The 514,257-nt window shown below is 43.3% G+C and overlaps 2 protein-coding genes and 2 pseudogenes across 4 annotated transcripts; 1 reads left to right on the top strand and 3 right to left on the bottom strand.

Moving 5' to 3' along the window:
* Positions 1-173,662: 173,662 nt before the first annotated feature.
* Positions 173,663-175,188, bottom strand: RASSF10 (Ras association domain family member 10). Its single transcript, XM_066611593.1, has one exon. The coding sequence runs from the start codon at positions 175,186-175,188 to the stop codon at positions 173,764-173,766; it is 1,425 nt and encodes a 474-aa protein (XP_066467690.1). The 3' UTR covers positions 173,663-173,763.
* A 745-nt stretch (positions 175,189-175,933) lies between these two features.
* Positions 175,934-176,052, top strand: LOC136637404 (5S ribosomal RNA; annotated as a pseudogene).
* A 59,148-nt stretch (positions 176,053-235,200) lies between these two features.
* Positions 235,201-479,472, bottom strand: TEAD1 (TEA domain transcription factor 1). Of its 3 annotated transcripts, XM_066639085.1 has the most exons (13): positions 479,270-479,472; positions 478,421-478,561; positions 390,018-390,271; positions 332,469-332,533; positions 321,957-322,019; positions 302,494-302,628; positions 302,250-302,296; positions 299,407-299,468; positions 298,342-298,466; positions 264,242-264,415; positions 248,638-248,778; positions 244,574-244,726; positions 235,201-242,441 (listed from the first exon to the last, which is right to left on the bottom strand). In XM_066639085.1, exons 3-13 carry the CDS (start codon positions 390,163-390,165, stop codon positions 242,328-242,330), a joined length of 1,227 nt encoding a protein of 408 aa, XP_066495182.1. In that variant the 5' UTR covers positions 390,166-390,271; positions 478,421-478,561; positions 479,270-479,472; the 3' UTR covers positions 235,201-242,327. The 3 variants fall into 3 exon arrangements, with proteins under 3 accessions (XP_066495182.1, XP_066495190.1, XP_066495197.1); XM_066639093.1 differs by lacking the exon at positions 264,242-264,415; XM_066639100.1 differs by lacking the exons at positions 478,421-478,561; positions 479,270-479,472 and adding an exon at positions 322,109-322,171 and having other exon boundaries at positions 390,018-390,254.
* LOC136637189 (5S ribosomal RNA) lies at positions 357,468-357,584 on the bottom strand (annotated as a pseudogene).
* Positions 479,473-514,257: the final 34,785 nt, after the last annotated feature.

A 514,257-nucleotide genomic window follows, 5' to 3' on the forward strand; every position in this document is an offset into this window, starting at 1 on the left:
AGGAAAGGCAGTGGTAGCAGCAACAGTGGCAGTGGGGGGCGCGTATGCTAATAATGCATGTGAAAGGATTTTCTTTTTTAAAGAAGGGGAACTAGAAGCAGTGGCAAATCTGACCCAACACAGGCAGCAGATCTGCTCAGGCCATTCCTGGGTAAATAGGACATTTTACAGGGAGATTGTCCAAAGGGACCAGGGGATAGGGAACTGGGGTTTGTGTGGTATTGTGAGAAAGAGAAGAGAGGTAGAGAACTGTGGGAGAAAGAAGAAGGTAACTAGGAAGAACCAAGTATCTCAGATGCAGTGCAAGACTGTGGCTTAGGTTGGGGTTCGCTGTAGCCTGGAACAGTGGCTTCGAGCAAGGAGTGCCCACACATGCACACAATGAAGTTACAGGCCAAAAGGAAATTGGATCATCCTTCAGGGGCAGGAATGAAGCGCTCTAGGCACCAAAGTAGCCTCCTGGCTCTCTTGCAGCCACAATTCTGAAGAGCAAATGGGAAGTTTTTTCTACCTTCAAAGCTCCATAAAAGTTAAACCTGCAGTGCAATCAAGTGTCAGGCCTTCTCCATGTCCAGGAACACAGTTATCTATTTTCTCCTCTCATTTATAGCAGCAGCACCTGATCCACTGCAATCAATTATACACACCTAAAACTGTAGACTAGCATAATTATAAAGAATGAAAAGGTTGCAGCTTCAAAGAGTTTTAAGCAGACAGGTTGCTAAGGTTTGGAAAACCTGCATCAGCTTTGAAAGAAAGGCACATTCAAGTTTACTTTCCTTCTGTTGCCCCTTTATACCCTCATCTATTTCAATCCACCAACAATTCTATTGTTTTTCCTCTTTGCATCCTTATGTTTGTAACTGCTGGGCTACTGTAAGTGGCACCATCTGCCAGCAGCAGATGGAATCATAGCAAACAGAAGCCATGATGAGGAGCTACCACATATCAGCCAACCCTCCCACTTTGGGAGATCAGTTTTGAAACTGATCTCCTGCACTCTTTCCCCCTTTAAAGTTACTCTCCAGATTTCATCTGTGTGCTGATCAATTCTATTCAGTTGCTGGATCAAGGCAAAACATTTGCAGCTCATTTGCAAGATAGTTAAGATAACTTAAGAGACCCAGGATGGTGTAGTGGTTTGGGAGTTGGGTACAGACCTGGAAAATCCAGGTTCAAATTCCTGCTTAGCCATGAAGGTTTTTGGACCTTAGACCTGTCATGATCTCTCAGCCTTACCTAACTCACAGGGTTGTTGTAAGGACAAAAGGAGGGAAGGAACCATGTACACTACCTTGAGTTTCTTGGAGGAAGGGCAGTAAAAAAATTGAATAATATATAAACTTTATAAAATTAACCCATTTCTGCCAGCCCACAAGTGTACACATTTGGTCCCTGTTGCGTATATGCAATGTTGGGCAGAAATGGCTTAAAACCATGTCTTGTAAGACATTAGTTCTGACATATCAAGCTGCTCAGATTTAGTCAAGTATCTTAATTCATCTTTTATTATGCCAACAAATTAAGCAGGAGATGCCTAAATTAGAATCTATAGGTGTGACCTCAAGGGGAGAGTAGAGCCAAGGTATCTAGATTAGAAAGGGCCAAATAAACATCATAAATCAAGAGGCAAGCACAGTTGGATTTTGTGTGTAAGAAGGGAAACAGCCAGCAGGACTGGAAATACCAAAAAATTTGAAAAGGTCCAAGAAGAAGAGCGGAAACAGGTGAGACCAGGAGGAATAATAGGATTTAAAAACTGCACACTTACAAGTGGCCTTTCAATCAGACAAGACATTCAAAAAGAAAAGTTAACAAGAACAGTAAAGGGCGAACAAATTATGATTAGGTGAAGTGAAGTAAGGAGAAGAGCTGGTAAAGCTACCTGGACTGAAGGCAATACTAAAATAGACTGATCAAGATGTACGTAAGTTCCATGACTTCAGTGGGAACAACTTCCAAAACAAAAATTGTTTAGGATTATAAAACAAAGTTTTGTGGATGACCACTGAGCCCAGTCCTAACCTGCACTGGAACAGGCAGGCCAATAGGTTAGAAGGTGGCAGGAGGGCAACTCAAGGTGAGGGAATATTTTTCCCCTTGCTCCATGTTGAGCCTCAGCCACCCCTATGGGGCTACTTGGGTCTGCACCAGCGAAACTGTGCTGGCCCAAATCCGAACAGCCCATGTAAGGCTGCTTGGGCCAGGGATGGGGGTTAGGATTTGACACAGGCTTCCTGGGCCAGTCCCACCCCACTCCTGGGCCTTGCCCTTATCCACCTCCCAGATCACCCTACCCAACCTGAAACCCTCCCTCCTTGCTCCATTATATCATCCCATCACCCCCTGCACCAGCTTGCCCTGGCTGGCACAAATGTACCCCCTTCTGTTGGTGTGGAGGGTGGATCTGGAGGCTCACTGGGGCCAGCCCACTCCCAAGTTGGCACAAACATTCTTTACGGCACATTCGTAACTCTTGGGAACCGGTGCAGAGGGCCTGTGCCAGCCTATCTGCAAGTCTGGACTGTACTATCAATTTCATCTTTTTTGGTATTTTGCAGATTCCTCTCCTCATGAATCCATTCTAATATGCTCTTTTGCCCGAGGTCAAAGCAATCTGTGACAGCCATCTATATCACTGGCCATTCCGCACTGTTCCCTGTATCTACTCAATGCATTAATTAAATAGATTTTTTTTTAAAAATCGCAAGAAATGCAAGTTGCTGATGTGAACTAAATCCAACTCAGTTCTTCTGCAATCCCTATAAGCACTGAAGCTAATTTGCAAAACCATTGATACAACTTTATCAAATTTGAGATGCTAGATAGCTCAGAACTATTGTTTTGCAAGATTTGCTCTCATGTTCTGAGCTATCGAGTTGCACAGGTTTAGCGACATTTTTTAATTCGCTCCAACATTGTGCCAGCAACCCTCATCCATTTGGGGTGGTCTTACTTGAGAAATTGAATTTGCAGTTTTATTTATATTTACTGAATTCTGAAAGCCAAAACGTTTCCTTGTCAGAGAGATAGATGGTATATGTCAATAAAAATTTATTTAGCAATGACATCAAAATGCTAAATTGTGCTAATTAGGCTGTATGGAAACAGTTTTCAAAAAGTTTTCCAAAGTCATGCTCCTTTGCAAAATGTGTCATCAAATAATTAATGGCCAAACTTGTGGAAAACATATTACAAGGTGACAGGCAGTGGGAGCATCTGATACTTCCTGAGCAGGAGCATGATAGTCTGAAGACCTGTCTGTTGCATAGCATCTGTCCTGCATACATGTTTGCTTCTTCCATACTGTGCTTCCCCTCTTCCCAACTCAAAACACTTCAGGCAAAACAGAGTGAGTTGGGCAAAGGGACAGGCTGCATGCCCATGGGGCATTATGTCATACTTCAGAGTTAACTAGTAACATGCTTTCCAAAAGGTTTGCCACCAGGGCTCCAACACAAACTGTGTTCTGGACTGTGCTAAGAACAGAAAGATGATGTACTTCCTGCACAAAAGACAAGGCAAGAGTAGCTGAAGAAACCACAGATTGAAAAATGACTGATGGGAAAGCGGAGATGCAGTTGATGTCAGGTGGAGGGAGGGAGTGACACACACAAGCAATAGGTCATGTATACTACAATTGCTGCAATTGCAAAAGTATTACTTACACTATTACATGCACTCAGTAACTCATGTAATGCAGGATATGTAATGCAAGGACAAGCACAGTTTTTCCATGATGCTGTCACTGTGCATTTTCCCCCCAGTTCCATCAGAATGTGTACATGAAGCCTAGTTAAAGCTGCTTCATCAATCCCCTGTGGCCTTGGCCTTTCACACAGGACTGCAGTCACATTTATAATAAGACGCCTGGTTAATAGCATCATTACCCAAATGACATCCTTCCAGTTCATTTTTGTTTCTCTTACACTCTCCACAGTGTGTCAGTGGTGGCTGTCCCTCCATGTATACCAATAACAATCACAATATGCCCTAAGGCCAGTTCTCCTCTTTAAGCAAGAACTCTCATCTGCTGTTCCTTGTATTTACCCTTTTCATTGTCACCCATCCTATTTGAAAATCAGTTTCTGTCTTCTACCTGTCTTCTTTTGTAGGCTGTGTATCCAGGCACTCAGTCTCTTGGCATCATAGGTATTTCCCTTGTCTGTAATGGGAAATGATAACATGTTTTGAATACTTTAGGCCACTGAAAAGGCTCCATGGTCTTCTTTGTCCTTTTTTATAATTGATACACAGTTTGCTTTGATGTGTACAAAATTAATCATGCTCCTATTTTCTCCTCTTTGAGGACACCGGTGAGGTTTGCGCACTGGGCTTTATCCACTGTCTTTTCATTTCCATGGTTACTATTAGTCACCATCATTGTGTTAACTTCCCTGAAATGGCACACTGATTATTTCTCTTTTACTGACTGTGGTGCAAAACTAGCCAATTACATTACACTGAAATGTCACTTTGGCTCCCCATATTGTGATTTGAGCCACTGATTAGCACATTACCATTTTTTTAAACACCAACTTTCAACTGCAAACCCAGATGACATTTCTTTCACTGAATTGTTTAAGGCCATTCCCTGTGTTTTATTTATTTTTGTGACAGGAGCAAAAACCTCACATTATTTCTGTGAGCAAACTCCATGGAGGATGCATGCATGCGTCATCTTTCAAGTCTGCTCACAACAGTTATGCCAGGATCATGCTGAGAGGCAGAAAACAGGGGTACTCAGCATGAATGATTCCGTTCAGTGCATAGTGGACCTATGGAGCTGCCTTCTGCTGAGTCAGACCACTGGTTAATCCAGCTCAGTACTGATTAGCAGCAGCATTCCAGAGTTTCAGACAATGGTCTTTCCCAGCCCTATGTGGTCAGGGGTTGAATCAGGAACCCTCTGCATGGAGACCCTGTGCTCTGCTATGAGCCCCTATTCCAGAGGGGGAAATCGTGGTAATAACATCAGCTTATATTGGTACTACCATGTCATTGTTAAATGAATACCAGTACTCAGTACCAGATAGTACCCCATACTGTCCCTATTGATAAATCCCTCATACATCCAGAGGCGTAACTTAGGTGGAGCCTGAGGGGTACCTGCTATGCCAAGGGGGGCATGACTGCCCCCAGGCTCCACATTTGTTACAGAGTAGGTGTGGCTCAAGGAGGGCCTCTATAGAAGGAACATGAAGGCACTACAGTGAGCACCCCTCCTCTGGGGAAAACCCAGAAGTGACGTCATGTGAGACAATGTCATGTGGCATTGAGACATCACTGCTGGGACAGTGTGTTAAACCCTTGCATACTTCACCTTTAATTGCAAGAATGACTTGTAAGATCATAAGTTAAATTGATAGTACAGATATTCCTAAGGTCATGTTCATGCATACCCTTCAGTTTAACCCCAGGTGTCAAAAATAAGGCCCATGGGCCAGATGCAGCCCACAGAAGGTCTTTATCAGGCTCTCAGTCTCACTCAGCACCACCATCACCTGTTCTCAACTGCTGGTCACTGCTGAAAGGACAACCGAATGATAATTGGGCTCTCCCATATCTTGAAAATATGATCAAGAATTGCATGTCGTTTTCAGCTAATGAGCTCATAAATGAGGCAAAAGGGCTTATTTCTGGTCATGACCTGTTTAATGGCATCACCTCCTGCTCAATGGCATCACTTCCACCCTCAGCAGGCATAATGAATGCCATTTGGCCCACTACATAATAAATAAATAAATAAATAAATAAATAAATAAATAAATAAATAAATAAATAAATAAATACTGGTTTAAACAAATAAATAAATAAATAAATAAATAAAGACAGCCACTCTTTATAGCCTTCATAGATCTCACGAAGGCTTTCGACCGGGTCAACAGGGATGGCCTCTTCAAGATTCTCCCCAAGATCGGATGTCCACCCAGGCTCCTCAGCATCATTAGATCCTTCCATAAGGACATGAAGGGCACTGTTGTCTTCGATGGCTCCACATCAGACCCCTTTGACATCCGAAGCGGTGTGAAGCAGGGCTGTGTTCTTGCGCCAACCTTGTTTGGGATTTTCTTCGCTGTCCTGCTGAAGCAGGCCTTTGGAACTGCAACAGAAGGCATCTATCTCCGGACCAGATCAGATGGAAAGCTCTTCAACCTCTCCAGACTGAGAGCAAAGTCCAAAGTCCAGCTGAAATGTCTGCGTGACTTCCTCTTTGCCGACGATGCAGCTGTCACTACCCACTCTGCCAAAGATCTCCAGCAGCTCATGGATCATTTTAGCAAGGCCTGCCAAGATTTTGGACTGACGATCAGCCTAAAGAAAACACATGTCATGGTTCAGGATGTGGACTCACCTCCCTGCATTACAATCTCTGCGCATGAACTGGAGGTTGTCCATGACTTTGTGTACCTTGGCTCAACGATCTCCGACACTCTTTCTCTCGATACTGAGCTAAACAAATGCATCGGTAAAGCAGCTACCACGTTTTCCAGACTCACAAAGAGAGTCTGGTCCAACAAGAAGCTGACAGAACATACCAAGACCAGGTCTACAGAGCTTGCGTCCTGAGTACACTTCTGTATTGCAGCGAGTCATGGACTCTCCGCTCACAACAGGAGAGGAAACTGAATGCTTTCCACATGCGCTGCCTCCGGCGCATTCTCGGCATCACCTGGCAGGACAAAGTTCCTAACAACACAGTCCTGGAACGAGCTGGAATCCCTAGCATGTATGCACTGCTGAAACAGAGACGCCTGCGTTGGCTCGGTCATGTCGTGAGAATGGATGATGGCCGGATCCCAAAGGATCTCCTCTATGGAGAACTCGTGCAAGGAAAGCGCCCTACAGGTAGACCATAGCTGCTATACAAGGACATCTGCAAGAGGGATCTGAAGGACTTAGGGATGGACCTCAACAGGTGGGAAACCCTGGCCTCTGAGCGGTCCGCTTGGAGGCAGGCTGTGCAGCATGGCCTTTCCCAGTTTGAAGAGACACTTTGCCAGCAGTCTGAGGCAAAGAGGCAAAGAAGGAAGGCCCATAGCCAGGGAGACAGACCAGGGACAGACTGCACTTGCTCCCGGTGTGGAAGGGATTGTCACTCCCGGATTGGCCTTTTCAGCCACACTATACGCTGTTCCAGAACCACCTTCCAGAGTGCGATACCATAGTCTCTCAAGACTGAAGGTTGCCAATACAAATACTGGTATTTATATACCACCTTTCTGGCCATTGGATTACTCCTTTGGCTTTATTCAAGGCGGTTTACGGAGGCAGACTTTCTCTAAACCTCCGAGAAGGTCTTTACAATCACAAATGAGTTCTGTCTTTCAAGATCAATCTACATTGCAGGTGGATCTCATCATGGTCTGGTGGATGTTCTGGAAGCAACCTTCCACACAGACAGACAGCTCCTTTCCCTCTCACTTCAGAGCTGGCTTCTTTTGACTCTCACCCAAAAGAACTCAACTCAGCTGGTCAGCTCTCCAGGTCTCGCCGCTCACAGAAGCTTCCAATGTTCTTGAACTGGAAACATTCAGGTATTAAATCTTTGGGCTTAAGGCAGCTCTATGCTCTGGACCGGACTTCTTGCCTCTCCTGACCTCCATAACAAATTTGTTTGGGGTGGCAGTCCGTTTAAAGTTACTAATGAAACCAAGTGCCAGCAGAAAGGATCTTTAGTGAAATTCCTTTGGGAGCCAGAGCACAATTTTCAGATCACAAATGGCTATGTATGATCAGAGAGTCGCGCCCCAGCATCCGCAGTGATATTCAAGGAACCTTGGATTGAGCCACTCAGGTTTAGTCACCTAGGGCGGACAAATTGTCTTGGGCTGATCCTGGTTTTGAGACATTGGTATGTAGCTGTTTGCAAGTTCCCAGATCTGTCATTCACCAAACTACTACAAACAATACCTTAATGGTTTGTGTTGCCGTGGTGAAAGCTTTGTTGTGACTGGCAGACCTGGGTGATGAGGCAGCTAAAATCAACAGTTTCTTGTGTGGGAGTGATTTGGAGTCCCAGCAGCTACCAGGCAGGTTTTTTTGTTTTAACCTGCAACAAACCTATAAAGATTTGAGTGCCTTGGCCCAAGTGGTGGAAAAGGCCAGTCTCCCAGTGGAGAGGTGGAAAGTGCCTGGGGTAGAAGGTCAAGTCAGATGTAAAATTGGGAATGCACCTGAAGGAGAAGAGGGTTAGTCTTCTTCAGCAATAAGTTTCAGACTGAAGGTTCAGAGTGAATCAGATTTTGGATCTAAAGTAGTGGCATGTGATTCATAGTCCAAAATCACTTGATTTGCAGAATCAGGCAAATTCTGCGTGTAGTACTGGTTTCTTGTTTTGACCTGCCAGCAGTTCCCTCCTCCGACAAACAGTCCCAGTGATGCAGTAAGTAGGAAAGGAATGTAGTTTGAATAAGGCAAGTTCTCCCCCAGCTCCAATGTGAACAAAACCCCAATGTGTCAAATGCTGCCCCCCACCCCTTAGCTAGTCATGAATTTTGTTCCTCACACTCTGTGAACTGGAAAAGGAAGACAGGGGTGGAACAGAAGCGGAAGTGAGGAGGAGAGGGGAAAGATAGGCTAGAGTTTCTCTGATGCTCTAGCCCACCACTTCTCTCTCCTCCATACTTCATGTTTCATTTCCCTCTTTCTTTTCCAATTCAGGGAGCTGAGGAGGAATAGTGGAGACAAGTGGATAGACGGAGGCAAATAACCCCTGAAATATTGAGTGTAAGCTTAAATAGTCACATTTCTTGTAAAGAGTTATTACAGTTTTATAAGCCCAGATTGATATATTGTTTTGTTATCAGAGGATATATTATTCTATATAAAAGCTACTTTTAAATAGATTTTTGTGATCCTATTAAGCATTGGACAGAATTCATACCTGCATTCCCTCCTTCCCTCTGTTTGAGGGAACTCTTTAATCTCAGGACCAAAATTAAAAGTTAATGGAATTTTGCCTTGTTTCTCTATACAGATTATACAGTATTATATAGTCCCATTGGCATTCATTTCAAGAAAGCAAATGCATAAATCAGCCATATAAATTATTTGAAAAAAAACCTAAGATTCCAATCCTACCCAATTTCCATGCTACAGCTCTCCTCCGCTGTCCCCATCCCTTCACCCCCTGATCCCTCAGGCCTGACTCACCCTCCTCCCCACTCTTTCCTGACCTGTTATACCCCCTCCCCACCTCTGTTCTGCCCTCTCCCCACCCGCCCACCATCCTGCAGTGTGCCTACTTGTCTGGTGAGTGCAGGTCTCTGAGTGGTGATGGGAGGCTGGTGCAGGCCTTTCCATCAGCAGGACAGGCCTCCAGGCTGCCCTTATAGCATGTTTGCAACAGTGCATGTGTTCATCCTGCCAGCAGAAGCTGGCACAGGATTGAGCTGCAAAATGTGGTGCAGCAAGGAATTGAAGTTTTCTGTTAGCCAACAGTTCAAAAGGCAATATTTAATCGGTAATAGTTATAGCCAACTTTTCTTGTTTATTCAGAGATAATCACTGCAACTGATTGTGAATGCAGGTCATTACTGAATCCAGGTTTGCTGTTATACTGAGAAGAAAGCGCCCACATACAAATAAGAGGTTAGTCTATTGCTAGTGAGTTTATCTCTTCATTAGACAAATCAGACAGAAGATGCATTTGTTGTGGGTGGCATATTGGGGGAGAGGACATCATGGTAATGATGGAAGTCTGTAAGTGGTTTATTAGTCTAGGAAAAGTCGCTCTGTTGACTGATGCACCTGACTGATGTTGGTCCTCGTTGCTGATTCATATTTTACTGGTCTTGTATGGTACTGTAAATTGTTTATTTTGTTGCATTTTAATTGCCTTCTATTGGTTTTTCTTTTTCTGCTTGTTTGTTTGCTGCCTTGACGTAGAAAAGTGGCTTACCGACAAATCCTATATATTTCTATTCAGAAATATGTCCCATTGACAATAGCAATGGGGGGATTTTTTTGGCTAGAGGCAGCACAGAAGCAAACATGTTCAGGGACTCATTCCTGGTTAGCCATAATGTTTTTCTTCTGTGTTTTTTGAATTTGTTTCATGGGAAAATTAGGAAATACTTAAGCTCATTTTATATTGATTTTGTTGGTAAGATCAACAGACAGGACACCTAATTCCTGCTGGCTCCTTCCAGGCCAGCCCGTCTGTGAGACCATCATCTCAGGCAGCAGATTGTTAGCGGGTGCCCATATCAGTCCTCCTATTTGCCTCTGCTTCTCTTTGGATTGGAAAAGGAAGAGGGGCACAGAGAGGCAGAGGAAATGTAAACAGGAGGAGAGTGCTGAGATGGAACACTGGAGAGTCGGAGGAGCAGAGGCTGGCACATCATTGGGCAAGGAATCATTTGGCATGCCATCTCAGGCATCAGGAGGACTTGGAGCTGCCCTGGCTCCTTCCATGAATCCTTTTTGCAAAAATATAATCATTTCAATGCATGTGGATGCTGAGAATGTGAGGAAAGGGTTATGTTAGAAGAACCATTCCAAGGAGTTGTTTTATGGGCTGCTCCCTGAGAGCCACCATATGCTTGTAAACGTCTCATATTGTCTATTTCAGGCGGTGTCCTGAAAATGCAAGATTGCTTCTCATGCGGGTTAGCATAGGAAGCAGTATTGGGGGTGACGGACTACATATGACAGAACATAACAGAGCCATTCTGTACCTGTATCACTAATTCCCCCAAGGAGTCAGTATAACCTGTGCATGATTGCTGATTTCCTGTACCTGAACAGGTACAGAATCAGAGCGGGGGGAACGGGGACGGGGACTCCTGTGTGATCAGGAGATTCTGAGTGCACCCATGTCTTAACATGTATATGCAGACCAGTTACTGCACCCCAAGTTTTTTATTTTGTTAGAGTAGTCAAGGTGGAGAAAGGGTTGACAAATATTTAAGATTCCCAAGTAATTTGCAGGCTGAGAGCAGCAGTTGCTCCCTGCCTCATCGCCTTTGAGATTAGCTATTTGCTGTCACCTGCTGTTCAAAACTGGGAATGTCTGCATTCTAATCCTTCCAGTTTTTAGCAGCCAGGCATTTGGGTCTGTTGGAACAAAATGAATAGATGGGGCGTGTGGTGGACCTGTCTGCGTGAAGAAGCCAAATGGGGTTGCTTAGAACCAAGTCAATCTGACAACAGGCCTGGTATATGCAAGCTGCAGAATGAAGTGGGAAAAAGCTGTTTGGATGGGCTGAACACTTTCAGACTGCAGGTCGGCATTCACATTTCTGAATGCTTCCTTGCTTAAAAAAAAAATAATCCACCCTGCAAATAAAAATCTGGTACAGCAGCAAGTTGACTGGGCTGAAACTTTTCTACCCACTGTGCTGGATTTTACTTGCAGGGAATTTTAAACATGAAAAGGCATGAGATAATGATGTCACCCACATGAATGCTTAAGCATATACGTACATTCTTTATTGTTTGTCAGTGTGTTTCTGGGCTCAGTTCAACTGCTGGTTAGAACCTTTACAGCCCTTAATGCGCTGAGCCCAGACTATTTAAAAGACTGTCAAAGGAGGCAAAAAGGTGGGTTATAAATTGCCAAATAAAATAGGCTCCAATCCTATTCCCCCCCCCTCGTTGGTGCACCTATGCTGAAAAGGAGCTTTAAATGCTCTTACCTCTCCATTAGCCTCCCACTATGCAGTGGATCTCCTTGGACCTGCACCAGCTCCTTAACTGGTGCAAGTCCAAGGAGAGAAAGGGGGCAAGGAGGCTCAAAAAAGATCACTGCTGGATCCACCTTTCCCCTCCCTCCCCTCCCCATCCAGTCTCTCCCCCTTCCCACTCCTGTTTTACCTGTTTTCAGTGACAACAGCAGGGTCTAGCGACAGATGGGGAGTGCTGCTGCCTCTTCCAGCAGTGCCCCCAAAATGGCAAAATCTACAACCATTTTGTCACAGCAGAACTCCATTTAACTGTTGCAAAGTGCTCTTGCTGGCAGCCCAATCCTACATAGCAATTCCAATCCCAATCCTACATAGGATTGGGCTTCCCATGGCACAATTCACTCTACCATTTCATTTTGCTACATATGTATATGAAGGCTTGGTGTCTACAGAGTTTCTCATTCTGTCCTCTGTAATCCACTTTTCTCAAAAGCCTCAGAAGATCATATATGTCTGTTCATCTCTTGAGGGTGGCAACATGGAATGATGACCTGTATCTTTCAAGTACCATCACAGATCAGATGCAACAGGCTGATCCTTTCATATTCAAAATTAAATACTTTTTGGTAGAAGTCCTTACCATATTAACTGCAAGTCATTGAACAGTAAGCTACTGAGAAATGAGAATTCAGTCACCCAGAGTTCAGAGTCATTCAGAATTCAGAGTTGTCATGAAACTGCTGTTTCACATAGGTTTTTATTTTCCTTCCATTAGAGTAGTTGGGTTTCCTCAAGGGTAAAGGATCCAGGTGAGAAGGATTGGGTTGATTACTAAGAGAATAAAATCCTGTGGAGAAGGAAGTTTGTTGCATCTCTGGATGAAGAGTAACTGGGGACTGTGAGTGAAGCTATTCCTGATTGTGTTAGGTTTTTAATCTTTTCCTGGCAAGTTCACAAAAGGGTTTATCCTGTGGGGGAGTCCTGCAGGTTCAGGAGCCTCCTTTGTTTTGTAGTGCTAGTTAACTGCATATTGTATTTATATTAAAGTTTTAATTGTTATCAGATCCTAATAAATCTTGTGTTTCATGTTCCCTTGTGTTTGGGTCTTATTGAGAACCCTGAGAGGAACCAACATGAGCCCTGACAAGAGTCATTCGGAGTCTGATCAGAGTTGATCAGTACTGACAAAAGAAAGTAAGTACTTCACAATACACATAATTAAGTGTGGCATACACTGCCATAAGCTGTGGTGATGGCCATTGTCATAGATGGGTGACAGGTCTATCAAGTTGTTAGCCATGTAAATTGCATGGACTTTCTATGTTCAGAAACAGTGTACTTCTGAATAACATTTGCTGGGGCAACAGAAGGTAAGGGCTATTACCTTCAAGCACTACTTGTAGGACTTTTTGGAAGCATCTGACTAACCCTCTTAGAAACAGAACGCTGGTTTAGATGGATTCTTGGTCTGATCTATGAGGACTTACTGCAAAGTGCAAACATACTTAATGTTTGTAAGCTCTAATTAGACACTGGAATTGCTGATGGAGACAGAAATGAGAGAGGAGTAGAGCTTAGAAGAAATACTGAAGGAGCATGTCAGAGAAACAAAATGCCCCCAAATCACAGGAATACCACTTCACATCAAGGATGGCTGAGTTCAGCACGGCTTGACTCAAGTTGAGTCACAAGGCTCCACCCCCCATGACTCAAGTCAAAAACAAGTCCTAAGAGGTGGACTTTTTGAGTCACACAGAGTGTTTTCATGACTTGAAAAGATACAAGTCTTTTCCTTTAAAAAACCAGCCATGGCTCCATGGAAAAAAATGGAGCTGCTGCTGAGCTGTGTGTGTGTGTGTGAGAGAGAGAAAGTTCTCTTTAACCACTTCCCCAAGGTCCCCATCCCATCTGCAAACAAGGCAGGAGGGGGTGGGATGGACTACATGAGAGCAGGGAAAGAAGCAGCTAGAGGGAGCAGGGTCACATGCAGCAGTTGCGAGGTTTACCAGTATGACCCTTTCCCTCTTTAAAAGCCAGCTGCGGTTCCATGGAAAAAAATTAAAAATAGTTCTTGTGTGCATTAAATAAAACACAAGGGGGCAGAACTGCATAAGCCTATCATACAATTTTAAACATTTATTAAATATTATAGCACTTCAGTGTTTGAACAAGATGCAAAGCATCTTTCTATGAAAAAGATTTACTACATGTATAAACTGTTACACGTACACAGTTGTAACAATTTAATTATTTTTATGTTTTTCTTTTTACTGGCTGAATACATCTAAAATAAATTGCAACCTCCCCCCCCCCCAAAAAAAAAACAAACAAAAAACCACGGCCAAAAGCAATAGCAACATACAACTGAAAATTGGAGGGATGGGGAGGAGATCAGGACACATTATAAAAGTTTGCCTTTGTAAATATATTTGACAATAGTTGAATTATTTGGAGGTATATCTGATATTATCAGTGTTCACCTATTGAATAGGCCAAGATAAAAATGTTATTATGAGTTACAGAATCTCTCCTAGATAAATGAATTCCTTGGCTGTGTTATTCAGCCATCCAGTTAATGTGTTGACATTTTCATTATTGAGAACTTTATCCGTTGATCCAATATAGCTGTTCAGGGAATTGATTCCCTTATAATTTAGGCCAGTATAACCATAAATTTATATGAGATTTTAATAACCACTAAGACCACAATCCTAAGATTGCTCTGGGCTGGAGCAAGTTCCTTGCGCCGGCCCAGAAGGGTCACAAACATGCCATAAAACACATTTGCGCCTACTCCAGTGTCAGCCACACTGGTGCAAGGACGTGCACCGGCCCGTGGAGACCAGATCCAGCCTCCATGGCAATGGAATGGGTAAGTCCATGCTGGCCAAGCTCAGCTGGCATGGGGGCATGGGGGGGCAGGTAGGAGTCATTTGTGAGTGGGAGGAAGGCAGGCAGTGGGAGGGCTCATGAATGGAAAGTGGGTGGTATGGCCAGGATCTGGCAGTTATGTTGGATCCTGACCCCGTTCCTGGGCAACCCGGGCCAGCTGCTGCTTGGATCTGCACCATCTCTTTAGGTGGCACAGAACCTAGGAGATCTAGGTTCTCCTTGGTCGGAGCCCATTGGGGCTGCGGCAGCTATCCCCGGGCTAAGGGGAAGCTACGTATTATCCTTGCCCCAGGCTGAGCCGCTTGTAGCCCAAAACGTGCACAAGGATACAAGGCAGGCATGCCGGCCTCCCAGTTCCAGTGCAAGTTACGATTGTGCTATAAAGCAAAGTAATAATTTCATTATTGTCCATCCCATGACACTTTAAATATTAAGCTGTGAAGTACAGAACTTCACGAATAAGTAGAGTACAAATTGTATGTACTTTTGCCTGACATGTATACATGTGATGCTGTGTGCATGCCCGGAGAAAGTGAGTCAGATCAATCTGGTGTTGTTCTGTTGATGGCAAAGAAAGCACCAGATCTGTTTGTGTAAAAGGCCAAACTTTGGTTCCTTGGAACAACCTCCCCCTCCCCTCACTAGTTGGTGAGAATGCTTGCTTTGGAAAATTCCATGACAAGCCTTTCTTGGTCATCCTATTCAGTCCTACAAAAAGATACCACATCCTAGACACTTCCTCATTTTTAGGTAAAGGGCAGCCCAATCCTAACCCGCAATGGAACAGGCAGGCCAACTGGCCTGTGCTGTATCCAGCACAGGGTTGGAGCTGGCTGTGGTGCAATCCAGGGCAAAGAGAATCAAATTCCCTTACCCTGGGTAATGTGGCAGCAGCCCGAATGGGGTTACTCAGATCTGCACCACCTAAAGAAGTGGCACAGATTCAAGCAGTACGGCACTAGGCCAGGTCTCCCGGGAGGGGGTTGGGGTCTGGTCTAAGTGCTGAATCCTGGCTCCACCCCCTCCCAGGCCCAGTCCACCCCACTCTCCCCTGGAACACCCCACTTCCCCTTGCCATTCCCAGACCCCTATGCCGGCAGCCTGCCACCTGTGCGAACTCACCTGTCTCGGGGCTTGCTCCAGCATGCAAGGGACTTGCACCGGCTGATAGAGCGATTGGTATTGCACTCTCCAACCATTTGTGGTCCCAAAAGATGTGCCTTCAGCCCTAGCTTCCCTCACATCACTGGGAGGGGGGTGAATTGCTGGGAGTGCCAATTATGCTGGTCACCCTTTCAGCGGCACTGCTTCTGCCGAGGTGTCACTTCACAGAGCACATCTTAGCTGTTGAGTTGCAAAGTGACACCATGGCAGAAGCTGCACCACTGAAAGGGCAGCAAGTGTGATAATTGGGCTCTCCCACAACTTGAAAATATGACCAAGATTTGCATATTTTTTTCTTCTGCATTTGCAGCTAATGAGTTCCTACATGAGAAACAGTGCTAATTTCTGGCCATCATCTGCTTAATGATGTTACATCCTACTTAATGATGTCACTTCCAGCCATCAGCAGATGTCATGAATGCTATTCGACTGCCTGGATGAAATGAGTTTGACACCCCTGATTTAGGACTTAGCAATGCATGTGTTTGTTTTTTTTAATTCCCTTTCACTCTTATTGCATGTTTACCCCTATAATAAAATATATCTTGTTGTACCTATAGGTCTGCCCTCAGCATCCATGGGGGTTCAATTCCTGGAACCCACATGAATGCAGAAAACCATGGATAATGAAATGCATGGTTAGATTTCCAGGCACAACTGGAAGCAACTTCTGGTCACGTGCAGAGGCCAAACTCTCTGAGGCCCAGAGAGACTGTGTGTGGCCTTTCCGGGCCTCAGAAAGCCCCCTGGAGGTGTCAGAAATGCACTTCCAGATTTTCCAGAAGCCAAATGTCCTCTTACCCCAAGGAGACCTCCAGAGCCACAATTCCCATGCTAGATGTGGTGGAAGCTGTACTAGTGCATTGAACATAAAATGTATGCCAGTAAGCACTAAAGTTAAATATTCATATAGAAAACTGAATGGATGTCAAATGTTCCAGATTTTGTTATGATTTTTCTTTAAGAATCTTTGCATTGAATCTTGGAGTGCATTTATACAAAGGGAATTAAGCAAACATAAGGTTATCACATTCTAGCTGAAGTAACTGCTGATATATAGACTCATGATAACACTTCGACACAGCAATCCATCTCAAGGATTTCACTCCACTTTTGAAACATGCAGCTCCAACACAGGATAATCTAAAGAACAATCTACAAAACTCCCAAATCTTATGAAGTGGTGATAGCTTTGCTGTATATAATTTGTAATATGAATGAGCTGCTGAAGAGTATGGACCAAGAGGAGAAGTTTCCTGGGAACGGTGCCCAGACCTGTGGCACGAAGAAGCACATTTTTAAACATAACAAGGGTGGGAGTAGAGCTTGATGATGACTGTTAGCCTGCACTTAGCTTGAACTGCAGGTAATCATAATCTGGAATGAAATTCATGTTTACACACTTTCAAAGCACACTGACATTTAAAAATCAGAGTATAGTACACTACTTTTTTCCCTTACGGGATTACATATAATACTGCTCATTTTTGTCAGTGCTTGAATTACAGAGAAAGAAGTAAAGGGTTTGTAATGAAATCTATAAATCCTGAGCCCTTCCCCTGCCATAATTTTAGTTCAACCATGGGCCTGCTCATAGCCTTCTAATATCAATAGCTAAGGGAGATACCACAAAAGAGGAGGGTAGTGGAGTGTCTCCACCACAACACACCTTATTTAAGCACTGGATTTTGACTTTGTTCCTTGCCTTGTAGTCTTCATCTAAAGCCTAAATTGCTTTAGTACATAGTGAATATGTGGGTTATGCAGACTTCTGAAGGCTTGTCTGGGAGTGCAAGGACTGGCATCGCCAAGGGCAAAAGTTACATGCCTTTCTCAGGATAATGTTCAAGTTCCAAAGGTTGCCAGGGGTTTTTCTAGCAGGGCATCTGTGCCTTTCACAGCTGTGCGATAAAAGTCCAAGCATCATTTTTCTGAAGCCCCAAACTTGTAACGTGGACCCCTCCCACACACATGCTGCAATGCTGTACCAGACATATAATCTTATGAGTCAAAAGAAGCCTTTCTGTTTGGATTCTGAAATTATATTTTCTACCTTTCTGAACTTATACCATGGCCCAGACTGGGCTCTCTTGCCTATGCACAAGGAAGCCTGGGACTGATAGTTCTTGAGAAATAGGGTTACCAGATGCAAACGGGGACAGAGAGCCTATACCTTTAGCCATGGTATAGAAGCGGGAATTTTGGCAGATGCAGCTTTTTAAACCTCTCCATGTTGAACTGCACCTGCCAAAATTCCCTCTTCTATAGAATGGTTTAAAACTCTAAGGTATAGGCACTCTGTCCCTGTTTGTGTCCAGAAACCCTATTGAGAAAAGATGTCACACAGGGAAGCACAAATCTCTTAAGACTAAAAGTACTTGTTTACAGTGGTGTCGCTAGGGGGCTGCAGGCTGCACCAGGTGATGCACACTGGGGGGGGTGACAAACTAAAATTGTGGTGGTTAGGAGTAACCCCATCATATTATATACCGTTGGATGCGGAATTTAGAGCAGAATGCAATGTAGAAAACCAGAGTGAAATATCTCCTTTCTATCAAAAGTTATGTCCAAAACACCGGAGAACAAAAAATACATGGATCTCTATAGAAAGTGAAAGTGAGCTGTATTACGTGTTTACTCACAAGTAGGTGAACTTGCCTTAGTCTGTTGGAAAGGGCAGGCTGAGAGGAATCCAACGACACCAGAATGGTCCTGATCCAATGAATGCAGCCCCCAATAACACCTGAGAAGGAAGTCCCTCCCTATAGAAAGCAAAACTAAGCCTCACGGTTGCGTTTACTTGAAAGTAAGCAAACGTGCCTTGGCTGGTGTGGAAGATCAGGTGAAAGAGAGTGCAAGGCTACCAGAGTGGTCCTGATCCTATGCACCTAAACAAGTGCTAAACAAGTGCTCCAGAAGGCAGCCTCCTCCCCCCACCAAAAAGGATCAAAACAGAGGCTTTAGCTGATAAGGTGAACTTTTTGAGACCTGCAAAGCCAGGTGGATCCTGACAGTGATCTGGTTTAAACAGAAGTTCTTAAATTGAACTGGGCACTGGGTGGGACTGAAAACCTTACTGATTTTGGAAAAGAAGGTGTTATTGCAGGCAGGCTACAGAGGAAATTCACTTGGTGGTCCAGGGCTGGCTTCTGCTTAATTAATTATTTGTTTTACTTTAATTATTTATATACTTATTTATTTTAGTTTGCTGGTTGATGTCATTTCCACCATGACATCACTTCTGGTGGGACTTGGACAGATTGTCATTTTAAAAAGTGGGTCCCATTGCTAAAGGTTTGAGAACTGCTGCAATAAGGTGTTAGTAAGTTGACACCCTGGGGTGTGTGTGTGTGTGACACCACTAGTGACCAAAATCACTAAAATCATAGTTCAGAGGAATAATACCAGCATGTTATATATCAATCAATGCGTAATTTCATGCAGAATGTGTTCTATCTTTGTTCTATCAAAAGGTACAGCCAAAAAACTAATGGGGGCGGAGTGATGGTACATCACCACACCCACCACCTGGGTTGTTACCCCGGCCACTTTATGGGAGGTGACGCGCTGGCATCTCGCACCGGGTGACGTGAACCCTAGTGACGCCACTGCTCATTTAACTGCTGCGCAAGCACACTCTTTCATCACTAGAGAAGGGCCAGGGGCCAGCACCCACTATTCATAATTTTGCTTGTTCTGCTTCCGATTGATTCCAAAAAATCTCTCAAGACCTGGTATAAAGAGAAGGAGAAATTTATCTTCAAGCACAATTGGCATTTTAGCCTTGCTGCCCCCCACCCCAGCTCTCCAGGCCCCTGTTAAGCGTACCCTCCCTTTCATAGGCACTGTGTTTAACAATCAGAAATGCAGCATATGGCATCTGAGTGCAGCTGCAGTGGCATGAAAAATTTCATGTGCTGAATTGTCAAGGCAGCTGTTAAAGGCACAGGAGCTCTACCAGACAAACAAAAACCTGACTATCCATTCCCAGTTGGGCACAACAGTGCAGAAGTCTTGTTTGTTGCTTTATGGACACCCTCTAAATCAGAGGTGCCCAAACCCCGGCCCTGGGGCCACTTGCGGCCCTCAAGGCCTCTCAATGTGGCCCTCAGGGAGCTCCCAGTCTCCAATGAGCCTCTGGCCCTCTGGAGATTTGTTGGAGCCCGCAGTGGCCCAATGCAACTGCTCTCAGCGTGAGGGCAACTGTTTGACCTCTTGTGTGAGCTGTGGGATGAGGGCTCCCTCCACTGCTTGCTGTTTCACGTCTGTGATACAGTAGCGGCAGCAAAGGAAAGGCCAGCCTTGCTTGGTGCAAGGCCTTTTATAGGCCTTGAGCTGTTGCAAGACCTTCATTCATTCATATAAGTTCATCTTTAATATATTCATTAATGTAAACTTATGTAAATTTATTCAAATTTTAAATGTAAATTAATTCTCCCCCTCCACCCCTGACATAGTGTCAGAGAGTTGATGTGGCCCTCCTGCAAAAACTTGGGACACCCCTGCTCTAAATGAAGGTTACTTGGTATCTGCCTGGCCAGGGTGGCTACATTAATAACTGCCCTGAGGCACTGAGGGAGTTGCTGCACCTCCCTCCCCATCCTTCCACTTTAAAGAGAATTCTGCTTTGATTGAGGATCCTGTTCTTACAAGGTTTATTTTAATTAGCTTGAAGAGAAACTATAGTGCAAACCAGTTCACTTTGGATCTTAGTATCTCAATCTAGGAAAGCTTTATCTTCATTGCCTATATCAATGTTTCTCAAACTGTGGGTCAAGACCCACTAGGTGGGTCACAAGCCAATTTCAGGTGGGTCCCCATTCATTTCAATATTTTGTTTTTAATATATTAGACTTGATGCTACCATGGTATGTGACTGCATTTGGGGAAATGTTACAGACCTGCACTTTTAATAAGCCACTATGTATATTCTTTTAACATTGATAGTCAATGGGACTTACTCCTGGGTAAGTGTGGGTAGGATTGCAGCCTAGGATTGTTAAAATTTTTTCCTGCTTGATGATGTTAGTTTGGGTCATGACATCACTTCCGGTGGGTCTTGACAGATTCTCATTCTAAAAAGTGGGTCCCGGTGCTAAATGTGTGAGAACCACTGGCCTATATAATATTGTTTAGGTAACCCCAGAGAAGATATCATAACCTCCAGGGAAAATTGACTAGAACAAAAGCAGAGATGGGCTGGGGGGGGGGTTTGTCAGCTCTTTTGCTGGCTATGCTCCTGGGTCTTTAACAACATCCTGACACACAGAAACTTAGCAGATGAAGCTTTTCTCAGACACTTTAACCACATACTTTACCTGTGCTTTGCCTCAGTGTTAAGGCTACTATTGAAGGCAAAGAAGCATAGTCAGTAAAGATGTTAACAAGTTCATCTAGAGATTTTAAAGGAGTTGGAGAAAGAGAGACCAGATCCTCCACTCAAATATACACTAGAAAATAAGGTTGCTGTAGTTCTTCCTGCCAGTTTCTGCCCTGAAACTTGTGTCTGCCTTCCTGCCCCCTACTGCAATAGAGAATTAGTCTCCATGTTTGACCTACTGCAAGCCAAGAAGGAAAGCTGACAAAAGGCTGGGGAGAAATTGGTAGGATCTATCTTAATTACCTCATGTTTAAAGGTAAGCACACACCTTCTGGATGACAACATGGTAATCAAAAAGTGGGACAGTTGGTAAGCCTGTCTATATTGAGTCTTTTTCTTAATCTCTTTGCTTTTTATTCCAGAACTTCCACTGTTACACTGATACAAGGTATAAAGGACTGTTAGTTATGCTATATGCTTACCTGAAACGTAAACATGGTTCATCTCTCTCTGAATGTTAAGTTAGAGAGAGAAAAAACGGTTTCGGTTTCTCACAAGCAGTTGGCTGGACTTGGCCGCATGCCAAGTTCTGCAGAACAATGTTGATACATTTGAACAAAGGCACTAGTGTAACAGGCTTCTTTTGCAACTTCTTAGAAGAGAAAAAAAATGGGTTTGTGCTTTTAAAATCCGTCTGTCTTGCTTCTTAACACATAGGCTCAGTATCATGGCTTTAAGTTCTGAGACTTCATATATAGGTAGATAGCTGCACAATATTTTTAGAGCAACAGGCTGAACACACATGCTGGGATACACCAGATTTCATAGGAAATAATGGTCAGCTTAGTTTTCTTTTATTTTTCTTATTCTTCATTTTAAAACCAGTTTTGATGCATACACAAGTGTAACTAACACTATTTTGAGTAAGTTTTAGTGGTTTAACAACATTAGAAGGGTTTAAGAAGACAACACAGCCAGTTCTGGTTCACATCAAGGCTATTTCTGGGTTCACATTGCAAAGGTCAAGTTCCCAGAGAAAATCCTGAGGTAGCAGTTTTTGTGTTTTCAGCAGAGCTGGAAACCTTTTGCAAGTATGTTGCATTTCACGAGCTACAATGAAGGCCGAAGTAAGTCATGAGATGGTTATGAAATGAGGTCAGGTTTTGAGCGAAACTGAAAGTGCAGTGCCATTTGCTGACTGCTGAGGGTCTGTGAATTGTATATGATGTATGTATAAGATTGCCTGTTATGGAACAACGGGTGATTTGTAACCCACCAATGATGTGTTTCAAGGAGGGGACCCCAGATTGTAATAAAAGCGAGATGGAGAGAGCGCTCCGTGTGTGACTTCACTCTCACTTCTGACTCTCAACCTTTGGAACCTTTGGATTTACAATAAACGCTTGGATTTGATCACCACCATTGCCTATTGAGTTTACTTTGGAACCTTGGGATCTCTTGCAACGTTTGGGATTACCCTGCAACATATTAGGTACCTTGCAACATTTGGGATTACCCTGCAACATCTTGGATACCTTGCAACAAGACAACAAATATGTATTTTGTTTTCTTTTCTCTACTTTTTCACACTCACACCCCCATTACAAGCAGAACTGGTCAAAATTCTTTCTTCTGTGTTATTATGTAAGGGTCAGGAGCCCTAGCTTCTTTTACATGTGGCCATCCAAAAGGTTCAGAAAGAAAAAGGAGGCTACATGCAGATGCAGATTCTGATGTAACCAAGGCTGCTTATATGTTACCTTGCTGGCTTCTAGCTAGCTATAAAAATATATATATATATATAAATTTTAGAAGTCATGTGTGTCACACACACATGCACACACACAAAACACACAACACATGAAAATGTGTTTGTGAACACTGTAAACAATTATTTCTGTGTTCTAAGATGCTTTCGCTTGCAGTCTCAGAAGTGGCGATAAACAAAGTGCAACAGCCTGTTTTTTAGCTCCATTACAATTATGTTAAGAACTGGAAATGAGTTCCAGACTCAGTTGTTATTTAAGGGGTTTCTCATTTAAAGAGAAAGTTTGAATTTCCTGATCTAAGCAGATAAAGCCTTCCCTCCCAAGATTCCCTCAGTGTATGATGAAGGCTTCGTGTCCAACACATGTCATTCTTGCTGAGAATGTGCTCTATTTTTGTCACATGAAAGACAATGTTAATTTCAGGTTTGTATGGCCGCAGCCTTGGAGCAGAAGCTCTGTTGTTTATTTTGTCTCACCAAAAGCTGCAAAATAGCAAAGGTTTGTTATACTACTGGCCAGATTTAACAAAATCAAAGTGTATGCATATGTCATGGTTTTGCTATTGCTATAGGCCTAACCTGTACTTTTAAATCCCCTGATGATACATTGGAAACAAGGCAGCTATGCTTTCTCCTGCCCATTCTTTCCTTAATCCTATTGTTCACTCCTCCCTTGCCTTGCTGTAATCAGCAAGACTGATGATTCCAAGGCTACCTCACAGTGTAAGGGAGAGTGAAGAGGGCTGGGAGAGAGAAATGGGCAGAAAAAGAATAGTTTTACCACTGTTTTCTTCTACCAAAAAAAAAAACAAAATGAATTGGACTGATCTGGACAACAATTTAAGTCCAGAACTGTCCACATGGAAGAATAGGTGCATGCGTTCATGCTGTGCACACATCCTGAAGACTTCGATTTAATCTCTGGTTAATTCTGTTAATTGCAAGAGTTCATTTATCTAACCATCCCTCTACAAATGCTGCTAAAATCTGCTTTTAAAGTAGCACAGAGGGATAGTTTGGATGGACCTCTCCCATGTGATTAGGGAAGTTTACAAGGAAGTGAGGGAAAGGGACAGGAAAAGTGCACACAACTGATATTGAGTGGGATGGGGGAGGGGGGGAAGGTATTATCCAAACTTCTCTTAAGTCTTTTGACTCCCATGAGAAGCCAAATGTGACTAAATTTGCCCTTATGGAATATGACTTGAAATCTGTGTGTGATTTTTCTTGAAATGAGTCATCAACAGTATATACTCTGGAGGGTATAGGAATCTCTAGATGTGAGATATCTGTGGGGGGACGGGAGATGGACAACAGATATGTATTAGATAGATATAAGATACATGCATTTTATATGCATTGCATATTTATGCATGTCAATAAATGTGAAGGGTCAAACCAGATGTTACTTTGAAGATGTGATCAGGATTAGTCTGCTTGGTTCTGTGCAGTAAATAGCAACTACATCAGCTCTGCCAGCTGGCTGGAACCATGGGGTGTGTGTGTGTGGGGGGGAAGGTTTAACCTTTTGTCCCTGCCACAGGAGCCCAATCCAGACCCACCCCCATGGCTAATATTTACCTTAGGAAAAAATGTTCCCACTATCACCAGTGGTAAATTTTCCAGCAACACTGAGGAGTTCAGAATCCTGAATGAATATTTGATTGGGGGTGGCAAGTTTAACAGACTTGAAATGTAAAATCCAGGTCCATGGTATCTTTTTGGAGTGGAACTATATAGTACCTCCCTAGGGCTGGCCCAAGACCTGACACCTGAGGCGCATGCCATATGCTGCCCTCCTTGCCCGATGATGTGCCAGCCTCTGCTCCTCCCACTCTCTAATATTTTAGCAGAGCGCTACTTCTTCCTTTCCAATGCAGGAAGGAAGAGAAGCAATGAAGGCAAGTAGGTGGAGAGGGATAGGCACCCCACCACCACCAGTCTGCTACTTGACGTAACCCCTTCAGTTGGCCTCGTGGATGAGCTGGCCCCATACCTCCCATCTCTCAGTGAGGCTGACCAGAGTTCTTGTGTTTTTATCCTCTGACATTTAGTGATTGTGTTTGAACTCCTCACCATTTCTTTCCAGGTATTATCTGAGAGCTTCATGTTCAGACTTTCTGTGGCTGCTGTAAGCTGTAGGCATGTGTCACTGAATTTTTCATTGCTACTTTGGTTTTCTGCAAAACATTTTCCCCACTCTGTCATTCATTTGCTAACAAAGTCAGTACATAAGATTTGTATTGTTTAGCCCAGGTTCAGTACACATCTTAATGATGCCTTTACTCAGCTGTAAGAGCCATTGATTTCAAAAATGCCTAGGATTGCAGCCCAGAGTCACAGGTCAAAGGATTTGACTATTGTTTGTGTCAAGCCAATTTTATCAGCTTCTGACTTCAGTTTAGCTGGTTGAAATGTTGTGGAGTGTTCTTCCCTGTAGGTACTGGCCCCTTGGCTTTCATTTACTAAAGTTTGAGTCACCTTTTTGCTCTGCTGAGCACAACTTCATGACTTCTTAGCAGAGGACACAATAGGGATTTACTAATAATTGTCTGAAGATTAAATTAAATGACTCTTCTGTACTATTTCTGTTGATGCATGGCTGTAATTGCTACATTCTCTCCCTTTCATTTGCTACCATTTATTGTCACTGGGGAAGTCTTTTGGAACAAGATTTAAAAGTGAAAGTTGTTGAAGACATGAAAGACTATTAAACATTATTTGTCAAAATTAGATTGACATAAGGTTGAAAATAGATTTTAGCACTGAGTTGTACTATTAGTTTGTAGCTACTACTGAAATCAACACTTAGTTTATTAATGTTCACACAAAGAAAAAGTTAGATATTTCCCCATGGGCTAAAAGTTAGATGGCTGAACTGGATTTTGTATGTTTAGCATTCTCTAAAATCAGGTTTGCCAATGAGAAATGATTATACTTGCTCACATGTAGAATCTGAAGAACATGCAGAATGTTTCATTCTGCAGTGATCATGTAGTAAATTATTATTATTATTATTATTAGTATTATTAGTATTATTATTATTATTAACAGTATTTATATACCGCTTTTCAACTAAAAGTTCACAAAGCGGTTTACAGAGAAAAATCAAATAACTAAATGGCTCCCTGTCCCAAAAGGGCTCACAATCTAAAAAGATGCAAAAAGAATACCAGCAGACAGCCACTAGAACAGACACTGCTGGGGTGAGATGGGCCAGTTACTCTCCCCCTGCTAAAAAAAAGGAGCACCCACTTGAAAAAGTGCCTCTTACCCAATTAGCAGGGGTTAATCCTAGGCATGTCTACTCAGAAGTAAGCACCTGTGTATTCAATGGTGATTACTCCCAGGAAAGCACGTGTAGGATTTCAGCCTAAATAAACCCTTGGTGTTTTAAAAAGATTATGTTGGGGCTCTTGTCAAAGAAAAATTGGCAGGTTTGGGAGGAAAGCATTATTTCAAGCTACTCATTAAGTAGCTAATTTATTTCTACTTATGGAGCATTAACAACTTTGTTAAATTTGTAATCTCATGATTATTATCCATACAATAGTTATGCAACAATTGCAGAATTTCACAGTGCTGCAGGTTATTTCTGTTTGCCAATGTAGCTTCTTAACTAAGAAACATTTGAATAAGGCGTTTTATTGAGTATATTACTGATTGTAGTTTTAGTTCAGTCAATAAACTGTATTCTAATTTGCTCTGCACGCCACAGGCTGAAAAGTCATTTAGTCAGGTAAACATGACAATTTGTGTAACGAGGTCTTTTGTGTTTATAGGTATCTGTGTTGATAAATGAATTGGTGTAATGTAAAACTTGGATGCTGGAAGCACTTCTCAAGTTTGTCAGGCAAATTGGAATATCTTTAGTTTAATCCTTCATTTAGTGACACATTGGAGTGTAACTGTGTTAAATGTCAAGGATTGCTAGTTTGAAAATAGTGGAGTATTCTTTGGTCATCTGCTAAAACTTTAGAAGGAGCTGCTTCTTTGACAGTAGGGTTGCAATTCCTTTGAGGTTTAACAAATTCTTGTGAGGCCATTACATTGGTCTGATTAGTCATCTTTAGAAGCAAGTCATGGGAAAGAAAGTATCTTCAAATTACTCCTGCCATCATTTATGCACTACAAGAAACACTTTTTTATGTGGACATGAATTTCTGTATCAGAAAAGGTAATTGTGTGGAGGCACAAAATAATCTTTACAGTGTAATCCTACAGTATTTCTTTATTCAAAAGTGAGTTTTACCTGATTGTAATAGGAAAATTGGTAACTGGACAAAGGGGTTTTTTTTTTTTCAAATAGTGCTTTACTTCTCTCTAGTCAGGGAAGAGTAATTGCCCCTTTTCACCCCAGTGCAATGTCTTTCAGTGAGGTGTGGTGAGGTCCAAGCTCAGGGAGGCAATACAACTCACTCACTGGCTAGCTAGAGATTTGCTATCAGACACTTTGTTGCTGCACAGCAATCCTCCTTACACTGTGTCTTCATTTACTAGGTGGGATGCAGACTAGTTGGAGGAGGATGGTTGCAAAAGCTGGCTGCCTTCAGATGAACCTTGAAGAGAAAAGTCACACGAAACTACCTGTTCACCTGTGGCAGGATTCTCCTCCTACAGCATGTCAGCTTTCAGGGAAGCACTTGCACCACAGACAGAGGCTGGCAGATGAAATTCAATTCAGCCAGTTTTAAGAGAGATGCATTGGATGAATGTGTATGTCCACATTCACTTCAAGTCATTTTTATCTAGAAACCCCATATGATCTCAATCCCCGTACCTAATGAATATTTTTCTTTATATATGGCATTCACTCCTTAATTTTCTGTATATGAACAAGAGTTTGAGAACCCAATGCATGAGAGAGGTGAGATTGCCAGGACTGAATATATATAAGACTATGATAGTACTTTGTATTGTAACATCATGACCTCTGAAAATGGTCAAGGGTACAAGTATCATCAATGCGTGCAAACTGATTTTGGGGTTTGTTCCTTGACTGTGGAATACTGTATGCCAGAATACTGTATGTGGAATGACTGTGGTATGCCAGAGGTTGCTTAAGCATCTTCTGGAAGTGATACAAGACTAAAATTTCTGTAGGCTTTAAGTGGCCAAGGATTGAAGGTATAACATGGTATCATGCATTGAGTTCCATGAGTGATTTGGAGCCATTAGAATTTTTAAGATGCTGGAGAAGGAAATAACTAGAAAAGGGGCAGAAATATGCAAATATGTTATTGGAAATAAGTACAAACAAAAGTATCTGCCCATAACTCATTCTGGTGCCTTTTAATCAAAAGAACTTCCCTGTGAAAATAACACATTTGCTTGTACTAAGCTTGGTGGTGATGGAATAAAAATCCAATCAAGACACTAAAAAGATTAAGATTTGCCATCTGTGAAAATCTAATGGCATTTACTTGATCTGAAAATTCACATACTGTACATTGCAGGACATAAATTAGATGGATTTCTGAGCATGTCATATTGTGTTAGGAAAGATTGCAAATACTAAAGTAAACAATGCAAAAGTGAATGAGTTTTATATTTAAATGGCACCAAGGTTCACAGAAATTCAAACTAGATACTTCTGATTGAAATTCCAAATTGTTTGAAGTCAGAGCAGCATGTGAGTTGAGATTTTGTCTCTGGTTCATTAATAATAAATAATAGTAATGTTTTCATTCTAATTCATATTCATTAATTGCAAGGATCGTGTGAGTTTGGCTGCAATTCTATGCACACTTACATAGAAGTTAGTAATTTTGAATACAATGAGACTTACTTTTGAGCAGGCTTGAGCTGAGAATTGTTGCCCACTTGTTTTACATCCTGACATACTTGTTTTCCATGGTCAGGGAGGTTTTGACATAGGAGTAACATTAAAAATGCAATTCCCTCATCTGTTCTCTGAAGAGTCCAGTCCGAGGAAGTCAGTACCATGTTATTTATCTGAACATATAGGTTGGACTTTTCGATTTCTACTGTGAAGTGGTTTTCCTATATCTATTCTTATGTGCTATTCTACAATCAGTTCTCGCTATCTGTGCACTCCAGATTCACTTATCTGTAGGAATAAGGATGTAACTCACCTTGCACCATGCAGCTATCCATGGCCATTCGCTGTATCCAAGGTCATTCTAAAGCTCTCCACAGCCATCCTGAAGCTATTCAGAGCAGCCGAAGCTACGTGTGGCCATTTTAAAATGACCACAGCCATTCTGAAGCTATCTGTACCATTCTGAGCTATCTGCTGCTGGTATTCCTGACCAGATTAGTGTAACCCCATTGATCTCATAGGATCAATGATTCAGTATCTGCTGATTTGGTATCTTCTTTGTTACCTAACCTCAGCAGATAATGAGAATGGACTATTTCTAGAAAAAGATTTTATTGGATCTGGCACATTGTGCTTCTCCTCCCCCGCCTTATTCCCAAACCAAAAAAGAAGACCTATGACTCTGGTATGTCTTGCAACCTCCAAACTTCAAGAAATAATTTTAAGAGTTGGCCTATGTTTTCATGTTTGTACAAGGAAGACTCTGTTCCATTTGTTTGACTGACTGTATAGGAAATAGATGCAGCTAGAAACGTCACAGACTATGGCAACTTTACTACAGCAGCAGACAGTCTTTTAAAAATGCTTTTGTTAAAATTAGCATGCTGAAGTAGCTATTCATGAGACAATCCCGCTCTCTTTTCCTCTGCTGTCAAGCAAGAACATTCCTTAAAGCTGGCAAATTCAGAGTAGTCCTGTGTCTGGATGTGTCTGTATTTAAAAATGAGCAGATGGATTGAGACAAAGAACTTAATCAGCTTATTTCACAATGAAGACCCCTTTCTTTCAGCTGGCCTGTGAGTATTGGATTAGTTATGGATTTAGTCTCAACAGGTGGCACAATGCTTCTACCTATATATGAATAAACAAAATTCCTCTTACACGTGACTGACTAGCTGCACCAATCTATAAATGAAGGGGACATATAGTCAAAGTGGAAAGACTGAAAACACACACATACACACACACACCGTATTCATTCATTCAATTTATGTCCCACCTTTCTCCCAAAGGGCACTACTAGTCAGTGTGTTCTCTCACTTTTGTGCTGCCTGTGTTTCTTCTTGCTGTCTTAGGTCTGAATCCACACAACTAGCCTGCACATGCAACAGAACTGAAACTGTCACACATATATGCGCTCCCAAAATGTGTGGAATAGTGTAACACAACGCAGTGAGTATGCCCTGTTGTATAGTCTCTCCACATACAAAAAGGGTCATGAGGATGATGTGGGTGATGTACATTTGTCCATAGATTATGCACATAGACATTTCTCATTCAACACATGAGAAATGTACAAGTTGTTCCTGTGAAATGTCAGGGCTGGCCCAAGACCCTCTGTTGCCTGTGGAAATAGGCCAAATGCTGCTGGTGGTGTCCTACCCTCTGTTCCTCCCACTCCTTGAACAGGAATAGTAAAGGGGGGCTGGAATGGCACAGTAGGGTGGTTACTTAAATATTCACTTTTTCCTCTCTGGCCCATGAAGTCCCTTAAAAAAAACTAACATGGCCCACATCCTGAAAACTTTGGAGACCCTTGCCGTAGCCCCCCCCATTCAAATCTCTTTTTAAAATCTACCTTTTCTGTAAAACCTTTGGCACAACACCCTATTTCCCAGCTATAACTAAATTTAACTATGTGTAACTGAAATTACTACATAGTAATTTCTACATAGTAATACTACATAGATAATAATGAATATTAAACCATATACTCTGTAAATGAACTGCATATAAAACATGCTAAAGTGTTTCACTTTAGAACACAGATATCGGTGTTAACACATTTCTGCATACCATTGAATAGTAAAATAGGCCATGATTCTGAAAATCTTTAGATTTTAAAAATCTTTAGAAATCCATTGACAGGTCTTGCAAGCTGTATATGGCTGACAGACAAAACTGCCCATTTTAAAGATTCTTCATCTTCATTTGCTAAACATCAGTGATCAACACTGGAAGCTGAATGCTGCCAGAAATTTTTGATGGGTAAAAGCAAGTCTGAATAGGAGCCAAGGTGTGCATGCCATGGTTGCAATGTAATTTCACATTAAAAGAAGGATTTGCATGCAGTATATTTCTTTGCTGATTGAGTGTGAGTGTGAGAGAGATAATAAATATTAAAAAGCAAGAGCCCTGGCTCATCAATGGATCTCCTATTTACCATCAAGCTAGAAAGCTGAAATTTGGCATGGTTGTTGGTTATGCATCACTAATAAAAACTATGTTGTGAGACAGATTCTATGGCCCACCAGTGCTGGGTGTCAAAAACATGCTGTAGAGCATGTTTACGGCACCCTGTGAGGAGGGAGCATTGGGCGGAGCCAAACAGGTAGAGCCCCGAGCAGTGTAAGAGCTCTGGGCAGTGGTAATGGCCTTCAGGGTGAGGGGAGGTATTCCGAGACAGGGGAAGAGTGTGGCTGGGGAGTGACCAGCTTGGGAGGAGGGTGGGACCATCAGAGCCATGCTCTACTGGATTCTATCCTCTGTGTTGGGCTGCAAAACCCAACATGGGGGTTCTTTCATCTGTGCTAGCAAAATAGCCAGTTCAGACTTGACAAGCCCATTGTGGGGCTTTCCTTGGGGGAACAAAACAAACATCCCCTTCACCTGAGGAGAACTTTGGCAGGCTGCTGGATACAGCAGTCACCATTTTGGGCCACTGCACCCAATGGTGTCGCTGGGGATAAGATTGAGCTGAATCTGGAATATGAACCCACTATATTACTTGGTGCAAATTATGTAATGTTACATAATTTGAATACACCAAAAAATTGTAATAGCACAAGTCTTCAAATCAAGGTTATCAGATGCAATCTCATTGAGGTGCAATGAGGTTTCAGTTTTTCCAACATGTGCAGAAGAAGGATTCCACAAATCCCATTCCACATGTGTATGCGCAACCTCCTGATTTTAGAAATGGGCTATGTCAGAAGGCCAGATGCAAGGGAGGGCACCAGGATGAGGTCTCTTGTTATTTGGTGTGCTCCCTGGGGCATTTGGTGGGCTGCTGTGAGATACAGGAAGCTGGACTAGATGGGCCTATGGCCTGATCCAGTGGGGCTGTTCTTATGTTCTTATCCCAATCATCTTGTCAGATTATACTTTCAAATTTGAAAGATGGCAGTTTGCACTCAGAGTAAGATTCATGATGACTATCAATAATTCCCAGGAACAATGCTTGAAACAGGCTAGCATCAGTGTGAGGCAAGATTGCTTCTTTCATGCACAATTTTATGTTGCATGTTCAAGGGTTTATAAACCAAGGAACTTGGTACTGTTAGTGCCTTAGGGTAATCACTCTGAAGAACAGGTACTTCAGCTAGTATATAGGACAGGGAGAAGCCAGAAAAGCATTTTTATAATAGTTACGGAAAACCATTAGTTTCAAGGGTATAAGAAATAATAATAACAAAAATACTTGTTTATGGGCACCTCTTGTCAGATTCCTGCAATGTGCACATATTAATTTTTCTTCCTTTAAAATTGGTATGTGGTGACAGCTTTGAATATACATCAGGTTTCTTTTAAATACTGGAATCTAAAAATCATAAATGAACAAAACTAATAAATCAACATTTTAATTAAATTACTATTACTTTGGAGTTTAAGGACTATGACTATAATGGAAATATATCTCTTTTGCCCATGTTTCCTACACATTGAGTCTCTGAACATCAAAATTGCCCATGCTTCAACATGAATCTTGCTGACTGCATGCCAAGAAAGATGATCTACTAAAATATTTTAGTATTTATAGTGATAGGAGCTAAAAAGATAAAGTTAATTTACATACAGATGCATATAACAAATTTATATGATGCCCCCAGGCAATGTCTTTATGACTTTTATGAATTTACTTCAGGCTCACTGCAGTCTTAATTTTCAAGATTTGCAGGTGGGTGATATGCAGTACGAAATAACTAACAAGAAAGGTCACTGTAACTAAATAAATGCTTATTCAATAAGCAGGAATTTAGTCAATTTGGAACCTGTCCTTGTGGAAAAACCACACGCATGCTGAGTTTTAGGTACTTCAGCCCATAGTCATATAACCAGGGATGGCATCTGTGTAAGGTGTCAACGTGAGTCAAAACCAGTTCTCGGTGGCAGATGCATACACCCAACAACTACAGGCTGAAGAGGTTACAACTCAGCATGACTTAGCCTTTTCCTCCAGCTGCCATGTGCTGAAATGGTCATGAAATGGTCAATAGTTCATGAAGTTTCCAAAGGGATAGATTTCCTAAGGAGTGTTATCCTAGTCCAGATCCAGTTTAACATGTTCACAAATGACTTGCATATTATGCTAATGATTGTTCAGGTATGAGTACAGTGAAAGGGCAGCCTGATCCTATGGAGGCCTGGGCCAGGCCTATGCAACTTGTAACCCATTAAGCTGAAGGCAGCCCAAGAGAGAACTGATAAACCTCTTGTTTCCATTGATTGTCTGCAGGTGCAAAGACAGGGAAGGGGATACCAAAAAATTCAAAGGTAGGTTGCATTCTGCTTAACGGGTTACAGATTGTGTGACCCATGCTGACCTGACATTGAGGTTTGGCCAGTTCCATTTTCCCAAAGGCCTCTGATTTTAAACAAACTGTGTGCTGATTTGTGTCTCTTTAATTTCATGTACCTAAAGTAGCTCTGGCTGTCTTGCCCTGCCCCCCTTCTCAAGTTGGCTGCTGCCGCAGTCTAGCCTGAGGATTCAAAACTCATTTCATAGAATGGGTGGAATAGCTTTCATGGGGCCTGAAGTGATGTCATTAAGCAGGAAATGATGTCATTAAGCAGATGACCAGAAATAAGCACTTTGTTCTCGCATAGAAATTCATTAGCTACAAATGAGGGAAAGCTACAAGAAAATGTGCAAATCGTGATCATATTTTCAAGCCTAATCATCATGCAGACCACCCTTTCAGCCATGCTGCTTCCGTTGCAGCATCACCACAGTTCAGCAGCTGAGAGCACCTGATTTTAGAAATGGGCTACGTCAGAATGCCAGATGCAAGGGAGAGAACCAAGATGCAGGTCTCTTATTGTCTTGTGTGCTCCCTGAGGCATTTGGTGGGCCACTGTGAGATACAGGAAGCTGGACTAGATGGGCCTATATGGCCTGATCCAGCAGGGCTGTTCTTATGAGAGATGGTCTACAAAGTGATGCCTCAGCAGAAGTGCTGGTGCTGAAAGGGCGAGTCAAGTGATAATTGGGCTATTCCAGCAGCATCTCCTTCTCTCACCCTCTTGGTCTGCCCCTTCCCCTGTAGTGTTCCTTGCCTTCTGAGGCTTCTTTCCATCTCTCACTCCCAGAACCTCAGCAGAAGTGGCACTGTTGAAAGGCGAAAGCCCAATTATTACAGGGGCCAAATAAAGAGCTTCTGGAGCCATGTCTGGCCTGCAGAACTTACAGTTGATACCCTTGGTCTAGTCTAGGGATGGGCAAACATTGTGGCAGGAGAGCCACATCATCTCTCTGACACTGTGTCAGTGGCTGGGAAAACAATTAATTTACATTTCAAATTTGAATAAAGTTACATAAATGAATACATTAGAGACTGAACTTATATGAATGAATGAATTTTACTGAGCTTATTTATAATACACATGAGAACTATAACACAGGCATGTAGAGCCACATGAGAACTATGAACTATTTGCCACACATCTCTTGCACAGTAAAAACATACAGACCAAGCCAGAAACACATGGACACATAAGTGGGGGGGGGGGGTTTTAAAATAATGCCCAGGGAAAAGCAGAACACACATGGAGACTATAAAAGGTCTTGTTCCAACTCAGCCCTCAGCTCTCGTCTGGTGGTCTTGACCAGCAGTCATGGGGCCAACGTGGGCTTCAACAGTCTCAGATGGGTCAGATGCTCATTGGAGACTGGGGGGCTTTCTGCAGGCCAGAATGGGTGTCCCTGAGGGCTGCAAATGGCTTGCAGGCTGGGGTTTGCCCACCCCTGGTCTAACCTCTTGCTGTTTTTTCAAAGCCCTTTCAGCTGGTTCTTGAACAGGAGGGTCACTTGTATTCTAGCCTTGCGGCTACTGCACTGCAACACACATGAATCAGCAGTGGAAGGACTGACAACCATAGTCCTTGGTGCAACCTCGCTATTTATCCACAAAACCTCCTCTCTTTCCTTGTCTGTGTGTAGTCAAATTGATGATAGTGCCGCTATCTTTTCCTCCTACATGTAATTATGTTGTGCAAGTGTGTTTGGGAATTTGCCTTCCCAGCATTTTTTAAAATTTTATTTTCATTTGGTGAAAGATATATAGGCAATATACATAACCACTGCCGAAGGAGGAGGAGGAGGAGTAAAGGGGGGGGAAGGGGCAAAGGTCACTTACAAAAGTCATGCATACTTTAAAAAAAAGTATTTATACAGTTTCTGGCCATAAGTCAAGGGACGGTTTCCAAATGTTCTTGTCTATGTCCATCCGTAATTGACGTCTATAGGCCGTCCATTTGAAAGTAGACAACATCAATAGGTTGTCCAACCACTGAACAATAGACGGTGGGCATTTGTCCTTCCAGTTATTCATGATCAATCTCTTGACTGTCGTAAGGGCGCAAAGGATCCATTTCCTTTGGCAAGCAGTTAATTTCTAAGTCAAGGATATACAGAATTGCATATATATTTGCAAATATCAGTCTTTGTTTGGATACAATATTGATAATGTTAATCAATTCCTCCTCCAAACCAGTTATTACCAGATAAGACCATGACACATGAATCAAGGAGGCATACAATACATTTCATCTCCAAAATCTAGATTCAGGAATTATCCTTTTGCTATGCAAATATTGAGCTATACAATATACTCGAAGCATAATTTGTAAATTATCCTCACAATTAAGGTATAGTTGTTGCACCTTCATCCTTGTCTTCCTTGTCTTTCCCCACCAAATCACTGGGCTGTGCCATTGTCCACTTCACAGGATCCCAGCACACAAAATAGATTACCTCCCCTTTTTATGTTAAACTATGCCTGAAAATCACACCCAGTAACAAGATAATGTTTAGTAACAAGATAAATCATGTTTAGTCTTGCAAGAGCTGTATGAAGTAAATTGTCAAACAATAGTAACTTGAATCTCTCTGGTCCTACTCTAATTACTATGTCATGCTAGGTTTTAAAGTTTAAAGCAAGGGAGAAGACTCTAGACATAAGAACATAAGAACAGCCCTGCTGGATCAGGCCATAGGCCCATCTAGTCCAGCTTCCTGTATCCCACAGTGGCCCACCAAATGCCCCAGGGAGCACACCAAATAACAAGAGACCTGCATCCTGGTGCCCTCCCTTGCATCTGGCATTCTGACATAGCCCATTTCTTAAAATCTATTTTTGGATAGATTTTGGGATTGTTAAATTCCCATATTGAATTGGCAATGTAATGTAATCTTTAGGGCTCAATCCTAACCCCTTATGTCAGTGCTTTCCAGCAATGCAGCTCTGAGGTAAGGGAACAAACATTCCCTTGCTTTGAGGAGGCCTCCGTGAGTGACATCCAACTGCAGGATTAAGCACATGTCCCATTGGCATCGTATGCCAGTGCTGGAAAGCACTGATATAAGGGGTTAGGATTGCCCCCTTAGAGTGTTAGGCTGAGACCAGTGAGACCTGGGTTCAAATCCCCAGTCGTCCATGAAACAACATCAATCCCCAGTCTCAGCATAACATACCTCGTAGGGTTGTTATGAGCATAAAGGGGGGGCACAGATTCAAGGAGGCTATTCCTGGAGGGAGGGCGAGTTAAAAATGAAATTGACCAAAGCCTGGATCCTTTTAGAGCACTGATCCTAAGAAGTGGTCTGCAAAGTCTCAGGAAAAAAAGATTGCCTTTGATCACTTGCAGCGTGCTTCCCCACAGACCACCAGAGAGGGTGGAGAATGAACTGCCCGTTACTGCAGCCGGCAAGAAAAGCAGCAAGCCACAAATCTTCACTGTAAATAATACAGCTAATAAATCTGCACATCTCTAATTATTGCAAATTTATTTGTATTTTTTTGCGTGAAGCGTTGTGTGCAGGATCTGTGAGAGAGGGTAATCTGTACCTTGGACCTGGATCAAAAAAGGGGCCTAGAAGACAAAGGAGGGGGCCCAGAAATTTCCTGGGATCTTATATTTTCTTATCTCACCCGGACTTGCACCCAATGTGGGATGCTGGGTGTATGGCAGTTGCAGCTGCCGCAAGCCATATGTGCTGGGCCAAGGAATGCGTATTTGACAACACAGTGTCAAATGGAGGAGGAAGCTGGCCTGCTATGGTAGCTCTTTGGCTTGTGGATTCGCTGTCCATGAAGGAATATATGAAGGAGCTTAGGGACACAGCTGTGGGACTACAGCTGCTACAGAAGTAAGTTTTGGTATGCACAGGACACTCTCTATTCTTGTGTAAGACTAAATATGATGATGTTAATTTTCTGCAATGATTTTCTATGTTTTAACTATTTTAGAGAGACTTAAGAGTGTGTTTGTTTTTCTGTATTACTGTAGCTACTGAAACCATGTAGGTAGGTAGATGTGGACTCCACATTGAAGCCCAGGTCTGTCCGGCTTCCCAAAAACGCTTCCTGTTGTTGACACCCTCCCCCTGCTCTGTTTTGCCCCTCCCTACCTCTGTTCTGCCCAGCCCTGTTGCCACTCTTATCCACTCTGCTTCACCCCCTCCCCTCCTCCTTTGGGAAGGGACCCAAAAGAAACTTTGTGCACCCGGATAAAATTTCTCTTGGAGGCCCTAGTTGCATGTGGTCCATGCTGATTCCATTTTTTGCCTCAGTGGTCCACGGGCTCCTAACAGTTGGAAACCACTGTTTTAGAGTTAATATCACCCATGGCCCCTAGCAACCTGGCACTGGTTGGAAGGATACCATCTTGTCCTTTGGCTCAGACAACAAAATGTCTTGGGCTGGCCCTGTCTGTACAGTAAGCTGAATTGTGGCAGGATAACAGTTGGTACACTCATCTTCAGAAAATTGCGTGATGTTCTCAAGGCAGATACGAAGAGACATGCATGACTTAAAGACTTGCCTGGATAAGTGTGCCTTCCGCCAACATAGCCTGGGCGATTACATTGTGCCCTGACTACCAGCATGTAAACAAGCAGATGCAAACGGAAATCCTTTAAATTGGATTATAGGGTTGATAGATGAGTGGATAAACTGGTGAAGCTCATGGGGTTTTCCCATATGTACATATAGTGTAGTACATTTAAACTAATTGGGGAACCTCCAAAAAGTGTTTTGTGTATTTGTAGGTGTATTTCTAAAGATTATTGCTATTAATTAAATTACAGCGTGGGCTTGCATATTCGAATGTGCATCCTTTTAAAAGCAACACATTATAGATAGGTGGCATCCATCCTATTTATGCCTGCAATTTCTGACGTAACAAATTATATGAATCAGAAGCCTGCTGATACCTGCAGAACTCTTTCATATGCATGAGTCAATGACATTCGAGTGACAGTGAATAAAAGAGTAAAGCAATGCTTCTTGCCATTTTAACTCTGCCAGGTTAAAATGAAGACTATGGGATCCCAGCTGCATGGCATTGTGAGGGTTTAATGCATTTCCATTATAGATATTTGATTTAAGGGGAAGATTAAAGATGCTCCTTATGCCGGCAGAGATTGAGAGAATGAGGATGGTAGTTGTAACTTTCTGGTCAGAGAATTCATGAAAAGGCTTTTTTGTTGCAATTTCATGAAACCTTTTGCATTCTTTGCCTTTTTGTTCTCTCTCAGCAGGAAGCATGGTTTTAGGGAAACAGATGGACAAGAAGGGGAAAATCTGGAAAACAATACACTAATAAAGAAACTTGACTTTTCAAAAAATCTTCATATTCTGTATGCATCCTTAACAAAACCCAAGAAAAGGAATGGAGAGATGTTAAAGCAAAACAATGTCTGAGGCTGAGTGGGGAAACACCCCTACATAAATTCTTTTCATGAGTTTAAAAAAAGTGGAAAATATTCAGTACATAGTGAATGGAAACACCTTTTAAGTGCTAAGAAAAAAGGCTTAACCTAATATGTAATTAACACTCCATCTTGCTACAGGATATCATTGGGGTCAAGGAGTTAAGAGGGTTCAGATGCGATTAGACATCTTTAAAGATAATGAGAACTTCTACAGATGTATTAGATGGGATTAAAGAAAAATAAGACCTATAAACCTTCATGCTTCCAGAGTATCAGCCAAGCAGGCCAAAAGGTTATCTGCAGCCTCTTGTAACCTTCTGCATAGACTTTTAATGTTGGTCTCAGGTAGTTAAGGTTGCCAGGTCTTTGTTCAGAGATGGTGCCTGCTGTATAGGAATGGGCTGACTTCGAAACAAGTCTTCATAGTTGGGCTCAAGGCCAAAATACATGTTGCATACAAATGTCCATACAGACATGCATCTGAAATGGTGAACAGGGGAAAGGAATTCAGAGTGAGGGGAAAGTTAAACACTCCCTTCACCTGCCTCTAATCAAATCGCCCACCCCCAAAACAGCTTTTCCTATTGAAAAAGGACCATTGGTCATTATCATTACAAGCATTTCTGAGCAACATATAGCTTGATGTTGAGTTATATAAACATGTTTCTCCTGCACAATATATAAAGCTACCAGGCCACTGGTACCAGTGACTAACAAAAGCACATGCCACAATAAAGCACATGCCACAATAAAGGTACAGTATTATTCTCTAAGTAGCCACAGAAGACTTCTGATATGAAGGTAGAGGGGCCTGTGCCTCTAATCAAATAGAGGCTTGGCAGGATGTTTTGCTGTCTTCCAAGCCTGTCTTGTTGAAGGGCTAACTTGAGAAAAAGGCCTTAAGTACAAATTTGCTCTAGAAAATCCAGCATCTATGGGCCACGCTAGGTCATATATCTGTGGTGTGACTGAGGCCTGCATACTTATTTTTTCTAATGCAAATAACACATGGGGAGGATGACCTGATATGAACTGGGTCTATGGCAGAGGCGTACTGTGCCCCTACTGTAGCCCTGATCTGTATGCCTGCATTAGCTGCGATTTGTCCTACGGGATAAGCTCCCGTAGTTGTTTGAACAGTTCTCCACTGAAGGACATTAATGGTTTCTGAGGATTGGTAAATGATTTTCTGGGAGTTCCTTCAGTGCTTTTGCCTGACCTGGCGTGGAAGGACTTGTGCCATATTCTTGTAGTAAGTGTGCCATACTGGCCTAATGTAGAGCTGCTCGAATCCTGGCCTGAGGGCCACATCTGGAGTTCGGACAGTTTGCGGACCACCTGGTTTGTGGACCATTTCATTCTGCTTCCACGCGGCTCCTCTGCTGGTTAGATCTGGCCTCTGGGACACTCTGGGCAGTTGCATCTGCCCAGACATAATGTTACGCAGCCTGCTGAGATGCCAGGCAATAGATGTGACTGCCCAGAGTGTCCCAGAGGCCAGATCTACCCAGCATAGGAGCCAAATGGAGGCAGAACGTAAAGCTGCGGTTCGGACTGCATTTTCAATGGACAGTGGTCATGGCTTTGGGTGCCGCTGGCCTATTGGAATGCTGAGATTATCAGTTACGATAGCCATTAAATGCTGCTTTCAGACGGCAATTACCAGTTCTCCTCTCTTAGGGGGGGCTGAAAATACAGACAGTGCCATTCAATCACAATTTGCAGAGGAGGAACAGAAAGGAATATTTCCTGTTGCCTGCTTGCAGCAAGGGGAAGGCAAAGTGGCACTTTTCTTTTTCTGTTATTGTGACTTATACTAACACTAAATGAACGAAATCTGAGTTCATGAGTATAAAAAGAAAGTAGAAGTATATTCAATGGAATGTAACAGAGAAACATTTTTTCCAGTGATCATTAAATTATTCTTAGAGTCAACAAGTTATTTTTTTCTCCTAAGGGGAAGCCAAACTGTACAAAGGATCATCTACATACTTTGTGTTTAAATATGATGGTGCAGAAATGAAACTCAGTGTTTGCTTTCTCCTTTGATAGTCTCTCTCCAAGTGATTTAAAAAGAAAAAAAACTTTGCGGAGGCACCATCCATCTTGGATTCTTTGTTATGAAGCCAAATCCCTCCAGGTGGCTGAACCAGATGCTAGCTGCTTGACGACGCCCTAGTTTGTATACTACTTTAATAGATACTAATTACCCATTCAGTGTCATTACTGTGTCTTTCTGGCACTGGGTCTAAAGTTATAGAGCAAGTTTCAACAGCCATGTAAATGGATCTCCGCTTCTCTCTCTGTCTCTGTCTCTGTCTCTCTCTCTCTCTCTCTCTCTCATACATGAGTCTAGATTGAAAATGGTTTAAGAATTTGTAAGGTAGGTTAAAGAGCCCATCTGGTGTGTGTAGTATCTGGAAGTCTTGTTTTAGGTTTTCTCAGTTCTTTGGCATTTCCTTTTCAACTGAGATTACAGTAGATTCTAATTTAATGTTGATGATTAACTATAAATAATTTCATATATTTTTATCCTACCGTTCCTCCAAACAGCTCAGGGCAACATATATGATTCTCTACTTTTATCCTCACAACCCTGTGAGGTAGGTTAGGCTGAGAGATAGAGAATGAGGGCACAATCATGAAGCGCCCTTGGGTCAACGCAAGTCCCTTGTACCAACCCGGAAGGGTTACAAACGTGCCATAAAGTGTGGCCTTCCCACGCCAGGGTGGGTGAGTTTGTGCCAGCATTTCCAGGCCGGCATGGGGGACTGGAGAGGGCGGGGAGGAGGCAGGGGATAGGGCAGGCCCATGGGCGGGCAGGTGGGGAGCAGGAGGTGGGGCCAGAATCTGGCACTTATGCTGGATCCTAGCTCCATTCCTGGGCTGCTTGGATTTGCGCCACCTCTATAGGTAGCATGGATCCAAGTAGCCCCATTGGGGCTGCTGTGGTGTTACCTGGGGTAAGAGGGGGTTATTAGGGGGCCTGCAGTCAGTCCTAAACTTGCACTGGATACAGCACAGGCCAGTCGGCCTACCTGTTCCAGCACGTTAGGATTGCGCTGTTAGATGTACACAATGCAATTCTATCCTGCTGTGACTGTGGACGCATTGAGAGGCCTCTCCTCTCTTGCCACATTTATAAGCTATAAGCCTATGTGCTTTATAAGGATATTGTATAATAAACCACAAAGATTCAAAATTATTATACACTTTATTGGGCAAATGCTGAATTCCACAGAAGGATAAGAATGGATTAGCATTGAGACTGTTACAAGGGTGCTTGTCTCCTATTATAAACAATTGATTATCAACACTGTGTACAATCACATAAGAACTGCACCTAAAATTGTTCATCAAAGCACTCTTTCTAGAAACTCTGTTGTACCAATGCTATAGGAGTAAACCTTGCAGAAGATTCCACATTCAGTGAAAATAGGTTCATTAACAGCTGTTTGCCACTAAAGTGATATGAACCCTCCCTATTCAGAGGCAATATATCTGAGTGTCAGTGTTGGGTAGCAACAACTGGAGAAACCATTATCCTCTTGTCCTACTTGTGAACACCCAGAGACACCTGCCTTGGCTATAGTTGGAAAGAATACTGGACTCATTGGTCATTATCTTGATTGAGCAAAACAATTCTTCTGTTCTCAAAACTAGTAAATTATACCAAACTAGGATTTATTTCAGTGTATCTTCCAAGATACATGCACCGCCTCCGATGCATCCTCGGCATCACCTGGCAGGACAAAGTTCCAAACAACACAATCCTGGAACGAGCTGGAATCCCTAGCATGTGTGCACTGCTGAAACAGAGACGCCTGTGTTGGCTCGGTCATGTAGTGAGAATGGATGATGGTCGGATCCCAAAGGATCTCCTTTATGGAGAACTTGTGCAGGGAAAGCACCCTACAGGTAGACCACAGCTGCAATACAAGGACATCTGCAAGAGGGATCTGCAGGCCTTAGGAATGGACCTCAACAGGTGGGAAACCCTGGCCTCTGAGCGGCCTGCTTGGAGGTAGGCTGTGCAGCATGGCCTTTCCCAGTTTGAAGAGACACTTTGCCAACAGACTGAGGCAAAGAGGCAAAGAAGGCAGGCCCATAGTCAGGGAGACAGACCAGGGACAGACTGCACTTGCTCCCGGTGTGGAAGGGATTGTCACTCCCAAATCGGCCTTTTCAGCCACACTAGACGCTGTTCCAGAACCACCATTCAGAGCGTGATACCATAGTCTTTCGAGACTGAAGGTTGCCAACAACAACATCTTCCAAGACAGTGACCTCTATCGACCTGAAACCAGGACCTAATGAACTAACAATTGGAGAAAATGGCATGAATACAGATAAGCTGCCTATCAGTTTTGCAAAAGGGAACCACAGTACAACTAAATCCAAGGTCTGTTTTAGAGCAATTTTAGATCCTCATGTTTTCCTATCTGTGCACAGAATTACATAAACTGGAATCTTACATTGAACAATTGTTGCTCAACGTACTTTGCAACTGCTAGAGTTAGACTGGCAAACTCATAACCTCGTCGAGCATTACAGCACCTTTAGGAGCTGCTTGGCAAGAGCACAGAAACATGCTCTCATTTCATTTGAGCACTGGATAGAGGTCAACTAGGTTGGGCACTGGCTGAGGGCCTACGCCCATCAGTGGGCCCAACTTGTTAAGCCAATCCCTGAAATTTCAGTACTGGTGCTCAGTGCCCCATCAACGGGCAGGTAGTTGTGCCACTGGGTCCCAGTGCAGGGCTTTACCCCAGGGTCCTTAGCAATTTGAGCCCAGCACTGCAGTATGAATAGCGATATCCTTTTTGCTTCTTTCTGCTTCACAGTAATTGAAAAGTACAGTACAGGAACAAACCCTCATTAGACCAGCATTTGGCAACTTCGTATGTAGCATTAAAAAAAAAAAAAATTCAACCACAAACATCTTGAATCTGAATGAGAGAGAGAGCAAGAGGGATTAGAGTTCCTTTTCAACCGTAACACTTCAGAAACAGTGAGTAGCCACACAGTAACTAGAACAGATTTGAGTCTGAATTCAAAACAATGAACTGTGCTGCACATAAAACTTTACAACACTAGATTAGTGGGTTTTAGAATCACAAATTGCTGGTCTTGTCATAAAATTGGCTAATTTTTACAGTTACTAAACTTAGGCCTGTGTAGCCCTGTTTTGTTAAGTTTTTTTAAAAAAATATTTTTTTTAATGGAAAAGGTACTTTCCTTTTGGTTTCTAAGGTTTAATAAATGATTTTCTGGGCAACCAAAGCAAAAATATATGCTCCAGTCAAGAGCCTCGTGTGATCTCTGTGATATATACATGCTGCTCATTTACAGTGCATGTGGAATTCTCCGCTTCAGTGAAAGGAGAAGCTGGACACATGCATCTCTTTATACCAGTGGTTCCCAACCTTTAAAAACTTGTGGAACACTGAGGCAAAAAATTGGAGTCATTGTGGACCACATGCAACCTCCCACCCCCACCCCCATTTGCATAAAAATAAAATTAAGTGTGTAATAATTACAGGGGATTTATTAGATTTATTATTTGTAGAGAAGATTTTGTTGCCTGCTATGGCTGTGGTCCATTCTCTGTCCTCTCTGGTGGTCCGTAAGGGAGTGCTCGCTCAGGGAGACACTGGAGGTGCCAGCTGTGGGTGGTCCATTCTTCGCCCTCTCTGGTGGGCCATGGGGAAGCGTTTCCCAAGTGAGCGCTCTCCCATGGACTACCAGAGAGGTCAGAAAACAGACCACCCACAGCCGCAGCAGTGCTGGCTATGGGTGTGGGCAGTCCATTATCTGCCTTCTCTGATGGTCTGTGGGGAAGCGTCTCCCAAGCAAGCAGTTCCCCAAAGACTACCAGAGATGGTGGAGAATGTACTGCCCATAGCCACAGCTGACACTTCAGCCCTCTCTGGTGGTCTGTGGGGGTACACTTGCTTGGAGAGACACTGTAAGTCAGTGGTTCTTAAACTGGGGCATCACTACACCAGCCAGAGAGCCCTGGCCTCTGCACCTTTAAGGGGTGGGGAGGGGGGAGGCAGCGACACAATCGCCAGAAATGCATTGTTGTCGAGGGCCGCAGGGCCCCCCAAAGCACGCAAACTGTCAAAATAACGATCTTGACCCACTTCTGGTTTCGTGACCAAAAACCGGAAGTGGATTGTGATCATTATTTTTAAGTGTCTGCACACTTCGGGAGGCCCTGTGGAGGCTCGTACAGGGCTCCCCACACCCCCCGGGAGCCTGCCCCAGCCTTTGATAAGTGTAAATAAGCTCCTGTACCCCTTAACAGCAACGCGATTTTGGTGATTGTGTCGCTGCCTCCCCCCTCCCCTGCAAGAACTTACAGGGGGGCTCAAACTCCCTGAGATTTTTTTCAAGGTGATTTTTTTTTCCTGAGACCTTGCAGACCACTTCTCAGGTTCACGGACCTCCTGTGGTCCATGGACTACAGGTTTGGGAATCACTGCTTTGTACAAACTGTGCTGCTTTCTCCACTAAAACAAGTAGAGAAAGCTTCAGGAGTTTGAGAGCAACATGTGTGCACAAAAGACGTGCACCCACAAGGGATCACTGGATTGACATTTTAGTTGCAACCATTTTGTGCTCCCTACCTCAGGGTCTTGAGTGATTCTCTCTCACATTAGAGTCACTTTGTGCCTTGATGGCATGTTGCTTTAACATCATCATCATCATAGTACATATATTTATATACCGCCTTTCTTGGTCGTCAGATTTCTCCTCAGACTTTATTCAAGGCGGTTTACAAAGGCAGGCTTGTTCTAAATCCCCGTAGGGATTTTTACAGTCAAAGAAAGGTTCTATCTTCCAAGAACCACAACATTTCAGATGGATCTTTTTGATCTGGTATCACATTCTGGCCTCCGATTTCCTCCCACGCAAGCTGACAAGCCGCTCCTTCCTCTCTCACATGGAGGGCAGCCAAGACTTACTTAACATAGCCTAAGTATGTCAGATTAACACAAATAACCCAAAATATATTTCTTTTGCAGGAATCAGAAGTTTACAAAAATAAGACTGAGGATAGAACATACCTAAATGTCTGTGGGCGCAATCCTAACCAATATTCCAGCACTGAACTAGCTGCAGTGCAAGCCCAAGGTGAGGTAACAAACATACCCTAACCTTGAGGAGGTTCCTCTTGACTACCTCCCACTGCAGGATACAGTGCACACCACATTGGCACAGCTATGTCAATGCTGGAAAGTTGATTAGGATTGTGCCCTGTGATAGTTATATCCCCACACAAAGTTAAAGTAAAAAAAAAAAAAAAGACTTCTCCTCAGACTTACCATTTCAAAAGATGAAAGACAAAAGAGAAGGAGAGTATAAGAAAAAGGGGTGCTCTCTCACAATGGAGAGAGGTGAAAAGCGGTGTGCCCCAAGGATCTGTCCTGGGACCGGTGCTTTTCAACCTCTTCATAAATGACCTGGAGACAGGGTTGAGCAGTGAAGTGGCTAAGTTTGCAGACAACACCAAACTTTTCTGAGTGGTGAAGACCAGAAGTGATTGTGAGGAGCTCCAGAAGGATCTCTCCAGACTGGCAGAATGGGCAACAAAATGGCAGATGCACTTCAATGTCAGTAAGTGTAAAGTCATGCACATTGGGGCAAAAAATCAAAACTTTAGATATAGGCTGATGGGTTCTGAGCTGTCTGTGACAGATCAGGAGAGAGATCTTGGGGTGGTGGTGGACAGGTCGATGAAAGTGTCGACCCAATGTGCGGCGGCAGTGAAGAAGGCCAATTCTATGCTTGGGATCATTAGGAAGGGTATTGAGAACAAAACGGCTAGTATTATAATGCTGTTGTACAAATCTATGGTAAGGCCACACCTGGAGTAGTGTGTCCAGTTCTGGTCGCCGCATCTCAAAAAAGACATAGTGGAAATGGAAAAGGTGCAAAAGAGAGCAACTAAGTTGATTACGGGGCTGGGGCACCTTCCTTATGAGGAAAGGCTACGGCGTTTGGGCCTCTTCAGCCTAGAAAAGAGACGCCTGAGGGGGGACATGATTGAGACATGCAAAATTATGCAGGGGATGGACAGAGTGGATAGGGAGATGCTCTTTACACTCTCACATAATACCAGAACCAGGGGACATCCACTAAAATTGAGTGTTGGGCGGGTTAGGACAGACAAAAGAAAATATTTCTTTACTCAGCGCGTGGTCGGTCTGTGGAACTCCTTGCCACAGGATGTGGTGCTGGCGTCTAGCCTAGATGCCTTTAAAAGGGGATTGGACAAGTTTCTGGAGGAAAAATCCATTATGGGGTACAAGCCATGATGTGTATGCGCAACCTCCTGATTTTAGAAATGGGTTATGTCAGAATGCCAGATGCATGGGAGGGCACCAGGTTGAGGTCTCTTGTTATCTGGTGTGCTCCCTGGGGCATTTGGTGGGCCGCTGTGAGATACAGGAAGCTGGACTAGATGGGCCTATGGCCTGATCCAGTGGGGCTGTTCTTATGTTCTTATGGGGTGAATCCATTAGGAAAGTCCACAGCAGAGAAGAGGATTTTTACATAATAAGCCTTCAGATAATGCTGAATTAGGAGCCTGATGGATACCAAGAGGTAAAGCAGACTCAAGGTAAGGAGAATAGAAGATGTGCGGGGAAAGTACCTAAAGATTCTCCTTTTCACTCTCCCTGCATGGTCCCTCTCATTCTGTGAAGAATGACAGAAAGGAGCAAAACAGTGAGCACATTTGAGGAAGAGAAAAGGGTTTAAACAAAATTCAAGGAGAGATGAAGTCAGCAAAGTAACCAATAGAGAATTCTACTATCTGCATATGCAGAGTAGGTGTCTAATCAGAATTAAAGCTCTGGCAGCTGCTGACAGGGAAATCCCAAAGCTGCTGTAGTCTGCCTGCTTTAAGAAAGTGTGCTGGTGTTACCTCAAAAGAACTCTTTCCAGCAGCTAGCTGTTATGACTCAATATCGCTTCTACCAAATTCTCTCAACTGCTTTCCAATTAAGTGCCAATCTTTTTATGCTTGCAGGGTTTCTGGATCTTTAATATTGGCTGTCCACACATAATTATTTAAGCTGTCTTATCGTTAAGAAGTTCCTTGGCTCACATCTAAACTTGTCAGTTATATTTTGAACATAAGCCAACTTTAATTATTTTTGAATTTCAAACTCATCTTTCTGAAGTTTCATTTACTCTTTACCATCGTTAAATATGTCTGGTACAAGGAGCTCCTTAAAACACCCTCTTTAATGCCCAATTAAGCCTTTTGAAACCCATGACCATTTTCTGAAGTCTAGATAGTGTTGATAAGGTTTACAGTTTTGTAGCGTCAACTGAGAGCTGTAGACTGCATTGGTACTTCAACAGTTTCAAACCATCTAACATCTGTAGCTTCCAAGCAATAAAGACTTCCTTTGAGTTTTATAGAAGGCAATTCACGTCAAGATACTTTCATTATTAGAATGTCATCGTCGGGATGCTTTTATGGTTCTGAGATTTTTTGACATTAAACAAAATGTTCGCTTCTCAGCTCATTTTCATGATGTAAGCAACTTCAGCTTCAGTAGTTACTGACTTACTACTTCACCAATTTTACAAGATTAAAGAGGCACTCTTCTGTCTTCCAAGATTATTTCTTAATGTGATGATGGATTACCATTTTAACGTGTCTTAAGTATCCGTGTCAACATCTTTCTTGTGCCCATTCCAGAGAAGCTTTCATTACTGAACTCTTTATTAAAGCTTATTTAAAATTGTTAAAAAGAGGAAACATCCAGGATCTACTGATTTGCACAGTCACCCCAGGGTGGGACAGTTGTATCCTGTCCTTCTTTCTAGAACCACTGAGTGGCATATATGAGGTTCCCAAGTAGTCTTCCATACACACACTGGACAGACCTGGACCTTATTTGTGACACATAAGTGTACGTTTAATTAAAAAACTGTGGTTTAGTTACTAGTATTCAACCACGTTACCCATTCCAAAGAGATAATTTATAACATTACTGTGTATATAATCATTAACTATGCACCTGCATAACAATTTCTAACAATGCCAAACCAGAAATAGGAGAGGTTTTCACAAAAACAATTCCAACCATATGAGTGGGTACAGAGTTTTCTTCCCCTTCCAATCCACACTACTGTATTTTCTAAGAATGGTTTCTGAGAATGGCTTGACAAAAAAACATTGGGAAACTTTTGAGCAGCCAAGAGATCACCTTTAACTGCAGTAGTAAACCAGGGCCTAGGGCCACTGAAACAAAACCTGTATCCAATTCCAACAAGCAGAGCCAAGCCAGCTCACTTAGCTCTATTTTCCAGGCAATCCTCCAAACATCTTTTTTTTTTAAAAAGTGTATGGTGCAAGGTTGTAAAACCGCTGTAAGATACTGTGGACAGGCTCAGAAGGAATCCTGCAGCCTCCTTGCTCTTCTCTCATCCTTACCAATGCATCATGAATTTCTTTGCATGGCACTTTCCCACAGTGGCAGAGAACAAGAAGCATCTATGGTTACCTCCATGACACTTTTGGGATGGGCAACAAGTCTTGGCATTTTCACTCAGATTAGAATATGACCTAGTCATCACCATCCTGTGAGCAACTGGATCTACTCAGTGCTTCAAAGGATAGGATCATTAGTCTCTTTTTAAAAAATTCAACCTCTGGTATTTTAAACCGAAAGTATAGAGCTATGTAACCCAAGATGGCTTGCTAGAATTTGAAATGTGATCCCAATAATTAATGGAGGTTAGAATATATACCTAATAATATAAACTGAGATCTGAGAATATAAACTGAGAATGAGGATCCAAATCCTCATTCTATATGTGGAAATTGCATCTTCTTTAGGGAAATTCCTATATATAAAGGAATTGCATATAGCACATACAGGAGGGCACCATACCCACAGATCCTGTGTCCACAGTTTCACTTATCCACAGATCAGATCTGCAAGTATGAGTCCCCTCCGGAGTTGAGGGGAGCAGAACTCTCCCATGTCCAGAGGGTCTTCTGAGTTCAGCAGAGGCTGCACGTATCCACCCACAGCCTCTGCTAGGCTCAGAATGACTGCTGGAACAGCCAAAAACCAGAAATCATTTTTATGCCTTTTAAAGGGGTTAGGAGGGCTGGGGAAGCCCTCCAGGCGTATGTTCGAATTTTTGGCTGAAAATCAGAAGTTGCATTTTTTGACCTCCAGCAGTCATTCTGAGCCTGGAAGAGGCTGTGGGCAGATGTGCATGGCCTCTGCTGGGTTCAGAAGACTCTCCGGAGATGAGGGGAACTCAGCTCCTCTCATCTCCAGTGGAGGGGGCATACCCTCTTATCCATGGTTTCACTTAACCGTAGGGGGCTCCAGAATGGAACCCCGCCAATATGGGGGCATGCCTATATATAATGGTGGGGGGGGGGGTTGGGGCATAACAACCCAATCCTATCCCAAAATGGCTACCACTGTATCCAGCTGCCCCACTGGGGCCACCAGATTTCTCCTTGGGGAAGGGAACTTTTGTCCCCTTCCCCCCAAGGAAAGCCCCAGGCAATGGGGCACCTCAAGTCTGTGCTGGCTAATTATTATTATTATTATTAACAGTATTTATATACCACTTTTCAACTAAAAGTTCACAAAGCGGTTTACAGAGAAAAATCAAATAACTAAATGGCTCCCTGTCCCAAAAGGGCTCACAATCTAAAAAGATGCAAAGGAATACCAGCAGACAGCCACTAGAACAGACAGTGCTGGGGTGAGGAGGGCCTGCTAAAAAAAGAGGAGCACCCACTTGAAAAAGTGCCTCTTACCCAATTAGCAGGGGCAATGCAAGAAGGTTGCACTGAAGATGTGCAAACTACTTTTAAACTCCTCAGTGACTTCTGTGACTGCTTCTCATACCATCTCTCTGTAAAAGTAGCATAGTTGTAAAACTCTGTAGTTGTGAAAGTAGAATGTTAGGGAAAAATCACACTGCACCTGCATCATTTAAATTTTAGTGGACTGTTTAAATGAGGGAACTAATATGAACATACAGGTTGAGCCCATTTATCTGTGGATTTTCCATCCGAAAATAGGGTTCAGCGCAGGTCCCCCAGACCTGTCCAGACTTGGCACAACCTGAGCCCTTCCAAAGATGACTGGAGTGCAGATTCCCCAGACCTCCTAATACCTATTAAGGCATAAAAGCATCACTTCCGGTTTTGATGAAAAACTGGACCTTTTTTTTTTGCCCCTAGGAGGCATTCTGAAGCCCACAGAGGCTCCTGTTATGTGTGAAGCTCAGGCGGACTCTGAAAACCACAGATTTTGTTATCTGTGGTTTTTGGTATCCACGGGAGGGTCTGGGAACGTGGATACAGAGGCACCACCTGTAGTTTAAGAAAGCTGCAGGGTCTGGTATCAACACATCTACTTTTTATTTGTATTGCTAATAAGATCTGTGAGTTTTGTTGCTTAATTCTGCACAATGTGAAAAGGAATTATGGTATTTCTCATAAAGCACACTGACATCCAACTAATTGATCTATTCATAAACAAACAAAAAAACAGATTATAATCTACAAATCCAGATTGGAAAGTCAAACTGCATCTTATTTCATATACATAAATTAGCCTTTCTTCCTACAACTCAATTGTCTCATTCATAAGTATTTAAAACTGGTCTTCCTCAGGCAAGAAGGCTATTTTTAACTTCAAAGTTAATCCTTATGCCTTTCTTTATCTGGATTAACTGTTAGTTAAGAAGCCTTGCAATGCTGTTAGCCACCTGGCAAAATCTGCAAGTTTTCTTCATTTTGACAGAAAACACCAATCTTATGAATCTGCTTCACCAGCTGCACTAACGATACTGATGATGGCAGAAACAAAATAGTTCTGCATTGCTCCTTAATCCAGAACCGGTGAGTTATGTTTTTAGAGGTTGCAAACAGTATAATAGTTTTGACTAGAAGTGGGGAGATTGGGTTCTAATCCTCACTCAGACATGTAGCTCGCCAGGGGTGATCTCTCTCTCTCTGTCTCTCTCTCTCTCAGCCTAACCCAATGGTCTCCCAATAACAGAAGCTTCCCTTCCGGAACACTAAGCTTTGGCTGTGCCAGGGAGGCTGTTTGCAACATGCAGCGGTTTCCAAACTGGAGACCACTGCATGCCGTAAACAGCCTCCCCAGTGCAACCGGAGTTTATTGTTCCGCTGGGTAGGCTTCTTTTGTTGGGAGTCCATTGGGTTAGGCTTCCATTGTCACCACCATAGTTGCTCTGCTCCGCTGCATCTGCCAGGAAATCCTGGAGCAGAGCCTTCTGGAGTACCAGAATGCGGAAGTGGTAGGGAAAAGCGAACATGGTAATCAGTGGCAACAATGGAAGCCTCCCCTGCCGAATGGTAAACTCTGTTCACGTGGGGGAGGGATTAGCGAGGGTGCTGAATCCAGCCCATGGGCCAGAGTCTGGAGAGCCCTAGCCTAACCTAATGGGCGGAGGCCTCCTTTGCTGATAATGCCCTCTCTTTGATCTGTCGAGCCCCTGTTTCACCCTCCTCCACCCAGAAACACCCTATTCACATCTCTGTTCCACCTCCCCCATCCCCTGTGCTGCTCAGCACTTTACTTACCTCCATTGGTAGCCAGAGATCAGGATACAGTGCTGGCAAGACAGCGCACACCTTCCCGCCAACACTGCTTACACGTGAGTAATCAAAAAGCGCTTTATGGCACTTTTACGACAACTAGTGCCAGTGCTAGCAATCAATAGGATTGTGCTGTCACAGAGTTTTTGAGAGGACAAATGATGATAATCCATGAACATTACACTGAGCCACTTCCATGAACATTACACTGAGCCACTTCCACGAAGGGCAGGATATAAATGTGAATAATAATTGTTGTATCATTCCTTGCATGTTTTTATAAAACATTTGACAAGTCTTTGTTGCTGTTCAGGCTGATTGTTGTTGGAGCCTCATTTTCTTCACATATGTTGAAACGATCAAAGGAGCCCAGCAGATCTACAGCTAAAAACATGTGCTATGTTTTGGTGGAGATAGTATAGCTGTGAAGGAAGTTTCTTCACAAGGTGGGTGGCAGTGGGGGAAAAAAATCAGAGTCAAAATTACTGGGTGTTGGTGTTAGCCAGAATGAGTGCCTAATGCCTACATAACTAGGAATTTGGAGAAAATAGTCTTTAAAAGCATTTTCTCCACCCATCTGTGATTACAGCATATTTAAGCAGAAGATTACATAGAAAAAAAAAAAGACCAGGTACCTCTCCAAATTCCCTTAAGCTAAACTGGTTTATTTGGCATCTGTGTATCTTGAGGATAGGATGGGACTGTATAGCTTCGTCTAATACATTTTAATCTGAAATGTAGTGGTTCTGTTTCATTTCTAATGCACAATGGAATATATAAAGCCAGGAAAAGGAAAGCTACTGTCTTGAACTGTATAGTTCAAATCACTATATAGTTCAGTTTGTAAACAGCATCTTTCCTTTAGGCTGTAAATCTATATCATTTGTGTATGCATAGAGCAAGTAAATGTATTTAGTAGAATGTTTCAATGAAATATGTTTAATATTGGAGTCATATAAACAGCAGATCAGGAGGCCCAGGGCTATACCAATCCAGATTGCAGGTGGGGAAATATTCCTCCCAATAAAATAAAATCTCTGAATGTAGAAAACTAGATGCCAGGGTCTAGCATCTAGCTGATGCTTGTACCTGATATGCTATTTTTATATGTTCAGGAATTACCCTCCCCTGGGTAAATATTCCATCAGATGATACCTCACCTTTAGTCTGAAGTTGTATAGTCCAGGAATACTTGTCTGATTTCACCTGTACTTGTGTAAAATAGACCCACACAATTGCTTTCCTCTCCCTTTTTTTTTCTTGTGTTTACTTTTTACAAGGGATCAGGATGAGTGTCCAATGGTCAGCATGTACGCACCCCATTATTTCCTTTTACTATGTAATGTTGGCATATCATTAACAGAACAAACAGCTGCCATTCAACAGTAGTCAGTAACCAAGTTTCTTTGGTAATAGTTTACCAAACAGGCTTTAGATAATTCTGGAATGCTGCGGCTTCCTGAGGCGCCATCTCCCTCTCTGATACAGTACAGCCAGTGACTTGTAGGTGGATTTAATTTCACAATGGTCTCTCAAAGAAACCTCCCATCAATAATAACCTTTAGTTGGGTTTGCTGCTCCTTCTAACATTAATGGAGTCAAGTACTGTTAACCATGTTCCAACAACTATTGACACTATTTCCCAACAACTCACCTGGTGGATGACTTTGGCTGAAGTAACCCTCAGGCCAAAATTTAGCAAAACAGCAGAATGTGGGGTGTATTGTGTGTGTCTCAGCAGTAACCGGTACTCTCTGAGGGGAAGGCTCTCCTTTCTGGTGAATACAGCCAGACCTGGCCTACATGATAGACAATATTGTTTGTTACAATAGCTACTTCATTAAACGTATGAGTTAGCCTGCTGCCAAGTGGGGCAAGCTAGTGCCCTCAGATGTGGAGTGAGCAACAACAAAAACTTTCCACAGAGGTGAAACGTACCACACAGAGAAATAAAGGCAGAATGACGCATGTGAGTTCATATAGACGTTTGATGAAGGAAGAGGAAGTATGTGTTTTCAAAAGGTATTGCCGAGGGCAGTGATGATGTTCAAAGCTCTTCTTTATGTTTGAAAAGGGAATTTTGGGGGTAGAAGATAAAAAGAGAATACTTTTAAAGGCATACTGAATGTCCTTTCTCAGTGTCTGCATAGTGAGAATCCTCCATGTCTCTATAATTTACTATTCTCAAGTTGGTAGTTATAAATCGTCTGATGTTCTTACGGTTCAGAGACTTTCATACTCAATACATTTTTGATGTGGTGGAAAAAAGATGAAAAAAATAATTTGGATGCATTCACTTCATACGCATACCAAAAAGTCCACGGATCCAGGTCATTCCTGACGCCCACATAGGATTAGTAATTGGTTGATACATGCTGTACAAATCTAATTTTGAGAGTAAATTAAGCCTACTTAATAAGAATTAAATTTCAAAGAGATCCATGTGACTGCTTCTTATACAAAGAGTGAACAACAGTTCAGTTTTTCATTCTTCTCTGTATAAGAAGCAGTCACATGGTTCTCTTCGAAATTTAATTGCTGTCTTGTTAATCCTTTTAAGAATTGGACATGATGATTTTTTCCTGTTCTGCATGCATGTGCATGAACACACACACACACAGTTGGACCAATCCTAATTGGGCTGCCTGTGCCACAGCACAGCAGCACCGAAACAGTTGCTGCTGTATCCCATGGGGCCAGGGAGACAGCTGGAGGTCTCCTCGAGGTAAGGGAATATTTGTTCCTTACCTTGTCTCAAGTCCCAGCAGCCCCTATGGGTCTACTCAGCTCTGGACCAGCTCAATAGCTGGTGCAGATTCAAGTCAACCTGTGTAGGGCTTTAGGCTTGAGAGGGGGGAAAGGATGTGGCAGCAGCCTCTGCTGCCGTCCACACTTCCCCCCACAGGTCTGAACCACTCTCCTCCCAACCCTCCCCTTCCAGTTTTCCCCTCCCCACCTTCCTCCTGCTTTCCCCCACCCTGGCACATCTCCCCGCTGCTTGGCAGAATACTTACTGCAGATGGCTCCCGGTAATCCTCTAACTGGTGTGAAGGCCCAGTGCCTGCCATGCTGGTCTCCCCACCAGCACCTCCATCCTTCTGGTTGCCATAACTTGCCTTACAGCACATTTGCGACAGCCACTTCCTTGGCAGCACGCAGGAGACTGGGGCTGATCCAGGATAGGACTGGACTGTCACTCACTCTACAAGCAAATATGGAGGTAGTAGATCAAGTAAAAATCCCCAACTTTGGAAGCAAGTGTTCAGTTGGTTCCCTCATGCCTTCTCTATCATAAGCAGGCTGGACAGCATTCATGGTCCCTGCTGGAGACCGGAAATGACAGCATTAAGCAGGAAGCGATGTCATTAAGCAAAGATGGTCAGAAATAAGCACTTTGTTGTCACATAGGAACTCATTAGTTGCAAATGACAAAAGAGAATATACGCAAATTTTGATCATATTTTCAGGATATGCTTAGGATCACCCTGACTGGATGCTCAGTAAATATTAGAAGAAGGAAATCCATCCAATGTGTTTGTAGAATAACAACCTTTATTTAACTGAGCCATTAATGTTTCAGAGTTCACAACTCATTAATGAATGGACATTGAAGATATTATTCAATGCTGGGGTCAGGTAAATAATGTTGAAAATGTATCTGAAAAACCTTAAATATAAGCAGGACATGATTTTTTTTCACTTAAATAGAAAACTTGGGAGCATAAAAATGAAGCTGGAACAGATTGTTGGAACAAATTCAACTGCTTTCAGGCTACAGGACATAAAATACTGTACTAAATATTTTTCCTAGCAGTCAGTAGATGTTGATGAGTGAAAATATTTACGATTTGTTTAGATAGGGTGATTACAAATGACAATTTTTGACAAAAATTGGCAAGTAATATGGCTTGTTTGGATATAGCAATGGTTAAGAGTGAAAATGGTCCATTCATTCCTTATCAGTTCATATTTGCCTACAGAGGAAATCTGAAAGATTTTTACACAGTTCCATTGGACTTCATCCCAATAACTTAATCAAGATTTCTTACACAGTGTCAAAAATGTGAAGATACAATCTAGGAGGCAGAGATATGTGCTATATTTCATGGTAGTCTGCCAAATATAACATCATCTACTTGCAAATAAATGTCTGTTGTGATGAGTCCCAGAGGGATAAAATATAGTCATTTCCTATGAGTCTGAATGATGGACCAGTTATTGAACCCAAAAGCGCATTACAAATTCATCATCGCCATGTACAGTTACATTTTCACCTCTCTAGAATCTAGCCAGTTAAGAACTTCTGCACCCAATCTGTTTATGTGCTTAATCCTTCAGTTGAAAGCAGGTAAATAAAAATGGTTAACTTTTTTAAGTTAAAAACTACTGGATAAACTACTGTTGCTGGAATTAGCGTAGTAACATACATAGGAAGTGTATTGTGAACAATTTCCTAGTGCTTTCTTAGTGTGCTTAAGTAAACGGACTAAAGGCATCTTAAAGTATCCCAGAGTACTTGATTAGCTAACAAAAAGATGAACTAGGATAGTAATATGCTGATGTGACACTTGCATTGGCATCCTTCAGTCTTGGAAGACTATGGTATCACGCTCTGAATGGTGGTTCTGGAACAGAATGTCCTCTCCAGAGCGTGAAGCCTGTATAAAGTAGATATGGAGGATAGACTGTTTCCCATGCAGCAAATCCCCCCTCTCCACGTCGCTGAAATGGTCCAATGGAAAGGCAGAAGCCAATATGGTTGGTTCTAGCAGCGTCGCAGGAGTTCCCAGAATGTGACTGTGTTCAGCCATGAACTGCCTCAGGGACTCCAGCTCCGGATTTTGCCTCGAGGTTGACTCCTGAAGCCTTTTCCATAACTGGATGTAGCCACAAGGCAGTGGAGGTTTGGGATCAGAGTTTTCCTTCTCTCAGATGAGCTGCCTTCCCAGGCTATCAAGTCCCATCTACCTGGTGGTTGTTTAGTCACCTATTACAACAAGTACAGCCAAACTGAGGGCCTATTCTTATCCCCCAGCCCCCAGGGATCTGACACAAACACTGTAAATAAATAATAATAAATAATAAATGAACCATTTTCTCCTTGGTGATCATCCACTGAACACAAATTCAGTGGTACTGATGAAACAATCTGGCTGAAGTCTGAATATGCCCCACAATTACCGCTAGCTTAGAGGTGTGAGCGCCTGTATAGACACAGGTATGTCTGAGATATGAAACATGATGAAATGAAAGAGGGCAGAGATCTGCCTTCAAAATCAGAACAGAGAGACCATCTCCTTCCATCTCGTCAGTGACTTGTACAGTAATTTTACTGAAGTGCTTGATGACTGCTTCCTCCTGTTCTCTGCCTGAGACCACCTCCATTCTTCTAATTGGCTAAGAACGTACATGAGTATAATCTGTCTTGCTCCAGTGAAGGATTTGGAGTAAATGGCTTTGGCTTTCTGCCATGTCTATAATTCTGTAAGCTAAGGTGCAATATTTGTTGTGGCTGCTAGGAGGCAGTAGTGCACTTGAGTGACCACCCAGTCTGAAAATGCAGGCCCAACATTTGACATTAGCACACATAGTGCATACATGTGGAAAAGTCACATTGGGACGAGTTATTTATGCCATCCCATCAAGAATAACATTTGAACAAAATTCAGGAGGGAGCATACTCTCCTAGGCATTGATTCTATTTTGCTCAATCGAGGCAGTCGGTTAATTCCCTTCCTGCGCACAGTCTGCCAAATCATTTGTCGGTAGTCACGTACTGTAATAGTACTGGCAAGCACAGCCTGAAGAATCAAGCCTGTTGTTCACATGAATCTTCCAGCATTCTGAAAGCCAGAATAACCTGTTAGTTAACACACTTCTGAGGTCAGGAAATCCTTCCATATGTGAAATGACATCACAGGGTACTTCTGGAATATCAGAAGCATTGTCAGCATTTTAAAGAGGCATAAATAGCTGCTAAATCTGTGTCACACACAGCACATGTTTTCCGTAAATAGTACCTCCTCTCTGCCCAAAGTGGCAACAGCATAGAGCAAAAGAAAATTCCTGTCACATTAGCAATTTTGCCCTAAAAGTAGTAGTAATACAACAGAATCCACAGAACAGAGTTATCTGAAGCTCCTAATGATCAACTTCATATCAACATGTGTCAGTGCACCGGGAAGTATGCCAACAGTTCTCCTAAACTGGTTATTCAAAATGTAAATTATTTGTCTGTCCTCCAAGCCATTACGATAAAGAGGCTTGCCCCATTATTTACCCTATATTCTCCTTTTAATCTACTTGAACTTACAGCTATCTGATATTGGGAATCAATTGTTAACAGTATATCAGTGGTTGTAATCAGTATGCATTCTAATTGGCTAGAGACAAATATTTTTGCAGATGAAAAGGAAAATGTTTGCTTCAGTTTTTTAAAGGTGAGAGAGGAATTTCCCCCCCAATATTAATGGGAAATAGGATTTTAATAATTTATATTACAAATGCTGAATGCTGATTAGTGAGATGCACACTGATGAAATGGGCCACAAATTTAATTTTCTATATATTTCTTTGAATTCTGTAGAGTTCCAATTGTGCTTCTGTAAGCAGGCAATTGCAATACGTATCTGATTATCAGTTTTCACATTTGCTTAATATATTTGACTAGTGCAGTGGTACTCAAACTTTTCCAGCCAGTGGCTCCCTTGACCCCCCCTTGGCTGTTGGCCATGACTCCCCATCATCTTCCTGAGGGTTGGAAGTGACATCATTAAACAGGAAGTGGCCAGAAATATTAAATATATTAATATTAATCATATCATTAATTAAATGCAGATCTTAAAAATATATTATTAATACACAGCAATATACATGCTTTATAAATGATCAGCTGCTGATCAGTGTTGGGGACAGGATGCTGGAGCAGATAGATTTTGTCTGGTCCAGGAGGACTCATTTTTTTTAACTTTGTAAGCATACCGATAGAATTGTTTTATCAAATGAACTTTGTGAACAACCAGTCTGACCAACATCACACCCACCCACCCCTGTGGACCCCAATCCAACTAGTCATTTCTCCCATTCTCCTTGGATAGGATTGAACCCTTTATTAATTTAATTAAATTAAATTTTTCCAGCAGCTGGTGGGGAAAACAAAAATAGACCATGAAATATATCAGAGCTGACAAGGGTTTGGTTAGGAAGCTGATTTGTCTCCTATACTAGGAGATGCACAGCCCGATCCTACGCATGCCTACTCAGAAGTAAGTCCCATTAGAGTCAATGGGGCTTACTCCCAGGCAAGTGTGGATAGGATTGGGCTGTCAATCACTTCATCAATGGCTGATAAGTATTCCCTTCAAATAGCAAGATTCATCACTTTAAAAATACAGCCTCTCCTCTTCAGTCAAACAAGATTAATAAATCACTTTAAAAACAGTACGCTTTTTCTACTCCCGGCCAAGTAAAGTGTGTGCTTCTCTCTCGCCCACCCCCCTTTGCCAACTGCATGGAAACAACTTTAAGACCCCTGGTGACTGGTAAAATTGGAAGGTAAAATTGTTTTATTTGGGGAGGGGGAGGAAAGCAGGAAGGTTTGGAGATTGAAAGGGGGGAGTGGAAGAAGGAGGGGGTTGAAAAGAGAGATTTCACTTTGATGAGAAGCGATCCCAGGCTGGGAACTAGGAACCAACCAGACAAGGATCAAGGAGGGTTTCTTTCTGATGGTCAGCAAGGGCAAGGACTGCAAAATGAGCTTGCTTGGTACTTGACAGATGGGGGCTGGAGTCAAAGAGCTTTGGAAACAACATGCCGCGAACACAGAAGGCGGCAGCTTCGGAGTGGAGGGAGAAGAGGGCGGGGCGGCAGCAGGCACTCTCGGAGGGAGCAGCTGAGGAACTCCCATTTCTTCTGCTTTGAAAAAAAGCGCAGAAGACAGAGGGGCTCGTATTCTGCTCAGGGGTAGCTTGTATCACTGCAAGAGGACATCTCGCGCCTCCCCTTTGAGTTCCTGGTGCCTCCCTAAGGAGCCACGCCTCACAGTTTGAATAACACTGGACTAGTGGCTTAAAAATGTTTTTACTATCTGCCATTTTGCTCTCTATAAAGGGCCGTTTCCTCAAATGGTGCGTAAAAATAATAGCATTCCATGTAATTGAATCTTATCCCATCTTTTGAAAAACTCCCCACCCCTTTTCTCTCCTTGGATACACCATCGAAATTGGTGGTGTATGTCCAAAGAGACCTATAGGCAGACCCAAGGCTATGCAGAGGTAAGTAAAAAATATTTTATCTCCAATCTGCCTTCGTGATGTCCCTCTACCATAAAATGCAGTGGGTGCCTTTTTGATGCAGCTACATCAGCACTGGTAGTGAGGAATACGATTGGACTGTTAGTTAATAAACAGCATTGGGTTGGTGCTATGGTGCTGGGTGAAGATATATTAAATCGTTTCTCTTTGTACAATTTTCCTGATTAAAATACCCCGCCCTCCATTTCAATTTGCCCCAAATGGCAAAACATATAGGTGTCATACATATGTGAGTACTTTTCACAGCTGGCATGTAGACATACTGTACTTCTGTTATACTGTATGCAATCAATGCCAAGCTGGCATGTCTGTAAATAAAGCTGGAGTTGATTCTTACATTTGAGGGAGTAGAAACTCATATTGGATTTATCTGTGGACATAATTAGCATACAAAAGTAGCAAAGGTTTTCTAATTGGTCAGTCTTCTTACAGCACAATCCACTGTGAGTCTACTCAGAAGTAAGCCCCATGAGTTCATGGGCTTGTAAGCAAGCCCCCACCCCCGCTGGTGCCAACCGTGAAGCACATAATATGTGGTTTTGTTCTGAAAATTTTTTGCAAAAGCAAGACAACTACCCAATAGTTATTGGTTTGAGCGTCAAAAGGTAAGTTTTAGTATCTCGTAGTTTTCTTTGAAACACTGCAGGCAAAGGAGGACAAACTACGTAACACCTTCTTTTGACACAACTTTTTAAGTGCTACAGCCACCTTGTTCTTTAGTGCTTGGTTGCTAGGTGAAAACTGTTTTGTTTTCAGTCAGCAAATACAAAGGGTAATAGCACACTATGTGATTGAGAGGAGATTACTTTTCCTGTCAACAAATATTGGTATATATAGCGATTACAGAAACCATAAAGAATCTTGAGTTTCAGTTGCCACCACAAATTTGTGCACAGCTGAACTTATAACAAAAATACACTGGTTAAAACAGTAACAACAGTGGACAGCTACACAATATTTTGGAAGGCCGAGATGCTTCCTTCCCAGGGCAACTTGGCCTTTTAAAAATGTCTCAAGAAAAGCAGGAACGATGGAAAGATAGAAAATCTAATTCTTGTAACTTAAGAATGACCGGATGGTGTCCAGTTAGCAGATCTTAGTCACAACTGGCCAGAGTAAGAGAAGAGTCTTTTCGGCACAGATTTGAGTGTGAAGAGCAGCATCTCAAAAACTCTCTGAGGATTTATCTAGATGATCCGTGTGCTCTGTGCTCAACTACTGTATATTGTTTTACTTTGCGTAATGCTTCCAAGAATGCCTTGTACCTCATAGTATATACATGTTGTTGTTGTTGTTGTTCAGTTGTTAAGTCATGTCCAACTCTTTGTGACCCCATGGACCACAGCATGCCAGGCTCCCCTGTCTACCACCAACTTCCGGGGTTTGTTCAAATTCATGTTCTTTGCTTCTGTGACACTATCTAACCATCTCATCCTCTGCTGTCCCTTTCTCCTTTTGCCTTCCATTTTTCCCAGCATCAGGGTTTTTTCTAAAGAGTCCTCCCTTCTCATGAGATGACCGAAGTATTTAAGCTTCAGTATTTACATAAGATAGATAAAACAACATTTTAATCACAGCTGCAAAATACATTGCATCAATTACCATATACACTGCTTCAAGCACTATACTTTTGGTATATTGCTCGGATTCAAAATTTGTAACCCTGTGTTCCTAAAGTCAAACAGTGATCTAAAACTAAACCAACCTACCAACCAACCAGAGTAGCAGAAAAGGTCTGTGCAAAAATAAACACCACAGAGGAAAAAGAAAACATGCCCAAACATTAATAATAAAACAAAACCAGAATATCAGAATTCAGATAGTAGAGGACCTGTCCTCTTAACTGTTTGTCATGGCTCTTTGGCTATGGTGTTTATAAAGTATAAAATCTGGAGGTAGAGCATATCAATTTAAGGGCCCTTACCTTTTCCCCAATAACTTGAGCACTGCACAACATTTTAAACAGAAAACTATCCTCCAATTATAAGCTACTGATTTCCCCAAATCATGGATTCTTCTTTTAATCAATTTCAATACACTTTACATATCCTCAAAGGTTGCATTTGCTACAGACGTTTAGGATATGGACTTTCTTTCCCAGTCCATTAACTTTTATGGGAGGCAGTAGCAGCAAACCTGAACTGATTAGGTCAAGCCCTGACAACTGCCAGCTTGCAAGTTTATAGCCATGTATTGCTGTTTTTTCCAAAGACAACGTGTGGGATGTAGTAGTCATGTGGTGTGTTGAAACAGCTGTTTGGTTATGCAACTAATGATGAGCTTCAGTTTGGATTATGCTAATAAAGTGGTTTTCAAACTGTGTTTCAGGGAATCTTGGGGCTCCTTAAATGTTTATTAGGGGATCCTCAAGGAAAGATCAGTAATAGCAGACAAGCTTTTCTGAAAAACTGCTTGCCCACTAAAGTAGGTTTTGCCTTAAAAAGTACAGCCACAGGGGATCCTCAGTTTAAGTGGAACTAAACCGCAGTGTCGGAGACTCAGAGCCCAATCCTGTGCTCAGCACGCGGGGTTATCGCTGGCGCGCACTGTCACATGTTTGCAAGGCCTTATGGCACGTTTGCAAGGCCAAACACCAGGCCAGCAGCGAGGAGGGCAGGGAGGAGGCATGACGGGGAGGTGGGAGGCGGGGAGAGGGCGGGTGGGAGGCGTGCCAAGGGGAGGAAGTGGGGAGGGAGGGAGGCAGCTCCGGTGGAGCAGAGCTCCACCGGATCCTGTCCATTCATGTGGGGCTCAGCACCCTACATGAACGCCTTTACTCAGCCCCCCCACTGTGGGGCTATTTCCCTTACTCAGAAGAAGGGGACAAAAGTTCCCTTCTCCTAGGTGCCGCCTGCGGTAGCCTGTGGTGCGCAAGATCCGGCAGCAGCCGTTTTCAGAGCTGCCGAAGCTGCGTGCTGCTGGAGCTCAGGATTGGGCTTTCAGACATGTCCTATATGAACTGAGCACATGCCCTAGAACATGCTTCAGAATACTCTGCAATGCATTTCCTTTGAAGACCCCCTGGGCAGGGGTCGTCATATAGGGAGAAAAGCAGGATCAAAATTCAGTAAATAAATATTTTGGGGTTACTTGACGTATGAGTCAATGTGTAAAGAGTTCTCAAAAACTAAAAATTCAAATGATTGTGCTAGGGTGGGATGATCGCTTCTTTTGCCTCACCTGAAATTAAATTCTCAGAACAGTGATTTGTCAAACATGAGCACAGTGCTCACTTTGTGATGCCAATATCAAAAGCCAAAGAAAATATTGGTCTCAAATATGAGGAATTGTGAAGAGCTTCAGCACAACATTTTAAGACACAGAGTAGTCTGCATTATTGATTGCCTTTGCCTTAATTACCCTTGCCTGCCTCAACTAAAAGAAAAATTCACAGAATATTGTTATTGAAGGCAACCTAGATGAAAGGAAATTGGCTATGCACTAAAGAAGGTATGCATACCCAGCAGCCTGTCTGTCTGTCTGTCTCAAGCTCAAGGCCTAATTGAATCCAATTGCAGACACCAGTAGGCCAAATCTTCTTATTTTGGCAGTGCTTCGCATATCTCATATCAAAGTCTCAGTCGATGCTAATTAGCTTTACGAGTTATTTACTTTGGCAGTCCTTGTGGATGCTCACCAAGGCGCACATTTCAATTAGCTTTTCAAAAATTTTATTGTTTTGTTATTCCACACTGAAATCACTAAGCAGTGATAAGCCTAGCCAATTGCATCTCTTCATTTGGCACAGTTCATTCCTCCCACATTCTTAGAATGACTCTGGGAAGAACAGTATGTTTCCCACCACTGTCCAGAATGCAGGTTTCCTCACACATCTGAAGTAATAACAGCATGTATTCCAAGATGGATAATTTAAGTATCTTGCTTGCTAGGTTTTGGGTTTTTTTCCTAAGCAAATACTCCAGTTGATCAATACCAAGTAGGTAGTAATGCAATGTGAAACAAACCTGATTTGCTTTAATTCACTGAATAAACCATTCATTTACTGTGACTTTTGGAACTGATCCTCCCTACCAACAAGCTCTTCCTGAAAGAGATGTGCATGTTAATATCATGTCGTGTTCCATGCATTCTAGATGAACAACATGTGTGACCACAGCACAGATATGGTCCCAGGACAAAATTGGTCCAGGAAAACTTCTTTTAGTTGACCTAAATAAAATGCATAAGGCAAAGGCAAATAAATAAAAATGAATAAAAAGTTATTACTATTCAGCTGCGGATAGCTGAAACACACATAGTAATAATTACTAATGTATTACCAATATTTATGCAGAAATAAAGCTTTTTAGCAGAAAAGCTCACAAAGCAATTCACACAGAAAGTTTGCATATGTTCACTGTGAAAATATTGGCAGCTGACATAGCCTCTCCCATTTCTTTGATGCATAAGCTATATTTATCCATCAGAAAAGGTAAGACCCTACTGACTTTGAAAAAAGAAATAACATAAGATTTAGATGATTAAGAACATAAGAAGAGCCCCGCTGGATCAGGTCAAAGGCCCATCTAGCTGTGGCATTGCTAGGGGGGTGCGGGCTGCAACGGGTGTCACGCACAAGAGGGGTGACGCGCACTTTGGGGGTGACGCGCTAAAATTGTGGTGGTTAGGAGTAACCCCATCATATTCTATACTGTTGGATGCAGAATTTTGAACAGAATGCAATGCAAAAAACCAGGGTGAAATTTCTCCTTTCTATCAAAAGCTATGGCCAAAAAACTGAAGAACAAAAAAATGGATTAAGCCCTATAGAAAGTGAAAGTGAGCTGTATTGCACGTTTACTCATGATTAGGCAAACTTGCCTTAGTCTGTCGGAAAGGGCAGACTGAGAGGAATCCAATGACACCAGAATGGTCCTGATCCAATGAATGCAGCCCCCAAAAACACCTGAGAAGGAAGTCCCACCCTCCAAGCAGATGAATGTATTGAGCCCTATGGAAAGCAAAACTAAGCTTCACGGTTGAGTTTACTCATGAGTTAGTAAACATGCCTTGGATTGTGGTCAGGCCAGGCAAAGGGGAATGTGAAGCCACCAGAATGGTCCTGATCTGATGGAACTGGAGCTCAACCAATGCTCCAGAAGGCAGCCTCCCCCCCCCCCCAAAAGGATCAAAACAGAGGCTTCAGCTGATAAGGTGAACCTTTTTGAGAACTGCAAAGACAGGTGGATCCTGACAGTGATCTGGTTTAAACAGAAGTTCTTCAATTAAACTGGGCACTGGGTAGGAGTGAAAACCTTACAGGTTTTGGAGAGGGTGTTATTGCAGGCAGGCTACAGAGGAAATTCACTTGGTGGACCAGGGCTGGCTTCTGCTTATTTATTTGTTTTACTTTAATTATTTATACTTATTTATTTTAATTTGCCTGATGATGTCACTTTCACCATGACATCACTTCTGGTGGGTCTTGGACAGATTATCATTCTAAAAAGGTGGTCCCAGTGCTAAAAGTTTGAGAACTGCTGCAATCCTTGTTGGCAACCTTCAGTCTCGGAAGACTATGGTATCGCACTCTGGATGGTGGTTCTGGCACAGCGTCTAGCGTGGCTGAAAAGGCCGATTCGGGAGTGACAATCCCTTCCACACTGGAAGCAAGTGTAGTGTGTCCCTGGTCTGTCTCCCTGGCTATGGGCCTTCCTTCTTTGCCTCAGACTGTTGGCCAAGTGTCTCTTCAAACTGGGAAAGGCCATGCTGCACAGCCTGCCTCCAAGCGGGCCGCTCAGAGGCCAGGGTTTCCCACTTGTTGAGGTCCACTCCTAAGGCCTTCAGATCCCTCTTGCAGATGTCCTTGTATCGCAGCTGTGGTCTACCTGTAGGGCGCTTTCCTTGCATGAGTTCTCCATAAAGGAGATCCTTTGGGATCCAGCCATCATCCATTCTCACGACATGACCAAGCCAACGCAGGCGTCTCTGTTTCAGCAGTGCATACATGCTAGGGATTCCAGCTCATTCCAGGACTGTGTTGTTTGGAACTTTGTCCTGCCAGGTGATGCCGAGGATGCGTTGGAGGCAGCGCATGTGGAATGCGTTCAGTTTCCTCTCCTGTTGTGAGCAAAGAGTCCATGACTCGCTGCAGTACAGAAGTGTACTCAGGACGCAAGCTCTGTAGACCTGGATCTTGGTATGTTCTGTCAGCTTCTTGTTGGACCAGACTCTCTTTGTGAGTCTGGAAAACGTGGTAGCTGCTTTACCGATGCGCTTGTTTAGCTCGGTATTGAGAGAAAGAGTGTCGGAGATGGTTGAGCCAAGGTACATAAAGTCATGGACAACCTCCAGTTCATGCGCAGGGATTGTAATGCAAAGAGGTGAGTCCACATCCTGAACCATGACCTGTGTTTTCTTAAGGCTGATCGTCAGTCCAAAATCTTGGCAGGCCTTGCTAAAACGATCCATGAGCTGCTGGAGATCTTTGGCAGAGTGGGTAGTGACAGCTGCATCGTCGGCAAAGAGGAAGTCACGCAGACATTTCAGCTGAACTTTGGACTTTGCTCTCAGTCTGGAGAGGTTGAAGAGCTTTCCGTCTGATCTGGTCCGGAGATAGATGCCTTCTGTTGCAGTTCCAAAGGCATGCTTCAGCAGGACAGCGAAGAAAATCCCAAACAAGGTTGGCGCAAGAACACAGCCCTGCTTCACTCCGCTTCGGATATCAAAGGGGTCTGATGTGGAGCCATCGAAGACAACAGTGCCTTTCATGTCCTTGTGGAAAGATCTGATGATGCTGAGGAGCCTGGGTGGACATCCAATCTTGGGGAGAATCTTGAAGAGGCCGTCCCTGCTGACCAGGTCGAAAGCCTTTGTGAGATCTATGAAGGCTATAAAGAGTGGCTGTCATTGTTCCCTGCATTTCTCCTGCAGTTGTCTAAGGGAGAATACCATATCAGTGGTGGACCTGTTGGCTCGGAATCTGCACTGCGATTCTGGATAGACACTCTCTGCAAGTACCTGGAGCCTGTTTAGTGCAACTTGGGCAAACAGCTTTCCTACTACGCTAAGGAGAGAGATGCCGCGGTAGTTGTTGCAGTCACCCCTGTTGCCTTTGTTCTTGTACAGCGTGATGATGTTTGCATCCCTCATGTCTTGAGGTACTTCACCTTTTCTCCAGCAAAGACAGAAGATTTCATGCAGCTCAGTGATGATGATCTCTTTGCAGCACTTTAGGACTTCAGCAGGGATGCTGTCTTTTCCTGGTGCCTTGCCAAAGGCAAGGGAGTCCAGGGCCACATGAAGTTCTTCTAGGGTTGGTTCACTGTCAAGCTCCTCCAACACAGGCAGGCACTCAATGTTGTTCAGCGCTTCTTCGGTGACTACATTTTCTCTGGAATATAGCTCAGAGTAGTGCTGCACCCAGCGTTCCATCTGCTGTGCCCGATCCTGGATGACCTCGCCTGCTGCAGACTTCAGAGGGGCAATTTTTTTCTGTGTTGGACCTAGGGCCTGCTTGATACCATCATACATCCCCTTGATGTTGTCCGTGTCAGCTGCTATCTGTATCTGGGAACAGAGCTGGAGCCAGTAGTCGTTAGCACATCTTCTGGCAGCCTGCTGGACTTTGCTGCGAGCAGCTCGGAGGACCTGCAGGTTGCGCTCACTGGGACAGGCCTTGTATGCTGCTTGAGCTCTCCTCTTTTCCTCAATGACTGGTGTCAACTCCTCAGAATGGGCTTCAAACCAGTCTACCGTCTTCTTGGTCTTCTTGCCAAATATGGACAAGGCGGTGTTGTAAACGGTATTCTTGAAATGTTCCCATCTGTTGGATACGTTTGCATCGGCTGGGCCTGGAAGAGATTCTTCAAGTGCTCGTGCAAATTCCTCCACTTTCCTCTGATCCCAGATCTTGCTGGTATTAATGCGAGGTCTTCCTTCCTTTTTCGTGTGATACTGTCGCTTTGCTTGCAGTTTCACTCTGCTGCACACCAGGGAGTGGTCAGTGTCGCAGGCAGCACCATGATAACTGCATGTGATCTTGATGCTGGGAAGGCTGGAGCGTCTGGAGAGAATCAGGTCGAGCTGGTGCCAGTGCTTTGATCTTGGGTGTCTCCAAGAGACTCTATGTTGGGGCTTCGTGTTGAAGAACGTGTTGCTGACACAGAGACCGTGATGACAGCAAAACTCTAGCAGGCGTTGGCCATTTTCATTCATCTTCCCAGTGCCGAACCGACCTAAGCAAGTGGGCCACGAACTGTGATCAGCACCAACTCTAGCATTGAAATCGCCGAGGATGAACAATAGCTCTTTTGAACTGCTGCAACAAGGTATTAGTAAGTTGACATCCTGGGTAGGGGGGTGACACCACTAGTGACCAAAATCACTAAAATCACAGTTTGGAGGAATAATACCATCATGTTATGTATCAATCAATGCGTAATTCCATGCAGAATGCAATGAAACAAACCACATTGAAATATCTGTGTTCTAACAAAAGGTACAACCAAAAAACCAGTGGGGGCAGGCAATGGCACATCACCACGCCCACCACCTGTGGCGTTGCCCCGCCCACTGCATGGGGTCACACGCAGGCCTCCCACACCGGGTGACGCAAATCCTAGTAACGCCACTGCCACTAGTATCTCATACCATCTAGGCTAAAATTTAGCAAACATGTTTGCATCTGGGTCCTGATCCAAACACTTAAGCATTGCAGCTGGACTACTCTTGGCTAAAAGTGAAACATGTTCTTCAATTGCTTATATAGCTTTACTCTGAAGTAAAGCTTTATCACCCTCAGGGCCAGCTTTAGGAGCTGTGAGGCCCAGGTGGAAACATGAAACATTTTTTGCAGAGTCCCAGGTTCACAGCCAATGTCTGTAGAATCTCAGAGATATAAATATAATTATAGACTTTATAAATGATAGAATGGAGAGCAATCACAATGCGCACTTAAAAAGTTCATGTGAGTGAATGGACCAAATAGATTTAAGCACTTTTACATATTTATCTTTTTAACTTTTACAGAGAAATATTTTTTTATGCTGTTCTACCATTAACATATTTAATTCAAGTGTGAACAGAAAATTAAGATTGTTGCTATTGTCTATAAAACCTGCAATGTGGTGTTGGGTGTATGTTGCAATGTATTGTCATATGTATTTGACAAGACTAGACAACCCTAGCGTGGGGGACCTTTGGGCACAGGGCCCAATTGGGAGCAATTGGTTCAATTGGCCTAAAGCCTCCCCTGATATCTCTATCTATATATCTTGTCTCTGCTCTATCCATGTCAGGCAAGCCAAACAAGAGTTGGCAACATCTCACCAATAAAACAACATAATTTATAGTCCTGTCATACAGCACATTTTCCAGTGCAAAGTACATTGCAAGAATTTCTTTCATCATTACAACTCTGTGAAGTAGGTCATGAATATCCCCACTTTTGAAACAGGAACTGAACTAAAACCTGCTTAAGGTTAAGTCACCCCATTTCAAGTTCATCAATATCTGCCAAGCATAATATCTTCAGTTGTGTTCTTCTATACAAATGAAGAAGGCTTTTGAATTAAAATACACTGATTGGCTTCTTCAGAAAAGGCAGTTCTGCGTGAATACGTTGTTTGTCAGAAATCGTGGGCAGCCCATTCCTGCCTAAGTTCCTGCATGGCGATGCATCAGTGCCAATGTGGTATCTGCTATATCCCATGGGGGGGGGGGGGCTGGCATCTGGAGGCCTCTTTAGGGTTAGGAAACATTTGTTCCCTTCCTATAGCGTAAGCCCCTGCTGCTGCCATGGGTTATAGATGGTGCATGCCATATAGATGGTGCAAGTCTGCATTAATCAGTGAAGGTGGATTGGGCCTAGGAAGGGAGTTAGGATTTGATGGGTTGATAGTTCATTGAAGCATTCCTACATGTCATGTTCCAGAACCTTCAGTGGATAACAAAAATCAGTGGATACCAAATCAGTGGAAAAATTCTTTTAAAGACCCACTTCCGGCTGTCTTGCTCTTTCATTGTTGCTCCAGCATGCATTGGTATAGATGAGATGAATAATGGAATCTAATGGAATGAAATTATAATTATTTAACAGTGCAAAGGTAGGAAATGGGATTTTGGTGCTTTCCCCCCTTGTTTCAAAGGTGGACCCTGCTATCAGTGGTGAGTCATATCAGTGGATACCAAAGCAGTCAATAATGAGGCATGATCTGTATTATCTTTTAACAATTAGTAGGAAGAAAAGTAATCTTCCATCTTCTTTAACTTCATTGTTCATGGCCATAAGCTTGAATTTGAAGTCATGATGGAAATGTTGATAACCATTTCCATTATGACTACAAACCCAAGTCTAAGGCCCATAGTTTCCCATAGATTTCACACATTATTCTCCATAATCAGTATTATTATGCTATCATGTATCATGTCCATATACATGTATATGCAGGATAACATATTTCAGTAGGAAAATGGTAAAATACAACAAATTCCATAATTAGTCAGATTTTATGAGGTGTTGAATGCTGATACTGTAATTTGAAATTGGTTATCTTAGTTTGGCTGCCTTTTGTAAATAGATCATGTGATCAATACAAGTCCTTAACATGTAAAGGCAAGTCAGTTTTCAGAAGCTATCAGCACAGAGGAAACACAAAATTGGCATGATTCCTTGAATAGTATAACCCCTAAGGTTAGGAAACTAGAATTTGAACCATGTTCACATATATAATAGCAAGGATGGCCATTAAAAACTAACATAGAAAGTTATAATTAATTAAAACCAGTCAAATGCTGTTTCAACAATTCACTTGCCAGTTTTAATAAATGTTAAGTAATAGTACTAGATATTGTTACAGTCATTTTAATAATTTTCATTAAAGTTTTAATAAACACTTTTTTTTTCCTCTTGGTTTTTGCGGTTTTATTTTATAGCTTGATCTTTATCTTCTTTCCCAAACAAACTAATAACCTGTCATCATACTACATGTTGCAGATATGCGTACCAGTCAACACTTATAGAAATGAGAACTCTGTAGGAGTTCCCCCACCCACAAGGATTTCAGTCAGAAGAAAATTAATTCTCTCTATTGAAATGAATGGAACTTCTGCAATAGTGACCTGTGCACATCACAGCAAACATGAAACATGGGGAAACTGTATGTTTTATGTGCAAATATTTTTTTGTAAACAATATTAGCTATCTGGTTACCCTTAGATATGTGTGCTTGAAAATGTATTTCAAGTCTCACATGCCTACTCTGAACTAGGCATGTATATGTATACCTTAATCACAATTCAGATATCACACCAACTATGGCCTGCACTAGCAATGTAAATCATGGTTTGAGCTTCCAAAGTATGTGCAAAATCATAGTTCAGCCAGAAAAATCTTATCTCATATGAAAGAGTGACTAGTTTGGTAGACAGGGGGATGCTGTGAAATTTCGGTAAGGCTTTTGACAATGTTCTCCATGACATCCTAGTGGATAAGGTAATAGGATATAGGCTAGATCAGTGGTTCTCACACATTTAGCACCAGTGTTACGTGAAAATCCCCTTTTTCCTTTTAAGTTGTGATTTTTATATCTGGTTATGTTTCAAAAACATCATGCAGGCCACATCTCCCCAGCACATGTTTCCAAAGGCCCTGGTCAAGCCACAAGCACATGAATTACACAACCCCCATTTCCTTGCAGGTCAATGTATGCATTGTATTGTTTTAAGAGCTATATGCAAAAGTGTCTCCTGATCAATTCACCATGTATGCAAAACAAGTCAGCATGCACCTCCGGAGGAAGAAGTCTATTGTTCTATTGTTGTAGCTTAATCACTCTTAACTACCGTACTCAGCCTTTGCTGATGGCTGATTTCTGGACCCTTCCACTGTTTTACATACTCCATGTGTCCCACTGTGTATACTGAGCATGCGCATCTAGGACACATCCGGGTCATTCTAGATCATTTCAGGTCAGCAAAAACCCTTAAAAGAGAAAGGCTGCCATGTGCGCTCTCTCTCTCTGGCTGCCCTCCAAGGCACAGGTCCTCCATAGGACTCTTCCACACACACACACCAACTGCTTCCCAGGACAGGTAACTATATCTTGCGTCTGGAATCTTTTCCCTTCTCCCCCCCTTTTTTTCTCCCATTCTCTCCCCATCTTAGTTAGCAACTGGGTTATGCAGACCAGGGACCTCTAAAATCCTTCCCTACAACCTATCCTTTTCTGATTCCTTCTCGGATGCACCAAATACACAGCACATGCAACCACCTTAAAGCTAGGTACACAGGATCCAAGTACTAGGAACCAAGAAACATATACTTACTATTTTCCATGTGCATTATGTTTACCTGTGTGTTTTTTGTAATAAAAATATAATCGTTGATTGAAAGTTATTTTTCTCCCAGCCTCCTCTTTAAGCTACAAGGGATTATCTCTGCATTACGCTGTTTTGTTATCTAGCCTGCGATCCTGAGGTTTCCAAAAGGGTAATATAATAATTCCCCTTAAAACATAACAGCCCTTTTTGGTAACACCAGGACTCACTTTTTAGAATGAGAATCTGTCAGGACCCACCAGAAGTGATGTCATGACCGGAAGTGACATGATCAAGCAGGAGAAAATTTTAAAATCCTAGGCTGCAATCCTACCCACACTTAGCCAGGACTAAGTCCCATTTACTATCATTGTTAAAAGAATAAACATAGTAGCTTGTTAAAAGTACAGGTCTGTAACATTTCCCCAAATGCAGTCATGTACCATGGTAGCATCAAGTCTAATATATTAAAAATAAAATATTGAAATGAATGGGACCCACCTGAAATTGGCTAACGACCCCCACCTAGTGGGTCTCGACCCACAGTTTGAGAAACACTGGCCTAGATTATGCTACTCTTGGGTGGATTTGTGGGTGGCAGATGGCTTATTCCCAGACAGTATTTGTCAAAAGCATAACATTGACCTGGAGGTTAGTGAGTTTTGGGGTGTCTCAGGGCTCTGACTTGGTCCCAGGTATTGTTCAGTGTTTTTATAAATGACTTGGATGAAATAACAGCATGTGCTAATCAAATTTTCAGATGACAACAAATTGTGAGGGATGGCTAATATGACAGGAACAAGATCCAAGATTATCTTGACAAGATGGAGAACCAGGTAAATGCAAACAAAATGAACTTCAACAGGGATAAAGCAACAGTATTTGCATCAAAATAGGAACAATCAGAAGCACAAATATAAGTTTGGGGATACTTGCCTGGGCAATAGAACGTGTGAATAACAGCTGGGCGTTTTAATAGACAGATGACAAGCTATATACAAGACTGTAATGTGACATGGTGGAAAAAAGTCAAATGCATTTCTAGGCTGCATTGACAGAAGTATAGTACCCAAATTACAAGAATTAATGGTACCGCTGTATTTTGTTTCCATCAGACCCCACCTGGACTGGGTCCAATTCTGGATGCTGCAGTTTATGAGGGATACTGACAAATTGGAGTAGATCCAGAGGAAGGATGGTGAAGGGGTTGAGACAATGTCATAAGAACATAATGTGTGTCAACACCTATATTCCTCCTTTGCTTAACAGCTTACAAAGGACCCAGCTCTGGAATGATCTATTGACTTGTATGAATGAGCTTAAAAGGGCCCACCCCCATGCTGAAATTCTTTTGCTGGGTGATTTAAATTCGAGGGTGGGGAACTCAGCAGAAATCTTCCGCAGAGCCTGGGATGTGGATGATGACAGCTCCCTCCCCCCCATTTGTGCACTAAGCAGGTGGTCCAAAGATGCACATTATAATGCCAATGGTATGGCCCTTGCTAAGTTTTCCATTACCACTAACATGGTTTGGCTTAATGGTCTAAAAGAATTCCCCAATGCTGATGAATTTACTTTTGTATCCTCTCGTGGCGCCAGCGTTGTGGATTACATTTTGGTATCCACTAAAATGAAGCATCATGTGAAGGATTTTACCATTGGGGACGTAACCTATAGTGACCATTTACCTTTAATCTTGGTCCTTGACCTCCATTCTGGGAGTGTTCCATCACAAGCTGAGGTAGAGCCAAATCTAGAGTGTAGGTATAAAATTGTGGCTAACAGTGCTCTTTCCTCAAACTTCCATCGTTTATGTACGGAACCAGCAAGCAGAGATTTTTTATCGGCCATTCAACAGGACTCTGATCCCTTTGTTCAAATCAAAACCTTTGAAGGTTTTATTGGATACATTTTTAAGGCCCTGAGTACCAGGCCCATGTCGGTTAAGACATGCAGTGCTTTTGACAAAAAGGATTGGTTTGACAGTGAATGTAGGGATCTTAAGATGTGTATCAGGGCTTCTTATTTAGATTTTAGAAAGTACAATGACCCCAGTTGTTTAGTTAAACACTCCATTCTCAAAAAAACAACTAAGAGTTTTATTGACAGAGAAAAAGAAAAAGTTTGTTTTAACTCAATGGAACAAGCTGCATCAAGCAATTCAACACAAAAATAATAAACAATTTTGGGCAGTTGTAGCGGGTTCATGTAGATCAGAAACATACGACCCTGCTATTATCCCTTCGTCCACATGGGTTCAACACTTTACAGATCTTTTTTATGATAAGAGCAAATCCCCGGACACCAACCCAGACTTCACCTCTGTGGATCTGCCTATCTGGCCTCCTGTGACCCCTGATGAAATCAAAGAGCTAATTATGCAATTGAAGCCAGTGAAGGCCGCAGGGCCAGATGAAATACCACCCGAGCTTTTAAAAGGTGACCCAGAATGGTGGGCCCAGTTACTTGCCCACTTTTTTACAATGATCAACAGCTCTGGCCTATTACCCAATGCTTGGCTTACAGCAACAGTCGTGCCTATTCATAAAAAGGGTGACCCTACCATACCAGGAAACTTTCAGCCTGTTAGTTTGCTTTCTGTACTAGGTAAGATCTATGCTAAATATCTATGCAATAAACTCACTCTCTGGGTTACTTCGCAAGGCATCTTAGGCCCCGAGCAATCTGGCTTCTGTCGGGGCAAATCAACTTTGGATAATTGCCTGATCCTGTCTCATTTGGCCTATAAGCAGGTCAGGATATGTAAGGCTCGTCTTTATGTAGCCTTCCTTGATTTGAAAGATGCCTTTGATTCTGTGGATAGGGAGCTTCTTTGGGCCAAGTTGGAAGACATGGAGATTGATAAAAGATTACTGCTGCTGATTAGGTCCCTCCATCTAAATACCTCATGCAGGGTTAGATGCTCCTGGAGGGGGAATCTAACTCACTCCATCATCACTAACAAAGGGGTCAAACAGGGCTGTGTCTTGGCCCCCATGCTTTTCAATTTATTTCTAAATGATCTTGCCCCTTCCCTGAAGGAAGTAGATGGCCATTGTCCAAAGCTTGGCGCAAGCCAAGTGCCGCTACTTTTGTACGCGGATGATGCAGTACTGATATCTCGTACTAGGATTGGCCTGAAACGTCTGCTCAGTCGCGCCACAGAGTATTTTTTGACCAACAAATTGCAGATCAATTATGCTAAATCTAAGATTTGCTAACAGATGGAAAGCTTTTAAGTGGTCTTGTAATGGCAACAAAATGGAACAGGTTAAGCATTTCAAGTACCTGGGTATCAACTTTCATTACAGACTCACTTGGGCTTTTCATCGCAAGGCAGTGCAGAACGCATCCAAACTAGCTTCCTCAGCCATTTCCCGTTTCTTTTTCACCTGCGGCAATGGTTATGTTCCGGCCGCTCTGGAGGCGTTTAAGGGAAAGGTTCTTTCCCAGGTTCTTTATGGCTCTCCTGTCTGGTATAAGGCTATTAACCAACCACTAGAACGCATCCAAGCCTCCTTTTTGCGGAAGATTTTGGGCTTACCCAGGTGCGTTCCCTACTCGGTCCTGTGTCTCGAGGTGGGGTTAATTCGACTAAAGACTACTGTATGGTTAAGACTTCTGAAATTTTGGTTTAGGATTTTATTTAACCCCACCTCTTCTGATCTAATGCATCAATTATTATCGGATCCAGTCCTGCCTATAGAGATCACTGATCTTCTAACTAAAATTAAGTCAATAGGGCTGGACACTGCAGAGTTAGGTATGATTGGTTGTGATGCAGCTTACAGAATTGTCAAAGGAAGAATTCTGGATATCGAACAACAAGAGCTGTTTAGTGCCGCCAGAACCACTTGTTCTCCACTCCATCTTCATATTCCAGTCAGTTTTGGGAAACCAGCCTCCTTCTTTTACCACCTGGTGTGCCCACAGGCCCGGAGAGCTTTCACACTGGCAAGGTGTAACGCTCTTCCATCAGCCTTGTTAACGGGCAGGTTCAGCGGTATCCCCTACTTAGAGAGGAAATGCAAGTGTGGTAGGGATTGCGTTGAGACTTTAATGCATACCTTTTTTTACTGCCCGCTACATGATGTGTCACGCAAGAAATTTCTAGGTCCATTGTTAGCTAGGATGCAGGGCTGGGGGGATTCAACCATGCTTCAGTCTCTCCTTTCCACTCCTGATCCTGAGACTCTGGATAATGTTGCTTCCTTTTTATCTGGGGTAATAGCCAGGCAGAGCCCTGGGACTTTGGGCAGCGACTGATGTTTATGCTTATGTTGTGTTGTGTTGTCTTTATATATTCCTGTTTTGTTCTGTTCTTTCTCTGTATTTTATGCCAATAAAGGTGGAGAACCAGATGGATCCAAGATTATCTTGACAAGATGGAGAACCAGGTAAATGCAAACAAAATGAACTTCAACAGGGATAACGCAACAGTATTTGCATCAAAATAGGAACAATCAGAAGCACAAATATAAGTTTGGGGATACTTGCCTGGGCAATAGAACATGTGAATAACAGCTGGGCGTTTTAATAGACAGACGACAAGCAATATACAAGACTGTAATGTGACATGGTGGAAAAAAGTCAAATGCATTTCTAGGCTGCATTGACAGAAGTATAGTACCCAAATTACAAGAATTAATGGTACCGCTGTATTTTGTTTCCATCAGACCCCACCTGGACTGGGTCCAATTCTGGATGCTGCAGTTTATGAGAGATACTGACAAATTGGAGTAGATCCAGAGGAAGGATGGTGAAGGGGTTGAGACAATGTCATAAGAACATAAGAATAGCTCCGCTGGATCAGGCCAAAGGCCCATCTAATCCAGCTTCCTGTAACTCACAGTGGCCCACCAAATGCCCCAGGGAGCACACAAGACAACAGGCACAACCTGTGTCCTGGTGCCCTCCCCTGCATCTGGCAATCAGAGGCAGCTTGCCTCTAAAATCAAGAGCTTGCACATACCTACTATGACTTGAAACCCGTAATGAACTTCTCCTCCAGAAATTTGTCCAATCTCCTCTTAAAGGCATCTACTACTTCTACTTCTTCTACCATAACTTCTTCTTCTACCATAACTACTTCTTGTGGCAAAGAGTTCCACAAACTAATTACACGCTGGGTAAAGAAATATTTTCTTCTGTCTGTCGTAACTCTCCCAACACTCAGCTTTCGTGGATGTCCCCTGGTTCTGGTGTTATGCGAGAGGTGAAAGAGCATCTCTCTATCCACTCTGTCCATCCTCTGCATGATTTTGTATGTCTCAATCATGTCTCCCCTCAGGTGACTCTTTTCTAGACTGAAGAGGTCCAAACGCTGTAGCCTTTCATCAAAGGGAAGGTGTACTTCCCTTTGATTACTTTCATCAAAGTAATCATTTTTGTTGCTCTCTTTTGCACCTTTTCCATCTCCACTATATCCTTTTTGAGATGTGGCGACCAGGACTGGACACAATACTCCAGATGTGGCCTAACCATCGATTTGTACAATGGCATTATAATATTAGCTGTCTTATTCTCAATGCCTTTCCTAATGATCCCAAGCATGGAATTAGCCTTCTTTACTGCCGTCGCTCATTGGGTCGACACTTTCATAGAGCTGTCCACCACCCCAAGCTGTCACAGACAGCTCAGAACCCATTAGCCTATATGTGAAGTTTTGATTTTTTGCCCCAATGTGCATGACTTTACATTTACTTACATTGAAACACATCTGCCATTTTGCTGCCCAGTCTTCCAGTCTAAAGAGATCCTTCTGGAGCTCTTCACGATCTCTTCTGGTCTTCACCACTCTGAAAAGTTTGGTGTCATCTGCAAACTTGGCCACCTTGCTGCTTAGCCCTGCCTCCAGGTTGTTTATGAAGAGGTTGAAAAACACCAGTCCCAGGACAGATCCTTGGGGCACACCTCTCTCCATTGTGAAAACTGACCATTGACACCCACTCTCTGCTTCCTGGACCTCAACCAGTTCCTAATCCAGGAGAGAACCTGCCCTCTAGTTCCCTGACTGTGGAGCTTTCTCAGCAGCCTTTGGTGAGGGACCGTGTCAAACGCTTTCTGAAAGTCCAGATATAATGTCCATGGGTTCTCCCGCATCCACATGCCTGTTGACCTTTCAAAGAATTCTAAAAGGTTTGTGAGGCAAGACTTCCCCTTACAGAAGCCATGCTGATTCTCCCTCAGCAAGGCTTGTTCGTCTATGTGTTTTGAGATTCTATCTTTGATGAGGCATTCCACCATCTTACCTAGAACAGATGTGAGGTTGACTGGCCTATAATTTCCCGGATCCCCTCCCCTTTTTAAAGATCGGCGTGATACCCTGGTCGTTTTAAGGGACAAGTTACATATTTTAGCCAAGAGATCAGCAACTTCATTCTTCAGTTCCTTTATAACTCTTGGGTGGATGTCCTGTGAAGAACGTTGAAGGAGGTGGGCATGTTTAATATGGAGAAGAGACAGTTAAGAGATGACTATCTATAAATATCTGAGGAGCTGTGTGAAAAGATGCAGAGCCCCATGAGCCTCAGCAATGTGAGGCTTCAATCCGTCCTTGAGGTACTTGGCAGTGATATCATTGCGGCGCCTCTCCAGCTAGGAATTGACAGCTCCCCAGTTGGGATGGTTGTGAGCTGGGGGACTGGCATGGAGCTTCCAAAGACGCTGCAGGAGGATGGGAGGAGGACGAGCAAGTCAAGGGCGAAAAAGGGGTGGAAGGAGGAAAGAAAGGGAGACAGCAGGTGGGGAGGAGAAGAAGGGGGAAAGGGAGGGGGATGGCAGAGTGAGACCAACAGAGACAAATAGGGGAGCCAGGACAGGAGAAAGATAAAGTTGCCAGAAGGAGAGTAGGAAGAAGCTAAAAGAAGGATGCAGAACCCCAAAGGGAAAAAAAGAGTATTTGGTGGGATTTGAAGGGCAGAGGGATACACCAGGTGGGAGCCTGCCCCAGGGAGAAGGACCCCTCTTGAGACCACACCCACAACCGCCAGGCCTCTTTAGAGTGGAGGATCCAGTGGAGTGCTTGATCCAGCAAGTCAACAGAGTATTACAATTTCCTTGAGCTGCCAGGAGCATTTGGGATTGGCAGCCCTCTGCTTAAGAACTGAGCCAAAAACACCTGTCTACGCAGAGCTCAAGGACTTACTGTAGGGTGATGTAACCAGTGATGTCTGTTAGTTCCCAACTGAGAGCACCTTATGTATTAGAAGTAGACGGGCAGCTTTGGGCCGCCTTGCTTGATCCAAAATGTCCTGCTCCCAGCCAACAGATGTTGACCTGCCCTCACTGGATGAGGGGGAAGACAGGGTGGCACCCATAGGCTCTAGTGTGGAAGATGGAGCAGATTTTTTCTCAGTTGCTCTGGAGTGTAGGACCCAGGCAAATGGGTTGAGATTAGAACAATAAATTAGAATAAGGGAGATTTCAATTAAACATGAGGAAGAACTTCCTGAGGGTAAGCTGATGGCTCAGTAGTGGACAGTCTACTTAGGAGGGTTGTAGATTCCACATGGTTGGAAGAGATTAAGCAGAGCCTGGATAACCATCAGTCAGGGATATTGTGGCTGTGGACTTGCTTGCATTGGCAAAGAGCTGAAATCATTGATCTTGTAGGTCCTCTCCAACACTGTGTTTCTAGGATTCTATGCATGTCTGCTTTCAATTTAAAACACAACTCACACAGACAAACAGGAGAAGTGAATAAAATCAACAAAAACAGAAACAAGGTATAATGAAATATTTCCCTCCCTGAGCTGGGCAATGTCCACATTCATGTCTATATAGCCACTTAATAAGGAGGAAAGCTGAGTCCAGGAGTGCCTCCAATCTGTGATCCTGATTTTTCAAGGGTAGTTCTGCCCCATCAAATCTGAGTAAGAGTGCAATCCTAAAGCACCCTTGGGCTGGCGCAAGTCCCTTCGCAGGCCCAGGAGGGTTGCAAACGTGCCTTAAAGCACGTTTGCACCTCCTCAGGAGCAAGCCGCACATGTGCACAGAGGTGTGCTGGAGCACAGAAGCTGCATCCAGCCTCCGTGGTGGCTTGCCCCAGTAAGGTTGCATTGGCTGAGCTCCACTGACACAGGGGTCTGGGGAAGCCACCAGCCACCTGGAGAAGGTGGGAGGGAGGTGTTCTGGGGTGGGGGAAGAGTGGTCCTGGGGACAGGCAGGCGGGTGGGTGAGTGGGGGGGGGAGTGAGAGGCAGGGCTGGGACCCAGCAGATATGTCTAATCCTAGCCCCCATTCCTGACCAGCACGAAGCGGCTGCAAGTCACTCCGCTCTCCTCAGACTTATGCCACCTCTGGAGGTAGCACAAGTCTGAGGAGACCCATTGGGGCTGTAGTGGCTTACCTGGGAGTAAGGGGAAGAGTTTCCCCTTGCCTCTGGCTGAGCCACTTTGGGCCCCTATCTTGTGCTGGATATAGCACAGGCCTCCTGACTAACCAGGTTCTCCTGGTGTTGCTGACCAGGAGAACTTTTGTCTTTTTCTGAATTGTGCCCAAAGTTGTTATTCCACATTCAGTCACTTACTGATCTCATTCACTGATTCAGAGTCTTCACTCTCTTCTTGGACTGAGATGAAAAAGAGAGATAGAGTTGGGCATTGTCAGCATATTGTTGATATTGAAATTCAATCTCATAAGAAACATAAGAACAGCCCCCCTGGATCAGGCCATAGGCCCATCTAGTCCAGCTTCCTGTATCTCACAGGGGCCCACCAAATGCCCCAGGGAGCAGACAAGAGACCTGCATCCTGCTGCCCTCCCTTGCATCTGGCATTCTGACATAGCCCATTTCTAAAATCAGCACATACACATCATGGCTTCTAACCCATAATGGATTTTTCCTCCAGAAACTTGTCCAATCCCCTTTTAAAGGCATCCAGGCCAGATGCTGTCACCACATCCTGTGGCAAGGAGTTCCACAGACTGACTCTCCAAGTAGTCTATATATAGATGTTTCATATAGATGTTAAATAGCATAGAGAAACGGTCTCCAAAATAGAAACCACTGTGCACTGGAAAAGCCGTCCCTTCTTAGATGGAGCTTACCATTTTGCCCAGGGGCCTCTCTTTGATGCCACAGATTGCCCCTGACCTTTGCAAAAGACCCCAGGAGTGGCTGGTGAGCGCAAATGTTGGGGTGATTTGCACCGTGAACAAGAGACTTCCCCGGAGAATGATAAGTGCCGTTCATGCAGTGGAGGGATTAGGTAGGGTGCTGGATCCAGCCTGCGTGCTGGAATCTGGAGCGCCCTGGCATGGAGGTCAAGATTAATATGTGTGGGATACCATAAACAAGTACAGTGAACTGCAGACCCCTATCACCAACTTCTGGAGTCTATGGTCCAGGAAGGAATGGGGAGCTAACATAAAATGGTGCCCCAAGCCCCATTCCAGCACAGAAATGATACCATAATTGATTGCATCAAAAGTTGCTGAGAGGTCCTGAGACCCATGGCCAGCTAAGGTACCAGGGGCCTACTGGTTCACTAGAACCAACAAGAATGCATTTCAACTTTCTAGCACCAGCGTATGTAAGCCACCAGAATTGCAAACCATCTTGGAGGCTTCCCCCCCGAAAGGTAAATTAAATAATATACAAATAATTTTGAATTAAATAATATTCCAAGTCTGCCTTAGTTCCAAGAGCACATGCTATGCCATACTATAGTTAGCAGAAAACAATACTTTCAAACTCACTTCAAACTAGGGATGGGAACTTGAGTCTCCTGACTCAAGTCCGAGTTGTGAAAATAAGTGTTTTTCGCTTGTGGAGACTTGAGTCACCTGCACCGATGACTCGGGCATTTACTCAAGTTTGAGGCCACTTGACTTGGCACTGATTCCCCACTCATGTGGAGTTTGTCTGTGTCTGGGTGTGCTTGCTTACTTTTTTCATGGCATGAAAGACCTCGTGGAGCCATCATTCAGACTGGGCGAGCAGCAGGAAAGTTACAGCTCGGAGGCAGGGAAGGGTTAATGTTTTGCTTTTGCATCGGGTGGGAGGGAGGGAGCGGGCTCTCTTGGCCATCTCTAAAGGAACAAAGGTCATTCCACAAAGGATGGGCAGTCTGGTTTTTTTCTTTGGCTGAGATATGGCAGAAGGAGGAGCCTAAAGGGGTTCTTGCCTTGGAATTGGCTGGAGAAGCCCAGGGAGGGGCAGGAGGTGGTTTGTGGTGATTATGTTTTCCAACTGCATGGCTGGCTCCTGTGCGCTCCAGTAGTGTAACTAGAGGGGATGCAAAGCACTAAGTTTTTCAAGGAGCCTCACATCAGCTTGCAAAGCACTAGTTGTACGGAGCCTCATCACAAGTGTGCAAGCAGCCCCCTCCCCTTCAGAGCAGAGGTGGCAGATGAGGCAGAACTGCCCTATCATAGTCCATGGAAAAGCACCACAGCCGCCCCACCTGCTTACACCCAAGGAGGCTTTCCTTATGCCTGAGAAAGCGGATGTGAAGAGAGTCTGCTCAGATGTAAGCAGATGGGGCACCTGCAGTGCTTTTCCAAGGACAATGGGGTAGTTCTGCCTCACCTTCTGCCCCCGCTTTGAAGGGGAGGGGTCGCTTGCATGCCTGTGGTGAGGCTCTGTGCAACATGCAGTGCTTTGCAAGCCAAGGCAAGGCTCCCTGAAAAGCTTAATGCTTTCCACCCCTTCTAACTATGCTACTGGGGGGAGGGCTCCGTTGTTACTTGGCAGGAGGAATCCTCATTGAATGACCAGTACAAATGGGACTACTTCTGAGTAGAGCTGCAAAGAATTGAGTCATCCTGGTAAGCCTAGCAGCTACTGCACATGACACCCTACCTTTTGCCGCTTCTGTCCCTGCTCTCTTGCAGTCCATCCCAGCCCCTCCCACCTTGTTTACAGATGGAATGTGGACAGCAGGGGAGTGTTTAAAGAGAACTCATGCACACACACACCCTGGCAGCAGCCCTGTCTTTTAACACATTTGGCTCCAGGCAACTTGGAAAGTGCCCCCATTATGACTCGTTTTTGAGTCATGGGGGGCAGAGACTTGTGACTCGACACAAGTCAAGCAGCGCCTGACTTGCCCATCCCTGCTTCAAATTGTGGCTTCTGATTCTGGTTTGGCAGCTGATTGAAATGCATAATTTGTCATTTCAGACACCACACTCAATAATAATTATGCTTCCTTAACCATGATGTGATGTCTGAATTGAGGCTTTGTTTTTGCTTGATATGAGTATAACCACTGAATACCTGAACCACGTAACTATTGAATATCTGAAAAATAGAACAAAACATCAAAATATGACATCTCCAACTTTGGCACAGTCTTCTGTTTAAAATATCATGTATCAGATTATTAAAATTAAATTTGAAGTTTAGTTTCCTTTTTCTTAAAAAATGATGTTTATTTCTTAACATAGAACCTCTCAGTTACTCTGTGGTTTGATGTTTGCTTGAGAATTATGTAGTATGACTTTGCCATGATTTGACTCACAATCACTTAATAATATTCATAAAGGGCCTCTCCTCCCCCGCCCCCCCAAAAAATTCACAGTGTGCTGAGTTAGAGATTTTATCAGCAGCCAGCTTTTGTGTTGAATCAGGCACTTAACCAAAGGTTAAAGGGGGTTACTGCAAAAGCCTCATAGTTGCTTTATAGGGAAAATTGTGTTTATCGACACTGAGGTGGGGCGCATATGTGTGTGTATACACACACAGAGAGTGGAGAGCTTACGCAAGTGATACAATAGAAGTCCTTCCTAGAGACGTGGTTTCAAAATGGATTTCCCACTCCTTTCAAGACTTGCCAAGATTGCAATCACCTTGTGAAAGGCCTGCCTGTGCAAACTTGTTCTAAGGTGAGCAAATCCAGACGGTCATTGTGTAAGCTTAAAGGGGGACCTTGGGCTCCATCCTGCAATCTTTGTTTGCATGTTGGCCCTGTTGAAATTAAGGACATTTGTGCTCTTCACTAAAGGGACTTACTAAAGTTTTATTTAGCACAATGCAAATCTTTTTTTTTTTTAATGTTGTCACCGATATATTCTGGCTCCCCATTTTTCCATTCTACATATGCTAGAAGTTTCTTTGAGGGATGTGTTGGAGAAAATGTTGCTAGGAACTGAGGACAGTTTTACATAATCATGTATTCTCTGAAACTTACAACACTGCCATCTCATAGCTATGGGGTCTTCTACTGAAGCTTGGGCTAATCTGTGATCCTTTGATGACTGACAACAGTCTGTAAGTGAACTTCATGTGGTAGCAGCCTGAACAGTGTCTTAGAACAACAATAAACTGGACAGATTTAAACTGAAGGAGCCATGGGCAGGCAAGGAGTGCCTAACACTTACTTCCCTTGCCTTCTGTTCTTCTCATGCAACCCTCTTCAACAGGCACTATTCTCCCTGCCAGAATACTTCTGGTTTCACAGGAGAGATGTGATTGGGCAGAAGGTTGGAGGGGAAATGCAGCAGGTAGAGGAAGGACTGAACACCTCTTTTCCAGCACCCTTTCAGCCAAAGGAAGCTGGTTCTTAAAGTGTAGTGTGCACTTATAACCAGGGAGGAGTGAGGAGTGTGAAACCATATTGTTACCAAGCCAGCTAATTATATGGATTTATATACCATACCAGTGGCGTCACTAGGGTTCGTATCACCCGGTGTGGGAGGCCCATGGGTCGCCCCATGCAGTCGGAAGGGAACACCCCAGGTAGTGGGCGTGGTGATCTCCCATCACCCTGCCCCCACTGGCTTTTTGGCTGTACCTTTTGATAGAATAAAGATATTTCAACGCGGGTTGTTTCATTGCATTCTGCATGAAATTACGCATTGATTGATATAACATGATGGTATTATTCTTACAGACTGCAATTTTAGTGATTTTGGTCACTAGTGATGTCACCCCCCCCAGGGTGTCAACTTACTAACACCTTATTGGAGCAGTTCTCAAACATTTAGCACTGGGACCCACTTCTTAGAATGACAATCTGTCCAGGACCCACCGGAAGTGATGGGTCATGGTCATGGTCGGAAGTGACATTGTAAAGCAAATTAAAATAAATTATAAATAATTAAATTAAGGTAAAACAAATAATTAAACAAGGGGAAGCCAGCCCTGTGCCACCAAGTGAATTTTCTCTGTAGCCTGCCTGCAATAACATCCCCCTCAAAAATAAAGAATCAGTAAGATTTTCAGCCCTGCGCAAACATCTGCAGGGCTCCCTGCTGCTTTGAAAGGGAAAGCGGAGCGATCGTGCTCCACTTTGCTTTAGCGGAAGACAGAAAGAGGTCACTCTGTGAAAGCATCTCTTGCTGATGAACAAACTGTCCCAAAATTCAAGGGGTCCCCTTTAATGGAAACAGTAGTGGAACACAAACAATCTCGTAGATCAGGCAACCCCTCTTGAATGAACTGGAAGACAACCCCTAAGTAAAATAAGTTTATTAAAATCAAAACAATGGAGGGGTAAATGCAAGGGTTTAAAAACAAGGCACTCATCAACAAGCACAAGGAGAAAATGTGTGAGAGACAAGAGATTATAACAGGTGCCAAAAGTTAAGCGGAAAATAAAACAAAAACCAGCATATAATCCCTACTTACTTACATATGCTCTTCCAGGTTCCTGGTCCTGGCATTCATACTTGCAGCAATATGAGTGGACGAGCTCTCCACAAAGTATCTGATGCTTCTGACTTCAGACCTGGGCAAAGTGCAATGGGATATGTGTAACTCTACTTTTTATAACCTGTGCGCATTTTCCAATTTCATATGTAGGATTGGATATGGGGGAAAGTCACCTGGGCTCCTAAATGCCCTACTCTTGGGCTTCATAGACCCAAAGCCCAAAGCTAGGTTCTTTGTTTCCTAGTTTGTTGGGAGCAACATATTCAACAATAAACAAAAACAAAGATAAGGGCTCTTGCATCTGAATGACTCACATCTTTTTCAGGTTGCTAAGGCATTAAAGATATCTGTGGGGTGCTGAAAAGTCCAAAATGGGAAAAAACTGGGAAAAATCCTAGATTTCTATGACAAATTGGAATATTCAAATTTTATCAGATAAGGAGCACAATCCTATGCTTGTCTACCCAAAAGTAAGCCCTATAGTCTCAAATAGGGCTTAGGAATGTGTGCATAGGTTTGCAGCCAAAACCTCCTAAATAAAGAAAAAAAAACCTCTTTGAGCTTCCCTAAGCAAAGCAATGACTGATCTAATTCAATTAATAGAACTTTTATATTGCTACAGGCACAATGTTTTTCAATGGAGTCAATTCACACATTCATTAAGTGTTCAGTAAGTACCTGTAGTGAGATCAACTGATACACATTCATGTGCACACTGGCTATTTTGGAAAAATTTTAGAGCGAGCTTATGTCTAGGGTAGTATATTACATTCTTTAAATTGCTTGCAAAGATTATACAAAATTTTATTTCAACTGTTGTCTGAAACTTTTCTTAAAATTGTTTGAGCTCTGCATACAAAGTGTTTGTGCTAACAGATTTTTTTCCTATCTTTTTTCTTCTTCCAATGTTTCTTCTATGATGAGAAGTCATCTTGACTAAATTGGCTGTTCAAAGAGCTCTTTGATGAGTACAAAACTGCTTGCCAAAGTTCATACTTAGGGCATTAAATGTGGGAGGGAGACCAAGAAATCCAATCCTAAGCTATGACTTTTAAATGAAGTATAAAGCATATTAAATGTTAATAGCTGAGAACAGGTGTGTTGGTTCTTAATGAATTCCCTCTGCTTGATACATGGAATTCTGATACATGTCTTATTGTAGCATTCCCATTTCAGTAACATAATCGAAATTCCACCATATTTCTGTTGGAAAGTAAGGCTTTGACAGACGGCATTCGTGATAAAAATCACTGACTACATTTTTCTGTATCATTTTCTGTATTTTTTTTATGTATGTTTAGTTTTATTTTTACCTCCCAAGGCTTTCATGATGCCTCAGCACCCTAAAATTCTCAGGCAAGGCCTCTGAGAGGAATTTTATCAGGGGGCACAAAGTTTCTTTTGGGCCCCTTCCCAAAGAGGGAGGGGGTGAAACAGAGTGGGGGGTGGCAACGGGGTGGGCAGAATGGGGGCAAAACAGACAGGGGGAAAGTGACAATAGCCAGAATAGTCTCTGAAGCCCAGATCTACCAGTTCTCAATGTAGAGAAGTCTCTGGTCTACCTACCTGCCCAGTGTTGTCAGCAAGGACAGCCCAATCATCAGCAGTGCCACTTCAGCCAAAGCATCACGTTGCAGTTGAGAGCAGCTAATGATGGTGCTGGGCGAGCCCAATTGTCATGGGAGCCAGATAAAGAGCTTTCGGGGATTGTATGTAGCCTGTGGACCTTAAGTTTGACACACTTTAGGCTTAGAAATGTCCAAAATAAGGGAAAAGAGGCAAAAATAGAGGAAAATTCATGGGCATTCATCAAAACCCCCATTAAAAGTTAATTTATTTAGAAAACCAATAAATGAATCCAAGCATATAGAAAAGAAATGAGTTATGTCAGAATGCCAGATGCAAGGGAGGGCACCAGAATGAGGTCTCTTGTTATCTGGTGTGCTCCCTGGGGCATTTGGTGGGCCGCTGTGAGATACAGGAAGCTGGACTAGATGGGCCTATGGCCTGATCCAGTGGGGCTGTTCTTATGTTCTTAAAATAGTATTCTAACATTAGCACAGATGCTGGAAGCCCGAATTCCTTCTGAAGTTAAGCTTTCAGAGGCTCAACAGCATGTATTTATGAAATGAGGTGGCAAGCTGACAACTTGAATCACACAGAATTCCACTTCAACAGCCTGCCATTGAAGGTTTTACTACTTTTGTTTCAATAGCTTTGTAGACAATGTATGTAAGCATGTGGGCATACTCTGCTGCCAAAATAACAATTAACACAACACAATCTTGTTCTTAGAATCATAGTGTTCTAAAAGTCCCAGTACACTGTACTCTGTTGTTCCCTGTGAATCAGAAATCAATACACCTGCATTGGCACCTTTCAGCCATAGATAGTGTTGCAATATATATATTCCACAGTCATTCTTCTAAAGGTTTCTCTTTTTTGTCATTTGAACCTAATGTAACAAGAACGGTGGGGAGAGGGGTGGGAACTCTTCAGTGAACTTGTTAACAAAAGTACTTGGAGTGATCCCGGATTATCCTTGAGACTACAGGCAACAGCCTGAGAATACATAACAAAGTAAAGCTGCTCACAGAGGCATCATTGTAAAGCTGTTACTTGAGATAAACGTCAACAGCTTTGCACTTTAGAAGACAGGTAAAGTAACTGCTCTAAAAATCGGTATCCACACAAATTGGAACAGTAATACCATGCTAATGCAACCGTCTCTTATCCCCCAGTGCAGTTACTGTTCCAGTAATTCTATTCTAATTGCATTCTAATTATCATCTTTATAGATTTAAAGCCATCAATAAGTGTTCTGGTCTTTGCCTACATTGGATAAAATGTGGAGGACCTGCTTTATTTTGTTTGTAAAGTAAGAAAGAAATGGGCCTCCTAACCTCATTAAAATGGATCCTGTTACAAACGGTCAGAAGCACAAAAGCTGTTCTGTAAGCCTCCTAAGATTACTCACTCACTTGTTGCTTATGCTCATTTATGAGGTGGGTGCAATCCACCAGCAGTATCTTCTGGGGAGGCCTAGAAATGAATGGAAGTCACACAAAAACACAGCTGTTGTCTTGCGCAACCCCCTTTTATTTCAGTTGGCTTACATAACAGAGGCTCCTGGGAATTACGCCCAGTTCATACATATGAGAAACCAGTACCAATGGCTTTAGGAATTTTATTGGTTTTTAAACTGTTCTGGGAATGCAGAACTGGTAGGTTACATTTTTTAAAAAAAGATTATATTTCTAAAAGCAGGAAAACTAATAATGTACAAATAAAGCTATTATGTCAATAAAAATAATAATAATAATATAGTCATGTGATCATTAAGCAAATGTAGTATAGATACTTGTTTCAGAATACTTCCTTGCATTTAAACCATATTTATGAAACCTTCTTTAGCATGTTAAATCATACTCTTAAGTCTGAGAAATGTTTTACACATTTCCAATTCCATACAGGGCCAGACCAATATAGTTATCAGTTCTCTACTACTGCTCCTATCAACATTTTAGAGTTCTCCAAGCCTCAAGAGTCCACGCATGTTTCTCTACTATCTTAATCTGCTCCTGTATTCTATGACTTTCCTTTCTTCCACCTATTGCTCCACTGTAGTCTCTGTTCAACCACCATACCCCTCTTGAAAATAAGAACATAAAAGAGCCCCGCTGGATCAGGCCGAAGGCCCATCTAGTCCAGCTTCCTGTGTCGCATAGTGGCCCATCAAATACTTCAGGGAGCACACAAGACAACAAGACACAACCTGCGTCTTGGTGCCCTCCCCTGCATTTGGCATTCTGAGGTAGCCTACTTCTAAAATCAGGAGCTTGCACGTACCCATCATGGCTTGTAACTCGTGATGACTTTCCCTCCAGAAATTTGTCCAATCCTCTCTTAAAGGCATCTAGGCAAGATGCTATCACAACTTCCTGTGGCAAAGAGTTCCACAGACTACTTACATGCTGGGTAAATAATAATAATAATAATAATAATAATAATAATAATAATAATAATAATAATAATAATAATAATAATAATAAATAAATAAATAAATAAATAAATAAACTTTATTTCTATCCCACCCTTCTCCCTAAAGGGACCCAGGGTGGCTTACAACATATAAAAACAGAATTTAACAAACAGATAAAAACATATTAAAAACACATTATCAGAAACCATAAAAACAGTAGTCAGATAAAAGTCAGAATAAAAAAGAGCATAAAACAGCAGTTCTTAGAGGAATCAGGCCTGTAAAAAAGCAACTAAAAGCAACTAAAAGATGACAACTAAAAATATTTTCTTTTGTCTATCCTAACTTTCTCAACACTCAATTTTAGTGGATGTCCCCTGGTTCTGGTGTTACGTGAGAGGGAAAAGAGCGTCTCTCTATCCACTCTAACCATCCCCTGCATAATTTTGTATGTCTCAATCACGTCCCCCCTCAGGCTCCTCTTTTTTAGACTGAAGAGCCCCAAACACTGTAGCCTTTCCTTGTAAGGATGGCGTCCAGCCAAGTAATCATTTTGGTTGCTCTCTTCTGCACTTTTTCCATTTCCATTGCAACCTTTTCAAGATGTGGCTACCAGAACTGGTCACAACACTCCAGGTGTGGCCTTACCATCAATTTATACAAGAGCATTATAATATTAGCCGTCTTATTCTCAATACCTTTCCCAGTGATCCCAAGCATGGAATTTACCTTCTGCACCGCTCCCACACATTGGGTTGACACTTTCATCGACTTGGCCACCAGCACCCCAAGATCTCTCTCCTGATCTGTCACAGACAGCTCAGAACCCATTAGTCTACAGCTCAGAACCCATTAGTCTATATGTGAAGTTTTGATTCTTTGCCTCAATGTGCATGACTTTACAATAATTGGCTATGTGAATTTTTTGAATTATTTCAAATTGGAAATGAAAGATAGTTGCATGACTATGAATACAAAAATGTTATCTGCCTTAATTTCCCAGGGAGCTATAGCTTTAAAAATTATAAAGCTTTTTGTATAAATTTAGAACAGCAGTTTTCAACCTTTATCATCGCACAGCACACCGTCAAAGTCACACCATCCGTTTTTTGACAGTTGGCAAGGCGTACCATGCTGCTGGTGGGGGGAGCTCACATCAGTCAATGGTACTACTAATAAATGACTCCCCTAACTCCCACCATGGAAACTGTGGACCATTCATAGCACACCAATGTGCCACAGCACAGTGGTTGAAAGTCATTGCTTTAGAAACTGAAAAACACTTGTAGCCCAATCCTGAGCTGCTCAGCATCCAAGGCTGCAGCTGCATCCTAAGGCAGTTTGGGCAGCCGCAGGTGGCTCCCAATGCCTCCTTGGGGGAAGGGACATTTGTCTCCTTCCCCTGAGTAAGAGAAGTGGCCCTGCAATGGGGCTACTCAACTCTGCAGTGGCTAAATAAGTGGCGCCTCCGTGGGAGGGAGTGCTCCCAGAAGCACCGGCCTGTGGAGGCCGACAGAGGTCTCCATGCTGGCTTCCTCTGGCTACTTGCATTGGCTCACATGAGCCGACGTAAGGGTGACAGGTAGGCTTGGGGGAGGGAGAGGGAGGAAGGCGTTCCTGCAAGGGGGAAGGGAGGGTGATGTGCGGCCCCGGGGGTGGGCATGTGGGGAGCTGGTGGCATGGCTGGGATCCGGCAGTTATGCCGAATCCTAACCCCTGTCCCCGGGGAGAATGGAGCGGCTTAAAGCCGCTCCGTTCTCCTTGGATTTGTGCCACCTCAGGATGTGGCGCAAGTCCAAGGAGACCCATTGGGGCCAGCAGCCCTTTCCCAGGGGTAAGGGGAAGAGTTTCCCTTTGCCTCTCGCTAAGCTGCTGCTAGTCACAATCCTGCGCCAGATACAGCGCAAGCTTCCTGGCTTGCCTGTTCCAGCGCAAGTTAGAATTGTGCCCTCAGTGTCCTAACCAGTGCTTTTTTTGTAAAATAAAAGGTGCAGGAACTCACAACTTGTTAATCTTTTATTTATTTATTTATTTATTTATTTATTTATTTATTTATTTTTAAACCATTTTTTATTTTGGGAAATAAAATATTTTTAATGTGCTTCCCCCTAAAGATGAATTTACTTCTGAGTAGACATGCATAGGATTGGGCTGTCAATCTCCACATCCCCTTCCCCCTAGCTACTTTTTCTACACATGGGGAAAAATACTGTACAGGTGCTCTTGTAGCGTGTAGTATGTAGTGTGGCACTACTTCGAGGAGAGGAAGCAGTGAATGGATTCCAAAAAATGGCTTACATGAGTTCCATGTAGTAAAATTACTCTAAGCAACTGTGGGAGTAAGAAAAAAAAAGGAATTCTTACACAAGAGGGGTCCTTAGGTGCACATAGAAACAGCTACATTTGCAAACAAGCAATTAAATATGGTTTCATTCAGGTATCAGAATACTCTGTGTCTTTGGGAAGGTGCTTGGCATGCAATTGTATGTTCTCTGCTGCCCTAAGCAGCTGCTGTGCAAACAAACGCTGGCTGGCGGAGGGCATGCTTGTGGGGGAAGGATGAGGAGGATCTCTGGCAAGGCTGGACAGCACGTTGTACACACATAGAATCCCTTTTCACCTGCCCTTAGCAGGTGAAAACAGGTGCAGATATATATCTCTGCCAGGATTAAGAGCCCAGTCCTAGGTATGTCTACTCTGAAGTAAGTCTCGTTCTAGTCAATGGAGCTTACTCCCAGGAAAGTGCCTAGGATTGCAGCCTAAGAGCCCAATCCTATGCATGTCTACTCAGAAGTCCACTTTAGTGAATAGGGCTTACTGTGGATAGGATGGCAGCCTTAGAGTCCAATCCTGTGCCTGTCTACTCAGAAGTATGTTCCATTATAGTGAATGGGGCTTACTGTGGATAGGATGGCAGCCTCAGGGCCCAATCCTGTGCCTGTCTACTAAGAAGTCAGTCCCATTAGAGGCAGTGGGGCTCACTCCCAGGAAAGTGTGGAGAGGACTGCAGCCTCAGAGCCCCTCCTCTGCCTGTCTACTCAGGCTGCAAAGCTATGACACTTTCCCAGGAGTAAGCCCCTTTGAACACAATGGAACTTACTTCTGAGTAGAAATGCATAGGCTTGGGCTCTCAGGCTGCAAGGCTATGCACCCTTTCCCAGGAGCAAGCCCCATTGAGCACAATGAGACTTACTTCTGAGTAGACACGCCTAGGCTCGTGCTGCAGATTGGCACGGGGGGGGGTCTGCACCAGCCAGCTTCCTTCCCCCCCTCCTCCACCAAGTCAGTACCTGGGCGTTCCGTGGGTGCCACAGCCTGTCTCCCTGGCTGGCTGGCTGTCCGTTCTCCTCCTTGGCGTTGGCGCGTGCCCCCCACACCCTCCACCCTCCTCTGCCCGCCCTTGGAAGCTGCGCGGGGAAGCAGAGCGCAGGGGGAGGGGAGGTGGGCTGGGCTCAGGCGAGAGCTTGTCAGGGCAGGAGGGGGTTGTTGTGCGGTCAGGCAGGAGCCAGGCGCCCGCCCATCCTGCACCCCCCAGCACCCACCCAGCGAATGCCTCTGTTTTACCCCCCCTCCTGGAATGCCTCCAAAGGGGAGGGGCCCCTGCAAAAAGGTGCCGGAACTCCGTCCCCCCGCGTTCCATTAGAAAAAAAGCCCTGGTCCTAACTATTAGTGTCCTAACCAGACTAGCAGCTAGAGTACCATTTGGGTGAAGAGACTTAGCTGCAAATCAGGACTGCCCTAGTTTGAATCCTGCCTCTGCCATAAACTTACCTTAGCCTTACTTTGGCCTTAGCCAAGCTGCTTCCTCTCAGCTTGAGCTCCTCAGCTTTAATATGTGGATAATAATATCTGCTTACTTTACAGGGTTGTTGTAAGAATTTTATCAAGAACCTGCTATATAAATGTTAGTATGAGGTGTATGCTTCAAGCAGGTGGTTTGATTAGATGGCCTTAAAGGCCCCTTCTGACTCTATGATTCGAAAACCCTATGAAAAACGTCAGTTGGAGGTTTGTGTATGTCATGTCCTCTCTTCCCCAAAATGAAGCAGGATTTTTTTTTTTAAAAGCCTCATGTATAGATAAGAAAATTGTGACCTTGCTGTTATAGTGTCAGACACAGTGATATTCAGTAAGAATAAGTTTTTAAACTTCTATTAGTACTTCACAAAGAAACCATTTTAAAATGAGCGTTAAATTGACATGTTTATGATTTATAACAGAAAAGCCCTTTATGGGACTGGTGCGCTTGCCTTTAAATGCAAACAACTGACGGTAAAGAGGTGTGAAGGAAGGAAATGAAGCAAGATTCCTGGGAAAGACTCATTATTTGTTCTATCCCACGATTGTTTCTTTATAACTGTATGATGAAATAATATTTTGTCATGCTGCAGAGGACACACTTTCATGGGCTTCGGGGCCTACTGTTGACGGCCCTAGAACATAATAAAAACCTTTTTGGCAAGGATTGCTTTTGTGATACTTTTCTTATATTGTCATTTGTCTTTCGATGCACTCTTCTGTCAACACCATGTATGTAAAAGCATTGTGTGGTAGGTGTTTCCGGGCAGGTCCACTGCTGTGCTTCCTTGGATACTTACCAAACCTGACAAAAAAGTATGTGGCCTTTATGAAAGTGGGTGGTGTCAAATTCTTGTTAGAGGCTCCCTCAGGAACTTTGTATCCCACAAACTAGTTTTGATTTGTAGCTACTTGTTTTGTGAGGGCATTTGACAGTGGGCCAAATGAGATGTTACAGTGGCAGACCTGTGGATAAGAATCAGGTTCCAGCCAAATGCATGTGAAGTGGAAGGGGGGCAGAGGTGATGTCTGGAGTTGTGCAGGACAGGCCCTGACTGAGGGTTCAAATCTTTTCAGGATGTTTTCCTGGCCACTGGAGCCCCTAAACCAGCAATTTTCAACCTTTTTCATCTCATAGTACAGAGAAGGGATTAAAATTGTCAAGACGTACCATCTGTTTTTGACAAGACACACCGTATTGCAGGGTGGGAGCTCACATCTCCCAGTGGCCCTACTAATATATGACCTCCCCGCGGCACATCTGCAGATCATTCCTGGCACACCAATGTGCAACAGCACAGTGGTGGAAATCACTGCCCTAAACCAGTACTAAACCCAGCCCTTAAGTCCACCTGTAGAGTTCAATGCACTATCAGAGTGGGAGCAAGGGTGCAATGGGGGGAGGAGGGCTAGGGCAAGATTTTACCTCAGAGACTCCAGAGAACCAGGGATAGTGAGTGGTTCAGAAGTTGGACTTAGACCTGGAAGGTCCAGATTCAAATTGCCGGTCAGCCATGAAACTTTCTGGGTGACTTTGGGTCAGTCACTATCTCTCAGCTTCACCAACCTCAGAGGGTTGTTGTGAGGATAAAAAGAGGTAACAAACTATGTGCACCACCCTGAGCTCCTTGGAGCAGGACCTCTAAGAGGAATTTTATCAGGGGGTACAAAGGTTTTGGGGGTTCACTTTTGGGGGTACAAAGATTCTTTTGGGCCCTTTCCCTTCTCCATTGGATCATAATTTGTACGGATTACAGTATATAAAACAATATATATTGCCCAAAATGTGAATGCTAGTCTTCACACAATATATGCAAACATATTCTGAGATCCCAGGAAATTTACAGCTCCCATCCATTGGCTCTCAGTCCCTTTTTGACCCTGGATCCAGGTACAATGTACCCCCTCCCTCTCATGGGCCCTGGTAAGATTGAGAAATGTAAGATCCCAGGAAATTTTTTGGCCCTCTCCTTTGGTTCCTGGGCCTCCTTTTTGACCCTGGGCCTAGGTACAAATTACCCCCTGCACTCCTCTCATGGACCCTGCCTTAGAGGTATAAAAATGTGAAAATAAATAAATCTGGCACCAACTCTAAGGATCTGTATGTGTTTAAGTACAGCCTGATTGTACACAAGTAGTGAGCTGAACCTTGCAACCACTCACACTTCCTTCCCATAAATAGTTTTGCTCCAACTATTTTTGTCCTTGTGAGGCTTTGCAGCTACGTAGAAGCTGAGGAGAGGGGTGAGGATACAGGAAGTCCTGCATACAGGAATGTACCACTTAACAACCGTCCACTTAACAACAGAACTGCATATATGATGGTGGTCAAAGCACAACAAAGAGGCTCTTAAGGAGGCAATCAGGTCTCCTATAGCCTGCAGCAGAGTGGCTGTTTACACAACAAAGAGGCTCTTAATGCAAAGTAGAGGCAATTTAACTCTAGTAGCCTATGCAACCAGCTAGTGTCTGGCAGGGAGTGTCTGTTTACACAACAAAGGCAATAGACTGTGCATAATGTTTGCTTAATGACCTAATCACATAACAACAGGGATAAGAGAATGTATCCCCATTGTTAAGTGTCGCACACCTGTATAAAGAAGCCATTTAATGTATCATCACTGAGTAACAGTTGAGGGAGGGTTGCTGCTATACATTCCCAGTGCGGAGACCTGCAGAACAAGCCAGTCACGTCGCCAGCCTGTGCAGACCCTTGGAGGGAACTTGTATGAACCTATTCTTGTTACTGAGCTCCTCCTGCACAAGCCTCTGCTGTTTGCTTTACAGGGCAACTTATTCGAAAGATGTTTCAAAGGGAAATTCATGTGGTTGGGTTTTTTTCCCTTTTTAAAAAAGTGTACAGTTTGGATTTAAGCATTAGTTACTTTCATCCTTTAATCCCACTGCCTGGGATTGTTTATATAACTCGTATTATGTAGCAAGAGAGGAATAACTGAAATGAAAATAAAAATGAATAAATGCCACGTAGAATAAAAACAATTCAATGATTTCGGTTTAATAATAAAAATAATGTAATGGGACTACACACCCCAAGAGCCCCTGCTGTGACCTGGAAAGGATGGGGGAGGCCCTGCAGGAGAAGAGGCAGGTTGTTCAAAAAGGAGGCAATGTGAAGGAGAGAGGCAGAGACTTGCAGCCTAGGACAGGGTATGCAGAGGGCTGGGGAAGGTCCAGTGAAGAGCCCGAGAGGAAGATCCTTGGGAAGAGAAGGAGCAAAACTGGTCTGTTGCTGCATGGGCTGTGCTGGGGATGCACAGAGAATATGGACCTGGCAGGCTGCTGGACCTGTGAGGACTACAGAGCATTACCAGCTATAAGACACCTAGTTGATAACTTAGGCTGTGTTTGATTTTCAGCTAGTAGTGCTAAAGAGCTGCTAATCTCCTTCTAGCATGCAAGGGCTGTGTATTTTTTCAGCTTCTAGCATGCTCGCCACCCAAGATGTCTTTCCTTAAAGCTTGAAGCTGTTTATTAAACATGATGGCCTCCATGCGTCTGAGTTATATGAGTAGAAACATTGCAGCCTCCATGCATTTGAGTTTGATGACTTGACACATGTTTTCATTTTTTAATGAATACGAGCTAGAAGCATACGAGAGGCAGTGGCGTAGCTAATGATTGTGTAGCCCGGTGCCAAGCTCAAAACGTTGTCCCGAAAGTGATGTCACAACCGGAAGTGACATCATGCCTGGGCTTTTTGAAAAGTGAAAATTGGGAGGAAACCACCTCCTCCCCCCCAGCAGCTTGCCACCCACTCGCTCTGCTGCCTCCCCCCAGTCAGTGGCATAGCTAAGGCATCTGCTACCCAGAGTCAAAGAAGATTTTGTACAGCCCCTGCATGATAAAATCAAATTTAATTAAGTAAATAAATAAAAAGTTATTAATTCCATGCCGTATCATAATAACATCTCATTGGCACTCAGAACAGTCTCATATGTCAGTTTGGAGTTAAGCAAATCCACTTTTTGTTCCACAAGACAGCTGTGTTTTCATTTTTTGGTTAATTGGCCATAACTTTTGATAGAATAAAGATATCCCAATGCCGTTTATTTCATTGCATTCTGCATTAAATTACCTTTCCAATTATATATAACATGATGGTATTATTCATACATACCAAGATTTTCACAATTTTGGTCACTAGTGTCAAGCTCAGCTTGTTGCCCCCCTAAAGCTTGATTTCCGGTGCAACTGCTACCCTCTGCACCCCCTTAGCTATGCCACTGGCTAGAGGCATGCTAGTGATGTCACTTCCTGGTGTTTTCTACTTGAAAAACATATGTAGCCTTTGTTTACTACCTGTTCTGAATCCTGTTTTTGTGTCCCACCCCCAGGGGATTGCAAGCTTCTGTGTCCCACTGACAGCCTAATTCTAACCTGCACTGAAACAGGCAGGCCAGTCGGCCTGCGCTTTATCCAGGGCAGGGTTGGGGCTTTATCCAGGGCAGGGTTGGGGCTGGCTGCAACTCAGCCTGGGGCAAGGGGTTTGATTGAATTGATTCCCCAGGTAATGTGGCAGCAGCCCCAAAGAGCTACTTGGATCTGCACCACCCAAAGAGGTGGCGCAGATCCAAACAGCCCAGTGCTGTGCCTGGTCACCTGGGAGTGAGGATAGGATCCAGCCTAAGTGCCGGATCCTAGCTCCACCCTCCTCACTGGCCAGCCCTGCCCATGGACTCACCCGCCCTCTCCCTGACCTGGAAGACCCCTGTTCTGCCTTCCCCAACCCCCGTGCCGGCCTAGAGAGGCCAGTGCAAACTCACCAGGTAGGCCTGGGGTTTGCACTGGCACAGGGAGTCCATTGTGCATCCTTGCTCCGGCCGCTCAGCTCTTAAGTTGTTGCAGACTTGCCTTATGGCATGTTTGTGACAGTCCTTGGCTGGTGCAAGGGACATGCACCTTCCGATGGACTGCTTCGGATCGCACTCTTAGGACCAGATCCTGAGCCATATGCGCCGGCTTACCGCCAGCGTGTACTGTCTCAAACGTGTCGTAAGGCACGTTTGCGAGCCCTTACCATGGGCCCAGCGCCAGAGCTAGACCAGTGCGAGCCCATGCTGGGCAAGCTCCGGTACTGGGCCTGTGTTCTGCTGCTTGGCAGTTACCTGGACCGCCAGGCAGCAGAGAGGTGAGTGGAAGTAGGGGCATTCCGGGGTGGGGAGAGGTGAGACCTGTGGAGTTCAGCTCCACCAGTTCCTGAGCCCTGTGTTCACCAAACCGCTGAGCTCCACCAGATCCTGAACTCAAGAGCTGCCACAGAATCGAGTAGCCCCATTGTGGGACTACTTCCTTCACTCAGGGAAAGGGGACAAACGTGCCCTTCTCCTGAGAAGATGGCAGCAGCTCCCTAGGGCATGTAGGATACCACAGCAGCTGTTTTTGGTGCTGCGGCAGCCCTGCGCTCTGTGCAGCTCAGGATTGGGCTGCGAGTCAGTTAAACCCCCTGTTATTAGCCAGGTGTCAGTGTGGCTGCTGGAACACAACAGGGTGCAAAGGGGCTGCTAGTTCTGAAGTGCCATCAGCACTCGCCTCCAATTCTAACTGCACAGTATGCTACTAATTCACTCTTTCATTGCATTACTTAAAATGATTTGATGCCCACCACAATTACATTGTAGTCACAGTAAACTCCTTAATATCCTACTCATATTGTTCCACTTTTAACATGATGGCCCTTTCTTATTTAGTGATGGGAGAGCAACTGTCCCTACCAATCTTAGCATAGCATCTTTTCCGAGGAGGGTCTGCAGGTATCTGTCTTGCAAAGATGTAGTTGAGGGGGAGTGGGATGATCAGAGCTCCCGGTCTCCCTATATAACAGAAGTGGTGTTGTCATCAGCAGGACCACTCAGGTGCTGTGTGAAACTTTATTCAAAGGACATTAGCACCAGGCTCAGCAGGAGGCAAACTGAGACATTTGCCTAGGGGCATAAAGTAATGTCCAGGGGCCACCATCCTTCCCAAGGGCTGAGAGAAAATATGTAAAGGCTGCAATCCTGTGCAGACGTACCTGGGAGAAAGTTCTCTTGAATACAGTGGGGCTTACTTCTGAGGAAACAAGCACAGGATTGGGCTGTAATATTTCTGGGATTAAAAAAAAATCATCATTCATTATTTATACATTTGTTGTAAATTACTGCAACCCACTCTAAAAATTTGAGATTAAATGAGCTATTTATTTAAATTATAAACTTCAAAGTAAGAGTAAGTAGCAGGAGAAGAAAATAGTTTAATGAAGAAATTTAAAGGTGGTTTTGCTTTGTTGTTGTGGTAGAATTCAAAAGCACAATCCTATACTCCCCCCTCTTCCCAATGCAGGCACACAAAAACAGCTCGTGCTGCAACCTGCAGGGTGGGGTGGGGTACAGTCCCAGAGATCTCCTCTGAGTAAGCCTCTGTGACGCAGAGTGTTCTACAGTAATTGGAACCACACCAGCCAAATCGCTGGCACAGGTTCATGTGGACCCAGGACACGGGATCAGGGTTTGGGAAGGGGGTTTGGATTTGATGACCACTATTTATTATTATTATTATTATTATTATTATTATTATTATTATTATTATTATTATTATTATACTTTATTTTTACCCCACCTTTCTCCCCGAAGGGACTCAAGGCAGCTTACAAAACAAGGTTAAAACAAATTAAAAACATAGTTTAAAAACATAAAAAACATAACATATAAAAACAGTAGTCAGATAAAAACTAGTCAGATAAGAGCATAGCGCAGCAAATTAGAAAAGGATCAGGCCTGTAAACGGATGTTAAAAAAAAATATTAAGAGATGTTAAAAAGATGTTTAAAAGGCCAGGAACTCAGAAGGCTTGTCTAAACAGAAGGGTGTTCAGGCCTCACCGAAAAGTTTCAAGAGAGGAAGCAGTTCTTAAGTCAAGGGGAAGGGAATTCCATAGTGTTGGTGCCACTACTGAGAAGGCCCTATTTCTTGCCGCTGCCCCATGTACCTCCCTAGGCTGCGGCACTTGTAAAAAGGCCTTCTCTGGTGACCTAAGAGGATGAGCCGGATTGTACGGGAGTAGGCAATCTCTAAGATACCCTGGCCCAGAGCAGTATAGGGCTTTAAAGGTCAAAACCAGCACCTTGAATTGGGCCCGGAAACGAATGGGCAGCCAGTGCAGCCACTGGAGAAGTGGACTGACAGATTCAAACCGCCTACCTCCAGTAACTACACAGGCCGCCGCATTCTGCACTAGTTGCAGTTTCCAAACTGTCTTCAAGGGCAGCCCCACATAGAGTGCGTTACAATAATCTAGCCTCGATGTCACCATGGCATGGATCACCGTGGCCAGGTCTGCACAATCCAAGTATGGCCACAGCTGGCGCACCAGCCAAAGCTGAGCAAAGGCCCCCCTAGCCACAGACGCCACCTGGGAATCCAGGAGCAGCTGCGAGTCCAGGTGGACCCCCAAGCTGCGGACCTGCTCCTTCAGGGGGAGTGCAACACCATTCAATGCAAGCCGATACTCCAGCACCTGCATTGAAGGTTTCCGAACCAGGAGATCCTCTGTCTTATCCGGATTTAATTTCAATTCAAATATTCAATTTAAATATCTGGATTTAACTACTGTGGGCAAACCTGTTTCCTTCCTGGATTCCCCCCTCCCCCCATCACCACTCTATTCCACCCTTGTTTCCCGTTACGACTCGCCTTCTCACCAACCTACCTTTGTCAGTGGTCCTTTGGCGGTCCATTATTGTGCACAGAGCTGATCTGGCCTCACTGCTGGCAGGTATGCTAGTTCCAACACGGGATGTGCCAAACTCCTGCGCTTCAAAATTTACCAATGCACCACTACTGCCAAATCTCTTTAGATTTGAAGCCCTCTTGGGACAGGGAATCATCTTTTAAGCTCTTTTGCTATGTAAACTGATTTGTGACCTTTTAGTTGAAAAGTGATATACAGTAGAAACGTTTTTCACAATAATAATAATTTGCACTGTTAAATGCTAGTGAATGGTTCCCCACAACATTATTTTAACAAAAACTTTTAACCTAACATGCATTAGTTACTTTATTTGTTTGTCACAGCACTTTTTTTTTCTGTATACATCCAGGATAATGACAAAAATGATAGTGAATAATTGCACATAATGAATGATATAAATAGATGGCTTGTCCTGGAGACAGTACAGTAATCGCAGAATATGTCTTAGTATTTTCCCTTTCCACCTTAGGAGGCCCATGACAACAATCAATTAGTTCTATTTTTGCCATATATCGCCCATAGGTGGACTATCTAAAAAGCATTTCCTGTTATGTGAAAGAGAATGAACCACCATTCTTCTCCACATACCGTACTCCTAAAAAAATGTGGTTTACAAAATTGAAAAGGATTATCTCCTTGTTCAGTAAAATAATGTAATAACTTTTACTGCCTTGGCCCCTATGGCTACATCAGAAGTACTAGTATAATAATACAACTTTTAATGTCTGCAACATCTTTCATCTGAGAAAGATGGAAGATGATTTAAGAATATTTATTAATTAAGTTTTTCATGCTGGCACGATAATGCTCAGAGAAGTTTCTTATGTTGTCCTGTATCAGGAAGGCATCTCAGTGGCAGAGAATTTGCAGTAGAACTAACAAGTCTTTAATAATTCTTTTCTTACCAGACAGCATTCCCTTCACAACGATGCAGAAACAGGAGACTCAGAGGATCCCTTTGTTCAGATTGTAATGAAGATACTTTTAAAATTATCCCATGCTTTCCAACATTCTTTTAGACATTTAAAAATTGTCAACATATGCTTCTCAGATACTTGATTTTCTCAGCTTTTCCACGTATTAGTTGCTATCTACCACTTTTAATATTCTTGTTTGTTTTCAGCATAATTATGTTTTGGAAAGTCCTATGAGTATATCTGTGGCAAATGTTTAGAAAGAGGAGTGCCTGGCATGGATTTCCTACCTCACTGACATCAATACATGATAATGAAAACATCAACAAAAGGTATATTATATTGTTACATAACTTAGAGCAACCTTTTTAAGATTCAGACCTTAATTAACCAAAGTCTTAGGCAAGCTACTGTTCTCTCTCTTGTGCACTATGGGAGTAATATACAAGTGTATTTTAAAAGGTTGTTTTAAAGATGACTGATAAATGTATATAAAATGCTTTGAACATTTGAAAATACCATATCAATGCCAAGTTGTAGAAGTTATGTATTTTTTCTCAACAGAAAAACACGCAATCAACATGAAAAACACGCAATCAACATGAAATGGTTTTAGTAAAATGGTTAAATGTTGCCTTTAACTTTGATCAAGGCCTGGAATAACTAGTCCATGGGGGTTAATAGGAACACAGTTTTAAAAAGAAGACCCTAGAGGTGCCACACAGTTTTAGGAAAACTTATCAGATTGCATTTTATGATGATGTACCTGTGAAAATGTTTAATTGTATGTGTGAAAAGGGAGAGTTTGGATGCAGCGTTAAAGAAACTCACAAACTGAGGACGCAATCCAGCCCCCAAGATGGGTCAGTGCAAGTCCCTTGCATCAGCCCCAGTGTGTTGCAAATATGCCGTTAGGCCCCTTTGCACTGCCGAGTGAGGAGGGAAGCTGTCTCAAGCCCTCTGGGGCCAGCGCAACAGGTAAGTTCGCACTGGCCAAGTCAGGCGCTTTGGGAGGGGAGGCGCTTTGGGAGGGCAGAGGGAAGGTGAGCATTCCAGGCTTGGGAGAGGGCAGGTGGCAGGAGGGCCCATGGGCAGACTGCAGCTGAGAGGGGGATGGGGCACTTGTGCTGGATGCTAACCCCAGACCCTGGAGACCCGGGGCAGCTCTGGGCTGCTCAAATTTGCAAAACCTCTTTAGTTGGCACAGATCCAAGTATCCCCATTGGGCTGCTGTAGTGTTACCTGGAGTAAGGGGAATGAATTTCCCTTGCTCTGGGCTAAGCTGCAGGCAGCCCTGACCCCTCATTCATACAGGACAGGCCAGCTGGCCTCCCTATTCCAGCACAGGTTAGGATTGGGCTGTGTTTCTCTCCCAGCCACCAATTTTAAACTACTGTAACCCAGTCATTTTTTACATAAATTTTTCTGAGTAGTATTCAGCTTGCACACCTCACCAGAAAGATTCTTGGTACTAAATGTCATATTGATGGAACAAATGAAAGTAGTTTTTAAAGGACTTTTGGCTTTATAATCATATAAAGTTTAAAATCCACTCTTTGTTAACTACAGAGCTGCTCTTGTTATTTTGTAATATGTTAACTATGGGCCAGTTTCCACTTTTGTTACTTTCTCCAACCAGACTGTTCCAAGTGTTCCTAGGAATGCTGCCTTGCAGAAGACAGTGTTTGTCTGGGTTACCACTGCTCGTAGTAAGTTGGGTGATCTGCATCCCTGGGCACTGCATTGGATGAATAGATACTGCTCACTCATTCACTCTCCGTGATGCAGAGGGAAAAGGTCTGGAGAAAATCTTCATACAAGCATCTGGGGACAGGAGGGATTATTATTACTTAAGGTTGGTTGGGAGAAAAACAAGAGGGCTTTAGAGGCTGGAGGAATGCAAGGAAGGGGTCTTGTCTCTATGGAACTCAGAACAGCATTTTAGTGTCATACAGTAATAATAATAATAATAAACAGGTATTTTAATAAACAGTATAATAATAATAATAATAATACAGTATTGTGAGATAGATTAGGTTGAGTACTAATGACTTGCCCATCATTGCCCAGTGGACTTTATAAGAAAGTGGGTGTATGAACATGAGTTCAAAGAATATACGAACATAAGATCTTGGTTGCCACTTTTGAGCAGTGTGCTATGAATGAATCTTAATTGTCTACAGTGTTTTCTTGCCAATGATCACCTTCATAAATTGAGCATTTTGGACTTTTTTGGGGGCCTGTGTCTTTTGCTCCAAAAAATCTGCTATATTTAGTCTTCTGTGTATGAAGGGGAGGGGTTGGATTCCAACAATTATTATACCCCCCCCCCCCAACACCAAACTTTTTCTAATATAGATTTTGTAGCCAACTTTTTTCCACCACTTCATCTTGGAAGGAGGACAAAATTTTACAGGGCAAACTATGTTATTTATGCTTTTAATTGCACTGGATAATTAGAGATATTATGATACTCAAAATCCCAGCCCAACTATTAGAGGTGTCTAAAGACACATCTGTATTAGCATGCACTAGAAAAGGCAGAAGTCTGCCTCAGGAGGTCAAGGATGGAAAACAATGGAGAACTGAAATAAAGAGAAATAAGTAAAAGCACTAGTGAATAATTTTCTTGCTGTGTTGCTTTACAGCCCAGTCCTAGCCAAATTTCTGCACTGAGGTGCAGCATAGCTGCACCCTGCATGGGAATTGAGGCTGCTGGAAGTCTCCTTGAAGTAAAAGGACCTTCATCCCCTTATGCTGGGGTAAAGCCCCAGCAACCTCTATGGATCCACGCCAGCTCTATAGCAAATTCAGGCCGCCATGTATTGGGCATTCAGGCTTGGGAGGGAGGATAGGATATGGTGGAGCCCTCCTCGGCCATTACTGCCCCCTCCTCGGCCTGATCTGCCCTCTGCACGTTGGGGGAAGAATACCAGGCAAATCTCTAACAAAAACCCTTGACTTCCGACGGGCGGACTTCCCTCAAATGAGGAGGCTGGTTAGAAGGAGGTTGAAAGGGAGGGTAAAAAGAGTCCAGTCTCTCCAGAGTGCATGGAGGCTGCTTAAAACAACAGTAATAGAGGCCCAGCAGAGGTGTATACCACAAAGGAAGAAGGGTTCCACTAAATCCAGGAGAGTGCCCGCATGGCTAACCAGCCAAGTTAGAGAGGCTGTGAAGGGCAAGGAAGCTTCCTTCCGTAAATGGAAGTCTTGCCCTAATGAAGAGAATAAAAAGGAACATAAACTGTGGCAAAAGAAATGTAAGAAGGTGATAGGGGAGGCCAAGCGAGACTATGAGGAACGCATGGCCAGCAACATTAAGGGGAATAATAAAAGCTTCTTCAAATATGTTAGAAGCAGGAAACCCGCCAGAGAAGCGGTTGGCCCTCTGGATGGTGAGGGAGGGAAAGGGGAGATAAAAGGAGACTTAGAGATGGCAGAGAAATTAAATGAGTTCTTTGCATCCGTCTTCACGGCAGAAGACCTTGGGCAGATACCGCTGCCCGAACGGCCCCTCCTAACCGAGGAGTTAAGTCAGATAGAGGTTAAAAGAGAAGATGTTTCAGACCTCATTGATAAATTAAAGATCAATAAGTCACCGGGCCCTGATGGCATCCACCCAAGGGTTATTAAGGAATTGAAGAACGAAGTTGCAGATCTCTTGACTAAGGTATGCAACTTGTCCCTCAAAACGGCCACGGTACCAGAAGATTGGAGGATAGCAAATGTCACGCCTATTTTTAAAAAGGGAAAGAGGGGGGACCCGGGAAACTATAGGCCGGTCAGCCTAACATCTATACCGGGTAAGATGGTGGAATGCCTCATCAAAGATAGGATCTCAAAACACATAGACGAACAGGCCTTGCTGAGGGAGAGTCAGCATGGCTTCTGTAAGGGTAAGTCTTGCCTCACAAACCTTATAGAATTCTTTGAAAAGGTCAACAGGCATGTGGATGCGGGAGAACCCGTGGACATTATATATCTGGACTTTCAGAAGGCGTTTGACACGGTCCCTCACCAAAGGCTACTGAAAAAACTCCACAGTCAGGGAATTAGAGGACAGGTCCTCTCCTGGATTGAGAACTGGTTGGAGGCCAGGAAGCAGAGAGTGGGTGTCAATGGGCAATTTTCACAATGGAGAGAGGTGAAAAGCGGTGTGCCCCAAGGATCTGTCCTGGGACCGGTGCTTTTCAACCTCTTCATAAATGACCTGGAGACAGGGTTGAGCAGTGAAGTGGCTAAGTTTGCAGATGACACCAAACTTTTCCGAGTGGTAAAGACCAGAAGTGATTGTGAGGAGCTCCAGAAGGATCTCTCCAGACTGGCAGAATGGGCAGCAAAATGGCAGATGCGCTTCAATGTCAGTAAGTGTAAAGTCATGCACATTGGGGCAAAAAATCAAAACCTCACATATAGGCTGATGGGTTCTGAGCTGTCTGTGACAGATCAGGAGAGAGATCTTGGGGTGGTGGTGGACAGGTCAATGAAAGTGTCGACCCAATGTGCGGCGGCAGTGAAGAAGGCCAATTCTATGCTTGGGATCATTAGGAAGGGTATTGAGAACAAAACAGCTAGTATTATAATGCCGTTGTACAAATCGATGGTAAGGCCACACCTGGAGTATTGTGTCCAGTTCTGGTCGCCGCATCTCAAAAAAGACATAGTGGAAATGGAAAAGGTGCAAAAGAGAGCGACTAAGATGATTACGGGGCTGGGGCACCTTCCTTATGAGGAAAGGCTACGGCGTTTGGGCCTCTTCAGCCTAGAAAAGAGACGCTTGAGGGGGGACATGATTGAGACATACAAAATTATGCAGGGGATGGACAGAGTGGATAGGGAGATGCTCTTTACACTCTCACATAATACCAGAACCAGGGGACATCCACTAAAATTGAGTGTTGGGTGGGTTAGGACAGACAAAAGAAAATATTTCTTTACTCAGCGCGTGGTCGGTCTGTGGAACTCCTTGCCACGGGATGTGGTGCTGGCGTCTAGCCTAGACGCCTTTAAAAGGGGATTGGACGAGTTTCTGGAGGAAAAATCCATTATGGGGTACAAGCCATGATGTGTATGCGCAACCTCCTGATTTTAGGAATGGGTTAAGTCAGAATGCCAGATGTAGGGGAGAGCACCAGGATGAGGTCTCTTGTTATGTGGTGTGCTCCCTGGGGCATTTGGTGGGCCGCTGTGAGATACAGGAAGCTGGACTAGATGGGCCTATGGCCTGATCCAGTGGGGCTGTTCTTATGTTCTTATGTTCTTATGTTCTTCCCCTCATCCTACACCCTGTCTTCAACCCCATTCCTCCCTCCTGCCATCCTGCAAAGTGCCTGCCTGTTCTGGTGGACGCTGACTGGTGGCAGGAAGCCAGTACAGGCCCTTCTGCCAGTGGGACAGGCCTCTGCACTGGCGCAAGGTGCCTTATGGCACATTTGTGACACTGCATATGCTTGTCTGTAGGCGGCCGGCATAGGATAGGATGTTAGGTTTTTTTAATGAATGAATGGGAATGGTTACCAAAGTAGAGAGCAGCAGCAGAATAACAGACAAAAAAATGTTTGTTTTTTTAAATAAATGGTTTATTTAATACTTTAATAAATGGTTTATAATAATACATAAACTCAGAGAGAGAAGGGAAGCTAGTAGAAGCAGTCACAGGAAAAGGGAGAACACCAAAAAGGAAGGAAGAAGGCAAGGAGGAAGGTTGGGGACGGAAGCCACTTACATTTCCAAGACTGAAAGCCTTTTCTCAGGCAAAAGAAGGGTTGCCCCCAGAGGAAGAGGAGCTTGTGGAACTCAGGAGCCATCCTACCCTTTGATATCTAGCAGAACTGAAGGGCTTTTGGCAAAAACAAGCAGGGCAGCCAGACTAAAAGGTCTTTTTTGTCAAACTCATCCTTATACACTCTCTTCTTGCTGTAGTGCAGGGGTGTCCAGACTTTTTGGCAGGAGGGCCACATCATATTTCTGACACTGTGTTGGGGACCAGGAAAAAAAAAAGAATTAATTTACATTTCAAATTTGAATAGTTGGCAACCTTCAGTCTCGAAAGACTATGGTATCGCGCTCTGAAAGGTGGTTCTGGAACAGCGTCTAGTGTGGCTGAAAAGGCCGATTCGGGAGTGACAATCCCTTCCACACTGGGAGCAAGTGCAGTCTGTCCCTGGCCTGTCTCCCTGGCTATGGGCCTTCCTTCTTTGCCTCTTAGCCTCAGACTGTTGGCAAAGTGTCTCTTCAAACTGGGAAAGGCCATGTTGAACAGCCTGCCTCCAAGTGGGCCGCTCAGAGGCCAGGGTTTCCCACTTGTTGAGGTCCACTCCTAAGGCCTTCAGATCCCTCTTGCAGATGTCCTTGTATCGCAGCTGTGGTCTACCTGTAGGGCGCTTTCCTTGCACGAGTTCTCCATAGAGGAGATCCTTTGGGATCCGGCCATCATCCATTCTCACGACATGACCGAGCCAACGCAGGCGTCTCTGTTTCAGTAGTGCATACATGCTAGGGATTCCAGCACGTTCCAGGACTGTGTTGTTTGGAACTTTGTCCTGCCAGGTGATGCCGAGAATACGTCGGAGGCAGCGCATGTGGAAAGCATTCAGTTTCCTCTCCTGTTGTGAGTGAAGAGTCCATGACTCGCTGCAGTACAGAAGTGTACTCAGGACGCAAGCTCTGTAGACCTGGATCTTGGTATGTTCCGTCAGCTTCTTGTTGGACCAGACTCTCTTTGTGCGTCTGGAAAACGTGGTAGCTGCTTTACCGATGCGTTTGTTTAGCTCAGTATCGAGAGAAAGAGTGTCAGAGATCGTTGAGCCAAGGTACACAAAGTCATGGACAACCTCCAGTTCATGCGCAGAGATTGTAATGCAGGGAGGTAAGTCCACATCCTGAACCATGACCTGTGTTTTCTTCAGGCTGATTGTCAGTCCAAAATCTTGGCAGGCCTTGCTAAAACGATCCATGAGCTGCTGGAGATCTTTGGCAGAGTGGGTAGTGATAGCTGCATCGTCGGCAAAGAGGAAGTCACGCAGACATTTCAGCTGGACTTTGGACTTTGCTCTCAGTCTGGAGAGGTTGAAGAGCTTTCCATCTGATCTGGTCCAGAGATAGATGCCTTCTGTTGTAGTTCCAAAGGCCTGCTTCAGCAGGACAGCGAAGAAGATCCCAAACAAGGTTGGTGCAAGAACACAGCCCTGCTTCACGCCGCTTCAGATGTCAAAGGGGTGTGATGTGGAGCCATCAAAGACAACAGTGCCCTTCATGTCCTTGTGGAAGGATCTGATGATGCTGAGGAGCCTGGGTGGACATCCAATCTTGGGGAGAATCTTGAAGAGGCCATCCCTGCTGACCAGGTCGAAAGCCTTCGTGAGATCTATGAAGGCTATAAAGAGTGGCTGTCGTTGTTCCCTGCATTTCTCCTGCAGTTGTCTAAGGGAGAATACCATATCAGTGGTGGACCTTTTGGCTCGGAATCCACACTGTGATTCTGGATAAACGCTCTCTGCAAGTACCTGGAGCCTCTTTAGTGCAACTCGGGCAAACAACTTTCCTACAACGCTAAGGAGAGAGATGCCACGGTAGTTGTTGCAGTCACCCCTGTCGCCTTTGTTCTTGTACAGCGTGATGATGTTTGCATCCCTCATGTCTTGAGGTACTCCACCTTCTCTCCAGCAGAGACAAAGGATTTCATGCAGCTCAGTGATGATGATCTCTTTGCAGCACTTTAGGACTTCAGCAGGGATGCTGTCTTTTCCAGGTGAAATATTCAAATTTGAATAAATTTACATAAATAAATATCTTAGAGATGGAACTTATATGAATGAATGAAGGTCTTGCAAAAGCTCAAGGCCTATAAAAGGCCCTGCACAAAGCAAGGCCAGCCTTTCCTTTGCTGCTGCTGGTGCATCACAGATGTGAAACAGCAAGCAGTGGAGGGAGCCCTCATCCCACAGCTCACACGAGAGGTCAAACAGTTGGCCGTCATGCTGAGAGCAGTTGCATGAGGCCAGCGTGTGCTCCAGCAAGTACCTGGAGGGCCAGAGGCTCATTGGAGACTAGGGGCTCCCTGAGGGCCGGTTTGGGATTCCTCAAGGGCCATAAGTGGCCCCAGGGCCAGGGTTCAGGCACCCCTGCTCTAGTGCCTGCCAAAAGCCCATCTAACCAACAGCAGACCTGTGGTGGACTTGCATGGTAAAGCAGATATTCAAAGCCTTTGCCCGTTGGGACAGATACCCAATTCATGTGCTCTGCTTCCTCTAAGAGATAATAAGCCCCTTGTAAGCAGTTCATTGACCTCCGATAGTCAACTGCTGCCACCCAAATAGCCTACCCACCCCTAATGTGGTAGACCTGACCCCTTGGTATGACCCCAGGGATGAAGGGGATATCACGCATACATAGAAGTATTCTGAGCAGCAGCAGTAAATACAGCCTGTGCTATGGTATCCAACGAGATGTATTTTTAGGTACAGGATAACAGTGAAGTTTTCATAGAGTCATATATTAAAAGATGGCCATTTCATACCAATTTCTACTTCTACAAGATGAAAAAAGCTTTTCATTGATACCCACCGTGCAAAAAATGTGATGCACATTATTAATCATTAAGTAGAAGTGCTGCATTTGTTATACACTTGGAAAGTGTATTCATTTGTGACTCGTGAAGAACTCACACCAGCTATTTGTTAAGCTGCTGATTGCAAGAGTGACTTTGGAGAGAATGTGACCTCAGACGCCCTACCATTGCAAATCAAAAATACCTGTTTGAATAAATAAAAGTTCCTTTGTGTTCGTGTCTGTGATAAAATTCTAGAAAAAAGAGCTGTTGGAGATTGGCCTGCCTAAGTGTGTTTGCATTTTCAGAACAAAAGTTCTCATACCTCTCACACTGATGAGTATTCCTTATCTACACATGCATATTAACCTCAGTAAAACTGATGCACAAATTTGCATGGCTTGTCATGTCATGTTGTCAAGCCTTTTGGAAGAATCCAGAACAGATAATCCATTTCTCTTTCTTTCATTGATTAATGTATGCATTCTGACTTCATTCATTCAGATGCATTTTCCCTTGAGTAATAACCTCATGTGCTAAGCACAGCATTATGGCACTCAGAAACAAGGCTTTTGTGTTACTTCTGTTCATGTTGCAACAGGCAATATTGTGTTACATGAAGTCATACCATGTAAAACACTAGCTAGGTCAACATGGCACCACATTTCAGACTTTATAATAATTGTTTAGAAACTTGAGTTAAACTTTGAAAACTATTTATTACTGTGGTTAGCTTTACCAGTTGCTAAGTAAAGCTGGCATGATGGGAGAAGAACAGAATGGGGCTTGTTATCCTTTTGTATTGATTTCCACTTATCTTCCCCACCTTTATTCCAGGGGTGACCAACCTTTCAACTCCTGAACCTGTAACAATCATGTAGAGATGGGAATTTCAGCAGGCGCAGCTTGTCATCTGTGATGTGACAAGCTGCACCTACTGAAATTCTCTCCTCCATGCAAAGTTGAAAGGTTGGCCACCCCTGCACCCCACACGTGGAGGTTGTGATATCCAGTGCACATTAGCAGCAAGATTCTGTTAATGCGATCTTCGTGCTGAAAAGAATTGAGAGATTATATAATGTTCATAGGAAAATCAGTCAAGATTTTACTAAGTTCTGAGGATAGAAATATCTCCTCATCTTTTATAATGCAATCTTCTGGAAGTAAAGAAACACAGTGCAATATTGTACTTTCCCCCCTACTGAAACTACATTGTGTTGGTTTCTAACAAAGAAAAGAGAGGAAATAAATCTGTAAAATTAAAAAAAAATGAAATAGCAAGAACATAGAAAGCTGCTTCATATTGAGCCAGATCATTGATCCATTTAGCTCAGTATTGTCAACATTGTCTGACAGTGGTTTTCCAGAGTTTGACAGGAATTATTTAAAAGTCACAACGTGTGATTGTAAACAACTCCTCCCCATGAAGCACTCCAGAAAGACCATGATATTAACAATGCCAGCTTTTAAAAATCTGATGAGCACAATTACCTGGCACTAGCTGAGAGTTGGCAATAATCACTACAAATGCAAAAAAAAGCAAACAGGGCAGTCTGAAACTGCATCAATAAAGGTGAAGTGTTCTGTATTTTTCCCAGCAATCCAGGTAAAAAACCAAAATCATTACAATTATTTCTTTGGGGAGATGGAGGGTCTCAAAAGCCAGTTTGAGACCATGAAAAGGTGTAGTTCTAATTCAGCTGTAAGCTGCACAAAACATTTGTTGCAAAGTATGGTTGAAGATGTAAGCAGGGAGAAAACACAGAAAGAGTTTTTAATTAAAGCAGCATAACAAAATCAAACATGCTCTAAGTGGTACCCACATTACGATATGCTAGTGTTTCTGATTCAAAACTAGGTTTTTCATTTGCAACCCCTCACCTACTTTGTTTCTTAGACTCATATACCATTTTTGTAATTAAATACTCCTAATTAACTGCAAAGTAATTTGAACATAACTAATTTTACATAATGATAGGGAAGAGAAAACAATTACTCAGGTTTTACAGATGAGGAAACAGAGAAAGAATGCAAAGTGGCTTGCCAAAGGCTATATTAGGCAGCGTTAAGAACTTAGCATGTTCTGACTTAAAATCCTGGACACACTGACCACTGAAATTATAATAAAAATATTTCTATAGACAGATGACTAAATAAATGCATAAAATTAAAATATGGCCCCATTCAAATAAATTGCAAAAGCCATGTCCAGCAATCGTCATACTTACAAAGCTACGTACAATAACTAGGGTTCTAGGATGCACGATCTCACCCACATCAAAAGATGCATCCAGCCAGTTCAACGAGGCATGGATGAACATTACCATGCTCATGCGAATATGAAAACCTGTTTCCACATGTGGAGCTCTTTTGCCAAACTTAAATAAGAATTTGTGGTGATTATAATATAACTGAATGTAATTTAGAGCCCAATCCTATGCATGTCTTTTCAGAAGTAAGCTCTATTATAGTAAAGAGGGCTGACTTTCAGGTAATTGTAGATAGGATTACAGCCTCACTGCCCAAGCCTGAATAGTGTGCACTGGCTTATCGCTGGCACGCACTGTTGCAAACGCACCTTAAGGCACATTTGCGGGCGAGCGCTGGTGGTAGTCCAGCACTGGCTGGTGCTGGGCTAGGGCTGGGTGGCCACCAGACCTGCACCGCTTGGCAGTTGTGCAAACCACTAAGAAGGAGTGAGGTAAGTGGGGGTGGGGGGGAGGCGGGAGGAGGTGTTCTGAGGAGGGAGAAGGTAGGCAAAGGGCGGGGAGGAGGCATTCCGGGGAGGCAGGGAGGAGGTGCTCTGGAGAGAGAGAGCGGGATGGGAGGGAGGCAGGACCGGTGGAGCTTTGCTCCACCAGATCCAAAGCCTCTGTGTTGGGCTCACGATCCAACCTGGAGGTTCTTGATTCACTGCTGACCTTTGGGCTGGTAGAGAATCGAGTAGCCCCATTGCAGGGTTTCTCTCTTTACCCGGGGGAAGGGGATGAAAGTCCCTTTCTCCCAAGGAGCTGCACAAGATGTAGCGGCAGCCATTTCCGTTGCCTCTGCAGCCCCGCGCCCCATGCGGCTCAGGATTGGGCTGTCAGTCATTTGATGTCATGAAATTCTATTTCTGGTTATTTGTGACAAGGATCTATCCATAATGCAATCATCAACCTTAATGAAAACTTTGAATGGCAGTTGTCTGGAGGTCCAGAGAAAGCCACTCCCCAGAAATATTAAGATTGGCCTTTGGGATGAAGCTTTTGGTCCTCCCACACAGAATTATTGGCATGAGGAAGACATTTGAAAACTCCAAAGTCTGCAATTTGCACCTAGATTGGCAAGTCTATCTAGGACTAAGCAGTAGAATGATGAGACTATCTTGCTGAATTAAGGCTTTTCTGGCATAACAGGTTCTCATGCTTCTTTGATGTGTACGACAATGAAGTCAATATTACTACCATTATATCTTATTATCATATCATAGTCCTATTATAGCAATGATCATTTTGCATGACTACAGTGTTCAAAAACCAAGTCATTAGATAAAAATACAGTCCACCTGAATTTCATATGTTTTTTATGTACTGCAGTTAGATTGCCTACTGTGTTAAAGCTGCAAAAGAAACTGGGGAAAAATGTTAATCTTTTGCAAATGTTGTACTTGTCAGAAACTAACATGAGTGTTCTAGTCTGATCTGAACTTTGTTATTCATTTTGGATTTTCATTTAATTTGTCTTTATTTCACATTCTTTGCAAATATTGTTATTGAGTTCTTAATTTTTACAAAGGAGCAGTTTAGTTAGAAACAATGATGAAAGGGATGCTATTGAATTGAGCAACAGAAGGTAACAGAGAGGCTTGTGTTCCATTGTTGCCTCTCCTGTCTGGAATTGTGTGGTGAAAATCTCTGATTTTCCCCTATTTTTGCATATTCTCTACATGGTAGAAAACTGCAGGGTTTTAAGGTTTCCTGTTAATCTGAATAGGAGGTTTTTCTAAGGCCTTCTGTTTGGGCTCTCTAGCTCTGAGTGATGGCAGCAAAAAACTATTTTTCCCTAGTAAGTAATTCCCAGCTTAACTGGAGAAAAAGGTGAAGCTGGGAGGTGGGTGCTGGTCAATGGTCGCTGGGTACTATGCTTGGCTTGCCTTCAGTCTCTCAGTTCAGATTGTGACACTGTTCCTGTTTCTGTGTCACTGTTTTTCTAAATTCATCTTCTGTGAAATGCTTGTTCTTTTGTTTGCTGGGCTGTAATCCTGGCACATTAATTATGCCCACACAAGTTCATTGAAGAAAGTGGGATCTATGTATGCATCAAATAGTATAATGGGTACTGATGCCTATTTACCCACACTCTTAGGACATCTTTCTACATCATATTTTCATAATACCTGAGTATTGTTGCAAATTTTCATAACATCTGAGTATTGTTGCAGGTTACATGGATAGATAATGATCATGTTCTTAGTCTGTTCCTAGATCAGCGATTTTCAACCACTGTGCTTTGACACATTGGTGTGCCATGAATGGTCCACATATTTGCCATGCGAATTTGGGGGAGAGTCATTTATTAACGGATACCATTTTTGGAATCAGCACCCCAAATTCATATCAAACCACCATAAAGTTTGGGAAAAACGTTTCTGATCCTCAATTTTGTAGGTCTGTGTAATGGCCAGAAAATTAATGCAGTGAATATTTCCCCACAAGCAATGGATGAAATTCTGCATCAAATGGTATATAACATAATGGTGTTATTCCTAAAAGCCATGATTTCCAGAATTTTGGTCACTAGGGTGTCACACACCCCCTCCAGGATGTCTCATTGGCCTGTTTTGAGTTAAGGCAGTGGTTCTCAAACTTTTAACACTAGAACCCACTTTTTAGAATGACAATCTGTCCGGGACCCAGTGATGTCATGGCTGGAAGTGACATCATCAAGCTAAATAAAATGAAAAATTATAAATAATTAAATTAAAGAAAAACAAATAAATAATGGGAAACCAGCCCTGTTTCACCAAGTGAATTTACTCTGTAGCCTGCCTGCAATAACACCCCCCTCCCCAAAAAAAAATCAGTGAGATTTTCAGCCCTCCCCAGTGCCCACCTTACCAGCTGAAGCCTCTGTTTTATTCTTTGGGGGGGGTGCTGCCTTCTGGAGCATTTGTTGAGCTCCACTTACATCAGATTGGGACCATGCAGCTAGTCTTACATTCCTCTTTACCTGATTTAACCAGCAGCCAAGGTATGTTTTCTTACTCGTGAGTAAACATGGTTGTGTGGCTTGCTTTTGCTTTCCATAGGGCTCAATACATTCATCTGCTTGGAGGGAGGGGCCTCCTTCTTGGGTGTTTTTTTTTAGGGCTGCATTCATTGGATAGGAACCATTCTGGTGTCCTTGGATTCCTCTCAGCCTGCCCTTTCCAAAGGACTAAGGCAAGTTCACCTACTTGTGAGTACACACACGATATGGCTTGGTTTCACTTTCCATAGGGCTCCATGCATTTTTTGTTTCCCGTTTTCTGGCCATAACTTTTGATGGAAAAGAGATATCTTACCCCGGTTTTTTGCAATGCATTCTGCTGGAAATTCCACGTTCAACAGTATATAGCATGATGGGGTTATTCTTAACCCCCGCAATGTTAGCAATGTTGGGTCATTTGTGCTGTCACTCCCCCAAGGCTGGTACCTGGGGCAGACTGCCCCCCCTGCCCCTCGCTAGCTACACCACTGACCTTGTCAGTGTGCCATGAGATAAAAAGGTTGATAATTACTGTCCTAGATCCTTAACACCGCCATTTGCTAACATACAGCAATCAATCAATCTTTCCCATTGACATACTTAAACATGGGAGTGTTTCATAGGAGGATGGTCAGGTAGTAAAAATGTATTATGTGTGTATCACCCTGAGTGTGTCAGTTGGTGCACCTTTGAATGGGACTGTGGACAGAGAGGAATATTTTTTTGCATGACTTATTTTTGGATTACTAAGCATGTTACTTACCTATAACTCTGTATTCACAAATACAATTCAATTGTTTTCAGACCAAATATCAGAGTTTAAAAACATAAAGATTTTATGTGTGGTTGAGATTTCATTTTCTGAAGTATGTGTGTACCACCTTGTATTGATAAGATTACTTTCTTTATAGTGATTCTTCTGTTCCAGGCTACTTTTTTGTGTGTATTATCCAAATTAATCATAGATCATGCAATTATATATTCATCATGCAATCTGCTATTCAAGTTTTAAAACTTGGGAGAAATCCAGATATGGCTGGCCAAACTGTGTTGGGTGACTGAGGTCATTTCACGTGATTCCTTTGCTTGGCTTGAACATGTTTTCCATGTTTACCTTTCTCCTGTTTGCTCATAGCTGGTTGGTTCACCACTGTCTGTAAACCTGAACATGTCTTGAGAACTGATTCACAGTATAATCACTGAAGTTTTGCTGTGGCTTGGTGAACTGATAAGATGGCTGCCTAGTGGCACACATACACTATGTTGTATTGTATACAGAAAGGCTGCAGTGAACCACTGTATTGCATCACCATACCAGCTTGTACACACAAATGCCCAAAGCCAGAATGTTAGGCTGTTTTTGAAGATAGGATAATTGTGTTCTGAGGATCTGAAAACTTTTGGCTTGAATATTCTGGTGCATTGTTGCAGCAGAGGTATTTATTTGTATGCCAGTGTTACTACAGGGAGTCCAGAATAGTATTTTGCCTTCACAACAGCCCTGTAAAAAAAACTGTCTTGCCTAAGGACCAAGCTGTAAGGACCAGATTATTTGTTATGCAAGAGATCCATGGCTGGCTCTCCCAGTGTTTTGATTTTCATTTACAAGTGTTTCCAGATTATTTGAACTTGGACCTCCCTAATAAATTCATACAATTCTCATGTTATTGCATTTACACAGTGACACATGTAAACACACTTACAAATGTACCAAAATATGCACTGTTGAGGGAATTTTGATCTTTGGCTCATGGAGAACCCCAAAGGAAGCTGCCACAAAATATAAGAGATATGGATACAGTATAGGTTCAACACAGTAATTTTTATGGGGGGGGGGGGAAGCTTATAATCAGTGGGAGGAAAAATAAAGAACAAAACAAGCTATCAATTAAACTTTGCCTATCAAAATGGTGCTAGACTGTGTTAGACTGGTTCTGGAGGAAGTGAGGGAGAGAAAGGGAAAGTTACTTGCTTCTTCAAAGAGAAGCAGGAGAGAGGTGACACAAAAGTGGAGAGACATGAACATCCTGTAGAGTTGAAAGAGCAACCCGGGGCAAACAGGTTTTTTGAGGAAATAAAGGCTCTAGGGCAATAGAGAAAGTCTATGACAAGGTGTGGAGATAACAGTAACGCAAGCAGAAGCACAGAGACAGAGCTGGGGTGCAACGTGCAATAATAAAGGAGCAAATTTCAAAATGTAATGTAGGCTCTCTAACAAGCATGACACCAGTTCACTAATCTCAGTGTGTGAGCTTGCTGCTCATTGTATAGCACTCCTTTTTTTTTTTTTTTTTTAAGAATGCTTTATTTATTTATTACAGATACAGGTAAGGAAAATTGGATAGACTTAGGGTTAGGACTACATAGGTTACACACAAAGCTGGTGGCCATCGATTACAACAAACATTAATCCAAATGAAATTACTAATCAATACAAAAATTATCATATTCATTAACCCAACTAATTAATACTTTAACATTCCATATTTTTCCTCTAATCTTATCTATCCCATCATATTCAAATTTTACTTTACTTTTACTCTTCTTACCACTAAAATAATCTCTAAAATAAAATATTTCTTATCTAATTCTTAATTTCTAATATCACATCTAAAAAAAGAAGTCTCTGATTACAATGGTATTACCCCCTTCAATCTCTTCTAACATATTATATATCATTTTCCATAACTATCCAATCAAAAAAAAAACTTCAAATTTTTGCTTATAGACTCTTCTTACCACTAAACTAACCTCTAAAATAAAATCTCTTATCTAATTAATTTCTAATATCACATCTAAAAACAAATATCTCCAATTACAATAATATTATACTTCGCTTATCTACCACATATTTATTAACCCAAAATACAGGTTTAATATTTTCTCCAAAATAAACATCTATAATTTATTTTATTTACCTTCTCTTTTAAAAAATAACCCTTTTATTTATCTTAATACCACTTTAGTTTACACAATACTTATATTCCAAATTCCCTTTTCATCCACTTTAATTTAATATAATTAATAAAATATTTATCTTAATACCACTTAATTTCCACAATATTTATATTTCAAATTTTCATTTAAATCTATTTTAATTTAATATAATTAAAAAAAAATTCTACTTATTATTCAACCATTTTGACCTTCTTCTTATTACTTGTTTTGTGCTCTACCTTATTGGTGTTCCCTCTTAGTCTTCCAACTGGTTCTTCCACTTCTTCTTTTTCATCTTAAGTCTATTGAATTTCTTGGCCCCCCTGTATTTTTCTTTCTTCTTCTTCATTCTGTTATTCTTGAATTCAGTCCATAGATTCTTCCTCTTCTTGAGACAGCTTGCTCTCTGAACATTTCCTCTTTTTTCTTCCTTAAGGTTCTTAGTTATTATGACAATTGCTTCTTCCGCCTCGTGTCCCATCTCAGAATACTCCACTTCTTTAACTTCGCCGGACATCTGATCCATTCTTTTTTCTTCTCTATTGTTTATAATCTGTTCCTGCGAGTTTACAAGGGAGGAACTTATTTGCCCAATTTGTTCAGACAGTTCTCTGACCTGTTGCTCCATTTCTCTTCTAAAATCCATCACAAAGTCCATCAACCAGGCCTGGCTTTCACAACCATCTTTTAAATTTTCAAAAGCCATTTTTATCAACACCAACTGGAACCACTTCCTGCAGGGCTACTTTCCAATTTTGTATCCAGGGTTACTTTCCAATTTTAATATCAAAAAAAAAAAAAATCAATCAAATCAACACACTCAAATTAGGTTAGTATGCCTTTAAATGACCAAAAAAAAATTCAAGCCTCTTGCTGAGAAACCGAAAGTAGCCGTAACCAGACTTAAATCAAGGCTTTTTGCTGGGAAAATGAAAGTAGACTTTATTTCCTTTGTTGAAGATTACTTATTTATTTCTCTTCGGTACATATCATTGAAAAAAATAATCTTGTACTTACTCCAGAAGCGGAAATACCAACTCACCTATTCCCCCCCTGGGTGGCTAACGGCCAGCGTGAATAATCTTGTATTATCTCCTCCTCCTCCAGACTTCTTACTTACAGTTCTCAGTAAAACTTTTTAACGAGCCAAGTTCACTTACTCTTAATAGCTTTTTTAGCTGCGATGTTGTATCTAGGCCATAAAGTTCTCAACTTTCCGAGCTTCTCCAAGATGGCGCCCGGGATAGATATGGTTCAGCACAGAGCAAAACAGAGAGAAATCCTTGAAATTGCCTGTTTCTAAGGACCCCCCCCCCCCCCGTTCAAGCTCTTAGCTCTTCGTACCGTCTTCCTGGCACCGAAGCGTGCCTTAGTTGTTTAGGCACATGAAAACACATCTATTTCGCAGTCTCTTCGGGAGCCCCCAAAGTTCACTGCAACTTCGTTGAAAGTTAGCTCCGTCCCCCATATAGCACTCCTAACCAGTACTCCATATCTTTTGAATTGGGAGGTGCTGACGCAAAAATTAAATAAAATTAAGAACATAAGAACAGCCCCACTGGATCAAGCCATAGGCCCATCTAGTCCAGCTTCCTGTATCTCACAGTGGCCCCACCAAATGCCCCAGGGAGCTCACCAGATAACAAGAGACCTCATCCTGGTGCCCTCCCTTGCATCTGGCTTTCTGACATAGCCCATTTCTAAAATCAGGAGGTTGCAAATACACATCATGGCTTACAACCCATAATGGATTTTTCTTCCAGAAACTTGTCCAATCCCCTTTTAAAGGCATCATGCCAGATGCCTTTAGATGCCTTAAAGGCAGACATGCCATCATGTCTACAATAGGGACCAAACCAAACTTACACCAGAGGCAGTAGCAAATCCCACCTGCCACCAGCACCTCTTTTGGTCACACCAACATATATCCACCATGCCAATGCACACAATAGCACTGCAGCAGCACCCACAGTCATTGATCTCCTTTTCTTCCACCTCATTGACTCATAAGAACATAAGAACAGCCCCACTGGATCAGGCCATAGGCCCATCTAGTCCAGCTTCCTGTATCTCACAGTGGCCCACCAAATGCCCCAGGGAGCACACCAGATAACAAGAGACCTGCATCCTGGTGCCCTCCCCTGCATCTGGCATTCTGACATAGCCCATTTCTAAAATCAGGAGGTTGCACATACACATCATGGCTTGTAACCCGTAATGGACTTTTCCTCCAGAAACTTGTCCAATCCCCTTTTAAAGGCGTCTAGGCCAGACACCATCACCACATCCTGTGGCAAGGAGTTCCACAGACCAACCACATGCTGAGTAAAGAAATATTTTCTTTCGTCTGTTCTAACTCTCCCAACACTCAATTTTAGTGGATGTCCCCTGGTTCTGGTGTTATGTGAGAGTGTAAAGAGCATCTCTCTATCCACTCTGTCCATCCCCTGCATAATTGGTCAGTTAGGAGAATCTAGACAGGAAATCTGACTCTCTGGGCTTCTGTCTAACTGTTTAAGGGCAGAATCCTAACCAACTTTCCAGCACTGAGGTAAGGGCAATGCAGCTCCGAGGTAGGGGAACAAGCATTCCCTTACCTTGAGTCCTCTGTGACTACCACCCAGTTGCAGGATGCAGCACATGACCCATTGGCACAGCTATGTCAGTGCTGGAAAGCTGGTTAGGATTTGGGCCTAAAAGACAGATTTATGGCCCAACCCTACGCCCCCCCCCCCCGGCTGGTTCTGCTGTGCCAAAATGAGTACACTGTATTGTATATCGCTGTATCAAGAGGTTTCAGGGGATTTAAATACCCTTAACCCTTTGTAAAGCTCCAGCTCTGCAATGAGTATCCTCAGGCCTGCATGAGCTCTTTAGCTGGTGCAAGTCCAAGGAGAGAAAGGCAGCAGGGAGGTTCAAAAAAGAAAAGTTAGGAGCTGGTGTGTGCCATGGTCCTGGATCTACACACACACACACACACACACACACCAGTCTCCCAACCTTGTTCTCCCCCATCCTACCTAGTTTCGCCCCTCCCTGCTCCCACCGCTACCGTACCTGTCCTGGCAGGTCAAGGGAGGTCAGTGGACAAATGGGGAACGCAGCCGTCTCTAGTAGCAGCACTCCCAAAACTGTTCCACTGATGTACATGGCTCCAAATAGGATTGGGTTGTTAAACTTAGAATGCAGATTTGGCTCATAGACTTAGGATGCAGCCTTCATATAGGCCTTGCAGAGATGGGAGGAAAGACAGCCAAACTGAAACTAGAAAATAGAAACCTCATTGGCTGCTGTGAGGGGCAGAAGTGGACCCACAGCAGATGGAGAGACATAAGGCAGGGTGATATCTAGATGACGCCCAGGATGTGGCATTATTTGCAAATCTTAATAGGATGACTTGAGGCTTACCATGGAATCTTACAAAACAAGCCTTTTCATCATCCTGTGAGGGGAGAGGGAGGTTGCCCAATGAACTGAAGTTTGGCCTTTTACCCAAAGGCCTGTGGAGTCTGATGTTTCTTTTGCCATCAACCCAAACAAAACACAAGACATTTCTGGGTCATGGCATGCAGCCGTACAATGTACATGCGTATATAGGTGTGTTAGGCAACATCCAAGACCATTCTCCATTCTCCAGGTGCATCTCAATTTGTGGTGTGGGAGGGGCCTACAGGAGAGAATGCCACCCCATTTATGAAATGCTCCCTCCTGTGAAAGTCATCTGCTGCTCACAAAAGTGACTTCTTGCCCCAGGCAAGGTCCTTTTATTTTCCCAGACTTTTGATGTTTGATTAATGTTTAATATCTTTTTATTACTGGTTTTCCTCTTGCTTTTTAGAAAAATGTGTATGCTGCTTGCTTTTAGCTTTTTTTTTAATTGTGTGTTACGAGCCATCACAATCACTTCTGTTGAAGGACAGTGTACACATCCCTGAACTAATCAATGCATAGATAGCCACTAATATCAGAGGGTGCTAATAAAACGACCTACCAGGTGTGGATTATTCAGCACTCAAAACTTGCTAAAAAATGTAAGTGTGTGACATCTTTTGACTCTGACAAAGCAGAGGACAAAAGCCCTGCAGGCATTCTCTCAGCAGGCTGCTGCTCTGTGCCCTCTTCATAGACTGTAGGCGCCTGCTGAAGAATGAGTGTCAGTGGGCTTCTGCCCTTTTGAGTGTGCTGGTTTTGTTATCTCATTACATGATTTTTAAGGGGACAAAAGAGGTAGGGATGGCTGAAGGATTCCACAGTGCATCCGTGATGACCTTTCTAATCTTCACAATATTATGAAGACAGGCAGACAAAAGCAGCCACTCCTACTATTGTGCCAAAGAGCTGTGTGGAGCCTGCTGGCCCTACCACCCTGCAAGAGCTTTCAGCTAGGAGCCACGTGGGGGAAAGGACAGTTAAGATCCCAGAAATATTTGCCCTGAGAAACAGAAAAGAAAAAATGGTCACTGCCACCCACCATGGTGATTCTAGTTCAGAACACATCGCCATTAGTGAAAAGCCTTTTGTCATATTTTGTTTTTAAAAGTAAGCAATTAGAGCCTAAGGAAGCCCTAGGTTCACATTTTAGAGTCTTTGGTAGGTGCAATCTTTTGTTTTCTCAAACAAAATACAAAACTCTTTTGAAACCAGACATTTGTAAATATGTTCAGATGCCTACCAGTGATTGAGAAATGTTTAATACTAGGACCCAGGCATCCCTGCTCAGAAGCAGGAATTCAGGTATTTTCATAAATGAGAAGTGAGAGAAATAGACAAACAGGATAGAAAAAAATCAGGATAGAAAAAAAAAAACCCCAACCCACATGAGCACATGGTTTGTGATTCCCATGATCACATTATTATGTAAACAGATGCCAGGAAACCGAGATTGCAACACCTTGCAAGCACCTCCAGGACAGCTCCCTCCACAGGAGGCAGTGCATGCTCTGATGGAATGGCTGTGTTGGTAGTGATGGGGGAATTAGATAGGATTAGACTGTTTTATTTCCTTTATCAGATTATTTTGCTCATATTAGAGCATAGATAGATCATTCAACTTTACTTTTTGGATAAATTTATGAAGTTATTTTAAAAATTAAATTGATTTTTTTCCAGTCACGCAAAATGTCTCTTGCTTTAACCAACTAAACAGGCAGCTATCTACCTCTTGCAATTACTGTATGTCTTTTACTTTAACATTCAAGCAATCAGGCAAACTGGAGTGAACGTTAACTTCCTGCTTCCTGTTGAGATTCACTCTCTCTTCAAGCCTGCCTATTTGCTTGTCTGTTAAAGCAAGAGGCATACAGTAATTCCAAGAGGCTGAACATTTCAGGCACTGAAAAGCAAAGACTGCAGGACCCCCTGCCTCACCTTCTCTACCTTTGTAGGTGCTGGAAATTTTGTCTAGCACAGTGGTTTTCAAATGTTTTAGCACCAGTGCCCACTTTATCTGTTGGGACTCACTGGAAGTGATGTCATTGAACTGGAAGTGATGTCATGGCTTTAAGTGACATCATCAAGCAGAATAATGATTTAATATCTCCATGCAACCAAATCAAATCAATTAAGTAAATTAAAAGTTTACAATAAGTATTAGTTTAAAAAATTATTTGAAATAAATAACCCTCCTAATCCTCCCAAGCCATTGTTGATCTGTTTAAAAAAAATTCCCCAAACATCCCAAAGGTTGCAATCCTATCCACATTTACACAGGAATAAGCCCCATTGACTATCATTGTGAAAAGCATTTACGTAGTAGCCTGTTTACGTAGTAGCCGTGACACCATAGTCTTCCGAGACTGAAGGATGCCAACAAGTAGCCTGTTAAAAGTACAGATCTGTAACACTTCCCCAAATGCAGTCACATAAGATGGTACCATCAAGTTTAATATATTAAAAATAAAATACACATTGAAATCAGTGGGGACCCACCTGAAATTGGTTTGCAACCAACCAATAGTGGGTCCTGACCCACAGTTTGAGAAACACTGGTAGCAAATTGCTTCACCAGTTACCATGATACACTTGTAGTGCCATCTTATGCATGTCTGCTCAAAAGTAGGTTCCATTGAATTCAGTGAGGCTTACTCCCTGGAAAGTGTGTATTGGATTTCAGCCTTGGAGAGATCTCATGTAACGGAACTGGGGAACAGTAGTCGATAGAACAATGGTCTGATTCATGATAAGGCAGCTTCATTTGCCAATGGTTGGTTTTCCCACACCCTAGACTTCCTTTTCATGTAGTTTTTTGTGTCCCAGCTTATTTCATTTCATGACAGTGTCAGTACAGTTACCAATACATCTGCAACACAGGTCTCCAACTTACTGTATTATAAAGTTACTGACTAGCTTTGCCTACTTACTAAAGTGCTTCACATACTTTATCATAGAGCCAAGTTACATATGATCCTCAGCAGCATACATGATTTTTCCAGTTTTTTTTACCGCTGCATGCTGCTTTTTGAAACTCTTTTTAGAGATAAAATCAATAACCTAGTATGCTTTTAGATAGAGTCAGGGCACCTCAAGTGTTAAAATCATCTTTTAAAATTACATCTGCTTATTTGTACTTGCCCATTTCCCAATACTGTTATTAACTGACCCACATGTGCACAGTGTGTAATTGCAAAACATTCATTGGAGAGCCCCCCCCCCCTTGCCCAAACTGCATCCCTCACTCTGGTCAGGAATCTTGTATAACTAAAGGTTCCTTTGTGCCTATTCATTATTATTCTACAAGCAAAGACGAAAAACCTGATTTCTCCATTGTGTAATACAAGATGTATAATTACTCTCGCATTATTAATAAAATATGGGCAATATTATCAATACCACAGAAATAGGGATTTGTTTATATTGCTCTAGATACTATGTCCATTTTACTGAACACTATCAAAAGATTCCTTTTGTGGTGTTTCAAATCCTCACTGTCCTAAAATGGGGTCATTCACTTTCTGCAATTATTCATGATTAATTCTACAGCGGAGGGCTTTCACACTTCTGAGTGCTTTCTCTTTCATACACAACAGCATGACCATGGCACCACAGCTTCAGGAAACAATGTACCCAGTTCATAGTTGGGGGGTTACTCTCTAGCTGCAATTCTTGTGCTATAGATATATGTACACTCGCACACTCATATAGAAAGGGATGTGTGCAGACCTGTCCAATCCTCAATTTTAAAAACAGGCTTAAAGTACCCAACCATTAATGTCCTTAATTAAGGGTTTCATTTATATGCTTGTTTGGACAGAAATCCCTGACTAGAAAAAGAATTAGCAGAATTAGAATTTCAAACAGTTGTTAAGATAAAGAATTAAGGGCCCAATCCTTTCCAACTTTCTAGCACTGGTGCAGCTGCAATACATCCCTGATGTAGGGGGGAAATGTTCCCTTACCTTAAGGAGGCCTCTGTGACTGTCTTGCCACCAAAGGATGCAGCACACATCCCATCAGCACAGCTGCACCGATACTGGAAAATTGGATAGGACTGGGCCAGTTGCGGACCTGCCATAGACTTCTATGGGGCAAAAACCCTGGGTGCGAGTCACTAGGACCCCACACAAGCCTCTCTGAGGCTCCAGGCGGAGGCAGAAACTGTACTTCTGGTTTCCCGGAAGCACAGTGTATAGCATCAGGGAACCTCGGAGAGGCCTCCCCAACGCAGTCCTGGGTTGTGCAAGTCTCCATGAGCCTCAGGTAAGTAGGGGGCAGATTTTTGGGGGGAGGGCTGGTGATAGCCTGTGGGGGGGCTCCATTGCAGACCTTTGTCCCAGGGGCAGGGCTGGGGAGGTCCACCACTGGATTGGGCCCTAAACCCTCTCTCTGTATGGGTCATGTAATTACGCAGACCATACCAATCACTTGCTTAAATCTTTCCCACTGAAATCCCTAAGGCTTTGACTGCTTACTTTTGCCTCAATACCCTAAGTTTTCTCTTGTGATCCTTTCTTAATAGTGTCTGTTGTTGTCTTGCTATGTCATTCTTTTTGTACTTTACTGTAGGAGAAAAAGCAAAAAAAAAAAAAATGGCTTCAATTGAAAGATTGGATTCTGAAGTTAAATAGCCAAACCCTGACTTTCCAGTGCTAATGCAGCTCTGAGGTAAGGAAACAAATGTTCCCTTACCTTGAGGAGGTGTCTCTGACTGCCCCCACTACCACAGAATGCATTGTGCCCCATTGGCATGGCACCGGAAAGTTTGGTAGGATTGGGCTGTTAGACACATTCTTCCAAAGAGTCTCTCTCAAAGAATGAAGAATTTTGTTTCACATATAAGGAAATATCAATTCTGGTAGAATGGATAGGCAAAACAAATGGGGATATGTCTCTGAAGCTGTCTCACAGCAATTAAAAATTGAGTATGGGCTAATTCAATTGTTACCTACCTCACTGAACATATTAATTATTGCCATGACATTCCTGGTCTAAAGTATCTCAGAAGTGGTCTCCTTCCTCAGTAGACGTGGAAGTGTCATTAAAAGCAGAAACAAAACATAGTGTGTGCCTGATTTCTTCTGCCATTACACATATAAATTCCATTCGTATTAGTTCACACATCCTGCTAAATTTAACTTTTATCTGACCATTCTTGTTCTCCTTCCAGTAATTGTCCATGTCACTCAACCTGAATCCAGCAACAGGAAAAGGGTTTGTCAATCTGTTTCAACATCTGACAACTCCCCAGGGCAGTCTGACAGATGGCTTTGGGGGATTTGTGCTCTTCCCTGCAGCATGTGACCCAACTGGTTTTTGCCTGCCTCATCAGTGTATCTCTTTTAAAAATTTACTTTTTGTCTTGCAGGCCAGATTCCTCTGCGCTGATTGTTTCCCAACCACTCCTGTTCTTTGCATGTGGCAGGCTATAATTTCATGTGATCATTGCCTGTAATGTAATGAATTTGTATTATGGTTTGTATGTAATTATATCTGCACCCTTTGTTGATTTACTCTGTCATCTTGCCTATCATCATGTATTCTGAGGGCATCTACTGTATACCTGTAAAATCATAACCTGTAGAATTCAGTGATGAGCATTCTTGCCTCTGGTATTGTAGGTTTTTTGATATAACTGTAAAGGTGCTTCCCCTTAACATATTGCAAATAGCTGGTACACAGCCCAATTCTAGGCATGCCTACTCAGAAGTAAGTCCTATTAGTATCAATGGGGCTTACTCCAAGGAAAGAGTGGATAGGATTGGGCTGACAGTCTACACTTCATCCAGAGTCATATACTGTACTTCATACTACAGTTCTGGATTTCTGCATATGAAAGTTAATACCTTATTCAAAAGGAACAAATGTTCCTGTTCTATGCAGGCCCATTCAGAGCCCTCCTCCTGCTTGAGGTGCACCCCTCACATAGTATATGTGCACTGAGACCAGACACTCTCCAACTTTCCCCCACCTTTCTCAGACAGCCTCCTTCCTCAGCCAAGAGAGTGAGTGAGCAAGTGGCTGGGGTGAACTTAGAGGGGGAGCTTAACCTAGATAGCTCTTTTGGCTGGCTGCTCATTCTCTTGACCAGCCACCCTAGGGATTTAGCAGGTAAGGGCGGAATCCTAACCAACTTTCCAGCACTAGCATAGATGTGGTAGTGGGGCATGTGCTGCATCCTGCAGTTGGGGGCAGTCACAGAGGCATCCTCAAGGTATGGCAATGTTTGTTCCCTTACCTCAAAGTTGTTTTACCCTTATATCAGTGCTGGAAAGTGGGTTAGGATTGCACCCTAAGTGAACAACTGGGTGGAGACCCAGTCTCCACTGGCACCTGTTACTTGGCAGTATGTTGGATAACTTGCAGTGATCAAATAGCCCTGTTAGGAGGAGTTGGTTGGCACCCTTGTGTCTGTGTTTCTTCTCCTGATTGGCAGGGATGCATGTTGCTATATTATTCCTAGTGGCTGGCAAGGAGGTGTCCCCCCCAATGTTGGCTCTTCGTTGGTGCCTGCTGTCTCCCTAGTTTTGCTTCTCTGGCAACGAACATTGGAGTTGGGTGGATGCAGCGACTGGATCCTTGAATATCACCGATGATGCATGGACATGACATCAATGACACAGTGACATCACACCAATGACAGATATACTGATGAGCATGCAGGGACCATGCTATGCATTCCCTGCTCTGTTTAAAGAGCTATTTGAAGAAAGGGATCAGTAAGGAGACTAACTGCATCCACAGTGGCAGAGTGGGGGGAGATGGCTAGCATTCCTTCTAAATGGCACAATTTTGCTGTTGTATAGCTTGAAGCCAAGCTCTGTGCAGCTTAGAACTTGGCTGAACCCGAAGTCAATGATGACATCATAGCTGAACGCCAAAAGAGTCTCCTCATTGTGGTGCAGTAACCACTGAACATCTTAGGGGGAATACTCCTCCACATTTTGGGTGGGCTAGCTCTCTCCCTACCACAGCTGGGTAACTGGGGCTCTGGGATGAACTGCACATTACCTGCAAATGCATGAAGGAAGCACAGGTAATACCTGTTTAAAATGAAAATTGGTGTGAAGAGCAGGGAAGTGGCAGGGAGAAAGAAGTATTTAATCCTTTCTTTGATGTCCATTTTTTCCACTCCAAATGAACTCCCCTACAGCTTTTTTCTCTCAGCAAGACTACAGGCATATCTTTCTGTAAACATGATGTGAAACTCTAGAGAAGAGAAGCTACTGGGGAATCAATATGTTGGAGGACCAGAAACACCTGGCAGGGAAAGAATCATGCATTCTCTCCATCAAAATGCTTCCAGTCAAAATAAAGTTTTCCTGAAACGATTCATTTGTAAAATTGACTGTTGGTGCTTCCACATGTATTTGCATTGAATGTGTATTTTTCCTCTGTAGCTGATTAGAAGATTGAGTAAGATAGGAAAGTACAGTAAGTTTGGAAGCAGGGCCCAAGTTAAACAAAGTTGAAGAACAACAAGAAAGAGGGATTAACTTAAAGGCAAGGAGGGACCAGGGGTGCCAGACAGGCAATTAATAGCTGAGCAATGGAGATACAGCCAAATAACTGCTACAGGCATGATCTCTTTTGGCATTGAGATTGGAATGAATGCATTGAACTGGGCTATTAAGGATAGATTATATCTTGTAGTAATTCCCAAGATTTCCAGGTTTATTAGACTGCTTGTGGTGTGGAAGGTGATTTATGAATCAAAAGATTAATGGTTTTTGTTTGTTTATTTAAAAGGCTGCATTTGGCATTACCTTAGTACAGGGGTGTCCAAACTTTTTGGCAGGAGGGCCACATCATCTATCTGACACTGTTGGGGGCCAGGAAAAAAAAGTTAATTTTACATTTCAAATTTGAATAAATTTACATAAATGAATACATTAGAGATGGAACTTATATGAATGAATGAAGGTCTTGCAATAGCCCATGTCCTATAAAAGGCCTTGAACAAAGCAAGACTGGCCTTTCCTTTGCTGCCACTGCTGCATCACAGACATGAAACAGCAAGCAGTGGAGGGAGTCCTCATCCCACAGCTCACATGAGAGGTCGAACAGTTGGCCGTCACGCGGAGACCAGTTGTGTCAGGCCAGTGGGAGCTCCAACAAGTCTCCGGAGGGCCAGAGCTCACTGGAGACTGGGGGCTCTCAGAGGGCCGGATTGGGAATTGTCGAGGGCTGCAAATGGCCCCAGGGCCGGGGTTTGGGCACCCCCGCCTTAGTATAAGAAGAAATGCTGCATTGAACATCTATCTAGAAGCACTAATCACATAATTATCAAATTACACAATAGCACTGAGTGCTATAATTACCTTAAATGACCTGAAAGCTGTTGGTTGGAATTTATTTTCTACTGGAAGATGTCACTAACACTGAATTCTGTTTCTTTCTTAAGACCTAAGCAGGCTCAGAAAAACAGTCTAAAAGTGAAATGGAACATTACAGTACTATGAAGTCTCTGTACAAAAAATTTTTGAGTGCACTAGGAACAAGGTTACATTAATGCTCAAGGTTACATTAATAATATAGTTGGCCCTCGTTATCAGCATGGAATCCATTCCTGGGACCCAACAGATTCTGAAACCCATGGATAAAGGAATGTATGGGCCACAGAGGACCACCGGACATGACCAGAAGTGCTTTGCAGTTGCATCCAGAGGTGTTCTGAGGTCTGGAGAGACTGCATGCAGCCTCTCTGGGTCTCAGAAGGCCCCCAGATGTGTCAGAAATGCACTTCCAGTTTCACAGAAAGTAAAGTGGGGCCCTTCAGCACAGGTTTGGAACTCACTGAGTCAGATTTGCAGGTCCTGAACCAATGGATAAAAAAGGGCCCACCTGTATATTCATTCTCATATGATAGTGAATCCTTTCTGCAGTGAAATGTAGTTTAGCTGCTTTCAGCACAATTATGTGCATGTTTATTCAGAAGCATGTCTTAGTGCAGAGGTTCTCAAACTTTTTAGAAGCTAGATGCTGCTGCCTGAATGCCAAGAGGTAATGTGATGTAATGGTGATTGGGCAGCAGTGCTTCCCCCCCCCCCCAGCAGCTTGTTTAACCCTTGATACACATAGCTTAATCTGTTCTGTCAGTTTCACAAACCACCAAAATTGGGTCATGACCCACTAGTGGGTCCTGAACTTACTGTTTGAGAATCGCTGTTAGTGTGTTGAATGGAGCATACTTTCAAGGTTTGCACTCTCGATAGTGACTATTCGTATTTTGTTTTCTCCCAGGAGTTCTATGAAGGTTTGCACAGGACTTTCTGAATGTATTTATAATTTGGAGATTTCTATGCCGCCTTTCTGCTAGGTGAACAAAACCTGGTGCTCAAAGTGGTTTATGAGTTGGGGCCCCAATCCTACTCCTGCCACATTCTAGCATGCAGCTGTTCCAATGATGGCTGTGCTGCATGCTATGGGGGAGGGGTTGATCAGACAGCCTGCAGGAGATAAAGTAAAAATATTTTTCACTTACCTACTGGTAGGCTGCCTGATTGCCTGTGAGTTTCCTCAGACATATACCAGCCATTTTGGTGGCATATGTGCAAGGAGAGAAAAAGTGGCAGAGAGACTTTGAGGATAACGGATAAGATCAAGCGTGTGCAACTGCCGCTGGATTCACCTCCTCCCTCTGCCAACACCCCACTTTGGTGGGCCACTGTGAGATACAGGAAGCTGGACTAGATGGGCCTAGGGGCCTATGGCCTGATCCAGTGGGGCTGTTCTTATGTTCTTATGTACCCCCTCGGTTCTTCTTGCAGGGGCCCAATCCTATCCAACTTTCCAGCACTGATACAGCCATTCCAATGGGCTGTGCACTACTTTCTGAGGTGGTGGGACAGTTACAGAGGCCACCTCAGGGTTGCATTATGACTGCATCAATGCTGGAAAGCAGGATAGGATTGGGCCCTAACACGCCCTATTACTCCCCACCCAAAGAACCACAACATAAGTTGGTTTACTTGCTCTGGTGGAGGGTGCCAGCCGCAGTAGCAGGCCTCCAAGGCTACCACTGCCTTCTAGCAGCAGCTTAAAAATGGCACATCCCACGCATCAGCAGCAGCCAACTTATGTCAGTTAGGGCGCAGTCCTAACCCCTTATGTCAGTGCTTTCCAGCACTGACATAAGGGCAATGCAGCTCTGGGTTAAGGGAACAAACATTCCCTTGCTTTGAGGAGGCCTCTGTGAGTGACACCCAACTGCAGGATGCAGCACATGTCCCATTGGCATGAAAAGCACTGACATAAAGGGTTAGGATTGGGCCCTTAGACAGTGTCCCACTACTGTGAATTCGATGATAGAATTAGGTAGTCCATGATGTCCATCATTATTTTAGTTATTGCAGTGGTTGTTGCTATTCAGCTTCACTGAGTTGCTTTGTGAAGAAATGGAATATTCCTTTGTAAAAGATTAAAATTGAACACTTTTCTAATGCCAATGTGGGCAGAGGCATAATAGGACATTTATATTTCAACTGTTCCTTCACCTCTTCTTTTTGTGTACATCATTCATATAATACTTTGATCAATATAAAGTGAACGTTTGATATGAAGGGCTGTATACCTCTTATAATGCTTAATAGGGTTTGATGTCGTTTTATTAATCTATGAGGGTTGTAATAAAGGCAATATAATAAAGTAAAACCAAGTTGCAGAAAAATGGGGAACAAAATTAAAACAGATCGGATTCTTTTTTTCATGATTAAAATATTTACTGACATTTCCACCATGTCAAAGCTGCATCCTGGGGCATATGGCAATTCAAAATGACCACTGCAAGGAGGTAGTGACACAGAGGAGCCCCTGATAAAAGTAAGACACACTTTTCTTTAAAAAAACAACCCCCTCTCAAATGAATAGAAAATTAAAATAAAAAAAAATAAAAAACACTGAATAGAAAATGAAACAAATGAAGCAACCCTCCCCAAGCAGATTAAAACAAAATGTTTTCAGGGTTGTTTTTTTTTGTTTTTGTTTGCACACCACTAACCACACAAAGGTACTCATTCTTGGTTTGGAAGGCTGCCGTTTCTAACATTTAGTGCTATTCTTAGGGCTTGAGTTAGACTGGTATGATGTTTACTTCTCTTTTTGATGTATTCTGCCCTGGAACATATATTGCAATATGCCAGCATTCCCAGGAACTCCCAGCTTTGGTGCTGTTGCTTGAAGGTGCTAGTTAATTCTGTCTCCCTCAAAGCTCATGGTGGGTGGCTGTTGGTAGATTTGCCAACTCTCCAGCCTCCTGGAATCCTCCAAATCTAAATGCTAATCCTCAGGACATAGCTATGATCAGAGAGGGGAAAACTTATCGCGGAATCTCAAGATGAAGAATTAATCTTGATTCATGCTTCTTCCTTGGACTTGTGTGTACATTCATGGGAATTTTCCACTAGTTAATTGTTCAGTTATTTATAGTTAATATTAGTTTTATGTATATATAATCACTGCTGCTATTATCTATTTGTTACATGTATGCCCTGCCCTGCCCTGCCCTGCCCTGCCCTGCCCTGCCCTGCCCTCTATGGAGCTTACAGCACCATGAAGAAAATTCCTTTGGTGGTCTCCTGTTGGGTTCTTGACAGTCAAAGCTTGCACGGTTTCAAAGATTGGTCTACAATAGGGACCAAACCAAACTTACACCAGAGGCAGTAGCAAATCCCACCTCCCACCAGCACCTTCTTTGGTCACACTAACATATACCCCACCATGCCAGTGCATACAATAGCACTGCAGCAGCACTCACAGTCATTGACCTTCTTTTCTTCTACCTCATTGACTCATAAGAACAGCCCCACTGGATCAGGCCATAGGCCCATCTAGTCCTGTTTCCTGTATCTCACAGCAGCCCACCAAATGCCCCAGGGAGCACCCCACATAACAAGAGACCTGCATCCTGGTGCCCTCCCCTGCATCTGGCATTCTGACACAGCCCATTTCTAAAATCAGGAGGTTGTACATACACATCATGGCCTGTAACCCGTAATGGACTTTTCCTCCAGAAACTTATCCAATCCCCTTTTAAAGGCGTCCAGGCCAGACGCCATCATCACATCCTGTGGCAAGGAGTTCCACAGACCAACCACATGGTGAGTAAAGAAATATTTTCTTTTGTCTGTTCTAACTCTCCCAACACTCAATTTTAGTGGATGTCCCCTGGTTCTGGTGTTATGTGAGAGTGTAAAGAGCATCTCTCTATCACTCTGTCCTTCCCGTGCATAATTTTGTATGTCTCAGTCATGTCCCCCCTCAGGCGCCTCTTTTCTAGGCTGAAGAGGCCCAAACGCCGTAGCCTTTCCTCATAAGAAAGGTGCCCCAGCCCCGTAATCATCTTAGTCGCTCTCTTTTGCACCTTTTCCATTTCCACTATGTCTTTTTTGAGATGCGGCGACCAGAACTGGACACAATACTCCAGGTGTGGCCTTACCATCGATTTGTACAACGGCATTATAATAAACGCAGTTTTGTTATCAATACCTTTTCTAATGATCCCAAGCATAGTATTGACCTTCTTCACTGCCACCGCACATTGGGTTGACACTTTCATCGACCTGTCCACCACCACCCCAAGATCTCTCTCCTGATCTGTCACAGACAGCTCAGAACCCATAAGCCTATATGAGAAGTTTTGATTTTTTGCCCCAATGTGCGTGACTTTACACTTACTGACATTGAAGCGCATCTGCCATTTTGCTGCCCATTCTGCCAGTCTGGAGAGATCCTTCTGGAGCTCCTCACAATCACTTCTGGTCTTCACCACTCGGAAAAGTTTGGTGTCATCTGCAAACTTTGCCACCTCACTGCTCAACCCTGTCTCCAGGTCATTTATGTTGAAGAGCACCGGTCCCACCGGACAGAGCACCACCGGACAGATCCTTGGGGCACACCGCTTTTCACTTTTCTCCATTGTGAAAATTGCCCATTGACACCCACTCTCTATTTCCTGGTCTTCAACCAGTTCTCAATCCATGAGAGGACCTGTCCTCTAATTCCCTGACTGTGGAGTTTTTTCAGTAGCCTTTGGTGAGGGACCATGTCAAATGCCCTCTGAAAGTCCAGATGTATAATGTCTACGGGTTCTCCCGCATCCACATGCCTGTTGACCTTTTCAAAGAATTCTGTAAGGTTCCTGAGGCAAGACTTACCCTTACAGAATTTCTGCTAAATTGATCAGGTGTCAAGAAATGTTCCCTCAATTTTTTTCCCCAATTGTGCAGAACAACACGAGCAGTATATAACCACTGCAATCTTAAAAAGGGCAATAGGCAGTGTGACCACTAGGCAGTCAGTGAAGTGCTGCTCATACAACTTAACAAAAGAAAGCAGGTGCAGTGTTTATCATGCATGATAAAGAACTAAGTGATCCATAGCTTTTTTCTTAATGAAACATTAACAACTCTATGAATAACCCCTACTCCCATCGCACTGCAGTATATACCATGTTCAGCCATATATGAAGAATGTGTTCACTAGAAGCAATTATAATTATTTCTAGTAATGTCTGCAATTTGCAGGTGCTTATGAAACACAGGATGGATGTACAGCCTACACCTTGATGAACTCATATTTAGAAGAATTTAGCTAGAAACCTTGTATTTCAGGCCTGCCATGTATAGATATTTACAAGAAGGTCTTTTTGTGTCGTACTCCTAACCCTGTCATGTTACAGTGTAATACAATTTAGCAACTCAAGAAGGATTTTGTTCCCAGTGATTATTGCTATTGTGACTTGGCAGTGTGCTTATTTTACAGCACAATTCTTGACTGGATCCATGTTGGTCGATCTTGCCTGGGAAGGGGGGAGGGAGGATATGGTGCATGCCAGTGCTGACAATCCCGTCCCCCCTTCTGGGTTCATTCTGCCCACCTGCCCCCTCCCCTCTCTTTTCCCCACTTCTCTGCTGCCCAGAGTGGAGCTTACGTGATCCAGTGCACATCAAGGCCTGCACTGGTGCTGGTGGGATGGCACAGGCCTTCCCACTGGTGCAGCTATCTTCTGCGCTGTTGTGATGTGCTTTATGGCATGTTTGTGATAGTGCACACCAGCAGAGCAGCCACTCCACCAGCATAAGGTGAGTATAGGGTTGTGCTCTTATTTGTTTACAACAATAGTCCCTTCGTGTGTAGGATGAGCTGTTCTTTATTTCCCTCAATAGACTTCCAAGATCTCCATTGTGACTGAAAAAAGGGTTATGTGCAGAAAGAAGACACATCAAAATGTTGGACAGTTTTGCTAAGATATGTTTGAATTAAAGATTGGACAGCTTGCTGTCAATGTCCCTTTCCCTGCTCATTCCTTCTCTTCCCTGTACTCTCCATGTATTCTTGCTACTAGGGGAAAATGAGTAATACATGAAATGTACAGTATTTCCACATGACGCATATGACATTTGAACCTCATTCATACTCCTGGCTTTCATTTCTTTACTGTAATAAATGAATGGACCTCATTCATTTCAATTTTTCATTGGTTTGAAAATGAAAACACATCCATAGTAGTAGTATTGTTTAGTGACTTAGGACAGAGGTGAGCAACATATGGGCCCTGGCAAGCAAGCTGAGATTTTTCTTCTTGAAGGAATGGCTATTTCACATTTTTTCTCCTTAGAAAAATTGACTCACTGTTGCTTAACTTCCAGTGGGATTAACTCTTTAAACTACAATATGATTTGAAAACATCATAAGGCATGATCAGGTGAAAGCATGATAAGATACAATACGTACTTACTGATAAAAATGGGAGTGTTGCAACAGAGTTCAGGAGACTATATTTTCATTTTCATGCTTTTGGGAGTCATACAAGTATGAAACTCATAACAGCAGTTTCATAAATAGCCACATTCCAAATAATGAAATGGAATAGTCTTTAGGCAAGAAAGGGGTGCAGAGCACCCCATCCATAGGGGCTGCTGTTCACTTGCACCAGCAGGCACAGGTCGAACCAGTCCTGCTTGGGGGGTGGGAGGAAAGAGAGAAGGGACCTCTTGGCTCCCTCCCTCCAAGTGGCTCCTCTCCCAGGAGGAGGAGGGGGGTCAGAAGGGGAAAGGAGTCTAGGTGGGGACGCAGCAGCACCCTGGAGATGGGGGGCAAAGGAGGGTCTCCTGTCTGCATGCGATGAGGGGCTGGACAGTGGGGCAGCCCTCCGCCCCGCTGACGTCACAGCGCAGCCCACCTGAAGGGGGCGCTCCGAAGAGCCTGGGCAGGTGAAGCGCAGCGCAGGTGGCGGGGCTGGAGCCGTGCAGCTGTGACGTCAGGGGAATCCCGTGACGCCACAGCGAAACTAAGGGGCGGCCCGGAGCAGCGGCTGTGTCCGTGGCGGGGGTGCGGCTCGCGGCTGAGCCGTGGGTTCGCCTGCGCCGGGGCGCTGGTGCCGCCCAGGCGGGCGCCCAGACGGAGCGCGCGCTCCCGGGGGCGGGGCGGGCAAGAGCGCGGGGCGAGCGTGGCTCGCTGCCGGCGCCGCCCGGGGAGGCTGCGGGGCGGGCGTTCCCCGCGGTCTCCCGGGCTACGGTCTCCGAGCTCCGGGACCCCGAGGCTCCCGCGCTGCCCCTGGCGCCCCCCAGTCCTGGGGCTTGCCGTCCGCTGAGGGAGGCGGGGAGAGAGAAGGGGCCAGCACCGAGCACACACTGCCGGCAGCAGCGCACTCGTGCAGGGGCGAGACCTGGTCCCCGGGAGCTCAGCTACCCCCGCCCCGGCAGGAGAGGCCCAGCCTTGCGATTCCCCCGCAGAGCAGGCACCACGCGCGGCCGGCCGGCTCCTGCAGGGAGAGGGTTTGGGCTGGGTGCGGCTCAGCCACTGGCATGACTCGGTCAGCCATCCCTCCCTCTCCCCATCGATCCATCCATACCTCTCCCCATCCATCCCTTCATCCCTCCACTCATCCCTCAACCCATGCATCTCTCCATCACTCCCCCATTCATTCCTCCAACCCTCCTTCCATCCCTCCCTCCCTCCTCCCATCCAGGAAGTGGAAGGAGAAAGTGGAGCAGTGGAGGCAAGTAGGCAGAGTTGAGCATTCCCCACCAACCTGCTGCCTAAGGCACCTGTTTCAGTTGGCCTCCTGGACAGGCCAGCCCTACCCCGCCCCAAGGAGGGAGCAGGCTATGGCCAGCCTTCTATCATTTTAAAACATGTTTATATTGTGATGCAGGAAAACAAGTATCTTAGCAGTCGCAGCATTAAGACATCCACAGTTAAATTGTAGAATAAATAACAACTGATCAATAACAGCCACTGCAGCAAAATCAATGCCAGGTATAACAGAATCATTTCCCCCTTCTGGATGTTTGCCGGCAGACAGGGCCTTCTCTGCTTTGGCATTCCATAGGGATGGCACCAGATCATTTTGGGCAGCTGCTTTATGGGGCCTAGTGGTCATGCATGCACAAAATGCTCTCTTGCACATGGAAATGCATCCCCTTGTGGTTACCTCCATGTACCTGGATGTGAGGCCTGTGGGGTCAATTTAATTGAACGCTGTTTGCTCAACGGCCAGTTTTTGTCCTTGTGTCGGAAGACATATTGGACATCTTCGCTTCTGTTTTCTGGCCCAAATTTAGCTCTTTAAAACTGAGCAGGTCAGAGATGTAGCAAGCCCAAGCCTGACTTTGGAGTATCTGCAGCACTCTGGTGCCCTGTTGGGGATCTCTCTTCATGTTCCTGATTGTTTTCTGTTTATCAACACCTTACCCCGAGGTGCTCATTAACTGCAAATGTTACATATCCCAAGCCATGTGTTTTTCCATACGCCTGCCATTGTGGTCAAAGTGAGTGAATCTGTTTAGGCTGTTAGCACCTCAGATTTCAAAAGGGGCCCAGAGAGTTCCTGGGATCTTACATTTTCCAATCTCACCCAGACTCACTACCCATACGGGATGCTGGGGGCATTACTGTGGGCATGGTAGCGGCTGCTGCTGCAAATCATATGCACCGGGCTGAAGAATGCATACATGACACTCTTTAACACAGTGCCAAATCTCAGAGGAAACTGGCCTGCTATAGTAGCTCTTTGCTTGTGAATCCACTTACCAGAAGTGTATAGGCGCTCAGGGACACAGCTGCGGGACCACAGCTGCTGCAGAAGCAAGTTTTGGTATGCACAGGACACTTTTCATTCTAGTGTGAGCCAAAATACAATGATGCGAATTTTTTTTGCAATGATTTTATATGTTTAAAATTTTTTAGAGAGACTTAGGAGCGTGTTTGGTTTTCCATATTACTGTATCAAGCTGCTAATGCCACGTGGGCAGATAGACCTGGGCTCTGCATTGGGAAGTCCAGTAGACCTGGACTCCAAAGACGATTCAAGCTGTTGCCACCCCCCCCCCCGTATTGCCCTCCCCACCTTTGGGAAGGGGCCCAAAAGAAACTTTGTACCCCCTGCTGCTTGACTTTTTGTGACTACTTTGGGGGGCAGGCGGTCAATGGCTGTATTACACCTAAGAAAAGGGGAATGTGTGTCAGTCAAATGTCTAAAATTGTCTTAAAAAGGAAACATGATATGGATAAATACATGGTACTGGGTCAGAGAAAGTTGCAGAATCAGTGGATTTCTGTGACCTACTTATATGAATTAAACTACGAGTCTAAAACTCGTCGTAAAATTGTCGTACATTATGTTTTCCGACACAGATGCAACTTGCAACATTGCTCCCTTGTCGTTCCGTCGTAATGGAAGGCACTCTTTATTAACTTCGATGCCCTCCAAGACATCTGGAACCTACTACTGTTAAAAATTAACACGGTCCTTTAGGTTTGTTTTTTTTAAATGTAAAAAGGTTTGTAAGGTTTACTAATTTTCTAAATAAAAGGAAAGAATTTGCAAAAGGATGTATCATATCAAACTATAATTTACTCCATGGTTAACACACTGTGCTAGTCAGAGTCTGGGATCTCTCTCTAGAAAAGCCAAAATACATTCTGTCGCACTCTGGTGTGACTAGGAAACAGAATCTATGATGGAGCTGCGCAAATGAAGAGATGATGCTATGCAATTAGGAGCAGGCTTGATTATTAATAGCGAGAATCACTGAGGCATACATCAGATTTACAGCCTAATCCTAACTAAATTCTCCTTTGGCTTATGCAGTGACGCTGGCATGGCTCCTGCAGGAGAATTTCAGCTGCAGGAGGTATCCTGCTGGGCAGGAGGTCTGGTCTAGAGGGTAGAGCCTCTGTCTGCCTGAAGATAACATCCACAAGGTCGCCAGTTTGAGGCCACCGGCACCGTGCGACCTTGAAGCAGCTGACAAGCTGAAGCCGAGCTATTCCATCTGCTCTGAGCGTGGGAGGATGGAGGCCAGAATGTGAGGCCAGATCAGAATGAAACACCTGAATGTAGTGGTTCTTGAAAGAAAGAACCTTCTTTCAAATTGTAAAAATCCCTATTTAATAAGGGATTTATATAAAGCCTGCCTATGTAAACCGCCTTGAATAAAGTCTTGAATAAAGACCAAGAAAGGCGGTATATAAATACTTATCATCATCATCATCATCATCAGGGTAAGCCTCAGCAGCCACAATGGGTCAACTTGGATCTGCACCAGAGATATCGCTGGCACAAATCCTAGATGATTCATGCAGGTCAGATTGGACCCAGGAAGGGAGATAGGATATGGTGCACAGCGGTGCCACCAACCCCCCTCTCCTGGGCCCAATATGCCTATCCCTGCCCTGTTCTGCCTTCCTCTCACCCCTCTTTGCCCTTCCTTCACCCTTGCCAGACTAACCTGGTTTGGCAGGGATCCCTGCTAGTGTTGTTGTGCACCGTGGAGCACACGTTCCACCAGCACTACTCTTGTTTAGGATATGGCCATTAATTCCCACTGCACTACACTAATCTGACTCTTTTAATTATATCAGTAAATGGCTATCATACAATCATATGGGGAAATTAAAACTCTGCACTTGGAAATACAGTTCTAGTGAGGTCAGAGTCTATCTACCACCCCTGAGAATGGGTGGCCCTGATTCACTGCCAAGAATTGTACAGGATTGGGTGGGCCATGTGTTTCTGTGCACAAAAAAGTCACGACACTTTCTTTGCAATTTATCAGCTTTTCCCTCTATAAGCACATATACATTTTCTAGGACACTGTTCTGCAACCTTTGGGTCATGATCCCAGTGAGTTCACAAAGCCTCATTTAGAGGATTGCGGCAACCTTTCAAGGCCTGTACAGGAGAGGGCTTGGATCCAATCCAATAATCGTACTGACTTTTCAAAACAGTTTATTATATAATCCTGCACAGTCTCTTCTCACTGTCTTGCCCTGCAGCTCCTAAGGTTACCCCTGTTCAGGGTTGTTGTGAAGGCACAAGAGGAATGGGGAAACAGGGTGAGCAGGGTGGGGGCGGATTGAGTTCCTGGGAGGAGAGTTGGATAGGTGGTGGGTCCCCAGTCTCATACTTTATTTCTTTTTGGGGGGCTGTGGCACAAAAAAGGTTGGAAACCACTGTTCCAGTAAATGGAGCCCTTCTTGCTGGTTTTAGATACAAGGCATTCAGATTGAAGCCCCAGCTGGGCTACAAAGCTTACTTGCTTTGCCCTTGGGCAAATCACCATCTCTTAGTTTAACCCACTTCACAAAGTTGTTTGGAGGCTAAAATGCCACTCTGTGCATTTTACTGTTCTCTATCAGGTAACCAAGACTGAGGTCTGACAAGCCAGTAAACTACATTCTGCCAGGCTCCACTCATAATTTATTAAGTGCTACCCTACTAAATTATTTCTGACTTAACAGTATTAATCCTGGCTGATGTGCTGGGTTTGCCCTGGTTGCTCTTGCTCTCGCTCCCATGCATTCAGCCTCTTTGAAATTAAAAGTTGGTGATCCTGCCTCAGGCAGTAGCTGTTATTTTCCTATTGCAATGTTATTGTGTAAATTCATAAAGCTCTTTGTGTCCCCTAAATAGTGCTGGATTGATATTGATTGAAAATTTGAATTTTGGCCTGATTAATTATCTGTCTTTTGCCACATTACCCCTGAATTCTGTTTATGAGTTCATTATATAATTTGATCAGCTCTCTAGTCCTTTGTTTGGGCATCCTGCTATCTGGACTTTGTGCAGTTTAAATTCTTGTCTGTCTTCCAAATAGTTCCAATGAATCAGTACACATTTCTATGAAGGATACTAGTTGCCAGTTTTTAAGTCCTTCCAATACTCCCTCTTAGAATACAAATACTGTAGTGTTCTTGGTATATTTACCATATTTTCAAAATTCTTTGATTCAGAATGTCAGTGAAAATGTTGGTAACCAAGTGAGATCATTTTGGTGGTGAAAAGAGGGACAGTACACACAACTACTCTTTTTGTTCCAGCTGCTCCCCTCAGTTGTATTGTCTGAGCCATTCCCCATAACATACAACACGCCATTAAATGCTGAATATGCACCACCCAATTATTTAAAATCCAAAGCCATTAAATATCTAGAGCACAACTGATGAAGAACACATTCAGCACAGTATTTTGCAAAAACTAGAACAAAACTGGTTATCTCAATATTAGTATTAGCAATACGACTCTGTTTTTTAAATGGTAGATCAGTGGTTCTCAAACTATGAGTATGATCCAATTTTTGGTGACAGGGCAGATTAGGCTATGTGCATTAAGGGTTAAACAAACTGCTACTGGGGGCACTGCTGCCCAATCTCCATTATAGGCACACCCCTTGGCATTTCTAAATCTGGAAGCAGCCTTTAAGGCCTCTAAAATGTTTGAGAACTACTGCGATAGATCAATGTTCACAGTTATTCAGTACACTTGAGATATATTTTTTCCTATGTACTCTAAGGGCCAGAATATAAAACATGCAGTTTGGTCTTGTATGTGGGTTTTTCCTAACTTAAAAAACTGTCACAGAGGAATATCAAGCTTGCGAACATGGTTTGGGCGAGGCAGGCCTCTGCAACAGTGCTAATCTGAACAAGGAGCATCTGTGAGGGGGCCTGATGCAGATTAGCACTGCAGTGGAGACAAAGGGTTAAAGCCCCATCCCATCTTCCCATTGACCTGATCCTGACTGGGGCCCCTACACTGGCTATTTGTTAGATATCCATATGCAGGTCCAACCTATACATTTAACATATTATATAGGTTAGTCCTATGGCCTTTGGCAACTGAACAGATAGTGAAAAAGATCCTCAACTACCATTTTCAAAACTGAGATTTATGTGGAATCTTTTGAAACCTGTCTGTAACCAAAGATGGCATCAGTTGGACCCTAGCCAATGTAAATTCTCTCCCTAAGGAGAACTTATCTATCTTACATAGATGTTCTTCTACCCCATATTAGTACTTAAACATATTAAACCAACTGCAATTTAAGATTGAAGGTGTGCCAATTATTTTGGAAAAAAAACAACACCATGGAGTCTTAAAGTCTGCTTTTGTATTCTATCCTCACAGTCTCCTGATCACACTGGAGGAAATAAGATATCAGAAACTCAAACTCTCTTCAGCAAATGAATCACATTTTGATATCACAATCCTCCCACATCAGAGTAGGGCCCTTTCGTGGCTCTGACTTATTTGCCATGAACAGAAACTGTAATCTTACACATTACTGCAAAACTTCTCATTGTAGGTTAAGTGGTAGTTTGCACAAATGTGCAGGTCATGCACTAGTCACCAGGTGGGGTGGGGCTGGTGGAAGCCTTCGCAAGAAGAAGGATGGCTAAAATATCAGCTCAAAGGGGAATTAGATGGACATACTCACTTTTTCTTTATAACATGTTCTTATCATTAGCATTTGGAATATGCGTGGATATAAGAGGACCTTTGATTACTGTTGGACATGTGTGCCTATGGAGAGTGGCTATAGGTCAGTGGTAGCACACATGCTTTGCATGAAGAAAGTCCTGGGTTCTATCCTTAGAGAACGATTCTTGTCTGAAATTCTGGACAGTGACTACCAGTCATCACAAACAACACTGAGGTAGATGGAGCAATAGTCTAAGGGCCCAATCCAATCTAACTTTCCAGGGCGAATGCAGCCATACCAACGGGGTGTGTTCCGCACCCTGCAGTGGGAGGCCTGTAACAAAGTCCTCCTCAAGGTAATGCAATGTTTTAACATTACATTGGCTCTGCACTGCATCTGGTTTGGCACTGGAAAGTTGAATAGGATAAAAGTAATAATAATAATAACTTTATTTTTACCCTGCCTTTCTCCCCCAAGGGACTCAAGGCGTCTTACAACAGGTTAAAACAGATTAAAAACATAATTTAAAAACAGGATTGGGCCTTAACTCAGTTTAAGTCAGAAATATACAGGTATCTTTACGCACGGATTTTTTACCTGTGGTTTTATCTCAATGCGATGAGAAGGGCCCTTTAAATTAAAGGAAAAGAAGTTGTTTAACAATAGCCTTGTTAATGCAAGAGAGGGCAGCTGGCTGGCAATCCATCAATCATTCTCTTTCAGGGCACTTAGAACAGCTTCACTCCAAGGCAAGAGACCCCTCCCTTCCCCTGACCAAGTGAAAGAAAGATAATCACTTTGCATTCTTTCCCAGCACTGCCCTCTGGGTGGAAGGAGGGGTCGCTGGCTCAAGGTGAAGCCTTTCTAAGCGCCTGGAGAGAGACTGATTAATAGATTGTCTGCCTAATGACTCTGTCTTACATCACAAAGGTCAGCAAGGCTGTTAAACTGATTAATGTGATTTTTGCCATCCACATGAGTTCTGGGAAAAGAATAAGGTGACTCCGTCTGTAGTACACTTCTTTAAGGTCAGATTTACATTAGAACTGAAACAAACCTAAGCAGAATCTGGATTCTCATGCAAGTTAGTGTGAAAAATACCGACAGGACCCATATTGCAGCTTATTGTTTCTGAGTCAAATCCTATTCATTCCCCCTACCTAGCCACTGCAGCTGTGCCAAAAAGACTACCAGTGCATCCTGCGGAGGGGTGGGAATTGTGGAAGTCTCCTTCAGGTAAGGGAACATTGTTCCTTTACACAGGGGTAAGGCTCCACTACACAGAGGAGTCTACTTGGACCTGTGCTTGCAAACATGGACCTGTGTTGTGTGATCGCATCCAGGAAGGGGGCTAGGCTTTGGCGACCACTGCTGCTGCTGATCGCACCCCCTTCCTGGACCTGATCTGCCCATCATCTATCCTGTTGCCTCCCCATTCTGCCCTCTTCCACCCCCACTGCTCTCCTCTCTCTGTCCTTTCCCTCCCTGTCCTGCCTCCTCTGCCATATGCCTTGGCAGGTCTTGGTCTTCCTGCTGATGCTCTGGCGGTGCACTGATGGAATGCTTTTTACGACTGCCTCATTCCTCCAGCAAGGCAACCCAATAGTATTGAACTGTCCCTGGTGTTATTATTTTCTGGTGAGCTTTCTTTTGGCTTTTTGGTCCCTATCGTGGATCATAGATCCCATTTCAAGCCATGCAGCACACAATCCAGTTAAAATAAAGTACAGGTGTGCGTCACTTAACAACGGGGATACATTCTCCAATCCCTGTTGTTATGTGATTAGGTTGTTAAGCAAACATTCAGCTCAAATCTAGTGCCTTTGTTGTGTAAACAGACCCTCCCTGCCAGAAACTAGCTGGTTGTACAGGCTACTGGAGATAGATTGCTTCTTCTTTGCATTAAGGGCCTCTTTGTTGTGTATACAGACACTCTACTGCAGGCTATGGGAGTCCTGACTGCCTCATTAAGAGCCTCTTTGTTGTGCTATGACCACCATCATATATGTGGTCCATTGTTAAGCGGAAGGTTGTTAAGCAACGGACACCTGTATTTTGAAATAGTGTTTATTTCAAAGTTCAGAGTTAAGCACATGTTGTATTACTCCCTTTGAAATCGAAAGTGCTTCCATGCTTAACTTTAGTTGGGTAACGACATCTTTTTTTTTTTAATTAAAGTATCCCTAAAAGCTACTTTTAAAAGCAAAATTTGAAAACCTCAAATTTGAATTCTGATAACTTTCCATATTTCAGATGTATACACATTTTGTCTGACTTCTGACTTTTCCATTGAACCAGAATTTGCCTCCTTTTTACAGCCCAGTCCTAACTTGTGCTAGAACCAGGAGTAGACTGGCCTGCCCCGTATCTAACACAAGGTTGGGTCCAAAAGTGGCTTAGCCTGGGGCAAGGGGAATTGCTTCCCGTTACCCTGGGTAAAGCAGCAGCAGCTTTACCCGGGGCTACTCGGGTAAAGAGGTGGCGCAGATCCAAGCAGCCCAGCGCTGCCCCTGGCTGCCTGGAACCGAGGATAGAATCTGGCATAAATGCTGGATCCTGGTCCTACCCCCCTCACCCACCACCCACCCATGGGCCTGCCCACTTTCCCTCCGCCCTGAAACACCTCCTCCCCACCCTCTTCGGGTCTCCCCCAGACTCCCACACTGGCCTCGCTCGGCCAATGCAGACTCACCTTTTGTGCCAGCCCAGTGTGGAGTGGGTCGGCCTCCCTACTCTCGGTGATGTGAAAGTGCTTTAGGGCACTTCCCTGACACCAGTGGGCTGGCACAAGGGACTTGCGCCAGCCCATCCCCATCTCAGGTTTGTGCCCTTAGGCACAATCCAAACCTGCCCTGGAGCAGGCAATCCAGGAGGCTTGCGCTGCATCCAGCGTGGGTTACTAGCCAGCAGCGGCTCAGCCAGACACAAGGGGAAATTCTTCCCCTTACCCCTGGGTAAGGGCTGCTGGCCCCAATGGGTCTCCTAGGACCTGCGTCACCTCCATTCTCCCCGGGGACGGGGGTTGGGATCCGGCATAACCATTGGGTCCCAGCCCTGCCCCTGGCTCCCCAGGTGCCCGCCCCCGGGGCCACCCATTGCTCACCCTCCCATCGCCCAGAAACAACCCCCTCCTGCCTCCTCCCTGCCCCTCCATGCCTACCTCCACGCAGGTGTGCTGTGTCGCGCAGGTGTGCTGGCACAAGCTGCGGGGAGGAAGATGCCGTGTGGACTTCTGCCAGCCTCTGTGTGTTGGCGCATCTAGATGCGTCGACACAGCTTCCTCCCACAGAGGCGCAAACGTGCTTTACGGCACATTTGTGACCCTTCCAGGGCTCCTATGCCGGCCAAGTGCCGGTTAGGATCGCACCCTTAGGCAGCAATCCTAACCAACTTTCCAGCACTGGCATAAGGGCAATGAAACTCCAAGGTAAGGGAACAAACATTGCCTTACCTTGAGGAGGCCTCCATGACTGCCCCCCAACTGCAGGATGCAGCAGATATCCCACTGGCACAGCTACGCCAGTGCTGGAAAGCTGGTTAGGATTGCGCCCTTAGTGTGTTAACATTGGCAAAATATACCTCTATAGTTTTGTTTTGTTTTTTTCAACTACTTTGTGCAGTTGACACATAGGAAAGTTTTCATAAAGTACGTCACAAAGTACAAAAACTGTATAGGTATATTTTGCCAATGTTAAAGCACTAAAAAGTTGTTTTTATTTTTAATGCTGTAGGCAATTGGATTCTGTCAGATTAAACATTTGCACATGTTTGGACTAGAGATGCCAGGAAGCATAATAAATGTTTTAATTAACAGTCATTAGAACAGAAGGATCTGATTACACTTTTACTTACAAGCGTTCCTGCGAAATTAACGAAATTTTAATTTGTAGTCATCATTCATTGACATACATTTTAAATCTCCCGCTGATGTCGAAATAGGTTTTGCCTTTCAAATACCAGGTCAAGAAAGATAGTTTGATCTTTCTGTGTACTCCCCTGTTACTTTTGTGGAGCATGTGATTCAAGCTGCAGTACTTTTGGATTTATTGTGTTGACTACACCGTTAGCATAATTTGTTGGATAACATGAAGCAATTTTCAACTGCTTTCATCAGTGGGAAATGTGCATTAACATGCAAACAGAATCTTTACTTTTTCAAGAGGGTCCTTGACTAGCTGCTGGTTTTCAAGGAGCTGTTGAAATGAGGCCTTGTTGCTCATCCACTTACAATTCTGAGCAATACAGTTGTTAATTTTATTCCATGAACAGATTAAAATGTAGGGGTGTCAGGCCAGCTGAGGGAGAAGGCAGCTTCTGCTTGGAGGTGGTCCCGGTCTGGGGCCTTTCAGGAGGTCTCAGGTTGGTTTGGGGGGAGCGGGTTAAGTCACCCCGGTCCTCCTCCCTGGCATAGCCCTTGAGACTGAGTCCTAGGCAGGAGCTGTCAGAGACCCTGCCTCTCCAGTCCTGGCTTTCTGCCCTCATCATGGGCCTCCTGTCAGTTCTATTGGCTGCTTCAGCCCCGCCCCTTCCTTACTGGGAAGTGCATAAAAGGGACCCTGTCTCTTCCTGGTGTTACCTCCCTTGTCTCTCTCTCCTCCCTGATCTCTTACTGGGTCAGGTCCTTCAGGCCTCCCACCTTCTCCCCAACACCAGGTGTTCCAGTCGGGGAGAGGTGCCCTGTCAGCAGGCCTCCCCACAAACTGGGGATGTGTGAGGCTATCGGGCAGACTTGCCTGAGCCAGGCGGCTCTCCCTCTTGCCCGGCCAAGCTGCCTTCCCCTTGTGTCTCCTTGGCCCCCTTGCAAGGTAAGTCTGGGTCTGGCGGGGAGGAGGGCACCCTGACAAAGATGTTCATATTTATATAGATGAGTCCTCTAGCCTGCCTACCTCAGGTCTCCCTGCACTCATTGTGTGTATGGATCATCATGCAGGGCAGGGAGCAGGAGGAGAGAGAAATATACAGATGTTATTTCTTCAAAGGCCTGTACAAGGAAAGGAAGGGCGGTGCTGTTGGTATGAAAGCAGAGATTGATTGCAGCCTGTAACAGTAGGCATTTTCATCTATGTGGAGAGGTGGATAGGAAGTGCATCAGCACCTATGATTTTGTAAACACTTTGAGTCCTCTGAATTGGCCAGGCTAGGTATAAATACTAGCAACCAGTCATCTGCCCTTGTCTGACCACAGTAATCTCCTGCCTGCTCTACTCCTAGCCCTGGTTCCCGACTTACTCCCAAATAAATTTGCACAAAATCACAGCCTTAATGAAACGTAAGTTACATTCTGTTTCTCAGGTAACCCTTTGGACAATGGCCTAGAGGAGATATGCCCTAGGCCCAGGGCAAATATTTCAGTTTGCCTCTTGCAGAGCCTGATGCCTTCTTGGCCCTTTAAAAAGAAGCTCTAAAGGTTCCTGAGCACTCCAGCTGGAAATGTCACTGGTCCTCTTCCAGAAGATATGCTCTCTCCCTTGCTGCTGAGATTAATCCGTCGCCAAAAAATAATGCAGAGGGACGGCCTTTGCAATGTAGTTTGCAGCTAGTGTCATACCATGCTCATTTTAGCATTCCAAGAGTCTGCACACAAAAACAAAGGAGGGGTATGCATTGGCTACAAGTTCATTTATTTTTTAAAAAAATTTGTCATGCCCTTCCTCTCTGTATGGCGAGCCCAAGGTATTTTATAATCTGGACAACAAGAAAGCAGCAATAAAAACCTTAATAATCAAAAACACATCAATTTGACAAATCAAATAGTAAAACAAATATCATGTGCTCTGTTTATACCAATTTAACTCTCATTCTCCTATGGAATCTTTATATTTGTAGGCTGGTGCTGGCAATCCCTACTCATCCTCATCAGCTGTGGACCTCCGCAGACCCGCGTCCAGGGCAAAGCTCTGCGATGGCGCCCCCTGCGGGCTATTGCCACCCCCCCACAGAAATCCTCACCCCCCTACTCACCAGAGGCTCACGGAGCCTTGTGCGACCTCTGCCCACATTGGAGAAACCTCTCTGAGGTTCCCAACACTATAAACTGTGCTTCCGGGAAACCATTTCCACCCCCACCAGGAGCAGGATCCTAGCGGCTGGCGCCTGGGGCTTTTGCCCCGTAGAAGTCTATGGCAGGTATGCAACTGATCCTCGTAGAACTTCAATTTGCAGGGTTCTCTGTGGAAGGAAAATTTGCTCAAGTATCCTGAATAGAGGGGAAAGTGTCACATAGGAAGCAGGGAAAAAACACAAAGCCAGAAATTGCTTCCATACCTTACATTTGTACCACTCTGAGAGCCTATCTTAATTGCATGACATTTATATCTTTATTTTATCACAGGAATGAGAATGAGGGAGTTCAGGTGGATTCCTGAGGTTGACTGGGGAAAATATTACATGAATTATCAGTTTACCATCAGCCCAATCCTATTCACACTTTCCTGAGAGTAAGCTCCATTAATGGGACTTACTTCTGAGTAGACATGCATAGGTTTGGGCTGCCAATTGTTTAGATCAGGCCTAACTTTATACTTTTTCAAAAGCTTATTTTTCGGCAGCCCCCACATAACCCCTGCTGCTGTAGTAGAATTTATATTTTGTCTAAGAGCTCACCTAAACTCTTAATGGATGAATCAACCAGTAAACATGGCATTGATGTTTATGAAGCCCATTCTTGTCCATGGCCACTTTAGGTTATCTGCTGTGGAAGGCTATGACTGTTCTCTTGTCCAGAACACAAACAAATTTGGAGCATCTGCCTGTGGTCCTTCTCTCTTGAAAGTTTAACAAAGATAAGATTGCCTTTTTTCCTGAACCAGCTTTGCTCATCAGGTTTGATATCATGGCCTTAAGTCTTTTAGGCCCCAAGACCTTGCACTGCCAGAACTAGAGTTCCAGTGGTGCAAGGCTGTTTACAGTGGCACAAAAGCTGGGCTGTCATCACACATTTCCGGGCCACTGCTGCAAGTAGGCAGTGGTGCATGCAGCAGTGGATCCAGAAGCTTCCATTGGTGCCAATAAATTGGGAGTGGAGGCATGTCATGAGTGGCAAGAGGGAGGGCAGGGGAAGTTTTGGGGCAGATCAGGGGAGGGAGAGGGTAAAACTTGGCAGCATTGGTGAGTGCTAGATCCTATTCTCTCTTTTCCAGGCTGCTCTGCCCCTTTCTCTCCTCAGATACATGCCAGCAAAATGGCTGGTATAGGTCCCAGGAGACTCATAGGCAGTTGGGCACTGCAGCCTGCCAGGAGGCAAATAAATATTTTACTTACCTCCTACTGGCTGTCTGATCCCTCCACCATTGGATGCAGCATGCTCTCTGCCAGTGTGGCTGCACTGGTGCAAATAAGAGGGATAGGATTAGGCATTTAGACTGCAGTCCTATGTATGCTTACTTGAGAGTGAGCATAATTCATTGTAATGGAATTTACTTCCATGTAGGCCTGCATAGGATTGTGCTGTTAATTCTTTCTGACCTCCTTAGCTATCAGCTTTTTCACGACAGTTCAGAAAGAAGAAATGTCAGGACAGAGACCTCTTTGAAATTACCTGTTTCATTGGACCAGGGGCAAATTTCATGTTACATGATAAATGTGTGAGGAAGCTCCGATGGCTTCTTCCTCTTTGCATAGTATCCTTAGGAGCAGACCATTTGTACTGGAGAAGGGATGGGAAATAATGGAGCACTTCCTCATTCCCTTGCCAGCTGCTTTTCTCCTGGAGCAGCCCCGCTCCATCTGTGAAGTTCCTGACCGTGTTTAAGCAGTAAACATAGAACCAAAAAATGGTAAGAGAAAAAGTATCTTGCTGCAGAAAATGTCAGGGGAAAGCAACTGGCAGGGGACTGTAGGGGTATCACTGTGTGTGACTGCAGTGTAATAGGCATCCTGCAGAACAAATGCTTGTGCAGGCAGGGAAATATCATCCTGAGGCATGAAGACTCACTCCATTAGTGCCAAGGCAGCCTCTGTGGCTTGTCTTTGAAGCATATTCATGAAAGAACTATGTAGAACAGCTGCTTGGGCATCAGGCCACACAGCTGTCAGATTCCATCTGGTGGGCTTACACGACTGATTGGTTGTAACGTACAGTAGTCTTGTAGGATCTTTTTGCTTAGTGCTCTCCAGTCCTACCACCTCTAAAGCTGTGGTATTGTTAGATTAGTTCATTAAAGGTTTGCTTGCTCTAGGTTCAAAACAGGCACTTCTATGTTTAAATTTCAAAATATTTATATTCCCTACTTTCCTATCTTGCTAGGGAAACTCAATACAGTTCACAAATTAGTTCACAGAACACTCAGGAAAAAATCACGACAAATTATGTCTAATATAACAAAATATCATTCAATAATAAATAGGAAATCTAAAATCCCCCCCAAAAAAAAACAGAGCTGTAAATTACACATTTACATCAATATCTTGATTTTCATTCACTTCCATAACTTTACTCTTTCAATTGTTTTCAGTTATAACCACATTTCAAATTTCATCAATGTGCTTTCCTCTTTCATCCAATTTCATCCAACCTTCCATTACATTCGTCGATGTTCTTATGTTTATTTTTCTTTTATTTTTGTCCATTTAGGTTTTGCATGCATTTGCACGCGTCATATAGTTATTTACATTTTACACTGGCCAAAATAAATTTGCAAGCTAAGTAAGGCTATGCTTTGACATTCATCCATTTTTGGCTTTCATCCATGCTGTGTTCCCTAACCAGAAAAAAAAGAAAGTTACTGTTGTGCACTCTAATTCAAAACAGTTGATATGAGGTCTCCAATGTATCATAAACAGGATTGGGGAAAGCAGACACTGTTGTCTCTGTGACTTAGCAGGGCTTTTGCATGGTGGAACTGGTTGTAAAATGAAGCAAACCCTAACTATAGCAACTGACTTGCAGGAACTCCATGTCACCCTATAGCATTTTACTTTGTCATTTCTGAGGGAAAATGTCAGAAATGAACACACACGCATGCAGGCACACATGCATGCACAGATACAAGCTTAGCTGTGACAAACCAGCAGAGGAAGCAGAGAACTGGGAAATCCATTCAGGAATTTCTACAGCACCTGTCTTGATCTGGGAAAATGATCCTAGCGCAACAAGGGATTAATGGCATAGCACTCCCATAGCCTCTGTTGTGTTGCTTTATGATTTCAATGGTACTGTATAAAAGCCAAATTCTCTTCAGTATTACTAGGATGCAAGCACTGGTAAGGTATTTAAATAAATAAATAAATAAATCCTGCCATTTGAACTCAGAAAGATCTCCAAGGCAGGGCAAAAATCAAAAATCCAAATGCACATTAGTGAATAAAATGAAGACCACAACAGAAGAGCAAAACAGAAGCAGAAAGTAATGCATAATAATCACCAGTGACCATGTTGCATGACTTCTATATGAAGACAGTGTGCCCAGGATTGTCTATCAATTTGTGCATGCACACACATAAAATTTAACTTCATCCCTCTCTGTAAAGGCACAATTTAATGCATCTGAGTATCAGTATCCGGTTTTCAGCATAGGCCCTTTTCTATCTCCCCTATTGCCTCTTCTGGGGCCTCTGGGGCAGTGGCGTCGCTAGGGATGCGGGGGGTGCAGGCCGCACCAGGTGACACGCACAGGGGGCGTGACACACACTGGGGGGTGACACATTAAAATCACGGTGGTTAGAAGTAACCCCATCATATTATATACCGTTGGATGCAGAATTTCAAGCGGAATGCAATGCAAAAAACCAGAGTGAAATATCTCCTTTCTATCAAAAGCTATGGCCAAAAAACTGGAGAACAAAAAATGCATTAAGCCCTATAGAAAGTGAAAGTGAGCCGTATCACACATTTACTCGCGAGTAGGCGAACTTGCCTTTCTTGGAAAGGGCAGGCTGAGAGGAATCCAATGACACCAGAATGGTCCTGATCCAATGAATGCAGCCCCCCAAAACACCTGAGAAGTCCCTCCCTCCAAGCAGATGAATGTATTGAGCCCTATGGAAAGCTAAACTAAGCCTCATGGTTGAGTTTACTCATGAGTAAACAAATGTGCCTTGACTGGTGTGGAAGATCAGGTGAAGGAGAGTGCAAGGCTACCAGAATGGTCCTGATCCTATGCACTTGGAGCTAAATAAGTGCTCCAGAAGGCAGCCTTCCCCCTCCCCCACTAAAAAGGATCAAAACAGAGGCTTCAGCTGATAAGGTGAACCTTTTTGAGACTTGCAAAGCCAGGTGGATCCTGACAGTGATCTGGTTTAAACATAAGTTCTTCAGTTGAACTGGGCACTGGGTAGGGCTGAAAACCTTACTGGTTTTGGTGGGGGGGGGGTGTTATTGCAGGCAGGCTACAGAGGAAATTCACTTGGTGGAACAGGGCTGGCTTCTGTTTATTTAATTATTTGTTTTACTTTAATTATTTATACTTATTTATGATGTCACTTCCACCATGACATCTCTTCTGGTGGGTCTTGGACAGATTGTCATTCTAAAAAGTGGGTCCCAGTGCTAAAAGTTTGAGAGCTACTGCAATAAGGTGTTAGTAAGTTGACACCCTTGGGGGGGGTGACACCACTAGTGACCAAAATCACTAAAATCATAATTTGGAAGAATAATACCATCATGTTATATATCAGTCAATGCGTAATTTCATGCAGAATGTGTTCTATCTTTGTTCTATCAAAAGGTACAACCAAGAAACCATTGGGGGCAGAGTGATGGTACATCACCACGCCCACCACCTGGGGTATTGCCCCGCCCACTGCATGGGGGGTGACGCGCTGGCATCCCGCACCGGGTGACGCAAACCCTAGTGACGCCACTGCTCTGGGGTGATCTCCCATTTCCTGATGGGAGAGATGCCAGGTGACAGGGGAGAAAGCAATCTCTCTTGCACTCTGTTTTTCTTGCCACAAGGCATCTTCCAATATCTTTATTTAGCAGTGGGGCCTCTTCCTGTCAATAAGCCTCAGCAGTTTTCTAACTATGCTAGTACTGCAACTGCCTGAAGAACAGTAAATACTCATCAACAGCAGCGTCCCTTTTCATTCACTAACAGCATAATCCTAGCCTAGGCATTTCTGCTCAGAACTAAATCCCACTGAGTTTAATGGGACTTGCTCCCAGGTCAGTGTGCACAGGATTTCAGTATTAGTAAATGTGACCAAACACATGTTTTTATTCCAGAATTGTTAACAATCATGGACCAGTATTTCATGATTCTGTTGTAACAATCTGTATGTGGATAAAAATTGCCAAACACACAAATATGTATAATCATGATTACCAGGTTAGAGGCGAAACTGTGAGAATGGACTCAAAATGTGTTTCCTTATTAGCAAATAAGGGGAATTGTTGAGTTGCATTTGAGTACATTGAGTTCTGTGGGATTCTGATGTTCCTTAATTCTGTAATAATCAGAACTGAACTCAACCTTAAGGATATTTGCCAGCCCAACACTTTTTAAACTTTTCAGGAGATGCCTGGACAATACAGAACTACAGAATAATCACATCTATGCCAAAATAGAAAATTCTAGGAAGGAACTTGGCGCATGAGCTTTTGTTGTTGATGCTGTTATTAATTACTGCAGGAGCTTAGCATCAGGCAGGGCCAAATATTTCACTGGGTACTAACTGCATACTTGTATTCATATGGAAGTGTATTAATAATGTTACTCTCTTACAGAGATCACATGGAGTGTGGATGAGTGTGTACTTTCCATGCTGGCCTCATGATGTGTTTGTAATCCTTTCATCCACCTTGTACCCATCATACCATAAAGCAATGTGGTCTCTTCTGATATTGGCCCCAACACACCCCTTGCCTCTACTTACATCAGCTGAAGAGCTGGCATAGGTCCGAGTAAATCCATAGGGGCCATGTGGGAGTAGAGTAAGGTAAATAAAATAAATGTTTACTTACCTTCTGCCTGCATAGTCTTTGGCCACCTGCAGCTTGCAATGGAGCTTGTACTGGCACCTCTCTGTCCTGTGAGGAGCCTTTATTTAGGTTAGCTAGGACCCTGAGTTTCCCAAGTCTGTGCAATGACACCATATTCAATATTAAAGTCAATAGTTTACAGTAGCGTTATACTGGAGGCCCAGGAAACAGAGTATTGATCTTTTTAAGGGGAAGCAAGGGTTAACAGAGAAATGAAAAGTGAGCTGGGGAAGGGGCGGAGAATCTGGGGGAGTCCAGATCTGTCTACTTCAAACTAAGAAAAAACAAATTACTCATAAGTCTGGATGGATGCAACAAATATAGCAAGTATTTGAAATGCTGCAGCATCTTCTCATTTCATCCATCTAAACCAGCATCTTTCCAGCTTTAATAATGTGCAACTGCTGTGCAGCCCAGCCTGCATCAAAAAAGCATCTAGCCAGTTCAGTGGGACCTAGATGAGCACTAGATGGAATGTGATTGCACATCTAGATTAGTATCCACATCTGCACAAATTGTGCATGCAGAAACCTGCTTCTTTGTGCCGATTCTTTTGTGGGATGAGAACTATTATATTCATTAAGTATTTAAAATGCCTGACAAACACACACACGCACGCACACGCACGCACACACATTATTAAAACACGTACTTGGGTAACTTGGTTTCATGTAAACAATTGCACATTAGGATATTAAAACAAAGATATTGTATCTTATCTGAGCTGGAACACAGATTAAACAGTTTCCTTACGGCTACTAACCTCTCTTTTAAAGAGTTGCTTTGAACGACAATTTTACTTATGAAAAAAAATTTATTTTGTACTTAATACATTAAATAACTAAATAGTTAAGGGCCCAATCCTATCCCCTGCCAGTCCATAGCACATAGCACCACTGCTGGAATAGTGCTGCATGCTATGGTGGGGAAGGGTGAACTGATGGCTCAGGAGAGGTAAGTAAAAATTTTTTTTACTTGCCTCCACATAGGCCACCTGTCCTCCACTATATGTCTTTGGACCTACACCATCTCTTTTGCTGAGGTGGGTCCAGGCTGAAAAGGTGCTATAGGATCCTGTGTGTGCTAGTGCTGTCAAGATCCACCTCCCTCTTGCCCCTGAACTGCCCTTGTCCCAACCCAATTCCTACACCAATCCACCCTTCCACCCAACCCAATCCCTGAACCATCCTGCCACCAACTTTTTGGCAATGACATAGGATGAAGGAGGTTCAGTGGGCTGCAGTCACCCATATATGGCCTCAAGCCATTTGCCTGGTGGCTACAGTCTGTTGAACAGCAGAGCAGCTTTTTCACCATCAGTCCAGGACTTATGCTAATGAATCACAAGGTCCATTAGTGTAAACCCTGGATAGGATTGGGCAGTAATTCATGCTGACTCTGCAGCTGACAGTTTAAAATAGTGACAGTATTTTTCAAAGATACCAGATAGCGCTTCCTGTGAGTCAGTTACAGACATTCCATCAGTAAAATGCCCTATCCTCCCTAAAATCATTCAGGAAATTCCTACCTACCCGTCATCTATAGGTCATTTGGCAATAATAATTTAGTAATTTGGCAATACGACTTAGCTAGAACACAGAGTTCTCCATCTGGTGACATAAATGTGCGTTATGCATTACAGTTGAGGACATTGTTGGAAAGCGATGAAGGGATGGATATATTTCCATGGCCATAAAGTAGGTGAAGATACATGCCCAAGGTCAATTTTCAAATCAGTGTCTGAACTGGAAATAATAGCAGCTTCCCTTCTGCAGTAAATAGCAACTGTGGAAAGCCCAACTCAGGCAAATGGTTAAATGTCCTCTCCACTCTGAACTGGGGCAGGGGAGGGGCTGAGGCTATTTACCAAGAAAAAATCAAACATGTAGGGTGAAACAACATATTTACATGTAGCTCGACTCTAGTTGGCTGCCAAAAATAATGTTGTTTGCTGCCTGCGTGTAATTTGTGACTGAGCCTCCCCACCCAATGAGCTGCACCTTACAGCAGCCATCTCTCTACCCAGTTCTTCATCCTGTTTCAAAACTCTATATCAACCTACCCTTCCCTCCTCCTCTGATGCATGTTTCCAAAATTACTGAACAGGACCACCAGCCACGGAGATAGGAAAATCCCCTGCGTCATCTGGAGTGGGTGAGGGGGGTGTATTTATTTTCTTATACATTTATTATTTATTTAAGAAATGTATATCCTGCCTTTCCTTTGCCAAGGCAAATGCCCAAGGCAGCTTTTCACAAAAAGTAACAATGAGGTTTACAATAAATACAATAATAAGTAAAACAATTAGTAAAAACAGTTTGGGGGTCACGGGGTAAAGAGGAGGAAACCCACATGGGACCAGTTTTTTTCATGGTAGTGGCTATACTTTTTTTACTCGCAATGACCTGGGAGCGCCTTCCATTGTCAGCACCTGTGACAGCAAGAACTATAGTTAAAAGTAAGATTTTATTTTTTTTTTAATTTAAAAAACTGAGCAAAAGCTTGCAACAGAGCACTGAAAATTAATTGGATCCTCCCAGTATGTCCTGAAATGAACAGCCCTATCTGGGGCTGAAGTGAAACACAATAAATCCCTAAAAATGAATAGGGCTCTGAAAGTAAAGCAAATCCTAATCAGGAATTCGCCCAGCTCCACAAGCGTCCTAGGGCAGGTAGATTCTTACAGGCCCTTGGAGTATCTCCGAAACTGCCTGAGTTGGGCAGCTCACATTCACTCCAGCTCCATCAGTGCTGCTTCTCTCAAATCAAACAGGTTCTCTTTCCTTTCAGTTAAGAGTTTCTCCAGCTTTTAATTTCTGTTCCTTCCCAATACACCACGAAAGCTTGTGTGTGCATGTTGCCTCTTGACCCTATATGGTTACTCATTTTTACTTTAGCCTCTCCCAAACTCTCCTCAAGCAGCTGTCAACCCCCACCCTTCTCCCTGCTATTACCATTGCAAGGTCTCAGAGTTCCCTTAGCTGGGCCTTGGGCCCTTGATCCTTTCCAAATTGATTTTAGGACTTTACACACCTGATTTGAACCCCCTCCTTAAACTTCTAATTGTTGTCCTCTGCTCTCTTACCTTGAAGTCAGTTTCTGGGAGGTGTTTATGCCTGTTCAGAGGACTGTAAAAATTCTCATGCAATTCTATCAAACAGCAGCAACATTCACTATTGTGTTAATAAGTCCTTCTAATGGTGGGGTTTGCTCCTGATTCATTGGGATGAGCCTACTGCAGGGGCTGGAGCTTGAGGGCCCAATCCTATCCAACTTTCCAGCTCTGATGCAGCCCTGTGGTAAGGGAACACACGTTCCCATCCCTTGAGAAGGCCCCAGTTACTGCCCCTCCACCACAGGATGCAGCGCACACCCCATTGGCACAACTGCACCAGCACTGGAAAACTGGATAGGATTGGGCCCTCAGCTGGTAGAGAAGAATGGACAGAAAATGCACTTGACACAGCAAACATCTGGATGGGAATTACAGCAAGGCAGAATTTGCACAACAGAAACAAAGACAGCAGTGAGCAACTACCTAAGTAGTCACTGCTAGTGTTGTCATTAGGTTACTCTCAGGGGTAGAATAATAAATAAACAGCCTGTACATATAAGAACAGATCTGTGGTTCATTTTTATTATTAACAAAAATCAATTCTACTAGAATTCTTAATGAGGAGTTTGAATACCGGTAGTACTTTCTTTCTTTTGTCAGAACCTACCCATTAGTAATCCAATACCTAATGGAGTACTGTTTCTGTTACCCGACCTTGCCCGCTTTACTTTACCTCTACACCTGAGAGTGGGTGACATCATCAAATGCCATGGAATGTGGTATCACTTACACGCTGATAATGCTCAGTTTTAACCTCTGTGCTCCAAAACTCTTCCCCTTCTGCCCAGCCCTGCATCCCTTTGATATATCCTCTCAAATGTCTGAAAACCATCTTAGCATGTCCAATAATGAATGAATGATCTCCACCCCGCCAGTTGTCTTCTTGTCAATCACTCCCAAATTCATTAACAAACTCACCATAACTGTGGAGACTGGAAGCTCAGTCTTTGGTTCTTCTTTGTTCCCTATATTCAATGTTGCCCAACTGTACTGCTTTTTCCTAAACAAAACTGCACCACAAAACTACAAAACCCACCAGTTCTTCTGTGTGCCCTTGCCCTAGGCCCAGGGCATGCTTCCAACTGCAAGCACCACTTTTTAATTAAAAGCAATGTGATGGGGGGAGTGGAGTTCAAGGGCAGAGTGAGGTTTACTCATATCCTGGGTCCTATTTGTGTACTGAAAATTGCTCCTCTGAGACAGTGATTTGATGTTGGCAGCAAGGGCAAATCTGTGCCCATGCTACTCTTCCCCCATGCATACAGGAACTCATGGGTGGAATAAAGATTGAACAGGGCTAGTGTTATTCTTTTATCCCTTGTCTCAGGCTAGTCCTGTATATTGGCTCATATTAAGCATTGAGAGTATTAGAATCTGAAAAGTAAAGCCTATACAGTACCTTTAAATAAATACAAACAGAGTATTAAGCAGTTGGCATTTCTAAGGTCATTGTGATTTCTACTCAAAGTTATTTTGGTTATGTTTTAAACTGACCTCATTTTAGCTGCAAGTTTATTTAATTTCCCACCCTTTAGCTAAGCTTCTAAGTTCGTTTAGCAAAAGTTCATATTAAAATGACCTGTTGGCAAGCAGTAACATCTGTGCACTTTCCCTAGGTTTTAAAATACTCTTTCCGAAGATGCTTATTCAGGAACGAATCTATAAAGCTTCTACATGGGGGCTGTCTAAAAAGGATGCCATATGTTACAGGTCAACATTGCAACCATTTGTGACCAGTGGGGGAAAAGGTATTGGCTCATGTGTGACATCACATTCATACATAACCCCATTCACACAACCATCTGTGACAGTTGGTGTTTCATTAAACTGTGCTGGCTTAGATGTGCTGAATGAACTGGAGCAGTACTGACTTGGGAAGGATGTGGAGCATGAACACTTCTCATGTGACAACTTTGTTGAGTGGCATGCTGCAGCTGTTCCCAGCCATTAATGGCAAATTTGAAAAGGAGACTCCAAAAACAAGGTTGCCATGTCATGGTGTGATTGTGTAAATGGGTGTGATTGTGTAAATGGTGTGATTGTGTAAATACATGCTTATTAGGCACAACAAAAACTGTTCTCATCGGGGCAGCGGTTGGTTCAGTCAGGTACTGTCTGAGAACCTATGCCTATCAAAGAGTCCACAGGTTGAGTCAGTCCCTGAACAGGTGGCACAGCAGTGTCATTGTCACACATCATTTGGGGTTTTCAAGTTTGAACTGATGTTAGATGACTATACAGTAACAGAGTGTGCACATGTATGCATGGGTGTGCGTGCACCAAAGAATATGACTGAAGCAGGCTGATTTTGACATGGCTGAAGTTAATTTGAGAATTTCCAACTTCAAGAAGAGAGAAAGGCTCTAGTACTGCAAACTGGCCTTGCTTGGCCTTGTTGCAGAGACCTTCATGCATTCCCTGACCATCATTACCATACCATAGCATACATTAAGTTGTACCATAACTTCAGAGTGCCAAGACTAAGGGCGAAATCCAAACCTGCACTGGAGCAGGCAAGCCAGGAGGCTTGCGCTGCATCCAACAAGGTTCGTTGAGTGCAGCGGCTCAGTCACGGGCAAGGGGAAGCTCTTCCCCTTACCCCTGGGTAAGGGCTGCACACCCCAATGGGTCTTCTCGGACCTGCACCACCTCTGGAGGTGGCACAAGTCCGTGGAGAGCAGAGCAGCTTGAAGCCACTCCATTCTCCCGGGGGACGGGGGTTGGGATCCGGCATAACCACTGGGTCCCAGCACCGCCCCCGGCTCCCCGCATGCCTGCCCCCGGGGCCGCCCATTGCCCGCCCTCCCCCTGCCCAGAAACACCCCCCGCCTCCTCCCCACCCACCCCCACGTTTACCATTGCTGCTTGTGTCAGCACGGACATGCCAACACAAGCGGCAGCGCGGGAGTCGCCGCGGAGGCTTCTGCCTGCCTCTGCGCATCGGCTTATCTAAATGTGCCGAGACAGCCCCCACCCATGGAGGCGCAAATGTGTTTTATGGCACATTTGTGACCCTCCTATGCCGGCGCAAGTGACTTGGGCCAGCATAAGGAGCCTTTGGGATTGCGCCCAAAGAGGATGGCAATATGGTCAATCAAGTTGACATGTTATCAGCCTATCTAAGGAAGGAGGATGACATAACACTGGATTGGCAGGATTGTGACATCCAAGAGGAGGAGGGAGTGATGTAAGGGGTATGAAAACAAGAGCCAACTGAAAGGGTTAAATAAAAAACCTTAAAAAGAGCATTTCATCAGAGATCGCTGACCAAAAGAATGAGGTGTCATGCACATGTCAGAATTCCTACCTCAAAACCTGTGCTGACCTCTCTTGATCATGTGCCTGTGTATATCATTGAATTGAGGACTAATTGGCAAAGCTAACAAAATTAATTCTATGCCTTTTAGAATAAAAATAAAACTTTCATAATACTAGCATTTATTTCTTGAGACTGATTCTGAGAAAATGAACATACTAAGAAACATACTGTTTCTTAGAACAGATTCCAGGCTGGGCTCAAGCCTAATCACCTTTCTGGTCCAGCCATAGCAGTCCTACTAGAACAGTATGAATTGCCTGGAAGGCTCACATCACTTCCGTACCCAGTACCTTCACTTACAAATGGGATCATCCCCCAGATGTCCCTGCATTATTGCCAAGCCCTGGTCAATGAGGAGACAGGAGCTGGCACTGCCAAGGATTTCTTTCCATGTGCCAGTGGAGATGGTGGGAGAGTCTGTCACCTGCCACTACTGCCAGCCCCATTGATAAGCTTCGGGGGTGCAGGGACTCCGCACAGGACTTTGCCCCATGGCTCCCATAACCCTAGTACTGGCACTGCTTTTCCTCTTCCCAGATCCTGCTTATTTTCTTGTTCTCCTCCCCCAAGTGTTTGACCAACACTTTCATGGCTCTTCCTTCGTGTACTGTACGTATCTCAAAACAAACCTGTGTGCCATAGGCACCCTCCCATGTCAGTCAAACTTTATTCTGCAATCAGCAGAGAGGCTACATTACCTGCTACTGTTGATTCTGTATTCTCCAAGGACATGAACCCAACACAGCTCTTATTAAGGGAAAACACTACTGCACCCAAAGGAGAAAAGAAAAATGGGTGGCAGTTCAGAATTTTTTTTTAATAAACAGAAACAGTTCTTGTGTGCAGTCTAATGGGATTTTACTTCAGAAGCTTTAAAACTGGGGGGAGTGTTCACAATATAAGTGACTTACTTTTGAAGCATGGGGAGTCTTGACTAACTGATGTGGCAAATGGTACTGTCATAGTAAGGGAGTGCCAGCATACCTGCCTATTTGAATACCAAGTAAACCTGGCCTCCTCTGTGGGGAATCATGAGACTGAGACCTGGTTTACCTGACATTTGAATACCAGGTAGACTTGGCCTCCCCTAGAAGATGCCAAGACTAGGGCCAGGTCTACTTGCTGCTTTGAATTCTATTCTGGGGGGAGCTCCACTGGCTACTGTGGGGATTACTTCTCTGTTCTTGCATGCATGGCATTGTGCTGTGTGTATTGGATGCACTGGCCTCACTGGGCATGTGTGCCTCAATTGCCAGGTAGACTCTTGCGCATGCACGGCTTGGTTGCTAGCCACATGCCGCTCATTTGGTCTCTGTGCATGCGTGGTATGGTGTGCTTTTTCTTATGTACCTTGCTTCTCTTGTTCCTGCATGGGCAGCTCCTTCCTTGTGCTTTCCCTTGGGATACGATGGATCTGCCAGCATAGGGTTTGGCTTAGATTGTGCTGGTATCCCTATACCACTGGCACAGCAGTTAGGACTGGGCTGCTCAACCCAATCATATCTCTCACCACCAGTGCTGATGCAGCCATGCCAGTGAGTTTGCTCCCTTTGCTTATGTGGTAGTATTAAATTTTTTGCAGTGGGTTGAACCTAGAAAGATGCTGTAACTTTAGCATGAGAATGGAGTGCTACAGGAGGTACTGTAGTTCCAGAAGCTGCACGCACTCCAGAACAGGTTGCTAACCATCTAATTGTAGAAAAGTCACTTGTTATGTAATCATGGATTTCCTACTTGATCTACTTTATAGAGGTAGTCTAAGAAATGCAGTGCACTTCATTGTTTTATATGGTTCATAGCCTACCTTTATCTACCTACCTCTGATATCAGCATTATTACTTTTGATATTCATTATGTTAAACAGGTTTTGTAGGCCAAGGAATGGTTTCTGGTATGAACCAGAAGGTATGAACAAGGACAAGGTTAAAAAGAATAAAACCAAAGCATCTGGTTTCAGTTCAAGCCTAGTATAAGCAAGAGCAAATTCATTCAAGTTACCAAACAGCACCTTCTAAGAAATTCTAATATACTGTATCTCCAAACTTGATCAGGAAGTTAAGGCTGAGGTAGTTCAAAAGATCATTTCAACAAAAAAATTTTAATATCTGCTTTGTCTCCACTTGTTCCAGTAAAGCAAGTAGAGTGTTTTTCTTTCTTAAAAGATAAATGAGAGCAGTTAATAGTTTTGTGTGTGCTTTAAGATCACCGTGCACCATTATACTCTGCTACTCTGCCAGTGGGACTTGGGCTAGAGCACATTTGAAGGATGAGGCAGAATCATTAGCCTGATCTTATGCATAATTCATGCCAAAGAATTTCACACATTGTGGTTAGCTACAGCTGCCGCTCTTGCCTGCGGTGTTTGCATGGAAAATGAATAGAGCATGGGAAACAGAAATCGCATAGGATACTAAAATGACTCTTTGATATGCCAGGATTCTGAGACTTTTACTTTAATTTTTGTATTTTAAGTGGCTAGAATAGTACTCATTATATTAAATTTGCATGAGATATAGGTAGACTGGGACAGCCAGTTATGAGAACAGTGGTAATCCTGGCCCATGCACCACCTGGGGCCAGGACCACAGAATATCACCCCCCCCCCCGGGACACCACTGCCCTTCCCACTTGCCAGAGCCTCAGGAGCTTCATGCAACATCCCCATGCCCTCTGAAAGCCTTCTGAGGCTTCTGGAGGGCCTTTGAACACTACTTCCTGTTTTCATCAGGTTTCAGAAGGCTTTCAGAAGGCCAGTGGAGACTGCATGAAGCTGCCCTGGCCCTCAGAAGGAATTTGGAGAGCAGCATGGAGGGCAGCGCGGCAGCAGCGTGAGTGATGGCAGGGGGTCTCCCCCAAGGGCATCAAAACCATGGTGTCCTGGGGCATTTGCCTCCCTGCCCTCCTCCAGGAACACCACTATATAAGGACAAGTTTTAGAACTGCAAAGATGGAGAGATATTCTCTTATTCTCCAGTCTCTTATTCTCCAGGCCAAACTTATCAAGCTGTTCTTAACTGTTCCTCTTAGGACTTGGTTTCCAGACCCCTCACTATCTTTGTTGCCCTCCTCTGAACCCATTCAGAGGGATAATGAATGGTGACTTTGTTGGCCACTACATAGGCTAGTAGTTCAAGAGACCTTTGGATGATTTGCAGTGTGAACTAATGGTTGAGAGGTGATCCTAAAAATCTTGAATGATGAAGCCATCAGAACCTGTGATGGCTTACTTCCACCAACACCTTGCTCAAGAGAGGGTGTGCGTGCGTGCGTGCGTGCGTGCGTGCGTGCGTGTGTGTGTGTGTGTGTGTGTGAGAGAGAGAGAGAGAGAGAGAGAAAACAACTGTAGACAAGTATGGATGGTCATCATAATATCCCACATGTGGAAAGTCTTTAGATTTCACACACACATTAAGTGTGGCATTACTGGATTCTAGAACAACGTAACAGTTTGGGAAAGTGAAATCCAGTTTATTGTGTGAGCCAGAGACAACCCTCTCTCTGTTCTGTTAAAGCCACTGTGCATGACATTTTGGAGCAAAGCTATTCAATAAGTGGTTGCTTCTTCCCATTCTTAGGACCCCATCCTATCCCACTTTCCAGCGCTGATGCAGGCATGCCAATGTGCACCACATCCTGCAGTGGGGGGGGGCAGTCACAGAGGGCTCCTCAAGGTAAGGAAACATTTGTTCCCTTTCATCAGGGCTGCATTGTGGGTGCATCGGTGCTGGAAAGCTGCATTGGATTGGGCCCACAGTCTTTGATTTAAGCAGACTGTATTTTGAGGAGTCCTGGGGTTCCTTGGCAACTTTGCAGGGATTCCTCACTGAGAGTATCAGTAAAGGCAGACAACAGCTCCCAAAAGACAGCGTGTCCACTACTGTTGATCCAGAGTTACAGGCTAGTACTGGACGTGTTCTAGAATAGCTTTCAAAATGGTGTGGGATGATGGTGAGTCCAACAGGAACTGAGTACTGCAACCACTCATTTTACACGTGTTTGATTTATTTTAGACAATTTTGGAAGAATGCATATGTTTAATACCAAAACCCAATTTATGCTCACAGATTTTTGGAATAACATGGTCAAATGCAGTTAAACACGGTTTAAAACTTTTTAAAAATTTACATGTTTTTGAGATGCTGCTTTTCAAAAATGTAACCCCCGTGTAAAATGGGAGGTGCCTGTATATGCCCGGAACAAGCCACACAACACTCAGTTCTCTGCAGGTGCTCAAGGCTTTTTGGATAGACTGATGTGGAGAAGATACCCAAAAGATCTAGAAACTGCTTTAGAACATCAGAACATACAGGGATCCCAAACCTATGATTTGGGATTATTCCTGTTGGACCCCACCCCCCAGTTTTGTATATTTATCCAGCTACAAATTGCCTCAAGATCTCTATAAGAGTTTAGGACTGCAGACATCTGGCAAGCCTCCTGTGTATATAGTTAAGCTCTGAACACTGAAATAAGCAGAGTGGCACTTACATAAGGGATTACACTTCTCAGGGAAATGGATGTGGTCCTTTAAAATAAACACAGAAGAACGTAAATACAGTAGTGTGGAGACCCACAGAACCAAATTAATACACAAAGCAAAATGCAACCTCAGATCAGTGCTACCTCAGCATTAATACGTAACAGTTTCCCAGTCTCCAACGCCCCTGAAGACTTGAGTATATCAGCCCATGCCTCCTTCAAAGTCATCCTTGGTGAGGAGTAATGCAGATGGCTCTGCTATGGGAAGATGCAGAAATTCAACACCCTGGGACAGAATCACTACTACCAAGATCTTTCGTAGCTTAGCTTCTCAGCGCAGAGCTTTTGGACTCCTGGCTTTGATGCCTTTTGTCGTGTTTCGCAACATACAGATGATGTGTATCAATGGAGCTGTGTGGCATGTTGAGCTGCAGTTTATTTTTATTTCTATAATGTGGGTTTTTTATGTGCTTGGTGGTATGGCTGAGAGGAGAATTTACAAAAGCTAGGTAAAAAATAAATGCTATCCACAGCCACTTTTCTTACCTGCCCATTATGTCTGTAATAGTTATAATTATACAGCACACCAAAATAGCCTCCACCCTCAAGCTCTCTACAAGCACGTTAAAACTGCTGGTTAAGTAAAGTCTTGAAGGGGGACTAAGAGCCCAAGCCTATGCATGCCTACTCTGAAGTAAGTCCCATTATAGTCAGTGGGGCTTACTTGCAGGGTAGTGTGGATAGGTTTGCAGCCTAAGTGCCCGATCCTATCAGGCCAGCGCTGGCCCAGCACCATAAGGCACACCTGTAACACTCACCACTGGGCTGGCACCAGCTCAGCGTAAGCTCGCGCTGAGCCAGCGCTGGGCGGAGTCTGGTCGCATGCCGCCCAGAACTTCGGGTGCGTGCCGGGCGGCAGAATAGTAACAGCTAGGGATGGGAGTGGGACAGAAGGGGACGAAGATGGTGGCAGGCTCTGCTGTCATATTCTAAACCGCCTCCCGGCCTGGGAAACCCAACACGGCTCTCCTCGTTTCTGCAACTGCATAGTGGGCGCAGATCTGAGGAAACCCATTGGGGCTGCCTGGCTGCTACACGGGGTATGGGAGCATAAGTTCCCTTACCCTGAGGAGACCTGACACTGTTTCCCTGCCCCTTTGGATGCAATGGTCACCATTTTGGTGCTGCTGCAGCCCTTGGTACTGGGAAGCATAGGATTGGGCTGCCCAACAGTTGGGTGAGCATTTCTGAGTGCCTGCATATCATCCTCACTTTTAATCTCGTTAGTATGGATCAGTGTCTTCTTAACCACCTGCCAGTTTGCCAGCCTCAAAGGCATGTATGCTACAGAAAGAGAATCATGAGAAAGGGCTAGCAGTTTGTTCAGGCTATCAAGGGAGTTCTAGTTTTCAGCTCAAGAGTGATTCCTCTCACCAAATTCATCAGACAGTTGAAGATTACAACAATCCTACTTTGTGTTTGACATCACATGATTATTCTTCAACCTGACTTAACATTTGTTATTTTCATGGATATTATTAGCAGTTCCTTTGTGTACTTTGTGTTATCTGTGCAAACCAGGGCATTTTGTATATGAGGTACTAAATACTTCTGTATTCTAACTAAATACAAGTAATTTGTGGCCTAACAGCATCTGTCTATCCTCAGAGCTATTTTCCATTGAGCATAATTCAAACTTTCCAATAAGTAAATTTATTTCCAAACTTTCCAATACGTAAATTTATACTTTGTAGCAGGGTTTCTCAAACTCTGAGGGAGCTTGACTCCCTCAGTAAGTTCTTGCAGGGGAGGGACTAGGGCAGCGGGGGCGAGGGGGGGTACTTTGCACTTTTTAAATGTAGGGCTGCAGCAGGCTGCAGAAGGTGCGGGGAGCCCTGCGCAGCCTTCCACAGTGCTCCCCGAGGCTTGGAATCCTCAACAGAAGCAGGCGCAAAGCTCCTCCTGCAAAACGGAAGTGCTTTGCGCCTGCTTTGATTGCAGATTCCAAGCCCGGGGAGCGCTGCGGAGGGCTGCGCAGGGCTCCCTGCACCTCCTGCAACCTGCTGCAGCCCTACATTTAAAAAGTAAGTGCAAAGCACCCCCTCTTGCCCCCCCTTAGCTGCCTCCCTCCCCTTCCTCCTCCCCTTAAAGGGACGGGGAAAGCATTACACAAACTGGTGGATTACAACCCACCAGTTTGAGAACCACTGCTTTGTAGTATTGCAGCTGAACACATTTAGTCAAAAGTAAAATAGACTTTTACTTACAGAATGAAAACATAAAACAGAAATCAATGGGACTTACTCCTAAGAAAGCATGATAAAATCAGAACTTTATTCTGAACCCACTATTTCCCCTCTCAATTCAATTCTTAAAATAGAGTATGCAAATATTTTTCTTGAAACTACAAATAATACTAATACAATCAATGAAAATAATCTCTGAATAGTAATATCTTGATTTGAAATATTACAGCATGCATGCTGAATGCCTTACAGCACAATCCTAAGCATATTTACTCAGAAGTAAGTCCCATAGTTCAAATGCAGCCTTAATTCTGTATTGTAATTCAATCAGATTTCTAATGCTGATAAAACAAGTGTGTCAGGGAATGCAACATTTGGTGATTTATGTGGAGTGCTTATTAATAACAATGAAAATCTGGACTCTTTACAAATTTTAATTAAGAATATTCTGTAAACGATCCAGGGCCATATACAAATATAAAAATGCCGTTGGCGGTTTATCACTCTCACCTGATCCATGGCCTGTTAACCAGAAAAAATATTCACTTGCATAAGATTTTTGAAGTGTAAAAACAGGCCATAGACTTTAATAAATATTCAGCATCAAAGGAGTTCATTTTGGCTAAAAAACATGGAATTGCTCATATGAAATCTTTTTAACTGGCATAACTGAAGACATACAGCTGCACTGTTACAAACCTCATAAAGCATCACTTTGTCACTATTACTTTATTCTAGCCTGTACTTATCTTTCAGTTATCTGAAAGATAACTTTAGAAAAACAACATAGTGACTAATGTTCTTCTTTTACCCACGTTTGGTTGAACAGCTGCTGAACAACAGCTTTATTTGAGTCATGATTGGGTACTATGCACGCTAGCAGTCCCATTAAAAATAAATACAGAGCAGCATGTGGTAAGCTGTGCCCCTATCTTGCCACATGATTAGTTCCGAGCATTTAAAACCAATTTCTTTTCTAATTTATAGTTCCTACCCATTGAGCTAGCAAGACCAATGGTTCCACTCAGTATAAGGCAGTTGCTAATAGCAGCACAAACTTTTCAGAAAGATTGCATTTGCTTCCCCCTGAGAGTGTACTGTGAGGTGGAATATGGCTGCAGTAATGCCACGAACACTTCCTGGCTACAGGTTTAAAAATCCAAAGATCCATGTGCTCAATTCCACATGAGCTAGGGGACTTGGAACTTGCGATTCTCAAAGAGCTGCTACCCAAACCACTTTTGAAACTGAGGGAAGTGATATGATCAGGTGGTTGGGGGGGGGGGGGGGTGTTTGAAAGAAAAAAGTTAGAAACTGCCCTGGGCATGCTCAGGTCTTTAAGAGCACCTAAATTATCTCTCTGAATCTTGGTCACGGTCTGTGAGGTATCAGCAGTGGATGAAGCAGGTGACCAGGAGGGCCCCGGGCCCTAGGTACCAGGCCATAGTGGTATCAGGGGTGGTGACATGCACAAGGGGGGGACCAGGGTGACACGCTTCCCCTCCACAGCACTCCGGGTGTTTTCTGAGCTAGTCATGGTGGTGGGATGCAAGCATAATGCTTGTCTCTGAAGCCCACTCACCCTCTCTTGGCTACAAACGGCCCAAAAATGGAGTCATTCTGGAACGGGGTGGGGGGGCTTGTCCAGTGCAGGGCAGGGGTGACACAATGACATGCAAGATTACATTTCTATATCACCACGTTGCCCAGCTCCCGGGAGCCAGGAGGTTCCTGTATGCCACTGTGATATATTAAATAGCCAGTGCCACAACTACCCCCTCACACTCAATCACATATTATTAGTTGTATAATCATGATGGCTTTTTAAAAAGTTGAGGAGAGCACTGGCCCATGGCATTTTTGTGCCTGAAGCAGAATACAAAGTGGGTCCTCTCCCCTTTCTTCCCCCTCTAAGAAATGGACGAGGAAAACAGTGTGGTGCTGTTGATCCTGCATTCCTTTGCAGGCCATTCTTGGAATGGACTACTGCTACTGTGTTGCCCAAGAACCATTTATCCTGCCTTCCTTTGCAGGCCATTCTTGGAATGGACCACTGCTACTGTGTTACCCAAGAACCAATGCACAGCCGCTGCCTGTGTGGGCATCTTCACTCTGCTTCATCGCAGAGCTGGATCTGTTTGAAGCCTTTGTCCTCTGCTGCATAAGTCTTATCCAAAATTAGATGCCTAGTTAGGCTTTAAAGAAATGTTGTACAGTGTCACTAGGTTTTGAAAGCTACATCCCCCACTGACAGCAGGCACGTATGTGCAAGATACTGTTCTGTTGCTGAAACTTCTCAAGATAGCGCTGTGCAACAGCTACTGTAAGACACTGGCATGCAATTGTGCGGACAGGCTCTCACTCTGCACTGCCTCCAGATGGATGATTTGGGTTTAGATGAAAGCTTCATGTCATCTCACTGTGCCAGCTTGCTTTGGCAAATGGCCTTGCCTGAGCATGAGTGTTCCCAATAGGCTTGGTTTTGAGCAAATTACATTAGGCCCAGTGCATGAGAAAACATCCGCTCTCTATTTCGGATGCATAATTGTGGTTTCATTTCGTTTCCACTTGGCATTAGAGGTTCATTATCAGCATTAAGTTACCGAAGATATGTATTGCGCCAAGGTACGTGCAAGTATATATCTCAAAATTGCTATTGGGACATAAATTTCTCATTTGGGCATAAACTGGAATCTAGCCCAAAACAACCTGACAGCACGTGTTCTTGTACACTAATTATTAATCACCCGGAGTGTTGCAGCTGTGAGTTCCACTATTTTATTTTATTCTTTCCAAAAGGAGCAAGTTAATTCTTTCAGGGCAAGTTATTTTACGATTACAGCTGCCTTTGTACCAGGGGGAAAATATCATGGTGCAATATCTGTTTCAGCCAGAAAACTGATCAACCAAATGAAATCTAATATGGGAATAGGCATTTCTTTGTTTACAGTGGAGAACTCAAGGATCAGGATTTGCATTCAAAAGTCAAAATCTTTGATGTGAAATTTAAAAAAAAGAAGATGTTAATTTAGGGAACAGGTAGGTGCAATTCCAAATGAACTGCAAACATTCCTGTTTTTAAAAATCTAAAAGATAAAAGTAGTAGTAAGGAGACAAGACTCAAATCAGTCTGCCAGTGACTAGCTTTAACATGTTTCAACACCAAAGCCCCAAGTAAGATGCAACATGTTTTCTTTCACAGGGCTGTAATACAACATAATCTCCTTCTCCCCACAAGTGTTTCTTTGGAGGAATACTTCTGCAGTCAGTCTGCATCAAGGTGCAGCCAACTATTTCCTGGAAGAGTTTAAGGACACAATCCTAACCAACTTTCCAGCACCAAGGTAAGGGCAATTCAACTCCTAGGCAGGGGAACAAACATTGCCTTACCTTGAGGAGGCCTCTGTGCCTGCCCCCCCAGCTGCAGGAGCAGCACACGCCCCCTTGGCACAGCTGTACCAGTGCTGGGAAGTTGGTTAGGATTGCACCCTAAATGAAATAAGTAGGATGTAATCCTTTTTAATTAAAGAAAAAAATGAGACTTTTTTTTTTTTTTTGTACAAATGCCTATCATCCTTCTCAGGAGGTAACTGGAAGATTAACAAATTGACTATAAATGGTGCAAAATTAATTAATTATTATTATATTTGTCAGAATAAAAAAAAACACTTGAGTCTTTTTTGTTAAAAAATAAAAAGGGTGTGGTGGGGGGACTCCAGTCATTTTCCACCCAGGTGGGGGCTTATTGCACAGGGGGCAAACCGGGGGCGGGGGAGAAGCACCAGTCTTGCGGTCCCTGAGATGCTGTGAAGGGGGGGGGCACTGCTATACCAGGGACTCGCAGACGGGCACCGAGTCGGAATCCTGGCTGTGCATGGAGCTTAAGCCCGTGTCGGAGTCCTCGTCGTTGTCCCCGCAGTCCTTGCACAAGTCCCGGGCGGAGGGCTCCCCCCACACCTCCGAGGGGGCGGGATCGGGGAGCTGGAGGGTCTCCCCCTGGCCGTCGCCGCTGCGGCCGCCGCCCTCCTCCTCCGGCTCCACGTCCAGGGCCCGCAGGGTGTCCGCGAGGTGCTGCAGCTCGCACTCCCTGTCGGCCCGCGCGCGCTGCGTGCGCTCCAGGTCTGCGCGGACGCCCTTGAGGTCGGTGCTGAGGCGCAGGCCGATGTAGAGGCTGGCGCTGAGCTGCGTCTGGACGCGCTCCCGCTCCGCGTGCGGCTCGGCGCCGCCCCCGCCTCCCGTGAGCTCGGTGGTGTTGCAGTCCGCCTCGGAGAGGCTGGCGAGGGAGCCGCGGGCCGCCTCCAGCTCCTCCCGGCGCCGCCGCATCCAGCGCTCGTTCAGCTCCTCCTGGATCTCGCCCGCCAGCTGCTCCAGCAGCTCCTCCTGGCGGCGGCGCTGCTCCTGCAGCCGCGCCACCTGCTCGCACCGCCGCGCGTACTCCTCCCGCTCCCCGCCGCCGCCCGCCCCCTCCTCCCCGGGCGGCTCCGGCTCCGCGTCCGGCCCCACCCCGGGGGGCTCCGGCTCGCCCCCCACCAAGTAGGTGTCCTGCACGTAGTTGGCCCCGTGGCGCCGCACGCGGTCCAGGTGCACGCGGGCCTCGTAGCGGTCGATCTCGCGGTCCAGGTCGCGGAGCCGCTTGAGCTGCTGCCGGATGGTGTGGTCCTGCGAGAGCACCAGGTGCACCAGGGTCTCCATGCGCTCCGCCGCCGCCTCCTTGGCCGGCGGCTCCTCGTGCGGCGGCTGCCCGCGGCGCTTGTTGATCTTGGCCAGCTTGCGGAAGGCTTTGCGCACCACGCGGCGCTGCCGCTCCTGGCTCAGGGCCAGGCCGGGGGGCGCCGGCCGCGGGGGCTCCCCTTGCCGGCCGGGGGGGCTCTCCTTGCTGGGCACCACCCGCGCCTCGGCGCTGCGGGGCCCCGCGTTGGGCAGCGACGCCTCGCTGCGCACCAGCACGAAGCGCACGTTCTCCTGCTCGTCCCCCCAGGCCGCCCACAGCCGCAGGATGCGGGTCTTGTTGGGCAGCGTCCTCTCGAAGCCGCGCCACTTCTCCACGATGCAGTAGGACTGCGGCGCCCCCGACAGCATCTCCCCGCCGCACTCCTGCGGCTGCGGCCCCCCCGGACGCCGCCGCCGCTGCCTGCTGTCCTCCAGCAGCACCCGCACCACATCCGCGCAGGTGGTGCGCCGGGAGAGCCCCGAGATCAGCTTCTCCTCCTGGCAGAGCCACACCGAGATCTTCCTCTCCTCCGGCTCCATCAGGTCGGGGCCGCGCGGAGCCCGCTGCGATGCCCGGCGGGCGCGGGGGGATCCCCCATAGAAGCGCTCAGGGCAGCCGCGGGCTAAAGCGGGCGGCTCCGCAGCCCGGCTCGTTCGCCGGCTCGGTGCTCAGCCTGCCCAGAGGCAGAGCTCTCCAGGAGCCCGTCCCAGCGCCAGGCAGCCGGCCGGCTCCTCCCCTGCGATCGCTTCCCTTCCACTCGCTCGCGGCGCGGCGCACAGGCGGCCAAGAGTCCCGGGAAACTGGCAACTTGGCGCTCTTGGCTCCTCCCGCGGCCTTTGCTGCTCCTGCAACCGGCGCCCTGTCACAGCGCCGCTGCTCTGGCACTGCCTGGCGGAGCCCCGCGTTTTCCTCCCCTGTCACGTGGCTCTCGCTCTCTCGGTGCTGTTTGAGCCAAGACTCTCTCTCTCACTCACACACTCTCAGCTGTGCAGTTTGATCCAAGACTCACACACTCTCAAACTCTCTCTCCCCCTCTCTCCCCCATCTGTGCTGTTTGATCCAAGACACTCTCTCTCTCTCTCTCTCTCTCTCTCTCTCTCACACACACACACACACACACACACTTGTGCTGTTTGATCCAAGACTCTCACACAAACGTTGGTATAGCTAAGGAGTGCAGGGGGTAGCAATTGCACTGGGCATCAAGCTTTAGGGGGCAACAAGCTGAGCTTGACAGTAGTGTTCAAAATTGTGAAAATCTTGGTATGTATGATTAATACCATCATTAGCCCCCCTGTTACCCTGCACATGCCCAATCTCATCTGATCTTGGAAGCTAAGCAGGGTCAGGCCTGGTTAGTACTTGGATGGGAGACTGCTTGGGAATACCGGGTGCTGTAGGCTTATACCATAGTCTTTCGAGGCTGAGGGTTGCCAACCATTTTTATCATTGGAAAGGTAATTTAATGCAGAGTGCAATGAATCAAACTACACTGGAATATCTGTATTCTATCTAAAGTTATGACCAATTAACCAGAAAATGAAAACACAACTGCTTTGTGGAACAAAAAGTGGATTTGCTTAACTCCAAACTGACATATAAAATGGATTGTTCTGAGCGCCGATGAAATGTTTTTATGATACAGCATGGAACCAATAACTATTTATTTACTTAATTAAATTTGATTTTATCATGTGGGGGGCTACAAAATCTTTGACCCCAATTAGCAGATAGATGCCTTAGCTATGCCACTGACTGGGGGGAGGCAGCAGAGCAAGTGGGTGGTGAGCTGCTGTGGGGAGGAGGTGGGTTCCTACCAAATTTCACTTTTTAAAAAACCCATGTATGATGCCACTTCTGGTTGGGACATCACTTCCAGGGCAACATCTTGAGCCTGGCACCAGGCTACTCAATCATTAGCTATGCCACTGCACACACACAATCTCTCTTGCGCATGCGCGCTCTCTCTCTCTCTCTCAGCTGTGCTGTTTGATCCAAGACTCTCACACACACTTTCTCTCAGCTGTGCTGTTTGAGCCAAGACACTCTCTCTCTCTCTCTCTCTCTCTCTCTCAGCTGTGCTAATTGATCCAAGACTCTTTCACACACACACTCTCATTGATTTCTCTTTGGTCAAGTTCCTCTATTCTCTTAAAAAGACATTTTTCCTCATCTGAACATAAAGACCTGATTGATCCAAATGCCCCAATCAGCTCTTTTCATACTGGTTCAGGAACTGGTTGGGGTGTGTGTGTGTGCCAAATCCTGTCCAATTTTCCAACGCTGGTGCAGCCGTACCAACAGGGCATATGCTGCATTCTGCAGTAGGGGGCAGTCATGGAGGCATTTCCAAGGTAAGGGAATGTTTGTTCCCATTCCTTGGGGCTGCATTTTGGCTGCAGAAAGTTAGATAGGATTGGAACTTGTGTCCTACTCTTCCCCCCCCCCACCCCTCAATCTCCACAAGAAACAAGAGTGGGAGAGACAACAAAACTTCAAAGAAAGTTACCCAAACCAGTCAAAATTTCTTTCACTTCAATAAAATTCCCGGCCCTGTAATTAAATGGAGTTCATGTGCACCAAAGCGCTTTTCAGATTAAATGCACAGTGCTCAGTAAAACAACAGAGTGTTATTAAAATCTTTGGCTGCTGCCAGGATTCAGAGAGAATATGCCATTTATTCCAATTAGAGAAAAATTAGGACACCAGTATAGATGTGGAAAATCATATTAAAAAAGGATGTGTTTATTTCATGTTGTATTGCACAGTCATAATTGCTGGCATTAAATATAAAAGTTACTTTTCCTGCAAAAAAGAAATGATTAATAATCATAGTGGCAACATTTCCACAGAGCTTAATGTTCATTTTTTTCTAAGAAAACCCCTCATAAATGCAAAATGCACCATCACAGGGATCTTTTTCCTGTGCACACTCCACTAAAGTAAATTGCTGTTGTTGGCAACCTTCAGTCTCGAAAGACTATGGTATCATGCTCTGAATGGTGGTTCTGGAACAGCGTCTAGTGTGGCTGAAAAGGCCGATTCGGGAGTGACAATCCCTTCCACACCGGGAGCAAGTGCAGTCTGTCCCTGGTCTGTCTCCCTGACTATGGGCCTGCCTTCTTTGCCTCAGACTGTTGGCCAAGTGTCTCTTTAAACTGGGAATAGGGAGCTAAGAAAGGAACAGTGGAGGTCTTTCAGGTGTCCTGTATCAATTTCACTGCTACAGTCATTCTCAGACTTTTGCTTGAGAAGTTTGTGCAGAGGTTCTCAAACGTTTTAGAGGCCCTTGAGGCTGCTCCCTGATTTATAAATGCCAAAGGTGTGGCTATAATGGTGTGTACAGTCTGGGCGGCAGGGGCCATCAGTGCTGGCTGCTTAACTGAGGGCGCAGCTGGTGGAGGGATATCCAGGGAGGAGACTGAGGGCCTTTCTCAGGAGTACAAAGAGAAACCCAAGCAGCCTCAGATGTGGCCAGAGGAGGGAGTTAAACCACCCAGCGTCGTCATCCTCCTCCTCCTCCTCCTGTCTTCTCCCAGCAATCAGAGGCAGCCACCTTCACAAGAAAGATGCCTACCTTTACTGAGCTCCTCAGCTGCTGTTGGGGAATCTTTGGATACAGGAAACTATAGTCTCCACTCCACCCCCTTCCTACCCTTGCCCCTGTGTAAGTGATGTTCCCTTTGCAGGTCCTGATCCTGGAGGGAGCCTCCTCTTCTTGCTTGGATGTCTGGTCAGGTCAGCTGGAAGGAGGCTGAGGTTGTGTGGTTGCACTGTCACTGATTATCTGGAGGGAGTGGGACCCTCTGCAACCCAGGCGCATTGCAACTGACTCAGAGGGGGCTGACATTGGGTACTGATTGTGTCAGCTGGCTGAGGTCTGTGCAGTGGCTGTGTTGCAGCTTTGGGAAGGTCGCTGTGGCTGGGTGGCCCAGCGACAGGTCTTGTTGGACCACAGGAAGAGACCACAGGGCATAGGGGGCTCCACATGGTGACCCATGGGGGGGAGGGAAGGTGAGGACTGCTCCAGATACGGTGATTTGGGTGCAGCACTCCTCCCCAAGTAGCAGCGCTTTTAACCCTTGATGCACACAGTCCAATCTACCCTGTCAGTGCAGTGAACCACCAAAATTTGGGTCACAGCCCACTGGTGGGTCCTCAACCCACCGTTTGAGAATCACTGTTCTAGGGGATGGTGCCAAAAGTGGGAAGTCTTCAATGGTAATACACACAGAGCTCAACATGGGTGGCACATTAGAGAACACAGTAAGTAAGTGCTTATGGGTCATATTTGATTTATGACCCAAAAAGCTTCTCTGGACAGAACGAAAGTGAAATCAGTCACTGTTTCAGTGTAGAGTTCAGGAAAATGTGTATAAGACTATCATATTAACCTCAGGTCACATATGCATGGCTGCTGAAATAGTGGGTAAAATATCTGTAGTCTGTAAATTTATTGTTTCCCTAAAGCTGTATGAAGACCTTTTATGGAGATATGGAAGCACCCTCAAACTGTTTGAATGACAGAGGGTCAAACTTTAAGTTATGATAAGCCTGTAATTAGTGCTTACCTCCATTAGTGTTGCATTTTCTTTTAACAGTAGTGGTCAGATTGAGGCCTTCTGCAGATCAGAACAACAGGAAGGAGGTATAATAGCTTGAACCCAACAACCTATCATTGTATTGAACCAAATTATTGCTCTGGGCAGTTGCAATTTGCAAACGGAAATAAGTTTCCCTTGATGCTGGTGGGTGCTTTCCCTCTTGACAAACAGCAGCAGGATGTATGTGTGAGCGTCAATTCCTCACCATCATCCCAGTCTGGCAGCTATATTCAAAAGAAAAGTTAATTTATCAGAGCTACTGTCAGGTTTAACATAATGTGCAGTTTGGCCTTTTGAATAGGTGAAAGTACTTCTGCTTTCGTTATATAAGCAGCTTTTGATAGATTGTTTGTATCAAAACATCTATCTGTCTGATTCCTTCATGCACCCTAATCAATCATCATCATCACTGATAGTCTGCTCTTCCTATAAGAAGCTCAGAGGGTATTTCATGAAGTCTTCCCATCCCCAGACACTTATCAGGCTGAGGTGAGCTTATTTTGAAACATAAGCAGCAATTGGGGTCCATCAGCCCATTCTGTAGGTCCACCATATTACAATGAGGAATGTAGGAAGAGGCTACAGGGAATCAACTCCAATGCCATTGCCAGTAAATATGAGCCTTTCCACATGCGTTCTTCTGAGGTGCTAATAAACATCTCCTATGCCTTTTGCTTTGTTTGAATGGGCTCATAAGATGCCCTCACGCACATGCATTATAGAGCATCACTGACCATAGTGTTGTCTCTTTGTGATAACTTGTGATATGTCTATTCCGAAGGGGGTTACTGTAGCGTGCATGTTACAGTATGTGCTTCCTGAACTATGGAGGAGGGGTTAAAAAAAATATGCTGGAAGCTTGACAGGAAAGAAGCTTGTTAAAGAGTTGGGGCAGTTGGAGTTGCAAAGGAATCATGTCAGGTGGGTTAATTAAGTGCTCTGCAGTGACGTAGAAGTTGCTCCATCAGAACTCTACAGCGATTGCCTCTGGCGATATGCAGGCTTAGGCAGAGTTTATTGGTTTGGTCATGCTCAGTTTTTACTTGGAAGGGGTTCTTTAAAAGCACAACATTTTCATATTTTTTTCAGAATTTTGAAAAGAAAATTCTGAGAAACAGTTTGGTGGTTGGGCAGCTGGACAACATCAGGGAGTGCTGCTTAAGTTCCAGTTTCCCTTTTTGCAAAAGTGAACCATGAACAAATCTTTACTTCAGTTTCATTTGTTGAGAGCATGTAATACATTTTAAAAAATTAAAATAAAATTACTGGCATTCTAAAATATTTACAAATACACAAGTGCAATTGGCAGGTAAGAAAAACTTACTTGCAATCATTAAACGTATTTAAAAATATTTATATGCTGCCTTTCTCCAGAGGTTGAAGGTGGCTCACAATACAATTTGAAACCCAAGAAAATACAGTAGAAAACATGACCAGCAAAAAAAAAAAATAAAAATAAAAAAAGCAAACCAGCAAAACATATTTTAAAACTTCATTAAGACAGGAGGGAGATAAAATACAAAAAATGGTCAGAACTAATTGGGAATGCTTGCTGAAATAAATGTGTATTCCAAAAGAGTAGGAGGCAGGACTACCTGCCCAATCCTATGGAGCTGCAATGCTGGCGGAACTAGTGTTCCACCTGTGCTGGCTGCTGAAGAGCTGCCATAAAGCATGCTCTTGGCATTGTGTGCTACAGGAGCATCAGCAGGAAGACTGGAGCCTTTCTGTGAGTGTTGTCAGATTGCTGGCCGCCACCAGAGCAGGTTAGTCAGTGCAGGAGGTGGAAGGGGTGGGAGTGGAGTGGGAGTGGGGAGAGGGTGAAACTTAGTGGGATTGGGGAAACAGAGGCTTGGGAAGGGGTGGATCTGGCAGCGATGATATGCGCCAGATCCTATCGCCTCCAGCAGCAGCCTTCCTGCTCCCTTTCTCTCCTTGAACTTGCACCAGCTAAAGAGGTTGGTACAGGTCCAAGGAGATGGACTGTGGGCAGGAGGTTTACAGAGGGGAAAGGGGATTTAATTCTCCAGAATGCCTCCACTGGTGGATACAGCACACAGCTTTTTTTTGGGGGGGGGGGGGAGAGATAGGATGGGCCATAAATTACCTTTTTGTGGGTAGGCATTCCTGAGGGTGGGGCCACTGGGAAAGCTTTCTTGCACATGGCCAGACAGTAGGAGGACTTTCAAGAGTGCTTCCCCAGAAAATCTTATGGCATAGGCAGACTACCATGATGGAAGGTGGTCAGTCCCTCAGGTAACTTGGTTCCAAGCAATTTAGAGCTTTAAAGGTTATAACCAGCACCTTGAATTGTATCTCAAAGAAAATTGGCAACTGGAACAACGGAGGCATGATGGAATCATAGTATCTCACCCCCCATTAATATTCTTGCAACTGTATTTTGTACCATCTGAAGCTTCTGGAGAGTCTTCAAGAACAACCCAACATACAGTGTATTACCGTAATCTCAACAAGAGTTAACTAAGGCACGAATAACTGAAGCCAGATCTGACTGGCCAACCCGAAGCTGAGCAAAAGCACCCTAGGTTACAGTAGACACCTGGATTTCCAGGACAAAGGTGGGTCCAGGAGTATCTCTACACTGTGAATCTGATCCTTCAATGCAATGAAGTGCAATGTTGTCCAGAACAGGCAAACACACGACTGTGGAATCATCAGATCTCCTGAGGAAAACTGCAATCCTATCTATGCTCACCTTGGAGTAAGTCCCATTGACTATGATGAGGCTTACTTCTGAGGAGACATGCATAGGATTGGGCTCTAAGAGTCTTGGTGTTGTCTGGATTCAATTTCTACCAAAACCAGCTTTTCATGAGTGGACACTGATTCAAGTATTCACAGCTTCTCCATCTGAATGAGAGAGAGGTGAAAAGCTGGGTGTCATCTGCAAATTGATGATCCCACACCAGGTGATATTCCAGGTGAGGTGATATTCCCCAGTGGTTTCATGGAGGTATAAAACAAGAGAGGGGGGGGGGAAATCCTGAAGAAAATGATAAACCAAAGGCCATGGTGTATCTCCTAACACCACTTCTTGGACCTACCCTCCAAGGACTGTACCCACTTCAAAGCAATGCCCCTGATAACCAATCCCAGCTGGGCAGTCCAGAAAGACCCATGAATGATGGTATCAAACACTGCTGAGAGGTTCAGCGGAACAAACAAAAATTTCCATCTAATATCTGGCATAGATCATCGACTAGAGCTGTGGTTTTCAAACTCTCCAGGAGTTTGAAACCCGCAGTAAGTTCTTGCAAGGGAGGGGAGGAGGCAGGGGGAAGGCAGCAATGTGACCCCCAGGATTGTGCTGCTCAGGGGGGCTGCAGGGACTGGGGTGCACCCACCAGTCCCTGCAGCAGCCTTTCTACGCAAGCGCCTGCAGGGCTCCCCAGGTCAGGGAAAGTGAAAGTGAAGGGATTGTGCTCTGCCTCCACAAAACTGGAAGTGGAGCGCGATCACTTCCACTTCCACTTTCACTTTCCCTGACCTGGGGAGCCCTGCAGAGGCTCGTGCAGGGCTCCCCGCACCCGGGGGAGGCTGCTGCAGAGACTGGTGGGTGCACCCCAGTCCCTGCAGCCCCGTCAGCAGTGAAAGTGCAGATCACGCTCCACTTCCAGTTTAGTGGAGGTGGGGCGTGATTGCCCCACTTTCACTTTAGAAGCCTCCAGGAGCCCTGCAGACAGTTGCGCAGGGCTCTCCGCACCCCAGGAGACTGCAGGAGGCTGTGGTGAGTGCAGCCAATCCCCTGCAGCCCCCTGAGCAGCATGATCCTGGGTACCATGCCATTGCCTCCTCACCTTAATGGCAAAGAGGCCAGGGCCCTCAGGCTGGGTGATCACAACAGCCCAGTCTGAAAACCTCTGCACTAGAGCACTGTTTCTCAAAATAGGAGCCTGGGGCTCCTATTCAGAGTCTCCAAGAGCATACTATAAGTGGCAGCCATTTGCCCCCTGCCCAGTTAGCATATTCGCTCCTCCCACCTCCCCTGTTTGAGACTCTCCTTCCTCATTTTGCTCCTGTTCTGGCTCTTCGCTGATATTCTGCGTTGGGCTAAACCACTCTGCATATTCTGGTGCTCTGAACTCCCCGAGACTCTGTATGTGCTAGCAGGATTCCCTGAGACTCCTTTTAGGAGTGTAAAGGGCTCAAGAGACCGAAATCTTTAAGAACTGCTGTGCTAGAGCCATCAAGGCTGTTTCAGCCCCCAGCCCAAGAGGAAAGCGGAACTGGAATGGATCCAGTTAAGCCATTTCTGCCCAGTATTGCATATACGCAACAGGGATCAAATGTGTACACCTCTGGGCTGTGCAAAAATTAATCATCCAGGAATCTTTGGATTTGAGTCACCACTACATGCTTGAGTACCTTGCCCCCAAATGGCAGGTAGTTATCCAATATGGTGGGTTCTAGGAAGGATTTCTTCAGCACAGGATGCACCACTATTTCCTTAAGGCAGGATGGCAGCACACTCTTCACTAAAGGTGCATTTGTTACCATCCCAGCCCGCTTGGCCAGCGTTCTTGGACAGATCTCATAAGTCCAGAGAGGCAAGGGTTGAGAACACAGATAAGAAATTCAAGGCATCCAATATTCAAGACAAAAGCCAGGCAAGAGGTAGAACCCCTGCTAACTGAGCACTTTTTCCTCTTAGACTTGCAAGGAGAGAACAACTATCCCTATTCATTCCTATCATATCTTTTCCAGTAGCTGCTGATGTTTCTTTCGCAGCTTTTATTAGATTGTAAGCTCTCTTGGGAGAGGAAACCATTTATTTAGCTCTGTAAAGAACTGTGCATACTTTTTTTAAAATGGAAAAACAGTATATTAAAATGCTTAATAATAACCTCAGAGTTGCTAGAAATGAACTGCAATATCCTCAAACCAGCAAAGTTGTAACCCCCCCCCCCCTGCAGTGTTCAAGCATAGCAGACAGCAGCCGAGTTTGATAGGCTTGATAAATGTTCTCAGACAGCTGTAGTAGAGCAAAGCAGGGGAGGAAGTGCCAGGTGTAATAGACAGAAAAATGGTAAACAGAGTAGGAAACAGAGCATCTTGAGATGAGTAAGTATATTGTTGACTTGGGAAATTAAGGCTACAATCCTATACTCTCCTATATGGGAGTAATAACAATAATAATAATAACTCGGTATTTATATACCACCTTTCTGGTCATCGGATTACTCCTCTGTCTTTATTCAAGGTGGTTTACATAGGCAGGCGTTTCTAAATCCCTCAAGGGGATTTTTACAATCATAGAGGTTCTCCCTTTCAAGAACTGACAACATGTCAGAATGGATCTTCCTGGTTTGGTCTCACTTCTGGCCTCCAGCTCTCCCATGCAGGCTGACAAAAGCAGCTCCATCTCTCACATGGAGGGCAGCCAAGACGCTTCTTGCTCACACCAAGAGCAGGTGGAATCACTCAGCTGGGCTTGTCAGCTGTTCAGAGAGCTGCCAGTGTCCTTGAACTGGCGACCTTCTGATGTTTATCTTTGGGCTAATGGAGGCTCTACCCTCTAGACCAGAACTCCTGCCCTTCCAAAAGTAAGTACTTTTGAACTTGATTCTGAGTAGATCTGCATGGGATTCTGCTGTAAAGGTGTTTGAGTGGGGTGTATTAAGAAATGAGAGCCAGAGGATAGTGTGGGACAAGTTCCTGAAGGTCTCTGGTGGTTGCTAAACTGAGGGAGAAAAGTTGCTGGGGAAAAACTGAGATGTGAGAGGATCAGGTGAATGACTTTAAATTTGCTTAATTTAACTTGATTGCCAAATGATCTCCATTTCCTTCCACTTTGACCTTGACCTTGACTGAGGGCCCAATCCTATCCAATTTTCCAGTGCTGGTGCAGCTGTGCTAATGGGTCATGCACTGCATCTTATGGTGGGGCAGCAGTCACAGAGGCCCCCTTAAAGTATGGGAACATTTGTTCCCTTACCTTGGGGCTGCATTGCAGCTACACCGGTGCTGGAAAATTGGATAGTATTAGGCCCTAAGTGTCCAGAACCATCAGCATCCTTATGCTCCTCTTTACTTACAGCAAGTGGCCATAATAGAAATCAGTTTTCCATTCAAAGAGCATTCCTAATTGGGCATAATATATCTGAAGCTTCATAAACTAGTCTTATTGGTTTTTCAAAATAAATTATTCATCTGCTTTGGGGATGTTGGATTACCCTCACTAAGGTGATTCTCATTTTTGGTATCACCATCACACGTTTTACTTTCTAAGAATAGTGGGTTCTATACTTAGTAGCCCTGCTGGCAACTGACATGTCAGATGACTGAAAAACAATTCTTTAAAAATAATAGGAAAAGAAAATTGCAGCAGTCAAGGCAACAGATGGAAAGTGAAATTATGTCTTATGTATATCCTGAAGGAAATGCCACTAAATGTTTTAATAATAATAATAATACACATATTTATATACTGCCTTTCTTGGTCGTCAGATTTCTCCTCAGACTTTAATTCAAGGCGGTTTACATAGGCAGGCTGTTCTAAATCCCCGTAGGGATTTTTACAATTGAAGAAAGGTTCTATCTTTCAAGAACCACAACATTTCAGATGGAACTTTTATGATCTGGTATCACATTCTGGGCTCCAGTTTCCTCCCACGCAGGCTGACAAGCAGCTCCTTCATATCTCACTTGAAGGGCGGCCAAAGAGCAGGTAGAATAACTCGGCTCGGCTTGTGAGCTGCTTCAAGGTCTCGCCATTCATGGTGCTGGTGACCTCGAACTGGTGACCTTCGGATGTTATCTTCAGGCAAACGGAGGCTCTACCCTCTAGACCAGACCTCCTGCTCCTGTTTTTTTAATTGTTTTTATTACAAGCCTGTCACAAACAAAAAGCTGTTACTCCAATAATGACACAATCCTATTGTCTGGTGTGCTGGTGGAGAGAGTACTCTGCCAGCCTAAGTGTAGGCTGTAAAGCACATTGCAACAGCATAGGAGGTGCCAGCAGCAAAACTTACACTGGCCTGCTGGCACCAGCACATACCAGACCAGTTAAGTTCCATGCAGGCTGGCAGAGGGGTGGGTGAGGGAGGGAGACGTGGGGGCAGGGAGGCGTGTAATGGGGCAGGGGGAGGGGGAGGATTGTGCTCAGGAGGTGGCAGGATCAGTGGTAGTGGGTGCCACTATATCCTATCTCCCCTTGGGCCTGATCTGCTGACACAAGGCTGCTCAGAATTGTGCCAGTGATTTCGCTTTCGCAGGCCTGGATAGTCCCCACTACGGCTGCTGAGGCTTACCCCAGGGAAAGGGGACAAGTGTCTCCTCTATTTCAGCATCCTCTATTCCCATGATAGATACAGCGGAGATTTTTCTGGTGCTGCTGAATTGCAGCACAGGAAGTTACTTAGGATTGGGTTGCCTGTGTGGCATGATTACTGGAGATGCAATCCGCCATATTGCAGCACTCCAAATGACTGCTTGCAAAATCCAGGTAAGAATACTTGGAACAATCCTGCGTCCTTGTTTTCTAATTTCCCTGTGGCCACAATAATTAAAAAGAGATTATTAAGAACAAGCAAAAATGAATTATTGTATCTCCTTCTGTATACCTTGTTAAAAAGATACTTCCCTGAAATGGCAAATAATAATTAATGTAGTGTCTCAAAAAATAAACACATTTAATGAGCTCTAATTCATACATACTTCATTGTAGAAAACTTGCGACACTTGGACATCCAAGGCAGTGTTGTCACATATGTTGGACACAGGCTGAATAGCATTCGTGGTGCCTGCTGAGGTTTGAAGTGATATCATTGATGACCAGAAATAAGTATTTTTTTTCTCCTCACAAAAACTCATTAGCTGCAAATGATAGATGGGAAAATACACAGATCTTGATAATATCTTCAAAATATGGGAGAGCCCAATTATCATGAAGCCCACCCTTTTAGCGCTGCTGAAAAGGTGGCCTGCAGGGTAACTGGAATCTCTGAGTGTACCCACAGTTTCTCCTTTCCCACCCCTCTTGGTCTCCCTCTTCCCCCAAACTGTCTCATGCCTTCCGAGGCCTCCTGTTTCTCCCTCCCTGCACCTTGGCAGAACTAGTGCTGCTGAAAGGGTGGTGTTGGGAGAGCCCAGTTATGATGCAGGTCACCCTTTCAGCAGTGGTACATCAGCGCTGCTGAAAGGGCAGCTCGCATGATAATTGAGCTCTCCCAGCACTACCTTTCAGCAGCTTCTGCCAAAATGTCACTTTGCAGATCAGAGCAGCTGATAGTAGTGCCAGGAAAGCCCAAGGTCAGATAAAGATCTTCCGTGGGCTGCATCTGGCCGCAGGCCTTGTGTTTGACATCCCTGATCTAAGGAAAGCAATTGAAGAGATGTGTGGAACCATGCCAGCACACACGTAGGTGGATGTCTGCAGGTCTCTTAGTCAATGTCAGCAGTATATAGGCGCCAGTGTGGAACATTTAGAGCACTTGGCCTGATTCATTTCCTAATTAATTAACTGGGTCAAGCAACTGCTTCTGTGTAGGTAGTATGTGTGTGATTATATGCATACTGCATATAATAAAGTTGACACTATAAAGTGGGTGAATGTTTTCTTAAGACACCCTGTGTATATTGTTTCCAGAGGGATCTGCAACACATTCCAGTGCATGTTTACTCAGAAGCAAGTTGCACTAAGTTCAGTGAGGCTTACCCTCAAGTAAATGTACTAAGAATGCAGCCTTAGGAACAGCCACATTAACTGGATTATGCAGAATCAATTTTTACAAAGTAAGTTTACAGTAGTTTTCTATACTAATGGAAGGTCTGTTTGATTTTAACTGATCTGTCTACTGAAAATTGACATTGATTCCTAAATCAAATAGGGTTCTCTGTAGATTGCAGTTTATAGAATTGTTTGGCACCTTGTAGAAAGCTATAATTTTTTAAAACCTTCTTCTGGAAATGCAAAAGAGATTCAAGGGGGTATGAAATTATCTGGCTTACTATAGTTATCTATCAGTAACCCCTCTCACACTTCTTAATTTCATAATGGTATTTTAATTTACCTTGGACTTTCTTCCCTGTAAACACATTTCCTGGTCCTTGTTCGTATTTGTTAGGTGTTAAGTATTTTGACATAGAGTGGAAGTTAAAATATATCCTGTCTACCCTTAAATAATCCAAAGTGAATGATGGCATGAGAACCTATTGCAACAACCCACAGCTTAGTCCTATTGAAATGTAGGAGGCATAAGCTTGTATAACTCGGTGTTGATCTGCGGCATCATTTATCTCACTCAGCTTCACACATTTTTATTAAAAGGTTTAGAATATTTTGCTGGATTTGATCCCTGTAAGCAAGCCCATTTGTATAAGTTGATAAAGTCTACTGTTCCCCAGTTATTTCAGCAAAGGAATAGAGTTAGATGAGCCAAGGTGAGCTACAGCTGCGTTTCAATGCATCATTGTGTAGTGAAACTCTTCTTTGTTCCGTACCCAAACAGCAGTGCCGTTTGTTCTGTGCGACTCCCTGGGTTCCTGTTAATCTTATTTTATGAGGCTTTGCAACAGATGCCTTGCACTTGTTGTTTTGTGCTAGTGAGACAAACATGGCTGTGGACCCAAAAGCACAATAAGTCCATTAATCAGCTTGGTTACAGGCTCTTTGAGAACTGGCTTGGGCTTTGAGTTATATGAATAGTGAAGAGGCTACTTGAGCATACATCTCATTCTTTGACAGATGCTTTATTTCTTTCATACCTTTATGTTCCTGGAAGCATGAAAGAAGACAACCAACTCATATTGCTTGAGGAAATCTAATGTTATTACTTAGAAGGCGCACCATGAATCTCTAACCCCTAACTCAGTAGTCAAATGTAGACTAGACCAGGGGTGTCAAACTCGTTTCATACAGAGGGCCAGAGTTAGCATTCATTGTGCCTGCTGAGGGCCAAAAGTTCCACTGAGCAGGAACTGATGTCATTAAGCAGGTGATGGCTAGAAATAAGCACTTTGTTCTCACATAGAAACTCATTAGCTGCAAATGACAGAAGAGAAAATGCACAAATCTTGTTCATTTATTCATTTTCAATTAGAAAATTCTCTAATTTTCAAGATATTAGAGAGTCCAGTTATCTTGCTGAGAGAGCCCAATTATAACTGGGGCTGGATAAATTGCTGCTGGGGGCTGCATTTGGCCCAGGGGCCTTATGTTTGACACTCCTGAACTAGATCATTCCCTACCTGGCTTTGTAACATCTGTTGCAACTGGGAAATTTGGTTCCTTTCCAAACGACTTGAAAATCAGACTGTTAGCTTTTCATGTCACTAGTCACTTGCTATCATAGCAACTTGGAGAGCTTTTTGACACTTTGGATTGGTAATATTTCATTGTAGATACTTCAGTAGTTTTGAGCTTTATTTTTTAAAAAACTTGCTTACACTTGCACAGAATAGATGCATACAATAGAAACTGAGTTTATCTGATCGCATAGTCTGGAGGATAAACCCAAGCATTTGTATAATCAAGGATCTGGAGAAACTGGAGTGCTGTTTTCTGTATATTGGCACACAACTCCTCTGATAGAGTGGGGGAAATGAAGCAAATTTGGTGTTGTATAGTGGGTCCATGCGAATAAAGGAAGGCATAGAGATAACAGCTCAATATGTTTATTCTATCTTCAGAACAGAATCTGGCAAAGAAACACAAGGCAAACACCCCTGGCTTTTATAGCCTTTAGCTCCGCCCAGACTCCCCATGATTGGTGCAGTTGAAACCTTAACTAGAGGGCCAACTGGATGGTAGGATTTCAATCCATCACCCGATTGGCCAGCCATAAGTCTGGGCCAATCAATTATGCAGGATTTCAATTCTGCATAACTTACATACATAACATATGGATTCAAAGAAAATTGGATAACTGAGGGTCATTTTGAATTTAGGATCCATTCATTAACCTGGTTTCCACTGGTTCAATGATAATTTCTTGATTGAAGTAGGAAAGATATTTTGTAAATAACTTGCTACTGTTTTACTTTAAGTATATGTTTCCAAAGGAAACACATTTATCCTTTTGTGTTACATGCAACCTTATCAGTGAGATCATTTTACAACCCAGATGTCTCTTCTAATGTTTAAACAAATACTGTCCATAAATAACTTAAAGCTCAACCCCGAGCTGCCCAGCGTGCAAGGCTGCAGTGGCATCGAAAATGGCTGCCGCTGCATCCAGTATGCCCCAGGCAGCCACCATGGCCTCCTTGGGAGAAGGGGACTGTTGTCCCCTTCCCCCAGGTAAGGCGAGTAGCCCCACAATGGGGCTACTTGATTCTACAACAACCCAAGGGTTGGCGTAAAATTTAGAGCCTCCGTGTCAGGCGGCAGCCTGACATGGAGGCTCAGGATCCAGTGGAGCTTTGCTCCACAGGTTCTGCCTCCCTACCCAGCTCCCTTCCCCGGCATATCTACTCCCTGCCTGCCCTGGAATACCTCCTCCCCGCCTCCCCCCACGCCTCCACCTACCTCTCCGCTGCCTGGCAGTCCACACAACCGCTGAGCGGCAGCCCAGCACTGGATGAGCACTGGTGCTGAGCACCACAAACGTGCCTTATAGCATGTTTGTGACAGTGAGCGCCAGTGGTGAGTCAGCACGCACTGCATTGGATTGAGCCCTTAATTCCTCCATTTGGGGACTGAAAATATTTGCAGGCAGATGATCAGTGCCAATACTTGGTTGCCAGGGGCACTGGGGAAAAGGCTTACACCGAGCCTTCTGATAGCACATTGATTGCTACCACTGCCATTGGTACTGAGGGCTGTGTGCCTTCTGATTGGTATGGGCACTTGGCCAGTGCCCGACTGGGCTGACCTCTGATATCGCCTCTACAGATGCTGTACCATATCCTGGAAAAGAAGCATTGATTATATTTTTTCCCTTGTTGTCCCTCTTTTTAACATCTACTCTGCTAAGGCCTTTGTGCAACTTGAAAGTTTGTATTCAAGATTTTAAATACTAGTTGCTCCAGACAAATGTATGGTTTGTCATGATACTCTGACTTCTAAGGCTAAGGATATTTTTAGGAGAGTGTTGCCTTTGGGGTGCATGTGGCATGAAAATAGTATACCCTTCCCCCTTGTAAGTACCTAATCTGTTTCTGAAAAGTCCTTATAGTGAAAACCTGGATGAGTATAACACTTTCATTTCAATCAGAAAGATTCTAACTCTTTCCAAAGCCAATCCAAGTTCACTAAAATATTACCCCAAATTCCTAATGCCATAACGCAGTGTTTCCCAAACTGTGTGTACAGTGCCTAAGGGAGGGGTGCCATGTGGCCTCTTTTTCCCAGCTCACCAGACAGATCGCTTGAGAATCTTGCAGGATCTCACAAGATTTCGTGTGATGGTGCCACTGTGACAGGGCACTATGGACAAAGGACACTGTGGCAGTGGTAAGTTTGGGAACTGCTGCTATGAATCACTGTAATTTTCAATAAACCTAAAGCAAGAGAGATCTCTTTTTGTCTTTCAAGATGATCACTGCACTTTTCAAGATGATCACTGCACTATCCTCAAACTTCAGTTCCAAACTAAACTCTCTTACATTTCACCAGTTTTTCCACTCTTCCCATACTCTTCTTCTGAATCTCTTTCTCACTCCTTTTCTTTTGGACCCATACGGCACACTGGTTTGTAGAAACGCAGCACATGGCTTGGGGTGAAATTAAAGGGAACTCTGCAGCTCAGCCAATCATTGAGCAGTTCAAGAAGCTATATATTCAAATGCCTTGTGCCTCTAGTTCTCTTATATTGCTTTACCAAACTCTCTTTCTCTCAGACCTTACAGCTGAAAATCTTCGAAGGTATAACAGACCATTGCCATAATACATGCAGTACGCATAAGTGAAGATCCTTATAACGAATGTATAGATAGTCGGGGAAGAGTAAATTTCGGTAAATTAAACACATATCTACACAGGAATTGAGAGCAATGTATGAGAACACACAAAATGGAATAGTTCCTGCAAGTGTTCTTGTTTCCTGTGAAATATTTCTACCCTGCTTTTCCTAAGCAAAATGATATGTAGCAATTCCAAAACTGCTTACAATTATATAGTAAATCAATAGAAAATAAATATAAAAATGAAGTTTTAGAAATATATGATAGGGCTTTTAGATGATTGTACTATATATATGTTATATTTGATATGATATGATAGACCAGGGGTGCCCAAACCCCGGCCCTGGAGCCAATTGCGGCCCTCAAAGCCTCTCAGTGAGCCCCCAGTCTCCAATGAGCCTCTGGCCCTCTGGAGATTTGTTGGAGCCCGCACTGGCCCGACGCAACTGCTCTCAGCATGAGGGCGACTGTTTCACCTCTCGTGTGAGCTTTGGGATGAGGGCTTCCTCCACAGCTTGTTGTTTCACATCTATGATGCAGTAGCGGCAGCAAAGGAAAGGCCAGCCTTGCTTTGTGCAAGGCCTTTTGTAGGCCTTGAGCTATTGCAAGACCTTCATTCATTCATATAAGTTCATCTTTAATATATTCATTTATGTAAACTTATGTTAATTTATTCAAATTTTAAATGTAAATTAATTATTTCCCCCCCCAGCCCCCGACACAGTGTTGGCGAGACGATGTGGCCCTCCTGCCAAAAACTTTGGACACCCCTGTGATAGATGAATGATGAATGAAAAATGATATTAAGAGGTAAATTTAGGAAATTGATTAGGAGATATGTAATGATTTATTAGTTTTAGTGATATATGATAAGATATAGGCTTCCCTGCACCCTTTTCTTCTGTGTAGTGAAGTGTGATGTTTTTGTGTTATGTATGTTTGTTTATATTTGTTTTTGGAAAATAATAAAAATAATAAAAAAAATAAAATAAATAATATAGTTAAAATGGAAAACAAAATACCAAACAACAAAGTCAGAGCAGCAGAAACCACCATTGAGTACCAATGCAATAATCCTGGAGCAGTGACAGACAAACAAGAAATAAGCTGGTCAATATTCCGAGTCTGTGCAGTTCTCCTTGTTTTCTGGGTCTTTGCATTTAAGCCAAGTCAGGTTCAAGCAGAATTCCTGGTACAGCATGCTGTCATTTACTGCACTTCACTTTTCTTCACTATTAACCATTTCTCAATTAGAGAGAAGAAACCCAGAAATTGGGATTTCTAAAACCTTCAACTAACTCTCACTGAATGAATGAGCAGTGTATCTTCTGAAGCCATTTTAGAATTCAGGAAAGGCTGCAGCACTTCTGGAAAGAAGCCAAAACCAAGGAGAACTAGGAAGGAGCTTATAAAAAAAAGAGTTGCTTATTATGCTGAGCCCTGGAGGCATATTGCCAGAGATTGCCTCCACATGACATAATCAGCTTATAGACTAATGAGATGTCAGCATTTTGATAATGTTGGATTCCTGCAGGTTCTAAGAGAAGGTGGTATCTTCCTTCCCTTCCTGGTTTCAGGGAATGAATGATGGGGCAGTTGTGAAGCACTGATATGGTTTCATGCATAGGTCCGTTTGCATACATATGTTCATTCCTTGTGCCTTTTTTGTGTCTGCCCCTTCTCTGTTGACTTCAGCAGGACTTGGATGGAACCCAAAGGCTCGATTGCAGGAAAGCCATATATTTGAATATGAAAGTTCTTTTTAGGCCCTCTAGCAACATGATACAGCTACTTCACCTACATGGTATCAGTGACAGGGGCCCATTATCTACCTTGGCAGAGTTTTTGGCATGCAGCTCAAGTTTGCATGTGCTCACAGGTAGAGCGCACAGACTTTTTTTGCAGTACAACTGTAAAAGACAGCCTGATTTTAATTTATAGTTCAGGGAAATAAAATGTAGCAAGAAGGGCTGCACTTCTGAAACTGTTTATAAATTTACAAATCGTTGTGGTAGATCAAGAATAAAGTAGTTGGTCCTACATGGGTGTGAGAATAGTACTGTGTTCTTTGGATGGTCTGTTGCATGAGTAAATTGGGGGGGGGGATTTGGAGGTGGGGAGGGAGAAGTTGCTCAGATTGCCAATATGTACACCCACATGTGCGGTAAGTAGATTTGTGGGGGATTTGGAAATGATTGGCAAGAGTTCTGGCCAGGACTGGATATAAGCCTGGGCTAGATAGAAGACATAGGACCCCTTTCAAACTGCACTTTTCAAGTACCTCTATGCCAGTGGTTCTCAAACTTTTCCGGTTCCCCTGATCCTTGTAGCCATTGCCCATAGTTCCCCATTACATCACCTCACCTCAGTTACCCCCCAAATGAGGATGAAGGTGTTATAATTATACACTAGAAACAAAAAAATAGCTGCCAGCACTCTGAGGCTGCAATCCTAGCCACACTTACCTGAGAGTAAGCCCCATTGAACAAAATAGGACTTACTTCTGAGAAGATCTGGTTGGGATTGTGCCCTGAGCTTGTTAGCAGCACACCTGGAGGGTTTTGGAAAGGGAGGGGGGAAGTGATGAATTTGCTGGGGGAGGGGAAGACTTTGTTTTGTGTGTATCTGCTAATTGCAAACTGATGCAAACTGAGACTGTTTGGTTGCAATCCTAACCTCACTTTCCTGGGAGTAAGTCCCATTGAACACAATAGGACTTACTTCTGAGTTGACCTAGCTAGGATTGTGCTTTTTGTCTTACAATAGCAGCCAACAGAGTACCCCCACCACCACCAAAAAAAAGGAGTCAGGAGGAAAAAGGGGGATGGCTGAAAAGAAATGGGTATTTTTATTTTTTAATCAATTTTTGGAGACAAAGCCATCAAGAGTGAGTTGTTTTTTTTTTGAAGGGGGAGGAAAAAGAGAAAGGTGAGGATCCTTGGTTAACCTGACACAGACCCCAAGCCTATGTAGGTCTACTCAGAAGGAAGTCCCATTTTAGTCAATGGGCTTACTCCCAGGAAAGTGTGAACCACACCGAGCAAGATTACAACTCAACCCAAAGTAGATGGGGCGTGCTCACACACATGCAGATGCCATCCCTATTCCCCCCAGGCAAGATGGAGGAATGCAGGCTGGGGCATTTGGACACCCTCCCCCCACTAAGAGCTGGCTGGCTCCTTCCTTCCCAAGTTGCCTGTACTTAACTCTTCCCTCCCAGTTTGAAGCCTGCTAGGAGAGTGCCCTGTACTGATGAGATGCAGCACCTCTGCCAATGCCCAGCCAGCCTTCTCTCCCACCTCCCCGCACCCTGCTTCACACGCCCTCCCCACCTCCCACTGCCCCACCCACCTTGTTCACAGTTGCAGAAAAGCAGCAAGTCAGCAGGCAGCACATGCAGCTGAGCTGAGCAGAGCAGGGCAGCTTCGGCCACCTCTCTCCCCAGATACCTGGAGGCGCCCCTGGAGGCTAGCCATGCCTCACTAGGGAGGTGGGACGCACAGATTGAATACCTCAGCTCTATGCATATGTTTTTATGTATGGCTATATACATGTACCTGTGGCATGTGATATGCTTACAAGTAATAGAACCGAATAAAAGAAATAGAACTGCAACAACTAAGGAGCCGATTGTTTGGCACAAAATCAGGACCACTTGCAAGAAATTACCCAATTTATTCTTAGAACTATACAATCCAAGAAACCCAAATACAAATACAATGTCAAAGATTAAAACTTTGAGTTAAATTGTAAGGAATCAATTTAAATTGTAAAGAGTAAATTTAACTCTTTGAATTAAATTAAATAATTAAATTGTTTTGCCAACCCAAAATAAGACCAATAATACCAGCCCAAAAATGCTTAACAGCCCAGTCCTAACAGGCAACCCAATCCTGAGCTGCCTGGGGTACTCCAGCTCGGCGGCACCTCAAGGGTTGCTGCTGAATCCAGCACCTCCCGCGCTACCGTGGGAGGCATCTCAGGAGTAGGGGACGTTGGTCCCCTTCCCCCTGGTAAGGGAGGCAGCCCTGCAATGGGGTTACGCACTTTAGCGGTGCCGTTTGCAACTGTGGTCTGCACCACGGAGGTGCGGCGCAGACCACAAGATTGGGCTCTTAAATATCTTCCTCTCAAATCTTGCGGTAAATTTCCAGTAAACTTACTGCAAGATCAGCTAAGATGATACTAAAAATACAGTACTGTAACGAGAAGCACAAAATGCAATCTGTATTGGGAATTTCAGATCAGAAACAGGCATCATTTCTTCACATTTAGAAATGCTTTCCTTGTTTTTTTTGGGGGGGGGGGGAATTCATGAATAACATCAGAAAAATCTAGCAACTTTGCCTTGTTACTGTTGATGTTCAAAATAGCTAAACCGTTCAACTGTTCTTGCACCACTGTGGGCCGAAAGTATGACTTAATTCATTTTAGAACACTGAAGCTCTTCTCATTAGAGACCACAGTTACTGGTCATGACAGAAAAATGCACGATGCCATTACAATATTTGGAAAAACTTTTGCCCAATCTCATGTTCAATATCTGACCATAAACTTTTTTCCAGTGACACAATATTGAGTTTGAAATTTATCTCTATTGATCTCATTTCAAATAAGAACAGTTTCCATTCTAGTGTCAGCTTAAATGCAATGCTGCTAATTTTCTGCAATAATTTTCTATATTTACAAGATTTTAGAGAGACTTAGGAGTGTGTTTGGTTTTCCTGCACAGTCAGGTGAACCTGGACTCCAAAGATTTTTCCTGATGTTGCCACCAACCCCACCACCATCGCCACCCTGTTCTGCCCAAACTTGTTGCCTTCCCCCGCTATGTTTCATCCCCTCCCTTTCCCCTTTGGGAAGGACCCCAAAAGAAACTTTGTACCCCCTGATAAAATTCCTCTAGGAGGCCCTGCTTCCTGCTGTGCCTATGGGCTTCCCTCAGTAATCTGCTTGACCACTCTGAAAAACAAAATGCAGGAGTTTTCTTATGCTTGCTTTTTTTTATATAGGAGGGCCCCATATCCACAGATCCCATATCCACAGTTTAATTTATCTGTGGATCGGGTCTGCACCCACCCCACCCCCCCACACACTGCCCCTGCGCACCCCCTCTAGAGGGTCTTCTGAGCCTGGTAGAGGTGCTGGACTCAGACTGACTCTTAGTTTAAAAAAATAAACAACTTCCAGTTTTCTTCAAAAATCCAGAAATCACATTTTTAATGCTTTATAAGGCATTAGGAGGCCTGGGGAAGCCGTCATTGATTATTGTCAATAATCTAACAATGGTAACATTAAGAATGGAGATTATAGAATTACCAAGTACAGGTGGGTCCTTGTTATCTGCGGATTTGGGATCAGTGGATTCCAGTATCCATGGGTCCCCAAACCCGCAGGTTTGACCAACTTGGACTCTCCAGAGGGGAGGAGAGCTGTGCTCTCCTTGCCTCTGACAGGTGTTCTGAGGGCCAGGGAGGCTGCGTGCCCTCTGAAAATCTTTCAAGGCCTTAAAACGTCACTTTTGGTTTTTATGAAACAGCAGAAGTGACCTTCTAAGATCTCCCAGAGGCTTGCTGAGGCCAGGGAGGGCAGCTGTGCTCGCCTTGCCTCCAGAGGATGTTAGGACCCCAAAACCCATGAATTGCATCATCTGCAGGTTTCCTTATCCACAAGGGGATCCTGGAACGGAACTCCTGCAGATGATGAGGGCAATCCTGTATTTGCATAGTTAGGCCCAAATCCTAACCAACTTTCCTACTCTGGCATAATGGTGCCAATAGGACATGTGCTGCATCCTGCAGTTGGGTGGCACTCACAGAGGCCTCCTCAAAGTAAGGGAATGCTTGTTCCCTTCTTTCAGAACTGCATTGCCCTTATGCAGTGGTGGGATTCAAATAAATTAACAACAGGTTCTATGTCCTAATGACAATGTCCAGTCCCCCCAGTATCCCCCATCAGGTGTCCAGTAGCCTCCCCCCCCCGTATTCCCATCAATTATCCAGACACCCATGGGTGCACGTGGGATGGGGTCAGGGCTGCTTAGGGGAGGTGGTCAGGGCTGCTTAGGGGAGGTGGTCAGGGCTGCTTGGGGGTCAGGGCTCCACAGGGGTCAGGGTTGCATGGGAGAGAGGGTCAGGGCTCCATGGGGTCAGGGCTGCTTGTGGGAAGGGGAGTCACAAGTACCACCAGAAAGTACCACTCCAGGTACCTGTACAATTGGTTGAGAAACAGTGTCCTAGTCACTGGTCTCGCTGCCAGGCAGTCGATGTCAGGAGGTCCCACATGTACCACCAGAAAGTACCACTCAAATACCACTGGTGGTACTCGTACCACTGGTTGACAAACAATGTAGTAAATATGTAAATATATAAAGATGTAAATATGATAGTTTCACGCTCATACATTGCACTGCAGATATAATATTAATTAACCCATTTTTGCCCAGCCCACAGGTGTACACATTTGTTCCCTGTTGCAAATATGCAACATTGGGCAGAAATGGCGTAACTACTCAAAGCATTCTCCTCCAATTAGCATGAACCGAACTCCTGAGGACTCGGCTGGGATGAAACCAACTTCATCTGTAAAAGTTATTACGCTGTAAAGAGGCATGACGCTGCTCACCTGGTTAATCTGAGGGTTGCTTCACATGGAGTTGTCTATATAGTTAAAATCAGAATACAAATGCCCTTTTAACCATAGAGGAAGGGACACCCCAGATTTTAAAAAAATGAGGAAAAATATGCATGCACCAGATGCATAAAAATATAATTAACACCCTGAGGCAACTCTGAGTATAATTCAAGGATGCTCAAAGGAGCCAATCCCCTTCTGCATTTCCTTAACAAAACTCTCCCCCACAGCTATTTCTGGAGCAGGAAGATGCCTGCAAAGAAACAGGACTGGGTGTGTGTATGTGGGTCAGTCACCTAGAGTGAGGCACAAGAAGCAGCCTCCCTCCCACTGCTCAGTCCTTCTGCAAATCAATAGGGGGGGTTAAATGGGGCTAATGGAGCCCACCCCAAGAGCTGACAGGAGCAGAGGGTGGGAGAGGAAGCCCAAGAGGAGCCTGTGGGGCGCTGCTCCCTGCCTACTGCAGAAGAAGTAGCAACAAGTAGGGACTCTGCTCCTCTCCTCAGCCCAGCACATTGCCCTAGTGAGGAGGAAGGTGGCTGAGGGTTTCCCTCGCTCAGTTTTGAACTACCAGCCCTTCCCAACTGCTGTGGCTTCCCCTCCTCCTCCTCCTAGGAGAGGAGCTGGCCAGGCAGGGGACGCAAAGCATAGTCGAGTGGGGGAAGCCAAAGAAGTCAGTCCCATTCTAGTCAATGGGGCTTACTCCCAGGGAAGTGTGGACAGGATTACAGCCTCAGAGCACCAGCCTATGGGAGGTTCCTCAGAAGTCAGTCCCGTTCTAGCCAATGGGGCTTACTCCCAGGAAAGTGTGGATAGGATTGCAGCCTTAGTCAAGTGCATTGTGAGTGTCTTGCTTGTCTAACCCAGCTTGAGAAGCCTTGTTCTTTCAGTTCTACACGCACACACCTCTCCTCCACCCTCAACCTGTGGTGTTTGGCTGCAATCCTATCCACACTTTCCTGGGAGTAAGCGGGTCAGGGCTGTTTGGGGGTCAGGGCTGTTTGGGAGTCAGGGTTGCTTCTGGGAAGGGGGGTCAGGGCTGTTTGGGGGTCAGGGTTGCATGGGGGAGGGGATCAGGGCTGCATGGGAGAGGGCCCCCCGCGCTACCTGCTCAGCCACTGAGCGGAAGAAGCAGGTGGTGTCCTTGGCCGTGAGCTTTCGTACTCGTCCATGGTGACTTCTTCCAGCCCTTCTGCACGTGCCGGGGAGGCTGCAAGCCTGGTGCACGCCCTACAAGCTGGCAGGGGGCGCACACATGCCCGGGTGCGGGGCTGGGCTGGGCTGGGTGCAAGAGGTGCTGCGGAGCCTGCGCCGCGGGCAGGTGGAGCGAGGCTCTCACAGGAACCTTTCAAGGCATGTGCTCTCCAGCGCCAGGCGCTCAGCTGCGGCCAATCAGGCGCAGCTGGTGCTCATTAGCAAACGGTTCTGCGAACCAAGACATACATTAGGAAACAGTACTGTAGATCTGGTGAGAACTGGCTGAATCCCACCACTGCCCTTATGTCAGTATGGGAGCCAAGGGGGGCCAGGAGCCAAAGGAGGGGGCCCAGAAATTTCCTAGGATCTGTCATTTTCCATCTACTCAGACTTGTTGCCCGTACGGGATGCTGGGGACACTACCGATTTTATTTATTTATTTATTTTCCACATATTTATACCACCCTTCCTCCAAAGAGTTCAGGGCAGTATACACAGCTGCTTCTCTCCATTTGTCCTCACAAAAACCCTGTGAGGTAGGTAAGGCTGAGAGAAAGTGACTGGCCCAAGGTCACCCAGGAAACTTCATGGTGGAGGGAGGATTTGAACCTGAATCTTCCAGGTCTGAGACCACCTCCCAAACCACCACACCACCATACTGATGCCACCTGGCTGGATAGATCTGGGCTCCAAAGACTTTTCCAACTGGCTCTACCTTCCCCTCACCCTGCTTCACCCCTCCATGCCCTATTCTGCTCACCCATCACCACCCTCCCCTACTCTGTTTCACCCTCCCCCTTTGCAAAGTGGCCCAAAAGAAACTTTGTACCCCCTGATAAAATTCCTCTTAGAGACCCTGTGTTATTTTTGTGAGAACTTTTTAGGATATTTGGGATTTAATATCATTGTTAAAAGGCATTTCTGCCCAACGTTGCATATTCGCAACAGGGATCAAATGTGTACCCCTGTGGGCTGGGCAGAAATTGGTTAACTGCGTAGAGATCTTGTCCATTGTTATAATATCCCTCTTTCTAAATCAGGGATGGCAAATCATTTAACCATAAGAACATAAGAACAGCCCCACTGGATCAGGCCATAGGCCCATCTAGTCCAGCTTCCTGTATCTCACAGCGGCCCACCAATTGCCCCAGGGAGCACACCAGATAACAAGAGACCTCATCCTGGTGCCCTCCCTTGCATCTGGCCTTCTGACATAGCCCATTTCTCAAATCAGGAGGTTGCGCATACACATCATGGCTTGTACCCCGTAATGGACTTTTCCTCCAGAAACTTGTCCAATCCCCTTTTAAAGGCATCCAGGCCAGACATCATCATCACATCCTGTGGCAAGGAGTTCCACAGACCGACCACACGCTGAGTAAAGAAATATTTTCTCTTGTCTGTTCTAACTCTCCCCACACTCAATTTTAGTGGATGTCCCCTGGTTCTGGTGTTATGTGAGAGTGTAAAGAGCATCTCCCTATCCACTCTGTCCATCCCCTGCATAATTTTGTATGTCTCAATCATGTCCCCCCTCAGGCATCTCTTTTCTAGGCTGAAGAGGCCCAAACGCCGTAGCCTTTCCTCATAAGGAAGGTGCCCCAGCCCCGTAATCATCTTAGTCGCTCTCTTTTGCACCTTTTCCATTTCCACTATGTCTTTTTTGAGATGCGGCGACCAGAACTGGACACAATACTCCAGGTGTGGCCTTACCATCGATTTGTACAACGGCATTATAATATTAGCCGTTTTGTTCTCAATACCTTTCCTAATGATCCCAAGCATAGAATTGGCCTTCTTCACTGCTGCCGCACATTGGGTCGACACTTTCATCGACCTGTCCACCACCACCCCAAGATCTCTCTCCTGATCTGTCACAGACAGCTCAGAACCCATCAGCCTATATGTGAAGCTTTGATTTTTTGCCCCAATGTGCATGACCTTACACTTACTGACATTGAAGCGCATCTGCCATTTTGTTGCCCATTCTGCCAGTCTGGAGAGATCCTTTTGGAGCTCCTCACAATCACTTCTGGTCTTCAGCACTCGGAAAAGTTTGGTGTTGTCTGCAAACTTTGCAACCTCACTGCTCAACCCTGTCTCCAGGTCATTTATGAAGAGGTTGAAAAGCACCGGTCCCAGGACAGATCCTTGGGGCACACCGCTTTTCACCTCTCCATTGTGAAAATTGCCCATTGACACCCACTCTCTGCTTCCTGGCCTCCAACCAGTTCTCAATCCATGAGAGGACCTGTCCTATAATTCCCTGACTGTGGAGTTTTTTTAGTAGCCTTTGGTGAGGGAACCTTAGGGCTCCTGGATCTTTAACAATTGTATAGAAGTTGAAAAATTATCCACCCCTGCTCTAAGTGAATGCAGTTTCAGATTCCTCTGTATCAGAAATCAAGAAATGTTGCTGCTATGGTTAGTAAACATCTCATATTCATATGTTGTTATGCAGTAAGCTTCTGTAGTTAGATAGAAGATAAGAATTTGGCTTTTCTGCTGCCAGTTAAACAGAACCAAAAGATGCCTTGAATAAGAAAGGAAAAGATGAGAAGGAAAGTCTGAGAACCCAGTGATAGTCTAGATGGAAGGAGATGTCTGCAATAAAATGCTGGGAGTAATTTATTCATGGCCTTCCAGTCAAATTTGAAACAAAGACTTTATTGAAAATTTCACAAATAATTGCTTCTAAATGACTAAGGGTTTGAACAGAGTCGATTTCTGGGCCTTTGCCATAGGTTCAATCAGGGCTGCAAGTACTCTGAGCAATGTGGCACAATTTCAAGACTTTCTTGCCTTGGAGGAGTTCTCATATAACCACTAACGTTGTATACGCAGGAATGATTATTCAGTTTCCCCCCAGCATATTCGTAAGAGAGCCTTCTGGTCAGGTGTCACCACAAAATGAAGGTTCCAGCAAGCAACATCTCTGGACAGTGGTCTTCTGTGTAACCTGATCCATTCAAAGCAAGCTGCTGAAAATTCTCCTAACTCCAATGTAACCAGGTGTGGGTTGTCATCCATTCTAATTAGCCTTTAAAAAGACCAGTCATTTGCTCAGGAAGAGACCTGTAGTCTCTAGCAAAGGAGAACTGAAAATAAGTTCTTTTGAAACTTAAGTCCAAACTGAATCTTTCTGTCCTTCAGTTTGCAGACACTAACATCTGACAGTGATTTTGCCAGTGTCATTCTAGAGAAGACCATATCAGTTAATATCACTAAAGTTGTGTGATTTTTTTTCCATCCAAGAATTGTCAGCAGCTGCCTACACTTTCAAGAATGAAAATTATGTTTAACCGCTTAGTCTTTTGAACTGGCTTTAACTGCCCCAGCACAAACTATGGCCTGACACCTGCATTCTCACTTGCAGATAGGGTGCAGATGTCCTGATCCGTTCTATTTGTCTTCAAAAGCCCTTTTCAGGTTGGGAGTTGTGCTGCAGCTGTTCTCAGCTAGCCTGAACATTTAATAGCCTGGAACCAGGGTATTTCAAGGACCGGCTCTCCCCATATGTATCTATCCATCCATTTGGTTCAACATCAGAGACCCTGCTTCATGTTCTCCTTCTTTCTGATATCTGTCATGGATGGGGACATGTGATAGGACTTTTTAGGTTGTAGACTCTAGATCTTGGAACATCATCCTCCTGGAGGTCCATTTGGCTTCTTCATTGCTTGCCAGTGAAAATTTCAGTAAGCAATATCCCTTAATTGGATCTCGGTTTTCTCTCAATCTTTAGTTGGTTTCCCAGTTAAGGTGGGGTTTTTTTTGTTTAAAACTTTTTAATAATTTCTTATGATTTTATTATTGTACTTGTAGTATTTCAAATGCCACCTTGGAGGCCTCTTTGGAGGCAGAAAGTCCCGTGACAGATATCCAGATAAGTAAAATTATTAACAAAAGAAAACTGCATCCCAGTCTGGAATGGATGGGCATAATTATGTTGTGCAGAAAACTGAGGGAGAGCCCTAATGTGGTTTTGCTGATGGACTGACTGATGGCACAGTGGCTAACAGCCCAATCCTATCCAACTTTCCAGCACCAGTGCAACCGCAATGCAGCCCCGGGGTAAGGGAACAAATGTTCCCAACCCTTAAGGAGGCCTCTGTGACTGCATCCCAACACAGGAAGCAGTGCATACCCCATTGGCACAGCAACACCAGCACTGCAAAAATGGATAGGATTGGGACCTAAGTCACTCTCTACCAATAGCAGGAGAAAAATGGTCACCTTACCCTGGCATCTATGCAGCCTGATACTGTAAACTGCGGCCTCAGTGTAATCATTCATAGGAACAGGCATACATGACTGACCTGTGCAGTAGGAAGCCTGGTGTACTTGAAGGAAGAGTTTGGATTTTCAGGAGAAAAGAATGGAAGGAAGATGACACCTGAGCGAGGAAGCTGGAAAGTAAATCTCTATGTGCAGTAGCACCAAGCATCAGCTCAGACTCCCATTAGCATCACTTTGCTTTTTCTCTTTCAATCAGTGCTAAAAATTTCTTTTGAAGGGAGATAATTTTATAAAGTGCTGAACGCAGGGTTTCCAGGGCCTCTGGCATTGGGCAAAAGACACTTGCATTTAATCTATCCCTCCTGTTCCCGTATTAAAGGATTCATTTTCAAAGCAATGTGAACGCATTACCGGTACAAACAAATCCTCTTCACAAATGAGTGCAAAACTGAATGTTTGCCCTGGGGGGGCAAATGTTTCCCCATGACGCGGAACAATATTACAAAATGGAAGGCCGCCCTCATGGATTTTGGCCTCCTGTTCTCCTGCTGCAGGCTGGAACCTAGCTACATTTCCATTAAAGGAGCTGTTCATATGCAGTGTGCACGTAGTCATGTACGTACTACTTAGCAGGCCAACGCTTAATTCTTACAGCCACCTATGACAAGCTCCTCCTTGGTGCTCATTCAGCTCATTCGGCTCATCTCCTCTTTAGCGCCTACATCAGTGAGTTGGAGGTAGGGCCGCCCCCAAAGACTGCTCAGAAATGCTGGTTCCTTCAGCTGCTGGGCAAATAAGTGGACTTGTCATTAGAAACGCATCTTGCCAGTGCTTAAGAATCTCCACAGACTCTTGGTCTGTTTCTGAGCTTTAAGTGACCTCAGGCGTTGGGCCCTGGGTACCCTGCAGGAACAGCTCCCACAACTCCCTGCCTGCTCTCCTCCAGACGCTTCTCACCCATTGAGGCGAGGTGGTTGGCAAGCAAGGTGGCTGCCTTGTTCACAGCACACGGCATTTGGAATTCTGTCTCCAGGGAGGTTTTCCTGGCACGTACCTTAATGTCTTCTTGGCACCAGGCAAAAGACCTTGCTAGTTTCTCAGAAAATATTTGACAGTATTTTAACATCTGGCTCTTTTAATGCCAGCATTGTCTTCTGCTGTTTTATTGATGGATTTAGCTATGTTGAACATGGGTGATCTTTTCGAGAGAAACAATACGCCTAATTTATCGTGGCCTGCCTGTCAGCATCCCAGAGTACCTAGCTGATCACTATTGGAGTCAGAATTCAGGACTTGGGCTCTTGATCTGACTCAGCAAGGAAACTCCTACATGCTTAAAGAAAGCTGTATGCCAGTTGTAATAAGGGGCCAGCTTTTAATGAAACAGGAGGGTCAACTTGATCACTAATTCCCTACTATCAGGAATTCGGCAAAGGTGAAGGCTCTGCTATGTCACTGCAATGTAAGCAGCAGCAGAGATCTCCCTTAACATCTACCATCTGCAGAGGATGCTTGCTATTGGTCTTCTTCTGGGAGAGGAGAATGAACTTGGCAGCAGTAAGAGCATCAGCAGCAAGGCTAATAGGAAGCCCTGTTTCCTTGGACTTAACAGCTTCTGAGGGTGAGGGCATTTCTTTCCTGTGCCAACATATGGGACAGTTTGCCACTGGTGGGTTGTCCCCAAATGAGAGACAACAGAGGGGGCTCTCCTGTATGGGTTGTCCATTCTGGTTGTCACAAGGGTGCCCATTTACCCTCCTCCCTCAGTGAGGGGGCAGGTGGTGGATATTAGGGTGGATTGGGTCAGTTGGGAGACAAGTTGGTGCCAGGCCTGAATGAGAAGCAGGCTTGGCACAGATCAGGAATTCTCTTCCTTTCTCTTGGCTTATTGGGCAGTTGGTGGTTTTGTTAAAAATAGGTTGTTTCTGGCTGTTTTCAGGCTTTGTTGGAGGGTGTATGGGTTTTTACCCTTTCTCGGATAGGTAAGTTTCTGGGGCAGGGTAGGCCTTTTGGTTGCATCTGTTGCTGATCTGCATCTCTGCCGAGGGGGTGTGGGTGTTGCACAGGAAGGAGAAGGGAGGGATTGGCACTTCTGTTGGTAGAGTGACAGATTGGGCAAAGATATGACAGTGGGGGTTGGGCAAGCCATTTCAGGAGAAAGAGGATTAGTGGGCTACAGGTATAACCAACCATCCACAGATTTTTCACCTGTGGTTTTATCTTAACGCAATGAGAAGGGCCCTTTAAATTAAAGGGAAAAAGTTATTTAACAATAGCCTTGTTAATGCGAGATAGGACAGTTGGCTGACAATCCATCAGTCATTCTCTTTCCAGGCACTCAGAACAGCTTCACTCTGAGGGGAGGTACCCCTCCCTTCCCCCTGAGCACATGAAAGAATGATAATCACTTTGCTTTCTTTCCCAACACTGTGCTTTGGGTGAAGGGAGGGGTCGCTGGCTTGGTGTGAAAACTTTCTAAGTGCCTGGGTTGATGGATTGTCTGCCTTCTTGTTGGCAAGCTTCAGTCTTGAAAGACTATGGTATCGCGCTCTGAATGGTGGTTCTGGAACAGCATCTAGTGTGGCTGAAAAGGCCAATTTGGGAGTGACAATCCCTTCCACACTGGGAGCAAGTGCAGTCTGTCCCTGGTCTGTCTCCCTGGCTATGGGCCTTCCTTCTTTGCCTCTTTGCCTCAGTCTGTTGGCCAAGTGTCTCTTCAAACTGGGAAAGGCCATGCTGCATAGCCTGCCTCCAAGTGGGCCGCTCAGAGGCCAGGGTTTCCCACCTGTTGAGGTCCACTCCTAAGGCTTTCAGATCCCTCTTGCAGATGTCCTTGTATCGCAGCTGTGGTCTACCTGTAGGGTGCTTTCCTTGCACGAGTTCTCCATAGAGGAGATCCTTTGGGATCCGGCCATCATCCATTCTCACAACATGACTGAGCCAACGCAGGCATCTCTGTTTCAGCAGTGCATACATGCTAGGGATTCCAGCACGTTCCAGGACTGTGTTGTTTGGAACTTTGTCCTGCCAGGTGATGCCGAGAATGCGTCAGAGGCAGCACATGTGGAAAGCGCTCAGTTTCCTCTCCTGTTGTGAGCAAAGAGTCCATGACTCGCTGCAGTACAGAAGTGTACTCAGGACGCAAGCTCTGTAGACCTGACTCTTGGTATGTTCCTTCAGCTTCTTGTTGGATCAGACTCTCTTTGTGAGTCTGGAAAACGTGGTAGCTGCTTTACCGATGCATTTGTTTAGCTCGATATCGAAAGAAAGAGTGTCGGAGATCGTTGAGCCAAGGTACACAAAATCATGGACAACCTCCAGTTCATGCGCAGAGATTGTAATGCAGGGAGGTGAGTCCACATCCTGAACCATGACCTGTGTTTTCTTAAGGCTGATCATCAGTCCAAAATCTTGGCAGGCCTTGCTAAAACGATCCATGAGCTGCTGGAGATCTTTGGCAGAGCGGGTAGTGACAGCTGCATCGTCGGCAAAGAGGAAGTCACGCAATCATTTCAGTTGGACTTTGGACTTTGCTCTCAGTCTGGAGAGGTTGAAGAGCTTTCCGTCTGATCTAGTCCGGAGATAGATACCTTCTGTTGCAGTTCCAAAGGCCTGCTTCAGCAGGACAGGGAAGAAAATCCCAAACAAGGTTGGTGCAAGAACACAGTCCTGCTTCACTCTGCCTAATGACGGATGATGCCTAATGATGCTTCACTGTCTGCCTAATGACTGTCTTACATTACAAAGGCTAGAAAGACTTTAAATCGCCTAGTGACGGGACATTGTTTTGTAAATGGATTTGCTTTAATGCAATTTTTGCCATTCAGGAGTTCTGGGAACAGAACCCACATAAATAACAAGTCTCAAGGCTTTTATTCATCTTTCTGGTCTTTCCCCCAGCTTTCAGACCAGAAGACATTGGCATCCTTCAGTCTTGGAAGACTATGGTATCGCACTCTGAAAAGTGGTTCTGGAACAGTGTCTAGTGTGGCTGTAAAGGCCAATTCGGGAGTGACAATCCCTTCCACACTTGGAGCAAATGTAGTCTGTCCCTGGTGTGTCTCCCTGGCTACGGGCCTTCCTTCTTTGCCTCTGCCTCAGTCTGTTGGGCAAGTGTCTCTTCAAACTGGGAGAGGCCATGCTGCACAGCTGCCTCCAAGTGGGACGCTCAGAGGCCAGCTTTCAGACCACTAGTGTCCCTAACAGTGTCCCCTCCAACCTAAAGCTACTGCTGTTGAACACCAAGTTAGTGAATAATATTACTCTGACCCTGGACTTTGTCCTGGGTGAGGGCACTGACCTGAGTGTATGGAGACCTGTATGAATGAGGCAGGAGGGGTTGGTTACTCCCAGCTTTGTCCTCGAGATTTTTGGGTGATGCAGCAGCCACAGCTTCAAGAGTGGGGAGGTGGGGTCACAATAGTTTACTATGATTTCATCCCCCTTTTTGTCCAGCAGCTTACTGGGTTTAAGTATCTTCTAAATGCCGAATGAGCAAGGCAGGATTGGGATTCTGTTGGCATACTGCCTGCCCTGCTGTCTAGCAATCTCCCTGCTTGAACTGACTGGGGGGATCTCTAGCATGGTATTGGAATGCCCCCAGTTGTTTGTGCTGTAGGGCTCAGTGGCCTTGCCAAGGTCTCTGATACAGAAGGGGCTCAGAATTTCATGGCCCCTATGGCAACCATGGGATGGTCGCAAATGCCCCAACATATGTGGTGGGGCACACATGAGACCTAATGCTGGGCAGGTGGATGGGGATCTAGGTTTGAAGGAGATTAAGATCACTCCTTTGACATGAACAGATCATTCCCTAGTAGGGTTAGGCTAGTCATTGGCCAGTTAGCTTTTCGCCTCTTCTATATTTTTTACAGATTTCCCAATTTGTTTTCCCCCCCACAGATTTTGGGGTTTTTTTTTTTTGTTTTTTTTTTATGAAAATGAGTAATGCAGAAAGTAGTGCTATGGGTTTTTATTTTATCACTGAAAAATCACACCACTAGCTATATGTTGGGTGGGAGGCTGGCTGAGTGAACAGGGAGGGTGGTTAATTCATGTTTGAGGGAGGGGTGGTTGACAGCAGTACTGAAGTTGGCTGTGGTTCACCCTCTCCTGAAGAAGCCTTTCCTAGATCCCACTGTACTGGACACTTACCAGCCAGTCCCAAGCCTACTGTTTCTGGATAGGATGATTGAGTGGGTTGCAACCTCTTGGCTCCAGGGCTTCTTCACTGAAACTGATTATTTGGACCCCTTTCAGCCTGGCTTCAGGCCAGGTTTGAGGGCTTTGGTTGCCCTGGTGGATGATTTATGTTAGGGACTAGTGAGACTGCATTCCTGCTGGTGCTGCTGAACCTCTCAGCACTTTTTAACACCATAAAGTCTCTGGCATAAACCAGAGGTTCTCAAACTGGAGCGTCACAGTGCCCCAGCCTGAGTCCCTCTGCCTTTACCACTTAGGGGTGGGGAGAGGAGAATGCAGTGACGCGATCCCCAGGATCACTCTGCTGTCAGGGAAGCAGGGGCTTTCTTTCACTTACACAATGAAGCAGCAGCATCCTGGGGGCGCAGGAGCCCTGTGGAATCCCTACCCACTTCCGGTTTGCAACTGCAAAACCAGTAGTGGGTCACAATCATTATTTTTTCAGTCTCCGTGCATTAGGGAGCCCTGCAGAGGCATCCACAGGGTTTCCTGCATCCCTGGGACACTGCTGCTTCATTCTGTAAGTGAAGGAAAGCCCCTGCCAACCCCTGACAGCGATCCTGGGGATTGCATCGCTACATTAGCCCCTCCTCTGCCAAGACTTACCTCAGGGGTTTTACTCCTAAGGAGTTTGAGAATCTCTGGCATAGGCTATGGTATCTGTTTTCTGGCTGGATTGGAGGGGGGGGGTCAGTGCTTTTTAGTGGCTCCAGATCTTTCTGATCAATAGATATCCAGTAGTGGAGATAACGGAGGACTCCTGTTCTTCTCCCTGACCTTTTGGGGGCTACAGAGGTCCATTCTGTCCCTGATATTAAATAACATCTACATGGAATTACTGAGAGAGATAATCTGGGGATGATCTGGGGCAGTGGTTCTCGAACTCTTCCAGGCCGCGGCTCCCCTGTTCCTTGTGGCCATTGGCCACAGCTCCCCATTACATCACCTTACCCCCCAAATGGGGATGAAGGTGTAATAATTATACACTAGAACCAAAAAAAAACCAGCTGCCAGCACTCTGAGGCTGCAGTCCTAACCACACTTACCTGAGAGTAAGCCCCATTGAACAAAATAGGACTTGCTTCTGAGTAGACCTGGCTAGGATTGTGCCCTGACTTTGTTAGCAGCACACCTGGAGGGTTTTGGAAAGGGAGGGGGAAAGTGATGAATTTGCTGGGGGAGGGGAAGACTTTGTTTTGCGTGTATCTGCTAATTGCAAACTGAGACCCAGAGACTGTTTGGCTGCAATCCTAACCTCACTTTCCTGGGAGTAAGTCCCATTGAACACAATAGGACTTACTTCTGAGTTGACCTAGCTAGAATTGTGCCTTTTATCTTATAACAGCAGCTAACATGGGAAGTAACACCCCCCCCAAAAGGAGGCAGGAGGAAAAAGGGGGATGGCTGAAAAGGAATGGGTGTTTTTATTTTTTAATCAATTTTTGGAGACAAAACCATCAAGAGTGGCTTTTTTTTTCTTTTTTGAAGTGGGAGGAAAAAGAGAAAGGTGATTATCCTTGGTTAACCTGACATAAACCCCAAGCCTATGTAGGTCTACTCAGAAGTAAGTCCCATCTCAGTCAATGGGGCTTACTCCCAGGAAAGTGTGGATAGGGTTGCAGCCACACCCAGCAAGATTACAACTCACCCGCAAAGTAGATGGGGGCTGCTCACACACATACACCCCAACATGCAGATGCCACCCCTGTTCCCCCCAGGCAAGACGGAGGGATGCAGGCTGGGACTTTTGGACACCCCTGCAGCAGGCGGGGCTCCCTCTTTCCCCAGTGGAGGAAAGCACTTTGCTGCTCTCTCTAGGTCAGGCTTCCAGTTTGAAGCCTGCCAGGAGTGTCCCTGTGCTGATGAGATGCAGCACCTCTGAGCTGCCCAGCCAGCCTTCTCTCCCACCTCCCACCACCATGTTTCCCACGCCCTCCCCACCTCACATGGCCCCACCCACCTCATTCTCAGCCTCAGAAAAGCAGTAAGTCAGAAGGTAGCACCTGCAGCTGAGCTGAGTGGCTGCCACCTCTCTCCCAGAGATGCCCCTGGAGGCCAGCCATGCCTCACTAGGGAGGCCCAACGCACAGATTGAATACCTCAGATCAGGGGAGATGGTTGTCACCCATATGTGGATGGCCCTCAGCTCTACCTCTGTTCCCATAAATGTTGGGGAAGTGGCATAGCTGTGGCACAGTTGTGCTGTCCTGGGATGCTGCCCCCTCAGAATGCCTTCTGAGGCCTCCAGAAGGCCTTAGAATGTCACTTCTGGTTTTGCTGAAAAACTGAAAGTGATGTTTTAAGGCTTTAGAAAGCACAACACCAGTAAAGCCGGGGGAGGTTTTGTTTGTTTCAAAACAATAGTTTCATCCCCAATGCTGATGAATTTACTTTTGTATCCTCTCGTGGCGCCAGCGTTGTGGATTACATTTTGGTATCCACTAAAATGAAGCACCATGTGAAGGATTTTACCATTGGGGATGTAACCTATAGTGACCATTTACCTTTAATCTTGGTCCTTGACCTCCATTCTGGGAGTGTTCCATCACAAGCTGAGGTAGAGCCAAATCTAGAGTGTAGGTATAAAATTGTGGCTAACAGTGCTCTTTCTTCAAACTTCCATCATTTATGTACGGAACCAGCAAGCAGAGATTTTTTATCGGCCATTCGACAGGACTCTGATCCCTTTATCCAAATCAAATCCTTTGAAGGTTTTATTGGATACATTTTTAAGGCCCTGAGTACCAGGCCCATGTCAGTTAAGACATGCAGTGCTTTTGACAAAAAGGATTGGTTTGACAGTGAATGTAGGGATCTTAAGATGTGTATCAGGGCTTCTTATTTAGATTTTAGAAAGTACAACGACCCCAGTTGTTTAGTTAAACTCTCCATTCTCAAAAAACAACTCAGAGTTTTATTGACAGAGAAAAAGAAAAAGTTTGTTTTAACTCAATGGAACAAGCTGCATCAAGCGATTCAACACAAAAATAATAAACAATTTTGGGCAGTTGTAGCGGGTTCATGTAGATCAGAAACATACGACCCTGCTATTATCCCTTCGTCTACATGGGTTCAACACTTTACAGATCTTTTTTATGATAAGAGCAAATCCCCGGACACCAACCCAGACTTTACCTCTGTAGATCTGCCTATCTGGCCTCCTGTGACCCCTGATGAAATTAAAGAGCTAATTATGCAATTGAAGCCAGGGAAGGCCGCAGGGCCAGATGAAATACCACCCGAGCTTTTAAAAGGTGACCCAGAATGGTGGGCCCAGTTACTTGCCCACTTTTTTACAATGATCGACAGCTCTGGCCTATTACCCAATGCCTGGCTTACAGCAACTGTAGTGCCTATTCATAAAAAGGGTGACCCTACCATACCAGGAAACTTTCGGCCTGTTAGTTTGCTTTCTGTACTAGGTAAGATCTATGCTAAATATCTTTGCAATAAACTCACTCTCTGGGTTACTTCGCAAGGCATCTTAGGCCCCGAGCAATCTGGCTTCTGTCGGGGCAAATCAACTTTGGATAATTGCCTGATCCTGTCTCATTTGGCCTATAAGCAGGTCAGGATATGTAAGGCCCGTCTTTATGTAGCCTTCCTTGATTTGAAAGGTGCCTTTGATTCTGTGGATAGGGAGCTTCTTTGGGCCAAGTTGGAAGACATGGGGATTGATAAAAGATTACTGCTGCTGATTAGGTCCCTCCATCTAAATACCTCATGCAGGGTTAGATGCTCCTGGAGGGGGAATCTAACTCACTCCATCATCACTAACAAAGGGGTCAAACAGGGCTGTGTCTTGGCCCCCATGCTTTTCAACCTATTTCTAAATGATCTTGCCCCTTCCCTGAAGGAAGTAGATGGCCATTGTCCAAAGCTTGGCGCAAGCCAAGTGCCGCTACTTCTGTACGCGGATGATGCAGTACTGATATCTCGTACTAGGACTGGCCTGAAACGTCTGCTCAGTCGTGCCACAGAGTATTTTTTGACCAACAAATTGCAGATCAATTATGCTAAATCTAAGATAATGGTATTTGCTAACAGATGGAAAGCTTTTAAGTGGTCTTGTAATGGTAACAAAATGGAACAGGTTAAGCATTTTAAGTACCTGGGTATCAACTTCCATTACAGACTCACTTGGGCTTTTCATCGCAGGGCAGTGCAGAACGCATCCAAACTAGCTTCCTCAGCCATTTCCCGTTACTTTTTCACCTGCGGAAATGGTTATGTTCCGGCTGCTCTGGAGGTGTTTAAGGGAAAGGTTCTTTCCCAGGTTCTTTATGGTTCTCCTGTCTGGTATAAGGTTATTAACCAATCACTAAAACACGTCCAAGCCTCCTTTTTACGGAAGATTTTGGGCTTACCCAGGTGCGTTCCCTACTCGGTCCTGTGTCTCGAGGTGGGGTTAATTAAACTAAGGACTACTGTATGGTTAAGACTTTTGAAATTTTGGTTTAGGATTTTATTTAACCCCACCTCTTCTGATCTAATGCAACAATTATTATCGGATCCAGTCCTGCCTATAGAGATCACTTATCTTCTAACTAAAATTAAGTCAATAGGGCTGGACACTGCAGAGTTAGGTATGATTGGTTGTGATGCAGCTTACAGAATTGTCAAAGGAAGAATTCTGGATATCGAACAACAAGAGCTGTTTAGTGCCGCCAGAAGCACATGTTCTCCACTCCATCTTCATATTCCAGTCAGTTTTGGGAAACCAGCCTCCTTCTTTTACCACCTGGTGTGCCCACAGGCCCAGAGAGCTTTCACACTGGCAAGGTGTAACGCTCTTCCATCAGCCTTGTTAACGGGCAGGTTCAGCGGTATCCCCTACTTAGAGAGGAAATGCAAGTGTGGTAGGGATTGCGTTGAGACTTTAATGCATACCTTTTTTTATTGCCCGCTACATGTTGTGTCACGCAAGAAATTTCTAGGTCCATTGCTAGCTAGGATGCAGGGCTGGGAGGATTCAACCATGCTTCAGTCTCTCCTGTCCACTCCTGATCCTGAGACTCTGGATAATGTTGCTTCCTTTTTATCTGGGGTAATAGCCAGGCAGAGCCCTGGGACTCTGGGCAGTGACTGATGTTTTTGCTTATGTTGTGTTGTCTTTGTACATTCCTGTCTTGTTCTGTTCTTTCTCTGTATTTTATGCCCATAAAGGTCTTACTGAACTGAACTTCTGGTTTTGCTGAAAAACTGAAAGTGATGTTTTAAGGCTTTAGAAAGCACAACACCAGTAAAGCCGGGGGAGGTTTTGTTTGTTTCAAAACAATAGCTTTGCAGCAGTAGGAAAGAAGAAGCCAGACCTGAATACTCAATCCTCTCAGCAAAGCACTTTAAAAAGAAACAGATTTCTGGCTGGAAGTGAATTCAGCACGTGCTGTAAGTACCTTGAAATCATATTGCTTTTAAGCTGGTGAGACTGTGAACTATGACTTTCCTTTGTTATCCATGGATTTGTTGGGTTGAAATATATTTTAGAAGCTTAAAGTAACACTGACTAAAACAATACTGTGTTCAAGCAACTTTTACATAATAGTTTAGTTTATATTATTGTTAATCGCTTTAAACTGGACACCAAAACCACATGCTCTTACTGTATTGTGATAGGGGGGAAAGGATCAGTCTGAAAAAGCCAACTGATGTAGATTTGCTGCCCCCTAGTGCATTGCGATGGAAGGAAAAAATGAATGCGTTGCAAAACACAAAAATTGCAGCTTCTGATCACTCTCTATACATAGACATGCACACCTGTACCTCCTGTGGGACCCCCAGGTGGTGAGAGTGTCTAAGGCAGTGGTTCCCAATCTTTTTCAACTGGTTGCTCCCTTGACTTACTGGGCCATTGGCCACGGCTCTCCTTTAGGGCTACAATCCTATACATTGTATAGGGTGGTGGGATTTTTGTAAGGGTTATGAGAATCCTCACTGGTTTCTGAGGCTCTCCAGGGAGCCATTGCTTGAAGTTTAGGGACTACTGGTCTAGAAGGAAGTGCAGTGTTCCTAAGATCAGTGATCTAGTGTTGTAGCAACTGTCTACTTGGGAGAAAGTAAAGGGATGCAGTCCTGGATGCCATTGGGCTAAACCTGCTCTCTGGCCCTTGTGCCACCTTGCATTCTTCTCATGTCTCCCTATCCCCTCTGGTTCCTTTCCACTTCTCAAGGTGTTCCATAGCCATCCCTGAAACTGATGTTAAAAAGTTGGAGGAGACACACAATGCATCTGGAAACTGTTCCTAACATCGTTCTTTAGTGTCCTTTAGCTCAGATTTAGTATCCTGACGATACTAGAGAACTAGTTCCCAACCTTTTCCCAAAGGTAAGAGAACAGTTAAATCTTTGTGGACTATGATGGGAGGTGGTGACATGGCAGTGGCCTGAATCCTTCCGCTGCATGAAAAATGGGGGTTTCCAATTTACTGCTGCTCTGATATGACCCTCCACTATCTCCCCACAAAATGTTGCACCTTTCCTCAGTGGAAATTTGCTTTAACTTTGAAAACTTTTCTTGCATTTTCCCTTAATTTTTCCCATCTCAGTAGTAGATTTAAGATCAACTGATTGGAACTGTGCTTCATACACAGAAATATCACAGTGCACAACATGCTGATAGGCAGGTGACGGGCAGAAGACTGACCATAGCCCTGGGAAGTACCATCTTCTTGGAACACCTTTAGTCAGGGTTCAGGCAGAGAGACAGCTGCGGATTCAACTCCACTCACTGTACTAAATAGCAAAACACCTCCTCATAAAAGTCATCAAATGCAGAAGCGGTAAAACCTTTTCATTATGAAACTTTCAGGAATGGGCATCTACTCCTATATCATGAATATGTGTTTAGACAGGGAGATATGAAATTGAGAGGTCTCAAAATTCTCCAAAGTTCTCCAAGCATAAAGAAATTTTCTCTCTAGTACAGTGATTTCCAACCTGGGGGTCATGACCCCCCAGGGCAACTAGAACTACTGATTGTTCCCTTAAGCTTAAGGGGAGTGGTGGCCAGTGGTGATTGCGATGGCACTTCCTTCACTGCTGCCATGCAAAAGAAGAGGTTTCTACTTACTGGGGGTTGCTATGGCTCTCTGGAGGGTGTAGGAAGCCTGCGGCCCCCTTGCAGGTCTCCCTGTGCCTCAGAACAGCTCCATAACATGATCACAATCCACTTATTGTTTCAATACCTTTGGAAAAATTCCATCCTCCATATGGCCTTTTTTTGGGAAGAGAGGAAAACTTTTAATGCTGCCTGAACTTCATGTTCCTGTAATAGTAAAGCCATTTCTGCCCAGCCCACTGGTGTACATATTTGATCCCTGTTTCGTATATGCAAAGTTGGGCAGAAATGGCTTAACCCAGAGCAAAAATGGCATTTGTATAGTGTCCAAATCAGTGTCCAGTACAGTGGCGTACCAGGGCAACCCCCAGTTTTCTGCTTCCCACCCCTTTTCCGCCCCCCCACCCGTGACCCGGAAGTAATTGTGGTGACATCATTGTCACCGCAATTACTTCCGTGGGGCTACCTCCTCCATTCACCCTTTGGAAACAAGGGGGAATGAAGGAGGCAGCCGAGGCCCCGACGGAGCCTTCCATGCTACTTGTAAGCAGCGCTGATGTCTCCTTTGGAGCAGTTTGGGGCTGCTGGAAGCCCACCTGTCTGGGGCGCTGCTTCCAGCAGCCCCAGACTGCTCCAAAGGAGACCACCGTGCCACTTATAAGCAGCACAGAAGGCTGTGTTGGGACCTGGGAAGCCTAGAGCGTCAGAGCAACAGGAGTCATGACTCCCGTCATGCTGCCTCTCTAGAACACCCCTTTCTTTTATAAAAGAGGAGGGCAGGGGCAGCCTAGTCTGGCGATGAGTCACTGGCAGAGAAGCAGCTTCTTACTGCCTCTCCTCAGGGACCTGGGCGCCAAGGCTTTTTGTTTTAAAGGGACAGAAGCCAGTAGAGCTTCCAGTTTTTCTCCCTTTAAAGAAAAAGGTGGACGGGTGGTGGGGGGGTGAGGTTTGAGGAGGCACCCCAGAGGGTCAGCGCCCAGGGCATTTGCCCCACTTGCCCCCCTCCAGGTACGCCACTGGTCCAAATGAGAATAGGAGAGTTTCTAACACTATGCATAAAAAAAAATCTTCACGGTGGCAAAATGTTTATCTTTTCCCCCCTACTTGGTTCAATTCTCCATTCATTTTAAAAATGAATGCACCACCTTGCTATCTAGTCAATTCATAGTAGAGTTAAGATCTAAAGCAGATACTTTCTAGTTCATAACTCAGTGTTTGTGCCACTTCAACAACTCCACTAGCGGCTCAGTCCTTATGAAGGCCTGTGCTGAAAAAAACATGTGTTCCACTGCCACAGTCTGCTGTGAAAGCACTGTGAAGTGTATTGCAGCAGTGCAAGGAGCTGGTGTCAGCAGGAAGGCTGTAGCCTTCCTGTGCTGGCAGAGTGACTGAGGCCCATCAAAGGAAGTAAGTCTGACACAGGGGGTGGAATGGGGCAGGGATAGGGGGAACAGGGAGGATATGGAGCGTGGTGGGTGGATTGGGCCAGGAGAGGACACAGGCCAAATCCCAAGCCTCTTCGTGGGCCTGGTCTATCTGCATGGATGAACTCAGACTTCTGCCAGTTGATCCATAGCCGTTTGTGGGCTTACCCTGGGGCAAATGTCCCCTTCCCCCGAGCAGATCTCCAACAGCTGAAAATCCCCTGTGCTGGCACTCCTGCAGTGTGTGGGAATTAGTTAGATTTGGGCTGCCCCTCTCATAAATCTGTGACAATGTATTTTCTTTTTTTTTTTAAGAATGCTTTATTTATTTATTACAGATACAGGTAAGGAAAATTGGATAGACTTAGGGTTAGGACTACATAGGTTACACACAAGGCTGGTGGCCATCGATTACAACAAACATTAATCCAAACGAAATTACTAATCAATACAAAAATTATCATATTCATTAACCCAACTGATTAATACTTTAACATTCCATATTTTTCCTCTAATCTTATCTATCCCATCATATTCAAATTTTACTTTACTTTTACTCTTCTTACCACTAAAATAATCTCTAAAAATCTTTCTTATCTAATTCTTAATTTCTAATATCACATCTAAAAAAGAAGTCTCTAATTACAATGGTATTACCCCCTTCAATCTCTTCTAACATATTATATATCATTTTCCATAACTATCCAATCAAAAAAAAACTTCAAATTTTTACTTATAGACTCTTCTTACCACTAAACTAACCTCTAAAATAAAATCTCTTATCTAATTCTTAATTTCTAATATCACATCTAAAAACAAATATCTCCAATTACAATAATATTATACTTCGCTTATCCACCACATATTTATTAACCCAAAATACAGGTTTAATATTTTCTCCAAAATAAACATCTATAATTTATTTTATTTACCTTCTCTTTTAAAAAATAACCCTTTTATTTATCTTAATACCACTTTAGTTTACACAATACTTATATTCCAAATTTACAGTTCCATCTAATTTATTTCATATGATTACCACTTTAATTTTCACAATACTTATATTCCAAATTCCCTTTTCATCCACTTTAATTTAATATAATTAATAAAATATTTATCTTAATACCACTTAATTTCCGCAATATTTATATTTCAAATTTTCATTTAAATCTATTTTAATTTAATATAATTAAAAAAATATTCTACTTATTATGTGACAATGTATTTTCTATGACATCCTCTCAAGTTTAATAGTTAACTGCTCCTAAAGCAGATTGGTGGGCAGAGCTCAATGTGGTAAAACCATGCCGGTGATAGAAAGTAAGATTTCTTTTGACTTTACTGGTAAATATGTCAGTTAGCAGGAGCTGTGTAATAAGGCCTTTTGACTCTTTAGAGAGTCCATGCACAGTGAACAAATGTGCCAAAAATCAGTTCTTTAAAACTTACAGGAAAAATGATGTCAGGAAAAACCATAATGGGCAGATTATGCATTTCAGATTAACAGTACTAACTTGCTCTGGAACAGGGAAACTGGCGGGCCTGCACCATATCCAGCACAAGTTTTGGGCTGTCTGAGCCTGAGGCAAGGGGAAACTTTTTCTCTTACTCTAGGGAGAGCTGCAGAAGCCCCAATGGGGCTACTTGGATCTGCGCCACAGAAATCAGTGGGGCAAATCCAAGCAGCCCAGGACCACCCTGGGCCTCCTGGGAACAGGGCTAGGATCCAGCATAAGTGCTGGATCCTGGCCCTGCCTCCTGCTCCCCGCCCACCCCAAGAATGCCCACCCTTCCCTGCCCTGAAACATCTCCTTCCTGCCTCCTCCCCGCCCTCCTCACACCCCCTGTGCCAGCTGAGCTTGACTGATGCAAACACGCCTCACGTCAGCGTGTGGGAGCTGGTGCACATCTCCCCGAAGAATGGCGTGAAAGTGCTTTACGACACTCTTCGGCTTGCTGACTTGCGCCAGCCAAAGGGGCACTTAGATTTGCGCCCTAAGGACTTACTAACAGTATTTATATACCGCTTTTCAACAAAAAGTTCACAAAGCAGTTTACAGAGAAAATCAAACAACTGATGGCTCCCTGTTCCTAAAGGACTCACAATCTACGAGCAAATCTCGTAAAAAATTGTAAAAGAACACCACAATCTCGTAAAAAATTGTAAAAGAACACCATAATCTCGTAAAAAATTGTAAAAGAACACCAGTAGACAGCCACTACAAAAGACACTGCTGGGGTGAGGTGGAACAGTTACTCTCCCCTTGCTAAATAAAAGAGAAGCACCCACTAGAAAAAGTGCCTCTTACCCAGTGATCAGGGTTAGATTGCTTAGATCAGGGGTGTCAAACTCATTTCATACAGAGGGCCAAATAGCATTCATGATTCCTGCTGAGGGCCGAAAGTGATGTCATTGGGCAGGAAGTTATGTCGTTAAACAGTTCAGGATCAAAAATAAGCACTTTCTCTCACTTGGGAACTCATTAGCTGCAAATGACGGAAGAGAAAATATACATATCTTGATCATATTCAAGATATGGGTGAGCTCAATTTTCAAGTGGGCTGCCCTTTCAGCAGTAGCACTTAAGCATGGCTCAGCATCTGAGCGCCTGAGGGCCGCATAAAAAGCTTCTGCAGGCCGCATCCGGCCCCTGGGCTTTATGTTTGACACCCCTGGCTTAGATTGCTTTCATGAAAGATGCTGGATCCATTGGTCTTCTTTTTTACATTCTTTTGTTCCACATGCATCAAAGGTTGCCATACCTATACTTAACTCTTTTCAATCCTAGAAAGAGATCCCAAGAGATATTTGTATGAAATATGTAAGGGGAGTTAACATTGAAATTTTGATTTTGTAACCACTTCCATGTGTGGTCCTCTAGATTGATAGTTGTTTTTCCAACTACCCCTTAAACATAAAATAGTACATTTTTGTTTTCAATGTCAGCTATGATGTTTCCCTTCTCATAATGTTTTTTGTCCTTTTCTGAATCCATATAAATTATTGTGCCCATCTCCTTGCCAGATGAGGAGGACATTTCCAATGCTGGACTGTATTACTGGAGAGTAGTTTTGGAATCATAAAACTCCACATGGTCTCATTATTTTACTGGGCTGCAGTCCAATTCAGGGACACTTAAGACTACATAAAATTGAGTATGAATGTTTAATAAGGCAGAGCATCAGAAGTGGTTCTGAATTTACTTAACAACAACCAAATGACAGACTAAATGTTCTTTCCTTGAAACCTAGATGTGTTGTGATTTTATTTTTATTTTTATATTACTTGGTATCAATTTTAACTTGAAACAAGTACTTGCTGTAATATGATGGACTTAATTTCATGAAATGGCATTGTACAACTGTAAGAGAGCGAGACAAAATAAGCATTTTTGCATTGAAAAATACCATTTTGACATACAGATCTTAAAAATACTATGGTTCTGCAACCTGCCAGTGCCTGAGATAGAAGCATAAGTAGGTTGTTACAATTCTGTTCGGTGAGGAAGGATTTTGGTTATGGTAGTAGACCCTTACTCCTCCGCACTACTGACATGCACATATTGGAGGGGATGTCTGCATAGTAGTTGTGTTTAGGTACCAACTGCATGATTCCCCCCCTCCATTGCCCTTGAACCCACAAAGGCAGTGTGAGGGTCATTACCCAGCGTGCAAGATCCAGTTACACACCAAGGGAAGGTGTAGCTGATAAGTTTGTTTAATGCTGGTACCAAAACAAGGCAGCAAGGAGGCCAGTTGCCTCAGATCATGTGCACATGTAGCTAGACGCAGCTAGCTTTTTATACTCAGTTCAATACATTCAACAGGCAAAAAGTTCAGTAAATTTCCATCCCTGCCTCACTCAAACACCCCCTTTACCCCTCCTGTTGGTTGTTGCTTTTGCTTGCTGTTGCAAGATAACGCCTTTGTCTGGTCTTCAAGGACTAAGGTACTGGGAACTGGGTGAGGGGTGGCACACAGGTTTTTGCTAACAATCATATTAAGACCAGAGGTAGAATCAGTGAGCTGATGTTAAAATGGTGTTTCTTTGGCCAGAGTTTGCTAGAGCTCTTGGTTCACGCCATCACTCCCATTTTTCCAATGTATGGATCACAGAGAGCCTGAAGACTGGCCCTAAGTTGTTCTTCCATTCACAAAAGCAGCTCTGTTAACACAAGGGGGAGGAGTGATTTTTTTTTTTAATGCTGATCTTCCTTTCCCTCTGTAAGCCTTTGAATATCTTCTCCCAAGGATTGGAGGGCCGTGGCGAGCAGATATGTGGAGATGAAGAGGGAAGGAGAGATCAGTGAAAATCAGTCCTTCTCTCTTGGGCAAACAGATCCTCTTCTGGGAATGAAATAACGTTGCCTTGCTTTATAGAGTTTTATCCTACGTGCTCTTCAAAACTTGGAGGTTAGGTGTGACACAAATGCAGGGCTTACGCCATGGATCTCAATCCACTTTGAATGTGTGCATAAGGTTAAATTCAAAACTCCACAGAGCATCAATATGAACACAGTGCCGCAGAACATCAGTATGTACATAGTATTCAATATTTAGTTTGTTTATTAATTGATATCTATCCATCCTCCAAGGAGCTCAGACTGATGTGTAAGGTTTCTTCTTTCCTTATTTTCCTTACAACAATCCTGTGAGGTAGGTTAGGCTAAGAAATGGTGAGTGACCCAGGGTTATCTATTGAGTAGAGATTTCAGCTTGAGTTTCCCTGCACCAAATTGGACACATGTGCAGAGGCTGCCCTGATCCAATTTGGCATTGATATTGGTGAATTTAGATGTCTGAACAATGTGTACTATTAATAACTTGCTGAAAACTTCTTTATATAGCCTCATCACTGTACATATTTTCTCTACAGAGTAATGAAAGCAACCACCACCACCACCAATCTAAATTTCAACTATGGGAAAGACAACAAAGGGAAAAGAAGAAAAGAAAAAGAGGGGGAGGTAAGTCCTACCTAAGAGATGGATGTGGACAGAACAGTTAAATGTACTGGTCCTTCATTTCACTTGGGGATGAGGACTAAATGATTAAATAACAGGCTTTACAGAAAAAGGAAGATTGGGGGGGGGGGAGAGCAAGAGAGAATTAGTGCTATGCATGAGCAGGCAGTCACTTGAGAGAGTGGAAGACTTTCCAGGGTACGATCTTATAGAACATGATACTGTCCCCTTGCTGACTAAAGTGCAGGAGAACTTTAAAGGTAAGAACACTTAAAGGTAAGGTTTACCTTTAAGAACACTTGTAGACCTACCTAATTAGGGTAGTCCAAGATATCTGACTGAAATTGCCTTTGTCACTTCAATTAAAGACATATTAGTCAGTTGAGTGGATAAGTCTTAGTTGGGGAACAATTATGTAAATGCATTCATTTGCATATAATAGTCTAAAAGAGAAAAAGCATGATCTTTGGAGAAGCAGTCCTTGTTTCCCAGTCATAGATGGAACTGTCCTTTCTAGGGTGATGTTTCCATATGCAGTTTTCATAGGTACTTATATCACAAATAAGTTTTTAAAGGCTAATTGGGGGTACCTTTTTAGTTTATGAAATGTTTTTAATTGGTTCATTTAATTGATTTATGAACAAACATTGCAGTCTAAAAAGTAGGGTATGTAACTGCAGCTTCAACAATCCTCAGAGCAGTGTAAGCACACCAAAGGCAGAAATTTCTTTTGTCATTCTCTGTCTGGGCACATATATCTCCATGCCATGCCCATCTCTTTTTTTTTCTTAGCTCTGTGGCCTAATCGGGAGGTTTACACATGTCTATTGAAAGCACATGTGTTCTTACTATTGGCAGACCCAATGTCTGGCTCAAAGAAGGTTGCCGATCCCGGTGTACTCTGTCATACTGATTGTGGCAATATGCTACTCTTCCACTCTGTGTGTGTGTGCACAGCAGTAAGATGCAAGGGGCTGTGGTTTCCTAGTATGTGTACAAGGTAGACAGCTCATGTACGGTGGATTCACAGATACGTACACTTGTAACTGATACTATATGAAAAAGCACTAAGCCCTCTCGGCTTTTCCCTGCAGCACAACAGAACCCTCAACAGGCCATGTCCCTACCCTTTTGAGCCTAGGCATCTGTTTACAGCAATCCCCCCACAAGATCCATCCCTGGAAATTTTTAAAAAGCAACCCTGCGTTTGTCTGTCAAAACCAAAGGTCATTTGTGCTAATAAGTCTCAGGTGAGACTGGGCTGTCCTTCACCTAAATGCCAAGTCAGTAAATCAGGCCTAATAAGAGCATCTTGTATGCCTACCAACATTAGGAAAAAATAAATAAATAAAAGTGGGAGTCAGAGGACATCTCCTGTTTCCTGCGTTCTGACCGAAGCGCCTCTAAATGGTTGCCAACCAATGACAGCTAATAAGTCAAACTCAGAGGCTGAATGCACAGGTTGACCACCCAGCCCCTGCTGCGTTCACAATCTGGAATTTGGCTTCACTGCCTATGGCTTTCAAGGATTTCGACAGATGCAGCACATTGATTTAATGTTTAAAAGGGACCCCTGCTGTGGCTTCCCAGCTTGTTCCATTGCCTTGGGACTTAGGCGGTAACAGACAAACAATAGAAGTGATGCCACTCAGCTATTTTGCGGTTATAAACAACATTCAGTGTTTGGGAACCTGGGATTCCAGGCATTAAGGTTTTTGGCACTTCCACTTCCTCCCATCTGCAGTAGAAGCCATTTTCTCTCCCAAATGCCCAACATTCTTTCTTTTATCTCTGCTCTTCTTTCTCTGCCCCCCCCCACCTCTTACAGTGTCATCTTCCTTATTACTTTATTGCATTTTGTTTAAAATCACTTCCTTTTTGGGAAGGACTCTGCTTTGCGTTTTGGTTCATATTTTCATTAGAGAGCTTTGTGGCACCTTGGAGGTGAAGAATTGATTCTGATACTAACTTTTGTAGGCAACCTACTTCTTCAGCTGTACCTGCAGGCATTCATGCCACACTCTACAGTGCTGCAGGACCTTTTCCCTTTAACTCAACCTTAGGATTTGTACTTACATTGCCAATTATAGTGTGGACTGGTACTAATATTGCAAATAAACAGCAACTAGCTAGCACCAGAGCCAACTGCCTCTTTGCACACAGTTTTCATTGTAATCGGCAACAAGGATGCAACTCTAATCATACTAGGGAGTAACTTCCATTGAACCCAGTGGAACTTGTGAGTAAAAATACCCCAAACTGCTCTCTAAGCAGTTGCCTTTCCTGAACCTTTTGGTGGGAGGCGTTATGTTGCAGTGACTACAATCTTTCCTAGAGGGTAGGTTCTGGATGGTGGTGCTTGAGGGCTCTTGCTCACTATGACCTCATGCTTATGGTGACCTCTTAGCTTATGGTACTTATGCAAATGGTTCTGGTTCCATTTCCCCCATGCTGCTTAATGTCTACACGAAACCATTGGGGGAGGCAATTACAGGATTACAATGTGAGGTGTCATCAGTGCAGAAGGGCATAAAGGCATAAACACATCATTTCTGGTTTCCTCTGTGAAACCGGAAGTTACATTTTTTGACCCTCCAAGGCCTTCAGAGGCTTGGGGAGGGTGTGTGTGGCCTCCCTGGGCCTCGGGAAGGGAGGCAGGGGTTGGCAGCCTGACAGTGGGGGGGTGGCAGCTCAGCCAGTTGTGGTGTTTTTAATTAATATCATAAGCTGTTTTGAGCCCCTCCCCCCAAGGGAAAGATAGGATAACAATGTTTTCAATAAAATAAGAAAAGATCTCATAAGAACTAGAGCTGGGTGGTTCTTACTAACCGCTAATATTATTTGCACTGGGCACCCACAGATTCCAGTATCATTTTGTAAACAAGACAGAGTAATATTTCCCCCCAACATGCTGAGGAGCTGCACTTTTATTTCACAAGAAATGCTAACATTATGGTTGGCAAAAATTGCTACTCTCTAGAACAGGGGTCTCCAAACCAATGCAGCCCATGGTGAGCCTCTGTCTGGCCCACGGTCAGCCTCTGATCCCCTGAGAGCCCAGTTGACCAAACACAACCAGAGTTGTGCTTGTGGGGTGGGGGAATGGGGGTCCATTAAAGTGTGTGCTTTATTTCTTGGGCTGTGTTCATTCTTGGAGAAGTCCTGGACATTTGAGCCCACTCATTTATTCATTTATTTAAGTTCCATCTCTAATGTATTTATTTAAATTTTATATTTTTTTTTTCCGGCCCTCTACACTGTGCCAGATATTTGATGTCGCCCTTCGGCCAAAAAGTTTAGAGACCCCTGATCTAGAATGAAGCCACATTATTCCTGGAATTTTGTAGATGTAATTTTTTGGATAATACGAAATGTCCTCTTTCAAAATTCCTCTTGTTGTTACTCTTACTTTCTTATGTTCTGGAATATTAAGTCAAGCAAGCTCACATAGGAATATACTTATTGCTTTAGGTAAATCCGTCCATGTTACCAAACTTGATTTTCAAAGACACACTCTCGTCTAGTTTACATTTTAAAGAATTAGACTTGTGTAGCTTTGCATTGTTACCTATAACCACTAGGTGGCCCTATTTACTTGACAGATCATTCAGTCCCTCCACCAGTAAAGCAAACCCGCCTGCTGCATTTTGAACGCATGTCCCAAAGGGTGTAATATTGGTTTAATGCAGATGCAGACAATTACACTGAATCATCATGTACCATATTGTCTCTGAGTTCATTATACTACATATTCAATTTACACTCACACACAATAGGAAATGCTGTATTATATTTCAGGAAGTTTTACCACCTTATTTTGTTTACATGAGTGGATGTCAGGTCTGATGTTCCATAGGCAGGGTAGATGTGTTTCTGGGTGGGGCAAGGGTGGAACAGGGGCGGATCGGGCCCGGAAGGGAGGTGGGATTGGTAGTAGAAGTGCCCACTGCATTCTAACCCCCATCCAGGGCCTGGTAGCCCTATTTGTGGCAGCTATATAGCTGGGGTGGCTGGTGCTTATTCGAGGTAGGGAGAAAAATGTCCAATTATCCTGAGGAAATCTCCAGCACCCTCCTAAGCTGCATAGGATGCAGTGCAGGATTAGGATTGGACTGCTATTCTCCCTATTTGTGCAGACCTTAAAAAGGTATACAAGTCCCCAAGTATGGCCACGACCCCTTCCCTCAAAAGTCCCTTACATACAGATCACCTGCAGCATTCAGAAGCAAGTACTGTGATGGTGACCACTACCGATGCTATGTATTGAGGATGGGACCATCTCCAGCCCTTAATGGAAACCTCAGCCCTGCTCCTGTGCTCTATAATGGCAAGAACAGGAGGGAAGCATACAACAGGGCTCTAAAACAGGGACATGCAGTGTGGGGGCGGCTGGTGAGACAGAACTGCCCCATCATAGTCCATTGAAAAACACTGCAGTCTCCCTGCCTGCTTATACTCAATGAAGCTCTCCTTACACCCAAGGAGGCTCTTCTTACACCTGCTTTCTCAGGAGAGCCTCCTTGGGTGTAAGTGGGCAGGGAGGCTGTAGTGCTTTTCATGCACTACGATGGGCAGTTCTGCCTCACCCACCACCCCGGCACTGCTCTAAAACTGTTAAATGTCAGCAGCAAAAGAGGGGAAAACACCAAATTTCTGCATCATTTTAGGCCATTCAGCAATTATCATATTAAACTATGAACCAAAGATGAACATTTTGATGTGGAGTCACTGCTGTTTTAGGCAATTCTGCACTGAAGCCAAATCCATAGCTTTACAATATTGCTTACAATCTAATCTGTCATTGGCAAGAGTCACTGGCTTGCAGTTTTGTGAGCACTTTCAAGAGGAAGGAGTTATCCGTTCATTCTTATAGATGATTTCTCTAGAAGAGAGCATATAATATATTGGTAGGTGTACCACAAGGATGTTTATGATTTCACTCTTACTCTGATGCTAAAGAGAACTTGCTTTTATTCACATACAAAGATGTAGTTATTTGAATGGAACTAAACATTCTAACATTAGCCTAACCAAGTCAAAGAGCAAGAAAAGTTAGGATCAAACAAGTAATCTTTACCACCGACTAACCAGAACTGGTGTCAGAACAATTAGAAATTCACTACTGAAATATTTGATCAAAGTGGTAGTATATTCCTTTTTTTTAGTACCTCTTTATCAATTATTACAGCTTTTAAGGAATACTGATTTTTCAGAATATTTAATTTAGGAATAGGTTGTATATAGACTGCGATCCAGCATAGATTTATTGGAACTGAAGTTGCAAGGTGGCAATAATGTGCGCCGTGGTGCACTGGGATTTATGAATGGGTTGAGGCATAAGATCAAGATGCGATTGGGTTTAAAAAAAAAACTATTTACGCACACATCATGTGCTCAGAGAATTGCGTAATCTTTTCAACAGTGCAGTCTTTTCATAAACGAACGCACTAGTTAAATTGTGGTTTAAAACTCCCAGCTTAAAAAGCCACACATGAATTGATCTGTTTGTTGAGATTCATTGAACAATGTGTTGATTGGATGGTTGAGAGAAGAATCAAGTTTTTAAAAACAGCCCAATTATTACTATGTAGAAAATTGAAACAGCAGTTTTCAGAAAGGAGTGACAGTTCCGAGTTCCGTGCTTTTGTGCCTTGATTCCCCTTTCTGCTGGGATTTGTCCAGTACGAGGGATTTCAGTACTAAAAGGCTAGATTGCATGACAAAACAATAACAATTTTGTGCACTCAAAAACCAGAGCAGATCGTGAACTTCCATCTTATTCATTTTGCTCACCCATGAAACAGGGAAGAAAAGATGTACTGGATCATCATGAAATACTCTATCAAAACAAAAGCTTTCACATCTGCGGCAGGAAAGTCACCAGCTGCCATATGTCGCTCCGATATGCATATGCTAACAGGGGCCTGGCCAATGGAGTTCCTTCAAACTCTTCCATGACCCCGTTGTCTCACATAATGAATGTCCCATTGTCAGCCGTGCTAATGCTATGCAATCTGTTTGGCCATATTGCAGCACGCAGCCCAGCTCTGTGCAGCACAGCACATTTTGCCACGTAAGAGCTACTTGCCGGATGCCTTGCAATCTGTTGCTCTTGCAGAGGGGAAGCTCTGCTGTCACATTTGAAGCAGCCTTTTGGACCACAAAGGAGGTACCTTATTGTCAGCTGTGTAAGAGATTCTGTTTTGTATCTCTTCTGAGGGCAGCTGTCTCAGAGTGTCAATCTTAACCAGGCTACATGCCAATGACTTTGACTGTTGCACCCTGTAACAAACCACATGGCAGAACAAACTTGTTTTATCCAGTTCTTTTATCTGATCAGTTAAGCTTTTCCAAATCTTTGTTGTTGATATTCCATAGCACAGCAATTCCACAGATTTTGGTACAGTTATATTGAAATCAGATGGCCAGATGAAGTATATGGTGATTTTTGCAATCCCTCTGCCTTGTGACCCCAGCACAATCTTCATGAATAAAGTATTTTTCATCCCAGAAGGCAGAGCTTCCCAGGGGAGGAATTGTTCAGGAAAACTTGAGACAAAGAACTTGCAGACTTTTAACAGGGCTGTGCACCTTTAAATTTATTGATTTAAGAATAGGTCAACAAATTAACAAATTAGTCAAACAATCTGTGTAGATCATTTTAAATCTGTGAAGGAACATTTTTAATTACTGATGCTGGAAGCTGAGGACACATGAGTTTAGTTTGGATAATATTTTGGGCCTGATGTGTGATTGTGATAGGGCTTAAAAACATCAAATAAAGTATGTCCTGGGACTGGTGCTTTTCAACCTCTTCATAAATGACCTGGAGACAGGGTTGAGCAGTGAAGTGGCTAAGTTTGCAGATGACACCAAACTTTTCCGAGTGGTGAAGACCAGAAGTGATTGTGAGGAGCTCCAGAAGGATCTCTCCAGACTGGCAGAATGGGCAGCAAAATGGCAGATGCGCTTCAATGTCAGTAAGTGTAAAGTCATGCACATTGGGGCAAAAAATCAAAACTTTAGATATAGGCTGATGGGTTCTGAGCTGTCTGTGACAGATCAGGAGAGAGATCTTGGGGGGGGGGTGGACAGGTCGATGAAAGTGTCGACCCAATGTGCGGCGGCAGTGAAGAAGGCCAATTCTATGCTTGGGATCATTAGGAAGGGTATTGAGAACAAAACGGCTAGTATTATAATGCCATTGTACAAATCTATGGTAAGGCCACACCTGGAGTATTGTGTCCAGTTCTGGTCGCCGCATCTCAAAAAAGACATAGTGGAAATGGAAAAGGTGCAAAAGAGAGCGACTAAGATGATTACGGGGCTGGGGCACCTTCCTTATGAGGAAAGGCTACCTTGTTTGGGCCTCTTCAGCCTAGAAAAGGGACGCCTGAGGGGGGACATGATTGAGACATACAAAATTATGCAGGGGATGGACAGAGTGGATAGGGAGATGCTCTTTACACTCTCACATAATACCAGAACCAGGGGACATCCACTAAAATTGAGTGTTGGGTTAGGACAGACAAAAGAAAATATTTCTTTACTCAGCGTGTGGTCGGTCTGTGGAACTCCTTGCCACATAATGTGGTGCTGGCGTCTAGCCTAGACGCCTTTAAAAGGGGATTGGACAAGTTTCTGGAGGAAAAATCCATTATGGGGTACAAGCCATGATGTGTATGCGCAACCTCCTGATTTTAGAAATGGGTTATGTCAGAATGCCAGATGTAGAGGAGGGCACCAGGATGAGGTCTCTTGTTATCTGTTGTGCTCCCTGGGGCATTTGGTGGGCCGCTGTGAGATACAGGAAGCTGGACTAGATGGGCCTATGGCCTGATCCAGTGGGGCTGTTCTTATGTTCTTATGTTCTTATTTAGGGAAAAATAGACAAAATAAGGAAGAAAAGGTAAATGTAAAAGATTTCTCCTCTTTCTGACAAGGACTAGAACAAGGACAGTTTTTATTTCAATACATTTCAGTCCTAATTTCAAAACTACTCCTGTGCTAGGATTTAGTGATATGCAGCTTTAAACATAATTGGTTAAAAGGCACTTATTATTCAACTAGAATTCTTTTATTGCTAGCCCTACTTTCAGTGCTGGTCTGCTCTTCCTAAGGAAATAACTTCATTAGCTTAGTTAAAACTCACGCTCTGTTTACACAAGGGCAAAATGTGAGATCTGCAGGAAGCTGCTCTTTACCTCTGTTTTCAGTTGGGGTACCTGACTTTGCAAGTAGTCCATACTTTGCTGTGCAGGGCCTAGGAGAGGGGGGTAAAGGGTAATTTGTACCCAGGCCCAGGGTCAAAAAGGGGTCCCAGAAACTTTCCCTATGTAACCACCCCTTCCTGCACCTAGAAAATTAGTACATAAGGGAATAGTTTAGCATAACCTCCCCAATGACGTGATAGTTTACTACAGTGGTTCTCACACATTTAGCACCAGGACCCACTTTTTAGAATGAGAATCTGTCAGGACCCACTAGAAGTGATGTCATGACTGGAAGTGACATCATCAAGAATGAAGATTTTTATTTATTTATTTATTTATTTATTTATTTATTACAGATATGGGGTAGGAGTATAGGATAAACTTAGGTATAGGGCAGTGTTATTCAAACTGTGGGGCGCGGCTCTTTATGGAGGTGCTAGGAACTCAAAAGGAAGGTGCGGGATGTCCTCTCGCAGCGATACAGTCACACCCCTGGGCAGAATAGGAGCCTGTCGTCTGTGCTTTTTTTTAAAGCAGAAGAAACTGGAGTTGCTCAGCTGCGAGAGTGGCTGCTGCCACCCTGCCCTCTTCCAAGCATGCTTGGCTTGCAGTCCTTAACCCTCACAGATCCTTGTCTGGTTGGTTCCTAGTTCCCAGCCTGGGATCGCTTCTCATCAAAGTGAAATCTCTCTTTTCAACCCCCTCCCTCTTCCACTCCTCCCTTTCAATCTCCAAACCTTCCCGCTTTCCTCCCCTTCTCCAAATAAAACAATTTTACCTTCCTATTTTACAGTCACCAGGGGTCTTAAAGTTGTTTCCATGCAGTTGGCAAAGGGGGGTGGGAGAGAGAGAAGCACACACTTTACTTGGCCAGGAGCAGAAAAAAGGGTACTGTTTTAAAGTGATTTATTAATCCTGTTGTTTGACTAAAGAGGAGAGGCTGTATTTTTATAGTGATGAATCTTGCTATTTGAAGGGAATACTTATCAGCCATTGATGAAGTGATTGCCAGCCTAATCCTATCCACACTTACCTGGGAGTAAGCCCCATTGACTCTAATGGGACTTACTTCTGAGTAGGCATGTGTAGGATAGGGCTGTGCATCTCTTAGGAGACAAATCAGCTTCCTAACCAAAGCTCTGATATATTTTCATGGTCTATTTTTGTTTTCCCCACCAGCTGCTGGAAAAATTTAATTTAATTAATAAAGGGTCAATCCTATCCAAGGAGAATGGGAGAAATGACTAGTTGGATTGGGGTCCACAGGGGTGTGTGTGTGTGTAATGTTGGTCAGACTGGTTGTTCACAAAGTTCATTTGATAAAACAATTCTATTGGTATGCTTACAAAGTTAAAAAAAAAATGAGTCCTCCTTGACCAGACAAAATCTACCTACTCCAGCATCCTGTCTCCAACAGTGATCAGCAGCTGATTATTTATAAAGCATGTATATTGCTGTGTATTAATAATATATTTTTAAGATCTGCATTTAATTAATGATATGATTAATATGATTAATATTAATAATATATTTAATATTTAATGTCATATTATAATAAATATAATATTATATTTAATATAGTTAATATTTCTGGCCACTTCCTGTTTAATGATGTCACTTCCAGCCCTCAGGAACATGATGGGGAGTCATGGCCAACAGCCACGGGGGTCAAGGGAGCCACTGGTCGTAAAAGTTTGAGTACCACTGGTATAGGGTTACACAGGGTACATAACACAACAGGGCATTGGCCATTGGGTAACAGAATACATTTTAAAACAATTTTTTTTTCATAATTTGCACAATTATGGAAATCTACAGACATCCTTAATGGAGAAAAATTGATAGATAAGATTTATGAAATTGCAGAAATGGATGTATTAACAGAAAGAATTAAAGATAAAGATCTAGCTAAAGTAAGAAGATGCTGGAAGCCGTTTTATGATTGGATAGATATTGAATAAATATTATAGAATGAGTAGATTAAGCTAAGTATTTTTATTTTATATGTGGCGACGACTTATATGGATGAGTTTGTGTTTAGTTTCAATTTGATATACGTATATTATAAAAAGCATGAAGACTTTTAACAACCCTAGGCTGCAATCCTACCCAATCATACTCAGCAGTAAGTTCCATTTACTATCATATACACAATAGCCTGTTAAAAGAACATATCTGTAACATTTCCCCAAATGCAGTCACATTCCATGGTAGCATCAAGTCTAACATAATAAAAATAAAATATTAAAACCCACAGTTTGAAATAAAATGTAGAAGAATCATTGAAGAGGCTGCGTAAGAAAATTCATAGGAAATTCCAAACAAAACAAACCCATAGAAAATATAATGATGCAGCTTATGGAGGACAAATTAAATGCAGCAGGATATAGAAAACTATTAGGAAGTAGCAAAATGACTAGCATCTTGCAGGGGATGCTAAATGTGACAAAAAGGGGCTTTGCAAAGATGTTTGTGCAAATGTCAGACTGCCTGGAGAACAAAAACTCAGGTTTGCAGGACCTGATGGTTACCAAGAGTTCCTTGAAATTGGCTAGAAAAATCTCAGAATCTACTTTGTTTTGCTTTGGAACCAAGATTTGTAGCACATAATGGGAATGATGCAGTTGACAAAATGCAACTCAATTTCAGCAATGCTATTTGTCTGGTTCTATAATATTTCTTGCTAAAAGTGCTAAAAGTGAAATAGACAGTATTACCAAGCTGAATACGTATTTCTTTTGGAAGTCCACAGTCAAAGAGTAATAAAGCAGTGTATTAAAGGGTCAGTGCTTGGTTCAGTGTTGTTCTGGTGGGATTTGGCAAGCACCCCAAGGAAAGGGAAGCCAGTCTTTTTTTAGGTGAGTTATTTTCACTAGTGAAAATATTTCACTACTTTCACAATATTTCACTATCTCTATTTTCATGTGCAAATATTTCCAGTCCAATGATCTCTTCTGCATGATACACTGAAAAACTGTACCCAATCTTTCATGGCCGCAGCCCCGGACCAAAACTTTTAACACATCCTATGGAGATATTTTAATATCATATATTGAATATTGCCATTCGGTCTCATGGTTATCCAAGAACCATAATGTTTAATTTATCTAAAAATAATACTTGTTTATTTCTCCTGCAGTTTTACTGAGGATTTAAAATATTTCTGATAATTCACCTCTGACCTCTTTCTGAAAAAAATTTAACATCACCATTTACTATTCAGTCTATAAACCATTGCCTGAGGATGACAGAACAATCCAAGGTCCTTCATCATTCTGGAACAATGGTACTGACTCTTTTCATCCAGCTTCACCCCAACCTCCCATCTGCCTCACTTAACGAGGTTTCCCATATGGACAAGTCTGTGTGCTGTACATTAGTTTTGCCACAATGTTTCACAGTGCAACTGAAAATTGTCCATGTGCTCAGCTATGTGCTCAGTATGGTCTACTGCCCATCTCATTTCCATTTTTTGCCTGGGGTACACTTTTTTGCAGCCTATCCATGCCCTGAGGAATGTGAAATCTTATCTGGGATATTACATGAATTACATATTCAACTGTTAATTGCTGAATCTCTGATCACTCCTAAACTACTGCTCCATCATTTTTTGTTATTTGGTTTTGGGCTGGTCTAAGGATCAGAGGCTTATTTAGACTATTGGGGGGGGGGCAGGATTGACTAACAGGTCAGTCTAATGCATGTTTTCTCCAGTCTCACTATGTTCAGTGGGATTTGTTCCTAGGGGAGCCGAGGACTGCAACCCAAGCATCTAATCTAGGCATGATTTAGACTTAATTGATCCTATCTCAATTATACATTCTTTCTTACCAACACTGTACAGCTAGAAGGTGCTGTTCATAAGCCTTTCAGGCTGTCAGCCAGATAAACAAATACATACCTGTGCATGATTGGACATTTTCATGCAAGAGTTTTTCTTTTGAGACTGTCACATTCTTACAGTCATACTATCTCCATTCTCTGTTACTGCAACTAATGCAACCTGGAGTATAGCCTGGAATATGTGTAAAGTTTGAGAAGTGCCAACTGGACAGTTTTTGTGACGTTAATGACACAACTCCCTTTCTTCAGTGATCAGATACATAACAAATTGTCTATAATTTCCATGCAAATTAAAACAAAAGGAGCAGTGACTTTATTTTCTTTATTTTTTCATTCGATACTGTATGAATACAAAGTTTCTAGAAAGCTACAAAAAAATCTACCACTTTATCAAGAAGGCATCAAATGTGTCACTTTGCAAAGACATGGAACACCTGCAGTAACCGACACAAAAATAGCATTTTTAGAGTGATGAAATAATTGCACTTAACTGTCATGGATATTAAAGTTATCACACATATGTACCGCGAAAGCTAGAATACATTTTTTTTACAAAGCACTTTTATAAAAAAATTCTCTGCACACAAACCCTATAATTTTCATATTACTATCATACTAAAGATAAATTCACTTTAAAGCCAACACTTAAAACATTTTAAAAACAGAAAAGGTACCAGTACCTACACACAGACAACAACAAATACAAGAATACTGTACTGCCAAAAGGTTTGATTGAAACTCATTTTGAAAACTTCAAAATATGTTAAGACAAAATTTGAAAAGTTTCATGTTTGTTTTACTAAAAAGAGCTTTCCCTCCCTGTCTAAGCAAGAGGTACTTTGTCATCAAAAGGCAGATTCTACATTAAAAAAAATAACCAGCAGCAGTATAATATTAAAGTAACCACTGACCATATATGAATATGCTTAAGTCACAAACCCAGTTTATACACATTACACAAATAAACAAAGTGAGAATTCCATTAAGTCATTTACAAATGTGAACAAATGCACGTGGCAAATAAAAAAAATCAAAAAGAAACTGTCTTACATAAAATGTACTGATATTAAAGAATTAAAGGCTATTCAGGTTTTAAAAACTGTTATAAAATTCTTTTGTCTTTTTCAGGCACATATTTTTTTTTCTGCAGTCATGAGCCTGAAGCAGAGGCCCATTTCAAAAGAACAAACAAACAAAATGCAAAAACAAAAATAAAACAATTGTGTAAGGAGGTAACAGGGGCATATCCTCTATGTGAACTGAGTGCATTCAAGAGTCAATTGACACAGTGGAACTAATTTAAAAAAAAAATCTCAGCCAGTCTAATTTGTTAAGCTAGAGATCAAGACTTTCAAACATCTTTATACCTTGAATTAGCTGGTCACTCTTTTCAGGGGATGGCTGGGGAAAGTAAAGACATATTAGAGAAGGGTAACGTGAGCATAGATGAAATGAGGGCCAATTTAAACATAGCTTACAGCCCATGACTGCTGCCCCCAATCCTTTCCAATGCTGGTGAACAAAATGGCAGGGAATATATTTAAATGCCCTTGCCATGTGTTTTGGTACAAAACCATGCAGTGCAACTGTGGCTGCAGAGATTATGCAGTGTAGTATGTAAATGTTGCATGGGTTTAAAAATCTGAACGTGGCAGAATTAATTGAATATTTCCTGATGCGTGGGTTGTGAACACAGAGAAGAGTTTCTCAGCAGCAATCACTGACAGTGCGTAACGTATATATCCATTCTGATAGAACCATATGTGTTGCATGACATATGTTGATGATGTGGATCATGCTGCAAGTGATAGCCCTCGGCTGTAACTGAGTGATCTTAAACCAGCCATTTTCAACCACTGTGCCATGGCACACTGGTGTGCCGTGAATGGTCCCCAGGTGTGCTGCGGGAATTTGGGACATTTATTAGTAGGGCCATTGGGTGATGTGAGCCCCCCACTGGCAGTCCGCTGTGCCTTGTCAAAAAACTGATGGTGTGCCTTGACCATTTTATTGCCTTGCCAATGTGCCGTAAGATCAAAAAGGTTGAAAGTCACTGACTTAAACTGTCAAGACAGGCTGTGTTCAGAAATCATGCCAAACCATGGTTTGTGCTAAGTGTAGTTTAGAACCCAAACCACTGTCTGCATCTTCAAACATATAAAAGGCAAACAATGATTATCTGCTTTTGCTTTCCATCCTCTCAGCACTCAGTGTCTTAAATTCAGTTCCGCTTCCTTGGGGCAGCAGCTTCTGGTTGCTGTGTAATGGCCACAAACACTCACTTTCTCATTCTGGCTGACTGCAGAACATGGTTGTCAATTCAGTCATCATCTAAAACCATGCTTAAATTTCCTTAGCTATGGTTTGATACAATGCCTGGATTGAGCACTAAAAAAGCAAGAGCAGTATATGAATAAGACCAAGTAAGTAAAGATAACTTGATCAGCTTGTCAAATGTTGTAAGCTGATCTCCAGCTGTTAGTTGCTACCATTTATTCTGTGTAATAATTCACTCTTGGTTACTTGAAGTGACAAACGCAGGGAAGTGGGCTCACACCAAAGGGATTCTGGCATTGATAAAAACTGAGAAAATAAGTATTGAAGTTACAAATTATTCAACATAGTGGTACAGTACCTAAATAAATCATTCTAGAATTCAAGTAAGTACAAAATTACATTTGTAAAGTAAGCCAAGTTTCAACTGCCACAAATTGTACCATTGTTTCTTTTTTTTTCAAATTTTGTACATAAGACAATAAATAAAATGATTCCTCTGCAATAAAATATACTCCAGCCACTTGCTTACCTATATCTGTCTCAGCAGATATATTCAATTGTTGTAATATATAAATGTACTTTTTGAGGCCAAGCAATCCTTATTAGGTTAGTTGTGTGGAGAAAGAGAGGGATATTTGGATCTTTGAGAAATAAAAATAGGTATATATGATTAAGAGACAGGAAGGGGTAAAATCACAAATATTTACCACTTTGTGCCACACACTAATTTTAAATAAAACTTAAATTTTGTCCATTAAAAATAAACGTGTATTCACAGCTACAAACCCCCTCTGCCAGCTTTTGGTTTTACTGCTATTAGTTCTCATTTCTGATGATTTTTAATGATGTTGTGTCCTTCTGAATCAATGTCATTGTCTCCTTAAATAAACAGTATTATCCAAATTCATAGGTGATATTAAATGGCACAAATTACTTAAAGGGCCTGTCTTTCCTGCAGCAAAGATGGGAAAGTTTTGAATGGTGACATTCAAAGGTTTCTTCAATGATGTCTGTCATTCAGCTCAAATAATTTGGTGCTGAAAAGCACAGGTCAAATGAGAGTTACTTTTTGTTCTGCACTTTCATTTCCAATTTTAGGCATCCAACTGCTCAACTATGTAAACAAAATAAGTGCACATTTAGGATAAAGAAGAAAACCATCTTCACAGATTCAAAACTACGATGATAATAAAGTCATATTTGTCTTCTGTCTGAAATTCTGCTATCTATACAGACTCACATTACTTGGATGCAAGACTGAATGGAGTTAGACATGGCAAAGGTGAAATACTGACTGTTCCATCATAAATGTAGCAGATGCTGCAGAAACCATGACAAACAGTTGAGTAACATGTAGAATAATCTTCCAGCATTATGCACTCTTGCAATTTTTCAAAAAGCACGCTATTGTAAAAAAAGGTACTCTTCCGAATGAAGGCCTATTAGTTTTGACTGTTTCCAATAAACCAAAGGCATTATGGTGATCTCTAAATATTTTTGGTCTCTACAAATTGTCATTATTATGGCAGCACTTTTCTAAGCTGGAATTTCAAAACCAAAGGCACTTGCATGCAAGAGTGCAGAGAGTCACAAAGGTTTATTTGGTCATGAGAATTTAAGAAGGCAGCAATATTTGTACAATTCACTTTTTGCAGAAAATTCTAGCGCTGTAGGATTTCATTTTGGTATAGATATTCCAACTATGTAGTAACAGGGACTGAATCGTTTAAGAAGGTGTCTTAGACCAAGTAGTCAAAAGGCTTCTCTCTAGGATATATATATTTTTAAAAAGTAAACCAATTAATGGACTATATAAGCTTGGCATGATAGCCTGAAAGGTACTTCTAATATAGCACTAAGGCACTGCTTATTGTGATGCTTTGGCAGCTCGGAATTAAGAAGATTCTATGACAAAGTAACAGTAACAAGAGAGATGCTTCCAGCTTACAAAAGAGCTCACAGTTTACAGGCAGCCTTTTGGACTACACACTAAACATCTGACAGATTTAAGGCTTTCCAGAAGACACATGCACAAGGTTTTTGAATCATTTACATCCATGTAAAGTTAAAGACAAGGCAAACATTTTCCCTAACATCTTACAAAAGTGAACGCCAAGAACATTGTGACTCTTCAAACCATTTTGTTATTACACACAGAATGACCCAGACTACATTAACACATAAAAGTGTACCTGGCTTGCAAACTGACTTCTATTTTATATACACCTCCACAGAATTTCCTAGAGGTGTATAATTACTCTAAAAACTTTATTTTTTTTTAAATAAATCCATCAAAAACCAAAAGCCTCAAAAAAGATAACATTAAAAAAAAAACACCAGAGTAGTTTTATACTTGTAACACCAAGTGCTTCAAATAAAGGGATACCTTAGGCAGGTAAGATGCAGTGCTTCTGTTGAATTCATCATTAGTGTTAAAAACTGATGAAGAAACCCAGCCATAATCATCTACTTTGACAGTTCACAGAGTTAAAATGACTGAGAGGTTCATCTGTCTTAATATCTGAAGGTCAAAAGAAGTTCAACCTGCAGAGGGCTCCAAGATTCAGTAGACTGTCCTTGCCTTCCTTATCCTTTCCCATTGATGTGCATGCACACATGGGGCCTAAAGCAGATCTTGGAACACCTTGTGTCCCAAAGATGCACTGCATTGCTGCTGGTGTTTTAGGATATTATCAGGCTGTGGAACAACAGGGCAGCAGGTCACTAGAAGGGATGAATAATGGCCATGGGTAAGAGACTGCATGCAACTTGCTACAATTGTGCAGTGTACCAGAAGTTGAGTACTCATAGCCCCTCTGACAATTAGATGTAACAGAAATCTCCAGGATACTTTTGTTACACAGATAAGCAGTTTTATACCCTTCTAATTTTAAAGATGAATATGTCTAACAGTGTGAGGGATATCCAAGATTTTAGGTAGACATAAGGAACAACACTCTGCTTACCAAACATTGATTATTCTAAGCAGCGCACTGAAGATTTTCTCAAGTATCCCATGCAGCTGTATTTCTAGGAGAATTAGCTGTTGACCTAGTGCCCTGTGTGTAAAAGGGGGAAAAAATCCCCATAGATATTTACTAGTTTGTGATTTAATCCTGTAAGGTTTCTCAACTATATAGATTCTTTCTTGTATTTGGAGGACAAATCCAGGACTCCAAAGGCCCAAAGATGTGGGGGGGGGGGGGGGGGAAGCCACACAACTGGAGTGAAAACTGTGAAACAGGATGCCTCTACCCTCTGTTTTTAACAAGTAGACAAACAAGGCACCACGTTATTTGCATTTGATATTGTGATGTGCCAGTACTTTGAGCCAGCAAGTTGAATGTTATACTTACGGTAAAATAATGTTATGCTCATTAAAAAAAATTGGCACATAAAAAAAGAGAGGAGTAGTGGTCCAAAGCAAGCAAGGAGGGAAAAAACCCTCTAGCTTAGAAACAGAGTACTTACAAACGTGAATGTACCGCATCAGGCATGTGTACCAATCACTGCTTAATAGCCTTTATTATTTTGGGGGAAAAACAAAGATTTATAAAAGCTGCCTCTGAAAGGAAATCAAACCCCACACAGTAATAATAGATTTATACCTATAAACTCTCTGCACTCATCCTTAACAGCACCAAATGTTTGAGCAGAGAAAGGAGTGACATACTAGGATACTCTGAGAAACCTGAAAAAAGGTAGAAGGAAATTGGTCACATAATCCAGTGAAGAGGCTAATGCTCCATGGTCTGAAGTCACATGGGAGCAGAGGCTTCATAGCAATGGGTGAGCACATCCCAGAAGACAGGCATGTGCAACACGTGACTTACTAAGTCACATGTTGCCCATGCATAGTGATCTGCCAAGTGCTTGACAGCCCTCCTGTTATTGCAGTTCCAGGCAGGCAGGCAGGCAAAACCAAAGACCAAGAGTCCTTGATGGGCTACCATACATAACTTATATTTGGGCTATATTCAGTGAGGCTGTGTTCAGCTTGGTGGGTCACTAACTTTGTAGGCCTGCCATAACACTGTGTAACAGAATCTGAACAACCTTGGGTTTATCTGACGTCACTGTTTTTTTTTTCCTGGTGGTGACGATGATTTTCTAGCAGTCTAAAGACATTAAAAACAGATGAACCTTTTGTTTGCATACCTATTCTCTTCTCAACCACAGACCTTCTGTGGTTTTCAGCTGACAGTATAATTGTAATACAGCAGTCACTATAATTTTCCCCCTTACATTAGCTAATCACTAATTTTGGTGTTGCAATTTCTTGAGTCATTAGGAAAAGAAAAAAACCCCAAATTTCTCATATAAAATATAACCACACACATAATATTACATACACTGTAAGTCTAAATTTTCAGTATTCATCTAGTTATTGCAAAACGAGCCATCTTTTTAATTAAATAATCAAATGTCCTTATTAGTACAATATTTTATATATTTTTAAATACACTAGATATGATTAGTAAAAGGAAGTCTTCTCGCTTTGCAATACCTGCTTGAAAAGTTCAATGGATTAGAAGGTTAGTTTTAATAGAGAGAAGGAAAAAAAATACATTTTTGCCTACTTTTAGGACCTGTCTGCTCCCATCAGGCATTTCTTAAGGCTATGTTTGTCATTTGGCTTCAAACAGAAATTCAGTTTAAAAAATAATTTAGTGAATTACATTCGTTTGTATCTTCCACAGTAATCAATTACGAAGATAATTCTAAAAAGAATTGTGTGCTAATTTATGCTTATAGTTAAAATTCATTTCAATTTCATTTGCATCTTAAAAGCATTTTTTAATTTAGACAAAACACTCATAAACTCTTATAACTGCTGTTAAGTTTTCCCATGGCAAATGCTCCATCTTATATTTTTCTAACACAACAACAAAAAAATTAAACTTCCACAAAGGCCTTGAAATTCTTAAATATATTCTCCCCAAAGAACGATGGTTTTACAAATCTGAAGAACGTTCTGTTTCAGAAGGAATTTGTACAACTGCACCAGAATTTCACAGCTACAATATATGGTCACACTAAAATGGAGTTTAGAAAAATGTAGGGGAAAGCTCGGCCAGAGGAACTGCCACTTAGTGTTGAGGTTGACAGTCTGTGTTTTGATAAGGAGTTATAATGTGAAATGTCTATAAATAAGTGTTCAGTCCTTTACAAGCCTGTAGATATGATGCTGTGCGCCGTGTTCGCTGTTCGAAACTTCAAATACACAAGCCATGCAAAGTAGGGTTTCTTGTGTGTCCCTGTTTGTTACAACCTATTTGGATTTTTAAAAGAAAAAAGGGGAAGATAGCATGTTAGAGATCTGAGCATTTGTTACCATTGGCAGAAAACTTAAAAACATTTAAATATCTTAACTGGCAGACTTACACAGAGTGGCGGACTTGTCTCTCCCCGCTCCTGGGACAAAGGTTCGTAAAGTCCCCCCAGCAAAATGCCAACCCCCCCGCCCCCGCACGTAAAGCTGCCTCCCCTACCTCCAAAGTGTGATGGAGCCTTGTGCAACTTTCAAACTGACCAGGGAAGCATTCTGAGACTTCCCCACTGTCTTAAACTGCACTTCTGGAAAACCAGAAATGCAGTTCTGACTATGTTGGGGGCCTCACTGAGGCTCCCTGCATGGTCCTAGAGTTGCAAGAACCTAGCACCCGGGGCATTTGTCCCGTTTGCCCAGCACTAGGTCTCCTACCGCATACACAACTTCTGTTAAACCACAGTTATTGATTAAATGCTTCTCTAATACTGACTTCAGATTTATTATATATAGAAATCAAAGAGTATCTGGAGGACATGAGAAGTAAGGCTATTTCAGTCAAGAATTCTCTCTGTTTCTGGTCTTTTTCCCTTCCCCATCATTGCATTACCACTTTGTGGCCTTTTAAAGCCAGGAGATAGGAAGTGCATGCAGCTGCTACTGTCCTCTTGACTTGAGAACACTGGGGCAATCAAGGCTGCCTCTCTCTGCCTTAAAGGGCTGAGGCAGTGGCAGGGGAAAGAAAGGGAGGAGAGGACTGAATCGGGGTGCTACAAACAAAAGCTGTAAACATGCCAGTTTTCCTCAATGTCCACTACTTGCCTGATGACTCTGGGGTTATTCAAAACCAATTTGATGGATCTTCTGAAAACCGGGAGACAGTATTAAAAGTAATTTGGAACAGATAGAATACACTGCAAGGTGTCTCAGGGTAGCATTAGCCACCTGGTACTCTAAATATACAGGAAGTGACCTTACTCCAAACCATGGGTCCCATTCATAGCCACTGCGAGACAACCCTTCCTGGCACCTCAACCCAGTTCAGAATTCCAGGGATTGGCCCATAGCTTAGTAAAAGCATGCACAAGGTCCCGAATTCAATCCCTGGCATCACCAGGAAGGACTGGGAAAAATCCTTCTGAAACCCTGGAGAACCACTGCAAGTTAGTGTAGCCAATAGCTGGACCGATGACCTGAGGCACTGTAAGGGAGCTTCCTATTTCTATCCTACCCAGGCCGAGGGGGAAAAGTGCTGCCCAATTTACTGCAAACTCAAAGTTAAAATGCATGGTGGGTACATTCTAGAAGTAGAAATATCATTTATTTGTTACATTTGTACTGAACACTCTCAATGACTTTCCTAGGTTGAAAGGCACAGTTTAGAGGGCAAGGTAGGGAGGCATAAAAGCAGTCATTTAGAGAGCTGAATCCATCCAAGCCTTCACTATAAACTCTTAAGGCCAAATCCTATACAATTTTTCAATGCCGGTGCAGCCTTGCCAATGGGGCATGTGATCCATCTTGTAGTGAGGAGGCAGTCACAGAGGACTCCTCAAGGTATGGGAACATTTGTTCCCTTACCTCGGGGTTGCACTGCAGCTACACCAGTGTTAGAAAATTGGCTAGGATTGGGCCCTAAATCTACACATTACCTCTGTGATGTTCTTGTCACTGCAAATCCAATCGTTGTCTCCCACATCATATCTGTGCCATGCAAAAGTTACATGGTGGCCAAGTAATGCCAAAAGAAAAGTAAAAGCAGAATCTACTTGCTTTTGAAATAATATGTTACTTAAGGGCATGACATTCTAAAACAGCCATTTTTAACCACTGTGCCATGGCACACTGGTGTGCCGTGGATGGTCCACAGGTGTGTCTCAGGAGTTTGGGAAGGGTCATTTATTATTGGGGGATTTGAGCCCCTAAACAGCAGCATGGTGTGCCTTGTCAATTGTCAAAATACTGATGGTGTGCCTTGTCAATTCTAGCACCTTGTCAGTGTGCCATGAGATGAAAAAGGTTGAAAATCACTGTTCTAAACTCTTGCAAATAGATTCTAATAAAAATCCACTAATCCCTGCCCAGCACTCTAAAGGATTGCAGAATGCAGCCAGCAAATAAAAATGATACATTACCAATAAAATTGTAAAGTTTTCCAACACGCTGTTCATCATATATTTCTCTGGTAAATGCTTGAGCTTGTGGATGAAATTGATCATATATTCACACATTGGAGAGCGGTTTATTCTGTACACAAACCGACCATTCTCAAACCGTGCGTATTCAGTCTAGAAGGGAAAACAACCCAGAAACTTCAGAATTTCAATACAGAAGTTAGACTTGTTAATGAAACTTACTAGTTAAACTAGATCTGCTCTTTTAGTTTTATTTTTAAAGTGATGAATTTATTACAAAATTGCAAACACACATTACAGTTAGTCAGGATATTTTCAGGGTTTTCTAAGGCTTGCTTTTGTGACAACATACTAAAAGCACAATCCTATGGTTCGCAGTGCGCCTCTGCGGTGTGGACCATAGTCGAGGCATGTTTACAGGGCTTACCGCCGGGCTCCCACCAGAGGTGGCTCAGCTCCGGCCGGTGCTGAGCCACCGCCTGGTGGGTGCCCGCATTCCACAGCTTGGCGGTGCCTACAACCGCCAGGCTGCGGAACAGGGAATGGGGGCGTTCCCAGGGACATGGGGGAGGCATTCCGGGGAGGGGGGAGGCGTGGTCGGGGCCGTTCCCGGGGCGGGGGAGAGGCAGGTCCACGGAGCCGAGCTCCGCATGATCCAGGGTGGTCAGGTAGGGCTGCTCGCCCTACACGAGTGCCTTCACTTTAGCAGCGATCAAACAATCACCGCTAAAGTGAGTAGTCCCATTGCGGGACTGCTTCCCTTACTCGGGGGAAGGGGATGAAGTCCCCTTCTCCTGAGGAGCCTCCCGCAATAGCAGTTTAGGATTGGGCTGTAATACAGGTATTTCACTGGAAGTAATTAAAATATGTAATTCAACTTAATTTAGAAAACTTCTGTTTCTTATAAAAGACACAAGAGAAATCTTTAGAAAGTAACTTTAACTGCAGTTACCGACACAGTAGCTCTTATAGAGAAGCTGGGGCTTGACAGAGACACAGAAATCTATGCAATACAGATTTCTTATTTTTGAATTGGAAATGTTTCAAGTATATAAGTAATATTTGCTATATTCCACATGTGGAACATTTCCAGATTCTTAGAAGGGAATGGGCCATGATATTTGGTAGGAACTTGTTTGTACTTTGCAGTTCCAGAAACTGTAGCTCACAGCTCTGAATTATGGGTGGCCCATCATATCTGTGGATCCAATACCCATGGATTTGGAAATCTGTGCCCATTTAAATGCTTACCCCCCTGAAAATATTCTTCCTTTACAGATTTGCTATAAGCATTCAAGCTTACAGGCTGCCTCCTGTCAGCCTGAACTTTTGAAAAGACTAGATTGAGGTAAGAGAAAGTGGTTAACCTTGATCCAGTCTCTTCAAGTGTTCAGGCTGCCAGGAGGTAGCCTGCACATCACTATAAGCTTGTATGTTTATAGCGAGCCTGTAAAGGAAGACATTTTCACTGGGGTAAGCATTTAAACAAGGCTAATGGGCATGCGGAAGAGGCAGTGGATACAGAATTCCCCATATCTGTGGGGGTCTGTATGGATGGATCCCCCGTGGATATGGGGGCATGCCTATATATATGTATACGTTATGATCCAGTGAAAATAGTGATCAGAAACAGAGGACCTAAGAATTTTTCCTAATGGAAGTGCAAAAAGCTGCTCCAGGGGTAAAGAAACCCACACTGAGCACTCAAGTACATAGATGCATGGTGCTTCTGTACTATGTAGAAACTGCCACATGGATGTTCAGAGCAATCAGCTCAGACAACGCAAGTCAGTGGTGCTAATGGACACTGGACTTTGCTCAGATGCTTAGCAGAGTGACATTCAGTGGGGTGAGGCATGGGTTGAGTGGGGTTGGATTTAACAATTGGCAGACTTGGTACAAGTCTACAGTCTCAAAATTATAGATCCTTGAAGGAAAAGGAATAGCGCCTCTAAAAAACTAAGCAGAGATAATCCATCTGTATTAAAAAAGAAGAAAAAAATAAACAAAAAACAGGCCACAGTTGCTGGACAGGGTTTTCAGCCCAGAGCTGCACCTGAAACCCAGATTATATAAGCTAAAACCGGTCACTGGGCTGCCCTTGAAACTCTATCCCAATTAATTACTATAATGTAATGATTACTAGATCATTACAAACAAACATTATTAGTAGATAATGGTATCAGTCTGTGTTTGGAATGTGGGCTGAACTAGGGCCCCCCCCCCACATAAATGTAGGCTTGAAGAACATAAGAAAAGCCCCCTTGCAGCATGCCAAAGGTCCTAGCATCCTGTTTCTCACAAAGGCCCATCAGCTGTCCCTGGAAAGCCTGCAAGCAGGCAAGAAAGGCATACTTCCCTCCTGCCATTGTACCACTTACAACTGGTATTCAGAAGCATAGTAGTGCTTTGCCATCATGACTAGCAGCCATTGATAGCTGTGTCCACTATGAATTTGTCTGATCTCCTTTGAAAGCCATCTGAGCTAGTGGCCATCACCACATCTTCTGGTAATTAATTCTGCAGACTAATTATGCACTGTTAAAGAAGCACCTGCTTTTGTCTGTCCTACCAATCAGTCATCAGTTTTGTTACACCTGGCTCTACAGTATTGTGAGAGAGGGAGAAAAATCTATTCTTTTCACTCTATGCCTAATATTTATCAGTCATGTCCCCAATTAATAACCCTTCCCCCCCCCCCAGAAACAGAAAAGCCCCAAATGTAGTTACCTTACCTTATATGGAAAGTGTTCCAGCAGAAGCTGGAAGAAGTATGGTGTAGCAGAAAGAATACCTATTGAACCATGTAAATACTCAAGATTAGGGCTGCTCTTTACAAAGGGGATTGCTTAAGATTAAGGTAGGTAGGTAGGTTTCACCATTCAGTTGTGCCTGTCTCCTGGCGACTTTATAGGCGAGAGCTCTCCATGCTGCCCTGTCAGGCACAGCTTCTTTCTCAATTGCTAGATGTTAATCTTTGTATCTGTTTTGATGGTGACGAGTCCATGTGCTCTGTGCCTGCCCCTTCCTCTAGCTCCACTAATACTTCCTAGCATCATTTACTTCTCTAGTGAATTTGCACGCATGGCATAGCCAAAGTAAGTCCTTAGTCTTACCCTTTTGGCTACTAACAATGTATCTGGTTTTATAAGATCCAGCAATTCTCTGTTGATTACTCTGGCTGTCTATGGTATATGTAACAATTTTCGCTAGCACCACAATTCAAATGCATCAATTCTTCTTCGGTCAACAGTTCTTACTGTCCACCTGTCATACCCATACAGCATTATAGGGAAGACTATGGCTCTAACTAGTTACCTTCTGTATTTAGGTCGTTATCTTTGCTGTTCCAGATCTTATTCATAGTGACCATTGTGGTGCAACCTAAAATTATACTGTTTAATTTCAGGTACAGAATTGCTGTTGTGGACCATTTTTTTTATCCAGTTAAAATATTTTCTTTATGATCTATAAGAGAACTGTAAGAAGGGTGGGTTTGTCATTAGCTGGAAATACCATGAGACAGGAAGTGTACCAATCAAAAATTGGTACAAAGTAAGAGAAGGGCAGGAATGAATGTGAAGTAGGAACAAACTGCCCTGAAATCTTCTTGTAAACAGGTTGAAGTACTTCTCTCCTGAGTCCAAAATGGTTAGTTTGCTCTAGCCAAAGAGAATATGAACTGAGTGAATCCCAACTGCAGGGATTCACTGAGGAAAAGCTGAGGAAGACAAGACTGGTGTATGGTCTCCTGCATGTGCTCTTTTTTCATTCGCTGAGAAGATCTAGGAGTCATGACTGGGCAACAAGGAACGTATTCTACTCTTCTGATGTACAGGGACAAAAAGGGCACTCCAAAAAAGGCACTCAAGTACTATAGTGAACATAGCAGGGCTCTAGACTAATATAACCATATGCTCACTAATTCAAACTAAGCACAACCAGAAGATGAAAAGCGACTTCTAGAGAAAACACTGAGACTACCAAATTTTTAAAAATCATGGTGTAGGTGGGCATAATCAGAACAGAAGCAGGGAAAACCCAAGTAATTTTGAAAATCCTACCTCTACTTTTTCTACCACTTGCTTCCCAAATGAGCAGACTTTGGTAGAACAGGTGATTGTCATGTTTTCTGAACTCTCATACTGACTAGTTACACCATAGAATGCTCCTGTATCATCTTGGATGTTGCAATTCAAGTCCGCCTGCAGGGAAATGGAACAGAGATTTTTTCAATTATAATAGGAAATAATTAACTGTTAGTATACTACCATTACAAATGTCACATTTGAAAAATAAACCAAAATTATCATTTGTCTTGACATTCTATTTTAAAAGACTGACAATAAAGAGAAACATATTATATTGATTCCCACTGTATGTTCCCCAGTGCTGCCAGCAGATTTTTCCACTGCAAGACAAGACTGGGGTGCAGATAGCACACCTGCAGCCCAGGCATATTTCAAGGGAGTGTCTTGAACAGCTTATGTTGCCAAGGCAAACAGCTGCACTATTTCTCCAAGGCTTGGGGTTTTGCTACCAAGAAGTAAGTCAAACAACCCAGTTTCTTACCTAAGAAATTCAAATTAAGAAGAAACAGTACTTCAACTGAATAATAATAGTGAAGGATCAGTCTCTAATTGGGTCCTGGAAGGTGTGACAGGCACACCAAGTCCATAAAATAATTACAAGCACAGAAGTAACTGACTCCTTTAATCTGAAAAGATTTTCAAAACATGCATTGCCAAACTCATGTTTGGTTGGGATCAAGACCTTCAGATGAAGGGTGACTACTTTCCTATTCTATGTTTGGACTAAACAGTATACAGTATATTCTATGTATACTGAGGACTAAACAGCAGATATAAAGAAATTCACTGGGTATTACATTTGCAAAGGTAATGTTAAGCAGTACTGTATTTTTAAAAACCTACCACTTTGGCCACAATCCATTATGTGACAAAGTGCACTTAACTGCATGATTTCATAAGCTTAAAGTGTGCTCAAATCTGCTTTAGATTGTGGCGAATGTATCCACACCTGCTGTTTTCAATCACTACTATTACACCAGGTGCCTAATTTTTTCATTCCTGCACCATTCAAACACCACTCCATCTTAGGCAAATTACTATGACCGCTCTTCCTCCTTCCAAATTCTGCATGAACAGAAATATTGACCAGACTTGCAGCTCTGCCTGCCTTCTTAACAAATCAACCCAGACTACCATTTGTATTATAATTTGTAACCCTCAGTTGCAAGTACAGGTGCAAGCCATTTATCCACGGATTTTTGGGGTGGGGGAACCGAAAGCCACACACACCTTTGCCTCCTTTGCCCTGCACTGGCATCTTGATCCATTTCCAGGCAGCCCAAAACACTGCAAAAAGGCTCTGCCTCACCCAGGCAGTTAAATAGCCCTGGAGCCATGGAAGAGGTTCCCCTTGCAAAGGAACAGTAACACTCTTGGAGCCCCTGAGCCAGCAAAAAGGCTGAAGAGGGGTCCGAAAACCTCTGTAGCCGGAGCACGTGCAGCAAGGTGGAGCGTGCATGCGCGGTGCAGTAGCAACAGAGGGGATTGCTTTAAAAAACCCAGGGAGTGTTTGCCCAATCCCCCCCCCCCCATGGTGCAGGCTCTCCATGCTCCAGCCAAAACAAACAGCCCAACAGATTCAACTGACAAGAGTTTGTATTAAGAGCTATGTCTTGGAAGCCTACAGGTCAAAGTTCAGCTTTAACATGATTATTGCAACTTTTGATTTATTTTGCGTGCCATTTATTTTGCGTGCCACAAAAATAAGCAAAATAAAGTAAAATAATTTTTTTAAAAAATCAGAATAGAATCTAAGATTCTTTTAAAGAAACAGTTTTGTGACAGGTGAATAGTACATTAATCCAAAGTGCTAATTTTGGTCCCAACTACAATTCTGAGTTTATCATCAGAATATTACTCGACTGTCACTGTCTTACGCATCAATACTACCAAAATAAATAGGAAACATTATCGCTTTCTTCCATTTCTACAGTTGATAAGGACATACTATGAAGGTCTTTCTTATTGAGATGATATCATAAGGGATCCTAGAAATATTAATTCAAGGTCTAATAATTTAACGTGATTCTATATCTTAAAATTATTGAATATTTTTGAGGATAAAACTTCAGTCCCAGTAAGGCTCACTGGAAAATCAGGTATTGAACTCCATGAAGACAGAATGCTATTCTGAAATATCATATAGGTGCCACTGCACTGGAGGTGCCCTATTTGATCTTCTGCAGGTTCTCCAAAACTAATCAGAGCCCTTGGCAGGCACACGATTGTTCCATTATTCAAGAAAAGACAGATGCTTGGCACTGTCTTTAGTCAAAGTACTTTATGAAGCAAAGCTGGCTTCACACATTGTCTCCTTTGTACACAAAGATGAACTCAAGGGGTAGCATCCTGACTAATGCTTTCAGTGTTGGGACTTCCTGCCACAAATAGCTCCCTCTGTAAGTGAAAGGGATGTTCCACTTGCACAAGTTCACCTTGGGTGAGTGGAAGGCTCTTTCTAGTCATGGAGGGAGCTTCCAACAGTCAGAGTGCTAGTCAGAATGCTGCTTAAGAGTATTAGACCCCAAATGAAAAACAACAGGGGATTGGTCGGTGGTTGTGTGTGTTTCAAAGAAGAGATGGTCAAAAAAGTTGAGACCTAAATAATAATAATAATAAACTTTATTTTTATCCCGCCCTTCTCCCCAAAGGGACCCAGGGCGGCTACAGTGTGATCACAATGGACCTACAGTGTGATCACAATGGAGCCAGGGACTTGGAGCCCAATCCTGCGGTAAGGCACATTTGCGGGGCTCACCGCCGGGCTCCCGCCAGTGTTAGCCCAGTGCCAGCTGGCGGACCAAGTTCCGCAGCTCGGTGCAGTGGCTGCGGCTTGGTTCAGCAGCTCGGCGCAACTCCGGTGGCCCAAGTTCCACGGCTCGGCAGTCTTCTGGACTGCCGGACTGTGGAACGGGAGGTGGGAGCGTGGACGGGGGCGTGGGGGGAAGCGTTCCAGGGAGGGGGGAGGTGTGCTGAGGGGCGGCTGGGAGGCATGCTGGGGGGTGGGCAGGAGGAGGATCTGTGGAGCTGAGCTCCACAGGATCCAGGGCGCTCATGCAGGGCTGCGCGCCCTGCACGAGTGCCTTTATTCTACCAAAGGCTGGCAGCAAAGTGAGTAGCCCCATTGCGGTGCTGCTTACCTTGCTCGGGGGAAGGGGACGAATGTTCCCTTCTCCCAAGGAGCCTCCCGTGGTAGTGCAGGAGGCGCAGGATTCGGCGGCAGCCCTTTTCGGTGCCGCTGAGCCTGGGTGCTCCAGGCAGCTCAAGATTGGGCTGCCCGTTTATTGTCAACTTATCTTTAGTTATTTTATTTTTCACATTTTTATACCACCCTCCCTCCAAGGAGCTCAGAGTGGCATACATCATTCCCTCCCTCCCTCCTTTGGGCCTCACAACAACCTTGTGAGGTAGGTGAGGCTGAGAGACAGTGACTGGACCCAAGGTCACACAGGAAGCTTTGTGAGTGAGTGGATCTTCTAGGTCAAACTCCCAAACTACAACAACATCCTGGCTTTCAGCATAACTTTTTTTAAAATGCAGAAGGCAAGGATCAGGGTCCGTTCAGGGAGAAAGACAGGATAGAAATATAGTAAATAAATAAATAGGATCAATTATATACTGGAACTAAAAAAAAGAATACAGCTATGTATCACTTATTGACAGGGGTACATTCTCCAAATCCCACTGTTATGTGATTAGGTTGTTAAGTAAACATTCAGCCTAATCTGAGGAGGGGCCAGCCAGCAGCAGAACAGATGTGCCTTTCTCATGCTCCTGAAAGGCACTCTTTTTTCCCCAAAAACTGCAGATCCAAGGAGACCTGGGGATATTTGTCAGGAGAGACAAATTCCTCCATGTGATGGCACGATTCCTGAGGAGATAAGTCCCGCCAGGGGGGCTTTCCCAAGCGATTTCGCTGTCTGGCAGCAATGGTGAAGAATTCATGTTGAATCAAGCTGAAGGCCCCAGCAGGGAGAGACTTTGAAAGACTTAAGTGTTTTCATTTGTGTATGCCTGGCGTGGACTGAGTAATTGATTGCCTGATCTGGTTCTTTTTTGCAGTGAAAAGAGGAGGGGGGAGGCTTCCCCCCCTCAGCTGTTGATCGGTATGAGGAAAAATCGTAGAAGAAATTTGCCAAGCTCGTTATGGATATATGAAAGTATAATTACAACTTTATAACTGTGAACTTCAGTGGATTATAAATTAACTGTCCTTGGATAAAGTTTGTGCATTGGAGCGTTTATTGCCTTGGTTTGATACTATTGTTTGGGATTGCTGGAAAGAGCGATTGGATGTTTTGAGATTCTTGCAAACAGAGGAATGTGGTTGCCAAGGCTACAACTATAAATAAGATAAGAGAACAGAAAGAAAAACAGTGCACCAGTGACATCTAGTGACATCTAGTGGACTTAAAAAGACATTGCAAGAACTAGATTTGTGTCTATAAGTGGAGCAAGGAAGATAATACACTGAGGGCATCTAGTGTTCTTAAAAAGCATTGCAAACTAAAGATATTTGAGTTTCAAAGGAAGGAAGAATGAAGATGGTGGGTAAGAAAGTTCAAAGTTTACCAGCCTCGGAGATGGGTTTTGGAAAATTAGTACAAGAGGAAGTGAAAGGAAAAGATTGGAAACAGACCATGCAAGACAAAATGGAAAAACTGTTGGTACAGCAACAAATAAATCAATCTGCACAGACCCAAGACAGCGTGGATGCTTTAATTAAACGATTAGATGAACTTAGTGGACATCTGATAGATGTGAAAATTACATCAGAAGAAGACAAACAAGAGACTGAGAGATTGGGAAAAAAGATAAGAAAAGACCAAGCTAAAATATCAGAGATAGAAGAAAATCAGCATGACGCAGAGACAATGTTAATGGAAACTCAGGTGGATAGTGCAGCTCCAGTGGTGAGGATACAAAAAATTCTAAAAGAGAAAGGAGAAGATATGTCACGACAGATTGTCAGATTAATATTAGAATGGACTGATACACTGATGGAGAAGATACCTAAAGAACTGGATTCAGTGAGAAGAGTGAGCACTTTTTATCTGAGAAAATATGAATTACCAAGAGAAATTCATGTTAAATCCACCAGAATCTTTTACATAGATAAATTACTGAAGGCTTCACAGGAAAAGAAATGGACAGTACATGATAATAAAGCTAGAATTTTGAGACATGTTCCATGGAGAGTGAGGAAGAAGAGAAAAAAGAATTGTCAAGGCAAGGTGTGGAGATGGGCTAGTGGACGCACTTATAATTAGATTCAAGATTTGGGGGAGACAAATAATAAGTTTTTATATGGAACAGACGCCATTTGATAGACTATTGCTAGAAACAAAAAAAAAATATACTTTAAAATGTATATGTTTATATTGGATTTTGAGATGCAAGAAGAAATAGTAAAACAGTAGTTGGCAACCTTCAGTCTCGTGCTCTGAATGGTGGTTCTGGAACAGCATCTAGTGTGGCTGAAAAGGCTGATTCGGGAATGACAATCCCTTCCACACTGGGAGCAAGTATAGTGTGTCCCTGGTCTGTCTCTCTGGCTATGGGTCTTCCTTCTTTGCCTCTTTGCCTCAGTCTGTTGGCCAAGTGTCTCTTCAAACTGGAAGAGGCCATGCTGCACAGCCCGCCTCCAAGCGGGCCGCTCAGAGTCCAGGGTTTCCCACCTGGTGAGGTTCGTTCCTAAGGCCTTCAGATCCCTCTTGCAGATGTCCTTGTATCGCAGCTGTGGTCTACCTGTAGGGCGCTTTCCTTGCATGAGTTCTCCATAGAGGAGATCCTTTGGGATCCGGCCATCATCCATTCTCACAACATGACCGAGCCAACACAGGCATCTGTTTCAGCAGTGCATACATGCTAGGGATTCCAGCTCTTTCCAGGACTGTGTTGTTTGGAACTTTGTCCTGCCAGGTGATGCCAAGGATGCGTCAGAGGCAGCGCATGTGGAAAGCGTTTGGTTTCCTCTCCTGTTGGGAGCGAATAGTCCATGACTCGTTGCAGTACAGAAGTGTACTCAGGATGCAAGCTCTGTAGACCTAGATCTTGGTATTTTCCGTCAGCTTCTTGTAGGACCAGACTCTCTTTGTGAGTCTGGAAAACGTGGTAGCTGCTTTACCGATGTGTTTGTTTAGCTCGGTATCGAGAGAAAGAGTGTCGGAGATCATTGAGCCAAGGTACACAAAGTCATGGACAACCTCCAGTTCATGCGCAGAGATTGTAATGCAGGGAGGTGAGTCCACATCCTGAACCATGACCTGTGTTTTCTTAAGGCTGATCATCAGTCCAAAATCTTGGCAGGCCTTGCTAAAACGATCCATGAGCTGCTGGAGATCTTTGGCAGAGTGGGTAGTGACAGCTGCATCGTCGGCAAAGAGGAAGTCACGCAGACATTTCAGCTGGACTTTGCTCTCAGTCTGGAGAGGTTGAAGAGCTTTCCGTCTGATCTGGTTCGGAGATAGATACCTTCTGTTGCAGTTCCAAAGGCATGCTTCAGCAGGACAGCAAAGAAAATCCCAAACAAGTTCAGCGCAAGAACACAGCCCTGCTTTATTCAGCTTTGGATGTCAAAAGGGTCTGATGTGCAGCCATCAAAGACAACAGTGCCCTTCATGGCCTTGTGGAAAGACCTGATGATGCTGAGGAGCCTGGGTGGACATCCGATCTTGGGGAGAATCTTGAAGAGGCCGTCCCTGCTGACCAGGTCGAAAGCCTTCGTGAGATCTATGAAGGCTATAAAGAGTGGCTGTTGTCGTTCCCTGCATTTCTCCTGCAGCTGTCTAAGGGAGAATACCATATCAGTGGTGGACCTGTTGGCTCGGAATCTGCACTGTGATTCTGGATAAACACTCTCTTCAAGTACCTGGAGCCTCTTTAGTGCAACTCAGGCAAACAACTTTCCTACAACACTAAGGAGAGAGATGCCACGGTAGTTGTTGCAGTCACCCCTGTCGCCTTTGTTCTTGTATAGCGTGATGATGTTTGCATCCCTCATGTCCTGAGGTATTCCACCTTCTCTCCAGCAGAGACAGAGGATTTCATGCAGCTCAGTGACGATGATCTCTTTGCAGCACTTTAGGACCTCAGCAGGGATGTTGTCTTTTCCAGATGCCTTGCCAAAGGCAAGGGAGTCGAGGGCCATGTTAAGTTCTTCTAGGGTTGCTTCACTGTCAAGCTCTTCCAACACAGGCAGGCACTCAATGTTGTTCAGCACTTCTTTGGTGACTACATTTTCTCTGGAATATAGCTCAGAGTAGTGCTGCACCCAGCGTTCCATCTGCTGTGCCCGATCCTGGATGACCTCGCCTGCGGCAGACTTCAGAGGGGCAATTTTCTTCTGTGTTGGACCTAGGGCCTGCTTGACACCATCATACATCCCCTTGATGTTGCCCGTGTCAGCTGCTATCTGTATCTCGGAACAGAGCTGGAGCCAGTAGTCGTTAGCACATCTCCTGGCAATCTGCTGGACTTTGCTGCGAGCAGCTCGGAGGACCTGCCGGTTGCACTTACTGGGACAGGCCTTGTATGCTGCTTGAGCTCTCCTCTTTTCCTCAATGACTGGTTGTAACTCCTCAGAGTGGGCTTCAAACCAGTCTGCCGTCTTGTTGGTCTTCTTGCCAAATATGGACAAGGCAGTGTTGTAAACAGCATTCTTGAAATGTTCCCATCTGTTGGATGTATCTGCATCAGCCGGACCTGGAAGAGATTCCTCAAGTGCTCCTGCAAATTCCACCACTTTTCTCTGATCCCGGGTCTTGCTGGTATAAATGTGAGGTCTTCCTTTTTTGTGTGATACAGTCGCTTAGTTTGCAGTTTCACTCTGCTGCACACCAGGGAGTGGTCAGCGTCGCAGGCAGCACCCTGATAACTGCGTGTGATCTTGATGCTAGGAAGGCTGGAGCATCTGGTGAGAATCAGGTTGAGCTGGTGCCAGTGCTTTGATCTTGGGTGTCTCCAAGAGACTCTATGTTGGGGCTCCTTGTTGAAGAACCTGTTGCTGACACAGAGACCGTGATGATAGCAAAACTCTAGCAGACGATGGCCATTTTCGTTCTTCTTCCCAGTGCCGAACTGACCTAAGCAAGTGGACCACAAACTGTTATCAGCACCAACTTTAGCATTGAAATCACCGAGGATGAATAATGGCTCTTTTATGGGATCTTCTTGATAGTGGTGGCCAGGTCATTGTAGAATTTGTCTTTGGCTTCTACTGGAGATGACAGAGTCGGTGCATATGCACTGATGAGAGTTGTCACGGGGTGGGGCAAGTCCCTTTCCCTTTAAAATGGTTTAGGCTGGGTGTTGGTTAACCAGGTGTAGGGTATTAATAACTTAAAGAATAACACCTGGGCTTGGGTGCCTGAAAACAGAGAGCAGGGGGAAGGGTGCTAACAGCTTTTATATTGGAAGCAATACTGAGACCTGTAAGATGGTAGTTTTAGCCTCTATTTAGGTAAGATCTTTCTTGTTTTTAAAGCTATTGTGATGCATGTAGTTATGTCTTTTTGGAGCAATTGAAGCTCCCTTAAGCTTTAATAAAAATCTTTTATATAAAGCATTGGGTGCAGTGATTGACCAGGGGCATGTATGATAATGGGACCTGGGGCTTGGAGTAAGCAAAAATAAATAAGCATTGCTCTTGGGGGTTGTGGAAGCTGGTGTAGGCGGAGGAGGGTTGAGTCCTGGCTGGTTTGGGGGTCTCCCTTGGTCCTTCCCTACCCCAGGGGTGATGTTTGTTACAAGAGTGACAGGTCCTGCTGATGACTGGAGTTGCAGGGACAAAATTCTTTCACTTCCTGCAGTAGGTGGGATGATGGATTCCAGCAGGGTATTTCTGACCACAAAGCCAACGCCATGTTCCCTGGTTTCCTTTGGTGGTTTTCCCTGCCAGAAAAATGAGAAATTTATCTCCTTGACAGATCCGGAATCCGGCAGCCTCGTCTCTTGAAGGGCAATGATGTCCATCTGCAGTCTGCTCAGCTCCATGTCGATGACAGCTGTTTTGCGTGCATCGTCTATTCCTTGCAGGTCATCAGAGAAGCCAAGTGTCATTGTCCTTACGTTCCAGGTGCCCAGCTTTAGGGCAGGAGTTTTCTGTTTTCTGTTGCATGGTGCAGAGTTGTTGATCTGCTTGTCGGTTTTCACCCTAAACCCCACACACCCCGTGAGGTTAATGGACCGTGGCGAGGCAACACCTTACTGGCTGGGGACTGCCCAGCTTAAGGCGGGCGGTAGCTGCCCAATGAGATGCAATGATCTCTCCCACCGTCGGAAGCAGCCCCTGGCATCGTGCTCTACGCCAATCAAGTGAACACTTATAACCAGTAAATGGCTGCTTCCTATGTTGTGCCAACGCCGTATGGTGAAGTTGGAGTGTCCTCTCCAGTGCATGAAGCCTGGGTAAAGAAGGTATGGAGGATAGGCTGTTACCCATGCAGCAAATCTCCCCTCTCCACATTGCTGGAATGGTCCAATGGAAAGGCAGAAGCCAATATGGTTGGTTCCAACAGCATCGCAGGAGTTGCCAGAGTGTGACTGTGTACAGCCGCGAACTGCCTCAGGGTCTCCAGCTTCAGATTTTGCCTCTAGGTTGACTCCTGGAGCCTTTTTCACTACTGGACATAGCCACAAGGCAGTGGAGGTCAGAGTTTCCTTCTCTTAGATGAGCTGCCTTCCCAGGCTGACGAGTCCCATCTACCCCGTGGCTGTTTGGTCACCTCTTATGACAAGTACAGCCAAGCTGAGGACCTGTTCTTATCCCCAGCCCCCAGGGGATGATGCAGGAGTGGAGGGGCAGAAAGGGAGATTGTGGGGGATGGAGGACTGCAGGGGGAGAAAGGGGGGTTGTGGGTAAATGGAGGACTGCAGGGGGAGAGAGATAACCTTCAGAGATAACCTACTTCTAAAAACAGGAAGTTGCATATATCCATCACAGCTTGTAACCTGTGATGGATTCCCAAGCTTTTTACCATGGGGACCCACTTTTTAAAATGACACTCTACTAGGATCCACTTAACTTTATGAAATGAAAGTTTCACACTACAAGCTGCTTGTGCCTGCTTTTATGCTTTTTACTAGGGGAACAACTGCTTTTTAGAGCATTTGTTGAACTCCATATTCATTGGAGTTATTATTAGTAGTAGTTATTATCATTAGTAAAACAATGTATGATAAAATGGGCACAAAATATAGGCCATAATATCATAATAGATCAATGGGAACAGATCTGGAAGCATAATATAAAACTTATTAAATATAAATATCTAACTTATTAGAGCAACACATTTTTTTTTTAAAGTATATTTTTAGATGTTATAGAGGAGTGATTTTCAACCTTTTTCATCTCACGGCACACTGACAAGGCACTAAAATGGTCAAGGCACACCACCAGGTTTTTGACAATTGATAAGGCACACCATGCTGCCAGTGGGGGCTCACATCTCCTATTGGCTCTATTAATAAATGACCCTGCCCCAAATTCCTGTGGCACACCTGAGGACCACAGTGTGCCATGGGACAGTGGTTGAAAATGGTTGTTATAGATAAAGAAAAAGATGTGCATTTAGTTATTAAGATTTTAATTGTAGCGAGGATTTTATATGTTAGATATTGGAAGGATTGTAAAATGCCAGTGAATTAATAGAGAAAATAATGAACATGGCGGAAATGGACAGGTTTTTAGAAAATTTGGATCAACAATGAAAATCGACACCAAATTGAGCAATGGAAATTATTTTATGCTTGGCTGAAAATGAAGTTTTAGAAATATATGATGGGGCATTTAGATGATTTTATTACATATATACTATGATATGATATAATAGATGAATAATGAATGAAAAATGATATTAAGAGGTAAATTTAGAAGAGGAAACTGATTAGGTAATGATTTATTAGTTTTAGTGACATATGATAATGATATATGATTTCCTGCACCCCCTTTTTTGTGTAGTGAAGTCTGTTATGTTTTTTGTGTTATGTGTGTTTGTTATTTGTTTTTGGAAAATAAAAAAAATTTAAAAAAACAAACAACATTCAGTCTAATCTAGTGCCTTTGTTGTGTAAACAGACACTCTTTGCCAGAAACTAGCTGGCTACACAGGCCACTGAAGAATGATTGCCTCTTCTTTGCATTAAAAGACACTCTGTGTAAACAGACACTCTGCTGTAGGCTATGGGAGTCCTGACTGCCTCATTAAGACCTTCTTTGTTGTGCTTTGATCACTGTCACATATGCGGACCGTCATTAAGTGGAAGGCTGTTAAGTGATGCACACCTGTACAAGTTTCATGGGAGATTTTAATGCAACATCCTAGGAAACAATAGTGGCCAGCTTAGGGGCACTCATTCCGCGCTGTCTGGTGACTTCATCCATCCATCTAATATATAGCTTGCCAGTCTAGCGCATGGAACATTTTACATATCAACTGTTTTGACATGATGCTTCATAAAGGTCCTTGAAGAAGGAACATATACTGAAACCAAGCTAGTTGCAAACAAGAAGAATGCTCCATACAGATAAGTGTTCTCCATTTTCAGAGAAAGGAGGCAGAAGCTTGCAGATGTTATAAGAGCCTGGCCTATATTTTTTTTAAAACAGCAAATGCAGAAAGGTTATAAATCCTCTTATCTGAAAAGGGTGGACAAAGTAGCCGTACAGAGGGATTTCCTGAGGGAGCACCACAATTAAAACAGAAATATTCAGTAGTTGAAACTGAACATGTAGGGTCACTTGTTAAACATCACAGAGACTTCAATTACTGTAGACTGCAATGAGGAGTCATTCGGATGAGCGTATTATCCTTCCCCACCTCTTGCTGAACAGTGATCAAAGGGCAAAGATTCCAAATTGTGAAGCAATTTTTTCCAAGAGCAGCATCTGGATCTTTGGCACATTTCAAAGTCAGTTGTATGCTGCAGCTTTGGAATCAAATCCAGGTCTGCCACATGGCTAGGCTTTTGATGGCCAGGCCAAGCTACATCCCAGCTGCTCTCTGACTCATTCAGGAGCACTAACACTCTTGCACCACATTGGGAAAAGAGTTTTGCACTAGTGCCATGAAGGTCATTCTGCAGAAAAGGTTCTCTCAGGGAAGACAGAAATAAAAAAGAGGAACTTGTTGTCTTCTATTTCTTGTCTTTTAAAAAATCTGAAAAAAAACTGTTGAAAGGTGACCAATTAGCAGCAGTGACCTCATCCCTCAATTGCAGTTTGTTTGCCAAGTCTCAATCTGTGATGCAATAAAAATCACATCTAAGGAAGGGAGGACATTACAATAGCGTTTTTGTGAATGAAAGAGACAAAGAATCTACATGCCTGTAAAGACTGCAGCAGACGCACATGAGGGACGTGGGAGGAGACCATGTGGCCAAGCTCTTTCTGAACACTAGCTGCACTGCATTCATTATTTGTTAACAGTGCTTGACAAAGAAACAGCATTATTTTTTTTTCCAGGTCACAGCTATTTTACATAATAAGAATAGGAATAAACTTAACCATCTGACTCATGTTACTTTACCACTAATTATGGCATATATTTACATCCGTAAAATGGGAGAGATTTTTGGACATGATTTAATGCCCTTTTATTGTGGAGATTCCTTTATTTCCATTCTACATTTGAATTTCAAAAATGCTCTGGACTTCAAAGCATCTTTTTAAAAAGCTTACACTAATTACAATATGCTTTATTTTCCAGAACTGCTTGTTTGCATTGCAGATTCTTGAAAAGATAAGATATTCATTAAAATATACCAATTAATATCACTTTCACATCTTAGAGAGTTTTGTTCTCCACTTCATAGGGTGCTCAGACACATAAACAGGATATCATTATGAAACAATACTGCTATCATTTAACATTGTAACAGCACAATCCTAAGAATGTTTATTCAGAAGTAAGGCCCACTGTGTTCCATGGAACTTCCACCCACGTAAATGTGCACAGAATAGCAAGCTAAAAGTGACCCATCTCTTTTTAAACAAAAAGGGAGTTTATTATTTTTGCTGTTCTACTGAGCCAACACAGACAAAGTCTAATTAAGGGCGCAATCCAAACTGCGCCTTATGCCTTGGGAGGAAGCCGTGTCAGCGCATGAAAATGTGCCAACGCATGGAGGCTGGCAGAGGCCTCCATGGCAGCTTCCTCGCTGCCACTTGTGTTGGCGCGCCTGCACAGACACAAGCGGCAAAGGTAGGCGTGGAGGGCAGGGAGGAGGTGAGAGGGGGGCGTTTCTGGGCAGGGCGAGGGCGGGCGATGGACGGCCCTGGGGTGGGTGTGCGGGGAGCTGGGGACGGGGCTGGGACCCGACAGTTATGCCGGATCCCAACCCCTGTCCCCGGGGTGAATGGAGTGGCTTCAAGCCGCTCTGCTCTCCTCAGACTTGCGCCACCTCCAGAGGTGGCGTAGGTCCGAGGAGACCCTTTGGAGCAAGGAGATCTTCCCCTTGCCCCTGGCTGAGCTGCTGCAGCCAACAAACCTGCATTGGATGCAGTGCAGGTCTCCTGACTTGCCTGCTCCAGCGCAGGTTTGGTTTGCACCCTTGTTTATTTTAAATACCTTTGTTTTAATTTTTCTTCAGTGCACATATAGAGCTGGAAAGCTTGGGGCTTTGCAGAGCTTGACTCATGGTGCACAACCTTTGCTCCTACTTATGATGGCCACTATATACTTTTTTTAAAAAATGTATTTCCTAAGGCTTCACCAGTTTCACCCATCTTACAGAAATTAGCACCCTAAGGCACCATCAGATGCAACAAACTATGAAAGACATTCATCATAAAGAGATGGATTGTAGATGTATTGTAGATGGAGACAATTGTTTGGGTGTATTTATATATACACTCAACTGTGAACACCATACATGTAATGGGGAAGCAGAAGTACACTACCTGCCAAGCTTTTTCAACAAGTTTCCTCTAATGTCCAAATTACATCTAAACCATGTCTTTGTGTCTATGTCCAATCTTAACCATCAGGATTGGGATGGGTGACCAGAGATTGTATGCATCAAGTTTACATAATCGCGCTGGCTCACACTGGGCCAGCTCTGGTGCTGGACCGGTGGTAATGGTCACATTACCCTACCTCTGATTTCTCACTTGCATCCATACCTAGATTGTAAGCCCCTTGGAGCAGAGACACATCTCTTCAATACCATGTACTCTGATGGTGCTATACAAATAATACTTCTGAAAAGCAACCCATTTGAAATGCAACCCATATATGTTGTTCAGAACTCTGAAGGCTCTCTCTTTACAAGCACTGAAAAATGGAGGCATCTGAAGTGCTTGCTTTCCTAATCTTCTGCCTCTTCCACTTTCCAGCTACGAGAGGAATTATCTCTATGACCTAACAGAAGGAAAAAGTCCAAGCAATGGCTACGCTTTTCCTCATGAGTATGACTCTAGGGCAGTGATTTTCAACCTTTTTTGTCTCACGGCACACTGACAAGGTACTAAAATGATCAAGGCACACCATCAGTTTTTTGACAATTGACAAGGCACACCATGCTGTTGGTGTGGAGCTCATATCCCCATTGGCCCTATTAACAAATGACCCTCCCCCAAACTCTCGTGGCATACCTGCAGACCACTTGCGGCACACCAGTGTGCCATGGCACAGTGGTTGAAAATGGCTGCTCTCGGGAAAGAAAGGAGTGGGGGAGTACCTCACGCCTGTTCAGCATGTAGGGAGGGAATCTTCAGAATTCTATACAGGCGAAGTTGGGGTGCTTTTCATAAGTCAGTGGTGCTGTGCTGCCTGGCTCACTGATGTTATGGCAAATACATGGAAGGGACTGGATAAGTGGGGTCAAGGCAGGCACAATTGTGCTACCTCACCATGCATCCAAACTTACATAATTAGCTACTTATATGAACAGCTATTCCCTTTGTTACTATACCATGTCTATTTGTAGACGTGGTGATACTTTTTTGAGATGAAAATGCTGTTCTTGGGAAAATAACAAACAATTGCTCAGGCTCTTTCTTGATATTTGCTTATTCTTAAAATGCTTCATAAAACTTTTGCAAGACAGTTGAAACTGCATGAAATGTTAATTCTCTGCCAGCCCTTCCGATACTATGATAGCTTTCGGCAACTTTCTTTAAGTCGGGGGTATTTATTTATTCAATTAACAGCCCAATCCTAACTTATGCTGGAACAGGCAGGCCACTGGGTCTGCGCTTTTCCCCTTACCCTGGGGAGAGCGACTGCAGTCCCAGTGGGGCTACTTGAATCTGTTGTTGAGTGGCACACTTCTCTGACCAGAGAAGTTCCATTCAGGTGGAACTGTGGCTAACAACTGTTGATTGACTCTCCATTTGCAATTTGTCCAATCCCCTTTTAAAATCGTCTAAACTAGTTATCATCAGATCCTAAAGACAATGAATTTCACAAATTAATTGTGTGAAGTACTTTCTTCGGTCTGCCCTGAATCTATTTCACTGGATGACCCCAAGCATCCCAAGGAGGGGAGGAACGACACTTTCTCAACAACAGCCAAGCAATTTTTTGATATTTAGAAAATCTCCCCATGCACAGAATATTCTTAATATCATACTTACCCAAAATTTTACTAAGAAGAAGGCATTCTGAGGCCCTTTTCCAAACAGTTCCTTCAAGCCACCTTTCTTTTCAGGGAATTTATCATAAATTTGACGAATGTCCACCGATTCTAGCAATGGATCACTGTATGAATGGTTGGCATGTCCAATGTGCACAAAAAGGTGTTTGTTATACTATAATGTAAAGGAAAAACACACATTATACCAGGAAATTAATTTACTGATGCAAAGATAACAACTTTCATTCCTCATGACACATACGATGCAAGAATACCTTCAAGAAGCCAAATAAATGACTTTCATATGCAATCAGCTGCCTCACTTGAAGCAGTTAACAGCCCAATCCTCAGCCGCCCGGAGTGTGGGCTGCTGAGGCGCTGAAAAAAGCTGCTGCTGTATCCAACACGCAACTAACTGGGCAGCTGCCACCAGCTCCTCGGGAGAAAGGGACATTTGTCCCCTTCCCTCAGATAAGGAAAGTAGCTCCACAGTGGGGCTACTTGATTCTGCGGTAACCCTTGGGCTGGTGCAGAATCAAAGAGCTCCATGTCAGGCTGCACGGCCCGACACGGAGCTCAGGATCCAGTGGAGCTGAGTTCCACCAGTCCCGCCCTCCGCCCACCCCACTCCCTCCCCCTACCATGCCTCCTCCCCACCCTCCGCCTGTTTCTGCCCACCCTGGAATGCCACCTCCCCCCAAACCCTCACCTACGTCTCCACCGCTCAGTGGTTCAGGCAACCATTGGCTATTCCCTAGTGTTAGCCCAGCACCTGCTGGCACTGGTCTAGTGTCGGCGCTTGGCCAGTACTAAGCCCTGCAAATGTGCCTTACTTTGCAACAGTGCACACCAGTGATGAGTTGGCGCACACTGCATAGGATTGGGCCCTAAGAGATTATACCACTTCTGACAAGATGAGAGAACCAGTACTGAATATTCCCGCCTTACATAAAACCCCAATATACACAGAACCAGCACATCAAAACGGTTCTAGCCTAGACTCCTGCCAACATGGTAGTTTTTGAACACATAGCAAGATGTTTTTCACACAAGAGTCTTACAAAAGAGTCTTCCATTCACGGTCCGAACAGTGTACTCCAGCAACAGATATATCGCATTAACCTGCTGCTCACATTTTGCCTCAAAATTCATTTCAACCCATTCAGCTATTAAACAGCATTATCTACACGTGGAGGCTGGACCACAATTTTTGATATTCGTATGAGCAACTAACATGTTGTAAACACGGGAAAAACTCAGTGAAAGAAAAGAGCAACAAAGGGAAAGAAAAGGCCAGCTCAGTGTTTGTTTCCCTTGAATTTTTTTTTGGCCTAATGAACTGGCATTTTTTGGCAGTTCCTTACCATGAAACAAATTAAACTCAAACTACCAGTGCAATGCATACTGCATTAGGGGTGAAAACTGGAAGCTGCAAAAAAAAACAACAACTCAGTGTCATCCTGAGAGAAGCCAGCGTGCTGTTGCTGAGTACTTCTGTTATATTATGTAACTGTGTAAAGCTTAGTCATTGTTTTAGTCATTGTTAATGACTTTAAAACATAAGGAAAAGTGGATCAATCACTACAATTAGACAGCAGAACTGGGTTTTTTTGGAGGGGGGGGATCACACAGCTCATGCATATCTCCAGATAGGATAGCTACATTGCAGTCAATAAATTCTTAGGAGCAGATAATGCCCTCCTATTCCCTGCCTCTGAGTGTCAGGCCAGGATGATGCAGGATTGGTTATAGCATTAGACATGGAAGGCTCTAGGGCAGGGGTGCTCACACTTTTTTGGCTCTTTGAAAACCAGCAAGGCCCGGAGATCTACCAGAGTTTTTTTTTACAATGTTCGCGCCATCATAACATATAACATTTATGTGTACAATGTATGTTGGTGTACCCTGAGCTCCACTGAGTATAACAGGACTTACTCCTGAGTAGACATGCCTAGGATTAGGCTGTGAGGCTGCAATCCTAGCCACACTTACCTGGGAGTAAGCCCCATTGAGTACAATGCCGTTTCCTCCCAGAGGCACCTGAAGGGGGGGGTCGGCACTCCGCGATCTACTCATTTTGCCTCGCGATCTACCGGTAGATCGCGATCCACCTATTGATCACCCCTGCTCTAGGGTCAGCTGCCCACCCAGATCACTAGGTGGCCTTAAGGCAAGTCACTATCTAAGGCCTGCCTCAAGCATGATAATAAATGAGCTAAGTAGTATAAAGTCCCTGCCTCAAGCATGATAATAAATGAGCTAAGTAGTATAAAGTCCTTTTGTACAAGGTACTCTAAATGTGATTTATAAAAAATTAGATTAAGATTTTGAACTCAAAGAAATGAAACTTCCAGACAAATCTTTCAGTCTATTTAAGATATCTTTACTAACACATTTATTTACAGCTTCATATCACAGGGAATGCATCTCATGGACATGCAAGCATAAGAAAGAAATACAGAAAAAGAAATGGATCTCTATTCTGAATTAGATCAGAGTATAAATTATCTGCTGTAGGATGGAAGGGGCTACATTTTTAAGAGTGAAAACTTTCCCGCTATTTGTGAAAACAAGTAAAAGTGGAATAGAAAAGTGACAGGTTGCTGCAGAAGTGGCATGGGTCATGGGACTGTCTAACATCCCTGGATGGAGGCAAGGGAGTCTGTAAACTTTGCTATGGTATAAAATTAGTCCTAAATAACTCCTTCCCTCCCTTCCTGCCTCTCTAGCTCAGAGGCAGGCAAGGTAGAGGCAAAGTGACACTAAAGCACAGGGTAAGAAACAAGGCTACATAAGCTGTTATCTTTTTCTACTGCTGAAGAGGATGTGGGTAAGAATGTTTGTGATCATGCACTGAAGATGATAAACTGCAGTCTGTACAAGTGCAGCTGCTGAAGAAGAGAGTCAGAACAAGTTGGACAGTTTTTTATGAACTACGCAATTTCTAAGTTTGAATGACTGATTTGTAAATTATTGCTTCAAAACTGGTTATATCCAGAATTGATCTAGTGGCTTTATAGATATTTACTTGACTTGAGCTGTATTTCTTGACACCCACAAACCCCTCTCTTGCCCCTCCCCCCTGCATCCCGTTTGTCTCTCCACTGCTCCCTCTTCAAATTCCTGATACCCACAAACCCCTCTCTTGCCCCTCCCCCCTGCATCCCGTTTGTATGTTTGTCTAGATATGTTAAATACAGTTGATTAGAATGAATTTGTGTAAATTACTAGATGAATATTTTTGTGATTGTAGTACTGGCATCTTGCACTGAAGGTGCCTGGTGGGGCAGGGTTGCATAAGGTAATGTGTACTTGAATGCCAGCCTCTTGAATTCTCTTGCACATGTGCCAAAAATCCTAGTCCCATGGACCCAGTAAAAGAAACCTGGCCAGGAATATACCTACTAAGTATGTTTTAACTAGTTATTTATTTAAAACAGCCTAGTCTGATAAAATGTAGAGTTGCTCAATGAAAGCAGCATGTTAATTTGTGGTTGTCACCAACACTGCCATACTTCATTAGCTTCTTAAAGGCTTCTTATTTCCGAGTGAAGGTTAGTACTTCATCAGATCAACATTTAATTCATACAAATTATGAGCCAGTGGCACAGTTTTCTAATCAATTAGATAGATTTTCTTCAACACCTTCTTTCATAATAACCCAAACCACATTATCTCTGAATACAAGCGGAAAGGTTTTCTAGTCTTTGCTTACAGACCAGGACAGTAACAGCCAAAAAAAGGGGTGTTTCTACTTTGAAGAGTGAGAGCGCACTCCTGAGTGCTCTCTGGACTGGTGCAAGTCCTTTGCACCAGTCCAGTACTGTCACAAACATGCCATGAGGCATGTCTGCAATAACTTGTGAGCTAGCTGGTCCAGTGCAAGGATGTGCACTAGCCCCTATGGTGACAGTAAGAGGTGAATGCACATCGGCCTCTCTAGACAAGTGCAGGAGTTTTGGGGAAGACTGAATGGGGATGTCCTGGGGCGGGGGGAGGGTGGGCGGCAGGCACTCCAGTGAGCAGACCAACCCCAGGAGGCCGGCAGTACCAGGATCCAGTACTTACACTGGATTCTAACATCCCTTACACCAGACTGCTCAGATCTGCACCGCCAATTTCAGTGGCGTACATCTTAGTAGCCCCATTGGAGCAGCTGCCACGTGACACAGGGTAAGAGGAATTAATCCCCCTTACTCCAAGTTGTCTGGCAGCCAGCCCCAGTTCCACACTGGATATGGGGCAGACCAGCTGGCATGCCTATACCAGAGTGGGTTAAGATTGAACCGTAAAGCAAATAGGTCATAAAAATAAATGAATGAATGGAGGGGCTGAAAGTATGAATAAATACCTATAAGTCAAGTCTTTAAAAGGGCAGGACTGCATACCAATAAGTTACTCCAGAACTGCAATTATTATTGTATTATTCTGTAACTGTAATTATCACATAGCACCTGCACAGTTGTTGCGTTTACTATCTTACTGGAGGTGCCAAATGTAGAAGCAACAAGCTTGTTGCCTGCTTTAAAACTCACTTCTAAACTATATTCATTAAAGATTTCATACATGCACCAAATGGTATCTCCTCAGTAGCAATGTTCATGTTTAAGGTTGAAATAGCTATTGAGAGATCACTTATGTGGGAATAGCCAGAGGGATGTCAAGTGGGTGACTTGTCAAAATTTTCTATCTTTAGCTCATATACATTTTGGAGTAATATACTCTCCTGCCACCTGAGAATTGAATTGTTTATTTTTATCGCTTCTGAAAATTAGTTTGATTTCCAGTACCCATTAGAGGCAGATATTAATACTGTACAGTACTTTTGACTGTCATACAAAATACGCCATGAAAAAGTGGAACCAGTAAGAAAAACATTTAGACTTGTATATTCTTTGAAGCACTAAATTCTTCAGAGAGAATTTCACAGCTTCTTTGCTTAGGTTTGCTTTGTATGACTGTCAACTCTGGGGTGGGAGAAGGTTATGGAAATCCACTTCTAGTTTTTGAGGGCACTCATTAAGTCTTAGAATGTATCCATGCACCTCTTCTGCCTCTAATTGCAGCAGTGGATGCCAAGCAAGGGCATCCTTAGTATCGCTAAGGCTGCACCTAGATATTTTCTAAGGCTAACCCAAGTGAAAGGTCTCAGAAGCTTGCAGGTTAATACTGCAGCTAATATTGCATTCCATTAATGGTTTTGCTTCCTCCATGCTAGAATGCTGTTTTCTTTTCAAACATCATTTTCAGAATTTTGTTGGCTAGTTATTAAAAAAATAAAACTCAACTTTCAGACTTTTTCTTAATTTCAGCGTTCTGCGTATACTTGGATAAAATTCTGGGCTACCTTAACAATTTTGGGATTAAGCACTGCATCAAATTTCAGCTTTCTGGTTCATGTGGAATTATTTTAAATATTTGGGATACACTTCATGTCCCACTTTTGAGGGAGACACACATCCTGTAAATGGACAATTTTTTGATTTTTCTAGTCATCAGGGAACCTTGGACAATGTGTTTCTCCAGATCATGCAGAATGACTCTAAAAAGGTTTTTGGCCGCAATCCTAAACCCTTATGTCAGTGCTTTCCAGCACTGGCATAGTGGTGCCAATGGGACATGTGCTGCATCCTGCAGTTGGGTGTCACTCATGAAGGCCTCCTCAAAGTAACGGAACATTTGTTCACGTTCCTCAGAGCTGCATTGCCCTTATGTCAGTGCTGGAAAGCACTGACATAAGGGCGTGGATTGTGCCCTTCGTAACACAATTTATCCTAAGCATGTATATCGTACTTTAAAATGCATTTTTGTTGTTGTTGTTTTAATGGTCTGTCCTGGGCTATTTAGGATGATGAAGGTACTGTGTCCAGTTCTGGGTACCACAGAAGGATGCAGCCAAACTGGAGCAGATTCAGCAAAGGTCAGTGAAGGTCCAACAAATCCTATGAGTCAAGGCTGAGGGAACTTGTTATGTTTAGCCTGAGGAAGAAAATGTTAAGGGGGAAAATACCTTCAAATACCTGAAGGGCTGTCAAATGGAAGAGGGCAAAAAAATTGTTTTTTGCTGTCCCAGAGATTAGGACTAGATCTAATAGACCTAAGATGGAGAAGGGAAGATTTCACATGAATATCAGGAAAAATTCCTTCATGGGTATTGTGGCTTGACAATGGATTAGAAAAGTGGTGGGCTCTCGAACACTAAATGCTCTAGAGAGCATTACCCTGTATAAAGCAGGGGGCTATTAAGGCTTTGAAGGCTTCCTCCAACTCTACGGCCCCAATCCTCTCCTTTCCCTCCGTCGCCACTGCAGCTGTGCCTCAAGAGCACATGCTGCATCCTGTGAGGAGAGGCAGTGCCAGAGGTCTCCTAAGGCAAGGCTGGCCTTAGGGCAATTCGACCAGTTTGTCCAAACTGGAGGGGCCCCACAATGGGGTAGCAAATGGAGTGCCCACAGCTGCAGCTAGCACCTCACTCTGTAGCTGAAGCTCTGGCATGGAATCTTCTGTGCCAAGGCATCGCTGGGAGAGCGTGGCGAGCAATGCATTGCTGGCCAACCCTGGGTCTGATTGGCTTGAAATTGCCCCTCCCCCAGAAGCAGTTGGCAATGACACCACAGCCAGGTGCCTCACTGCTATTGTTCATCCTGGTGAGTAAGGGGCCCCACGGGGGGGGGGGCTGCAAATATGTTTTGCATTGGGCCCTGCAGCTCCTAAGGCTGACCCTGATCTGGGGGTAAGCCTCAGGTGCTGGAATGGACCTGGTTGGACCTGTGCCAGTGACTTCGCTGGTGCAAGTCCAAGTGAACCCAGAAAGGTGGATCAAGGCGTGGAAGGAGAATAGGATATTGGTGGTTCTGCTGCCACCAACACCACACCCATCCAGCCCTCATTCTGCCCCCCATTCCACATTGCCTCCTCCCTGCTCCTTCCCCTCCAAATCTCCCCCCTGCCCTAGCCTAAAGGCATCAGGGGATGTGGAGGATCATTGGTGGGCTGTCGCTACTCACTCAGGGTGGCCCAGCTTCATGATATGGCATGTCACCTTTTGCAAAAACTGTGACTTTATGCAACCAGATTAGTAAAATGGAGTTCCATCCATGGAAATAGTGTTCCAGCAACATAAGGCCCTCTTAGGATTGGGCTGCATGATTCTAAGGTTGTAGAAAAGAAAGACTGAATGTGCAAAACTGTGGTGTTAAGAGATTCCAAGCTTTGGGAATCACAGACCTCCTGAATTACTGAATGAGTTTTGTTTTTGTTTTTTCTTTGAAGCTGATTTTCAGTTATTATAACTCTAAGAGTATATTTGCATATGAGAATTTAGGTCACACATCACTCCTTAACATTCCTTCGGCTGTTATGTGTCTTTCTTCCAACATATGGAAGTTAGATATAAATTATGTTATGAAAAATAAAGGATAGATTACAGAAGACAGTGAGCTTTTCAAATGTGAAACAAAGTTAAAGGCAGCTGTGAAGCTACTACAGTTGTTTGCAGAGCTTGCCAAAAGTATCAGATGCAACAACAGCAGTGAAAATTCCAATGTGTTTCAGAGGGACAGATGGTATGGCATCATCTGACAATATTCTTAGGACATAAATGTTTATTTTGAAATTGCAAGTGTGATCATTTTCTCCGTATGTTACTGTAATTCCTACACTTAACAAAATGATTACTAATCTGTTTAGTCACAGCATGTTTCTAACGGATGACAATGAAAATACAGGCCCTAAATGAGTGGGCTTTGAAAGAATTCATATTGATTTGGAGGCTATTGTATGCACTCTTATGAAGTCAGCCACACACTTAAAAAGATGGCATCTTAGTCATGTTGAAAGAGAGACAGCATGTGAGCTAGACTTGTATAACAGTGGGTGAGGGTATAAATGTTGCCCTACACAACTACAAGGAGTCTGTTGCCTAGTTTAAGGACTTGTGGGTTGCTCTCTCCTACTGTATTTAGGCTTCTCTTTGGGTTCTTTTTCTGCTTTGTTTTTTTTTTCTTGCTTTGTAACAATGGCTGCAGTTCTGTGTCCCAGCACTTAACAAAAATCTGCTTGGTGCGTGTGGGGCTGCTTTAATCCCTCAGCTCTGCTTACAACTTAGTCCCCATGGAAAACTAGAATGTGCAAATAAGAGGAAGCAAGGAAGGAGGTGGGAAGCAGTAGCCTGCTCACTCCCCTTCTCCCATTGAATGCTAATCAGTAATAGTGACAGATTCTGTGAGTTACATCCTCCCAACAAAAAAGCGGTCTTTATTAAGTCTCCCTGCCCATCCTACTTGCTAGAAGTCTCACTTTCTGGACTCTGTGCAACTTCTCTTGAGGTTGTCATTGACCCAGGCCCTCCTTGCATCATCTGGCAGACAAAGCATTCACACATGGACTGCTGCATGCCCCAGCGAGACATGTGGCAGGCCTTGGGTTGCTGTGCTGCTGACTAATGCGCTGCTATATGCTCAACATAGTACATGTATCTGCTTGCTGTCCTGAGAGTAAAGCAGGATTCAGTACATATACCTCTTACAATTGCATTCCCAATCCCCAAACAGCTTAAGTGCTTGAAAAGGCCAAAAATAGCTTCCATTTTATCATCATCTTTCCAGCCTACATGCTCCAGATTTAAATTTATTTCCAAGGAGAAATTTTTCTCCATCACAACTTATAATGTTTTTTTCCATTTGATATCTAGACCTTTAACAAAAACGCTATAGCCATTGTTTAAAGAGGTTAAAATGTTGCACTCGGGACCATGCAACAAAGAGGTGACAATGTACAAATGTTTACATACTACTAGCCTATACAACCTCAAGATAGCTGTCTGAGCTCTCTGAATACGAAACTCTCTCATATGTGAAGAATGCAGTAAAGCCATGAAAAATGGCTCTTGTCAAATAATACCAGGAGAAAAAATTATAATCCATTTAGGAATTCAAAGGAACCAAGACAAATAGCTGGTGTCAGGGGATGCTAATGTACAAGCTGTGGCAAAACAAAGACAAATCGCCTGCATTTGTTTTACTTGCTAACATATAATTAAGCATATAATTATGTTTTTATTTAAAACAACCATCCCAGTCAAAGGTCAATAAGGGGGGTGAAAACTCACGAACAGTACAAGTGGTTTCTTATAGCTTTTTTTTTTTTCTCAAATGAGTGTGGGGAAAAATGTGTTTCAAAATATAAACATTTTTGAGCAACGAAAATAATTGAAATATACTAAAATGATTTGATAAACAAAACAATATCCTATTTTTAATTGCAACATAGAAAGTTAACCAACCTCATTGTTTCCTAACCTTATGTCAAAATGTTCCATATGATAAATACGTCATAAGGATGTTATTCCAAGTGAGTTCTGAGGAGCACTATTAATCCTTGAATTAGCACTAGAGTCCTGAAAGTGGTGGTTTAAGGAACATTCACAGGAATAGGACCTGGTTCTTCTAAACTCATGTAGAAGAGCTTGAGTGCCTCCTGCAACCAACTGCCTCATTGGGATAAGTGCAAGGTAAGCGAGTTAAGCAGCTGTGTGAGTTCAGCAGGAGGGTGAGGGACCTAGGGCCCCAGATACTGCTCTTCACTTCCTTTAGGAGTGGGGCAGCAAATACCAACTAAACAAAGATATGCAGTTAGACAGCCAGCAGAGGGGTGGGGGCTATCTAGTGTTTTGCACTGAGTGTCACATGCATGACTATATGCCTCTGGGGCATAAGTGCGCCCTTGGTGCAAGGAGCTCCAAGACACAGGGAACGAGTTTGCTCACTTGAAGGCCTTGGCTGTGGACCTAGAGAAGCAGACAGAGAGGGACCATGGGGAGACTTCTGGGGATGTGTAGGCGTCATCCCACCCTCAGGCGGGCGGCTCCTCAGCTGCCGGGGTAGGAAGTCTCAGGGTTGGAGGATGTCTTTCTGCAGAGGAGGGAAACGATCCCCCTGGGGGGACCCCTTCTTCAGAGGATGGGCCTGTATCCAGTCTCACCAAGTATATGACTAAGGATACCGGCAGGAGAGGGGTCAGGGGCTTCTTGTAGTGGGTGATTTGATTGTCAAGAATATAAAGAGGGGGGTCTGTGATGAATGCGAGGACTGCATGGTGATTTGTCTGCCTGGTGCAAATGTTGCGGACATGATGTCTTGTCTAAACAGGCTGGTAGAGAGAGCTAGGGAGGATGTTGTGATGTCGGCACCAACGACGTGGGGAAATGTAGCTGAGAGGTCCTGGAGGTCAAATTTAGGCTGTTAGGTAGGAAGCTTAAAGCCAGGACCCCAAAGGTAGCAGTCTCGGAAATGCTATCTGTTCCACGTACAGGGCCAGCTAGACAGGCGAAGCTCAGGGGTCTCAAAGCATGGATGAGACGGTGGTGTCAGGAGAAGAGGTTTAGATTCATTAGGCACTGGGGAACATTTTGGGACAAGCAGGGCCTGTACAAGAGGGACAGGCTTCACTTGAACCAAAATGGAACTAGACTGCTGGTGCGTAACATCAAGAATGTGGCCGAGCAACTTTTAAACTGACTCCTGAGGGCAAGCCAACAGGAGCCGAGCAGCATGCAGTTTGGGACTCTTCATTCCTAGGGGATGAGGATGGGGAGGTTAGAGAACAACAAGAAAACGACAGAGTAGGAATTAGGCGTGGAAGCACGATGGGGCATGACAACCAATCCAGCAAAATGGGAGGCTGTGGGGATAAAGGCACAAATATGCAGCCCTTTTGGGGGGGGGATCCCGTATACAGGTGTTTATGCAGTTGCACAAAATCTCCAAGCAAAGATGGGAGAATTGGAATGTTTGGTGTCTAGCAAAAACATTGATATAGTGGATATAATGGAAACCTGGTGGAATGTGGAAAACCAGTGGGATACTGCAATCCCAGGCTATAAACTCTATAGGAGGGACAGGAAGGGGTGTGTTGGAGGAGGGGTGGCTATTTATGTCAAAGAAGGGATAGAATCTAGCAGAGTTGAGATTGAAGGCGGGACTGCCCACTGTAGAATTTCTGTGGGTTAAACTACCAGGCTCAAGGAGCAATGTAATAGTGGGGGATTTCAATTATCCTCATACTGACTGGGTCAATTTGTCCTCTGGTCACAAAAGAGAGACTGGATTCTTTGACTTACTAAATGACTGTGCCTTAGAGCAGCTAGTCATGGAGCCCACCAGAGGACAGGTGACTCTGGATTCAATACTGTGTTCCAAACAACACAGTCCTGGAACATGCTGGAATTCCTAGCATGTATGCACTGCTGAAACAGAGACGCCTGCGTTGGCTCAGTCATGTTGTGAGAATGGATGATGGCCGGATCCCAAAGGATCTCCTCTATGGAGAACTCGTGCAAGGAAAGCACCCTACAGGTAGACCATAGCTGCGATACAAGGACATCTGCAAGAGGGATCTGAAGGCCTTAGGAGTGGACCTCAACAAGTGGGAAACTCTGGCCTCTGAGCGTCCCGCTTGGAGGCAGGCTGTGCAGCATGGCCTTTCCCAGTTTGAAGAGACACTTGGCCAACAGACTGAGGCAAAGAGGCAAAGAAGAAAGGCCCATAGCCAGGGAGACAGACCAGGGACAGACTGCACTTGCTCCCAGTGTGGAAGGGATTGTCACTCCCGAATTGGCCTTTTCAGCCACACTAGACGCTGTTCCAGAACCACCTTTCAGAGCGCGATACCATAGTCTTTCGAGACTGAAGGTTGCCAACAATGAGGTACTCAGGATCTGGTTAGGGATGTCAATGTTACTGAGCCACTGGGGAATAGTGACCATGCTGCGATCTGTTTTGTCGTGCATGTCGGGGGAAGAGTGCCAAGCAAATCTAAGACAAAAACCCTTCGATTCTGAAGGGTGAATTACCCTCAAATGAGGAGACTGCTTGTCATGTTGCCTTGCTGGTCTCACTGCCTGGCAGCAGCGGTCTGGGGGTCCCGTGCATTCTACCAGATACCACCTCAAGTACCATTGGTGATACAAGTATCACTGATTGATAAACATTGATCTAGAACTATGGTGAAGTCAGATATTGTGCCTCCTGTTTTTCTCTTGCAGACCGCAGAGCTTCCAATGTAGCATGTACTGTCAGATTGTGCATGTATAAAAAGTTGGTATTCAATCAATTGAAGGACACGTTAATTATGTACAAGAGACAGACTAGTTTGACTTCTCCCTCTCTCTTTGATAGAAAGGGACAGGCATTTTGAACCCACTTGCTCCATCCTAATGTCTCCCAGGTCCAAAACATCCATTAGCGTGAACAAACTAGTTTCAGCAGTATTTCTTTTTATTCCTGAGAATCACTTCCACTTCTAGTATCCTTAATTTCCATTAAAGGTTTTCGTTTTCCATCTTTTGGCTTGTTTTATAGATTATTTTATGACCAACATATAGAATATTTATGAAGTCAACCTATATTTTACCTTCCCTGGGTCTGCATGAGCATCTGTTTGGCAGACCTGTGGAAATCACAATGAATGAACACTTGAAGCAGAACCAGCAGGGGGAGACAACATTTTAAACTTTTATTTTTAAGTTGCAGTCCAAATAAGCAGCTGCTATTTGGGGTGAGGGGGGAAACAACTTTTAACAAGGCTTATTCTTAATTCCTTTCGTGATGAAACAAGCAAATAACAGAAAAAGATGGTCAGGAGTGTATTTTCAGTGTCCCTATCAAAAATCCTAAAAGAGCTCAATATTGCCTATTATTTTAGTCATGCTTGCCTTTTTAAAGCAAGTTGAACCCCTTATGGAAAGACCAATTTGAATCTTTCTGCTGTATCTTGAATCCATATGAATATAGATCGTTAGGCTCTCCCCCTAGAACAAAGGTAACCTATTGTGCATGCCATTTAGGAGTATAAAAGCTCCAGAGACCAAAAGTTTTGAGAACCTGCCTATATTTTTTGAGGTGCAATCTACTACTTGGTTCCTCTATCTCAAGTGAGCAGCAGTGGTCAGCAAGGTACAGCATGACATAACAATCAGCCATCTCCAAAGAGGGGATACAGGGGGAGCAAAGTCTGAACTGAACAGGTATGCAGCACTTATTTGGCCATCAATGCCCTATACTGGCCAGTGAACTCAGTGGCTCAAGTCTGTACCTGCACAATACTGGTAACTGCTCCCACCACCAAGATTGTTATGAAATACCCATTAAAGCAGGAGTGCAGGAGATTCTCCCCCTCTCAGAGATAGGAACTTGACCTGTAAAGACTCAACTCAAATTGCAAAAACATGTTTTCTGTGACTCGTGAGAATTCGAGTCACACTTTTCATTGACTCAAACCCTGACTCACAACTCGGGCAGTGACTCGAGAATGAGTCATGACTCATAGATATTCGAGTAACGAAGACTTGTGATTTTTGTGCCTGCGACTTGGTTTTGTGACTGTGCGTGCTTGCATACTATTTTTTTGCCACTTCCACATCATGCAAAAAGACCTCGTGGGGTGATCTGGAAGCCGGCATTCAGACTGGCGCGAACAGCAAACATGGTGGCAGGAGGGTAGGTTGATCTCAGGTGGTGGAAGCTGGAGGGTGGAGGAGAGGAGGAAGGCTTAATGAGGCTGGGGGCTGGTGGAAGGCTTAACAAGGAACCAGAAGAAGGGGGCAGCCAGGACATGGGGGGAGGGAGCAGACTCTCTTGTCCATCTAAGAATGGACGATTCATTTGACTAACATTGGGTGGCCTGATTTGTATTTCTGGACAAGGAAGAAAGAACAGCCCAATGGAGGGGGAGGGGATTCTTGCAACAGGAACTAGTGGCTGGATACAAGCCCAGGGAGGAGGCAAAGGAGAGGCATTTCCTTGCGACAGAAGAGGAATGCCTTTAGACCTTCTCCATACCTGGGAGGAAGCCTCATTTACCTCAGTGGAACTTCTCAGCCGACCTGCAAAGAATTGGGTCATAAGCCTCCTAGCTGCTGCAGACAATCCTCCCATCTTCCATTGATGTCCCCTCATGCTGTCTGACCCCTCCCACCTTGCCAAGCTCAGATGCTTCCCTGTTGGTTCATGGCGTGCTGCTCAGTGCTCCTTCTGAACCATAATCAGCAGTCGTGATGTGAGCGGTGGGGGGTCGTCGCTGGGGTTTGTAAGGAACCAATCACTTTCTGCATTGCTGCACTCACTCGAATAATAGAACAGTTTTTGTTTACATAAAAGAAATAAAAGTGTGGTTGAAGCGAAGGACTTCAACACTCTGCTAATATCAGATTGGATGAGAACATCAGGGCACTCATGCCTTGACTCTTTTGTCATGAAGACTTGGACTTGAATCAAAATAATTCTAAGAAGACTCAGAACAAGTTGTGACAGCTGCCTATTAAGACTCGCAAGCGAGTCAAGGGGCAGAGACTTGTGACTCGACTCGCGTGCAGTGATTCCGGCACATCCCTACCACCTCAGTTGCTGCTTAACCACCACCAACCTGCCACAACACATCACTGGCCACTGCTGAAAGAGAAAAAGAATGCGCGAGGCAGAAAGTTGCAGCACGGAATTAATCTGAAATATATCCTTCACTGTATAGAGCATCTAGTGAAAGTGAAATATATTGCATAGAACTGATACTTGCCTGAAATAAGCCTCAACCTCATATAATACTATCAGTGCAATCAGCTATATTCTGAGACAACGTGCATTTTTTTCTTAAAGAATGTAGTAGGTGTCAAAAGTTGCATCTTTTGAAATATTTGTAGGCAATTACATTGCAAATGTATTCCCTACACTCAGTCGGTTTCACAATATTGGTATCTGTGATGTGACCAGTGTCCACAGATAATCTACTGAAAATATATTTGGTTAAATTCATGCTGCTCTCCAGAGGGAAAGCACAAGGGCTGCTTGAATACATTATTCTTCAACTTTTGAAGAAACTGCTAATAGAGATACACACATACCATGCTGGAGAGAAAAATGTTCCCATGAAGTCATAAAATGTACTACTTATGTTTCTTTGATTATTGGAATATTCAAACTATATTAGAACACTGCACAGAAAGACACTGGCAGAACCATTGTTGGCAGAGGTTATGTTTCTTTGAGGAGCAAGCGGAGTGTTGTGGACCAGGTATAGCCAACACTGAGAAACACATGATGCCCCTCCCAACAAGCCCCAACAGCATGGAGGAAACTTTAGCCACATGAGGTCATTGGTCAGAATGGCTTAAGTTGCTCAGGGAAAGAGTACATACTTTTCACGCAAAAAGTTCAAGGTTCAGTCCCTGGCATCTCCAGAGAGAACTGGGAAAAACAAAGTCTGAAACACCCGCTTTGAGAGCTGCTGCTAGGCAACTTGGGGCTAGATGGATCCATGGCTTGACTCAGTATAAAGAAGCCACTTATGCTGCAGTAGTGCAATCTAATCCAGATGACTTCTAGGTTATCCAAATAGCAACCAGGGGGGCCCTGGTCACGTGTAGCTATCCCTATAAAAGGGAAAATGGAGGAAAGGGGTGGAGACAGGATATACTTTTCTCCAGTGGAGGAAGGGTGCATTCCTTAGTATGGGTTTGCCCTTGTGTTGCTAGGCAGGGTCTAATCAAGTCACATGACCTCCTCCACACAGAGGGCTCTCATTTCCCAGTCTGGCTTTGTCTCACTGGCGAGAGGTTGCAAGTCACTCTGCTCCCTCATTTGAGGGGCTGTTTCACTCTTATTTTTTTCTACTTTCCTCCTCCCTCCTCCCCCCTTGAGGGGGCCAGTCCTTTAAGGCACTGGAGGGAAAATGCAGTGAAGCTCCCTCAGGGGCCCGCTTCAGTGGCGGGGGGCTTAAATGTTTTCATGAGGCACTTTTGTGCCGGGAGCTTCTCGGCTCCCCCACATTATTTTTCCCCGAGTCTGTCAAGCGGTGAAGGCAGTGACGGTCCAGAGGATTCACGGTGCACACTGCCTCATTCTCCAAGTGCCGCCGGGACCTGAATGGGTCCCAAAACTTTGCGCCTCAAAGCTGTTGTGGCAGAAGTGAAGGAGCTGACAGGCCTCTACCCACGCTTCGAGCTCTGCTCGTTGGGGGCAAGGCAGGCACCTTCTATAAATGGAGCGCCCGTCCTGCCCAGGACTCCCAAACTTCAGTAATTGACCTCAGGCCTCTGAGGCGAACCTCTCAGGCACCATTTTCCTTTCGCACGCTTCGTCTTGGACTAGTAGTTGCGAAAGACGCCCCCCTTTTTTGACCTCAGGTAAGTGCTAATAATGGCCTCAGTTGACTCTGCAGACTCAGCCTCCATTACTCAGGGGAGGGGAGAATTTGGCTTCTCAGTCTCAGCAGGGGAGGCACCCACTTCTCTAGGGAGGATCCCCGTCTCTTAGGAAGCCCAGTCACATGCTACGTTGTGGGACCAGAACCTGGTAGGCAAACTGTGGCAGAAAAATTAGGCCCTGCAGCAGAACCTGCGCAGGAGCCTTGGTCCCTGGGCCCCTGAGTAAGAAAGTTAAACGACCTGAGTTTTCCTTGGACTCCTCGCTCTCCTGACCTTTGGAAGCAGAGGAATCATCCCCCAAGCGCTAAGTCTTCCACACTTATGAAGTCCACCAGGCGCAAGGCTCCCCCACAGAAACATAGCTTGAAGGGGTCTGGGGGTGGATGACTTGATGAGTCAGGCTCCTCGGAGGACTCCTCCTCAAGAAAGAAGGACAGACTCTCCAGAAAAAAGACACCAGTGTGTGCAACCACTTAGACTCTTTCCTGTGGACACTTTCCTTAGATTGTGTCCAGGGCAACCAGAGCTCTTAGCCTTAATCCCAAGACTGAGCCTACTACCTCTTCTTCTGCCACTCTTAACAGAGCTGGGGCGAAGTTTTTTGTTTCCTCAGGGTCCTCACATGACAGCAGAGGTTCCCTTCCCTGATGCTTTTAAATCTGTCATGGACACAGAGCGAGCAGCGCTTGCGCAAAAGACGCACACATCAAATTGTTTGGTAAGCTTTATTCTTTACCACAGAAAGCTTTGGACACTGCAAATTTCTAAAGTAGATGCACTGGTGGCTGCTTTATCATCCCATGCCATCATTCCTTCTGAGGGGGAACAGGCTCCTAAAGGCCCATGCAATAAAAGAGTTGAAGTGACACTTAAAAGAGTGTTTGAAAATGGGGAGATTTGTACTTACTGTGAATATCCCTTCTCAGTGGTCTCCATGTCTGGATTAGTCCTTTCAAGTGGGTAGCTACTCTCTCTCAGGTAGGCAGGCCAGAGTCTTTTGGTCATGAGGATGGTCCCTCATCCTGAGGGAAGGGGGTGCCTGGTCTCCCCAGACTGTCCAAGCTTGAAGAGCCCTGCCCCTAATGCCAGATGTCTCGTGTCCATCCAGAGGTACTGTAGTGGCGGTCCTCTGGTGTCACCTGCTGCACTGCATGTTGGGTTAGGGGATGAGTGCAGAATGGGCCCAGGTGGCGCGGGGCCCTACCCCAGGTCTATTGCTACTCTGCGCTGTACTGCGTCCCCCTAACTTTACGATTCTGGTGTTCAGCATATCTGTTTCTCCTCCTTTTTTTTTTTTCTAAATGGCGGGCGGACTAATCCAGACATGGGGACCACTGAGAAGGGGGATTCACGGTAAGTACAAATCTCCCTGTTCTCCAGTGGGATCTCCATGTCCATCTTAGTCCTTACAAGTGGGATGTGCCCAAGCAGTGCTCCTCAAGGGTGGGAGCTGCCATAAGCTTATAGAGCCACGCTCTGGAAGATACGCCTTGCGAAAGCTGCATCCCCAGAGGCAAAGGCGTTGATCTTGAGGTGTTTGATAAATGTGTTAGGCAAGCTCCAGGTAGCTGCCCTGCCTACTGCCTCCAGGGAGGGGTGAGCCCTGAATGCGGCTGAGGTGGCGGCCCCCCTGAGGGAGTGGGCCACTATGCCCTTAGGGGGGTCCTTGCCAGATGCCCTGTAGGCCTCAGCTACGGCCTCCCTAACCCATCTGGAAATGGTGGGGGGAGACACCTTCCTGCCTTGGTCACTAGGTCAGAATGAGACGAACAAGGCCTCTGAATGCTGGTGGGCTGTGATAAAAGCTCACCGCCCTACGCATGTCAAGGGCATGCTATTCTTGCTCTCTGGGATGAGAAGGGTTGGGGCAGAAGGTGGGTAGCACCACCTCCTGCGAGCGATGAAACAGGGAGTTCACCTTGGGTAGGAAAGAAGGGTCGGGGCGGAGCACCGGCCGGCAGAGTTCCTTGGCTACGGAGAGGGCTGCCAGCTCTGACACCCTTCTGGCGGAAGTCACGCCCACCAGGAAGGCAGTTTTCTGCGATAATAGCTTTAGCGAGCACATCGCCATAGGTTCAAAGGGAGGCCTCATCAATGCCCTCAGCACCAGTGTCAGGCCCCAAGTGGGAACCCTAGTCACGGGGGCTGGGTTGAGGAGACTCACACCCTTGAGGAATTTTCTGACTTGCGGGTGTGCCGCCAGGGCCCTTCCCTTGGGGGACCCCAGAATGAAGGTGACCGCTGAGACCTGTCTTTTGAGGGCGGTCGTGCTGAGGCCCTTGTCGAGACCTGCCTGGAGGAAGCTCAGGAAGTCCTTGACCCTGATCCTCTCTGGGTCAGGATTTCGGAATTGGTACCATTCGGTTAGGACCCTCCAGGTTCCGCTGTAGACCCGGTTGGTGGATCCTCTCCAGTCAGGGAGGAGAATAGCCAGGACGGCAGGGGAGTAGCCTGACTTGGTTAGTCTTTTCCGCTCAATCTCCAGGCAGCTAGATGGAGTTTGGCCATCTGTGGGTGAAGGATTGGGCCCTGTGACAGAAGGTCCGGATGCTGAGGGAGGGAAATGGATGGGGAGATGGTCAGCTCCCGCAGGTCTGGGTACGAGGGCCGGCGGGGCCAGTTTGGGGCTATGAGGAGGACCTCGGCCTGCTCAAGCCTGACCTTTGTGACCTCGGCCTGCTCAAGCCTGACCCTCTGAAGGGGCTTTGTGGGGGAAAGGCATACGTTACCCCTTGGGGCCACCGTTGGTGGAGTGCGTCCATCCCCTCTGCTTCTGGACAGTGTCCTCGTGAGAATAACCTTGGCAGCTGGTGGTTGTGGCTGCTGGTGTACAGGTCTAAGGTCATCGGACCAAACTGACAATTGATCCGTGCAAAGACCTGTGGGTGAAGCCTCCATTCTGAATGGTCGAGATCCTGGCGACTCAGCCAGTCCACTGCTGTGTTTTCCAGTCAGGCGATGTGCTCGGCTCTGATGAACCTGAGGTTCTTTTCCGCCCACAGCATCAGTCTGTGTGCCTCCATCTGCAGCACTGCTGACCTGGTGCCCCCTTGCCGGTTTACATAGGCCCTTGCTGCAATGTTGTCAGTGTAAACTAGAACGTCTTGGTTCCTGAGCTAGGGGAGGGCCAGCAGGGTCAGTGGGATGGTCCTCAACTCTAGCAGGTTGATGGGGGCTGTCCTCTCGCTTGGGGACCAGCAGCCCTGTGTTACATCCTCAGGGGTGTGGGCCCTCCATCCCTGGAGACTCACGTCTGTGAACAGGATGGCTCTGTGGTGTATCTGGATGGGCGAGCCCTGGTCCAGTCTGTGCGGCCGCCTCCACCATCTAAGGTCCTTGAGAATGATGGGAGTCCAGTCTGACACGCTTGCTCCTTTTGGAGACGATGAAGACCTGGAAGGGCAACAGTAGGTGCTGGAGGGACCGTGCCCTGTAACTGGCCCAGGGAATGATGCCCTGGCAGGAGGTCAGCATGCCCAGGAGACGGGACAACATCAGTACGTCTGGTCTGGGGGAGTGGAGGGCAGCGTTGATCAGGTCTGCAGTGTTGGCCCACTGTTCTGGGGACTGGAAAACTCTGAACTGGAAGGTGTCGATGATTGCTCCCAGGTGTTCTATGGTGTGTAAGGGTGTCAGATGACTCTTCTCCAAGTTGATGAGGAACTCGTGGTTCCAGAGACATTGGATGGTCTTGTTAAACTGTTAAATTGCTCAGCATAGAAGAGGTGGGGCTTGTGTGCCTTAACCTTGTCCCCCGATATTTCTTCCTCTTCCGTGGCTGGATGCTCTGGAGAGCCCCCCAGTGGTTGCTGGTGTGCCTCCATGGCAGCGTTGACACTTGCCTGGACCATGTCCTGGATGGCCCTGGAGAGCTATTCCCAGTCTAAGACACTGAGCCCTGAGCGGGGAGTGTGAGCATCAGGGGCCTCGCTCAGGGTGGCCATGTGTGAGGGGGGGTGTCCTCCAGTTTGGGGAGGGGCTCACCACTTCTCCAAAGTCCGGTCTGTGGGCTGGTGCATGGCCAAGATGGCGACCGCGCACGTGGTCGTCTCCTCCACTGCTCTCCTGCTGCGGCTGAAGGTGGCTCAAGCGACTGGACAGCCCCCGCTGCTGCCACAAGCCTGCCTCTGTTGCCCCTGCCCCGTTTGGGGGGGCTGGTCTTCGTGCTCTTCTGGCGCTAATCCAAGGTGGCGCCCGCCAACTGTATGATACCCTGGAACAATGGGGAGGAGAGGAGGAAGCTCCGCGCCCCCGCTGCTGCTGGGGGAAAGCAGCTCCAGAGGTTAGCTGCAGCCAGAGCACTCACAGGTGAGCCTGCCTCTCCCCTGCCAGGTGTGGGGGGGCGAGCAGCTGGAGATGTGGGAGCGCCTGCTGGGTGTCTGGCTGCTGCTGCTTGAACAGTTGTTGTCAGCTAAGAGGGGGCTGCCCTGGGGTCAGATGAGGGCAGTCCGGGTGCTCCCGTGTGGTGGGGTTGCTGCCGCTAAAGCGGCTGCCCTGGGTCATGTGAGGGCAGCCCAGAAAGTGGGCCCGGTTAGCTGCTGCCTCTTGGCAGAGGAATGGGGCTCAGGCGCTGAAGTTCAAAAATAGATTTGGCTGCCTTGCTGGTAAAACAAAGGGAAATTTCTTAAATGAACTGCAGCCTGCATTGAAATTCAAAATCTGCTCTAAAGCAGGCAGCCACGCCTCCAGGCAGGCTGCTGATAAAACAAAGGAAAAATTTCTTAAAGGGGCAACAGCCAGTATTGCCTGCTGGAAGGCTGTAAAGCAGCTGCCCTGGGTCAAGGGAGGTCAGCCCTGAAAGTGGGCCAGTTAGCTGCTGCCTCTCAGCAGAGGCACTGAGCTCAGGTTCGAAAGGGCGCAAAATCCTAGAGCAGAGTTGGCTGTCTTGCTCTAAAGTAGGAGCCTCCAGTCAAGCTGCTGGTAAAACAAAGGGAAGTCTCTGAAAGGGACTGCAGCCAGTATTGAAATTCAAAATAGATTTGGCTGCCTTGCCTTAAAGCAGGAGCCTTCAGGCAGGCTGCTGGTAAAACAAAGGAAAATTTTCTTAAGGTACAGCAGCCCTCAAGGGACAGTTTTCTTAAGGGACAAGTTAGGAAAAAGTTTATTAAAGGGACAGCAGGCAGTATTGCCTGCTGGAAGGCTGAAAAGTTAGGGAAAGGTAAAAAGAAGAATAAAATACCCTCTTAGCTTCTCCAGTGGTGGGGGGTTCAGCTCTGTCCTGCTTCTCCGAAAAGTCTAGGCCAGTCTGGGGAGTCCAGGTAGCCCCTCCCCTCAGGATAACCAAAAAACTCTGGCCTGCCTTGAGAGGGAGGAGCTACCCACTTGTAAGGACTAAGATAGACATGGAGATCCCACTGGAGAACTCCTCATTTGTGCTCAGGGCTAGTGTTGCCAGTGCTAATGCCCAGGACTACTTATAACGGGGCAGAAAAACTAGCTGGTGCTGACTCTTCTCTCCCTAAGCCTGGAACAGATACTTTAAAGAAGTGAGCTCTAGCCACATTCTTGGCTGATGCGTCCCTTGATGCACTTCAAATCAGTGCACGTTCCGTGATCTCTTCCCTGGTTGCCATGCACAATATCTGAGTTAGGCACTGGGACGAAAATGCAGCATCCCAAGCTAGGCTTGCAACTCTGCAAGCTCTCATATTGTTTATGAGCAATAAACTCTTTGGCGAAGTTCTTGATCCTTTTTCAATCAAAAACAAGGATAATAGTAAAATATTACCTACTGATCACAGAAAGAACATTAACTCTCAGCATCAGTCTTTTGAGGCCAAGAATGGTGTTTTTGCCCCAAAGGACAACCTGAATTAGAGCTCAGTTGAGCAAATTTATATTGCATCACCACACAGCAAAGTCCTCCAATTTTCCATCTTCCAGCAAGTCCTCTAAACAGGACAAGGGCAGAACTACCTGATGCCATGCCACTCAAAGACCCAGTGCTGGTGGGGGCAATCCAGGGCCGTAGCTAGGGGAGGCCAGGGGGAGTTTTGCCCCCCCCTTAGCCAGTAGTTTGCCCCCCCTGGCATTTTCTCCACACCTGTCATGTAAATGTGGTTGAATGTCCTACAATTTAGCTCCTGTTCCTTGAGAGCTCAGCCCCTCCCTGCAGGCAGCCTCCTCCAATCAGTTCAGGCTGCTGATGCTTAGTAATTCACCTTAGGGGCCAATCATAGCGACCTGCTGATAGTCACAGGACACCAGAGAGGCATGCATGAAAAAGCCTGGAGGAAATGTGCTCAGTGCCTTCAATCACCTTCCTGGGAGCTGAGTGGCTGTGCAAGCACTTTGCAGGACCCTGGAGGCTGCTGCTGATTGACTCTGGCATCATTTGGGGGTGAGCAGGCAGGAGATTTTGGATGGGCCATTTTGGCTGTTTGTGTCTGATAGGGCCTTTCTCTTTGAAGGAGGGAAGAGAAAAGCATGGCTCCGGCATCTGAGATTTTGGATGGACCATTTCTGCTATTTGGGTCTGGTAGGGCCTTTCTCTTTGGGGGGAGGAGAAAAGCATGGCTCTTGCCTCTGAGCAGGCAGGAGATTTTGGATGGGCCATTTTGGCTGTTTGTGTCTGGTAGGGCCTTTCTCTTTGAAGGAGGGAAGAGAAAAGCATGGCTCCGGCATCTGAGATTTTGGATAGACCATTTCTGCTGTTTGGGTCTGGTAGGGCCTTTCTCTTGGGGGGGGGGAGAGAAAAGCATGGCTCTGACCTACCAGAGCCTGAGCCTACTATGCCCTACCAGACCCAAACAGCAGAAATGGTCCATCCAAAATCTCAGATGCCAGAGCCATGCTTTTCTCTCCCCCCCCCAAAGAGAAAGGCCCCACCAGACCCAAAGAACAAGATTACATAAAAAAGGGATTTAGCAATTGGAAGGCTGCATTGGATAAAACTAAATCAGGATTTTTCAAGCATGCTTTATCTGAGACCCACTTGCAGATTATGTTAATGTGGTCTGAAAGAAACCAAAGAACTGATTCAAACACATCTATTTCAACTTTAATTAATGACAATGTGCTTAAAAACATAGGTATTATATTTCAAGCATTGTTGAAAACATTCAGTTTCTTGTAGCTAATGAGCTTCCAATGAGGGGAATATACAACACTGAAGAACATGTGGAGGAAAGTTTATTTAAAAACCTTTTCAAATATACCCTCCAAAAGGACCCAAAACTAGCTGAATCTTATAAAATTATTCCAAAGAATGCCACTTACCAATTCCCAGAAATTCAAAATGAAATACTAGTTAAAGTAATGACTCATCTCATTCAAGAGGAAGTTTCCAATGACATAAAGACTGCAGATGTCCCATTTTTTTCTGTCTTGGAGGATGGAACAAAAGACAAAAATCAAAGAGAAAACATAGCAATTGCTACTAGATATGTTAAAGATGGTGAAATTTACGAATCCATGCTATCCATAGAGAACAACTGCTTTGGATGCTGAGACTTTTACAAACACAACTTTAGATGCGTTCCGAAGGTATGGTTTAAATCCTAACAATCTGTTGAGCTAATGTTATGATGCAGCATCAGTTATGAGTGGCAAGAAAGGTGGTGTCCAGGCATTAATTTAAAAAAAAAAAACTGAAGAAAGAAATTCCATACGTCCATTGTTTTAACCACAGGCTGTATTTAGTTGTAGTTAAAGCAGTTGAAGTTGTGCCAATGGTGAGGGAATTTTTTGGACAATGTGTGGAATTATACAACTTTTTGTCCCGTGGGGTAGTAGCTACTGAGTATGAAGGCAAAGCTCTTTCTCGTCTGCTGGAACAGAGATGGTCAGGACATCTTCAGGTGGGTAGGACAATTTTTGAAGAATACAAATGTATATCAGAAACTCTTGAACTAATATCAATAAATACTGGAAAAAGATTTGCTGGGGAAGATGTGGTTCTTAGTACTGGTCTCCATCTTATAATGCGGAAGCAAGAGTTTAGATTTTGTCTAGCAGTAATGAAATATATATTTTGAAATTCTTTCTCCAGTAGATAAGGGACTCCGAAGCCATGACATTTCCTTGGAGCAGGCCTATAACTTAATTCAAGCTACAGAAAGTTCACTAGAAGACTTAAGAAACAGTGAGACTTTGAAATCAATTCTGCAGGAAACATCAAAACTGGCTAAAGAAGAAGAAGAAGAAGTAAAAATGCCAAGGAAAAGGAAATTTAATTCCTTACTTGATGATTATGTGGCGTCTGAAACAACAGGTAACAGAGCATCATGTACTGACACCCACAGTAAGCATGCTTCTGACTTTTTTGAAATTCTGGATGTAGTGCTAGCTGAAATAAAAAGAAGATTCTACGACAATGAAGAGATTCTTCAGGTAATAATTGCAGCAGAAAATTTAGATGATGAAAATGGTAGGCTTAATTATCGAAAAAACTTCAATATTACCATTCCAAGTAAAGAAGAAATGAAAGTAGTAAAACATTTCCTTGAGAAGAACAAAATTGAAGAGCGAAATTTCTTCAGTGAAATATACAAACACTGGAGTGCCTTTGAAGATTGTTACAGTATGTTAGCGGCAGTAAGAACTTTTGCATGTAGCACAGCCGTTTGTGAATCGACCTTCTCAGTGCTTACACGAATTAACAGACCTCAAAGACTATCAATGTCTCACTCAAGAATGGCTAATTTATTATACCTAGCTTTTGAGCTAAAGAGAACCAAAAATTTAAGTGTGGAAAAGGTTCTAAGACGATTCAATTCTCAGAAAGGTAGGAGAATTCAACTCTACCAGGTAGTTTCAAATTTCTGTACCTTGCTTTTTAAAAGTAATGAATAATGTAAAAAACTAATGTTTCATGGCGTTGCTATATTTTACTTCAATATCTTTCCTCTTGCTTTTAGGTACAGTAAATTTACTTTTGTCATCAGCAAATGAAAGGCTTTCAATACAAGTAAATACTACCTGTAACATAGTGATATGTTCTACTTTTGCAGTGTTGCAAGTCTGTGTATTGCACTGGTATCCAAAATGAAAGGACGTTGCATGTTATTTCTATGTAGACAAATAGATTTTACATTGCATACAGAGATGCATTTATTCTATGCAGATCATTGTTAGATTGCTTTACAGATAATGAATGCATCTTTAAAAAAAAAAAAAACAGACCACAAAATATTTCCTCCTAATGAAATTTGGGTTAGTTATGGTTCTTTGATGTTTCTCCATACTTATTCTTCATTTTGCACACCAGTATAGATACCTGACATGGTTGCCCCCCCCCCACCTCTAGAATCCTGGCTACGGGCCTGGGGCAATCTCCTCAAGTTTGCACACTGGTGGCCCACTGTGTACTCCGATGTGTGTATTCCGGAGTCTACTTGGTATTCTTGCTTGTTTAAAAAACAGCTTTTCTGGATCTCAAGTGGTTAAACTGTTTCATAGTCTACCACAAATTCCACAGGAAAAATGTCAAATCAGTTCTGGCCCTGGGGAAGGCAGGTTTCCTCTGTTCCATAGACCTTTCAGAGGCTTACCTCCATATTTCATCAGGAAGACCCACAAGCTTTATCTCAGATTTTGTTGCACTGGCATCAATACAAAGCACTCACACCCAGTTTGACATCATTCCCCAGGGTCTTCACCAGGATCTTGGTGACAGTTGTGGCTCATCTGCACCAATAGGGGATCTTTGTTTACCCCTGCCTGGACAATTTGCTACTCAGGGCACCCCCAGGGTTCAAGTCTTGAACAATGTCCTGACCACGATTAAATCCCTGTAATTCCTGGGATATGTGATCAACCGTACAAAGAGTTCCCTTGTTCCTTCCTAGACCCTGGAACACCTCAGGGTTCTCATCAATACAAGATCCTTTCAGGCAGCACCATTTCAGGAGTGTTGTCTAAAGCTAAAGGGACTCCTGAAATTAGTTCTCACATCCAGCTCCTTGGATGTGATGCAATTATCCAGGCGGCTAGGAATACCAGTCTCTCTCCAGGACCTAGTAACTTGGGCTCAGTTTCACACAAGGTCGCTTTAAAAAGTCTTCCATCCCTTTCAGTCACAAATAGAGAGCTGGGTTCACTTACACATCAGAATTCCCCTGCTTCTCCCCTGCTTCCACTCATAGTTGCAGAAGCAACGACTCATGAAAGGGTTGAGTGTCGAGGTTCCACACAGAACCATCACAGCCAGCTTATTAGGATGGGGTGCACACACTGCAGGTCTTTTCACTCAGGGCAAGTGGACACCCCAGGAGGCTCTGTGGAGCATAAACCTAGAATTGAAAGCCATTCACCTAGCTCTCAGAGTCTTCCACAGCTCCCTACAAGATCACCATAAACTTGGCAGAACAGACAATGTATCAGCCAAAGCTTTTAAATCACCAAGGAGGCACCAAGGCCTGAGACCCAGCTCTAGAAGCCTCACTCCTTTTTCACTAGGCCAAGACAAATTTACTCTCCTGCCAAGCAGAACACCTAGCAGGAGTTCAGTACCCTGACACACACTGGCTGAGCCTCCAGAGGCTCAGGGAGGTGGAGTGGAGGTTTTTAACCCCAGGCTTTCAAAGATATGACTCTTCACCTGAGCACTCCAATGCTGGTTCTGTTCACATGAAGCGACAATGCCCAACTTTGTGATCCTTTTCAAGGTATCAGCAGTAGGGTGCAGAAGCATGGATTATCTAAAAACTGAATGGCCCATTCTATATGCCTTCTCCCCTTTTCTGCTTTTCCCTCTGGTTCTCAAAGTCATCTGTCTACTACATGCAGAAGTCATTTTAGTTGTGCAGAGGTGGCCGAGGGAACCCTGGTTCCCAGATTTCCTCAAGTTATCCATCAGAGATCCTTGGAAATTTCCATCCCATCAAGATCTCCTCTCCCAGGGGGCTCCTCTTTCACCCACAACCTATGCAGTTCCACCTGACTGTGTGGAGTTTGACAGCTTGGACAAGGGCCTGCGGACTAACACCACAGACAGGTTGTAGCCTTTTAGGGCATCTTAGGAATGGATCTATTGAGTAGATCTATTGAGTAGCCTATCAGGGCTCCATAGAAGCGAGTCTAGGAACTAAAATATTTCATCTCCACATGTTAACCACAAGTTAAAGAGTTTTCTGAGTTGTAATAACTCTTCTGAATCCTCCTCCTGTCAAGACAACTCCTACTGGGACTTTAACAGGGATTTTGCAGGCTCTCACTGCCCCATGTTACAAACCCCTGGCCAAAATTCGCAGAAGAGAAATCATTTTTGAAGTTTCCTTTCTGATCAAAATCACTTCTGCTCTCAGAGTTTCAGAATTGACTTCCCTATCCATGCTTCCTGACCTTTGTGTGTTCCATAAAGAAAAGGTAATGCTACGTACTGACGACACTTATTCCCAAAGTAAACTCTTTATCTCATAGAGAGCAGGAATTCAGTCTTCCCTTCTTTTGCAATAACCAACCCAACCACAAAAGAAAATCTGACACAGGTTGGATGTGAGAAGAGCACTCCATTTTTATATCTAACATACCAAGCTGCTTCACAAGTCCGAAGCTCCATTCATTGCCTTCAGGGAAGCTCCACAGGAAAGAAAATCTTCTCCTCCATTTTAGCATACTGGATAGTGGAATGCATAATAAAGTGCTATAGAGCATCAGAGGTCTCTTCTCCGGAGGGTGAACACAACCTCTCAGAGGCGTGGCTACCTCAGGTGGGGCTACCTTTGCGAGATGTGTTGCAAAGCAGCGACGTGGACTTCTCTCCACATCTTCACCAAACTTTATCAAATTGATACTGTTGCTTCTTCAGATGCCTCCTTTGGGAAAAGGGTTCTCAAAATGGTCCTTAATCCCTAAGCAAACGTCCCTATCTCCCACCCAGAGGGGGTACTGCTCTTGAACATCCCATACTAAGGAATGCACCCTTCCTCCACTGGAGAAAAGACAAATTCCTTACCTGGGAAGTCTTGTTCTCTGTGGAGGAAGGGTGCATTCCACCCAACTCCTAAAATTGGGGACATTCTCTCTCCTTGGGATTTTGGGGGGCCAGGAGAAAGTAAAGTCAAAAACCTTTATTGGCATATAAAACCAGGGTGTTAAACAGAAAAATCACCATATACATAAATTAGACTCAACTTCTTGAGTCAATTCTTGTATAAATGCAATAAAGGTACTTTGCCATGTTAGTTGTTAAAATCTCATTCCTGTTGGTTAGTAACTGGAAGGAAGATAGTAGGGTACTTTCCCCTCTATTTCCCTCTCTTATTCTATGCACCATTTGACTTGAGGCTCTTCCTAGTTTCTACTTCTGACTGTGCCTGGAGATTTATTTTCCTATCAGGACTTACTGTGGATTGGTTCTTAAGCTAGACATACCATCTGGGAAATAAGAGCCCTCTGTGTGGAGGAGGTCATGTGACTTGATTAGACCCAGCCTAGCAACACAAGGGCAAACCCATACTAAGGAATGCACCCTTCCTCCACAGAGAACAAGACTTCCCAAGTAAGGAATTCATCTTTTTCATTCACTTCAAAACAGATAAGGAAGCGATTATGAAAAGCTTCCTCTTACATCTTTTTTAGAATAAGGTCTGCCTTTCATTTTGTTCATCCTGCAACTCACTCTTCCTTCCTCCACAGATTTTGTTTACAGGGAAGTGAATCAGAAATTGAAATTTGCAAGCATTGTTAGGAATGTAATCATTAGTCCTTTTCCCCTACTATATAACCAAGCTTAAGTACATGCAATTGAGACAAGCACCATGTTCTTTCCCTGCTTATCTTGCAACTCTTTCAGCTTCTTCTGTTTCCCATCCATCTTATCTAAATTGCAAATCTACCAAAGCGGGCATTTAATTCTCTGTGATACATTTTGAAAATGAAGGTCAGTAAAGGCAATCCAGTTAAGAAATGCCTACTTAAGATATAACTTCCTTTCCCAATTTGTGATATTTATTGTATTGGTTTTAACCATATTACATTAGCTGCCTTGAGTCCTCCATTTTGGTATAGAAAGCTAGGACAGAAATCCCTAAATGAATGAATGAAGGAATGAATGAATGAATCTGATGCTGAGATGCATACCAGTCAGAAGTTCTTGCATTTAAGTCTTCCAGAACTTACATCTGGTATTCATTTTGGCATGTTACAAGCCAGCTTCTGTGTTCAGACTTATGCATAAGGAAGTAAAAGATTTGTGGAGTAATACATATAGGCCAATATTCTAATTTGAAATTTTTATTATGGTAGCTTGCATATTCTGAAATTATGGTATGACACTGAGAGCATTCTATTGCTTGACATCTTATTACTAGAGAAAAAATTTTTGAATTTGCCACAGTCAAGCATTCTTAAACACCCAAAATATAAATGTAAAATCTATAACCCAGTTTACGATTTCACATTATGACACAACATAGGACTGGCTGCCATGGAACGCGAACCCAATCTTTTAAACCATGATTTATCCATTGTGTGGACTTTTCCATCACTCATGCTTTTGTTTTCATGTTATATTACAAGAAACACACCGAACAGGGCAAGCAGGGGGACAACAGTAAGGAAGCAGACTCAGCTAATGTTAGTTTACTCCCCAGCATGGAGAAATAAAATTATTAAAAAGGACAAAGTGGAGTTTGGAAAGATCTTCAACAACAGGACAAAGTTTGGCACCAAATGGTGCTTGCTGAGCCCTCATTCTAAAGCAGACGTGATCAGCTGCTCCCTCCAAGGATTATACTGGGCAATCCACACAAATTGGAAGGATTCTGGAAGTTTATGCTAGGGATAAAATCTGGCTTTTGAAAAGGGATGAGAAGAGAGAAATAACAGTTTGAGACAGGGGCTATTACAGCATGCATTAAGCCTACCAGACATACTGCTATTCATCCCATAGCGCTTTTGTGATTCAATGAAAACCTAAATTAATAATTAGAAGAGTAAGTGTTGTAAAATCTGGAGAGAGTTGTCACTTTTGTATTTCTACTTCAAGTAACAGTAAGATACTTCAGGTAACAGTTTGGTTATGGAAATGTAAGAAAAGGATTCAGAGGTAGCTTTGTAAACAGAACTCAACTTGAAGGTTAAAATTCAGCTGGTGGAATCTGGGTGAAAATGTATTGTACAGTACATTGTATTGACTTTTCAATAGCTTTGACAGGGTGCATCATGAGTGGCCATTGAGACTGAGAAAGATGAAATAAAAGGGTAGCAGAGCCAGTAAGAGAGCTCAGTTATGGTTGTTGCTGGGATTTGTTAGTGTTGGTGGAAAGAAGAAGCTGAAGATACAAAGACCACTAGAGGAACTTGTGGCTGATAATTACTGAAGAAGTTTTTAAGAAAGACTTTCCAGATGCTACTTCTAAACAAAGAGCTCAGTGACAACTCAGGTGCTGATTCAGCAGGAGCACAAATGTCCTTTGGCATGAGGACATGAAAGAAACTTCAGGAAGGAGCTTACTAAGTCCTGCAGCTGCCTGAAGGTGAAGCAAGCCTGCTTTCTAGAAAAGGTCTCCAGTGCATGGCTATGACTAGAGTGGACACTGGAAAAGATTGTTAGCTATCTAAATTGTTTTGAGAATTGCAAAAGTCAAAGAGTTTATGAATATTCTGAAGAATTTCTATTCTTGAGAATAAAATGCAACAGAATATCTAAGTAATCAAAGCAACCTGTTTATTACTTTTATAAATAAAGTTTAATTGGTTCAATTTAATATTGGGTTGAGTGATCATTTCCACATCTACATTTCACTAGGTCATCAAGGGAAAGATACTAGAAAACAGTGACAGTATTTTACTAGTAAAGTGGCCCATACTGAGGGAGAAAAGAAGAAGGATTTTGTAGGGGTCCCTCTGCTGTTAGCATCAAAAAGGAATTTGCTTACACATGCTTAAAGCACATAGGATTTTAGAATGTGCTCATGATATTATTTAAAGAACCATTTGAAGGGGTTAATGAGAAGAGGAGGAAGTGAGTTCTGACTGACTTGGCTAACCCAGCTCTTCCATTCACACATCCTCTCCTACATGTCACAGAAATAAATCCCTATTAGGGCAATACCAGTCATAATGGGTAGTGTCATAAACTATCCTGCTCACATAAGGTACCTAAGGTCACTTTCTGCATATGAAGTTACAGCATGAGCTTTTTGCATCCACAAATACAAACAGAATCCTGACATAACTTGTGCTTTCACAATACTGGAACACATTGTGCAACACACTGCACAAGGCACATGAAATTGTCAATACCACAATGTTTTGCAGTTTCATCTGCACGCAAGCAGAGTAACAGAAAAACAGCACCTTAGTCCACATCCACTCCTTAAGGTATGAGAATCTGTGATTTTTTTTTCTTAAAAATTATAATGTGGGGTACAATTTTGATTAGTGCTGCAGTGTGGGAGGAAGGGAGTCTAAACCTTTCCATGACACAATTCCAATGTAAGTCATTTCCCCCCCCCCTCCCAAAGTTTCTATTAGCTATAGAGAGAAACCATATATGCACACTTCGGTGCTAACACCCGTTCTGCGATGCATTTGTCGGATTTGAATTAGGGGGCACCCTAAAGAATAGTGGGAATGGACTTTGGCCCTTAAACTGGCAAAGAATCAAAATACTTCCTGAGTCATCTATGTAGATTCATTACTGCAGACCAATTTCTGGGGGCTGCAGTAGGTAATGGTTGGTGTTGTATTTATCAGTTTTTTGTTTCCTCAACTGAATGGATCATAGAAGTCTAACATTTGATTTGGCTCTGAATAGACTCAATGAAGATGCATCTCATGACATGGATCTGTAGCATGCATCTTGGCACAGGGTTACTTCATGCATTTCAGATCCCTTCATAGCACACAGTGGTAAACACCAATCCCTCCAACTCACAAATTACATCAGAAAGGAAGTGCTGCCTACAGTACAACGGAAAATTTCTTTCCTCTACCTTGCCCTTCTGTGAGTGCTGGTAAACAGGGTTGAGGCTCCTACTGTCCTTCACAAACCAGCTACACTTCTCACAAGGCTTTTATTTTTTATGTTGCTGGGTCAGTAGCTACTAAATATATTCATAAACAGAGCATCATGAAAACGGAACTCCTTTTAATCTGACTTCCTTGTTTGTTAACTAGCTACGGGTCATATAAACCACAGCTTCCTGAATCTGGACAAAATAGGAAACTGTGGCTTGTTACAAACCACAGACAGAAGCCTGCAATTGCACATGCGGGGAGAGGGGAAATGTGAGTGAGGTTAGCTGTGGCACATCTTTGTCTAAAGAATATTGAGCTCTGATTATGATATAATTATCCAGAAGATCCAGCTACCTATCCAGGCTAATCAAGCACTTATTCATAGCTGGGCAGGCTGGAGCTTTCAGGTGTAAAATGCAAGACATGAATCTCCAAGCTTTCAAGCATGGAGATAATCACTGTAAACATCTGGCCCCAAGGGCTCTGTTTCATTGAATTGCTGGATAGTTGGGTGTTACCTTCTAAGAGCAAAGTCATCCTTGCTTCTAAAGATGAACTTTATTGAGCACGCTGAAGAGCAGCATTGACAAAGCATCCACATTATACATCTTAATATCTGCTCTGTTGTGCTATTTTTCACTCCAAGTCTCATTGTTCGGAAGATTCCTCTGATGTAAGGTTACTGTTCTACATCTCTGATCTCCTATTATTCTAAGAAAACACTCTCCTGATAATACCTCTTTGCAAGGGGGCACACATTTAATGGTTTCCAGAAAAAAAAATTACAAAAGGAATACGATGGCTCTTCTTTGCTTTGGACTATTGTATTTTGCATGGTATATGAAGAAAAAAAGGTTGTATAGTTCATGTGTTCTTGAATGTATTTGCTTTACAAAAAAAATCTGCATAACATAGTGGGTTCAAAAACATGCTTTCTCCACTGCAAAATAAAACCAGCACTTTCTGCCTAACAACTGATGCTATAAATAAATTTAAGGCAAAATATATGAACATGATAAATATTAAAAATAATTTCATTGCGTTAGACCTGGGGTGTCCAAAGTTTTTGGCAGGAAGGCCACATTATCCCTCTGACACTGTGTCAGGGTCTGGGGGGGGGGGAGAATTAATTTACATTTAAAATTTGAATAAATTCACATAAGTTTACATAAATGAATATATTAAAGATGAACTTATATGAATGAATGAAGGTCTTGCAATAGCTCAAGGCCTTGCACAAAGCAAGGCTGGCCTTTCCTTTGCTGCCGCTACTGCATCACAGACATGAAACAACAAGCAGTGGAGGGAGCTCTCATCCCATAGCTCATGCAAGAGGTCAAACAGTTGCCAGCGTGAGGGCAGTTGCATCGGGCCAGTGTGGGCTCCAAGAAATCTCCAGAGGACCAGAGGCTCATTGGAGACTGGGAGCTCCCTGAGGGTCGCATTGAGAGGCCTCGAGGGTCACAAGTGGCCCCAGGACTGGGGTTTGGGCACCCCTGCATTAGCCCAGTAACGTTCTGATGAAAGTCATGGCCTTCCCTGGGATTCTGTGGTTTAAAATTCAGAGCCAAGCTGTGAAGTAAAAATTATAATTCAAACTACTCTTAACCTTTAAGTTCAGAAAACCTGTGCTATATAAAAATGACATACACAATCTCCTGTATATTGGCAAAAGAATCCCAGTACATTGTGGTGGATTTGGAGACAAATTCTGGGGCTCATAATCTGTTTGTGTGGGGCCTTTGTGACATATGTAAACAAAATGTGTGACCAAAGAACACTCAACATTCTCCTACAATATACATATGTAGAGTAGCTAAGTATACAGAATCAACAGCATTGCTAGTGGCAGTGGCACCCAGGTGGGAGACAATGTCATCACAGCACTTCCAGGTACCCACTGTACCAGCTTGTGACACCACTATACAGAATATGATTACAAAACCAGGGATGGAGGCGAGAGAGAGAGAGAAAATGGCATGTTTCAGGGTAGTACTTACTGATTCTGGGTCTCTTTGTTGTTCGAGGAAAGCTGAAAATTCTACCAGTCGGAGCTTTGTTGTTCCAATAGATCGACCTTGCCAAGCAGGAACTGAGGGTGCTGGAGTCGATGTAGGTTCAAATCCTATAGTACAAGCCATTATGAAGTCAACAACTTCTTTGATATTGTAGGTTAGGACTGAATTGAATTATTAAGTGTTAGAACAGAACTGGATGCAAGCCTTTCCCATTGCAAGTGTTAAAAATTCAACCATTTAAAAGTCCGTTCTAAACAGTTTGAAAACATTGAAAATATAGGTTTGCACAATTCATGCTTATCTCTTTAAAATGGTATATAGTTTTTCAGGTTTTTATAGAAGACAAATGAACGGAGCATCAAACATACTGTAGTCCTAAGACTGTGTTATTTCTTTACTGCTGCCAGTGAATGTTTTCAATATTGCTGTTCCACAAATGCTTATTTTACAAGAAAGGAAACAGAAAACAACAGCAAAATGTCAAAGTACAATGGCTGTAAGTTATATATTCCAATATTAATGTGGGTTGAAGGAAGTGCCATCCATTTGCAAAGTATTTTTATACAGGTAAGGATCTAGGAGACCAATATTTATGAAACAGTTATAAGAAATGAGTTTAATTAATTTCTTCTCTACAAAGTCAATGGTTACAATTTCAGCTTTAGAAAAATCAGAGTGATGCTCCACTTTCACACATGCCCCAAGCATGAAGAATTCTGGAATATGTATGTAGCAAGCAACTGGCTTCCTCAGAAGCCAGAGGGAGCCTTTTTAAATGATCCACAGAATTCTGCATAGAGGAATATGCAAACACACACACATGCACTCAGACTTTGGAGCAGTAAGATATGGTCGCCCTATAGCTGATCTAAAAGACTACATAAATCCCTTGTATATTTTAAGAATGTTATTCCATCTTTTCTGACAAAATGGCACACTGAGGTGACTCATTTCTCTCTCTGACAGAGAAAGAAAAATTTATTTGAAGATTACTACTTTCTCCAAGCCATAGATATGGGATAAAGGAAAAAAGTCCAGAAATGTTACCTGAAATAGGAGTTGCGACTGTTGGTTGTATAGGGTAGGCTTGCTGAACAAATGGTTTTATGCTGAAAGAAACCATTGGATACAAAGTCAGTAACTGTGTAATATATACACATTTTTTTGTCCCACAGTAGTTTCTTTGTATAGAGTACAATATTGTTCATGTGAACCTTCTTTGATAGGTCAGGTATTATGGAATCAGGGCCAACTGTGCAGAGCAACAGCATAAAAATATGCTTTCCATGGAATTTACCACCTCCCTAAGCTTATAGTATTATTAACAATATTCACATAAGGCTTTTCAATAAAGAAGTTCACAAAGCAGTTTATAGACAAATGGCCCAATACTAACCAACTTTCCATAATCGATGCAGCCACAACGCAGCTCCAAGGTATGGGAACAAACATTCCCTTACTTTAAGGAAGACTCCTTGACTCTTCCCCCCCCCCATTGCAGTATGCAGAACATGCCCCATTGGCACAGCTGCATTAGCACTAGCAAAGTGAGTTTGGGTTTTGTTCCCTTCTTCTTTTGTTCCATATTGTTTAAAGAGTAGATTCCTCCTACCCCTTCCTCATATGGGAATGGGACAAACACATGTTTAATGTACATACAGTTGCCCTACCATGTCTAGTTTGCCCTTACCCAGAAGAAATGCTAAATCTTAGCAGAATGTGGCAGCACAGTGATTACAGAGCACAAGCAATGAGCAAGGAAAATCTCTTCAAATATCAGCTCAATCATATGTTCTGTGAGAAACTTCAGGAAAACCTGCATTACAGAGTTGTTGTAAGATAACACTCAGAGTACATGTCAAATGCTTTCAGTACTATGCTAAGTATTATTATTATATGAACCTTTGTGTAAACAACACATTCCACTAGGCATCTTAAAAACACACAGGCATGCAAGCTGCCATTATTCAAATCTTTACCAATGCAATGTACTTTTGCAGTTCACAGAAGCTGCCACAGTTTCAACCTTGGAAGATTTAAAGTGGCAAAAAACTTCCTTCTTGCCCAGCAGCTACAGATTGTGGCAGTGATGTTGGTCAAGATTAAACAGAATTTTTCTTCTCAGCTACTCATGTTGCACTCATGAGATAAGATCAGTGTTCATAGGTCAAGGGACTCACAAAACTAGGCTGGGAAGTGTTCGTGCAACTGAGCAGGGGGATATTTGGACTTTATTTCCCACCCACCCACCCACCCACTCACACATGCAAGGGTGATGTGAAAAGGTCTCAGCATTGCATGTTTCCACCCAACTCTTCTAACTTCATGCACAAATGAAAGTGTGAATAGAGGAGTCCCAATTATCTAAACACAGAATGTTCCTTGACCCTGGATATTGAACTTGCTAAACTAGTATTCAAGATTAAGGAAGGTCCCCCTTTCAATTAACCTTGTGATCTTCCTGTTCAGACATTTGCTTCTATGTGCAGTGAGGGGAATGGGGAAGAAGTTCATGTGTCTGAAGTTCATGTATCATGTGCTCTTGATCTCACAAGGTACAGAGGTGAGGGTAATATCTCAAAAGCCTGATTGCTATCTCAGTGAAAACCACCTTTACATTTTGAGAAATTTTATTCCATAAAAAAGAAACAGAATTCCATTCGCTGCACAAATAATCAGGAAAAAAATATTTTGTATTGTTCACAAGCTGAATTATCAATGCGATTGCTGCTACCCTTCTGGTAAACTTCAATGTATGAAACAACAACAACCACCCTCTCCAAAAAGTAATCATAACAAGAAAAATACTCTTTTTACTGAGGATAACTTCCAGTAAAACTAGTGGTCAGCAAAAGTAAAATTTTCAGTTTAAAAGTCATGCATTTTGATCCGATGCACACTTACTCAGATGTTAGCCCTACTGCTTTCAATGGAGTTTGGTTCCAATTAAGAGTGTGTGGAACTGTAGTTATAGGGATCTATTTTGCTGATCATTTATCACAATAAGTGCCATCAAAGTACCATACAGCTGTAGATTCCTACTGTGCAAAATCAGATTGGAAGTGTTCACCACCTATCCCAGAGGGAAGCAGGCTTTTGGACTAGGTCAGGAGTGTCCAAAGTTTTTGGCAGGAGGGCCACATCATCTCTCTGACACTGTGTTGGGGGCCAGGGGAAAAAAGAATTACTTTACGTTTAAAATTTGAAAAAATTTTCATAAGTTTACATAAATTAATATACTAGAGGTGGAACTTATATGAATGAATGAAGGTCTTGCAATAGCTCAAGGCCTATAAACGGCCTTGTACAAAGCAAGGCTGACCTTTTCTTTGCTGCTGCTACTGCATCATAGACGTGAAACAGCAAGCAGTGGAGGGAGCCCTCATCCTACAGCTAATGCAAGAGATCAAACAGTCGCCCTCACACTGTGTTGAGTTGAGTCGGGCCAGTGCGGGCTCCAGCAAGTTTCTGGAGGGCCAGAGAATCATTGGAGACTGGGGTCTCCTTGAGGGCCACAATGGGAGTCCTCAAGGGCCACAAGTGGCCCCAGGGCAAGGGTTTGGGCACCCCTGGACTAGGTCATCCTTCCATGCTCAGTATACTGAACTGAGTGGGAAAATTTGCTGAAAATGTGTTTCTCTCTTCATTAACACATCTTACAGCTATAAGGTAATATGGGACCAAGGAAGGACAATAAAGCTTTTGAAAATTTCAGGAACTATTAACCATAGAAAATATTGCTATCATACAAAACCTAATCGATCTCAACAATTGTTCATTACTTGCTTCTGGTATTGTTCCTGGCACTGAATTCCTTTGGCTGGGAATACTGTGTGAGTGCACATCCAAACATGAAAACACAGCAAAATGATCTTATTTTTCAAACTTACTCTTGCGAAGATCCAGGTTGTCCTGTTTGTATCATTCCTGGCCAAAACTAGACAAAAAGGGGAAAAATAAAATGCATGGCTTTTTTTCCAATTGCCTTTGTTATGAAAATATTCTATTTTTTATTTTTTGCTAAAGAACTTTGCAAAGGCAAATACATTTTATGCAGAAATTAATTGATCTAGATTTCATTTCCGACCAATCATTGACCTGAAATGTACTTTTATTGCAGCCAATTAAACTTACTCCAGGTGCTCCAGGAAATGTAGGACGGGGAATTCCTGGCAGGCCCAACTTATTGTGAATCGCTGTTGCAGATACTATTTGAGCTGATGACATGGCGGCCATGTGTTGGAGTGCTTTGTCCTTTGCAGTCTGATCCTTTAAACAGGACAATTACAGGCAATCATTAATATACTGGATACAACAAATCACATGGAGCAAGCACAGCTAGAAAGCACATATGCTAAAATTAAAAGGGCACAGGAAACATGAAAAATAAAAGCATACCATGCAGAAAAATATAGCATGAGGGCTAAAATACATTCAAAACTATCTCAGGGCAAAGTTCTCAGCTCAGTGTTATTGTGACTCAGTTTAACTGAATATAATTCTCAACTGTAGAGCAGCAGGGAGTCAATCTGAACCTGCACTGAAAACTGGACTGAACCATTATTTTTTTCCACAGCCAGAACAAAGCCTGAACCATTATTAAAAGTTTTTGTTGAGCCCAAACTGGAACAACAACAATTCAGTTTACTGCTTCAGAATATTTGAGTAAAAACCCAAACCCCTAATACTGTGGATCAACTCACTGACCTTACCAGAATGGCACATGACGCTGAGACTATTATTATTTTATTTTGGGTTTCACCAAGCTTCCCTATTTAGTCCTCTTTCAAGGACTAAGAAGCAGACCTGCTGCTTAAAGGCTGCAATTCATTCTAGCAGATTGATAGTAAATAGCCTAGTGGAAGAAAAAAGCACTGCAGCACCATGCAGAATGCAGTTCACAAGGTGTAGTGTTCAGTCTGTCTCAGTAACTAATAAAGATCTTGCTGGGACCTGAAACAGAGATTTCCACTGGGGCACTTAAAGCTGTTTGCCCAGCCTCCTCCGATGGGCTTGGGGCAGAGGCAGGAAAATTGAGGCAATTGATTGGCTGCTGAATCACTTGGGGTGTGGCATGGCTGTTGCTGGGGCCAGAAAGGTCACCCCAGCTTCAGTCCATGCCTTTTCAATAAGCCGTGCCTGCCCGTCCTATGTTCAGTCTGGGAGCAGCTGGTCGCTCCATGTGGGGGCCGGGTATGAATTTTTGGGTGGTAACCTGATTGGCCGTGGTTATTGGTTTTTTCGCCTACCCTGGACTGGCATTTGGGCGTGCTATTATAGATGTAGTTATTTAAAGGTTTCCCTTGGTGGGGCAGGTGGCATGCTGGCTGGGTTACCAGGAATGGGGGTGGAGTGCATGCTGAGGTAAGCAACGTCAGGGGGTGAGCCAGAACCATTCTGACCACACTTGTCCGGGTTGGTGAGACTGGCTGGCGAGCCCCCTGGCTGGTTAAGCAAAGGCCAGCTCAAGGTTTGGCCTGTGCAAGTCAGTGCTGGCCAGCTGCCGACCCCTTGGGGTTGGCTGGGATAGACTAACCTTGTCTCTGACGGGGTGATGCCTGGAGTCAGGATGTCAAGTCCATGGGGTCTCAGGGGACGTGAACGGCTAGTGCCGTTTCCCCCCAAGCTCTTAGTGGCCAGCACGCTTTGGGGTTTTTACCAGCTTAATGTTTTCCCTGCTGCAGGTTGTTTTTATTAATTCAATAAATTACAATCATCCCAAGCCTCTGTCCTGTATCCTTCTTGGGGAGTGCCTGGGTAAAAAAATTCAACTTAAACAAATTCTTTTAAATCCTATTGGTATCAGCAGAAGAAACATAAATATGTGCTTAACTCTTCCTCTGAACTCAGCAGGACTTTAAAGTGCTTTATGTAGTTTGACTTGTTCCTGACTCACTGCAAGAAGAGGAAACCCAACTAGAAAATAATCCCTATTCTGGGAAATACTTGATTATATAGATGTAGTTCAAATTCTGCAACAGACATTATCCCTGTTTGTTCTTGCACAGCCCTGCCCCTCTGACGACACGCCCCTTCAGCCTAGCTAAATTATTCTCCCTGTGATTAGGACTTGTCTGAAGACTACAATTAAAGGTCCTGGTGACAAACCTTGAGCTCAGGGAGAGATCTTCCCTCTGAATGCCACTCCAAACAAATGTTTATCATAGGGGACAGGAGGAGGAGGCCCTGTGGAGGCCAATGCCTGAACATGGGTTATGTCTAAAGGTAGGCTGAGGCAGATAAGTTTTCCTTCCAGCTACCCATTATATCACCCCAGGTCCGGACCATTGGTAATTTAACCCAACTTTAGACCCGGAGGTGTATTCTCTACATCAGGGTCGCTAAATCAGTGGCTGGAGCAACTGAAACAGAAAGTGCAGTAAACTAAAGGAACTGCTCTGTTGTCTAAGCAGTGGAAGTAGGCCAAGAATCTAGCTTTAACTTCAGACTTGGCCAGTCTAGAAGTTTTATACTGCCTGCCTGCCTGCCAATCAGAGGTGGCAATGTCTCACAGCCCAATCCTGAGCTGCCTGGAGCTGCGGGACCCAGCGGCTCCACAAAGGACTACCGCAGGAGGCTCCTTGGGAGAAGAGGACGTTTGTCCCCTTCCCCCAAGTAAGGGAAGCAGTCCTGCAATGGGACTACTCACTTTAGCGGCAACTGTTTGGTCGCCGCTAAAGTGAAGGTGCTTGTGTAGGGCGAGCAGCCCTGCCTGAGCACCCTGGATCCTGTGGATCTCGGCTCTGCGGAACCACCTCTCCCCTGTCCCCGGGAACGCCCCCCGTGCCCCTGACCACACACCCCCACTCCCCGGAATGCCTCCTCCATGCCCCCATTTCCTGTTCTGCAGCCCGGTGGACACAGAGACCACCAAGCTGCGGAACGCAGGTGCCCGCCGCGCGCTGGCTCAGCACCAGCCGGAGCTGAGCCAGCTCCGGTGGGAGCCCGGCGGTAAGCCACTTACGGCACATTTGCAACTGTGGTCCATGCCGCAGAGGCGCTGCGCGGACCACAGGATTGGGCTCCCTCACTCCTTATGCTCCTGAAGAAGCCTCTGAAACTTGCTGGTCTCATGGTCTCAGACTATTGAGTTCCTGATTTAAGCCCTGCACTTCTTGACAAGCAACTCAGAAATTATCACTAGCTTTCAATTTCTATCCCACTCTATCCCAGAAGCTTAGGGCAAGAAACAACTATTTTAAAACTGTAATGTACACTCAAATACAGTACAAATACAGGCAGGTCTGCGCAATGTCCAAATCCTACACACACTGGGGAACTGGGTTAGCAACTTGGCATATCCAGCATAATCAAAACAAAGTCAGCATGGAAAAAACTAGGAGAGGCCTCTCCACTCAGGCCTACTCACATAGTTTCATCATTCACACACAGCCTGCAATGATGGGGGACTGCCACCTGGAAAAGTGGCTACCGTGTGACTGCAGCTAGCAAGTAGAAGGTGTGGGGCTTTCCATGGCTAGTTGGCCAGGCCACACTTGTTCAGAAATAGAACTACATAATGTGTCTCCAGACCTCTCTCTGGAATCATTCTCTGGGGTTTCCTGAGCAACAGGAAAGCTTAATGCCACTTTAGGGGAATTAAAGTGACTTAAGCACATTGCTTGCATAAGGCTTCACAGCAGAAAACCTCATCACTTTGGAAAAGTTGTTTTAGGAAATGCTAAAAACGTGGGGTATATGACTAAATGATGAAGGAACACAGGCACTAAGAGGCAGATTCATTGTTACAAGCAAAGTCGCAATCATGCTGGCCAGGAATGCATGCCATCCTATATGGTATACAAATTCACACACATTATTCCCTCAAAAGCCCATACATAGTAATGAGAGGGTGAGCAGCTTCTTCATTTGAACAGCTCCTTTAGAAACAGCACAGGCTAACAGTATGGTTAAAGCTAGCTAAAAGAAAAAAATAATCTGCCAAGCACAGCTAAAGTACATAAAACTTGCTTTACTGAAAATACTTACCATGCTTGTTACCTGGATGTAACAACAAAAAGTTTGTTAAAATGCTTCTGTACAAGTGCAATTTCTTAGTAAAATATGCTACAGTGAAATTAAAAATGGAAGATGATCCTCATTATTATATATATAGCATTTAAGTGTAATTATTAATTTTCACCAAGGAACTGATTCATCAAAAGCATAAAAGAACAAATCATATTCATACCTATCAGGGTAATAGCATTAAATGCCTAGTTTGGCAGCTGTTCTTCAGCCTGCCTAGAAAGCTGTGAAACCATCTCTGTTATACAGAACTGTCCATTTTAGCCGGTTTATTAGGGGACTGGCGGCAGGGGGAGCAGCTGTCTCCAGTAGCATTTTCTTCTGCATTCTGTGCAGATGGAGGCCGAAACCTGATCAGGTGCTAATGCTTCCAGAAGCAGCATTAACACCTGTGGACCCATCTGTAGCTGTTCCTGCACAGTCACAGGGGAACTGGCTGAGAGCAACATGGCTCCTCAGCAGGCACTAAGTGCAAGGAGAAAGCTACCTGTTCAGAAGATTGACCCAGCTACCTGACCTATTTTTGGCTTAAGCTTTCGGCTCACACTATTATTTTAAAGCTATAGAAAAGGAATCTTCTTTCATGTGGGGAAAAAATGGCCAATTCTTCCTATATCAAATTTAACATAAAGAGGACTTGGATTTTTTTTTCTTTTGCCAAGAGTATATTAGACAGACATCAAAGTTGCACCACACTAGTGAGTGTTAGGGCTACGTCGAACTAGGGATGGCTAAGGGCGCGATCCTAACCAACTTTCCAGCACTGATATAGCTGTGCCAATGTGGCGTTCACTTCATCCTGCAGTGGGGAGACAGCCAAAGGGGCCTCCTCAAGGTAAGGGCATGATTGTTACCTTACCTTGGGGATTGCACTGCGGCTAAGTCAGTGCTGGGAAGTTGGTCAGAATTGTGCCCTAAACCTGTTAATACGCCTGGAGCCAGCACACAGCAAACAGGAGATTTTGCTTTGTTGACCAAACAAGAATAGCGAGTGAACTTCCTAATTATTTTTACCAGGCCTGGCCAATTGAAAGAATTCATATTGCATACACATCACTCAGGACAGTATACCCCCATTCCCTTTTCACTTTATAAGAGAATTGGGACAAGCGCACATGAGTACTTCACTAGGCTATGCCTCACTCTCAGGCCATGAGGCTCCTTGCTGAATTTCTGGGGTCTATGACTCAGAGTTCAGATGCAGTCATATTTTCCTCAAAATTTGGAATGCATATGAACTAGTATATATGCATAAGAGCTAACACAATAGCATAATTTATGTAACCTATGTACCTTTTGAGAATGAGAGGGATCCCCCCCCCCCAACACAAAAGGTGGTGCAGGATTACTTTTGCTTGTAGCATCTGGCTTGATTACTTGCTTTGATTCTTAAATCACTGCCTGCCTAAAGGCATGTTTGACAAAGTATATTTTGTTTGCTCCAGCACCACTGATAAACCACTATAATCTGGATTACATGGTTAATTTTGTAAAGGAGATGATGCGTGAAGGATTTTAAGTATATTCTTAGAGATCAGAATAGGTAGCCTTCAGGGTCCCTTCCAAGCTATGATTCTATGACTATATCTAATCTATATAATAAAAACAGGACATTACCTCCTCCACTGATATGCAGCTATCTCTGGGGTGACTCATAACAATTGATTAATCACACATTAAAACGCTACATGACAGTTTGAGCAGCTAGTGAAGAAGACTACATCCAATTAAAACTGGATGGGGAATTTAGGCAAGCAGATTAGCAGTAATTACCTAAACTGGAATGTGGCCAAGATACATGACTTAACACCCTTATTCTCCACCTCTGAGTGCACTGGGATCTTTAATGAACACAACTGATCAAGACCTTGACTTCCTAAGAAAATGAGTGTCTGTTTCCACTGTCAGTTCTGCTCCAGTAAATATGAAATAGCTTAATTGGAGTCACTAGTTGAACAGAAATTTGGCTTACAATATGGGTAAGAGGCACTTTTTCAAGTGGGTGCTCCTTTTTTTTTTAGCAGGGGGATAGTAACTGGCCCACCTCACCCCAGCACTGTCTGTTCTAGTGGCTGTCTGCTGGTATTCATTTGCATCTTTTTAGATTGTGAGCCCTTTTGGGACAGGGAGCCATTTAGTTATTTGAATTTTCTCTGTAAACCGCTTGTACCGCTTGTACTGTACTGTATTTTTTGGATAACTCCATAGGCAGTCCCAGAGAGGGAATATACTTTTCACATACTTTGAGTGCTTTCCTTTACTGAAATCAATCAATCTATATCTATATAGAGTAGTTCCCTTTGGTTTCCATCTGTGATATAACTGGAATGAAAAAAAACCTTTTAACTCTGAGGACTTGCTTCAGAGAAAATAGGTTTAGGATGGAAATGTTAATATGGAATATATCATTATTCATAAATGACCTGAGACAGGGTTGAGCAGTGAAGTGGCTAAGTTTGCAGATGACACCAAACTTTTCCGAGTGGTGAAGACCAAAAGTGATTGTGAGGAGCTCCAGAAGGATCTCTCCAAACTGGCAGAATGGGCAGCAAAATGGCAGATGCGTTTCAATGTAAGTAAGTGTAAAGTCATGCAAATTGGGGCAAAAAATCAAAACTTCACATATAGGCTCAGGCGTTCTGAGCTGTCTGTGACAGATCAGGAGAGAGATCTTGGGGTGGTGGTGGACAAGTCGATGAAAGTGTCGACCCAATGTGCGGCGGCAGTAAAGAAGGCCAATTCTATGCTGGGGATCATTAGAAGAGGTATTGAGAACAGAACAGCTAATATTATAACGCCGTTGTACAAATCGATGGTAAGGCCACACCTGGAGTATTGTGTCCAGTTCTGGTCACCGCATCTCAAAAAGGATATAGTGGAAATGGAAAAGGTGCAAAAGAGGGCAACTAAGATGATTGCTGGACTGGGGCGCCTTCCTTATGAGGAAAGGCTAGAAAAGAGATGCCTGAGGGGGGTCATGATTGAGACATACAAAATTATGCATGGAAAGGATAGAGTGGATAGAGATGCTCTTTACACTCTCACATAATACCAGAACCAGGGGACATCTGCTAAAATTGAGTGTTAGGAGAGTTAGGACAGACAAAAGAAAATATTTCTTTACTCTGTGTGTGATTGGTCTGTGGAATTCCTTGCCACAGGATGTGGTGACGGCATCTGGTCTGGATGCCTTTAAAAGGGGATTGGGCAAGTTTCTGGAGGAAAAATCCATTATGGGTTACAAGCCATGATGTGTATGTGCAACCTCTTGATTTTTGAAATGGGCTATGTCAGATGCAAGCGAGGGCACCAGGATGCAGGTCTCTTGTTATCAGGTGTGCTCCCTGGGGCATTTGGTGGAGCCGCTGTGAGATACAGGAAGCTGGACTAGATGGGCCTATTGCCTGATCCAGTGGGGCTGTTCTTATGTTCTTAACTACAATTCCCAGAATGCCTTGCAGGTCTCTTGTTATCTGGTGTGCTCCCTGGGGCATTTGGTGGGGCCGCTGTGAGATACAGCAAGCTGGACTAGATTGGCCTATGGCCTGATCCAGTGGGGCTGTTCTTATTATTCTCTTTCAGCAAACTAAGATATGGGACAAAGCTCACACTCTAAAAACGTGCTTTGTCTTTCCATGTCTTTCCAATATTTTTTTCCTGGTACTACCACTAGATGACTATCTTCTAGTTTTGGCCTAAACTAATATTCTCTAAACTCTTGGAAAGAACCAACATTTTCCCAAATGGCATCTTGGGGATAAGATAAGAATAAAAAAATAAAATCTCCTAAAATTGTCTAATTTTGCTATTTTATGCATTTCTGAGCTCATTTGCAACTACATTTAGCAGCACTCTGGCCATAGGGACAAATGCAGACCATGGCAATATAGAAAAATTAGCTTCCAAAAGAAAGAGCAGATTCTGTTCATATCATGTCACTGCATGGCCCTGTCTCTTTCCCCATGGTCCCTTGAGGAGTGGGTGCGGTGAATAACTAGTATTTATTATTTGTTGCATCTTGTATTTATATCCCATCCTTCCTCCAGGGAGCTCAGGGTGGCACATCTTCACCCCCACTTTTATCCTCATAAATACTCTGTAAGATAGGATAGGCTGATAGAGATGACTTGTCCAAGGTCACCCAGTGGAGCTTTATGACCGAATGGGAAACTGAACCATATCCTCCAGTTCCTAGTTCAGCACTTTAACTGCTACCACATGAAGGCATGAGCTCCATTGGAAAAAAATATCAGAGGGCTGTAGATGGAAAAAAATATCAGAGGGATGCAATTTCAATTCTGTCCATGGAAGCATCCTCATAAGAACAGCCCCACTGGATCAGGCCATAGGCCCATATAGTCCAGCTTCCTGTATCTCAGCTTCCTGTATCTCAGCTTTCAGTATCTCAGCTTTCTAGTCCAGCTTCCTGTATCTCACAGCGGCCCACTAAATGCCGCAGGGAGCACCCCAGATAACAAGAGACCTGCATCCTGGTGCCCTCCTTTTCAAATATTCAAAACAGGCAGGAAAAGCTGTCTTTTAAAGAGAAAATGTAATCTGATAGCATTATCTCCCTACTATGTTTCTGGCTCTTTGTGACGTGAGGTAACTGGCCTAAAGTTTGTGAAATTGCTGTAGATAACCACCTGCTAAAGAAATTCATAGCTATGGGAAACTGCAGGATGGTGGTAAAAATCACAGGTGGAGCAACAAATGAGGGCTAAACTGCTTGTTACATGGGAGATCTATGAATGCATCTCCCAAATTAATGTTCTTCTTTGAAAAGCGACCATCAACCATGGTAGAGCCCAATTTGAACTGGGATCACAATGTAAAGGGGAGTGATTGTCTGATGTACATCACATGCACTCCAAGTTGCCATAAGCTGCAGAAGGGGAACATACAAGTGTCTTTTCCCCTCCATGCTCAGGGGTGGGGGTTCTTCCATCCCCGTCCCTTATACCATTGCTTCAAACTGCACCCTTGAAGTTGCTTTTAGAAGAAGTGGGAGATCCAGTCATATGTAGCTTGCTCTACAGTGAGGAGGAACACTGGAGTTTGAACTCAGGAAGGGAGATTAGGGGCAAAATCCTAACCAGGTCTACTCAGAAGTAAGTCCTATTTTGTTCAATGGGACTTTGTCTCAGGAAAGTGTGGTTAGGATTGCAGCCTAGGAATGCCAAGGATAGGGTATTTGGAAGAACGAGGGACTGCAGAGTGGAAGGTTGGTCCAGCCCAGGGATGTCAAATGCGTCTCATACAGTGGGCTGGAGTTAGCATTCATGGCACCTGCTAAGGGCTGGAAGTGATGTCATCGAGTGGGCAATGACCAGAAATAAGCATTTTGCTCTCACCTAGGAACTCATTCGCTGCAAATGGCAGGGGAGAAAACATGCAAATCTTGATCATATTTTCAAGATACGGGAAAGTCCAATGATCATGCAGGCTGCCCTTTCAGCAGTGCCACTTCTGCAGAGCAGTATTCCCTCTACTATTTTCCTTACTGTGAAAAGCAGTTAAAGAGCAGTTCACAACCACTGTCCTCTTAAAATGGGCAGTGGCCAGTCTGATCTCTAGGCCAAAAGGTACTGCTCACTCATCACAACTACAGTGATCAGGTGGCATATTTACATAGAATTGTCATACACGACCTACATGATCATTTTGCTCCAGTATTCCAAAATGACTAAAAATATCCTCCATCTACTGAATTCAAGGTACTCTGATACAATGGCTACAAATCCCCTGAAAAACAGAATTGTGGCAGAAGCCTATGCATGTCTACTCAAAAGTAAGTCCCACTGTGTTCAATGAGATGAACTCCCAGGAAAGTGTGGATATTCTTGCAGTCTTACAGCCCAGTCCTAAGTTGCCCAGCACCCAGAAGAACAGCGACACCAAAATGGCTACCGCTGTATCCTATGGGTGCCATGGCAGCCACTGGAGTCTTCTTGGGGGAAGGGCACAGGCCCTGCAATGGGTCTCCTCCAGTCTGTGCCAGCTATTTTGTCGGTGCAGACTGGAGGAGCTCTTCAGCCCGATATGGAGCATAGGATCCAAGGGAGCAGGGCTCCATAGGTCCCATTCCCCCTCCCACCCTGGTTCCTCTGGCTATTAAGCATTGCTTCTGTCAGTGAGCCATACACATTGCCTGGTTTCCCTGCCACATGCTCTGGCAGGCATTCTGGAGATAAAAGAACAATAGAAAGAGATAAGTGCCAGGGCAAGGTCTTTAAACTTATTTCAGTGTTCCTATTACAACTTTGTAGCTCATCAGCTGATAGCAAATGATAGCCAGATAATTGGGAGAGCCAGATAAGGAGCTGGGAAGGAGGTTATGTTTGACACCTCTGGTCTAGAGACAGGGCTTGAGGATTACAGATCAGTGGTGGACCTCCCATACATTCGATAGAGCAAATGCCCCAGGTGCAGACCCTCGCACAACTCCAGGACACGGGGAAGCCTCTCTGAGGCTCCCAACAGGGTCAGAAACTGTGCTTCCGGTTTTCTGGAAGCACAGTTTAAAGCACTGGGAGCTCAGAGAGACTCAGAGAGAGCTCAGACAGGCTTCCCGACGCGTCCTGGAGTCATGCAAGGCTCCATCATGCTCCAGGTATGTTGGGGGGGGTGGATTTGTGCATGGGGGTGGCAACATCCCACGGGAGGCACCATCGCAGACCTTTGCCCTGGGAAGCAGGGCTGGGGAGGTCCACCACTGTTACAGATGTGCTCATGTTCTGGCCAATGAAAATGCTTCTAGAAAACCCACAGGAAGGGCCTTCTCTCTGACCTTTGATTCTACCAATCAGTGACACACTGTAACCTGAAGGTGACCATTTATCTATAATGGCCAATAATCGTTGACAGACCTAACTTCATTTTTATTTCTGATTGTGGATTCTATACATAAACTAGGCATTGTGTGAAAAATCTCTTTCTGTCTGGAATCTATTGCCAAATTCATTGGGTTATGAAGGAGGGACCCTTTATTATGTACCTCAGTAGATTTTTTAACCCCTAAACTTGAAAGATCCACAGGGAAGCTGCTCCAAACCTTTGATAATTTTCATTGACTTTATTGGATCATGCAAATGGGCAAAGACTGATATGGAAGGAAAAGAAAGGCTTTGGGCATGTTGTGTGTCTGCATGAAGCATAGGTTTGTGGCAAATAAGAGAAGTTTTCTAGTGAAGCACATGGTACTGATGCAGACATCTGCATTCCACCAAATGTTGAGGATATGGCCACTACTAAGTTGATTGTAATACAGGTGTGAACCACTTAACAACGGGGATATGTCCTCTGATCCCCGTTGTTATGTGATTAGGTTGTTAAACAAGCATTCAGCCCAATCTAGTGCCTTTGTTGTGTAAGCAGACACTTGCTGCCACACACTAGTTGGCTGCACAGGCTACTGGAGACTGATTGCTTTTTCTTATATTAAGAGCTTCTTGGTTGTGTAAATCGACATTCTACTGCAGGCTATGGGAGACGTGACTGCCTCATTAAGAGCTTCTTTGCTGTGCTTTGACCACTGTCATATAAGCGGTCTGTCATTAAGCAGAAGGTTCTTAAGCGGTGCACGCCTGTATTTACACAATTTCCACATTTTCAAGTTGCAAGCTGTTTGAAGGGCATTAAGCTATAAGGGTTGAATTAAATTCTATGAAAAACTAACATCTCTTTTAATGAATCAGGCCCCTGGTTTCTGTTTTTGCCTACTGGTTTTGAATTATCTGCCATAGGAAAAACACAATTACTGACAGTTGTTTCATTTTTTAAAATTTAAACTTTGAAAACTAAACTTTTCAAACAGGTTGAAAAGAATTTCACATGGCAACAAAATCAGGGACAGTTGGTTATCATCTGTTTAAAATCAACATACTCTGTGAAATAATTCAATCAACCCAACTATTTCTAATGAAAATTATTTTGTATCCTAGGGAGTTAAAATGGAGTATTCAATATAACATTTGGGAAAAAAAATCATTTATAATTAATAGGAGGTACACTGCATTTTTTAAACAAACATAAACCCTGTAATATTACATATTTTCATTAAAACCCACACATAAAGCTAACAAAACATAACTTTAAAAAGAAATAATGCGAAGCCAAAGAAATTGCAATTTGCTCTTAAAATGGATTTTACAGTAAAGCATGAAGTACTAGCAAAAATAGTTTCCTAATAAGTAATTTTGCAAATCTTATTTCTGCTCACATACTGTATTGATTTGAATAACCTTTGCAATTATTTGCTGCAAGTAAAAAAAATAAGATAAACAAACCATGGAAGTATATGATTGTTCTGGACAAAAGACAGTTGAATAATTGTAGCCATGATCTCCAATTTGCTTATTATTAGAGAAGACAGTAGTAAATACAAAAGCTGGCGATTTCAGCCAGGCAATAGCTAGTGCTAAAAAGAGAAAGCACATTCAAAGCTGTCCCAACTTGCTGCCTAATGAGGAGCAATTAATCCATCTTATTGTATTTCAAAATGCAGAAGACTCCATTCACATCAAAGGGAATTTTTCAAGGCTTTTATCATTGTTCATTTATATATTAAAAAAAACCCTGTGCAGAACTATCTTCAGCATTCTAACCGTCAACAGTATTTTCATTTTACATGGAAGCAGCATGGATACTAACAGACTTTAAAGCATGGTATACATGGCAACTGTCACATTTTTTTTTTTGCTTCCTTTAATTTTAAAATCATATTAATTAAATCTAATTAATAGTAGAAATCAAAGGAAAATGTTTGGCAATTTCTAGGATAAAATTACTTAATTTGTATACCCCTCCTAATCTACTTAGAAGAATTCTCACCCCTCCCCACCCCAAAGTATGAAATTCTTTCCCGGTTTGGGGCAGTAAAAGCTATGATACCCCAGTGCAAAAGGAGGATTTGCAGCATGTCCTACTTGAAAGATAAGTAGTGACAGCTATTTTTGAACCAGCCACATAAAAATACATATCAGAAGTATTCGAGAAGTTTCAATCACTTCCTTACAGGATTTTTTAAATCTATATTAGAATATGCTACTATTATGTGGGGCACAATACCTGGGATATAACAGAAGTGTTTGTCACAGTAAACACAGGAAACTTTGAAAGCCTCCATGTGTTTTTAAGCATTTGGGGTAATGCACTCAGGAGCTCCGAATGACCATGTTCAGTCCATTGACACATTCAGAAATGCACATCTGCTCTGAGTACAATTCAGTTGCCATGTAACATACATCTAGAAATAGTATGCTCGTTTCTATATTTATTAAATGAGCTATACTGTATTCTTACTTAATACTGTACTAGAAAAGAGGAAACTATCAGAACACATTCTTTCTTCAGCTCTGTATTGCACAACTGGATGTTATAAAAGCAGAATGTACAGATGTCAGGTGTTCACAATGAATGAGTCAAGCCTATTTCTTTGCATTAACATGTACTTTATGATATATAAAACTTCATTAGTAATAACTGGAGTTCTGATTAATATGTGCTGAGACCTGTCCTAGGCTACTAGGATACTTTGGGCAAGTCCTACAACAATATTCAAATAATATGCTACCTTGATTATAACCCGATCTGTATTTCCATTATTTGTTCATTTTCATGTAGAGTCAGGGCTGCAATTCCCAAAAGACACATGCCCCTAGAAAAGTACTAGCTGTTGCAGAGCGGACAGAAGTAGAGGGGTAATAAACACCTCCCTGACCATTTTCATGATAATTCCTGATTTTTTCCCAGGGTTGTGTGCCAAATTATGTGCAATTGGACGTTATACTTGTTCAGTAAAACATGCTGGAGATTGCTTTAAGGCAGTGTTTCTCAAACTGTGGGTCCAGACTCACTAGATGTGTCCCCATTCATTTCAATGGTTCATTTTTAATACATTAGACTTGATGCTACCATGGTATATGACTGCATTTGGGGAAACATGACAGATCTGTACTTATAACAGGCTTATATTATGTGTATGCTTTTAACAATGATAGTCAATAGGACTTACTCTTGGGTAAGTGTGGGTAGGGCTGCAATCTAGGATGGATAAAAATTTTCCTGCTTGATGATGTCACTTCCGGTCATGACATCACTCCCGGTGTGTCCTGACACATTATCATTCTAAAAAGTGGGTCCCGGTACTAAAAAGGTGAGAACCACTGCTTTAAGGGGTTATGGTAAAGTATACAACTGACAAACAGGGCTTGGTCATGAATGGAGCCTAAAGAACAGAACAAGAGTCTGAACAGAATCTATATGGATCCTATCCCATGTTCAAAGTCTATGTATGCAGTTAGTTGTACACACTAAGGCTCTGCCCAGACCTTCTGTTGAATGTGGAGACACTGGAAGTGAAATCACTGGGTGTGATTCCACTCCTCACCTCTACATTGTTAAATATTGGTATGGTTTCCTTGTACAAATTATGCAATGTGAACAATGCTTTTGCTAAATACAGATTATCAGTTATAACAAAGCGGGGTGGCATGAAAAATGGGATATAAACGCCTGAGTAAAACAAACAACGTAAGTGGCTGTATTGCAGAAATGAATATCAGGAACAATACAGAAGTTTACTCAGCATCTAATCCTTGCATGTGTCATGAATTAAATATTATCTTCCTAAAAAGGTCTTCTGTAATTAAGAAGTAGAACAGAATTCTGCATAGGTGCAGAACATGCGTTTAGTGGTTTTGCTGAAATGACCCAGAAAATTGAGACTACAGGTGCTAAGAGAGAGAGTATGTAAGTGGCTTCTGTAGGTCACTTAGGTGGAGGAGCTTCACAAACCTGAGTATATGTAGGGGCCCACCCCTGGAGGGGCCTGGAGCAGGCTTGTTCCACCCCCAGGGAGGCCTCAGATTGGCTGGAGGGGAGAGGGGTTCCAGCACCCTTGTCCTCCTCCTTAGCAGAGCTGCCACACCTGGCTTGGCAGCAGGAGCTGTTCACCTCACAGCTCCCTACTTCACACTGCTTGTCTCTCATCCCTGGCCTCCCTGTTTTATGGAGCAAGCCCGCCCCCTTTGGCCCCTCCCCTTCCTTCAGGTGGGGCAGAAAAGGCCTTTCCTGTTCCTGGCTTGTTTCCTTCTGTGTTCCTTGTTTGCCCTGCCAGCCTCCTCTGTCTGGTTGGGGTGAGCCAACCTGCTTTGGCCCCCTCAAGGGCAGGGAAGCCTCCCCACCCTGGGCATGGGGTGCCCGCTCCAGGATAAGTTGGGGGTCAGGGCATCTGGGCCCCGACAGCATATAAGCCTAGTTCTCAAGGTTCCAGAGTTTCTCTGTTTTTACCTGAACCTTTTGTTAATTTGCATATATTTGTATGAGCTATGATTAGTGTGCCAACCTTGGACAGAAAAAGATGACATTTTAAGGGGCAGTTGAAGATGATATAGAAATACACTGACATTACATTGTCACAGTTTTTTTTTTCCTCCTGTGATGCTCATAACTGCTGACTCAGTTATGAATCATGCCTATCCCTAGGTCAGAATTACCCATTTCTACTATTTCTTTTAAGTCATATATGTCAATCACATAAAAGGGCTCAAATTGGGACCCTAACAGACCAGCGCACAGATCCTTTCTTCTCTGTGACACTAGCTCAGTGATACAGGAAAGCGAACTCCAATCCACTGCCTGCTGTACAGTTTCAGGGCCTGTAGCACTCTCTCTTTCTCAGAGTCTAGGCAACTCATAATCGACTGCACTCTAAACTCAATGAGGGTGCCAGAAAAATAAAAAAAGTAAATCAAAAGCTGAAGCCAGAGAACTCCCAAGGAAAATAATGCATGGCATTCTAATAGTGAAGGTAACTGATCACTGGAACCCACAACAATGGGGAGGCTGATCCTGTGTCACAAACAGTTTTCAAATTAAATCAGATGGCCTTTCTAGAAAACACACTTCAATCCAACACAAGCTGGTGAGTGTGCTCTAACGGTAAGAGAAGAAAATTCAATTGCACGTGCTATAGAGCAGGGTAGACTACATTATAACAGCAGCTTTTCATTATGTTAAAAGTCTATAGACACTATTTTGTTTTACAGTTCTCTATTCTAGTTCCTTCTCAGTCTCCTGGCTCCTTACTGACCAAAAAGCTTGAGGAGGTAAGTCAGGCCTTACATGTTATATTGCGGCTTCACAGAAAGCCCACAAACATCTCCTTTTCGGCTTTACAAAAAGCATTAAATAGGTTTAATTGTATCGTGAGTGGTATCCCAAAAGAGCTACTGGGGTGGGGGGTGTGCCAACAATGCCTTAGAACAGTGTTTCTCAAACTGTGGGTCGGGACCCACTAGGTAGGTCACGAGCCAATTTCAGATGGGTCACCATTCATTTCAATATTTTATTTTTAATATATTAGACTTGGTGCTACCGTGGTATGTGACTGCATTTGGGGAAATGTTACAGACCTGTACTTTTAACAAGCTACTATGCATATTCATTTAACAACAGTAAATGGGACTTACTCCTGGGTAAGTGTGGGTAGGATTACAGCCTAAGATTGCTAAAAATTTCCTGCTTGATGATGACACTTCTGGTCATGACATCACGTGTGGTGAGTCCTGATAGACTGTCATTCTAAAAAGTGGGTCCTGGTGCTAAAGTTTGAGAACTACTGCCTTAGAAGAAATAGGTGTGCAGGAATAAATACTCCTTGTAGCACAGTAAGCAGGGAGGTGGTCCAGGTACCAGGCTGGAAGGGGGGTGCCGTGTGAGAAGTAACAGCACCAGTCTCCTCCTCCATCTTCTCGTGTTTCAGGCCAGCAGCGCATTGCCATGGCTGGTAAGTGGCCTGCCTTTGGTTACCTCTGAATGCTCCTATAGGAGTAGGCAGATTGGGAGATAGTACTGTTTGCTATCTTCCTTCCCAAACATTTTTGAGCAACAGAGTGAACATCAGTCCTTAGAAGGGGGTTGTCCTAAATGAGTTGTGTGTCATTTCTTCTTTGTTCCAATCCAAAGGTGCAAAGGACAAAGCAAAGGACTCTGAACCAAATCAGATGATAGTCAGCTTCCAGAACTGATCCTTCTACTGAATTTGAGTTAGCACTATGTGGGTCTTAATTAAACCTATGAATCCTAATGCTGTGACTCTCCTCCACTTAGCTCTATCATGGCACCTGCAGTCTTCTAAAAACAGCAGCAAAGGTGACTGGAAATAAAGGAAAGTGGTACAGGCCAGGCCACTCTGTATTTTCAGCGCTGCCGCAGGGGGTATCCTACATTTATTTGATTGTAGGGTAATCCTGACTCACATGACAGAATCCCAGAAGAAGGGTCTACCATACACTCAAATAAAAGTAGGATATCCCAAATTTGGGATACCAGTGATGAACAGAAGAGGGAAAGCATGCCATAGTTGTGGATCCCCAAATTCTTCATGGATACACTCCTGAAAGCAGAATGCCATCTGATTTAACCTTCTCTCTTTCTCAACAACATTCTTTCTTACTAGTTAGGACCATGTTTTTTATTTCTCCTTCACATGAAAGACCATTACTTGAATGATAGCATTCTTCTTCTTCTATGGCAGTTATTTTCTACCCTTGCTTATGAAAACAGCTCCTGGGATAACAGTTTCCTCACAACCATGACAAGGCACAAGATTTATGATCTGAGAACAAATGACTTAATTTCCACTGGTGCCTTGTCACTCAAGCATGTTTTATTGCTGCAGCTTGTCTCTTTGCACTGATATACATACTGAGATTGCAGGAGTGGCAGAAGTTATTACTCAGCAGATAACTGCATCAGCAGATTATTTAAGAAAATTCCTTAGAACCTATGCATTCTGCAGAAAACACTGCTTAACTCATCTTAGTGGAAGAGTAGAGAGCCCACCAGGAAAAGGGACTTGCAGGTATCAAGGTAATGTCGCTGCTCTGCTCTGCAGAAAGTTTCATGATCGTAAGAGAGGTGCAGCAACAAGAATTAAAGCTGATATATTTTTAAGATCTTAGGTGTGAATAACAGAAATATGCTTTTGTTTTTTCCAAACAACGTAATTGTAAAACAGGCTCTCTCAGAAACCCAAGTTATGCTAATAAATGGTTTAATTTATTCCCACAAAGGAGGTTGCAGGTGCCCAGCATGATTTAGGCACGTGCATGGAGTCAGTACTGCTTACTTTTTAAACATGAGCTAAGATGCCTAATTTTAGCCATTAGGATTGATAGTTTTAGTCTGAAAATGTTGCACCCTGGGTTAAAAAGCAGTATTTTTAAGTTGTCTTAGTTCTTCACCAACCCCGACTGCTCAGCCAGTGCAGCTCAAAAGCCAGCCACCAACAGCCATACAAGCTTGCCAGCATGCTGCCCACAGCACATTGGAAACCAAAAGCTCCTGAGAAGGAGGACAAGTTACAAAGCCAGCCTGTTATTTACATACTACAGTTCAGGGATTGTGGCAAGCATCATCCAGTGTTTACCATTTAAGGTAATGCAATCACTTTCTGAGACGCTTTGCTTTCAAGCAAGTTCCAAAAAAAATTCATTCTTATATTTGTTTCTTAAAAAACAATAGCACGATAGAATGATTTTAGATTACATCTAAGATGTGTAGTTGTTACTAACAATTAAGAAGAAAAAAGGGGGAAAACCAGTGTATAACTTCACTGTACTTCCAGTCTGCTGGGTAAAAAAAATGCTAAAGGATTCTTCTGTGCAAAATTGCATGATTAAAATGTGGAAAACAAAGCATTTCCTGTTGCTTCCCATTTATCCTCAAAAAACAGGGGAAAAAGAAGGACAGTTTTTGTTAAATTTAACAGAAATAATTAATATGTCCCCCAGATTTGAGAAATTAAAAAATAAAATGAATCAAAGAGCATAATCCAATCAAAACTAAGTACCTTGATTGATTTCAATGGGTGAGATTTAAGCAGATGTCTAACTGTCCTACTAAAGTGACAAGGGCTTGAAAGTGCTTTACTTTGCCTGGATCAAGCCCACAGTAAATATTTCAATTTGGAGGAAAAGAGAGTACCTCATAAATGGTAGAATTGACAAATCTGTATTCAATGCACAGACATAGATAGGAGTAAAGTAGCTTAGGTTAGAGTGGGGAATCTAACCCTGATAAGAATACATATATTTTTTAAAAATCTTGACAAATGTTTCAAAAACCTGGATTGTACGAAAAACGATATTGCCTAAATATCAGTTATCCCACTCCAGTTGTATGCATGTTTGTACACATGCAACACAGTCTCCCTTTTTCTTAACCACAATGTTTAAAAAGGAAAAGATTAAGCTTTTTTAAAAAAATAAATAAATAAAACACCTACTGGCTCAATTATATATATAAAAAAGATATGCATTCTCTACAGAGTATGTACGCACACAGCAAACAGCATTGTCAAGGGTGTTAAAATAGTTTAATATAGGTGCTAGTGCAGAAATCAGAGACAGGGAGAGAGATTAACAACAAAGAATTGTAAACAGCTACCACATGCAAGGAAACTAGGTTACAAGAATCACAGCACCAGGCATTCACCAATCACCAGGGAAAACAGGAAGTGAAATGCATAGCAACCACAAGCCCCAAAGCAGAAAAGCGCATACCTTCAGCTTGGAATGAAAATCACGAGATTTCCTTCTGGCAAGAACCTGAATGTGACTAGACACCTGCAGGGTAGGGGAAGGGAGGGAAACAAAGGAAAAGCCTGTAACCATGGAGATGAAAAGCCCCCTACAACTGGGCAAGCCAAACGTACCTTAATGGCGGCTTGAATTTCTCGAACTTTCTTCCTTGCTAAGACCTGTATGTGACTAGACACCTACATCGTTCAGAGTTATAAAATAAAAAACAAAAGAAAAACACAAAAGAAACACAAAAAAATCAACTATAAAATATCTACTGTTTAAATAAAAGAAATAAAAGTTTCTTTGGGGCAAGTTATTTGCATCTTCAGTAAGCTTTGCTATTAAGAGTCCACATTCCCAGCCATACATCACACATTTAACATTGATCATCACTGCAGTGACTTCATTAAAAAGTAAAAAGAATACTTTTTTTCCTACAAGAGAAAAACTCAGATGATGCCTGGAGGTAGATAAGGACTACAGCACATGCTCTTTTCTAAAAGCCTTTTCAACTTTGTTGTGAAGTTTTGTCTTAAACATGTGTAGGTTGTTCCAAACCAAATAGAAGTTTAACATCAGGCACTATTACACAAAAATTAAGCACAAGCCTCATTTCAAGGAACCTGTGTTCTGATCCCATTAACAGAGCCAAATTCTACTGCATCTGATGAACGAAAGCCCTTTGCAAATACTGTACATTATGTAGGTGTAGCATATATAGGGGCAGCACCATAGTGGCCATCCCAATCTACATACATTTATTGGAATGCCTATACTGAGCCCTTAGGCATATAAGCTGTTTCCATCTAGATGTTAAAATGAATGGACTTTGGTTAGGGCTTGTCATCATCCCCATGCAAGTTCATTTTAAGCATACTGAACATATGAAAATGGCTTACATCTCAAACGGAACATGAGTGAACACATGCCCATGGAATAAGGCTCATTTTCCTATGGATGCAATATTTGAAGATATTTTATAGACAAAATGTCATATTATACTAGAGGACAGAGAGAGGGAAATAATTACTCCAAAAAGACAATGCAACCAAATTAGGAACCAGTACAATTAATGGACCAAAATAATGGTTTAGTTTATTAGATATGCAAAAGCTCTAAAAGTGTTTGTTTAGTGTGTTCATATCCTTTTCCTTTCTTCAAAAAGTAAAGGTGGTATACATAGAGATTATCTCAATTTATTCTCACAACAATCCCTGTCAGGCTGTGACTGGCCCCATGAGCTCCACTGATGTGTGGGAACTTGAGTTCAGGCATACCTGATCCAGAAGTTAACAGTGCTGCAAACTATATAACAATAACCTGTCTTTACAACTCTGGTAATAAAGAAAACATGCAGGAAGAATCAAACTTCTGGTAGTGTTTTGAAATATAAAGATCACATTCTGTAAGTGGTATAAATAATTCTTTCAATACTTGCGGCAAAGTCCAATAAAATTGAAAAATACATCTTCTTGATATACAGCAAATCCAATGGATTGCTTCAGCATTCACTGTAATTGTAAGTAATAGAGCAATCACAAATGCTGTTTAGCAACATGTATAGTAATTTCCACAGGTATGTAAACAGCTCCAGAACATAACTCAAAGATTTAAAAAAAGGAAAAAAAGAACCTGAGATCTCCACTTGAAAGAGTACAAAATATCTTATTTAAAAGCAGCTAGGAAATTATTTTACAATAGCTTTAATGCAATATACATGCTCTCCAACAATCCAGATTAGGGGTGTCCAAACTTTTTGGCAGGAGGGCCACATCATCTCTCTGACACTGTGTCCAGGGCCGGGAAAAAAAAAGAATTAATTTACATTTCAAACTTGAATAATTTACATAAATGAATATATTAGAGATGGAACATATGAATAAATGAACGTCTTGCAATAGCTCAAGGCCTATAAAAGGCCTTGCACAAAGCAAGGTCAGCCTTTCCTTTGCTGCTGCTGCTGCATCACAGACATGAAACAGCAAGCAGTGGAAGGTGCCCTCTTCCCACAGCTCACACAAGAGGTTGAACAGTCACCCTCACGCTGAGAGCAGCTGCATTGGGCCAGCACGGGCTCCAGCAAGTCTCTGGAGGGCCAGAGGCTCACTAAAGACTGGAGGCTCCCTGAGGGCCAGATTGGGAGTCCCTGAGGGCTGCAAGTGGCCCCCGGGCTGGGGTTTGGGCACCCCTGATCCAGATAGTGGAAATCAACGAACATTACAAACAAGTTTTTCCAAAATGCTTCCCAAGTGGACAGAACTGTCCTTTACCAATGGAAGCCTGAAGTTTCACAGCCTTCACATGAGAGGCAGTCAGGTAATTGGCTGGTGTATACGAAAAGAAAAGTTACTACCTTTAAATACTTTCTTTGAATCTCACTTGATAATATAAGAAGTTTGATTCTTCCCGCATACGTCAATTTGTAATGCCTGTGTAATTACACAGTATAATTTGATTGTTGTGTTGTGTAAGGTGAGCTATACATTATTAGTAGCCACTGTATAGTGTTGTGATACAATTATAATTTTTCTCTGTTTGTGGAGATTGTCAAGTTATTTCTATGTTTCTGTTCCAGAGTTGAGGAACACTTTGATGCGTGTACAGACACTTCCAGACAAGCAGGCTGTCTCATTGTATTCAGTTGAAGTGCACCCCTGTGACAATATCAGAGTGGAACATCCTGCACATGTAGAGTTCCATACATTTGTCAGAAGTGCTGTAAACCTGAAAATGTGGAGCAGCTTGATTCTCCTTAAGCACAAACTTACATGCAAAAAGACAGCTCATTTCAGAACTACACTGAAACACTTTTTCTAAAAGTGACAAATACTTTTTCTAAATGAAATTATGGATCCTTCCAAAGCAAGAAACACTGGGTAGGAAATACAGTACCAAAAGTTGCCAGGAAAGGTGGAGAAAAACCGAATGTCCTCCAAATCCTGATAAGGATCATTACAACAATTCAAAATGTGAATTAACTTTCTACTAGGATATTTTTCCCCATGATAAGGCATTAAAAATTTCTTTATTGTGCACAGGAAAAACATTTCAGTCATATTGGTTATCTCTTCACTTCAGTTAGTAGGCCTGTTTAATCAACAGGTAAAATGAGCCCTTATCAGCATGTGTGACAGAATTCAGATATCACAGTAATCCAAATTAGGATTTTAGTTTCCAAATATGGAAGCTATGGTTATTATAAACTGCTTATGGTTATTATAAACTGCTCAGCCTTCCAGTCTGCAGGCAGAATAATAATCCCAACTTGGGTTTACCAATTCAGATATCATGCAGAACTATAGATAGCAAACTCCATGGTTCTTGATTTATGTTAGACCAACACTTGGAAACTATGGTTTGCCAATTCAGATATCAGACTAAAACCACAGTTAAGATTCTTTGACCATGACTGAAATAATGTGTGAATTGAGGCTGAACACCTAAGATAAATGGAAAAGACTAAACTCAACTGATTATAAAATTGCCTTTTATCTGCTAATGAACTACTTGTGAATGGGGCTACTGACAAACAGAAAGGGGGTGACAATCATTTTTATATTGATTATGCATTTCTAAACAATGTGTCTATCTTGTTGAAAGGGGAAATTTCAACATGGGAAATTAATGGGAAATTAAAACATTGTTCCTTAGGGCACATGTGAAATCCTAAGGCTTCGGAGCCCTTTTCGAAATTCTGCCACTGCTATGATTTTCAAAAAATATCATGGCAATGATGCCACCATTTACATGATGCCTAATTCAAAATGCAAAAAGGGTACTTGGGTCTACATTTCTGATTCCAGAAGGCCACTTTGACTGCCATCCTATGCACACTTACCTGAGAATAAGCCCCATTGACTATAATGGGACTTACTTCTGAGTAGACATGCATAGGATTGGGCTCTTAGGTACAAAAAATTAACAGCTTGCTAAAAAAAAAAAAAACGCCACAAAGAAGAGACTGTCACTTACCCAGTTGTGCAACCCCAAACCAAAAACAATTGACAAGAACCTCTTAAATTACCTGCACTGATCCTGATTACTCCCAGGAACAGAATTCAAATTATACATTTTGGATTGTGGTACTACTCTATATTGCTGCTTGCCTCTCACTTTTAAAATCCACTGCACTTTTGATTTCTGTCAAACAAAGAAGTTCAGCAACAGAAAATATCACTTGATGTAAATGCCTGCCTGAGAGGTTGGCACTAGTCCAATCCCCCCGCCAACCTTTGCTGAATTGGCATTACTTTTCATTGTGCCACAAAACAAACACAGCATGCTTGTGTAGGAACTTCACCATTCTTAACACAGTAATATTAAATGCATGACAGTGACACATTACTACATTAAAGTTTAAAATAAATTACAATAACAAGGCAATCTTTAAAAATATAATAACAAAGGGATGAAGAGAAGCATTTGATTTCAATTCTTCGCAAAGCTGAATGAAGTTATTCAAATCCATCATTAATTCTGGACTGGATGAGGGAAGCTGGTATGGATTCCACAATTTGTTCTGGGCATGTATAAAGAGGCTAAGGATAGTTGAGTCTCTGTACAAATGACCAGTGGTCCTTTGATAAAGTGAGAGCATGTATTGACATTCACTGGAAATACACCTTCTGTTGTGGGATGTTCCACCACCTGCATTCGGAGATCAAAAGTGTGCATGCAGCAAGGTGTTAATAAAAGTATCACTTTTCATTGCACTGAAGCAGCACTGGGCATGTGAGGAAGGAAGAGGAACAGCACTCCCTCAATGCACTGGAAGTGCACTCTGAACTTCCTGGTAGTTGTGACTTCCACTGGAACCTGGAATTTGTGACTTCCACTGGGTGACTTTCACTGGAACCTGTGGTCCAGGTCTGGATTAACATACAGTAATCACTGTCAAATACACTGATGTGGATGAGTCTGAATTATTCTCAGAGGGAAGAATCAAGATGCCCCCTACAGAAATCACTATTCAACATTCCTGTATTAATCAATTCCAACAAAACGGTCGCCCTTTCAGTCAAAAATCTGACCGAACACTGCAATCCTACACTAAAACCTAAATATTTAATGAACCCCATGAACATTTCTGAAATTTTTTTTTAATTAGAGAGTCATGCAACTGTTTTTAATTTTGAATACAAGAGATTTAAGTCACAGGAGCCACAAGTACAAAATATTAAATCTTGTAGCAAAAATTCAGTTTATATTAAAAAGGGGGGTATCTAATCATCATAGCTATGGAAATATTATCATTATACTTTGAATAATCAGAAACTATAATGCATTTGAAAGTTTAGGACATGTCTGATAGTTTAAAAATGTTTCAAGTACACATTTTAGGTTTACTGAGGTTTTTTCAGTGACAAAGTTGAATGTTATAGAACTCAGGGGTCATAAGGACAGAATTATCTTTGGTTTAGATTTCACAGTCAAAAGATCTTGTCATCATTAACAGCAATGGACAGCTACAGACACATGAAAGCGGACATGAAGTCTTTTAATTTCCCATGAAAACTATCATATGGGAGGAAAATGTCAGCTCGAAGAGGCAGTACCAGCATCTTTCTCAGAGGCAGTGATTCATATAAAGCTTTGAAGCAACTGCTTTTAGACACAGATGACACAGGGCTTTCCTATATCATAAAAAATGTGACAGGAAAATGAACTCAAAAAGCCTGCAGAGATCATAAAGCAGTGTAAGTATTTGAAAAGAGTAGATCAGGTACAAAAAGTTAAACTAGAATCTCAAAACCATTATTGTCTGAAAATCTGGGCCTGGAAAGCCATCTTGTTTTCAGGGGAAACTGGCTGTGATAAAATGTATTTCACTCTTCAGATAGACTCTTCACTCTTCATATTACAAGCAGGCGTAATGTTCTTAATTTTTTTTTTTTTTAAACTTGGATTTGTACTCTGACTGTATTCTGGAGTTAGTCTACCTGTAATCACATTCAGAGCTCTTTCATGATGTCATTCTGCCCAAAGCACTTCAAATGTAAATTTCCTGGGTACTGTTTTTCAAAGTGAAATCTGTCTAATGACAGCAATGTCATGGTGGAGCCAGACTGGAAACTTTCACAGAGAAGATATCAGAAAGGGTAAATTATGGAGCTCAGATGATAGATACAGGAGGCTCTCCTCTGCAGTAGTGTAGCTAGAGGGGTACAAAGCACTAAGTTTTGCACAGTGTCTCAACATGGTGTGCAAGTGGCCCCTCCCCCACCTTTTCAGAGCTATTCTGGGCCACTAGAGCAAAATGGAAGAAATGCCTGTTTTACGCTAGTGAACCGGAATGGCTCTAGAGAGGAGGGGGAAGGGCTGCTTGCACACTGTAAGGAGGTGCCATGCAAAAGTTAGGGCTTTGCACCCCCTCTAGCTACACTACTGCTTCTCTGCTTTCCTCTGATTATTCGAGGTCATGGTCATTGTGAGAGTGTGTGCACATTCCTGAGATTTTTCAGGAAAGCAAAGATACATCCTGAATATACTTTAAGAAGAAAGGCATCTGTTAACAAAGCGAGGCCTAATTCTTAAAACATCTAAGAAAATATGACTTATAGGACAATAGACATTTATCCAACTTGACTTTTTTTTAAATCTCATGGAATAAAATTTCAAGACCTAAATTCTGTGGAGGAGTCCCTTCTCACACAGTTAGGCGTGTATCTTCTACCACACAACCAGGATGAAATAATTTTTTCCCTACTTTTATATTAGATTTTAGAACTTTATGTAATAATTTTTCTATGATTGGCTAACAGATCAATCCTCTCCTTTTGTGACTACAAAAGGCCCTTCCAGCAGTCATGACTGGAGAGACTTTCAATATATAAAAAAGACACAAGAGATCTTTTTAAAAAGGTCTCTCAAGAGATCCTGAGGGAATTATTTTACCCACAGAGATTCCAATTGGAACTTGCCCCAAGTATATATACATCAAGCTTCTCCTTCTTCCTCTGCTCTGAGACATCATGAGGCATGGCTGCCCCTATTTTGTAATGTCATGAACAAATGATTTCATAAAATGATGTAACTTTGGGCCCTGCCTGGCCTAAAACCTGATATCAACAGATATCAACAGGTTTGTGTAATCAAGTTTACTCCCCAGATAATACTGGAGTATAGTTGAACCTCAGTATCAGTGGGTGATCTATTCCCAGACCCCCGCGGATACCAAAACCTGCAGATTAGTAAATCAGCCGGTCTGGTCCATAGGATCTCCAGACACAATATATGTTCTCTAGTCACCATCCAGAGGGGATCTGAGGCCCACAAAGGATTCTACAAGCCTCAGAAAGGCTCCAGAGGTGCCAGAAAGGCACTTCCAGTTTTTGGAAAAAATTGAAGTGCCTTTACAGCACCTCTGGAGGCCTTTCTGAGGTCCCCAGAGGTTGTGCAAAGCCTCTGAGGCCTCAGAAAGGCTCCCAGACATGACTGGAGAACATCTCTGGTCATGTCCAGGAGCTCATGTTCAGCTTCTATCGTGGGTTTCCATTGTGCGGTTAGTTAAAACCAGAATCCACATATAGTGCATAGTCCAGAATCCACATATACAGAGTCCTGACCTGTACTTCACATAAACAGATTTAATAAAGCATTCTAGCCAGTGCCTTTTTTGTAAAAAGAAAGGTGCAGGAACTCACAACTTGTTAATCTTTTATTTATTTATTTATTTTTAAACCATTTTTAATTGGAGAAATAAAATATTTTTTATGTGCTTCCCCCCTAAAGATTAACTTACTTCTGAGTAGACATGCATAGGATTGGGCTGTCAATCTCCACACCCCCTTCCCCCTAGCTACTTTTCCTACACATGGGGAAAAATACTGTACAGGTGCACTTGTAGCACGTAGTATGTAGTGTGGCACCACTTCCAGGAGAGGAAGCAGTGAATGGCTTCCGAAAAATGGCTTACATGAATTCCATGTAGTAAAATTACTCTAAGCAACTGTGGGAGTAAGAACAAAAAAAGAATTCTTACATGAGAGGGGTCCTTAGGTGCACATAGAAACAGCTACGTTTGCAAACAAGCGATTAAATATGGTTTAATTCAGGTATCAGAATACTCTGTGTCTTTGGGAAGGCGCTTGTCATGCAATTGTATGTTCTCTGCTGCCCTGAGCAGCTGCTGTGCATTGCTGGAGAGGAGCTGCAAACGCTGGCTGGTGGAGGGCATGCTTGTGGGGGAAGGATGAAGAGGATCTCTGGCAAGGCTGGACAGCATGTTGTACAAACATAGAATCCCTTTTCACCTGCCCTTAGCAGGTGAAAACGGGTGCAGATATATATCTCTGCCAGGATTAAGAGCCCAATCCTATGTATGTCTACTCTGAAGTAAGTCTCGTTCTAGTCAATGGAGCTTACTCCCAGGAAAGTGCCTGGGATTGCAGCCTAAGAGCCCAATCCTATGCATGTCTACTCAGAAGTCCACTTTAGTGAATGGGGCTTACTGTGGATAGGATGGCAGCTTCAGGGCCCAATCCTGTGCCTGTCTCCTCAGAAGTCAGTCCCATTAGAGTCAATGGGGCTTCCTCCCAGGAAAGTGTGGAGAGGACTGCAGCCTCAGAGCCAAAGCCTATGGCTGTCTCCTCAGAAGTCAGTCCCATTAGAGGCAGTGGGGCTTCCTCCCAGGAAAGTGTGGAGAGGACTGCAGCCTCAGAGCCCCTCCTGTGCCTGTCTCCTCAGAAGTCAGTCCCATTAGAGGCAGTGGGGCTTCCTCCCAGGAAAGTGTGGAGAGGACTGCAGCCTCAGAGCCAAAGCCTATGGCTGTCTACTCAGAAGTCAGTCCCACTAGAGGCAGTGGGGCTTCCTCCCAGGAAAGTGTGGAGAGGACTGCAGCCTCAAAGCCAAAGCCTATGGCTGTCTCCTCAGAAGTCAGTCCCAGTAGAAGCAGTGGGGCTTCTTCCCAGGAAAGTGTGGAGAGGACTGCAGCCTCAGAGCCCTTCCTCTGCCTGTCTACTCAGGCTGCAAGGCTATGACACTTTCCTGGGAGTAAGCCCCATTGAACACAATGGAACTTACTTCTGAGTAGACATGCATAGGCTTGGGCTCTCAGGCTGCAAGGCTATGCACCCTTTCCCAGGAGCAAGCCCCATTGAGCACAATGAGACTTACTTCTGAGTAGACACACCTAGGCTCGTGCTGCAGATTGGCATGGGGGCTGCACCAGCCAGCTTCTTTCTCCTCCTCCTCCGCCAAGCCAGTACCTGGGCGTTCTGTGGGTGCTGCAGCCCGTCTCCCTGGCTGGCTGGCTGGCTGTCCGTCCTCCTCCTTGGCGCGTGTCCCCCGTGCCCTCCACCAGTTTGGAAGCTGCGTGGGGAAGCAGAGTGCGGGGGGAGGGGTGGTGGGCTGGGCTCAGGCGAGAGCTTGGGGTGGGGGCAGGAGGGGGTCATTGTGCGGTCAGGCAGGGGCCAGGCACCCATCCACCCTGCACCCCCCAGCACCCACCCAGCGAATGCCTCTGTTTTGCTCCCCCCCGGAATGCCTCCGAAGGGGAGGGGCCCTTGCAAAAAGGTGCCGGAACTCCGTACCCCCGCGTTCCATTAGGAAAAAAGCCCAGATTCTAGCTATCTGAAACAACTAGATGATGACATTCTACCAAAGGTTGTTGACCTGTTGGAGGCTGGGTAACTAAGTTAGGAGCAGGCAGGAGTTTAACATGAAAAAAATAAAACCTCTGTTCCCCAGCTTGTTACAGAAACTTAAGAGCCCAATCCTACCCCCACCATGCTATAGCATGCAGCACGTGCAAAAAAGGTGCACGCTGCATGCTATGGAGGAGGGGTGACCTTAAAGCAAATAGGAAGTAAGTAAAAAAAAATTTTTTTAAACCTCCATGTAAGACCCAAGAGTCTCCTCTAACATATTAAGAATATTAAGAAAATTTTCAACGGGAGTAGTTCACAAAGCAGTTTACATAGTGAAATAAATATGTCACCTATTTTGAGGTGAGTGGCTTGAGAAGGTTTTGGAAAAAGGGGTGAGATCCGCTGTGTGCAACTGCTGCCGGATCTACCCCCACCCTGCCCAGTTCCTCCTCCAACATGCCCATGTCATGATCCACACTCCATGCTGGTTTACCAGCACTGGAATGGGCATCTGATGCTGCTGCCCCTTTACAATGGCAACCTGACAATGGCCACAAGCTGTACTCTGCATTTCACCAGCAGCTAATTTACAGCAGCTGGACTTCTGTAAATCACATGATAGAATTGGGCTGTTGATTATTTATTTGGAAGTTAATTGATTAATACTTCTAAGCTATTTTTCAAATACAGAAGCTCACAGATGCAAGTGTACACCATGTGCCTAATAAACAGTCACTGAAGTGATGAATAGAACAAAACAGGAGCATTCTTAAAAGCAAACTCAAGACAATGAAAAGCCAAAATTATATCTAACCAGAGCTGAAGCAGACAGCCACTGCAGCCAAGATCACTACATTCTATTATAAATCAACATGCATTCTCTTCTCCTGTAGGACGGGCTTACCTGCTTCCTGGTCCGTGTCTTTCCCGTTCTAAGTTTGATGTATCTGGCTATCAGTTCATTCCTACCTGAAACAAATACAAAATTACAATGAAGGCCAAAAGTAGCAATTCAGCAAGAATAAGTAAATGTTTTACATACATTATTTTAAAACAGAGGTCACCAACAAAACAATGCCTCTACTATCTTTTCAAACACTGCCTCAAAAAGATATTTCAGATTGAATATTAGAGAGGAGGTGGCATGTGGAATGAGACAAGGGGAAATATCTTTAAAAGTTTCTAATAGCATACTGGAGACTGAGCCAATGGAGAATTTTTCAACAAAAACAGTTTCAAAATTTCCAAGTTCTGTGAGGTCAGCACAATCTGACTATTGCAAATTCCAGGATGTCAAAACTGCAATTCTCGCAACTGGCAGCAATTGGAATTTATTATCATTCATAGCGGCTTTGGGGGAGAATAATTCTAAAGGGAAATTACACAGAAGTAAAAGGGTCAAACACACCCTATCTCTGCACTACAATCCTGATCTGAACTGTGGCTCCAAGAAGCTGTTACTCTTCAGTCAGTTTAAGATGCTAACTAATCAAGGCTGCAATCCTAACCTCACTTTCTTGAGAATAAGCCCCATTGAACAAAATAAGACTTTCTTCTGAGTAGACCTGGTTAGGATTGTGTCCTAAAATGATTTAATGTTGCATGCAATTTGGTCCTATATATGTGACTTGCGGGTTCTTGATCCCACTTCTCAATTCTCTCCTCCCTATTGGAAAATGCTTTTCATTCACAGAGATGCTAATTTGTGAAAACAGGGCCCTTATAGTACTCCCTTATCCATCAGTTTCCTCAAATGTGGGCCCTTGATATGGAGAGGGCTACAGATGTATGAAGTATATGCATTCCCAGTGGCATACCTGGCAGGGGGCCCAGAGGGGGGTCCCATGGTCTGGGGCTGCAGATTCCCCAGGGGGGCATCCGCTGCCTCCCACACCCCCAGCTGCCGCCACCCCACCCCAAGGTGCAGACCACCCTGGTCCTGCTGTCTCCCCTCACAGAGGCCTTCTGGAGGCTGAAAACCATCACTTCTCGTTTTTGGCTGAAGCAGCAGGCCCAGGGAGGCAACGCATCCAGGTGGGGGGGCACCCCTGGAGATGTGCCCCTGGGCAGCACAGTGCCAAGGAACACCACTGGACATTCCTCAGTATCCACAGGTCCCATTCCTGCACTTAATCAACAGTTCTCAAATTGCCCTATCATGCTCTTGACTCACCTCTCTTCATTTGCAAAAGGAAGCTTTCTTCCCCCCCCCCCCTTTGCTTTGGAATGCTTTGGAAAAGGAAACAGAGGAAGCAGGCTGACAGTGAGAATGTTAGACTTGTAGCTGCTAGAGGTATACTAGAGGAGGTGACAGTGAGAATGCTAACATAGCATACAATTTCTTTGAAAGTATGACAAATCCAGTTGTGTCTGGTACTGCAGGTAATCAGAATATGTGGTCAGCTTTTAACTTTCTCAGGTGGGCAATATCTAATATAAAATGAATAGTACTGCAATGCATGCATAACTGTAAGTATATGCAACATTAAAATACCAGTAAAGCACAATGTCTGTGAGGCTTTGCTCACTCCCAGCAATCTGGAGCATGAATGTAGAGGTCAAGCTAGGGATGAATGTGAAACTGAGAAGTGGAGAATTGTGCCCTGGATGCGTGTACTAAATTTCATTCTGATATCTCAATGTTCAGAGTTATCGCATTACAAAGAAACTGACAAACTCACAAATGGAATGCCAAATGGGCAAGCAGTTAAACCAAAGCGACATTTCCCTTGGTTTATAAGACATCATCCAATCAAAATAAAACAAAAAGCACACCATCACTACACAGTTAAAAGAAGGATTGGAAATCAACTTTCATTCTTATAGGTGCATAAAAAAATGGAGGCAAAACGCCAACATTCCTAGGCACCATCATCATATTTTTGGGGTTTTGTTGACCTGACAGAAATATAACCACCAAGTGATAAATGCTTAAGCAAAGAAGGAAGCTACAATTCCTCAGGAAAGAGACTCTGGCAAACTAAATATCAACCCTTAACATAAGTAGCATTGCCAAATTTATTCAAGGGAGTAAAAATAAGAAGATTCCAGTTCCAAAAACAGACCTCTTCTTTTCTTAGCAGAGTTTAACACAAATTTCATTGGCAGTTGGACTGGTGGTGTCCAAGAGCTATTCCTCAGTAGCAGCAGTTTCTCAGGGGACATTTTGTATCAACACAATCAATGTCTGGACACGTTTAGGCATCAGGAGTAGTCCTCACCATCTTATGGCCACATAAGATGCTATAAAACTGCTTCTAGTGCCTGTGTGCCAGTAGGTGGGTGGGGTGGGGGAAAGACATCTCTTGCTACATTTGTGCAGAAAACAAAAGAAAAGAATGACATTTTAAATCCAAATTAGCTAACAAAAAAAGCCTCTTGTAGATAAAAGTCAACAACTGATTAAACAGTTTCGACCTCTAAGACAAACAGCTACTATTTAAAAGCCATGAGCAAAATCTATTTTAAGCCTTTAAAAATATTATAGGCAGGTGTTAAGTCATCCCCATCGTGAGTTTTGAGAGTGGTCCCACAGCGAGTTTGGAGAAGGCTTATGGCAAAGGGGGCGGGGTGGGGGGAATTGGGCAATGCTTTCCTATCCTGGCAGCGTTTTGTTCAGACAAGCTTACTGCAGAAGGTCATGTGACATAGGCCAAATAAACAGCATCTGGGGATTTTCAATTACAGACCTTCACCCAGCATGCCTGCACTGTAATCTCTACCAGATGAGGCTCAGGCCTCACTATTTTCAATAATTCACACACTGTGTACACATAACATGACAATAAGGGCATTCATGCAACTGCCTGATTCGCACATCAAAGCTCCCAAATGGCCAGCTGTAAGCATGCTTACTGCTGAATAATTCATTCTTTTCACAGGCTTGAAAAAACGCTCAGCAGGACTTGGCAAGCTTGTGTTCTTTCCTGTGTGGTATGCTAAACTCAAATTTTGAAAGAGGTACAGCCCCACTTTAAAAAAAAAAAAAAAAGAGCTGGAGATTCAACCGTTTAAATGCACATTTGCAAAGATTGAAATGGTTTTTTTAAAAAATAAAACAGTCAACTGAACAAGCTACAATTCCAAAATGAGGGAAAGAAGGGGGGAAGAGAGAGAGAGAGAGAGTGCAGTTAAAAAACAACATTCGTGGTTGTGAGGCAGGTGTTTCATAAAAAAATAAAACTGCTTTCTACCAAAGGCTTCCCCCCCTTTGCATAAATCATACATACAAAATATTTCTGCAGATGCCTGTTTACAAGTCCTGCAAAGTTTATTTCCACATACCTAGGATACTGTTCTGCTACCCACCAGTACAGAGTATGTTTTATATAAATAAAAAAACCCACAATTATCATTATCCAGCTAGGACTGGATAGACTAATCATCTGGTTTTGCCTCTTTTAGCCTTATTAGAAGATTTTTGCAGGCACTTAAAAACCCTGCTGCTAGAATTTAATTGCAAGACAGACATCCTAAAGCACTTCTAATTACGTTTACTCCATTCTGATAAAATTTGCTTCCTCAACTTTGCAAACCATGTTCTTTTAAAGCAATCCCCTGCTCCATAATATCAAGTTTTCTTATCTGTCAATCAACACTAGAACCAGCAGGATCAACTAGTCATGACCTCCCCTCATAGCAAACACATGCTGCTTACCAGCTGTGGGCTGTGTATTTTTACACTCTTTTCCCTATCATTCAGAGTGGTTTCCTCTTAATCACAATAATCCTAAAAGTGCTAAAACATATCAATCGTCCTTTAAGCCCTGCCTACAAAAGGCCAGCCATCCTGCCTTTATGGGTTTGTCCAGCAGCAGCTGATACTTCATTCAGCTGCAAATCCAATTTAGAAGCTACAAGAGGTTTAGCATCTTTGAAAAAATATTGGGTGTTGAATCTGCATGGTTAAGTCAGCAATATTCCTCTCCCATATTGTTCTGCCTTTTCTGTTATATTTGCACTCCTGTTGGATTTCCCCTGTTGATGACCTGATAATAACTATATTTTTAAAGTATCATTGTCAAGTATTACGATATCATTAAAATACTCCCACATGGTATAAAAAAGTAAACGGAAAACCATTGAAAGCTAATGTCATCATGTCAACTAAAAACAACACATTTATATATAATTTCAGAAGAATGTTCAATATAATGTCACTTGCTAAGTGACTATGGCAAAATCATGGCAATGACATAAATGATTATCTAAAATGCTTAACACATGGATGAAAATAATTCACTTGTCTTTTTTATCATTTCACATTTGAAATAGAAATGGTACCAGGACTGGGAACTAGGAGCTCCTGGTGGCATAAGTGAAATTTTTGCAAAGGAATTTATCCCAAAGAACCAACCAGAACTTCCTTGTTAGCCATTTTAATTGTCTTTAATATCCTCAGTCCCGCATGGCCATTCACAATGATCCTGTATTTCAGTTTCAGAAACTTACAAACCAGTAGTGTTATTAAACCCACTGAACTTAATGGATTTAAGTTTTCTTAACTATATTAGACTATGGCTTAGCTATTTAGCTAAACCTTACAAACTCATTTTTCATATTAGACTATGACTAGATATTTAGCTACAGCTTGCAAACTCATTCTGCAATGAAATAATAATAATAATAATAATAATAATAATAATAATAATAATAATAATAATAATAATAATAATAATAATAAAAAGTTCGTCGTTTCAGCTTCTGTGATTATCAGATTCAGTTTTTCCCCCTCCAGGGCTGCTAACCTCATGGTAAAATACTTACTATTCACAACAGGTATGATCTAGTTTTATTTGGATGCTTTGATTATGTTTTGTTTGTTACCTTGATATTATACTTTACTATGCAATACTAACTGTACTTTTTCTTTTCAGCAGTTCATATCAACATTAATATTAATTTTGTGCTTTTCACAAGAGCAAAACTGCAGTTTTGTTACCAAATCCACATCCAAAACAGATGACATAAAACTAAAGGATTATAGAAAGATTAACATGTTCGTTGCTATGATGATGCAAAAACTGACTAGACAAATGCAAACTTTGCAAGCTAAGTTTGTATTTGAGTTTTCAAAAGTGCTGATTTAACACAGAGTACCAACCAATTTTAAAACAAGTACAGGTTTGCCAAGAGTTGGTAGTGAGAAGTCTGACTTGGCCAGAAATTCTTCAAATACACAAACAATGGGCTGGCTCATCTGTCATGCATGATGGATGAGTTAAGGGGATTAAAATCAGTATTTGCATCATAATAGATAAAAATTAGCAAAATAGAATTTCTCAGTAGGTGGCTTCAGTTTTACTTGTTTGCCAAGGAAAAAAGGAGGTCCATTTCTTAGAAGAATTACAGGAGGCTTACAATCCTCATTGGAAGGGACACTATTTTAAAAGCAGATTTAACTTTCTCAGAGAAGAACTAAGGAAGGTTAACTTGGGTAAGTTTCCGATTCTCAAACATTTTTTCAGGTCTTTTCTATAGTTTAAAACAAATTAGCACATTAAAAAATTGAGAAAATCACAGTTTTATCCTGTTAAAAGAAGATATTTGGGGAAACTTGTTACAACATTGGAAAGGACCATTCTCCTTTTGCCTAATTAGAAAGGAATTTTGTGCTGCTGCAGAGTAAAAGTGAGATGACCAAAGAAGCCAAGCCTGTTAATAATGTACAGCTTAGAAAGAAGCTTCATGTACATCAACATGAAGATATAGTGCATTAAAAAAAAGTTACAGCAAAGGGAAGTGAATGGTGCCACCGAATGCTATGTGTGTTAACACCACACAGAGGAATGACCCAATCAGCATGTAGATAGGACTGACATGACCTTTGTAGGATAGCTAGATGAACTTAAGTAACTTCTTCATTTCTTGTTTACTTCAACTTGTTCATTTCTCTACTTCAGTGGTTCCCAAAGGTTTTCGACTGGTGGCTCCCTTGACCTATTGGGTCATTTGTAGCAGCTCCCCGTTAGGGTTACAATCTTATATATTGTATAGGGCAGGGGTGCCCAAACCCCGGCCCTGGGGCCACTTGCAGCCCTTGAGGACTCCCTATCCTGTCCGCAGGGAGCCCCTAGTCTCCAATGAGCCTCTGGCCCTCTGGAAACTTGCTGGAGCCCGTGCTGGCCTGACGCAACTGCTCTCAGCGTGACAGCCAACTGTTTGACCTCTTGCGTGAGCTGTGGGACAAGGGCACCCTCCACTGCTTGCTGTTTCACATCTGTGATGCGGCTGCAGCAGCAAAGGAAAGGCTGGCCTTGCTTTGTGCAAGATCTTTTATAGGCCTTGAGCTATTGCAAGACCTTCATTCATTCATATGAGTTCCATCTCTAATATACAGGTTGAGACTAATTATTTGCTTGGGTTCCGTTCCAAGCACTAACATGGATTAAAAAAAACGCACTATAGCAAATTAATTTAAAAAACAAAGTTTCTTTGCTCCAGTGACTGAAAAACAGACTTGCTGACCTTTTGACTCTAACATAAGAGTCATTAAGAAGACAATCCATCAACACTTCACTCAGCCCCTCCCTTCACCAATGCAAATGTTTCTTTCACTGTGCTGGGGGAAGGGAGGGGTCAGAAGGAGAGAGAAGGATTGATGGATTGTTAGCCTGCTGCCCTCCCTCTCTCTCATTAAGGAGGCTGTTGTTAAATGACTGCTCAGTTTTTAAAACTGATTTTAAAGGGATGCATTTTTTCCCTTCTCCAGGGATCAATACATTCTTTCTCATTTGCAGGGGCCATTCGTGTTGAGTCAAATCGTGTATAAAAAATCTGTGTATAAATAGGCTGGACCTGTAGTCATATATGTAATTTTATTCAAATTTGAAATGTAAATTAATTATTGTGCCCCCAACACAATGTCAGAGAGATTATGTGACCCTCCTGCCAAAATGTTTGGACACCCCTGGTATCAGTGTTGGCAACCTTCAGTCTCGAAAGACTATGGTATTGCGCTCTGAATGGTGGTTCTGGAACAGCGTCTAGTGTGGCTGAAAAGGCCAATTCGGGAGTTACAATCCCTTCCACACTGGGAGCAAGTGCAGTCTGTCCCTGGTCTGTCTCCCTGGCTATGGGCCTTCCTTCTTTGCCTCTTTGCCTCAGTCTGTTGGCCAAGTGTCTCTTCAAACTGGGAAAGGCCATGCTGCACAGCCTGCCTCCAAGCAGGCCGCTCAGAGGCCAGGGTTTCCCACTTGCTGAGGTCCACTACTAGGGCCTTCAGACCAATGCGTTTGTTTAGCTCGGTATCAAGAGAAAGAGTGTCAGAGATAGTTGACCCAAGGTACACAAAGTCATGGACAACCTCCAGTTCATGCGCAGAGATTGTAATGCAGGAGGGTGAGTCCACATCCTGAACCATGACCTGTGTTTTCTTAAGGCTGATCGCCAGTCCAAAATCTTGGCAGGCCTTGGTAAAACGATCCATGAGCTGCTGGAGATCTTTGACAGAGTGGGTAGTGACAGCTGCATTGTCGGCAAAGAGGAAGTCACACAGACATTTCAGCTGGACTTTGGACTTTGCTCTGTCTGGAGAGGTTGAAGAGCTTTCCATCTGATCTGGTCCGGAGATAGATGCCTTCTGTTGCAGTTCCAAAGGCATGCTTCAGCAGGACAGCAAAGAAAATCCCAAACAAGGTCAGCGCAAGAACCCAGCCCTGCTTCACTCCGCTTCGGATGTCAAAAGGGTCTGATGTGGAGCCATCAACGACAACAGTGCCCTTCATGTCCTTGTGGAAAGAACTGATGATGCTGTGGAGCCTGGGTGGACATCCAATCTTGGGGAGAATCTTGAAGAGGCCGTCCCTGCTGACCAGGTCGAAAGCCTTCGTGAGATCTATGAAGGCTATAAAGAGTGGCTGTCATCGTTCCCTGCATTTCTCCTGCAGTTGTCTAAGGGAGAATACCATATCAGTGGTGGACCTGTTGGCTTGGAATCTGCACTGCGATTCTGGATGAATGCTCTCTGCAAGTACAACTTTACTTTTAAAGTTTAGTTTAAAGTTTAGAGCCTCTTTAGTGCAACTCGGGCAAACAACTTTCCTACAACGCTAAGGAGAGAGATGCCACGGTAGTTGTTGCAGTCACCCCTGTCGCCTTTGTTCTTGTACAGCGTGATGATGTTTGCATCCCTCATGTCTTGAGGTACTCCACCTTCTCTCCAGTAGAGACAGAGGATTTCATGCAGCTCAGTGACGATGATCTCTTTGCAGCACTTTAGGACTTCAGCAGGGATGCTGTCTTTTCCAGGTGCCTTGCCAAAGGCAAGGGAGTCCAGGGCCACGTGAAGTTCTTCTAGGGTTGGTTCACTGTCAAGCTCCTCCAGCACAGGCAGGCACTCAATGTTGTTCAGCGCTTCTTCGGTGACTACATTTTCTCTGGACTATAGCTCAGAGTAGTGCTGCACCCAGCATTCCATCTGCTGCGCCCGATCCTGGATGACCTCACCTGTGGCAGAGTTCAGAGGGGCAATTTTCTTCTGCGTTGGACCTAGGGCCTGCTTGATACCGTCATACATCCCCTTGATGTTGCCCATGTCAGCTGCTATCTGTATCTAGGAGCAGAGCTGGAGCCAGTAGTCGTTAGCACATCTCCTTGCCAGATATTTGGCAAGAAGACCAACAAGACGGCAGACTGGTTTGAGGCCCACTCTGAGGAGTTGACACCAGTCATTGAGGAAAAGAGGAGAGCTCAAACAGCATACAAGGCCTGTCCCAGTGAGCGCAACCCCTGGTATAGGGCATGGAGATTTTGTGAAGATTCCACAGATCCCTTGGTTATGTTCCGCGGCTGCCTGGGGAGCCATGTCTCACAGTTTGGGAACCGCTGCTCTAGATCAAACGCAAGACCTGATTTCTGGCTGCTCACAGAACATCTCCTGGAACCACCAGCACTTCCAGGTTGCTGAGCTGAAGGTGGGTTGCAGGGTGGAAAGTTTGAGAACTGGAGAAATGAACAAAGTCTTTCACATGAAGATCTTTCTGCAAATAATTATGTATATTCAAGTCTCCCTTCTTCTCAGTACAAACTGAATATATTCTAACCTTTTGTGCTGCAGCATCCCTTGGTATGGAGCTCCTTCTGAAAATGGCAACAGAGGTGCACTTTTGGAAGGAACTACAGTACTGACCTTTGCAGAAGAAGCCCCCCATCATGAACAGCCCAGCACAAAAGTGTGGGATGCAACCCTATAGGTATACACAACTGAGAGAATAAAGTTGGATTGTTATTAAAGGCAGAGAGAGAGAGAGAGAGAGAGAGAGAGAGAGAGAGAGAGAGAGAGAGAGAGAGAGAGAATTAATAACTATAAATAAAACAAAGTGCTACCTGCACTTAGTGACAGTCCAACATTACTTTTTATACTTTTCTGCTTTTCATGTCTCTTACATACACTTCGCCCAATGCATTGTTTGGTTTGTCCCACTTTTTTTTGATATAAGACAATATGACTGCACCCCAGTTTGTACAGTATGTTTGTACCCCAGTGCAAATAAAGAAGCATCTTTTTGTTCAGGTGAATTGCTGCAGTGAGATGCCTGACCATACTTTTATTTTCCCTCACAGATAAGTGACCACCAGTCCCATCACTTCCTGAGGCCTCCATAATCCTCACTATGGGGTTATCAGGTATGCTTCACATCCTCAATATGGAAAGAAGTGTAGTGATAAAGGGCTAGATATGATGGTGTTGAATAACAATGCTGTTCCACAAAGCAAAGAATAAGGTAATGAGCCCAGAATTCAGCTTCTTGAGAAACTCCAATTTCACTTTAAAAAAAAAAAATCAAGTTCCTAACCCTGATAACATCAATGAAAGCACCAAAGCAAGAGAGCCAAGCCTCCTAAAGTCTCAGAAGCCAGACAGGTGGTTATGGACTGGGTGAAGCTGTCTCAAACGTGCTAAGAATATAATTTACAGTGACCCAACCACCATACTGAGCAAAAGACCATTGTCTTCAAATGCAAGCTTCTTCCAGGGATACCTTTAAAAACAGTGTAGTGTAGTGACAGCTATCAGCTTGTGAAAGAGCTCTGTCTTATGTACCACCCGGCCTTTTGTAAAACAGTAACAAAACCAAATACTACTCATAGAACCTCAGCTCAACCTTGCTTAGTTGATGAAGTGAGAATGTGTTTGCTGTGCCAGAGACCCTCCTGTGGTGGAAAAGTTGGCTGTTTACATTTGGTGTCCATGTCTACTGTGGAGAAGATATTTTGCATTTTTAGCAGGTACAAATAGATATTTAAACTCACCTTGGATTATGCAAGAGATCTGGAATCAGATTACATACAGTGATTTCTAAACAGCAAAATATGAGCCAACCAGAAAGTGTTTAACCAATGTGCAAAGGATTTATGCATACAATCCCTAACCTTGCTTTCCTCAGGGGTAAATGGTATATTGGTTATTTTTGCAGAGCAAAATTTCTTGAGATATTATATCCAGAAATGTACAAAGTACAATGAAATGTGCCCGTTTATTAATTTACAAGTTCACAAACATGAAATAGTTAGGAGTAAGGAGAAATTGTTTCAGTAAACACACATATTTTTATTTCTTACTATTTATTTCCAAGATTTAGATCCTGCCTTTCCATCCTTACAGGAGCTCAAGTTGGCTTATACAATAAAACAAAATAAACACAAATTTGGGAGTGGTTCTCTAATCATACAACTTTAACAACCAAACACTGCCAAGCTCTTTATCATTCCCAAAGGAACACCCTTCTCTTAACATTGAGAAGTATCACTCTGAATGAGCAAGATGAGTTTGATACTTTTGACACTTGAGTAAAGAGACTTATGATGCAGAATATGGAGAATGGTAGAAACACAGATTGCCTGGCATAAGAAAGGTGAGGCTCAGAAGACTTTTGTCTTGGTTGGACAACTGACACCCTACCTCCTCCTCTTCCAACTAGAAGGCACTTTCATCCACACAAGCTTTGAAATAGCAAATGAGGAAGACTTACAGCACACTCCTATACATGTTTACTCAGGAGTAAGTCCCCACCTATAAAGGCTGTAATTCTACAGACACTTATCCTGGGAGTAAGTATTGCTGAGCTCAGTGATACTTACTCACAGGTAAGTATCTGTAATGTCTACAAAGGCTATAAAGCCAGGTAATGGCTATAATGTCTGTAGAATTACAGCCTTTATAACTGTAAAGCCACTAAAGTACCTATATTCATATGATGTCTCTTCTGGATTATTCTAAAGACTAATAAAATGCATTGATTCTATTTTGCTCTTTCTCCAGTAAGTTTAGAGCTGCATCCATATGCCAACTGCATGAGAGCAAAAGCAGGACCATGGTAAGACCTTATTTCCCTGCTTGTGGGCTTCCCAGGCACCTGGGTGGCCATTATGTGAAATAAGATCCTGGACTAGATAGGTTGATAGCCTAATTCGAGATGGTTTTCCCAATGTTCTTGTATGCATGAGGCCCACATGTGGACTCCCAATGAGATACACTCAGATACTGACCATCTGACAGGTTCATAAGGCAAATGGAGAGAGCATTTCACAAGAACACCATAATGAGGAAGATCCTTTTCCTAGCTGTCACACCACTTCAGGAGGAGGAGGGGGGTCTCTGATCTTAGGGTTCAGGGAGGTTCATGTGCCTTCAGATACCTGGATCTCAAGATATTTAGGGCTTCTAAAGTTAAGAACCAGCAACTTAAGTTGTGCCTAGAAACCAACTAGATTCAAAGCGTCCCATGTCCCGAAAAGAGCAAGGACAGAAAGAAGTATGCTTTCACAACTGTCACTTTCTCTCATTAATACTGAGGGGCAAAGACTCTTCCACCTCAACAATGGTTCTGCTGAAAACCACCTTTAGCAAGTCATTCTGAGTGGTCATATAGATAAAACATTTTTCTTCGACAGAATGCGAGATAACATGACAGATATTTGCTTAGAATTGAAGTAAATATTTTCTGACCTTTAGAAAGGCTACAGGCAAGCAACAGTGGTAAAACTTTGTCTTTGCATAAATGTGAATAGAGGCCAACAGTTTGCAGTTTCTCCCAAAGACATGCCACAACTGACTGAGCCAGCAAGGGAGATTAATGCTACCATCCACATGACATATCTCCCTTCCAGTCACATTCTCTTCAGCATAGCTATCATACTGAATGGCTTTAGCTGACAGTAACTTAAAATCTTGACAGCAACAACTGATATTTCAAGATGACCAGAGGATTCCATTTCAGAGTTCAGAAACACAGCATGATAGTGATGGAGGGAGATGGGACAAATTCTTGGATGCATCAAGAGTACACTATGGAATGTTCCAGTGCAATCATACTTGCTAAGGCTGTTATAACTATACGAGTTAACCTGAAACGATTATAGTCAGCACATGCACGTATACACATAGTATTTATTAATGCAAGAGCTATTTAGATGCAGATTTATTTTAATAGTATTTGCTTCTCTACATTCTTCCAAGACAATGGCATTAAAATGACATTTTTAATGACATTTGTGATGTTAAAATAGAGATGGAGTATTTTTTTAAAAAAAAATTAATCTAATTTTATATTACTATCAAGCTAGAAGTCATTTGAGAAAGTCCCATTCCTTAAGCACCTGCCGCATTTCCTTAATTTTATCAAAATTAGAAGACCTGTTTCCACATTCAACCCTAGCTCTACCCACCGCATAGCTCATGCAATTTCTTTACATTAGGTGGTCAAAGCCACACTCCAAATAACCTACCCTCCTCCTCACAGCCCTCATTTATTATTAAACTTTTACAATTCCTAACCATTAAACTTTTACAATTCCTAACCATTCCTTGCATCTACTATTCCACAATTACAAATACTCAAGAAAATAATCCATGCTTCTTTCTCTTCATCACACATTCCATGTCTGTATCTCCCTACAGCAAGACACGTACACAACACTATACTTTAGAACAGGGGTTTCCAAGTTTTTGGCAGGAGGGCCACATGGTCTCTCTGACACTGTGTCGGGGGCCGGGGGGGGGGGGAAAGAACTAATTTACATTTAAAATTTGAATAAATTTATATAAATGAATATATTAAAGATGGAACTTAAACGAATGAATGAAGGTCTTGCAGTAGCTCAAGGCCTAAAAAAGGCCTGGTACAAAGCAAGGTTGGCCTTTCCTTTGCTGCTACTACTGCATCACAGATGTGAAACAATAAGCAGTGGAGGGGACCCTCATCCACAGCTCATGTGAGACGTCAAACAGTTGCCCTCACACTGAGAGCAGTTGTGTCAGGCCAGTGTGGGCTCCAACAAATCTCCAGAGGGCCAGAGGCTTATTTGAGACTGGGGGCTCCCTGAGGGCCGCATTGGGAAGCCTTGAGGGCCGCAAGTGGCCCCAGGGCCGGGGTCTGGGCACCCCTGCTTTAGAAGGAAGAACTTCTAGGAAAAAAATCAAGTTTATAGCTGTGTATTGGTAGATATTACTTTATCTGTTGGTTATAAAACTCAAAAATATAGAACTAATATTGCATACCAATGCAACATGTTTAGCCCAATGTTTGTAATTTGCTAGAGGACATTCTTCAATTTAAAAATATGGTATATATGTGTCATTTGCCTTGGGTTGAACCACTGAGATTTCCAGTTGAAACCTTTCAGATATCATACTGCACACGGAAAAACCTCTAGGCTAGAGAGACCCTAGATTTGAGTATGAAGCAAGTTCTCATATAGAAAATAACATTATGCAAGAGTGGAGTACAGGTCTTCGGAAAAACTTTTCTTTGTTATAGTCTCACATAATATGCCACTGGCAACATACAAGGCTCTGTGCATTTGGGTTGCTTTCAATAATTCCTTATGGACATTTGTTTATTTCCATTTTCTTATCCAGCAGGCACTAAATTTATTTATAAAAATTGATTTTTTTTTCCCTCCCAGAAGAGAATACTCAACTCAGGTAACAAGGATATGGAGAGCAGACATATGTGTAAAAGGGTTGAATCCTACTGAGACATTTTTGGTGCTGGCTGTGTACACAAAACATGACTCCCCCTCATTCTGCACATCTGGGCTCCCAACATGAGTAGCAGCATGCCAGAGAAGCCCAAGCAAGTCGGCGATGGGGTTGGAAGAAAGGGGGAGGAGGAGTAACAGGACAGCAGGATGAGGGGCAGGATGGGGTGTGTGTCAAGGCCAGGAATGGGGTTAAATTGGTGGTGGCAGCACCTCCTATCCTGTCCCTCTTCTTGGCCTTGATCCACTGACCTGGGTACACTCAAACTTGCACCAGCAAGAACACTGGTGCAGGTCCCCAAGTAGACCCAGTGAAGCAGTTAAAGCTTACTCTGGGGCAAGGAAACAAATGTTCCCTTACCCTGAGGAGGGCTTTGTGGCACAAAACCCGAGGGATGCAGCATGCACCATGTTGGCATGGCTACATTGGTGCAGGGAAAGTTGTGTTGGATTGGGCTGTAAGTCCAGTACTGGGCCAAATATTAGCAGACTATTTAAGTGACGAAATATTGATAGGAAACAGAAACCCAGTTTTTCAGTGTTTTACTTAAATATAAATTCAGTCATAACCCAAAGGCTTGGGGGTGGGAGCTAGAAAACCCACATAATTCTACATGGCCAACTGAAATTCATCCTAGGTTATACCCTGGCCAGCCACCAAAGATTCCAGAGGTAGGTCTTGACCTCTTAAAAATGCACAGGTCAATCTCTGGGTAGGGTGTTAAATCTTTTAGGGAAGGGTGTTAAAACAGTTTCAATACATTTGTGAGAAAGCAACACAACGTAGCAAACTCCAAGATAAAAGATAGGTTGGATGCAAACCTTTCTAATAACCTCTGTCTGCATTACTCTAGATTTCTCTGGCTGGAGGCCTCATTAAACAGCGGTAAACCTCCTTTCAGCGGCTGCAATAACGACTGCTTCAGCTCTACCACCAACACACATCTCCCAGTCTGACTACACAACTTCACCTGCTCAACAGGCAGTCCCCTTAATAGAGAGGCTTACCTTATTTCCAGTATTTCCTTAATGCTGAGTAGTCAGCTTTGCAGCTGTAAACCTCTTTTAACACATTTTTATTATGCATTATATTATAGCAACACCTGTCCCACCCACCCATCATAATGTCACCATCAGTGTTTAGTTGTTCACAGGGCACAAGTAGAAAGAAGTGAAATGAAGCATAGTTACCCTACAGTGTTGTAAAAATTTATTTAAAGGCATTTAAAAATGGGAACTGAATATATATTTGTTAGGAACAAAATGAAAGGTTGTTCCTGGTGCAGTTCATGTAAGCGATGTGTTTCCTGCCGTGGAAAATTTACAGACCCCTGTCAAGCATGGGGGTGAGTCACAAGGATTTCCAGGTGCCATGTGTCAGGCTTTTCATTTCCTCAACTAGACTAAAGTACATTATCACCCTAATACAAACAAGCTTTTAAAATATATTTATCATTTAAACATGTGTGGCCCAGTTGCCTTAACTTCAGAACAAAAAGTTTTCCTCTCTAGGAAAAATATGTGCATGCCTATACATCAGGGGTGCTCAATAGGTGGATCGCGATCTACCGGTAGATCGCGAGGCAAAATGAGTAGATCGCGGAGTGCCGACCCCCCCCTTTCAGGTGCCTCTGGGAGGAAACGCCGGGAGTAAGGCCCATTGTACTCAATGGGGCTTACTCCCAGGTAAGTGTGGCTAGGATTGCAGCCTCACAGCCTAATCCTAGGCATGTCTACTCAGGAGTATGTCCTGTTATACTCAGTGGGGCTCAAGGTACACCAACATACATTGTACACATAAATGTTATATGTTATGATGGCGCAAACATTGTAAAAAAAAGTCTGGTAGATCTCCGGGCCTTGCTGGGTTTCAAAGTAGCTCTCGAGCCCAAAAAGTGTGAGCACCCCTGTTATACATGAACATGTGCGTGTCAACATACATATACACACACCCACAGATCTCAGACTTTCTGGTCTCTTTTTTTCTTAAGTCGTCTCTGCCCAATGTTGCAAATATGCAACAGGGATCAAATACGTACACCTGTGGGCTGGGCAGAAATGGGTTAAACAGCATAGCTTCATTGTGTCCATGCTCATTCTTTTGCTAAGAGTGAAGAGCTTTTTGAGAACAAGTTGCTACTTCACACATTAACCCACAGTGCAATGCAAGTGCTACCTTCTCACTCAGCATATTCACTGGTGATCTTTGGCTTTCAGAAAAAAAGAAGTCACAAAGAATTAAAAGGATCAAGTAATCTTACGAGCAAACTGTAAAGTGAACCTGGTTGATCCTGGATCCCTCCCTCCCTCTTGTAAATAAGAAGGGTTATTTAAAATGACAGACTCAAACAAATACAGGACGCCCTCACTTAACACTGTTTTATTCAATGTTTTGCTTCAACATTGATGAGAAAATGAGATTTCTGCACTTCTGGCCACCCTGACAGATGAAATGGAGGGCCCCCCCCCTTCTCCACCACTTTTCCCTCCTCCTTCCCTCCTCGCATCAACACACCACCACCATCTGTCCCCTAGGCAGGGGGCAGGGCTGCTCACGTTTGGTGGGCTCGAAGTTTCACTAGTGAGGCACACAGTGCCACCACTTGTCTCTGGTGGTTTGCGGGGACATTGCCTCACAAGCCTCTGCAGCTCAGCAGCCAATGCCTCACTCGTCGACTGGCATCTCTGAGCAGCTGCCGCTGTGATGAAGCTCCAGGGGTCATGGCGGGACCGCTGGATGGGCTAGATGCTCCCAGAAACTCTTGTTTACATACATCAGTCACCCTAAGGTAGAATTGGTTTTGTTATATGTTGCTTCAGTTAAAATCAGTTCCCAAGAACCTGTCCAGGATGTTAAGTGACGACGTCCTGTACTCAGATCACCACCATATTTCCCAAGACTGTTAATAGTCACTCTAGTTCTAGGAAACATGTAAGGGAGAATACATGAGAATATGGTTTCAAATAGATGTTACAAAGAATGCATGACTGCATACTCAAAACAGCAGCCGCATTACTTCTTTTGTCTCCTAATGAAAAAAGTAAGTTGCATCGTCATTATGTTTTAAGGCCCACCCATACCAGTTGGTTATCACTTGTACAATGTCACCTGCATTTGCATCACATTTTGGTCCAAATCAACCAACTTTGCAGCACTAGCATAGTAGTGCCAATGGGACATGTGCTGCATCCTGCAGTTGGGTGGCACTCATGGAGGCCTCCTTAAAGTAAGGGAATGTTTGTTCCCTTACCTCAGAGCTGCATTGCCCTTATGTCAGTGCTGGAAACTGGGTTAGGATTGTGCCCTTTGTCTTACAAGGTGTTACCTGAAGTGACAAGAGCCACATATCTTCCAGAAAAATCCCTTCCTTACATTTAATACCAGCATGAAGATAGACTGGGATTTTGTAACAGGCTCTGTGTTGCTCTTTATGCACTTAACATAGTATAAGAATGGGCTCTCTATATATACAACTGTGCACATACAGGGTCAGACTCTCTAGGTTACCCCAGCAGTTTTCACTCATCTCACTGAACACAGACAAGGCACTAGAGTTGTCAGGACACACTATCAGTTTTTGGAAAACTAACAAGGCATATAGCATTGCTGGCTGGGCCTCACATCAACAAATGGCCCAATTAATAAATAACTCCAAAGTGCCACAGCATACTGGTTGAAAATTGCTAGTCTACTCTAACAGGCAGTGCCTCTCCAAGGTTTCAAACAGAGGTCTTTCCTAGATCTACATGGAGTTGCTAGGGACTGAACCAGGAATACTCTATACGCAAGTCATGTGTGCTCCACTGATTTCTGGCAATTGGGAGCGATGGTTAAACCCATTCCTCCATTGCACCCAAATTCATAGAAGACAAGGGTGCTGAGTGAAGCTGCTGCATGCTGGCTAGGGTAGGGCCATCTGACATGATTTTGCTCTTTCTCATGCATTGATTGAATGCATAGAGCAATGTTTCTCAAACTGTGGGTCGGAACTCACTAGGTGGTTCACGAGATAAATTTTAGGTGGGCCCCCATTCATTTCAATATTTTACTTTAATATGTTAGACTTGATGCTACCGTGTTAAGTGACTGCATTTGGGGAAATGTCACAGATCTGTACGTTTAACAGGCTTTTATCAAGAGGATTTTAACAATGATAGTCAATGAAGGACTTACTCCTGGGTAAGTGTGGGAAGGATTGCAGTCTAGGATTGTTAAAATTTTTGCTACTTGATGATGTCACTTCCGGTCATGACATCACTTCTGGTGGGTCCTGACAGATTCTCATTCTAAAAAGTGGGTCTTGGGGATAAAGGAGTGAGAACCGCTGGCATAGAGGAAGGCATAACAAGAGGGCTTGTAGCTTTTATTGATCAGCCTACCAATTTTTTCACTGTCAGAAGGCCAAACTGCTTAAAACATCACAAAATCAGTTGTTTTATTGTCAGAGTGTTGGCTGAATCTAAAGCTATCTAGAACAAGGGAGCAGGAATGAGTTCTGTTGTTACTTTCGTTACACAGAAGCTATTTTAATGTGGTGGCAAATCAGCTATTGCCCAGGATAACACAAACCCCAACAATACAAGACTAAAACAACAAAGACCACCCCCTGTTTTAAAAAATAAAAATTGCCACAGAACTGTGACATGATTTCAGCTACTCCTAAAGGTTTGAAAAAGCAGAACAAGTGCGAGCAAGTGAACAGAACACTTTCACAGAAAGATTAAGGCACAGCCAAGAATTTAAGTGCTAAAAGCTGCTTTGCCTAGCAGCAGCACCCACTGTTATCCTCTACACATCTGGAAGCTGGATAATAGGAAAAATAAAGGGGGCCAGGAACAGGTAAGAGATTTGTGTTAACACCTGAATACTAACCCCCCTCAATTCAGCACTAAAGACAATATACAGATCTCTGCATCACAAGAACAGCCCCACTGGATCAGAACACAGGCCCATCTAGTCCAGCTTCCTGTATCTCACAGCGGCCCACCAAATGCCCCAGGGAGCACACCAGATAACAAGAGACCTGCCTCCTGGTGCCCTCCCTTGCATTCTGACATAGCCCATTTCTAAAATCAGGAGGTTGCACATACACCTCATGGCTTGTAACCCATAATGGATTTTTCCTCCAGAAACTTGTCCAATCCCCTTTTAAAGGCGTCCAGGCTAGATGCTGTCACCACATCCTGCGGCAAGGAGCTCCACAGACCAATCACACACTGAGTAAAGAAATATTTTCTTTTGTCTGTCCTAACTCTCCCAACACTCAATTTTAGTGGATGTCCCCTGGTTCTGGTGTTATGTGAGAGTGTAAAGAGCATCTCTCTATTCACTTTATCTTTCCCATGCATAATTTTGTATGTCTCAATCATGTCCCCCCTCAAGCATCTCTTTTCTAGACTGAAGAGGCCCAAACGCCGTAGCCTTTCCTCAAAAGGAAGGTGTCCCAGCCCAGTAATCATCTTAGTCGCTCTCTTTTGCACCTTTTCCATTTCCACTATGTCCTTTTTGAGATTTGGCGACCAGAACCGGACGCAATACTCCAGGTGTGGCCTTACCACTGATTTGTACAACGGCATTATAATATTAGCCGTTTTGTTCTCAATACCTTTTCTAATTATCCCAAGCATAGAATTGGCACATCATATGTGCTGCAGTGAGGCAGGTTTGCTGTCAGCTTCTTGGTGCAAAGGTAACAGACATGCCACAAGTCTACTGCTGACTCTCTCGCCAAGGCTCATGGTGAGGTAGTAAAAACAATTTACATGAACATTGTAGTATTTCTGTAGTTCAACACAGTCCAGTGAGGTGACTAATAGCTCATTCCTATGAGTAGCGCTGCTAGCAAATAAGCTCAAAGCGCAGGACACTCCAACTGCTCTGCCACAAATAGTATTGCACTGATGCTTATAAGACATTAATGATTAGGATAAAGTGCCAATCCCACTATCTAATTCTGACCAATTATCTAACCAAATACTTTTGACCTATTCATGATTTTAACACTTTACTCAATATAGATGTAGAAACATCCTTGGACACAGGACAGTAACAGTTTGATTTGATCCAAAAATAGATTTTATCCATACTCTACTGGTACGAGAGAGGAGTGAGTTTCAGGTTTAAGTGTGTCCTTGTCCTGACCTGCTTTCTTGCTGTAGAAAGTCACTTTTGACATCAGGCAATACTACATTTCTCTGCAGCTAAAGTCTCCCTGACTCTACTACCCATTACAACTTTCTTGCCCAGTTTTCATGTCACATCAGTCTGATGAGGTTTTCAAAGTAAAAAGGAAGAATACTAAAAGTATTGGCCCATACTTTTTAATCCTCTGAGTAAAGCATTAACACAACTCATTCTCACTGCAGTGATAACTTTGCTCCCTTATTTCCTGTTTGTCACCCTCCTTAAAAATACAATCCTTCAGAATGCCAAGAAAAGCCTTAATCTACATGTTGTTGCACAGTTCACTGTAACATCTCAAAGAATAACATATATAAATAAGAGAAGCAGATCCCAACTCTGAACTAACATTAACAAGAATTGCATCTCTATGATCGTAAGCTCCCAGGTAAATTTTCAGAAGATAAAATGCAACAAAGTTAAAATCTCCAGCTGTCTTTTAGCCTTTGCACTTTGCACATTTTGATCATTAGTAACAAACTCCATTAAGGCATCTAAGAATCATTTGCGACATGTGTTAACTGAGGAGGGAGAGAAATACTTGAATGTGGACATTTATGTAATTCAATTATTTAAACCCAACTAATGTGGCCACTTTCACAGTTTATAAATGTTTGATTTAAAATATAGCCATTTTATCATTTGTACCACATTTACCTCATCTCACCACTATTCTGACTGGATGAGAGGCTAATGTAGTCTACACTGTCTGGTCAATTATTGCATGGACGCTGGGGACCAATTAATGCCATCCATAAAAGCCTGAATCATTCTGTCAATTAACTAGAACTAACTATGTCATCAGATATATTACTGGTGAGCAAGTCTATTTGGTTGCAATATGTCTTGAAGGAGAGCAGTATCAAATGAATCACAATTGACTTGGACAACTGCTAGCATAATTTCAGAAGATGAAAAGACAAATGTGGTAGTTATTAGTGGTCCCCTGAGGAATTACAGCCAAGCAATTGTTATGTGCTAAGACTGCACTAGCAGGTGCCCACAGCACAAATCAGGAAGAGGGTTAAATCAATATTTTCAATTTCTTTGGATCAATTCAGTGTTTGAACGAGATGGAAACTTGTTAGCAATTGGCAGAATGTGTAAATGAAAAGTCAAACTTCTTATTATTTGTTAAAAGGGAACGGGTGCACTGCATCATGCCCTTGGCACAAAGTAGCGCTTTCATGATCCGGTTGCTTGGGCATTCACTGAGAATCAAGCAGTCCTTAAATTTTAATAGAGTGCAAAAGGTTAGTTGTATACACGTTGACAATTCAAGAGCTTTAAAAATGATTGAAGTGTCAATAGGAATGTTTTTGAGGTGTGACAACAGTACAGATATTAATGATTAGTGCAAGATCCAACAAGAAGAAAGAAATAAGTTGACTGCTTTAGAGAAAGAGTCCTACCAGGAATGCAGCTTAATATCCTATACTACTTCACTTTTATTCTGTTCCACATGAAATACACTTAGGACGACGCAGATTTTTTCTCTATCAATTCAACATTAAATGCACCCCTCCCCCCAAATTCACACAACTTGAAAAATAATTCCATTGAACACCACTGGAGTCATATAGTCATGGTGCCTAACATTAAAAGATTACAGGATATATGACAAATGAATTTTACCATCAGGATATGCACTTTAAGAATGCATTTTACTACAGTTATACAAAGTACCATGGCGTCCAGTGTACACCCACCATCAACATAAGTTGACAAAATTTGGATAAGTTAAACTTATTCTCTTTAGGATACACTCAGGGAAATATACCCCTGTTTAACTGATTCCTCATAAGAAACACGGAATGGGTTTGTTTCAATGTTTTAGTAATAAGATGATTATCTGAAACATTACCATTTTTTCTCCTAGATCAACCATTTTCAACCACTGTGCACTGGTGTGCGTGAATGGTCCCCAGGTGTGCCATGGGAATTTGGGAGAGGATCATTTATTGGTAGGGCCATTGGAGGATGCGAGCCCTCCCCCTGTTGGCAGCACAGTATACCTTGTCAGTTGTCAAAAAACTGATGGTGTGCTTTGACCATTTCAGTGCCTTGCCAGTGTGCCATGAGATGAAAAGGGTTGAAAGTAACTGTCCTAGATCCTCAGCATAATGTTCATTACATCTCTCAGAAACATGGATGAAAGTGAAAGGTGTAGTGAAGTTTGAAACATCTGATTTCACGGCTGTGGCAAAATGTGATGGCATTTAGTACAATGAATTATCAGTGCATTGCATGATGGGGCCATTTGGATCTCTGGGTTCCTCTGTATTTTTTTGTGAGAGACTGCAAAAAAGGCAAAGCAGAAGCACTGATGTGCACTATACATCTTCACTGAAGGAATATGAGCATTCAAAAAACACTTGTTTCCTATGTTCCATACTCAGATATGATGCACTCGGAAGAGGAATTACAAAGAGAGACTGTGAAACTGTAACGATTAATAGATGCATTGTGACATGTGCTTTCATGAACTGGAGTCCAAGTTTGTTAGATGCATTATGCATTATTGTTTGTTGGCAAATATATTCAGTTCGGTATTTACAGATATGGAAGAAAAAATAGTATGAAGAGGGACTAAAAAGCTGTTAAAAAAAACTAACACTAGCTAACACTTCTATGCAAAGTCAAACTGTAAAACCTGAAAATCTGCTTGAGTAAAGACAAAATTGTATTGTCCTCTATTTATGTAAATGAACCTGGAAAGAGAATGCTTAAACCAGAAACTCGAAATATACACTCTGATTGCAATTCTCATATTTTGTTCAGGTATGACAATTCCTGTCACCAGAGAAAGCCCTGCTTTGGCCACATATACTCTTGTTGTTCCATAGATACAGCTTCATAATCTGATCAATTCTTGAGACTCCTTCAAAAAACACCTTTAGGGAATAGCAAAAGTAAGTTGTGCACAGACAACTAGCAACATGCAATGAGGGGAAAGAGGGTGGAGCACTAGGCTGCGGTTGTTAAAAGTATATTATTTGCAGTAATTTAATAAAAAATAATTCCAATTGCAAAAAATGCAGCTCCTTGATCACACGCAAATTAATTGGCTACAACAAGTATGGCAGAACTAGTTTTTCCTGTCCCTGTGAAGCAATCAGGGTTATGTTAGGAAGTGATTAGTGACAACAGTATGAAATTAATTAGGTGCTAATATGACAATTTGGGAGAACAGATAAGTCACATACATTGTTCCCTGAAAATGTCATCTGTGTCTACTACCTTGCTGGTTGCCTAAATACAGGATTGCCATACAACTGATAAATTCATGCTGTACAAATCAACATTTACATCAGACTTGTAAACAGTCACAGATCTACTTTAAATTGTTGAGAGTCTACTCAGCATGTCTATGATTATATATCCATCCTTGTATGCAATTCCTGTTAAATAAGGAAGGAAAATAGTGGTTTATTTTGCTTTCCTTAGAATGATACCTGATGGAACAAAATTCCTAGTAATTGAGATAATAAATTCATTACATGACAATAATCATTTATCGTTCTTAAAGACCCAATGAATTCTTGATGTACAAGAGTTAACTCAATTGTAAAGCACAATAATTAGTTGCAGACAGACATGCAAATCTGTCTAACGGTTGTGATTTTATACCACCATCACCCAAGCACATGCAACAATTTTTACAATTACAGGCGAGTGCCACTATGTGACAATCCAACCAGCAACGGACCGCATATGCAATGCCGCTGCTGGTCCCTGCACACACTTCAAAGCTCAGAATACCAGAGCACATGAGAGACGTGACTTCTGGTTTCATCAAGAAACTGGGCATTCTGAGCCTCTGGAGGCGAAGGCAGCTTCCCCTAATCTTTGGAGGCTTCGCATAGCGTCACGTCTCTCTTGACGACAGGGGTGCTGGTCTGCGCCCTGTCGCTAAGCAATGCATGACTATATATCCGGAGACTTAGACATGACAAAATGCTATTGGTTTACATAGGACCCATGAACAACATCACACATCGTATTTATATATTTGCTTTAATTTGATCTCAGAGATGAACCCCTTGGTCCTTTAAGATGGGCAACTATAAGGTTGAACTATTTCAAATCAGGATTCAGCAAAAAAGAAGACAGAAAAAAATTGTGAAATTTAAATCTAGCCCACACATTGCCCAAGAAAAATCAACAGCTTGTGTCTCCCACTCTGGTCAGACACAACCTATACTATATTCTAGAAAAAAGCATATATTCTATTCATAAGCCAAAGAACTAATTAACTCAATTGACTACTGTATAAGAAGCTATAAAACAAAGACATGAAGAATAATATGAACATACAGCTCTTTTAACTGCATTACAAGGGTTTACTGTTTAACAATGGCACTGATCAGAGAACAAACAGAGGAATTGTTTCATTCAGTTGCTACATCATTTGAAGAATGCATAATTTAATTGTGAACTGTATACTCAGTCATAAAAATGCATCTTCTGTGGAATGGCATATTGGCTTTATGTTCAACTCTTATTAACATGTAGGCTAGGGATCTACATGAAGTAATAATACTCTCTTGGATCTCCTATATTAACAACCCCTATTTTTCTACCATCAACAATTCTGGCACTGACATCCCCCAGCCCAAGTTTACTTGTAACTCAGTTAAAGTGAGTTCACTGGGACTTGCAGTCCTGAGTTTTAAAATAAATATAAAATTACTAATGGTAAATGGTTGGCAACCTTCAGTCTCGAAAGACTATGGTATAAGCCTACAGCACCTGGTATTCCCAAGCGGTCTCCCATCCAAGTACTAACCAGGCCTGACCCTGCTTAGCTTCTGAGATCAGACAAGATCAGGCATGTGCAGGGTTACAGTTGCTGGGCACTGTACGAAACATACAGACATCTGGAGAAGAGTTTTAAGTTGAACTGGTTTTCTATAAATTGGTAATATTGTTAATAGAACTTAAACAGTGCTGTAATTACTAAATGCTCTGACATGCACAAAGTGAACATAAAAACACTAGAGAATATTGTGTTTGCTTTTAAGGCAGTATAGCTAACTGAGGGCCCAATCCTATCCTATTTTCCAGTGCCGGTGCAACTTTGTTAATGGGGCATGCACTGCATCTTGTAGTGGAGCAGCAGTCACAGAGGCCTCCTTAAGGTATGGGAACATTTGTTCCCTTACCATGGGGCTATACTGTAGTTGCACAGGGGCTGGAAAATTGGATAGGATTGGGCCCACAGCTCCCTACTTATTTGCTCTACAGAAGTGATAAAACAGCTATAAAAAGAAAGGCTCAACAGCAGTGACAATTCGATAAATGCAAAAATGAACTTCAATTATTGAACTTTAACCAGCACAAATTATTCTAAGCAGATCTTCAGTTGCAGATGTGGCTATCCCAGGCCCTTGTTTAAAATTACATCAGCACACAACCAACCACCTCTGATAGATAATCAGTTTAGGGATATCCCACTTTACGTTACTTTCCCAAGCATTTTGAATGACCTAATATGAGAATTGTCAGTCAAATCCATTTCACATCCAAGTGTGTTTAGGCGACTGGCTTCCAACATATTTGCTGAATGTATGCGTTTGGGAGTTATATACAAGGCTAGCAATTTGCAAGTTACAAAAACAGGCACTTTCTGGTCACTTCTCAAAATGTCTTGCTTTGAGGTTCATGTGTGATTCGTTTACACTGGAAATCAATGTTTCTGTGTAAGATTTCTATGAGGATTACCCTCAGGGAAGGTATATACACCATGGAGAGAAAGTAACTCAAGAAAATTTAATTAGATGCCCTAAATGTACAGCATGTATACTTAGCTAATCGGATCAATTGCAGCCCACTAGCAAAGCATATTCTAATTATCAAGATAGATGAAATTTTGCCACCTCTCACCAGTTGTGCAAGTTACATTCAGGAAAATAAGAGAAACCAAACAAGGATCTCTCACACACGGCACAACATTGAGTTTTTCTGCTTGCATTTTGCAGAGAAACCCCCTGTGGATTTTAGATTTGTTAAAGGTGGTTTTATTGCATTGATTTTTCACTGAAAAACATCTACTATTTTGAAGAGTCGGATGTCTAGTAAAAAAGGACCCTTCCCCTGATCAAGTTGGTAGGTGCTTTGATCTTCCAACTCCAACACTATCTTGGGTGGGCCGTAATAAATTTTGGGGAGATACAAATTATTTCTAGAAGATACAGCAGGAATTATCTAAAAGGGAATAAATACTTATTGAAGCCCCTTCCAGAACTGAGATCTGACTGTGCCAGCACAGGTTAAGATTGGGATGTTGTAAGTTCAGGGACTGTAAAGCATTGTTGATTTTGGGGCTTGGGAGCTTCCCTGAGTTGTGCTTGTGAAGTACATCAGAAATTTCACTATTACAGTTCAGCACAATCCTATGCGTGTCACTTCCAGGTCAGTATATATCAAAGCCTTAACATAATTCTGACTGATATGTGATATTCAACATAAATATATAAGCAAGCTTGACTTGCTTCTTGTTTCTATCCGATTAAATAGGCTGTTGTCCCTGCTATATGCTAGATAGTCTAATTAGTAAACCCCACCATCTACCAATGGTGCATTTTTACACCTCTGCCAAAGGTGCATTTTTGCAACAGTTTATGGGACCTCCAAGATGAGAAAAACACCTTCAGAAAAAATTCAGTGTTTCCATATACCTGAAACAGAAGTGGTGAAAATGTGCGCCTATCATAGGGAAGGGAGACATTTTTTCAGTACTGTCCATGGTGCTGACCTATAGATCCATCAGAAACTGGTCTCAAGTAAGAAAATCCCCACCCCCTAAAAACATTTTTTAATTGAGCGCACAGCTCCAGCTCATGCACGATCTTGCAGGGCACGGTCACATGTTAGGCCTCCTTGATCTTTGAATGCCGTGTAAGCAGCTTGAGAAAAAAAACCTGTTACGCTGAGCTACCTGCTACAGAAGCTCAGTTAATTATGTTGGCTCAACCTGTGGTTAGTTGGCCACGTATTCCTTCAGTAACACCAACCTCTAGGACAGCGTGCCTCTTTGACCTCTGAAGGTCCTGTGCACAGCTTGAGGTATATTTCACATTTCACATTGAGTTGCCCGCTGCAACAGGTACCTCATCTGCTTTGCAGCCTCAGAACAGAAGCAGCAAAGAACCTATCATCACCATGTCACTTGCTGGACAGAAAAGTCTTCAGTAAGACAACCTTGAGATAACCCCTTTACTTTGAGAAACCTGTACATTGCTGGAAACACACAAGTTTTCAATTTTAAAAAAAGAAGACTTGGCCTGCAATCCTATACACCAGTGGTTTTCAAACTGGTGCATCGCAACGCCCCAGCCTGAGGGCCCTGGCCTCTGCCCCCTTAAGGGGCAGGAACAGTGAGGAGGCAGGGAGGAGGCAGCTAAGTGATCCCCAGGATAGTGTCGCTAACAGGGCTGCAGGGACTGTGATGTATTCACCAGTCTCTGCAGCAGCCGTCCTGGGGCATAGGGAGCCCTGCGTGAGCATCTACAGGGCTCCTCAAGCTTCCAAAAGTGAGTGATCAGGCTCCACCTCTGCAAAACTGAAGTGGTGCGCGATAGCTGCATTTTCACTTTTGAAGACCTGGGGAGCCTTGCAGATGCTCGCACAGGGCTCTCCGCACTCCTGGAGGATCCTGCAGGCGGCTCCAGCCAAGCCCCTACAGCCCCCTTAGCGATAAGATCCTGTGGATCGCATCGCTGCCTCTTCCCCACCCCCGCAAGCTCTCCCCTGCTATACACTGCTATATACCCTTACCTGGAACTACGTCCCAGTAAACCTAATGGGACTTACTGTTGAGTAGACATGATTAGGATCGTGCTGTCAATTTAGCAGTGTTGGAAAGGAAGGCACTGTGAATAGCTAATTTTCATTTGAATGATCGTAGAAGTGGGAATCTCGATGCCTAAAACTTCAGCTCTGTTTGGATTATATTTGACAGTGATATGTGAATAAAAACCAGCAGAAATCCCCCCAAATGTGAGGAATTTATGAAAAGTGTCTGAATATTTCTCACTTTACAAATTTTGACTCCTGTTGCTATCTATGTTAGGTATGTTTGTGCACCACTTTGTTCCATAGCTGATTATAGATATTTACCTTTCACTGAAGGGTTCCAATCAGTGGATTAAAAAGTCTAGTCCCTCACCATAAACAATATGCCAAAGTTTCACTTTTTATTACAGTTGGGGGCAGGGGGAGAACACACTGCAAACAACTCTAGTGCCTAAATTTCCCTTTGCCCTCTGCAGGCATAAAATGGGGTGATCCTAGCACTCTGAAAAAAATTTCAGAAAAATAGATTCACCTCTCCACTTTCAAAAGAAAAATTTAAGAAAAATTCATAAAGGGGAGGGAGGGAGGGGGGGAGGGAGGGAGTGACCCCACTTCTTAACAGCAGCACTCTAGCACACCTAGGGTAAAATAGGAGGATACCACAGTACTTTGCTATTTTTGATCACTTCTAGAATTTTGGTTCAAGCATCAAAGCAAACATGCACCAATTACATGCGTAGCACTGGGTTTTGTATATGAAAGCCTGAACAACATAGACCAGTGTTTCACCCACTAGGTGAGTCGCAAGCCAATTTCAGGTGGGTCTCCATTCATTTCAATATTTTAATATATTAGACTTGATGCTACCATGGGATGTGACTGCATTTGGGGAAATGTTACAGACTTGTACTTTTAACAATCCACTATTTATATTTTTTTAAACAATGCTAGTCAATGGGACTTACTCCTGGGTAAGTGTGGGTAGGACTACAGCCTGGGATTGCTAAAAATTTTCCTGCTTGATGATGTCATGATATCACTTCCGGTGGGTCCCGACAGGATTCTCATTCTAAAAAGTGGGTCCCGGTGATAAATGTGTGAGAACCACTGACATAGACTATGTGGTGCTTGTAGGACGTGCAGATTCCACAACTATCTAGTTTGATTTCAAGGACTCTCTCCCTGAACATTTTCAACATAGGCATACCATAGGTGGCCAGGACTTTTCCTCTATTTTTTTTCTCAGGCAAAGTGAATTATCGCCCCACATACAGAGGCAAGGAGGACATAGTTACCTCTGGTGCAAATCTGAAAGAAGCATCTTCACTGTGAACATCAGACTTGAACAGAATCCTGTTCTTGATCTCATGCGTGGTCTGTTACTGAACAACTTGAGCAAGCCACTGGAGATAGAGAGTATAATTAGAATAAAAGGATACTTCCATGCTTTAGCTTCTCCCCCTGAGGAAGAACTGTCATGTTCGAAATACGCTGGGCATTTTGCTTGGCAATAAAATGCTCTCTGCACCTGTTGGCTCTTGCCTTCTACATCTGCTTGCATTTCAGCTGAAATTAATCTGTGTGTGCATGGAGAACGACAGAGAAACTTATGGATATGTGCTGGTATCTCAGGGTCACAGGCAAACCTACATAGCTGTGATAACATAGCTCATGTGGTATGTCAGAACTTAGAGATGAGATTCACAAATTATTAGAGTGAAACGATAGTTGCTGGAGCTCATGCTACTCAGGTAATGTTGGAACATCAATCGCATGAGAGGATCAGATCATTTGCAGCACAACCTCACCATCATTTCCACACTGCTACTGGAGGGCTGATGATGACTGCTGAGACAGGAGCTCTTCACTCTTTTGTAATATGGAGAAGCAGAAGTTCCAATTATGCTTGCCTTCATTCAACAGAAAGAATAAACAGCTATATAGAAAACTCATGGGACTACATCAGGAGTGGAAAAACGCTAATACAGGCATACCCTGACGTTCGTCGCTTTGCTCCTTTGACCATTTCAATTCATAACCATATTTTAAAATTCGTCCACATGCTTTCCTCTTTTATCCAATTTAATCCAACTCCTCAAAGAGTCAGGAGTTGGATCAATCCTTATAATTGAGGAAACTGGCAGCCCAGGAAAAAACAACTGCCTGCTTTAGCTCAGCTGCTTTTCGTAGTGGCATCTGGTAGAAGCTTGTTGCAGGAGGGATTCCAGCAGACGTGATTCTATTTCCTGCATGCAAGTCACTCCTTAGCAAAGACAGCCTAAACTTTTAAAAAACTGTGTAGACTAGTGGTTCTCAAACCCACCTAGCTTTAGGAGGAGAAAAAAAAAGTTCCACAGCCACTCAAGATACTATCTTATCTTTTTTACTATGGTAGGGGTGGGAACCAAACATTTCTTGGGCTTCAGGTTCATCAGATCAGAACCATTCTGGTAGTCATGTGTTCTCTTTCACCTGGCCTTCCTAAGGCTTGCCTACCCAAGAGTACACGTCCACATGCAGCTCAGTTTCACTTTCCATAGAGCTCAATAGACTAGAGCAGCTATTTTAAACCTCTCTCATATCACAGCACGTGCACAAGGTACTGACATTTTCTGGGCACACCATCCGTCCTTAGACAATTGACAAAGCACATTGTGCTGCCAGTGGGGGGGGGAGTGCTCATACCCCCCAAAGCCCTTAATAAATGACCCTCCCCCAAACTCCAGTGGCACACCTGTGGACCATTTGTAACACACCAATGTGCTGTGGCAATTTTCAGTGGTTGAAAACTGCTACTCTAGATTATGCCTTTGACATACATCCATTCTTGACTTTTGTCCATGCTCTAGTCCAGCCATTTTCAACCACTGTGCCATGGGTGGTCCACAGGTGTGCCACAGGAATTTGGGGAAGGTTATTTATTAATAGGGCCAATGGGCGATGTGAGCCCCCCACTGGGCAGCATGGTGTCAATTGTCAAAAACCTGATGGTGTGCCTTGAGAATTTTAGTGCCTTGTCAGTGTGCCGTGAGATCAAAAAGATTGAAAACCACTGTCTAGTCCCTACCTAGACAAAAGTCCAAGGTATTGTATGAAGCGAATGCAGGGAAGCAAATGCAGATAAAAACCTCAGCTTTCAGGTTTGTTTCTGTCCCTACTGGTTCTAGACAAACTCTGGACAAAGAGAGTGCAGGCCCCCCTACAAGTTCAGACACCTGAAAGTTGCAAAGCTTCCAATGACTAGGAAACAACGCACAAGTACTCATGACATACAACTAACTCTTTTTCCACTGAACCTTACATTTAACTCCTCAACCAGACAGCGCATTTTAATTTCAGGGTTCCAGCCTGAATTTCAGGGTTCCAACAAATATTCTAAGGTTGAGGTGAAAGGAAGTCCCCCTTTCCTTGGCCAACTTGAAAAGAATTTCCTCTTTCACAAATTTTTCACAGAGGGGATGAAAGCATTCACCCATTATGTGGGAGTGGTCGCTGCTGACAGTGCAACTGATGGAGCATACAGGACCTTTTCCTCTTCTCCCTCCTGACACCTATTTCACTGCTGCTATCATTTGACCTTACAGATATAACTGTAGACAAATCTGACTCGCATCATATTCACATTTGAAACTACCCAATTTGTTTTTTTTTCCCAGAAGTAGTTCTAAAGCAGTCAGTGAGATGGGCAGTGAGCAGATATAAACATTCGTATTCTTGTTAACATTACCCTCTCCCCTTAAATTTTTTGTGCCTCAAATCAAAACAGATGAGCGTTCTGCAAAGGCCCACTTGTACCCAATGGATCCATTTTCCAAACCAGTTTGGAAAAATGTCCTTTTGAAAAGGTCAGTTTTGACTGTGCAGTCTAGATTTGGGGGGGGGGGGTATAGTCTAACAGCACAACAGGGAAAAATTAAACCCAAAGTATTTCATTTTTAACTGGCATAATGATCTCTATTTGCCTCTGCTGTAATGTGTGTAGATGTCAATAAAAATTAGCATAAACAGTAATTATCTGGCTGTAGTATTATGTATTGTAAACATCATAAAAAAAGCTACAGATTGCACAGCAGTAACACTGAAAGGCCACTCCAGAGTATAATATCTATGCAGTTCACACAGCATATAATCACTGTGTACTCTGAGGATTTCACTAACACACTTGTAAAAGGTATAAATTAAAATGGGATCATACAATAATTACATGTTTATCTGTGCCCTCCAAAACACAGGTTTTCTAATACTTACATCATTTTAACATGTAGTTTGGCGAGCACAAATTCTAAAGGACCCTGGCACTGGCAGCCATTCGCGGGCTCTTTTAGTTGTTGGCAACCGCAGACAATGTTCCCTCAGGGTGTGCTTCCCTCAATGTAAGCCTTATGCACTCGCATGTCCGACAGCACAAGCCTTGTACTACTTCTGTTTTATTTTACCCAAATACGCTGCAAGCGTCAGAGTCATGGACACTGGAAGTACTCCAGAAGTGAAGGGGCCCTACCAGGGATGTTGCTAAGCACTGCATGGCCTGACCTCTGGAAACCTTACTCACTTGGCATTGCCTCCGTTGAATTTAAAGGAGCTGGCAATTTCCCCTCGGCGACCGCCAGCTACTCTACCTTCATCCCAACAAGGGCCCCATTACAGTCTAGGGAAGCTGGATGAAGAGGGAGACATCATGCTTCTGAAATTAGAGCAAAAGCAACCATATATATATAGTCTCCATGCACAATGAAGTGCGGAAGAATGAAGTGGGCAGTAATGACCTTCAGGGTGAGAAATGCTTTTGCCAACTAGTGACCAACAAAAGGCAAGTTGGGAGGCCAAGGGAAGGAAAAAAAAAAAAGACAGGCGCTTCAGAACAGACAAAATGAAATATTTCTTTACTCAGCCCGTAATTGATCTGTGGAACTCTTTGCCACAGGATGTTGTAATGGCACCTGGCCTAGATGCCTTTCAAAGGGGATTGGACAGATTGAGATGATTTCAGGCCAGGTTTAAACATTTATTTATTTTGCTTGGCATTTGAGAAAGGAGGAGGAATCTCCAAGGGAAACGTTTTCTTTTTCTGTTGCCTTTTTTGTCATTCTTTTTATGCTATTTTTTATTGTCCTTTGCTTTTATGTAATTGCTTTTATGTTTCTTACTATTGTTATTATGCTTTTATGTTGTTGCTGTCTTCTATATTTTTAATTGGCTCTTGCATTGTTTATTGTTTTAATGGCTTTACTCATATGTTTTTATCTGTTGTATTATTTTTATTATTTTTATCTATCCGACGCATTCTCGGCATCACCTGGCAGGACAAAGTTCCAAACAACACAGTCCTGGAACAAGCTGGAATCCCTAGCATGTATGCACTGCTGAAACAGAGACGCCTACGTTGGCTCGGTCATGTCGTGAGAATGGATGATGGCCGGATCCCAAAGGATCTCCTCTATGGAGAACTCGTGCAAGGAAAGCGCCCTACGGGTAGACCACAGCTGCGATACAAGGACATCTGCAAGAGGGATCTGAAGGCCTTAGGAGTGGACCTCAACAAGTGGGAAACCCTGGCCTCTGAGCGGCCCGCTTGGAGGCAGGCTGTGCAGCATGGCTTTTCCCAGTTTGAAGAGACACTTGGCCAACAGACTGAGGCTAAGAGGCAAAGAAGGAAGGCCCATTAGCCAGGGAGACACAGCAGGGACAGACTGCAGTTGCTCCCAGTGTGGAAGGGATTGTCACTCCCGAATTGGCCTTTTCAGCCACACTAGACGCTGTTCTAGAACCACCTTTCAGAGCGCGATACCATAGTCTTTCGAAACTGAAGGTTGCCAACAACAATTTTTATTCTTATGTTGAACACCACCTTGAGCATAGGAAATGCAGAATAGAGCCGTTTAAATAAATAAACTTATGGAAGAAAAGTTCATCACAGATTACAAATCATGATGACTTTATGCAACCTCTGGGTTTTATTCTATCTCTGGGTGCCAGATGCAAAGGAGTGGCAACAGGATACAGATATCTGTTGTCTTGTGTGCTCTCAGAGGCACCTGGTGGGCCACTGTCTAATTCAGGAAGCTGGACTAGATAGACCCTTGGCCAGGGATGGGAAAACCCAGTGTGGATTGACTTGAGTTGAGTCACCGCCTCCCACGACTCAACAAGTCATGGGAGCACTTCCCCATGTGCCCTCAGGGGCACTTTCCGAGTTGTCAAGTCACCCTTTAGTGACTCTAAAGGACTTGTTGAGTCGCTGCCCTTCTTTAAAAAGTCCACTGCAGCTCTGCTGAAAAAACGGGGCTGCTGCTAGGGGTATAGGGCTGTGAGAGAGAGAGAGAGAGAGAGAGAGAGAGAATTCACTTTAAACACTCCCCTGATGTCCCCATCCATCTATAAAGGCGGGGGGATGGCAAGAGAGCAGGGACAGAAGCGGCAAGAGGGAGGAGGGTCACATGCAGCAGCTGCAAGCTTTACCAGGACGAACCAGTCCTTAGCAGCTCTATTCAGAAATAGTCCCACTGAAGCCTGTTGTTCAGTGAGGTTTCCCCCTTCAAGTAACAACAGAGCTCATTTTACAGCAGCCAGCCAAGCAAAAGCATGATTGCTATAAACCTCCCCCTTTTGCCCTCTTCCTTTCTCCTCCTCCCTGGGCTTCTGCAGCCAATCGTAAGGCAAGAACGCCCTTGGTTCCTCCTGCCCTCTCTCAACCAAAGACAATATGAGAATGTCCATCTTTTGTCTAATGACAATCGGTTTCCTCCTTCCTATCAGAGATGGCAAAAAGCCCGCTCCTGTCACCCCTCCTCCCGCTCAACTGGGAAAGGAAGCATTAATCCTTCCCTGCCTTGTGGCTGGAACTCCCTGCTGCTCACCTGGTTGGAATGCTGGCCCCACAAGATTTTTCATGCTGCAAAAATAATAAGCAAGCACACCCGACACAGGCAGACTCGAGTCAGCATGCGTGAGGGCAAGTACCGAGCTGGGGGGCCCTGACTCAAGCATTTTTCAGTGTCTTCCATGCGCATGACTCACGAGTTGCTGAGTCAGCAAAAAATACACATTTTTGCAACTCGAATCCAAGTCACAGACTTGAGTTCCCAATCCTGCCCTTGGCCTGATCCAATAAAACTCAGCTCAGTCATTATTTTCAGGGAGACTGAAAACACAGTGCAGAACAGAATCACAGCAGAGTAGGACTGTAGTCCAGCACTATCCTTGCACACATTCAGCGTAACTCCTGAAGGAGCCTACCTAGGTACAAACTGTAAGTATGTACTTAAGAAAAACCCAGCTGGATCAGACCAAAGGCCCATGTAGTCCAGCATCCCATTTCACACAGTGGCTCACAACCTGCCTCTTAAAAAGCCAGAAGCAAGGGGGGGGGAGGAATATAGTTCTGTTTTAACATTACTTCCCTGCAACTTAAGAAGCATACTGCCACTAAATCAAGAGGTTCCACAAAAGCATTATGACTAGTAGACATTCATAGACCAGTACTCCATGAATTTGTCCTATCCAATTTTAACACCATTCAAATTAGTGGTCATCACAACTTCTTGTGACAGAAAATTTCACAGATTATGTGGAATCTTTTTGGTTGTCCTAAATCTCTCTCCTACCAGTTTCATTAGATGGCTCCTGTTTCTAGTATTGGGACAGAGAGAAACTTCAATCTAAGCCTTTGTCTAGAGATTCGAAATTGGTTTGATTTTGCGTACATGCCTATAGTTTACATGCCTATAGTTTATAAGCTCATAACATATATAAGCTCTTTTTGTAGGCAAGAATCCCAAATGGATGCCTAACCAGAGTTGATTTTTAAATTCATAACAACTGAAAGCATGGATCCACACTTTGCGGCACATCTGTTTTGTTTGTTTTTGAGCTCCTATCAATAACATAGAGAGCAGTCAAGACAGGAGAGTTTATTGAACAACAACAGGAGCAAAGACAAATACAGACCCCCCAAATGTGGAATCTAAAACAAAAAAGACATCCCCAAAATGAGTGGGGATCTGAAAGCAAGAAAACAAACCAAAAAAAGAGTGCACACACCTACTAAACAGCCACGCAAGTTCAATTCAATTAATAAATAAACAGGTACAGGAACTCACAAATTTCAGTAGTTCCCCCCCCCCAAATGATTCTGTATGCATAAAAAAGCTTACCAAAAACAGTAGACAAATAGTGAACCTTTGTGAATGGTCTGACATACCACTTCATTTCTATCCCTTAAGATCTACTAAAAGAGCTTAGTCATTACATCTGATGTTTGAAGTACTCTATTTGTGTGCATAGAATAAGTTCCAGAATTCCTAGTTACTGCATTTCACCAGCGAATGTCCCCTTTCTATCTTTGACATTTTCATTAAGATGACAGGTATACATTATGTCACTGCAACAAATGACAGCATTGTTGGCTGTTAATAACGACACTGAGTGGGTAAGAAACAGTGACAGAAAAAAAATCCCTGGGGACAAAGCCTCATTGTGATCATTAAACAATTATTGCAACATGAAATTAGACCGTGTTTGCTTGGTCTGCTATACAGCAAGGGAAATGAGGGCAGATCTTTTCAATCGCTTGGAATGACTCAAAATAAACTCTGATTTCTTCAAGCCTCCCAAGGTGCCTGTAGGATGGCACTGAACTCATATTTCAAAGAAGAATGTTGTCATACTGAAAGCTGTAAACATATTGACTTGAAAAATTGTGTCCTAGTAGTGCAACAAGAAAAGACTTTTGTTAAGGGATAGTAAGTTCAGTGGTTTTGAAAAAATGATGCTATATCTGGAAATTAAATTAGCTGACAGAAAATCAGGTTACAATTCTATGTACCCTTACTTGGGATTAAGTGCCACTGAACTCAGTGAGTAAACATGGATATCTTCAAATGTCTCAGGCTACAATCCTACCCACACTTTCCTGGGAGTAAGCCCCATTACTCCCACACTTTCCTGGGAGTAAGCCCCAGGAGTTACTTCCAAGTAGACATGCATAGGATTGGGCTCTCAGTGACGTTAATCCTGGAGTGCCAATTTTTACATTGCTAGTCTTAATGTTGCAGATTACTTGCCTAGAAATAGCAAATCAAAGACTATGCTGCAACATACACTTTTCACAACCATCATGAATGTCAGCCCAATGCTATGCCTGTTAGCTCAGAAACATCCCACTGTGTTTACTCAAGATTACTCCCAGGTAACACAGGCCAACACACATTTTGCTTCCTTAAATGTTACACCAATTCCTGGGTATATTTGGGATGCCGATTCCAAAAATGGCATCCTTTTTGCCCTATCATGTCTAGTTTTGGAGACACAGCATAGCTTCTTTAGTGCATGGTTCAAGCAGCTTCCTCATGAGGAAGCCTACACCATGGCTTCCTCATGAGGAAGCTGCTTGAACCATTCACTAATGAGGCTATGCTGTGTCTCCAAAACTAGACGTGATAGGGCAAAAAGGATGCCATTTTTGCAATCGGCAGCCCAAATTCATATCAAACCACCATAAAGTTTGGGGAAAACTTTTCTGACCCACAGTTTTGTAGGCCTGTGCAATTGTGTACAGCAGTGGTTCTCAAACTTTTTAGCCCTGGGACCCACTTTTTAAAATGACATGCTATCAGGACCCACCTAGCTTTACAATAACTTTAAAAAATAAAAAACTGATCTAGAAAGAAATATTTTTATTTATGTATTTACAAGTAATATTTTTTTAATTTATTTATTTGCAAAAAAACCTCAATCCACTTCTCACAATGAGGCAGCCCTAATGAACAGCCTCAGACTTCCAGGACTCAGTTATGTGATCCAGAGTTCACCTGCTCCCACTACCTGTCATTGATGGACCTGGAAAAAAACACACCAGAAAAAGATGCTCAAACTGCTCAAACGTTCTATATTTACACAAGCTTGCAAACCGTAGGAGCTCAGATGTTTGCAGGGCAAATAGCAGTTATCTTGGAAACTACAGGAGCTCGGGTCTTTGCAGGACAGTTAGCAGCTAGCTGATTTTTGAATAGCATCAGGGCTTGAGACAATTACAGACGTGCCCCCCTTATTCGTAGAGGTTCCATTCTGGAAATCCCCATGGATAGCTTAAACTGCGCATATGGACGAATGCTCATCTCTGTAGTCCTGGGGGGTTGCCAGGGCCTCTGAGCTCAGCAGAGGCCAAGGATGTCTGTCCCTGGCCTCTGTCGAGTACAGAAGCTTTAAAAACATAACTTTTGGTTTCACAGAGAAACCGGAAGTGATTTTTTAATGCCTTATAAAGTATTGGGAGGCCCAGGAAAGACCTCCAGGGGGTAACAGCATGGGGGTATCCACTGCCATCAAGAAGTATAGAAGACATAGTTCATTGAGCCAGGAAGCACTGGAAATATTTCCCATATACTTCCTATACCTTACATATCTGATGTGCTCTAATGTCATAGTAACCTATATTAGTCTTGCAAGTGAGTAAGATAGCAAGACTGTGACATCAGAGAAAGCAACACAGGCTGCAGCTATTACATTCTCCGCCAGATGCCATTGGCTTGAACAGCAGCGGACCTCCCCAGCCCTGCACCCGGGGCAAAGGTCCGAGATGGTGCCCCCAAGGGCTACCAGTGCCCCCCCCTGCACAGAAATCTGCCGTCCCCACTCACCTGAGGCTCGCAGAGCCTCGTGTTACCTCCACCTGTGTTGGAGAAACTTCTGTGAGGTTCCCCGACGCTTTAAACCAGGGGTGTCAAACATAAGGCCCGGGGGCCGGATGCAGCCCATGGAAGCTTTTTATTTGGCCCTCAGGCTCTCAACTGCTGAGCAGTGCTGAGGTGTTACTGCTGAAATGGCAGCCCCCACAAAAGTTGGGGCTTGATATGGCTCTCCCATATCTTGAAAAATTATAAAGATTTGCATGTTTGCTCTTCTGTCATTTGTAGTTAATGAATTCCTAAGTGAGAAAAAGTGCTTATTTTTGGTTATGAGTTGTTTAATGACATCACTTCCTGCCTAACAACATCACTTCTGGCCCTCAGCAGGAATCATGAATGCCATTTGGCCCTTGGCATGAAACGAGTGACACCTCTGCTTTAAACTATGCTTCCGGAAAACTGGAAGCACAGTTTCTGCCCGTCGGGAGCGTCAGAGAGCCTTCTGCAGGGTCTTGGTACCTCGCGCCTGGGGCTTTTGGCCCTTCGGACCCAATGGTAGGTCCGCAACTGGGCTTGACTGTTCTAATGCTTACTGGTTATGTTCAGTGACAAAACCTTTGACTGTGAATTCTGGGGCCTAAGGGCCATTCTGGATGCAGCTCACTCTCTTATTTATCTGTGATTATGTAGTTTCATCCAAAACTTAGAAGACTGCAACTGTTTGATAGTAAACACAAGAGCTATTACTTTGCATAATGAGCAAAGGGATAAAAATGGATTGGTGAATCTGGTGTACGTTAATAGAGGAAGTGGATCTGAACACACAAAGGAAATGTCATTAAGATCTGCCCTCTTCCATTGAAATTAGTTGCGCGGCCCTCGGATATTGAAGCTCTCTATCCTCCTTAGTACTCCTGAGACATATCAGAAAATTGCTTGATTCGGATTAAAAAGTACACAGTTGGTGCCTGAGTTGATTAAAAATTCTTGTTCAAAGTCTTTTTATTCTTCTAGTCTTAGAACAGAAGTAACAATGTCACAGGGACGTTTAGTGAGAGAGCAGAGAGAAACATTCTTTAATAGCAGGAGGGAGGTTGACAACAGTCATGGCCTCTCATATTGACAAACCCTTCGCCAGTTTCTAACAGTCAAGTACTCAAGTGTAGAAAAATACCATAAATATGTCTATTTTGATTTCTTTTATTTTTTAAATACTGCTCTCCTCCAATTTACTATAGTTATTTTTAGATTTAATATTAAAAATACGATAGCATGCAAAGATCTTCATGAGTTGACTGAACTATGACTGTACAAGTAAGAGAATTACCTCTTGTAGAAAGCACTTTGGATTAATTTTAATACTGCATTCAAGTTTATTTAAGGGGGATTCTGATGGATTTTACAATAGCTGAACAGGTGCAAACTGCAGCTGTAAGTTTGGCATGAACACTTACACATTAATTGAGCTTTTTAGAAAACATACCATTATCTTAATGATTTGTAAGGTATTGATCCAAACTTTGTATTATGATTTTTTATTCATGAAGTGAACAAAATTCTCAGCATTCTTCTTCAATTCTTCTACAGCAATCTCACCCATGCCAACACCTTCACTGTTTGATAATTTCTTATTGTGCTAAAAACTCTTTTATCCTCTTCAGAGCTGATTGTGATTAATTGGGAAGGATTGAATGGGTAAGGGAATCAGGAAGAAGAGTTTCATAAATCACAACTGTTGTGTTTTTGACACTGATTTTAGAAATCTTTGTCTCCTGTTAAAATTAAATAAAAATAATAACAAAAAAATGAATAAATTTTTTAAGCAGCCAATGGAAAAGTCCATATACGGTATTCATTAAGTCCAGAGAACAGCAAAGAAGATTAAGTTCATCTCCCCCTTGTAAAGGTAACAATAACCTTTTAGTTTTATTGGATCCAGCAACAAGACACAGAGCCTCATCAATCCAACAGGGTGAAAAAGACAGCTCTAGAAGCTACCCAGAAGAAATTATGCCGGATCAGTAGTTTGCTTCCACACAGATGTCGTTATGTCCAATCATAATAACTTTGAGCAACACAAACAGCCAAGATAAAGAAACAAAACCAGGAAATCTGCAGTTAGGTTGATCTCTGAAAAGCATTTGAACAGATCATTTCTGAACACGTGCAGAGTTCCTTTCTTGAACTAACACCATCACTAATTTATTATTAAATGAGAAGGGCTTTCAGTTAGCCTTCTTGCTTCTCTCAACTGAAGTAAGCAACTTAGGATGTAGCAACTTAGGATGTAGAGTGAATCTGAAAATCCTGATCTCTGTCTTAAAATGGAAGTTCTCAATGTGAACATTGCAGGTGGTCTCATGTCTTCTCATCTTATTATGATGCAGAATATTGTGCTTTCAAATGGGAAAGGTTGTTTCAAGTCCCTTCTTAGCAATTACAGTTATTGGGAGTAGGGGCTTTGAGAGGTCACTGTATTTCAGGTTAGACTAATTCACAGAGCGGAGTAAATGAGGAAAGAGATTATGCAGTAATATGTGTGTAGAGCAGAGCAGAGCTGGAAATAAAGTCTAATGGCACAATACTATTGAGATCCCCATGCTGAGAAGCAGTGGTGCTGAAACCGCCTTCGCTGTATCCAGTATGGGAATAGAGGCTGCTGGAGGTTTCCCCAGGGAAGGGGGCATTGGACCCCATCCCCAGGGTAAGCTCCAGCAGCCACTATGAGGCTACTTGAACTTGCACCAGCAAAACTGCTGGCACAAGTTCGAGCAGCCCCATGTAAAGGAATCAGGCCTGGGAAGGAGGATAGGATACAGCTGTAGCCACTGTCACCATTACCACCCCCCTCCCAGGCCTAATCCACCCCTCCCTGCCCTCCACCTGCTCTGCTACACTCTTTTCCACTTCCGTTCTATCCTTGTCTCGTCCCTACTCCAGCCCGCAGAGGGTCTACTAGCTCAGGCAGGCGCAAACCTTCAACTAGTCCTGGTAGGCCAGTGCAGGCCTTTCCACCAGCATCATGAGCCTTCGCACTGCTGCAAAGTGCCTTACTGCATATTTACGACAGTGCATGCTCATTCCACCAGTGCTCGGTCAGTTAGGATTGGGCTGTAAATAAATAAATATTGCACCAAGGCAATGTATCACAGTTGTTCCTTGCTGTACAGTAACAGGCAACTTGGCTCTTGAGCAGTTTGCTTAGTGGCACAAGCCAATTCAAACAAAGTCTATGCAATTTGCACAGGGTCAAATAGCAAGAATGTGGCAGAAGTAGTTTGAACTTTAGTCTCCCCGGTAGCAAAGTGCCACTTTAGCCACTGCATAACCCTTATGAAAGTGCCATAGGAATTCAAACAAATTTCATCACTTCACATGAAGGTAGGTAGATGTATGGGTGTACATACTTTAACCCTACACAGTAGATCAACAATCAAATTCCAAAAGTGAGACACTAGGGTTAAAGCTTTAATGTTTAGTTTAATGCAATCTAAGAACAAATATCATAGACTGTGATACAGTATGAGTTTAATGCTCAATATCTTGTTTGCTAATACAGACTCTTATTGAACTACCAACATATTCACATACATGCACAGAGCTTTGGCCCTTTACCAGTTCTAATAAAACATACCAGTTTCAAAGAAGGGGACTGATAATTGCAGGTCTCACATTAATTTATAAAATATAACACTATGTATTCCAATGTTAATATTTGTAAATTAAGCTATTTTCTTCATTAAATACTCTTGCTCAATAACTAATAGAACACAGTGCACTTTTCAGAGATATTCTTTTTGTGGCTGTGGAATATCAGTTAAAACTTCTCCAGTTTCAAAGATCCAGTGTACAGAAGGATAAGTTATCCTGCTATATGTGACTTTGTATTACTTTAGAAATTGACATCATATTACTGGAATGAATTATTGATGCTTTACTCTCAAAAGTAAGTGGCTTACAGAAGTTAAAGCACAGAATGTTCTATTCTTCTTAACTTGCCAGTCCAGTAACTTCAGAGAAGATCTTGTTTTGTTTTCAACTTGATGGCTGAAGCAAAACTGTCAAACCAACAAGTATACTCCGTTTTTGGCATTTCTGAGACTTTACTACTTTACAGTCTGCATGTCTATAAACTCATCTTTCCCACTAACTAAAACAGTATCATCAAATCTATCAATGAAAAGATAATGAACATTGCTGTCCAAGATGTCACAAAGCTAATCAACTATGGATCTGGTCAGCATCCAAAGTGCTATTTTAAGACAGACAAGAGGCACTGGAGGTGCATAAAGGAAGCACTCTGAATCCAGAATTCCAATGGGATGTTTAACATTTTTCCTTTGCAGTGTATTGCAGTCCTCCATGCTAAATCATAAACTCACTTTAGTTCCAAAACCCAGAATGGCATGGGGAACTACTGCTTGAGAAACAAAAGACAGAAACCCTTTGGGACTGCAGAACAAGTTGAATGATTCCTTAGTTACAGGGTCTGTTTTTTATATACAAACAACTTGCACCATTTGACAATTCTAATAAAAACCCTGTTAAAAACAGCCAGTAATAGAATGCTGAGCCTTAACAGATGGGGGGGGGGGAAGAGATTTTGTTCCTACATTTTCAAACACCTGGCTGGTAATCACACAGAGATAAGAAAATTTTTGGCTAACTTCAGGTTATATCCACTACTTGCTAAGGTTGTTGTAACCACTACTTGCAAGACAATGTATTCATTTTGTGATCCCAATTGTTTTCACTAAAAACTTTGTTCCGTTATTCAGTCCGGAAAGTTATATTTGTTTCATTCATTTTCTTAAGTCCCACTCCTTCCCTAAGGTGCTCCATTAGATTATATGGGAATTTAAAGACCCTGCTCCCTGGACAGCAGGCTGCTAGAGGCCCAACCCTCTGCCGGAGACTCTCTTGTTTTAAGGATCCCCTATGGAGATGAGGCTTTTGCCCCCTACCACTCAATATCTGGGGTGATCAAATTCCTTTCAACCTGTGAATCAACCCTGACCAAATAAGCTTTTGAATGACAAGCCTGTTTGCTCTTCATCTGAAATTGGGTTTTCTTGGCCCTATCAGGCACCTTATGTGTGATGCCTCCCACAGCAGGATAAGTGTTGTGCTTCTTCTTTGGTATTCACAAGATGGGAAAACAAAAATGTAATGCTAGACAAGAGACTATATGGCAACAATCCTGGAAAATATTTTGGAGCAGTTTGGATGGTGCTGCCTAACTGGCTCACCCAATCACATGGACAAGTCACACACATCCTGTTCCCCACCACATAATCTCATGAGAGACAGTTTGAATTGCACCCTCACAGTACACTAATATGATTTTTAATTACAGTGCATATGTACAAATTGTACAGGGTATAAGGAATCATGGATAGATGGATATTGGCTGAGGAGCAACCTAAACCCTCAGTACCAGTACCAGGATTCTGTACCTCAGTACCCCTGAACCCTCAGTATCAGGTAGTATCCAATGCACCTTCAGGGAATGGCAAGGTGGTGATGGTGCTATGGACACCCAAGTAAGGACTTTGACCTAGGACTTTGGGTAGCCAGTACTGTATTTGTAGCAAATCCTACTTGCTTAGCTGCCCAAATGTGCATTTATACAGTTTAAATCATGTGATGAAATCATGTTCAGATGTTCCACTTCCCAGTGATTGAGCAGCAGTGAGACAGCATGCTGGGGAGATGGAATGAGCAGAATGCATGTACACATGTATCTCACTGCACATTTGGGCAGAGTAATACTATATCAACCAATTACTCATTTTTCCTATACTGTAAGATACCATTGCACTGAACAGATTCTAAGCTACATCACAATAGCCATAAAGCTTTTGCTTTTTTTTACAACTGTGTCAGGAAGTGTAAGCAAATTCACACAACTTTGTTATGTGCGTTGCCTTTCATATCAATGTGTTAAATACATCAACTTAAAATGAGACCCTTTCTCAAAAGTGTGCATTGAAAATAAACAAGAATCATAGCAACTGAAACACAAGATAGACTTAGGGTGCTACAGTCTGCCTCACACTAAGCCATAACATTCAACTAGTTCGCCTTTCAATTTCATTAGTCACTAAATACATCTTTAAATTAGCTGTCTCCAAACTGGAGACAGCTGTGCATTGCAAACAGCCTACCTAGCATGATCTCAGCTTACCATTCCACCAAGGAGGCTGCCACTGTCACCGCTGATATTCCTCCATGTTAAGTGTGCAAGGAAATCCTGGTGCAGAGCTTGCTGGGGCAACAGAACGCGGAAGCAGTGGGGTACAGCAAACATGGGGGGAGATCAGTAGCAACAATGGCAGCCTCCACTGGGAATGGTAAGCTCTGTTCACACGGGGGAGGGAAAAGGCAGGGTGCTGGATCTGGCCCGCGGGTTGTGGTTTGGAGCATCCTGCTCTAAATCAGTGGTTCCCCAAATTTTTAGAGGCCCTGGAAACTACTGACTGATTTAGAAATACCAAGGGGTGTGGCTATAAGTGATTGGGAAGCAGTGCTCTCCCCCAGGTAGCAACTTGTTTAACCCTTGATCCACATAGTCTAATTTGCCCTATCTGTTTTGCAAACCACCAAAAATTGGGTCACGATCCACTGGTGTTTCCCAAACCCACTGCTCTAAATGCAACAGAAATGCAGAATGTAAAACTCCAAAACTAATAAACTCTGGCTAGTTTGGTTATGACTACATTTGTTAAATTCAAAGGTTTCAGGAAAAAAATTAATTAAAACTGTTAATACTGCTGCATATTTTTACGCATGCCCTACAAAGGATTGTATCATACCAGCAATCACAGGAGTCCTTTTACAAGTTATGCCGAAACAAAAGTAAATGAAGAATATAATTGTGCAAAGAACAAATAACTAGCAGACAACTGAGCTTCCTTAATGCCTAAGAAATGGGTTTTTGAAATGGCAGGGCTCTTAAAGGAAGTTTTTTGTTCAGTGTATGGAAGGTGCTCTAATTATAGAGCACCAGGCTGAGAGATTACTAATTATTCCATGCTCTTAAAAACAAGGGAACTTTCAATAGGTCAGACTACAGTCTGCACACAGGAAGGGACTGTGAATGAGGGTCTTTCTATTAAAATGCAACATAATCATGGCACAATAATTTAAGGCTTAAGGCAAATCACTGCTTCAAGTTCTGTTTCTGTAGAACTTTCAAAAAAAATGTTTCGGTTTCACACAGCACAGCCCTGTTCAGCATCTTGCTGCCATGGCGTTTTTCTGCCTTGACAATTCACTTCCGTGAACAGGCATGCAGCCAACTCAAATGAGACCCAGCGCGGTGAAAAGCCCTTCAGGTAAACAGTGTGATAAGCTAAACTGCAAAAACTAGACAATGTTTTTGGGCTATGAGGCAGTTGCTATGGAGACAGTTGCTAATTAACTGCATTCAGCCAAGAGAACAAAGGGTTTTAAGGGCAGACAGGACTCGGTATCTTAGAGTGAGCAATGTATAACATCTTATGCAATCTGCACATCTCTCATATCTGAAATACCTGAGCCTTTGCTTCAGTTGCAAAATACCTTAAGAAATGCCTGAGTACTTCCTTCAAGTTTAACCAGATTTGGTTCATCAGTAGCAACTATGAAGCAAAATATTAACACTGAACAAAAATGCATTTGGGTCAAGAGTGTTTTAGACATTATTTAGGTTCACTCAAAGCAATCCCTCCTTATACTAAACTAAAGCAGAAGTTGCCTTTGAAACAAATAATTTATTAAGCTCAGCAGTGTGCTGAGAAAGATACAGTTGTTCTTGGATTGGCAAGTGGTGGCTGTCACCAGGGAAGCCTCTGCCCAGCTTTGGCTGCTGCACCAGCTGAGACCACATCTGAGCTATTCAGACTTGGCTACGGTGGGCCATGCCTTGTTGACAACATGAGGACCCTTCTTTGTATACACCCCCTTAAGAAAGAAGGGAAGCAGCAATGAGAGGAAAAGACTTCCCAGTGGCAACCACCACCCCCCCCCCATTGTGGAATTCCCTCTCAGGCAAATTATAATAACCCCTGAGATTTTAATATGTGATGGTATTACATATGTATGCATTTATTATGTTGTGAACCCCCTGGGTATTAGATTTCATTACCTGGGGACAAACGGTATATACATTCGCAAATAAACAAAAAATATTTTAAATGTTAGGACTTATTTTCTTCCTAGACACGTGCAGTCCATAACATGCAATTCAGCAGGAAAATACCCAACTGAAATTATACAAGGCAGTGTTTCTCAAGCTGTGAGTTGGGACCCACTAGATGGGTCGCGAGCCGATTTCAGGTGGGTCCCCATTCATTTTAATATTTTATTCTTAATACGTATATTAGAGTTGATGCTCCCATGGTATGTGACTGCATTTGGGGATATGTTACAGATCTGTACTTTTAACAGCCTACTATATATGTTTTTAACAATGATATCAATGGGACTTACTCCTGGGTAACTGTGTGTAGGATTGCAGCCTAGGACTGTTAAAAAAAATGTTCCTGCTTGATGATGTCACTTCCGGTCATGACATCACTTCCGGTGGGTCATGACAGATTCTCACTGTAAACAGTGGGTCCTGGTGCTAAATGTGTGAGAACTACTGATATAGGGAAATCCAGATTTAAATTCATAGTCAGCCATGGAGTTTACTGAGCGCTATCAGGCAGATCACTGTCTTTCATTCTAATTCCTGCTGACTGGGGAAAAGGCACTTTTTCAAGTGGTGTTTCTCTTAAATTTAGCAGTGGGAGAGTAACTATCCCTTTTCACCCCAGTATGATGTCTTTTCTAATGGTTTTTCTACATAATTTTTAGATTGTAAGCCCTTTTGGGACAGGGATAATTTAATTATCTGATTTTGGATTCAATCATATCCAACTTTCCAGTGCCAATGCAGCAACAATACAGCACCAAGGTAAGGGAACAAAAGTTCCCTTACATTGAGGAGAACTCCATGACTGCTCTCCAACAGGAGGATGTAGCATGCACTCCTTTAGTGTGGTTGCATCAAGTTGGATAGGATTGGGTCCACTGTCTGTAAACCACTTTGCGAACTTTTTCCTGAAAAGTTATACAGAAGGGAGCATTTCAGTTATGCTAATGTAAAAATGAAGCAACAGCAATGGAAAAATAAAAGATGTTAAGGAAAAATGTGGTATTTAATGGTCAATCATTTCAGTTTTGCACATGAACCTCTGATCTGATGCATGGAGAAAACATTTTAGTTGCATGTCTTATTATGAAATATTATCTGAATCCAATTGCATGATGAATTCCATCCCCAATTCTTTCAACATGAACAACCTTATCTTGTCGGGGTGGTGTGGAGGTTGAATATGGCCTCCACAGGTTGGTATGCATCCTTGTGCTAGCCCAGCCAATTCCTGAGGAGGTACAAACCATGTTTACAACACTCCTGGGCAAGGGACTTGCACTAGCTCATTTTATTTTCAGGATTGCACTTACAGCTAATTCTAAAGGCAGAAGTGCCACCAGGACCCGTGGTGCCAAAGTGGCTACCACTGCATTCTGTGGCCTTGTGGTAGCTATTGGAGGTCTCTTTGGGGGAAGCCCCAAGTCCCGTAATGGGGTTTCTCAAGTCTGTGCTGGCTATTTTGCCAGAACAGACTTGAGAGACTCTGCGTTCAGGCCTTCCGGCCCAACACAAAATTCAGGTTCCCACCCCGGTTCCTTCCCCCCCACTTTGCCCACCCCCCACCTTGGAATGTCTCCCCCCACCCTCCCCCCACCCCCACCTTGGAATGTCTCCCCCAAGACCCTCACCGCTGCCCAGAGCTCTTACCTAGCCCTCAGCAGTGTCCGGCCAGCACTGGGCTCAGCACTGACTGGCGCTGATCTGGTGCTAACTTGGCGCAGGATGTTGTGGGCATGCCTCATGGCACATTTGCAACACCCAGTGCCTGCAATACACTCATACCGCTGGCACTGAAGAGTTCAGAACTTAGTCAATTAACAGTAAAAGTACAATCGATTAAAAAAAAATGTGGTGCTATTGATGAAAGGCCCCACCTCTCGTTTCAACCAAATGGCTCTCCTTTAAAGGCAGATTAATCAGCAGAAGCTTGTATGCCAATCTATGGGCTCAAACAGGCTCACACTGAACCAGGCAATTCTTTAAAATAACCTTATAACTCTATCCAGACTAGGTTAATAGGGTTCATGGTCTATTCCAGTGATTTTCAACCTTTTTCATCTCATGGCACATTGACAAGGTGCTAGAGTTGCCAAGGCACACCATCATTATTATGACAATGGACAAGGCACACCATGCTGCTGGTTGGGGGCTCAAATCCCCCAATGGCCATACTAATAAATGACCCTTCCCAAACTCTTGAGACACACCTGTGGACCATCCGCGGCACACCAGTGTGCCATGGCACAGTGGTTAAAATGGCTGGTCTATTCTTTTGCTCATCTAATTGCCCTAAAAAGGATGTATTTTCAATATAACGTTCTACTATTAACCAATCCTTCCAATAATGCAAGTACAGAAATTACAAGCAAGAATCAGATCTTCGACTTACATACCATCTAATTTCCTGTTAATCAAAAAAATACATAATCTGCAAAGAGCTGCCTGGATTAGCTATGTGGAAATTTCATTTGTCCAAATGCTTAACTCAATGAAGAAACATTTAGTCTCTAAGTATGCCAAGATATGGCCAACATATTACAGCTAAACTGTTCTGAGCCAATGTAGTATAGGAGATAGCAAATTTAGAGTTGGAACCAGGAAGACCAGAATTGCTCTTTATCATGGCACTGCTTTTCCACAATGAGCTAATAGCTGAATAAAACCAGAAGTTCCAAGCAGAATTTTAATATAATGCTACATTATCCACTAAAGTCCTTCCTGATGTCTAAGACTGTCAAGATGCTGAATCACAAATAAGTTCTATTTAGCAAAGATTTCTGGAAACTTTACTTATTTTCATATTTTACTGCTTCCTGTTGAAAACAACTTGGGATTGACAGGCTGCCTGTGAACAGTTTCTCTGAACTTCCCTAGTATCCATTTCTGTTCCTGTTGGAGAGTGGTGGCGGCGGCGATGAAATTATTAGCAAATCAGTGGTATTTCTCCATTAAAAAGGGGAAAGAAAAAATAATGCAAATAAACCAGCAATTAAAACCTTCCCGGTTGTCAATCAATTTGGAACAGATACTGACACTAGAGCAATTCAGAAAGGCTAATCAAGAGATGTAACTTGTATTTCAGCCAGGATCAAAAACAACAATAAAAAAATCTATGATATGCTACCTTGAGTTTCATAATTGCTGAATGATGGAATATACATGTAATAAACAATGAAAATAATAAAACAAGCTGAACCTGCAAAACAGTTAACAGGATCCCTGAAAATTCTAAATAGCACTTTGCCCATCTGTCTGCACAGGACAAACTGCAACTGCTTTCTATTATATCACCTGATGCATGCAAGAGGAAAACAGAACGGCAATGATTTGAGAAGACATTGGAAGATATAAAAAGTGAATGAATAAAAGATGGCAAAGCGATAGAAAGGGACTGGAGAGGAAGCAACTGTAGCTTCGAACTCCATGCTCATTCAGTTAACATCAACTGGACCTTGGGAAAGACGCTATGCCTCAGTCTAACCTATGCTACAGGTTGTTGTAAGGATAAAATATATACCTTTATCTTCTTGAATAAAGGACAGGATACAATATGACAAAAAGATAGGACATTACAGTACATTGTTAACAACTATAATTTTGCAAGAATTATGTATAAATAGATTTGTATACTGTTTAACTTATACACCAGCCGCTGTCACAGGGGTCCTATCACTGGGGTATATTTTGTGTATGTTGCTGAGAGACAGAAATTGCAAGACTACATCTTTCTACAATGATTGCAGTAACAGTTGGATAAACATGCAACCCAATACCTCACATCTGGTATTTCATCTCTCCCAATACTACTTCTGGATTCGGATATACTTGTCCTTAATACTGTGCAAACTTTATGACTTGCAGTTTTATAGAGGTAGTAACAAAAAGGGAATTTCTTGGACTTTAAACCAACAATAAAAACCTCCATACATTTAGCAGTGAATTAGACATTGATGGCAACTTCTTTAAAGGGGAAAAGTGGCATCCACAAAACATTTATCAAGGGCTCTGCATATGTATAAAGCATTTAAATGACACTTCTTAATAGTAATAATGTAAAATGTGGGTTCTGCAAGAGGAGCATTTTGGAATGGAAACATATGGAGGCCAGTACTCGGGTATAACAGAAACTCAGATTACAACTACCTTAGAAAAACACTTTTCCTTACGTGTCTGCTCCTTTCTACTCAGCCATTCTCTGTACTCTGCTCTCCAAACTGGGCAAACCTTTACCCGTGTAATAATAATAATAATAATAATAATAAAACTTTATTTTTATCCCGCCCTTCTCCCAAAAAGGGACCCAGGGCGGCTAACAACATATAAAACAAATTAAAACATAATTTCACAGATAAAAACATATTAAAAAACACATTAGCAGAACCCATAAAAACAGTAGTCAGAAGAGTCAGAATAAAAGAGCATAAAACAGCAGTTCTTAGAGGAATCGGGCCTGTAAAAAAGCAACTAAAAGATATATAAAAGATGTTAAAAAGGCCAGAACGTCAGAAGGCTTGGTTAAACAACAAGGTCTTCAGGCCTCGCCGAAAGGACTCAAGAGAGGGAGCCATTCTCAAGTCAAGGGGAAGGGAGTTCCACAACGTTGGTGCCACTACTGAGAAGGCCCTATTTCTTGCCGCCGCCCCACGTACCTCCTTAGGCGGCGGCACGTGTAAAAAGGCCTTCTCTGATGACCTGAGAGGACGAGCCGGATTGTACGGGAGTAGGCGATCTCTAAGATAACCTGGCCCAGAGCAGTATAGGGCTTTAAAGGTCAAAACCAGCACCTTGAATTGGGCCCGGAAACGAATGGGCAGCCAATGTAACCCCCGGAGAAGCGGGCTGACAGTGTAAGTACAGAAACACACAGCAACCCCAAGTGCATAACAACTTACACCTACAGAAAGATCACCATTACCAACACCATTATTACAACCTCTAGCAGAGTATAGCATAGAACAGTCTCTCTCACCTGTACTAGGCTAACTCTGCGTGAATCCCATTTCAATGCATGTTGTCCAATGTTTAACATACTGTTGTCTATGTTTTTAGATCACGTACAAAGCAATGTTAATCCCCAATTCCTCGGTATATACAAATTTAAATTTAAAAACTTGAAACAAAATTAAAACATGAAAAACTACACTGGAGTAAATTAATTTACTCAATTCAACCTTTTTTAGACTACAGATGAATGAATGCTACATTTCACAACAGAAAGGTCTGCAGTCTTCATTCTTACTACTTTTCTCAAAAACAATCCTTCCTTAAACAAAGACATGTGCACAGCAGTTACAAGAAGCAACTAAACTGTCAACAAAAAAGGTCAACAATTTGAGCTAGCCACAAATACAGATCAGTCAATGTCCTTTAAGCCAGTTCTAGATGTTATTGTACACAGAACTACAAAACCACCAGCACTAGCTTTTATGAATGAGAAAAACAATATCAAAATAGAGCCTAACATTTATATTAAAACATTCTATATTTAAATTAATATGTCTCATGATACAATAAATAAGTAGAAGATTCTTCCATACAACAAAGATTTCTCAAGGTGATTGCTTGATTTTAACAGAGCTGCATTTCTTTGCCCGAGGTTGCTACTTGATTTTATTAACTAATGAGACACGAATTGCCAGTGATGAAAGGGCAATTACTTCTGGGTGCTATACCTGCAAGCTCAAAACAATGGTAGGGCAGGAGTATTAAAAAGTTGTAACAATAACATTCATTCTTGCCTCTTGCATCTAAAAGCAAAATTCTGGTTATACCTTTCGGAAAGAACAAAACACTCGGACATAAAAGCAGCTGGATGTGGAATCAAAAAGACTTTTCAATGGAGCAGAAAAGGTAACAGAGAGGTCTAAATTAGCAACCACTGATTCTATTTGTAATTAGCCAGTCAAGTCCATGGGAAATTTACAGCTGGAGTCTAAAATTGCTTTCTTACAACATCCATATGAGCCGTTTTTAGTGGTCAAAGGTGCACGTGAACCTGACTGCCCACACTTTGCCAAAATTCAGGTCACATTTCCCCCATTCACATGAAATGGAGAGAGAGAAAGAGAGAGAGAACACACAAATGTGACTAACAGGATCTACAGAGGCTCAGGAGTAATATAGGCACGAGTATTTTCAATAACATTATTTTTGCACATGGAGCCATTTCTTGGACAGGTAGGCTTCTGTATCCATGGGGATTCCGTTCCAGGCCGCCCCCCCCCCGATACAGAAACCACGGATGCAGGGGATGTCTGTATGAACAGAATTCCTCATGCACCCATTACATTACTTGGGTTTCATTGCAGAAGTGCTTGCAGAGCAAACGTTTCTTGTTTAACAGTCTTCCTTAACTGAAGAGCTGAATGTGCAGGCAACAAGCCTGCATGGTTCAGAGAGACTAACAGGAAGCAAGAACTCTGCTTCCTGTTAGTCACCCTCTATCATGCAGGCTGGTTGGCTGCACATTCGGCTCTTTAGTTAAGCAAGTGTGTTTCCCCCACGAATTAAGCAGCACCAAAATGGTTTCCACTGCATCCTTCAGTGAGTGTGGAGGGGGGATATTTGTGTACACCACCTCTGGGTAAGGGAACAATCATTCCCTTATCCAGGGGCAAGCTTTCGTGGCACAGGAGGGTCTACTTGGACCTGCACAGGTGCACGTGGACCAGCACCATGGAATCAAGCCCAGGAAGGTGGGCTAGGATTTAGCCGCTGCCAAACCCCTCTTCCCAGGCCCAGTTCACCACCCCCAGCCCACCCAGTTTTGCTCCATCCCTGCCTTCATTCCACCCTCCCCACCTCTCCCGCTTCTCCCACTGATCTGCTTGCTCCAGCAAGCGCCGTGAGATGCAAAGATGTTGGCAGGAAGGTGTAAGCCTTCCCACCAGCACTCTTGGAAGCATGCTGAGTAAGCGCACTGTCGGAGCACCTTTTACAACTGGCACTGACTGCTTTATGGCAGTCAGTGCCAGTGGAGAAGCAGCAACAGTGTGGTAAGTATAGGATTGGACTCTTAATAAATGTACTTTCTCCACTTCCTTAACAACAACCAACCCTGATTTTCTATACTACTTCTATACAACTTCTGCCTCTAGGCAGGATTTAAAACTCAGGCTGAAAGAGACCAAAAGAGCTTGGGAATACTTGTAGCAATTGCTTATCCTGTTGTAATATCACATCCTCCTCGTCAAACCCACCACAGAATATGATACCAGCACCTAGCAGTAACCTTCATCCCTCCACCCTCCTGCTCAAAATACCTTGTTAGCTCCATGAGAACCCTTGAAGAAAATCAGACACTGCAGAACAAGAAAGTTATTATTGCAAAAAGTTGGGGTGTGGTGGGGGAGGGGGAAGAAACTGGGATACTGCCAAAATCTACTAGGTGCTACGCGTATTGCTGGAGGGGTGGCAGCTGCAGCAGATTCCTTTTGGCGAAGAGTTCAGGACATAGCGAATGGCACACAAACAACAGAAGTGCTCTCATGCCATGGCTACCAGTTTTGGCTGCCAAGGGGCCAATGTAGACAAAGATGTTCCACCTGGTCCTGCATTAAGAAGCTATGTGTGAAATACACAGTAGATTGCCAACATAAATACAACTACACCTGAAAGTGCTCTCTTGTAAGCAATCATCAATGTGCCTCCATGTCACTCTACATCATCCCTACATCTAGAGTAGACTGTGTTAATATGTGGGAAACAGAAGGCCAATGAGATAAAAGCTAGCTTCCAGTGTAAAGACTCATCTAAGTGAAATCAGACAAGTATGGGAACATACTTCGATACAATTTATTGACTGAACTTTTAAAAATTTCTATGTATAAGCCCAAATATAATTGTGCAGAGAGTGAATTGTGTCATTTTGACTATTCCATGTGGGAAGCCAGCAGCCATTTCTGTAATCACAGTGGCACTTTTCCCAGCAGCCACAATCACAGAGGAGGTTGCTGGCTCCCCGCATGCACAGCCTTGTTTACACTACCCATATACATGCTTTCACGGAGGAATTTTACTGTAAACTGGCCTTATTCATGACAGGAAGCTTTAGGGATCCCTGTGGGAGCTTTTCTCTCCTCAAGCTTTCAAAAGGGGTGGGCAGCCCCCATCAACTTTAACAGAGGCTGCAGCAGACCGTTAATTGGCTATGTCACCTTCCTCCATCTCTTCAAAACACATAGACTCCACAATTTTCCGCAGGTTTCAACTTGTTTAAAGACAATTTCAGTCAGAAAATGAACTGGTACCATCTTTGACCTTTTTGTCTTCCACAGCGCATGGATGGCTGTCAAATTACAGTATATGCTACCCCCAACTTTGCGGAAGCTTTGAAATACAATAATAACTCCGTCATAAATAAATTTGGTAAGCCACCAAAAGGTATTCTCTTTTATTATTATTATTCCACCAGTATCTGAAACACTTGCACTGTTTTGATTTCAAAATCCTTGGAGAACAATTATGCTATTAGGACCATAAGACTCTATTATAAAGTCCTCAGAAACATAGCATGGTTTCAATAAATCCTCAAACACTACAAAGCAATTGCTCAGCTTGAAGAATGAAAACATGAGTTCATCCAATAAGAGAGAGTCAGGATATAAATTCTACTAACACAGCCATCTGCATTTCCCTGGAGTATCTCTTTTTCTGAATTATGGCAATATCTTAAATCAAAGTTCAGCTACAATCTGGACATTTAATTGACATGACATAAAATACCAACTAAATTGTAAGAATGCTTTTTAAAAATCTCACTGGGTATAGCAGATCTTTAGTTCCAATGAAACATAAACGCATGCTAGAGAGATTCACCAATTATATTTAAAGGAGCCTCATGGCTTTTTTCACAATTTATTTTTCTGAACACCACATTACAATTGTTTTGTATTTACTGTTGAGTAATCTTTTCTTATCCAGGCTGTAGTGGAGAGAGCTAGAGAGATAAACCCTACGGATGTGCTCTCTGTCAGGACACTGAGAAAAAATGCTGCAGATAAATTATTGATACATCAAAGGCATCTCATCTAAGAGACATATTTCAAAAGTTGTAATCAAATTAAATGCACTGAGGGGATTTCACATGTTGAACTCAGATATTTTAGTCATATGCACACACCTTTGTACATTTTTTATGTTCTTCTGCAGAGAATACAACAACTACATTAAACTAATTTTCCTAATTTTACTATGAGAAACAAACTGCTACCACAACAAAGCATTAAAAACAGAAAGATGGAAATGTATGGTGCAGGGCAGGGGACAGCCAAGGGAAAGAGGAAAACTGTAGTACGATATAAATGAAGGGGGGGAAATCCATCAGGAAAAGAAAGGCCTAGAAAGTTTCTGCCAACAGCAGCTGAGATGCTTCATCACAAGCCTATTTTTCCAGACATTATGTTTCATTTGGCTTCAAGGGTCACATGACAGCTGCAAACTAACGCCTTAAGGTCTGTTTCTGCCTCTCTGTGACACTGACAGGCTGTGAGAGACTCCAACACCACAGAAAGAATTTTTTTCCCCTTGTTTCCATTACATCATCCAACCAGTACTAGGGGGAGAGGGAGGGGGGCACACAGCTGGTGGCAGCTGCAGTACCATCTGCTTTCCACTTACAGTGCATGCTAGTTTGCTCTGCAGATTCCTACTGATCCTTTCTGGGGAAGAGGCTGCATTTCAAGACAAAACACCCCATTGTGTGAAACATATTTGCAATTGTGGAGGAATAAGTTACTCTCTAAAGCTCAGAAAAAGATTCATCAGGTAAAGATTCCTGATGGCCTGGAAAGTCTAACTGCACAAAAGACAAAAATCGCTAAACACTCAGTGATTAAGGAAGAATAAAGAGCAGAGCAACAACCTGCCATCTGCTTTCCACAATGCCAGAATCCAGAACTAAAACTCTACAGTCAGCAATATTCTGAAAGGAAAGGGGACTGGGGGAAGGGAAAAGCAGCTTAAGGCTCCAAAGTCAGAGATTAGCTGGAGTAACTTGGAAAGAACAAAAAGCAAAAACAACTTATCCCTAGATGGGATAAACATCAAATATATTTATGAAATGCTGTCAGCAGATCTGATAATTTATAGCAGCCCAAAGTGGAAGGACTTTTGCCATTGTTAAGTGAAAAGAGTGTGGAAGTCTGAGAACTTTACAATAAACAACCTGAAATAAAGTGCTGTTTAACCTATTGTATGATCACTGATTCATGAGCCTTGCTCATTTCGTGTTCAAGTTGGACTTTTATTTTAAAAGACTGTGTTAAGTATGAATCTCTTATATTTGCTATAGGCAGAAAATATTTAAACATGTTTAGAGCTTCAGGTGAAGACCTCAAGACTAATGTTGTAGTTTATCCAAATATCACTTAACGTACACTTTATCAAAGTTTTTGAACTGGTCAGAATTTTGCTACACCACAACACTTACAACAAATCAAACCAGCACAACTGTGGTTTTTGTCTTTTTTAAAATACTGGTTGGTGTGGCCATCCTCCTCTATATCAGCAGGTTCTAATACAAAATACCAGCCAGAAATCTTCTCATTTTGCGAGTACTTCCAAAAAAATCTCGCATGCGTTTAATTTTCCTTTTCAACACCTTACCTTTCATGTCTACAGACTGGTGACTTTATAAAATGTTTATCAGTCAATCATTTTCAAACCAGCTTGTCCAGTATGACTTACCATACATTTTGCCTTCATCAGACAAGATGATTTTCCTCCTTCCACAAGGGGGGTATATAGCTAGTGCCTCCTGAAAGCTCTGCTCAATATCTGGGCTCCAGACACCTTCTGCATCGTTGTCAATAGGTTTATCTGCAGAATCACTCATTCTTTCAATGTCCTCGGCAGGGCTCTCACTGCCGCTCCAGCTGCTGGGCTCAATGGTGACGGCTGGTTTTTCCAAGCCTCAGCCTGGAAGCTTTAAGAGAATACTCCTAAAGGGGGGAAAGACAGTAAAGATTGAGCTTCCAGCAAATTTTCCTTCACTGCCTTTAATAATTTCCTTAACTAGAATTAGTATAACAGAAGCATGAGTTACAGTTACAATGATCAATAAAATTTTAAAAAATGAACAGAAAGAAAAATCAGTCAAAATCAGTCAAATTCTACAATTATGGGACCAGGTTGTAAGTGACCAGAATTTACTTTCTCTGCAAGCATCCACAAAAACACAAAGAGCTATATTATATGCACATGTCAATTGTTCATGAAGTGTAATACATTAAATTCATCTTTGGAAATTTGGGGACAATATGTTGGCTCCATTTTCTTCGTTATGTCTACAGAGGTTTCTAGCAGCTGAGACCAGGTCTCCTCTATATCCAAGAAAACGGTTATACTTAAAAATGGTCATTGTGCTATCTTAATTCACCTCAGATGCCCAAAGAGTTTTGACACAAATGGAAAAAGCAGTACATTGTACTTCTATCACTTGACCTATATGAATGGCACAGGCTGTGCCTGAAGAAAACAAAAGGTGGCCAATCCTTTCACAATAAATGATACCTCAAGGAAAGGATAACCAGACCAGATTTTACACCTGTTTCAGAAAACCGCCTGCTATGAAGTAGAAGAAAAAAACATGCTTCCAGATGTGGAATCAATTTAATAAGAAATAATCTAATATGACAGCACCTGCTAAAGTCACTCTACTCAGAGATATTTCAGTGTTTTATCCTGTATTTGTGGGAGATGTACTGCTGATGCAAAAGTGTGCTCTAGGCAAAAGCCTGTCAGACCAGGCAGAGCTCTTCTCTGTGGCAAACTCATTGCAGAAACCACCAGGAATGAATTTACCTCAACCTGGTGAAGCAGAAGCGATTCTTACTCAGAAAGAGGTTCACAAATGAACAAAGGCTCGGCACAAACCAGCTCCCGGAAGCATTTCTTCTTAAAATTGATGAATCTTCAATTGTTAAAAATCCTGACAAAAGACACTTTTCTTTTCAACTTTTGAAATTTAGTAAAGACCATCTTGTTTACCATCTTGGCCTGTAATGCATATGTTCATTTGTTTCCCTCTAAATAGTTCGTCTTATTTGGCCATTCCACTTACCACATTCTTATTATGTTATCATTTTTTGTGTCACCGGTTGGTTTAGGATCAGTGGCACAAAAATTTTAAATATTAATAAATAAAACAGCGGTTTTCAAACTGGCGGGTTGCAACCCACCAGCTGGAGAACCAGTGTTCCTTTTCCATTAAGAGGCAGCGGCAGGGTAGCGACACAATTCACAGGACCATGCCACTGGGGCGGAAGAAGAGGGTGTTTATTAATATAACTTACCTGCTGCCAGGGTGTGGAGGTGTGGGGAGCCCCATGAGTCCTCTGCAGGGCTTCCCACAGCTTGTGGAAAGTAAAAAAAAAAGTGATCGCAGTCCACTTCCAGTTTTGCGATGACAACCTGGAAGTGGGTCACGATCATTTTTTTAAATTTTGTACAAGCTATGGGGAGCCCTGCAGAGGGCTCTGTGGGGCTCCCCGCAACCCCTCAGACACCAGCAGCAGGTGTTTAAAAGCCCCTTCTTCCCCCAAAGCGGCACAATCCTGAGGATTGTGTTGCTGCTATTCTCCCCTCCCCCACAAAGCCTTATCTTGGGGCTCAAACCCCGAGTGAGTTTGAGAACCAATGAAATAAAATATATGGGAAAGGGATGTGGAATTGACTTCTTTCAAGGTAGCTGGTGGGCTGGGATGCTTCTAACACTGCTGGTTCCATATAGCATGAGAATTTTATTTTTCATATTTACATATTGTCCTTTCTCCAATGAGCTCTGAGTGGTTGTACATGGCTCATTCCCCTCCTCATTCTCATAACTGTATGCAGAGCTGAGAGTTTAAAGCAGTTCTACACACAGCAAATTCATGAGCTCTACTTAAAACACAGAGAGAACTGTAACCATTGTTACAAAGGGAAGAAACAAACTAGAGGCCTAGTAAAAGTAGGAAAGAGCAAACTGACAAGGCTTTAAGCAAGCAATAACCCCTCCCCCCACTGGTAGAGACCAACATTTTAACACTTTCTGTCTATATACACCGGTTGGCTCAGCTCACATACTGTCCCTCTTCTACAATGACCAGCTGTGAGATAAGTTAGGCTGAGAGATTGTGACAGACCCAAGTGACTTTCATGCTTGAGTGGGAATATGAACCCAGGGCTTCTTCCTAGTCCAAGCTTTTTAACCCAGCAATTTTCAACCACTGTGCCTTGGTACATTGCTGTGCTGCGATTAGTCTGCAGGCATATTGCATGAGTTTGAGGGAGGGTCATATACTCGGGGATGTGAACCCTTGGCCAGCAGGATGATGTGCCTTGTAAAAAACAAAATGATGATGTGCCTTGATAATTTTAGCACCTTCTCAGGGTGCCATGAGAAAAAAAGATTGAAAAATCACTGCTCTAACCACTTCACTACACTGGTTCTCATAAAAGACCTAACTAATTACCTAATTTGTTTTATACACCTGAAAATTTTGAATTCAGATATTCTTCAGGCACAGAAAGTATTCTAAACAAACATTAGTTATACCAAAAACTGCCCAGGATAATAATGACATGACTGGGCATTTCATTCTAAGAACAAAGCAGCAGAACACTGTTTATATTACTATCAATTAGGCCAGTGTTTCATAAATGATGGGCCGTGGCCCACTTAGTGGGTCGCAACCCACTTAGTGGGTCACAATCCAATGTCTGGTGGGTCACAGGATGCAGTCTGCTACCATCTTGGAAGTTGGCAGCTGTGTGGGCACCGCCATCTTGGAAGCGGGCAGAACCTTCCCACAGGCTCCAGAGCAGCTTGCAGGCGGAGGGAGTGAGAGCGGCAGAGGTGGGGTGATTGCCACCTCAAGGTACCAGAAGCCGTAAGAGGGAAGGCTCCATAGCGGCTTGTGGGGAGGGGGGGAAGCGGCTGGCAGGCAGCAGGGAGGGGGCTGCCCCCCCAAGTGCCAGGAGCCGCCGCCTGAACGGGAGGCTCCAGAGTGGCTTGCAGGCAGGCGAGCAAGAGGACGGGAGAGTGGCAGAGGCAAGGGGCTGCTGACCCAAAGTGCTAGGAACTTCCTCCACCTTCTGAGAGAAGAAGGCTCCAAAGTGGTTTGAGCAGCGATGGAGGGAGAAGCAGGAGAGCTGCCATCATCGCCCAAAAGCACCTGGAGCTGTCTGGCTAGGAGCTCGCATGAGTTTGGGGTTTGCCTCACTCACTGCTTCCCACCCTGCTCAGCAGCTGCCCTTTTGGTGGTGGGGGGGGGGGGAATTAGAATTTAGAAAAGGATGAGTTGGGCTACAATCCTATCCACACTTTCCTGGGAGTAAGCTCCATTCACTATAATGGATGTACTTCTGAGTAGACATGCCTAGGATTGGGTTCAAAGAGAGACTGCCCCGGGAGTAAGGCCCTGGGAGTAAGCCCCACTGACTATAACAGGACTTATTTCTGAGTAGACATGCTTATGATTTGGCTCTTGATCCATTACAGCAGCCAGTAGTGTGGGTCATATGCAGCTATGAGCTAGGCAGCAGCAGGTATGCTAAGGCAATCTTCCTGACAACAATTAAATAAGCAAACAGCTATCCTGAATGATGCATTAAAATGCACTCCCCTTAAAAATAAAAGGAAGAAAATAAGAGGTACTATTTCCTTGCCTCTGTCTTTTTCTCTTTCTGTCATTCCTCACCACAAAATGGGGAAGCTCATACAAAAGAGAAAGCTGGAGAAAAGGAGGGGATGCATTTTCTTGTGAAAGGTGACTTTTGGCTCTCATACTGTGCCATTTTCCTTTATTATCTGCTTCCCTCTTTATTTTGGTAACAGAAGCAAATTATTTTCCAAAGACATTGTTTCTCACCCCCTCCTTTCTTCTAACATTCACATCTCTTTAAACATAATTAGAAAAATATAGCCTCAGCAGCTGGGAGAGATGAGCAGGATAGCATGGGAATCCTGCAATAAAAAATGGCATAAATAAATATTATCTAACAGAGATGTAAAAAAATAGAAGGAGAAATAAACACCCTGGCAGGATTTGCTTGGGAGGTTTTATTCTCTTCTCCCTCCTGCTACTCTCCCTTTTTTGTAACTGTCCTTTTGAGATCAACGACATCTTACAAGCTTTACAAACTCTGTTTACACAGAAGTGATTTCAATTTCCAAGTGTAAATCTTACCCATATCCATAAGGGACCATAAATGGAAGGCACAGGCAGTTCATCAGGTTATACTACTTACTCCTAAAGAGTGGAAGGATTAGTATTGGGGGTGCTATTGGGGGTTATTAAGTGAATGGTGGCTGGAATTATTATTAACAGTATTTATATGCCACTTTTCAGCAAAAAGTTTACAGAGCAGTTTACAGAGAAAATCAAATAACTAATGGGGACCTGGAATAGGAGGAGGGGTTGGAGGTTCCCTCCAGCCCTTTCCATCCCGGTTCCCACACCGTGCATCACATTTTATTTCAGCAACACCTCTCCCTCTCTCCCTCACCCCATGCTCCCTGCCTGTCATGTCAGAGGCACTGTGGTCTCCAGAAGAGTTACCTGCACACACAGCTGTTCTTCATAGATTCTGAGCATGTGCTTATGCAGCCACATAAGGGTACATGGGAGAACTGCTGTTATTCTCTGCCTGCACTTTTTCTTAAGGACTCTTTCAAGTTTGAATTAAATTAGCCATCCTGCTCCTCTTAGTTGGAATATTTTCTCTTGTCACCTGCAGTTTATGAGTTCCAAGGTGAGAACAGTGATGTTACTTTCTGCTTGATGACATCAGTTCTGGCACTGGCATCACAATGATGGCACTTCCTGCTTGATGATGTCACTTCCAGCCATGACATCACTTCAAGGTTCATGACATCACTTCAGGTGGGTCCTGGACAGATTGTCATTTTAAAAAGTGGGTCCCATGCTAAAAAGACTGAGAACCACTGAATTAGGCCATTATGGGCTTGTTTTTTCCCCCCAGTTTTCACAACTACACAAATCACAATACAGAAGAGATCAGAAGAGTACAGCCTCTTCTCCAACAGACACACTAATGTAAGTTTAGCAGTAACTCTTCTGCATGCTCTTAAGGAAAGTGATGTGGAACTACCAGCCAGGGTGGGCCATTCAATGGAAATGAGTTCTCAAACTAAAAAAGCTTTCAACAAATTCTTATTTTGTGTGAATAGTGACACTGCTGATCAAGGCAAAAAAGCTAAGAAGGATGGGAAAAATCTTGTATGTCAACCACTAAATGGTTTCTACTCCTTTCCAGAGAATAATGAACAACAGTTAATCACTTCAAGCTCAGCACTATGTATTCAAAGGCCATTCCACTTCATACTCTTTTTTGAATTCTGAGACTTCCGTGATGATTCATTGGTATTGTGCTTGAATGGAAGAAATTGTCTGATAAAGTACCTTTTATTTCCATTTTTACTATAATACACTTTTATATACATCCACTATAATACAGCAAAAAATGAATATGAACAAGGTTTTCTGACATAGATGGGTTTTTTAACATATTCTAGTGAAAAAATTCTAACCTCTGTACCATCACTTCAGTTTTTAAAAATCCCAAAACACATAAGTAACATGGATATGTTGAATACTGATTGTGTGTGTTGCATTTAATTCCAACTTAAAAGAAAACACCTACATGAATGAATGGCTCTACTAGACAACATCTCCTTCCATTTCACAGTATATGCCTTCGACTACAATCCTATATGCCAGTGGTTCCCAAATGTTTTTGACTGATGACTCCCTTGACCTTCTGGGACACTGGCTGGGGCTCCCATTAGGGCTACAATCCTGTACATTGTAGAGGGCGGTGTGTTTTTCATGAGAATTCTGTGGCTCCCTTAGCTGGCTTCCGCCGCTCCCCAAGTAGCCACAGCCATATGCATTTCCCTGGGGAAAAGTCCCATTGAATATAATGGGTCTTAATTCTGAGTAGGTATACACAGGATTATGGAACTAAAGTCTTAAAAATTACAGGTGCAGTCTATTTATCCACATATTTTTATCTGCAGATTAGTCTCAATATAAATGGGGTGGAGGTACTGAAAGTGACACACACCTTTGCCCTGTGCTGGTGTCCTGAACAGTTTCCAGGCAGCCCAAAACACTGCAAAAAGGCTCTGCCTCGAAAAGACAGGGAATAGCCCTGGAGCCATGGAAGAGGTTCCCCTTGTGAAGGAACAGTAACATTCCTGGAGCCCCTGAGCCAGCCGAGGCCGAAGAGAGGGGTGGAAAACGCTGTGTAACCAGAACAGGTGCAGCAAGGTGGAGCTCACTCTCTCTCACACACACAGGGGCAGGTGTAGTAGCAACAGAGGGGATTGCTTTAAAAAACCCAGGGAGTGTTTGCTGAATTTCCCCCCCCCATGGTGTAGGCAATCACCAACACAAGCAAGCCTTCCCACCAAGCAAAGCATGAGATTTAGCCTACAATCCTCTCCACACTTTCCTGGGAGTAAGCCCCATTGACTACAAGGGGGCTTACTTCTGAGTAAAACATATAGGGTTGGACTCTGAAAAGCTCAGCATCCCACCTGTGAAAGAAGCGGGACAGCTGGCAAGGAGGAGGGCTCAGGACGGGAAGGCAGGAGGGGCAGGAGAGGGGATTGCTTTAAAAAACCCAGAGAGTGTTTGGTGAATTCTCCCCCCCCCCCCCATACAGGCTCTCCTGCTCCAGCAAGCCTTCCCAAGCAAGCTTGGGAAGCCTTGGAGAGACAGGTGAGGGTGAACAGAGAGCCTACAAGTCCCAGAATGCTTGGCAGAGGAGCTTCCATGATGGCAGTGGCCAGGGAGGGCTGCAGGGGTGGCAGCAGCGAAGAGAAGGAGGAGAACTTGTTGGGAGGCTGTCTGGGACACAGAGAATGAGGTTTCCCAAGTAAGCTCACCATTCCAACTGTGAAAGAAGCAGGACAGCTGGCAACAGGAGGGCTGAGTACAGAGGAGGGCATTGAGAACAGCTGCTTTAGTTTCCTTCCATCCGGAAGTGTCGGGCTGTATGTTTGCGTAACTCTATGGCATTTAGCACAACGTGTTTTTTGTTAATTGCGCCGAGTCATGGAACAGAACTAATGCAGATAAATAGGCTCCACCTGTACTTTCTTCTGCACTCTATTACAACTGTTTTGTCTTTTAAAATAGTGTCCCTTCATCTAAGACTCAAACTCCCAAGTGTGAGAAGAGTTTCCTAAAGGCAACGCAAGAAGCATAGGCACGCACTTTTTCCTGACATGTATATATGCCTTCTCTAGTCTTGAATATGCTGTGATTTAGATCTGTATAGAGTATGTGGACCTATATCTTTAACTCCACTTCAATCCTTAACAAGAGATGGTTGAATTTGGTGATAGCACCTTTCCAAATTTTAGGATAGATTCTGAATCTTTGAAACCAAGCCTTTATTGAAAACATGAGGATGATTTGCAGTCCAAATTGCCTTTCTTTTGCTTTAGTACAGTGGTTCTCCAACTTTCAGCACCGGGACACACCTTTTAGAATGAGAATCTATTGGGACCCACCAGAAGTGATATCATGACTGGAAGTGACATCATCAAGCAGGAAAATTCTTGACAATCTAACCACACTTACTCAGGGGTAAGTCCCATTGACTATCATTGCTATACATGGTAGCCTGTTAAAAGTACAAATGTATAACATTTGCCCAATACAGTCATATGCTGTGGTAGCCTCAAGTCTAATATATTAAAAATAAAATATTGAAATGAATGGGGACACACCTGAAATTGGCTCATGACCCACCTAGTGGGTCCCAACCCACAGTTTGAGAAACAGTGCTTTAGTGCATTTGGGAAGATGAAAACCATTTGAATAACCTGGATTAATTATTTGAAAAACCAATGAGTACAAACCAGGAAGCTTTAAAACTCTGTAAGTCTAATACTTCTAAGTTTCTTTGCAGTTCCCACAACAGAGAGCCTGTAGATCTTTGTCAAACATGGGGCATCCTTCACAATGAGAAACTCATGTGTGATAAGTGTAAAGCAGTAGTTCTCATTCCTTTAGCACTGGGACCCACTTTTTAGAATGAGAATCTGTGAGAATGAGAATTGTGAGTAATTTAGGTAATGAAGAAAGGCATAGTATTTCCAGTGGTGAATGTTTCTTGTTGCCTCTTACATTCCATGCTGAGTAAATTGTTGATCAAGAAATAAGATATCTGAAGAATCGCTTTATATTCTAAACATTCTCATCTGAGAAAATGTTTTATTCTGCTGTTTACAGCGTCATACATTCAAGTTGCCATGCTTTATAAGATTCATTAGACTTCATTGCTACAAGATGTAGCCAAGAAACCATTAGCTCAGGAGGTTTCAAATGGGAATTAGACAAATTCATGGAGAACAGTCTACCAATAGCTACTATTCAGGATGACTGTATGCTACCTCCAGGTTAAGCAGCAGAAAAATAGCAGGGGAGCAGACAGGAGCAATATCAGTTGCAAGGGAGCAATAGTAGGAAAAAGTCTGCCTCTTTCTTCTGATGGGAGCTTCACAGAGGCATCTAGTTTTCCACTGTGGGAAATACAATGCTGGACTAGATACAGCAAAGCTTTAACTTTTCTTATAGTATGGGTGCTGTCAAAGCTTGGCCAGGTTGAAGGCCAATCTTGCTGACTCTTAAAGCCTCCAGCAGCAAGGCTAGATCAACATAGTGACTTGTGCCACTGCTGCTTTGTTCTACCTTCCCCCATCTACAACTGAGCTTCCTCAAAGACCAATGAAATGGCATACTGGACTCTTAGGAAGCCCATTTGACAGGGTGTGGGAGAGGATAAATAACACAAGAGGAGCTGGTTTTGTCATTATTTCTCTTAGCAGTTGCCCCAAAGTACTGAGGGATGAGTGGAGAGGGATCGCTCTCTTTTTAGCTTCCCAAGTGTAGGAAATGATAAGGAAAGGGGGGTTTCTCAGTACTGTTGGGGCACTGAGGGAGGAGCAGGCTGATTCAGCCCCTGTTTACCTTCCCAGCTTGCTCTCTAGTGGAGGCCTTGCTGCAAGAAGGCAAGTCAGGCCATGCCATGCTTTCCACTGGGGAAAGGAAGAAAGAAGAACTTCTCAGGCAGGGACTACCTCCTCCCTCCTCCCCAGCAGCCAATGCAGCCATGTCTGATACTGCTCCTTGGTGGCAAGGCCAAGGCTGGGGAGCAAGTTGGGGGGGGGGGGAGGCTACAGCTAGCAACATCAGTTGCAGTCCTAGATAAACTGGGCCTGAAGAAGAACTAGCTTCTCTGGGGCCCAAGCACATACACGCAATGACCCCAACACTGCTGCACCTGATGGTCCTCAACAGCCCAGCACTGGTCCTGTCTTGTAGCATGTCCTTATAACTTAGTAAAGCATTCAACACCTGCTTCACAAACCTATTTTTGCAGATGTAGTCATCAATAAAGGTGCGCACACATCCCAAGCCAACTTGCAAACAGCCACAGCAAACAAGGATCTCCAACACTGCAACTTTAAAGCACAACTTCATATTCAAAAACCTGTGAATGATTTGTTTGTATCTTTTTGTTTAAAATTAGTGTTTAAACTGGTGCCAAATAACCAAAAGAATGCTATTTTGCATTCTTTTGAGCTGTTAGTGAGGATGAGGAGGAACTGCATTAATAATTATTCCCTTTACGTAGTTTCTGCCCTAATTCTTCACCTTCACCAAATGTTACCTTGACCTCAAACCTGCAGTACTGTAAACTCCACTGACCTACCACATAGGTTATTACATTACAGCACAGAATTAATGAAACAACATAAACGAGATGCTCAGTACACTCAAAAAAGTGCTACCCATTGCCAAATATTGATGAAGATTCCAACAAGCTGCATTTTCCAACATGACACTGACGGCTTGTTCCCACAGTTTATTTCACTTCTTCCAAGTAGAATGCTAGCCAATTCTAGCAAATAGTACGTACTTCGTGCCAGAACTGCATTCCCTTTTGCAATTTCTTCTTTGACATAGTTAGGGAGTAAAAATAAAGGTCCCCACGATTCTAGGCAGTAATTTCCTTTTATAGTCTTCACAACCACCTTCCAATAGCTTTTGATTCAAGAATGTCCTCACCATGTGCAAAAACGTTTCCTCAATACAAAAGAACTACACAACACAACTGGGGTACCACAGTAGTGATGATCCTAGTTAAACTGAGTACCATTCAAAAGTGCATGCAGGTTTACATAATTTCATTTAAATCCATCCATTTACTCAGGGCTAAAATATCAGGGCTAAAATAACTAAATATCACTGGAATAAGTACTAGTACCCTTGCCAAGTCCTGTTCGCAATCTACCTTGCCACTGCTAATACAGCATCTTGATGGCTGATTCACAGGCATTGCCAGTTTGGCCACCATGGAGGTCTTAAGGATAAGTAACCCAATCTTAGGACTCATGTTGTGACCCTGTTTACCTGGCTCCCACACATGACTAATGGCTCAGCCTCTCTCTCTCTCTCTCTCTCTCTCTCTCACGCCTGATTTACTTATAAGAAGTACTTTCCACTTGACTATAAAAACATGGATATATTATGAGTTTTACAGCATGATTAGAAAAAGAACGGTAGAACCCCTCAGCTTGAACAGCTTTGTACAAAGTTTTGTGAAGGAAACAGTAACCAACAATATTTGAGAAGGTGGCCAACCATCTGATCAGATTGGGTAGAATGACTAGCATCCAAACCAACATTTCAATCACCAGAAGCTCCCTCCACAAATGGAAGCTCCCTTTGTGAACAGACATAGCTTTCCAGTCTTGCAAGGGCCCCTTCCATTCACACAAGAAGAATGCTCCTTCTGTTCACAGAGGGAGTGCCCATTCACAGAAAGTGCTCCTGACAGCAGAAGCATTTTGTGTACAATATATAACACCAGTCTGTATGAAACATATTTCATGTTTTATTTTACCATAAATACCAGCTATTTTGCTGGCGCAGGCTTGAGAGACTCTGAGTCAGGCCTTTCAACCCAACACGGAGTTCAGGATCTTGTGGAACAGAGCTCCAATGGTTGCGGATGCTGCAAGCAATATGTGCTGGGCCAAGGAATGCATACCTGACACTCCTGAACACTGTGAAATCTGGGAGGAAACCAGCCAGCTACAGTAGCTCTTTGGCTTGTTGATTTGCTTACCATGAAGGAGTGTATCAAGGACACAGTAGTAAAACTACAGCTGCTGCAGAAGTAGGTTTTGGTTCACACAGAACACTTTCCATTTTAGTGTGAGCCTAAATATGATCTAATTTTCTGCAAAGATTTTCTGTATTTAAAAACTTTTAGAGACTTAGGAGTGTGTTTGGTTTTCTGTATCTAGCTGCCGACACTGTGTGGACAAGTAGACCTGGGGTCCGCATTGGGAAGCGTGGTAGTCCTGGGCTCCAAAAGACTCTTCCTACTGTTGCCTACCTCCTGGAAACCCAGGTTCAAATCAAATCCCATCTTTGTTTGGAGCATGAGTGGAACACATGAGTGGAACACCGAGTTGAGTGAAGTATTGAGTTTTTTCACTGTGTGTGTATACAGCCAAAAACATAAATTATTGTACGATCTGCCAATATATATTCAATGCACCTTTTTTCAAACCAATACCTGCTGCTGGCATCTCAATATTTTATTGAATAGGCATGGATATGAGTCAAGATTCAACCCTGTGAAACCCTCCAAGACAAACAGTGAAAAGGGCAGTGAGCACTCACCCACTACCACCCTCTGAGAATTCCCTGTCAGCCCAGAAAATAAGTCTTCAGCCTAGCCCCTAAATATCTCCCTGCTCTTTTAAACTGCATAATTAATCAAAAAGTATCAAATTCATCTGAATGATGCAATAAGAGCTAATGATGTATAGTACTGGATTACGCTTGAAATAATAATCTTTTTTACATAGTTTCCAGAACTTACAGATGTTTTGCACCTCAAACAACACAAAAACATTTTAAGAAGCTTTATGCAATGGTTCAGGTGACAGTTATAGGGACTACAAGATGTTCGTCCATCGTTTTGAAGAAGACCTTGACATCTAACGGGTTGTGGACTGTCCACGGTGTGTTCACAGGTGACGAATGAGGCCGATACGAACACAGAATGTTCTGCCACATGTCAGGCAGAACACCACTACAAGAGAAACTTGAGAAAGGGATTGTCACAGAGTGATGCATGGAAAAGCATGAATCACAAAACCAAGAGCTGTCTGGCTGTCCAAGTAGGCAAGTCTTCAGGTTCCTCTCTCCCTGGGAGTTGAAAGACAAAGGTAACACTGCAACACACACTGACTAAATTCAGATATAATGCTAAAACATGGCTTAGCATTATGTCTTTACCAGGCCATGATGTTGCTTATCTGACATCTGGATAAGGCAGAGCAGTTTTGAACTGTATGCTGGAACTCCAATTGTTGTATAAACATAAGGATGATTTAGCATGGATGCATGGCTTCACAGAGAAGCTAGACCATGGTCTAACCGAACATTCAGAAGCTGAAACTGGGTTTTAGATTTTCTGGTTATTGCAAACTATGGTTTGCCATGATGTTCAAATTCATACATTGTGCTCTCAGCTAAAAGTTCCTAGTCCTCCACAGTATGCTGGCAGCAGCTGTCTAGAAATCCCACTCTACGTTTTGCACATGGGTGGGAAAAGCCTTCCGGCAGCAGGTGCAAAGAGGTGAGAGAACTCAGCCTCACACTTGACAGCTATATAAGCCTTCTGGCAGCCTGCCAACCTTGTGGTCAGTCATCCTTTGAACCTGTCAGCTGCATTCAATATTTCAAAACCAGGTTGCTACAACAGCTCTTTGGTTAGTTATTTTCACAACAATGGATAAACTAACCAATACAGACATCCTCATTAAAAAGCACAGTTAAGACAAAACAGAATGGATAAGACCCCTTATCTTCCCAAAATACCTTTCATGAGAAAAGAAAAGAAGTGGGCATTTCAGGGTGCTCAGAAGGTCAAATGTTTCCTTCTTGTAAACTAGGAAGAACTACCCCTTCACCAAGAACAACTGATATTTTGAAAACCTTCACTAACAAAGTGGTGGCATCAGCACTTCCCTCTGGGAATAAGGGTCTCTTGTGTTGCCACTATAATATGTCTAGAATACAGGGTTCATCTATTTTGCTTTGCACCTAGAGCCAGACCACAAAAAGTCATCAGGTAAACTGCTCAGCTTTCAGAATTATGTTTTTACATATGTAAAATTTATAGCATTAGTGGCACATGAGATTTTTGGCAAAAGCAGCATGTGACTTTTGGGCTGGAGTAAAAGCATAATTCTGGACCTGATACTGGCACCATGCAGGAATGCCTCAACATATGCTACTACCTGCTCTAACACCTTTCCCAAGATGGGCAAATTTGAGACAAAGCAGTAATTTTCAAGGACAGAGGAAACTGAAGATTTCTTTCGCAGAGATCTAACTGTGTCTTTCAACACAGGTGAAACCTTGTCTCACTCTAGAGAGGCACTTGCTATCTCCATCATTCAACTGGGCAACCTTGAGCTCATACAAAATTCTGACCAAGTCTTTCAGGCCTGCTGATCCACATGAACTAAGTATGATCTCCAGTATTCTTACTCAATACAACCTTGTGACTGAACATTGTACAGGGAGACAGTAGTACTGGGTATGTGCCTTGCAGAAAAACATGCCTACCATTACTGGTCTATTGGTTTATGACTCCCTGATAGGTTCCCCAGCAGGAAAAAACAAAACAAAACACAAGATTTCAGCAGCAAACTGTTTGAAACCCACTGCACTAAATCATCTTAATACTTTAGTAATCTGGAATTCTGCACCCAGCACTGATTGTTAATAGTTTCCGCTATTCGTGTTATGTGTGAAGAAACACTTTAAAAACATTTTGTGAACAAATGTCATTGCAAATCCAGAATTATTAAAATGGATTAAGCAATATTACAGGATTACCTTCCAAATTTAATTAAGTCTTACTTCGTTAGCTGGGCTGCACAAAAAACCCCAAGACACTGATACATCAGGAAAGAAGAACATAATCTTCATTAGCTGGTAGAGATATTGTCCAGTAACAGTGAGCTTTCAAGAAATAAAAGGGTGAACCCATGGTTTCAGAAATACAAGGGTCACCTCCACAGAAATCACCATTATAAAATTCAAGGCTTCTGGTCCTTTTTACTTATGCTGCATTTCATTCTTCATGAAGTCACAGAGCAGTAAATAGCTTTTGAGTTTCACTCCCAGGACAAGCCTACCGCATATAGAGCTGGTAAAGGTTCTAACAGAGGAAAATGTATCCCTCTTCCCATCCAAGACTGTTCACTGAGCAAAATTTAACAACAGTTGTACATTATCACCATGGATCTTCTACATAGGATGCTGCCTTGCAGAGACACCATAACAGTCCCACACTGTGGTGATGTTTAATTGCTACCCATTTTAAGTACATCCTACTCTATGACCAACAATGACATTTAACAAACCCAATATCATAGGTTATGTATTCAGACTACATTTCCCTTGCAGTTATCGCTTGTCAGTGAAGCACCCTCTGTCACCAGCTCAGATTTATGTGGGCAACCTATTTCATCTCCTTATTGCTTATGTAGTTTAACCCTGTTTTTAAGGTATCGGTTTACTATAAAAATAACTCTGCTGGCATTCGCCAGGATTGTGAAACCTTGGAGACTCAGATAGAGACAACAACACAACATACGGAAAATACAGTTGTACAGAAAAGGACGAAGAGGTGCAAAGAATAAACTAAATTCCATTCTTAAAGGAAGGTCAGTTTCAGAAGTTTCAGGATTAATTTAGCTTGATTTGCAACTAACAAGTTACACAAGCAAGGTTTCAAGTGGGGTGTTTGTAAAATGTGTAGCAAAGGGGCTAAACAAATCTACAGGAACAGAGAGATCTACATTCTAGGCACTGCAACAGAAGAGTCCCAATTTCTAATATTAGAACTAGGGAGCACCCAGTGAAATCAATCATCAGTAAGTTCAAAAGAGAAACAAACTACTAGGTCATGCAATGTACAGCTAGCCTGTGAAGATCAGTGGCACAAGGTAAAGTGGTAGTGCTCACTTAGGACAGTTTTGCAAAGGATTAATGGAAGAGCGACTTATCAATGGCTACTAATCATGACTGCAAAACGCAACACACATTTTCACAGGCAATGTACAGTACCTGGTGACAGAAACATCTAATGCAGTGTTCCCCAAACTGCATTTGGGGAACGACCCAGTGGTGAGTCACAACCTGATGTGCGGTGGGTCACAATGCAATGCTCAAATCTTTCCCTAAAGGCCTTCCCTGAAGTCCCTGGAGGCTGCTTCCAAGTCACACTGGCCCATTATTAATATTATTAACAACAACAACAACTAGGTATTTATATACCGCCTTTCTGGTCATCGGATTACTCCTATGACTTTATTTAAGGCGGTTTACCTAAGCAGGCATTTCTAAATCCCTCAAGGGGATTTTTACAATCATAGAGGTTCTCTCTTTCAAGAACCAACAACATTTCAGATTGGATCTTCCTGGTTTGGTCTCACTTCTGGCCTCCAGTTCTCCCAGGCAGGCTGACAAGCAGCTCCATCTCTCACATGGAGGGCAGCCAAGACGCTTCTTGCTCACACCAAGAGCAGGTGGAATCACGCAGCTCGGCTTGTCAGCTGCTTCAAGGTCTCGCCATTCTCAGCCGTTCAGGGCGCTGCCAGTGTCCTCGAACTGGCGACCTTCTGATATTATCTTCGGGCTACCGGAGGCTCTACCCCATGCCTACCTCCCATAGCATGTGTGGGACTCAGAATTCCTCCTGGATGTGAGAGAAAGTTGTGAAAACAAACTAGAAGTAGCTTCCTTGAACTGGAAGTAGCCTCCGGTAGCATCTGGGACGCATTCTGAGGCCTGCAGAAACCAAGGAAGTAGGTGGTGGGCCAGTGCACCCAGAAGCAGCTTCTGGGGACTCCAGGTAAGGCTTTTGGGGGCATATTTAAGCACTGTGTCATGACCCACCACAGAGCACAAGGCGGCTCGAAGTGCTGAAATGTTGGGGAACCACTGATCTAATGAATCACTGTTAGGATACTGGACTAGATAGACCACTGCTCTAATCCAGCAGGGCTGCTCTTGGGTTATTACAAGCAAAAGGTAGCAATCAAAAGTTAAAACTGAATTTGAGAAGGATAAAGGTCATTAAGGCTGCAATCCTAACCATATTTTCCTGAGTAAGCCCCACTGAACAAACTAGAACTTACTTCTGAGTAGACCTGGTTAGGATTATCTACTACTACTTACTACTACTACTTACTTTCTCAGTTACAAAAAAACAAAACCTTGATTACTCTGATATAATAAAAAAGGTGGTACTATTAAACCACCTCAGGTTCCTTCCCTGTGTAAACAAGCATTTGTTTGCTTTTTGGACGAGGCTTCCATGCTGGATCAACTCTTCTGAGTAACTTCAGATATCCCACATAAATTGGTCCTTAAAATTGCAGTAAAGTAGGTGAGAAACATCTGTTTATGGCCACGTATGGAAAAGCAGGGGTAGGAAGGCAAGAAGAAAGAGTGGAATTGATGGATCAAAACACACAGGGTTGAATTCACAGGAACTTCCTCTATTAGATGAAGTTCATTTGGATCCATCATAATGTATTTGTGTTTAAAACTAATAATGGAATAAATCGATTGGATCCAGGGGAGTCCCTTCTATCAAAGGAGGCCTTAACTGGAAGCCGTTCCTCTAGATTCAACCCATTGTCTACAAAATTTCTGGAATATTCCACTCTAGGAGCTTCTAAAGAGAGGTACAGCAAATGAATGTATTTCAGAATCATACTGTGTTACCTTTCTACTTATTCTGACTAACTGCAATGTACAGTATTTTCTAATGTTTCAGAATCCAATGAAATTAATCCAAATTGTATCATTTTACATGTATATATACTAATTTCTAAGGGTGCAATCCTACCCTACCTGCACTGAGGTAAGGGTAATGCAGCTCCAAGGTAAGAGAACAAACATTCCCTTACCTTGAGGAGGTTTCTGTAACTGTTCCCCAACTGGAGGATGCAGCATATGCCCCCAAAAAGATAGTTATCATGGCTGTGAACCAGGATGGTGTCATGGTTATGCTGCTGGACTTAGACCTGGAAGATCCAGGTTCAAATCCCCACTCATCCCTAAAGCTTCCGGGGTAACCTTGGGCTAGTCACTATCTGTCAACCTCACCTACTTCACAGGGTTGTTGTGAGGACAATAGGAGGGAAGGAACTATGTATACAATTCTGAGCTCCTTGAAGGAAGGGCGGCAGAAAAATGTGAAAAATAAATACTATCTATGAATGGAACTAACAATGAACTCTTCATCAGAGATTGAGCCTACCTCTCATTACATGAGTCCAAGCATAAGAGAAGGTCGCTATCGCCATTATGCTATTGCTTGCTCCCAGTTTCCTTGAGAGTCTCTCAAGATTGGAAGCAATCTGGAATAGATGAACCTTCAATCCAATCTACATAGCAAGCCACTTGTCATGTTCTCATGTTATTTTTGAGAGCACAACATAACACCACAATACTGAAAGATGTGCAAATTCTTAAAAATACTTCCCATTTACTCAGGCATGCCTTTACATGCAGTAATTTCATTTTCATCCATACATTGTGTATAGAGTGGAAAAGAGTATCCATAAACCCTCAGCCACTTCTAGTCAAATGTTAAAACAGATGCTACAATTTTATTTTATGAACACATCTTTTGTTCACAGTTTAAAAGCTTCACATTTACAGTGAAACTATCTTTTAAAAAGGCTCTTGCACATGCGTAGCTACCACTGAAAGTAGCAGTCAATGAAAAATCAGGCCTAACATCAAACTTATATCCCAAATTATTCCCACACTGAAAGCAAACTGCAGCAGTGCTTGCACCCAATTTTACAATACAATGGTCAGCTATTTCCATTCAGCATTTTCTCATTTGAGATTTTTCTGTTACTGTGCCAATCCACAGTACTGTACTGTATTGGAAGTCTTAATGGAAACATGCATTATACACACAAGGGTACTACTGGGAACAGAGATTTAATTTTACAAACTGAACTGCTGGGCCTTTTTTATTATTTTGGAAAAAGCAACCACCAGCAAAACCCCTTTTTTCTACCTTGATGGTTCTGTATCCACTACGGACCAGTGAATGCTTAATCTCTGCATCTTTTTCCAAGAAAGCTGTCTTTTGATTTTCAAGGAGTTTGGCTTTTACAGTTGGCTCAATATAGCTATGACTGGAGCGATTTGTATCAGGAAGTTTTCCATGCATACTTTAAAGGCCTCTGAAAATCTGTTGGTCTTTACCAACATACTACAGAGTTAGAATTTTTCTAGCCAGTATCACAGAATGTCTTCTTTAATATCAATGCATGATTAAAAAAGCAAGTGCTTCAATTCTCAAAACTCGAATGAAACCTAATAAGGTCCAATAACCACAATGTCAGGCATGCCACACAAAATCTATTACCTTCTCTTCTATCCCTTTCTCACATACTGCCTTAACACAACAAGTCATGTAAGCAATTATTAGTGCAAAGAAAAAAAAGTTCGGAAATGTTCTAATAACTTTGCATGTTGTCTCCACATCTCAGTTTATGACAGCATTGAGGGTTTCCTAGAAGTTTCAAATGATTTTCCACTCCTTTTTCTATTCATGAAGCTGCTTGCTGCATAAAAATAAAACTCTCCCAAAACCCCAAGTTGTTGCCGCTGTGCAAACTGTCATTCAACACTGATATTTGCTTCAAGCTACCTTTCATGGATTTGCCTCTTCTCGAAAAAGCAAATTTCAATACTGCATATCAATTTTTGTGCCCAGCTTTTTCCAGATGAGGTAACACATCTAATGTTAATAATCCATTACAATAAACGCTTAAACAACACTATGTACTCTGGATCTTACATATGTAATCCCACTTGGAGATCAGCTACTATAAAATGAGATTAGTGTGGCTCCATTTAATAGAACATGCTTATTTGTGCAACTTGATTCAATGCTGAATTTACATTTAGGTTGTGATCAAAAAGAGAGATATGCAAACCTAAGTGAGCAAATTAATTAGCCATTTCTGCTGGAACCATTTCCTATTGCTGAAGAACCAAGTTATATTACTTGACTTTAAAAGCCTTCTCTCTTTGACAGGCTGAACTACTGAGTCAAAAATGGTAAAGACAAGCACCATACACATCCCTCTTCGTGCATATACATATCTTTAGCCCCACATTAACAGAGCCATGGTGAAGAGAGAAATATAGGTGTTTTGCCAAGCCACCAGAGGACGTGGTTATGCCATACAAGATGATAGAGAGTTCATACTTAGTGGTATAACACCCGTGTTACATATAGGACACTGCAGGTTCAAAGCCTCTTGTATCTAGTTAAAAGACTGCAGGCAGCCAAGCTAGACAAGCACCGAGACCCAGGAAAGTTGAAAGTTACTGTAATGGATCAGATTTGGTCTAACCCTAAGACGACCCCGTTCATTCTAACATTTGATTGCATGAACATTATCACAAGTATGCTTTTTTTATTTGTGCAAAGTGGCTCTATATGTAGGCATGGCCTATCAGGGGGAAATTCACATTTCCAGAACAACATTCCAGTCATGTGATCAGATGGGGACTAGAAAAAATCTATTTTATTCTGTGAGTGAAGAAAGCTGGAATGAGAATAGTTTTGCGCTACCATTATTGCCAAGAGATTCCTAATTAAGATTTTGAGGAGCTGGACTGATGTAACTTTTGAGTTAGGTTAGCACTGCCTACCAATGTGTTTGCTTCTGTGTCCCTATAAACTGTTCTACCCTGCTACTATTTAAGCTACCCTATCCTTCTATAACATGAAAAGACACTTAAGAAACACAGGTATACCTGAGTAACAGACCTGGTAAATACTTGAACTTTTATGCATACTGAACTACATGATAACCATTACGAATGGAGAGGAACATCTAACATTGTTTAATAATCAGAAAGGACAATCTCCTCTTGTAAAAAAGCACATCTAGCTCTTCTGCTGATACAACAGGCTGGCAAACATTCACATTCTGATCCAATCTCCGTGAGCTGTTTTTTCATAAAAACTTTGGCTGTACTAACTTCAGTACCGGGTTGTAAGACTATTTTTGGAAGCTTGGAAAAACATTCCATGTCTTTGCATTTTATTATTTAACAGTTTCTTTCTATTTATCAAACAAAACAAATGCTATCCACTTAAGTTCAATTAGCTATCACAAAAGGGCAAAAAGCAGGCATGAAAGAATACCAGTAGGGGCAGGGGGAAGGGAGAGAAAATGTTCAGACCATGGATTTAAGACAAGGAGAACATTCCAGTTTTAAAACGCCAAGATTCATATGGAAAGACAAAGCTATTAAAGTAAATTCAAACTGCAGATTAATTTCTGCTCTTAAATATTTCTTTATAAGGGTTAAGGAGCACAGAGAGTCAATGGGATTCTCTGGCCTTCCCTAAAGAATCATTAGAACAGCAGTAGAGTGTAATGTATGCTTAAAAACAGCATGATAAAGTCACAACGAACCTTACAACTGGATGTGGGTGATATACCAAATTCAGTGGGATTTACTCCCAGGTAAGTACTGGATGCAACATACAAGAGGAAATGCCTTGGTCATTATGAAATGGTTTCTACAAAAAGCAGAAGCAAATCTTCATCCTTACATACATAGCACAGAATAAACCAAGAGAAGGTTGACCTTAAAATCCACATGTCTTCTGCCACCAGCAGAGGTCATCTCTTCAGCAAGAAGTTATAAAGGATGAGTCACAAGCTTCTGAAACTGCACATGCAATAATAATGGTATGGCTGGATAAGCACATTGCTTATAAATTTGAATAAAATGAATTTCCACTTGCAATACAGGTATTAAACTTCATTATTTTTTAAATTATAAATTTGTTTTATAAGTTTATGGTTTATTAACGTAACTTATTTGTTCCCATCAGACAACGAATGCAAGAAAAGGGAGAAGGACTGATTAAGCCATTTCTGCCCCAACATTGCATATACACAACATGGATCAAATGCATACACTTGTGGGCTGGGCAGAAATGGGATAAACAGACAAAAGATCTAACTGAGAAAAGAAACAACTAAGAGACAGCATATTATAAGCTCTATATAAAGTCACAGGAGTGTTGGGAAGGGTGCAAAACAACCCTGCCATAATATTTTACCTCATGCTGGAAAAACAGGAAGACCCAATGGAAAACAAAATGGAAGATTATAAGAAACCAACAACTATTTTTGAGGAAATCTCTGCTATACCAGATAACATGACAGAGAATGAGTAAGTGTACTGAAGTTCATAGGACTACACAAATTCATGGAAGGTAACAGCAGCAGCAGCAGCTATGACACAGATTTCTAAGAAAGGCTTTCCCCAAGGACTATGCCTACATCTTAAAAAAGATGTATAATTTTACCACTTCACAAAATACATTTTTAGGTGTCCAGGCATGTTTATGTAGTGAGCATGCCACAAACAGGCTGCTATCACAGAAGGAAAACTGGTCAGGAAGCTGCCATTGGCTGCAGGGTCTTCCTTGGTCATGAGAGGCAGATGGACCAGGAGAGGAAGCCAATGGAATTGCAAAATACCCTTCCTGGCTATAGAGCAGAGGTCTCCAAACTTTTTGGCCAGAGGGGCGCAGTGCTGAGGGCTGGAAAAATTTTTTAATATAAAATTTAAATAAATAAATAAATAAATAAATAAATAAATAAATAAGAGATGGAACTTAGATGAATGAATAAATGAATGAGTGGGCTCATTCACTCAGCCTCTCCAGCCCTCAGAACACCCTCCAGATGCAATCAGAGCACAGCTCTGGTCATGTTCAGTCAAGTGGGCCAGAGGCTTTCAAGGGACAATAGGCTGGTCATGGGCCAGATAGAGGCTCACTGCAGGCCACATCTGGCCCCCGGGGCCGGGATTTGGAGAAACCTGCTATAGAGAAACAGTAAAGAGTTGTCTGGTAGTGGGACAACGTCTACAGGAAACAGATGCTTTCTATTCCTCACTGCCTTTAAGAATTCAAATCTGGTTAGCATGATGGAAACAAAAAATTGGGTCAGGTGGAAAATTAGTTTGATCCACCAGAACTATTACTTTAACCTTATTTCTAAATAGTTGCAAATTAAAATCTGAGTAGTTTTCGTGTGAATTTATTATCATTACCATCAACAGTATTTATATACTGCTTTTCAACAAAAAGGTTCACAAAGCAGTATACAGAAGAAATCAAATAATTTATCCCCATCTATGTATAAAATGCCAGAACCTGCAAATTCTCTGTCAACTCCATCTGTAAAGCAACAAAGCAAGTTGCCTCCCTTGAACTTTGTCCAAGCCAATTATCAGGTAACAGTCTTGGTTATTATAAAGCAAATATGCACACATTTGGGTGCCTACAAGCGACCATGGTTACGCTAAGATGCAATCCTATGTACCTGGGAATAAGCCTCATTAAACTCAAGGGGGCCTACTCCTGAGTAGGCATGCATAGGACTGCACTGCCAGTTTTACTGAACTATGGAAACTGTCTAGCTTAGAGATTTTTTAAAATCTGTCTGGACTTCTCCAAATAGTACCAACATGCGGAATCATCACATTAAGCTTCTGGTAGCATAGACTGTCCAGGGTGGCAACTGCCAAAACAGCTTCTATTTCAAACAGTATTGCTAAATCTGTGGCTCTCATTAAGTACTGCAAAACAAAATAAAGAAAATTGATGGCTCTGTTGGGATACAGAAAAACCTGCTCTCTCCAATTAACCAGGGTAAAGGGAGCAGCTTTAGCCTTCTAACCCAATCCTAACTTACACGTGGACATCATGGTAGTGGGGGCAAAATATGCTGATTACTGAGACTGAACAGACCAACCCCCATGGAATGATGGTATTTGGTTCATCAAATGCTTAGAAGTGGGAAAGAACAGTGATAATGAAATAAAAACACTAACACTGCTTTCTGTACTTCTCATTTTTGTTTAAAAAAAAACAAACCAAATCTGCAAAAAATAAAACTGTTCTTTTTGGTTTTTATTTATTATTTAACTGGGGGTGCATGGTAATGACTGTGGCTGCATCTACTGACACTATACCCCCTATATCACCTACTGGTATAATTTTAAAGCAATTATAATTTATAATTATAATGTAAATTTTGAATAAAAACACATAACACTGCATTCTGCACTGCTAACTTTGGAAAACACTGAAATCTACACCAAAAAAAAAAACTTTCTCCCACCTCTACCCATGGCAAGTTCAGCCAGGAAGCAATCCAATACAACTTGTGACAGCAGCAAACAGTAGGGGAAGCAAAGGGACCCTTCATCCTGAGTCTGCCACTTCCTCTCTCCAGCCCACCTCACTATAAAGAACCACAGGACTGAGAAGATGCACAATTACTTTCCCTTACAACATTCTTGATAACAGAAAAAGGACTAACCAGTCAGCAAGCCAGCTCATATAGTGACTTGGTCTTTATCTTGACAGAGGTGCAAAAATTACTCCAAAAATAGTTGGGAGTTGAAGATTCAATATATCTATAAAACAAATTTCTTGGCAAATGGCATTACTTAATTTTCTGGAATTGAGCAACACTCTGGTTAGTTGAATTAAGAACTCATTTTCACCTTTTAAAAACTGCCCCCCACCCAAAATGCACTCTTTAGAAAAGAACATTGTGATAGCAGATTAAAGGGGAGATCTTTGCTCACTGGTGCTATATATTCCTACTGAATTGACTCTTCGTCTTGTTTGAACATATGATCCCTATGGATAGGAAGGAAAACACCAAATTTTCCTTTACCGTTCTTAACTACTATACAAAGTGAAAAGAAAGCAAACACTTAATATTTATATAGCAATTCGACTATCATCAAACACAGGAATATACAGTCATGCCCTTCTAAACTCAACTTCATCTTTTCCCAAAAACGAAACAAAATACTTTTAAAAAAATTGTTTAAAGTCATTGTATAAAATGATGGTAAGGACACAATCAAGAGTCTTGCATACAATTCCAGTCAACACATCTCAAAAAAGATACAGTAGAAAAGCAGCAGGAGAGAGCAAACGAAATGGTGAATGGGTTGGGGCACATCCCTTATGAGGAAAGGCTTCAGTGTTTGGGGTTCTTTAGTTTAGAAAAAGGCAACTGAGAGGGACATGTTTGAGAGATATAAAATTATGCATGGACTGGATAGAAGGATATTATTTTCCCTCTCAAACACCAGAACTGAAGACATCCACTAGAATTGAGTGTCAGGAGAGTTAGAAAAGAAAATATTTCTTTACCTAGCATGTAATTAGTCTGTGGAACTCTTGCCACAGGATGTGGTGATGGTGTCTGGCCTAGATGCATTTAAAAGGAGACTGGGCAAATTTCTGGAGGAAAGTGCACCACAGGTTACAAGCCATGTTGGGTAAGCACAACCTCCTGATTCTAGAAGTAGAAATGGATTTAAGATTTTCCTGAAACTGGATAATGGACCTAACCATCCTTCCACCACTGCTGAACTTTCAAAAAACATCAAAGTGCTATTTCTACCTCCAAACGTAACCTCCCTCCTTCAACCCATGGACCATCGTGTAATAGAAGCTTTTAAAGCTTATTATTTACAGTGCACATTGAATAAGCTGATTGTGGCTACTGAGGGGGGGTAACAGCGTTCTTCAATTCTGGAAGAGCTTTAAGACAAAGAAAGCTATTAACATTATCATGGGGGGCTTGGGATAATCTCAGGAAGGACTGCTTGCATGTACTTTGGAAGATGCTTCTTCTGTATTTTATTTGTGACTTAAGAGGTTTTGAACCACCAAAGGAGCTCACAAGAATCAAAGAACATTCTGTTGCTCTTGCAAAGCAAGTTGGATTTGAAGATGTAGAGAGTGAGGGTCCTGAAGAGCTGCTTGAGTCCTACTGTGAAGACCTCTCTACAGATGATCGACAACAGCTTGTTGCTGCCAGGGAAATTGAAGCTAGAGATGAAGAAGATGAAGTTCAGGACACAGCACCATGAGAGCTTTCCACTTCTCTTTTGTCTTCTGTCCTGAGGGAAGCTGAGAAGGAGTTGCAGCTCTTAGAAGACAATGATTGCAATGCAGACTGCAGCAGGATAGTGGTTCATAGAATAAGGTCTTACCAGGCACCCTACGAACAGCTTCTTTATGAAAGAAGAAAAATGGCAAAGCAGCAAAACCTACATGTCTTTTTAAGTCAATACCCAAGGAACAGACAATGAACAACAGCCAGTCACTTCTGGATTAAATAACCATGCAACAACAGTCCAGCCTGAAAATGATGATGACCCTCTGCATGTGTTTGAATATTTAAGCAACACCAAGGCAACAGTTTCCTCAAATTATCTTCAAACTTTTTCACATTAAAATGTTGCCTCAGCTGTATTAGTCCATTTAAATATGCAGTTTATCAATTATTTAAACTGTGCTATCCTTTGTGTTAGGCTAACTATTTGTTTCAATTTTGAGGAATAGTTTTGATGGTCTGCCCCAACCCTATTTTTCCCATAAGCCCAGTTATTTCTATTGCACAATTCTCTGTAGCATGAGGTCAAACAAGGACGCAACTATCACATTATAGCAGAAAAGACTATATTTAAACATGTGACCAAAATACTTCAGCAAAGAATCAAATGGCTAGAAAATAACACTAACAATACCATTTTCAGAAAGGTTACATGTCCACACATGGCAAAGAATTCTAAAACAATTTGTTACCAACAATTCCTCAGAAAAACAGTAACGTCTGTATTTTCTACATACTGGGTGCATTCAGAATCAAGCCGTATTGGAGAGGAGAAATTGATACTAGGCAAATACATCTGGCTCAGGGAACTGTATTCCAGGGGAAAAAAATTAAGAGGCAAGTAGGCAGGCCCACTTCCTCTATCCTTTCCAACTAAACAACGTTCAGTGCTTCTATGCTGTGAATCTTGCAGGTGCTATTTAGTCTATGTTGAAGCCTGGTCATTTTACACATGATTTAATCTAATGATTAGCGAGCAAGATTTTTCTTACTTCTAGTGGCATAACTGCCAAGGTGGCCAAGATTTGCCAATTCTGAACTCTGGGACACACATATTCAACTCTAAATGTAAAAGGATGGGAGTCAATCCTTAGTTGGACACAGGGACATGCGTGCACATGCACAGTTTCCTATATTAGATATTGTTTAAGAATCCATATAGTTACTTCACACAAAATAGCAAAACATTGATTCAACCACTTCCATTTCCCTATGAAACCAGACAATCTCCTTTCTCATTCACACATGCACATAATACCTTGATTTTTCTATACGTGAAAATTGGTGGTCTAACATGTGGACTGTCTCGAATGAAAGGCATGGAAATTCTGTGGCATTCTTTTTGCAGTACCCCATTTACACATACAAGTCATCACATGTTGCAGTCATCAAGAGATGAGCAACTATGAGCACACCACACGCTCCAACAACTTTTTGATACACCTAGAAGTGGAACTATTCAGTTCCAAAAGTACAAACTAAACAGAAATCTCAAATGAATGAGGCATTTTATTAAGCTGAAACTATGGGCTAACTAAGGGCCCAATCCCATCCAATTTTCCAGCCCCGGTATGGCCACAATGCAGTCCCATGGTAAGGGAACCAATGTTCCCATACCTTAAGGAGGCCTCTGTGACTGCTGCCCCACCACAAGATGCAGTGTACGTCCCATTGGCACAGCTGCACTGGCACTGGAAAACTGGATAGGATTGGACCCTAAATAATCAGGACAAAGTTGTGCAATTAGAAGAGCTATCTGAAGCTGCTTATTCCAACGCATAGTTACTTAGGAATAAGCCCCACTGAACATAGGGGTAGTTACTTCCAAATAAACATGCATAAGATTACACTGTAATAATGTTGATGACTAATCTACTTTTCTCTACAGAACTACTTCAAATTAATTGCTTTTCCAGTTGCTTACACATGTCCCAAATGAAAACTGCACTTGAAAAAACACTTCTACCCAAAAAAAAAGTGAAGTGTGAGTGTGTGTCATTGCATGTGATCACTTATGTAAACCACTCTGTGTGCGCAAATGTATTGAAAACCACACTTGGCTTTACTTCCTAGCACATGTCCATGAAGGAGAGAGACAGAGACTAGGTGTATGTGAGATAATCATGGTGGTAATCTATAGGCAACTTACTTGCTATTGTAACATGTGATATATAAAGATGCTAGCACCTTTCGACATCAACTCTTAAACATTGGCAGCCTAATCCTAACTCATGCTGATGACAGCAAAACACTGTTCCACTGTCACAAATGGCCACATGGCTGCGCACACAGCCGGTGTAGTAGCCACAAAGCCAGCTACTTACAGGAGCACAGGTAAGCTCCTGTGGGTGTAGCTTTCATTGAAATGTGGCTTTCAATACACTTGCACACAGAGAGGTGAACACATGCAACCACACACATTTCACATTATTTTTGCACAGAAGTGTAGCTGAAATAGTTTCCTTTTGAACATATACAAGAGCAGTTTGTTAAAGACAGCGTTCGTTGTTGGCAACCTTCAGTCTCGAAAGACTATGGTATCGCGCTCTGAAAGGTGGTTCTGGAACAGCGTCTAGTGTGGCTGAAAAGGCCGATTCGGGAGTGACAATCCCTTCCACACTGGGAGCAAGTGCAGTCTGTCCCTGGCCTGTCTCCCTGGCTATGGGCCTTCCTTCTTTGCCTCTTAGCCTCACACTGTTGGCCAAGTGTCTCTTCAAACTGGGAAAGGCCATGTTGCACAGCCTGCCTCCAAGCGGGCCGCTCAGAGGCCAGGGTTTCCCACTTGTTGAGGTCCACTCCTAAGGCCTTCAGATCCCTCTTGCAGATGTCCTTGTATCGCAGCTGTGGTCTACCTGTAGGGCGCTTTCCTTGCACGAGTTCTCAATAGAGGAGATCCTTTGGGATCTGGCCATCATCCATTCTCACGACATGACCGAGCCAACGCAGGCGTCTCTGTTTCAGTAGTGCATACATGCTAGGGATTCCAGCACGTTCCAGGACTGTGTTGTTTGGAACTTTGTCCTGCCAGGTGATGCCGAGAATACGTCGGAGGCAGCGCATGTGGAAAGCATTCAGTTTCCTCTCCTGTTGTGAGTGAAGAGTCCATGACTCGCTGCAGTACAGAAGTGTACTCAGGACGCAAGCAATGTATAGATTGACAGCAGTCAATCTATAGGTAGACAGTAATGTATAGATAATTAAAAGATGGATGATAAAAGAAACAGCAATTTAATGCTGTTCAATGGGCAAAAGCAATTGGTCAATGAGATTGTGCTAATTAATGTATACCTTCTACCTTTTACTGCAAGTGCACAAGTAAGTACATACTATAAAAATAAGTTATCACACAGCAGGGTATTCAGTGCTGAGCCATATTTTTAAAAGGGTTAGCAGGTATAGTTATTCTGAATTTGGGGGGGGGGAATCACTGCCTAGTACTAAAAAGGCTAGTTTAGTGCATGTTTACTGGAGGTTTTTAATACAATTGTTGAATTCCAGAAATTCTTTCTTGTCTCATAAAACACCAGTGGAATGCTGCTCTTCAGAAAAGGACTTTTAGCTCTGTCTTCTCTTCAAAGAAAATGCAACATCTTATGAGATGCAGACAAATATGGTTGTTTTCTATCACAGCCTATAAGAACTTTAAAAAATAGATAGGTTTACCACCTTGCAAAACTCTGCAAAAGAAACAGTAGCATAAGAGTTTTAGATATTATGTACTCCCCCTGTTGAATTATTTCAGATTTGTCTGTTCCCAGAGGGTTTAACAACTGAGAGTTTGCTTCTCCGAATCAGACCATCTAGAAGTCCAACAGGGGTCAAGCTGATGCCTCCAGAAAGCCCAGAAGCAATAAGCAATTAGCACTCACTCCTGCTTCCCAAAAAGGTATGTCGAAACATCTTAAAATTCCAGCACTAAGATTGCAGCACTAAAATTCCAGCACATTTACATGAATGTATTTTTCAGGCTCCTCAATACAAGAACATTTCTGTTCCAAGAGTTATTTAACAAGAAGAAGCTTTATAAGCAAAATATTTAGCTGGCACACCTGCTGTGTGCCAGAACTGTTCCATACTGCTGGCACGAACGTTATTCTGTTAGGATGGTCCATAACAATAGAATCTTCCACATCATAAATCCCAAAGTCCATGTACAGACTCAGGAACTATTTTTCATACCAATACTCTTATGTGCGACTTGACTATAATCACAAGTAGCAGATTTACCCAGCAAGGAATTGTTTTTGCACATTCACTTCTAGGAGGATCACATTGCACATTCACTTCTAGGAGGAGGTTCAACAACCAAGAGGTGACAGGATGGCATGGAGGACACCAGTTAAGATACGCTTGATAGCTTCACTTCAGGACTAATGGGACCTCTGGTATGTTCTCTTGGTAGTCAAGAGATACCTGACAGTCAATAGTAGTTTAATTTTGAAGGTACTTTTGAAGATAGTGAGAGTGTCTGGGAGTAACACACACAAGTAATACACACATGCCTGGTATGATGTTTATAATGTTGAGCTGGACAGTGTGAAACTCAGGTACAAAACCAGCTCATCTCACAGACTGAGGCCTTAAGGCCCTCTAACACACCTCACAGGGATGCCAAGAATCAAACACTACACTCTGAGCTCCTTGGAGAAAGGATTAAGGGAAGCAGGATAACAGCACAAGTCTTGATTCAGCCCATCACTGGAAAGGGAGCCAGTTCCCCACAGAGCACAAATGTGCCCTACTTTTCTTCTGCCCCTTCTGCTTCACTCAAAAGGTGTCTATAGAATAACCTGGCAAGAACGGAAGAGATCTGTTATTGGCCTGATGCTCTGCAGCTTTTGTATGGAATTAAATTGATTCCTTCACTTCATTACTATTACTACTAACAGTAGTAGTTACATGATGCTAACAAGAAAGGAAAGTCATAGAGGGCCAGGTCTGTACGGATTGCTCACTGCATACATTTCACAACTAACCTAAAACAAATAGCTTTAATTTGTCCACTTATCAATGACACAGTAAGATTATCTGACATTAAAATGAAATAAGATCATATTTAGTTATGCCCCCAAGTTTGCTTTGCACTAGTGGTTTAGCTACATGGGATGCAGTGTAGTAAATACTACAGGTGCACAGAACATTGCCATTACTGTCAGGCATGGCTCTGATAGTGAGTGGGAGGGACCACTTATACAGCATGTTGCAACACCTATAGAACTTATTGAACCAGCTCCCCTGTAGCCAACACCACTGCTTTGCACACCTTTTACCCATAACCTGGTGTATCAACTGTACACAAGTGGCTAAGACTGACCTCCTTGAATTCTCACAAGGTGACCTTGGGAAAACCACTCCCTCTTAGTCTCAGTTTCCCAGCTGCAATATGGCAATACAATAAACCCTCAATGTAATAGACTCCAGAAAAAGCAGACAGTTTCTGCTTCATTAAAAACTAGTCATATATGTTTTGAACATGCCCATCTCCAATGACTTCAGTGCATTTGGATGTAACAGACGTTCAGGATGATAGACACCCCATTTGTCCATGACTCCATAAAATATGTCTTTAAAAAAACTAAGTATATTTAGAAATTAAAACATTTCCATGAACTTGGAATTATGGGAGTGGGGATACACAAGTGTCCACTCTTGGTTCCCCATTGCAAACAGCCATGTACACACTCATATGGGCCAAGTACACACTCAGCACAACAGGCCATTGGAGTGAATATGGTGTGTGCACCTCCCATATCCACTCATCCAGCCCTGCTCTCCCCACTCAGTAAAGGAAAGCAACTCATGTTCCTGCTATCAAGCTAGAACAGTGGTTCTCAAACTGGGGTGTTGAAACGCCCCAGCCAGAGAGCCTTGGCCTCTACCCCCCTTAAGAGGTGGGGGGGGAGGCAGCAACGTGATCGCAAGAATCACATCATTGTTGAGGGGCGCAGGAGCTCGCTTAGACTTACTAAAGCCTGCAGCAGGCTCCTGGGGGTGTGGTGAGCCCCCCATCAGCCTTCATAGGGCTCCCCGACATGCGGAGAAAGTGCAGGTAACAATCACAATCCACATCCAGAAGTGGAATGAAATCACATCCACATCCCTGTGGAGGCTGGCTCAGGGCTCTCTGTACCCCTCAGGTGTCTACTGAAGGCTCTGGTAAGTCTAAGCAAGCCCGAGCCCCTCGACAGCAATGCGATTCTGGCAATCTGCCTTCCCCCTCCCCTGCAAGAACTTATAGCAGGGCTCAAACTCCCTGAGAGTTTGAGAACCACCAAGCTAGAGTCTTTCAATCACATTCTTTCCTCGGTGAGGGAACTGCCTTGACTGGGATACAGAAGACACCAACATACATCCCAGTCCCCTAACAGCTTGACACAGTGCCTGAACACATCATGGGTGAGGTTTCCCTTTGCACCAAGACACTGTGCCATCAGCAAACTGGATCAAGCCCATAACCAAAAGAGGAATTTACTTTGTGGGGGTCAAAGCATACCTACAGCATAATCCTGTGCATGTCTGCTTAGAATTAAAGTTCCACTGAGTTTAACTGGAATTATGACCAGATAAGTGCATAAAAAGAATTGCAGCCTTCGTACACTGGAGCTTCCCCCCAACCCCTGAAAACAACACATTTCAATTTTTGCTAGGTGAGCAATCCAATATGGTATACTTTGATGATACTGTCATTCTGGGAATCTTTAGCAAAGGAAAACTCAATGGAAAAACCAATTGAAATACATTTTGTTTAACATAAACAAGCTGCTGCCTTGGCCACATGTCTTTGTTCTTGTAAATTTAATCCCGCAGTTCTGTACCCCAGACTGGAGACTTTGAAATTCCTCTTAAGGATAAGAACAGTAGACAGCACTTGAATGCTCCCTTTGAAGCAGGCACTACGCAGACTTTACTGCTGACCTTCAATTTTCAACAAGATTAATCCCAGATCTACAGTTGAGGTAGTCTAAATGTGATTATCAATCACAGTTGGTTTTTTTCATTGTCGTAGACGATTCTAAAGCGCACTGCAAAATGGCAACTGGCAGAACATAAATTACCTGTTCAACACTGCATTAATATTTTATGCATAATATGGTTTTTATCTTATAATATTTTGAAGGCATTTTTCCTCCTACATATTTTATTTTGTCTGGAGGAGATACATTTGTTGCCTTACTCTGAACTTTGGCCAGTATATATTTCCAATGCACAAGAATAGCCAAGGAGCATTTGACCCTGAGCCGAAGGCTGATTCCAGATGATGATTAAAGAAAAAGATTTTTTTTCTGCCAATGCTGTACATGCATGTTCCTGCTTTAGTTCTGACTGCACAGCATGTAGTCCCTGGGAATGCAACCAAAACAACATCTGGATTCTTAAGGCTAAGCAAGTTAGATGATGGCATCAAAACTAAAAGGAAAAAAGAGGCTAGTGTGGAAGAACCTTTATGCCAGAAAATAAATGTTTGTGGTTAAGTGCATCATATGGTACAAACCACTTAACTGGAGAGGGGGGCACAGCCCATGGAAGAGATTTGCGTACAGAAGGTTAAAGTTGCAATCTCAGCATGCAGGGCTAGAAAATTTCCAGCATGCAGGGCTAGGAAAGATCCAGGTTTCATTTCGTGGACAACTGATTTATGCCTTAGTCCTTAAAACTGTGAAGAGATACAGGTGGAGCCTATTTACCTGCGTTAGTTCCGTTCTATGACTTGGCGTGATCAACAAAAAACGTGTTGTGCTAAATGCCATACAGTTACGCAAACACGCTGCAGCCTGACACTTCCGGATGGAATGAAACTAAGGCAGCTGTTCTCAATTCCCTCCTCTCCCCTCCCCTCCGTACTCAGCCCTCCTGTTGCCAGCTGTCCTGCTTCTTTCACAGTTGGAATGGTGAGCTTGCTTGGGAAGCCTCATCCTCTGTGTCCCAGGTGGCCTCCCAACAACGCTACAGGTTCTCCTCTTTGCTGCTGCTGCCCCTGCAGCCCTCCCTGGCCGCCACCACCATGGAAGCTCCTCTGCCCCGGAGCATTCTGGGACTTGTAGTCCAGCTCTCTGCTCACCCTCACCTGTCTCTCCAAGGTTTGCTTGGGAAGGCTTGCTGGAGCAGGAGAGCCTGCATCATCGGGGGGGGGGGGGAATTCGGCAAGCACTCCCTGGTTTTTTTAAAGCAATCCCCTCTGTTGCTACCACACCTGCCCCTGTGTGTGTGTGTGAGTGAGAGAGAGAGCTCCACCTCGCTGCACATGTTCTGGTTACACAGGGTTTTCTGCCCCCTTCTTCAGCCTCTTTGCTGGCTCAGGGGCTCCAGAAATGTTACTGTTCCTTCGGAAGGAAGCCTCTTCCATGGCTCCAGGGCTATTCCCTGCCTGGTCGAGGCAAAGCCTTTTTGCAGTGTTTTGGGTTGCCTGGATCAAGATGCCAGTGCAGGGCAAAGGAGGCAAAGGTGTGTGAGACTTTCAGTACCCTCACCCCATTCTTGTTGAGACAAATCTGCAGATTATAAATCCGTGGATAAATAGGATTTATTTATGTATAGTCCTTTGCACCTGTATAGTCCTTTGCACATTTAACAGATTATCAGGTAGTGTTGCTGGGTTCAGAGAATAGCTATTTTCTTTAAGTGCAATTCCTCTCATTTTGGTGGTAGGAGTGGGAGAGCTCTGGCCGACATGCTGCTCTCCACCAACAACTGCTGCCAGTAAACATGCAGGAAGGAGAAAAGATCTGATATTTCAAAAACAAGAAGGATATGTAGGAATACCTCACGAGTTCCTTTCTAGCTATTCAGACCCCTAGTTTTGTCTCTTACCAGTTTCCAATATCCAGCATGCCTGCATAAAGAACATCCACTTTGCAATGGCTCTGAACAGAGTTCTGAGTGGAACTTCCAATTACATTCAGAGCATAGAGTTCTGGTTATTTTCTTGACTCCAAAGACAAGCACTGCACTGTGGGAGGGGTAGGTGGGAGGGTGGGCCAACTTTCTCTGCTGTTGCATGTGCTCTTGTAACTTCAAGCAAGAAGCATCTTGAGAGTGGTTATGTATGGACTGAAGCACCATTTAGGGAGGGAAGAAGGGGTATCATGTTCCCCTATTCTTAAGACTACAGCTAATATTTCTTTCTACTCAACATACAGGGATAATTGTTATAATTAAGTAAATAAGCCGGTGTACTTAGGTACAAAAACACACAAAATTCCTCCTTTTATTTTTTTAAGTTAACTGTTTGACCTGTGCCGATATCTTCATAATTACTGGAGTATAAAAAGTGACAAGAATATGATTTAACATCTGAAGATCTTTTTAATAGAAATTTTCACCTTCCCCACACATTTCTGTTGTCTTTCAGTTTTGAATCCCCCCCTTCATTTGCTATTGTAAATTAAAGAACCAATGAGTTCTTCAAACATTAGGAGAAACACAAAAGTTCAGTAAAACAAACAGCAAGCACAATTTAAAACTTAATGTAATCCATTTCTACGCAACGTTGTGTATACCAACAGGGACCAAATGTATACACTTATGGGTCAGGTAAAAATGGGTTTAAAAGCAATCCTGAATTTCCAAGAGTAGGCTTGCAAACCTTGTTGAAGACATTTCTGAACACTAGATGAGTTTCAGTCTTGTAGACTCTCCTACAGCCATGCTACTCAAACCTGACAGGCAAACACCACCACCACACACACATACACACATACACACACAATCTCCATAACTAGGGCTGTGGTCAATATGACAGGAGTCGCAGGTAAAGCACTTCAGTAATATTTCTTGTGAGCCCAACCATGTTTGAAATGCACTAACATAGTCTTTCGAGACTGAAGGTTGCCAACACACAAACCTTGTGTGTTCCCCAATCCTCAGATAGCAGCATCTCACCAGCAGCACACCTATCCAAGTTAGGCCCAAATCCTAACCAATTTTCCAGCACTGGCATAGCTGAGCCAATGGGACGTGTGCTGCATCCTGAAGTTGGGTGGCACTCAAAGTAAGGGAATGTTTGTTCCCTTACCTTGAAGTTTCATTTCCCTTATGTCAATGCTGAAAAGTGGGTTATGATTGCACGCTTAGGCATATTAATGCTATATGCGAATGGCTGGCACAGGGGTAAATGAACTTGAACATGAAGTGGAGTACAGGACATTTACATAGCAGAGCTTTACCTGCAGCCAAAACATTGATGTTCTGACCTCCAGTTATCTTGAACCATCTAAATGTGTAGAAGTTACATAACTTAGGGCCCAATCCTATCCAATTTTCCAGCATTGATGCAGCTGTACCAATGGGGTGCACACTGCATCTTGTGGTGGGGAGGTAGTTGTGGTGGGGAGGTAGTTGCCTCCTCTAGGTAAGAGAACATTTGTTCCTGTATCTCAGGACTGAATTGTTGCTGCACTGGTGTTGGAAAGTTGCATAGGGTTACGCCCTCAATCTGAATTATGGCGAAGAATTACTCTGCTTCACCTAAACCTAAGCAAAAAAAAACCCTCCCAAAGAACAACTATTTACATGATACTTAATCAAGACTAGCAACACTGACTGAATGGTAATGTACTCTCCCTTAGAAGCATTCACTGTTCCACCATCCACCACATCCAAGCATCCACCACATAATAGGAAACTCCATGATTATGACGGACTGCAAGAAACACAGAGTGAGGGCCAGTGCATAATGACTGGACTTCCAAGTCTTCTGAAAGTTGTAAAGGGAATGAAATGTTTGGGACATTATTGTAATAATATTATATTGTAGTTTAATGTGAAAAATAAAAACAGTTTAAAACGAAGATATTACATGAGTTCTTGTAACCGTCAGCAAAACTAGGAAAGCAGACACAAAAATTAAGTGGATATTGAGAACACCACAGGACCAGCACACACTAGTAAATGACAGTATAGATGGTTTAGGTCTTTCGATCTTTGGGAAGATCCAAGTTCAAATCCCCTCTCAGCCATGAAACGTCCTGGGTGACCTCGATCCAGTCACTACCTTTCAGCCTCGCCTACCTCACAGGGTTGTTGTGAATACAAAACAAAATAATGAATCATGTACATCACCCTGAGCTCCTTGGAGGAAGGGCAGTATAAAAAATGTGAATGAATTAGGGCACGATCCTAACCCCTTATGTCACTGCTTTCCAGCACTGACATAAGAGCAATGCAGCTCTGAGGTAAGGGAACAAACATTTCCTTACTTTGAGGAGGCCTCCGTGAGTAACACCCAACTGCAGGAGGCAGCCCACGTCCCATTGGCACCACTATGCCAGTGCTGGAAAATACTGACGTAAGGGGTTAGGATTGCGCCCTGAATGAACTTTATTAATCCATTTGAACCAAATTAACACCAAAGATAGTTGCATTCCCCCCCCCCCCACATTTTGTTTTTAGATATACTATCAGATGTTCCATGACTAAAATCTGAACTAAAATTTAAGTGGTTAAGGAAGTTTGTTGATCAGTAATTTACCTGCTCTGCTAAAATAGTCTCATTTCAAGCTGGGCAAAACTATGCCTACTCTATTTTACAAGAAAATAATGTGCAGTCCTAAGAGGATGACTCTCTACTTGCTGAACACCTGCCCCTCTCTATTAGGAACAAAGATAAAAGCGTGTATGCTACCTTAGCTACAATATACCTACACAGATGACAGTACGCAAATTAATTGCACGTAGCCTCAAACATCCAAAGTGTAGTAGAAAATCCATCTGGTTTCATTAACAAATTAAATTGCGACAGAGAATCAATGCCCTCATTCTGTACATAAACATAGTTTGAGGAACATAAATGCCACTGATATAAATACAAAGTGAATCTTCCAGTTTCTAATCTGACCTTGACAAATGTATCATATTAACAGCAACAGGCCCCATTTCCAACTACTGAAAGAATTTATGAAGGAAGTAGTGATGCCTAAAACTTTTCCCAATCATCTGTGAAGCACTAACGGATATTAGAGAAAAAAAGGCATAACTGAAATTAAGAATACCTTGCATTTACGGGATGTTTCCTAAACTAATACCAACTAACACAATAGACATCACTCACAACCGTAAAACAGATTTGGGGTCTTTCCTGAAATGCGTGCCTGGAACTGGAGACTTTTCTTTTACTACTGAAGGATGTCAAACATACTGCAACCATTTGTGTTCCTTCTGAAATGCTCAAAGTCTTCAGCATGAGAAAGTTATACAAGACCAACTTGAAAAACAAGTTTAACTCCACTTGCCCACAAGCTAATATTACACCCTTCAACACATCTTTCTGAGATTTCTTTTGAACGGATGGTTCAATCCAGTTCCAGGCAATTATTTACCACTGAATGCAAGGTCCATTCTCCTTATACAGCACAAGTTTAGAAATTTACAGTTAAAAATCAGGTCATTCTTTTGGCAAGAATCCCTGCATAATCTTTTAAATGTTTCCTCCTTTTTGGTTATCAATGGTAAAGGCAAAGGGTAGAAAATCCCAAACCCTACCCAGAAATGGATATCCTGGATCTTTGGAAATCAGCAGGATCTTTACTTTTTCTACCTCTGAACAACGAAGCTTTCACCCATAGTTACGCTACAGGAAGTACCACATGGTTATCAATGGCAAACAAGAACAGTTGCAATACATTTCTCTGTTGTTTCATTCCCAGGAAACCAAACAGAGTAAACATATTGGCATGCTCCCACTTTTCATGGTGATGTTACTTCTATCTTTATATAGTGCTTTCCAAAATAAGTCCACAAAAGTTAGCAGAACTCAAGAATTGCATTCACCTGCCCACACAACTGCATTAGAGTGGCACATTAACAGCCTGAAAGAACCCATTCTTTTCCCATTTACAAAATGCCCCTGGCTTCTAACACACTACAGACAAGAAGGGAGGTGGCTATCTGAAGGCCTACAGTGCATGATGTTAAAAATACAGTGCGTACAGTTGTACTGTTCCCTTCCTTTCCCCTGCCCTGAGACTGCCATCAGCAAGCTACGGTCATGGAAATTCCAGTAAATTTGGTTTCATTTTCCTTCTGTTCTGGTATCTGTAGGAAGCATTCTTCTCACCTCCCCAAAATGTTTGAGGTATATTGGGCTAGGACTTTTTAAAAATATAAATACTGGGCAGATACGTACATACAGAAGCAGGAATCTGTTTAGACGATACCATTGAGCATGCTGAGTATTTGAACAGAGTGGTTTTTTCCTAAGCGTAGATGGGGGCTGTGGATTGTTCCTAGTCACCACTGGTCTAATGGATGGAATATCTGGCTTGTTTTGTTAAGATTATCTGCGCTTAGGAAGATGTCTTCTACTGAGTCAGATCAGTGGTTCATCAAGCTCAGTAAGCATGCAGACAGTGGCTCTTCTGGGCAGTGGTGTAGCCAGAGGGGGGCAAAGAACCAATTTTTTGCAGGGAGCCTCCCCGTGGCAAGCAAGGGGCCCCTCGACTTCAGAGCCATTCCAGCCATACAGCTCCATTTTGCTCCCCCAGGCTGCAATGGCTCCGAAGGGGAGGAGCCCCTTGCACACTGTAGGGAGGCTCCCTGCCAGACTTGGTGCTCTGCAACTGCAGGGAGGCTCCCTACAAAAATTGGTGCTTTGCCCCCCCTCTATCTATGCCACTAGCTACCTGGAGGCAGTGCTTTGCACCCCATCTAGCTACACCACTACTTCTGGGTTTTAGACATAGGTATTTTGGCAGATCCCTTGGAAATGCTGGCACCTGAACCTGGAACCTTCTACTTGCAAAGAAAGTGCTCAGCCACTGAGCTACAGCCTCCTCCCTAATCCAAACGAAGAAATATAACAAGTGAGCTCTCGGAAAAACAGTTCAAACTGCCCCTCCATTATTTTACCTCTCTGGGCCTTCCTGTTTGTGGCACATTTCTCTGCAATGCGTGATGTATGAATGGGTTATTCCTTCAGCAAACACTGACTTAAAAGTAAAATTCCATCACATCGTATTCCATCACATCCATTCCACACATCATATTCTAGGAACATCTTCCCTACATGTGCAAGGGCTTCATCAAATGGGAAAATATGCCTTACAACTCACATAAATGCCAGCAAAAACGGGCTGGTTTGGGCAACAGCCTCAAGGGCAACTGATATAAAAACTTTGCTTTTAGCTGCAACAGTTCTAGCCACAAATGAAGCAGAAACATCAAGTGTGGGATGGATCTAACCAACAAGATTGGCAAGGGGGTCTACATGAGGAGAGTCCATTTCTCAGCTATATGGAGCCCAGTCTTGAAAGGTTTTAAAAGTTTATAGAAACACTAAGAACTAAATGTCATAGTATACTTGGTGGTGGGCACCTGTGCAATTTTTATAATATAATCTGCTCATCCTCAAGGTAGCTAAAGACTAAGTTTCCATGAATAGAAAGAACAACTTTTTTTATAGTAGATTTCCAGCCAACAGCAAAAAATTAGTGGGACAGAACCATTTCTCAACTTTCCCCTCTGCTTACACAATTAAACTATGGGTAAGTATACAGCACAGTCCATTTTTTTCATAGATCTAAAGCCATTTTTTATTATTTAAACATGTCTCCTCGTTTCAAACTTATGTGGGTGGTTAATCCATAATAGACATCAAGCACTCCAACTATTCATACAGTTTTCTTTAAAACGGCATGGATTATCTTTCCTGAAAGGAAGGAGCAGGAACCAGCATCCAAAAATATGACTCTATCTTCAACGTGATCCAACCACAATCCATTAAGATGAGACATGTAATGTCTCATATGTAAGTGCAGATCTCCTTTCTTTCATGGGGTTTAACACTTGCCCCAGGGGGCGACTGTGCAAGACTTTTGTTGAGTGATTACCATTAAAAGCAGCAAGACTCACCAACTGAAAACCACATATGCCTCGAATAATTTGCCTCTTTGCATTATTTAAATGTGTACTCTGCAATGTGACTGCATTAGTTAAGAGAGAAAAAGCAGCAGAATTACAAGCTGGCCGTATTTTGTTATGTATGTACCCTACCCTTTGCCCCCTACCATTAATAGCTCCAGAAATTGATCAACAGAGAAAAGAGTCTTCACACTGAATTCCTCATCTTACAGCAGGGGTTGGGCGTTTACAGACCACTGTAGGACCCAAGGAAGGAGATCATTAAAACACTGCAGTGTTATGGTTAACATACTGTTATCCACCACAGGCTCTTGGGATGGGCTCTAAATTGAAGGAATTAACAGGCAAATAGATACTATAGTTCTTTATACATGAGGGAATACAGCAGTGGTTTTCAAACACACGTGGAGAATTTGAGCCACTGTAGGTGCTTGCGGGGGCGGGGGGAAGGCAGCAGCGCGATCCCCAGGATCGCGCTGCTCAGGGGGCTGCAGGGGCTTGGGTACACTTACCCAAGCCTCCTGCAGCCCCCGCAGGTTCTTTTAAGCACAAGGCTCTTACTTCTGCAGGGCTCCCTGCAGCTGTGAAAGTTAAAGCGGAGTGATCATGCCCTGCCTCCACTAAAGCGGAAGTGGAGCGCGATTGCTCCACTTTCACAGCTGCAGGGAGCCTTGCAGAAGGTTGCGCAGGGCTCCCCGCACCCCCAGGAGGCTGCAGGAGGCTGCAGCCCCCAAGGAGTGTGATCCTGGGGATTGTGCCGCTGCCTTCTCCCTGCCTCCAGGCTGCCCCTGTCCCTTAAGGGGGCAGAGTCCAGGGCCCACAGGCTGGGGTGTCTGAAAAGCCCTGGAATACAGAATGTGACATGATCAAGCATGGTAGCTGGATGAACTGCTCTAGCACAGAATTACAGCATTCCTGGAATAGGGGCCCAATCCTATGCAGTGTGTGCCAGCTCACTGCTGGTGCGCACTGTTGCTAAAGTGTCATAAAGCACTTTTCTGATCCTCACCGCCAGTGCTAGCTCAGCGCTGGCTGGCGGTGGTGGAGCACTGATGTTTCGCTGCTCACACAGACCACTGGGCAGCGGAGAGGTAGGTGGAGGCATGGGGGGAGGCAGAGAGGAGGCGTGCCGGAGGAGGGGGCGGGGCAGGATAGAGGTGGGACCGGAGGGGCAAAGTAAAGCTCCACCAGATCCTGAGCCTCTGTGTCGGGCCACTGGCCTGATGCGGAGGCTCTTAATTCCACATCGACCCATGGGTCGCCATAGAATCAAGTAGCCGCACTGTGAGACTACTAGACTTACCCGAGGGAAAGGGATGAAAGCCTCCAGCACTGCCAGCTGAGAGTGCAGGATGCTGCAGCAGCCATTTCGGTGCCACTCCAGCCCTGGTCACCAGGCAGCTCAGGATTGGGCTGCAGGACATTTTCTGGGATCTTAGCCTCTTTGCAGGTAAATCTTGGTACCTGTCCAAGAAACTGCATGAAAGACCAACATCTTGACATCAACATCTTTGAGTGAGGGAACCAAAATGGTGACAGCAAGTTCTTTTAAGTACAAGGCTCTTACTTCCAAACGTATTTCAAGCCCCTCAAACTCCTGCATTAATGTTGCACAAATAAACCAAGCTGAACTGCTTTGCAACTATAGTGAACATCCTCTCATAAAATATTTCTAATGAACATTTTATTGTCTTCTGCTTATACAGCAATACTTTGATTTTCATTGCTCTGCTCTTCCAGTCACTTCGAATTATAACCACATTTCAAATTCTGTCCACATGCTTTTTACTCTTTCGTCCAATTTCATTCAATCTTCCACATTCAAAATGATCTTGTGTTTATTTTTCTTTCATTTTGTTTATCTAATTTTCATATGCATATGAATGCTTCTTGCCAGCCAAAATAAATTTGGAGGCTAAATAAGGCTATGCTTTGACATTCACCCATTTTTGACTTTCATCCACGCTCTGGTCCCTAACCAGACAAAAGTGCAAGGTATTGCTAAAATCCAAGTTGTTCAGACTATTCTTGTCCATGCATGTTCAAAGGTGTAAAGTCATAACTAGGCTTAATTTAGGGCACAATACTGAGGTGCCCATGGGCCTGGGCAACCTTGCGCAAGCCCAGGAGGGTCGCAAATGTGCCAAAAGGCACGTTTGCACCTCCTCGGGAGGAAGCCAGGCCAGCACTCAGGGGTGCGCTGAGGTTGACACAAGCCTCTGTGCCAGCTTCCTCAGCTTGGCTTGCGTCGGCCCAGTTGGGCTGACACAAGCTTCTGGGGTGGGGGGAGGAGGCGGGAGAGCGGCGTTCCTGGGCGGGGGGAGGGTGGGCGGCCCAGGGGGCAGGCGGGGGGAGCGGGAGGTGGGGCTGGGATCCAGCACTTATGCTGGATCCCAACCCTTGTTCCCGGGGAGTCTGGATCAGCGTGAATCCGCTCCGCTCTCCTTGGACTTGTGCCACCTCAGGAGGCGGCGCAAATCTGAGGAGACCCATTGGGGCAAAGGTGCCTTACCCGGAGGTAAGGGGGAAAGTTTCCCCTAGTTCTGGCTGAGCTGCCTTGGACCCCTATCCTGCACTGGATACAGCACAAGCCTCTTAGCTTGCCTGTTCCAGTGCAGGGTATGATTGTGCCCTCCGTCACACACAACCATTCTCCCTCCACTACTGGCTAGATGTGTAAACTTATTTCCTGGCTTAGGGAGAAACACATGCTGCAGAAAGAGCAATTCTTCTACCCATCAAAACCCAGAAGGTTTCATTGCTATAAAGTACATTGCCAGCCAGGTTACCTAGGAGTGAAAGTTATGCACATAATCCTCAATTCTATTCCATACTGTACACCATCTGGAGACAAAGTCAAAAGCTAATCTGATTTTTCTCTGTGTGTGTGTGTGTATTTTTAAGTGTCTACTTGGTTTGGATATTATATGCCATCTGGCAAGAGAAACTGTTTACTCACATCTACTGCTTGCTTCCCTAGGAATTGTTCACAAAACCAAAACAGCACAACCCTTCATTTTCTTAATGTAGGAAGGTTTTAGGAATTTAGGAAGTGTGCTTTATACAAATCCACTTATGGGGTTATCCAGCCAAACAGCATCATGCATCTTCATAAAGCCCTTTCTTGGAACTCAGTGTTTTGCATGTAAGGGGAAATGAGTATTATGACAGAGATAAGTATTGTAGAATCAATGCAGCTGCATGCCCCAGATAAAATAACCTTCAATCACAAATTACTTTATAAGGAAGAAAAGCTGGTTAAAAAGTTATTGTAAAGCAGACAGTCTCAAACACTTTTATCAGGACCAATCCACAGCTTGCTAAAATGAACAAAAAGCGCTTAGGCTTTATTATTTTCCATATTCATTCAGATTTTTAATCCACATCATCTCAAATACATAACAGGAATCAGAACAGAGGACAACTAAAAACCAAAAGAACTTTTACAGACAACCCTACTTTGGGGGGGGGGAACACTTGTACAAAATCGGAATGATCAAGGCACATTTCCTTGGCCAGGTTTCTCTTAAGTAAAATGGAAGCAGCAATCAGGATTAGTCCACAATGCATTCACTGCAAAAATAAATAAATAAAATAAAAATAAATCCATTTAAATACAAATGTGCCACTCACGTAGTGGCAGTTGCCAGAGCTATCCTTGCCCAGCTTCAGCAGATGCACCAGCTGCATTCAGTCCTGAAGGCAGCAAGCTAGGCATGCTTCACAGTTGGACTACTGTAATGCACTCTGTGTGGTGCTGTCCTTAAAGACTATTTGAAAACTTTTATTTGGTGCAGAATGCAGCTATGAGGCTGTTGACTAGGAAGTAACATGTCACTCTGGTTCTTTATCATCTTTGCCAGCGGCCAGTTCATTTCCAAGTGCAATTTAATGCTGATTATCACTTTAAAATACTAAGGCCCAAATCTTAACCCACTTTCCAGCACTGACACAACTGTGCCAATGGGGCATGTGCTGTATCCTGCAGTTGGGTGGCACTCACAGAGACCTCCTGAAAGTAACGGAATGTTGTTCCCTCTGAGCTAAATTGCCCATACCTTGGTGCTTAAAAGTTGGTTAGGATTGTGCCTTTAACGGTTTAGGGCCAGGATTCCTTAAGGACCATCTCCCTCTATATGACCCTGCTTAACTACTGCAGTCAACTGGAGGAGAAAAGTCCTAACAGGAAAGTGTTTCAAAGACTGAAAGCAATCTTTACAACATGCTCATTCCTCCACAGTCCTCATTTCTTCTTCACTGTTTCTACCCGGGGGCAAAGTCACCACAGATTCTACTATTAATTATTAGGAAATCTGACCTGAGTTAGCATCCATTCATGTGGCAGAAAAACACACAAACAACCATCTCAACAATACTTGAAAATATATTTAATGAAAAACTCTCTTAAGATATCCACTGTGTGCACACATGTACGGGTGCGTACATGCATGCATGAGTATACACACTCACATAAATTTATTTATTATATTCTAATGCTGCCCTTCTTCCAAGGACCTTGGGGTGACAATTTTATCACCACAGTAATCCTGCAAAGAGAAGACATGCTGATTCTCCCAAGAGTTCCATGGGAACAAAGCCCCCTGGTTCTAATCCAATGCCCTAATCACTACATCATGCTAACTTTCATATATAAATCAATTTTTCAAAAGTATATAATCTAATTAAAAAAATAAGTTTTAATAAGTTATTTTAATCTTTTTAATCTAATTAAAAAAATAAGTTTTAAGATGGGTGGTGGCTCAGTTGTAGAGCACAGGCTTTGGATGCAGAAAGTCTCAAGTTCAATCCCTTGAATCTCCAGGTAGGGAAGGGAAGGCTTCCCCTGCTTGAAACCATGGAAAGCTGATCATTGTGGACAATGCAGCACTATCTGAACCAAATGTTAAAATGAACTAAACACTCGGTTTAGTGTAGTTTCCATGTTCATAAAACACACTATTTTAAAGATCTATAAACATATTGTACTTATTTTACCCAAAACTCACGTCTTGACACAGGCACATCAGTAAAGACAAAATATGAACAGAAGTGCCTGAACAGTCAGCAGACATGCGCCAACAGCCATACTCAGTGCAGACCCCTGAGCACACTGTCCACTGCATGTTTAAGGATGCATTTCTGTCCCTCACACCTTTTAGATTTGCCCCTCTGCGTTCACTTTGGAAAACACTGGTGTTACACAACAGGCTTGCTGTGTAAAGTGTGAAGCGGATCCTACTTAATCATCTAGCAGGGTTTTTCTTCAATGAACACGCTCCATAACCCCGGCAATCACATTTTAAAAGGGTTGTCTGCCAGAAAAATGCATGGCTTCCGATAACAAAGCAGTGAAGTCATCTTGGACAAGTGCCATCAGGCCAGCTTTTCTTGTATGCACTACCTCTGTACTCTGCCTGATGTATACAATGACCATACACTGAATTGTTCATGCAAGAAAATCGGGACCCATTGTTTTAATTTTAGTAAATTATACAGAGGAAACAAAAAAATAAGGTTCTCTTAAAAGTCACTATCCAATTTTTTTTTCTTTTTGTAGTACAACCAAAAAACTCTTTGGCTGGTTTTTAACATCAAAAATGGTTGTGAAGCAATTTTTAAACTGACCACTAGGGAAAAGCTAACACAGGGGTCGGCAACCTGCGGCTCTTTCAGCTGTCTGCTGTGGCTCCTCCTGGTGAAAGTGGCAAAGGGGTTAACAGGAGGCACCTGTTCTGGGAGGGCAGGCTGCTTCCCTCCACCCCCTGAGCTCACTGCCCTCCTCTCCCTTCACCCCCACCTGCCCTGCATTGGTTTCCCTTTTCAATTTTGCCTGCTCTGCAGGCTTAAGCTCCCTGTTTTTCCCTTCCCCAACTCTCCAGCAGGCTCAGCCAATCAGCATCCAGCAGGCTCCTGGCTTTTTCTGTTGGAATGGCTCAGGGCCCTTCACTGGCTGACCACCAGCCAATCCTGAGCTGCCCTCCTCCTCAGCCCTTGCAAGCCCTTGCAGCCCTCCCTTCCTTGAGCAGGTCCCCACTCAGTGCAAGGACAGGCTTTTCCTCCACAGCAGAGGAGACATCCTGTGTAACATCCTTACTCAGTAGTAAGCCCCATTACAGTGGATGAAGCTTACTCCCAGGAAAGGGTGCCTGGGATGGCAGCCTTGGAGCCTGCTCAAGGCCAAGTGCAAGGACCAGTGAGTGGGAGCCCGCGCAGGTCTGTTCAAGAGTAAGCCCCAATGTAGTCCCTGGGCTACACCCAGGAAGGTGTGGAGGGCTGTAGCCTCAGCCTCCTCCTGTGCAGGTCTACTCACAAGTAAGCCCTGCTGTAGTCAGTGAGGCTTCCTCCCAGGAAGGTGTAGAGGGCTGCAGCTTCAGCCCCCTCCTATGCAGGTCTGTTCACAAGTAGTCAGTGAGGCTTCCTCCCAGGAAAGTGTGGAGAGGACTGCAACCTGAGAGCTCCAACCAACTTGTCTGCTCAGAAGTCCCATTGTAGCCAATGGGGCTTACTCCCAGGATAGTGTGGAGAGGGTTGCAACCTGAGGGAGGGAGGGCAGGCAGGCAGGGCAGAAGCTGGCCTGTGGCGGCCCCCCCCTTTGGTTTCTTCTCTTCCCCACCTCTGGAGTCTGTGTCCTTTCTTCCTTCCAGCAGGGTGCCTCTGGAAGGTGGGGGGAGTTCTTTAGTATCCATGTAAGATGAGCAGATGTCATAACTGCCATATGTATTGGAATCCTGGCAGATCTGGTGAGGAGGTAGATGTGGTGTCAGCAGTGGCCCCTTTAAGGGTAAGGCCTGGGCATCCAGCAGAGTGTGCTGTACAGCTGTAGCCACTTGAAGGCAATAGTGCTCTCAGGGGTATAAGGAGCACCTGAGAAAGGAAGGGGGGTGTGGGTTGTAGAAGGAGTGTAGGTTGGAGACGAGACTGACTTGCCTTATTTACTTTGACTTGGATACTCTGATTGATTTGACTGACTGAGGAATCTGACCTTGGACTCTGCCCTGGATACTCTGACTGACTTTGTGACTAACTACTGGAGTTTGAAGTGTGGCTGCTGTGCCCAAGACCTGCTGAGGACCAAGGGGTTGCTGTAGTGGTGGGAGGCTGCTGGCAGGAGAGAGGACCTCTGCAGGTTGAACAGGCGAGCTACCCTGGAGGTGGGGTCCAGCAGGACTACAGGGCAGAACCAGGGTCATTTGTTGGGGGAAAGAAGGGGAGCTAATTTGCTTAAAGTGGGCATAATTCTCCAGGCAGAGAATGGCCTTGGAATCAGGCAAAACACCGTAGAGGACCAGGCTACACAGGACAAGAATGTATGACACCTGAAAACACAGGACAAGAATGTATGACAAAACTAACTAAAAGCTACAAGAGGGGGCTACATTATAAAAATGGGACCTATAAGAGCATAAAGGTAAAAAAAAAACTACACATGCAGTATTATCTTCATTTTAGATGTCAAAAGGGTTTTGTGGCTCCTGAGGTTTTTTTTCCTCCGGAAAATGGGTCCAAACGGCTCTTTGAGTGTTTAAGGTTGCCGACCCCTGAGCTAACAGGAGCTCAGAAGTATCCAGTTCAGGCCAAATCAACCCCAAGGGAAGAGTGTATAAACATTTTGGATTGCCTATTTGAAAGTGAACATAGAGTAAGATGGGACAGTTCATCAAAGACAGTAAACAGGGATAAAGGCACACACAACAACTTTTGGAAGAGGACACAACATAAGGTGTTGATACACAAATAGGAGGAGCTTTTAAGCCAAGATGGAGGAGCTGGAGAGTTTGCTTGCAAAAGAGAACAAAGACACCTTGGGTAAAACAGGAACCTAAAGTTTAGAAAGAAGCACTGGGATACTGTTATCCCGAGAAACAAATACTATAGTAAGGATGGGTGGGTGGGTGTGTCAGAGTGGTATAATGCTGCAGGTCAAAGAGGTTACAGAATGCAGTAAACTAGAAAAGTCAAGCAAACCAGATGACTCCACAGAAACATCATGGGTGGAAACCCTGGGCCAAATAGTAATTTAGTACCAGAAACATGCTATAACTTTCCTGATCAAAATGCTGCAAGTGATCTTGACTCAGAGAAAGAAACGAGGGAGGCATCCAAGGCAGAACGTGTTCTAGTAATGGGATTCATACATTCACACAAATGGGGTAGATGCTGGTCATGATAAAGAGAAGAAAGGTTTTTCTCTTTCACACACAATACTAGAACCAAGGATCATTCAATGAAACGGATTGGCAGGAAAAGGAGGTACTTCTTGACACAGTGCACAGTCAGTCTGAGGGTCCACAGTCAGGGAATTAGAGGACAAGTCCTCTCGTGGATTGAGAACTGGTTGGAGGCCAGGAAGCAGAGAGTGGGTGTCAATGGGCAATTTTCACAATGGAGAGAGGTGAAAAGCGGTGTGCCCCAAGGATCTGTCCTGGGACCGGTGCTTTTCAACCTCTTCATAAATGACCTGGAGACAGGGTTGAGCAGTGAAGTGGCTAAGTTTGCAGACGACACCAAACTTTTCCGAGTGCTGAAGACCAGAAGTGATTGTGAGGAGCTCCAGAAGGATCTCTCCAGACTGGCAGAATGGGAAGCAAAATGGCAGATGCGCTTCAATGTCAGTAAGTGTAAAGTCATGCACATTGGGGCAAAAAAATCAAAACTTAGATATAGGCTGATGGGTTCTGAGCTGTCTGTGACAGATCAGGAGAGAGATCTTGGGGTGGTGGTGGACAGGTCGATGAAAGTGTCGACCCAATGTGTGGCGGCAGTGAAGAAGGCCAATTCTATGCTTGGGATCATTAGGAAGGGTACTGAGAACAAAACAGCTAGTATTATAATGCCGTTGTACAAATCTATGGTAAGGCCACACCTGGAGTATTGTGTCCAGTTCTGGTCGCCACATCTCAAAAAAGACATAGTGGAAATGAAAAAGGTGCAAAAGAGAGCGACTAAGATGATTACGGGGCTGGGGCACCTTCCTTATGAGGAAAGGCTATGGCGTTTGGGCCTCTTCAGCCTAGAAAAGAGACGCCTGGGGGGGGACATGATTGAGACATACAAAATTATGCAGGGGATGGACAGAGTGGATAGGGAGATGCTCTTTACACTCTCACGTAATACCAGAACCAGGGGACATCCACTAAAATTGAGTGTTGGGCGGGTTAGGACAGACAAAAGAAAATATTTCTTTGCTCAGCGCGTGGTCGGTCTGTGGAACTCCTTGCCACAGGATGTGGTGATGGCATCTAGCCTAGACGCCTTTAAAAGGGGATTGGACAAGTTTCTGGAGGAAAAATCCATTACGGGGTACAAGCCATGATGTGTATGCGCAACCTCCTGATTTTAGAAATGGGTTATGTCAGAATGCCAGATGCAAGGGAGGGCACCAGGATGAGGTCTCTTGTTATCTGGTGTGCTCCCTGGGGCATTTGGTGGGCCGCTGTGAGATACAGGAAGCTGGACTAGATGGGCCTATGGCCTGATCCAATGGGGCTGTTCTTATGTCCATTGCCACAAGATGTAGTGATGATCACTACCCTGGATAGCATGAATGGACAAATTCATGGAGAACAAATCTATCAATGGCTATGAGTCACAACACACTACCTGCAGATTGAGTGGCAGGAGAGCAATGGTGAGTATCAAACATGGTTGTCTTTCCCATTTATGGACTTCCCAGAAGCAGCTGATGGGCTATTGTGGAAGAAAGATGCCAGACTAAATAAGCCTTTGAGCTGATCCAGCAGTGTTTTCATTAGTAGTGCATATAGAAGAAAAGACAACTATATGCAGAAGATATTACACAACGATACCTGACTAGGCTATGCATTCGTGCAACACATTGCACAATGCATTCCACCACAACAAATGTAACATTTTACACTGACTAGTGACATTATGTGCAATGCTTTGCAGAATGCACTGTGCAATGCATTGCATGCATGAAATGTCTAGTCAGGATTTCATTCTGATTTCAAGCCCCCTTATGGAAATGGAAGGATAGCTTAGGATACAACCAATCCAAAAGAAGTGCTCGGTTGACGCAAGTCCCTTGCACTGGCCTGGGAGGGTCACAAACATGCCGTAAAGTACATTTGCACCTCTTCTGAAGTTGGCTGGGCCAGTGCAGGGACATGTGCTGACCCACAGAGGCTGCATCCAGTCTCCATACTGACCGAGACCAGTGAGTCCGTGCCAGCTGAGCTCGGCCAGCATAGGGGTCTGGGGAGGAGGCATGGGGATGGTGGGGAGGAGGCGTTTCAGGGCAGGGGGAGGGCGGGTGGTGGGCAGGCCCTTGGGCAGGCAGTGAGAGGGTGGGGCCAGGACCCAGCAGTTATATCCGATCCTGACCCCATTCCCAGGCAGCGCAGAGCAGCTCCAGACTGCTTGGTTCTGCACCACCTCTTTAGGTGGCACAGGTCAGAGTAGACCCATTGGGACTGCTGTGGCTCTACCCAGGGTAAGGGGACTTATTTCTCCTTCCCTCAGGCTGAGCCACAGCCAGCCCCAAACTTACACCGGATACAGCACAGGCCAGCCGTCTGGTCTGTTCCAGCACAAGTTAGGATTGCACTGGTAATTTGATAAGGGTTAATCAATTCTCACAGTGGAATGCCAAGCAATCCTTTTGTTAGGATGTTTAGGTAGATCACAGCACTGACGTCTTTTTAAAATGAGCACAGGTGTTCAGTTATCATGTAAGTTTCTAACACACACACACTGACTTTAATTATCCAAAGCTTTTACAGTGGAAACCAAAGTATGCCCATTTGCTCTTTTCCCTTCAGCAGAAATTAGAGAAAATTTAGATGAGTAGATAAGAAAATATATGAGCAGAGTAAGCACCTTTCCTCTCTGGCAAGTCCAGTTCACCAGCCTATAAAGTGAAATGTGAGTGTTTTGTTTTGTCAAGCCATCTGCCAGCACAGGTAACATGTTCTCTCCCATTTATTCACAATACGGCAGCACTCAAAAAATTTACCGCTGCCTGACAAACTTCCTTCAGCACTCATTAATAGAGATCTTTTGGCAGCTCTCTTGGAAGCAATCTGCTAGCTCATTCATTCTCAAACTTTCTCTCCCAGCAAACCCACCTTCAGCGCAGCTCAGCAACCCAGAAATTTTGGCAGTGGTGTGATGATGTCATCACGTCACTACCAAAACTTCCAGTTGTGGAGCTTTCACATTTTTTTTTAACATAAAAAGCACACCGCTTGAGCCTCAACATGAACATGGTGTCATGGGCCCAGAGTGGGCTGAAGAGCACTGTGCAAGTTTTTAAAAAGCAGAAGCTTGGCAACCTAAAAGTTTTGGTGGGGTGACACGCAGTGTTGCACAACCTACCAAAAATCGAGTTGCAACCCACCTGTGGATTGGAATCCACAGTTTGAGAAACACTGTTCTAGCCAATTTCTCAGCATCACCTTCATTTGTGCTGAAAGTCCTCCTGATAAATGACACCACAAAGCTGTCCAGGTGCTACTTCCTATCTTGCAGGATGAAAGAGATCCTGCATTCAAACAGACACATATTTTTCTAGTTCTCTGATTATGTTCTACCCATGATGAAAGGCACAGAGGAAAGGTGCAGTAAAGATCTGTACGTTTTCACTGTGAAAGAGGTGTGTGGCAAGCAATTCATAGTCTCATGGAGTTCTATTAGAGCAGGGGTGTCCAAAGTTTTTGGCAGGAGGGCCACATCGTCTCTCTGACACTGTGTCAGGGGCCGGACAAAAAAAAATTAATTTGCATTTTAAATTTGAATAAATTTGTATAAGTTTCCATAAATGAATACATTGAAGATGAACTTATATGAATGAATGAAGGTCTTGCAATAACTCAAGGCCTATAAAAGGCCTTGTACAAAGCAAGGCTGGCCTTTCCTTTGCTGCCACTGCTGCCTCACAGACATGAAACATCAAGCAGTGGAGGGAGCCCTCATCCCACAGCTCACGCGAGAGGTCAAACAGTCACCCTCATGCTGAGAGCAGTTGCATCGGGAAAGCATGGGCTCCAACAAATCTCCGGAGGGCCAGAGGCTCATTGGAGACTGGGGGCTCCCTAAGGGCCGCATTGAGAGACCTTGAGGGCCACAAGTAGCCCCAGGACCGGGGTTTGGGCACCCCTGTATTAGAGTATTAGAGTTCTCATATGTGTTATAAATAAGCTCATTAAAATTCAATCATTCATACAAGTTCCATCTCTAATGTATTAATTTACGTATATTTATACAAATTCAAATTTGAAATGTAAATTAATTCTTTTTTTTCCTGGCCCCCAGCACAGTGTCAGAGAGATGATGTGGCCCTCCTGTCAAAATGTTTGCCCACACCAGTCAATAAGTGGATAAGCAGGCCTTTGAATCTCAGTCCAGTCCAAATTCTGCCATCATACATAACTGTTACATTTTTACATATCTATTTTTATGTTTATGTTTATATGTCTTTTTTTTTAAAAAGCTCTCAAAACACAGTAATGAAAAAGTTGCCTGTACCAATGGGGACCTCAATCAACAGAGAAACAACAGAGGAATTGAAGGGAATGAAAGAGATAAAACAAGCAAGAATAAGTAAAAGTCATAAGAAAAAGTGAGCGACACAGTATACCCAATGAGTAGAGGTGTTTGAAAATGGTGTTATTTACTTTGTTCAGAAGTAAGCCCATTGTGTTCAGTAAGACTTGGGTTGTAATTCTATCTTACTCACTGGGAACAAACATCTCTGCCAATGAGCTGCTAGAGAATCCAGGACAACCTTCATGGGGGCTGAAAACCACACTGTTAACTGCACAACATACACAGCTCTGCAGTCACATTTATCACAATGTGGCGAAGGAGGAGGGTACCTATCTCTTCTTTTCCCAAGTAATATAAACAACTTCAATAGTATTTTTGACACTGTGGGTCAGGACCCACTAGGTAGGTCACACACAAATTTCAGGTGGGTTGCTCAGAACCTAGCTCAGCTGCCATTGAAAATACAGAACTGCAACTACAGGGTACAGAGCTGCTAGGCGGAGAGGGGGCTCCTGGTGGAAGAGAGATGTGATGCTTTGCAAGATGGGACACTGGAAGGGAGAAGGGATGGGTGGTAGGAGAAGGATCCGTGTTCTAATTTGACTTTCAAGTTGGAATGTCTGAATTCCAAGCTATGCAAAATAACAGCACGAGTGTACTGGGTAATGGAACCTTTGGCTGATTGCGGCTTAGGTTTAAAGCCTAAATTGATGATGTCACTTCTGACCATGACATCGCTTCCAGGTTAATTGCAACACTACTAGCAGGTCCCAACAGATTGCCATTTAGATTGTCATTCTAAAAAATGGATCCCAGCACTAACAAGATTGAGAACTGCTGAGTTTAAACATGCATAGTTCTAGCAATTAAATATAAATGAAGAGTTTCGCATTTATTCTGCTCTGATGCAACTCCACTGACATCACTAACATAAACATCTGTGTTCTTTTGGAGTCACTTATCTCGCCATGGGGATGAAAGATATTCTACTGTAAGAACCGCGAACTGTACAGAAATGCTGCTTCATGATCGTCTACAGCAACTCTCTCCAAGGCATAACAGCAAAGATCCGGATGCCTCTGACAGCAAGATGGTTCCACAGGGAGCAGATCTCTCTTCTATATGCATACCAGCAATCTGCTATGTGGTGTGAACACTTCAGCTGGTGAGCAAAAAAGGAATCTATGACTGGAAGTCACCAGGAAGCAATTTGAAATGCAATACTAAATGGAATAAATTATAGGAAAAATCTGGGCCAATTATCTCACTTCTGGAACAGTGGTATCATCATCCCCCATTTCTAAATCACTGAAGAGGACCTCTGTGCTCAAATCAAACAAATTCAGACTTTAATGTTCAGTTTTGCTATTTCAGAGTATCTTATGCTGGCTCCATTTTGAGGATTATAAAGGTAGGTTTGTCAGCAAAATGCCTAGTCAGTTGTTTCATCTCAGATGGGCATACATAAATCTTAGGTTTCTCCTTCAGTCACAATCTTGGTTTTATTATACATGCTATACATTTAAATCAATAAGATGCATAGGAATATATTTATACATTTATTCTACGTGCTTTCCATGACTTGTATCCTAAGTAATACAAGGACAATAGCACTCATGTGGTGTGGAGGGACTACGCAGAGGAGAGGAATAATTAGACACAGGCCATAGGCACCTTTCACAAGTAGAGTTACATGAGAAGAAGATATCTGTGCCCTGTTTCCACGTGGTTCTGTCATCCTACTGGAGCTCCCAAACCACGGCTCAATTGAAAGAGACTTCAATAATGGAGAGGTACTCCACCAAAAGTTTGGATTAACTTAAATAATATAAATACATAATGCATTTATCTAGTAATTTAGAACTTATACAGAAACCGTATTTCCAAATGTAATTACATGACTCAATATAATTCAATATACAAGAACAGCTTTCTCTTTCAATTACACATACCAATCCATTCTGTGTATGTAAATAATAAGACTTCATCACTTTAAAGTCCTTTTCCTAAACCTCCACTGTTCTTTCCAGTTGCGGACCTACCATTGGGTTTGATGGGGCAAATGTCCCAGGCGCGAGTCTCTAGGACCCTGTGGAAGCCTCTCTGAGGCTCCCGACAGGGTCGGAAACTGTGCTTCTGGTTTTTCGGAAGCACAGTTTATAGCGTCAGGAAACCTCAGAGAGGCTTCTCTGACGCAGCTCCGGGTTGCGTAAGGCTCCTTGAGCCTCAGGTGAGTAGTGGGGGCAGATTTTCACATGGGGGGTGGTGGCCACAGCCTGCGGGGGGACTCCACCATGGACCTTTGCTCCGGGCACAGGGCTGGGGAGGTCCACTGCTGATTCTGTCCTTTCCACCTTCATCCTCTACATTACTATTGTGTATTTCTTTGAAACGTCTTGAATTTGAAGCAAGAGTCCTAACAAAACTATGATGGGATAACCAAAAACAATCTTAATTACATTATTACAATGGTTCCCAACCTGGGGGTTGTGACCGGCCCAGGTCAGGTGTGCATGGTTTTGGTCAGGAAACCAGGGCTGCATAAATATTTACATAATTGTTGGATGACTGAATAAGCAAACCTGTAACCTAACGTAAAATTTTTTAGAGACTCATACAAAAGTTATTTTTTGTATTGGCAACCTTCAGTCTCGAAAGACTATGGTATCGCGCTCTGAATGGTGGTTCTGGCACAGCGTCTAGTGTGGCTGAAAAGGCCAATCCGGGAGTGACAATCCCTTCCACACCGGGAGCAAGTGCAGTCTGTAAAAAGGTAATTATACACCGTATTTCTCCTCTTTGTTGTGACCCAATATACATTCTCATCCTGCCTGCCGTTGGGAGCTCCCTGTTGAGTAGCAGAAGCCTTGTACAAGGGCTAAAGCCTTCTGCAAGCCTTGTATGAGAAGAATGCTCCTACCATTCATGGACAATGCTCCTGGCAGAAGAGCTACTTGAGGAGCTATAATACTTATTTTGAATATAAATTAAAGTTTTCTTAAATATAAATGCACATCACATTCAGTTTAAAACCCCCCACTTTCTCATTCCTACTTCTTTCAAACCTTCACGCCGAACCTTATTCACCTTTTAAAGAGCTAATGATGTGTTCACAGAGCAGCTTCAGGTGTTGCGCACAGGCATGGGAAAAGGAAGAGCAAGAGGCTCAGATTTCCTCTTTGTACTTCATGTGAACATCTCAAATGAGAACACAGACCTCCATTGTGGCAAGATGTGCAAGTTCCAGAAGCTACTATAAGTTCATACATCACACTGCTTGGGAAATGAATAAATACTTGGTCTTTACATGTTTTACAGGAATGTCAACTCACTCTCCCTTTTCCCTTCCCAACCTGGGTAAATAAAGCCTCCTTACTGCTATTCATTCAGCTTTGCGCCGTTTTAGTGCTAGAAAATAGCAGGCCTAAATATTTACACTGCTGTATGTGCATTGCAAACCATGCCTTCCATCTGATTCTGAAGTCTAAAAATTAAGCACTTTTTAAAAGCACGGTGAGTTTCTCCACAACACTTCACCAAAACCTAGTGTCCCTTACACAACCACATTAACAAGGAAAAGACATACAGGCTAACACTCACAGATTCAGACTGCAACCCAATCCATACCTACCTGGGAGTAAGCCCCATTGATCACAATGGAATTGACTTCTGAGTAGACTTGGCATGTGACCAGGCTGTCTAAATTTTAAACTTTTCTCTTATTGTCAGCTTTAACAAACTACATCAAAGCTGTATACAAAGTCAGTCCTATAATATAACAACCTTATATGATTATTTTGTTGTTTTTTAAAGACAAAACAGGATTCAAATCATAGCTTTTTTCAATCAGCTTTTTCCCCCTCTGAAGTAAAAAGGAATACCTTTACAACATCCGAAAGGGGGAGGGAATCTCAAGTGTTTTTTTCCCCCCAATCACATTTTCCTTCTTTAATTACAAAAACAAAATAACCTTCCTGTTTCAAGGACTCAAAAGCTTTTCCTCTTATTGTTAAATGTTTCTTTACTCTAAAAGCACGTGGTAACTACCTTTGCATGCAGGGTTAGGCAAAAGATGGCAAAGCTCTGTCTTAAAAAAAAAAAAAAAGTAAGGCACACACCATAACAAAATGTTGCATTCATAAAATGTAGAAGAGTTGCCACAAAATGTATTTCCTTCGAGTAGCCACACTACAAAAACTGCAATGCAAAATTAGCACACTGGTTTATTCTTAATGCATATTACTAAATTAGATGTTATGACAAGCGCAACATTATTTGAATATTTTTTGAAGAAATATTATATTCTCCTACACTTTTAAAAGTAGCCCCTTAGCTTAATTATTACATTTAACATGAAGGGCAGCAATTGCTTTAACACAACACCTGCCATGAGTCCACCACATAATTACATACCCCCAACCTTTATATAAAAGCCTCATGAAAATGTTGTTACTTGAAAACCAAATTGCCTTTCATACAAACACTGAACTGTAGCTAGTTATTTTTTTCCCCTTTTAAGCAATATGTGCTTACCCATAGGAGGAACTGAACTAATTGAACTATCTATAATTTTCCAAGACTTGGAAACATTTCACAATGTCTGCAACAAATATAAAGTTTCCGCCATCTCAATACAAAGTGTGGTTCACAGTTTATGTACAGACAGATGTAGAATTGAAAATATTCCCTGAAGTCATAATGGTGGGGTTATGCAGGATGTTATTTAAAAGCTATTCACTAACAAAGCCCTTTTCCTTTTAGCCAGAATCCTACTGTAGAAATTCAACTGGGGGAAAAGTCAATTAATTGAAATTGTGGATGTCGGCACACTAGAATTGGAAACATTAAATGAAGCAACCAATGTGGGGAGAAAAAGACTACATGCTATTTGCTAGTAATAGTTACAACCGGATAACAATAGCCAGGAGCTCTTGCTTTTCAGTATGGATTTAGTGAATAGGATTCAATAAATGCCCAAACTAAACCTGGACTGAGAGCCTAGGTACAAAGTCACTGGGTCACCCAGGGAAGTGCATTTCCTCTCAGCCAAAAGCATGTACACATGAGCTAGTGCGCTGTGCTGTATGCTACTCGTTGGTTGAGCAGCAATGGATGCAAGTCTATGCCCAACCACAAATTCTACTCAGACTCCATTCTCATTCTATAAAATGCGCCTAACTACCTACTTCAAAGGGCTGCATTCTCTCTGTGGTCAATAGAGGAAGCAGTAGCACAGGCTTCTGAGGAGAGAAGTATGCCCTCGCCGTTCTCTTGGCATCCAGCACTGCTACTGCCACGTGCTCTTCTAATGGTCAGAGGAGGGGATGCTTGGACCCCAGGGTTCCCACCACGGCCACTAGGGAAAGCAGCACTGGATGCTGAGAGAGTGAGAGTGAGGCAAACAGTGGGATTACCAACAAGGTAAGGTCAGGGGGATTTACCCTTCTCCCTCTGCATCCAATGCTACTACTGCCACAACTTTCTCTGATTGCCACATAGAGAATACTAGACAACCAATATTTCTTCCACTGGCCATTGAAGGAGGAGGAGAAGGTGGCAGCACTGGCCACAGTGCTGGGCACCAAGAGAAAGAGATAAGCCCTCCTCATCCTTCTCGATGTCTAGCACCACCACCGCTGTTTCTAATCTTCTAATGGCTGCTGGAGGGAATGCTGAGGGAGCCCAGTTTTCTATCTGTGGCCATTACAGGAAGTGGCAGTGGCACTGGATAACAAGGGAGAAAGGTAAGTGAAGTAGACAGGGGACAAGGTTTATTCTACCTGTTATTCCAACTAACAACAAGAACAATGCTAAAATGGACAATTCTCATAAATAATGATGTCCCTTTAAGAGTTTGGAGGGTTTAGGGAGGAGGAAAATAAGAAACAGGAGCATGCTGGCCCAGCAGTGGCAAAGGTATCACAGATGTCTGTGAGAGCGACTAAGATGATTACTGGGCTGGAGCACTTTCCTTATGAGGAAAGTCTATGGCGTTTGGGCCTCTTCAGCCTAGAAGAGGGGGAGACATGACTGAGACATACAAAATTATGCATGGGAAAGATAAAGTGGATAGAGAAATGTTCTTTACACTCTCACATAACACCAGAACCAGGGGACATCCACTAAAATTGAGTGTTCGGAGAGTTAGAACAGACAAAAGAAAATATTTCTTTACTCAGCGTGTGGTTGGTCTGTGGAACTCCTTGCCACAGGATGTGGAGATGGCATCTGGCCTAGATGCCTTAAAAGGGGATTGGACAAGTTTCTGGAGGAAAAATCCATTACGGGTTACAAGCCATGATGTGTATGTGCAACCTCTTGATTTTAGAAATTGGCTATGTCAGATGCAAGGGAGGGCACCAGGATGCAGATCAGGTGTGCTCCCTGGGGCATTTGGTGGGCCACTATGAGATACAGGAAGCTGGACTAGATGGGCCTATGGCCTGATCCAGTGGGGCTGTTCTTATGTTCTTATGATGTCCCTTTAAGAGCTCCAAAAAGTAAGAAGATCTGCAAATGGGGCTACAGCAGTAAGGAACAGTAATTTTTATATCTTTTTCCTCAAAAGGTTGAGGACTTAAATCCAGGGAAACATAAAACAAGGAGATGTACAATGGGGGTTCCTTGTACTACATAAGTTATAGGTAAAAATGACACGTCTCCATGGAGCTGATTCAAGGAGGATGCAGTTAAGAGATGTTGAGCACTGTACACCCTACAAGGGAATAACAAATGGATAATAATAGTTTCTGCCAATGACTTTCACTGAGGGCTTGGTAATATCTCTGTTTAAGCTTACTATTTCAAGTTGAGCTACAAAGTCCTACAGCTGTCGTGCGCACATGCTATTTTTAAAGGTGCAAAAAAAGTGTTCCCGACATAAAGCATCCACCCGAAGGCACTCCCAGTTTGACACAGGGCACAGAGCCCAAGAATCTTCCAACCCATTTCCAAGACCGGGGAGTGGGGGGTGGGGGGGGAGTGCAATTTAAAGGCTGGACAACAGCAGTTGAACGCAGCAACAAAAAGCAAAGAAATACAAAGTTAATGGTTCTGGAACTGTGCAGGATTCTGAACACAGCGAACGGGTGCCACTCTGTCCTGTGGGGTTAAAATAAAGCCCACATTGACAGGAACTGTGCAGTCTCTAGTCCTGTTCAGATGGTCACTCTGTGCATAGCTATATGTGGTATGAAACCGAGGCTGCAATCCTATGCGCACTTTCCTGAGATTAACCCCACTGAAAACCATGAGACTTACTTCTGAGAAACATGCCTAGTATTGTGCTCCAAGCCCAACTCTCTGTTGCCATGTCAGCTTTTTAATTTCTTTTTATTGTGAAGGACACAGGAAGACACGTGTGCACTCATGTGTGGGGCTGAGTGCCTGCTAAAATAGCATGGCCCAGGCCAATAACATGGCCTGGGCATACAAAAAAGACTGATGGAAAATGCCCCAGATCCACAGTCCAAGAGGAAGGCAAGACTTTTGAGCAGACCAATCGTATGCACACACACATCCCTATCAGGCTGGCTTGAACAGAGACTTGTGAGCTCCTTGGAAAATTCCATGGGTGACTACATCTTGCTTGCACAGCACACTTAATCTTGTGGCAAAAGGTATCTCCTAAGATGTTTCCTCAATTAGGTCACCACACAAAAGATCTCACACAATTCTATAGAAAATTTTAAAAGTATAAAAAGCTGGGTCACAGGACCCACCTTTTATGTGTCTTTACCCCTCGCTTTTGTTCTGCGATGCTGGTGATCTGTCACAGTGTTGACCTGCTGGTGCTGCATTAAGCCACCTCCATTCCAGCCACAATCCAAGAATCTCCATGCCAAGTTGGCACCCAGTTCCCACTTCTCCTTTCAATTCCTCAGCAACTTTTCCCTGCAGCTCCTGCCACACATTGCAATCCATTAAGCAGAAACGAAATGATAATCTTGGTCCTTGGCACAGCCTCGCCATCAGTCCACTATCTCCTCTCTGTCTTTCCTTGTTACCTTATATGCCATCAAACTGACAGCACACCTCATGCTTCCACAATTTTCCTCCTTTGTAAAAGTGCCTGTGGTGCATGTAAGTTATTTTGGTCTATTCCCCTTCTCTATTACTATTAAATTACCCCCACAATATTTGGGGGGGGGTGGCACCTTTCATCTTCACCTCCTTCATTCCCCTTTGAACCACTGAGGTGTGCACTGGCCACTGCACAGGGTCCCAGCACACAACAGTTTTGCCCTACGTGTGCACACTAACATGTACGTAAAAGCACACCCAGCTGCAACTCACATACCAAACTCCAACAAGCCAAAGATTACGTTTGCACAGGGTCCATAAGTACATCTCAAGGCCCACTGTGCAGACATTGTCTTCTCCTATGCATGAAGGTCAAGAACAACAACGACATCATGCCAACAGGCATGTTCACAACCATACCAACATAACACTTACAGTTGTATGCCGAATGACTAGCTCAAAGGACTTGGGCATGTTTACAACCTGCATTCTTCAGGAGTCTTTACAACATGCAGGTCTTTCCATCACAATAGGCATTTTAGTTACTACACATACACATATGAAAACTAGACTGCAGCACTCCAGCTAGTGCTTCTACCATCAGAAAGTTTCTCTGTGAGCAGAAGGGGTCCTTTCATTCACAAGCTGAGCTTCCATTCATGAAGGAAGTGTCCAATGGCAGAAGTGCTGGCTGGAATGCTCCCCACTGACTTGAGATTTGGCTATTCTATAAAGTGACCTAGCAGCAGAAACTCTAAAGCAGCGGTATTCAAATTGTGAGTCTGGGACGTACCAGTGGGCCATGTTCCAATTGTTGGTGGTTCACAAACTTGACATGGCAGATTAAGTTATGTGCATCAAGGGTTAAACAAACTGCCACTTGTCATCTGAAAGGGGGTAGAACGGAGTGATCCATATGGCGGAGGAGGGAGCAGGGCAATTCAGCCTCAGCTGTGACAGCCGTGACACTAAGAGGGTGGACAACTCACTCATGTAACAGTATATTATTTTTAGTTCTTCAGAGCTTTGTGACTGCATTCCAACCTGCTTGGGACCTACCCTCTGAAAACCCCTGCTCTCAGTAATGCATCTGTGCACACAGTGAGGGGAGATGGATTGGCAGTGAGTGCATTGTTGCAAAACTGCTCGACTTGACCTTCACCTGGAGAAATATCTCCCAAGAACTACCTCCATTTTAATATACAGATGAATGGAACCTGCTGCATGTTATAATAGCCATACCCCATTTTAACAATGACAACATATCACCTGAAATTAACAATGAGAGAAAAGCATTGGGTACTTTGGTTGGGTTTACTGATGAGACTGTGCATCTCTTATCTGTTCTGTTAATATGCATTTTAAGAGGAGTGTCTAACACTTTGATATTCACAAGATGAGTCCATACATGCAGCAGAATGAAGCAGTAAAAGGGACTGAGGGTCCAATCCTATCCAACTTTCCAGAGCCAGTACAACCACAGTGCAGGTCCAAGGTAAGAGAACAAACATTCCTGACCTTGAAGAGGCCTCCACGACTTTCCCCACCACAGGATGCAGCACACACCCTGTTGGCACAGCTGCATCAATGCTGGAAAGTTGGATAGGATTAGGCCCTCAGCCATCTCTTAGGGCAATTGGTGGAGAGAGAAGGAAATTTTGAATGTGACCCTAACATTGTAAAAATAATGCTACATTCATAGAAAAGCTTTTGTTGAGTCCTGCCAGGTATCCCCCCCCCCCATGAGCAAGACCTAAAAATTCTCTACACTTTGAAGTAGCACTCTACTGCCTCTTTATGCTTAACTGGACCCCAGCCCTGTTACAGATCAAGCCCTGCAAAAACAACCTGAGCTTTGGGTTAACTGTATAACACTAGCAAGTGACATTTCCAAAACATTGGGTACTTTGGTTGGGTTTACTGATGAGGCTGCGCATCTCCTATCTGTTCTGTTAACATGCATTTTAAGAAGAATGTCTAACATTTTTTTTTTAATAAAACTTGTATTTCTGGCCATTTGTAACTATCTGAGGTTGCATATTATCTAATAAATTTGTGCAAGTTTCACTAATGCAGATGAACAGACATTATTTCCATTTTACAGTATATTACAGCGAACTGAATTTATGTAATAGGACCAGTGGAAAGCAAAGTACCACCTAAATTTAAAAGCCAGCTTCCAGGTGTTTTTTTTCTTTTTTCCACATCTCTATTAAAAAGCAAGCAATCCCTGTCTCAGATTTCTGCACAACACCCCCAACTGCACCTGCTTGATTCTAGCAGCTGCAGTTCTTCCCCAATGCCAGCATCCCCATATCGAAATATGACTCATTTGGTGTGCTTACTGTTTTCAGTGGATTGCCAGGTCCACGAAGCTATTGTAAATTTTCTTTCCTCCTCGCACTTATAGGTATTTGCCCCTCAAAGTACCCTACCCAAATCAAGAACTAGTTGTCAATTAAACAATAAGATACTTTCAGGAACACATGAGATGTTCCACTAGTTGTACAGATAAAAAGGGTATCTGCTCCAACTATTTACTGGGCGCAGACCCTACATTCTGGCTCCTGTTCCTATGTTGTCCCTCAAGAAAAGTAGTTTCCCGCAAGTTCACTTGGAATTACTCCTAAGCAAATGCACATAAGATTGCAACCATAATTATGTTGGAATAAAGAGAGATAAGACACTTTCTGGTTCACTAAGGGCACAATACTAACTGCACGTTCTAACTGCAATCCTAAAGCACGTTTGCGCATCCTCAGGAGTCAGCTGGGCCGACACAGGGATACGTGCCAGTCCACGGAGGTTGCATCCAGTCTCCGCACCGATCTAGGGAGGGAGGGTTGCATCGGCCGAGCTCACCTAACACAGAGGTTTGGGGAGGGTAGAAAGGAGGCAGGAGGGGGGTGTTCTGGGGTGGGGGAAGGGCATTCCAGGGGGCAGGAAACAGGGCTGGGACCGAGTTGTTATGCCAGATCCCTATCCCGTTCCTTGAGCTGCGAAGAGCAGCTTGAAGCCACTTCATTCTCTTTGGACTTGTGCCACCTCCTGAGGTGGTGCAAGTCTGAAGAGACTCACTGGGGCCATGGGAGGAGAGTTTCCTCTTGCCTCAGGCTGAGCCACTTCTGGTCTCAATCTTGTGCTGGGTTGCCTCTTGGCCTGCCTGTTCCAGCGCAAGGTAGGATTGTGCTGCACCGCTTACAGTGTTATGCCAACGTATGTCTGAGTCAACACTGTGTCAGGCATTCGTCAGGTTTTGTTTTGTTTTTCAAAGGATCACCTTACAAGCCCACTCTGCTTCCAAAGCCAGTCAGATCAGACTATTGCAGAGAAAGTGCAGATAGCATTAAGGAGGCATTCAGAAACGTGTTAAAACCCAGTCTAAAAATGTGCACCCCAGAGTGAATACATCATCCACGTCGCTGAAATGGTCCAATGGAAAGGCAGAGGCCAATACGGTTGGTTGCAGCAGCGTCGCAGGAGTTGCCAGAATGTGACTGTGTTCAGCCATGAACTGCCTCAGGGACTCCAGCTCTGGATTTTGCCTCGAGGTTGACTCCTAAAGCCTTTTCCATAACTGGATGTAGCCACAAGGCAGTGGAGCTTTGGGATCAGAGTTTTCCTTCTCTCAGATGAGCTGCCTTCCCAGGCTGACGAGTCCCATCTACCCGGTGGCTGTTTAGTTGCCTCTTACGACAAGTACAGCCAAACTGAGGGCCTATTCTTATCCCCAGCTCCCAGGGATAAGTAGAAAAATAATGAAATTTTAATTGTCATATGCCACCATAACTTTTGACACTTAGAGCCAGTTCAAATTATAGTGTCTTAGGACAACTTTTAAATTATACTTCATTATACTCTAAAACAACAGCAAAGTACAAAATATAGTCAATGGGACTAGTGCATGTACGTTTAAGATTTCTACATTTCTCAACAAAATATGAAAAGCAAAGGCCTGATCCTTTACAAGGCCACTACCTTATAGAGAAAGATTGCAATTTGGGCTCATTTATGGTGCACCTTTCTACTAAAAGTAATGGAAGAAACTATCATTAGAGCATGTCCAGAAGGAATTAAGCTCCAAATTTTAATGAACCTCTGAAGGAAGGGGGATATTCCAGAGTTATGGAGCAGTCACTAAAAGTGATTCTCTGTGTGTCCACATGGCACAGGCAGTGATGTAGTTACGAAGCTTTTCTTGATTGAATCTTAAAGATCTGATTTCCTAATCCTCAAGAATTCTTCACTTCCATAAATGTAATTTGTAATCAAGAGTCAGAAACTATTTTTTTAAATTGGTGTCCCCAGAAAGCCATGCCACTGCACAGAGGTTCTGTAAAAATCACTTGCAGTGCCATTCCAGCTTAACATAAAACATAAATTAAATCATAATTCTTCTTATAAAAACTAGCAGCACCAATTTAATCCTATTTATTTGAACCACCAACACATTTCAGCTTTTTAATGTCTCTCTCTCATTTACACCTATTGTTCTTTTGGCATTTAAACTCAACCACTACTATCCATCAGAGAGTTAAGTGTTCATTGAAATTGATGATTTCAAGCACATCTAACTCTGTGATGGATTGTGGCCAGAATTAATTTCCTTCTCTTTCTTTTTCTTTCACAGGATTCTAAACACCCTTATTTTTACCAGGGAGATATGAAGAGCAATCAACACTAAAATTTAAATGCCCAGAAGAAAGGCAAATCTTGTACACGAGGCTTGAAAAGATGACAAGGCAAAATAACCAGAACAGCCAGGTGAGGGCAGGACATAACTGATGGACTGGGTCAGGTGCACTGACACATTTTGAGCATAATCCTTCTGCCATGGAAAACAACAGCAACACTCCCACTGACATCAATAACCGGACACTTTGGAAGCATAATCAGAGTAACGACAGAATAAAAGCAATAACACAAGGAAGAAGAGTGCTGACAGAAAGTACCTCCTACTGATTTGCAATGTGTAAAATAATTGAATTTTTTTTAACATAAAGTTGGAGCTTTACCTTCTCCTTAAGCTGCTGTGTATGCTTTGTTTTGTTCAGGTTCACAAAGTTGTTTTTTGTCGCTCAGATATTGTTTTCTCTGGAGCCTTTGAACAGATCTACACATTCAGAATAATCAGTAGATAACAATCATCTTCATGTTGTACCCCTCCAGAATATAAGTGGTAGAGGGGGAGGAAGTTATGATGAATGGTTTACTCTGGTCAAGACTCCCACCAGATAGCAAACTAGCATGTTGGAACCCTGGACTCTGACTTCCTGGTTTTCTATGAGCAGGGAGCTTTTGTCGTGGAGGAACATACTTGGAGGAGATGACATACTTCTTTCTTCTCAGTGGTATCATCCAGCACTGTACTTTAGAGCAGTCCAACTCTTCTGGTTTTTCCAAAAACTGGAAATTATGTTTTAAGGCCTTAAAAGGTCTTTGGAGGTTTCCACTTTCCCAGCCCTCCAAAGGCCTTTTAAGGTCTTAAAACACTTCCGGTTTTCAGAAAAACCAGAAGTGACTTTCTAAGGTCTCCCAAAGGCCGCAGAACACCCTTCACCTCCAGAGGATCCATGTAGTTCTGGCGCATGTAGAGGATGCACCGACTGAAATTCCTGCAGAGACAGGGCTGGTCAACAGCAGCTGCAAATTTCAGGATCTATTTCTACTTGTGCTGAGGTAGAGGGCAGTGGGCAGCCTTTTCAACAGCATTCCTCTGCCATTTGCAGTTGGTGCAATGCTGAAATCTTTTCTCTGCTCCACTGATCAGGAGAGATCTTCTTCTACTTACGTTGGCTGGGGTTGGGGAGAGAAAGGAGGTGCTATTACTACTACTGCTATTTAAAAATTAATTTCTGGTGTTTGGGGGTTGTGGAGAAACTTTTCTGTTGGGAGAAATCATGGACACAGATCTGAGCAGCTTCTGGACTTTCAGAGACTTTCCCCCTAATTCATGAGTATTGAAATTTATTCAAATATAATATTAATTTGAATAATATAAATTTCTTGAAATTTACTGAAATTAAAATTTTAATTTTTCCAGCCATCAACACTGTGCCAGATATTTGATCCCTGTTATAAGTCAATGGTATGGCCATATCTGGAATATTTTCAGTTCAGGTTGCCACATCTCAGAAAGGATATAGTGGAACTGGAAAAGGCACAGAAGAGAGCAACCAAAATGATTAGTGGGCTTGGGCACCTCCCTAATGTGAAAGGCAACAATATTTGGGGCTCTTCAGTTCAGAAACAAGAGCATGATTGAGGGGGGCATGACCGAGACATATAAAATTGCATACACTGGAATTGACAGAGCAGATAGAAGGAAGTTCTTTGCTCTCTCGCACAACACCAGAACCAAGGGACATCCACTAAAACTGACTGGTGGGAGAGTCAGAAAAGACAAAAGCAACTATTTCTTTACCCGTCATGTAAGTACGTAGTTTGTTGAACTCCTTGCACATGTTGTGACTATACATGGCCTGGAAGCTTTTAAAAGGGGATTGTCAGATTTACAGAGGAAGATCCATCACAGCTTACAGGCCATGACGACTACATGCAATCTCTGGGTTTTAGAGGTAGCCTACTTCTGAAAGCCAGATGCAATGGAGTGGCAACAGGATACAAGTATCTTGTTGTCATGAGTGCTACCCAAACCATCAAGTGGGTCGCTGTGACATACAGGAAGCTAGACTAGATAGGCCCTTAGTCTGCTTCAGCAGAGCTCTTTTTACATTCTTACACGCAAAAGGAAGTATCTGTTTATGGAAATGTGAGTAGAGAAATACATCTGATATTGGGCGCAATCCTATCCTGTGCTGGAACAGGCAAGCCAGGAGGCTTGCACTGTATCCAACGCAGGATAGTGGCCATAAGCAGCTCAGCCAGAGGCAAGGGGAAACATTTCTCCTTACCTCCAGGTAAGGGTTGCTGGCCCCTATGGGTCTCTTTGGACTTTTGCCACCTCTGAAGGTGGTACAAGTCCGAGGAGAGCGGAGCAGTTTGAAACTGCTCTGTTCTCCCCGGGAACAGGGGATGGGATCCAGCATAACTGCTGAATCCCAGCCTCGCCTCCCACTCCCACCACCCAGGAGCGCCTCCCTCCCGCCTCACGTCAGCACATCCAAGCCAATGCAAGGCAGTCGAAGGAAGCCGCCACAGAGGCTGGATTCAGCCTCCATGTGTTGGTTTCCTCCTAAGGTGGCACAAATGTGCCTTACAGCACTTTGCGACCCTCCTGGGCCAGCGCAAGGGACTTGCGTCTGCCCATGGGCGCCTTTGGATTGTGCCCATTGTTAGTTATTTTTGATCTAAGATAACATAGTCATTGAAAACCATGCTGCCTCCCTGATGCTGCTAATAAGATAATCTGTTACAGAAGGCTTACAAATCCATTTAAATTGATTTTAATTAATGAATCAATCACTAGCCACTGATGACTGCGTTTATAGACAATGAACAACTTGGTGCTCGAGGCTTCTAATTCCCACCTGAAATCCACATTATAGTGATAAGTTGCCTCTTGGTCTGACACCCAATCGTGCGCTTTTCAATCAAACTAAGAGAACTTTGTTCATACAACTGGGAAAATGAAATCTCAAATTTTAAGCCTTCCAAACTGTTAAGACTTCCAAAGAGCACAAGTTGTGGCAAGCAAACAATAAGAGCCATTGCATTACTATTATTCGGAATATTATAACCTCAAGTTTTACAGAACTTCATTAGAAAAGTCCTTTATAATGCCTATAAACAGAGATATTATTTGATTATACATTTTATTATTCAATGCTATACTAATTAGAACTGTACCAAAACAATTGGAGCTATTCAAATTCAAACACAACATAGCAGAAGGCCTGAAAGTCATTCGTCAAACATTGGTAAGAACATTTTTTAAACTGAATTAAAACTGAACACTTTCATCCAACAAACTCTAAAAAGTAATGGGTTGAAGAGTTACTCACCCACAGAGTAACACAAGGTGGTTGAGTAAAAAAAAATCCTTCTTTAAGGTGCCTGGTATGTTAAGCCAGAGGCGCTACATATCACATACATACAACTTATCACCCATAACCGGGAGTGTCAAATTCAGTTCACAGTAGAGAGACACACAACAAGGACTGTGTGTAAGCAAGCACAGCTACACATAGTTGCAACCCTATTTACTCAGAAGTAGACCCATTGCTTTCCATGGGTGTTATTCTTAAGTAATGGTGTGCTGAATTGTAGCCTCAGACTTTGTTTCAGATGGAAATGAGGATTACATCCTGGTGTTTAAAAAACTAGACCTCTGCCAAACATTTGCAAAATGTTGAAGAAGGGTTGGGTGTGAAGGGTTGATTTAAATGGAGCTTACTTTTGTCTCAGGAGGACTGAAAAGGTTAACTTTGGCTGCAGCTTTCAGCTACATTGCCCTGGAGACAAATAGCTGTCTAATTATCTCTGCATTGACCTCTTGCTCTGCACAATGTGCCTGAACAGACCTGACCCCCCCCCCCCAAGTGGCCCACAGATAAGGCAAGGAGATGATTTACAGTTGATTTATTGGCAGGAATTTCTCATCTTATAGGCGAATAGATAAGTTTGCAAAGCTGAACCTTAACTATTTAAAAAGAATATCAAAAGAGCTTCCAGAACCTATGTTAACTTTCAGAATAATGAGGGCATAGAGAGCAAAGAAAACGCTAAACTTAATTTATGGAAGGGGGGAATCCCACCTTTTCTGTGACCTTTTATTTGGGGAGGGAACACTTTGTTGCAGCCCAGTTCTGGCTGTGCTTAAATGCTGGATTTCTTCAATACGTTCTACAGGTAGCTTTTCCTTCCACCTTAGGAGAGTCAAAAAAAACAAAAGCGTTCATGCAAACCAGAAGCTGGGCAATCTGTGTGAGTCTATCAATTAAATCTATGGTTGAGATAGTTGAAGACAGCAGCTGAGACAGAATGTTAGAGTGCCAATAGGAAAAGACATAGGAAAACAGGTGTGGAAGTTGGGACGAAGAGAATGAATTGAACTGTTCAAGTCCCAACAGTATACAGCAAATAATATGGAAGTGGTGCTAGGGGAGGAGATGCATGCTGTGAAGTCTGCTGCAGTCACAGCATGCCCAGGTGACCTAGGATCAGCTATTGGTACTTGATCACAACCATAGATTTTTTTTTTTGCATAGTCGTGATAAATTACCATAAGCAAATCAGAGCTCAGCTCATTCTATGGCAAGTGGCAGTGGTAAGTGTAAGATCATCAGCTCAGCCTGTGGATGGTCTTGATTACACTACTGTACCAATAGGAGACAAGCATGAGAGCCCCTCAGTAGAACACCATGTATGTATTTTACAAGCGGATAAGGGCAAAGGGTCACTTTGGCCTCCCTAAATCTCAAACTCTCACTGTATACACTGTACCAACATATATTAATTTAAAAAAATCAATATCTTTAAAAAAAATTAATGCCAACATCAAGCTCGTTTTTACAAGATTAAAGCATCATAAAGTTACAGTGGGTTTTTTAAAATTTTACTCAGTGCATTGTTTTAGAATCTGTCTACAGCAATCTACAGTAGCAGCTATCAGAGCATTACACAAAGCACAAAGTGTGGCACCCCAATCAATTTGAAAACCATCAGATTGTTATATTTGCTTTGGCTTAGAAACGTTCAGGTTCGGTAGAGCAGCAGAGAAAATAAGCATAGCTTACTGTGATGATTTTTTTAAGCACTTACACTACCAGAGAAGTATGTTTTTTGCATGATGAAGAGAAAAATCACAAATAATTTTGCACTGATGTAATGAAGAGAGTCACGCTGACAGATGAATGGCATTTATTTAGTCCAAAGCAAAAAAAAAAAAATGACATTCACCAAAACAGTAGTATATGCCATGCTGTAGTTCACATTCATAGAGTTGGATTTTGCAGCCTATGAAGCTGAACTCAGATAGTGAGAATCAACGTGGCCTTGGTTATTAAGAGCCAAATAGCTTCAACAGCAAAAGGAAAGCCAGGAAGGGACCGTGGGAGAAAAAAAACACACTGTTTTTGTTTCACTTCTTTCAAGGTTTCTCTTCATCTTCTATTCTTGCTGTCTGTATCTCTCACTTTTCACTTCCAAGGGAAAAAACTATACATATAAATCTGGTCATAGCCATTTTGCACTAACTAGAAGCATGAATGCGTGATGTGTTGCTCAATTTTACATCCTGAATGTTTATTCTTGAAAAATCCAGATAGTAGCGCTGATTCAGTCTGGCCTATGCCAAGGTATCCAGACATTCAAATAGAGACCACAGATTATAAACAGTTTCAGCAAATTGAATTGAGTGCCTTTGTTCCTCAGACATACATCTTTCCCGTTGCTTACAAAAGCAGCATATACTAACCACGAACACGACTATAGCCAGCACTAGGAAAGGAAGTTATTCAAGTCTGGATTTCCTGCTTTTACTTGTAGCCAAGAACTGCAAGGCTTGTAGTGGTTTCAGGAACTGAGTCATCTAATGATTCATGGGTAAGATACTGGTTTTAATATGCTTCTAATCACAAGACTCCAAAACTTGACAACCAGCCGAGATGAGACTTAATTTCTAGTTTAAAGCTAAAACAAATTTAGGTTATGACCAGGAAAAAAACCCCCAAACATTACAGATTAGGTTCACTGTAAAGCTAGCTTCTTTCTGATGTACAGTACTCCTTCCATTTTTCCCCCCTTAATTCTAACAAACTTCCTTAACTTACACTGAAAAAGGGTAATGTTTCCAAGCCAAGTCTTAACACCACAAAGGTCTCTCTCTCTCACACACACACACACACACACACACACACACACACACACACACACACAGAGCGAATGTCACCTTTATCGCACTCCTGATGATGTGGTCAAACTTCTAAGAAACAAACCACAGGTGGGATGCAAAATGCCTTTAATGTAACGGTGAGCCTACAAATAAAAACATCCACAGCCACAATTTTTAATCTACAAAATCCACTGTTGCTGTTGTTGATCCACGTGATTTATGTAACTATGTCTAATCAAGGACCAGCTGGTTGCAACCAATTGGGAGAAGTTCCATTTCCACAGCTCTGCGGATGACTGGCTTGAAAGCAGAAACCAGCACATACCTTGATTCGGGGACTCGTGCTCTGGAAAGCATACGAGTTATCCAAGTGCAAATGGAGAGTTCACAACTAGCTACCATTTTTTAAGCCTGTATTATTGGTCATGAGAAAGAGAGAGAATAGCAGTGTACCGTAACCTGACCTGCAGGCAGCCTACCTAAGATGTTTGAGAAAGAAAGGTGAGTTCTCATATATGGAAAAGTACTGGCTTGCTTTCTTTCATTTCTGAAATGCAGCCTGTAGTTACTTACACAGTTCAATAATGAGGGAAGGTAGAGGGGGGGAAGCGTTGGGGGGAGAGGCGCCTTCAAGATGCACATTACTAGGGTATTCAAAAAGAAACAAAGTATAGCATGCCTTTTTTAAAAAAGAAAAAAAAGTAAAAACAGTGGACAAGAAAAGGCCAAAGTGCACTCTGTGGCTGGCAGTCATTTTATGGCTTTAGTCCTACAGCAGATTTACTTAGATGACGTCAGTGGCTCCAATCCAGCTTTTCTTTGGTAGCATTTACCACTTGCCTCTTGAAGCCTCCACTGTGTTACAGAGCAGCAGACCATAATCAAAATTCCCTTTGTGAAATAGAGTTTACCTCAGGGCACACAGGCCTAGCTAGCTGAATTGAAGGCTCTTCACTCTGCACTTCATGCCTAGAAATAAATAGCCTACAATACTGTACTTTCCTCAGTACAGAAGAACCATTAAAAGCAGCCTACCTTTTTTTCTTTTAAAGGATTTTCTGTTTGCTTCCAAAAAATCTCACATGCCATGTGTTACTTAATATTCCAGGCTTATCCTGTGTCGCGATAATGCACAGGCTGATCGGGCCTCATTTAGACCTAGAAATGTTCATTACATCCTGCATATGTAAGGCTCAAAAACATATGCCAATAAGTGGTCGAACAGGTCCTGGAAGATGCTGTGCTAGCAAGTTTCCTCCAAGAACATTTCAGCAATAAGAGGGACATTTAGGTTTAGGTTTCTGTATGGCCACTAGTATTTCTACTCTTTGCCAACCTGAAGACAAGCAAGACCAATGCAGACACAACATTAATTCCCTGCCAACTGTAGTTAGCAAAATGGAAGCCATGCTTGAGAACACAATCTCCTTCCTTCCTCTGTAGCACGTATTCCCCTCCTCCCCCATCATTGGTTTAGTGGAGCCATTTTCAACCACTGTGCCGTGGCACACTGGTGTGCCGTGAATGGTCTGTAAGTGTGCCGTGGGAGCTTGGGGGAGGGTCATTTATTAGTAGGGCCATTGGGGATGTGAGCCCCCCACCACCAGCATGGTGTGCCTTGTCAACTGTCAAAAAAAACTGATGGTGTGCCTTGACAATTTTAGTACCTTGTCAGTATGCCGCAAGACAAAAAAAGGTTGAAAATCACTGGTTGAGTGTATACCTCTTTACCAATGCTAATTATGGCAAATGCTAAATGTTTCCCTCTTAATCTGGACTGCAGGCCCATTTCACATTCTGGTCTCAAAGTCTGAGAAGACTAGACAGCACTAACCATGGTTAGCATTGATGCAGATGTAACACTTAGCTGTAAGGTAGTGCTGACAAAGGAAGGAATGCATAGGAAGCATTTTACAGAGTTAAATCCTTGGTCCATTTAAATCAGTGTTGCCTCTATGCCAGGAGTGGCCAAACCATGGTTTGCAAGCCACATGCAGGTCTTTGACATATAATGTGCGGCTCTCAGAAATATACTGGCTGAGCTCTTTTCTTCATCATAATATAAAAGGTAAATAAGAAATTTTCAAGCTTTATAATTATTTACCAGGTATAAATGGAAACTCCACTGGATTAAAACATAAGTTTAATGTTCATGGTGAGTAAATACATTAAGAGCCAAATCCTATGCAAGTCTACTCAGAAGTAAATTCCATTGTAGTCTATGGGGCTTACTCCCAGGAAAGTGTGGATAGGATTGTAGCCTCAAGAATTTAAATGCTTCTTAATACTATGGCTTTCAAACATCTAAAGTTTATTGTGCTTGGCTCTTACATTAAGCAAGTTTGGCCACCCCTGTGCTGACCAGCAGCAATGTCCAGGATTTCATGCAGATGTCTTTCTCAGCCCTACCTGGAGGTAATAGAAATGGAGCCAGAGATCTTCTGCATGCAAAACATGTGACCACCAAGCTGCAACAATCGGAAACAAAGGTCAACCCAAATACTCACACCAGAGAGGGAAAGAAGAGCACATTACTATGGCTATCTACTGATCAAGCTAGTTTGCAGAAAGCCAATGTCACATCTGTGCCAGGCTGTATAAAATGGGAACAGAGAGCATTGCCTTCCACAGCCTCTCAGCATTACGTTCACCTGGTCAACTTGTACACATCCCAGCACAGAGTAACTGGGCCAGTCCAAATCAACAACAGGTTCTCTTCCATTTGCATGCAAGCTCCTTTCAAAAGCAGGCAGAAAACTTCTTTCTTTTTTTCTCCTAATTGTATGAGAAGCTGGGGATTCAACTACAAGGTAGTAAGTCCCACGTAAATCAGTAAGGGAACATTTCTATCCAACTTTCCAGTGCTAATGTAGTCATGCCAAAGGGGCATACGCTGCATCCTGCAGTGGGACAGCAGTCAAGGAGGCCTACTCAAGGTAAGGGAACATTTGTTCCCTTTTCTTAGAGTTGCATTGCTGCTGTGTCAGCATTGGAAAAGATAAGATTGGGCGCTAAGACTTATATTCTTCTGCTTTTAGAAATACTTACTGAGCCAATGGAGAAAAAGAATATAATATTGAAGAATATTCTATAATATTTGTTTATGAATATTTGATGTCACTTAATAAACATGATAGATCACCCCATCTCAGTGGTCCTCAAACGTTTTAGCACTGAAACCCACTTTTTAGAATATCAATCTGTCCATGACCCACCAGAAGTGACATCATTAACCTGGATGTTATCTCATGGCAGGAAGTGACATCCTCAAACAGGAAGTGGTTTCCTGCAAATGTAGCAAGCACTGAAATTGCCCTTGGCAAGCACTGAAATTGCACCATTTTCCCTAGTTAGGCGGGCTATAAATAATTAAATAAATTAAAATAATTATAAATAATTAAAGTAAAACAAATAATTAAAATAAGGGGAGATAATATGGGAGAAGGGGTTGATCAAAGAACCTAAATGCTGCATTGTAATTTACTGAATGCATCACTTACGCATATGATATGGCCCAGTTCTGTGATATGATCTTTTTGGGAAGAAGTTATTATGTGAATTTCATATCGTAATGATCACCGATATTTGCTGATACTTCTGTTCCTTTGAACTATTTACCTATTTCATGGAAGTTAACTGTGGGGCAATAGTCTTTTACCACAGTTAAAAGACTTACATTAAAACACTGGCAGAATAAGTGCGCTCTTGCTATAACTCAGTGAACTGAGGACCTACTAACCCTATCAACATTTGAATGAATGAACATTTGAAAGAACATTTGAATGCATGGGGTTTGGCATCATGTTTTAAGAGGGACATTGATAAGCTGGCAAGGGTTTCAGAGAAGAGCAATGAAGATGGTGAGGGGTCTGGAAGCCAAATCTTATGACGAATGGTTAAAACAGCTTGGTATCTAAGGGGAGACGTGATCCATCTTCAAGTATCTGAAGGGCTGTCACACAGACGAAAAGGAAGGCTTGCTTCTTTGGATCCTGAGGACAGGACTAGAACTAAAAGGTTGAAACTATAGGGAAGTAGATTTACATTAGATAGGAAGAAGAATTTCCTAACTGCAAGAGACTTCTTAGTGCAGTGCAAACTCTTCTTCAGTGGAGTGTCAGGCATGGCAGGATGGCCATCTGTCAGGAATGTTACAGTTGCCTGCACTGAGCAAAGGAATTGGAAAGGACCTTGAAGGTCATCTAGTCCAAATCTAGCATTATATGGAATACAAACCACTTTCTGTTGAAAAGCGATAGATTAAAATAATAATAATAATAATAATAATAATAATAATAATAATAATATGGAATGCCATTCCAATCTTCCTCATCAACAAACAGAACTAGTTCTGCACTTCCTTAGATCGAAGCATGGTTTCATATTTTCCAAGATGTAACCTGAAGTCAGATCATACGACGATATAAAGATCCTAATGACATTTTATATTGGAATGACTATAATGACTAACTATGCCCATGGAGACAAACCCATGATGCACAAACCCAGGCTCCTGGGAGCATGCTGATGATGCACCTGCTTAGTCCTGCCCCTGGTCAGCGTTTGTGTGCAGTCCTCCCCATAACCTGCCACCTGGGCAGCGGAATGGTGCTAAATGCGCACTTCACTGGTGTATTCCCAGGCAGTTCTCATATTAACCCCCACAAGGAGCCTGATTTCTCATGCTGGCAAATGTAACATTAATTTTTCATCTCTAGATGGTCACACAGCCTAGAATACAAGGTCTGATATAAGATACACCCAAGTGTTTGGGGATGGCTAATGGAACGTTTCACCTTTTTACCTTCTGATTGCCCTGACTCCCTCCCTTCCAATATAATTTTGCTGGTCCTGAAAACTCTTCTCAGTTTCAAAACAGTTTCACTAATGTGAAATAGAGGGCTATTTGTTAAGAAATGCATACCTGATGCTCCCTGGGCACCATGGACTCATGGAATTCCTAGGGCATGGTCCCAAGGCACTTGGTGCACTAAGTTCCCTATGAATATTGCAGAGACTGTGAAGAGACCTGTACCTTCGCTGTATGGGGGTATCACTGGAGTACCATGAAGGAAGCTGGCTGTGCAGGGCTCAAATTCTAGCTGTGGAGCCATGTGGTTTAGAGGGAATAGTGTTGATATAGCAGTTGTGGTGAAGGCATGAAGGTGAGAGTCTAGCCCAGTTCCCAGATGGGAGACTATCTAGTCTAAGGGTACATGATACAGACAACTTGCTGAAGATGAGAAGGTCTAAGTGTAGTTAGTGTCTGGATGGGTGGGTGGCAAAGCATCACAGAATTTAAAAATAAAATAATAATAATAAGGTATTTATATACTGGTTTTCTGGTCATCGGATTACTCCTCTGACTTTATTCAAGGCAGAATAAAGGTTTTTCAAGGTTTACATAGGCAGGCATTTCTAAATCCCTCAAGGGGATTTTTACAATCATAGAGGTTCTCTCTTTCAAGAACCAACATTTCAGAATGGATCTTCCTGGTTTGGTCTCACTTCTGGCCTCCAGTTCTCCCACGCAGGCTGACAAACAGCTCCATCTCTCACATGGAGGGCAGCCAAGACGCTTCTTGCTCACACCAAGAGCAGGTGGAATCACTCAGCTCAGCTTGCCAGCTGCTTCAAGGTCTCACCATTCTCAGCCATTCAAGGAGCTGCCGATGTCCTCGAACTGGCGACCTTCCGATGTTATCTTGCTAATGGAGGCTCTACCCTCTAGACCAGATCTCCTGATAATCAAATACCCTGCCTTGAATTCACAAAAGACAGGCTAGATGGATCTCTAGCCAAGTGGTTCTTCGGACCACAATGATAAAAACAGGCATTGATAAAAAAGCAAACTGAAATCTCATAGGGTAGATTAGCTCAGACACACAGAAAACAGCCAAAGAGCTGGCAAGTTTTCAAATCATAAATCATGTTATTTGGCCACAGAACAAATTACTTTCGAAAGTAAGCTTTGACCTGGTTCTAAACTCAAGAGATCGCAATATGCAAATATAGTACACAATTCATTTCTTTGATTACTTTCAGAAGGAACAGTATAGTTTCTATGGGTAGCAAATTCTCACTCCTGAAGATGATCACACTTTAAGAGTCCCATCTTGTGCCAGGGCAGCACTGGGTGCCCACACACTGCCCTAGCAATGTGTAAAGCACACTGCAGCAGCCAGGTGGGTAGAGGTGCTGGCAGGGGGGACGGGACAGCACCAGTTGGTTCTGGGCCTCCATGCCAGTAGGATGGCCAGCAGGAGCACACAGCAGTAAGTATCCCACTAAGTGGCAGGAAGGTAGCACAGAGTGGCACTTCTGGGTGGGGAGGGGGCAAAACTGGGTAAGGGAGGGTGGCGTGGGGCGTTTCAGACCCGGGGGGGGGATGGCAGCAGAGGCTGCCGCCGAATCCTAACCCCCCCCCAACTGAAACCCCTACATGGGCTATTCAGATTTGCACCAGCAATTTTACTCATGCAGATCTCAGTAGACCAGTAGTTCCCAAACAGTTTAGCATCAGGACCCACCTAATAAAAACTTTCACTTTACCAGCCACTCAAGCCTCTGTGGCTATAATAAGGATCCAGCAGTAGTGTTCCCCCTCAAGTAGCAGGTTGTTTAATTCTTGATGCACATAAACTAATCTTCCTTGCCAGTTTCGCGAACCACCAAAAATTGGGTAGTGACCCCTCTGGGGGGCCACAACCCACCCACATTTTGGGAATTGCTGGAGTAGACCCATAGGGGCTGCTGGGGTGCTACGCGGGTAAGGAAACCAATGTTCCCTGACCCCCTGGAGACCTCTTACTGCTTCTCTCGCTGGCAGCAGTGGCCGTTTCAGCACTGCTGTACCACAGGTCAGGTGAGCACCAAAGGTTCAGGCTGCCCCCTTGCCCAAATTCTAGAGTACTTTATACCTATTTGTATCGCATACAACAGCTTTAAAAAATAAATAAAATCAAGCTGCTATTCTGCACTGAGTAGGGCTAGTACTAGCATTACCCTTTCTAAATTCCTCTTACATAGAGTAGCAGTCCTCAGTTAGTGTTTAAAGGTTTTGTTTTTTTTTAAAGCAGCCTGACTCTTCCATGGCCAGAGACTCTACACACAACACGCCTGCAGTTTATCCTATTTTCTCCAGTTCACCAACAATTCCATATGCTTTTGAGAAAATGTGGATCCCAAAAGGAGACAGCTAACAGTCCAATCCTATCCAATTTTCCAGTGCCAGTGCTGCTGTGCCTATGGGGTATGTACTGCTTCCTGTGCTGGGGGTGCAGACACAGAGGCCTCCTTAAGGTTTGGGAACATTTGTTCCCTTACCCCAGGGCTGCATTGCGGTTACACTGGTGCTAGAAAGTTGGATAGGACTGGGCTGCAAACTGACACAGAAACACCCACTACTTATTTTAACACAAAAAGAGACTATTAATTCTCTTTGGACCTGAGCAAAACTGTACATTATAATGAAGCGACTATGGAAATCAGCAGTTGCTCTTAGAAATCAGGATGGTAAACAGTACAGCAAAGAGCACGTGTCACTAGCAGCAGGTGGTGCAGAAGTGGAGAGATGGGGCCTGGAGGACAAAGGAAATGGGGGGGAGGTGACCTGAACACTTCTCTCAAGGGGAGAAAGTGAAAAGTGATTTGAAAAGGAGAAAGACAAAAATGGAAGTGCTAAAAGAGATACCCATAGGAGCAAAGAAATACACATACAATAAGGCAGGTTAAGCCATGAAAACTGAAGACAGCCCATAGTGTACCACTTTAAGCAAGAAGAGTGATGGGGCAGGAGATAAGGAAGAGGCCCCTCCAAGACAACTGATGTTGGCAAGGTAAGCGTGTGACACACACTAGAAGATTTCTTTTCCAAGATCATTCAACGAACGTGAATGGGACAACACTACAACCAGAATTTTCTGCTACATACAAGATACAGAATAGGCACCTTACAGCACAATCCTATGCATGTCTACTCGGAAATATGCAGACAGCCTAAGGCAGCAATCCTACACACATTAACATAACATAGATACTCATTCACCTATTAGTCGAGAAATTTGTGCCAAAAATATCACACGTAAATCGCCCCCTCGCCTAATCTGAGCAGTCACCCAGGCAGATAGAGGGGGCGAGGGGGCCATCTGCACCTGGCCCAGGTCGGAGGGGGGACTCTGCAGGAGGACGGGCAGTGGCACCTTCTCCAGGCCTCATGTGGGGTTCCTGGCAGCTGCACCTTCCAACCGCCTACGCCCAGCTGGTCCTGCCATTGCACCAGAAGCCAGAGGAGCTCCAGAGGGTGTGGTGCAGGAGCAGCCTGCCAACCTCACACCTCTTAGAGCCTGCTGCATGCACTCCCTGCCACAGTCCTGCCCCCGTGGGGCGGAAAGAGTGGAGCGGGGGCATCCTGGCTGCTGCTACCACCAATGGACCAACAGAGGGCAGTGAACGCACAGGGAGCAGGATTTGGCCTTGGGTAAAAATCAGACAAAATTAGTCAAGACACCCCCCTAAGTTTAACCCCCAACTGAACCAAGGGTCACAGAAAATTCCATGATTTTTGGCTCAAAACGTGCCCTTGGCTTAGCTGTGTGGTCAACTTACAGGCAAGTATCTACGGTAAGAGAGAGTCCCACTGCACATACTGAAACTTACTTCCAAGTCGACATGCCCTGGATTGCACCATTAGGACCACTACTGTATTCTGTCCACTGTGGAATACTGTATTATCCAAAAGACAGTACCTTAAATCAAATCAGATTTGATTTACTGACATAATTAAGTAAAATTAAGGATATGAAAAGTGTTGTACAGATTACTGTTTCTTAAATGGTTTTAATAAAACAAACACTAAATCTCTGAATAAGATTGTACAAAGTAGAAGATCTTTCCTTCAAAAGTAAATTTTTCAGAATTATTAAACACAACATATTTACTGTTTGAAGTTAGTCCCTATTTGCTTAGGATGAGAACATACCCAGAACACACAACTTTATCTAACAGTCCTAGGCAAATATGTCTTGTATTCAAACATGACTCAACATCTTATCACTTTCAGAGGAGAATAGTCTTAAAATCATGCTTCCTTGGACTACAAAGTAAGCTACCAAATATAAATCATAATTGAGCTCAGAAACTATACAACTGACAACATGGTGTACTGATTTTAAAACCAATTCCATGACGGTTTTTCAAAAAACCAATTCCATAAACTTTTGTTAATATTCTAGATTAAATTAACTAAATTAATATTCTAGACTACCTATAACTATAGCTGCATCCACACAACCTTCAAACCACGTACCCCAGAACTGCCTATGAAGAACAAGCTCTATCAACAAAACCAGAAGGCAAAAAGGTTAAACAAGCTGCATCGTTCCCATAAGAGTCAAATTCCAGAACGTTCCATCACATTGGATAGTGCCCAAAATTAGTGAAGCACTACAATTAATCCAAAGTTTCTAACCCTTGTTTTAATGATGATATGCCTCCTGACCATTGAGATCTCCCAAAAAAAAAAAATCACAGCAAGAATTTACAATTTAAAAAAAATACAACAGCTACCAATTTTATCAATACTTAAAAAGCAAAATAGTTCCAAGCCCAATGTCACCCTTCGCCTGCACTGATGATGTGAATAAAAGGGATTCCACAGAAAGGGGAACTGTCATTCCTATAGCATTAAAGGAATAATTGACACCTGAAGCAGCCAGCAGTAGTTGCTGGCGATTCAAACATGAAGCATATCAAAATGCTATTGATAAGCGAAATTAACAGATAGCTTATCTGAAGCATATACTAGCCATATGGTGCCACAACTTCTGTTGCCTGTTGCTAGCATAACAATGGGCAACTGCAGACTTGTACTGGAAGCACTATTTGACAAACTGTCAACAGATTTTTCTTTCAAGAGCACTGGGGCAATGGCGTGCATGTCTATTTGCATTTTTTTTTAAACAGGTGAACAAAGAGTAAACCAGATATCAACTTTAGAAATCAAGCTGTCTGGGTTGGGAGAGTTAACAGAGGCAGACGTACTGTTAGAGCTCAAAGCTAGACAATGAGCTTTTCTCAAAACACTCTGGCCTAGGGGAGTGGCTATTTAAAACACTTGGCTTCTTTTATTTCAGCACTGTGGAAGTGAATTCTGCTCTTAAGTGCTAGCTCAAATGAAGTCATTTTGTTTCACTTGGGTTTTCTTTGCATTTTAGCAATGTGTACTGTAGCAAAGAATGAAATCCATGATTTTTTTTCCTTTTAAAACAAATTTCATATTTAAGCGCGAAATCCAATTCATGAACCAACTTAATCCTTTGATTCTGTACAATACAGAAAAATCTTGCAAATAGATCATTTTGGTTTCAGCAAAATGGAAGTTATCCTCTCCTGCAAGAATGTTTTGAACATTAGACTAAATTGGAATTTACAACCCTAACTAATGCCATAAAGGCAAAGTGCGAATAGTGATAGATAAGAATGATTTACAGTTGGGCTTTAGTACAAGTGAGGGATTCACATCTGGTTTACATTGCAAAATTATAAAGACCTTTTTTCACACTGTAATTATTTTTGTAGCCTTTATTCTATCCCTGGGAGCATCTTCTAATGGCAGTATAGTTTATTACACACATTCAGCATCTCAAAAAAACTTAGCCAGACTTACTACAATTTCCTAATTGTAGCAACGTAGTTCAGCATACACATTTAATTTTACTTTGCGACCTGGATTTTGCTTATTTTAACAACAAAATGTAACAGTCTCATATGTTTGAGTGCTAGAGAGAAAGTGTGTGTAAGAGAAACACACACTAGCACATATAAACATGGAAATGAATAAACCTCTCTGCTGTAATAAGATAACTGGCCAACAACAGGAAAATATCAATTTTAAATTTTCAGGAGTAGTGGACATATTAACATTTTACAGTTATCTTTTAGGATTCCTTTTGTATTACGTTGAGATTGCATCCTCCGCTCTTCCCAAAAACCAGTCCTGTACTGAATTATTATAATTAGAAAACTGTGTATAAAAGGCAGTGCAACTGAGGCATTTTTTTAAAATAGACAGTTCATTGCAAAAAAAAATATATATATATATATATAAATATGTTCTCACATAATTAACATTTCCCATCATTAGCAGCAGTTTTCAGTTTATGTACCAATAAAAAGAATAGCATTCATCAATGCTTTACTCCCCAAGGAACTGCATTTTAATTGCTTTAGCAATAGTGCTTTAACTATTGGTCCTGAAAATACATTGGGACTTCCAGATTTTTTTCCTCACTCAGAAATAACACATTGGTTTGCGAACACATTAGGTAGTTGAGTTGTGCCTATGGCTGGAACAAATCAAATTAACACACGAGAAAAGCTAGAAGTGTAAGAAGGCCAGTTGGATCTCTAACAGGATGTAGAAACCATGTTCATATCGTCAGAGTAAACAAAGAAGAAAAAAGGTGTAGTCAGAGATGGTAGAGTTTTTCTATTTTCTTTTTGATCGAAGCAAATAAAATCTAAGTAACTGCCATGATTTTACAGATCTGTGGAAGATTATAGATTTCATATTTGTCTCTTCCTCCAAATCCCTCTTCAAAACCCAGTGTCTTAAAGAGGGATTTTATCCATGGTTTTTATCCTTAATTAAAACAAAACTTAAGTGCATTTGCCCACATTTTCTCTCACTACTTTAGCCCCGTCAATCCTCCCCCTGGTTTCAAATCACTTGGGAAGTGCCTCAGAGTAAAAACCAGGTTTTTGCACTTAGATTACATTTAAGAGTAACACACCACATATAGTAAAGGCACTGTATAAACAATATTAATTTTCTTTTCAGTATCCTAAGCTAAAATTATTGAGCATTGACTTTCAACATGTAAATACACAGGATTTTTTTTTCCAAATCTAGTTTCTTTGGGACATCAAAATATTTCCTATAAAAGATGTAAACAGTTTCTGAATACTGGGGTTGTGATTCCAAAGGCAGTTCCACTGGCTTTGACTGAACTCTCTTATAAGTCTGCTTAGGCCTACTTTGATGTGTAATCAATAAATATCCCCATCAAAATTAATTGGGGATTCAGTTACACCAACATGCATTATATGCCTTTCTTTAAAAAATAAATAAAGACTCTGATCTAACCCTTACCACTCCAAAAGAAAACTCCATGTTTCTGGTTGCTATATTCTAAATCCTGCAATGCCAGCAAATCAGTGCTCACAATGGGGTATACCTGTGGTTTCATGAGTTCAACACCACAAGCTGCGATGTTACACTACCACTGCAGAGGCATTACAGAAATGTCTCTGACTGTGGGGCCCTTGAATTGCACTGCAGTCATTACATACAATGTTGGGTTTAAATAAAACAGTGAACCATGGTTTATCACTAAAAGAATCAACCTGAAAGAGTCATAAGCTCTTACATGCCTCTCTCCTTCTCTTCCTACATAGCGAGAGGATGAGATGAGAGTGATAGCTTCTGCTTTTACTCTAAAAACAAAGTGTAGTTCAACAATATGCCTGACTTGAAGAAACTACAGTTTGAAGCAAAGGAACAAACCAGGATATATAACCATTTTGATCCTGGTTTCACAAACTGGCTTGCCTCTAACACTAGTTAAACTGCAGTTCCCTGAGTCACAAAATGCCACAAAATGGTGGCTTATTCTTAGAGGAGAAACATTCACTTTTACCTTCATTGCATACTGAGGATGAGAGAGAGAGAGAGCTCATAGTCCCACAACTCTCTGAGGCTCATTCCTTTAAAGGGATACCAACTGAACCCAGGCAATGATGCGTTCCACTTCTCTTACTATGCATGCCTGTGTTTATCTACTCAGAAATAAGCAACACTGTTCAGTGCCACTTACTCCCAGGTACGGGTATACGATTGTAGCCTTAAAATCTCAAATTATAAAATTCACAATAAAACAAAAAAATAATAAAATGAACTTACAGTAAAAAGCACACCTCCTTGTTGTATAATATGCACGAACGGGAGAGGCAAGAAAAACAAATCAAAGACAGAAATTAAAGCAGTGATTTATGAAGACTGACTCCAGCAAAGAACAGCCTCATGCAGAAGCAGATTTCCACTTCTAGATACATATCGGGATAGGCATCACCACCTGCACGGCGATACTCATCTAGATACCACTGAACTGTCTAGATGAGGCTTTTCGTGGGGGATGGTGCATGTTCATCTAGGCCTACAGACTATTCTGCAGGATCATGACCTTGGTACTGAAACATGCAACTCAATGAGAATGATGCTTTGATGGGAACTGTCGCATTCCCGAACATTGCAAAGTTTATAATGTCTCTACTACAGTATTAATCTAAGCGAAACATATAACCTGCTAAGAATGCCTGTCCCTGGTCAACTGATTTACTTCCAAGTATCACGTTGCACCAAACTGTATCAGAGACAACTTCAAGAATAGTCCCTCAAGTCACTCCAGCAACACAAGACTCTCACTTTTTCAGCATCTCTGATGTTAAGGGGATCCATTCTGGAACAGTATCTGGCAATAATTTGGAGCAGATAGTGTCAGATGTAAGGCAAGAATAACTTTCTGCAACATATCATGATTTTGACAGCACACACAATAATTAAAGCCCAGGAGGCTGCATCTTGAGTGATTATGAATGAGTTATTATTTATATGCATATATTTTGGTCCCTTTAAGGAACAGATTTTTGTTGCTCTCAGCTACTGTAGCATAACCCCCTTCAATAGTCTATAGAGCTAGCAGTTAATTTTCCCCTCAAACCTGTGCTTCTGTATAGAATGGTACTTAAGGGACACAGTTCTCTAGTCACATAATCAGGTTATAATATAAACATTACACACAACTCAGATCCACATTATATGTTTAGTATAGCATCTTCAGGCCTAAGGTAGACTTAGGCAGTATAATAATACAAAATGAGGCCTATTATATTTTTGTCCTCTAAAGAAACACAGTATCACACAACAACATATACATAAACATTTTAAAGGATTCAATCAGCAAAGTTTTGATCACTTGACAATCCCCTCCCCACACCTTGTTTTAACATGAATACCCTGATGCAACAAATCTTTAAATCCTAAACTAATGAAATTGCTTTAGGAAACAGGGCACCAAGTTCTACCATTTCAAATACAATATAAAACACATTACCATGCCAAAAAGAATGCAGGATTAAAAAGTGCATTTTGTGTAATTCGCAAAACATATGTTAAAACATACACCATAGTTTGGCGGGGAAAGAGTACACATCTTAAGATATCTATTCCCCAGTGACATGCTCAATCCAAACTGCACACAAAGCTCTACATTCGGAAATAAGCCCAAACCATTTAAAATGAAATCTGTAACATCTACAGAAAGTACTGACTACACAGCCATTTTCATAGTCAAGATTATGGATTGACAGTTACAATCTGCTACAAAACAGAAATAGTTTTATGCTTCAGCTGCCCATCACACAAGAGAAGTGTTTAACATTCTGGCCATACTGCTCAATCCACTTACTCCTGAGCAGGTCTATTGACCTTAATACTTTTCTGCTCTTCAGTAACTAAGATATGGATTGCATCTCCTTACTGCTGTGTAGTGAACCAACAACAGCAAACTTTTTGGAAAACACACACAGAGTTTTCATCACAGAGTTTCTGAAATTTTCATTTTATCTATGGAATGACATCTTTCACACTTTAGCAGTTTCTATCTCAAAACAATTAAGCCCAACTCTCTTTGTTAAGGGGAAACCATCACAAAAGAACTAGATCTCTTCATAGATCTAGAATATGATCTACCCCTCCCCCAAATCATGCTTCAAAGTATTAGACTTGCAGCCACACAGACACACACAGAGCATATAAAATACACACACAGATTCTCCAAACACCAACCACCTTTCAGCTGGAACTCACTAAGGACCCAGTTCTCAGTTATGCTAGGCCTGTTCTTTTCCACTGTTTACTGAATTTCGTTAAAGCAGATGCTGTTCTTCCTCCAAAAAAAAATCCCACATAAAACCAACATTTCACTTCAGTCTCCTCCTTGTGTTAAGTTTAAGTGCACTCAGTCCAGTTTTTAAAACTGCATATAACATCAAGACTTTCTCAACAAATAGTATATGATGAGATTGCTTTTCATAGCTTTACATATTTTCAGTTGGACTGGACATCTGAAATGTACCTGTAAGACTAGGTAAGTCTAACAATACAATACTACTGTCCTATTATTACTTTAATGTCATGCCACAAAGAAAAATATGAAAGCCATCACATTGGTCAAAAATATGTTGCTAATCAATGTACCAGACAGATGCACAAAGGAAGATCTGACGAAAACATTTAATGCAGTTTGTGCTCATATAAATTATATCATCCACAAGTCCACCCAGCAGAAACAATCATTTAAAGAAATAAAGAATCTAGAAGAATTGTAAGATGCCATGATAATTCCCTCAAAAGGATCACATCCTTGAATCAGTTCTAAAATTCAGATAGGCCTAAAGATTGCCCTCTTCACCTCTGGAAGTGAGCTATGAATTCTCAGCATTCCATTTGAAAAAAAAATAGGTATGTGCTACGTGCATATACTGAAACAGCCTCTAGAAAAAAAAGAGTGTAGCACATTGCCCTCTGAATTATCCAAAATCGCTCTCGCGTGTACCACCAGCACAATCTAATGTCCTTGCTATGGTATTCTCAAACTATTTATAGCAATGGCAATACACTATGTACCCAAGGGCAGCCATTCCAAATTTAGGAATACATTTTTTTTAACTTGCATGATTTAAGAGTATGTCTGTAGTTACTATTAATGTTGCTATACCATTGTGCATAATTCCCTTTACTTAGTTCAAACTGCAATAAGATTTACGTACAAAGCTAAAACATGTGTGAAATGAACATTCCACCAAACTATGATAGTTTAAAAAATTAAGAACAGTCCACAATCATGAAACTTATGAGAACGTAGCCTGAGTGGATACAAGGCTGTTATCTTTCCTCAGCTTTATCAGGGAATAAAATGTTAGCTGCTTCTGATAAGAGTTTTAACTGAGTTACTTTTACTATGGGCCAACTTAAATTGGAATCTGCCTATATAACACTATAAGTCACTGGGTGTTAATGGAATCTGCTGTGCAATTTTTTTTTAATCTAGGAAATGTTTTTACAAGGAACAGATTTCCATTCTCTCACACTATTTATAAATGCATGTGTATAGGTATATGACATATATATGGTAGCCATTTACAATCAGAAAATAAAGAACATACCTGCTCACAAACTTTTGAGACATTTATTGGGGGGGGCCACATTTCATTTCCCCAAATGAAAAGCAGATACTCTTCTCTAATCGCTTAACAACTCTCTTGAGAACCGAGGTGGCTGGCATTTCATTGTTTCATAAATATTTTTATATAGCAACGCCATTCAATGTTAAATAACTCCATTAAATCAAGTCCAGGATTGTGGGGTGGTTGTTTCCCCCTCCTCTTCCCCCCACCCAAAAAAAACACTAAGCTTGGCTGATGGAGTAACATGTAGATTGGTCTGACTTCTAGTGCTTTGTTTGGATTTGGATAAAGTAAATTTTGTTTGGATCTGGATAATTTTTTTTTGCCTCCACCCTGGAAGTGGACTTCCTTTCTCTGAAAGTGTGAACAAAGACTGTGACTCCCCTTGGAGCAGGGGCACCATTAAAGTATAGGGTGGTGTTTGGGTGGGGGTGCACAGGATCCCTCTCAAAGGTGAAGGGAAAAGAAAGAAGCCTCGGATATTCCTACCGAAAGGAAGTTTTCCCAGGGACAATCTCCTCGTTTGGTTGCAACTGCGACTTTGTCTTTTTTTGGGGGGGATACAATGTTTTCTGCTGACTCCGGAAAACGTTCCACTTGAATTAACCAGCAATGGCAGCAGCAGCAGCTCTGGAGAAAGCAAAGAAGCAGCGAAAAAGAACATTCCTTCTTTCATCTTTAAAGGAGGGGGACAAGGAGAGAGAGAGAGAGAGAGAAAGATTGAACCGGGAAGAAGGAGTGGGAGGGAGATCAGCAAAGCCCCAACTCCAAATCTCAGAGGCAGCCACTTCCCCCCTTCCCTCCCTCCCTCCAAGCTGCTGGGAAGGGAAACTTCAGGGCTGGGATCTTTGGACTTTGCAAGGCCTGATCTGCTCCCAACTTGGTCCTTCTTGGAGAAAAATGTGAAAAATGCCAAAGATCTGTGTGTGCGCGCGCGCGGGAGAGAGCCTGTGCCTGGGTGCGCGCGCGCGCCAGGCAGCCAAGCAGTGACTCAGGCAACTCAATGCAAGCAGCCACAGCAAGAAGCAGCGGAGGGGGGGGGGAGAGAGGGGAACGGCCGCCTGTTGCAGCTCGCTCGGGAGAGATCAGCCTAAACTCTCCTGCAAACTTCTCCCCTTCCACACGCCACCTCCTCCCCACCAAGACCAGTCTCCTCTCTTCACTTTCCCCCTCCCCATTCGCCTGCAGAAGGGGGATCAAGGAAGGGGATCACCGGCATGATGCTCCCAAGTCAACAACACAACCCCCTTTTCCCCTGCCGCACAAAGCAAAGTGTGCAGAGGACCTCCAGCCGCCACTCTCCCTCCACACACACACAGATGCGCGCACAAAACTTACCTCCACTCCACTCCACTCCCCACCTTTGCAAGCACCACCAGCCTTTTGGGCACTGCACTGGCCAACTTCTTCCAGGGGGCTTGGCTGGCTTTATTTCCTAGCCTGGGGGGTTTGTTGCTTGTTGTTGTTGCAATTGTGAGATTCTTTGGGGGAGGGGGGAATCCCTTAATTTTTTGGGGGGGGCTGGCGGCGGGGTGTGCGTGTGCGGGGCTCTCCGGCTCCTTGGCCGGCGGGATTCTTGGAGCCCTGGCAAGTGATTCGTGACTGCCCCCAAACCGGTGGCGGCAGGCGGGTTGGGCTTTCGGATGGGCTTGTGCGGCGCGAGCGATGCGAAGAATGTTCGGAATGAGAAGAGGAATGAAATGAACGCGAGGAGCGGACTCTCTGCGGGGGGAGGAGCCGGGGGAGGAGCCCGCCAGCAGCTGGTGACCTCATAGGAAAGTCCAGGGGAGGAGGGAGCAGCGCTGGGGGCGGGTCTTCTGGGGAGGGGGAGGCCGCAGCTGCCACCTGGGTCTCAGCAGCAGCGCCGGAGCCCTCCTCTGAAACGGGCTCCTGCTCGCCTGCCCAGCCCAGCCCGCTCTGCCGCAAGGAGATCCTTCCAGCTGCGGCTCCCATCGGGAGGGGTGCAGGCAACAGAGCGAGGATCTCAGCATAGCCTCCTGGGGACCACGGGCAGGCTGATGCAAACTTTCTGCGCTGGGGCTGGTGCGCGCGCCTGCAGCTCTGGAGGGGGCTGGGCTGGGCTGGGCGGGAAGAAAGGAAGGAAGAAAAGTGTTCTCTCTCTCCCTCTCACTCACATACAGGTGGGACAGCTGCAAACACACCCAAACTCTCTCTCTCACACACTCACACACAGGAACAGCCCCCCACACACACAAAAATTTCTCTCTCTCACACACACACACAGGAACAGCCCCCAAACACACGCAAAATTCTCTCTCTCTCTCTCACACACACACACACAGCCCCAAACACACACAAAATTCTTTCTGTCGCATACACACAGGTGGGACAACTCCAAACACACAAAACTCTCTCACACACACACATTATGTGGGGATATCCCCACACAAAATTCTCTCTCACACACACACAGCCCCAAACACACACAAAACTCTCACACATGGGGACAGCCCTAAACACACACAAAATTCTCTCTCGTATACACACACATCCACAGATAGCCAACCAGTTCCTTCTGAACTTGGAGGACAAGGCACTGCTGCCTTTCTTACAGTTTCGATCCCAGTACTGCAACCTCCCAGCCTTGGTTTTGCACAGCTCTGATGGAGAGAAGGGCCATCATACATGCTGTGTGTTTTCTTCTGACTGTAATTCTGGTGATCCAGCTCTCCAAACTGGGTCTCCTGGGGCATGATTCTAATAATGCACATCTTCAGTCCTTTAACTGTTTGAGTTCCAGCTGCAAGCAGGAAGGGAAGTTTCCCAATCTGCACACTTGGCCTCAATGGTTTGGTGCCTGTTTGCAGATGTTTTGGTCACTTTCTGGAGGCATCACTTACAGCAAAGATCTGAGGTTGCCAATTCTAGTCAGGATCACTGCAGTGGTGTCAGGGACACCCATGTCAGATCCTCTAATGGTACGCAGATATAAAGAGAGAGATTGAGTAAATGTAACAATCCAGTTTTCACACTCAGAATCACAGGCTCTTACAATATTATGCATTGCAGAAAGCTCTTCTGCACTGTATTAATTTACTCTGCAGTAATAGGACTTACCTCTGAGAAAATGCATAGGATTGTGCTAGTAGCCCAGTTAGCAGAGGTTAGAGCAGCCATTTTCAACCACTGTACCTTGGCACACTAATGTGCCGTGAGTGGCCTGAAGGTGTGCCACAGGAATTAGGGGGAAGATCATTTATTAGTCGAGCCAATGAGGATGTCAGCCCGCCCACTGACAGCATGGTGTACCTTGGCAATTATCAACAACCTGATAGTGTGCCTTGACAATTTTAGTGCCTTGTCAGTGTGAGTGAGATTCAAAAGGTTGAAAATTGATGGGTTAGAGCAGGGGTGTCCAAAGTTTTTGGCAGGAGGGCCACATCACCTCCCTGACACTGTGTCGGGGGTCAGGGGAAAAAAAGAATTTACATTTAAAATTTGAATAAATTTACATAAGTTTACATAAATGAATATATTAAAGATGAACTTATATGAACGAATGAAGGGCTTGCAATATCACAAGACCTATAAAAGGCCTTGCACAAAGCAAGGCTGGCCTTTCCTTTGCTGCCACTACTGCATCACAGACGTGAAACAGCAAGCAGCGGAGAGAGCCCTCATCCCACAGCTCATGTGAGAGGTCAAACAGTCGCCCTCATGCTGAGAGCAGTTGCGTCAGGCCAGTGCAGGCTCCAACAAATCTCCAGGGGGCCAGAGGCTCATTGGAGACTGGGGGCTCCCTGAGGGCCACATTGAGGGTCCTGGAGGGCCACAAGTGGCCCCAGGGCCGGGGTTTGGGCACCCCTGGGTTAGAGAGATAGAGTAGTATACAGGAAATCCTCAATTTACAAATAGCTTCAAGTGGAGAATTTATCCTTGAGAGGTCAAAATGTAGTGTATAGCAGTGGTGTCACTAAGGGGTGTGGAAGGGCCTGCAGATTGCATTGGGTGACATCAGGAGGTGACCCCAAAATGACTGCCTATAAAACTTTTGTGCAATGTTTCAGGGTTCAACCAAGTCACAGCTTCTCACCACATCTGAGAACATGAAAGAAGTACTATTATGCCCAAAAACAGTGGGCAGGTGGAGGGCTTATTGCACCACAAGTCCTGCAAGACTCATTATGGAGGAACAGCCCTTCCTCACCTCGAATGATGCTTATACACAGCAGGGGTGGGGCCAGGGCTGAAACAGGCTGTGTGGAAACAGGAGGAGGTCCATGGGGATGACCACCTGATATACTGCACTAGGTGACACCAACCCTAGTGATGCCACTGGTGTACGCCAGTGTATGCAGTGTTTGGGGATCATTGACAGGATAGTGGACTGAACAACCTCAAAGGGACTCCAAATTAGGCTCACTTTAACCACCAGGCAGTTTTCCAGAAGCATAAAGATTTTATTAAGAGGAAGAAACAAGGAAAAGGCGTTATTTGCTTGTAAGATCAGTTGCTCAGAGATTTAAGTGGTTGTGGGTGAAAGAAAATTAGTAAATAGCTCTGTTTGGACAGGCATGGGTTAAGTCACCAGGTGCCAAATCCTGGCACATGGATCAGATCCGGTACCCCCTGCAATCCTTCCCATGGGTGAAGGGAGCTTAGCATTCTGCCAGGGAGCTTCTTCACTGTGCCTTTGATCACTCCTAATCTTCATACTGGCCAGTTGCTTCTGAGTTCCATCACCCAAGCAGGCTTTGCGCCTGGATTTCTGGGCAAATGCAGTTGGCCGTAAGGAAGATTGGGGGTGTTTGGAGGTGCAGAGAAGAGGCTCCCCAGAGGAACAGTAAGCTCCATCTGCACCAGACAAGGTTTCCACTGTGGAGCAGTCTCCAGTTTGGCCACACATTTGAACATTTTTCTGGACAATTGAGCTTTACTTGGTCTGCTTTACTTCACTTTTCACACTCTGGATCATCTAGATCTGCTGCAAGGGAAGCTGGAGAGCACATCAGGCACAATAGTGGCAGGACCTCTCTCTCTTATCCTCCTCTTCACTCTTTTCACTGGTTAAATTTGGAATAATTGGGAAAATGTAGGTCTTTGTTGCCCCCACTGAAAGCTAAAGAGCCAAAGCAGAAGGAGGCTGCCTTGGGAAAACCCCTCTCCCACGTTAATAGAGAGCCCCAAATCAAGGGATCCTTTAGAACAGTAACAGAATATGACCATCTGCATGGCAGTGTAACCCACTCCCTTCTGAGTGAACAGTGATCAGCAGATAAAACTAAAAACACAAGAAGGTTATTAAGGGACTGAGGAATAAAACTCATGGATAAAAGAACAAGAGATGAAAGCAAGGCACCAGCCAACTGACCAAAGAAAAAAAGGGGTGATGGCAAATGTTGGCAAGGAGGCTAAAAGGCAAACAGCAAATAAAATCAGAATCCCTGATACAGCTAGCTAGGAATGAGCCTTACCCTCAATATTCACATTGTGCCAGCTTTCTGGTCCCTGCTCTCACAGATGCAGCACTTTCATGAAGTTGCCAACAGTGGACCTGGGCAACATCCAAAAGGGCTCATGGAATCCTTCTTTACATAGCTTTACATGGACCTGAACCCTACTTTACCAGGGGAATTGGTCACTGGAGGTCCACTGGGTTTCTGAATCTCCTGCTCTTGGACATAGTAGACTTAATGGTCTGGCTCAAATTTAAGTGTCTTTGGGCACAATCCTAACCAGGTCTACTCAGAAGTAAGTCCTATTTTGTTCAATGAGGCTTACACTCAGGAAAGTGTGATTAGGACTGCAGCCTTTGTTTACCAGTCAAGGGGAAGAAGATACTCCAAGAAAGGGCAGCACCTCAGGATAATGGCTACTGCATCAGAATGGCTTGGCAGCTTTCTTTTAGGATTCTGAGACATTTCAGAAGCCTCTGAAGTATTAAAAAGATCCAAAATGGGCAAAAATTAGAAGCACTTGAGCAGGGGTGCTCAAACTTTCAACTTTAGGGATGCAGGACCTTTAACAAGTGTATAGAAGAGAGAATTTCAGCAGGTGCAACTTGTCATCCCACAGATGACAAGCTGCACCTGCTGAAATTATCTCTCCTACACAATTTTAAAGGTCCAGGGTCCCTAAAGTTGAAAGTTTGAGCACCCCTGCACTTGAGTATACCTACCTTCTATCTCCCATCTGTTGTACTTTCAGCCTACAACTCTTTGATAGCCCACAGCTGACATCACTTCTATGACTCTGCCTCTTTTGATAGATCCTTGTTTGTTGCTCTGCTGTTCCTGGCTTCCTGACCAGGAAGACTGCATCCAGGTACAGTTGCACTTCTCATGGCCAGCAGTGACGAACATAGCCTCAAGTTTACAAGATACTAAAATTTCTCATAATTCTGAAGTGTCTTCTGCTCTCTTCTGGCTCCATTAACCTCTGGGTCAGCTTTTGCTTTTCACAGTTCTCCTTCAGTACTGTTCAGTATCACATATATAGCTGAGCTGTATTAATGTTGCTTGGCCATGACTTTCAGAGTGGCACTGGTGTTGAGCTACCTTCCAACATGGTATTACTGTTGTTTGTAGAACAAAGTGCCTTATCACCCATATGCTTCTTGATGAACAGTGGCAGTGAGAGGTGTAGATGCAGCCTAAGAGATGTCAGCATACAGAGAATGGATATCATTCATCATGTAGAAACATCATGTAGAAAAAACATATAATGGAACTGAAGCAGCTACTTGAAAGCAAGAGGAAAGAGTGATGTCAGTGGAAGGAACAACCAGAGAGCAATTTAAAAAAGGAAAAGAATCAAATATAGATGGGGCCTGATGTAATCTTGTCCTCCATAAGGCTCAGGAGGACATCATAACATCTGCATGAAACTGCTGGGAGAGGTCATCAGGTTGGGAAGGGTTGAGGGTCCCTGATATTTTTATTATTATTATTTATTATTATTATTAATCGTATTTATATACCACTTTTCAACTAAAAGTTCACAAAACAGTTTACAGAGAAAAATCAAGTAACTAGTGGCTCCCTGTCCCAAAAGGGCTCACAATCTAAAAAGATGCAAAAGAACACCAGCAGACAGCCACTAGAAAAGACACTGCTGGGGTGAGAAGAGCCAGTTACTATCCCCCTGCTAAATAAAAGAGGAGCACCCACTTGAAAAAAGTGTCTCTTACCCAGTTAGCAGGGGTAACTGGTAGATATGTAGACGGGACCCAGTTCTTTCTCTTTGAATGTCATTTGGAAACTTCAGCTTATGCAGAAAGGTACAAGGAGGGTTTGGCAGTCATGTTGTGCCATTGTTGTATCAGCTGCACAAACTGACACTCCATTTCCAAGTGTAATCCAAGGGGCTGGTTATCATTTTAAACAGCTTGGACCCAAAGTACCTAAGTTGTACCAGTGATATAATTTTGCTCCAGTGTATCTCTGGAGAAACTCCACAGTTATTTAGGATACTTATTCTCAAACTCTTTGACGTGATGGAACAGCACCCCCCCCCCCACATTCGCCAGGGACCATTTTGTGCCATATTGTCATAACTGTTTCTTTCATAGAAATTCACCACGAACCAGCGACCTGATGGCTTGCAGACCAGCACCAGTTCAGGACCACCACTTTGAGTAGCACTAATGTACTTACATCAAATGTTATGCTATTTTCGATTTATTTTTTTTTAAGAATACGATTGGTCTCTAAAAAACCACCTGTTGGAGTTGATGCAACTCTGTCTGCAGTCCAGAGGGGGCAGGATACTGTCCAGAAGGGGTCAAGCTATGGCCCAGTGACTCTACTCTTTTACCTGTTCTCTCTGTGATCCTTGTGGGGGTGTGGCCCTAACCCTTTATCCTTCCCTTCCCCTCTGAGCACTTCCTTTCTTGTCCTCTGACCACTGACCTGTTAAGGTGACACAGCAGGGCTCTGATGCCCACGCCATCTTGAGCACATGGCATGCAGGGTGAGGCAGCTCTAGGGCCTTGCTATCTAAGTAATAGCTGAACCTCTGATCCCAATCAGATGCTGTAAATATACACTCAATGGAACTGTAAGTAAATAACTTTTTTTGCAACTTTAACAAGCCATTGCCTCTTTGTCTTTTTTCATTGAATAGCAGTCGGCTGAGTGAGGGAGGTTCCCTGGGGAGATACCCAAAAGGGGGGGGGGTCTGCTGCTTAAGCTACTCTGCTTCCCCCCAAACAGGAAACTATTTTTAATTTCCTCCAACACCATCTCCCTCTTATGAAGTTTCCCATTCCCAGAAACCATCTGGCAAACTTTTCTGATGCATGAACTGCTGTTGGAGGGCTGTCTTAGAACCTGATCTGTGGAATAAGCTACCAGGTGATTAGATTGGTTCCCTCTTTGCAGGTGTTTCAGCAGCACCTAAAGACACTGTTATTCCAACAACTATTTTAATTCTATTGCATTGTTTCTGCAGTTTTTATGTATTCTCATGTACATTTGGTTGGTTGGTTTTGCTGCTGTATTAATTGTTATTTTATTTGTGTTTAATTTTGTTCTGTGATCTTATCTTGAGTATTGACCCATTTGGGCACCTCTGCTTGAGGGGAAAAGTGGAGTCCAAAAGTTTCAAAACAAACACATTACCAAGTACCAGCAGGGGAAGGGAATTATTGCTTTTTTTTTTTCTTAACCAGGCATGTCTTTGCTTCTAGAGAAGCAAAATCAAGGAGTTAATACCTGCCCCACACATACTGCTAAGATTGCCACAACAGCGGTGATTACCATGTGGTGATCACCACAACAGTGCTGATCATCTGATATAGGTTTTGTGCCCCGGAAGGGGATATTTGCAACTGGAGAACAGATATTATAATCCTCAGGGACCAGGGAAATAGTCAGGTTCTTGAAAAGCAGCCTCACAGTAATCTCTTTCAAGGCAGTGAGAAGAACACCAGCTTTTGTATGGAGGACCTGCTAACTTCCTTGACCCAACCAATTAACTCCATTACATACACACACCCTTGTACACATTATCAGTTTGAAACAGAAAATCATCCTGCGAGTATCCAATGTAAGATCAGTGGAGACTACAGGACAGCCTTCTCTGTAGTAGCCCCCTTCTTGTGGATCTTCTCTTTCTTTGTTATTCCCCAAAGATCCATTCATTTTGTTTGTCTTTTCCAGCATACATTTAATTTCTTCTTACTGGTTGTTGGTCTCTCCCTGTGTTGTTTTCTTGATGTCCTTTTCTCTTGTACTGTTTATTTTTTATGGCTTGGTTATTGCGTTTTAAAACTGTGTTGTTAGCTGCCTTGAGAACTTTGGGAAAGAGGCAGGATACAGATCTTTTAAAATAAATACAATAAAAAGAAACCCAGGCACAAAAAAGGACCAGTCAGTCCTCTGGACACTTCCACTGATCCATTGGTCAGTGGCGTTTTATTTATTCAAGGTTCATTCAGTGGTGTTTACCCCTACTGCTTCTTTGTTCCCAATAGTTCCTTCAAAAGGTAGCTTTTCCAGAAAGAAAAATGTTTGGGGGGGGCTTTAATATGCTTGTTTGCACAAAATGCATGGTTACCCTAATTCTGCATCAAATGCAAACATAAAAGTTAAATTTAACTTTTCCCAGTCAGAAACGTAGGGTCCAATCTTATCCAACATTCCAAAGCCGATGCAGCCATGCCAACATGGCATTTACTTCATCCTGGGGGAGACAGTTGCAGAGGCCTCCTCCAGGTAAGAGAATGTTTATTCCCTTTCCTCGGGGCTTTATTGCAGCAGCGCTGGAAAGTTGGATAGGATTGGGCCCAGTTAGATGTGTTTAGAAATACATCACAGCATAAGTGTCAGTGGGTGGATGGGGGCTCTGATGATGCCTTTGTAATTGCAAATGTCTGTGACCAATTGAGCTTTGCCCTGCCAGAGACTTCTGGCAATTGGTCCAGAGCTATTGTTAGCCCCCACTATGGACAAAACTGGCACAAATGTGACCACCACCAATTTTGCCTCATATTGGTCTTTCCTGCTTATCTTAGCTTCTGACATTTTCTCTTACCCAGTGCTTCTCAAATTATGAGTCGGGACCCACAAGGTGGGTCATGAGCCAATTTCAGGTGGGTCCCCAATCATTTCAATATTTTATTTTTAATATATTACACTTGATGCTCCATGGTATGTGACTGCATCTGGGGAAATGTATACTTTTAACAGGCTACTATGTATTTTTTTTTTAACAATGATAGTAAACTGGACTTATTCCTGGTAAGTGTGGGTAGAATCGCAGCCTAGGATTGTTAAAAATTTTTCCTGCTTGATGATGTCACTTCCTGTCATGACATCACTTCTGGTGGGTCCTGATAGATTTTCATTCTAAAAAGTGGGTCCCGTAATGTGTGAGAACCACTGCTCTAACTAATAGGCACGGGTTTCATCTTGATGACTATGATGATGTTGCTGGGTAGAAAGATAATTTCCCATACCCATCTCCACCTCTATGCTAGGAAGTATCAGAAATGAGTTTGTCCGACTGGAAGAGTTAATACTCCATGAATACTCCCTCAGTTCAAAAACATTCAGCCTTTTGTGTGTGTGTGTGTTGCTCACATGTGCTTGCGCATGAATGTATGTGTGTATGAATTAGACTGGATAGTGAAGGGTGTGCCTAATGTTTTGACTGTGGACCATTTTTCCAATCAAAGTGTCCTCCTCAGCTGTGAACCGACCTGTGCTGGCCAGCATGGGGAATGGATCCAGTGCCAGCAGGCCAACACCCACCTTTGTGCTGTCACTGCCAGCTCCCAAGTAAGTACAAACGTGCCACTTGCAACACTGAGCCAGTACAGGGAGACCTGCACCGGCACAACAGGACCTTAGGATTTGGCTTCCCATTTCTTGCCAGTTTCAGTATAATGACTTTTAAAACTCTGGTTTGTCATTTCTGGGACATTAGCCACAACTACCAACTTCTGGTTTGTTTTTTAGATCCAGCATTTGCATTTCCCCCCACATCAGTGTTTCATTGCAGAGCTCTTGGGTTTTTAGACTCCTGGCCCTTGTAGAATTCAACATCAAAATTGCCTGGTAATTGTCCACCAGCTTAATGATTTTCTCACTGATTGCACTTTACACTGAAACCAAGGTTTTCTTTTCTTCTCTTGATCTGTCCAATCTGCCTTGATTTCCACAGTGTGCACTGTAGGACATTGCTGGATTTAAAAAGAGTGCCACACCTCCACTCTTAATGATATTAACCCAGAATAAATGCCAGGCCAAGATAAGACTAGTGATAAGTAGATTACTGTAAACAAAAGTTAAGTACTAGAAAATCTCAATAGAGAACATCTTGATTCAGGCTCCTTTGGGATCTGCAAATACCTGTGTGTGTGTGTGTGTGTAAACATACAGCCCAATCTTGGGAGTAAGCCCCATTGATTCGAATAGGGCTTACTTTTGAGTAGACATGCATAGGATTGGGCTGTTAGATGGAGAAGAAGGGTGACAGGGACAAAAGCTAAAAGTAAAAACTCTGTCAAAGCCATGTTTTTCCAGAATGAATGTGTTCCTCAGAAGTCTTCCAAGATCTATGTCTTCAATGCATATTCATTGAAATAGTTTTTTTTAACCTCGCCCCATAACTTAATATTTGATATCACAAGTTCTTAAGGTACCTTAGTCATAAGCTATTTGGAACTCTAAAGATAACATACACCACTCATGCCCTCATGGCCTTTGGTTGACAAAAACAGACTGGCAACCAAAGGACCCAAAACACCAATGGCTTGACACAATTGTGGACCTGGCCTGCCTGAAAAAAGAAGCCTACAGCCTCCCTGGCCCCAAGAAATGCTGAAAAACGGTATTTCTAGTTTTCATAAAAAACCAGACGTTTCATTTTTCAGTATTTTGAAGGCCTCAGAAGACCTAGGGGCCGGTGAGACTCCAGCCACTCCAGCCCTTAAAACGCCTTCTAAGGCCTCGAAAACAGGTGCAAAAATTACCCTGAAAATTTAAAAGAATGGTGGGGGAAGGGTCATGGTGCCACCTGAGGCATTTATCCCCCCAACTGCCCTCCCAGGTATGCCAGTGACTTAACATAATCCATAAAGTCTAGTACTTCTCAGAACCCTAGCACTGCACATCAGCTGAAGTTTCCAAAGAGTTTCAGGTCAGCCCCAAACATTGTAAGTGCACTGCAAAATGTGAGGTAATTAAGGCATGGGTAACTGTAGCAAAGTCTTCCTAAGACAGAAATGAATGCAACTGGCACACCAACCAAAGCTAGTAACATTCATTTTGGGCACAGTCCCAGAAGCCGACTCTTCACAGGGAGTGTAACTCCATCTAGAACAGTGGTCTTCAATTTTTTTCATTCCATGACCCCAACAATCTCACACACACACACACAAATAAATAATGAGACTGGAGGGTGTTTTACCAGATTCCAAGGCCAAGCTCCACCTAGAGAACCTAAGCCCACTTTCAGCTAATTAGCTCCCCTGTGCTCCCCAAGAATGGCCCCGTTACTGCCCTGCAGCACTGCTGGACCCCACCACCAGGGTAACTCACCTGTTCAACCTTCAGAGGCCCTCCTTCCTCCTCTCTCCTTCCACTACAGCAGCATGTAGGTCCTCAACAGGTCTTGGGCATGGCAGCCATGCACCAATCTCAGTGTCTCCAGCAGTCTCCAAAGTCCATTCACACATCAATAGTTCATTAAGCCAGTCTCCCAGGTGCTTTTATGCCTGAGGACCCTATTATCTTTAAGTGGCTGCAGCTGTGCAGCACACGCTCTGCTGAATGCCCTTAAAGGGGCCACTGCTGACACCACATCCTATCTCCTCACCAGATCTTCCATGATTCCAATACAGAGGACAACCATTGGTCCCAACCCCCCTCCCAGGACCCTATCTGCTCACTCCCTGCCCCATCACCACGCACTCCCTGCCCCAAACTCCCAGCAATATGCACTGCAACCAAATATTCTTATCAGAGAGGGCAGAAAAAGTTACTATGAAGCCTGGCACTAGTGAAAGCCATTTCAGCACAATTGCTAAGAACTGGAGCAGGACCAGGTCACAGGACCAGGTCACAATCTCTTGGTAATTAAGGGGTATACCAGATGTCTCTTCCTTTACATGGTGATGCTCTAATCAAGTGGTCTTCAAACTTTTTCATTCCTGTAAGTTGCCGCAACCCCACAACTGAGGTTTCACGACCCCAAGATCTAAGAACACTGATCTAGAACAAGCTGGCACACCATTGCCAAGTCAGTAGATCTTATGAACCTCAATCTTGGCCAGATCAATTTCACCCACATCCTACTGTTCACTAGCCATAAACAATGGTTTAGTTAGTGCATCCACAGCCTCTTCAGCTGGGAACAGCAAAGATATAGAAAGCTATCATCATCTGCATATTGATGGCACCCAGTGCCAGCCCATTGGAAAGCCTCCCCAGTGGATGTTAGATTAAATAGCAAAAAGGACAAGATAGAACCCTGTGGGAATATCATGAACAAAAGCTGTGTGTTCTCTAGCACCCCCTTCAGGAACCTGCCTCCAGGAATGACCAGAGTCATTGCAAAAGTCCCTACAAGTCCCATCCCAGCCAAGTTTCCAAAAAGAGAGCATGACACAGAAAGCTACTCAGGGATCCAGTAGAACCAGCAGGCACCTACTCCCCCTATAGCATTCCCAGCACAGGTATCCACTACAGCAGGCATCTCTAAACTTTTAGGCCGAAGGGCTGCATCAAATATCTGGCACAGTGTCGGGGGCCGGAAAAAAAATTAAATATAAAATTTAAATAAATACATTAGAGATGGAACTTAGATGAATGAATAAATGAGTGGGCTCAAATGTCCAGGACTTATCCAAGAACAAACACAGCCCAAGAAATAAAGCACACAGTTAAATGGACCCCCATTCCCCACCCCACAAGCACAAATCTGGTTGTGTTGAGTCAACTGGGCCAGAGGCTCTCAGGAGATCAAGAGGTTGGCCGCAGGCCAGATAGAGGCTTGCCACAGGCCGCATCTGGCCACCGGACTGGGGTTTGGAGACCCCTGCACTAGAGCAATAATTTTCAACCTTTTTCATCTCATGGCACACTGACAAGGTGCTAAAATTTTCAGGGCACACCATCTGTTTTTTGACAATTGACAAGGCACACCACATTGCCACTGGGGGACTCACATCCCTCAGTGGCCCTACCCCTAATAATAAATTACCTTCCCCCAAACTCCTGCATCACACCTGTGGACCGTTTGCATACTGGTTGAAAATTACTGCATTAGAGTGACCAAGTCTGTTTTACTCCCAAAAACCAAATTATGAACTTTACTGAAAAGGGTCAAGATCATCAGAACCACCCAGATATATCTGAACAGAGGCCGCCATAAACAGCTTCTGTGTAGAGACAGTTTGATGAAAGTATCACAATGTTTATAAGCTGCTTGCCATATGGACTGGCCTAATCAGATAGCCACCATAAAAGTGTCACACGTATTGCTGAAGTCTCCAAACTTTCAGACAAGTCCATCTGATAAGCAACCAATCAATATTGCAGCCTTGTGGGTGCTACGACCAAGCCACCTGGGAGCATTTTTGATACACTGAATGGGACCATAATGTTTGAATAGGCTTTAGGAAGAGATTTGCATCTGTCCACAATGCTCAAAGTCTAACACACCCTACTTTTGTAGGGTTTTTAATGTCAGCCCCTAAGTTTGAACTCTGATTCTGTACATAGGAAGTGGTCTCAAGTTGCCCCTAATTTGGTGGGTGTAATTTTTTTGCTCATCAATTATTGCATCCACTGTAAACCACAGTGGCTTCTGATGCCTAGCAGCTTGTTAATTTGCTCAGCAAATTGCTGTACAATTCATTGTGGTTACAGAATTACAGGCTCAATTTATTAGAGGTCATTGCTGAAAATCAGGTGCAAAATGAGCTTTGGATGGGAGCATTTTAATTTAAGTAAATGTCCAGTGGAACAGAGCCATTTCAGAGACCTCATTGCTGACAACCACTTTGCTCAGGTTATCTGGCATGCCTGTACTCTTTGTTACAGCATTTGCCTTCAATTTTTACAATTAGAAGGATTTAGATTTATCAATAGCTCGTTCATACATAAGTGCCAAGTTTATTTATTTCCATTCTGCGCTTCTGCATATGGACATTTATTTTATCTGTTCCATCATGACACAGAAGGGCACACATATGAGTGTCCCAAACAGACAACCATCCAGGCATTGACCAGACCCAGACCTGCTTAGGTTCAGCAAGGGAACCATATCTTGTTCCCCCAGGACACATCCTGGGATAGCATCACAAGACACCCAGGAGCCAATCCTAACCAACTTTCCAGCTCAGGTGCAGCCTCAATGCAGCCCCGACATAAGGGAACGAATGTTCCCATACCTTGAGGAGACCCCTGTGACTGCCTCCCCACCACAGGATGCAGTGCATGCCCCATTGGCACGGCTGCACCAGCACTGGAGAATTGGATAGGATTCGACCCCAAGCTCCAAATCAAAGCAGACTCACACCAGCAAAAGCACAGCAGCTCATGACACTGTCCATGTACTTGAAAGACCTGACCCCATAGCAAATCTGCAGGGCAGTAGGCATAAAGTGGGAGTCTGCCCTATTAAGAACTGCCAAATCATTTTCATTTTCCTGCTGCCCCCTTCCTGAGAGTAATCTCTATGCCTGCTGTCGCTAAGCAGTTGCAGGAATAGAACCAGATCTATGCTCTAGATTGTCACCTGCCAAAAATCTATGAAAATGTCACTCTTTAACAGATGGTATGTGTGGTGCAATAGGTCACCCAACACCAGCTTGAAGAGGCATTTGGAAAGAAGAAACATGTGAGAGCAGAACATTCTTCCCTCCCCCCCCCCCCCACAGTATTTTGGGAATTTGGAAAATTCAAAGAAGGATCGAGAGAAGAGAAATAAACAGTGTGCCCAGGTGCAGAAGGACATTGTGGATGGGCTGCTTTCTTTTATTTTGACTTCCACTTCAAGCCATTAGGTAAGATCAGGTAGCTCGCTTAAGGATGTAAAAATATCCATTCATGTTAAGCAAGGACAATAGAAGCCTTGTTCACCTTATCTCCATTATCTCGAAAGAGAAGGCGTAAACTTTTGTTAAAATCAGGCTTGGCTTTGAAGGCAACATTTTTATGACTCCAAGCTACTCTGTGGTCCTGGGACAGTTTTAGCCATCACACAGAAAGCTAAATTACCAGAGATGGGCAAGTCAGGTGCAGCTTGACTGATGTAGAGTCACAATTTTTCACTCCCGCAACTTAACTCAACAACGAGTCATAATGGGGGCACTTTCCAAGTAGCTGAGTCACCTTTTTGTGACTCAAAAAGCCCCCTTTAAAAAGTCCACCATGGGGAAAAAGCGAAGCTGCTACTGGGGTGTGTGTGTGTGAGCTGGAGTGCTCTTTAAACACTCCCCTGATGTCCCCACCCATCTGCAAACAAGCAGGAGTGGGTGGGGAGAACTGCAAAAGAGCAGAGACAGAAGTGGCAAGAGGGAGGAGGGCCATGTGCAGCAGCTGCGAGGCTTACCAGAATGACCCAATCCTTTGCAGCTCTACTCAGAAGTAGTCCCATTTGTGCCAGTTGTTCAATGAAGCTCCCTCCTCCCAAGAAACAATGGAGCCATGAGGAAAAATACATTATTACTAAGAACCATCTCTTCCCCCCTCCCTGCACTTCTCCAGCCAATCTCAAGGCAAGAATTCTGTTGGGTTCCTCCTTCTGCCCTGTCTCAGCCAAAGAAAATAACAGATCTCCCATTCTTCATCCAATGATCATTTGTTCTTTCAGGGATGGACAAGAGAGCCCACTCCTGCCTCCCGCCTCCTACTCATTGCAAAAACAATATTAACCCTTCCCTGCCTTCCGGCTGGAACCTCACTGTTGCTCACCTGTTCTGAATGATGGCCCACAAGGTCTTTCACACCACAAAAACAGTAAACAAGCTCAGACAGACTTGAGTCTGTGTTTGCGGGGACAAGTTCTGAGTCAAGAGGCCTTGACTCCAGTGTTTTGCTGAGTTTTCCAAGTGCATGACTTGAGTGTACATGAGTCAGCAAAAAACGTGCATTTTGCGACTCAGACTCAAGTCACCTGATTCAATTACCCATCCCTGTAAATTACTCCTCTCAACCCTGCCCCTATTCTAAGTATAATTTTTGGCTTCCTTCCCTTATGCCTGGTAACATCTGCCACTATAGTTCAAGGCAGGACAGAGAGGCTCCTGTGAGTCATATTCTTCTGGAGGAGCTACTTCTATAGGGCAGGAGCAGGACAGGCAAATGAGATAGCAGCCACACAGGAAGCCCCACTCTTGCAGCTGAGTTGTTTATACCAGGGATTGCTAGAGCCATAGCACTGAGTTTTGATTCAAGTCCCAAGTCTCTGCCCCTTGATTTGAGCCACCCATGAGTCATAATGGCAGCTGTTGTGTCTCATCCAGAGCCATTTTGACTCAAGTTCGAGTCTTTTCAAAAACCAAGTAAAGCACCAGAAGCAGTGAAAAAAACACAAGCAAACAAGCAAGCAAGCACACACACAAAACAGAGTCACAAGCACACCAGGGTCAGATCCAAGGGGGGGCCATGGGTGCATGTTCCCCCCAAAGCTGTTGCGCTAGTGGGGAAGGGCAATGGCAGAAGGCAAACGGGATCTGGGTTTTGTTTTGTTTTGGTGTTGGCAGCCCAGCACTTCTTCACGGTTTTTTCTGTGAGCCGGCTGTGTTCCCCTGCCATGGAGCGCCTGGAGCCATGCCTGGCTCCCCTCTTGCTGCTGCTCCTCCAGCCCCAGCAGGGCTGGGCAGACACACTGACCAACTGCACCTTCTCTGACCTGCAGGATACCTGGGTGTTCCAGGTGGGCAGGGCCCTCCAACCACAACATCAACAGGTAAGCCGCCCACCGGAGCACAACTCCCAGCTCCTCTCTCTCTGCTTCTTGGCAAATTTTCTTGTGCTTTTTCAGGGTGCGATCCTGTCCACACTTACCTGACAGCAAGCCCCATTGATTATAATGGGACTTACTTCTGGGTAGACATGTCTAGGATTGTGTTCTCTTAGACTGCAATCCTGACAACACTTACCTGGGAGCAAGCCGCATTGACTATAATGGAACTTACTTCTGAGTAGACACGCATAGGGTTGGGTTTTTCTCAGATAGTTGTCTGTTCCTCCCCACCCCCCTTGGCAAGAACTGCAATTAGCCAGCTGGAGCTGTTTGGGAACTCTCTCTCTCTCTCTCTTAAACATATTAGAACCAACTAAAAAGTCAAAGCATGAGCAAACATTCCTTTTCAATTCACTCTCACATTGGATGTTAAGCATCCCTCAGAAAGGATGCTTGAAAACAATGGGATTTACTTCTGCTGTGCAAGCATGGGATCCTGCTGATGGATTGTCCTATTTCCTTTTGGCCCAATCCTAACAAAGGCCGTGCTGGCAGAATGCGCATTTCACTAGTGCAGGCTGCCACAAAAATGCTGGTGGGAGTAGGAAGGAAGGAGGTTTCTTGCATGAGCTGGTGAAGCAAGGGATTGCATGCAGGCTGAAAACCGTCACATGTGACTAATTGAAAAGCACCACTCAAAACCCCTTGCAACTGAAAGAACTTCTTTAATAACTTGCTTTTTCTTTCAGTAGCTGTCTTTCTACTGCTGCAGAGATGTCTCAAAACACAGTGCGTCTCCCTATTGAGACAAGACTGCACCTTCCTCTTCTTTTTACTTCAGAAGTGGGAATGACTGAAAGGAGCCACTCGCCCCTGTATTATTTCAGGGAGCCATGCATTTGAAGATTATGTAGGCAAAGATCAAGGGGAGCCAGAAACGTGGGCTGGCCAGCTGGTTTTCCTACAAAACAGCAGCTGGGGAACCACAAAGATGAGCAAAAAAAAAAAAAGCCTTGCCTAAAAACACTTCTGTTCTCTCTCTGTTTATTGGCACACATGGAGAAACACATTTCTGAAAGAGGCCACCTAGACATCATGGCAACTACCAAGACTCCTGCAGATAACCAGTCTAGAGACTACAATGCAATGCCAGGGCCTTTTTTTAATGGAAGGGGGAAATCAGAGCCATGTTTCTTAATGGGTATTGCGTTCCTTTCAGTTAATGGACATAAATGAACTGCTATAGCCAACTTGTTCTTCCTTTGAGAAAGGCAGCAACTCTGTGAGTTGCTAGCTGTGTAAGACTCATACAGGTTTGTTTCCCTCACCTACATTTCATATAAATTCATTTTTCCCATTCATATCCCACCTTTTCTCCAAGGAGCTCAGGGTGGTGTAATCCATCACCACCCTGCTATGATTACAAGCCATGATGTGTATGTGCAACCTCCTGATTTTAGAAATGGGCTATGTCAAAATGCCAGATGCAAAGGAGGGCTCCAGGATGCAGGGCTCTTGCTGTCTTCTGTGCTCCCTGGGGCATTTGGTGGGCCACTGTGAGATACAGGAAACTGGACTAGTTGGGCCTATGGCCTGATCCAGCAGGGCTGTTCTTATGTTGTTATGGTGTACATGACTCCACCCTACCTTTTATTCTCACAACAACCCTGTGGAGCAGATTAGATGAAGAGAGAGCAATGACCCCAGTAAACTTCATGGTTCCATAGGGATTTGAATCCAAGGCTTCTTGATCTAAAACCAGCACCCCAACCATTACACTATCCTGGTTCACAGTAGATATAAACCCTTGGTATATCAGTCATCTGTACTGTACTATCAAGAGGAGAATATTACCACACATCTGAACCCAATCAGAAATATGTGGAGTCACCACTTGCCATGACAATATAGATGACCATTTTACTTAGTAGTTACACGTTCTCTATGACAAATTGTCACCTTGCCACTCTTATTTCCATAAAAAGGCTTTAAAAAGCACAAATGAAGTGCTGGCAGGCAACATCCCAGTGGCATCACTAAGCATCACTAGGGATGGGGGTGGCGGACCCATCAAAGGGACACATCACCTCCAAAGCTTCCTTTGAGCCACATTGGGCCCAGCTGCTGTGCGCTCTCTATGTGGATCATGTTTTTGCACTAGTGGCAAAAGTGTGTGGCGGTTGGGCCTGAAGTGACCCAAAGATCACCAAAGGGAGGTGGGCTGTTCACATTTTGATCAATGTGAGAGCCTGGAAGGTCAGGGGTGATGTGCTTATGATATTACATCAACCTCAAACTTCCAGAACACCAAGCAACAGGTAAGTGCTGCCTCAGGCGCAATCCGCAATAGGGACTCCTCCGAAACGGCCACTTATAAATTGTGAACATTTATAGAAGCTTTGTGCCAAAGAAGTATTTGAGCATTTTGTTTTATTTTTTCTGAAACCTCTCCCTCACCATCAGGAAGAAGAGAAAACTATGCAGGGGTCACTCATTCACCCGCCCACTTGTAAGCAGAGAAAGCAAATCCTTCTGTCAGCCTCAGGGCAACCTCAAGTTTACAATTTGTAGCTCCAGTGCTACACACAAGGTTGTATTTGTTCTGCAGTTTTTCCAAAACTTTCTGCTAAAGAGACAACCCAATTCTGGGGGCCGAACAGTTTGACACATTTGTTATTTGTTGACCACAGCACCAAACAACACAGCGAATTTAAAAAAATTGCAATTTCACTTAGGATTGAAGACTCTTTCATGTTTTGAAATTTAAAATCAGAGCACCAACATCTTTCTTTAAAATTCTGCTGCCTCTTTTGCAGATGTTAAATCATTAAGGACACAATCCTAACTTATCCCAAAGGCAGTGGCCTAGGTGTGCTGGCATAGTGTAGACCATATCCAGAGGCTACAGTTGTGCTGCATCCAAAGGTGCTGGGGCAGTTTGCTGGCGTAAACACCAAAGGAGATGGAAGGAAAAGGCACACAGGGAATGGGGTGGCGCCGGCGCAGTGTCTGGGGCGCGCCTACGCAGCACCTGCCGGGCGACCGAGCCCGAGCGTCCCTCCCAACCAGTCATGTCATGGCCAAGAGGAGGGCAGGAGTGTGGCATGGACAGTCAGCAGGCCCACCACACACCCCAGCAGGACACCCTGGGCCTCTGGAGGAGATGGTGATGACATTAGCTCTCCGGGGCTGCTGCCACTGCTGTCTCCATGTCAGAACCTATGTTGGGCCAGGCTGCTGACAGGGCGCCTCACACACTCGCATCATGGGGCTGACAGGGACGCAGCACTAGGGTGCTGGTATGGGCATGTGCAGGCTGCTGCCCATGGGGATGGTGTGGTGGGGCAGCAGCTGCCTCAGCAGCTCATGTGGCCATCCCCTCATGGATCATGGAGGCGATTGTTCTCCCGCACAGCTCCCAGCAGGTCCACTGTGTGCCCGAACATGGTGTTCACACCCTCTACCAGCACCTCATTGGTCTGCCCCAGCCTCTACAGGGAACCAAGCAGGGTCATGTGCCCTTCATGGCTGGCATCCATGGTCTCCAAATGTGCCTGCTTCACCTGGTCCCACATGCCCATCACTGTCCTGGGCAAAGGCTGGGCTGACCCGGGCCCGGGGACGGATGGCACGCTCCCTAGGGGGGAGGGCAGGAACTGCAGCTGTGCCCTCCGCTGCCCAGTCAGCAGGATCTAGGGCAACAATGCCCTCCTCCACCTGGGCATTGCTGCTCTCTGCTGTCTGGGTGACAGCACCCTCCTCCGCCTGGGCGACAGCGCCTGCTTCAGCTGTGATGATGGGGATGTTCAGCAGCCATGGCCAGTCCACCTCCATGAGGGCAGGGGCCTCCACATGCCCCTGGGGGGAGGATGCATCTGCAGTTCAGGAATGGACACGAAGGAGTCAGAGGGCATGCCAGCATGCCCTGGCACCACCCTTCGCACCCATGCAGTGCTGCCCCAGAGCCCGTGGTGATACCTGATGATGGGGACGAAGGGGTGCATAGGAGCTCAGTGGCAGTTGTGCCCATTCCACTGGTGCCCAGCTGGGGGGAGGCTGCATGGCCCAATGGCCCTGATGCTGAGGTGGACTGGACCGGCCATGTTGGGCCTGGTAGGCCAGCTCCTAGTAAAACTCGGACTTCAGGGTCTTCCGCCCATCCCGAAACTGGCCTACTATGCAGTTGGCACTATACAGGCCCATGGCATGCCCAATCTCCTGCCATGCTGCTCTGTTGGGGACTGTGGTGCTGACCATCAGGGTAGGGAGATGAGGGGTTCCTGGAGGCAGTGCAGACAAGCGCTCTAGCAGTCTCCGGGGGCCAGGCCCTGTGGTGCATCAGGCGCCCAGCCATTTTCCACCAGAGTATCCCTTTGGCGCGCAATGAGGATGTCCGTGGAGCATCGCAACCCAGCATGATGGGGTGGCGCGACAGCCCTTGCTCAGGCATGCGACCAGTGTTCTCCCGCCGCAAAGGCGGCCCCAGCCCCCCCAACCGGAGCACTTGATTGGTGGGTGAAGCTACCCTCCCTTGGCCTTAGGGGGCCCATGTATGGCCAGGCCTTGCAGCTCCCACCCATAGCACCCCCTTGTGATCGGTGTTGGGGTGGGCAGACATGGGGCTGGGTTTGTGGGGCTGTGTTGATCACTTTATTTCAAGTGGGACTGTGTGATTGTGGAGATTGTGTGTGGTGTGCCTGTCCAAACTAGATTGGACCTGTGGCCACAGGGTTCAATGGGAACCTGGACCTGGAGGTCTCTGGCAGCATCCTTCCCTGTGGGACAGCAGCCTGCAGGGAGAATGAGACAGAGACAGCAGGCGGCAGCAGCAACAGAGGAACCTGCAGCCAGGGCAGCCACACTCCACTCACCTGTCAGCCCCTGTAGACTGCCCTCCAGGGCCGGTCCCATCGGGCTTACTCTGAGTCCCCGAGGGCCTCAAGTGGCCCCAGGGCCGGGCTTTGGGGACCCCTGATCTAGATTATCACTGCTGGGTACAGAAAACTAGACTAGATTTAACCATGCAATTGTTATGTTCTTACATAAGTTCACTAATAGTTAGCAGGATAAAAAAGTAATAAATTTAAAAAAGGATAATCATTCTCCAAGTTACATAGCCAAAAGAAGCAGGTACAATGTGCAGAGACTTGATCTATGCGGAATAATATTATTTGAAATCTGTGTCCAGCCATTTCATTTATTTTTCTCCTGTTGTACTAATATTATCACTGTCATATCCATGACGCTGGGAGCATCAGCTAAATCAGTTTCAGAAACACAGAGTGTGATATTGAGAAAAAGGGCTTATTTGTCATAACGTTACCTAGACGATTAAACATTTACAGAAATAAATAAGGAAATAATAGCTCTGGCAAGTCTTATTCAACTGAAACACAGCATGAGAACAGGGGCTTTTTAAAAACGATGCCAGGCTATGTAATTTCATCCAAAAGCAGGAAATCGGCAAAAAAATAAAACAATCTGTTGGAAAGAAAAATGAAAAAAATATTGTTAGCAACATGTGGATGATTCCCAGTTTCCAACCCAATGTAAATATTATCAAAAGAATTTTAATGAACACAAAACAATTTACTATCATCCTTTATTTCCTGCCATTGGATAGCTGCAAGGGTGCATGTGGGTTTAATCCAGACAAGGAGCTGTTTCTGTTGTTGCTATTGCTATTTTATTTTTCTTCCCCATCAAAAGGACTGTAAATCTCTCAACCTACAGTTGCGATTGCATAGTATGAGGTTGCTTGTATGAAATAATTGGCCCTGTGGGTTAGACACATCTCAATTCATTTGGGGGTACTCAGTGATTGATTAATTGGATTACTATCCTACTTTATTTCATTGGCTCAGAGTAGGATACAGTGTTCTGACTCTACATTTAAAACAACAGTTCTCATAATGCAGCTGCAACGCTGCCTTGAGGGAAGAGAACAAATGTTCCCTTACCTTGAGGAGGTCTCCATGACTGCTCCTCCCATCTCAGGATGCAGTGCCTGCCCCATTGGCATGGCTGCATCAGCACTGGAAAGTTGGATCTGATCAGGCCCTTCCTGAAATTTCTTACCAGCATGGCAGGTTGTACCTCAAAATCTGGCCAAGGTGATCATTGTGGAGGTGGAGAAAAATTCACCACAAGGATCCGTTTCCCTGATGTGGTGAATACAGCATTGAGACCACTTCTGTGCATGCTGTTTACAAATCATTACAGATTTCAAAGATGACAAGTTTAAAGGGAAGAGGGGACTGAATTCAGCCATTCTGTGCTGTCTTTATGACTGCCATTTCAAGCACAGCCAAAGAATATGGTACTGCAGGACCTCCAAGTGCACTTTCAAGTTCTGCCCCCCCCCCAATGTTCACTACATGGGATACTAAGTTCCCTGCAGCAAGGTGGAGGTGGAGGTGGAGCTCTCTCTCTCTCTCTCACTCACACAGGCACACAGGGGCAGGTGCTGTAGTAACAGAGGGGATTGCTTTAAAAAGAGGGGATTGTTTTAAAGAACCCAGGAAGTGTTTGCTGAATCCCCCCCCCCCAGATGATACAGACTCTTGGGAAGCCTTGGAGAGACAAGTGACAGTGAGCAGAGAGCTGGACTACAAGTTCCAGAATGCTCCAGGGCAGAGGAGTTTCCATGATGGTGGTTGGGATGGTTTCAGGAGCGGCAGCAGCGAAGAGGAGGAGGAGAACAACCTGCAGCGCTGTTGGGAGGCCGCCTGGGACACAGAGGCTTCCCAAGCAAGCTCACCATTCCAACTGTGAAAGAAGCAGGACAGCTGGCAACAGGAGGGCTGAGTGGGGAGGGGAGGGAATTGAGAACAGCTGCCTTAGTTTCTTTCCAACCAGAAGTGTCAGGCTGCAGCCTATTTGCTCTATGGACTCTATGGACAATGCATTTTTTGTTAATCACGCCAAGTCACAGAACGGAACTAACGCGGATAAATGGGCTGCACCTGTAATAGGAAACTTGCCTACTTAACATTTTTTAAAGATGTAATAAAACCTAATAAAATTATGTTTAATAATGTGTTAAAACTTTCATTTAAATCAACAGCTGCATTAATAGATGTGGGAATGAATGAATTGGATAGTGAATTGGATAGCAATTGGTTATCATGTATAGAAAGAAGATCTTTGGTAACTTTGGTTCAGAGAAAGAGTACATTTTCTAGGCTTAAGTAGGGGGTGGGGCAGCATACTGACAGCCACACTAGCCAGTGGTGTACCCCAGGAGTCATGGCTGCCCTGAGGGCTGGCAGTGTCCGCTGCCTCCCCCCCCCCAGAGGCTTTCTGAGGGCAAGAGAAGCCACGTGCGGTCTTCCCAGCCCTCAGAGGGCATTCTAAGGCCTTTGGCGGGCCTTTATACGTCACTTCTGGTTTTTGGCCAAAAACCAGAAGTAGCATCTAGAAGTAGCATCTAAAGCATCTAAGTTCTCCAGAGGGCCTTTAAAATCACTTCTTGTTTTCAGCTGAAAACCGGCCTCAGTGGCCGGGACCACCACTGACACTAGCAGGTGCTAGTGATGCAGCAAATGGCATGGGGTGGGTGTGTCGAACTGCATGGGCCACTGCAGTAGGTACTGTGATGCATGCCAGCCTAATGACTGGCTCACACAGTGCTCCCTCTGATAAGCCCACGTGGTACAGCTTTCCAGTCAGGTGTGCCTGTTTGAGGTGATACAACGTGTTAAATACCAGACAGGGTGACCAGACAGCCTTGTCTCCTGCTGTGGTTGGGTGGGTAGTGAGCATGGTTAGTAAATGTGACTGTTGCTGTGCTGATCATTCCGCATGGTTAGCAAAGGCTGTCCCCCCAGCATTGGCCACACATTGGCCCTGCCCCTGCTTTTACCCACTGTTCACCCTGATGGCGATTCTCTAGCTGCCAGTTTGCATGCTGGGTGGATGCAGTGATCGGCTTCTTGACCGTCCCACCACTGATGCATGGATTAAATACTGATGATGCATTGGATTTTGCACTGATGCCGTACCAATGTCAGGATGCTGCTTCATGGATGATGGGCTTTGCCAGGTTTTCATGAATGCTCTCAACATTGTTGGAAAGGCCTGCACAGCATTACTGGGAGAGCTGCACTGGCACGGCGGTGCCTAGATGGGCTCAAGATAGCTACAACAGACATCGTGCCAACATCCATGCAATGTCAGGATGGCATCCGAATAGGATTGGGCCATTAGACAAGATTTCCTGGCTGAGAGAAACAGCAAACACACAGAACAATAAAGGATAAGTAATCCATAGGGTGAGGGTAATCATGGCCCAGATTTTCCCTGCATTCAGGCATTTATGTGGCGGGAATCTCCCTGCAGCTATATACAAAGTAATAAAGTGCTGCTCTGCTCACCTTGAAGCTTGAATGGTCTCAAGACAATCTGACTGCCAAATATCCCTACTTTAGTAAACATATTTGCTAGCGTATTTGTCATAATGAAATCAACCTTGAGAAGCATAATTCACGATTACCTGATACTCCGATGAGATGAACACTTAACAAAGTTTATGTATGAATGCAGCAAACAGATGATCCGTTTTCTGAGGCAGATGATCGTTTTTCTTTCCATGTTACAGTAGTCTTTAAGCATCCTCTTCTTCTTTGGTCCTTTTGTGGAGGAGCAATGGGTAGAGTTGCGGGCACATAACAAAATATCAAGAGAAGGACAGGGAAGAGGCAAATGCACATGTTAAATTTCTGAAAGAAAAACAATGGCAGGGTTCATAGTAAGCAGACATAAGCCTGTGGGAAACTATTCTCTATCAGCTATTTTTAACTGGTGTGCTGAGGCACTTTGGTGTGCCACAGGGGTTTGGGAGGTAATTTATTAGTAGGGCCATTGGGGATGTGAGCCCCCCTGGCTGACCTCTCTGCAGCTCTGAACACTCCTAGACGTGACCGGAAGTCACCAATGCAAACTGGCTTTTGTGGCTTCCTGTCACGTCTATGAGGACTTCTGAGGGCAGTGGCAGTAAGATGTAAGTATCTTGGCTTGTGTGCTCCCTGAGGCATCTGGTGGGCTGCTGTGAGATACAGGAAGTTGGACTAGAAGGGCCCTGGGCCTGATCTTGGCAGTGTTCTTCTTATGTTCTTACGAGATTGGAAGGCCAGCACCACCTCTGGACGGCCCGGTACAGCCTCCAGGTAAGTTATTGTGGCACCAAGACCCTGGCAGAGGAGTCTGCGTCACCCAGTGCAAAAGCTCATTGCGAAACCCCTGTGATGGACCTCCTCCCATACCAGACCATACAGAGTAAGTTTCAGTATCATACACACAACCTAAATGCAGTGGCATCACTATGGTTGGTGTAACCGCCGTTAACTTTATTTATTTTAATATATAAAAGTGCAAATCATCCAACAAAAATTTCAGTATCTGCAGATTTCAGTACTTGTGTATGATTGTGGAACCAATTCTTTGCAAATACTGAAGGCCCACTGTACTTTCTTTCCTGTGTGCTCCAAATTAATTATAGATCCTGCAGTCATATATTTGTGATATTCAAGTTTTAAAACATGGATGAAGTCCAGATACGGCTGGCCAAATAGTATTGATTGAATCACATGATTCCTTTGCTTGGTGTGACCATATGTTCTCTTTTATGCATTCAGATCAAGACCAAAGGTCCTAACCAGTCCCTGCCCACTGAAGTGTAGTGGGTGGGTACAAGGGGCAGGCAGCTTAACTGTGGCACTAACATTACGGAATGCCCTTCACAGCACTGCCCACCTGAGTTTGTTCTTCAGTATTTCCCCACATGCCTCAAATTTGGTTTTTCTGGGCAGCCTTTGAGATAGGCTGACTGCGGTTTATTTTTGAGACTGCTGCTGTGATGGAAAGAGGTCTTTTCTTTTGCTGTTTATGAATAGTCTTTGGGGGGTATTTATGGCTTTCATTAAAGTTTTGACTTTTTTAATTGGGTTGTTCAGTATTTTGGATTCCATGAAGAAAAGCAGAATTAAAAATTTACAATAATAAACACATGCATGCTCATGCATTACGTGTGTGTGTATGTGTCATTTCAAAAGCTTGTTTGAATCAGCAAGGACATATTGCTTTGCTCCTTCTTATTAGAAAGTATCATTTTCAAAATGGTGGACCAAATTTATGGAAACCAAATTTAACCTTCACCTTAATTGGTAATCCAGCTACACATTGGTAATCCAGCTACCTGCTCCTGAAACTCTTTATCCTAATGTAAGCTAGTTAAGATTATGCATTATCTAGGCAAAACTAAGCACTTATAAAGTTGAAATCATACATACACTTACTTGGGAGTAAACCCCATGGAACTTACTTCCAAGTAAATATGCATTTGGTTGTGCTGCAATTCCTCTTGAGTTCAATAGCAGAGTCTATGCTTTGTAATGCTTAACTTTGGCTGAATCATCTCCATTGTCTATCTATTCCATTGAAAACTAGTCATAGGTAAGTACAGGTGAAGTGACTGTATTCTAAACTGGTTACTATTTAAGGGCATTACAGTACATGCTATGAATACAGTTTGACTTATAGGAAAGAAGATAATTCATTTTCTGCTGAAGGCTGTTGAGGAGACCATTTCTAATAATTTTGGTGGTGGCCACATACAGGCCGACGTGTTAATGTGTGATAATAAATTCCTCACTACATCTTCTACCACAGAAACTACTTTAAATACAGGCAGCTACATGTACTATTGCCATCTAGTGGAAAGGTAAGTTAAGAATGCAAGTGTTTCGTTTTGATATATTAAGCTAAAGTAGGTTCATAATTACCAGAAGTGATCGTATATGTTTTTTCACTGTCTGAAACATATACATCGTATTATTTCCTTATATCAATCTACCACTTTTGAGTGGAAAAGAGTGTTTCTATTTCTTAAAATGCTTACTGGAAATCAGACAGATGGTTCATTCTTAGAAAGGCATGCTAAGCTGATGCACTTACCCAGAGTCAATTCACATGCTAGAGAGAAAGGGTATTCATCACATATATAACAGTGATTGAAGCAGCAAACACATAAGAACATAAGAAGAGCCTTGTTGGGTCAGGCCAAAGGCCCATCTAGTCCAGCTTCCTGTGGGTCACACTGGCCCACCAGATGCCTCTAGGAGCACATAGACAACCTGTATCCTGTTGCCACTTCTCTGCATGTGGCTATCTGAGATAAGCTATCCTCTAAAACGTGCAGGTTGCATAAAGTCGTCATGACTTGTAACCTGAGATAGACTTTCCTCCATAAATCTGTCCAATCCCCTTTTAAAGGCATCTAGGCCAGGTGCCATCCCAACATCCTGTGTCAAGGAGTTCCACATATTAACCACACACACTGGGTAAAGATATATTTCATTTTCTCTGCTCTAAGTCCCCTGCCAGTCAGTTTTAGTGGATGTTGATCAAGTGTGAAATTAAAACACGTTTATAAACAGCAGTGCCCTTACTTCAGGTTTTTATGCCTGCAAACACATGGCTTTGGTTCCTACTTTGTGGTGTTTGCTGTTCCAAGCCATATTTACAGTGTACATGCCATATTTGTGATGTTTATGTTGCAGAATGCATGAAGCAGCCTTCAAGCACAAGGAAAATGTTTCCTGTTGACACTCATGAATGACAGCAGATCCTACATATTTAAACACAGAATGTGTTTTTTTTTTAATTTATTAAAAAAATTGCTATAAAAGGCAAAGGTTCTGATCCAGAAAAACCTGAAATATGCACATGCACTTCAGCACTCCTTGGAACTGTCCAAAACAGGCACGTGCATAGAAAGTCAGCTAAGCTTCTGCAGGGGTTAGTCAATGGGTGAGTGTTCAGGATCTCCCCTTCCTGCAGTGTCCTCATTTACTTGTTTGTAAGAGACATTTCAATGACACCTTTCAAGAAGCTTTCAAATTTGGAATGACCAATAACAAAATTAAACCAGCAAATTCCCAAAACAAAATACACTATAGCAACTGCAGAGTTAAGAGCACAAACAATTCATAAACAAGCCATGAAACAATTAAAATGAGGGAAATCAGGAATGAAACAGTACAGCTTACTGGCCTTGTAAGACACAAGCAAATCAAATGTGTTTAATCTGGTGTTGTAGGGGCAAAGTATGTGCCAGAGGCACTTCCTTGAGTCTCAAGTCCTGAGTCCCCACCCCCCTTGACTTGAGTTGCTAACAAGTCATAACAGTGGCCACCACAACTTGTCGAGAGGTATTTTTAGAGTCAGTTTGACTGGAGTCCAAGATGTTTAAAAAAGCAAATCAAACTGCAGAAATCACAAAAAAGCACACACAAAACGAGTCTGTTTGAGTCTATTTTCATTTGAGTTGACTCTTGACTCAAGTCAACCCCCGAATCAGTACCCAAGTTTTTGACATACATAACTTGAGTCCATACGAGTTGTGAAAAATGTGTGTTTTTTGTGACTCAGGTCAGTGTCATCCGAATCATGGCCCAACCCTGGTATATGATTATTGTGTGACTGGAGTCTACATATTAGTTTTTATAAATGCAAATTCAAGGGCTCCCATTCAGGTGGGGGGGGGGGGCTTTGACTCTTTGCCTTCCACTATAGTCCCAGTTTGAATTTGACCTCTGGTGGCCATTTCCTCTGGGAGGAATGCTCTTATTGGCACTCTCCTCTCATGGCAAAAAGCAACTACATGTGGCTAAGGGTAAAAAAAACAAAACCCTGCTTAAGGTCTAAACTAGTATTTGACAGCAAAATTTAATGACTCATGTGGAGTTGCAGGTGAGAGTTTGATGTCTTTTTGGAAGCTATTGCAGAAGGAAGGCTATTTGTTTCTTTTCCAAGCTCTTCACTCATGATCAAGGTTAAAAAAAATTAAGTGTACTCCGGAGCATTTATTTATTTCAATGTGTAGGGGTTTTTTAATTTTGATTTCAGCACATATATGTTCATCAGACAATTATCCATACTGAAAGCAAAATGGCCTAAGTGTAAAGGAGCACATAGAAAAAATGCCAGGCTTTTTCTTTTATTGGAAGAAAAAGCAAGGTACCTCTAAATGTAGGAGGCAAATATTCTCTTCAAGGTTAACAACAACAAACAAACAAAAGTCCGATGGTTATCTTGGCTACATAATATGTTTATCCTGGCAAACAGTCTTCTGTTAAACTTCCTGCTTTTAAATATCTGCATATCAGGAATAAGGCCAGGCATGTACCACTTTTGTGTAATTGCATGAGACACGTGATGTTTGCCAAATGTTGGCATGTAGTAGCAGTAGCATGGCCCAATGTACGAGTTTTCACAGCACCATTTACAGGAGACTATTCTGTGTTTGTGTTGCATAAACCTAGAAATTTCAAAGATCTACTCGGTTCTACACAGGACTCTGAAGCTTGCAAAATACCATTTTTACTTCCATAATTCTTCAGTCTGCAGTTAAGTCCAACTCAATGGATATGAATGCGGACAAAGCTCCCAAAAATATCTTGAATATAAATGACGATTGAGAATAGTATTGCTAATTTTGCGTCTACCTGTTCAACAGTGGCTGCCTGTTTGTGCAACTCTTCCCTCAAATTAAAATATTTCATTCCTTCAAATGAAATAAAAGTCTTATCATAAAAAACCCATTTGTTGAAATGTGTGCTTCTGCACCAGGAGGAAAACACACAATTATTCTTGTGTGTGTTTAAATGTTTGGCTTTTTAAGGTGCCCATTTTGTGTAATGGGATGGGGAGGCCATCTCATTCACCTCAGGCAGATGAATGTTTGGGGCCAACCCTACCCTGGTTGTCATTCTCCCAGCCTCCATAAGTGGGGGCACCCATAGAAGGATGTTTCAGATACTCACAATGAACAGGGAAACTCCTGCATTTGAAATGGACAAATGAGATGACCCCACTACAGCAGATTTTGCTGCAGGTGCTTTTTCTCACCCACCAAGTGCTGTAGATGGCTTGGGGCTTCATAGAATACTGGCTCCATGTATCTTGTGGTCTGCATGCTAGTTGTCTGAAAGATTATAGCACCGTATGCAAGTGCAGTATTCTTGAATGACTTGGAAGATTCATAAATCATTAAATATAGCATTCTAGTAGAGAAGAAAGAGGAAGAGACTTCAGTACCACATTACTTTGCCAACCACTCATGAACATTTCATTAAACTTTTTGGCTTAATCATTTTCTTCAGAAATGTATGCAAAAAAGCAACAAAATAGCAAGCAAGAATCATAGGAGAAAGATATCTTGTTAAAAATGTGACTTGGCTAGACAATTCACTGTTCCACAAAACCGCTTTTCCAACCTCTGGGAAAATGGAGAAAATATCTTCCTTTGATGATGTCACAACAGGGTTGGCCAAAGATTTCCCACCACCTGAGGCAGCAAGCAGAGTACTGGTCCAGCCTATTTATACATGGATTTTTTATACATGGATTTGACTCAAAATGAATGGCCCCTGCAAATGAGAAGGAATGTGCTGATTCCTGGAGAAAGGGAAAAATGCACCCCTTTAAAATCACAGTTTAAAAAACTGCTTTTTTACTGTTGTAGAGAAGCAGTCATACAAGTGATTACAGATATAGCCTAAGTATCCACAGTTTTTTCTATCTCAAAGCTGATGAGAAGGGCCCTTTAAATTAAGGGAAAGCAGTTGTTTAATAATGCCAGAGAGAGGGCAGCCAGCTGACAATCCATCAAACATTCTCTCTGCAGGCTTCACTCCTCCCTTCCCCCTGAGCACGTGAAAGAAGGCTAAATGGCAGCAATTATCACCTTCTCCATTCTTTCCCCCTTGCTGGGGCTCTGGTGAAGGGAGGGATTGCTGTCTCCTGGTGAAGCCTAAGCTCCTGGAGAGAGACTGATTGCCTCTGTGTGCATTACAAAGGTCAGCAAGGCTGTTTTTAAAACATCAAAGGGTATCAGAGAGCATTTTAAATCAGAGCAAAGGGACTTTGTTTTTAAAATTGATTTGCTATAATGCGTTTTTTGCCATCCATGTGAGTTCTTGGAATGGAAGGCTCGCAAATAATGAGACTCGATCTGTACTATCCTCCTTATCGCGTAATGTGACAGATTCTGCTTCTCCACTCCCTGGTTTTGAAAAGGAAGGCTGGGACAGACTGGAAGTGTGTAGAACTATAAATTAAAGTGCATGAACTATAAATTAAAAAATAACTATATATAATTTTTTTAAAATGACTTTTATATCCGACACCTCATTTTAAGTACTCTGAGCTGGGTGCAGCTGGATGCTAAAATAGTTTTTGAAATGCAGATACAGACTCCATTATCCTTTTTATGATCCATTCTGCCTTATACTCTCTGAACTTGAGTAACAAGCAGAGAGCCAGATTTCTGTTTTTATGTAGGCATACATAATCCCTCTTGAACGTATTGTGAGTTTAACAAAAGGCAGTCAATACTGTGACTCATACTGTGCCATTTAATCATTGCTTGGAATTGGGATCTCTGCTTAAATATCAGTGACACAGTATGGCTATAAAAGTGTGCAACACAAATGGACTCTCTTTAATTAAAAGGAGATGAGTTATGGTAACCTTAACATTTGTGTTTTCTAATGGTTAAATATTTAAAATAGCATCCCAAAAGGAGGCAGATCAATTTTATCAGCACAGCTGGCGTTTTTTCAGCAAGCATTCTAGAAGTATTTGCTGCCAGTTCTAGGCATGTAACACTGAAGTATGTGCATCTTTTAAAACACTAGTATTAATTTAGGTGGCATTTCAAGGTGGGTGGAGCGGCTCATTAGCCTGTTCCATAAAACAATATTGCCTTTTAGCCACGTACAGAAAGATGAACAAATTAGTGTCAGGATGAGGTATGTGATCTAAGGTGTCTTGGGTCCTATTTGAAGGTGATGTTGGATGCATGAAAAGCACTGACACATGCAGAATCTCACACGCAGAATCTTAGCATGTTGAAATAGGGTACCAATCTGCCAAAAATGAGCTGGTTTCTCTAGCGTTTTCATTTTTCCTCAGGGGGATGTGTAGTGGTTAATCTTAGGTCCTTTTGAGGCCACTACTGGGCCTTACCTCAGTACCAGATTTCTTCCCATTGTTCAATAGTTGGTGAAGTGACATCAGCATGCCTTGTCCTGAAACACTGACAGGCCCCACCTCAGAAACCTCAAGTTTTGGGATTCATCAGACTGGCAATTCCATGGTGAAAAAGTTCTTAACCCATGCACGTAGAATTCGTATAAACCTTTTCTTACAGGCCCTAAATTGCTGGTGTGCCAGAATTGCACACATTGGGACAAGCACACAGCTAAAGAACCTTCTAATGAGGTCACAAAGAACACTGTAAGAATAAATGCTTTATGAGTATGTAATTATTGTGAGCTTTTGTACATTGCACTAGAAAATAGACCTTTAGGCTATAGCAGAAGAGTTGTACCATGGAAATAAAATGTTATGATCAGCTGTGGCATTGCAGGCTGACTCCAGGCAGTGTTTTAGCAGAGTAGTGTGAATTGCACCACTAAGATTGTCACAGCTGAGCATTGCCAGTTGCGACGTAGTTGTATTGGGCACAGAAATGGACAGAGGAGGCATATACCAGGAGCGTGATTGAGGGAATGACACACTGCATGGCAGCCTCACAGCCACCACAGAACAAGCACGTTTATGCCATTTTGCATGCCTGATAGTTGATAGTGAGATTTAGAAGGGGTTGCAAATGACTGGAAATATAACAGGATGGATTTGTCTAAGCCAGGGGTGTCCAAACATTTTGGCAGGAGGGCCACATCATCTCTCTGACACTGTGTTGGGGGCCAGGAAAAAAAAGAATTCATTTACATTTCAAATTTGATTAAATTTACATAAATGAATTTATTAGAGATGGATATGAATGAATGAAGGTTTTGCAGTAGCTCAAGGCCTGTAAAAGGCCTTGCACAAAGCAAGGCTGACCTTTCCTTCGCTGCCACAGCTGCATCATAGATATGAAACAGCAAGCAGTGCAGGGAGCCTTCATCCCACAGCTCACACAAGTGGTCGAATAGTCACCCTCATGCTGAGAGCAGCTGTATCGAGCCAGCATGGGCTCCAGCAAGTCTCCAAAGGGCCAGAGGCTCATTGGAGACTGGGGGCTCCCCACTAGGCCAAATTGGGAAACCCCAAGGGCCGCAAGTGGCCCCAGGGCCTGGGTTTGGGCACCCCTGGTCTAAGCAGTATGTGCCACTGTAGCTACATCAATGAAAGCCAGTCTGTACACCATGGCAGATATATATGCCTTTAGGAACATAGTATAGTCCTAGACTATACTATGCCAGGTTAATTTGCACATTGAAGAGAATAATGTGTTCCATCTATATTGGTATTCATTCGAACTGCTGCCTCAACATCAAAGTGTGTTGAGCAGCATAGCAGCACAACAAGAATTGCTAATGGTGCAGTTGTGTTTCATTCCCTTTTCTTTATTATTCAGTTAAAATCTGTAGCATACACAGCGTTTTGTGTATTGTGTTGATTAACACACACACACACGGCTGGCCCAAGACCTCCTGGTGCTTGAGGTGGCATGCCAAATGTTGTTTCTCTTACCTGATGATGTGCCAACTTCTGCTTCTCTCACACACTAGCTCACTGCTCTCTGCTCCTCCACACTTCTGGTCTGCTTCTCCTCTTTGAATTCAGGGAATGGGGGGAGGAGTATCCGTGGATGCAAGCAGGTGGACAGAAGTGGGTGACCCCTTCCGCCTGAGTTGTGCTGCCTGAGTTCAGTTGGCTTCATGGATGGGCCAACTCTGCACATACACTATAAAACCAGTGGTTCCCAAACTGTGCACTGGGGTGCCTCAGGGTGCCACCAAAATAAGCCAAGGGGATCATGAAGTGGTCACCGGAAGAGGCAACCTTTGTGAGAGATCCTTCAGTTAGTGACAGTGCCAATGGTTTAAGTCACTCAATATACTTCCTTTGGGTTTAAGCAACTGAGCTGCCTTTTGGCCCACCCAAGAGGAGGTAGCAAATTAGTTACTTGCAAGCAGGAATAAGGCAACCTTGTTTTGCATGAAGACTACCTGTTGCACAAATTTTGCAATACAAATGTAATTTATTTTCAACTGGCTTAACTTAGTGACATTTTAAGAGAGTCAGCTGGCTACTTTGCTAGTTGTGGCTTTTAAAGTCTTCCTTGGAATGTGTTTTTCCAACATGATCTCATAAAAATGTACGGTAAGCTAAGCTACAACTGATCTAATATCTCTTGCTTGTAAAAAGTGTTTGTGTGGAGGCCAAGTCAGTTTAAAAATTTTATTGCTAGTGTGGTAGGCTCTGACTTGTACTATACATGTATGTGAATGTGTAGCATTATGCAAATAAGGGGTTAATTATTACCAGAATGCTCAACAGATTCTGGTGCCAGGTTGACACATTCAGAATGTTCCATCATCCTCAGTTTCCTTTCCCCCTCCCAAGAGCTGGCCCTCTGTTGGCTGTTTTCC

The sequence above is a fragment of the Tiliqua scincoides genome, chromosome 1 (genome assembly GCF_035046505.1).
Source record: "Tiliqua scincoides isolate rTilSci1 chromosome 1, rTilSci1.hap2, whole genome shotgun sequence".
Lineage (NCBI taxonomy): Eukaryota > Metazoa > Chordata > Lepidosauria > Squamata > Scincidae > Tiliqua > Tiliqua scincoides.

Coding starts and splice junctions, on each gene's coding strand:
- RASSF10 (XM_066611593.1), bottom strand. CDS start 175,188: ATGGAGCCGGAGGAGAGGAAGATCTCGGTGTGGCTCTGCCAGGAGGAG.
- TEAD1 (XM_066639100.1), bottom strand. CDS start 390,165: ATGAGTGATTCTGCAGATAAACCTATTGACAACGATGCAGAAGGTGTC. Junction 332,534..390,017: donor TGATGAAGGCAAAATGTATG/GTAAGTCATACT, acceptor TATTTGTTTCAG/GTAGGAATGAACTGATAGCC. Junction 299,469..302,249: donor CAACCTGGATCTTCGCAAGA/GTAAGTTTGAAA, acceptor GGTTTCTTTCAG/CATAAAACCATTTGTTCAGC.